At 42.7% G+C, this 576,716-nt stretch overlaps 5 protein-coding genes, 3 long non-coding RNA genes and 1 pseudogene across 17 annotated transcripts; 5 read left to right on the top strand and 4 right to left on the bottom strand.

Annotated features, from left to right (window-relative positions):
• Positions 1 to 89,089: 89,089 nt before the first annotated feature.
• LOC123623546 (60S ribosomal protein L7-like 1) lies at positions 89,090 to 89,836 on the top strand. Its single transcript, XM_045530746.1, has one exon. It carries the CDS (start codon positions 89,093 to 89,095, stop codon positions 89,834 to 89,836), a length of 744 nt encoding a protein of 247 aa, XP_045386702.1. The 5' UTR covers positions 89,090 to 89,092.
• Positions 89,837 to 123,496: 33,660 nt separating this feature from the next.
• Positions 123,497 to 157,064, bottom strand: ABHD5 (abhydrolase domain containing 5, lysophosphatidic acid acyltransferase). 4 transcript variants are annotated; one of them, XR_006729887.1, is made up of 8 exons: positions 156,916 to 157,064; positions 146,110 to 146,195; positions 143,170 to 143,542; positions 133,289 to 133,443; positions 130,713 to 130,824; positions 128,577 to 128,763; positions 127,744 to 127,995; positions 123,497 to 123,515 (listed from the first exon to the last, which is right to left on the bottom strand). XR_006729887.1 is itself a non-coding variant. In XM_045530743.1 (7 exons), exons 1-7 carry the CDS (start codon positions 156,954 to 156,956, stop codon positions 127,906 to 127,908), a joined length of 1,044 nt encoding a protein of 347 aa, XP_045386699.1. In that variant the 5' UTR covers positions 156,957 to 157,064; the 3' UTR covers positions 126,592 to 127,905. The 4 variants fall into 4 exon arrangements, 3 of the variants coding, with proteins under 3 accessions (XP_045386699.1, XP_045386700.1, XP_045386701.1); XM_045530743.1 differs by lacking the exon at positions 123,497 to 123,515 and having other exon boundaries at positions 126,592 to 127,995; XM_045530744.1 differs by lacking the exons at positions 123,497 to 123,515; positions 156,916 to 157,064 and adding an exon at positions 150,393 to 150,498 and having other exon boundaries at positions 126,592 to 127,995.
• On the top strand, positions 156,437 to 195,841 carry LOC123623542. 2 transcript variants are annotated; one of them, XR_006729890.1, is made up of 4 exons: positions 156,437 to 156,520; positions 170,261 to 170,424; positions 192,076 to 192,307; positions 195,624 to 195,841. It is a non-coding gene; the product is annotated as an uncharacterized LOC123623542 (long non-coding RNA). The 2 variants fall into 2 exon arrangements; XR_006729888.1 differs by lacking the exon at positions 156,437 to 156,520 and adding an exon at positions 157,155 to 157,196.
• On the bottom strand, positions 170,416 to 179,123 carry LOC123623545. Its single transcript, XR_006729891.1, has 3 exons — positions 179,090 to 179,123; positions 171,781 to 171,850; positions 170,416 to 170,887 (listed from the first exon to the last, which is right to left on the bottom strand). It is a non-coding gene; the product is annotated as an uncharacterized LOC123623545 (long non-coding RNA).
• A 1,316-nt stretch (positions 195,842 to 197,157) lies between the features above and the next one.
• Positions 197,158 to 374,835, top strand: ANO10 (anoctamin 10). 3 transcript variants are annotated; one of them, XM_045530741.1, is made up of 13 exons: positions 197,158 to 197,290; positions 200,441 to 200,590; positions 204,337 to 204,534; positions 205,741 to 205,875; positions 216,136 to 216,255; positions 218,442 to 219,011; positions 220,458 to 220,513; positions 222,943 to 223,017; positions 226,317 to 226,499; positions 237,924 to 238,115; positions 240,714 to 240,842; positions 325,593 to 325,709; positions 374,157 to 374,835. In XM_045530741.1, the coding sequence occupies exons 2-13, from the start codon at positions 200,452 to 200,454 to the stop codon at positions 374,223 to 374,225; spliced, it is 1,983 nt and encodes a 660-aa protein (XP_045386697.1). In that variant the 5' UTR covers positions 197,158 to 197,290; positions 200,441 to 200,451; the 3' UTR covers positions 374,226 to 374,835. The 3 variants fall into 3 exon arrangements, with proteins under 3 accessions (XP_045386697.1, XP_045386696.1, XP_045386698.1); XM_045530740.1 differs by having other exon boundaries at positions 200,438 to 200,590; XM_045530742.1 differs by lacking the exon at positions 197,158 to 197,290 and adding an exon at positions 198,299 to 198,390 and having other exon boundaries at positions 200,438 to 200,590.
• On the top strand, positions 328,079 to 328,124 carry LOC123623687 (annotated as a pseudogene).
• Positions 374,836 to 375,265: 430 nt separating the features above from the next.
• Positions 375,266 to 385,432, top strand: LOC123623540. The gene is made up of 6 exons (XR_006729886.1): positions 375,266 to 375,484; positions 376,560 to 378,250; positions 379,581 to 379,736; positions 382,489 to 382,666; positions 383,544 to 383,758; positions 385,172 to 385,432. It is a non-coding gene; the product is annotated as an uncharacterized LOC123623540 (long non-coding RNA).
• SNRK (SNF related kinase) lies at positions 379,961 to 438,022 on the bottom strand. 4 transcript variants are annotated; one of them, XM_045530736.1, is made up of 7 exons: positions 437,897 to 438,022; positions 425,234 to 425,295; positions 420,825 to 421,518; positions 393,447 to 393,588; positions 390,213 to 390,425; positions 387,595 to 387,729; positions 379,961 to 383,787 (listed from the first exon to the last, which is right to left on the bottom strand). In XM_045530736.1, exons 3-7 carry the CDS (start codon positions 421,411 to 421,413, stop codon positions 382,569 to 382,571), a joined length of 2,298 nt encoding a protein of 765 aa, XP_045386692.1. In that variant the 5' UTR covers positions 421,414 to 421,518; positions 425,234 to 425,295; positions 437,897 to 438,022; the 3' UTR covers positions 379,961 to 382,568. The 4 variants fall into 4 exon arrangements, with proteins under 4 accessions (XP_045386692.1, XP_045386691.1, XP_045386693.1 ...); XM_045530735.1 differs by lacking the exon at positions 425,234 to 425,295; XM_045530737.1 differs by lacking the exons at positions 420,825 to 421,518; positions 425,234 to 425,295 and having other exon boundaries at positions 437,897 to 438,017.
• A 109,551-nt stretch (positions 438,023 to 547,573) lies between these two features.
• Positions 547,574 to 574,982, bottom strand: POMGNT2 (protein O-linked mannose N-acetylglucosaminyltransferase 2 (beta 1,4-)). Its single transcript, XM_045530394.1, has 3 exons — positions 574,854 to 574,982; positions 554,765 to 554,865; positions 547,574 to 551,857 (listed from the first exon to the last, which is right to left on the bottom strand). Exon 3 carries the CDS (start codon positions 551,750 to 551,752, stop codon positions 550,010 to 550,012), a length of 1,743 nt encoding a protein of 580 aa, XP_045386350.1. The 5' UTR covers positions 551,753 to 551,857; positions 554,765 to 554,865; positions 574,854 to 574,982; the 3' UTR covers positions 547,574 to 550,009.
• Between the last annotated feature and the right edge of the window lie 1,734 nt (positions 574,983 to 576,716).

Below are 576,716 nucleotides of genomic sequence, written 5' to 3'. Positions count from 1 at the left end.
TTCGGAATCAGCTTTGATTCAAATTGTATCGGATGCCTCTTGGTCCCTGCCCTCACGCCCTCCCAGCTCTGAGCCCTCCCGCGGTGGACAGTCCGGGTGAGCCTTGGGTCCTCCTGCCACTTTGTGCCTCTAGCATCTCTCCACCAGCCACATGTGCTCTGCTTCTTTCTCTGGGGCTTCCCTTATCCTAGGGTGGGTGTGCAGCACCTACGCCTGTGGCAGGTCTCGTCCTCTGGGAAGCAGAGTGCAGGATCAGGCCCGAGGAAGGGAGGTTATGGAGGCAGGTGTGGGCAGAGGAAGTGATGCGGTCCCTACAGAGGCCTGAGCCAACCCCTCCAGGCTCTGGAGCTGAGATGGCCTCACGGAGTTGCCCAATTTAGGGGAACAGGCCAGGCTTTTATATCCCAGTGTTGACCAGTATGTGGGCTTCCCCGTGGAAGGAAGCATGGACGAGGCAGTGTTCTTCACCTGAGGCATCTCTAGGAGGGCTGGCAGCTGAGGGCTGTCTTGAAGCAGCACTCCTGGCGGGGCAGCTGGGGGAATAAGCCTTCATCTCTGCTGGGGGGTCTGGGGTCATCCACAGCACCCACCGTACATGCACAGTCCAGGGGGACAGGAGAGTTTCCACCGGTGGAGGGTGGGAGCTGAAGGATAAATGCTTCTGTCTACATGGGGACAAGTCTGAGAAGCATCCTCTATACTCCCAAGAGGTCCAACCCCAGCTGCTCTTGGGGGTGGCCTCAATATGGCAATTTCTAGTGGCTTTTCCTCCCTCCCCGTCTCATTCTCCCTCACTCCTGCCCCCTGGAATCACTCCCCAGATAAGCCACCTACATCCAAGCCCTCATCTCAGGAGCTGCTTTTGGGCAGGGGAGGACGCAGGCTGAGACACACGTGCAGGCTGATGTTTAATAAGGACTTTGTACTATCAGTGGTTATACTTACCACCTTGTGAACATGCCAGGCCGGGCCTCATCACCAAAGATGATCACCAGCCACTCTGTTTCTTGAATCAAACTGTCTAAAAGCCTGAAGAGAGAATGGTGGTGAGAAGAGGCTAGGAATGAGATCGTGAACGAGAATTAAGAGTTGGGAAACCAGGGGAGGAGTGAGAGGAAGAAGCAGCTGGAAATGAAATTTCAAAATTGATCTGGGTTCAGGCCGGGTGCAGTGGCTCACGCCTGTAATCCTAGCACTCTGGGAGGCCCAGGTGGGTAGATCGCTCGAGGTCAGGAGTTCGAGACCAGCCTGAGCAAGAGCAAGACTCCGTCTCTACTAAAAATAGAAAGAAATTATCTGGCCAACTAAAAATATATATATAGAAAAAATTATCCAGGCATGGTGGCACATGCCTGTAGTCCCAGCTACCTGGGAGGCTGAGGCAGTAGGATCACTTAAGCCCAGGAGTTTGAGGTTGCTGTGAGCTAGGCTGATGCCACGGCACTCTAGCCCGGGCAACAGAGTGAGACTCTGTCTCAAAAAAAATAAAAAAATAAATAAAAATAAAAATTAAAAAAACAAAATTGATCTGGGTTCAAATCTCATTCTATTTCTTAAGATTCTGAATATGCAATCAATCTCTCTGAGCCTCAGTGGCACCAAATCTGTAAAATGGGACCCACGAGAGAAGCCCCCTGGTAGAGTCACTTGAGTGAGAGCAGTCGCAGCTGTCAGCACAGCTGCTGTGGTGCAGGAGCCATTCCAGAAGTGGGAGTGCAACGGGTGTACTATTTCTGGGGCCATTAGCAGATGTATCTTCCTTTCCTCCTTTATCATGTACTTTTGCAGCCTTCCACTTCTGAGGCTGAAGTGAACCATGAGGTTTATTGCCCCAAGGAAGGAGGAAAAGATGTCATTGATCAGCACTGAGACTCAAAGCTAGCTTGTCCATGTTAAGACAATAGTCTCAAAACCCAGGTTTCAGGGAGAAAAATATTTTTTAATTCCTCTTAAACTCCTAAAGAGCAAGGCCTGGTAGGTAAGTCCCCTGAGGTTTTATTATAAGCTCAGGGTAGAAAAGCTCAGAATATGATGCAGAGGAAGTGGGAAGCTGCCCACCAGGACTCCTGTGGATTACAGGAAGCAGGAGGCAGATGGTGAAGTATCAAGGTCCTGTCCTCCCTTTTCCAGGCAAAAGCCTTAGGGGGCAAGAGATATGGTGTGTTATGTAGAGCCTGGGAGGAAGGGCTTTGCTTCCTTCTAGGGGTTGCGCTGGCCCTGCCCGTTGCCCCCAACCCAGTCCATGCCTCCCCTCCCCTGTCCTGCTCTGTATCTGGGTGTCTGCTGCGGGCTCCGTTTCCCAAGCTCCAAGTCAGCTGGGCTCGGCTCACGGGAGGCCCTGGGGCAAGGCTGGCTGCCCGTGGAAGGGACAGGCTGGGGTATTTCTCCTGGTTTCTCTGCTTCTGTTGGGTCTCCACCAGCCACCATATGTCCTCCATGGCTTCAGGTCCTACTAGATAGGCCTGCTGTGGTTTCAGCTTTCCCAGGGGACACTGGGCCTTGGGCTCTGATAACCCTACCTTGTCCTTTTGTCACTCCAGTCTGAGGGTGGTGGCAGCTTCCTGCCGCTGCTAATGTCTGGGTGCCTCACCCCACCCTGTGTGGCCTCTTGGCTTTTCCATCATTGGTGTCACCACTGGGCAGTACTAAAATCCCTCTGTTTTAAACACCCGAGGAGTTTCTGTTTTCTGGTTAAACACTGACTCTGAACACGAGAAATACAGCAGACCAAAGTTGCACTGGAAATGTAATTTTGTAAAATGTGAGACAAAACATATCTTCATAATTTTTAATTTCATTTTTCAAGCTTAAAAAGATCCTGTTCTAATGTTTTCCACTGCTTGAAATGACATTTTAGTCCTTATTTTAAGTGAATTTGCGTCAAGAGGACTTTTCCAGATACAAGTTACCCTGTTTCATTCTTCCTAACTCCCAGAGTATTTTAGAGAATCAGATAACATTAGCTACCTGTCAACACTTCACATTTTCTAACCAACGTGGCAGGGAAAAGTGGCTACCCCTGGGGACCTGCTCCCGTAGTTTGGTGTGGCATTTTGCAAAAACGAGTCCTCCTCTTTTTAAGCTATTATTTCTATTATTTCAGGTGTAGAAAGATCTTGGGTTATATATCATATTAGCATTACTGCTCTGTAGGAGTCATCATCCAGTTCAATTTATTTTCCTTTTTATTCCAGATCCCTTCTTCTACTCCCTTCCTGCAGGCACTCACTTCAATGTGTCTGATAAAAGCCCTTGGATATGTCTGTTTCCTTGTAGAATACAGTTGATTCTTGAACAATATAGGGGTCAGGGGTACTGATACCACACACAGTTGAAAATCCATGTAGAACTTTTGACTCCCCCCAGGCTTAACTACTAATAGCCTCCTGATGACTGGAAGCCTTACCAATGACATGAACAGTTGATTAACACATATTTTGTATATTATATGTATTCTATGCTGTATTCTTACAATAAAGTAAGCTAGAGAAAAGACAATGTTATTTAGAAAATCACTGGAAGAGAAAATATATTCACTACTCATTAAGTGGAAGTGGATCATCATAAAGGTCTTCATTCTTGTCTTCATGTTGAGTAGGCTGAGGAGGAGGAAGAAGAGGAGGGTAGATCTGGCTGTCTCAGAGATAGAAGTTCAGCTATGAGGTTTTTCAGACTGTTGCAAATCTCCAAAAGTTTTTCTAATATATTTATTGAAAAAAATTTGCGTGTAAGTGGACCTGCGCGATTCAAAGCTGTGTTGTTCAAGGACCAACTCTATATTGGGCCATTTTGTTCCATTGGGTAATGGAACTTGCTTTGTTGCTTTCTTTTTTCTCTCGACACTTTGTTTACGATTATCCACATTTTTGTACAGCTAGTGTGTTACTGACAGCTGCAGAGCAGGCTGCAGGGTGCGTCTACACTTTATCCACACCCCCAGGAATGGGCCCCTAGATTGCGGCTAGTGCTCTCCCACCAAAACACACAGAAGTGAACACCCTTATACATGCTCCCTTACAGACCTGAGTGAGCTGGTCTCTGGGATATTGACCCAGGAGAGAGTCCTGGGGCATATACAACACAGGCTTCCTAAATGACTGTGCCAGTTCAGCCTCTCGCCAGCAGTGCACAAAATTTCCCACCTGCCCACAATCTCATAAGCCCTTATTGTTCATTACCTTTCTATTTTTCCTCTCTTCTTATGGGTGGAATATGTTAGGTCTAGTGTTTCGGTTGCATTTTTCTGATTATTAGTGAGTTTGAGAATCTCATCTGTAAATTTTAACAATACGTACCTTTGACTATTCTCTGTTAGGTTTCCTGTCTTTTTCTTGTTAATTTGCGGGAATTCTTTGCAGAGTATAACAATTAATTCTTTACTTTTGTGTGTGTGTGTGTGTGTGTTAGCAACAGGGCCTTGCTCTATCACCCAGGCTGGAATGCTGGAACGCAATGGTGCGATCACTGCTTGTTGCAACCTTGAACTCCCAAGCTCAAGCAATCCCCCTGCCTCAGCCTTCTGAGAAGAAGCTAGGACTACAGGCAGGACCTACCATACCCAGCTATACTTATTTATTTATTTATTTATTTAGATAGGGTCTTGCTTTGTTGCCCAGGCTGGTCTTCAACTCCTGGCCTCAAGTAATCCTCCCATCCCAGCCTCCCAAAGCACTGGGATTATAGGCGTGAGCCATGGTGCTCAGCCTTTATCTTTTTAAGTCACTGCAAATATCTTTTCCCAGGGTTGAAACCTGTTTATCGTATTTGTCTATTAAACAGAAATCCTTTCACTTAATATAGTCATATCTATTGATTATTTTTGTCTTATCTTTTTTGCCTATCTCTTGGTTGCAATGATATTCTCATATGTTTTCCTTGATTGTGTTTATTGTCTTTCCTTTCACACTTAGAACTTTAATCAACTTGAAGTCTTCCTTTAGAGGGTGTGAGGCAGGGCTCTACCTTTACTTTTTGCACGAGTGATCCAGTTTCCCACCACCATTGACTAAGCAACCCATGCTTTCCCCAGGGCTTCGTGGTACCCCCTCATTGCTATCCCAACTTACCACACAAAGACGAGCCTGGTCCTAAGCCCTCTATTCTGTTCCTTTGGTCTATTGTATTTTTTGGACATCTCATATTTTATCTTTTAAACATCTTTCAGGTTTTACATTTTGTTTCATAATATTGTGTTTGCTATAATATACAAATCATATTTTTAAAATAAAACACTTAAACTTTAAGGGCATTCAATCTAAAAATTAAGAGCATGGTCTCTGCATCACAGAGAGCAGAGTTCAAATCCTGCCTCCACCACTCAACATCCATGCGACCTGTGGAGCAAATGACCACAAACTTAGCCGTTTACAAAACACAAATTTATCATCTTAGTACTCTGGAAGTCATAAAATAAAGTGGATTGACAAGGCTGTGTTCCTTCTGGAAGCTCTAGGGAAGAATCCATTTCCTTGCCTTTTCCAACCTCTAGAAAAGCTGCCCATGTGCCTTGACTCGTGGCACTACATCACTCTGACCTCTGCTTCTGTTGCCACATCTCTGACTCCGCTGCCTTCTTTCTCTTATAAAGACCCTTGCGATTACATTAGGTCAGCTAGATGATCCAGGATAATCTCCCCATCTCAAGATTCTTAATCACATCTTCCCAGTCCCTTTTGCTTTGCAAGGTAACCTGTTCACAGGTTCTGGCGATTAGGACAGGGACATCTTTGGGGAGCCATTATTTTGCCTACCACACCGTGGACAGGCAACTCAACCTTTCTGAATGTCAGTTTCCTTATCTATAGGAGAGGGGTGAAAAGGTAATTAGATGTTGTTTGGCACAATGTTGGGAACATAGTGAATGCTTAATAAGTGGTACATATTTCTATCTTCATCATGGTCCAGCATGATGCGACATGTACTACAACTGGAGAACTTCAGAGTGGATGAGGCATTTTATAAGTGAAATGCTGAATTACTGGAAATATGTCCTGTTGTCATTTTCTAATTGTTATTCCAGTGAGTAAAGTCAAGGTGATTTACTCTGCATTTGAAACATATGACCTCTGATGTTCCCTGAATTCCTTGAATTTGTAGGAAACTAAGATTTTACCACCAGCTCTCTTTTGCTGAGAGTTGGCATTGCATGGTTTCAGTAAAGAAAATCACAGAGGACTGAAAGAGGCTTGTGTTCATAAATCAAGTTTCACGTGTGAGAGATCTCAGGGGACTTAATTTGGTGAAAGGAAGTTCTCTGAATCAAAGCATATTACAATTTGTGTCTAATCAGATTAAGTAGATCAAGGAAGAGGGAGATCATCTCTTCCCCTGCAAGGCTGTATATTTCCAGAGCAAGAGTCATCAGTGGGAGAAGGCTGGATGTCAAGAGCAGGTTGGGAACACACTGATGAGACGAGGAAAAGACCAAGTTCAGGCATATCACATGGCCAGCACCAAGATCATTGCAATCACAGAAAAATTTTTTTCTGGTGCAAATCTCAGCATTTTAGAATCCAGAGAATTTAATTTCTGGACCTGGAGTTAGATTGCCCATGTCTGAATATGATATTTACTAGCTGTGGTCTTGGGCAGTGTTTTAATCTCTGTGCCTCAGTTTCTCTTATTTCCAAAATGGTGATAATATCACCCATGTCATTGGTGCCTGTGCAGATTACATGAGTTAATCTAGTAAAAGATTAACCTGGCCTCTAACTCAACCACGGTTAGCTATTACCACTGTTGTTATTGTCCATCTCTAAAATGAATTGGATATTTTCTGAGGCTTGTAGGGGTTGGTTGATTCCTGCATCATTCTACTGATAGGGACATAGAATCTAGACTCTTTGTCCAAAACTGCTTCCACTGAAGAAAGATACGTACAGAAATATGGAAAATATTATGCGATTTCATGGGGAACATCAAAGGCAATACCACCCTATTGTAGTATGATTGCAAAGAGCCCAGGTTACAAGTTCTCCAAAAAGTGGAGCTCCCCGATCTCTGCAGTCAAATTTACCTTGGACCGCATGGATTCAGAGCACGGTTACAAGGCAAGTTTAGCAGATGTGAGAGCTTAACAGCTTATTGGTTAGGGTAGGATCACCACTGTAACAAACAAACCCCAACATTTCTTAACACAACTGAAGGTAATTTCTCTGCCAAGTCACAAGTCCAGAATGGGTGTTCCTGCTGAGTGGGCAGCTCCCCTTCAAGTGGTGACTGTGGACCCAGGCTCCCTTCACCTCAAGCTCTGATAGCAGTGCAAATACTTCCGCTCACATTCCATTGGCTGCAATGGTCACATGGACATGGCGAACTGCAGGGGAACCTAGGGAATGTGGTCTTGCTGTGTTCCCAGGGATAAGAGGACATAGAATTGATGACTAGCTAGTTTCTGCTGTAGGTGGTGACATTTTTTCAGAGGACTGAATATAAACTCAGGCCAGATTTCATTTGTGAGCATACCCTCAGGAGGGACTCCACCGCCATCATGCCTTAGATCCAGTGAACTACTAAGCCAGGAAGAGCCAAGGCTGGCCAGCTGCACCAAGGCCACAAGTGAACTAACAAACCACCAAGGATTTGGAGATGATGGTGTCTTTCGTGTTTTGGTGGCAGGGAGAATGAGGGAGTGAAGAGAAGAGTGAAAAGTGGAGGATATCAAGGTAGCAAAAATGAGAAGGTGTTATAGACTGAATGTTTGTGTCCTCCCAAAATTCATAGGTTAACATCCTAACCCTCAACATGATGGTATTAGGAGGTAGGGTCTTCAGTATGTGATTTGGTCATGAGGGTGGAGCCCTCATGAATGGGATCAGTGCCCTTATAAAAGAGCCCTTGGAGAACTCCCTCACCCCTTCTGCCACGTGAGGTTACAGCCAGAAGTCAGCCATCTGGGAACCAGGGAGCAGCCCTCACCAGACACTGAGTGTGCTGGCATCTTCATCTTGTACTTCCCAGCTGCCAGAACTATGGGAAATAAATTTCTGTTGTTTAAACACTACCTGCTGTATGGTATTTTGTTAGAGCAGCCTGAGCTGAATAATACAGAAAGATAAGATAATTGCTCTGGAGTTTAAAAACATAATTTTTATTATGGAAAATTTAAGCATATAGAAAAATTCTTAAAAAAGTAGTTTAATATAAACATTTAAATTAAAGAGGTAAAATCATATTTCATTATGGAAAATTGTTAAAAGAAATAAAAGAAAAATATTCATAATTCTACCACCCTATGACAGCCAGTTATTGCTTTGGTGTATTTCCTTCTAGTCTTTGCTTTGGTTTGGTTTGGTTTGGCCATAAGTTTTTACACAGAGCTGTAAAGAAGAGAAATGGTTATAATCAGGGACTTGGTAGTATGTCCTTGTGGGGGCCTAGAGGGCTGGGGGATGGATTGTTCTCTCTGGTTTCACCAAGAATCGCCTGCTCTGTGTTCCTCACTTCGGGGAAATGTTACATATTTCCGATTCTCTAGCAGGTAAGGAAGCAGGTGGTGGGAGAGGAGAGGAGAGAGAGAGGAAACATAACCCTAATCAGTTATATACTCAGTTTGTTAGTAGCTCTGGTAAAAAGGTTCCAGAGAGCAGCAAGTAGAAACACTCTATGAAAATGAAGTTTAAAACATGCCTCTAGCGCATTCACACTTGGTGTTGGACCCTGCGCTAGTTATGATACTAGTTGTGCTGCCATAGCGAAGGCCAACAGATCAGTGGTTTCCAGAGGATGGGAGTTTATTTCCCCCCCTACCATGCCCCTCAAGTGGGGAGGATTCTGAAGTCTCCCAGAGGTCCAGCAGGACAGAGGCTCAGTTGCCCACAGTGGCGAACTGCTCACCAGCACCCTCCGTAATGCCTTCCCTCTCTCCCCTCTCACTTCCCGTAGTGGTCGTGAGAATGTGCCTAACAGTCCTGCCTCCAACTAGAGGGAGTCCAGTTACCCAAGGGCCCCACCACTATTGCACGGGAAGCCCAAGGACACGCTTTCCAAGGGCTGCTCGCAGTCAGTGACTTAACACAGCAGGGACTCGAATGCAGGTCCCTGCTGGGTGAAGTGGGACTCCTCCGATGCTGGCTTTGGCTCAAGCGTTCCCTGATGGCTTTGCCGAGCCTTCCATACACTGCCTGGCAGTCTAAGACTTGCCCTCCCCGTCTTTTCCACTCAGGGTCAGACTTGGCTGGTGGTCTGACGGCTCTCCTCGTTTTCCCTCGCACTGACAGTTCCCCTAATAAAATCCTTTTGCACGTTTAGCCCCATCTTGGCAGCTACCTCTCAGAAGACTCACACTAGCACATTTCCCCCACTCCCCTGCTGATGTTTCCTGCAGTCACCTCCCAAATAAACAACTTGCACTCGAATCTTCGTGTCAGTGTCTGTTTCTGGGGAAGCCAGCCTGAAATAAAGGGCCCTGCAGAGAAACTGCACGTGTCCCTTGCACGCACATTGCCCTGGGGCAGAGTCTGGTCACAGGGCCACCCTGAACCACAGAGGCTGGGACATGCAGTCTCTTTCTATGAGGGACCGTGCAGGGCAGAATGGATACCAGGGGGCCTGCCGGCAGTTGTGGCCACTCCTCCTCACACTAGCCTTCAAGGTCAATGTTCTGGAGCAGAGTCTGCAGAGTCCTTTGATAAATCTGTGCTGACATAAATTAACCAAAATTAACCCAAATCTAACTTCATATTATAATGATTTCTGTGTTTGCTCCAAGGCAAAATTGTAAAGTGGGTAAAGTGTATGCCCTGAACCTAGCCCGACGCCTCACCCGACGCACTGACCCTTCAGCCCAAATTTCTCCTCCTTGCCCTACAATGTGCCCGTTTCATTACCCAAGGTTCTGTGCATTACTAATTTGATAAGTTAATTTAACATAAAGACATTAATGTTGGCTTAGGCGCGACTGTGGCAGCAACAAGATGAACACATCTGGCCTCTAACCAGAGCCTGTTGTGCCTTATCCAGAGGATGGGATGGTAGCTTGCCTGGTGACTGTCACTGAGTCCTGGATAGTAACAAGCCAGTAGTACCCATCTTAGGCTTTTCTAACAGTGCAGACGGCAGAAGCCAAGGACTAGGCGTGAATAAGTTACCCCACCAGGAAGGACCTTGGAACCCAGGAGCTAAGACTCCATAAGTTCTGTGGTGTCAGTTTCCCTCTGGGCCATGCTCCTTGGGATTTTTTTTTTTTTCCTGTCATGTTCAGGAAGGAAGCACTAGGCTCCTTGATTCAACACTAAACTGTTCACAGTAGTTACCCCTAGAGTGTGATTGTAGGGTGGGGGACTGTAAAATGGCTCCTGCTACTTTTTATATTTCTACAGGGTTTGAATTTTTCATATCAAGCATGTATTGTTTGGGTAACTTTAGAAAATAATGAAATTTAGCTGCTGTGATAAGCCATTTGCCTTGCCCTGTGGTGTGGACCAGGAACCTGGCCCGAGAAGGTCTCCTCATTTTTGGTGACCAATGACAAACCCCATCATTAAGGTCTCCTGTTCTCTTCTGGGAATGCACTTGGATTCTTTCTGCTATTAGCTTTCTTTAACGTGATCGTCCTGCATCCCTGGTTTCTGTCTGCCCCATGAGTCAGCTGTTCTAATTTATTTTAAAACCCTAATTTTAAGTAAAATTAGAATGGAGACCACATTTATTTATCTGCAGTGCCTGGGCCCAGTGCCTGGTATAACGTTGACACTTGACAAATGTTTTGAATAATGGCTGAGCCCTCATATTCCTCAAGGGACTCCTAACGACCACTGAGTTGTTTCAACATGGCAGCCACTGCAGGTCCTCGGGGGGGGGGGGGGGGGGGGGAGGTGAGCCCTAAATTCTTAAAAGGCTTTCCCTGGGACGTCGACCCAGATACCAGATGCAGCTGGGAAGGGAATGTGGTAGTCTGACTAACCGTGTAATACTAAAATTAGGAGTAATACCTGAGAATACAACTGCTTGTGCCCTACTTACCTAGTCACTGGGCAAGGCAAGTTAGGTCTGAAGGGGAAGCTCCTGGCCAGAATCTCAGAAGTTTACTGCAAGCTTGGGAAACCATTAATAAAAAGAAACACATAATTGGGGGTTTGTTTTGCTTTTGTTTTGACAATGGTTTGACACTCTCAGAGATAGCTCTCCTGATATTTTCATCGGCCACTGTATTACCTACTAGTTAGCTTTTTGAAGTGCTTTCCTCCAAGCTTCACACCTCTGAGCCCCCAGCCACCTTTTACTAGCATTGCTTGTGTTGTGAGAGAGGGGGCCACCTCGTGTTCTGGCAGGCAGTGGTGACAGCAGACGTTAAACTCCAACCCTGGCCCTGCCAGTCCTGGTTCTGTGACTTCAACTCCTTGAACCTCAGCTTTCTTACCCATTAAATGGTATTCATAATGATAGCTGCCTCTAGGGTTGTTTTAGGGATTAAATGAGTTCATCCACTTAAAAACAAACAAACAAAAAAGCCTAGGGCCTGGTACATGGTAGGGACTCAGTAAGCAGTAACAATTGTTATCATTATCAACACCAAAACTTATCAAAGAGAACCACAAGGACTTGGGATAAGGGCCCAGGACATCTACCGCTTTCGGGCCAGATAATAATAATTCCAGTAAAGTTCTGCTGTGTCATTCTTCTGAGACCTCATGCTCTGTTCTTTGCAGAATTGGGAAGTGAGCAGACTGGGGCATGGGGAAGCGAGGAGGGGTGCAGAAGGAAAAGGAGGGCTGCTCTCGGTTGGTTGGTGGTTCAGAGACAGCAAAGCCCGCAGGGAGGAAGCAGGAATTACCAGGCACTGAGGAGCCCCGGTGCCAGCTCTCTGCTGACATAATTAATGAGGCTGTTGTGCCAAAAATGAGGCATGTTGTTAATATACAGACCTGTTGGGAGCACAAGGGAAATGCAAATAAAAGTTTTGCCAAAAGGGGAGTGGGGTCAAATCAGTTCCAGAGGGAGACCGCATTATCTGTAAGACTCTACTGCGAGCGGGGCGGGGTCACTAAGAAGAAAAAGGGTAAGGAATTGATTTCAAACACAGTCAAACACGGGACCAATAGCTACAAAATACTTAGCGAGCTTTTGACATTCCCGACTGCTGATTTTACTTTTGTCTCTGTTTTTTTCAAACTATGTCCAATTGGTCAAATTCACTCAATGAGAACTAAAATCCCCGATGGAATTTTAGCATTCCGGACTTTAAATATACGATCCGTAAGATATATAAGAAAAAACTTCATAGAGATTATTTTCATTTTTACTTTGAAGAGCTCTGGGTTGCTGAGAGAAAGCAGTCTTGAGCCTATATAAAATTGCTGTGATGTTTTTTGTGCCTGATGTTTCCAGCATACAAAAACAAAAACGATTATTAATTTTTTGTGTGTGTTGTCAATGGCGAATTCAACTTTATTTCAAAGGGGCCTTGAGACCCGGACCAAGGAGACGGCGCCAGGGGCTGACTTCGTGGTCCCGGGGGGCGGGGTGGGGGGTGGCGGGAACCCGAGTGACGTCGCCGGCATTGCTGTCCCCAGCGGGGGTGGCTGAGTGCGGGCTGGGAGGCAGAAGCACCCGCGTCTTTCGACGCAGACGCTCTGTTTGGTGGCCGAGCAGGGTCCCTCGCACCCACCTGCCCACGCACCAGCCCGGGCGCCCCGGCCAAGCGCAGGGCCCCGCACGGGACCGGGGCGGGCGTCCCCGGGGTCGCGGACAGTGCAGGGAGGTCACGTCCGTCCGCCCGCCGCCCTCTGCGACCGCCGGCTCTGTCTCCCCAGGCCGCGCGGCGACCGTGACAGCGCGCCGGGAACCACGCGGCTGTCGGAGGCGGCGGGCGGTGGGAAGGCTTGTTTCACTTCCTTGCGGTTAATTTATTTCCCTTTTCTTTCTGCCGGCCGCGCGGGGTTTGGGGAGTTAGAGCACGAACGCTCACAGCGGGCCTAGCCGGCCGGCAGGCCACACACTCGCCTCACGGGGGCTGTCGGCGCGCGCGCCTGTGGGGGGCGTGCGCGTGCGCGTGGGTCGTGGGTGCGCGCGCATTGTCTCCGCCGCGAGCCGGGTCCCCGCGGGCGCTCCCGTCGGAGCGCGGGTGCGTGCCCGGGTCCCGCGTGCCGTGCCCGGCGCCGGGCGTGCAGAGGGGGCTCGGGCACCGCGCCGGCCCTGCGTCGGGGCACCGCTGCCAGCACTGTCCTCGGGGTCACTGGTGGCCCTCAGCAGCAATCCCGGGAAGTCGGCGCTGTTATTATCTTCGGTTTCCGGACGAGGAAGTGAGGCCCAGAGAGCTTCACTCGCCCAGCTATTAGGAGACCTTGAACTCAGACAGTCTGACTCCAGAATCTGCATCTTAACCCATTACTCCTTAAGGGCATTATTCCTTATGCCCGTTATGCCTTAAGCGCAAGAGCCCCGGGACTCCGGTTTCAAAGGCATTGGTTACGGGATCCTTTTCACCTCCCTCCCTCTGAAACACCATCATTTCAGTTAATCCCAAACCCAGAGGCAGCTCACCGTGTTGACTCGAAGTCATTGACTTTGGCGTGGCAAAGTGGAATCTCTCAAATGGTGCTTTATTACATCAAGGGCACCTGCATTTTAAGCTGATCTGTAGCATCTTTTAAATGTAATAATACATATACTTTGAGAACATACTTGATTCTTTGTTTCTGATTTATTCATTATTTTTCTGTCCGTAGGGATGCATTATATTAGGAAAATACAGAAGAGCACAAAGAGGAAACGAAAAGTTGCCCATGATCTCAGCCACCCCCCTCCACATACTGTACGCTGAAAATCTTTCCAGTTATTTTTTTTTCTAAGCATATAATACTATAATAAAATTAATGTATTACAAGAAATTTAAACCTATCATAATGTACATTGTGTTTTATAATCTTTTTAAAATTTAACAATACATTATAAACATTTCCCCATATCAAATATTTTTCTGCAACTCTGTTTTTAATGACTGCACAATATTTCATTATATGAATTAACCATGATTTAACTAATCACTAGCCTTATTTTTTGACATTTGGTTTGCTCCTCAATTTTTGTTAAAAAATCATAAACACCGCAATGCAACAATCTTTGATACACTGTGACTATATCCTTAGGGCAAATGATTAGCAATGAAATTGCCAGGTCAAAGAATGTCACACTTTTAAAGGGGCCAAACTATTCTCCAGAAAGGTGGGCTTGATCCACATGCCTCCAGATAGAATAAACATGCCTGTTTTCTTTCTCAATTCTGGGTGTCGTTGCTCAAAAGAATCTTTATTAATAAACAAATTACATCCTAGCACTCTGGAAGGCCAAGGCAGTGGGTTTGCTTGAGCTCAAGAGTTCTAGACCAGCCTGAGAAGAGCTAGAGCCATCTCTACTAACAATAAGAAAATTAGCCAGGCATTGTGGCACACACCTGCAGTCCCAGCCTCTCAGGAGGCTGAGGCAGGAGGATGGCTTGAGCCCAGGAGTTTGAGGTTGCAGTGAGCTACGATGATGCTACTGCACTCTACCTAGGGGGACAGAGCGAGACTCTGTCTCAAAATAAATAAGTAAATAATATAAACAAATTACATCCCTAAAGAAAAAAATACTTTGGTTATTTCGCTGGACTATGCCGGGTTCCAAGAGAAAGAGACTTTATGTGACTGCAGATATTTGAAACATTAGAGAAATTTAGTTTATTCAGATACTCTCCAGACTGAACAGAGACTAGCAAAGGGCATGGTAAAATAGGGACATTCTGAGAAAAGAAACTGAGAAAATTAATTCTCAAACCATTTTTTTCTAAGGCAGTGAGACAGATGCTGTCTATAAAATGAAAAAGGAGGTATTAATTGCCTCTTTTGCTGGGCCTTTGCTCCTTGGCAACTTTCCCATTGTCAGGTCTGAAAACGACCGTGCTGCCTGCTGCAGAGCTACTGTAGAAATATTCAAGGCAGCAAACCTGGTCAATTAAGGGTTTCTGTTAATTTTCTTCCCCTAGTCATTCTACCAGCTGCCCTTCCCCCCATATCAGCAAGTTGGAGTGACAAATATTTAAAGTCAGCTTGTCATGCATGAGCAGCATAGCCGTGTAAATGACTGATTTTCTTGACATTCTAAACAGCTCTGTATGTGCATGTGGAGACCTGCAGACCCCAAACCTGTCACTGTCGGCCTCACAAGATGGCATTGGTTTGGTAGTTGAGGCAATGGTGGGGATCTGGGCAGGTGGCATTTTATGACCAGGAAATGAACAGACATAGAATCTGCAGATGTTTTAGGAATATTTGTGTTTCCTGCAATGACCTCTAGGTGGATTTCCACAGTGACAAAGAGGAGACTTTTAGGGTGTGGTTTAAATTCCTTTCCTTGCAGAGCTTGCTCTAAAATCACTTTTGCCTAACAGGCTTGAGACCATTAGCAAATCTGAGAGATGAACTTGGACCTGACTGGCCTTTTTTCTCCCCACTCAGCATTGCAGCAAGAGTAGCAGATGTCTATTTAGGGAAGGCATGTTCTCTTTTTATATGCAAACCTTGTTGCTAAAAATTCTCTTTTAGATGAATTATTAAAACCAATTTATGAAATAAGGACAACACAGATTTCCTCTAGAATGATTCTTCCTCTCTGGTATGTGAGACCTGTGTCTGCTGGAGGAGAAAAGCAGAGTCTATGAGAGGCCAGGTGGGGATGGGAAGGAAGTGGTAGAAGTAAACAAACGTCATTTTATAGTCCTCAACATTCCCTCAACGCTTGGATGTCTTGGGGTGCATCTAGAATTCTTCAACCATCATATACAAATGCACAAAGCCATAGTTATTTTTGTAAACCTAGATTTCTTCTCATGGTCTAACAAAGTAGGAATATTTAACTTATCAAAATTCCTTTGAGAAACAGTACTGTTCTGTTTGGGAGCAGGCACAGATCTGTGTTTAGGACGTCAGGATGGTGCTTCCGAGGGAGAAAGTAGGCTGTTCTTTTTTATCCAAGGGAAGGGATTTTGTGTTGCTCTTGAAGGGAATTCAGTAGGAAAAAGTAGCTGAAGAGTTGAATGGACATAAAGCCACAGAAAGGTGCAGTGGCCCCTGATGTTCTCAGGTCAGGGATGGCTGGGGTGCCTGGTTGATTGTTTAGACTATAAACCTAACATGAGGCGGAAACCACCCTCACCCCCAATTCCCTTATGAAATCTTCAGTAACATCTACTCTTTTTAAAAGCATAAAACCCTTTGCTAATGAATGTTCTCCTTACATTTTTTGGAAGAACTCCGTTATAGAATTTATATCCCTTTTTGCAATACATGAATTTTTATAGTCATTATGAAAAAGAAGTTAACCATTAACTTGACATTCACACCTCTATGCCAAGCTTGGATGCTGGCTTGCAGGAAAGAAATCCTTAGTTATACCCACACTGGGTAATCTATGGCCTTGATACCTGCAGTGTGTACCTGGACTAGCTGCATCACCTGGGAGCTGGGTAGACCTAGGGTCTTAGTGTGTTTGAGCTGCTATAATGAAATATGTTGCACTGCGTAATTTATGGACAATAGAAATTTATTGCTTGCACTCTGGAGGCTGGGAAGTCCAGGATCAAGGTGCTGGCAAATTCAGTGTCTAGTGAGGTGCCTGTTCCTCATAGCACCTTCTTGTTGTGTCCTTACGGGGCGGAAGGGGCAGAGGGATCCCTCAACCCTCTTTTTTTTTTATTCTTATTTTTTGAGACAGAGTCTCACCTCTGTTGCCCGGGCTAGAGTGAGTGCCGTGGCGTCAGCCTAGCTCACAGCAACCTCAAACTCCTGGGCTCAAGCGATCCTCCTGCCTCAGCCTCCCGAGTAGCTGGGACTACAAGCATGCACCACCATGCCAGGCTAATTTTTTTCTATATATATTTTTAGATGTCCAGCTACTTTCTTTATATATTTTTTTGTTAGTAGACACTGGGTCTAGCTCTTGCTCAGGCTGGTCTCAAACTCCTGAGCTCAAACAATCTGCCTACCTCGGCCTCCCAGAGTGCTAGGATTACAGGCATGAGCCACTGCACCGGCCAAGCCTCTTTTATGAGGGTGCTAATCCCATCAAACTGGCTCCACCTGCATGATGTAACTACCAGGCTAATTTTTTTTCTATATATATTTTTAGATGTCCAGCTACTTTCTTTATATATTTTTTTGTTAGTAGACACTGGGTCTCACTCTTGCTCAGGCTGGTCTCAAACTCCTGAGCTCAAACAATCCCCCCACCTCGGCCTCCCAGAGTGCTAGGATTACAGGCATGAGCCACTGCGCCGGCCAAGCCTCTTTTATGAGGGTGCTAATCCCATCAAACTGGCTCCACCTGCATGATGTAACTACCTCCACCTGCATGATGTAACTACCAGGCTAATTTTTTTTTCTATATATATTTTTAGATGTCCAGCTACTTTCTTTATATATTTTTTTGTTAGTAGACACTGGGTCTCGCTCTTGCTCAGGCTGGTCTCAAACTCCTGAGCTCAAACAATCCGCCCGCCTCGGCCTCCCAGAGTGCTAGAATTACAGGCATGAGCCACTGTGCTGGCCAAGCCTCTTTTATGAGGGTGCTAATCCCATCAAACTGGCTCCACCTGCATGATGTAACTACCAGGCTAATTTTTTTTCTATATATATTTTTAGATGTCCAGCTACTTTCTTTATATATTTTTTTGTTAGTAGACACTGGGTCTCACTCTTGCTCAGGCTGGTCTCAAACTCCTGAGCTCAAACAATCCCCCCACCTCGGCCTCCCAGAGCGCTAGGATTACAGGCATGAGCCACTGCGCTGGCCAAGCCTCTTTTATGAGGGTGCTAATCCCATCAAACTGGCTCCACCTGCATGATGTAACTACCTCTTAAAGGCCCCATCTCTTAATACTATCACATAGGAGATGAAGTTCTCGGAGGGCACACCAACATTCAGACCACAGTACCCAGTGAGTCAGAATCTGCATTTCAACAAGATCCCCAGGGAATTCAGGTGCATGGTACAGGTACAGGTGCCGAGTCCTGGCCTGCAGCACTAACTAGTTCTACACTTGGCAGCATGTCATAAAGTTCACCTGGGGAGCTTTCCAAAATACAGATTCCTGAGTCCCATTCCTAGGGATTCCAATTTAATTGGTTTGGGGAAGGAGAGCCCTGGACATCTGGATTTCGAAAGGCTCCCCATTTGGTTCCAATGTGTGGTAAGTTTGAAAACCCCTAATTTCAGAATGCTTCCTTCTCCAAGTCATGTTTAAGCCCAGACACCTTGCGAAGTGCCTGGCCTGGCCACAAAGTTTGCTGCTTTGGTGAACCACAGCTCTCCCCCAAAGGCACTGCTCCCTGTCCTCAAAAACGTCTGTGTAACTAGTCTTCACCACAGCCCCAGTAAGACATTCAGAGGAGCCCCAGGAGCACTCTTCTCTGGCACCTCGTGGGGGACCCTCCTACAAGGCTTCTTGACATGGTGGTGGGTGAGGGCAAGGGTGGTGGGACGGCCTCAGCCCACACCACAGCAGTTGCCCTAACGTAGATTACCTGCTCGCTCCAGGGACCCGTTTCCCCTCTCTAAATGGGGTGAGTAATAGTACCCACATCACAAGTTGTGAGAATGAGCCAATGAGAATGCAGGGAAACTACTTTGGGACTTGTATTCAAATAATAATAAGGGTATGCATGGGGACTAAGAAGAAATACAACCTAATTAGCACTCACCTTTCTCTGCTGTTAGAAGCCTGCAGAGGGGGATGCCAACAAAAAACAAGCCCATTTGTGCTGCAGACACCTGGAAAAACTCAAGAATTGGAGGACCAGGTATCTCTGACAGCAGGGTGCAGTGGGGGAGCTGAGGAAAGGAGCTGGATATGTCTGTCTGAAGAGCAGTTAGAGCCCTTACGGCACAACCCCAGCCTTCCCCACCCCAGCAGGAGCCTGGAGTTTTACCCTCTGGAGAAACTGATCCAGGGTGGCTTCTAACTCAGAGATGCCAGGCGCAGCTGGGGGTGACAGAAACGAGGTGAAATGACATTGTGAGACTTCAGTCCTCTTTCTCCAGTAGGCTCCCAGAATGCTGGTTTCCAGGTGTGCATTCCCCACGCTGGAAACCAGAGGAAAGACCAGAAATACTAAATTTTTGGGAATCTTCCAAAGGAACAGTAGCAGAGCCCCTGCCTGGTCATTCCCAGCAAAGACCCCCTTGGCAAGCTCTTCCCACTTAGTGAGCCTCCAGCCACCCTGCGATGCCACCTTCCTAATGGAAATGGAAAAGCCAAGACTGCAAGAAAAACCTTCACAGTGGAAAACAAACATCAAAACAAACAGGAGAAAAGGAAGGCAGAGTAAACAGAGATAATGTCCCACCCTTGAGGATTACTCAGAGGGCAGGTGTTGAAAATGAAAAAGCACTAATAAAATACAATAAAAAGGATGGGGCTAAAGTGAAGGTAATATGTCAGAAAGTGTGATAGAAAACATTCGATCAGTATTAGAGGTCCAATATAAAATAAAACATATTCCAGAGAGAACAGAGAAAATTACCAAAGAAAACAGTAATTTGAAACATCCCAGAACAAAACAATATGTTTTTCCAGACTGTACAGGGCCCAAAAGTGCCCAGCATAATGAATTTTCAAACAAAAAGGGAGGGGAAGCCACTTAAAGCACATTTTTGTGAGATTTAAATATTTTAGGGATAATGAGTAGAGCCTAAGAACCCCTCTGGGCGGGTGGGGCAAGAACAACAGATTAGAGGGTCACACACAAGGGGGAGGGGTCGGAGTGCCATTAACCATCTCAGAAACATGGGAACATAGACGATCGAGGAATAGGACTTTGAAAATGCTGAGGAAAGCATATTTCCAGCCTAGAACTCTGTACGCCACCAAGCAAGCAAGGGTGGTCTCTGGAAGCTAGTAGAGATACCCCCAAATCAGGGAATTAACAAAGAAAGAGGAAGCCATAGGATCCGGAAAATGGATTCAACACAGAAGAGAGGCAAAGAGAGTTCCATGTTCGGTGAGTGAAAACCCAGGAAGACCACTGGGCAGCAAGGATGATATGCCACCAGCTCAGGCTGGACAGGAGGAAGGGCGGCTCCAAAGTGCGGATGCGAAGGATGTGTGTGAATATACCAAGGAGAATTTGACATCTCTACTGGAGAGTTAGTGGAGGAAATTAGTGATGGGTACATAAATTATGCAAATGGGAAAAAAGTCAATGATTAACTCCAGGGAAAACAAAAAGTCACATACAAAAGGAAGTGTAATAATTTCTTGAAGCTGCTTGACCGATGTTTACTTAGTAAAAATAATATGTTCATTGAATATTGATTTAACAAAAAATGTGACATGATTACATCAAGAGGACGTAGGAGGGCAAGTAGATGAGGTGAAGGTATATTCACTAAAACCTTCCTCATTCATAGCAGGAAGGCAGGAAATAATGTCTCAAATGGAAAAATCAAGACTAAATAGTATAAGTCTTTTACTCAGAAAAGCAGAGGTAAATATAAAAACTATTTGCTAAGAGTTTAGGACTTGGGTGGGGGAGGCATGGGAAGGGGAAAGCTATTTTTTACTAGCCTTATAATAGTATTTGACTTTTTGAAATACTTTGATAGAAATAAAATTAAATTTCAAACAACACGGAGCGCCATGCCTGGCGCAGGTGAGTACTGGCCATCATGGGGAAGCTGTTCTTCCCGTTCCTTGTCCGGCCCCTTTGGGTTTTTCTCAGCAAACACTGCCAGACGAGCTACAAAAGGTGACCATTCTGGTTCCTCATCACTTTGCCTCTTACTCTCACACTGGGGAGAGACCCCACTTGCAGCATCCAAGGTGTTGGTGGTTTGTTACTGTTCTTTTGCTGCATTTTGCCCTCAGAGAGAAGGTGCCTCACCTCTGGACTTCGCTGGAGAAACTCACAGTGCACAAGAAACTTTGATTCAGAATGGTTTTGGTGCTGCTTTACTTACTGAAATAAACAACTGGTGTTTACAATAAGAAGTCTGTACTTTTTACCTTATATAAAACTAGGGATTTCTCTTCTTCTAAGGATTTTATGTGACAAATCAGTACGTCTTTTGGAGTCCTGGAATGGATTAAAGGTTCTCCATTGACATAAATGGTTGGGGCCTTTTTGCAGAACACCGCTTTGCCTGATGCCCTGTTTGGGGGGTGGTAAGTTGAGGATGAAGGGCTGATATTTTACATCTGGGCTGCTGAGGGGTGAAGGCAGCAGCACCCTGGATTCCAGGGGCAGAGGGAACTTGGGGGAGGGTAAGTGCTGGGAATTTGCAGAACCTGTGGAGGACATGGGACTTGAACTTCACAATGGACTCAAGGGTCTGAGGTCCTATTACCTTGATTTGATAGGGCCAGAGAGGCCCAGCTGACATCAGGGTTGTAGGAGTTTTCCTGAGTTTCTCCATCAGCACACCCACACTGCTGTCTTCACCCCACCAGGGGTGAGGAAGTTCTGACATTAGGACAGAAGACAGGCTTGCTTCAAACTAAAAAAAAATATAGAGATAGATAGATAGATAGCCAAAGTGTGTTTCTTTCCTTAAAGGCATTTTGCCTCCCGCTTTCCCATAACCAAGCTGAAGTTGCTCCCCCCACACAGGGCACCCCTCTGTGTGTCTCAGTGCAGCTCATCGTCTGCTGTGACTTAAATAGCAAGAAGAATTTTTAAAAATAAGTTTTGTCATCAGTCTTGCTTGATCCTAAGCGGCACTGCTCCAGCAGATGTGGCAAAATCCTCTCACAGGCCGCCTTGCTTTCCTCTAGAGGCAATTTATGTGGAAGGCAGCGAGTTCCCCGGTACTAGAGAGCACGGAGATGGACCTGCCATCCTCCCCTGTGACTGGGGGCGGGTGTGGGGGTGTGGGGGTGTGGGGGTGAGTGTAAGTGCACGCGTGTGGGATGGGGGGCTGGGGCAGGAGGAAGGGGAACCCAGCTACCCAGTTAAGAATTTGAACCCAGATTTCTGGGCATATTATTTTTTAACAAAGAGTGATATGTTCTGTCCTAACTATGCAGTGTCTTGTATGAGAATCTCTGTAAGATTCCACCAAGTTTAATTTTAAAATGCTTGTAATTTGAAGGTGGACTTCAGAAAGACTTTATGTTTGCACCGGGGGCGATTGTAGATCATTTCTTTTTCGGAACGAACTCCTTGCCCTTTCTGCACGGGGCAGAGATGGTTCTGGTGAAGTAGAAGACGCTCATCCTTTATTATCCACAGGTTAGCGTGTTGTGTTTTATGTGAAAAGTATAGGTAGTTTAAGAAGAAACACGTTCCTCCACGGTGTGGGTTTGCCGTATGTCTGGATTGCCACCATGTGACAACCTGGGTCCTAATTTTAAGGACAGTGCTCAGACAGAAAAGTGTGTGTCCCTGAGCTGAGAGCTTCTCATACAGTGGCTCAGCCACGGCCATGGGGCCACAGGCTCCCAGCAAGGATTTTAGGTGGAACACGGTGAACACTTTGATTTTAAAAGTTCTGTGTTTATTTTAATGTATATTAGGAAAGGTTAAACCTTTCCCAAAACCAGCATATCAAGTGCATAATGACACGGAAATATAAAATTCCTGTCAAACAAATCATTTAGATTTTTAAAAATGTGAGTTTGTTTAAGAAAGTCACCAGTTGACAATCCGGGAGCTTTTCACCCAGGGTTAGCTGGGAGAAAGAATCCTCCCTGCAGGTCCCCAAGGCAACACTTGATAAAGGGACTGTTTGCAACTCGCTGGGACAGGGCAAAGGGGGCCCTAAAGAATGCTGCAGCCCCCAGGACGTCACCGCAGGGCCTGCTGTCACCACCCTAGGCTCGAAGGGTCAAAGGTCCCCTGAGAGCAGGAGCCAGGAAGTGGGTGCAGCCGTGGACAGAGTGGGACCCCAGGGTGAGGACATGCAGCAAGAGACAGCCGCCTCCCTCCTCCCACAGCCTCAGCCCTGCCAGTGCCCGCCATGGGCCAAACCCAGCAGAGGGCGGCGGGTTAGGAGCCCAGTGGATCCCATAGCGTCAGCCTTGCCGGGGGTGCAGGTCTGGGCAGCTAGGTCCCGGCAGGGTGGGAGCAGATAATGCCCTGCGTAAGGTGGGATGTGGGTGTGGCAGGAACAGTGGGTGGTGAGTGGTGGCTGGAGTGTGGCTCTCACGACAGTCCAGTCAGGTTGGTATGAACCTCACCTTGCAGATGACAAGCTGAGCCTTAGAAAGGTTAAGAACTTGCTTAAGCTTCCGTAAGTGATGGAGCCTGAGTTCCTAACCAGTACTTTGTATTGCTTTGTGTACACACACACAGACACATGCAGACCACTTATACAAAACCCAGCAAACTGAGGTATTGGGGCTGCATTCACAATGAATACGAATAGTAAAGCATATTTTTAAAATGCACGTGAAGTGCTGACGTTTCATGCATTCCCATTCGCTCTGTGGGGTGCACAGGTTCTGTGACCAGACCATGGCACAGCGTCTTGGTGGTGCCCCCGGCCCTTGTTATTCCAGCCACAGAAACACAAACCCCATTTGTCCAAGTGCCAGAGTCTGGCTGGCTCTCCTCAGGGTTCACACTCAAGGACAGGCTGCTGGCCAAATTAAAGTGGGGCCTGGGAGAGTCCAACTGCACTTAAATAATAATAATAATTGCATGTACTTTCTTTAATGAGCTCCCATTCCCACTTGGCAGCAGAAACACTAAATTCAGTCCATTCCAGCAAAGCCCGGTCTAATCCAATAAAAATGTTAGTCTAATCCAGGAATTCAATCACTAACCAGTTCAAAGTTCTCTCTCCAAGGTGCCGCCCCTCCTCCACCTGCTGGGCCTATCCCAGGGGCTTCCTGCCAGCCCACAGCCCAGCAAGCGAGGCCAGGGAGAGCCAGAGCCCCATGGTGGTGAGGGGCGTGGCGTTCATGGCTGCCGTTCTCACCGACTGGCATCCACCTGCCGTCCTGCCATCCTGCAGCCTGCCTAGCTGGACGCCCCCGAATGCTGAGTGCCCTGCAGAAGCACGGCGGTCACCCTTTACCCAAGCAGGTGGTCCACCTCCCGGCCTGTGCCAGCCGGTCACGCTGCTCTTCTGGGCAACCTTTTGAAGTGAACTGTACTTTCAAAATAGGCTTTTAAAATTGCTACAGATGAAAATTAGGTAGGAAACAAATCCCTACTTGATTTCATGCAGCCCAGGTTCCTTGGGCCAGAGAGCGTGAGGCTTGGCACAAGTGGAGGGCGCGAGCCCAGGGCAGGCAGGGTGAGGGTGAAGGAAGACGCAGGCAAGGTGGGGAGGGATTCGGGTGGTGCCTTGCGGAGCAGGCCCTGCCTCAGGAAGAGGCCGGAGGGCCATTTTGCACGTGGAGTGCTCTGCACAGACTTCACCCGCAAACAGCCGTTAGGGAGGAACAGAGAGGGGATTTACCTTTAGCTCTCTCTTGTCTGCTGCCTCCCACTGGTCGGAGCACTACCACCACCCCCCACCCCCCTCCCGTCCTCCTGGGCTGCATGGCCTGGCTCCGGCATGCCCAGTGGCAGGGCGCATCAACTGGGGAGTTGGGAAAATAGCCAGAGACTTCCACGGGGCCTGGGGGGGGTGCCCAGAACCGAGCCACTTCCCAGAGCCCATCATGGCAGAGGCTGGTCACGGTGGTGGCTGCTGAAAACATCTGTGGCAGCACTTGAGAGTCAGGTACAGTGGGGCTGTTTTGTTTTTGGTTTACATTTTCTAGAAGAAATTGAGCTGAACCAACATCTAAAATACTTCAGTATGAAAGAGACACAACGGGTAACTGCGTGTCTTCAGAACACTCAGGACCAAGAAGGAGGGAGGCCTCTGCAGCACGGCCCTGGGATTTGCCCCTCAGTGTGAACTGGAGCTGCAGAGTGTCGTGCTGGCCAGACAGGCAGCTGTCCCGCAAGGCCAAGCTCCCCCGACTGCACTTCTTCCTTGTGGTCATTCGCTCCCCGGGCCTGATGTCCTGATACACAGATGGGGATGGCAGCTCTGCCTACCTCACCGAGTCGTGAAGAGCAAATGAGATAGTCCAGTGTTTCTCACTTTCTGGGCATTGCATGCTGCCACTACACTTTCCCCCTTACCTGTGTGCCATCTGTCTTATTATTTAGTTGATATTTTTCTTTAAATTGACTCCATTTTAAACCTTAGCCTCGTTCTAAGCAACAACATCTGTGAATTCTCCAGGTAAATATGCTGGTTATGTATTTTTTTCCTAATACACATTAGAAAAAGCATGTTAGTGTTAGATGGTTAGTTTTAAATTGAGAATGTGATCATCATGGATGTCATGAAAAGGATACGATGCCACACCGATAGACACCGAGCTAATCCTCATATTCAGGCAGTGTCTGGTGGTTAGTAAATATTTCCTGTTGGCACCTTCCCTGCTGGCCAAGGCCGTGTCTCGTGCCTCCTGAGTGCAGGCTGCTCATTTTGTCTCCAGCCCTTTCATCTTACCCTCGAGCATTTTGCCAATGGGGCGATGGGCATCTCCCACTGACTCTGCAGCTGCTCATGGACACACTCTTCCATTCCCTTCCATTCCCATGCAATCACCTCCTTCTTGAAGCTCCTGTCATCAAGGTCTGCCTCCTCCTCCTCACCAGTGGCCACCTTTCACCAACCTCCTGGTCACTCCCTCTCTTCCCTGAAGGCTTTGGCACCTGACTCTTGGCTTTCCTCTTCACCCCAAGCTCATGCATACACCTCAATGACTTCAGCTCTCATGTTGACTTACATCCAACATCTTGGCTCAAAGGTCCTTGACCTCTTCACCTGCAGGAACTATCCTCCCCAGGACCTCTGCAGCAGACCCCTGGCATGGCCACATCCTGTGGAGCATGCCACCCGCTAGCACTGCACGGTCTCGGAGATCTTTCCATCACAGACTTCAGCCTCCCCCCCACCAACTCTTTGATGCTGTTACTCTCAGTGTTTTGATTCTTCAACTTCATTAGAACTCCAATCCCTGGATGCTCCCTTTCTCGCCACCTTCCTGCCCAGTCTAGGTCCCACGAGGCATTGCTCAGCAACTTGGAAGTTCCCGGTCATTTTCAGATTCCACCACAACCACCTGCAAACCCCTAATCTTGCAGCAATAACCGACCTGCAGGCCAGTGCTACACCTGGGACTCCGGTGGGGCAGGTGGGGGCTGAGCACCATTGAAGAAAATCCACCTATCCTTCTCCCAGAACTTTGTTTTGTTCTTATTTCCATATCTGTGGTAACATTTCTGTTAGGTAAGGCTGCCGGTGAGGCAAATAAGTATATATTTGTAAGTGTTCTGCAAATTATAAAGTGCTAAAAAAAAAGCAAATTATTGGTATCTTCATTGTAAAACACCTCTCCCATTGAGGACTTCACAGTCAATTGGTCGTGAAAGCATTTCCCCTGTTCTCATTTGGGATTTACAGTTCTGTCTGGAATGCCCTTCGCCTTCTTACTCAACCTTATAGGAATCAGCTCCTGCAGGAAACCTTGTCTGAGACCCAGGTGTGGTTAGATGTCTGCCCTTCAGCTGTGCTCTTAGAGCATTTATCGCAGGCCTTTGTAATGAGCTGTTTATTACGGGACTTTATAATAAGCAGCGTATGTATCTGTCTCCTCCATTAGACTGTGATGTGGGTTTTTGAGGGGAAGGACCTTGTCCTACTCATCTTTGATCCTCCACCTCTCAGCCCAGAGCAGAATCACAATTGTCACTTGTTGAACCAAGCTGAAATGAACTAAAGACAGAAGGGGAACTCTAACCTCTTTTGGAGAACAAAGAAGAAAATTTATTACATTAAAATGACAACAAGTTTCAATGAATAATTAATGTTTTGTCTGCTCAGCACTCCTCCTTTTTGGGGGAGCATCTGTTCTTTCCTCACTGCAACCACATGGAATGGAAGTTAACAATCACAGGATCCCCTCCCCTTGGCCACTGTTGATTGGCTTCAGTTGAGCCAATCAGAATGTGTCCTGGGATCTTTGAACTGGAATTAGGGTACAGGATGCACTTCCTCTTTGTTGGTGAAGCTGTGAAATGTGGGGCTGGGGAGCTGCTCTCAGCCATGTTCACCTACACGGAGAAGACACCAGTGTGTGATGAGAGACATACACCAAGGGAGAGAGAGAGATGAGGGACAGAAATGACTTCCTGGTTCCCATTGTCCCAGGTGCTCAGGCTGCCAGTCTGTGAGAGACTCTCACCAAAGTCCTCTTGGCCCTAAGCAAGACTGAACTGAGTTTCTGTCATTTATAGTGAAAAGAAGCCTGACTGATTCATGTGCTCAGCTGTTGCTACTGATTTCTACTTTTCTTGGGACAACTAAACCAACTTAAAATTAAAAAATGGTCAAAAGAAAGGGATTGATGGTTGATCTGATAATTTCATGACCCTCATTTTTTTCCATTTATTTTATTAAGATATAATTTATGTAGAGTAAAATTCTCCCCTTTTAGTATACAGTTTTGCAAGTCTTGAGAAAAGTATAGAGTCTTGAAACCACTACCCCAGTTATGATAAAGAATAGTTCTATCGCCCCAGAATGTCCCTGTCCTCCTTGGTTGTTCAATTCTCAACACCACCCTCAGCTTCGGGCAACCAGTGATCTGTTTTCTGTCTTCAGAGTTTTGCCTTTGCAAGAACGTCACATAAGTGCGGTCCTACAGTATGTAAGAATTAGCACAATACGTGTGTGACTCATCCGTGTTACTGAGTCTATCAGTAGTTCAGTCCTTTCTATTGCTGTTTCGTATTCCCTTGTATGATGCCCCACAGTTTGTTTATCCACCCCCCAGTTGTTGGACACTTGAATTATTTCCAGAGGATTTTTTTCAGTGTCTGTTCCACCTTCAGCTCCAGGTGTTGGGTATTTCCTTTGCATCTGCACGCCAAAGAGGATGTCTCTCCATGCCCTTGCCCCCCCTTCTGGCAATAGATGCTGTCACTTGTCACCTGACACTTGCTGGCCTAGTCATAGCACGTGGGTGGGAAAGGAGCATTCTGTTCTGATTCAACCTCAGTCTTAGGCAGGCTCTGTGTCCCTGTGTCTCAGGAGTGAGGCCTTCTGAATGATTCTGCACTGTCCCCAGCTGTAGGGGACCTTTAGCAGTTTGGGCCCACCATGTGTTTCTGCCTCTTTCTTAGGGGTAGAGATTTTTTTATGTTCTCTTGCTCCAGCTGCAATGGGTGCTCCAAAGGCAGAAGAGTTTGCCTCTCTGCTCCCAGCATTTTAATGCTGTCATTCCATAGGGAAGAAGGACTTCTTGCCTTTCCTGCAGTAGCTGCTGTCCCCTCCTCAGGGCTGCACCATGACAGCTGCTTTCTCAGGGCCCTTGCTCTGCTCCCAGTCTTACGCGCCTGCTGAGGTTAGTGGAGACGAGCCTGTGTCTTAGTCTGTTCAGGCTGCTATAACAAAATACCACACACTGGGTGGCTTATAATCAACAGAAAGTCATTTCTCACAGTTCTGGAGGCTGGGAAGTCAAGACCAGGGTGCCGGCAGATTCCGGTTCTGGTCAGGGCCTTCTTCCTGGCAGAGGGCGCCTTCTCGCTGTGTCCTCAAATGGCAGACGAGGAAGCAAGCTCTCTCTGGGGGTCCTTTTATAAGGGCACTAGTTGCATCCATGAGGGCTCTGCCCTCATGACCTAATCACCCCCCAAAGCCCCACCTCCAAACGCTGTCACCTTGGTTAGGGCTTCAACTTAGCACCTTGTGTCTGCGACTCCCAGGGGCTCCATGTTCTCACGCTACCCCACCTTATTCCTTACCCAGTCATAGAAATTCTGTGTGAACTCTTCTTACTGGCTCGCGTGGCATCCGGTGACATCTGTTCTAGCTAACCAAGCGCTCACATCCCATCTTTCCTCGGAGGCACTTGTCTTTCTTTAGATTTTGGGTTAGTTGTTTACCCTGTGGCCTCAGCTCCCTTACAGGCACAAGAGAAGTTGTTAATTTACACGATGTCCAGTTTTTTCTTGTTAAAAGGATGAGAGTGATGTTTCTCCAGCCTTCTCCATCCTAAGCAGAAGCCAGAAGTCCATCTTCACTTTTTTAAATCTGATTTAATTGAATTGTGTCGTACTGTACTGTATTTCACCACAGGAGTCCAGATTGCACATCCTCACGTTCAAACAGAAGGTGGGAAGACAGAACCCCTGGGTGGGTTGGAGAGGCAATGACTTAAGGTGGGAGAGGGGGCTCACAAGGGCCAGCTCCAGCCCCCAGTTGTATTTTAGTTGACCCACAGGGGTTTGAACAAAACCTCAAGTTGGCTTTAAACATTTTAAAATCTGAAATTTTCTCAAAATTTCAAAAATCCAGAAAACCCTGGATTTTTGGTTTCTCTTGAAAAAACTGCCAGCTGCGATCATCCCCAGGCTGCTTCCTTGGTGTGGGGCACAGTTCTCCCGTTTCCTGTCATCCCTCCCCGCCCACACACTGTGCAACACTTGGCCTGCCAGGCCTGGTGGGCAGGAATTGAGGGTCAACCAGTAAAATTATGCCGGTTATGGAAATGTTGAAATCGTTCTGTGCCTGTGGACAAATACCAGTTCCCGGAGCCCCCGGGGAGCCCACCCCTCAGCCAGACGGTGCCTTCTCTAGGACCCTTCGTTCCAGAGGAGTGAAGTTGCCAAACCCAGTGGCCCTGGTGCATCCTCGCTGACCACGGGGCCTGCCCCATTCCGGCAGAGTGACGCTCAAAATATTTAAGTTTGCAACCCCTGACTTAAAGTGTCAGGCACAAGCTCCTGGCTCTGGAAGGTGGGAAGAGGGAGAATGATGCTGCTTAAGGTGGCATCGTCGAACAAAAAGGCTTTGGAGGGTCTGGTTGTAAACAACAGCAGCAGAAGTGTGACTTTGAATAGTGGTTCTAGGAAAGCGAAGAAGAGACCAACAACAAATAGGAAGTGAGAAATGGAGAAGAACATCAAAGAGAAGCTTAAGCAACAGGAAAATCAGGAAGCAGGGCTGATACCTGTTGGAGATAAACGGGAAAATGGCTATGCCTCTGGGTAGCCCATTATCTGGGATTTGTGGCCTCTTTCTACTTTAAAAAGATGCATAATTACAATAAGGTAATTAACTGTTTTGTAATTAAATACCAAAATAATTAAATTTGAAAATTAAGCATGATAACATCAAGTTGTTCAGACAGGATTAATTTGTGTCTTAATCTGATAAATCACTTTCATTATTATTAGGATTAAGTTTTAGAGAAAAGAAATTGCAAAAAAAAATATAGCTCCTACCTTCCACAGAGAAAGACTGCCTGGGCGTTTGATTCCGCATGGAGTTCTCTCAAAGGTCAAGTGCTGGAGGCTGATTTTAAGCCATGAGTTGGAAGAACAAGAGAAAATACTCTTGAATGGACTATTTTTTTCTGAAACTTGTACCTGAACTTATTTTGTATTGGGATTTTGAAAAGTAACCAAAGTTTCCTCACAAGTTTCTAAGAATTTTTTTACATAAATAAATGAACAAATAAATAAAATAGGGACCAAAAAAGTAACCAGATTAATAGGTACTCAACCAACAACAAATATGTAGGATCTACTTAGTGCTCAGTACTACGCTAGAAAATGCAAGAGCATGCATGCAAAGATATATAAAATAGTCTCTTCTTTCCAAATTCAGGGCTTTCTTCTCTTGCTGTGGAGAAAAAGAACGTATGCATATAGAAAACAAAATGTCAATCAGGAATTCAATAATAGAAGGTACCCATGATGGTTAATTTTCTGTGTCAACTTGGCTAGGCCACCCAGATATTTCGTTAAAAATTATGCTATATGTTCCTGTGAAGGTAGTTTTTAGATGGGATTAACATTTAAATCGGCAGACTTTGAGTAAAGCAGTTTATCTCCATAATGTGAGTGGGCCTCATCCAATCAGTTGAAGGCCTGAACAGAAAAAGACTGACCTTCCCTGCGCAGGAGGGTGTTCTGCCAGCAGACCGCCTTTACACTCGAGCTGCAACTCTTCCCTGGGTCTCCAGCCTGCTGGCCTACCCTGCAGATTTTGGACTTGCCAAGCCTCCACAATCACATGTGCCAATTTCTGAAAATAAATCTCTGTCTCTCTATATATACATGCCGTTGGTTCTGCTTCTCTGGAGAACCCTGACTAATACAGCAGCACCAAAGTGAGAGATGGCTCAGGGAAGCTCACCCTCTCTTTGGCAGACTCTGTTGTTACAGCAGCAAAGTGCTGCAGGACGGATGAGCCCACAGTGCCCTAATAAAACTGCGTTTATAGAAACAGACAACCCATGGGCCACAGTTTCCTCATATGATCTTTTAAAAATATAGCATGAAAATGTTATTTATTTTGACTACTGAGGTTTTTGGTGCCCACTTCTATTTTTCACTCCAGGTGATGCTTCTCTTGCCTCACTCTAGTTCCAGCCTGGCTCCTCGGCAACAGGACCCGAATGGTCCCCATGGGGATACAGTTCAACTAGCAAGACCAAAATGAGGCACGGATGTCCTGGGAAGATGGCCCTGTTGTCCTGCACAAACTTGAATGGTTCTAATGTGCCCTGGGACAATTTCTCTGACCACTCTATGACTCAGTTTCCTCATCTATAAAGTGGTGATCATGCTAATAATAGCCCCACATGTTTAGCAAATTAAGCAGTAGAATGAATTGAGGGCTTAGCACAGTGCATGACACAGAGTAGTTGCTCAACAAATTAACTGCTATGTCCCTATTATTGGCCTCAGAGTGGGCAGTGACCTAAGCCAGGCCAACCAAAATCCTTTCCTAGGGTTTTGCACGCCAGCAGTGGGGCCCTTCCCTCCTTGGTGATGAAGCTGTGGGTTGGAAATGGGAGAGCTGTTTCCTGCCCTGTAGAGGAGGCTGGTTCTGGGAGGACAGAGCCAGAGAGAAGCCGAGGTGGGAGACAGAGGTGAGCCCCGGTGGCTTCCAATCCCTGATTCCAGCTGTTCCATGGGGCCCAGCTGCACCCCAGCCATTCCTGCAGTTGTGTGATCCTTCAAACAAATCCTCCTGGGGCTGGGGCTGGCTTGAGGGGATGTTAGTTTATTCGGGCTGCCATAACAAAGTACCACGGACTGGGCGGCTTAAGCAACAGAAATTTATTGTCTCTCATTTCTGGAGGCCGGACGCCCGAGGGCAAGGTGTCTGTGGGTTGTTTTCTCCGAGGACTCTCTCTTTGGCTTGTAGATGGCCATCGTCCTCCTACCTCTTCATGTGCCTTAGTCTCTTCTCATAAGGACACCAGTCATATTGGATTCGGGCCTACCTTAATGACCTCATTTTAACTTAATTACCTCTTTATAGACCTGATTTCCAAATATGGTCAAATTCTGACTGGGAGTTAGGACTTCAACTTATGAATTTTTGAATTTTGTTGAGAGCACAATTCTGCCCATAATGAGGGGTTTAAGTTGAGTTTCTGTCACCTGTAACCCAGAGAGCCCTAACTAACATGCACACATACTCAGGGAAAATAAAATCAGGGAAAATACTTATCAAAATCTTAGGAGACGCTGTTTCTGCACTGTGGATGAAGACTGATATTTGTATTTGCTTACCTACATTTCTATTTTTCTTCTGCAATGAACGTGCATTCTTATTGTCATAAAAATGTTTTAAAATATCTCAAAGCATCGCAGAGACTTGCGGGTGATGGACAGGGTAAAACCCAAGGGTGGCACTGAAAGCACCGGGCAGTGGGAGGGGGGTGGGTGCTGATTGCTGTGGACAAGCTCTGAGGGCAGCCATGGCGGGGTGAGCGGAGAGGCCACAGAGACGTGCCTGGGAGAGTTCAGAGATCAGGAAATGAGGCTTCCCTCTGCCAGTTAAACCATAAGCAAGCAAAAATGGATCCACACAGAGAAATGCCAAGTCACCTTAAAGAGGCAGGAGGGCTGCAGCCCAGACTGGCTGTGATTGGAGGAATTCAGGGGCTGGAGTCGGTGCCTGAGCATTGGGGGTGGGGAGCGCAGGGGGAGGGAGAGAGGGAAGCACAGGGGCTCCTGGGGACAGCTGCAGCAGTAAGGGCCTGGAAGGGATCAAGCTGCCCATCCAACCATATGTCTTGGAAAACCGTGAAGCCCCTCTTAGGCTCCGAGGCATTGTTGTTAAAAAAGAAAAACAAAACAAAAAATTGGGGAACGCTTCTATTTTTCTTTTCTTTTGTTCTTTGTGGTAGAGAAGAAACAAGACCCCTGTGCCTGGACCAGAGGGGAAGGGGGGTAAAGAAAATGGTGGGCTGCAGTGGCTGGGGATGGGGTCACGGCACTGAGACCTGTGCTTGGGCAGCCAGCCCAGGGGCCTGGGGAGGGTGCCATGGAGAGAGGCTGTCACAGGAGAGGGCTCAGCCGCTCAGGGAGGGAGGCCTGGGGAGACCTGGCTAGTGGAAGCTCCCCCTAGGCCGGGGAGAGCCGGCGGCAGCTTTCCAGCCCTGTCATCTCCGGGGCTGCAGGGAAAGTCGCTTCCTGTTCTGCACTCTGTCATAACCCCTTCCTTACTCCCAGGTCTCGGTCAATCCGTGACACACACCAGCATCCTGCTAGCGGAGCTGGGGAGCAAAGGCGGAGGGCGGTGGTTACAGGAAGGGGCGAGGCAGGCGCCCGGCGGGGAGCTTCAGGGAAGACTCCTTTAGGAACAGCTGAGACAGACCCCCTTCCTCAAAAAGAAAGAGGAAGGAGAGCATCAAATGCAGGATGCTAGCTGAGGGGAAGACACAGGCAATTATAATCACCACACGCTCTTTTCTGGGCAACAGTCCCCACCCATGGAGCAGGAATCCTGCCACTCTGTAAGGGAGAGGCCTGGGATATTGATTCTGAGTTGCCCCCAGAGAGGAGTGGGCTGACAGCCATCCCAGCCAGATTGTAGGTGACGAGGCCCAGAGAGGCCCACGGTCACACAGCAGGTACACGGAAGAGCCAGGACTGGAGCCACGCGGAGCACGTTTCTTACTGCTGCAGGCTGCCGCTGGCCAGGCGGGAGCATCTGCTTCCCGAGTTGGCAGGGCAACGTGGGGCGCCGGCCCGTGAATGTCCCATCCCTTCCTCATCACCGCTGAAGCTCCAGCACTCGGCCACTGTAGAATCCAGCCGACTTCTGGCTGCGAGGACATCCTCACCCTGTGATTCCCGTTTCTAATAGAGGTTTTCCTCCCTGGAGAGTGTGGGCTGACGATCCTTGGACATGAGGACCCAGAGCGCCTGCTGGTTCTGTTTCTCCCTGGAAACGTGGCCATCTGCTGGAAGCTCGCTTCCCCCATAAGCCAGTCCCCAGCACCAGTCACCTTTGCATGTTGTACTGGTTGCTGTTATGCCCTGCCCAGACCCCCGGGGTCCACTTACCATGTTTGTGCCTGCAGGCACCCCAGGTGCTTTCTCCCCAACAGCCAGCCCGACCAGGATGTGCTCAGGCTGCTGAGACCCATTTTGCCTGTGTGCTTGGAGAGCTGGAAGTGCCTGGGACCGTGGGACCGCCTGGGACCAACGGCTGATGGATAACCCAGCTCCCTCACCTGATGGAGACACTCTGAGGTGTGGCCTGCACTGTCTCCAGAGCTCCCTGCGGGAACGAGCCAAAGTCACTCCTGGAGCTTGGTGTCACACTCTGGCTTCTTAGTCCCCAGACCCCTACCAGTTTTTCCAGGGAACACTTGCTAATAAATCATTCCCTCAGAAATTGCTTCTGGACAAATCCTCATCTCAGGGCCTGCTTTTGGGGAACTCAACCAAAGACAGTTATATTAACAAACCTAATCACTGAGCCTCCCCAGCCGAGGAGGGGCCACAGGGCGGAACGTGGGCAGCAGTTGTGTTTTGCTCAGCATGCCTCCCCCAGCCCTCCTGGTCCTCCTTCAAAGCAAGCACTCTGTCTTCCATGTGGGAATAAAATTCTTGACCTTGGCTAATGGAGTGCTTATCAACTGTGTTGATCATTCACAAAGAACAGCAATTTGTGGCCACAGCATAGAAGGTGCTTCAAGAGCCGCTACTCTGTCCTGCAAACCTTGCAATCACCTGTGAGGAAGGAGCTGTCATCATCCCCCATGAACTGATGAAGATTCTGAACTGTAGGGGCTTGTTTACATATCTGGGAACCAGCAGGGACTGCGTTTGAACTCAGGCAATCTGACTCCAAAAGACATGCTCTCGTCACTGTGCCACATAGAGACCCAGCAGAGCCGTGTCCTCTCTCCTGGCCACTCCCCTCCACCCAAGGCATCCTATAGCTGGTGGAATTTCAATCTGGTTTTTGCTGGTCTCTTTCCTTATTATTTCCTTTCTCCCTTTCAACAGCTTAGGGCTTGATTTGGGTAGGCACAAGAATAAAAAATGATTGAGGATGATGTATTTTTGGAGGGATTTGTGTCTTTCTTTAAAAGAAAAGACTAAGCATCCACATATATTTAAATCTTCAACTTGCAGAGTGGCAGTTCCTGGGACCCAGCATTTCCACGAGCCAGCCAAGGCTGCTTCCAGAAATTGGACCTTTGTTCTCAGGGGGCTGTGGGTGAACCAGAGCAAGTCGTTGGGAGAGGAAATCTGCCCCGCACCCACCACCTTGTGCCACTCCTCCTCCAACAAGCTGTCAACCCTGCAGTGGAGAACAGTGCCAGCCTGCAGGCTTTCTGTTCCCGGAGCTCCGGGGATGACTCAGTGACTGAGGTATTTCCTTTTTTCATGAGCCTACCATGCAGAGATTTTCAAATTATTTCCCTGAAATGTTTTTCCCCTCACCTTGCTGCATGTCTTGTCCCCAGAAGGCATCCTTTTTAATAGATTCTTCCTAACAACATACCAGCCAGCATCTATTAGGCTCTTCCTAGATGCCAGGCACCCAGCTCAGCATTTCATATCTGTCACCTCAGCTCAGCCTCATGGTCATACTAGAAGGTCTGCATGCTGGTGTTCCCATTTTCTGGATGAGGAAACCGAGGTCCAGAGAGTTGGGCAAAGATCATTTGGTCCAGAAGGAGCAGAACTGGAACTCAGATTCATATCAGTTTGTGTCTTTAACCACTCTGCTATACTGCCACATTACTGTGAAAAGAGTCCTATGATCCACGGCAGAGTGTGTCATTTGTCTGAAACTGTCGCTTCCCTCCTTTCCTTTGCTGTGACTTTTCCTCGGGCAGATCTTCCGCTCCTGATGTTGGCTTTGGCTGTAGGACTTACCTTGGCCAACAGAAAGAGGGTGGAAGTCAGAGTGTGCCGTTCTGAGCAGGGGCCCTAGGAGGCATGGTGCGTTTCTGCCACTCTCTGCCACGAGAAATGCATGTTCTTGAAGCCACTGGTTCTCAGCCTGAGCCCCAGAATAAAGACCTACAGGGCAGACCTGATCCCAGCCTGAGGCCCTGGGGTCAGCCTCTTTCATCAAGACCAGCCAAACCACAGCCGACCAGCACACCGTGGGCACAAAGTCAGTGGTGGTGGGTGTGCGCCACTGAGCTGGTGGGGCTATTTGTTACGTATTGTCATCGCAACAGAAACCTTTCACCATTGCGTGTGATAGCATTCTAGTCTAGCCAGTGCCGCATGGCCCGGCTCTCAGCATCGTGGTGGCAGAGTGCAGGACCACAGTCTGAAGGGACCTGCGAGATCATCTGACCCAGCCCTCCTTCCCGGGTTCCCCTCCCCGCCCCCTGAGGCAGCCCACTTCCTCTCTGGACACAGAAAGGGTATCTTCCTTAGACTGAGCCCTGAAGGTCTGTGCTCAGCTAACGCAATTCCTGCCCCTTCTTTGTATGAGCAGCACCGGAGACCCTCATGGCCCTCGTCACTCTCTTACAAGCCCACTCCTACTTGTCAATGTCCTTCTTAAGCAATGGTCGGGGCCATTTGCCTGTGGGCTGTCCACTCCCTGCCTAGTTCTTTCCCCCGTTCTTCTCTGCGTCACAGAGGGGTGAGGCCCGCAAACCAGCTAAGTGTGGCTGTTGGAAGGTTCTGGGGAGAGATTGGAACAGGAGAGGAAGAGAGGCACCCCACCTCCCCACCACCCCTGCTTCCGGTGGCGTCTCGGGCCGTGGCTGTATTTCCTCCATGGGTCCAGCCCCTTCCCCCTACAGGCCCTGCCACTGTGTCCTTCCCTTCTGTGTCCTGTCTGGTGGCCCCTAGAACCCGGGTCTGAGAACATCTCATCCTCCTTGGATCCCCCCAGCATGGGGAGGGGGGCTGGCTTCCAGCTGCAGCGAAACTCTGAGCTGCCTCCCCTCTGCCTCCCTGCAGCTAGCTCTCCCCACCCTTGGCCCCCCTCCCCGTGTGAAATGCCCTCATCTCAGCTCCTCGGCCTGGTTGTTTTCCTCCACGGACACAGACTAGTCCAGCCTCCTGACTGTCCGGGGCCTCATCCCAGGTTGTATACAACACGTCCTCCCTTCACACGAATAGAAACACGTGAAAACATGCGTGAGTTGAGTTGCAGTTGACAGTCGACAAAATGTTAAATTTGGTAGCTGTTTAGTTATCTATATGTTAATTTCAAATAAAGTTTTCTTTCAGCATTGCGTAGCCAACATTTTTTTCTGGCCCTTGGAACATTCTTGTAGCCCTTGAAAAGCTCACGGGCCCTGCGGAGAAAATCGCTCCGGTGGTGACTGAAGTAAACAAAGTGTTCCCGAGAGCAGCCGCAAGGGACTGTCTGCTCCAGACTGTCGCGCTCTCAGTGAAGAGCCAAGAGGAAAAGAGACCCAGGGAGAAAGGTCCTCACTGCCGGGTGCCATTTTGCCCAGGGACTCTCCCCTCTCTGTCCGGCGAGATGGTGTCGTTATCCTCTGAGAGCCCCGAGCTCAGCAGGACCTTGCGTCTACACAATGGATTTTCCCCACCATCTGAGAGGCAAGAGCATTAAAATACGTCAGTGGAATTCAGATTTCCCAAGTCGCCCAACCACCACAGTAAAGTTAAAAGCAAAACTCCCCTGGAAAGTCGCCGAGACTGTAATGCAGGACGCTGCACAGCAGCGGGAAGACAGATAGCGGCTCTGACAGCCCCTCCCCTGCAAATGGATTGGGATTTGGCTCTGCGGAGCCTGCAGCTCGGCGGGGCTCAGCCCTGCCGCGGAGCCGCGTGCCTCACCCTGGCAGGGCGATGGCCACACCCCGGAGAAGGGAGCTCTACTGCGGCTGGAGGGCAGCACCCAGGCGCTGAGTTTGCTCATCGCGACAATGGGCACTTAAATCCAGTCTTGGCCTTGTGACCGCCTCAAGAGCAGCTGGAGCACAGTCCCTGTCTTGGCTGTGCCCCAGGGTGCCGTGGCCAGCACAGTGGGCACAGCAGGGCTTGGTGTGGAACACCCGGCAGCCTGACTGGACGCCCACCCACCCTCCTCGAGCCCCAGCTGGTGGCCCTGGGAACCCTCGCTGCCCCCAACCCCGGCCACCGTGGACAGCCGTAGGGATGGAGATGAAGGCCTCTCGGTTGGAGACAGACCGACTGGGGACCGTGCTGAAGGGAGGACTAAGACAACACAGCACAGGAAGAAGGAAGAAGGACTTGGGGAAGGCCTGGCTCAAAGGGGACATGAATGCAGTCTTTAGTCACCTTGAGTGAGGAGCTGTTCTTGACATCTAGCAAGTGTCCACCCCTGTAATGGGCACACCCTGGGCTGCTGATCTCCCTGGATTTTCCAGAACACCTTGTACTGAGTTGAGAACAGCCCGGCCAGTGAAAGTGCCCTTGCCTAAGATGCCTTTATTTGTGTGGTGGGGTGCAGACGCCCCGGGGTGGAGGCAGGTAAAGAGGCAGATCCTGCCAGCTGGGCCGGGGAGCCAGGGGACGGAGGCGCTTGAGAGGGGATGGAACGGATCCAGTTGTATTTACGGGAATTTTCAGGGAGCAAAGACGACAAGCAGCATGGGTTTGAAATGAATCTTCTGATTAGTTGCTTGTGGGGAGGGGAAACTCTGCCCCCAGGGACAGCTGTAGCTGCCTAGGGGCTGACACAGGTGGTCACCCAGAACGAATTTGTTGAAGAAATGTGTGAGACACGCTCCAAACTGACGCCAAGGGTGGGTGGGTCTCTTTAAACGAAGGGTTCTGGGTTTGCTGAGAGGTGACGAGCAGTCTCTCTGCCAATGATCTTCATTCCCACAACAGAGCTCAGCCCTGCCCCTAGATCACTGTTGAGCAAACATTTGCAGAATACCCTGTTCATGGGGACCTCACTCTTTGCCATCCCAGATCACTTAGGTCAGGCAGGGTCATTAGAGTTCATGGATGGGGAGACTGAACTCTGCCTCTAGCCAGCTGTGTGACTTTGGGCAAATGACTTGACCTCTCTGGGCTTTAATTTCTTTATCTGTAAAATGATGAGCTAAGACTCAGTCTTGAAGGCCTTGCCCTGGGCTTTCTTTGAAACCAGGCAAGCAGTGCTTGCTGAAGACAATGTTTTGGGGATCCCAATGGGCTGAGGTTGGGAATGAGTGGAAACCATGATGACCAGCATGTACCTGTGTGTGCACGGGATATTTATTAACCTGCTCACTTCTTACAATGGGACCCACCTTAATCAAGCACCTCCTGCATTCCTCAGTTCCACTGAGGGTGTGGGGTCATGTCACATCCCCATGTCACAGATGAGAGGGAAAATGCAGGCATGAACCTAAGGCCAGAGCAGGTAAGCAGGTGTGTGGCCCAAGCCAGGCCTGATCATTTGCAGCACCAGCCCACGATGCTGGTTCTCCACGCACCTGACTACCTGGCCAGAGGGGCTCTGGGCTGCTTCCTTCCTGGGAGTTGACACCCTCTGGGATCCTCGCTCTGCTGGGAAAGGCCTTGAGGCGAGAAGGGCCTCGTGCTCGTGGAGCCTGCCTAAGTTCTGTTTACCACTCAGTCACAGCCAAATGGAACAAGTGCAGTATTGATTAATTGCAATTTTTTGAAATACATATTCACTCTGATGTTTTATCATTAATGCATTAAGAAGCTGAACAAGCAATAAGACCAAATGGACTTCAAAACGCAGCAGAATTTCCATCCAGTGTGGTCTGATTTACAGCCATTACCTCCTGGCAGAAGACAGCCCCCATTACAGCCCACACCTTGGCTGAAACTTGAGAGCTCTTTGTGCTTCACCTCGCTTATCCATTTCCTCGGAGAGCAGGTGCACCTGGGCTCTGAGCCATGGGCGGCCCTTGTTGGTGATGGGGGCACGTGTACAGTGGGAGCTGGACAGGGAGGGCAGTGAGCTTTTTGCTGCATGTGGATGGGGGGCACTGTGGACCCTGACCTGGTCATGGGGACATGGTGACCTCACCTCCTGCTCCTGTCCTCCCCAGCAGACGGCCCCGGAGGGAGGGGTGGGCTCGCCGGCCTGGGGACTCGGCCCACTCTTTTCCGCCCCCTTGCAGATCTGGCCAGTGCTGCAGTGCCCTGTGCGTCCGTGGCTGGGCTGGGCACCGGCTCCGTCATTAGCTGACAGGAGGAAAAGTCAGCCAGCTTTCTCCTGTTTGGGGGGCTCAGTTTCTTCATTTACCAAATAAGGAAACTGAATTGGACACTTTCTGAGCGCACTGAAGAGCCAGCAGTTTATGACTCTTCGCCTCTCCCTCCTTCCCTCTGTTCTCCTGCCCTTTTCTCTCTCTCCTCTTTCTCCTCCTTCTCCTCCTCCTTTTCCTTCTCTTTCTTTTCCAAACAATTTTATTCTTGCAAAGTCTCGTCAGAAGCTCTTTTGATGCACTGACAGGGACAAAAATTACCTAAAATAACAACCACCACCACCACCTATTTGAGAAGCACTGCTGCAGAGCTCAATGTCAACAGGGAGAGCTTAGGATGGCATCATCAAGGGGTTGGCATTTTCAAACTTTAACCTAAGACACCCCAGAGAGAGAGGAGGGACGTTGCCTCAGGTGGGGTGCAGGTCACAAGTGCTGCCCGCAGAAGTGGCCATCCCGGGAGGCAGAATTCTCCCCCTGTCTCTGCTTCTCCTCTCAGACTCAAGGGTCTGTCTCGTTACCAGCCAGGTGAGGTTGTCCCCTCCCCAGATTCTCACCAGCCCAGAGGTGGTGAGCACAGCCCCCTCTGAGACTGGCTGCTGCATCCTTGAGCCCCATGGGGGGTTTTCTAGCTCTGCCGAGGCCGATCCTGTTTGGAAAGCCTGGATCTGAGCTGAGGGGGAAGAGCCCGCCGGCCTGGCCAGCCACTCACTTTTTTCAGGGTTGTTTCCAGGGCCCTTGCTGTGTGTTGGGCACTCCCTGGTGGCAGGCCCCGCACACACAGGCTCCAATGACAACATCTAGAGAGGGATGGCTTCAAGAAGCTTGGTGTCTAGCGGGCAACAGTCTAGCGGACAAGTGAACGGTGACCAGCCAGTGTGCCGTGGAGGAGGGAGCAGAGGGGAGCCCAGGATGCTGAGGGAGCCTGGAGCCACAGGTTGAGGTGGGCTGGGCAGGGAAGCCTTGGTGGAACTGGAGCTCATGGGACTTAGTCAGCAAGCAGGGGTTGGGGACATGCCAGAGGAAGGCAAAAGCCTGGGGGCCCAAGAGACACCACTGTGTCCAGAGAATAAGGAGTGAGGCGGGGATGGCCAGCAGTCTGCTGAACAGAGAGGAAGGGGCCGGGACCTGTGGCTGCTGGTTTTACGTGGTAAGTGACGGCCCTTCTTCCGTGCTATGCTCTGGGCTAAGGCAGGTTCAAATGTGACAGCCCGTTCAGGCCTCTGAACAGTCCCAGGACCTCACAGAGCCTTACCCGAGTCCTAATCTTAGTCCACTACTTACTAGTCAGAGGATTTGGGCAAGTTACTTAACCTCACTGGGCCAAATCTCTTCATCGGTAATGTGGTGCATACAGATTCCATGAGGATTCATGCAAAAGGCTCGGGCCATGACAGGCGCTCAGGGCCCACCCAGACCTTCAGACCCAGTCTGTAAACAAGGAAAGCAGCTTGTCCAAGGGCACAGGCAGGATTTGAATCCCAGCCCTGCTAACCCCAGAACCCTAGCTCTTTCCCCTAGGGCGCTGCATCTCCCTGGGCCCAGATGCTTAGATGCTCAGGTGGGGATCCCGAGGAGAGGCTGACAAGGGGACCGAGGGAACCACCCGCCCACCCCAGCCTCGGCAGCTGCTGTCCTGGTCTTAAGCTCAGAGGAACTGCTGCTCCAGGGCTCCCGCAGGTGGGGTGCGGCTGAGCGCACACCCTGGTTCCCGCTGCCCCAGCCTGCTGTCTTGCTGCCCTCCTCCAGCGAGCACGGCAGTCCCTGTCTGCAGCTTGCCTCTGGGAGCCTGACCCGAGAAATGCTACAATCGCCACGTTGCTTCTCCCACCCAACCCAGCCCCTACCAGACTGTTCCGCACCAACACGCCAGACGCCCTGAAGGACCTGCACTCTCCGCTCTGCTGTGCTGCTTCCTCCCAGCTGGGCCCTGGCAAACACAGCTCCCTCTGCCGGCAGTGGCCTCCCCAAACCCCAGCTTGAACATCACCGCCCTGTGGCACCTCCGTGAGGATACCCCAGCACTTTGCATCTGCACCCGGCACTCATGGCCCGGATCACATGCTGTGAGTTTTATCTCTCTGAGATGGGGAAGATGCTGCTCTACATGACAGAACCGTGGGCCCTCAGGGCCTTCATCCCCACCAGGACACCCAGCAAATGTCACTGGCTGCCCTGGATACGTCACCCGCCTCTGGGTCTGCCCTGAAGTCTGTCTGTCCCCACCCCTCAATGGGCCTGATCAGAGCCACCCACCCCGACACCCCATTCTCTCTCACACCCCCCATCTCCTGCCAGCATCTCCCACTGGCCAAACCCGGGGCCAGAGAGCCTGGCATCAGCCTCCCAGGACACGCAGCAGGGCCAGGAAGGGCAGAGAGTGGATCTGGGGGTGGCGGTAGCCAGTGGGTAATGACCCACTTGGGGAGGAGAGATGATGCCAGCTTTTAATGAACCAGCAGTTGGTGGTGTCTGGGACCACGGAGAAATGGGTGTGCAAGGTGTGTTCACAGTCATCTGAGCTTCTCCCACTGTGTTCCCAGAGGTTAGTGAAGGGTATCCCAGTGGGCCACCACTTCTCTGTCACAGGGTGCAGGAGGTAACGGACACTGAGCCAGAGTAGCTGGGCATGCAGCCTCTGCCCGCCATGGGGTCGAGGTGCAGACCTCTGTTAGAGGCGGTATTGCTTTCAGAGCACTAGGCACGGGGGTTGCTGAGAGCTGGCTGAAGTTGCCTGGTGACATTTACCCTCCGCAGGCCAGTGGACACCTTGAGACACAGTGAAGCAATCCCCACACCTGAGTCTCCTTGGCCCAGCACAGTAAGGGGACTGCTAGGGACAGCCCCTGACTTTGTGGGGTTCGGCTAACCCTCTGGGTGGGAATGGAAGACTGTTAGAAGAGCTGACACCCTCATGGTGTTGGAAGCACGAGATAGCTGGCAAAGGAGAACCAGCTGAGAAAAAAAGAGGGGACATTTATCTGCAAGGCAGCTCCCTAGTAAGTGGCAGGAAGCACGGACAAGAAGATAGACCTACGTGTAGAGTAACGTGTTTCTTCTCGCCCACGCCTTTCTCCAGGTCACTGGGAAAGGACCTGCAGAGTCATTAGCAAGACATGGAGGGGCACATCCTCTTGTCCCCTCCCCGTACTAATGTCTGCCCTCCCCAGATATTCTCACGAATGCCTCCCCACCTGGGAAGAATAATGGTACAACCAATGCACCGTGACACTTGAGAGTGTACTAAACTATTAAACAGATATGCAAAATCCACTGATTTTCGTTCCTGTCTTGAAAAACTTTTGTGAAGGGTGAGAGAAAACCCACAGTCTGGAAAAGGGGCAGGGTTGGTGGGTGCATAAGATTGGGGGACCTCCCAGCTCCTAGCGTTGCCCTGAGGGTGCAGCACAACCTCAGAGAGGAAGGACTTTGGGGTGCATGGGGTGTCCAGCCCACAAGGCTTGGAGGCCCCGTGCCAGGCCAGGCTCCAGTGGCCTCAGCAGACGTGTTCACTGGACATCTCAGCGGGGACCAGCATGAGCCCCTGAAGGAAGGATCCTTGAAGAATGCTGTGCTCTCACTTGACACCAGGGCCTCAGCATGCCTCGGTTCTGGGAGGAAGGGACTAGAAGAATTTCCCTTCAGCTCCATAGGAGCTCAGAGTCTAGTTTTGTTTATTTCTTAGAGAATAAATAAGATGTTTCTTGCATATCTGCAGTGACAAATTTAAAACCACTGTACATTTATTGCACGCGACGTGCCCAGTGCTCATGCAGGAAGGCAGCAAGCAGCGAGGGATGGATTAAGAGCCTTGGCTGTGGAATCAGACAGCCTGGAATCCATTTCCCGGGATTCCACTTACTAGCTGGGTGTGCTTGGTTAATTTATGCTGGTTAACTCAGCAGTTTTGCAACTAGAGAGCAGAAAGTCTTTCCAAGGGGTACCTTGGCATGGATAGTGCGATAGATTATAAAAATGGCCCCAGCATGTACCACTCCCTGGAGCCTATTTCCTTACCCCTTGAATCTGGCGGGACTGTGACTTGCTTTGTCAATAGGTGGTGGAAATAAACTAGTGCCAGTTCGGAGCTGAGGGTCTAGCCAATGGGAGACACCAGCAGGAGCCCAGGGTGCAGGAGAAGTGAGGCTAGAGTACTTCCTGCCTTCCTGCTCCCTGCCCTGGGCTCCGGCCCTGACAGTGGCTGCCCCTCCTGCAAGCTCCAGCTCCCACTGGACCCTCAAGATGCTGTTTCCTCTCTGGCCCATTACCCTGAGAGTGGTGTCTTGGGCGGGACTCCCCAGAAGCAGAGGAAGAGCTGAGGATCTGTGTGAAGGGGCTTTATTAGAGCAAGGTTTCCCTGGCACATCCAGGAGGGGCGTGAGGAAGGAGGGCAGGCGAGGGTGTGAGCTCATGGGGGGCTGCGGGTGGAGGCCACATCTCAGAGTGTTCCCACCAGAGGCCAGGGACTCACCCATCAGTCCTTGGCCAACGGCTGCTCAGGGGACACTTCTGGCTCTTTGGTAAGCAGTAAGCAAGCATGGGTTTAATTTCTCCAAGATAGTGCAGCCTTGCACAAAAGCGGAAGGAATGGTTACCTTGGAGCAGTTTCTCCTTTCTGCCCTGGAAAAGCTCCTAGGAGAGGAAATACAAAGGGCCCTGTTACCGTCTAGAACTGGGAGGAGGGAGGAAAAAATTAATACCTCTAAGTTAACTGCCCCAAACGTGTGTTGAATAGAACTGACCTATTAGAGCATGATCCCTGCATTCAAATTCTGACTCTTCCATGTTCTAGCTGTGTGACCTCAGTCTGGTTATTTAACCTCTCTGTGCCTTTGTTTTGTCATCTGTAAAATGGAAATAACAGTCATAATAATAATCATCATCATCACTCCACAGAGTGATTTTATTAAGTGAGTTAATATATGTAAAGAGCTTAAAACAATGTTCTGCATGAAATAAGCAACCCCCACTACGCAGGTTTTAGCTGTTGCTATTGTAAATCATTAAAATAGTCTCTTTTTAATTTGAATAGGCATGTTGTAAATAGTTTTCTTCTTTAAAACAGCTTTGGGTGGGTAGATAAAACCTCCCACCTTAAACAAATGAGGGTTTGTACCCTTTTCCCTGACGCAGTGAGGACAAGCCATCACATACGTGGAATCTGGTGCAGGTGTTTGAAGGTGGGGTCTGCATCTGGCTGAGGTTTAGAGGGTGAGTCTGAGCGCAGAGCAAGACCTGTGCTTTCTCACCGCCTACTTCCCTGAGTGCTGGAAGTTGGGAAACCAGGGTGGAGGAGGGGAGTCTCCTAACGGGGGTCCCGGCGAGTGTGGCTGCTCCCTCTCTTCCCGGCCCAGCCCAGTGGGTTGTGCCCACTAAGCACATTCGCTTTCCTGCTACGAAGCAGAGGCTGCAGGGCTGAGGTGCTCTCTGCAGAGAAGCAGTGAATCAAGAGGTTAGCAGTGTCTATTGATTTAGTAATTCGCACGCACTTTTCCGGATAGATTATCTTCCCGGAGACTCTGACAGCAGCAGCCAGCAGCTAATGCAATGCGGGGGCTGGGGGGAGGGGCGGGGTGCGGAGGCAGCAGGAGGTGGGGGGTGGGGAGGAGACAGGCAGGGAGGCAGGGAGTGAGGCTGAGGGTGAGAGAGGAGAGGGAGGTGCCAGTCCACATCCTGCAGGAAATGGTAGTGAGAGTGTCCAGGTGCCCCCTAGGATCCCCTTAGAGATGAAGGCTTGTTCCCCCAGTTGTGCTGCCTGCCGGGAGTGCTGCCCAAAAATGCCCTGAGACCCTCAGGGTGAAGAAAATTGCCTCATCCAAGGTCACACTTCTCAGGGACAGTCACATCCTAAACACTGGGGCGCACACACCCCCACCCCCCAACTCAGAACATCTGCAAGGCCACCCAGCCCCAAAGCCCCCAGACACCTCCTCCCTCCACCCCACCCTCAGGGTTGGTCCCAAGAGCACACCGGAATGAAATTCAGTCCTCTAACCCTGGCCTCACTGTCTGTGTCCCAGGGAGTCTGACCTGCGACAGGGCCCAGCTGGCCTCCTGCCTCCTGGCCCCTGTCTGAGTGGAGCTTGGGAGCGAAGCCACCAGTATGGCACAGCTCTTTGACTTCTTATCAAGGCCTGTCAATACAGGGTGGTCTTTACACAAAGTGGTCGTGTGAGGTTAAGGATCTGCCCACCTGGCAGGGCCCTGGCCAGGCACACGTGGCCCAGAGTGGACCCTCCTCCTCCTCCACCTCGCTTCCCAGGCTAGAGCCTGCCTTACAGACCCAGAACTTCTCTGGCCCAAGGTTCCTCCCATTAGGGAGAAAGCTCTGGCCCTGCTGCTTGGTCTAGGAGCTACTTGAGAGTTACAGCTGCTGGCGAAGCTGGCCTAGGAGAGGACTGGCAGAGCGTGCAGTGCTGGACCGAGGGAGATGTGTAGGGCTGAATGCAGACACCAGGAGCAGGCCCCAGGAAGCAGAGAGAGCACATTGGTTTAGGATTTGAGTCTCCTGATCACTTATATGTTCTAGCTTTTCCTTCCCCTATAGCTTTGCTCATTGTCCTCTTCCAGTCGTGAACCCACCCAAGGACATACACATCAGACAGGATGCTGGGCATCAGCAACCCGAGGAGGATGCAGCGACAAATGGCGCCACCCCAGACTGCACGCATCTCCATCTTAGGGGAGATTTCTATCCATCCATCCACCCATCTATTCATTCATTCATTCACTCAATAATTACGCATCCAACACTTACTAGGTACCATTAGTTTAGATTAGATAGCTAGATAGATGGATGAGATGGTCGGTCCGCAGTCACTGCTGGTTTTTGATCTTTCTTTCCCACTGACACCCGTGGAGAGCAGGGAACATGCTGTGGGGAGGGGGTTATAACAGAAGCCCCATGGATGCAGCAGCATCTAAGCTTGGCCTTGAAGCAATCATGTGCCAATGGTTGTGGGGAGATGAGCCCAGCCAGGACCCCCTTAGAGAAAGCATCCCTCCATCTCCCCATCGGCCAGCCAGAGGCGCTTCGAGGGTCGGGCACACTCTTTCATTTGCTCCCTCACTTGCTCAGACACAGACTGTTGCGTGAAGGGCTTGCTGGCCACAAGCCCCCTTAGCCAAAGACCCCTCTGAGCCTGCGGCTCCCTAACTCATGCTCTGCTTTCAGGAGCCGACTGCCATCCATCCGTTCAGGTGCTTCTGGCAGTTGCTGGAAGGCGTCTCAGTTGTGGCTCCCACACAGCCTGGCTGGCAGTCGAGACCCGGTGGTCTCCATCACCCTCCTCCCACCCTGACTGCTACCCTCTGTGCCCCCAGGCTCTGCCAGCGGCCATCATCTCCTGCTGTCTACCGTCCTGCCTCTACTCCCAGCACCCGTGTCTCCACCAGTTAGGGTCCCAGGAGGAGACAGAAACTACTGGTTATTTGAACAGAAAGAATTTAACACAAAGAATTGTTAACTGTGAAACTGAAAAGATAAAAGGAGAACTCTAAGGTAGAACAGAGGTAGCAACGGTAGGAAGCAGCTACTACCTGGTGCTGGGGACACCCGGGGAAGAAGTTAGAATTATTAAAAGACTTTGAAGCTTTGGGGAGGGGCCTCGCCGATCTCTAGGGATGAGGCGTTCACATCTCCCAGCTCAGAGGGGCCCCTGGAGCCGAGACCCCCACCTCCCAGGAGGGGATGCTGACGGCTTGTGCAGTGTCTCGGTCGGGCAGTGGGTGACGGAGCTCGTTCTGCAAAATGCAAAGAGGAAAAACTGCAGCGGGGACTCAGCAGCTGCTTTGGGAAGGAGCTGCCGCTGCCAGGGAGAAGCAGCCTCGCGGGGTGCTGCTCACGGGAGCGGAAAGCACAGGGAGGAGCGGGTCGCCGCCCCCTGCAGCCTTCCGTGTCCTCCAGCGCCCCCAAATGGCAGAGCCCGTCAGGGAGCCGCTGGCAAAGGAGCCGTGCCGGCGCCGGAGCACCACGGAGTGGGTGCAGAGGGCTGGAGTTGGAGCCCAGAGATGTAGCTTACTGCTGGCATCCCCAGGTGTCCTCTTGCTGACAGCACACACAGGAGTCCCCAGGGCAGCACAACCCAGAGAGATCTGTGAGTGTGGGAAGCATGCTCTCTCCTATTTTGTCCAAAGAGCTGTTGTGCGGCTTTTTCATCTTTCAGTGATCTGACCAGGACACACACGGCCCTTGAGGACAGGTTTGAGGACAGATGCGGGTGAGAGACACCAGGAGGAAGGCAGAATCAATCCTCCCTTCCAGGGATGGAGGTTGTATAACAGGGACAAGCGTGGAACAAAACTGAAACACCTTCTGGGGAGAAATCATCCTTAGTGGCAAACTGATTTCTGGAGGAACCTTTTATTAATTTGCCAAGCTGTTTGGGACTCCAGCAGTGGACAGAGCTCAGGGCCAAGGTGAGCCTGATACAGCCACAATGACACGGCGAGGCAGGCAGGCTAGGGCCAAGGAAACTGAGGCCCAAAGGAATCAGCCAAACAAGAGGGTGGTGGCAGCTGAAGTTCTGAGCTCTTAGTGTGATGGCCTTAGCGTGATGGTTACTAATCAGATGATCCTGGCAAAGGAAGACGGGGAACCTGCTGGGCTCCCCAGCAATTAATGGGGTTAGGCACTCAGGCTGGCCCGCCCCCACAGGCAAATCAGGCCCCAGGGCAGGGCTGGCTCTCATCAACAGAACCCCAGGTCGGGAACCTGAGGGCATGGACAGCCTGAGTCTCGTAATGGGCTGCTAATTGCTCTGATTGCAACTCCAGGGCAGAGTGTTGTTTCTGGAACGGCAGAACTCTGACAGGGGAGGAAATACCAGCAGAACATTTTTGATGAATAATTCAGTGAGCTGAAATGGGAAATGAAAAAGTTTTCTTTCCACTAAAGTTGAATTTGAAAAAAAGAAAAAGGAAAGAGAAAATAATAATAGCAGCAAAGCCTGATCATTCTGGTCTCCCCACAGTGAAACTTCTTTGCATAACCATGGAGGACTGCTCACCGCGATTTGCTCAGCTCAGCCACCGGACCTAAGCTGAGGCAGGAAGATACTCAGGTCACCTGGGATTGATGGGAAATTTGATTTCACCACTGCCACCTTCCTTTTCAAGCATTTATTCTATAAATATTAATTTGGCAACTACCCAAAACAAAGCATGGTACCGGGTGTTAGAGATTCTGTAGTGAAGCAAATAGACATTGCTCTTGTTCTCCTGCAGTGGTGGGGCGTGGGGGGGTGTGTGGGGAGGTGTATTCAGACATTAAATTAAAAGACACACCAGTCCATAACCTGCAATTTGAGATACATGCTGTATCACTCAGGATTCAACCAGAAAGAAAGAAACTGAGTATAGAGAGGAGAGGGAATTGAATGGAGGCAATTTGTTACTTATATATATGGGTGGTGGAAATGCTGAAAAACCTGGGACAGAGAAGGAACCCAGAGGTTGTCAGCAGTATGGCGTCATTCAACACAGGGACAAAGAGAGGAGGTGATGTTCAGAGTGCAGGGCCTGGGACCATCTGGGGAGAACTGGAACCAAGATTGGAGCTGCCCACGGAGGACTGGGCCCGTGGGACAAGGAGATGTCTGGGGTGAGTGGAAGACACAGTGAGACTTCATCCTTTGGGAAGGTAAAATAAAAATACAAGAAAAGGGAGAAAACCCCACTTTCTCCCCTCCTGCCTTTTTGATGTTCATTAGTACTCCCCAAAAGCTTAGCTGCTGCAGAACGAAGAAAGCAAGGTAGACTGGGAAAGCAAGGTAGTGTAACCACAGGGCTCAGCCCCTAGAGGTACAGGGCAGGCCAGGGGAAGCATGGGGTGATGGATCTGAGAAAAACAGACCAGGAAGAACAGCACTCATTCCCTGAAAGAAAAGAACAGTCTTTGGGGGGGGGAGAATTAAAGGTATTGATATTTATAGAATAAATGCTGGAAAAGGAAGGTGGCAGTGATTATTAAATTGAATGATCACACCTGTAATCCCAGCACTCTGGGAGGCCAAGACAGGAGGATCGTTTGAGACCAGCCTACGCAACACAGTGAGACTTCCCCATCTATACAAGAAATATGAAAAATTAGCCCGTGTGGTGGTGTGCACCTGTAGTCCTAGCTAACTGGGAGGCTGAGGCAGGAGGATCACTTGAGCCCAGGAGTTTGAGGCTGCAGTGAGCTAGGATGACACCACTGCACTCCAGCCTGGGTGACAGAGTGAGACACTGTCTCTTAAAAAAAAAAAAAAAACTGTGTGATCATGAGAGGCCTCTTTGAGGCAGTTAAGTTGAAATGCTAAAAATTACAATGAGCTATCCAAGTAAGAAGAGATGGGAAGGACAGGGGAGGAAGAGCTTTTTGAGCATGTGGAAAGGCCCTGAGGCCAGCGGTATACATAAGTGTCAAGAGGAGAGTTGAAAGTGGGGAGAGTTGAGGGTGGAGATATGGTTGGGGCTAGGTGACATAAAGAAGTTGTTTGGGATTTCAGAGAAAAAAAAAATTTACACTTAATTTCCTTAAATAGAAAAAAAGATTTTGAAAAGGTTTTTTAAAAATTCATATAGTGTCTGTTTACCCTAAGACAAAGCAAAAACGAAAATCCTTCCAACTGTCCCAAGGACATGTAAGCAAATGTGCTTTGGGATTGGGGTGATGCTGTACTCACTGTAGTTTCCTCGGAACAGATAAAGCTATGGCCTGACGGAATCTGTGAAGAAATATTTAACACAGCAGATTGATTTTTCTGGAGTAGTTTTTTCCAGATTCCCTCAGTGACCATCCATGGAAATGAGTAACAATTTTTGACTCCATTTTCACTTTTGCCACCAGCATGACTTGCTTACATCCCCTTCTCTCACCTCCTATGAGACCCCATCAGAATTATTTAAATGCCTCTGAAAGTGTGACTCATTTAAAATGCATTTAAAACCACACTCGTATGCACAGTTAATCTTATTTTGTCAGATGGAATTTTTAGGAATAGATTATTCCATGAACTGCAAACTTCCATGGTGCTTAGTACAATGTCATGAAAAAACAAATGCATGAATTTTTATAAGTAATTCAGTAAATATTTTGTTAATATTTTATTCAAAAATGTTTTAACTGTGTAACCAGAATTATATTAAGTGATATGGATGTTAAAAGAATATTAGTAGTACTTATTTCTAGCCACGACAGAGTAACTGGGATCAGACTTACTGTCTTACTCTTAACTAAAAAACTGAACAAAAAATGCAAGGCAAGAGTTTTCAGACATTGGGTATCATTAATCCCTGAGAAAAAGATGGAACAAAATGAGTCTGTTATCACCCTGACTTTCTGTCTGGAGACACTTTCTGCTGGAAAGGTGATTCTAAGCAAAGAGCATCTCTTCTGAGTTGAAGAGATAGAAGTTGTAGTTCAAAAAAGCTAAAAGGGTTGGAATTTGCAAGGCAGAGCACTAGAAAGGAAGAAGCTACTTAAACAAATAACTCCAGAAAATTGTACAAGAATCCCCTGAATCTGTTGCTAAATGCTAAATCACATAGCATAGAGTAAACATCCATAAAGCTGAGAAAAGAACAACCAGGGAGCTATAAGCTGAACAGTTCACAGAGCTGAGAGATGATCAAATTCTAACTAGCTAGAGTAGAGAGTTCTCAGACTCTCAGACCTTGAGTGAGTCACATCTTACTAGTGGGGCTAAATTAATCTTAGAATTAAAGCTATTCATGACTCACCCTAAGAAAGTTTAAAAGCTTAGAAACAAACCTCAAAAAGATGAAGCTGATAATGCAAGTAAGTAATTTGACTGCCTGCATAAAAATGTTTAACACCCTTTAAAGGTACACAACAAAATCCAGCATTTGACAATGTGAAATTCATAATGTACAACATCCAGTTGGAACTTACTAGATATATGAAGAAACATGACAATGTGACCCAAGACCTGGAGAAAATTCAGGCAGTGGAAACAAGAATGGGGAGATAGAGATTGTGGAATTAGCATATTTAAAATATGTAGTATAAATATTTTCAAGGTTTCAAAGAAAGGCATAAACATAATAAAAATTGAGACGGAAGATATAAAAAAAAGAATCAAACAAAACTTCTATAGATAAAAAATAAAATATCTGAAATAAAAATTTCACTGGATGAGATTAGTAGCAGATCATATGTTAAAGAAAAAATGTTCACCAACCTTGAAGACATAATGATAGAAACTATCCAAAATGAAGCACAGAGGGAAAGAAAGACTAAAAAAAATGAGCAAACAGTGACTTGTGGGACATTATCAAGAAATCTAACATATGTATATAAAAGTCCCACAAGGAGATGGAACCGAGAGGAAAAATATTTAAAGAAATAGCCAAAATTCTGCAAATTTGATTAAAATTACAAACTCATAGATCCAAGAAGTTCAATGAATACCAAGCAGGATAAACACAAATAAAACCATACCAAGGCACATTACAATCAAAGTTTTGAAAATTCATGATTAAAAAAAAAAACTTAAAAACAACCAGAGAAAAAATACACATTATTTAGAGAGAAACAAACAAAGCTATGAATTTCATAGACTTCTGTTCAGAAGCTATCCAAACCAAAAGACAATGGAGTGACATGGTTAAAAAAAAGAGCCCCATCAACCTAGAATTCTATAACCCGCAAATCTTTCAAAAATAAAGACATTTTTAGAGAGAAAAAAGAAGATAATTTGTTACCAGAAAACTTGCATTACAAAAGTATGTTAGGGGATGGTCAAAGAAAAACAAAATAGAGGAAAAAAAGTATGTTAGGGGTAGCTTTTCAGGCACAGATAAATGATATGAGATGAAAACCTAGGTATACCCAAAGGAACAGTGCTGGAAATAGTAAATATGTTGGTAAATATGAAGAGTAGTTTTTTTCTCATTTGTAATGACTGTGTAAAGTAAAATGCTAATAGTTACTGTGTGGCTTATGGCATGGTGGAAGCAAGATGTATGACAATAGCATCACAGAGGATGGGTGAGGAAATGGAGGTATGCCATGGTAAGGTTCTTTCACATTGTACATGAAGTGATTTAATAGCATTTAAAGATACACTGGAATAAGTTAAAGGTATATTTTTTTAAATCCCCAAAACCAATAGGTATAGCTAATAAGCCAATAGTGACAGTATAACAAACATTAAAAAATACTCAGTCCAAAAGAAGTCAGAAAAAGAAAAAATAGAAGAAAGAACAGATGGAACAAATAGAAAATCAACAGCAGGATGGTAGCTTAAATCTAACTATGTGGATAATTACATTAAATGTAAATTGGCCAAGCACTCCAGTTAAAAGGTAGAAATTGTAAGACTAGAATCTAAAAAGCAAGACTCATATATGTGCTAGCTACAAGAAACATGCTTTAGAAACACATACTTGGGTAGATTAGAAGTTAAAGGGTGGAAAATGTGATACCACGCAAACACTGATAATCCTAAGGGAACTAGAGTAGCCATGATAATACAGACGAAGTAAGATTCAGTACTAGCAATTACAGTATTACCGGGGATAAACTGAGAAATTTTATAATTATAAAATGTTCAAATTATCAAGAAATCAAATAATTCCTAAATGTATATCCACCTAGTTAACAGAGCTTTAAAATACATAAATCAAGGAAAGACAGAACTGAAAAGAGAAACAGTCAAATCCACAATCATATTAGGAGATTTCAACACTCTTCTCTCAGTAGACAGAATCTGCAGAGCCAGGGAAAGACTTGAAACACACTACGGACCAACTTGAGTTAATTGACATTTGTAGATCACTCCATCCAACAACAGTAGAATATTCTTTTCAAGTGCATATAGAACATTCTCTAAGTAGACCATATTCCGGACCATTAAAAGTCTCAATAAGATTTTGCAGGTGGGGGGAGATAAAAAAATTTTTTTTAATAAATAAAAGTCTCAATAAATATAAAAAGATTTAATTTATTCAGATGTCCTTTTCTGACTAGGTGAATCAAACTATTAATAAAAATTACCAACAGAAAGATATCTGGGAAATCTCCAAATATGTGGAAATTAAACAACACACTTCTAAATTACCAATTGGTTGAGGAAGAAATCACAAGGGAAATTGGAAATGAAAAATCCAGTAGAAGGGCTCAGAACCGATTTGAGATAGCAGAAGAAAGAATTGGTGAACTTGAAGCAAGATCAGCAGTCACAAGGAAGAGATTGTCTGTCGTCTCCACCTAGATGTTGTCATAACAGAAAGTTGGTTAAGGCGCTGCAGCCCGATGATGGCGTCAACCCTTGAGGATGGCAGAGCCAAGGAGCAGAAGGAGCCCCAGTCCTTGATGACATCACAGAGCTGCTGAATCAACTAACCCTTGAGCCCATCCTTGTTCCTGGACTTCCAGCTCTGTGAGATGGCATATTTCCTGAAAGCCTGAGTCATTTTGAGTTAGATTGCCTATCTCTTGCAGTTGAAAGAATATGATACATCCTTCATCCTTCATGGGGTTGAAAGTAACAAGAGGAATTAAGAGTTTGGGGGAAAAGACATATTTTGCTTTTAGAAAACCCCTTTATTATCACCCTTTACTATTTTGCTCTCTGACCTCAAATCACAGAATGTCAGAATTAGAAAGGTTTTTAGAGTTGGTTCTTTGACCTCCCAAGACACACTGGGCTCCCACCACCATCTATATCTCATCACTGTATTCTGTTTTTTGGCAGAGCTATCTGAAATCATCCTTTAATTTATTTGTTTTCTTATTGGTTGTCTTATTGTCCCTGCTGGATCATGAACTGGAACATGAGAACAGGGAACTTATCTGTTATAATGGAGACTTCTAGGTCATATTTCTCCTCCCTGTCCTTATAAACAGACCCCCTATAGTGATGGTGTGGCAATATATCTAGCTTTAAAAACTACATTTCCCAGCCCGCCTTACTGATAAGTGGCCAATTACATGTAAGTGGATATAATTCCACGGACTTTTTGGAAAGCTCTTAGCTGAAAGGGGCTCTCCTCTTGCCTTTTTCCCTTCCTGATGTGATGCAATGGCTGGAGTTCTAGTAACCGTCCCTGTGGAGCCATCATACTAGCTCTGATCTGCAGGTCTCTGTACTTGCTTCATGCAACAGAAATAAATAAACCCCTATCTTGTTTAAGCTGCTATTCTTGGGGCTTTCTGTTATATGGAGAAAAATTGAATAATATTCATTTTTAACCTTTGTCCTCTTCACAGGTATATCTCCAGGGCCTTAGAACGGCATCTGTCTCATCGTGGGTGCTCAGTTACTATTTGTTGAGTGAAAGAATAGGCCCCAGCCTCCCCAGCTAAGAGATGATGGCACTGGACCAAGGGAAAGGGAAAAATTTGCCCTTGTCATGTAGCTCCTAAGGGGCAGACATGGCAGTATATTTGTTACCCGCATTACCCTGCTTCCCACGGCACCAAAGGTGTAGCGGAAGGAAGCCACCTACCCATCATCTCCTCCACAGTGCACCTGGCTTAACCCTCCAGCCATACATGCCACACGAGCTTGGTTGAAGGGCACAGTTTTCCATGGATGCAGTGGCAGAGGCAGTCCAGACTGCCCCACCCAGCTGCCTGCCAGGACCCACCTAACTCTACCATGCTGGGGTGGGGGAGTTAACCGTGGTCCTTGTTCATTTGGATTATGCCTTTCCAGCAGGATTTGCTACAGGCACAGTGTGACCCTACCACTTGGAGACATGGGTGGGGCCCAGCCAGGGGCTCAGAAATGTCACCCTGCCCACCCACCTGGAGCACCCGGCACATGATTAGGTACATCACCTTATCCCTTACCTACTCCAGAGATGGCCTCCTACCAAGCTGCCCCGAGAGGCCCGTGCTCTTGCTCCCTGCAGGTCAGCACCAGGTGTTGGGCAGAGGTGGTGCCCATAATGTCCTTAAGCAACCTCTTCCCTGCCTGCCCACACCTCCATACCCAGACAGCGGAGAGAAAACATTTAGGTCCTTGCATATTACCCATTATTTTGCATATTCTTCCTCCCTTCCCACAATTCCTAGGTCTAGGTTATTAAGGAGCCACTTAGGACTCTCGTCAAACCTGAGTCAGGCTGGAAGTGTCAACACCTAGACTCTCCTCTGTTTAATTGACAGCAACTTAGTTTATTTTTTTCCCTGACTGGCAGAGTACAAGATGGTAGCAGTAAGGATAATAATAGCTACTATGTACAAGTGCTTATGAAGCTCCAGACATGTAACTAATGTTTTACGTAGAGGTCCCATTGAATTTTCACAATAACCTGATGAAGCACGTATCGTTACTCCTAGTTTAGAGGGAAAAAAATGAGGCTCAATGCCACAGTCAATAAGGGGGAGTGGGAATCTACTCTCTAAGCTCTTATTTTCATGTGACACAATCTCTCTATGAGAGGATTCTGTGAGCCACCTCGTCCCTACTACCCATTGTAAAGGGAACACAACACTCTGCTTGTCTTCATTCATTTGTTCATTCATTATTTACTAAATACCCACCACCATGTGGCATGTCCCATGCTAAATATCGAGTCCGCAAAGATTCATACTCCACGGGCCCTGTGAGGGGTTAGATTATTATTCAGCTCAGCCTCACTCCCCTCACCTTCTCCTCTGGGTGGAAGATAATTCCCTGCCTCACTGACTTTGAGCATGGCCATGTGACCTGCTTTGGTCAATGGAACATGGGTGGGTGTAATGTGAGCAGAGGCTTCAGGAGTCCCTGCATGGGTGGGCTCCTCTTGAGCTCCTGCCATTCACCATGAGAAGAGCATGCCCCAGGCAGCCGCTGGTCTAAGGAGGACTCAAGACACATGGAGCAGACCCAGATTCACCCATGGTTTGAAGCCAAGCCCAACTGACTAGCAAAACTAAGACCGCCCCTCACCCCAAATTGTTTTAGGAACTGAGTTTGTGGGAGTGGGGCAGTTTGTTACACAGCATTATCCAGCAGTAGCTGACTGGTCCAGTTCCTGCTCTCAAAAGGGCTCAGATTAGTGGGGAACATGGAGAGGCAGTTACAGAGTAGGAACAAGCTGGAATGGAAGGATAGACAGTATGTTCTGGGTACACAAAGGAGAGCCCTCACCCAGATTGGAATGGGCTGGGCAAGAAGAGGAGCTTGCTATGCAAAGTGCAAGCCTTCCAGAGGCCCTGTCCTCCCCCACGCCCTCTGCTCCTCCCGAACACTCCTTACTGCCTTCCAACTGGGCTGCCCCGACACCCATCCGAGCGGTGTGTTCTGGGCCATGTCTTGCCCCCAACACTTTGGCAAGGGGCACCCCGTGTACCGGAAAGCGCCTCTGATGAAGAGGGACGAGAGGCCGATCCCACAGCATAGAAACGAGCCGGGCTGTGTTGTGCGTGTTTGCGGCCTTCCCTCCCGCCACGACGGGGCACGCAGGGGAGGCCCGTGCCACGGACCGCTCACTCAGAACACCCAAGGCCTCGGGAGCCCGCACGCCCTCTGGCCTGGCCGGGTTTTCCCCATGAGAAAGCTGCTGGCCTCAGTCTAGACTGTGGGACTGCAAACCCTAGAGGCAAAGCCGCACGTGGATTTACAGCCCGAGCCCCAGCACAGGGTTCACATCAGGCAGGGGGCTAAATGCGGGATGGACTGATTTTCTCCTGGGAGGAAAGGGAAGCAGAGAGAGAGAGAGGGAGAGAGAGTGTCTGGGGCTTTCCTGACAACTCCTCACATATTTTCCTTGGTTTAGAACTGGAACCTACTCTGTTGTGTGTCTTATAGCACTTACTCGTAAAATAAATACTCAGAGTTTACTCTTCACGGTTTTCTTGAGACAAAGAGGACACTCTGCAGGAGACCATCTGTAGGGGCAAGTCCCAATCCGCTCTGTACAAGCAGAGCTTCCTGCCCCTCCTGCAGACACCACCAGGCAAATTGCTTCCGAATGCACATTGTGTTCTGCCCTCTTCGGGGTCCCGGCTTAGCAGCCCCAAGATGAGAATGTGGATGCAAGCTGGTCATTCTGGGGATGACTCCAGGAAGCTGGCAAAGGAGTAGGGGAGTGAGACAGGACAGGGACAGAAGCCACGGAGGGGGTGCTAAAGAGTAGTTACAACTGTGGGCGACAAGGGCTTCGTTCTGCTGGGGACTCTGGAGAAACTGTAGAACATGCCTCTAAATGGTCCCTGCACCGGGACAAGGAAGCTGGGGTGTTTATCCACAAACCCCGTCCCGCACGAGTTGACAATCATGCCTGGGTATTAGCTCTCTGGCACTCCTGCCCTGTCCTGGGCCAGCCAAGCACTCCTGCCACCAGAGACCGCCCAGGCAGAGGTACAGCGAGTCCCCAGCATGGAAGCGGACTGACTTTAGGTGAGTCTCAGTGTGGGACAAGGCGGACAGCATCTGCTACACGTCTTTCCCCTGCTCAGACACCTGCTGTGGCTCACGCTCTGCTGCCTGGTTTTCAGAGCTCTGCAGGAGCCAAAACCAGGGTTCCCACCCAGTCTTGCTTCTGTATTCCTTCCCCTCTAACAGAGAGCTCCATTCACTGGCCGAGCAGCCTCTCCTGCCTCCATGCCTTTGGCCACATTGCTGCTGCCTGAAATGCCCCCATCCTCTTTTTCTTACTCCTTAAAATTTTGCTAGTATTTCAAGGTCTAGTAAAAATCTCACCTCATTACTTTCTGCCTCTGGATTCAGAACTTAAATTTTCTCAGTGAGAGTTGGAGGAAAAGATAAACACATGTATATTGATTGACAGAAGAATGATTGCTGTAAACATTGGCTAAAATGGTACAAAATCTGATTTGGGAAATCCCAATAATGAGTCATGTGAGGCACTGAGCATTTTATACACTCTAACTCACTTAATCCTTGCAACAACAATAACACTCAATGTCAAGGTCAGGAGGAGCTGAGACTCAGCGAAGTTATAAACACCTTGCTCCTAGCTTTACGCCTGATGGGGAAGGAGCCAGGATTTTTTACTTCGAAGCCTGCATGCTGAGCTGGTCCTCAGGACAGTATTTCCTCCCCATGCTTCTGTTCTTTGCTCCCCTCCAGGAGTCTGGATCCAATAAAATAAATGGGAAGCAGCATCACTTTGATAAGGGCCAGAATCTGCCACTGGCTTCCTTGTCCCAGGGCTCCCTGGTAACACTGAGTTCATCCACAGGCCTCAAGGAAGCCTCCTGCTTCCTCCCCACAGATCTGTACTGGCTGGCTCCAAGGAGCAGACCCAACCTGATCTACTGGCACTGACGCCCTAAAGCTGACAGCCAGCTTACCCCAGAGGGGAGAAGTGGAACAAAATGGCTGGCCTGCTTGGGGTGCCAAGCCCCTTCACTGCCCCCAAGAACAGGGCACCTACCTGGAAGCAAAATGTGGCCCCCTGGGGAGTGTGCCAGCAGGAATGTTGGGTGAAGGCACCTATGGCTTGGAGACTGACCATCTCTCAAGGAGTCCCACGTTGGGTAGCAGCCAAGAGACTCTTTCCAGCAGCAGTCAGGACAGTGGATGTGCCCAGACCATGAAGAGGAGACTATAGTGACAGCAGCACCATGGCCAGCAAAATGGCCTGTGAGTCCAGGACAGGCCCCTTTGGGGTGCAGAGGGAAAGGGGCTGGGGTCCAAAAATCAGACCAGCAAGTGTTTGAAAGTGTGAGCTTGCTGGCCATGTCACAAGCCAGCAGCTATTGGTTATGCAAACATAGGAAAGGAAGTGGCCTATTCTCTGGAAGCTCCTTGGAATTCCCTTTGTGACTATGCAAAGTCCATTCCTGGGTGTTGAAGTTTGACATCCATAGTATCCCCCTGGGTATAAGAATTCTATACTCACAGTCACCAAGCAAAGAGAACCAGCACCTTTCTCTTCTCAGGAATGGTATTGTGGGCAGACTCAGACAGAAACTATCAAGGCATGAGGCCATGAAACTAAGTCAGGAGCGTCTATTGCCAAGGAGAAGGTAAGGAGTGAGGGCAGGCTGGGAGATGGGGGAGTTGTGTTCCCATGCCACCTGGAGGTTGCTGCAGGTGCAGCTGAGGTCCTGAAATTTCGGTTCTAGGCTGCTTCATCTTTCAAATAATTTTAAAATGATTTAACTATCATACATGGATGATTACATCATACATAGATGATCTCTTCTATCCACCCCAATTCTGTTACTGTCCAATATTTTAGTTCTATCTTGTTTTTAATGCAATACATTAGATATAATTAATCTCTCCACAAATTTATATCAACTTATTTACTCATTCTGTTTTGTATGTCAGACTTACCGTCTGGAATCAAAAGAACATCTTTTCAAATTTCCTTCAATGAGAGCTAGAGTATATTCTTTCAGTTTTTGTTTGTCTAGACAGGCCTATTTACCCCTCATTATTGAAAGACGGTTTTTTCTGGATATATAGTTCTAGGTTGACAGCTATTTTCTTTCAGAATACAGTGGATTACATTTCCTTCTGGCTTCCGCTGTTGCTCCTGAGAAGTTAGCTGTCAGTCTAATTGCTGTTCCTTTGTTTTGTAGAACACCAAAAACAAAGAGAAGATCTTAAAAGTTTCCAGAGAGAGAAAATAGATTATCCACAATTAGATGTATCTAGATGATGAATTCTTTAGATTTAAGCTTGGAATTCATTCAGTTTTCTGAATTTGAGGATTGGTCTCAACTATTCTCTCAAGGAATATCACTTCTGTCCAGTTCACTCTATTACCTCCTCTGGAACCCCTATTAAATATTTGTTTAAACTTTTTACTAGACCCTCACGTGATATATGAGATGTTTTATTTCTTTATCCAGAATTCAGAGCTACAGTTTCTTGAAATACATCTTCAAATTAACTTAGTCTAGCTTCAACTGTACCTAATATTCCACTTAACACATCCATTGATTTTTTAATTTTAATTTTATAAATTTACCTTTCCTTTTCAGAATAAGTGGGGCTTAAATTGGTGTGGTAGGCAGAAGAATAGTCCCCCAAAGATGTGCACTTCCTAATCGCTGAAACCTATGAATACGTTATGTTATATGGCAAGGGGGAATTAAGGTTGCAAATGGGATTAAGTTTGCCAATCAAGTGACCTTAAGATAAGGAGATTATTGTGGATTCTCTGGATGGCCTCAATGTAATCACAAATTTCCTCTAAGTGTGGAAGAGGCAGGCAGAAGAGTCAGTGTCTGAGTGATGTGGCGTGGAAGAGACTAGACTGGCCATTGCTGGCTTTGAAAATCGATGGGTACCATGAATTAAGGAATGAGCAGCATCTAGAAGCTAGAAAAGGCAGGAAGACAGATTCTCCCTAGAGCCTCTGAAGGGAGCACAGCCCTTCTGATACATTGGTTTTGGCCACTGAAACTGTTTTTGAACTTATTGGCCTTTAGAACTGTGAAAGAATATATTTTTGTTGTTTTCAGCCATTAAATCTGTGGTAACTTGTTACAGCAGCAACCGTAAATTAATACAGCTGGGTTGTGAAGAATGAGCATGAGTGTGATTGAAGAACAGACAAAACAGAGGCTCCAGTTCAAGGCCACAGGACAACCCACGTTACCGTCTGTGTTCCAGGCATTCATGGGAGGGTTGAGAAAGCCTGAAAAGCACCAAATTCCCTCTCAGCAGCCTCAGGAGGTTTTTCATCTGTCTGTTCCCTGTTGTAGCTAATAAAAATAAAACATGTTTTTTGATGATTCCATTTTGCATGACTGTGGACTCATTTAACCATCATTCCTGGGAGTTTTAAGCAGACTTTTAAAGCATAATGGATGAGCTGGTTGATGGGTGTGTTACTGATATGATCTATCAGGCTGATATTGAATTAGATTTAATTAATACCTAATGATAATTTAAGTAGTTAAAACCACTCTTCCATGTTTTCTCATAGGCATATGAAAGCTGCTCACACATGTTCCTGGAACTGCAACAAAACTCTGCTGTGGGGTATAACACCAAAAATTCTCTTTCAGTTATTCAGTGTACATGTATTCATTGAGCTTGTATTTTGGACCAGGCACTGTGCTTCGGTCTTCAGGACACCTCAGGGTCAATAGAATCCCTACCTTCATGATGCCTATTGCCTTTGGGAAACACACTCTATGTGACACAATAATTGATTGATTACTGTTGTGATAAGTGCCACAAAGGAGAATGCAAGGTGCTAGGAGAGCTTATACCACAGGGGCTGAGCAGGTCTGGGGGTCAGGGAAGCTTTAATGAGGAAGATGGGTGGCTCAGTACTTTGAAGATAGTGTTTCATTGTCTTTTGCTTTCATCGCTGGTAGTTAGCCATCTGTGGTTGATCTAATAGTTATTCTTTGTAGCTAATCTATTATTTCATTTTGCTTGCTTTTAAATTTTTCCTTTTATTTTTGGAGTCCTGCGAATATTTTTTTTGAAGTTTGCTATGGGGATTTTGCTGTGCTCCCTGCATCTTAGGATCTATTTCTTTCATCAGTTTTGGAAAATTCTCTGTTGATATCTCTTTGAATATTTGCTCTGCTCTCTCCTTTCTCTGGAATTAAAATTAGGTGTGTATTAGGCTTTCTTATTCTATCCTTTGTGTGTTTTAACTTCTTTCATATTTTCCATGTCTTTGTCTCTCAGTATTGTGTTCTTTTATCTGTCTTCCAATTTACCAGTTCTCTCTTCAGCTGTGTTTAATCTCTTATTTAACCTATCAACTGAGATTTTAATTTCTATAGCTACATCTTTAATTTATAGAAATTCTAAAATCCTTTTGACAGCATATTATTCCTCTCTCATGTTTTCTATTTCATCTTTTATTTTTAAAATATTTTAAACATAGTTTATGGTCTATATCCAACTATTACTTATCTAAAATTAATTGGGGGATTCAATTCTGCTATTTGTTTTTTCAACTGACTCACTGTTAATATCTTGCTTCCTCGTGAATTTTGTAATTTTGAATTTTGAGCTCATTCTCACTATGTGTCTGTGAAAATTTTATGAGGCCTGGCTTACCCACATGTTCTTCTAGAATGTATTGGTATCTTTGCCAGTCACCCTAGAGATGTTACCAAAATGCGATTGATATTATAATCTTTCTAATGGAAAACTTCAAGCACACCCAAAAGTAGAGAGAATAGTAAAATAACTCTCCCTTGTGCCCACCACCCAGTACAATATTCATCCTCAAAGCTGTTATCATGAGATTTTAAATGAAGAAAATATTGGGCCCTTCTATCTTTGCTAAAAATACTTCCATGCTTGAGAGTATTGAAAAATAGGTGCTCACTTATTTTTAAATTAATGGGCCTTTGCTTGTTTGTTTGTGTGTGTGTGTGTGTGTGTGTGTGTGTGTGTGTGTGTGTGTATAATTTAAAGATTTTTATTTCTCTGCCCCCACCTTTGGATCTGTATTCTGTAAAGCTCCAACCTTGAGAGGGATTGGAGTAGAGAGGGCCTTGGAACATCCAGACTGAAGATGACTCAGACTGTAGCTGAGGGAGTTCTTTCCAGACAGTCCTACACAACTCCAAACCATAACAAAATTAAACTTCCCTTACTGGGAGCCACTCCCCTACCAGGATATGAGATCCACAACAGCAGAGATCTTTGGGGTTTTCTTCTGTGATGGATTCCAACATATAGAACAGTGCTTTGAGCAAGGTAGTTTCTCAGTACAAATGTGCTGGAAATAGGAGAATAAGAATTGAACAATATAGAGATTCTATTAGTTCTCTTTTACAGATTCCAAAGTATTAACCTGTTAGTAGTCTCACACTTATTTGGTTTTTCAAAATGAAAATGTCTCCTTTCTTCAATAATTAAAATGACATAAATTCAGAGAAAATTTTCAAACAATGAAGACAATTCTAAAGAAAAAATTAAAAATCACCTCAAACCTCATCAGCCAAAGATAACCATTATTCACTGGCAAAAACAGATTTCCAGATAGTTCTCTGTGAGGCCTCACCACATATGCAACCCTGTCATCTCTGTCAATAAATATGTTTGTACTTCATTATTTTTAATAGTTGCATAAATACATACACACATATACATACAGTTAATTCTAGTTATTTGGGGGAGTTATATTCTTTAAAGTCATTACAAACACTGAATTAGCAAATACTAGAACCTTCCTCATGGGGAAATACAGGGTTAGATTCCTAAAAGCCTGTGGACATAAAATTTTAGTCAACTGGTCAACATATAACTTTGTTTTATGTGTGTTTCTGTTTTAAAACACCTTATTTAATATACATTGTTGAATCTTTTTAACACTGAACTCAACAGCCAACAACACTATAACTCATGCCTGAACAAAGTTTATCTAACACATGTATTTTCTCTGTAAGGTATATCACACCAGACAGCTCTTAGGAACACCAGACAGCACTTCAGCACTATGCTTAGGGGACATTTCAAATAGAAAAATTACCAACAAGAAGCACAAAGATGCAACAATGTTGCACTAAATATACCCCCAAAAGGGCACTGTTTACAGTACGAGAGCTGAAACAAGAAGGCAGCGGTTCACCCTGTTCAACCTCAGCGGGGAACGTGCACAACAGGCAACTCAAATTTTTCACTGTTCTGCGTAAGTCCACAAAAAACACCATCAGTACTGATTTGGGGGATACAAATAAATTTTAGCAAGTAGACAAACATGCAAATGTAGAATTCACAAATCACAAGGATCAAGTGTGTGTGTGCATGTGTGTGTGTGAGATTTACTTAGCCAGTTTCCCATTGCTGAACATTGAGATTCTTTCCAACTTTTCCCATTTAAAAATACAATGTTCCAATGTTCCTATTTACACATTTGTGAGACGATGCCCTCAGCATATACTCCCATTAGGGGCTGCCTCAGTGTGGCCACTTTCACCTTTGATCAATACTGCTGAAGACCTCTTTCTCCTCCTCCTTTTCCTCCACTCCCACCTCTCCTATTTCTTCTGCCTTTTTCTTTTCCCTCCCATTCTTTTTCTTCCTCTTTCTTCTCCCCTTCCTTTTCTTATTTTTAGCATCTCTGGTTGAAGAAGGCTCACAGTGATGGGGAAAGCATGAGGAAAAGCAAAGGGAAGACAGAGCTTGAGAACTGCAGAAAAGGAAAGAGACAGGGAAGGCTGCCGATGAAGGAGGGTCAGTTTCCTTCATCCCACCAATGAAATTTTATTTACAAATACTATTAAATTGCGCATTTTAAAGATTTCATTTCAAGAAGTGTCAAAGTCTTACGTGATTAGAGAAGTAATCTCAAGGGAGGTAATATTCCACCTGGTGGTGGTAACAGATGGCTGCAGATAAATGTATTAATATTTGACTCTCCCCCCAGCAGGAGATGGGGTCTGAGTCCCTTCCCCCTGAATCTGACCAGTCCCCTTGACTGCCTAAACAAGAAAATGTAGTGGAAGGGACATTTCCAGGCCCAAGTCTTGAGAGACTGGCGGCATCCAGTATCTCAAATGCTCTTTTGGAACCCAGACAGCATGCAGTCAGCCCAATGCTCAGAGGGTGTGCAGGGAGGCACAGCCCCTGGCTGATGATGGCCCCAGCCGAGCTCTCAGTCACCAGCTTGCTGGCCAGGTGAGAGTCATCTTCAAAGTGGATCTTTCAGCCACAGTCAAGCTCCCCATGCTACTGCCACATGGAGCAGAGAGGAGCCGTGGTCACCCAGGCCTGCCTAAATTGAAGACTCGGGTGCAAAATAAATGATTTCTGTTGTTTTAACACACTGCACTTCAGAGTGTCTTATTACCCAGCAATACACAATGAGAACAACATTATGGGTAAAATCTGTCCTATGGAGCAGTAAAGTTATATTTGTAATATCTTCACCAAATTTCTGCTTCTTGTGTGTTAATCCTGTTTCCAAAAAGGTAAATTAAACCAGGAATGCTTAGTGGGTTTTTGTTTGTTTGTTTGCATGCTTATTTTTTGGTGACATGGAACCCTTGGATGAATTCTATCAATCCATTTTGAAAATAACATTTTTAAATGCATAAAACAATATATGCCAATTAAGGAGAGATGTAGCTACCCAAATATGGGAATTTTTGATAAAGGCATGTGTGTGTGAAGTAAAAGAATCTAGCAGAGGGTTTAACAGGTACTGTAAATTTGAAGTATGATGAGCACAAACAACTTTTCAAGATATCTGTAACACTTTAATATGATACAGAAATATCTGTAATTTCTATAGGTGGGGACTGCTTATACAACTATGGTTTGCTACCGACATGAAATAGTAACGAAAATGCTAATTTTTCAGTAGAGATTAGTGAAGAAAATAAAGAGGTATTTTTTTTCCATGCACGCTCACAGACTCTCTGAATTCTATTCTCATACGGCAGGTTAAGAATTCTGAACTAACCAGTTGTGTGGCTGTGAAATAGTTTTGCATTTCTCAGTAAAGACTCTTGAGTCTGAAAATAATCTTTCTCCGAAAGCATAAAGAGATGATAGAAGCTGTCAGGAAAACCAGTTTTCATCTACCCACTCATTAATCTGAATTTCATAAGCAACAGGGAGACATATGACTCCTTTGAAAGTTCTATGACAGTTACATTTTCTAGCCACCAAGGACTTTATCGTGTGGAGTCAGTTAGCATCAGCCCGAGCACACATGTGCACACACACACACACACACACACACACACACAAACCAGCATGTTCTACTGGAACCAAAGACTACTGATTCGCTATCACCATCAAATGCAAAGTTATCTGTCTTCCATTTAGTGTAGAAAATTACTTTGTTTCCTGACAATATGCTATGCTGAGGCTACTAAGAGAGAAGTTTCTGGTACTATTATAGTCAGCAACTTAGACTTGCATAAGCAAACAAGCAAATCAACAAAAACTGGGTTAGGGAGTGGCGGACTGGGCATTGGAAGACTCACAGAAACCAGGAAGATAGAAGAAGAGCTAAACCGTGGGGAAGGTGGGGGTATGGCTGGACCTCAGGGAAAACTGCAAGACGGGGCTAGGCTGCAGAACACTATGCTTTCATCTCTCGAGCTGGCTTCTTTCTGCACTTCTCCTTCATTTCCGTCTTTTGGTGCAGACTGGCTTCCCTCACTTCTCAGTCAATGTGGCAGAAAACATGAACAATAAAGGCTGTAGAGTTTTATGTGTTGTAGCTTTAGCTAACTGGAACAAGGCTAATTTGACTCTCTGAGTCTTATATTTAAAATTCACAGAGACGTGCTCGGATTGGCCAGTCAACTGTGGCCAGTAAAAAGTAGCTGCCCCCATAGTAACCATGCACATGGGGGAGAGGTGGAAGTGGGGAGAAGTCCCCAGGAAGGTGGAGTGGGGGAAGGGCAGGCTAAGCAATTGATCACACAAATACAGTGAAGATGGGGATGGGAAGAGCCACACTCACATTCATGCTCTTTGAAGACAAACCCCGAGCCCACGATGGCAGCTATGGCAATTCACCTGCTACAGAACAGAATGGCCCCCATGCTTGTGGGTGGCCCTGAGCAGATCTCATAACGCTGAAAACAATTTTTTAGTAACTCTAATGAATATATATTTGAGACTACTTTTTCTGGCATATATAAGAAATTCATCTTTAAGACTATATATTTTTGTAGGAAAGATTTGCAGGACTTGACTGGAACCCTCAAATCTCAGGGAAAGTTCTTCTCAGCCTTGCTCTAAAAAAGGAAAGTTGGCAATGGGACACTATCTCTGAGAGCAGGAGTTGCGGTCTGAGGCCTCCCATTAGAAATTCCATTAGAAATGATATTTTTGCAAAGCTCTTTGTTTGACTTACTAGAAGACAGCGGGTCTCTCAGGTTTGCTTCTGCATTCAATCCACTGTGATACGTGGTTTTGTATGAAGTAGAAATAAAGTTGCAAAAGGGAGGAGTATTAAAACAGCCTTTTCAGAAAATTGTGGTTATTCTTTGATAATATACTAAAACTTGACAAGTGGTAGTTTATTAAAAATTAGTGCCAATGTGGACTCTAAAACCATATCAATAAACTTTTCATGTACTATCACTTTAAAATCTTGTATTATTCTAACACTAAAATTATATATATTTTTTATATTAAAACCTTCCATTTTAAATAGACCTTTACCCATCCTTGATTTTGTAGCATCATGCAGTGGTCACTTGGAAAATATTTGTTCAATTAGTTATGCAGATTTTCCAAATATTGCAACATTTCACTCTATAACATCAAAAAGCCACACGTGTTAATACCACCACCAATCTCATGAGAAAAGTGGTTAAGCATTGGGACACTGTCAAGCTCAGAAAGACAAACACAAATTTTCCAAAATTCTAATTTTTGCTTGAGAGCTCAAATGTTATCATTGGTAATAAATACTGTCAGTTGTTTTCCTTAAGGTGACATACTCATTGCATTATGAAGAAAATGTCTGCCAAATACCCACGTTTGTAAGTGGTTCATTTCAGTAAAAACAGTGTTCCATGAAAAAAGTGGCTAGTTCATCTTACCACTCGGATAATCACACAATTGCTTTCCCTCGAGATGAGCATTGCGCTTCGGTATGCAGCCTATGTGCTTTACGTGCACTTCCCATTTTATCACATCGAATATTTAAAAGATATGTACTCAAGGATTGCAATTCAATAAAATCAATAACTTTTACTGGTTCATCAGAGATATTCTTAATTTTAACTCGCATTCTTTCCTTCAAGTTCAAGGAGGTTAGGAACACAACGACCACTGGCACAGTTTGGTGGCACTGCCTTGCTTCATGCTAAGGCACCAGGAGTCTCACCCACCATTACTTTTGCACCATCAGTGAAAAAGGCCTCACGGGCATGACTACCCACTGCAGACCCGTGGTGTGTGGTCCCTGCAGGAAGCCCCAGGGATGCTTGGTCACCTGCTTTTCTTTCTTTCCTTTGGTTTCCCAGGCCATCTTGGAATATGCCAGCAAAGCAGCATCACAAAAGTGAAAAAGGAAAATGAAGTCTCGTGGTTATTACAGAAATTGTTTTTTATCTCTCAGACCCATCCAAAGGGTCTGCCTCACAGACCATACTTTTTGAGATTTACTGATCTACAAGTTACAAAGTATTTTCTTGTAAATATCTTTTTTGGTTCTCATAGAAGCCCTTTGAGATGGGCGCTCCTGGGACATCCCTTGTAAGGATGGGGAACAGGAGGCTCTGGGAGGTTAAATGCCTTGTCCCTGCCTCAGAGAGCCAGGAATTGAGAGGGACTAGCAGGGACTGTTTGCCGTTACTCTCAGGAGCATGAAGAAGGAAAGCACCTGTCTCCATCCCGACTCTACCTGCTGATCCCTGGGCTGTGCACAGCCAGTCTTAGGAGACAAGGAGGATGCCTAAACACATGGGTGTATGTGGGCAGCCAGGCATGTAGAGGAGACAAGGCAGCCTTGCAGGGTGACCCGAGGAGCAAGCCATCCGTGGAACGAGCGATCCTCCCCAGCAGGGCCCCTGCTCTCTAATGGACAACGCAGAAAGATTCTTGGAGGTTGGCCTGACTGCCTCCTCTCTCTATCCATCTCAGAGAATGAAGGATCTGCAAGAGCAAGAGTGAGGAGGAATAAGCCAGTAACTGTCAGTCTTTGAAATAATGTCTATTATTTCATTTTTCAAAATGGCCCAAGATTTGTCTATCCTGCTAGTGCAAAAAAGCACAGCTCAAGCCAGAAGATATACATGCTCCCCTGGGGCTTTCCTACAGCTACATTCAGGGCTGGGGGATGCTTGGGAGATACCTAACTCTTGTGACTTTTGTGACGCTGCTTTCCTGGCACATTCCCAGATGGCCTGGGAAACCAAAGGAAAGAAAGAAAAGCGGGTGACCAAGTATCCCTGAGGCTTCCTGCAGGGACCACACACCATGGATCTGAGGGAAGTCACACCAGGCCTGGAGAAAACCAGAATAGAGGGCACTATCTTTAGAAAGGAGGGGAGAAATGACAGAAATTTGGAGTAAATGACACATGCAAATTTCCATGGAAGCAGAACATTTTGTTTTCTCTGTTTTATGTGGTCTGTTCAGTGTCCGCATGTTTAAATTTCTGTAGATGGCAGCTCCAGGTCGGTCCCTAAGTGGAAGAAAGTGATCACCTAGACAGGCAGCAAATGAACTGGCAGGAATGGAAACAGGGCAGGACTAAAAAATGTTAGAGATTTCCTAGAACCTGGAAAAGATAAGGTCTCACATCCAACTCTACTTCCGAACTTGTTTTTCCAACCCAGGGACATGGGGTGATGAGGAAGAGAGGCCACAGAAAGCCGGATCCAAAGCTTTGACACTCCCCAAACTTCCGCCCTGTTACTTGCCTTAAGCATGTTTCCGCTTGTATAAAAGGGAAGGAGATGTGGCGAGGCCAGTAGATGTGGCATCGCTCCTCCATCCCTTCAACAAATCTGATTCTGACCATGTGCTGGTGAATTTACAGCTGGTAGATATAAGTGGAGGATGGAAGGATGGATGGGGAACAGAAGGAACCAAACTCACAAAGTCATAGACAAGAGAATGTCTGGGTTCAGCAGCTCAGTGGGGCCAAATGTGCAGAAACTGTTGAGTAGCCTTAATTCCTTTAAGCAGCACTAACCTGGTGTTCCAGGTAAGCATCTTGCCACGTCAGGGCCTTGAGAGCCATTTGAGGATAGTCTGCCCTCCTGAGGGAGGGACGAAGAGATAAATCACAGCACAAGGTATAAGACATAGTGACAAGGCAAAAATATAGTCCCAAGGGGACAGCATGCAGCCTCACTAATTGTGTCTACCTCCTCAGTTCCTGGAAGCACAAGGTGGAGGCTGACTCAGAAGAGTGAGGCAGAACACCAGGCTCTGGATGGCACATGAAGTCAGAGCATGACACACAGAGAGGCAGACTTAATGGTGGGTCCCCAGAGCCACTGAGTTGTGTCTCCTCAAATATCCCCTCAGCAGGGACCCTGTGAGCCAAGGCCCAAGAATGAAGGAGGTGATGAGCTGGCAGGAGCACGGGCAGGCACGTGGGTGGGGGTGGAGTCACGCCAGCCTCCAAGGTCAGGTGTCCAGGCCAGCCGCTGCACACAGGTGCACAATGGCAGAGCCACCTCACTCAGGGTCTCCATGCCCATGCCGGGCTCTCCCTGCTCCATGCTGCCAGAAGAGATCTGCTGCTGGGAAAATGGAATTTTAATTCATTTGTGAGGGTGTGGAAAAAGAGATCATTTCAGCACATAGAGCTCCTGCTTGGGTGGTCTGGTGTTGGTGGGGCACCTTGGGGACGTAAGAAGGAGGCACTAGCAGGAATGGGAAGAAAGGAGACAAAGAGAGGGGCCAGTAATTAAAAGTGAAAAGACATTAGAAACATACTTTGCCTACTTTCCTATGTCCTTTAGATTTGGCTTCGGACAAAGACAAGCAACACTAAGCATCATTCCGATGCTGTTCAGTTCTTGTTTGTTTGTTTGTTTGTTTTGTTTGTTTCTGTTCAGTTCTCAAAGGAACGATAAGTCATGGAATGATAAAGATCATGACTGTCTTCCAGTGCTATGCCACTGTGCTCCAAGCTGTGCTCCGAGGCATGAGGGGGTACTCTAGCCATCAGAGTACTAGTTGTGGGCCTGTTTGCCCTCAGAGCCTTCCCCGCGCTGGCCCTGCTGTGCCCTGTGCCACCACTGCTCCTGTTCCCTTGGCCGCCCCTGGGAGGGCTTGGCTCCAACCAGCCGTGGGGTGGGAGGCAGGGAGGAGCCTCCACTCTGCCCCGGTGGCATCTCCAGCTTGGCTGCGTCTGCCCCTGGCTGAGCCTGGGCGGCAGCTTCCTGTGTGGCTGATCCCTGGATCATCTCACCATCCCCTGCTGGCTGTGTTAAATCCCCTCTGTTTAAAATTCCTGGAGTGGTTCCTGTTTTCTAGACTACACTTTGACTGATACAGCAGCCCTACTTTTGTCTATTTTATACATTGGAGTTGCACATCAAATTTAATTAGAAATAAAAATTTATGCTGGAAAAAAAAGAATAAGGAATGTTTGAATATGACCACTCTTGTTGGATCCAATATAGATAAGAGACTTAAAGATCAAAGATGCTACTAAGTGAAAGGGATTCTCTTTATTTCCATATACAGTGAGAAGTTTGCCAGGTGAGTTTTGTGCCTTTACTGGCTTTTTCAAATTACAAAATAAAGCCAATAATGCAGAAGTATATAAAGTGAAAACTGAAAGCAGGTCCCATGCCCAGGACTCATGACCTTGAGGTAACCAGTTTGATTTGTTTTATTGGCTTCTTGACATTTTAAGTATAAATAACTATATACACTCACATATATATATATTTAAAATATGATTCCTTTGCATATCTGAATCATGAACTCTTTTTTTTTCATATAACAGTATATTATGGATGTCTTCCCATGTTAGCATCTATAGATCTGCTTCACTTATTTTAGCAGCTGCATAGCGTCCCATTGCACGGAGTTTTCATAACATATCTGATGAGTCTGAGTTCCCTATTAGTTAACAGTTATTTTTGCTATTACCAGCAAATAGCTATTTTACTGCTTTAATTTCTTGTGATTACAAAGAAAGCTGTAGCGACTTTCCTTGTACTATACAGCTTTGTGCCCATGTGTGTTTGTGTAGGGTGGATCCCAGGAAGTGGAACTCCTGGAAAAGAGGTTAGGAACCAAAATGACTCTAAAAGGCTGTTCATATTACACTCTCGCCAACGAGACAGCTCATTTTCTTACATCTTCACCAACACTGAGCCTTGTACTTTTTTCACCATTTGAAAAAAGCTCTCTGATGATCATTTAAGAAGCATTCGTGAGCCTGTCTTAAAATATATACCAGTCAAAGGACAGTTCCTTTGACAATGACAAAAAAACAAGAAACTGCACTTTGTGTGGTCTACACTGGGGATCTCTTAACAGATGTGAGAAGTAGACTAAATATTCGATCTTGACTTTCTATGTGCATGTTGACTTTGTCTTCCAGCAATCACATTGTTGCTGATGAAAAGTCTAATCATAAAAACAAATCTAGATGTAGATCCAATCCTTGTTGCTTTGCAGGTCATCTTGTGTCTCTGATAGATTTTGCTTTGTTTTGTTTTGTATCCTTCAGTTTCACTCTACTGTTTTTAGGCAGAATTTTTTTTAATCCTGCTTCTAACTCAGTGTGATTTTCGATTCTGGGGATTCATGCCTTTCTTCAGGTCTTGAACATTTCTTCTCCTCATCACTTTGAGGCTTGTCTTGAAGAGTCCTCCCCAATCATGGGGACTCTCTTTCTTCAAACATAAACTCATGTCCCCTGTGGTTAAAGGAGAAGTCTGTGGGAGGCGCTTGGAAAATTCAGCTGGACCTCCACAAGGCAGACAAATCCCGGTGGGAGGTAGGCTGGGAAGGATCTCCTTGGGCTCAGGTGCAGGCAGGTCGTGTCCAAGAACACGGGGTGGCACAGGATGGACAAGAATATAAGGCACCCAGAAGGCAATCTGGAAGAGCTTGGGACCAAACCCAGCCTAAGCACTCGAGACACATGACCCTGAGCCAGTCCACATCAAGATGATGATGGCGCTCACATGGCACTTTACCATCTTAAAAGAATATTCATCTAGTTCCCAACAATGCTGTGATACCCCAACCCTATCCATAAGGTTGTTTTTTTACTGCTCCCACTTACTGATTAAGAATTAGGCCCACACAGGGGAAACTGTATAGTTTATCAACAGTAATATTTCTTAATCTTTCCTGAAAACGATGTTGAAGATATTTTTCTTTATGCTTTCCAGTGTCCCTTACATAAACACCCTTGAAAATAAATTCCTTTTAGAATTTAGTGGCAGATAGAAACCCAGATAATTAGAATTGTATAATCTGGATTTATTTTCTCATTTGTCATGGCAATCAGAAAATGGTAGGATATATTTAGTTCTCAATCATAATTATAAAATATATAGTTATGTGTTTCGGCATTTTGCACTACGCTAGGACCAGGGAAGAAGAGTACGAAAACTAAAGGGCATAGTCTGTGACCTTCAGCAATTACAATTTTGTGGGGGAGCAAACAGGTGGCTCAAGACCTATTTGGTGGATGCTGGGTTGGGACGTGCCTAGGGTGGGCAGCTCGGGTCATCTCAAGGTGCTTGGACTGCTGCTTCTCATAACCTCTGGCCCTCATGCCCACCCTTCCCGCAGACTGCCTGAAGCAAGGGTGGTGTGCTAAGTGTAGCCAGGACAGCGATGCCCAGAACTCTGGCCTTCTGTAAATACGTATCAGACAGGAAGCAAAAGAGAAGACAGGAAGCCTTTACGGCAGCCCTGCGTGGTGCAGAGTCAGGAGTTCCACAGCTTGGAGCTTTCCCAGCCAACGAAGAATTCCCTCCACCAATCTCCCAGCCAGCTCTGGGACTGACGTGCACAAGCGAGACGTTTCCTGCTCGCCAAGAGAGGCCAACCTGAGAAGGAAATTAGGGTGTGGGAGAGGCCTGGCTTAGTCGAGAGACCCCTGTGGCCTTCTGGATCCTTGAGCGGGGGATTTTGACTGAATCCAAATCTTACAGAACAAATCCTTTTAATAAAGGGATTTGTTTGGATTTGGTCAAGGGGCCACCCTTGGGGATCTGGAGAGCCACATGTGGCCTTGAGGCGGAAGGTCCCCCACCCTTGCCAGGCTTGGATATTCAGAGGTCTTGTTCCGTGTCAGTCAGGCCGCTCTTCCGGCGCACGTGAGCCTACCTGCGAGCCTCTGCCCCTCGCTGTGCGCTGGGGGTTCTCACTGCGGGTCTTTCCCCAGAGGGGGAAGTGACCCTGGGGGAGGCCAGAACCTCTGGTTCCCCAAAACTAGTTCCAGGGCACCATCATTCTCACAGGAAAGCTGTTTGCTTGGCAAGTGAAGCCTGAAGTTGATGTATGGCTCATTTTCAGGACGCGACTGCAATTGTGTGCGATGACAGCAGCATCGATTGCAGAAACCCAGGGCTGCGGTGCCAGCTGGAGCCTCAGAGCGAGTCACAGCACGTCACACTGTATGACCCAACCGTTCTGATCCTCCACTCCGACGCAACGGCCCAGGCCCCTCCAGAGGTCTTTGTTGCCCAGTTCCGGGCCCCCATCTCTCCAGGTAGGCAGTGGTGGCAACACGGGTCTGACGCCTCAGTGAGGCAGAGGGTTCCCACAGGGCTGCAAGGAATGTGGGGTCCTCATTCCAAGCACATTTCCTTCCTATCTCCTAGTCGGATCTCAAGACAGGAAAGGAGGGACTACACTCAGGGTTGAAAACAAAACAGAGCGACTAAATCAGTGAATGAAGCAATGAATGAATGAGCAGGAGAGAGAGAGAAAACAAAGAGGAGGGGAAGAAAGAAAAGACAGAGAAACAAGGAAGGGAGGGAGACAGCAAGAAAAAAATCCTGTTAATCCAGACTCAGCTCTGTCAAGGCCAGGTGAGCCATCCTGTGGAATAGAAGTGATTTATCTGCCAATTCCAACGTTAGCTTGCGATTAGGATTCTTTGTGGGGGAGTCTGGCAGGGAAGAGGCATGATTCGGTTTGCCTTTTTAAAAGCCCTCTCAGGCCTCAGAGTACATGCTGGGTGTGTGCGGAACTGAGAAGTCGGGAGGCCAGGCAGAAGGTGACTTTGGCCATCCGGGCACGATGCAGCGGCGGCTTTGCCCAAGGAGGAGACAAGACTGGATGGACTGGGGCTCTGGTGCGAGGCAGAGCGATGGGACTTGGGGATGCATTGGAGGGAGGGAGGGAGGGAGGGAGGGAAGGGTGAAGGAGATGATTCCCAGATCACCAAGGAAGGGGCCACATCCTGAGAGTGGAAAATGAAAGGATTGCGGAAGACAGAAAAGCTCCCTTCCTGAGCCTGCAAGCCCACGCAGTCGCTCCCAGAGAAGGGACGGCCCCCCTTGCGCAGACTCCTTGTGTAGACCGCCCACCGGCTCCCGACTCCCACACCGGCTGCCGCGGTGTGTGGACTGAGCGACACCGAGGGGACTGTCCCGCCAGTGCCAGGGCTTCACAATCTGCCACTGACGAAGCCCACGGCTCAGGAACGTGGAAGAAGCTGAATGGACTGAGCCTTGGAGAAATACATTAAGATCCCTTGTGGTGGCCTCAAGATACTTGGGAGGGAAATCCTGAGTCACCGCAGAGCTTAGTATGGGACCATGATTTTGATTATTTACATAACCTACTATTAAAAACTTAGGCAGCTGCATTCTACTGACTAGCCTGCTATAAACCCTGTTGGGACCTAGAATCAGGATTCCAAGGTTGGATGGGGGGACCTCAGAGGTCCCCATTCCAAATGCCTCCCTCCACCTGAGTCCCCCTGATGCAGCCCACCGGGGATGGCCTCTCTAATCAGGCCTTGGCAGGCATCACACAGGCGACTTGAGACAACACGACCCATCCATGGCACCACGAGCCTGTCTGGTGCAGTGACTTCCAGACCACAGGGCACAGTGAGAAGTACGTTTACACCACCCCGCTGCACATACACAAACACTCCCTCTGTTTTCTAAAAACACAACTCCCCGGAAACAATACTCACCCTTACCATGTGCATTCTATTTCATTATAAAAACTGATGGTCTCAACCCACCAAATGCACTTTATAGCTCACTAATGGATGGTGACCTAAAATTTGAAAAGCACTAGCTCGAGGCACAAAGTCCAGATTCTCAGATATCAAGCAGACAACAAGAACTAAAACTCTGTGCCCTCAGTTTCTCCATTTAACTCCTCTGGTGTAGCTGGATTTTTATTTATACTTTGTTTTTAAACAAACATAAATAACTTTGTATTTTATTTTTTTTTCTTTTGGGAGATATTTCTGCTACATGGGCTAATTGTTGATACCATTATCATAATCTTGTGGATGCTACTGTCTATGACACAGAATGTAATAAAACACTGTACCAATTCACAATTGCAAAGACATGGAAACAACCCAAGTGTCCATTAATACATGAGCGGATTAATAAAATATGGTATATGTACACCGTGGAGTTCTACTTAGCCACAAAAAACAATGGTGATCTAGCACCTCTTGTATTATCCTGGTTAGAGCTGGAACCCGTTCTACTAAGTGAAGTATCACAAGAATGGAAAAACAAGCACCACACGTACTCACCATCAAATTGGCATTAACTGATCACCACTTAAGTGTGCATATATTAGTAACATTCATTGGGTGTCGGGCAGATGGGAGGGGCCAGGAGGGGATGGGTGTATTCACACCTAATGAGTGCAGTGCGCACCGTCTGGGGGATGGACACACTTGAAGCAGTGACCTGGGTGGGGCAAAGGCCAGATATGTAACCTAACCATTTGCACCCCCATAAAAGAAAAGAAAACATGTAAAAACAAACAAAAAAATAAAACACTATATCCTTTTGAAATCTTATATGGCCAACCAACAAAAAGAAAAAAAAAAGAAAGGAAAAAAACCCACTGTAGCTGCAGTTGCTTTACGTGGGCCATTGACACATCATTGAGGCAAAATTTCTTTTAAGGAAATAATAATAATAAAGTCATGTCACTAAGTGGTCAGGGTGATGTCTTGCTCTTGGTTTCTCAATTATTTTCATTCTCGATGACAAGCAATGATCTGAAGAAAAGTATTTTGTGACTTTCCAAGGAGGGAACACAGGTAAGAGCAGGCACCTGGGTCCGTGAACTATTTTAACAGATATTTAAAAATTGGATTTGGTTAATTAGACACGAATTTCCCTGAGCTGATGCCACCAAAGTGAATAGAGCCAAGTGCTGGGAGAATGGGGGAGAGGCGGGGAGGAATGGGGGGGCCCATGGCAGAGTTAGCCTCTCTTTGGCCTCATCTTGCCTGACCTTCAACCCCAACCACATGTGCCTTAGATTCTCAGTAATTTCATTTTAAAAATAGGACCTTCTCATTTCAAAAGTAATTAAAGGCATATTGTAGAAAATGTATCAAATACTGCCAAAGCATAAGAGAGAAGAAAGAGGAAGGAAAGAGGGAAGGAAGTGGAAACTGTGGGTGATGATGATGTATTAATTAATTTGATGTGGTGATCATTACACGGTGTATTTGTGTATCAGATCATTACGTTGTATCCCTTGAACATATACAACTTTTGTCAATTCTATCTGAACAAAGCTGGAGAAAATTGTAAATAAAAATAAAATATAAATAAAAAGAAGGAAAGAAGGAGAGGAGGAAGAGAGGGAGGGAGAAACTAAGGAGGAACTAAAAAAGGAAGAATGGAAACGAGAAAAAAAAGAAAAAGAAAATTAAACTCAACCAAAATCCCATCCCCTGGAGAAAACCACTAATAACATTGTGGCGTATATCTGTCAGTTAATTTCTCAAATTGCTTCTGATCTCAGGCACAAAAGGTTTTCAAGATTATTTCTTGTTCTTTCAGCTCAATAAAATTCTCCTCACCTTCTCTCTGGCCTAAGGGGCTTCACTTGAATTCTAGTTTTACAGCCTTACAAAGGTTCACATTATCACTAAGACTGTATCTCATTATCTTTTCTTTAACAAACACAGAGATATAAAACCTCTGACTCACTTCCAATTCAGCCTTGGCGAAATCATTCCTATACAGTGTGCAAAGCACAATTAACCGATCACTAAGTTCTGTATGCCTTTTTTTTTTTCCTGCTGGGCTTCTAAAATAGAACTTCCTAATGGTAGCATCTAAATCTTATTATTACCCCCAAGGCCTGTCAATGCCAGGCACATAGTAGGCACTCAATAAATGTCTATGGAATGAAATTGAAGAATGCTAAGTTAATTATGGGGTCGATGTCAAGGACACACTGAAAATATTTATTGATGACTTTGTCCTGGCATCTCTGGGCTTTCAGGACACATGAGTCAGACTAGAGTAATTAACCCAAAATAAAATAAAATAAAATAAAATAAAATAAAATAAAGGCTCAATCCTGTCTATTTGTTTGGCTGCCAAGAAAGCCATTATATTCCCTGATGAGAAATCCAAAATTCTCTGGTCTCCAGATGGCAGAACACCTTCCTGGGCACTGCACAGAAACATCGTGCAGATGTTCACCCTTGAGGGTGCTGGGGTCATTGACGCCCCAGCCTTCACAGAGTCTGGGGTGGCAGCTAGGAATCGGAGGGAGAGCCTCGCACCACTCTCCCTCTTTTTTCTAAAAACATTGCCCAGGAGTTTGGCCTCATTTTTGTAACAGAAGACAGACTCAGAATATCTCTCGCAGTTTATGTCTTATCTTTAATCTCCTTCAGTCTGCAGTAGCCTTTATGTCTTTTGGCTTGGGTTTCCAGGCAGTGTCACTCGTTCTGGGCTTCGGGGATGTATCTGCTGGTGGATCCATTGGCAAGAAGTCATCAGTACTTCTCAAGGTGGACACTGCCTCTAATTACGAAGGTGGCCGTGAGGGAACCAGTCACTAGTTCCTAGTGTATCCTGCCCCAGGACGTCTTTCTACAATGATTTAGGGATGTGCAATCCCTGGAGCTCCCTCCATTCAAGATCGGCTTCTTCCAGATGACTCCCGCCATCATTCCTGCAGAGAGTTTCACCGTGTGGCAGGTGCTGTGGGTGCTCTTGTTGGTGGCTTCCCTGTCGTCCTGCACACGGGCCCCCTGTGCCAGCTGCTAGCACCCACCAGTCTTTCTCAGACAGACAGAGTGGAGGCGACACTGGAGCCACCAGTGCCCACTCAGGTGGGTGCCCAGGGGTGCTGTGGGGGCCGAGGCAAGGCCCACCATCCCCCCGGGGGCCGCCTGAGAGAACGTCCTGCCTGGGCCATGCTGAGAGCCAGTGCTGGCTGTTCTCCCACGGGCACCCAGCATGTAGCCCGACAGTTACCAGGACTGACACCTGTCAGAGCCCCATGGCTTTGCTGGTTCTCATCTGACTTGCCCTGTGTAACAATATTACATGGTTCTCATCTGACTTGCCCTGTGCACCTTCTCCATTTTCAAAATCACAGGACACACACAGGCCCGGTATGGTGACGTCCTGTTCACCTGGAGGCGCAGTGGGGAGGGAGAGCCCTGGCCCTTGCCGTGGGAGGGCCGCATGGCCGGGCTCAGGCTCTCGTCCGTCTCCCACCACGAGCCTGGACGGTGAGAACACACTCCTCCCATGACCACCCTTCCTTCCTGTCGTGCAGCCACTAGTGTCATTCCATCTGACGGCTGCTGCTAACCTGGTCCTCGACCAGCTCCGTGTGGGGACTAAGTCCAGCTATAAATATCTCAGCAACTGCCCTTTTCTCCCCAGAAAATCTGGGTTTTTCTTTTGCTTCTTATTACAGGCTAATCTATCTGATGCTGGCTCCAAAGACCTTGAGGGGGATGTGGGTGGAGTGGGGGTTGAAAGCCTTAGCGGGAGGGCATGATGGGGTGCAAACCTGCAAGCCTTGTGTCTAGACAGGTCCCCTCCACTCACGGCCTCCCAGGTCCGCCTGGCCCACGGTGGAGCCTGCACAGTGGTGGGCTCCCCTCCTGAAATTACCACCCAGGTCTCCCCAGTAAAATCTGGGCCAAGGGAAAAGCTGAGAGCCACAGAGCATGAAGTGATCATGCTCTTGATTACAGCCTTGTGAGACCAGAGGACCCCGTTTAGCGGACCCACTGTGAGATAATAAATGTGTGTTGTTTTGAGTCACTAAGTTTGTGGTAATATTGTTACACAGCAGTAGGAAACTAGTGTAGGGAATCCACAGGTGACGTAGCATGTTTTGGGGAATGACAGGGATGATTAAGGCCCTTCCTTCCCACCCTCATAGCTCCACCCACGAGGTCCTGAGGCCCCAGAAAGCAATGACTATGTAGCACTGCCATAGAGGAAGGCGCAAGCAGCCTCCCGGAAGGTTTTTAAACACAAGCAAACGCTCAGAAGCAGCAGCAGAGAGCTCCACACCTCCAGGGCTCTCGCGAACAGGGCCAGGGAGTTCGGGAAACCTGTGCGCAGTAGTGGCCAAGGGCCCGATTCCCTCACTCCACGAAACACCAGGATAATGACACAACCATGGTGAAGCGGAACGGGGAGAATTCCAGGAAATACTAGAAGTATTCCTCCTGGCCAGTGGAACATACGCTTAGAATCAGAAGTTAAATTTAATATAGAAAAGAAAGTTAATTTTTTCTTACAAACTGAGTTTGACACCGGTAAGGATGAAAAACAAGTTTAGCCCTGGGGCAGGTTCCCTGCGGGGAGGCCCCGTGGGAGGCTCGGGCAGGGTGAAGGCTTGTCACCCTCCTGCAGCCACGGTCCTCTAGGATCAGCTACAGTTGAACTAGCTGGGCTTAACACTCACCACACGGGGACCCACAGAGCGTCTCAGTAAGAGGGTGCTGGGAGGCTTGGAAAAGGGCTTAAGGAGACTGGGCACACTGTCCGGACGCAGGGACAAGTCTGTGACTGGGTGTCTTAAACCACATCTATAGGAATGGCAGACTCAGCAAGGCTCGAGATACAACTGGAAAAGATGTAGCCATCACTCATGTCAGCCAGGATACGGGGATGTTTGGACATTTTTGTGGCTTGGACAATGCTTATGTTTTGTCTGTGTTCAGACATGATTAGAGAGTGGTCTTGTTTTTATTTTGATCCATCATCGTGCCGGAGTGGTCTTGTATGCAGTTGATGGTCTATGAAAATGTTTATATTCAAAGGAGGGTATCAAGTTCTAGCTGCGAGTTCCAGGCCAGCTCAGAGCAACACCAAAGCCTGGCTGATACACCAGGCCAGCTCCAGAAGGACAGGGACTGCTTTTCTCTCTCCATCACCTACGAGCTGGGAGGAGGCAGAACTTAGCAACAGGAACTGGCCAACCAGCTCCTAGCCTGACCCCAGGAGGACAGGGACATGCTTTTGTTGCCTGGGAGTCCGAAACTAGCTAGGAGGGGGAGGTCCTCTTTTCTATGTCCCACCTCTCTGTCGCAGCCAGATCCCCCTTTGCAGATATGCTTGACTGATTATAGAGGATTTCCCCCAGAGAATCACATGGGAGGCACATGTGGTGGCCACATACGTAGTAAATCGTTTTTGTAAAGCAGTTTTTTAATATGAGCTGTATTAGTCTGTTTTGCGTTGCTATAAAGGAAATACCCAAGGCTGGGTAATTTATAAAGAAAAGAAGTGTATTTGGCTCATGGTTCTGCAGGCTGTATAAGAAGCATGGCCCCAGCATCTGCTTCTGGTGAGGGCTTCAGGGAGCTTCTGATTAGGGTGGAAGGTGAAGGGAGCAGGGAGGTCACATGGTGAGAGAAGGAGCAAGAGACAGAGGAGGAGGTGCCAGGCTCCTTTAAACAACCAGCTGTCCTGTGAACACACCCATATCATGGGGAGGGCGCAAGAAATTCATGAGGGGTTGACACCTCTAATCAGGCCCCACCTCCAACACTGGAGATCAAATTTCAACATGAGATTTGGAAGGGCTAAATATCCAAACAATATCATCAACCAAATACTTTGACCCATTAAATCTACCTCTCGGAATTTCTTCTAAGGAAATCTTCTGAAATACGTACTTTAAAAGGCCATATACACAAAGATGTTCACTATCAAGTTGTTTACAATAATAAAACAAATGGTGGTGACCTAAATGTCCAATCACAGGGAATTAGATATGTACATTGCTGTGCATCCAGCAAAATTGAGTATTGTTAGGAAGCTGATAGTCAAGCTCTCGCAAAAGTGCCCATCATCTCATATGGACATTTGGTCTACTTTAACAGTGTAATTCTTCAGCAAAATTAAATTAATTCATCCTTTTGCAAATTTCCAGTATCCTAAGGGATTAAGTGGGTTTTTGAAAAAATTAAATGCATAACGGCAGATGGTAATGAGAGTCAACACAATTTCTATAATACTGCTGGTTGAAAGGGGCTGATAAATAGAATTTTGATTATTCCTACAGCTTCTAGGAGGAGGAGCGTGAGCATGAATGAATGAATATTCTAGAAAATCCTAGAATATTCTAGAATGAGCAGCATGAGCATGCCACCTCTCACTGCTCTATTAGATTCCCTGAGTCTGAAGATCACAACTAGACCAATGTTGAGTGAATCTCAATCTCCCATCTGAGAACTGGGATAATACCGACTTCACTGGATTGTGGTAAGATATAAACAAAATGTGAGTACTTGCCACGGTGCTCAGTAAAAGCAGGAGTTCCACCACAGCCTCAGTCGGAGGACAAAAGCCTTCTGCTGTGACTCCCAGGAGAGAAGACTTGTGTTGATTATGCACTTTTTAAAAGGGGGGGAAAGTCTCAACAGCTGAGCTTTGTATTCCCTTCTATTGAAAAGCATTTGATCCTTAAAAAACCACTTGGCAACAGCTTGAGTCGACTCAAACAGTTTTAATCATCTTGACTAAGCCTGAAGGTGGAGGTGAGCAGGGCTCCACCTCGGGCCCAGGCTCCCAGCACGTTAGGGGACGAGCTGGACTAAATCTCATTCCATAGTGAAATCCAGGATGCACAGCCAGCCCCCCAGCTCAATCCACAAGTCCGGCCTGCTTCTCTTCCCACACCTTTCTCATCCTGGCCCCAGTCACTACTGTCTTGCAGCAGTTCTCAGGCTAGGCTAGGAGCTTCCTGCTGACCCGCTGCTAAGCTCAGCCACCTCCCAGCTCCTGGATGATGGTGTCATTGACCTCCCTCCTCCAGTCCAAGGCAGGAGGGGCTTCTGAAGCCACCCTGTTCCAGAGAACAGGGGACACATGTCAAATACCTTGCAAATTCCCACTCTGTGCAAAGCCCCTCGTAAACAACTGGAGAAGAAGACACAGGTTTGTATCAGTCTGGAGACAGTCTGGCAGGGGTGAGAAGTCATGTGATCTCATAAAAGGCAGGAAGTGATTCCTGTCACAGATAAAGTCTTATTTGGACAGGTGGAAATGGGAAAGGATGGGCAGGCATTCCAGATGGAGGCAACGGCAGGAGTAGAAGCATGGATACCCAAACTCTGGGTCATTGCATCCAATAAAGGTGGAAAGAACTGAGGGGAGAAAGAGCTGGAAAAGTGAGCCAAGCCCAGGCTGCACAGGGACCTGAATGCTATGCAGAGGCACCTGGGCAGTATCAGCTCCAAAAATAGCAGCGCCTCTGGCATGAAGGGCTGATGGCTATTCGGTTGGGGCAATGGACCAGTGCCCTTGCAAGACCTCTCCCTGCCTGGTCTGAGGTTCTGTCCCCCCCAAAAATACAAATTAAAAACAACAGCCCAACAACTTCACAGCCAAATGGGCCAAGGATACCAATTACCACAAAAGCCAGGCAACCTAAGGGAAGGTGTGCAGGAGTCAGGGACGTCAGTCTGGCAGCATCGGTCACTGTGAAGGCCAGAAGTGATGACCACAAGTTCCACCTCTTTCTATTCAGCTTGTAAAACAGTGGCTCTATATGAGAACTTAGGGATCATAACTGGTTTTACAAAAACTTTTTTACATGTATACTTTTTTACATTCTGCTTTATTACCTAACAACACAACATGGAAATCTCTCAAGTAAACATATGTCATTCTCGGTAATGATAGTGCACTATTCCATGATGTTGCTGTATTATTCAAATTATATTAGGAAATACCATTTCCCTATTGATGGGCATTCATTTATTTCCATTTTTTTTTTTTTTTGCTGTACATAAATTTTGAAATATATAAATGTCCTTGTACAAACCAGTGCTTGTATTTTATGGGATAGAGTCCCCAGGAAGATACTGTGGATCAAAGGGTATATGCATTGTAAATTTTCACAAATATTTCCAGAATGCTTTCCAAATGACTGTCATAATTCCCCTTTAACCAGGGAAGTAGGGAAGTGTCCTCGACTTCAAGTCCCCACCAGAATTACCAGTCAGGTGAAGGGAAAAAAACGAGCTCATTGGCATTTCCCTGATAATCACTGAGGCTGGCAACTTGTCATATATTTATTAATGATTTGAATCTGATACCTTCCCACCTCTGGCATGGGGAGTGTGGTCAGAGCAATGGCAGTGTGGGGGAGGAGGCTTAAGGCCCTGGGGCCAATCCTCAAACAGTCAGGGACAGGAGTTGGTAGGTAAAGGCTCCAGCCTCGCCCTCCTCCAGGGGGAGAACTCTGAGGCAGGTTCCCTTCGGTGTGGCCCAGTGTCCCCAGCAAGATGGAGCCAGCTCTGTCCAGGGAGCCTGCCCCTCATTACAGTTACTGGCTTCCTCCCTTCCTGGCCCCCTTCCCCTTGTCCCAGCAAACCTTGAGATAAGGACTTGGGTGCGGGTGGTTTATCTGTGGGGAAGGAAGAGAAGAAAGCCCAAAAAGGATGTGTTAATGAGCAAGTTGCTTCCAGGGCAAGTGGAGACTTTTGAGAGAGTGTGCAGAGCACCCCTCAGTAAGTCCTACAGAGGTGCAGGGAAGCCGGCGGATGAACCTACCTGCTCCCTCCCCTGTTGGTGGAGAGCTGCCACCAGGAGGGGCATTAACTTCCCAGCACTTCCCTGCCAAGCGGCCAAGCGTGCTCCTCTACTGGAGAAAGCCTTCAGCCGGGAAGAGCCTGGCAGCAGGAGATTCTGCAGAGCCCTCCGGGGTGGGCCTGGGGGGTTGTGGGCTGCCAGTGGGGTCTGATGCATCTGTGAGTTTATGAGGCCTTAAAGCTAAAGCAAAGCAGAGGCTCACATTTTACCAGAATCAACCCAGTGCCCTATTTTTGTTTCACATGGCTCCACTTTATTTCTAAATCTTGAAACCAAGAATTTGCCCTGCATTTCTGGGGATTCTAGAGGCAGAACCAGCCCCTGCTCAGCTGTACATACGCTCTCTAAGATCTGCCTTTCTTCCAATTTACAGAGGATTTCAGTCTTTGTTATGCTGAAGGAAGGAAAAAAAAAAAAAACCAAACAAATGGAATACTTATTCCGGCATTAAAGATTACTGTTGCAGGATATTGCACCATATCTTTTTTCTGGTGAATTATTAATAAAGACTGTTTTTGTTTAATGCCTGCTAATAATTTCTAAAAACAGATCTACAACTTCAGCTGCAAATGCATGTCCATGAATCACTCTACTAAAACCCAGTTTTATGGTTAGCAAAAACCTCTGACAATAAAACAACCTCGTTTTTCCAACCTTCTCTGGAATTCCTGCAGAAAGGCGAACAGACCAAAGACAGACCCAGGAAGGCAAGGGGGGCATAGGAAATAAAGCTTTCCAGGTCTTCAACAACCTTGTTCAAGGAATAACGAAGAGAAGGAAAATGTAGCAAAAGGGCATTGAAATCAGTGAGTTTCTTACTGCTGACTGAGCCAGGATGGGAAGGGCAGCCGGTATAACAATATCAGGGACCCTCAGACACCCGGCACTTCCCTTGTAGCAGCCCTAAGGAGCAGGTGCTGTGATCCCCTAATTAACACTGTGGAAAACTGAGACTCGAAAGGGTCTGATAAATGACAAAGCTAGACTTCGAACCTGGAAGAGTGTGATGCCAAAGCCTTCATCTTCCAAGGACCCTTTACTGCTAATCAAATGGGTTTAAAATTCATATAGTTCATCTTTCCATGAGGGAAAGGAATAAAAATTCACATGTCACCCTGTTCCCCCAAGAAGGAATCTTGGGGATAAAGAGAAAGCAATTGGCAATGTCTACTGCAAAATCTCAAGGAGACTCTGACATCTGCCCTGATGCTTTCATTAGGAGCCACTGCCTTTCTGCTCAACCAGCTGACTCAATCCCAGTGTTACTGGATTAGCTTACTCTTGCTTGGACTCACTCGGTCAGTGGGTATTGATTTAGTGCCTACAGTGGCCAAAGACTGAGCTGGATGCTGAGGGTCCAATGGGGATCCAAACTGGACATGCCCCCTGCTCCCATCCCAGTCCACTGCAGAGACAAGCATGAGTCAGATCTAAAATTGCCTCTATGATGTCATGAGAGTTCATCTCAGGAAGGAGACCCTCAGGAAGTGATGACTGAGTTACGATCAAAAAGTGAAGTAAGAACTAACAAAGGAAGAGAAGAAGAAAGAGCATTCCAGGAGAGGCCCCGGCTCAGGCAAAAGTCCAGTGGTGGGTGCCGAATGCAGACCACTGAGGGGAGGGGGAAGGGGAAGGGCTGCATGTGCGCAAGGTGACAGGAGGCGGCCAGGCCCTGCAAGGTCTCCAAGTCTGTGTTAAGAAGAGCAGTGGGAAGACGACACTGGTTGTAAGCAGAGGTGAACATAATTTGGTTTGCATTGTGAAAAGATGCCCCTGGTTGCAACGTGGAAACCATGGCAAAGAGGACTGACAGGGACCAGACAGGTCACCAGCTCACCAGTCTGGGGGTGGGGGTGAGCTTGCAGAGCAAGAGGATGGCAGCCGGACTCGTGTGCGGACAGTGGGGACAGAGAGTCGGAACTAACATGAGAGCGATCAAGGAGATAAACTCATCCAGTCCCAGGGATGGACTGGACAGCACCAGGGTTTGGGGGAGGGAGTAGATGGTATCAAGGATGTCCCTGACCTTTGCCACTGATGGGTAAACTGCAGTTCACTAAGACGGAGGACAGTCCAGCTACGGTCTGGGTGGGATAATCATGTGTCCAGTTTGGACTCTGAAATGCCTTGGAGATTTGCAAGAGGAAATATCAAATAAGCAGTTGGAAAGACCCACGCCACTTTGAGCTGCTGGTCCTGCATGGGTGCTGGCCTAGAGGGGCCTTGTCTCCTCTGCAGGCCAACGTCCCTCACCCAGAAAGACCCCTAACTGTCAAAAAAGTCATCGCCAGAGAAGGAGAAGCAAGCCCAGAAGTAGGCAATGGCATGGACTCCACGAGGAAAGTGTGTCTAGAAGGTGGAGGTGGTCAAAGTGTCCCATGGGGTTGAAGCGTCAGGCGCATGGAAAGTTGAGAAATGGTTGTTGGCCTGGGCGCTGTGGAGCTGAGGAAAGCAACTTTGTCAGAATGAGGGGGAGAGGCCAGACTGACAGCTGAGGCTCCAGCAGGACGGAGCAAATGGGGACTGTGACCACAGATCTCACTGCTACCTGGTTTGGTGGCGAAGGGAGGAGACAGAGGGGAGGAGAGCGTGGAGGGTGAGAGGACTGTGTCTGGGAGAGTGAAGGGCCGCAGTGGCATGCGGAGTAGAGAGATCGGTGCCCGCAGCCCTCCTAAGCGCGCTGTAGCTGCAGCCGGTTTCTTGCAAACACCAGAGTGTGGCAGCCTGTCTTCATGCCTCTCCCAGGGCCACCTCTGGCACTTGGGGGCTTGCTTGCTTATGTTGTGCAGCCAGGAAATGCAGGGGGTCGATGCCCCAGGGGCAATACTCAAGCATGCGGGGTGGAAGTAGGCAGATTAGTGCCTCGCTGTCCTTGAGTTGGATGATTCCACACTGTGCTCCACCCAGTATCCCAGAGGGTCCACAAAGGGTGCTACATGGCACTTGCCCCAGTTTTACGTGGCTCATTAACTACTCTTCACTGGCTAATTTTTCTTCCTTCCCTGCCTCACGTCTCCTACTTCCTCCCTGGGCTTCCAGGGATCACCAAACAAATGTGCCCACCTAAGTCCTTGTCTCAGGATCTTCTTTAAGGGCAACCTAAGCTAAGTTGTCGAGTAAATTTCCTAGGAAGGCAGGAGGTGTTGGGGTACCCACTGGAGGAGAAGGGATGCTCTGCAGCTGCAACATGTGGACAGCAAGAGAGCAGACGGGTCGATAGAGGCAAGCTTCTACGTTTGGTATCCAGAAGAGGAGTGAGTCCTGCCTGACATCTTTCATGTGCTCTGTAATGTAAATGGCCGGGTCATCTGCTGCAAAAGAAGTGGGGAGAGGTAGGTCAGAAATGTAGTTTCTCGAGAAAGATGGCGGAGCAAGAGGAAAGGAAAAAAATCCCTTTGGTTCCAGAAAATCTCCTGAAAAAGAGGAAGGCTTACCAAGCCCTCAAAGCCACCCAGGCAAAGCAAGCACTTTTGGCAAAGAAAGAGCAGAGGAAAGGAAAAGGGCCCAGGTTTAAGCGACTGGAATCATTTCTACATGATTCCTGGAGGCAGCAACGTGACAGGGTGCGTCTCAGACGACTGGAAGTGAAACCTCATGCCTTGGAATTGCCGGATAAACATTCCTTGGCCTTTGTTGTCCGCATCCAAAGGATTAATGGGGCGAGTTCACTGGTGCAAAAGACCATCGCAAGACTTCGCCTAAAGAAAATTTTCAGTGGCGTCTTTGTTAGAGTCACGCCGCAGAGCCTAAAATTGCTGCATATGGTGGAACCTTATGTGACCTGGGGATTTCCAAATCTGAAGTCCGTCCGTGAACTCATCTTGAAACGTGGACAAGCCAAGGTCAAAAATAAGACCATCCCTCTGACAGATAACACAGTGATCGAAGAGCACCTGGGGAGCTTTGGTGTCATTTGCTTGGAAGACCTCATCCATGAAATTGCCTTCCCGGGGAAGCATTTCCAGGAGATCTCATGGTTCTTGCATCCTTTCCAACTCTCAGTGGCCCGTCATGCTACCAAGAATAAACTGGGTTTCCTCAAGGAGACGGGCTCACCTGGCTATCGAGGTGAACGCATCAATCAGCTCATCTGCCAGGGGAACTAGACCCAGAATATCTGAAAGCACAGTGCATTGGGAGCATGTGTTTTTGGGTTTTGGAATTATCAAGTATCTTCAGAGAAGATTATTTTCTGCTCTATCTTCAAAAACAGAGGGAATGGTCAGGGAAAAGATAGTCGGTTATGTTCATGGCAGGAACGTCTCATCACAGTCCAGTTCCAAGGAAAAATTCCAGTGTTTTCCACTTTGGCTGCTGCCACCTCTGAAATCACATGCATGGAGAAAGGAGTCCTGCTTTGTCAGATCTTGCTTTGTCAGATCTTCTATCCTGCGGTTAAACATTGGTGAATGAATGACTCAAGCATGTGTATGAGGATCCCTAAGACTCCTGCAACAGTGGACCAAGCCCAGGGGCATACTTGAATCTGGGTATTCCCAGGGCTTTGTTTTCAAAAGACTTGAAATACAATTAGAAAGGAGAATGCAAAAAAAAAAAAAAAAAAGAAATGTAGTTTCTCTCTGGTTTTTTTTTTTTTGGTAGAGATAAGGATCTTGCTATGTTGCCCAGGCTGGTCTCAAACTCCTGGTCTCAAGCAATCCTCCCACTTTGGCCTCCCAAAGTGCTAGTATTACAGGCATGAGCCACTGTGCCCAGCCAGAAAGGTGAAGTTTCTAGAGAAGGCTGAAATAATTGAGTGTGAGAGTGAACTGGCCCAGGAGGACAGGAGGGCTTATGGGAATGCCGGTGGGCCATTTGAAGCTGGTGACAAGAATGGAACCAATCTGCCCGTTGTGTACGTTTCTATAGCGGCCCCTGGCTGCTCTTGGCGGAGGAAGAGAGAGTGAGCAGGTGGGCTCCCACAGAGGGGGCCGCATGGGCCCAATGCCAGAAAGAGCCATGGAAATCATGAGCCTGTGCTGGGTAGGGAGGGAGCAGAGACAGGAGGAGCCAGTGGAGTAGGGCAGGCCTGGCACACTCTCCTGCAAAGGGCCAGAGAGTGGACCTTTTAGGCTTCGCAGGCCGCACGCTCTGTCTCGACTACTACGCTCTGCTGTTGCGGTGTGAAAGTGGCCCCAGAGAGCACCTGCATGGGCAGAACTGTGGCCGTAAAACTTCACTTACAGCAGTCAGCCCAGGGCCTGTTTGCTGAGCCCAGGATTAGGATACAGAGGAAGGTTTGACTTGGTGACCTCGGAAGCAGTGAGGCTCCAGTGAGGGCGAGGTCCAGGGTGTGGCCAGGCAGGACAAAGGAGACCACCGCTGATGGGGGGGTGGAGAGGTTGAGGGCCTGGGAGTTGCAAGGTCAGGCAAGAGGAAACGTGGAACCCAGGTCGCCGAAGTCTGGGGTGAATGAAGGAAGGGTCTGGAAGATCTGCAGATGGCAGCAGAGGGGGTGGTTGAATACCGTGAGCTCCTCAAGAAGCAAGGCTGCCTACCAGGGAAGGTGGTAATCATCTGGAAGATTCCAGAGGGGTAGAGGCATAAAGGGGTGGAGGATGTATTTGAGGCCGGTGAGCACCAGGCCTGGTGGGCGAGGGAATTGGCCCAATGACATCAAAGCTGTATGTTCTATAGAGACTGAGATCATCCCCTCCCACCCCAGGAACCCAAAGAAGCTGCTATCATGAAAGCATCTACATTCTCTCCCCGTTCCTAACCAAGGTAACCTTCCAGAAGCCCATTTCTGACTCTCTCTCCCCGAGCCTAGAACTCTCTATGGCTCACCATTGCCTAGCAAGTAGATCCCAAACTTCTTAGCAAGATGTTGAAATCCATCACCATAGGTTTCTAACCTACTTTAACTTACCATCATGCTTCAACAAACCAGGTATCTACTGTTACCCACACCCACTCCATAAAGTCTCACTTTTTCCTTCGTGTCTTCATCAGAAATACTTTCTCTCCACTTCCAATGGTCAAGACCTGGCCCATTTTTCCATGCCCAGTGGAACAGTATGTCTGGGATGAATCTTTCCCCAGTGACCTCAGCAGAAGGCAATTTTGTCGCAGCTCTGGCTGCCAGAATGGGATTGGGGTAAGACTGCGGCCTCCATACGCCAAAAATGTGGGGCCTCTTGAAACCTGACATTCTGACATTTTCAAACTGCTCAATGCTGACAGGTAGTGTGGGAGGGCCTGAGCGTGCAGGTTGCAGGTGACCTGTCCTGGCAGCCCCAGCCTGTCAGCACTAGCTCCCAACCCAGCAGGTCACTTGGCCGAGCAGATGCCTGTGGGTGGTGCTCTGTTGCTACTGCACAAGCCCTGGGGTTTTCTCCAGACCACACACTCACCCTCTCCTCCCAACTGTGCAAAGCTCTCCTTCAAAGAAATTCTGGCAAATATAATTTTCTCCTTCCCAGTATGTTCCCTGTGCGTTGTAGCAGCTCTAACATGCCAGCATCCTTAGCCCCTGCTGGAGACCCCTGCCCCACCCCTGCCCCCCAGCAGGTCCCCCCTGCTGCCCTGGGCTGTGATTTTGGGCTGCCCATCTCTCCTACTGGACTGTGACATCAACTAGTCCACCTCTCCACAGCCCCTTCACGGCAGCCGGGACTCGGCAGAGGCTTACAAACGTTTGCAGCAGCCAACTGCACTGGCCCTGGTCCTCATCCTCTCGCTGCCACGGGCTGGCTCACCCTGCCAGCTTGGAAGGACCGCCAGAGCTGACTGTCTGTAGCTGAGCGGGGCTCAGGCCACGGGAGCCTGAGAAATATGGTGCTGGCCCCCGCATGGGACCCCAGCATGGGACCCCAGCAGCATACTCAGGAAAGCATCTGCTATACGATGACACCCCCTGGACTGCAGTGGGAAAAATCTCCGTCCAAGATGGAACCCACCAGCAGCATGACGCTTGGACCCCCTAGAGAGCAGGAGCCCGGCTCAGCAGGCTTGGTCCTGGACTCCCCTAGGCCTAGCACGTGGGAAGCCCCATGTCAGGCAGCCTCCCAGCCTGCAGCCCCAGCTTCCTGCCAGAGACTTCGCCAAGGCCAAGGATGCTGGGTCTTCAAACGCACAGGACCTAGGGGGCAGCAGCAGCTCCACCGGAAGGCAGCCCCTCCCACCAACCCTGTGGGGGCTCCTTAGGGGCAATTTTGCTTTGGTGACCCAAAACTTTGGTGGGTATGGATGTACCTCCGGGCAGGGTCCAGCTCTCTTCCCTGGAACTGAAATAATCTGGAGGCACCCACAGGGGCCAGCTCCCCTCATCAATTCTACATCTTCCTGAAAATGTACTTTTAAGCCCCTTAATTGCATTTCAGAGATAACCCTGCAAGCAAAGTGGCAGGAAGAGAAACCACAGAGAGAGGTTGGTGGTCAGGCTCTTTGTTTTAAATCAATCAAACATCTGCGACTAATGCAGCTTTGGGCTGCTCCTCAGGAAGCATTAGCCCTATTAGTGGGGGCCGGCAGGAACACAAAATAAGATATTTATGGGCTGGGCACGTGTGCATTACCGTGGGGACAGTGGGGCTGAGGGTGGAGCTGGGGAGGAGAACGGGCAGGTCAGCATGTTTGCACGGCTCGCCTTGGGGGCCCATGCCCAGCAGGGTGACACAGAGCCCCAGGTTACTCAGTCCCGGTGCCCCACACACCTCGTCACATCCACAGGGCTCTGCCTGCACAGTGGAGGGGACCCTACCTTCCAGTCCTAGCTCCAACCACAGCTGGAAGACAGAGCAAGTCCCCCCATCTCTCTGGGCTCTGAGCTCTGAGCTTCAGTCATAAAATGACAGATATGGGGATATGTTCGTTCTCTGAAGTCCCTTGTCTGAGTGTGTGATGGGGTGGGGAGAGATTTTGCTACTTAAAACCACAGCTGTCTTCTCAGGAGGGAATCCTCTGGTTAAACAAGAGGCCCCTGGGTGTCAGTTGGCCTGGAGCTGTGTTTGGGAGTCAGGAGGCAACAACAAGGGAGAGAGGACTTTGGTGCCAGCAGGAGGAGGGGTGGGGCGAGGGAATGGGAGGGGAGATGACACACTCCGGTACCAAGTGGGACGACAATTGCCGGTTAGAGATGGGACACCTGATACACACTGCTGCATCGTTGGGAGCAGTGATTAGCAAGCCTCTTCACAATCCACTAATCATTAGTAAAGGTTTCCTTGTAAGCAACCGCTTTGCGCTTGTGGCTGCTTTGGGAACAGAATCAAGAAGGAGCTGTGCTTTGTGATAGATGAAAACAAGGGTGAAGATAACAGAAGGGTCACAGAGACAGGGCCGAGAGCACAGAGAACAAGAATTCCCCCAAATCTTGAACGAGGCTTCATGGCGTGGCCCCTGGTTGAGGATGGAGCTGGGCAGCCTCAGCTGACATTGGGGTTTACACAGCAACGAAAGACAAAGGCAGGCCAGTTTCCCCTCATTTCCTGAATATTAGTGGCTGGCTCTGTCACCTTATTTTCAGGGTGACAGAGTCAGTGTGGACCCCATGGAGGCAGACCCAGCTGAGTTGCCACTGACACACTGCATGACCCTGGTTAGTTATTATATTTCCTCAGTATCGTGATCCATATAAAAGGTAGAAAAATGCTTTCTTCCCTGGACTGTGGTGCCCACCAGATGAGACCATGGATGTTTAGTGGGCACTGTATCAGTTACTACTGCTGTGTAACAAACCACCAGAAAACTTTGTTGTTTAAAGCAACAATCACTTTTTGCTCTGATTCTGCAACTTCGGCTGGTCTCAGCTGGGTGGCTCTTCTGTTGGGCTTGCCTGTGAAGCTCATGAAGCTTTAGTCGTCTGAGGCTCTCTTGGGCCTGCCTGGGTGGGCCTCAGTCAGTTGTCTGGCATTTGGCAAGCTGTCAGCAGGGCCACCTCGGTCAGAATCCTTTATGTGGCTCCTGGGTTCTGAGGGGGCACGAGGGCCTCAGTGCACAAGTGCCTACCGAGCCTCTGCTTGCACCACATTTGCTGATGACCCATCAGCCGAAGCAAGGAACGCAGCTGAGCCCAGAGCACGTGTGGGAGGGGGTTACACACCGGCCTGGGTAACGGGAGGTGTGCTTCACTGGGGCCCCTGATGGTAACAATCAACCACACACACTTGGCACGATGCTTGGGACACAGAAAATCTAAAGAAATGTGAATGCTGCATTCATTCATCTCTGTATTCTGCACCATCTCCACCCTGGACAGGGTCAGAGGAGTACTTGGAGGTATGTCAGTGCCACTGAAGGCAGACACGTCTGTCAGGTGTGCGGAGCTGCCTTCCTCCTCATGGGTGGTGTGGTGGACGGGGTGTGCAGGGCTCAGTCCACACCAACAAGGCCAGTCCCATCACCACTCCCCTTCCTTGGGCCTTCCCACGCACCCCCACTGGGCATGATAAATAGGACCCCCACACAGCGTGTGCGTAACAGTGGCCTTCAGCTTCTCACACTCAGAACCCCCACTTCCCAGCTCCCTCAGAGAAGGACAGAGAGCTCCAGGCAGAGCTCCGGAGGGCAGAGGAACAGGCACAGGGACCTCACCCTGGGTGCCTGGTGCCAATGTGGGTCTGGGGCTCCATGCCAGGGCCCGTGTCTCTGTTGCACCCTTGGTGTGTGTTTGGGTTGGCCAGCCTAGGTGTAGACCTGGCCCAAATGAAGGCCACAGGTGAACTTGGACCTATGTCCAGACTTGGACACTCTCACGCCTCACTCACCCCTGCACTGCTCCAGTTGGTCCCACCTCCAGCCACTCCTGTCTCTCGGGGTTCCTCACATCACCCTGAGCTTCCTTCCCTTGGGGCTTCATACCCAATATGCCCTCTAACAGCCCCCACCCTCCCTGCCAACCCCTCCTCTTCATCTAAATCTCAGCACAAACATCCTCACAGAGCTCTGCCATGCCACTCATCCCTCCAAGCTGAAACTGACCATCTTGCATCCTCTTTTGAGGCACCTTCGACTTTTCCTTCATTGGGTTTAACTCAATTTGCCATTGTGTATTTACTTGCGTGAGTATTAATATTTGCTAAGCATCTATTTCTACATTTCACTCTCAGCTCCCTCCGTGACAGCAGGCACTGCCTCTGCTTTGTTCATCACTCTATTCAAGTATTTATAGGGTGCCGGAATACAGCAAGCACTTAAAAATGTTTAATGAGTTAATTAACAGATAAGCATGGAGCATGATTTTTGATTGATTATTGATTGAATTGCCATCAATCCTCTTGCTGACAGCCTGGGAAACTGTAACAGAGATGAGAGTAAGGGTGGTGGTTGTAGGGAGGGCTGGGACTCGCCCCAGTCACTTTTGTGCCCTGCCCAGCTCAGGAAGGCCCCAGCTCTCAACCAGAAGCTTGTAGCTGCCCCTGGAGAGGGGACAAGAAAGTCAGCATTAGGAGCCCAAAGGAGAGAATCCCCTTCTGGGGGCAGCTCGCTATGCAGGGGCTCCAAGTGAAATGGCCACAGGCTAGGGAGAGAAGGGAGAGGCATGGGGACCACATGACACAGTGTGTGGTCCCCTTTGTGCCCCTCACCCCTCTCCACACCTCAACTCGGCTCTTTTCTCTTATCCAACTGATGAATCTTGACAAAATAGTCTTCTACAGCTAAGATGGGTCCGGAAGAAAGAAAGAAGAGAGCCATTCCCTTTCCTCTGCAGGTGCCTTCATGCTCCTCTCCTGCCCATTTTCATCTACTACTTTTACTGTAGCCAAGGCTTCTCTGGCCTCACCAGGCAGGGTCACTGCTTTGCCTCCAGGAGCAGAACAAACAAGTCCAATTCCAGGGTGCCCCATTAAAAAGCCCATGGAGGTTTTGTGAATTCCAGTGACTTAGGGACAGAAGAGAGAGGGCAACCCGGACCCCAGATTCCAGTCCAGGGTCCCTGGCACTCCTGGAATTGTGTCTCAGCCACCCTGCAACTCCCCATCCACCACATCCCATCTCCCCAGACCCTCGGCCCAGGTCTGATCCTCCTGCCAGTCAGGAAACCTGACTTGCACTTCTGGGTATGTGTGTCTGGGCTCCTGAATTCTCACTGGCTCCTCCTATTCTTCTTCCAGGAAGTCTCCCCGGATTACCTACCTCCCTCCAGCCAGATCTGAGCTGTCTTGTCTCTGGTACTGTTGTCTGTGCTCCCACCTAGCCTGAGGGGTTCCCCCAGGGCCTGGTCCCTCTCCTCAACATCGCTTGTCCTCTTGCAGAGCCCAGCACAGCGCCCTCCTCACCATGAGTGTTTCTCCCACACTTCATTAATATCCCTTTCATGGCAGAAGACAATGGCGAAGTCCCCTGAGTCCTCTAGGCAAGCAGCCTCCATTTCCCATCCCTCCACACACATATTTCTTTGTTTCTGTTCTAACATTCAAATTCATAAACCTTTGCATTGTACTTTGTGCATAATCATATAAGCTTTTGTTTTAATACAAAAATCATGATTTTCCCCCAAGTCTTCCAGTTGACTGGAAACTCTGGGAAAATGTGCAGCTTCCTGTTTTCTCCACATGAGAAGTCTAAGGCTGAAATTCCAACTGTTGAGTCCATGAAAATAGGGCTGGACAGATAGTTCCAAGAGAAGGCCACCACCCACCCACCATGCCTGGCCAGCTGAGGTTCAGATGCCTGTGACGGAGGGTTTGGGCTTTCAGTTTGTAACTTATTCCCTGGCAAAGCCCTTGACAGCTTGCAAAACACCTTCACACCATAAACACACCATGACCTCACTTGAGGTCACAATGAAATGGAAGGGCAAGAGTTGCCCCATTTGACAGAGAGGATCTGGGCTTCTTGATGCCCCACAGTTAGGAAATAATGCAGGCAGGGCGAAACACCCCTTTCTAATGTTTCCCAATACATGGAGCTTTCTGTTATTAGGACAGCAGGTCAACCAGTGTCACCTGAGGCAGGAATTCTACCCCATACAGAGTGTACATGGAGTTCACCCGGAGACAGCTCAGCCCTTCAGTCCTACTGAGGGCAGGACTGAAACACACACACACACACACACACGCACACGCACACGCACACACACCCCAAGCCCTGGCCTTGCAAATGGTGCTGCAAGACCAGAATCCACAGGAGCTCCTCTCTGACCCCTTCCAAAGGTGAATCATCCATGCTATGAATCCACTCCAGTCCAGAGGACCCCAACAGCGCCCAGAGCTGGAAGGCCTGCCTCCTGACCACAGGGCATTGAAGGCAGCTTTCTGTATCCACTGCAAAGGATGTTGGAGAAAGAAAGAAGTTTTTTCAAACAGTCCTTCACCCTCCTCCATATACACTCCCTTTCTGGCCCACTTCCCATTCCCCTGCCTGCAGAGGGAGTGGCTCCTGAACTTGGCACTGAACTGGAAATGACAGTGGGTGTAGTGGGCCTGGCTCTCCAGCACAGCCCCACTTCAGGGATGAGTGGCTCTAAACGCAGATGGCTGGGCAGGGCATGGGCTAACCTGCCCTACGAACTTCCACTCGGACCCTCTGAGAACAGCACTCTGGGGGCACCCCAGGAAGTTTCCTCCTGCAGCTCCTCAACCAGGTCCCCTGCCCAAAGGATACTGTTGTCCATCCAGGGTAGACAGTGTCCCAGAGGGAGGCCAAGCACTGAAGGCTTCTGCTTCACACGGGTTAGCTGTGCCCCACACTGGGAAACCACTCTGAGACTCAGTTTCTCCATCTTCAAAATGGGATGAAATCACTGGATCCACTTAGCCTTCCTTGGGTCAGGGAGGTAGAGGATCACTCCTCAAAACTCATCTCCAAAGGCGATTAGATGCTCTGACCCCAGGCAAAAGGAAGATTAAACCAGTGCCCACAAATGGCTATAATCCTTGTGGAATCATTTCAATACAGGATGGGAAGGGCCATGATGGTGACTAGGCCTGGATGCCATGGAGGCAGAGGAGGGCCCCCGCCCCCAGGGAGGGTGGTCCAAGGGCAGAATGCCACCCGCCTGCTCTGCTCTCCACCTCTGTAGGTGCCAGGATGAGCACTCACTAACTCACAAGGGCATATAAACGGGCACAAGAAAAGGGAGAGGTGGGGACTTAGGCCGCTAGAGCTGACAAGCCCCCTTCACAACCACGTGGGGACTCAGGCCGAGCGTCACCAAAATTTCTCTTTTAAGCGAAGCATGAAGTCTAGGCTTATATGTGAAATTTCCCAGTTTTTTGAGGCTGGCCATTTATTCCAATAAAATAACAAAATCTCCCAGCCAACTTTTCACAGACCAAACCAAACCCATTCTGTGTGTGCCTGTGACTGCAGGAACGTGGGCTTTCTCTCCAGCATCCAGGGAGGGAGGGACGATTCCACCAGCCACAGCGCTACAAGGAAAGAATGCCTGGGCTGGGAACACCAGCGTGTGATGGCTCTGGCCCTTTGGGGAGCGGAGCACAGGAGAGAAAAAGCCAGCAGGTGGATGTGACTGCTCTGAAAGCTTACTGGAAAGTTCTAGCCTAAAACAAACAAAAACTGTCAGAGGCTCCCCTCCTCCTCACCCCTCCTCTTTGCCACCAGGGGACTCTGCAGGCCGGCAGCTGCGGCAGGATGACTTGCAGGTTTTGCTGGCAGAGCAAGCTCCCACCCCCGCTGGGCCAGAGAGCAGTTTCTTCCGCTGCTGCCCCCTTGTCCAGGCTGCCCAACCTTTCAAGTGACCGTCTGGAGTCCGGGGTCTGACTATGAGCGGTACTCTGGGGTCAGGCCCAATTTAGCCTGACTGGTCCAGCTCTCCCAGTGCTGAGGATTCATCTTCCCTCCCTGCCAGATGGGTCCTTTCCAGGCTCTGCTTCCCCAGCAATTCCCAGACGGAGACAGTCCGTCTCAGTCGGTGGATATTGGTTAATTGATCAGGTTTTTGTTGTTCCTGCTCCAAAGTCAATCGGAAAGTCCTCAAACACCTCTTTGAAGGGGAAAGATGACTAAGGTGGGATGATTTCTAATTGCCATAAATCTTGCTCTCAAGGAACTGGAAGGGGCTTTGTAATGCACTCCCCACTCCTGCTTTTTCCCAGGGGCCCCAGGAAAACATCCAGAGAAGCAGGAACCCACCAGGTTTCCCAAACCCTGGGGGATAGGTCCCCCCCGCAGCCCCCCACCCCTGCAAAGGATAGTAGAGTATCCTAAGAGGAGAGGTCTCTGCCCCTGCACACGACAACAATTGGGGGACCCTCCTCCCTCTCTTCACTTAGCTGATAGCAATGTTTTCCTGTTTTTGAAATGTGGGATTAAGAAAGCCATCACACAGCTAACACACAGACTTGCAGGCTGAGGATCGGGCCGCTCTTAAGAAGGCTTTCTTGATTCTCCAAAATATTACACAAAGTGCTGATGTTAATAATGACTACTAAATTAAATGTTATAAAAATAAATTATTCCAGTACACTGTTCCTTTCTCAAGTCTTTCTGAATCTGCAAACTTTACACTTTATTTTTCTTGTTTTGAGAGAGGGTCTCACTCTGTTGCCCAGGCTAGAGTAAAGTGGCATCACCATAGCTCACTGCAACCTCAAACTCAGACTCAAACTCCTGGGCTCAAATGATCCTCCTGCCTCAGTCTCCCGAGTAGCTGGGACTACAGGCGTGAGCCACCACACCTGGCTAATTTTTCTATTTTTTGTAGAGACAAGGTCTTGCTCTTGCTCAGGCTGGTCTTGAACTCCTGGCCTCAAGCAATCTTCCCGCCTCGGCCTCCCAAAGTGCTAGGATTACAGGCATGAGCCACCATCCCCAGCCAAACTTTAAACTTTTACTATGAAATTTATCCTGCAAGTTTTTAACAAATTTTACTTAAGACACTTTTCAGCTGAACTCTCACCCCCTAAATAAAGAGTTTTAATACAGAAAAGTGGATGGCTTAAAGCACCTGATTTCTCTCTCATATAACCACTTGTGGTAATGAAGTTAATACGATAAAAGCATTGCCATTTTCCATTAAACTGTATTGCTCTCAAAAGAAGTCAATATCAAAACTTTAAATACAAAATCCATTTCAAAACATAGACATTAAGAGATGTGGGCCATAATACTGCCTCCATTGCTCGATACACGAACAGACTCAAGAATATCATTCACTCTCTCTAAGTCAGTTTTCTCTTAGTCAAATGAGGTTAAAATAATAGTTTTTATGAATATCCAGAGACCCGTGCACTTGTAATATGCACACTTTTCTGTTTGTATGTTATGCTTTAATATTAAGTTCTCCGTCTCTCTCATAATCCTTGCTTATACCCATCTCCCAGGAATATTGCGAGAATCAGAGCGGCTGATGAACTTGGCAGTAATGTCTCCACCACCAAGTGTTAGAAGAGGACACCCATTATCACCAAGCAGGTGGCCTCGCTCGCTCACACCTGTCAGAACTGGGACTGGCAAGAGGCAGTGGGACGGCACTTAGAGAACAGGCCAGAAGAAGACAGATGCCAGCCCGCACCAGCTGCATGGCTTAGGCAATTATTTGATTTCCCCGTTTCAAGTTTATCTGCCTGTAAAGTGGGCACAATAACCATTGCTTCACATAACAAACACCAAGGGGGCATGCTAACTATGTAAATACGTGATGGTTGCCTCCTACCACTGCCCACACCTCTCCTCTCCCCTCCTTCCTCCTGGTACTTCCCAGCTTTAGGTCCTTCCTTGCACTCTCAGCTGCCCAGCCCCTTGCTGCACCCCTGCCTGTTCACCCTGTGTGAGGGCACCTTAGGGGCCAGATGCCGCACAAGATGACATGGAGGAAGCAGAGCAGAACCCGCCTTCTAGGGTCCACCCTGGTGCCCCGATTCCGGGCCTTCCCAGGATTCATCTTCCCTTCCTCTGTCCACAGACTGCCCTCCCTCCCTCTGCATGGAGGTGCTTTGCCTCCCTGAGTCTCAATATCCTTGTGTAAAATAAAAAGAAAATAAATAAGAGGTTCAAGAAACCAGGCAGTGGGGCAAGGACAGACATCAGCACCTTTACCTTTGGGGGCATAATTTCCTGGCTCTGAGTAGTGACGCAATGCAGGCATGGTCACAAAGACGGAACATGGCAGCCAGGATTGGAGCCCGGGTAGCCTGATCCCAAAGTCCTGTCTCCCTTTCAGTGCAGCTGGCTGTAGGCCAATCATCCCCATCCTCTGCCTCAAGGCCAATCTAAGCACCAGCAGAGGGCTTGCTATGGACACAAGCCCCAGCCACACCCACCCGCACTGAACGCCAGCAGAGACAGCTCCCTTCGCCACTCTGCTGCAGAGGCTGGAGCTGTGCCAGCTCAGAGCTGCCCCCAACCAGAAGGCGTGCAGCGTGGAGCTGCCGCCCATCTCTCAGGACCTGCTTTCCCAGCCCCAGTATGTAGGTCACTCACCTAATCCCTGGTGTGATGACTCGCCGCTTGCCGCTGTCACAGCCTGATAAAGAACTGGAGCCATTAAGAAAGGGAACAAATTACTAAATGGTAGGCACAAGAGAAACCCGGGATTAAATTAGTTCATTATTCATAAATCATAAATGACTCTTCCGCTCACTGATTCTTGTCTCTGTCTCTGTCTACTGGTCTTGAAAGAGCCATAGTCTCCCAAGGGCAGGAGGGCAGGGACTCAGGAGCCCCCATTCTGGGGCCCTCTGGGGTGGGGACCGCCTTTAGGCCAAGGACAAGAGCTGGGCTGGCCCAGGCCCCTGTTGGCGCTGGGCTGCTCTCTGGACTGTAGGATCTTGGAACTGAGTCACTTCCTGTGTAGGGTGACAACTGCAGGGCCTGCTGTCATGGGCATGGTTCCCATAGCTGTGGTGGCTGGGGATGGTTGAGCCACAATCGCTGGGTCACCTCTGTGGAGTGTGTTACATCTGGAGCATGTCACCTCTGTGGGCTGTGTCACCTCTGTGGAGCACGTTACCTCTGTAGGCCGTGTCACGTGTGAGGGGTGTGTCACCTCAGGGCGTATGTCTTCCCTGGAATGTGACATACCTTCTGAGGGATACTCTCACCTCTGATGGGCGTGTCACATGACCGAGAGTCCCTGGATGCTCTTCTGTCCTGGCAGGAGACGGGACCAGCCAGGGCCCCTCCCGCAGCCTGTGGTGCTTGGAATGGAGCCAGGCAGGGGAGAGCCCGGCCAACCCAGGGCCAAGCGCGCGGGGCCATCTGTTCCCGGCCTGGGAGGAGACCCTGCCCTGCCCCAGCCAGGCCCCCCGCTGCAGGTCTGCAAGCCTCTGCCGGGAACGAGGAAGGAGCGCGGCTGGGTCTCAGGGAGCCCGGGCGGCGGGGCCGGCGGGGCCGGGGCAGGCCTGGCCAGCCCGGAAGGAAGCGAGCCCTACCGGGACTGTGCGAAGGGACGCGAGCGCGAGGAGCCGCCCCCTGCTGGTCACGGCCGGGAAAGGCGCTGCAGTAAAACTAGGGCAGGGTGTCAAGGGAGGGGAAACTGGGCGGTTTCCAGCAGACATCTGCTTGCTGCTTCTCGTGTCACCCCAGCTGCGACGCTCCTTTGATCACGCTTCCCTCCTAAGCTGCGGGTCAAGGAGTCCCAAACACAGCAGCATTATTCTGGAGCTATTTGGGTGAGGGTGTTTTCCTAATCAGAGCTTTTTGGCGTTGTGTCAACAGCAAGAGCCACTCTCCGGGTCACCCAGCACCTTTTCTGTGGTCTAAGGGGCCAGCTGTGTCTGGAAGGTGAGCCGAGGCTGCAGCGGAGGGGAGGGAGGTGAAAGGGAGACGAGCGGCTGGCGGTACACTGAGTCCCTGAGAGCAAGAGGTGAGCACAGGCTCTTAACACAACAGCAGTTATGCCTGCCGTGTGCCGGCTGTGCCCGTGGTCTCTGAACCTAGCAATGCCCCTGGGCTCATTTCACAGATGAGGAAACTGAGGCTTAGCAAGTGGTTTGTCCAAGCAAGTGTCTGAGCCAGGATTTTAGCCCAGGTCAGAAGAACTTCTAAGGCCATGCTTTATTCATGTCACCACGCTACCTCTGAATTTGGACTCATTGAGGGGGTCCGTGTACTGATATCTTAACAGCAGCCAAAGCAGGCATCTTCGTCTTGCCACACCATCCTGGCTGCTCTAACGTGATAATTGGGAGGAAGGTCAAATTTTTCCACATTCTCAGTATTACAATGCATCCTGTCCACTTTGATTCTTGGATTTGATCACTTCCCACCCCCGACTCTTACTTAACTGTTCCCTGGGCGAAATTCCAGGCTTAGTTAAAAGGGCACTGTTCCCACTGAAGTCAGAAGTCAGAACCTCCTCCCCGCAGCCTCCCCAAGCTCCTTCACAGCCAGCTCACAGACCCGGCCTGCTGCTGACACGCAGAGACAGTGCCCTGGCCCGTCACTGAGGCTCTCCGGGATCGCACAAGCCATCTGACTCGACACTGATTTTTACAGCTTTGCAAATAGTTGCCTTAGTTCCCTTCCCCTGAATGCATTATAAAGTTAAAGGGAGAAAAAGAAGTCTTTAAAAAATCCCCCAGCTATCTTAATTAACATGCAGAATGCTTTTCTGGCAGTGCACAGGCTGTGATAAAACGGGAAGCTTCTTAACACAACATATATTTAATCTGTGGCATTCGCTTCCACATGAAATTCAATCAGATATTTTAAGGGAGTGAACAAGGGCTCTGAGATTGAACTGTGAATAAATGCAGGTGTGATAAATACACTCAAGCTACTGTGAGGTATTATCAAATGATAAAGGTGTAGAGTGGGGTGGGGTTGAAGGACAAACCTTAATTCTGATTCTATACATCGTCAAAGAGAATTTATTGGACCAGGCGAGGGCGATCTAATGACCCATTGCCTCTTAAAAATCAATTAAACTTGCCCATTTGTTCCGTTTTTCCGGGAATCTTTAATTCGGGCTTGCTACATGCCAGGCACCAGGACGCAGTGACTGACCAATAATGCAATTCAGATCTCTGCGCCCTCCCTGAGGGAATGCACATTCTAGCAGAGAGAGATGCACGATAAACAGGTGGGTTAAGTAATAGAGTAAACGAGAGGGCGCTCGGGTAAGGCATCTGCTGAGGAGTTGGTACTCGAGGTGAGACCTGAAGAGTGAGGAAGGGCCCGCTGTGCAAAGGGGAACAGTGTGCTGGTGTTCTTCAGGACAGAGGGCTCTGGGCACAGTGGGGGACCAGAGAGGCACTGGGACATGGTGAGCAGGCACATGCTAAGGACCCGCCTTGTAGAGTCGCAAAGGTAAGCCTTCCAACTTATCCTCTCTTTTTTCCAAGTAAAGGTTTCATCTGCCACAGCTCTGTGGGGAAAGGAGGGTTGGTTTGGCTGCTGGTGTGAGGAAAAATGGCTCATTACAGGGAGGAGAATAAAGCCACGTCCCACATCCCACACACATGCAGATCGGAGACCCCGCTCAGCTAGCGGGAAAGCCCACAGAAATAAAGAGTAAATCAGAAGGAAAGGAGGGGAATATCTTTGTGTTATTAGGATGAGAAGGGTATCTTAACATAGTTCAAAACATATAACCTTCAGATGACAAGTAGATAAATTTGACTACACCAAAATTAAGGATTTTGTTGACATAAGAAAACAGAGCAGATTTTGCATCGTTTAAAGTCAAGGGATTAATATTTAGAATAGGAGATGGCAAACTACAGCCCACAGGACCAAATCCAGTTGATGCCTGTTTTATAAATAAAGTTTTACTGGAATACAGCCATGCCCATTCATTTATGTCTATGGCTGCATTTGTGCTACATCATCAGAGTTGAGTAGTGGTGACAGAGACTGTATGACCCTCAAAGCCTAAGATATTCAATATCCAACCTTCTCCAGGAAAAAAGTCACCTCAAGCCCTGATCTAGACTATATAGGGAAATGGGTAGGAGACACACCCGAAAGATTGGCAAAGGCTATGAATAGGCAATTCACTGGAGAGGACATGAACTGGCTAACTGATACCTGATAAAATGAGTGATCTTACTAGAATTCAGAAGAGTGCAAATTAAAACAATGTTGAGATTCTTTTAACACTCATCAGATCTGCAAAATTTGGAAAGGTAAGTGTGATGGTTAATTTTAGGTGTCAACTTGACTGGATTAAGGAATAGCTAGAGAACTGGCACAGCATTACTGGTAAAGATTACTTCTGGGCATGTCCGAGGTGCCTCTGGGGAAGACTGGTGTGGGAGCCGGTGGACTGAGTGGGAAAGATCCACCCTCAGTGTGGGTGGCAACATCCAACTTGCTGGGGCCCAAATAGAACAAAAAAGGAGGGAAAAGGATTTCCCCTCTCTCTCCTTGGAGCTGGGACACGCTCCCCTTCCTGCCTGCCCTTGGACACCAGAACTCCAGGCTCTCTGGCCTTGGGACTCTAAGACTTACACCAGTGGTCCCCAGGTTCTCAGGCCTCCAGCCTTGGACTGTGACTCTCACCATCAGCTTTCTTGACTCTGAGGCTTTCCCACTTGGGCTGAGCCACACCACTGGCATCCCCAGGTCTCCAGCCTGCAGATGGCCTTTCGTGGAACTTCTCAGCCTTCATAATTGTGTGAGCTAGTTCCCCTAATAAATCCCTCTCATATATCTATAGCTATATCTATGTCTATATCCCATGGGTTCTACCTCTCTGAAACACCCTAATTCAGTAAATACTACCAAGTGCTGGTGAAGATGAGAAAAAATAGGAAACCTGAAGCCATCAGTTAGAGTAGAAACGTGTCTAACTACTCTAGGGCACATCCCGGCAGTATTTGGTTGAGAACATGAAATTGCCAACACTGAACCTGGGAAGGCCTCCCTGGGAAGGCCCCTGTGCCCTGTTCCCCAGCCCAGACAACTGGACAACACAGTCAGGCATGAGCATCGTTGACTGTCCACCCTGCATGGAACTCTCCCTCTCCCATTTCCAGGAGAGCCTTGCGTTGTTCAGCTGTTTCCCTTTCACAAATAACTTGCACGTTGGGAAGGGAAGGAGATCCCACCTGAAATCCAGCACTGGGCGAGGTGGGTTCAGAAATAGGCACATGGGAAAATTGAGGCCCCAGAGATTCAAGGCAAGGTTTGTCAGCAGTTTGGGGGAAGTTTTCTTCACTCTGCCAGAAGAGCTTCCAGAATCAGCTGTCTGTCCCTTGAACGTGAGCTGTAGACGGGATGGCTGCAGCGTTCTGGGCCTCAGGTCTGCTCGGTTGGAAGAAAATGCCAATATCTTGACGAAGGTAAAGCAAAAAGAACCCTGGAGGGAGACAGAGCTCAGATACAGACTAAGTTAACCCTGAGGCCCACTCACCCTCTGGGTTTAGCCCTGAGTGACCAAGAAATGATTTAAGCTGGTTTGCGTTAGATTTTCTCACTTGCAAGTAAGGCATCCTAACCGATAGAAACCCTTTGAGGGCCGTGGGTATTTAAGGGTGAAGGACTCTGTGGCTGACCTCCAAGTGCAGGTTGGAAGGTAGCAAACCTCTTGGAGAGGACCCCCTGCCTCCCCACCCTCGCTCGCCCCACATACATGGCAGCCTAGTGAGGGAGACGCGGGGGAGAAATGGCTGAGGGTGCGTCTACATGGTGAGGACTCACAGCCTCAGAGAGTTCCCTGCGTCCTCTGCCCCATGGGGTGGGGCAGCGTCTTAGGTTGGTTCCCTAGACGCAGAGGCTAAGATGGGGATTCTTGTGGAAGTCATTCTTCCAGGATGTGCACTAGGAGAAAATTCCAGAAAGTGAGGGAAGCAAGAAAAGTTGAGGAAGGAGCCAAGCAAGGACGCAGTCCCGGCTGGACGCCATAGCCGTAGCCTGGTCCCACCCCGAGCTCTGAAGCACAATGGTACTACAGAGCAGGTCCCACCGTTAAGCACAGGGGCCGGCCTTTCAGACACTCTCATCAGTCTGTCACGCTGTGGGCGGCCCTCGGGGAGAAGACCTAACTGCCCCCTCCAAGACTGGCCAAGGGCATTCTTGAGGGCAGCTCTGAACTTTCAACTTTCCATGTTCAAGCAGCTGGGGCGCAAGGCCCAGAGAAAGCATTCGGGCAGGACACCAACAGCGTGTAGTCCGTATGGCCAAGGGTCCTTCATTCCCCCTGGGAAGGCGCTGAAGGAAGTGACAAGAGGACCCGCTGGCCAAGACAAGACAAACACAGCAGTGGATACAAGGAGGAACAGAAGAGGGACAGGACGCCATGGCAGATGTCAGCATGGTGGAATGCCAACGTACATTGTCACATCAAGAGAGCATCATCCTAGTGGATACCAGTGTGGACAGATGACAGTCAGGAACCAGATGCCCCCCCGACCTCCACCAGTGCCTGGGCATTATGCACCCTCACCCCTGGCATCCTACCCCCGGGACAAGGAGGAAAAGAAAAAGCCCAAAACTGACTAAAATTCAGTTTTTTACCACCAGGCAGGATGGGACACCAGGGTAGAAATCGGATTCAGCTGAAGAGAAAGTGACACCGGTCTGCCTGCTCACTGGTGGCCGTCACCACACATGCTCCTACTAAAACAAGAAAGGATGTCATTAACAGGAAAAGACTATTAGCAAGTTCATTAATCACAGTCCTGTTCACACTTCCATGGTCAACTACAATCCTGGTGGTTTGAACTGAGGCCTCCCCACTTAATTACAGTGTTTAGCAATTAACAGTTCATCCCCTAACACAGGCCTGCCCTGGCTTTCAGGAAAAGATAAAGTGCTTGAATTTCACAAGTGTCCTTTGCAGGGGCCCCCTCACTCAGGCAAAGGGCAGTGTTTGGTGTCACCAGGACAATCATTTGTTGTGGAGTGAACAGGTCCCTTTTCAATGGCGTTGCTAATGGCCTCATCTATGAACTCCAAGGTGATTAAGAGCATTGGTGAGTCCTGGTCCCTCACAGCGCAGCTGAGCAACCCTGGAAAACAACTTCCCTTAACCTATGTTTTCTTATCTGTACAATGGGTATAATAATAATAAACTTCACCAAAAACGTAAATGACACAATGCATGTAAAGTGCATGGAAAAGATCTGGCAGTTAGCACTCAATACAAGGTATTAATATATTATATATTAAATATTTTTAAAACTTTCACTGAGCACCCATTCAGGAAAGTATACATATAATTGTGCATTTGATACATTTCCCCAAACACGACACACCTATGTAACCAACACCCGGATCAAGGAAGGGAACATCACCAGGACCCCAGAGTCTCCTTCTCATGCCCCCTTCTGGTCAGTACACCCCACAATGTAACTGCTCTCTTGACTTCCGACAGCATAGACTGCTTTTGCCTGGTTTTGCATTTATATAAACAGACTCATACTGAGCGTACTCTTTCGTGCCTGGCTGCTTTCACTCAACATTATGTTTGTGAGATTTATTCATATTGCATATCGTTGTACTTCATTCATGTTCATTGTTTTAAACGTTCCATTGTGCAAATAGACCTCAATTTATTCATCTATTCTACAGTTTCATGGGTCTTGGGGTGGTTTTGACAAAGCGATTATGTATAAAGCTGCTATGAACATTCTCGCCTAAATCCGTTTTTTTTTTTTAACTTTAGTTTTGAGATAATTGTAGATCCACATGCAATTATAAGGAATAATACTGAGAGACCTGGGGTACTCTCTGTCCATGTTCTCTCGATTATAACATCTTGCAAAACTGAAGTAAATTATCACAACAAAGAGCCTGGCATTGATCCAAACCATAGATCTGGTTCAGATTTCCCATTTTATGTGTGTGTGTGTGTGTGTGTAGAGTTCTATGCTCTTTATCACTGCATAGGTTCATGTAGCCACCACTGCAGGCACGATACTGAACAGTTCCATCACCAACAGCAAGTGAGGAACGTACTTAAAAACGGATTGGCCAACACCTTGACTGCAATGTTGTGAGAGACCCTGAGCCAGAAACACCCAGCTAAACCACCGTGGATTCCAGCCCCTCAGAAACTGTGTAAGATAATAGCTCTTGTATTAAACTGTTAAGTATTGAGGCAATGCGTTGTGCAGACATAGATAACTAATACAGATACCTATATCAGACACTTGATAAAAATGTAGACCTCTGAGCCTCGCCCCAGACCTAAACTCTGCTTTTTATAAACTCCCCCAGCGCATTCTTTGTTGCAATCATTGCTTTGCCACTAGCTTCGGGCAATTGACCTCATCTCTCTTACCCTGGTTCCACACCTGGAAAATGTGCATAATCATACCTACTTCTGAGGGCTTAGGTTTTTTTGTTTTGCTTTGTGTTTTATTTCTGTTTGACCTTCTGGTGAGGGATAATGCACACGGAGCCCAGCAGCAGGTGCTATTTGTGCCCTGCCCACTTCCCTGTGCCCCTATCACTTCCGAGCCTGCCCAGTGGGGTGGGGGTGGGGGCAAGGGACCCAGCAAGGCTCACGGGGGTCGGGGGACAAGCCTATCGCCCCTGCTCTACTGGGTGCACATGAGTGAAGTTCTGACAGCTTTTCCTGTCGTGAGCTAGGAAAGCAGTGACCCAGCAAAGCAGGTGTGAACACGCAAGAGGAAGTGGCTGGAGAGAATGAACCGGTTGGGTGGAGGCACAGGGGTTAAAGGAGGGAATTCAAATGTATCTGCCATGTCTATTTCCTGAAAATTAAACAATCTGAATACAGCAAAATGGTCTAGGATGGGTTATGTAATTCTCTAAATTTTTCTGTATTTAAAATATTTTTTAAAGAATGGAAAATGGAGAAAGTACTGCTCTCTGATATGTATTCACAAAGGAATCATACGAATTCTCCCTCGAACGTGTTCTTTCTCTCTCTGTCTCTCTCACCCACCCACGCGCACACGCACACACACACACACACACACACACACACACAGGTTTCTACATAGGCTAATTGCCCATCCCTGTCTCCTTTTCCTCCCAACACTAAAATAATTTTCTCTGTGTATAGAATTTATATAATCACAGTAGTCTTAGTGCTTTTTAAAAATTCAATGAGTTTTCTTATCAAGTTAATTATTTCAACACATTGTTCAAGTTAATTAACTTTCATTGACCTGGTTTATAGTAAAAAAAGGTTTTTAAGCTCAAAAAAAGATTTTTAGAAGTCAACAACATAAAAATTAATGTTTGTTATTGAAATTCTAGTTGTAAAAATGTTTATCTATAATTTCCAATCACCCTAACAGCCGCTACCTAGACATAAACTCTTTTAATATTTGATATATTTCCTTTTGATTGCTTTTTTAAAGCACAGGTGAAAAATATGTGATTTACACAAATTTGTGTTCTTTTTCCCCCTTAACATTGCATTACTAGTATTTTATCATACCATTAAAAACTCTTTCTAAGTGTAATTTTATGGATCCTTAAGATTCATTTTAACATATGTGTCATGCATTGCTTAGACAACACCTACTCACAAACATTCAGTATGTTCTGTTATTTCTCTGTTACTATACTGCACAGACAAACATCTTTGTGTGTGAGTCTTTGACCCCAGTTATGTTTACGTTCTTAGGGAAGTTTCCTAGAATTGAAACTGCCCTGAGTTACTGGGTGAAAGGGCATACAAGAACTTAAGTTTATTGATACCCAATTTGCCTTCTAGAAAAGATGTAACAGTGTAAGGTGGCCATGAGAGTGTCTATGCTCCAGTCTTCTTGGCAAGGATTTAGGAAACCTAGTTCATTGGTTTACTTCACTTTTCTTTAATCATTAGTGAACTTGAACATTTTTTTCCAACTGTTCAGAGCATTTAGATGTTGACTTTGGCCTCTTTGCAGTCTTTGCCCACGTTATCTCAGCAGTCTCTGTGTCAGTCCTATCTATAGATATAGCCCTTTACTAAGTAGACATCCCTTTTTTTATTATATATTTGAAAAGCATTTTGCCCTAGTTTACCATTTGCCTCTTAATTTCGCTTATGATGTTTTTGGTTCATGGACAATAGTTTATGTAGCTGTATCTATTGACCATTTCCTTTGAATTGAAATGAGCCAAACAACAACAGTCAATGTAAAAAAAATATAAACCAAAACTTCAATTTCAAAGTATAAAGCACCCAAAAAAGCCAAGAGAAAACAGGTGACCGTTTAATTATTTGATTCATCTGATGGAATGTATTTTAGTAAAGAACAGCAGATGGGGGCTCTCAATCGACTTTGTTTCTCAAACAGTTAATCAGTGTCCTAGCACCATTTTTTGGAGAATCTTTTTATTTCCACACTGATTTGTAGTGCTGTCCTTATCATGGGTTATATTTTGGTGTGTGCTAGTGTTGCCATTTGACAATAGTGAGTACCTCCACTCTTGGAATTCTCTTTTTCTGTGATTTCTGAGATTTTGCTCTCTGCTGGTTCTCCTCCTACCTCTCTGAATAAAGCTTTTCCATCTCCATTGCTCTCACCATTTCCAAAGCTGGCTACCTAAGCACCAAAGCCCCCCAGGGCTCTTGCTGCGCCTCAGCTCTCCTTCGTCCACACCATTCACTGTGCGGTGATCTACCCTCCTGCTGCCTGTCAACCTGCCACCCTCCTCCTGATGTCTCGTTATCCAGCCCACGCTTCTCCACTTAGTTTCAGACCAGCTACCTTCTGAGTGCCTGTATATGAAGACATCTCAAAATCAGTCTTTCCAAAATTGGACATGCCGCCTATTTCACCAAAACCTCTCTGGCTGGTTTACAGGCTCAGAATTTGGGTTGAGTGTCCTCACTTGCATGTGTATGTGTGTGGGGAGGTGCAGGGGGTGTATTATAAGAATGCACAGTAGCCATCATAGTAACCAGCACCTCATGGGGGCCAGGGGAGACCAGAGCCCAGCTGAGTCCCCAAGGCCTGGAAACCACTCAGTCCTGCTGTACTCAAGGCACCTCAGCAGCAAGAACTGCCTCTTCACCCCAGCATTCTGCCATCAACAAGACCCAGCCTCTCCCTGAGTCTGCTCTGGTCTCTGGGTGTGACTGGCTCACACCTTCCCTGTCCTCTCACATCTCTAGTCTCCACAAGGACCCTACTTGTAACTTGAGTGGTCCGTGTGACCCTTTATGGCCCCATCCCACCCCTTGGCTTCTTTCACCTTCAGCTTCCATTAACTGTGTCATCTTCTCCATGCCTCATTTCAAATTCTCAAGCACGGGAATCTGACCAGTGTTGACCCTTTCAGTCCAGACCACACCAGGCTGACAATACTGACACTACCATGCATCTCCACTGGAACTGAGTAATTAAGTACATGGATGTGAGCAAAGGGAGCCAGGTTTCTCACCGTTGGGATGGGACTTCACAGACAAGCCAGAGGGGCCAGAGGCTTCATTTTTCCTCCAATGGGCTTGTTTTTTCTCCCCTGTTGCCTTTGGCTTCCCTATGAACTACTCCTTAAATAGCATCTGTCTTGCAGCTCTGTCAGCTGTTATCCACTGTCATGGTAGTGGAGCCCTGCTGGTATGGTGATAAGGTGTTGGGAAGGGGATGCATTCTATAAGCTTCTCCCTGAATCTGTCTTTTAGTGCCAGAGTGCTAGAGTGTGCTGGAGTTGGAGAAACACCCCTGCCCCTGGGGAAATAAGGCTTTGATGATGACTTTTCCCCAGGAGAATAGGCCTTTGTTTTGGAGCACACTCTGAGTATATTCCACAATGGTGACTTTTCCCCTCACCATGCCAGAGACACAAGGGGATCTTTCTTGTCTCTTCACCATGAGAACCTGGTGAGGTCCCTAGAGGTAGAACCCACAGAAGTGTGCCCCCCAGAACTGCAGCCCTCGGGAGTTTCTCACTCTCATGTTTGCCCACACTCAAGCCTCCAGCACTTCATCAAAATTGCCATGTAAGTGTTCCCATCATTGGACAGCTCCAGTGCCTTTTGCTCCAGGTGAGAAGATCTCACCTGTGATTCTTTGGAGTCTGTTTCTTCAGATTTCGGGGTGGTAGTTTGTCCTGTGACCTCAGTTCTCTGATAGGTCCAAGAAAAGCCACTGATTTTTCAGGCTGTTTTGGTTTTGTTCTTGTTTGAGGATGAGAGTAACAACTTCCAAGTTCTTTACATGTCAGAGCTGAAACCAGAAGAGATTTTTTTTTCAGGAGATATTTAAATTTGAATGCAATTTCCTTAATGGTTACAGGACTATTCAACCATTAAAGAAGTTGAATTTGTAATTAAAATGCTCCCAAAAAAAGAAATCTCAAAGTTGAATTTGTAATTAAAATGCTCCCAAAAAAGAAATCTCCAGGCCCAGATGGTTTCACTGGAGAATTCTACCAAACACTGAATAGTCCTATAACTTTGGTTTTTTTTAAATGCTCCACCTGAATGACTTGTAGATCTAATCTTTCCTCTCCATTACCACGAATTTTCATTTTAACCTAAAATATATTTCTAGTTGGTTATGTCTAGTTATGTATTTCTTTATGTCTTCAGTATTGACCACTAGAATATGGGTTGCAATTATTCTAGCCTTGCATACTTCATACTTCTGAACCAATCAGTACACTCACCTTATATTTCAGCATATTTCCTTATTCTTCAAATTGAAGCTTTAATTTTCTTTCTAATCTTTCTATATACTTTATGGCTTTGCTGATAGAATTTGAAACACGTGCAGATAGAAATAAACAATTTCTTGTACCAATTGCCCTTGAAAATGGTATGACATGGTCAACACGGTGCAGTCACCATCCATGTGCACACAGATTTTAAAATTTATGCCAGTCTGGTTGTGGCGATATGTACCCCAAATTGTTTTTCTCCCTGAGTGAAGGATGTTTCAAAGGAAGTACTGAACTATATTTACTCCTCAAGAGAGAAATGTGATTCAGATGTAAATGGCTGCGGTGGCAGGACTGTGACAACGGTCCAGATGCGAAAGGCAAACACAAGGGCGTCCAGTGGAAAATTTTGTTCTGGAATGTTTAAGCTCTTGTTTTCTCTTTCACAGCAGGACATTTTGACCCTTTAATATGCAGACCTGCCAAATCTATTTTAAAATGCAAATTAAAAACAACCTGTTAATGGTGCCAAACTCTGTTTTTCAGAACTGCTTTCATTTGCAGCCATTGACATGTTCATTTCCACAAATAGTGACGGATTGTATGTGAGACCACTTGAGTCGATTATGGGCAAGACACACTCTGCCAACTCTGGCGAGCAGGTGAGGCTTCATACTTGCTGTCTTGAAATTCTTAATACTTTTTGAACAAGGGACTCCATATTTTCATTTTGCATTGAGCCCCGCAAATTATGCATACAGTCTTGTCTGGGTCTTTGCGTGTCCAAGAACTTTGTTATTTTGCTCCCACTCTTAATGACAGTAAAGGGAATATAGAATTCTAGGTCCAAAATCATTTTTCTTCAGAAAAATTTAGAACTTTGTAGATAGTTCCCATTTGGAAGATGAGCAGTCAGGTGCCAGTCTAATTATTGAAACATGGTATGTCTCCCTCTGGAAATGTGTAGAATTTTCTCTTTAGCTTTAGCCAAGGTTCCTTGGTGTCCTTAAGAGGTTGAAATTTCACTAAGTGACATCTGTGTGTGTGTGTGTGTGACCTTTTCCTCCTACTGCTACTCACTACCTGAGGACACCTCAAGGAAATTCACTTTTTAAAATGGTTTATTTTCTATCCCTCATTAAAATGAAAAATTTTAAAGTCTCTTTTCCTGGAATGTCTATTAGGTGGAAGATAGATCCAGGAAATCCAATATGGACATCTCTCTTCAGCAGTTGTTCATATTTTCTATCTCTCTGTCATCCGAGGTGTCCTTGACTTTGCCTTCCACGTTACACCTCAGGCCAGGCTGGCCCATCAGCTAAGGGTCCTCAGGAGAAAGGTCAGTGTGAACCAGCTGGCAGCCAACACCAGCAGGAGCAGGCCCAGCAAGGCCATTTTGGCAGAGCACTGATAGCGTCTGCTCCAACAAGTTAATTCTCTGAGCCTTAGGTTCCTCCTCTGTGAAATAAGTGTACCTTTCCCATTGGATTATTAGGAGTAAATGAAACAATGTTGCAAGGTTCAAATTGTGCAACAAGTGTTCCATAAATGTTATTTCTTACGAAAGATGAACAGAATTTAATCATCAGATTCTTAATATTTCAGTTGAGATGCCACCTCCTGTTTCAGCTTTCCTGATCTCCGAGGCCAGATGCAATCTCCCTCTGCAACAATACAATATGTTTACCTTGCAGTGTAGCTAACAAAAGTAGCTATGACCCAGTAGAAAGGCATCTACACCTTATTCAGTTTCTTTACTAGAGTCTCTGTAGCATGGAATACAGTGCTGCCCTATACTGTTAAAACATTTATTGGAGCACCTCCTATCATTGAACAAACTTGTAATCTTTCTGAACACACTTAATTCTGCCTTGCTAAGGCACTGGCAGCTTTGTGAGATTGTAATAAAAACTTGGCTGGACAAATTATCTACCTTTGTCATGCCCATAGTTTTCTGCAAAGATTCTGCCCATTCTAACACACGGCAGGCCAACTCTACACTATTATTTATAATATTAATATTTGGCAACACTATGAAGAAAGGAATCCAAATGAAAAGAACTCTAAATGGAGTAAGACTATTTTGGTTCCAGTGTCCTGACTGACTACTCATTGGCTCTGTGATCTTGGGCAAGTCACTTAACCTCTCTGGGCTTCATTTTCCTCTATGGTATAATGGAGATGGTTTTTGGAGATATCTTTTCCCTCACTCTCCCCCCAGATGCACATTACCTGTATGGTGAAATCCAAAGTCTTATGAAGTACACAGAACAGATAGTAGGGATGAAATAAGAGATTTATAACACCTTTTGTAAGAGTACGGTGCTTTCCCTGTTGTCATCTGCAGGATGCCATTGTGCTCCAATCCCCTGAGATGACCTTCTTTCCATTCCCCATACGCCAGGCTCCCAATCGCATATGCTCTGCCATCCTCACCATGAGGTCACTGCGGCTGCACATCCTTTAGCCCCAGTCATTATCAGGGAAGGGAACTACTGCTTTTCCACAGGAATGGATTTCTTGGGAGCTCTGTCTGTGGCTATGGTTAGAGTTGTCATGAAAACGTTAAAAGCTCATATTCTTAAATGAATCAGAGTGTTCTGTGTTGTTCTTTGTTGCTCCGTCTCTCTCCCAGCAAATATCTCAGGAATCAGGAAATCCTTATGTTTACATGGGATTCTAATCCACCCAGCAGATTCAAAAGAGCGATTTGGAAGTACAGTGAGAATGCCCACGGCTTAAATGCTGAGGGAGGGCCTCCAAGCCTTCCAGAGTCTTCCTGGCAGCCAGGAAGTGCAGGGGCTTTGCTTTACATGTGAGACTCAGTGCTGTCCATTTTGGGCACTCAGCCCTTATTGTTTCTTCCTTAGTTCTAGATGCTCTCTGATAGCAGAGCTTGCTCAAGAGGTACAGGTGTTAACACTGGGCTTGCTTAATGGTTGGCTCCTGTACCCACAGGTCAAAGATTAATAAACAATGAGAGGCAGATGCCAGAGCAGCAATTTACAGGTCACAAGACAGTGATTCTCAGAATTCCAGATCCTACTTTCTCAGTCTCTGGGTGGTAAATAAACCCCTTGTTAGTGTTACCTCATTATTTTCAAATGCCTTCTCTCAGCATTGAGGGTGGAGGCATGGAGGAAATGTATGAGGAGCATCACCTCTCAGGGTTATTTATGGGCTAGTTTTAGTGAACCACGAGTAGCTTTCATCAGCAATGTGGGAGTTTAAAAACATCCATCACTCAAGATTGTTGCTGACTCCCAGACTCTTGCATCAATCTTATCTTGTAGTTGGTGCCCTGGGGTTTTGAGTGATGCAGAATATTGGGGTACTTGACAATCCGAAGTTGTTAGAACCCTGCTGATTTTTCCAATTTAAGAGAATTAGATTAGAAATTCAAGAATTTAACCATATTGCTTTTGTTGGCATAGTTAAAATTTATAGCAGTAGGCCTATTAGATTACAATAAACCAGCATGGCTGCAACCATAAGCATGAGTGACACAATCCTGGAGAGGAACACTGGAATGGTAAAATGCTGCAAGCTTCTGGAGCCACTGGTGGGCAGGGTGGGCGAGGCCTGTGAGGCCAGCAAAAGCCAAAGACAGAAGGACTTACAAGGATGCTGTTTTAGAGATGAGACCAAAATAGTGATTTCCAGACGAGATGTTGACTGCAAAATATATCTACATTGAAATATTGAAATCTACAGCTAAGTTTTGGGAGTCATTCTTTAAAGGTAGTGCAAATACCACACCACTTTTCCTGCATTGGCTAATTCTTGTTTACATTTCTCAAGTAAAGTGAAATGTCTACAGATTGCTAGATATGGCCGTGGTAGGCAATGGTAGGGTACAGTACAGAAAGAGGATGCCAGCCTTCTTTCAGCATGGCAGGCCTCCATCTAGCCACGTCTCAAGGGACACTAGAGCAGAAAGATTCTCAAAGTCTGATCCTGTACTTCCGTTTCCTGTATAGCAGAGTAAGACCCTACTGGGGACCAACCTACCTGCCACTAACTTCAACATGCAGAATATTAAGAAACAACAACCTGAAGACAATAGAGAACGAACACAAGCAAACAGATTCAGGAAGGGAGTGGACACCTGGAAAAGAGAACAGCATTTTTACAGCTTTTAGCCTGAGGGAAGGCTGCAACTCCATTCCAGGTAGGGAGGAGAGAACTCTGCTAGAAAACCAGCAGTGCTTCTGGCTTCAAGAACCAGAGAGCAGAGCTCAGGGCAACTACAGCCTCTGCAAAATGAGGTGGGGGGGAGGGGGAGTGCTGGAAAGGAGAGAGCCAGAGAGCGGAGCCCCAAAGTCTGGATATAATGTCTGCCCAAATTTCTGCCTGTATGGGGCAGACTCCCAACTAAGAATAAAATAATTAAACTGAGGTTTCAGCTGCTGCCAAGAGACAGCATTTGTAGTTTGAGTCCAGCTCAATGAACTGCCTAATAAACAACAGAACAAAAAAATTTTAACATTCCTGTCAGATGTGTTGGGTGGGTGGGGGGGGGGTGGTTGTTAAAATGCAGATTTCCAGGCCCCCACCCACAGATCCGCAGAATCACAATCATAGTGCCTCAGCCTGCATTTGTATTATACCAAGCAGGCTCGATGGCTCTTTGCCACGCTGGAGTTGGAGCCTCGCTGCTCTGAGAGTTGGCACAGTCCACCTCTCATGCTCAGATGTTTGCTGAAACAGGCTGCACCTGAGGACGTGGTATTCTGTCTTTGGCTGCCAAGGAAGATGCATCAGCTTCGGGCATCTTTGGTGCTGGCCAAGTGAAGCTGAGAGGTCATTCCACCACGCAGAGGAGATGCTTCACTCCTTTCAGATCATCACTGAAAACTTTCTGATATGGAAGGGGGCCACACTGAGACAGGGCAGCCATCCCTCAGTGGTCCTCTGCAGTTCAGCACGAGAACCAAGCCCTTTCGTGGTGTCATCCTTAATGTCGGGCCTCCCTCCTCTGCCATCTTTTACTCTCCCTGTCCCCTACCTGGTGCCCCTCTGTGATATTGTGAAATACATATTCGTTCTTTGACCCTATTTCCTGGCATACAACTCATAAAATCCTTGGAATCTCCCAAGTGATGTCATTTTGTGTGCTGATGATTGGCTGATAGCTTCAGAATGGGGCTGGTCACTGGAAAGACAAAGGCAGGATTAGAGGGTTGGGACTTTCAGCCCCATCTCCCCACCTCCCAACCTCCGGAGAGGGGAGAGGGTCTAAAGGTTGAACTGATCACTAATGGCCAATGGTTTAATCATGTCTATGTAATGAAGCCTCCATAAAAGCCCAAAGAACAGGGGTCAGAGAGCTTCCAGAAAGCTGAACACGTGGAGGTTCTTGGGGGATGGCGGCCCCAGGTAGGGTATGGAAGCTCTGCCCTCTTCCTCCATACCTTGCCCTACACATCTCTTCATCTGTATTCTCTGTAATATCCTTTATAATAAACCAGTAAATGTGTTTCCCTGAGTTCTGTGAACTGCTCCAGCAAATTAAACCCAAAGAGAGGGTCTTGGGAACTCCAATTTGAAGCCTGTCAGTCAGAAGTTCCGGAGGCCTGGATGTGCAACTGGTATCTGAAGTCGGGGGCAGTCTTGGGGACTGAGCCCTCACTCACCTGATGCTATCTCCAGGTAGTATCAGAATTGAATTGGAGGACACTCATTTGGTGTCCACTGCAAAATTAATTGCTTGCTCGCTGGTGGGGAGAAATCCCCACATATTTTGGGGTCACAGAAGTTTTCTGTGTTGATCGTTGTGTTGGTTAGACAGCAGAGGAAAAACACCCTCCCATCCCATGGAAAACAGCATTTTCAAGTCTTGAACAGATATATGTTAAAGATTTGTTGGGCCTTTTGTAAGTCCCAACAGAAATACAGTAAGCTGCTTGGCACAGGAAGTGAAATACTAGTTCATGTCTGGCAATCTGGTCTCAACATTTAGCTGTTTCCATTGCTGTAACTTCCAATTATAAAAACATTCATAGGCAAAAAACTAGGAAAAAGCTCATAATGAACATAACAACAATGCACTTATCCCCTACCCTGGTCATTGTAATTAATATGTCTAATTCTACCGAGGAGGAAATAGACCAGTCACACTCAGCTTTCCATACCTGTCCCCATGACAAGTGTCCAGAATCACAGTGTGGCAAATCAGCCTCCACATCTGTCAGTCAAATGACCCTTCTCTCAAATGAGGACAGTATTTTAATTAAAAAGTAGGCTAGGGTTATTCTAAAATTTCAAAAGATTAATAGGTACTTCATGGAAACCTTTTAGGCCTTAAGTGAATACATAGAAACTTTTTAAAGGATTAAAGTATATGGTAAAATAAAATGCCTTACCCATGTCATTTAGAAAACTCCTGGATAAGAATGTTTCTAAATTTTAAATCTGGGAGCTAATCTAAGTGATCCTAAAGCCAGGCTACTGCCAGAAAACAGGTAAACAAATTCTAACTAGTTCTAACTTACTACAACATTTAAAAAAAAAAATTTTAAAGGAGAATTTTTAGAGAAAACAATAGGAGAGAGATGGTGGTGCACGGATGGGGAAGAGAGAAAGAGAAGTAGGGCTTAACAGATATACAGAAGTACGCATTCTAATCCACATGCAACTTTCGGTAAGTTTAAGCAAAAGGACAAATAAAAATGACAGTTTTGTGTTGGGACTGTTTCTTAGGGACAACTGGGACAGATCTTTATAGCTCAATTTCTAATAGTTGAGTTACAGAGACTTACAGCCTTTTCCACACATTGAACATCTGTCCCACTTCCTATAATCCAGATCTTCACATCCACACACAGAAAACAGCACAGCCAGTAAGACCCTTTGGTTATTTTCTTACTTATTTCATACTAACCAAGAGCTTTTCTATATTTTATATGGTTTTTATTAAAGAAAATGAATGCAAAAGAATCCAAAGTTTGCAAAAGCATGTACAACAGAAAGAACTGCCCCTTTCCAAAGCTAACCAAAGTCCAAACCCAAACCTGCTAACCAAAACCTATTAACAAAATCATGTACATATTTATCCTCCCCAGAATGTCTCTACATGAGTGTGTGTGTAACTACATCTTTACATAACTTCACACACTATTCTGTATGCATGTATATATTTACATGTGTGTGTATATATACATGAATATTCTGCATTTTGGTTTGTTTTTCATTAAAAATATTTTGGAAATATTCCAGTGTATGAATGTAGCATAATTTAATCAGTCATATGTTTGCAGACTCTCAATATTACAATGTCACAATGAACATTTTATAGGTGTCTTTGGATATTGGTGCTGGTGTATTTGTGGGATAGAAACTTGGAAACAAAATCGTGGAGCACTTAAAATTTTGCCATATACAGCATTGCTAATGACTTGTCAAAGGGGTTGTACCTATTACAATCCACCAATAGTATATGAGAGTTCCTATTTGCCCTTAGCCTTTAATACATCACCCCAACTGTGCTCTCCTGTACCATACTTTCCCCCTCTTTCTGTGGGGTATTATCTTATATAAGGTTTTCCCTCCAGCTACTGCCTACTTTCTGCTCTTTCTTTATGCCTAGAAAAAGTTGTTTATAATGGCATTCTCCAATCTCTCTCGTCTCATTATGTTATTTAAATTTCTATTACAGTAATCCTTAAACATGCATAACAGTGGAGGAAATAGAATAAACCCTACATAAGCCCCAATATGTCTATAACCTAGCATCAATGTAACATTCTGCTCATTTTATCTAGTACCTGCCCATTGCCTTTTTTCCTCTGGAGTATTTTCAGGTAAATCCCAGTTCTGATTTCAACCACGAATACTTCAGTATGTATCTCTAACAGATAAGACCTTTAATAAAATAGTCACTGTGCCATTATTTCACCCAACAAAATTATTAATTCCTTAATATCATCTGATACCCAGTCCATCTTAAACTTTTCTCGAATTGTTTCAAAAATGTTTTTTATTTTGTTCAAATAATACAAATGAGGTCCTTTAAGTTCCTCTAATCTTTAAGTCCCACTATCACTTTTATTTTACACCTTCAGTTGGTTGAAGAAACCGTATTATTTACCCTATGAAATGTCCCACATTCTGGATTTAGCAGCTAACATGTTCTCAATCTTTCATGTTTTTACAAACTCATCATTAGATGTGGGGGCTTGATTAGATTCAGGTTCAATTTTTGTCTGTTTTGGGTTTTGGGCAATAATTCATCACAGCTGGTGTTGAGTTCTTGCTATTGCAACACATCAAAGGCATGTAATGACTGGTTGTTCCTTTTTCAGTACTGCTAAGATTGATCAATGGGTTCAGATGTTATCAACCTGAGCCACCCAATAAAATGCTTCTCATTAACTTTTCACCTCATGCTTTTAGTAGCCTAGATCTGTTATTTCATTAGAGGGGGCCAAATGGTGTTTTCCTAATCCTATCATTTCTGTATTTAGCCATGATTCTTACACGAAGAACTTTCCCTTATAAGGTTAACCTGATACACAAAGAAATTAGAACAAATGCTTCATTTTTCCCATTAGCAATTTTCAAAATATCAAATTGGTGCCCTAGTAACCTTCAAAAGTGACCAGTTTTTTAATAGCATTATGACCTGATGGTGTTTATCTATTTCATGTTTCAACCCATTTTTCTTTCCTTCCTTCCTCCTTCCTTCCTTCCCTCCCTGCATACTTCCCTCCCTTCCTTCCCTTCTTTTTTTCCCTTCCTTCCTCTTTCTTCTTCTTCTTCTTTTTTTTTTTTTTTGAGACAGGGTCTCACTCCGTTGCCTGGGCTAGAGTGTAGTGGCATCACCATAGCTCACAGCAACCCCAAACTCCTGGGCTCAAGTGATCCTCCTACCTCAGCCTCCTGAATAGCTGGAACTACAAGCGTGCCACCAAATCCAGCTAAGTTTTTTAGTTTTTGCAGAGATGGGGTCTCGATATTGCCCAGAGTGGTCTTGAATTCCTGGCCTCAAGCAATCCTCCCGCCTAAGCCTCCCAAAGTGCTAGATTACAGGCATGAGGCACTGTGCCCAGACCCATTATTCCTTCTGATGCTCAAAGTGTCCCATCTTCGGCCAAGGGAAGCCCCTTCAAGTTGGTTCCTGGGTCCTTTTGACATGACCCTATTCTCATATGCTTCCTTCCTTGCTTTCTGACACAAGATATTCCAGACTCATCTTGTCCTTTCCTTGCCTCTTTCAGTGGGACAGTCTGGATGCTAGAGTGGACCTTACTACTGAGTTGTGATGATTTCTAAGCCTTTTTTAGTGGACAAAGTTATGCAACGTGTATTTTCTAGAAAGAGAAAAATCACAGGATTTTACTGGTATTTCCAATTCAAATATAAAATTCAGGGTTTTTACCTGATGTTATTGTGTGTCTCTTTCCTCTTCTGCTGAAAATCTTGGCTCTGCATTCCAATGACATAAGCAAATATTTGCTTTATTATATATAAATACCCAGTTTCAAAATGACAACACCAATATCATTGCTAAAAATAAAACTACTGAATGCAGTTTAAGATTTCTTTGTGGTTCTTTGATCTGTAGGATATAGTTCATTAGGAAAGTGCCGACAAAATGCTGGGCTTTCAAGTCACTTGAAGTAATTCTTCTACGTGTGGCTATACCACCAACTTGATAGACTGTTAAGTTTGCTTGTTTTAGTTTTAAGAGTTGTTCTGGGTTTTTTTTTGTTTTTTGAGACAGGGTCTCACCCTGTTGTTTGGGCTAGAGTTCAGTGGTATCATCATAACTCACTGCAACCTCAAACTCCTGGGCTCAAGGGATCCTCCTGCATCAGCCTCCCTAGTAGTTGGGACTACAGACATGTGCCACCATGCTTGGCTAATTTTCTTTTATTTTTTGCAGAGATGGGGTCCTGCTATGTTGCACAGGCTGGTCTTGAACTCCTGGCCTCAAGTGATCCTCCTACCTCGGCCTCCCAAAGTACTAAGATTACAGATGCAAGCCATTGAGCCTGGCCAAGAGTAGCTTTTTTTAAAAAAAATTTTAATTATACAAAACACTGACAGGGCACCAAAGGTATACAAGATACGGATCTAGTTGCTATCCTTGTCCAGCTCCCTAGCACTACTACCAAAGGAATCATTTTATTAGTTATTGGTATAACTAATCCTTTCACTGCCTTTAAAAAAAAAAACAGAAGAAAATACACACGCATATATATTTTTTCCATTTTTCTCTTCCTTTCTTACACAACAGCACACCATATATCCTGTTCAGCACCTTACATTTTTCATTTCCTATATTCTGTAGATGACTCCATACAGTACACAGAAATAGCCCTTGTTCCTTTTCACAGCTATGTGGTATTCCATTGTATGGGTATACCATAGTTTCTTCCACCAAGCCTCTATCAGTGGAGATTTGGGTGGCTTCCAGTCTTTAGCTGTTATAAATAGTGCTATAATGAAAATATTTGTGTATATACCATTTCATATTTCGGTCAGTGCATCTCAGAAATGGGACTACTAGGTTGAAGAATAAATTTATACTTAATTTTGCTATTTATTAATTCCGTTCACAGAGATTTGTGCTTTTCAGAGTGTCTGTTTCCCCACTGTCTCACCAACAGCGTACATTGCCTAATTTAGATTTTCCCCAATCTGACAGGTAAGAAAGGTGTTTCAGTAGTTTTGTGTTTCTCTTATTATGCATACTCTCACATGTTTGAGGGCTATTTGCATCTTACTTTCCATGAACTATCTGTTCATACCTTTTTGTCCATTCTTTAAGTTCTTCTCGAAGTTTAGAAATTCTTATATATTAGAGCCATAATTAGCCCATTGTAATATATACTGCAAATGTTTTTCCTAGTTTCTTATTTATCTTATAACTGCTTTTCTGGTCATCCAAAATTCGTTTTAGCTAGTTAAAGATATAAACTTTTCTTTTTATTGCTTCTGGATTTTCAGTCTTAGGAAAGTTTTTCCCACTTTCAGATTACATAGGAATTCACTTATATTTTCTAGTTATTTAGAGGGTTTCATTTTTATAATTGGGCCTTTGATCTATTCAGATTTTATCCTGTGTACAGTGTGAGAAATGGATTCATCCAATTTTATTTTTTTCATATGTTTAACCACTCGTCTCAACACCATTTTTTAAGTCTTTTTCCCCATCAATGAGATGCTTCCTTCATCATATACTAAATTCCTAAAACTTTCTCTATATTATTTATGTTAATAGTATAAAATCTAGTAGGGTTATTCCTCTTTCCTCAATGTTATTTTCTAGGGTTCTTTTGGCTATTCTTGTTTATTCTTTCCAATATGTTGGTACAGGAAAAAACTTTTTGTTTTATTGGAATCTAGTATGGCGCTTTAAATATAAAAAAATATATATAAATGAAGACATTTCAAAGTATTCTCTAGATAATATTCTGAAACCAACCTTGGGCGATAATTTTTGGAAAATTAGTTTTAGAAGAACAGGAAAAAAACCAGAAATCATCTTAAGGGAATGTGTGGACATAGGTAAAGCCATGTATGGCGGCCACGACTGCAGAGCAGAGCTTCCTTCAGAATAACGAGTGTTTACTTAATCCTCACTGGGTCTATGTGCCTGTAATAACTATTATAAACAGATCGGTCCATACTAAAGACTCAATAAATAGAGCTGTCTTGTGACTATCACAGTAAAATTTATTTTGTAAAATAGAATTAAAATACATTGTGCATAACTTAGCAAAGATCAAATGCCATAATAGATTTTTTTTAAAGAAAACATTTAGTGCCCACTTTATTTTCAAGAATTTGAGGATTGTGATCTTCTCTGCTACTTCAATCTTCACAAAATTACATATACTATACCCCCAGGTAAAATCTAACTTTTTAAAAGAGTTATGACATTGTTCAAATAAATCAAATTCAGCAAGTACAAAAATAAGTTTCACTTGATATTTGGGTATATCTTTTTCTTGAATCACTTGACACATCTGAGGTCAGAAACCCCATTCACTAAGTGAACCAAGTCACTTTACTCCAAGGGCTAGGACCAAGTTTCCTGTGCAGACACTTTCCTGTGTAAGTGAACTGGTATCCTCCCAGCAAAGGATAATTAAGAGAGATTAGAGAGTGTGTCAAACAGAAATACAAATATATTGCCCAAATTATTTGTACCATTATTTACAGGTTTTAATCTGGCTATCCAAGATACTAATAAAAAGTTAAGGCTATTTTTGTTCTTAAGGTAGAGAAATCAGACAACACATCTTGACTACCATATTGCCTTCTTGCACTCACCTGTTTAATCTGACTAGTGAGATAAATTGCTCGTTGCGAAGCTGTTTGCCACAATTCAGTATAATCTGTCTATTCTTTTGTAGGCGAGATGTGTTGAAAATAGAACGTTCAGTCTTTCTGGCAGTTAATCAACAGTGATACAACCTTACATTTTCTAACAATTACAAATTTCCTAATTAACCATTTTAAAAATGCAATAACCAAGACTCTTAAACCAATATTTGCTTGAGTTTACTGTTTTTATTTATATAACCACCTTTCTCCTAGACAAGCAACATTAGCAAAACACAAGGCAAAAATGCCTTGTTGGTGACAATCCTATTCAATTTTCTTCTGTGGAGGGTTTTCTCAGCAGCCAGTTACCACAAGGAGGTTTTTCACAGTTTCAAAGAAGTTTTCCTCATTTTAAAACCACAAGCAAGTGACACACTTGAGGGTTGTCACTATTAAATAGTTCAATCAACCATAGAATTTTTGTAATATAACTTCAAGAATATAATGATTTAATCAACACAATACTCTTAATAATAATTTAAAAAACCCAGTATTAGCTCATTTCTGGTGCTATGAGACATAACAACAGCATCTATTTTTATATTTTAGTGGTAAAAACGCAATCCAGTTTTAGCACCCATCTATAAAAGTTAAATATTAATGAAAGTATGATATGCCTTGGCTTTCTGGAAGGTAACAGTCTCAATATCCCCTTAAGTGAAGAAATCTGTTCCATTTGCTGCATCCTGGTTCATGGAAAAGAATAGTATTAATGGGAGGAATAAAAGGCAGACTTTTACTTAAGGTTTTTCAGTACTCAAATCACTTAAGTATTAATGTTATGTTTCCTTGGAAGTATAGAATTATATCACGCATGGAAGTTTCCAAGGGGTTATGTTATTGCAGATTGCATATGTCAGGATGGACCATATTTAAAATGTTTAACAACATTTGCAGCCTTAAATACAAAAAAGAAGAAAATCAGAAAAATTAATGCTAGTGATCAATCCTATTCTTTTAATCAAAAACCTGTTTTCTCACTCCATTTCAAAAACAAAGTGAAACATTCTGAACTGACAAATTTTTACATTAAAAACACTGATTTTGGATTAACTATATCAGTTATTAGACATGATAAATATATGCAAAGAAAATAAAGTGCACCTTTATAGTATATCATAAACCCAGAAATCACTTCTTTAAATTGGCACTATAGACTGTAATATAAAAAGTACCCAACAAGTTAGATAAAAATGAAAAAATTCTCAGCTGAAAAATTATAATTTTTCAGTATATCAGAGGGACAAATAACCTTTTATTTAAAGCTATTAAATTTTGTGTAGGAGAAAGGAAAACCATTCTTCTAGAAGGCACTAACCGGTTTAAATGTGCAAGTGACTTCATAAAGACAACATGTGCAAAGTACAGTCTAGAAGACAGCCTGCTTCTGGTGTTGTATTCCTTGCTCTTCATCGTAGACTATGAATTATTGCTGAAGAACTGTTATCAGTCACCAGGTTTTCCCACAACTTCAGTGTATTCAGTCCACGGTGTCACAGATTTCCTTTACTTTCTGATTGAACTCTTCTGGTTGATCTGCATATACATAATGCCCTGCCCCCAGAATAGCCTGGGTAAGGAAAAACATTTACACAGTGAGTAAAAGCACTTAATAAAACACAATGATATATAAGCAAAGACACAGTAATAAAAGTGAGAGCCACTGTATTTAAATAAAACATAAAAGAATAAGCAACATTTATCTCTAATAACTATTATTTCTATAAAGAGGATCTGAGAATAAATAGAAAAATATACCAATCTTAATAAAATTTTAATACACAAAAAACTCTAAACTGACCACTAATGAAAGGGCCAACAGAGAAGCTGAATGAAGTGAGAATGCGCTGCCCTGTTAAGTGGGGTTAGTTGAGGAGCTATTGCACTAGTCCCTCTCCCAGTCTCTCCTAATGCTGAGATGCTGTGGCTCTAGGAGCGGGAAAGGCCCCTCAGAAAGGTGACTCCCTGCTTGGACAAGAAGATTTGTGTGGGTCAAACTCTGTGCCACCACATGTGATATCAGGTCTCTGAATGAGGCTGCAGGTACAGCTCAGATGTGAAATCACAGGGATGACCTGAAACATCATTTAAGGGAGATAATAAAACAGACTTCACCTGCAACTGAAAATCAAAATCCAGCCACACACTTACTATTGTCTTCACATATGACTGTGGTCGTAATGACTGGATGCTGGTGCCAGAATTGCCATCTATGCAGGATCGGGCGCCAAAGATCACTGAGACTGGAATGTCAGGGTCCATTTTACCTATTCGCTGGAGCATTGGCCTTTTTGCCCATCCATAAGGAATAGTCATATTCTTGAAAGCTGTCTCACCACTTTAAGGGCAAGGAGAAAATCACATTGTATGACTTTTGGGAGTGTGTATGCATTGTACTCTTACCTCTATTAAAACATATTCATATTTAGTTTTTCCACCATTTAAGTAAAACCTCAGCTTAAATAGAAAATAATTTACTAGATAGTATAAGGAACAAATCTCACAGAAGCTATAGCACTGTTAGATAAACAAGGCTGCTGTATAAGCAGCAGCTGAATAAAAGTTATCTTCTTCTAAACCAAAACATGCAACTCTAATTCTCTATCATTAACTTATGAAATTATTTCTTGTGGGGATAGTTAAAATATGTTCTTTCACTCTGACTTATTTCAAACTGATGTAGAAGGTAGCTTTTCAATGGGTTTATGGGACCAGCTTTTCACCTGCAATGGCAAAACCATTACCAAGTTAAGAAGAAACTCAGATTAGGTATTCTTGTAAACTCCCAGGATAGGTCCATTTTGCTGTCACTTCTGCTATTCTTGCAGAGCTAGACATTACTCTAAATTGCTTTTTATGAAGAAATTGAGTTTCACCACAAGAAAGGTAACACACTAGGTCTACATGTAATCATGAAATGAGGGTAAGTGAAGAGTAAACACTAAGACCATGCAGGACAATGGATGATGTTCCTGAGACAGACCCCTAAAAACTGTTAGAACAAGTCACTAACGTGTATAGACTAATCCACCAGACCCTACTGCCTAGAAGTCATGAAACTTTATCTCTTAAGGAACCTGACCCTCTAGCCTCCTTCACTCTTGGCAGAGAACCTTTAGCCTACTTGATTAAAAAGACTGAGGCTACAGCTATATCTATCAATAGCTTCCATGGCCTCAATCTTTTTAATAAAGTAGGTGTACACATTTTTTGCCAAAAGTAAGGGAGGGAAAATAAAAAAAGGGAAGGTGCCTGTCTCTGCATCTAACCTCTCAGGCCTTTCACCCAAGTCTCAGTCTTAGAAAGGATGAGATGCCACTTCTACATTTTAAAGTGTGCTCCATGGCCACCTATACTAGAATCACCTGAAGTACTTGATAGAGATGCAGCCCAGAACCGCTGAATCAGAGTCTTAGAAATAAGGGCTCAGGTGTCACATTTCTAACAAGCTCCCTCAACAATTCTGGTACACAACAAGCATGAGAAGTGCAGCTCTCTTTGTCTTCCATTCTGGATGCTCCTTTTACAAACTTGGGGGCCTTGTCCTTCAGCCTTCTCCTAGCTCCCCACTGTCTTCAGGTTCTGTTTCCTCCACTGGTACCTTGCACCCAACATCTGTAAGTCATATAAAATATGTTTGGCCCTCTTGCTTCCTCTTGGCTACTATGCCCTCATTCTCTCTCTCTCTCCTTCCTAATCACTGTCAAAATACATGCAGAATCCCTCACTCACCCCTCTCTGCAGCTGTGTTTCTCATGCTGAGCTACAGATGTTTAGAGCTGCTCAATAAAAGAGAGACGCAATCATCAACTGAACCTGAAAAATGCTACACAGCATCTCCCATGCACTTGGGAGATTCAATATCCTTTGGTACAGTAAAGGTTCTAGGAAGATCTACGGTACAGAAAATCATTTACTTTTGTTTAATCCAGCACCTTTTTTTGTGGAACATTCATAGTCAGTTTGGGAAACACTGCTTCATGTGAAATCCTTCATCTCTCAACTCGGACCACCTCCTAGAGAAGCCCAAGACCAAGACTTCCTCAACTGATCCCTAAGCACTTCAGGGAAGGAAAGTACTTCTTACTTTTTAACCTCCCATCAGAACCTGGCACAATATTTTATGTAGTAGGTACCCTATGAATAAAGGAGTAAATTAAGAAGTATTAGACACTCGTCCTTTTAAATTTAGTCATTTAACTACTGATAAAAATCTTCTGGACTTCTGGTACAGTTTCAAAAAAGAAAAGTGTAAGACACAAGTACATTTAGAATCAGAACTCCTACCTTGGAGTCTGTACGTTACAGTGGTAGATGTATTCTGTCACGGTATCATCTTCAAACATTGAAGAATACTTCCGTTTGAAATCAGGCCTTAAACGCTGCACGAGACTTAAACCTATTTAAGTAGGAAATAAAAACATGTTTGTTTTAAATTATAATTAACTTATAGACTAAACAATATAGAAAGTTTTAGAAATATAGAAAGCAATATAGAAAGCTTGCTCGTATAATGAGTATTATATGTACACATATACATATACTCATATATTTTAGGTGAAAAAAAAGCAGATTCTGGAAGCCGCTCTCCTCAAGTTCCCTAAGGGAAAAACTAAAATAAATTTAATATAATTAAAGGGTATTATACTGACTTACAGATGTGCTTCAGGAGCTCAAAAACATATAAGTTAGTTTTCTAAGACTTGTTTTTGTAGGAAATATAAATTATTTAAACATGGCAGGTGAATAGAGCAGCCCACACATAAAATTAATTTATTAACTTGCATTTCCTCCATAATTATAACACATTAGCATCGAAATGAAATAAATTGGTATATATAAATATTTTGGTGGGAAAATAAGTTGTTTCTGCCGTGACACTAGCAACACTCCCTGTTAAGGTCACCCACGGTGGCGCTCCCACTGCCCTACTTGAGCAAGAGGCTGTGGCAAGGCCCCTAAGGGAAAGAAGATGAAGAACAGAAGCCTTCCTCCTCATCATAATGTCATTCTGGGCCCCCAGAGACTAGCTGATTTCCCTTTCTGCTACCACCACTCCATTACTCCAGCAAGGCTTTGCTTCTTTACTGGCCCTCCTTTCCTATCTCTGAAGAAAGTATAATGTTCCACCAAGAATTTTTGCGGTGCAGTTGATATTTGACATCACTTCCCCCTCCCCCAATTCAAGCAATAATGGGGAACCAAGGGCATGGCTTTAAAGATCCCAGATACCCTCCTGCTCTCAACACTGTCTCCTAATTTCTTTTCATACTTTACTTTTCCCATAATTGCTATTTGTATACCTGTGATCTAGTGGAATCCATTTACATTTCAGGACTATATAGACTAACGAAGCTCTTAAGTAGTTCACCAAAGGAGGACCAGGAATGTAAGAAGGAGTGGTTCTACTAGGGAGGGCTGAAAGGACTGGGGGTAGGCAAAAAGTGCTGTCTGTAAGAACACTGAGGGAGTGGAGTGTGGTCACCAATTCAAGCCCTGTGCCCTCTCTTGAGCCTCACAGTCCCACTGCTCTGTCCATCCACAAGGATGGCACTAGAGCAAGGAGGAGCCAGGGCTGTGCAGAGGGAGCAGCATCTCCAGGCACCTATGTGGTAGTTATTCCCACACCCCCACCTGACCCCCCCATACCTCTCTGCTTTTCTTGCTAACACAACACATTTTATCTATTGTTTCAATTAGGCAGCAATGTGCCCAGGAAAGCAGGCCCCTCAGAACAAATCATGATTGGTCAGTCACAGAAATTTATTCTTCTTTGCTGGTGAAAGAATTAGGGGTGGGCAGGGACATAAGGGAAGGTGTGCTAGGGCCTTCCAGGGAAGACTTCCTTCCCTGACAAAGCATTATGGAAAGAAGGACTATTTTCCATGCTTTCCTTTCTGCTTGTCAGGGTGCTATTTAGTGGGATGATGCTCCATGCTGTAGCAGCCACCAAACAACCATGAGGAAAAAGGTCAAGAGAATCATAGACACAGACCCAAACCCTAACATCAATGAGCTGGCTACTAGAACAACTGCTTAAACCGCCTATCTCCAGACTGCTTGCTAGGGAAATGCTAAAAGACCTTATAGTTTAAGCTACTTAGGTATTCAGTTACTTGCAGCCAAAAGCACTCCAAACTGATACAAGTTGTAAAGGGGAAACGCAGAGGTTCAGACCATCATCATCTGTGGACAATGAAGGAAGGAAATACGCATGGCTATGGGGCTAAGACAGAGCCGCTGAGAGTCAAATAAACTAAAGTCAAAGACTAAACAATGGTACCTCAAAATAGTACCAGAAATATATATCAGGAGTCCCCAAAATGTGGTGGGAAGAATGACTTTATCTCCCTAACACTCTGACATTATGGAGAAAGGAAGAATCTATGAGTGTGGGGATACCTGTTATCCCCAGGGTTGATAAAATCAGGTTTTGTGATCTACCAGCTGGATGTCATCAACTGGTCAAATGCTCTCTAACACTCACCAGCAGGTCAACATGCTACACCTCTCCCCATGCCCTGGGCTAGCAGAGATCCTTACATATTTCTCAAAGACACTCTGCTTGCTTGGCTTTTTTCAGAATGTTCTAGACTAACTAACCTCATCCTCAGCACCTCCCTCCTCTCTCTGCTGTACTAATTACTTGTAATGGTTACAATATAAAGACTACCCTTTGAGGAGAAGAGCCTAGTTTCACTATGTTTGTACACAGCATGGTACTTATTAGAGGAAGAAGAAAAAAAGTAAAGGTTCAGGTTTTTTTGTTTGTTTTTAAGATTTTGACTAACAATGGTGATTGATAAATACTCCTCCACTGCTAATCTATAAACATTTTGCTTTCCTAGGACAAAAGCACTCACCAAAGGGTCCTGCAATCCTGAGGCTAGCTAAAGGGTTAAAGGGAGTCAATGCTGCTCCCAGAGCTCTGATCCAAACTGGAATTGGTCTGTCTTGATCAGCAAGGTCTGGTCGTTCAGGAAAACCCCAAGGCTCCACTAAAATGAGATGACTAACCCTGTTGGGGAAAGAACAGACTTAAGTTCATTTGGTTAATTCACCCTAAGAATATAAAGAACTAACATAATTTATAAAGTAAAGGTAGAATGAACCACCTTCAAAAACCTTCATGTTAAAGACTAGTGGCTAAACAGGTTCTATCATGCTCTCATTATGCGTCAACTTTTCAGATTCAGTAGGATTTGAGATGTGTATGATAGAAAGAGGGCTTTATTTTTAATATCTCTAAATGTGGACAATAAAAGATGTGGAAAGTAGCACATATAAGTGTGTGTGTCTTGAGAAACAAGAGGGCATTTTTTGTTGTTTAAGCTACACCCTGGCAGATGATATAGATCACTGACCACACAGAAAAATCCAATGATTCCATTTATCTCAAGATTGACACTGCAGAAATGACTAAAGATCAATATCACACTCTTATAAAATAGCCTCGGTACTAACAAGAGTTATCTCCTCTGAATTAATCATTCTAAAAATTTAAGAGAAGACTCAAAGTGGGTTTAAAAGTACCTTAAATGAACTTTTCACAAACATGAGGATAATCTAAGATGGACTGAAAATATACTCCCTAGTTTGGGATTCTAGAATTTGTTAAAAAGTAACTTGTCTATCTACCCTACCCATAACATCATGATATACTGGCATTGGATTCTGTTCCCAATCCTTTCCTAATTTTCTTTCTTTCTTTTTTTTTTTTAAGACAGAGTCTCACTCTGTTGCCTGGGCTAGAGTGAGTGCCATGGCGTCAGCCTAGCTCACAGCAACCTCAAACTCCTGGGCTCAAGCAATCCTCCTGCCTCAGCCTCCCGAGTAGCTTGGACTACAGGCATGTGCCACCATGCCCAGCTAATTTTTTCTATATATTTTTAGTTGTTCGGTTAATTTCTATTTTTTAGTAGAGACAGGGTCTCGCTCTTGCTCAGGTTAGTCTCGAACTCCTGACCTCAAACGATCCTCCCACCTCGGCCTCCCAGAGTGCTAGGATTATAGGCGTGAGCCACCGCGCCCAGCCCCTAATTTTCTTCTTCACTGACCAAAGAGATAGAAAATCTTCAGTCCAACTTGGTATAAAAGTGTTTCATCTTGTTAATAATTTTAATTTTTCCATCATATGAAACTTCTTCCTGATGAAGGAAAACCAGAACTAACAGCAGTATTTCCATATGCTGCACCATGCTTTTATACATCATAAAGATTCTAAACAAAGCACAAAGGTCCTCCTGATACAATACAACGTTCACCTGTAACCAAAACAGCCAACAAATGCCAGCCAAATTTCCAAGGATGAACTGACAAGGATTCTAAAGTCCCTTTTGTAAGTCAAAACTGAAATGGAAAGGTAAAGAAACTAAAATGTGGGCACAGATGGTATTATTCCTTATATAAAATCTGTTTTATTATTTTTGTCAGCACATATAAGGATGAGTTAGTAACAAGTCCCTTACTTTGGCTGCTTTTTTTTCCAAACAGAAAGCTTTAGAGCACAGATACAGACATAGAGCTCTATGGGCCCTTGGAGAATATTCAGTCTAATCTTTCACCTCATATGAGAAGGAAGCTGAGATGTACTACATGACTGGCCCCAGTATATAATGCTAGTTAATGTGGTACGAGGGCTAAAACTCCAATTTCACCACTCCAGCAGCATACTAATGGATACCAACAAGACATTTCAGCAGAAGGCCTTCTCTTCTAAAATTAGGCTAAGCAACGTAAGATAAACATATTAGTAAGGGCAAAGCTTAACCTTTATCAACTCTAGACCAATCCTAATACTATCATCTAGATTTCATGGCACTGAGGAGATGTGTGGAATAAAACTATGAATCTGTGTGGAGATACATGATACATGAAACTTCCATATACTTAGTGTACCTTCACAGCCTAAAAATTTCATATGAGAATATTTCCTAATAGTGTATAAGAAAGGGGGTGAAAATTAGTGTTTTATTTTTTAATGGCAAAGACTATCTCTTTTATTTTGACCACCTCCTAAATTCCTTTTATTATAGCCCACAATGAGATATGGGGTGGGGGATGGAGGTATTAGGAAATTAATGAAATAGCCACTTAGTCGAAAGCAGCAAAGATTCATGTTAGGAAACAGCCAGTATTATTCATATTGACTTATCTTCCAAAGAGAAAAATGAACTCTTTATTAAAACATACTCTACCCTAAAAGACTGTGAAATTTGTGTTACAAATTTATTAAGAGATCTTGTCTAGTCTGCTTTAGGCTCTTTCTAACCTGCTAACCCAAGAAGGGGGAGAACAAAGGAAAGCTTTGAAGGAAAGTGTTTTGTTTTTGCCTTAGTTTGGCTTGCCTTTTTTTTTTTTTTTTTTTTTGAGACAGAGTCTTGCTCTGTTGCCTGGGCTAGAGTGAGTGCCATGGCGTCAGCCTAGCTCACAGCAACCTCAAACTCCTGGGCTCAAGCAATCCTCCTGCCTCAGCCTCCCGAGTAGCTGGGACTACAGGCATACGCCACCATGCCTGGCTAATTTTTTCTATATATATTTTTAGCAGTCCACATCATTTCTTTCTATTTTCAGTAGAGACAGCATCTCGCTCTTGCTCAGGCTGGTCTCGAATTCCTGACCTCGAGTGATCCTCCCGCCTCGGCCTCCCAGAGTGCTAGGATTACAGGCCTGAGCCACCACCCCCGGCCTGGCTTGCCTTTTTAGTACGATCTTCAAAATATTATCCCTAGGTAACAATGTTAGTTTAACAAATTATGCAAAGTATATATATATATGTATATATATATATATATATATACACACACATATATATATATATACTAGAGCAAGCAACCTTTTTATCTGTTTATTTTTAAAAGGAGTCAATTTCCCCTATAATTGTTCAATCCTGTGTCTTCAGAACCTAACATGGTGCTTAGCACATAGCAAATGCTTGGCAAACATTTGGATTATTATGCTTTTCTATGTTTCCTTTCGGTCCTTGTTTATAAGGATATACAAATTTTATAGCATATAATCACAGAGTAGGCACAGGAGTTGGTCCAGCCTGGATTTTTCAGGTGCTCTGGATGACACTAGAACATCAATGTTATTTCTTATTCTCACAGGTCATTACTCGTTAGTGGGTAATAAAATCATTTAGAGGGTCAAGAACCAGTTTAGTTTGTTTTTTTATAAAATCATATTATTTGGAATAGAAAAATACATCATAACAAGCATGAGTAGTGTTCATAAAATTTTATATGTGTGGGTGCCTGAAACAAGTTTTGTGGAATGATACACTTGAGATATATTTTGTATTTTTCTATTCCAAACAATACAGGAGAGTTTTGGTCAAAAAAGGTGGAAAATAATTTTTAAAAAGTCTACAACAATATCTAAACTGTAGTTACATACCATCTGCTTTTACTACATGTAAAAGACCTCAGAAGATAATTGCTTTTTTATTTTTAGTTGTAAAGATTTCAAATGAGACAGACCAAGCAAAGCACTTAGTTAGGTTGGTGGCTATCAAATGATTAAGTATCCAGTAAATATAAGCTAGTTATAGTAGTACTATAGACTAGCTAGAGCAGGATTTATTCCAGGGAATACGGGAAGACAGTGGCTGGAACCCTGTAGCAGTGAGAAATTTAATTTTTATTCTTCAGAAAAGCCTGATCACAGGTTTTGGCTCACAGGTTATTACAACTTTGCACCAGACCAAGTACTCCTCATCTCCTTTTCTAGTGAAAAGATTATCTCCTCATTTGATAAGAGGTATTTGGTTTTAACATATAATATACCTAAACTAGTATAATTATCCAAACTCTATTCTCTAATATGCCATAGAGGATACCCTCTGCTGGGTATCTCTGTTATTTCACTCCTCGGGTATGCATTGAGTCCAACCAGACAGCACATGTGAGTCATCCTATTAAATATCTTTGTCAAGAATCAGACATTGGTTTAACCTACAGGAAAAACAAAGAAAACCAGCAGAGCAAGAACAAGAGAACAGTCCATTAGTTTTGAAATATAAAAAAGGCAATCTTTTCAATGTTAGTTATCAGAGTTGGCCTTGAGTTTGAAGATGGGAAATAGATTACAGCCTTAAGGGCAAGCAATGGACAGTACCTGCACCAACACAGTGGGACCAGATTTCATTTGGTCCAAATGCTAACAAACACCAGCTGGGCATGGTGGCTCACACCTATAATCCCAGCACTTTGGGAGACTAAGCCAGGAGGATTGCTTGAGGCCAGGAGTTTGAGATCAGCGTGGGCAGCATAGCAAGACTTCATCTCTACACACAAACACACATACACAAAATTAGCTGGGTGTGGTGGTACACACCTGTAGTCCCAGCTACCAGGAGGATGAGGCAGAAGGACTGCTTGACCCCAGGAGTATGAGGTGCAGTAAGCTATGATGATGCCACTGTGCTCTAGCCTAGGCAACAGAGTAAGACCCTATAGAAAGAAAAGAAAAGAAAACAAAAGAAAAGAAAACAAAAGAAAGGAAGGAAAGAAAGAAAATCAATACATACATACATACACACACATACATATATACATACATGCTAACAAGGGGATATAAGCCTGGCTTTCATAAGATATAAAGACAGCTACCAGCAAGATATAATGCAAGAAGAAGAACAATCAGACCCAGAATCAAAATGTATAAGGGAGTCCAAGGAAAAAGATCAGAAAGAATTCTAGTCAGCACACAGAGGAGGTATTCCCAAATGAAGTTAGCCCTAGGTATTGCCCATTGGCTCCAAGTCAGTGGGGTGAGAATAGGGAAGGCCCAGAGAACAATAAACTAAATACCTCCAGCTTCAGGTCAAATGGGATGGCTTTTCTTATCAAGAGGGGCCAAAAAGAATTGCTTAGCCCAGGTCTGTACAACCAGGAGACAGACCCAGGCAAGGTCAAAAGGAAAGTATTCAAGATCAAATTATCCGAAAACCTTTTAACTAGAGAAATAAAGACTAGTTGTAACCTATTCTACTTGGAATGAATCTCTTTCTAAACACTTTCTAAGTTAAAAGTTTCTATAATCTCTTTTTCCTTAGTTTAAAACAAATACCTATAGAACACAGATAGTCTTTGTATGGGGTCCTGAATAGCAGGAGCCAGAAGGAAATGAAAATTAAAAGAAAAGCAGAGCACACACAGATGAAAGAAGGTGATGGTATCTTTGGCTATTACTGCTGGCTTACTCTACTCCCCCTTGTGAAGAAGGTTTTATAGAATGGCAGCCCAAGGCACCTAACATGTGAACGGCCCTACTGTTTGTAATCTATCACTTTAATCTACTAATGAAATTACCAATGGCATCTCTAAGACACTGTGGTAAGCGAACTGAGATTAAGTAAGGTTGTTTTGGGGCAAGAAGAACGGGGGTTGTGCTCTCATTTGGAGTCACCTACTAACCAGTTCATAACTTCTCTGCCCACCAGCCACACTGGCCTTTCTAGAATGGCCAAAGCATATGCCTAGCATGGGGCCTTTGCAATACCTGTCCTACCATCTGGAATGCTCTCCAGCCACTTGCTACTCTTGAGACCTCAGCTCAAGCTGCACTTCTTTAGGGTACCATTATTGGACCCCGAGACCAGGTCAAGGTCTCATCAGGAGTTCTCACAGCACCGCCCACCTCCCCTCCACAGCACTCATCACAGCTGTTATGCTACTTGTGCAGTAATTTAATTTGTGTGTCCTCCCCCAATACACTGTAAGTCCTAGACACACAGGGATTCTGTGCTCTGTTCACTGCTCACCACTGAGTCCAGCATATAGCACAACACCTGGCACATATTTGAAGGATGAATGAACAAACGACATGATGAAGCACAGGGGCATTCCTGTAATTAAGGTATGATTAACACCATCTATTTTTAAAAGATAGATGTGACTCAAAACTGCCATAATTTATAGTTATATAGTGCCTCTTTAGACATTTTCTTTTTAAAGAAAGAAACTAAAACTAAATGGCCCAAAACACAAAGTCAGCCAACATTATTTAAACACAACCAACCTGCTGGAAGACAATTTTAGAGTATTTCATTCAGTACCAATATTTCAATGGAAGAATCATGCAGGCACTTTTACATGAAGTATAATGATTGCCTAATATTCAGTTTTTAACCAGTATCAAGAATCTGGGGAAAAATCTAGGCTCACTGCCACAAATTAGGCTATAAAATGACTTTTATGGATGGAGGCACTTTGCTGCTCATATAGATGAGCCACCAATACTAACCTAATGTACCAAAATTTGGCAAAAATTGATCAGTTTATATTTGTTCTCTATCATAAGAATCCTTCCTAAACAAGCACATTAAACTAGGCATTTTCATTCTTCTCTTCAAATTGTCCTACAGAAAGAAAGAATGGGCCAGGCATGGTGGCTCATGCCTGTAATCCTAGCACTCCGGGAGGCTGAGGCAGGAGGATTGCTTAAGCTCAGGAGTTCTAGACCAGCCTGAGCCAAGTGTGAGATCCCGTCTCTACTAAAAATATTTTAAAAAATCAGCCAGGCATTGTGGCGCACGCCTATAGTCTCAGCTACTTGTAAGCTGAGGCAGGAGGATCACTTGAGTCCAGGAGTTGGAGGTTGCAGTGAGCTACAATGATGCCATTGTACTCTACTCAAAGTGACAGAGTGAGACTCTGTCTCAACAACAACAACAACAACAACAACAACAAAGAAAACAAGGAAACTACAAGGAAAGAATGGAAGAATGGAGCTGCCCATTGAAGACAAAGACTGAAATAGGTATGGGTTGGAACACTAAGTCCCAACAAATAAAACAATGTTGTTTTTGTGTTTTTCCCCCTCCATGCATAAAACAACGGAAAGTAAGGAGCTGTCATTTTACTTAAAAGAAAAAAATAAAGACTATATTTGTCACATCTAAAGAGGCAAGGAAAAAAGTAACATTCTCAAAGTCCATTAGGGAAAAAGAGAGAGAGAAGATGGGGGGGCGGGGCGGAGAGAGACAGAAAGAAAGACAAAATAGGCACAGTGAGTAAAGGAAATTATTAATATTTGAATTCCATTTGGTCTTCAGACCACTTTTTCCCTCTCCTCAGCCCCCCAAAAAACCTTTTCTGAAACTCAAAAGATTCATTTTAATCTCATGACAGCATAATAAAAATGCTGCCTGGGTCAAAAGAAAGCTGGATGAGGCACTAAAAGAAGGTGGTTCCATACTTGTTTGTTGATACTAAGCAGACTGGTGAATTACACCAGAGAAAATGTATGTGTGCCACAGAGAAGTTTCTCTAGCTCAGGTAAAACATTCCAGACCACACAGAAGGCGACCCTGACAACCAGCCTATATGCTTAGTACTTCAAGAAGCACCAAAGATGAGGTTTGCTATAATAATGAACATTTATACTTGTAGTAATCAGTCCTGTTTAATCTTGTTTTAACGTTTGGATCTGTGAGTCTGCTTAACAGTTCTGTTAACCATATCAGATCATCTACATAATTTTATTCAAATTTATCTATTCAAGAAATATTTGCTGGGTACCCACTATGTGCCAAGCATGGTGTTCTGACTGACTGGACTTACTCTCATGATTTATCTGAAAATCCAGAGAACATCATTATTTTGAAGTTAACTGTGTCTAATAATTTAAGTTTTATGCAGTTAAGAATATAGGCTTGAATATCCAACACACTGTGGTTGTTCACTATTTTGGTGGCAACCAGACAAATTTAGACATGTTAATTACTTCAAGCATTCTCATAACCATCTATGCTACTACTTAGTGGTTCTTGGTCCTGACATAGTAGTCTAGTTTTATTTCTAGCATCAGATACAAACATTCAAAAATCATTTTCTAAAATAACAGTCAGCCCAACTCAGGGATCACTAACTTTGTTTTAGATACCTGTTGTTATTCTCTTTTATAAATGGTTTTAAAATATTCATTCCCTTCTGAATTCCTGAAGTCCCTCTATTTCTTTACAGCATTTCAAAATTGCAAATGAAAACCACACTAACTGACCTAATCAGTAGATAGTTCTGAAGGGTAAGTATTCTAAGACTTAGGGGGTTAATGACCAGGCTCTAGCCCACAGAGCTCCATGTCACATCTCCAGAGAATCAATTCCACAAGACAGACATAATATACACCTGCTAATAAACAAAGGAAGTTCAACTCCCAAAAATAGCCCTGTTGTCTTATACCAGAAAAGCATACACTTCCTGGCCGGGGTGTGTTGGCTCATGCCTGTAATCCTAGCACTCTGCGGGGCTGAGGTGGGTGAATCTTTTGCACTCAAGAGTTTGAGACCAGCCTGAGCAAGAGCGAGACCCTGTCTCTATGAAAAATAGAAAGAAATTAGCTAAACAACTAAAAATATATAGAAAAAATTAGCCGGGCATGGTGGCGCATGCCTGTAATCCCAGCTACTCGGGAGGCTAAGGTAGAAGGATTGCTTGAGCCCAGGAGTTTGAGGTTGCTGTGAGTTAGGCTGACGCCACGGCACTCTAGCCTGGGCAAAAGAGTGAGACTCTGTTTCAAAAAAGAAAAGAAAAGTATACACTTACTTCTCCTTTCCCCACAAATACAACTAGGTATTTGTCACTAAGAGTAGGACCCTATAAAAGAGAGTAACCCCAAAATCCCAACTACAAGAAGAAAATTTGAGTTTCTTTTGAAAGAATAGGTCTGTCAGTTGACAAAACTATTACTGTCTAGCACATATAGGAATATGATCTCTCCAGAAAAATTAGATGTAAATGCTGAAGCTTAGATAAAGAATCTTTAGAGAAAAAGTGGTTATTCCAGATGAAGAACACCCCAGGTACACAGGGCTGCTGCTCAGTACATTAAATACTGGAGTTATACAATACGGTGGTGTCATAGGTACATACAGGCACTATGAAAATGACCATCCTCCCAGGTCTCATTCACAGACCCTCAATGTCACAGTTAGTTGCAATTTTGGATTTAAAAATTAGTGCAATGGAAAAATACATCGGCAACACAAAAATACTGATATTCAGTTTTTTGTTTCTTTCCAAAAGATAAGCAAAACAAAAATGAGTTTTTCTCCTGTTTTCTTAGCACTCAAATGGTGACCTCGCCTCAGAGTAGCAACATATATAATAGGATATAGCATTAAAAAATAAGGTAAAGAAAGGAGACGATGCTAGAAAGATTTTGAAGCAAACATTCATTAATTCAATGACTCTGAAATACAGTTCTATAATGAGAAAGGTTAAGGCAAGGTATAATCAAAAACCCTGGAAGATATACTATGAAGGTGCATTTTCTGTAGTTTAGAGGTAAGGAAAATAAAGGTTAGAGGTTAAGTGACTTGCTCTAAGTCACAAAGATAGCACTAGTGCCTAGATCTCACTTTAAACCCTCTGGTTTCCCACTGCGGTTTACTATAACTTAGAAAAGGTTAGGAATCCATTGGTTTAAATAATAACAATAAACAAGAACAAAATAATTTTTACTTGTGGCTTAACACGATACACTAAATTTTATATAATTCTAAGTTTAACAAATAGAAAGTCTTTTCTCAAGCCTATTAATGTGTAGCACGTACAATAGGAAAATCTGCTTATTTCAGCTACCAAACTGGACATCAGTTGTGGCTTGGTCTATAAGGTCCTTTAAGAGAATGTCTGTCATGTAAGGCTCAAACACCAACCACCACCAAAGATAGGAACTGGAGACTTGCACTTGGATGCCACAGTTATAATCTCTCTCTTCTGTCACCATCACTTACCTTGATGGGTACTTCAGTGAGTAAGCAGCAGCCAGGAAGCCACCTAGGTTGTGCCCAAGCAAGATCACTTTGTCCAATCCTAGGGCACATCTCCATTCTTCAATGGATTCCACAAACTGATTCTCCGCTTCTTCTGCATCACTGTCAAACCTGGGTCTACTACTGCGTCCAAAGCCCAGTAGGTCAAAAGCATAGACAGGCCTATCAGTGCAAAGATCTCCAAAATTCAGTGCCCAGAGTCCAAGACCTCCTCCAAAACCATGCAGGAGGACAAGTGGAGTCTTATTTGAAATATTATGAGAGCACTTCAGTGTCCATATTTTATTTCCATTAGATATATGAACAGGTTCTTTTTTGTATGTGCAAGGGACACCTAATGAAAACATAAAGAGAAATTCTGCTTAACTTCACTATTTCTGAGAAGGGGAGTATTCTCAGAATAACCAAAAATTAGAAACCCATCTGATATCCAGTTATATGATTTTAGCCTTTATTGTCAGATCTTTAAAAAAAAAAAAGTACATATTTTATTGAAGTAAGTAATTCTAAATAGCCAAGTTTTACATCTAAGTGGAAAGACCTACCTCAGATAAGCCTCAAGTACCTGTGACCAAGGTCTTTGGCAAGTCATTTTACTTCTGACTTCTTTCCACATTTATCAAATGAGGGTATTATATTCCTAGAACTAGAAAGGAACTTAGTGGTCATTGAATCCATTATTTTAAGGTTTCTAGCTTTTCAGACAATAATAAAAGAATACCACCTTGAATCTGTAGAACATTTGACAGACTAAGCATTGAAGATTCAAGTCTGACTCAAAAGAATCATTTTTCCCTAAAAAGTAATCATGAATTTAGGGAAGGATTATGGTATCTGTATTAAACATGTAAGTGAAATCTTAAGTCATTTCATAAAGTTTAGTAGAAAAAAGGTGGCAGGGTATATTAGGAACTCCTCAGCATAAGGCACCAGGTAACATGAGTACAAGTCTAGCAATCTCCCAGAAAACATAAATAATCAGAATTTTATAGAACAAAATTCTTACTTACCTTCAATGCTGTGGGACTAAATATTAATACTTTATACACTTATATACTCCCCAAAATTGCCTAAAGATAAAACTAAATTTGAATTTATTTGCATTAAATTATCAACTAAATAGCTATACTTTAGATATACCCCTTAATTACTCATGCATATTTATCTGCAGTGGACAAATGGGAGAAGCAGGAGTTTATGCCCTTTAACCAAAGAAATAATCTCAAGTTGTGTATCCATATATTGGCAGGAAAGAAGAAACCCAGCATTGATTCAGATTATTAACAGAGCTCATGCCCCCAAGTAGGGAGAAATACCACTACTTTAGAAAAGCAGTTGCTCTGGCATTAGTGCCAGTCCAAACCCTTCAGCATTCTGAACACAGCTATCTGCCTATTCACATAAAAACCATCTATAGTGTCTATTAAAGAGCTCATTCTATTATTGTATTAGTCACTTGCTTTCAGGTTCAATACTGAAGCAGGGACCAATTCTCACTCCTCTTTGCATCTCTAGAACTAACAGTAGGGAATCAATACATTTGTTAAATGCACAAATTGAGCATCCAGTACCCTTTTTTTATCTTCTGACAAAATTTTTTCATTTGGGTAAAGCACAATGACAACTTTCCCAGTTTTGTAGAGGGCAAGAGTACCCAAGTATATGGAGTGAGTAGAAATTCATTTTCATGTTACAAATTCAAGCAAGATGGGTAATTATCCCTTCCTAAGGACATATCCAGTAATGGTCACTTACTCCTGAATCATTCAAATGCACAAACAAAAAAATTCATTAGTGGTAAGGAGGATGAAAAGCAGGCATGGACAAACATCTGCACATACATATAAAATAATCATGTATACAAACTACACTATTTAATCCACTCCTCTAAATGGTATTAGAAGAACAAAATTATATAATAAACACCATTGCTGAGAACCAAACCCACAGAAACCTGGGAATGCCCTGACATTACAAGCTTGGACAATTTTCAGTGCTCATAAGAAACAAAGGCTTCTATACCACTAGAAACGCAGAATTAAAGAATGCTAGAACCAGAAGGAATTCTAAGGATCATCCTACCTCCTCATTTTACAGGTACAAAATGAGAAGCTGAGCAAAGTGACTTGCTCAAGATCCTATAACCACCTAGTGACAGATCTGGGCCTAGACCAGGTTACCTGGTTTCTGTCTAGTATTTGTTCCCATATATATGGCTGCCTGCTCTGGAATACCTAGAGTCTGCTCTCAAAGCATAGTCTATGGATATCTAGGGAGTCCCTGAGATCCTCTGAGGAGGTCCAGGTCAAAATTATTTTTATAATACTACTAATGCTTTATTTGCCTTCTTCACTCTCATTCTCTGATGGGTGTACAATGGAGTTTTCCAGAGGTCACATGATATGTGATTACCCAACAGACCGAATGCAGAAGCAGATGTGAGAATTCAGCAGCCTTATATTAAGTCAGACATTAGAGATTTGTAAACATGTAAACAACATTACTCTTCTCATTACATTTTTGTTTGAAAAGTAGTTTTTTTACAAACATGCTATTTATTTTGATCTTTAATGGGTTTATTACTATTATTTTTAAATAAATCAATAAATTAACATTTTCAATTATTCAATTTTTATTTCTAATACAGTAAATATTGATAACTATAGCCCATAAACAAAGCTCCCTGGAATCATTAATTTAAGAGTATAACAGGGACCCAAGACCAAAAAGTTTGAGAAGCTCTGACCCCCTACTTTTCTGCACTTGATAATGACATAGAAGAAGAAAAAAGGTTTTCTGCCAACAACTGACGGATCACATAATCTCCAGTTTCAGGGCAATGTGATATATCGGACCTATTTTAGTACATAGCTTAATTAACTTACAAGAAGAAAACCTTACGTTTTAAAATTTTCTCTTCAGCTTCTTTAAGGTGTGACATAGATGTAGGGCACCATGTGGGGAGCCAGCCAGTTAGCCATCCTGACCTAGAACACCAGAAACAAAATACAAATAGGTGAGTTCATGTTCTTAATTCCCGACTGTCACATGGAGAAGAGAAGCAGCATAGGAAACTTACTATCTGTGTGATGATGAAGCCATATGTGACAAAAGTGACCTAACAGGTACAAAGCATTGTGGTAAGTACTGGGATACAGATATTTAACTTCAGCCTGTGTACCTACAAGTAGGTATCAAAATCTATCTTATCTTCACGGATAATCAGATTCTAAATAAACAAGGAGGATAAAAGTGGGCAGAACAAGAAAAGACAAAACAAAAAACAAAAACAAACCAATCCCCCCCTCCCTCCTAAGACAGCTTCTTATCAGGGTAGAAGTGCAAAAAGGTTAAAGACCATGAGTAGGTTCATTTGAACTGTAGGTTCACAGAGAATATAAAAGGCACCTGCTGTGGGAGTTGAGAGAAGAGAAACCTTATTAAAATCTGGAATGGTTTAAAAAAAAAGGCTTCATATCTTATGTAAAGAGTAGTAACACACCCCTAAAACAAACTCAGGGGGCTGGCCTATATATAATCTGTTTAGGGCAAACTGGTTAACAGAATAACTGTTAATAGAAAAACAAAAAAGCTTTGTGTTTCAGCAATAGTAGATGAAAAGAACGCCTCAGGCATTTGTCAGAAGACAGAGGAACAAAGAACAAGGAAGCAGGTCTGAGGCAACAGGTGAAGAAATGAAGGGGGGTGGGCAGGGGCAGGGGCAGGGGAAGTGCTGCCGCTGGAACTGACATACTACTTGGCTTATAGCCAACCAAGGACAGGGTAAAAGCCTTCACCCTATAGCAGCAAACCAAAAGTTTATTGTAATAATCTGAGACAATGGAGAGTTTTAGCAGTCATTTGACAGCTAGGGCTCAGCACATGGCTGGTATTGTTTAGAATGGGAACTTTCTGGTCAAAGAAAAATGAATTAGACTAGGAAAAGTGACCAACTACTGCAGACTCCAAATGAGAGGTAAGGGCCTGAACCAAGCCTTTAACAATAGGGATAGAGACAAAAAGATGTGGCCAAAGAATATTTAAAAAGTAAAACAGGCTGAATTTGATAACTGGTTGGATATAAATAAGGTATAACAAGGATTCCAAGGCTTCTGTCCTAGGGTACCACTACAATGACAGAGAACACAAGAATAAGAACAGGTATAAGTAGGGAAACATGCTAAGTTTTGGAAGGGCTGTGCTCAAGCATCCAGCTTTTTCTAATCTTTGTAGGCTCATTCTACAATATTTCCCTTCCCTTCCCCATAGAATTTCTCTGGATATCATAACAGGCACTCAATATATGTTTGCTGAATGATTAAGTCACTCACAGTCCAGGGTATTCTCAGCTCAAGTTATCCCCATTTCATAAATGTAAAAACTGAAGTTCAGAAATGTTAAGCACCAAGTCCAAGGGTATACACCTAGTAAGTCTGTGACACAAGTAGAGATTTGAGTTCAATTCTGAGTGACTCCAAAACCCTTTTTTCTCAGGTGACTACCTTCCTTAAAGTGTCTGGGGAGTTGTCCATTATGTACAAGATAAAGTCCACAGTCCTTAGAATGCACAGAGGTATTTTACAATCTGTCCACAGCCTACCTCCACTCCATATTTTCTTTTGCACATTATACTTTTCTAGTACCTCATAGCTCTCAAAACTCATACAATTATATGTCTCTAAGCCTTTAAGCAGTGCTTCCCTCTGCCCAGAATGCCCTGCCTTTTTCTGAGATACTGTCCCTGACCCTGATGTCAAGGCCAAAAGTCATTAATCACTCCTCTGGCCCTTATTACAGATACAGTTACTACTGCTGTGGTTATTTGAGGGTTTTTTAATTTTGAGACAGGGTCTCACTATGTTGCCCAGACTGGTCTTGAATTCCTGGGCTCAAGCAAACCTCTCAGCTTAGTCTCCTAAAGTAGCTGTGCCACTCTGTCTGGCCAATCTGTTTACACATTTATCTGCCCTACTGTACTGTGAGCATGCTGAAGACTAAAACACTTGTTAAAAATGTCATCCTTACATCCCTAGTACCAAACACACTGGTGGATGGTCATGTGAGGGCTTGATAACAGTGTTTGTGAACTGAAGGCCTCGGTCATAAAAAATATCAGAAGTATGATGAAGAAAGGCAGATGGGGTTCATTTCTATAGGCAGAGAGCACTTACGGTACCCACAGGTTCTTTATAGGAGACAGTATATGGACAGGGGAAGGGCCTGAACCTCCCTAAAACAACACAAAAAACAAACAAATGTTGATGCAAAGAGGTGAATTAAGAAAAGGGTAATCAATGGCATGGACAATATAGTAAGGTGATCAGAAGCATAGCAGTCTAACATCCACACTTTTTTTCACATAAATAAGTTATTCCTTTTTCATCTACTAGTCAACTTTTTTTTTCTTGTCACTTTGTCTTTAGACCTAACAACCTTCCTAGTTTAAGTGCGGTAGTATTATACATATACAGTAGTCCCTCCTTATCTATGGTTTTGTTTTCCATACTTTCAGTTACCCACACTCAACAGACATCCAAAAATATTACATGGAACATTCCAGAAATAAACAATTCATAAGTTTTAAACTGTGCACTATCCAGTCCCATCCCACGCAGAATATGAATCATCCCTTTGTCCAGCGTGTCCATTCTGAACACTCTACCCTCCCATTAGTCTTTCAGTAGCCATCTTGGTTATCAGATCAACTGTCACGATATTACAATGTAAAACCCTTATTTTACTTAATAATGGCCCCAAAACACAAGAATGGTGACGTTGGCATATTGTTATAATTGTTCTATTTTATTATTGTTAATCTCTTACTCTACCTAATTTATAAACTTTATCATAGGTATGTATAACAAAAACACATATATATAAAATATACATATATATATTTACATAGGGTTCAGTACTGAGTTTTCAAGCATCCACTGGAGGTCTTGGAACATAACCCCTGAGGGATACTGTACATGTGTGTATGGGTGTGTGTGTATTACATACCTAAACAGACATGATTAAAGGACAGGACTATAAGTAGCTGTATCTGGTCAGGTTTAAATGGCAGGCAGTTATATTTTAGAGATATTACATGAAGAAAAGAATGTCTGAAGATACATAATGGCCTACATTATAAGGCTCTACTTTAATGTTCTCTGCTGCCAGTTTCTAACTTTGTGCATTAATAGGATAAGATTGATTAGACCTCTTTGGCATCCCTCACAAATGTTACATGTAACTTATTATCAAGGTACAAATATAATAGAAAACATTATTCATATTAAGCTATTTGTAAATATGTAACCTATTTACAAATTATCTAGGAAAAATGATTCAAGTCTTCAGCAATGAATTTTTTCATTCAACAATTTCCCATCTGTTGGGAAAAAAGTGGTTAATGGGCAATTAAAATAAAAGTATCTCATGATCTTTAGAGCTTAAAAAAACAAAAGTAAACTACCATTAAGCTGAAGCTCTTTTGTCCTGACCAGACATCAGGTCTATATTTGACCATAAAAATATGAACTAATACCACCAAGAAGTTACTTACAACTCAATCTCATCAATTTTCCTAAATAAATATCCTTTAAATCAGTGGTCCCCAGCCTTTTTGACACCAGGGACTGTTTTCATGGAAGATAATTTTTGCACAGACTCGGGAGGGGGATGGTTTCAGGATGATTCAAGTGCATTAGATTTATCGTGCACTTTATTTTTATTATTATTACACTGTAATATATAATGAAATAATTATACAACTCACCATAGGTTGCGGACCCCTGTCTTAAATCACAGCATAGTTCTTTGTCAGAGAGACTCAGAGGTCAGCATAAAAAAAATTATAGTGAAATGAATTATAATCTACTATTGCTCCAACTGACATCATAGACAAGTTGGGGCAAAGAAAACACAAATGTAATCTTTATTTCAGTCTTTTTAAAAAAGTACATTCAAAAAATAATTCAGCCTCTGAATACCTAACATATACAAGGCACCAGAGTTTAAAAAGTTATATACAAACCTATAATATAGGAATTATACCTATCTCCACTAATTTACCATTTACCACAAAACCAACTTTCAAAGGGTGGGATTATCTGTCCATGGATTTGCCTCCTAGTGACCAGCTCAACTCAGAGAAGGGGCAAAATAATGTTTTCATGTTTGCAAGCCTAGTGCATTACCTTAAAAATGAGGAATCATCAATCACAAGAGGCATCAAATTCTCTTCATGTTTTCACAGAAGCCTTTTCATCAAAGCAGACAATTTTTTAAAGTGGGCTTTTTCTAAAGTATATTTAAACTGAAAAATCTATATTTAACAAAACATGGTAAAATATTTTATTTTTACTCTTAATAGAACTGTAAAGATACCACTCTTCCCCTAAGTATTGGTAATGTTTCTACCCTGTTTTACTTTAACCAGATGATAAAATGTTTATAGAAACTATCTTCTACTTCTTTCGTAGAGAGACACACTATAGGACTGAGTGCTATGCTTATAATAGGCTCAAAGGAACATTTCCAAGAGTCTATCTTTTCCATCCTTTAGTTGATTCTCCTTTGCTCAGGAGTTCCCATACCTTCCCATTCCACCCTCTATTGCTTTAACACTCTAAAACTTACCCATCCAACCCTACCTCCTATCTTTAAAGAGACCCCCTGCCCTTCCACAGGGTATCCTATGCCACTCAGTGTTATTCAGCATTCCTTAGTATGTGGAATAATGGAACTAAGGACATTAAACTGGAACTAAAGACATAGGACTGAACCCTGTCAGATATCTAGCCATTCTTCGGAGGTCACAAAATTCAAGGTAAAAATTAAATTCATGTGGCCTAGCTATAAAACAGTAAACTACATACAGGGCCACCTCCTCACCATCTTGGAAAATAAATAGAAAAGCAAAACCTAACTTCTCTATTTTATTTAAGCAGGTAAGCAATAATCACTCTCATCACTAAGGCCCTAACTTCAGAAGAGACCAAAGCATTAATCGCAATACAAAGAAAAGCCATTCACCACAGGGGTATAACTTTCCAAAAGTAAACAACTATGCATGGGGAAAGCAATGTAAGCCAAAAGGTTTCCTACACAGCCCAATCAGACACTGAGCTTATTAGCAAGGATTCAAGCTCTAAAGCACCTAATCAAAAAAACAAATAAAAGGACTCCGGCTTTATAACCACTACAGTGAAAACTGAGAAAGAATCTTTTCAGTAAGCAGACTTCTGAGTAAGAAAAATTTTAAAAGATCACATTAGAGGTGGCAATTATAAGGAAAGCCAAGTAACATGTGCTTAACATATTAATAGAGTATATTTACCTAAGAATCTGATTTTAAGTATTTTGAATTTGAGAGAGAGACAAAATTTCTCCCTGAACTTTCTACACAATCTTTTTAAAAAAACATCATTGCATTGTATTTATACTCCATGCCATCAACATTTAAGTTTCCTGCTAAGCCCTGTTTTGTTCTCTAAGACATCTGATTATCTATTACTAAAGATGAATTACACAATCTACAAATATTATGAAACAGTGAAAGAGGTTTCAGAGTATTCTGAAGAAAATGTGCAGAAGTCTGGCCAATTTCCACACACTCGTGGCCACTTAAATAACATTTCCTATTAGGTTATAAGTAAAGAAGATTTTATTATATTATAATTTTATTTAAAATGGCCTCCATTCCTATATGGGTACAGATGAGAGAGAAAAATCTTATCAATTCATTATTGCTCTTGATAAGCTAATCTAAGCACAGTATTCTATCTCATTTAAAGAAACCATGAAGTTTTGCATTTTATTATAAATGTCCAAATTAATTAGAGGTGTGAATATATGTATTTCTCTGAAATAATCCCTCAACCAATGAATGACTAAAAACTTCCAAATTGGAAATTGTATAATAACGCTTAGGCAAATAAAGGCTTTCTTTCTTGGGAACTGACTTCTTAGAAGAGAGAAAAAAACAAAAAAAAGAGTATGTCTCATACAACTACAATTTAAGTGACTATCATGCCATTTTAATTTAGATAAATGATTCGAGCTATCAGTAACTATTACAGCAAAGACAACACAGGTCCTTTAATATATTTCAACACTTTAATCAACAGTCTTTTAACTCCTCCCCTTCTAATCTATAACTTTTAAAGACCCAGAGTGGGAGAATCAGTGTTTCAGACAAGCCATGTGCTGGTAATATTTCCCCCCATGCCCTCATTGTTTCCTACCTTCCCTCACATGGTAAACAAACTATTCTGGAGTCAGACACTTACATAACCTTATCATCAAACACATGTGTGAAGCTACATGTACACTTTTAGATTTACTCTGCTTAATAAGTCAGAGTGACATTTCTTTATGTCAGTTCTAAAATAAGTTCATCTACTAGACAATAAAGAGAATAAAATTAAAAATCCTAAGTCTCTGAATAATCACTGAATAATCTCTGAATGATCATTGAATCAACTGAATAATCATTTTAATAAAAACGTCTCTCCACACAATTTTTTTATAACTCAAAATCAGGAGTGAGAATTATAGAATCATGAGGTTAGACTAATAATCTAACAATTAGTCAAAGCAATGTTTAAACCAATATTACATTTCAGAACAGCTACTGTAAGTAACATAGGTCAAATCCTTAAAGACTCATTCAGAGACATCTGTAATTCTGAAATGTATTATTCAGTTTTGTTTTTTATTAAGTTGCCATCCCTGTGACTATACAATCTTTTGTTAACAAGTTCTTTGTCACAAGACTGAAATCTGCATTTGCTGGCCTGTGAATGGCATTTTGGAGAGCAGGCAAAACAGAGATGCATGGGTTGGTTCAGCCAAGGTCAACAAATAGAATCCAGCCTCCCCAATACAATTTAAGTTCATGATCCTAATCATTGTCCTATTCAAATTTAAACTTTTCTGAATATCTTATGATGAAAAATTTAAATCACACAGCTATAAAATATACAATAAATTACTATATTTCTGATTTTAATATTTGTATCAGCATGAATTTACGATAGTTGAAGTGTTTAATTTCATAAAAATGTAAAGCTTACTATTTATAAAGCCCCTTTAGGCTCTACCAGACATTTGAGTTGACAAAACAAATATACAAATAACTATACTATAAAATATTGGTATACATGCCATAAAGTTTAAAAAAATATCATGGACCTTTAGAAAAGAGAGATCATAATATGTTTTAGGTCAGAGAAAACAACGTGAACCAAGCTATGGGGAAATGGGAAGTGAGCAAGCAACCTGTTAGGAAACAATTTTAGATAACAGCTTGACTGGAGTCCAGTGCACAGAGAGGAAATAAGACTATAAAGCTAGATAGCAGCCACGCTGCTTAGAAAGGGCTTTAAAGTCAGTCTGAGGACATATAATAAAGCCACACTGTGTGTGTGGCTATGTGACAAACAAGACTGTACTTCTTGGGAATGTAAAAGTAACTAATGAAATGAGCAATGCTGCAAGCTTGTTACCAAGCCTGCAATAATCCAGGTGGGAGAATAAGGAGGGTATGAACCTGGTGGCTCCTAGGTAACAGCTGAAATGGAAAGGTGATGTTGTACACTTAGAATCTACTGGACTTGGTAACAGATTTGGTATTCGGGGGTAATAAAAGGGGTTTGGGGGAGAGTCAAAAGATAATTCTGGATGACTAGAACATGACTGCCACAAACCAAGGGGAAGTACTGAGATTTTTCTATTGCTTAGTTTAGGAGAAGGAAGGTGCAAATAAAATCCTGGTCTGGACATGTTAAGTTTAAGGAATCAGGCATGAATATCTGACAATTAGAAACATTATCTGCCCAGAAGAGGAAAGAAAGAGAACAAGATCTCAGTCCTCTCCAAAGACAACACAGTTCAAGGAGTTCGAGTAAACAAGACAAAAAACAAAAACAAAGATGAAGTTAGAATCTTGAAGAATTACTTACTACATTTAGAGAACAGAGAAAAAAAGAGAGAAGCTAATAAAAGTGACTGTTGGTTTTAGGTAAGGCAAGAAGCAAAATGCCATTAAGAGCTAGAATGTCTAATAAGAGTTTCAAAAAGTAGTAGCTATCATTACAGTATCAAATACTGAAAATGACCCAAGGAGGATAAGTACAGAAAAAACATAAGGCCACTGGGATGTGGTATTGAAAAGTTTTGTGATTTCTAATAAGTGGCAAGGGATTGGGAAGAGCAAATGACATCAGGGAGGAAGGCACAGATCTGGGCAGTGTTTTGAAAGAGAAATCCACTCTCCTATCTCCAAGACAAAGAACTACATTCGAATCCTAATGTAAACCCAGTAGGGTGCTGGCAAACCCACTAAAGCAGGGAGGGGAGAGAAAAATTCCTTATTTATACCTTATTTATAGCATTTGATGATTTCCATGGTGTAAATACTCCCACCATGGCCAGTTTCAAGCTGCCAACAGTTGGCAAAATTCCTGAAAATTTCGTAGTGGCTTGCTTGTACAAATCAACTCCAGCACACTGCTGCAAACCACTTCTTTTATAGTCTACCCTGCAACTACGAAATTCTGTGAGAGCAACTACTAAATTCAGCTGACACGATCATTCTCTGGGACAACTTAACTTACTGAAATTCACAGAAGTCTACCCTGCTTTTGTTACACTCAGCTTTCTCAACTGTATTGCAACTGAAAAGAGCTGGATGTTGAAAGCAAAATGTATCCCTGGAATGTTTGTCTTCACTAAGTGCCACAAAGGAAAAGACAAAAATCATATGCTTCAAAAAGCCATCACATGACCATTTTATAATGGTTTCCTTTGTTAATGTCATCTCTCTACCTAGACCTTGAATGTCTTAAGGATAGGGAATTTGGGTCTAAACAAGTGCCAAATATCTCACAAGTCCCAATCCCAGTGACAGGCAGCAGAGCTCCAATCCAGCCCTCCTACTAGTTGCCAAGGTGCTAGAAGTCTTCCCAACTACAGTCCCAACTACAAAATGGAAACAGTAATACCTAGCACACAAGGTAAATCTTAGATTTAACATGACTATGTTTAGGGAACACGTAGCAGGTGGAGGAGCTTAGCCTTCTCTGCCTGCCTGCTTGGTACAGTTGAGTGCCATATGGACACTGGACACTGATCAAGTGTATTGCCAAGAATGCCAGGGAGGTCCACCTCTGTCTAGGGGCTATAGCCAGTGAGCTGCTAAGGATTTTTGATTATCTGCTCCCAAGGCCTCCAGCTATCACTCAAAGCCATAAATCCCTTTCAGGGTTGTACCCTGGACTCCCAATCCCCACAACAACATCTAGACCACAGAATCTACCAGAAAGTGTCTCAGAAAGGGTCAAAAATGTTGTGGCAAATGAGATGGGAACACAAGCTACCGGTCAGGTTCCTATGTGGGTCCACATGACATTAAGCATCTCACCTCAGTGTAACAAGGAAGTTCAACAAATCAAAACAGTGAACCCATTCATCCATCATATAAACAAAATTCAAAGGAAGAATCTAGTTTCTAATATTTCTTCCCCTTTGGCATTTTTCCAAATACCCCTGTCTTCATGGTACTCCATATTCTATCATTTAGGTTATGTTTCCCAGGCAAATTTCTCCAGACAACTTAAGTAGAACTCATGTCAAAATATTAAACATATATGGGGGAAGTATAGAAGTTTCCTTTCCAATATAAATTACTGTCCTTGAGAAATAAGGCAATAATCTTCATAGCAACTTAATTTTTCCACGAATTAACTACTATTCTACTAAGAATTGTACAAAGTCAGCTACATGTAGAAAATAATTTAAACTCAGTATATCCGTATATCAAAAAGATTCACATTAGACATCTACCCTCCAACTTTCACAAAGTTTCCTACATGTATGTGTCTTCTTCCGAGGCACAGGCAACACCCCTCACTTCTCCAGTAAAGCCAGAACAACTCATCACAGAAGTGCAAGCAAGGAAGAGAGAACAGAGCCTGGAAGTAAAAGACCTTCCTTTATCTGAAAGATGAATTATCACTTCCGAACTTGTTATCCATATCTAAAGTGTCAACTTTCGTTCTATAAAGTATCTAAGTTAAACGTTTTCTGAAACCCAAGGCCACACTTCCACAACCCCCCTTTTCCCTCACGCTGGGCTCTTCCTTCCCTGGACACCCCGAATCTCCCGCCGCTGCTCGGTGAATCCGGGCTGTCGGGCTGACACTGCCCAGGGAGGCAGCGCCCCTCCCGCCGGCTGTGGGCAGGACCGGCCCCGGCGGCACCGTCGGTCTTGCCGGAGGTTGGACAGGGCACAGCGCGCACCTGAAGACAGAAGCCGGACAGAGTGAGTTGGCCATTTCCCGTGACTCGAAGTCGGGTGCAGGGTCGGCCGGTCCCCGGCCGCGCTAGGGCAAAGAAAGGGGGTACTAACGAGCCCGTCTGGGCGCCGCGGCCACCCCGCCGCCGGCCCCGCGGGGCCGCTTACACAACAGCTGGGCGGGCCGAGTCGGACTCGGACACCGCCGGCCCCGGCGCTGACGGGCGCCTGCCGGGGCAGAGCAGCGCTCGTTCTTCTCGGGGAGCCGCGCGGACTTGCGCCGGAGCGGGACGACGGAGCGGCCAGTTGTCGCCAGGCGGGCTATGAGTCCTCGGTGCTGCCCACTGGGCCGGATCCCGGCCCGTGCGGAGGACGCGTGAAGGAGGAACACACAACCTCCCACCTCCGCCGGCCGCACTTACCCGGTGTTGGCCCAATCCACCTCCTCCTCCTCCGCCGCCATGGCCGCCGCCGCGCAAGCGCCCGGACGCGCCTCCAAGCCGGCTGACAGGCCGACTGGGGAACCCCGGGCCGCCGCCGCCCTTAAGGCCGCGCCGGCCGCGCATGCGTCCTCCGCCCCTTACCGCGACCAGGCGGCGCGGCGGCGCGCCTGCGCGTTTCCGGCCTTACCGCCCTGTCCAGTCGTGCTGCCTGACGTGATCTGGCGTGAACACTAGGCAGGTTACTCAAGCTGGAAGAACCGGTGAGACTCGCCCGGCAGAGTTAAGTAGTCACTAAGTTGAATAATGACTGTATTAATGCATCATCCCGCTGATGTTGGCTGTCAGGTGCTGGTGCCCCTGCCCTGTGAGAGCCTGTCGAAGATGCTTTCTCCAGGTGCTCTTTGTCCTTCCGCCAGCCCTTGGGTGGGAGGCCGAGGGGAGAGGGCGACTCACAGGACCCGTCAGTCACTTGATCTCTGACGTGCGGGGCACTGCTCTAAGCTCTGGGGTTACAGTAGTGGTCAAAACTAGCAACCACCTTCCCACCTAGCTCTATGTACATGGGAGGGTGAAGAGTTGGTGTTTAGGTTCTTGAGGGGAAATCACTAATGTTAATATCAACATTTCTTGACTTGGTTTCAAGTGTTTTAGCCATCAGATACAATCTGCTTTTGCAATTATACCACTCCCTACCATTCATCCATTCATATTTAGTGCGTGCCTACTGTGTTCCCACTCTATTCTAGGCGCTGGGAAACGATGGGTTGAAATAGGGCTTCTGTATTTGTAGAGCCTACAATAATGTATTACCCTTTATTTTAGACTCAATTCATCGCTCTCCTTTCCTGCCTCTCCTCCCTCCCTGCAGCCTCTTTTCATTCCTCTGAGCGCCCCCTGTAAACCTGACTCTCTACCACAAATCTAGCACTCAAATTCTCAGTTATGTGTAATTGTATGGATTTTTAATGGACTTTATTGAGTATCCTTCCAACTACACTGGAGTAGTTAGAAGTGTAGTTGGAAGGATACTCAATAAAGTACCTCCAGGATAGGGATGGTGTCTTTTGTGTTAAGCTGGGTAAAAGCCACTCATAATCTCTTGGACATAGTAATAACTAATAAATTTTTTATTGTATTTGATCCAATTCATAAAATATTTTAGGGAAGACCAGAACATATAAAAAACACTTTTACAGGAAATTAATGATGTTGCCAGAGACTTGTATTAATAGTATATCTGCAGAAACTGACTCTTTACAGGCCTGGCATGGTGGCTCATGCCTGTAATCCTAGCACTCTGAGAATCCAAGGTAGGAGGATCACTTGAGCTCAGGAGTTCCAGACCAGTCTGAGCAAGAGTGAGACACTGCCTCTACTAAAAAAAATAGAAAAATTAGCCAGGCATTGTGGCGTGCGCTTGTAGTCCCAGCTACTCGGGAGGCTGAGGCAGGAAGATCCCTCTAGCCCAGGAGTTTGAGGTTGCAGTGAGCTACGATGACACCACTGCACTCTACCCAGGGCAACAGAGTGAGACACTGTCTAAAAAAAAACAAAAACAAAAAACAGAAACTGACCATTTACAATCTTCACCTCTCAGAGCACATCTAGGCTGGGGGCATTCCCTCCATATTGGCCAGCCTGGTTGTTAAGGGACTGTAATACCTGGAACACAGTCCCAGCCCAGTGGTATTGAGTCCAGTAACAAAACCCCTGGGATGTGGCAGCAACTCCTGCAGCACTTTCAGAATGTTGGGCTGGGAAGCATACGCCCTCCAAGGTCTTTATGGCCCTGGAACCTACTCATATAGATGCCCGTGGCTGCTGCATGGTAAAAACAAATCAATCAATAAAATAAATTATTGATCCAGTGCTGGAGTTTATCCAGAAAGAGACAAGAGCTGTGGGACTTCACAGTCTCTCCCAACTCTGTGGGTAGCTGGGTAGCTTCGGCGCAGGCTTCACCTTGCTCCTGATGGAGGAGCTGTCCTTCACTATGGCAAGAGGTCCAAGCTGGTCACGTGTGACACACACCCAGGCAAGTACATAGCCTGCTTTGCACGCTCTGCCCCAATGCTATGTCCTAAAGACTGAATGCTGCCATTGTACCACCAAGACCAAGTGTACTATACAGGTGGATGACTGGCACCTCACTGGGTTCAAGGTTGGCTTTAATTTCCAGCCCCCCACAGTGGTTCTCCAGGGGAAATACGGAGCAACACTACAGCCATCACAGGGGCCTGGACCTTTATCACAAGCCTGCCAAGCAAGCACTTGAAAACCAGAATGAGGGTAAGGGCATGGAGGAGAGGTTTTCTGAGAGCCCCGATGTCCTGGTAGCTCTGTAAATATTTATAAAGAAGTGCTGTCATTAAACAGGGTGAGAAAGCAAGCGTGGCAGGGAGATAATAGGAAGGATACAGGATGATAAGGGAAAGTGGTAGTTGGGTCAAAGGAAGGACCTGAACACCAATCAGCTGTATGATTTTGAAAACAAAAAACCAAAAAAACATGATTTTAGGCCTTCTCAGACTCTAATATGCATACAGACTTCCTGCAGATCTTTTTAAATTGTAGATTTCTACTCTGGAGATCTGGAGAGGTCTGAGATCTCTATTTCTAACCAGCTGCTACTGATGTCTGTGTTCCTACTGATATCAAAAAACCCTTTAACAAAGCTCTAGAGCTGCCCTGTTCACTAGAATGTTCTGCAGTGATAGAAATGTTCAAGACCCACACAGTAGCCATTAGCTACATGTGGCTATGGAGCAGTTGAAATTTGGCTAGTGTGACTGAATTTCAAATACTAATTAACATAAAATTCAAAAGCCACATGTGACTAATGGCTACCATGTTGGACAGCAAGGCTTGTATCTCATAATCCTCATCTATAAAAATAAGAGTTTGAAATTAGGCAACTCCCAAGTTCTCTTCTAATGTTCTGTGGTTCCAAGTTTTCAAGGTGTGTATGGGGCAGGAGGGGGGATGAGAAATATTAAAAGTCTGGAATAAAACACGTTGGGTGGAAGAAGGAAGAAGAGGAAAATTGTCCCCTAGGGCTGGATTCTAGAACTCATTGATAGAGCTGCCCTCTGAGACAAGAGACTGACTAACCAATGAGTGTTAATTGAACTCTCAGAACCAGATAAAAGGCCTTCTTCAGAGAGGCATAAATGCCAGACCATAAAAGAAAAGAGTGATTAATTTAACCACATCAAAATTTAAAACATCTGTATGAAAAAAGGTAAAATAAAACCGTGCAAAATATGGAATAGACTACGAATCTATTTTGAACTTGTTAAGAAACAAAGATTTAATATCTTTAATACTTAAAAAATGGATAAGAACAAAATAGAAAGTAGATTAACAAGATCCTTCTCAGAGGAGAAAAGCCCTCAAGCCGTAAACAACTGCAGGATGCTCAGATTCATAAGTAATCGGTAAAATGCAAATTCAAGCCATGACTACATCAATGAAAAAGGCTGATGTTGCTAAATATTGGCATGGACCTGGATCATTGAGGAATGTTTCTACCCAGCTGATGGAAGTGCAAACTGGTATAGCCATTTGGAAAACAGTTTGGGAGTTATCTGTTTAAACTGTAAAATTAATGTACCCTGTGGCCCAGCAATTTAACTTCTGAGGGTCTGGCCTTTCTCATGTGCACATAGAAGGATGTTTGCTTCAGTATTCTGTTTTTTTTTTTTTTTTTTTTTTTGAGACAGAGTCTCACTCTGTTGCCTGGGCTAGAGTGCCATGGCGTCAGCCTAGCTCACAGCAACCTCAAACTCCTGGACTCAAGCAATCCTCCTGCCTCAGCCTCCCGAGTAGCTGGGACTACAGCCATGCACCACCATGCCCGGCTAATTTTTCTATGTATATTTTTAGCTGTCCATAAAATTTCTTTCTATTTTTAGTAGAGACGGGGTCTTGCTCTTGCTCAAGCTGGTCTCGAACTCCTGAGCTCAAACGATCAGCCCGCCTTGGCCTCCCAGAGTGTTAGGATTACAGGCATAAGCCACCTCGCCCGGCCTGCTTCAGTATTCTAATAGCAAAAAAAAAAAGAAAGAAAGAAAAGAAAGAAATTGATAAGAATGCTTGTGATTAAATAAATCCTAGTACCTCCATAATATGGAATACTATGGCAGCAATTAAAAAATGAGGCAGATCTATATGTATTTAATATGGAAGTACTCCAGAACACATTGACATGTAGAAAAAGCAAAACCCATGAAATATCCAAAAGTCAGTTCTCTGAGATTAATAAAATTGATAAACTCCTAGATAACTGATAACGAAAAAAAAGCACAAATTAACAATATCAGAAACAGACAATGAGGCTATCACAACAGATCTCACCAACTTTAAAAAGATAGGCAATATTACAAACTGCTTTATGCCAATAAATTTGACAACTTAGAGGCAATAGACAAAATATTTAAAAAACAGGGCAGGGCAAGGTGGCTCACACCTGTAATCTCAGCACTTTAGGATGCCAAGGCCAGAGGGTTGCTTGAGGCTAGGAGTTCAAGACCAGCCTGCGTAACATAGCAAGACCTCGTCTCTACAAAAAATAAGAAAAATTAGCCAGGCATAGTGGCACATGCCTGAAGTCCCAGCTACTCCAGAGACTGAGGCAGGAAGATCACTTGAGCTGGGGAGTTCAAGGCTGCAGTGAGCTGGGAATCCTGCCACTGCACTGCAACCTAGGTGACAGAACAAGATCTTGTCTCAAATAAACAATAAGAATAAATAAATAAACTAAAAACATAACTTACTAAAACTGACAAGATGAAAGAGAAAATCTGAATAACTCTATATCTATTTTTAGAACTGAATATGGAACTTTAGAAAAAACTCCCCATAAAGAATTTTTCAAATACAGTCCCTGACTTACGATGGTTCAACTTACAATTGTTCGATTTTACAATGGTATGAAAGCAATACACATTCAGTGGAAACCATACTTTGAATACCCATACCACCATTTGGTTTTTCACTTTCAATGTAATTTATTCAATAAATTACCTGAAATAATTAACACTTTATTATAAAATAGATGCATTAGATGATTTTGCCCAAAGTAGGCTAATGTAAGTGTTCTGAACATGTTTAAGGAAGGCTAGGCTAAGTAAGCTATGATGTTAGGTAGATTAAGTGTATTAAATGCATTTTTGATGATATTTTCAACTTACAGTGGATTTATCAGAACATAACCCCACCATAAGTTGAGGAGCATCTGTAATTAATTAATTGCCCCCTATGGTGGAGTAAGATAGCCACAAGTTCTTTGTCACTTCTCACATTGATTGGAGTCTATTTTTCCCTCCTTTGAATCTGAACTTGTGACTTGTTTTGACCAATAGCATGTGGCAGAAGTGATGCTGTATAATTTCCAAGGTTGGGATTTAAGAATCTGTAGCTTCAATGTTCACCAGTTCATATACTCACCCTTGAAAGTCAGCTGCCATGGCAAAAGTCTGACTACCCTGAGGCCACCACACTGTGAGGAAGCCTTGCCAGCCATATGGAGAGAGAAGCCACATGCAGAGCACTGAGGCACCAGACTTGTGAGTGAAGCCTTAGAATTTCTACCCATACATCCACCACGTGAATGCAGCTGAGTGAATGACCCTAACCCACACTGTGTGGATTAAAATATCTGCCCAGATTAGCTTGAATTCCTGACTCATAGAGTTGTGAGAAAATAAAATGGTGGTTGTTTTAAGCCATTATATTTTGAGGTAGTTTGTTATATGTAGCAATAGATCATAAAATCACCTCCACACCATGTATTGATAATTCTTTACTCCACTGATGTGTGTAATACCACTATTTCACATACTAGAACTGGATTATGTAATTTATTGAGTTCAAGATTTTTTTCACAAATGGTTTTTTTTTTTAACTTTTTATTTTGAGGTAATTGCAGATTCACACACAGTTATAAGAATAATACAGAGAGGTACCATGTACTCTTTACCAGTTTTCCCTTGTGGTAACATCTTGCAAAATGACAGTACAATATCACATCCAGGGTTTTAACATTGAAACAATAAAGATATGGAACATTTCCATCACCACAGGATCCCTCATGTTGCCCTTTTATAGCCACATCCACTTCCCTGCTACACCTATAACCAACCCATCCATCCTTAACCTTTGGCAACCACTGATTTGTTCCTATGATTTTGTCATTTCAAGAAAGTTATACAAATGGAATCATACAGTATATAATATTTAGGGATTGGCATTTTTTTTCTCTCAGCATAGTTTCCTGGAGATTAAAGTGGTTGCATGTATCTGTAGTTCATTCCTTTTTATTGCTGAGCAGTATTCCATGATTCGAGGTACCATAGTTGGTGTAACCATTTATTTGTTGAAGGACATCTGGGTTGTTTCCAGTTTTTAAATGTTATAAATAAAGCTCTAAAAAAATTAATGTATAGGTTTTTGAGTGAACCTAAGTTTTAATTTCTCCAGGATAAATGCCCAAGAGTGCAATTGGTGAGTCATATGATAGTTACATGTTTCATGTTTTAAAAATTGCCAAACTGTATTCCAGAGTAGCTGTACAATATATTCTCACCAGCAAAGTATGATTGATCTGGTTTTTCCAAATCCTTATCAGCCTTTGGTGTTGTTTCTATTTTTTATTTTAGCCATTCTGATAGGTGTGTAGTGATATCCCATTGTGGTTTTAATTTGCATTTCCCTGATGGCTAGTGAGGCCGAGCATCTTTTCATGTGCTTATTTGCCATCTGTATATCCTTTTCAGTGTAATATCTATTTGTGTATTTTGCCCATTTTCTAATTGTTGAGTTTTGAGAATTCTTTATATTCTGTAGATGCCAGTCCTTTGTCAGATATGTAGTTTGCAGATATTTTCTGCTATCTTGTAATGTGTCTTTTCATCCTTTTCACATGCGCTTTTGCAGAGTGAAAGTTTTTAATTTGATGAAATCCCATTTAATGATTTATTTATGAATTTTTATTTTGGTGTCAAGCCTAAGAATTCTTTGCCTAACCTGAGGTCCCAAAGATTTTCTCCTAGGTTTTATCCTAGAAGTTTTATGGTTTTACATGTTATGTTTAAATCCATGATCCATTTTGAGTTAATTTTTGAATAGGTGAAATGTTTGGGTTGAGGTTTATTTTTTTGCTTATAGATATCCAATTACTCTAGCACCATATATTAAAAAACAATAGTTTTAAAATAGCTTTGAATGCATTACTAGGTAGCCTCTTATTCTCTTAAGGATTTAAGATGTGTAACAGATGATAGATATTTTTCAGGTATGGAGATTTGTTGTGGTGAATACAAAGATATGGTGCTCAAATTTCCCTTCAAGGAAAGACTTAATTGTCCCAGCTGCAGTGTTTCAATGGAAGAGCTTCCAGCTTTCAGTCACTTCAGGGAACACATCAGCTACAGAAAGCCACCTCACCATGATCATGCCCTTCTGGGGAAGGTTCACATCTAATGATGGATAGAGGCAGGGATGTAAAGGACCAACCTCTAAAAGTGGGATGACCAAAAGTGGGATGATTCTGTTGAGCAGTTTCTGCTCCAGAACTCCCTGTGGCTGGGGCTGTGGAGTCTACATCACAGCTCCACTTCTCCCTCTATCCAATCCCACTTTCTCCCCTCCTCCCCATGGGTGCTGATCTCAAGGCACTCCTGAACATTAAATTCTGTCTCAGAGACGTCTTCCAGAGAACCCCAAACTATGACATTCATTTTCATTTTTATTTAATGCTAACCATATGAAATACGGCTTAAATACTGAGAATGGCGAGAAGATCAGTACTTGATGGTTTTTGTATGACAATTATAGGAGCCTGGCACCTCCAGAAAACTTTAATCAAAAAGTCTACTCTCACAACACACCACTGCAAAAGAGGAAAGCAAGCTGAAAGGTAGGGAAAGAGCAGGTGTGGGTCGTAGGATTAGCACAGTTTGCACACAGAAGAAAGAGAAAGGCAATCAGATACTGAGAGTTGCCACATGCTGTCCCCTCCTCTATCACCGTGGTTTGTAGTGGTTGCAACACTTAGAAGGTGTATTTGTGGGTGAATATATAGCAGGCCAAAATCTTCCCATCAACATGTGATCAAAAATCAGATAGTCTTGACCCTTGAAATAATCCCTAAGCTTGTACCAGCTGCCATTCTGATGTCCTTAAGACATCCTCACCTTTTCATGACTCCCTAGGATACCCAGACTTACTAAACTGAGAAGGGAGCCATAGACGTGATTGTCTAATTTTAAGCTCCACTGCCATTGGAGGTGGGAGCAGGGAAAAGAGAGGAAAGGAAGAGACCAGAGGGGCTACCCCTGGCTCCAGGAAATTTGAAGTCACAATGATATGCAGAATTTTAATAGTATTCCTTTTCTCTGCCTTCCATTTCATTTGATATAATAGAAGAGCCCTGGCTTTTTATTTTCAGTAGAATCGATGTTTTTTAAAAGGTTTTTTTCCACTATATTTCAGATCTTGTAACTTTTATTTTTATTCTGGTTGTTTTTTTCTGATAAGTCCATGCTGAAATAATGGGCATCCTTATAAATCAGGAAAAGGGTTGCCCTGCAAAATGTTGACATTGAAAATGTCAGTTGCCTTTCAGTGTTTGAGCTTCCAAGAGCAAAACCTATCTATGTAGTCATTATTGATACCACTGAATATTTATAGCAGGGTCAGATTTGTACAACAGCAGAAAGAAAGTGTTCATACCCATAATTCCCTCTGACATTAATGCTGCCTGTTTATTCGCCCTCTCACCATTTTGAAAATGCATCCTTCAGTTTAATACAGCTTATTGAATATCTATTCCATTTAGTCTGCACTTGTGGCAGAAAACAAACAGCAATTGGTGCCTTGGCTCTATTACATTTCCTGACAAGTGGGAACTAATCTGTTTGTGATGTAATAAATACTTGGTTCTAAGTAATTCAGCAAATTGGCTTATTTAGCTTTAGCTCTGCAGGGATGAACAGAGGGAACAATTTTCACCCATCATTGATTCCACACTGAAATATGTTATGATTGTTTATGCCTGCAGCTGGAAGAACTTTATGGTGGTAGAAATGAATGAGCAGTTAGGAAAAATACTGTTCTAAGTTGGTGCAAAACTAGCAAAGATCTTGTTTACCTATGTGGCTGGAGCTGGCTTTTGTCTGTTCGTGAGAGCCAATTGTTAAATATTCAGGAATTTTGTGAGCTGGCTGTTAAAACTTAGAATTTTGAAATTAGGAGTGTATATACCACAGAAATTGTTAATCACTTCAAATCAGGATTTTGTTTTGTTTTGTTTTTTGAGAGCTGATTAATGAACACACTATTGTCTACATCAACTTAGGAGAGTTACAAAAGAGATGGCAGGCAGAAAACTTAAGGTTTCACAGGGAACAGTGAATAACACAAATAAATTATAAATACACAAAGAAATGGGTGACAAAGGTATAACAACTTTCTATAAAGGTGCATGGTAGGGATAAGCATATTTAAGCATTTGAAAGATAGAGACCTGGTTATTAGACCAAGCAACTGTAGTAACGATTTATGAAAGTGAGTCTCAAATAAGGTTTGTTTTCTTTTTAGTTGAAGTATACAGCACAAACCTTAAAGATTATCACAAAGTGAACATACCCACACAAGCACCATCTAGGTTATTAAGCAAACTTTGAAGAGAAAAGGGGACACTCTTTGGTGGAAAGTAATGGAGCAGGCAACCCAGGCAGGCGTGCAACCGGAGAGAGGACTTGCAGCTCCGTAACAGATATTTGAACTTTGAGAATTTCAGCTGTACAATAAGCCCTGCTCTGGACTTTTATTTTATTTTATTAGATGCTGCAAATCAGTTTATGAAGACCTTTTAGCTGTGCTGATGAATATACATTTGATAGCTAAATTTAGGGCTTTTAAAAAGCTCTAATCCTTTGAGATCTGAAGGTGTTGCTTAGCTACTCTCTTCTTAGTGTAGTCTCTCATTTAATGTAATTTCTTCTGTGGCAGGTGGGGGAATGAGCTGTTACGAAACATCTTTCTGTCAGGTTCAGTAACATATGCAGTACTAAGGCACACTCCAGGAGTTGTGTTTCTAGGGCAGTTGAAAAAGGTTAGCAATAAGCATGTCTATGAACCTGACAAGACTACTTTTGTCGGTCCTGTTAGTGTGAAGCAAAAACCACTGTGCTACCTGCCATAGAGCTACTGTAGAGCCATAATGCAAGTGTCACCAGCCAGAGGCTTTGTTCCCATTGTCAGTCAGCCATCCAAGTAATGCTCTGACCAGTAAATTAGAACTGAGTCCTCAGCTATTAACTAAATTTGTAAATCAGTTATACACCTTGGCTATTTAGATATGAGAGTGTTGAATCCACTCTTTTTGCCCTGTTTCACTTATGAATATTGGATCAGAAGGATTACTTCTCACCCTAATTGGAAACTTGGAAATCAAGTTGATCCTAGTCAGATAAACATTATGTAAAAAGACCAGCAAAGTCTGATTTAAAAAATTAAGGCTCTTAACCATAAATCTCCCACCCTATTAGGAAATTATTAATAGGAATGGTCTCCAGATTTAGACCATAGAATTTCATTCAAAAATGAACTAAAAAGACTTCTGGCTTCCAGTCTAACATGTAAAGAGCTTAGAAGTCACCACTCCATCCTAAGTAAAAATCTGAACATCCCAAGTAAAAAGCTGAACAATATGAAAAACCAACAACTCTTCTTAGATTCGTGAGAGAAGGTCACAGGGAAAACTGCTGCCCCCAAAATTGGAGAGACAGGCAAATACAGAAAATCACAATTTACCAGAGCAGAAACCTCTTCAGGAATTAAGGAGAGGGGAGGAAAACCTGAACTGTAATTGATGACTTGCTGAAGGCTCAGTGTGGACAATTCTGTGTTAACAACTCTAGGGGGACCCAATCATAGGAGGGCCCTCACACTTTCATGAGTTTTACCTCCAGGAACTCTATCAGGTGCTCACAGAGAATATTGGAGACATATTCCCTCATGCTTTCATCAGAAAGGGAAAAGGAACCATTTTGAACACACCAGAGCATTGTGTTCCTCTTAACAAGGCCTTCCCTCAGGAGAAATTATTTTACCAGAGCCCAGCCTCCTGGGGCTGTTTCAAAAACTAACTGACCTAGGGTCAATTACTCCACTCTAGCCCACTCCAGCCTTCCTGTCCCACCTAAGGGAGGAAGAAAGACTGAGAAGCACAGGTGAAGTTCACAGACCAGGGGCACAGGCTCACCAAAGGACTGAGACCTAATCCTAGGACCATAAGAACACTTCCCCGCTGTCCCACACCTTACTATGGTGTTATTAAAGGCCTATTTACTGGCAGTTCCTTTTACCCAGTATATCATGTCCAACTTTCAACAAAAAAAAATTATAAAGCACATTAAAAGGCAAAAAACACAGTTTGAAGAGACTGAACAAGCATTAGAAGCAAAGTCAGATATGGCAAGAATGTTGGAATTATGAGATCAGCAATTTTTTAAAAAATTATGATTACTATGCTAAGGACTGTAATGGAAAAAGTAGATAACATGCAAGACTTGATGGGTAATGCAAGGAGACAGATGGAAATTCTAAGAAAGAATCAAAAAGAAATGATAGAGATCAGAAACACTGTAACAGAAATGAAAAATACATTTAATGGGCTCACTAGTAGGCTGGACATGGCTGAGGAAAGAATCTCGGAGCTTGAGAATATGATAACAGAAACCTCCAAAACTGAAAAGCAAAGAGAAAAAAAAAAGACTGAAAAAGAATGAACAGAATATCCAAGAACTGAGGGACAACTACAAAAGGAATACCAGAAGAATAAAGAGAGAAAGGAACAGAAGAAATATTTGAAGTAATAATGACTGAGAAGTTTCCCAAACTAATGTAATACACCAAACCACAGTTTCAGAAAGCTCAAAGAACATAAGAAAGTATAAATGCCCCCAAAACCCCTACGCCTAGGCATATCATTTTCAAACTATAGAAAATCAAAGATAAAGAAAAAAATCTTGAAAAGAAGCCCAGGGTAGGGGAGGGAATACTTGACTTATAGAACAACAAAGATAAGAATTATATGGACTTCTCAGAAACCATGCAAGCAAGGAGAGAGTGAAGTAAGTACTTAAAGTGTTGAGAGAAAGAAAAACACCAATCTAGAATTCTATACCCTGCAAAAATTATCCTTCAAAAGTGAAAGAGCAGTAAAGACTTGCAAACAAAAATGGAGGGAATTTGTTGCCAGTAGACCTGTCTTGCAAAAAGTATCAGTTCTTCAGAGGGAAGGATAATATTGTAGGTCAGAAACTTGGATCTACCTAAAGAAAGGAAGAGTACTGGAGAAGGAATAAATTAAGGCTAACTAAAAACTTTTTTATTTTTCTTATTCTTAATTAATCTAACATAACAGTTCAAAATAATAACAGCAACAATGTACAGTTGTCCCTCAGTATCTGTGGAGAATTGATTCAGAGACTCCCACAGGTATCAGAATTTACATATGCTCAAGTCCCTTATATAAAATGACATAGTATTTGCATATAACCACACACACCCTCCCACATACTTTAAATCATCTCCAGATTACTTATATTACCTAATACAATGTAAATGCTATGTAAAAAGTTGTTAAATGTATTGGGTTTTTTTTATTGTTCTTAAAAAATATTTTTGATCCATAGTTGGTTGAATTTATGAATATAGAGCCCACAGATACAAAGGGCTGACTATTTAATTATCTATAAGTGAAATGAATGAAAACAATGTACAAGAGATGGTAGGGAGGAATTAGGAATATTTTGTTATTATAAGGTACTTGCATTACCTATGAAGCAGTATGATGTTATTCAAAAGTAGACTTGGATTATTTGTAAATGTATACTATTAATACAAACTCTAGGGCAACAAATAAAAAAAGTTTTAAAAAGTATAATTGTTATGGTAAGAAAGGAGAGAAAATGTAATCATATAAAATGCTCAGTTAAAACCACAAAAGGCAGAAAAAGTGTAGAAGATAAAAATAGGGACAGAGAACAAGACCACAAATAGAAAACAGTAACAATTATGGTAGCTATTAATCCAACTGTATCAATAATCAAGTTAAACATCAGTGGTCTAAATATACCAATTAAAAGATATAGATTGTCAGAGTGGATCAAAAAACAAGACATGAATATGTTGTCTATAAGAAATTTGCTTTAAACATAATTACACATATACATTAAAAGTAAATGGATAAAGACAGCTATACCATGCTAACACTAATCAAAAGTATACTAAAATAAGTATTGTGTATATTCAGGGTATACAATGTGATGATTTACCCTTCTGCCATGTGAGCCACAGCATGTGGCCCTTCCTCCATGTGAGAATGCAGCAAGAAGGCCCTCTGGCAAGTAGAGAGCAAGCCCTCACCAGACACCCAATCTGCTGTGCTTGATCCTGGACTTCCCGGCCTCCAGAACGGTGAGAAATAAATTTCTATTATTTATAACTTACCTAATCTAAGGCATTTTGTTATAGCATCAGGAATAGACTGAGAATGGACTGAGAATATAGATGTTGATAGATGGAGAGGTATATAGATATAGCCTCTCTTCTTTCTCATTGTGAATATCTTGTCAGTGTAATTGTAATTATCTTTATTTGGTTGAAAATAAATGAAAAGAAAGCAATTATTACTCTAAATAAAATATATAGAATACTGGCTGAATTCCAAAACAAGATATAAGTAGGTCTCTTACATGAATTTTTAACTATTTTAACAACTTACAGAAAAGTGACTATCAGGTTTAGTAACAATTCAATTCCCTAAATCCAGAATGAGATGTTTCATATCCATGTAACTACAATTCTTAGTCTCTTCTTTTCCAGTTGTTTGAATCATCACTGCAATTTAGCCTGTATTCAAGTGGAAGCCTTGTTTTCTCTTGAGAGAAAGAAAACAAAGGGACATTAAATACTTCCTTTTGAATTATTCGTTAGTGCATGAAATACAGGTTTAATTCCAAAACCAATATTTGCACTTTGAATAGCATACAAATCAGGGTCTGAATTAAAATCCTTGAAGATATGATAGAAATATAGTATTATTTTAAATGTAAATATTCCTTAACTTGTAAATGACTTAAAATTACATTAATACAATTTTTGTCATCTGTGCATACTATTGCTTCTTTGAAGTTATTAGAACAAAAATATATTGACAACAAACAAAAACAAATATATAACACTAAAAGCACATGCTAAAACCTTATAGTTGCATAATGAAACATCCCCTAATTGGGAAATGTAAAACTAAACATTCATACAACTATCAGTTCCCCATGTTACACATAATGAGAGCATTACCCAGCTTTACTCATAAATAATGATTTGAGCCTCCGGGTGGCCCACCTCTGGCTCAGGAAGGGTGCAGGGTAAAAGATTCTAAGCGAGCAGTGGGGTTGCAGAAGGTTAGTGATAGGCATGTGCTTGGCCATTGCCTCTGCCACTTTGCTTGGGAGGACTTGAACTGGCGCTAGGAAATAGCAGGGAGACGTGATTTTTAAGTCCAGGAGAAGAGCGGCTTTTAGGGCTGACTAAATACAGTGTCTCTGGCTCCATTTCCTTGTAATCCTCTCTCCTCTTCCCTTCCCTGGAGTCAGCTTCATCTACAGACACGTTGGAGAAGGATGTGAAAGTCTGGGCCTCGTATCCAGGTGTGACAAAAGCCAGGGAAAGGAGCTGATGCTTCCAGAAGCTGCACAAAAGCCCCAGCAAACTGTTCTTTGCATCTCATTGACCTGTATTAAGTGTCATACTTATTCATGAACCACTTACACATTTAGGCAACCTCTGTCTGAGGGAGTAGGGGGTTAGCTTCTCCTCAGTATGGGGACTTTATGGGATTCTAGGAATGAAGAAAAAGAACAGATGCTGAGTAGGCACTCTAATATCCCTCCAAACAATTTTAATGGCCAGATGGTATTCTATTGCTAAGTTTCTTTTAAAGAAGATTTAAGTTAATGGAAAGATATCCCAAATTCATATTGACTCTTTCTAGCCATCTTGACAATATTAACTCTTCCAACTCAAGAATATGGGACATCTTTCCATTAATTTAGATCTTCCTTAAAAAGGAAACCTGTTTTGTAAGAAATGCCACCTTCCTTATTATTCCTGGCTCCCTGTCAACCTCAGAGGGGTAGAACCAGAAGAAGGATGGGAAATGACCTTGCAATAACTAGCTCTAGGCTGTCTTGTGGGACAGAAGAATTGATCTGAATCAGATATGACATTAAATTTTGAACTTTGTTGTACTAAGTATTAATCACTAAAGTGCACTGGGTGCAAGGTAGAATGTGCCCCCAATGTTAAGGGTCAGGCAGGGAAGATTCAACATAGAATGGCTGAAGGCATAATTGTAAAATTTTTAAATGTTTTTCATTTTACAAATCAATGAGTTAAGACTTCAGTAAGCCTGTTTGCACAAGGCTGAATAAGAGAAAAACTCTGCTCTAAAGGAATTCACCATTTCGCCCACACCCAAATGACTTTGCCAAGGCTGCTATTAACCCTTTTGGCATCTCTGCACTAGCTAGAAGAAAAAAATAACCCTTCTTTTCTTAGGATACCTTACTTCCCTCCTCCAAAAAAAATATTGTAACAAATTGCAGCTCTTTCACATGTAGCACATGAACAGCATCTCTCAGTGCGATATAGACTGCACTTGCACTGCACAATTAAACACAGCGGCTCTTCTTAGAGGAGGAATTTGGTAGTTTTATGGCATATTTTTATGGCATAAGTTTATTTATCCTTTTATATTGTGTTCTTTTAATCATTTTGTATAGGTTTTTCTTTTACACAAGGTTAAAAGATCTGTAAAAAATGAGGACAGTATAGGATACACAGTCAATATTTATTATTTTTAGACTTGGATTGGCTAGAACTGAATAAAATCTTTTGAAAGGTATTATGAATAGTGTTTTTATCCTAAACTTCACTGAAGTTTCTCATCTATTTCACCGAATTTTACTGCTCTCCCCAAAATACATTTAGTGGAAAACTGTTTTTATACGAGTAACGGTATATTAAATGAAAGGAACATGTGCTTGCTGGCACATCAGAGGGACAAGAAATAAATGATGTGATGAGCACATTATTATTCATCTTATCAAAATGTACTGCCTTAAGGAGGATGCTATTGTGCTCCTTGTTAAAGGAAATTAACATAGGTGTTTGTTAACGTAAATATAACTTCCACAAGTGTGTTTGAGCCGTTGACTTCTTTTAGAGATAGCAGATTGCCCATTTATTACATTAATGTCAATACAATATACAACTTATCAGACAGGAAATTTAAAAAGCTGAATTAACACAAACAGAACACAGCAGCTGGCTTAAGATAATTGTTTAGGGATATGGGGAAATGCTCAAAACAGCCTAAAACCTGGAAAATAATGATTTAGTACTTTAATTCTTATATGTGTACCTTTCCCTAAGCCATGCTCTAATCCATACCCAGAAATCCTTTGTAACAGTTTTGCTTTTTATTGAAGTTGTTTTTTTAACTTCTGCAAAATAACTTCTGCATTTTTTTCTGTGTTTCTTTATGATTTAAAAAACAAAATCAAGGTACTGAATGTTGTTTTTTAAAGTTTAATTTCCTGTTGCTTCTTTTTCTAACCACCAAAAAAGGACACTAGACTTCATATCCTTGATGAATTTGCTCAGTAACTCCATGGTTTTCCTCAATTTTCAGAGAATTTTCCTTTTAACTTCCTGTTATTTTTCTTATCTTACACCCATAAATCCTTTTACCTACCAAAGATATTTCTATCACCTCCCTACCTCCTACCCAGGTTCTATTACTACAGTCCCAACCCCTAGAGTGGCCTGTTAGGAACCGGGCCGCCTGACTGCCTGAGCTCCTCCTACATCCCCTGACTCCCCACCGCCCCATCCCCTCAACCCCTCTAACCCCCCCTCCACCCCCGTCTGTGCAAAAATTATCTTCCATGAAACATAGGAACTGGGCTGCATAGCAAGAGGTGCACCAGTGAAGCTTTGTCTGTATTTACAGCCACTCCCCATTGCTTGCATCACCGCCTGAGCAGAGGAAAAATTGTCTTCCATGAAACCGGTCCCTGGTGCCAAAAAGGTTGGGGACCGCTGTTCTATCATACTTGGTGAATTCTACATCCTCTCACCTTTCAACTCCATTACTCTTGTGACATTCTCTATCTTCATGTGGGTGTATGTGTGTCAGTCAAAGTATGATATGTATCTATATAGGTCAGGGACCTTGACAGGGTATTCTCCTATTCTGGACATTTCGTATAAATGGAATCATATAATGTACGACTTTTTGTGTCTGGTTTATTTCACATAGCATTTATCTATGTTGTATTATGTATCAGTACTTGATTACTTTTCATAGCTGCATAATGTTCTTTTGTACCCCTTTTTTATCCATTCATCAGTTAATTAGTAGACACTTGGGTTGTTTCTGTATTTTGGCTATTATGAGCAATGCTACTATAAACATTTATGTATAATTTTTGTGTAGATATATGCTTTTGATTCTCTTGGGTATATACCTAGGAGTGGAATTTCTGGGTCATATAGTAACTCTGTTGAACATTTTGAAGACTAGCAAAAACATTTTCAAAACAGGTATAGCATTTTTTGTGGAGGAAGAGTTTGTAAAGGATTAGTGCTAATTCTTCTCTAAAAGTTTGATGGAATTCACCAGTGAAGCCATCTGGACGTGGGCTTTTCTTTCTGGGATGTTTTTAAAATTACCAATATAATCTTACATGTTATAAATCTAATCCAGTTTTTAATACCTTCTTGAGTTAGTTTTTGTCCTTCTAGTAGTTTTGTCCATTTCATCTAGGTTATCGAATTTGTTGTCATACAATTATTCATATTATTCCCTTATTCTCTTTTTCATTTCTGAAATGTCAGCAGTGATGCCCCTTTTTCATTCCTGATATTAATTAATTAATTGAGTCTTTTTTTCCCTGTTGGTCAATTTTGTTGATATTTTCAAAGAACCAACTTTTGTTTTTAAAATAGTCTCTATTGTTTTTCTATTCTCTAGTTCATTTATTTCCACTCTGATATTTATTATTTCCTTGCTTCTGTTTGCTTTTGGTTTAGTTTGCTCTTCTTTTTTTAATTTCATAAGGTGGAAAGTCAGATTATTTATATGAGATCTTTCTTTTTTTAATATAGATATTTACAGTTATAAATTTCAGTGTAAGCATTATTAGCTTCATACCATAAGTTTTGCTGTCTCATGTTTGTGTTTTCATTCATATCAGGTTATTTTTTAATTTCCCTTATGATTTTTTCTTTACTCATGGTTCATTTATGAATATGTTGCTTAATTTCCACATATTTGAGAATTTATCAAATTTTCTGCTATTATTACTAATTTCATTCCATTTTTGTCAGAAAACATTATTTGTATGTTTTAAATTCTTTTAAATGTATTCAGTCTTGCTTTATGACCTGATATTTGGTAAATCCTAGAGAATGTTCCAATTGCACTTCAACAAAGAAGAAAGTATATTTTGCTGTTGTTGGTTGGAATGTTCATTAGATGTTCATTAGATTTCTTTGGTTTACAGTGCTGTTCAAGGCTTCTATTTCCTTGTTGATCTTCTATCAAATTATCCTATCCATTATTGAAAGTGGGGTATTGAAGTTTCCAACTGTTGTTGAATTTTCTATTTCTTCCTTCAATTATGCATATAGTGGCTCTGTTGTTACCTACATATATGTTTATAATTGTTACACCCTCCTGAGGGATTAAACCTTTTGTCATTATAAAATGAACTCCTTTTTTATTAGTAACAATTTTGGGCTTAAAATCTATTTTATCTGATAGTAGTATAACCATTTCAGCCTTTTTGGGTAGTGTTTGCATGGTATGTATTTTCCCACCCTTTTACTTTCCACCTATTTGTGTCTTTGAATCTAGTTGGATCGTGTTTTTTTATCCATTTTGCCAATTGGTAACTTTTGATTGGGATATGTACTCCATTTGTATTTGATGCAGTTATTAATAAGGTAATATTTGCATCTGTCATTTTGCTATTTGTTTTCTGCATATTTTATATATTTTTTGTTCCTCTATTCCTCTATTACTGCCTTTTTGGTGTTAAACAGATACTTTCTAGTGTATCATTTCAATTCCATTGTTGTTTCTTTTATTATATTTTAGGGTTATTTTTCTTAGTGATTCCCTGAGAATTACAATTAACATCTTAACCTAAAACTATCTAATTTGGATTAATGCCAGCTTTATTTCAATAATATATCAAAACTTTGCTTTGACATAGCTCCATTTCCTCCTTTTTTGTACTATTGTCAGATAAATTACATCTTCATACATTATAAGCCCATCAACACAGTTTTATAATTATTGCTTTAGCAGTTGTCTTTTAAATCAGATAGAAGAAAATACTAAAATATACTTTTACTAACTTTTATGTTTACATATGTATTTACCTTTACCAGTGTTTTTTATTTCTTCATGTGGATTCAAGTTCCTGTCCAGTGCCTTTCATTTCAACCTCAGGACTCCCCTTGGTGTTTCTTGTAAGGCAGGTCTGCTTGTGATTAATTCTCTAAGTTTTTGTTTAGCTGAGAAACTCTTGATTTCTTCATTTTTATAGGATAGTTTGAATGGATGTAGAATTCTTGCTTGATAGTCCTTTTCTTTCAGCACTTTGAATATGTCATCACATTGCTTTTTGGCTTCCGTGATTTCTGATGTGAAATCAGCTGTTAATCTTATTAAGGATCCCTTGTACATCATGAGTTGCTTCTCTCTTGTTTTCAAGATTCTTGCTTTGACTTTTGACAGTTTAAGTCTGATGTGTGTAAATGTGGCTCTCTTCGAGTTTGTTGTATTGGAGTTTGTTGAGCTTCTTGGATATGCACATTAATGTTTTTCATCAAATTTGGAAAGATTTTGGCCGTATTTTTAAAAATAGTCTTTCTTCCCTTTTCTCCCTCTCTCCTCTCATTCTGAGACTCCTATTGTGTGTATTTTAGTATGAGTAATGTTGTCCCACAGGTCTTTGATACTCTGTTCATTTTTACTCATTTTTTTTTCATTCTGTTCCTCAAACTAAATAATCTCAATTGACCTGTCATTAAGTTGGCTAATTCTTCTTGGCTAGTTCAAATATTGGTGAGTTTATGTAGTAATTTTTTTTTCATTTCAGTTATTGTGATGTTCAATTCCAGAATTTCTATTTGATTTTCATTTATCATTTGTTTCTTTATTGTAATATCTATTTGGTGAGACATCTTTCTCATAATTTCCTTCTTTAGACATGGTTTTCTTTACTTCTGTGAACATATTTTTAATAGTTGATTTAAAGTCTTTGTCTAGTAAGGCCAATATCTGGGCTTCCTCAGGCACAGTTTCTACTGACTGCTTTTAAAAAAAAATTCTGTGTATAGACTGTACTTTCTTGGTCCTTCCTTTTGGATTACTAATAATTTTTTGTTGAAAATTATTAATAGACATTATAAATAGTATAATGTGGCAACTCTGAAAAGCAGATTCTTCCCTTCCTCCCCAGGGTTTGCTGTAGTTCTTGCTGTTCACAGTTGTTATTTTTGTTGCAGCTCTTGCTGCTGCTGCAGTGGCTGTTTGTTTCTTGATTTTTAAACCTAATTTTGTAAAGTCTGTATTCTTTGTCATGTGTGTCCATTGAAGTACCTGTTTGGTTAGCTTAGTGGTAAGCTAATAATATAACTGGACAGTGATTTCCTTATATTCCTGGATCCAATATGTCTCCCAGTCTTCCCTGAGGGGCTTTGTGTCTGTGTTGGGCCAAATAGTTTGCATGTGAGTCTTAGTCTTCACCTCCTACTTACACAGAGCCTCAAGCTCAATCAGATGCACACTGCTCTGTGCATGCTGTGGGATTCTGGATTCCTATGAATATGTAGGAGCTTTACAAAGCACCCAATGGGCATCTCATTCTCCAGTTTTTCCTTTTAAGACTTTTGGTCAGCCTCTTGTTAGCCCAGAATGAGCTAACAATTTAGGTAGTTTTGATATTAAACAATTATCACTGATTGTGTTTGACAAATGCCGTTGGGTATGGCTATTTGCACAGAGTGACAACAGCTATAAAGACAAATCCTGAGAAGGAACTTTCCAGTGAGCTGCTAGACAGGTCAGATAATAACAATCTGCTGGGGATGGGGTTTGGGGGAAGCTCCAATACCACTCCCTAGTGGCTGCTAGGCTGTTGTTTTTCATGCCTGCTGTAGATGAAAGGCTGTTGGTTTTCAAGACTACCATGGATCTAGGGAAAGGGGAATGGGATTAGGGCAGGTTAAAATGCCACAAATCTCACTTATTCTTACCATGATTCAGCTGTTTTTCTACAATTAACACTTTTTAGGTTGCTGCAAGCCTTTAGTTAATAGCCAGTGTTTAAAGAAGTGATTTTGACAGTTTTTGCCAGTGTTTCATTGTTTTTATCGGGGAACAGATTTTCAGAGATTTTTACTCCAGCATTCCTGAGTTGGAACAGATTGTACACTCTTGATACTTTTCAGCCTGAATCTCTACCCTGGAGGCAGGTCATACTAGCTTAAACCTAGGGAAGACAAACATCTGGAGGTGGGAAACTTCATCATCTGCCATGAGGCAGAGGGAAGGTGGCCCCACTGAGGCAGGGGCCATGTGGGTTCATGTCTTGGCTCCAGTAGCCAGTGATATTATGTAAATAACTGCCTTGCATTTAACTTTCCTCTTCCATATAATGGAGATAATGTTGTTTACCTCACAGATTACTTACTGTGAGGATTAAATAAATTACCTCATGTAAGAGAGGAAAGGCCTGGTGTATAGCGAAAAGCAATCAATAAATATTATTTCCTAATCCACTTGACACAGAGTAGGCACTAAATAAATGTATGTAGAATAAAGAAATGGGCGGGGAATGGTGGCTCACACCTGTAATCCCAGCACTTTGGGAGGCTAAGTCAGGAGGATCACTTGAGTCCAGGAGTGTGAGATCAGCCTGGACAACATAGAAAGACCCCATCTCTAATAAAATAAAATAAAATATCAGCCAGGCATGTGCCATGTGCCTGTAGTCCTAACCTCTTGGGAGGATGAGGCGGGAGGATCCCTTGAGCCTGGGAGTTCAAGGTTGCAGTCAGCTAAGATCACAGCACTGCACTCCAGCCTGGGCAACAGAGCGAGAACCTGAAAGAAACAAATGAAAAACCAAAACCAACCAAACAAACAGAAGAAATGGCTAGAGCAACTGACTCCTAATTAGCACAATAGCTAAGGCTGTGGGCTCTAGGACCAAAGAGCCTGAAGTTCAGACATCCCACCTCTGTCACCTACCAGCTGTGTGATTTGGGGGCATTAGTTATTCTTTCTAGTGCCTATTTTGCTCAAATCTTGAGTGCACTGTCATCTCCTTCTCTTTCACCTCCCTCTTTACTGCCACCTAGAGCTGTTCTGCGTTAGGTACCTGAGTGAGGGTTAGGTAATTCTCCCTCTATGTAAATGCTCAGTGGATTCACACAATCCATTCAGCAAGTGTGTAAGGAGCCATGAGCTTCAGCATGGTGTTTCCCTCAACCCTAGGTAGCTATGGCTCCTGCCCCTTAACTTACAGGGAATCTTGTGGGGATAAACAAGAGCAGTTACAATAAGCATATATTATTTAATGTTTTTTAGGCTAAAATTTACATTTATGTAAATACAGTATAAAACTATATTTAGTAGGAGCCTAGAGAAGGGCAAGATCCTGGAGACTTGCATAGGTAACAGTTTCTTTCAGCCTGGCTCTGAAAAGTAGATATGGCTGGTTCCTCAGGGAGGGGAGATGGAAGGATGGAATGAGGGGCACAACAGCCAAAGTAGAGAGAGGCGTGAGGGCCCTTCATGGTAACAGTAGTAGTTTAGTGAGCTATGAGCATAGCCTATGAGCTATGCTAATCACTGTTCATATTAAACTTGTTTAATCCCTACATAAACCTATGAATTCTGAGCTATTATTATCCCAATTTACAAATTAAATAACCAAGACCCAGAAAAGTTCAGTCTATCTACGTCACACTGCTGGTAAGTGATTGCATCAGAATCCTAAACTCTGTCATCTGTCTTATTCCAGAGCCCAAGGGGATATGGCTGTAAAGTAGTTGAAATCAGACAGCAGAGAGATTTGAACACTTTGAATACTGAGTAGTCCAATGGGATGGTTAATTTTATGTGTCAGCTTCATTGAGTTAAGTGATATCTAGATAGCTGGTTAAACATTATTTCTGTGTGTGTCTGTGAGGATGTTTCCAGAAGAGATTAACATTTGAATCAGTAGACAGAGTAGAGAAAATCTGCTCTCACCAATGTGGGCAGGCATCATCCAATCCATTGAGAGGCCCCAGATATAACAAAACAGTGAAGGAAGGGTGAATTTGATGTAAGAAAGCAGACCCCAAAACTAGGGTCTGGCCTGAAGGCCAGGTGGGTTCTTGGCTTCATGCAGGAAGAAATTCAAGAGTGAGCTGACAGAGTAAAGTAAAAGCAAGTGTATTAAAGTAAGAAAAGAGAAAAAGGAGGCTGCCCCACAGGCAGGGCAGCAGCTCTCTCTTACAGCAACAGAGAGTAGCTCCTTATGAGTTTCCAGGGTCTTATTTTATATATTCTATTTAATTTTATGTTAAGCAGAGGGAGGATTATTCATAAGATTTTGGGTAAAGGGGTGGCGAGTTCCCAGATGCGAGGGTTCCTCCCTTCTTTAAACCATATTGGGTAACTTCCAGGAGTTGCCATGGCATTTTTAAACTGTCATAGCCTTGGTGGGAATTTCTTTTAATTTGCTAACACATTATAAGGAGGGTATAATGCACCGTGAGGGTTACCTGAGGTTGTGTTTTTCATGGCCATCTGGGTTCTAGCTGGTTTTGGCCAGTTTCTCCGCCACAGTCTCTCTGTTTTATCACACCTTGGTTTGGAATTTATGACTCATTATTGAACTGGGCCTGCCAGTTCCCTATCTCAAATTCACTATTTCTTTTGGAGCTGAGACAGCCATCTTCCTCTGCCCTCGGACATGAGAGTTCCAGGTTCTCAAACCTTCAGACTCTGGGACATACCCTAGTGCATCGCCCCAACCCCTGCCATTACATACCACCAGCTTTCCTAGTTCTCTACTTGCAGATGGCAGATCAGCAGATCACGAGACTTCTCAGCCTCCATAATCATGTAAATCAACTCCCACAATAAATCCCCTCTTATCTATCTATCTGTCCCTCCATCCTATTGATTCTGGATCTTTGGAGAACCCTGACTAATTCATCCAATCTCCTGAACTGGACCCATAAGTCAAAGGAGTGATGCTCTAATGGCAGAATTCCAGACATTAACTGTTGGAGGGTGGAAGAGAATATTCTCCTTTAGGAAGGGAGGGTGCTTTCCCTCTTTCTCACTCTTCACAAGAAATTAGTCTCTACCTTCCAGATGTTGTACCCCATCCCCAGGAGTGACTGCAATGTTTGAAAGGAACAGTTTGTGTGACCAGCACATATTTTTCCCTTCAGAACCAAACTGGAAGCAAATGCTCATATTGGTCCATGTAAAGGAGGAGAAGACCACTGACTCAGCAGGCCATGGCTCTGTGAACAACATTCTTTTGGGACCACAATTTCCTCCCTGTAAAATATGGAGGTTGGATTAGATGTCTTTTAAGGCCCCTTCCACCATAACATTGTTATCTGAATCCTTTAACTTAAAGACAAATTCAGAAGCTAAGCCACACTTGCTGTAAGATGAGAGTACATAAGGAGGAGGACAGGTACCAGGCAGGAGTGTGGCCTCGCTGTCCGCTCCCCCAGCCTCCCCAGCACCTCTGCTTAAAATAGGGGACTAGGAAGAGTCCCCTCTTAGAAGCATGGGAATTAGAATGCCAGGAACCTTTTGTTTTCACACTCTATCATAGTGAAACAGTTAAAATTTATTCCAGAGGTCAATATTCATTAAAACAAAGCTAAGTTATAACTTTGAACATGACTCAGTGAAAAAATAATTAACTTCCTGCCAAAGTTTCCCATTGTTATACTAAGTAACTTAAAACAGGCAGAGACACTTAAATCACTTTGCTAAGTGAACTACAGAAGTATCAGAGTAAACAAACACACTCAGGATGACGCACTAGAGGCTTCAGTATAAGTAATGGGAATGGATTTTTTTTTTAAGCAAGCATATCAGAGTCTGCACATTGCACATGTCTGACTTTAAAGCAATCACTCCCGAGAGAATACCAGCTCAAAATATTTTAGAAATACTTGTAGTGGAATTATCTTCAGAGGCAGAGAATATTCTCTTTAATGTCCTAGGATGAGTTCAACCTTAAATCTTTGAGGATGGGCTTGATTTCTGAAACCAACCACAAATTAGACCAGAACCTTGCATAGTTAATAAGGAGGATAATCAAGATGAATAATCAAGATTAATCACTCCGGATTTCTAAATGAGATGTGGCCTTATTGACTTTTTTTTGGCTTTGTAAATTTTCTAATTTGGGGATGGTGGGGTATAGCCATACTGCCTACCTTTTTTACAGATAGATTGGTATGTATTTGTGATACCCTTGGTCTCAGTCAGGCTATGGCAGGACACAAGTCTGTGCACTCAAAGGGCAAGAGGGCATTCCTGAAAAGGGCTTAGGAGGGCCTCTTTACAGAGGTATTGGCAGGTTGAGGAAGTAACCCAGGGCAGTGAAACACCCAGAAGGCCAGCACCAATGGAAGTTGTTGCTACCCAGGCCTGAAAGGGCAAAGGGGAGGAAGGGCCTATCAGAACCCAGCAACAGCTACAGCGGGAGGGTGGTTGACCCATTCAAGAGGTGCCTGTGGAGAGCACACTGCAGTCCCTGCCAAATGCCCAGCTTCTCTTCTCAAATGCTCCAATCTTCAGCCCCCCAGGATGAACCCAACCAGAAGCCAGGGGCAAGCTTACTGAATGACGCCATCCACAGAGGTCAGAGGTCAGCCTCCTGGTGCGGAGCAGGCCAGAACAGGGCAGAGCTTGGATCCAGAGAGGCCAATTGAGAACAGCACATACACACGTTTGCATCTTTGCATCGTTCCGTTCTGTTCCACAGAGGGAGGGAGGGAGCAGCTCTACTGCACAGGAGAACAATCTTGCCTGTTCTTGATCTCATTTCTCCCCAGGTGTTTATTCCTTGGTCTCTATGTGCTGCATTGGATCAGGTTAAAGTCTAAAAATAAATCAAGTTATTCCTGTCTGAGAAAAAGATAGGCTTTTTAGTAAATGGTGTTGGGACAAATAGAAGTCCATCTGGAAATCATGAAGTGATCCTAAACCTTACACTGAAATACACTCCAAATGGACCAGAGATCCAAATGTAAAACATGAAACCAAGAAGTATTGCACAGGTGAATTAATTTATAAACTGAGAGTGAGGAAAATCTTTCTAAATTCAGCAATAAAAATGGGGAAAGACTGATAAACTTTACTACCTAAAAAATAAAACACCAGAAGCAAAATCAAAAGACAAATGACAAACTAGGAGAGAACATTTGCAAGTTATCTCAAGGATGAGAACAAGTACACAAAAAACTCTTAACAACAGAGAAGTCCAAAAATGGGACAGAAATATAGACAAGAGTCATGAATAGAGAGAACTGTGAAAACAGAGAGAAAAAGAAATGCAATTCACCCCATATGGAATGATGCTGAATTTCCCTTATGATAAGAGAAATGCAAATTAGCATTCTCCTGGATCCAAACATTTGATAACATACTCTGTTAAGAGTATAAGTGCAAAATGAGACAAACCCTATGCTAGAGGATTTAGCAAAATTTAACAAAATTACACATGCATTAACTGTTGACCCAGCAATCTCATTTCTAGGAACATACCTTGACAATACATCTCCACAAATAATAACATTTGCATAAGTTTATGCAACACAACATTGCTTGTAGTAGCAAAAGATTAGAAACAACCCAAATTTCCATCAGCAGGAGAGGCAATAAATAAACTGCAGTACATACATGAATTGGAGACAGGTGTCATAAAAAGACAAATGAGAATGTCTGTGACCTGAAATAATCTCTAGAATATATTTTTAGATTTAAACAGCTAGACCACAGCAGTATATAGAGCATGCTGTATTTTGTGTGTAAGGAAAAAAAGGATTAAGAATGTATTTAGGTATTTGCTAATATTTGCAAAAAGAAGCAATAAAAATAATTACCTGTAGGAGGTCGGGGGAATGAAGTGAAGGGAGAGGGTTGGAAGTGAAACTTCTGTGAGTTTGGTTACCTTTTCATATAGTTTTTAACTTTAGGGCCACGTAAATGTTTTACATATTCAAAAAAATTAAAAAAGCAAAAATCCTAAAATGGAAAACAAATTAGGACAAATGAGCCTAACTTTATTTCAAATGTGGCAATGACAGCTACACAGAGAACAGAATTATTTCAGTATTCTAATTATATACCCATAATGGGATATGATCTAAGGATAAATGAATAGAAAGATCTTGGACTTCACTCAGTAATTTATTGTTAATATAGTATTATAATTCTGAATTAGGAGAAAATAAATGTTATATTATTACAAACGAAGACTTTCAGTGTCAGAGAAAAGAGATACAAAAACAAATATTAAATCAAAGAACTTAAAACACTGTAAGGTTAAATTTGAATTAAGAAGATCCACATAAAATCAGCTTTTAAAAGTTTGTCTTTCCTAGATCTGTCCACTGAGGAGGTTTAGCAGCAATGATACTCTAGTCTTAATGAGCACACCTTGCCCCTTAATCTTGGTATCTAAATATCATTCCTCACCAATACGGAGAATGTCCTTATTCTTAGGAAATGCATGTTGAAATATTTAGGAGTGAAATGTCATGAGTCTGCAGTTTATCTTCAAATGTGTGTGTGGATGTGGGTGGGAGGGTGGGGTGGTAAGAATTTAATTACTACACCAAGCAATCCCTTTTCCTGCACCTGGCCTAACCTCCTGAAGAATGAACTTGAGCTGTCCACACTTTCTTGATGACATAGCTTCCATTCCGAAGATGAAACAAAACCTGGAATAACACTCATGAAAAGATCTAAATTACCAAATTGCCTGTTCCTGAGATTTGGAGATCCTAAAAATAGTGACTGTGTGCTCTAATTTTCTGCTTTAAGCTACTTAAATCCTTTCAATTCAGACATTCTCAAGAGCATATATGATACTTCAACCTTATTAATCAAATGCATTTACTGAAATACCATTTCGTAATGCTTTTTTTCAGTTTCTCTGGCTGGAGAGCTTTCATAAGCAGTTACTGGCTTTGATGTGGCAGCAGATGTTGCACAAAGGTCTTTGCTTGAGAATTGGGAAACAGGTTCTTGCTGGGGCTCTGCAACTAACTTGCTGTGTAGCTTTGGGTTAGTCACATCACCTTTTGGGATCTTAGTTTTCCAACTGCCAAGAGTAAATATTGGACTTTTCTTCCACAGTGATTTAGAATTTTCTCCAAGTAGAGTGATGTCTGCCAATAATAGAAGCAGCAAGAGAGACAAGAGTAGGGTTTCACTAAAGTATGAGGTAGCACCTGGAATAGGAAAGGAACCGCCAATCCATATAATTTTTTGGTCTCAATCCTTTGTCAAATTCTTTAAACATATTAAAATGAACAAGAGTAACAAATAGTTCCTCAATAACAAGAAATATTTTGGTATATAATTTTATTTATAATGGTCCGTAATTCCAACAAATTTTTTTTCTACCTAAAAGGAAAAGGATGGGTTCCAAGTGGTTTCAGCTATCCACACTTCCCTATGCCTGCAATGCATGTGGCAGCCCTCACAACTATGCTAGACTTGGCTGAGGATGTGTAACACACCTCCGATTTGGGTTTAATATGTTCCCAAATAATTTACCTTGCCAGTACTGTTGAAACACAGTAAATCCTCTGTTTACTTGCATGACTGGGGAATTAGACAATCAACCATAACCATCTATCAAAAGTGTTAAAATTCAAAATGCACTAAGCATGAAATCCAATTGAAAACCATTTCATTCTCTTAATTATTCATTAGGTTCCTCAGAGTCTGAGAGACCTTCAAGGTCATTATTGTGAACATTAATTATCACTGTATTGTAGCAATGGAAAAATGGGTTTTAAAATAGTTCCGTGTAGTAGAATACTGCTAGTAAAAATTCACCATTTTATTTGGGGGTGTGTGAATCCACCCTTCTGCTACACGGTGCGAAAATGGGAATATTGGAAGTGAACCTTCAGGAGTCTTTTTGGTGTCTGGGATGGGTTCCAGTTTACATAAACTGTGCAGAGGCCTGAAAGGAGAGGGCACCTGCTGATTGGGATGGGGGTTGGGAGTGGGTGGAATGAACCTGTGCCAGGCAGAGATGGCAAGTTTTCCACTGGCCAGGGGTGATGCTTTGCCCCTTAGCCAGTGGCTATTTCGTTGTTGTTTTTTAATTCATCCAACATTGACCAGAAGCCTTCTATTTACCATGACTTGTGCTGGTTTGGAAACAACAGAATGGAGTTGGTTGGGTGGTACAGCTTCAAGTAAACTCTTTCCACAGTATAAGCTGGGAGTATACTTTTCAGCCATTTCTTCCTAGCCCCTCAAAGCACACAACCAGTAGTGAGAGGGATTGTGAAATTTACACCTGTTCAATATAAATGCATCTAATGACTGATATGTTTAAATATGAGTTCTTCAAGCAAAGCTCTATAAAGTGTTTCATTTTGTAGTGACTGTTCAGAGACCTGTTTTCAGGCCCCCTCTGTGTCCTCTTTCTTTGGCACTCCACTTCCACTCCAACACACACTACAACCCCAATTCTCAGGACTAGGCTTGCTTAGGCTAGGGACAGTCCGATGAGTTCAGCTGGTTGTGTCCATATGACAAAATAATGCTAGAGAAGTTCTGTGAATGAATTGGGCTGCCACTCAAACAGAATCGTATTTGAAACTGTACTAGTTGGTCAGATTCTACTTTCCGGGAAAGCAGAATTGTCTGTATTTTCATGACAGACTGATTCTTCGACTTGTTTTAGATGAGTGGCATGTTTAAGACATTGTGAGGAGCTATGTCTTAAATATTAGCACTAGGAATGCACCATAAACAGCTAGCAAGGGTGTGGATATGAGCCCTGTGGCTGGCTGAGAGGGCAAGCTGGCTGAGTCATCTGCTCTCCAGGTTTGCGGCATTGCCATGATTTAAAATGTCCAATTCTTTGACACTCCCTTCAAAAGATAGACCTTAATTCCCCTCCAATTGAATGTGGGCTGGAGTTAGTGACTTGCTTCTAACATCTAAGAACAAAGCAGAAATGATGGTGTGTGCGTGTGGAGGTTAGGTGATTGAAGGCATATGGCTTCCTGTTTGCTCTCTCTCTGAGCCCGCCCTCTGTGGAAAGCCACCCCCCATGTCACGGGCATATGGAAGCAGCCCTCTGGAGAGCTCTCCTGGTGAGGAACTGGGCCTTCCAGCCAACAGTCATGTGAATGAGCCACTTTGGAGGCAGTTCCTTCAGCCTGAGTCAAGCCTTCAGATGACTGACTGCAGCTGCAGATGGCAGCTGGACTGTAATGTCAGGAGAGATTCTGAGCCAGAAGTACCCAGCTAAGCCACTCCCGCATGGCTGACTCTCAGAGACTGAGTGAGAGAATTAATATTGGTGGTTTTAAGCTGCTGTGTCCGGGAGTGAGTTGTTCAACAAAAATAGATAATATATGCACCTACCTGAAACAGTTGTCCAGTTACCTTTCTCACCCCTTCACTGGATGGCGCTATTGTGCAGCTGCACACTCCTGCGAAGAGGACTGTCTCACAGCTCTGAGGTGTGTAGCACCTGCTCAGAGCACATTGGGAATCAGGTCCTTGACCACAGTTTCACAAACCATCTAGCTGCTCTCTGGATACTTGTGAGTTAAGTATTTTTACCCTTGAAATACACAACTTAATAAGCTTTTCATTTTTTACAAATACTAAAGAAAAAAGATTTGTCACAATATCCCATCCATATCCCATTGAGCAGATTGAATATCCAACATTACATGCATTTATTGCTTTGATTCTGACAGCTAAAAATCCCATTAAAATGACACATGCTTTACCAGGAGTACTTACAATCCAAATTCACCAGTTTGTATTATTTTTATGAACACTATAAAAATATCTCAAAAAAAGCTTCTCTTCTTAAATTTTTGTAAATTATAACCAAAGATTAATATGAATTGCATAATTTCAAGAAATAACATCTATTTCTTGCTTGTGAAAATTATTCATCTCTCCATTATTCATCTCCTCAGTTGTAATGCAAATTGGAAGGTTATCCTTATAGATGAGTAGTTTATAGTCTGGTCAGTCAATGACTAAACATTTCAGTTTGAAGAATGCACATTTTCACCAAGAATAATGTAGAGCTTGAGTTTGTGATAGATGACCTCACCAATAATTCTTTACTTCTAACTTAATCAGAAAAAGCATCTTAATTTAATTGGCTTGTATTTGGGGGAAAAAAAGAAGATAAATATAATGCACGTTTCCCTTATGCTTTACAAGTTCCCTAGAAAAATCTGATAGAATTGTGCTTTGGAGATTTTATGACTGTTCATTTATTGCTGCCCATGATATCCTTATACTGTATTCAGAACATGTAGTAAGTCCCACTAGTTCCAGAAGGGAAAATGGCAACTTTTTGATTTATCATCCAACAATGGTTACTTTTTGCTTTCTAATTTGTTTTCTTTAAGACAAGAGATGAAAACACTGAAGTGTTTTTGTTTTTAGATTTTTCATCTGTCTTAATTTTGATTGCTTCTGGTGGCAGGGACGTGTGGAGAAGTAGATAAGAATTCCAGGTAGAGTGAAGACTTGAGTATACATACTCATACCACACACACACGTATGAGATATATATCATATATAACAATTATGTGTATGTGGTATATGTAGACACAGGAAATAAAAAATAAACCAGTTTCCTCTCGGGACAGAAACCGAGTGGTGGGAGGTTAGGGAGAGAGACCTACTTTTCACAGCCTACACTCTTACAGTGTTTTTACTTTTATACTAAGTGCCTGTGTTACCTATCTTAACTTTTTTAAATCAAAAGACATGTAAAAAGGCTGGGTGCAGTGGTTCACACTTGTAATCCCAGCACTTTGGAAGGCAGAGGCAGGAGGATCACTTGAGGCCAGGAATTTGAAACCAGCCTCGGCAACACAGTGAAACCCTGTCTCTACAGAAAATTTAAAAATTAGCCAGGCATGGTGGTATGCACCTCTAGTCCCAGCTACTTGGGAGGCTAGGTGGGAGGATCGCTTTAGCCCAGGAGTTCAAGGCTGCAGAGCTATGATTGTACCACTGCACTCTCCAGCATGGATGACAGAGTGACATCCTGTCTCTAAACAAAAAAAAAAAAAAAAAAAAATACATGTAGTAAGGAAATCCAATAATCTTTTGTCCTCTTACCAAGTTTGTATATCTCTGAAGGTCACTGTTGGGAAAGCTCATGGTGGCAAGGCTACTCCTAACTGTTAGGAGATAATTCTATATGAATCTTTTGCATGTCTATATATCCTGAGGAAAGGCACTGACATCTTTTGTTTCAAACAAAGGATTTTTGAAGGATGTTTACATAGAAAACAACCTTGAAGACAGAGCTAGTTTCTGCCCATAAAGCAGAGGGCACATTTGTTTGCTGTCCAGGATAATAAAGATAATGTTTCCCTCAGGTTGAACAAGTTTGCTAAGAGTCGCTTTAAAAGAATGGGGTTACCTAAACTCAGAGTTTCTTGGCTATGATGCAAATTCATTGCATGTGCAGAATCGACCTGGGCTGCTCCACATTGTCCCCACAGGACTTGGAGGGTACAGGGAATTGACACAAATATGAAGCCTCTGCTGACTGCTACACAATGAGTAATAATGTCCTTTGTCTCTGACCCAGGAGTCTCATCTTCTGTCGAGAACTATGAAACTGTGACAGGCTAACTTGTTAGCTCACAAGTGTGGTAAAATTTCAAACCCTTTGTAGTTCTTGACACTAATAATACAGATTTTGATAGTTAAGACACCCATCTTAATCAAAATCTAAATTTAGAATGAGCAGTTCTCCGCAGGAGCAATTTCACAGAGGAATTCTATTACTTCAGTGGCTTTATTCCAGGCATGTGTTAGATACACAGAAGACACAGAAAAGACCCCTTGGTCATTTAGCTTGTTCCCTGCTAATACAAGAAATTAAAATGGTACTGCAAGCCAAATTGTGTCCTTGGCTTTGGCAGATGCCAAATGGTCATTACTCTATGTTATAGGTTTCCAGTAAAAACACAGCAAAAATAAAACACCTTGCCTAGGATATTCAAAATACCTATATGATATTTCATCTACTCTAACTTGTATCCGACACTACAGGGAGGATGAAAAAAGTTTACATATTTCCTTCCAGAAGGAAGAGAAGGGTCTTTTAATATATGAAAATACATTTCTGTTTTTCATTTCTCGATGTGACCTGGATAGGTCAGCGACCTGTGTAGGCTGTAGAATGTATTTCTGTTGGGAAAGCTCATGAGTTGTGCTGGTGGTGGGGCTACTCATAACTATTGGGAGATAATTCTGTGTGAATCTTTTGTGTGTCTGTACATCTTCTAAGGAAAGGTACTGATATCCTTTGTTCCAAACTATTTTTTGAATGATGTTTACATAGCAAACAACCTCAACGATAGAGCTGAAGACATCAAAATGTCTTCAGCAAAAATGTAAAGGTCTTTTACTCTTCCTTTTGTTCCTACTTGATATGTTGAGACATTTTAAACATTATGTGAAATATTTGACTATAATTGATTTGATCTAAAGGTTGCTGTTATATTTTAAACATAAATTTATATAATCAGAATATTAATTCTGTTCACCTCCACTGTTCTTTATATAGACATTTTATCCATTGCCTTCTAGAAGCTAAATTTGCACATCTAAACTATTTTCATTATGTCATAGATGCCTTCTGAAGGCTGTCCAAACATGAAAAATCAAATGGTGAATTACCTCCATTAAAATCTGAGTCATGTTGGGAAGAGTTTAGGATGGCAGTCAAATCTATTATAAAAACTGTGTAGTGCTGCATGGAGATGCTAGAGAATATTTAGGGCAGCAAAACATATCTAAGGCATCCTGTCAAAGTCCTGGCAGGAAACAGATGGCATACTCAAATTTGGTAATTTGAGCAGAGTTTTAAAAAAATACTATTCACTAAGGTATGAGCAAAGTTTGAGGAAACCACAAGGGCTGGTGCAGCACCCTGAAGCTGGTAATAATTGAGAGTCATTACCATTCCAGGCCTGAAGGTCAAGGACAGAGAGCAGTTACTCAATTATATGGAGAGAGCTGCCTGAGTAGAGTTGTGGCCTTCTATCCATGGACACAGGCAACTTGCTATGACTCAGGCACAGAGACAGCCAAGGAACAAATATTCTGATCTTACTCTCTTCCCTCCCTCCAGTCTCCTGCCAATGCCCCCATTAACTGAGCTCAATCAGGGACCAGAGGACAAGGAAGCCCACTGGTGTTGTCCATAAAGGTCAGCCTACCAGGGCACAGAAGAGGATGGAGAAGGGTAGACAGTGGGTGTGGATGGACAGACAGAATGTAACCAGCATAGTCAATTTAATCTGAAATGTGTTTCTTAACCACTGAACTCTGTATCATATTTGAAGGGGACTGTTACAATTTTGCAACTTTTTTTTATAAGCACTGTTTTTTTTTCCCCCCATAGGAAATAATAGGTTCTCTATATTAATTGAGGCGTGTTGTATGTATCATGTAGAATCATGGGATTTTTTAGCTGAAGGGGAGGTAGGGGCTATCTAATGAGTCCCTCTCACATAATATGTTTAAACATGCCTTAGAAAGAGGGAGAAGCATCACTATGTTTATGCCAAGTCACAAAACTTTTAAATAACTGGAACTTCTGCCTCAGCTTTTGCTAGTATTAAAACCTAACTTATAGAAAATCAATTAGCAACTCTGATTTGAGAAGAGTAGGTAATAAAATCATTTCTCCTTTCTCTTAGAAACCACCTAGCAGTAATAAGGACACTGAGAAACAGAAAAGCAAACCTCATCTTTGACAAAACAAGGAGACATGTTCACTCCCATATGCAGGCAGTGGCTGTGGTTCCAGGCCCCGCATGGCTCCAGGAGCCTCCTCAGAAGCAGAAGCTCCCATGGTGGGCCAGCCCAGCAGTGTTGTTCACTCTACGGTGTCCAGCCGAGAACTGCTTCTCTAGGCCTTCCAATGATGTGGTAAGGACTTAATTCTCTTTATTAAATCTCTTCCTTTGTAAAATACATAAAGTGATTTCAGTTTTCTGAAGTGGTTGAAGGAATCAGACCCTCAAGCTGGGAATCTGGGATAGGTCTGAATGGCTGGGTTTGAAGATAGTGGTGGCCTTGCCACCAGTGGAAATGGCATACTATGAATCTAGGCATGCAGTGGGAAAAGTTACGTAAATTATCACCTGTGGTCACCTGGAATGAATAGTTTACTGAAGGCAAGTCTTCAGTGGCTGCTACAATAGGTGGTTGTTTCTTTGGTTTTTTTTTTTTGAGACAGAGTCTCACTGTATCACCTGGGCTAGAGTGCAGTGGTGTCATCATAGCCCACTGTAACCTCAACTCCTGGGCTTGAGCAATTCTCCTGCCTCAGCCTCCTGAGTAGCTGGGACTATAGGTGCCATGTCACCATGCCCAGCTAATTTTTCTTATTTTTTTGTAGATATGAGGTCTTGCTCTTGCTCAGGCTAGTCTTGAACTCCTGGCCTCAAGCAATCCTCTCACCTCAGCCTCCCAGAGTGCTAGGATTACAGGTATGAGCCACCACGCCTAGCCTTCAATAAACGGTTATGATGAGAATGAGGGACACAAGAACTGTCACATGGGTTGGGATTTTGACTGTACTGGAGAGTTTAAAGCAAGAGAATGATGTATTTCAAAAATTAAAATCTTATGATTCTGGTACATAGATAAACCAACAGATTAATAGAACAGAAGAGAAGTTCATCAATATAGAAAGAAATTCAATGTATGATAATGGCATTTAAAATCAGTAGGGGAAATATGGATTATTAATTATTAAAGATGGTTGGGAAGGTAAAGTTGGATCCATTCCACTTACCTCATATCAAAATAAATTCCTGATGGGTCAAATTTTAAAACAAAAAAAGTAAAACTATGAGATGTAAAAAAGAAACTATGGAAAGATTTTCAAAGTAATCTCAGAGAGGTGAAGGCCATTCTAAGTATGATACAACTCAGAAGTAGTAAGTAGTGAAAGAAGTTTGGTAAAATTGACCAGTTGTTATAGAAATGTCTGCATGGCCAAGAAACAAAACCAAACCCAGGCAAGCAAGCAAACAAAATAGCATAAAGAAAATTAAAAGTCATGATAAATTGAGAAAAATTTGACATTCACATTTAAGAAAAAGGATTATTTTTACTTTTATATAGTTTCTACATTTAGTAGAAAATTGGAAAAAATATATAAATAGGTAACATTCACAGAAATGACAGAGAAATGTCTCTTTAACGTGAGAAGATGCTCTCACCCTTACTCATAATAAGAGAAATGCAAATTGAAACATTTTTTCATCTATCAAATTGATGAGTCCACTGAAGCCTATGTCACCCACTGATTACTACTAAAACCTCTGGTCAAAACATAAAAAACTACCCAAGGACTCTGAAAAGGAAATAATAGCAGGTGGATTAGGCAGGAAACTCAAAACTTGAATAAAGACCAATACAGGAGTGGTGAGATTCCTGTTTTTGTTTTTTTCTCCTCTACCTCTTGCTTCCATCTGAGGACAGAACAAATTGAGAACTGTTAACCACATACTATCAGCAAAAAGTCCAAGAAAAGCCTGACAGTGTAGCAATAGGACCAGGAAAAAAGGCTGTTGTAAGCTAGAGAAAGTGGGGGAAACTCGTGATTGCTTTCTCCTCTCCCTCTCCTGCCCCGAGGCCAGCCTCAGTTAGGGCGCTGCACTGTTGTGATACAGTGACATGGACACCTAAGACCCTGAGAGAAGACCTGCCTTTCTAGACAGAGGAACCGGGAAAAGGTACTCCTAGGAGCCAGAGTGAGCATGGAGGAGATCCCTAAGGGGAGAGGGATAGAGAAAGGAATCCCTAATTCTGTGTGGTGGTCTGTCATGCAGCAACAGGTAACTGATACAGTAGTCCCCCTTATCCATGGTTTCACTTTCCATAGTTTCAGTTACCTGCAGTAAACCACAGTCTGAAAATATTAAATGGAAAATTCCAGAAACAAACAACTCATAAGTTTTAAATGGTGCACTGTTTTGAGTAGTGTGATGAACTCTCCCACCATCCCACTCTGTCTTGCCCAGGAACATCCCTTTGTCCAGCGTATCCATGCTGTATACGCTACCTGCCCATTAGTCACTCAGTAGCCGTCTAGGTTATCAGATCAAAACCCACTGTATAGGCCGGGCGCAGTGGCTCACGCCTGTAATCCTAGCACTCTGGGAGGCCGAGGCAGGAGGATTGCTTGAGGTCAGGAGTTCGAGACCAGCCTGAACAAGAGTGAGACCCCGCCTCTACTAAAAATAGAAAGAAATTATATGGCCAACTAAAAATCTATATAGAAAAAATTAGCCGGGCATAGTGGCGTATGCCTGTAGCCCCAGCTACTGGGGAGGCTGAGGCAGTAGGATCGCTTAAGCCCAGGAGTCTGAGGTTGCTGTGAGCTAGGCTGACGCCACGGCACTCATTCTCGCCTGGGCAACAAAGCGAGACTCTGTCTCAAAACAAACAAACAAACAAACAAAAAACCACTGTATATATAGGGTTCAGAACTATCTAAGGTTTCAGGCATTCCCTAGGAGTACTGAAATATATCTCCTGTGGGTAAGGGGTACTACTGTGTGGGATCTGTGTCATTGACTTAGGTCTACTATTTGTGTTGTCCAACCATTAATTTTTTGAACTTAACAGAAAGTTTTAATTTGTGAATTCTGGAGATGAAACAAGATTATCCAAGTGAAAGGGACTTTTTATATTTCCATTCAAAAATTTCTTCTAATTCTTCCAGCCATATGTTAACAAATAGTAGAAACTGAAGTTATATGGAGAGATGATCGTAAGTTCATGGAATGAGAAGAGAGGAAGAGTACAATTTAAAAACAAAAGTATAATGAGTAATTAATGTCCGAACCTATTGAAGTTCATGAACAATTCATCCTGATTTTCAGGAGAGAGAATATCTGGACACATCCATACAAGACCTACTAAAAGTTATGTAAGAACTGGTCAGTAATGTCATGAGCTGCTGCGACAGCATCAGGGGTCTAGAAAGAATAGCAAACAGCTCCTACCAAGTAATTAGTCTTTGCTTCTTTCTCCTAGTCTCCCTACCTCCTGCCTTGAACCTGGAAGATCCAGAGAAGGGATAGGGGAGTGAAGAGTGGACCAACCTTCTTCTACTGCCCATCTTTAAGGCATCAGTCTGGCCTGAGCTGGATGTATGAAGGCATCAGTCTGGCCTGAGCTGGATGTATGGCGGCAGAAAGAGTTCATTCATTTTTTTTTTTCATTCCAGAGTTATTGCCTGTCTACTATGGACCCAAAGCTGTTCTAGGCACTGGGGATACAGTCATCTGTCATTATCCATGGGGGATACATTCAAAGACCCCAGAGGATGCCTGAAACCGAGGATGGTACCAAACTCTATATGTACTGTTTTTTTCTATACAAACATACATACATACCTATGGTAAAGTTTAATTTATAAATTAGGCACAGTAAAAAATTGACAATAAGTAATAAAAAAGAACAATTATAACACTATATTGTAATAAAAATTGGATGAATGTGTTCTTTCTCTCTCTCAAAATATCTTATTTTTCTGTACTCACCTATTTTGGACCATGGTTGCTGAAACTACGTAACTGAAACCTAGGAAAGCCAAACTGCAGATAAGAGGGTACTAAATCCCTGCCCTTGTGAGACTTACATTCTAGGGAAAGAAAGTGATGATAAACATAGTAATATAAAACAGTAACAATAGTCAACAATAAATTATCATATACTTTAAAATAAAAGAGTGGAATTGGAATGTTCCCAACACAAAGAAATGATAAATGCTTGAGGTGGCGGATACCCCAATTACCTTGATTTGATTATTACACATTGTATGCCTGTATCAAAACATAACATGTACCCTATAAATATATACAACTATTAAGTACTCATATAATTAAATACAAAAATTAACAAAAAGAAGGTGATGAATGCCGTGGAAAGAAGTAATCGGACAGCAGGTAAGGGAGTGGTGGGGTAGGGAGGAGAGCAGGTATTAAATTGGATGGTCAGCAAGGGCCTCAGGGAGAAAGGCAGATTCCAGCTAAGACTTGAGGGAGGTAAGGAAGTGAATCAAATAGCTCACCGGGAAGAACTTTCTAGGTAGAGACAATACTTAGGGCAAAGACCCCGAGGTGGGACGTGAGCGGATGTCTGGCGAGTTCTAGGAAGAGCAAGGGGACCAATGTGGCTGGAGCGGAGCAAATGGGAGAATAAAAGACGATTTTTGAGCGGTAAGGAGAGGCGGGGCTGGGATTTGGCTTTAGTTGGACATGAGGTTTTAATCACAAATTCGATCTGGGTTTTTTACCACTTGAAAGCTACAATTAAAATGAGACTTGTTCTTACCCTGCAAGTGACCAGAAAACTGGATTCAGGTCCTTAAAAGATGGAAAAGAGGGAAATTAAAGGGCAGATTGCTTTCTCCGGCTCTGACCCGGCTCAGCTGGAGAGCCCAGCTAGGTCCCACCCCCGCTCGGAGTGACAGCCCAACCAAGCCTGCCTCTCCCACCGCGGTCCCGCCCCGTGTGGTGCAACAGTACCCCAGGCACGACTCTCCCTTCCATCCTCCTGGGCTCCGGTTCCAGGCGACAGCCGGTCAGACCTGCCTTTAGTTTCTCGAGACCGGTCCGAGGCCTCGCCCAGAGCGACTGCCCAGAAGGCCCAGCTCCTCCGGCTGCGGCCCCGCCCCCTCGGCGCGACTGCTCAGTGAAGCCCCGCCCCTCCTGCTGCGTCCCCGACTCCGCCTGCGCGTTCCCGCGACTAGGCCCCGCCACGCCCAGCGCTCGGCTGCGTCCGCCCCTCAGGCTCGGCCTGGCCCCCCGGCGCAGAGCGTCCGCTGGCCCGGCCTCCTGGTCTAGCCCGTTCCCGGCCCGCCCCCGAAGACGTGGAGCCCCGCGACAGCGGGTGAGTTGGGGGGCCCTAGGACCCCTCGCTCTCCGCGGCTCAGAGCCCCGGCGGCTACCGGCGCAGAATGCCTCCAGAGGCTCCTCCCAGCCGCCGCCCTGCGTTCCCGGGGCGCCTCCCGGCGTCGGCTATTCCGGCGGGGAAAGCGCGACCGGGTTGGGCGCGGAGGCTGTAGGGGAGCGGGAGGGAGGAGCGGAGGTGTTGGGGGAGTGGCGGTCGCAGGGCTGCGGAGAGCCGAGGTTTGGGGAGGAGATGTGGGTCTGGGGCGAGCGGGTGGAGGGCTGAGTGCTGGAAGAAACCTGGTGAGGCCGAAATTTAGGGCAGGTGGAGTCAGGATAGGGGGATGTGGGGACTTCAGAGCCTTGCGGAGGAGGTAGCGAGTGGGGCTGGAGAGGTCGGCGAAGCCTAGTGGAGGGCTGTGGTTGGAAGTACCAGCTCTCGGGGGCTCACGGGTCACGCGACCTCTGGCGGTCCCGGGAGCAGGGAGGGTGTCGCAGCGGGTTTGGCTAGAGCGAGCTTGCAGGATAATGCGGGCTCTCTCACGTCGGGGTGATTCGGTTTCCAGGTTTCTGACCGAGACATATTGTACAGTTTAAAGAATAGATGCAAGTGAGGGGCAGTGCTGGGACCCCTGAGAATTGTGGATGGAATGAGGTTCTCTTCCTCCAGGCTGCTCCTCATTTTCTTGGTGCCTTCGCAGCACCAGTATTGGTGTGCGCTGTCTTCTGCGAAATCTCTTCCAACAACTGGGACAGCATATGGAGGTCCCAGACTGAAGAAAGTACAGCTGAGGTTTATTCAGGCTCAAGACACAGTTGTACTATATTCCCTTAAATCCTGCAGAGTTTGAACCTAATCCTGTGGGGTTTAAAAAATTTGTATTTACTTTCACATGTCTACTTTTAATTTAAAGTCACACTAACTTAGAGAACTAGGTATTTTCTAAGGGCCCATCCTGTGAGTATGATGAACAGTTTTAATTTAGCTATGGAAAGTCGATCATCTATTCTGACCAGCTGTTGCTGAAAGAATTGTAGAACTGCAGATAAAGAATGAAATTTAAAAGATCTAAAATAATGGAAGAGGGTAGAAAAGGCCTGGTAAGTTGAAATGTATGTATACACTTAAAAAAACCCAGTGAAACTTTTTTCATTGTGGAAAACTTAGAAGACAGAGAAGTGTAAGGATGAAAATTAAACTCTCTTGTAATTTTACCACACCATTAACATTTTAATGCTTTCTTCCTCATTTTTGTATTTTTGTATTCATAAATGTACATATTCTATAAATGGGGTAATATTATTATATTACTTTGTGTTTTGCTTTTTCCCCCCCCACACTTAACATTTTCTTACTTAGCATTTTCCTAGATCACTAAAAATTCTTAAACATCAATGGTTGTATAATCCATTAATCATACAGATTAATTCTTTTATCAAATATCAGCATGTCAGCTGGGTTCATAGTACTAGCTTGGAGGTTAAGAGTCAGTGTTGCTCAAGGTAGAAAGATATATTTGTCATGAGCTTAAATGATGGCTGTATTATACTTTATTAGCTTGTTCCTCATCTGTTGCATATCTAAATTGTTTCTAGTTTTTTACTTTTATAAGCAGGGAAACCTGTGTTTTTAACGGTTACCAGCTCAGAATAAGTGTCACCTGTGAATTAGAAGCTATTATTTTTAGTGTATATGTGTTTTTGTGTATATGTGTGAGAGAGAGGAAAAAAGGGAAAATTTTTGGAAGAAAGTCTTTTAAAAAATTTTTATTTTGAAATAATTTTAGGTTTACAAAATTGCAAAAATACTACACAGCGTTTCTTGATCCCCTTCACCTGGCTTCCCCAAATGCTAACATCTTATGTAACCATGGTAGAAGTACTGAAACCAGGGAATTTATGTTGATACAATTCTATAAAGTAATCTACAGACCTTATTCAAATTTCACCGATTTTCCTACTAATGTTCAAGATCCAATCCAGGATCCTACATTGTATTTAGTTGTCATATGTCCTTAGTGTTGTTTGATCTGGGTGTTCTCCTAAACAGGATGACCTGGAGTAGGCCTGTTAGAAAGCATATATCTTCCCTAAATTCATATCTAATATCCTGTGCCTTAGAAGAGGATATTTATTTTCCTTTCCTGTATTAGTAGATTACTGTTTGATTAAATTGTGTAACCAATAAGATACCTTTTAATTACTTTTATATGCCATTTCTAAATCATCAAGGAGTTACAGAATAGAAGGAATGATCTGAGTAATCCATGCTATAAAAGGATATGAATTGGCAATGAGAATTTCTCAAAAACAGAGTGCCAAATGCCAACTCCTGTCTGGATATTTTGGAAGAAAGAGTAATGACCTTTACTCTTTCGTGAGTGTGTCCAACTTGTCCTGGTATTAAAACTGAAAACTAGGAACCTCCTTGGTCTGGGGCAACCTCAGCTTCCACCACAGTTTATTGCAGACATTATACTCAGCTCCGTAAGTGGTCTCCCACATGCTAGGCTGACCCTTTGTGATCTGTGATAGTTCCGTATTGACTACATTAATTCCTTGCTTATGATGGATTGGTGACTCCCATTGTATATTAGACAAAACTAATTTCCTTTGTAATCAGGAGTCCTAATTAGATACCAGCTCATTTCCACCCTCCCCCCACGCCCCACCCCAGAGTTAGTGCTCCAGCCATACCTAACCACTTGTATTTCTCTGAGCCCATTGGGTATTTTTTCATCATTATTTTGTAGGGAAATACATTTCCTCTACTTAGAATACCATTCATTTTCTATTTGACAAACTCCTATTCATTCCTCTAAATCCTGTTAAGGTATCACATTCTTTGTAAATACTTTCTTATTCCTCGTGTGAGGGCACGTTTTACACTGTTATCCTTCATTTACCTGAATGTTTCCTCTGCTGTATTCTGAGCTGCTTGCAGATAACGATGGTTTTCTTTCTAAAGCTTGGCTCACACATGTGCTTTGAACCATTGGTTGAGCCTGTCATGTAACCCATCTAGATCATCAGAAATTTGCCTTTATCTTGGAAGCCAGAATTAGGTGTAACTGAGAGAAAATGCAAACAGTCTATAGCATATTTCTCTTTGCCTTAATCCATTTTTGCTTTTTATTTTAATTTGCAGCAGGTTTTTCAAAGATGAAAGTGACCTTATCAGCTTTGGATACTTATGAAAGTTCTTTCACGCCTTTGGTGGTCATAGAACTTGCTGAGGATGTCAAAGAAGAAACCAAAGAATGGCTGAAAAACAGAATTATTGCTAAAAAAAAAGATGGTGGTGAGTAAAATAGTTACTACTCAGACTTAGTCATGCTCAGTAACTAAAAATATATTTATAAAAGTGTTTTACAATTCTTACTTATTTTACTGATATTTATTTTTTTGCCCTTTGTTATCTATCAAGGACTTGAAAAGTGGTTTTAAATCAACATTAGACTTTAAGTCCCCATTAGACTGTAAGCAACATGATTAGTTTTCTTCACGGTTCTAAACACTGTGCCTAGCACAGTGCTTGTTGCGTATTAGGTGCTTAATAAATATTTGTCAAATGGATGGACAAGTATCTACTGAGTGCACTTTGTGTGTCAGTGATGGTGCTAACAGAGAAATAAATATGGTCTCTGCTTGCAAGGATGTTACTGTCAGGGAAGGGAGACAATGCCAGTTCCTAGAAATTCAAGTAAAAAAAATGTTAGTGGTAGAGCTGTCACAAAGCAGTGCATGGCACTTACGAATGAATCATATGTATATTTACTGTAAAAGTAAAGGGAACGCTAAGATGACACTTTGGCGGTGCTTTTTGGGTGACAAGGGATGACTTAAGACACCAAAGTTTAGCCCTCTCTTGAAGGGCGACAGTGGTTTGCACTGGGTGAGAAGGCAGAGGGCGTTTTATATGAGCAAACATTTCAAAATTACATGGAACAATCTCTTAAACTGTACTGAGTCTTTAAACACTGGACTAAACTTAGACTCTTTTTTTAAAAAAATTGTGACTGTAACTAAAGTGATTTCTATCTTTCTTTTGTTTTGAGACAGAGTCTCACTCTGTTGCCCGGGTGAGTGCTGTGGCATCAGCCTAGCTCACAGCAACCTCAAACTCCAGGGCTCAAGCAATCCTCCTGCCTCAGCCTCCGGAGTAGCTGGGACTACAGGCATGTGCCACCATGCCCAACTAATTTTTTCTATTTTTAGTAGAAATGGGATCTCACTTTTGCTCAGGCTGCTCTCAAACTCCTGAGCTCAAGCTGTCCTCCCACCTTGGCCTCCCAGAGTGCTAGCATTGATTACAGGCGTGAGCCCCTGTGCTCAGCCTGAAGTGATTTCTTAAAAATAAAATTTTGAATCACAGTGGAATTTAAAAATTTTTCCAAACAATTGAATCAGCAGGAAACTTAACAAGAGTATTTACTTGCTGAAATTTGAGGTGTTTCACTGGACTTGAGTCCCTTCTTTAAAATTTCTGTGATTTAAGAGCATTTGTAGTGTCTTAGCATGAAAAATTCCAGTGTATTCCCAGCCTTCTTTTCTGTGGATTGTGTGTCTTCAGGGACACACAAGGATTGGGAGGAGATGGACATCTTTCTACACTGAACGACAATAAAAAAAACTTTTCAAAAAAGTATTTTGGATCTTCCAAGTAAAGATAGTGGATCTAATAGTCGTGTTTACTTTTATTTTCTTCAAAACCGCTATTAAAATGATAATAAAAATAAAAGGACTTTTTAAAAAAATATATAAATGACCTAAGTCCACATTGACAAAAATAAAAGGAGAAGATACAACAGCAACAAAATTTTAGAAGGTAGAAAACAGGTAGATGAATAGTAATTGACTTCTCAGATTTGAGAAAGCTAAAACTTAAGCTGGCAGGGGAGAAAGTTGAGATGCAATTTGGTATATACTACAGAATACCCCCAAAGACTCAGGAATTGGGGAAACTGGGGGACTCTGGAGGTGGAGATAAAAGTACTATCTAGAAAAAAGAGGATTGACTGAGATTTGGTAGTTAGATCGCTGTATCATTTCTGTATTCTACTACTGCAGAAGACTTGAGGTTTATTCCTTGGGGAAGGTCAGATACATGGTTTTTGGCATGGGGGCTCTATGCACAGTTGAAGGTAGAGATTATGTACTGAATATAAGATGCTAACAATACCATCCCCTCCCGCCACACCCCTTCCTTGTGGGGAGGAAGATGAGGACTTTTCAAAACAAGATATTGACAAATGGTTCTTCATAAAGGTTATACCAATTTCTACTCTAGAAATGGCTGACAATGCCTTTCCCCACACACTCATGTGTCAGTTTGGGTCTTCAAGCAAGAGATAAGATTATGATGCACAAGAGGTTTATTGAGGGAAACATTTGTGGAAAGCTAAGGGAGAGGGAGCAGGAGTAGGCATGGAGAGCATTCAGACTTTGGTGTAGGTCTGACGCTTGTGAAAGGAGAGGGAAGGAAGGAGGATTGAGTAGGAAGAGCCTCAGGGCACAGCATTATTCTGAGAAACTGTCAGCCAGGCTCAAAGTTACCCTTTAAAACAGTGGTCCCCAGCCTTTTTGGCACCAGGGACTGGTCTCATGGAAGACAATTTTTCCACAAACTGGGCGGAGCTCAGGCAGTGATGCGAGCTATGGAGAACAGCTGTAAATACCATGAAGCTTCTCTCCATCACCCACTGCTCACCTCCTGCTGTACAGCCTGACAATTTTTTCATGGACAGGGTTGGGGGGTGGGGTGGGGCAGAACTCAGGTGGTGATGCGTGGCCTGGTTCCTAACAGGCCATCCGCTGGTACTGGGCTCTGGCCTGGCCTGGGCTCTGGCCTGCAGCTTTAAAGGAAACCCATGTTGAGCAGGAATGGCTTTGTTCCAGCATCCCCTCCATGCCCAGCCAATGGCTGGGAGCAGCTGGGGGAAGCATCCTAAGGTGCAGCAGCAGAAGGCTGTCAGTCAACCTCACTGCTTGGAGCAAGTTCTCTTGAAGGGGAGAGGTGGTTAGAGCGGGGCATCTCCATGGCCACCACACTCAACAATCTGTTATCAAACTTTCCATCTTTGCAGTGTGAGAAATGAAAAATAGCATGTTGGTATAGTTTTTGCATTTATCTTAATATGAGTGAGATTAAGGATCTCATATTTAAGAGCAATTTGTATTTTCTGTAAATTGAATGTAGTCTTTAATACCTTTACTGTAAACTACCTAAGTAATAGTATCATAATACATTAATCTTAATGTATTAATCCAGGTGATAAGTGAAGTATAAATTCTGCTCATTATCCTGTTACCATCTGATTAGTACTTCCATAATGCCTGATAACCATTTCTAGAGGGTAAATAGTAAAGAAATAATATACCTTAAAAAGTTTGACGTAGGTAGAAATAAAAATTTAGAAAAAAATCCTTTTCCTCCACAATCTTTTAAGTAATAATTACATGTACAGTATCATATCATAATATATACTCTTAATGTTTTGGGAACTTAGTTAAGAAAAATATCATTAAATCTAATTGAATATGGAAATTTATGGGAAAAAAAATCACTGTAAAGTTATATTGCTTTTTGTTATTTAGTATTTAATGTTGACAAAATCTGTTATAGTCCAGTAATTGTTTGTCGTTTTTTTTTTACTGGAATATTTTATTCCAAATTAATTTACTTAAATTTTGGTCCATTATGTTTATACTAAGAAACTACATTGCTTTGCTCCGTATTTTCACTCAGTACAGTTTTAGACCAAGAGCCCATAAATATTTTATTCTTGTCTCATATCTACTAAATTTGCATAAGTGGCAAGCTACTCATTGCTACATTTTTCAGTTTTTGCGGTTATTAAAAAACTATAAAGAACTGCCATCCCCAACTTACTTATATTTCTTATTTACTTGGAAGATAGATTGAAATTGTTAATATAATTTTTTTCTTCTACCAAACTAGAAACATTATGTTTATGAAGAAGGTTTTCATTTTTGAAACTTTGATGTTTGTCTTTCTAAGATTGTGCTTACATTTTGTTTTTGAAGGTGCTCAGTTGTTGTTTAGACCATTGTTAAATAAATATGAGAAAGAGACACTAGAAAATCAGAACTTATATCTTGTTGGTGCCTCCAAGATTAGACTGTTACTGGGGGCAGAAGCAGTGGGATTGGTAAAAGAGTGCAATGATAACACCATGAGAGCCTTCACATACGGGACCCGACAGAACTTCAAAGGTTTTGATGGTAAGCCCCAAATTCTTTGTTTCTGCCTGAATCCATTTATCAAAAAGAAGTTTTCGATGAATAGATCAGGGGTCCGCAAACTTGTTTAATAAAGGGCCAAATAGTAAATTTTTTAGGTTTTGCAAACCATGTGGTCTCTGCTGCAATTACTCAACACTGCCATTGTAGAGGAAAAGAATAGCCTCAGACCATAAGTAAATGAATGGGTGAGGCTGTGTTCCAATAAAACTTTATTTATAAAACCATGTGGCAGGCCAGATTTGGCCCACAGACCATACTTTGCCACCTCTGAAATAGATGAACACAAATTAGAAGGACATGTGTAATTTATATTATTCTATTCTAATTCTGATAATAATGAATATTCACTGGCTTGAGATAGAAAAATCTTGTAATAAGAAACACAGTAGTGGTTCAGTATCCAAGAAACCTCATTTACTGAATTTTCTGGCTCGTGGTGAATGTGGTAGGGTAATTGGTTCTGTACTGGCCCCAAACCAGATTCCAGTAGAGAAAATTTTCTTGAAAGAACTAAGAAAGCCAGCATAGATACGGTATCAGGATGCAAGTTTGGCTTCAGAATCAAACTAGTCCCTTCCAGGTCTTTCAGAGTTAGAAGATTGTGCTTACACTTCTTCAGACTCACTTACTCTGGATTTTTATACCTTAGTGAATAAATAATGAAGGTGAAATTTGTCTCATTTAAGAAGGTTTGCCTGTCAAAAAGTGACATCGTTTTCTTATCAGACTTTGTTCTCCCTCATTTGTGGAAGTGATGTCTGACTTCGGAAGGGAATAGAATGGGCTTGCGAGTTTGGAGGAGGAGAATTTGCCATATAGACAAACAACTTCAATTCTATCCCTGGTTAAAAATATTGTATTTTGAGAATTCAAGAACATATTGCCTTCTGCTCATTGGTACTAAATGAGATCAGGTATATGTTGTTTGAATGTACCTTATTATACAATAACTATTAAAATGATTGAGGAATTGTATTATGTGAAGGTATAACACAATTTTTTTATTCTTATAAAATACCTAAGGAGTTTTATGTTCAATTCACCAGTTTTATACTTTGATTATTCCTTATGTTAATTGTTTATTGTTTATATCATTATTTCCATAATGCCAGGTAATTAGAATATTACTTAATTTTATTTTGATTATTACTGAGACAATAACTGGAAATTTTTGTTTTATTTTAGATAACAATGATGATTTCCTCACAATGGCAGAATGTCAATTCATTATCAAACATGAACTTGAAAATCTTAGAGCTAAAGATGAAAAAATGATCCCTGGTTACCCCCAAGCAAAGTTGTATCCAGGAAAATCATTATGTAAGTCATTGTGTCAACCATTTTCATGAGTACACATTCTAATGCAACTGTTTTATTCTTAATAGACATAATTAGCGAATCAGAGAGGCTTTTTTTCTCTTACTGAAAAACACAGCTTTACAGTAACTTATATTTTCGTGAACATGTTTTTTGTCCTTTGAGCCTCATTGCATTATACCTTTAAATCAATATATTTGTTGTGTATGGTTTGCTACTTATTATTTATCAAGGTCTCACAGTATTCAGTTAGCTTAAAATTCATTGTGAACACATGCATATTTTATTACTCAGTTAAAATTAGCAAGCTTTATGCCCTAACATTGTATACTATAAAGAAAAGATGTGGGGGAATATAAAATGGGAGACATTGTCTTCCTGGAACACTCTTTCCATTTCCTCTGATTTCACTGGGTGTGAGCACATGCAAACATAAAGACTTATAAAGTGACATAGTACCTGAATGCAGATTAGCAGTTTGCAACTTTTCAGTTTTGTGAATTTCATTTTAATGAGATTACAAGTTTGCAGAATGAAAGAGTTTTACCACAGTGCATAATTTCAACTGTGCTTTAACCCTAGATAGTGGCAATGCTTCAGAGCATTTTGCTGCCCAAAATGCACTTTAAATACATAAGCTTCTGTGTTCCCTAGTCTGGTTTCCTTTTAATAGTCAGTGTAATACTACCTTCCGATCTTCACCTAGAAGGACAGGTCCCCCCAAACCAGTCCATATTTACATTTTCCCAGTTGTCACCAAATGTATTTTAAAGCTTGTTTGGTCAAAGTAAGATCCAAAGATCACCCATTTTGTTTGGTTGTTAAATTTCTTAAATCTCTTTAATATAGAATAGTTTTTCTTTTGAGTTTTTTTCTCATGACTTTGACTTGCTGAAGAGACCAGGCCATTTGTCTTATAGATTGTTTCAGATTATGGATTTTCTGATTGTTTCCTTCTTCCTCTAACCTCTGTATTTTCTGTAAACTGGAAGTTTTTGGCAAGAATTCTTCCTAGGTGATGCTTCATCTTCTCTGGTCTTCCTCATTTCCTTAGACACGATGGGTAATAGAAGGCCTTCTGAGTGAGATTTTCTTTTCTTTGCCTCTCTAATAAAACCTTCCTAACTTCCTCTCCTGTGATGGGGATTTTGCTTTACTTTCATAGATCTTTTCCAAATATGAATTTTTATTGACTTACCTTTCTTCTTGAATTTTGGAGTGTTTTTCTTAGGATAAATTGTTTATTTTTACTTTTTTATACAAAACCTTTTTTTTTTCAAAGTAAGATATTGTATTTATTCTAGCGTATTCTGAGCTGTGTTCAGGATGTTGAGGAAAACAGGGTTTATAGTCTATACTGTGGACATATAAATTTTTCTTTTCAGTTTTCACAATATGTGGCAGAAAAATACTTCCCCCAAGCATTTTGTGATTTGCGCATTTATTTTCTATTAGTTTTTGTCAATTGAAAAAAAACACATGTATATGAGAAAAATTCAAGCAGTATAAAAACTTAGACAATGAAAAGTTGTCTCCTTCCTATTCCATGGTCCAAGTCCCTCTCTCCCCTCCTAATGTATACCCTCAGAGAAATATTGTTCAAGAGAACACATGTTCAAACAAATGGGGATTATATTGTACATACCATTTTGGACCTTGCTTTTTTATTTAATAATATATTTTGATCATCATTCTAGATTGCCACATTAGGTCTAACTCTTTCTGGCCACCTAGTATTCCATCGTATGGATGTCATCATATTGATGGACATTTAATTGTTTTCCTCAAGTTTTTTCCTTATAAACAAAGTAGGAAAATTCCCAGAAGTGACATTGTTAAAACAAAAGTATATGCATCTTTTGGGGTAGATATTTCCAAATTGCCCGCTATAGTTATTGCTTCAATTTTAAAGGGAATACTTGTATTTGAACATTCAGCATGATGTTGGTTTTTGATTGTAGGTAATTTTTATCATGTTTAGAAAGTATCCATTTGTTTTACTTTATTAAGACTTTTGTGTGGCCATAAATTTTATCAAATGCTTTTCCAGCATCTATGAAGGCAATTATGTTTTTTATCTCTGACATTTTCAATATGGTAAGTGATATTAATAGAATTTCTAATATTGAATTATTCGTACATTCCTATGATGAACTCTACTTATAGTGTATTATTTAAATTTCCTGCTGAATTCCTTTTATTATTTTATTATTTTTACATCAATACTCATGTGAGTATTTAGATTTCTTTTTTGTTATTTTTCTGACTATTTCTATCACATACATTGTTAATTTTGTCTTTCACTGCTTTGTTTTTGTTTTCTTGATCCATCATAGTCCTAGAGATTACCAACCGATATGGGAATTTCCTGTTTTTGCCAATTTGCTCTTTGTATTTTCTTTTGCTTTTGTTTCATGAACTTAGTAGTTATGTTTTTGGTTGCATAAAGATTTTGATAGATTTTCATTGTAGATTGTCATTATAAAGTATTACCATACTTTTATCATTATACAGTATTATTCTTCATCTTGCTTAATGTGTTGTCATTGCTGAATTCAGCCTTGTCTTGTAACTCCTGCTTTATTTTACTTTGCATCTGCTAGTATGTTTTTGCCCATCATTTTACTTTCAGCCCCTCTGAGTATAATTTTAAGTTGGATATATTATAGTTGGGTGCTTTGCAGTCTAATCTGAGGATTTTTTTAATTTTTTATTTATTTATTTTTACCAGTCATCTTTTATTTGGAGGTTAATTCTCACTAGGATATGAAAGGATTCAGTAATGATTGGGTTCCTCACAGAGGGTGCTGGGCCAAGGAGGTGAAGGTCACGAGTGCAGAGTACGCCCCCGACATGGGCCCCTCTTCAACGGTACTTGGGTCGCCACTCATGTTTGAGCTCCTTGTAAGAAAGGCAGTAGTTGAAAAGCACATAAGCTGCCAACACCATAGAAACCCCAGCAATGCTCCCCTTCTTCACATTGATGTGCTTGTTGTAATACCGGTAGTGACCTCTTTGAAAGGCTCCAGCAATGCCTTTAGGGGTGAAATCCTACATCAAAATCCACCTCGGCAGCTCCTCTAGTTTGACATCCATGAGTTGTTGATTTGTATGGCTGTTAGGAGATACCAGGAAATTTGGATGCAGGGACTCATTGTTCTTGTTTGTCTACATTTCCAGTTATCTGCCCATGTCTTCATGTTGATTATTTTGTATGGGTTCTTTTTTTGGGCATAATGTTCTTTCAGTGTACCGATCAAAGGCTGACATGCTTTCAGGAAAATTTTCTTCAGTTATCTTTGAAGAATTGTGTGGTTGTGTTTGCTCTGTTCTTAAGTGGGGGCAATTATATGTTTTATATGTGGGCTATTACCTATTCTCTGTAATATTTTTAAGTCTTTGTTCTTACATAATTTTCTTAGGCTTGTCTACCAGTTTACCTGATGTGGTTTGATTCTTTCCCTTTTTTGTAGCTTTTATCAAGACTTTGAATCTGTAACAGTTTTATTTTTCTTATACTTTGCTTTTCTGAGCTCTCTCCTTCAGCTCTCATAGCTCTCCTTCGAGTTTTAATTTCAGAGATGTGATGTTTGCTTTAATTTGTTTACCTTCATGAAGAATTTCATAATTTTTTGTTGCTTGATGCTGTAATTTTCTGCTCTGTTTCTTCTCTGCCTTTTGTTTATGGTTTTTCTTTTTTTCTTGTGTCATTTTTGGTTTTCCTTTTTTCCCCATATTTTTTCAAAGCTTTATACGAGTTTCTTTGTGGTTATTACTTATTTTTTAATGAGCCTATATTTTTCCCAGACTGGCTGTTTTTGGAAGGAAGTGTGTTTTGGAGAGTGGGATGTTGGGGGCCTCCAGCAGGAACTGTAGTAGTGAAAAGCTTAGATTTTGCCTGGCAATACATTTTCCTGAGCCTGTGGAGCCCTATTTTTGCAGGGTTTTTGTTGCTTTGGCATCTAGGCCTGGCTTTGGCCAAGCAAGACAGAGCTAGTTACCCTCTATCCCTGGGTTCCACCAGGTAACTCCTTCCAACATGGCAGACCTGCCCTTTCCCCCTCCAGCCTGACCTCTGTTGTCTGGCTAAGGTGCCAGGCAGGTAGCAGACACCCCCCTGGGGTCTGCTCATTGTCTTTTGCCTGCCTCTGGGCAAGGAGATGGTGGCTTCCCATCCCTTTACTGTCCAGGAGGACCCTGCCCTCTGCCCTGGGCTGATTTTCAGGACCTCTTTTTAGTTTGTGATTTGAGTTTTTAGTTTGTTTGTTCTTACTCTCATCAAATCTCTGGGGGTTTCCTTTTATGTTTCTTGTTTCTTTTGTTTTTAATTTGGTATCATGAACAAGAACAGGGCAGAGGTATCTTTCTGCCACTACTTGTAACCAGGAGTTCCACAGGCTGTATTTAAGAGATTGTTTGATGCCATTCCAAAATTTTTAAATCTTTCTTAATCTCTTAGTGGGAAGGCATGTTTTTAGACACAGCTGGATACTGCATCAAACAAAATACAAAGCAGACTGAGGCACTGTCCTGGTTGCTAATGTAAGCATTCCATTTCTTCCTGTTCATCTGCATTGGTCAGCTCATCATGTGGAAATCACTGCTGCTACCTGTGAGTTTCTGCTTGAGTACATCCTCTTGGATGTGGCTGGGACAGAGAAAAGAGTAAGTGTGCTCTTCCATCAGATGGGACAGTTGGAGCAGCAATTTTCCAAATGCTCCCAGTTGCTTCAAAGTGAGAAATTTTCAGCTGAATGAAAACCTTGAAGGAAACATGTAAATGGATTTCTCTAACTGTATAGGTAGCTATTCTGTTGTCTTGAAACAATAATAGAAATAACTTTCTTGCTGGCAGGATGAGGCTTTTGTAAATAAGGGTTCTTTCTGTTTTCTTCATTCCTCTCTTCTTTCTTTTTCCTTCTCTTTCATTCCCTTCTTTTTTGGTGCTAAATATAAAAACAATAAAATCATCTCACTCACGGTCATTGGAAAGTTTTTTGTACTATTTCAGAATCATATTTAAGTTGTCTAGGCTGGATTTTTAAATTCTGCATTATTCCCTTTTTGTTTTTGAAAACAGGTCCTTAAAATGGTGTGTTGTTTTTTGCATCATTTTAATTTTATATCATACTACTTGGTTGGAGAACAAATGGTATATGCATAATTATAAACTATGACCTATTTTCAGAATGCAAATTTTAGAACTAATAAAACTTAGAGTAACTTAAATCCTATTTTTTCATTAAGTTAATTCACAGAAGTAAGTGGAAAGGCTTATTTTTACCTTAAAGTTTTGTGGGAGCTGCTCTCTTGGGCAGCCTCTTTGAGGCTGATTGGGAGGCAAGATTTAACCTGCTCAGTATGATGTCCATCAACACTGTGAAAGGTGGCCAGGCTTTCATGAGAAACACTCTCTATATCTTACGTTTAATTTAATTTTCATTTTACACACAATGATTATAAATATGCTTGCTGCTTGCCGTAATGCTGTGTTTTGATAGAAAGCTTTCATTAAGTAGATAGCAAGTTGTGTCGTTATAAACATGATTTGAGGCAGTTAGGTGGCACTGTGAGATGTGCATGTTAGGGCTGTCCCTCATTCCATCAAATGGCAAGCAATGTGGAGAACTGGAAATTGGCTACGCGTGTGTCGTAGTCATCAAGCATTTGTCTTGACAGCCGTCCACTTCTTGTTTCCTTGTGAGCAAGGATCTCTTGGTGCCCTCCAACTCTGCCTTTTCCTATTGCTTCCAAATAGCCTATCGTCATGCATATGACCTAATGAAAGATTTTCTTTAGAAAGAGGAGTTAAGGGATCCAAGAATTTCTTACACATTAACTGTATCCTAAGGGTTGTCACTTAGTTAAAGCTCTGTCTCAAAATGTCTATCAGATGATTATCATGTTTTGATTGATGGGACCTGACATATATTATGTTGTTAATATTACATAGGTATTCTTTTACCTACATAGGTAGCTTCTTTTGAATATCTTTTGTATCCAAGAATGGATAGATTAGAGTGTTTAGATACAATCTGTCTTCTAAAATCTTTAACTTGCTTTATATGAATAATGGAATAGATTTCAGGTAAATATCATGTACCAGGGATATACGTAAGAAGATCCACCTATTGATAAATACAGTATATATGTGTGTGTATATATATTGCTGGGCCTTGCAGCATACAAACACACACACTGTATTTTGACACATACATATTTGGGGTTTTTATGTTAAGCAGAGATGAAAACAGTATAGGAATACAAGAACATGAAAATGTATTTAGAAAACACAGGTAATCCCTAAGAGCATTTTTTCCTTCATTAAATCTAAAGTGATCTGTTTACACCTGAGTGCTAGAGTCAGGCAGCTGGGCACAGCGGCAGCCGTAGGGATTGAGGGGCCATCTCCATCAAGCAGAGGCTGCTGGCCTGTGCTTCCTGTTGGCGCTCCGTGTGCTCACCTCGCCTCTGCCGGAGTGGAGACGGCAGCCTGCTTCTCCCTGTAGCACAGACACAGTAAGGAGTGACGAGAGAGATTTTGTTTTTACTTTTGAAGGAAACATATCACATAAACTAAAGATAAAGCAATATTATGTTAGTATTGTTACCGTATTATCTAATATAGGGGGTCATACTATAAACCAGGCTATTGATAGTCTCTTAATGAATTTTGATTTGTTTGGCTGATTGTTCAATGACTGTGATAGTCATAACCCTAGGACTTGACAAGAGATCGTTTGGCCTTCTTGAAGGAAGGAATCTGCTTTAAGTTGTTGCTTTCTTTAAATAGGCCCACATGGCATCATATTTTCCTTTGCAGGAAGACTCTTTCCTAGTAATTATGTTCTTAGCGGATGTGAGAAGGTTGAAGGATTTTAAAAAAAAAAAAGCAAACTTCTATTTTTAGAAGCTGAAACCGGAACCGTGCTTTTGGCATTGATGGTGAAGAGAAGCCCAGTAATTTAGAACCTGCAGCTTTCTATTCTCTCCGAGTCTTCAGTTCACAGTCCTATTTTTAGAATTACACAAGCTGGTTTTTATGCCTGCTTGGAATGTCTCCTATAGTGGGATGGGATCATCTTTTAAAAAAGAACTTAGAAATAGTAAAATAATAATTTAGATGCCGTAAGTCAGTTCAAAGTTAAAAAACCTGATATAGTGATTGAAAAGGCTAGTAATAGGAAGAACAAATCAGCTGTGGCCTGAGCATCCCCAAACAAGGGGTAAGAATCAAACAGTTGTGTGTGATCGATTTTAACTCATGTTAGCTGAAGAAAAATCCACTGAAACATTAAAAAAAATAGGTTTGACAGCACCAGAGGCTGATGTAACTTAAACCGTACGCCTTTTTATCCTAGTTACTGATATTTTGAGAATATACCCTTTTTCAATCATTAAGGAGAATTTAATCATAACTCTAGCTTTGAAAAACTTTCTTCCTCTGTATAACTTACTTTTGAAAATATAATTGTAAGAAGAACTGTATATTAAGACTCTTATTTTCAGACTGAGACTTTTTTCTATTGTTAGTATCAGATATCTCTTTATTAGCTTTTTTTAATTTCTATGAAGATAGGTTTTCTTTTAAATTACTCTGAAGATTTTATGATAGGGACCTGTCCTGAGAATACGCTGTCTGTATGTAGAATTTCTACACTGAAAACTTAAATCATGTTTCTCTTTCATGCTATAGACTTCTGTTTGCTAGTCTTCATTGAGGGGTCTTACACCTGATATTCTCATCACCTGTCTTTGGTGCTAGGAAGATAGGAGATAAGGGAGGTATCCCTTGGAAGAGTTGAGCTGATACACCTTAAAGAGCTTAAAGCTTATCAGGGGATGAACACAGCACAGCATCTTTTCTTTGCAAGTTCATCTTAGGAGCATATTCTTAGTAAGAGACTATACTAGGAACTCGTGTGGAAAATATTCCATTTCCCCAAATAAGGCACAAGTTCATTTGAGTTTTCTATTTCTACGGAACACACTTCCTCTTGAAGACCTAAAGACACCCTTTTCCCTCCAGTGAGTCATTCTAAGTAATTACTGCAGATGAGAGAATTCCCCATTTCCATTTAATATTGTCATGAGATACTCTCTTTGGTTACATTCGTTTGTCTCTTCCAGATATGTGCATGAATATTAAAACCATACTAGTTAAATGACTGCTGAAAGTAGGAAGTCTTAATTTGATTTTGCCATTTGTAAATGTAAGCTTTTGTTATCAGAGAAGAAAATGTTCAGTATGAACAAGAATGAGGAGAACTGAACATTTTCTTTACTGTAGTGGGAGGACAGATTGGTAAAATTTGTCTAGGGGCAATTTTGTAATATGTGTCCAAATTTAAAATACATATGCCTTGGACCTAGCAAGTCTACTTCTACGTATATAGAATTATGTAATAAGGAAATAATAGATAAGTGGGAAAAGGTATTTGTGCAAGAATTTTAGCATTGTTTATAATAGCAAGAGGAAACAAATACTTGTAGTTGTAATTTCAATAGATTTAGGCAGTACTAGTGGATTTTTGATATATGGATGAATTGTATAGTGGTAAAGTCAGGGCTTTTAGTATACCTGTCACTTGAATAGTATACATTGTACCCAGTAGGTAATTTTTGATCCCTTACCCCACTTCTACCCTCTCTACTTCTGAGTCTCCAATGTTAATTATACCACTCTGTATAAACATGTATGCCCATTGCTTAGCTCCCACTTACAAGTGAATACATGTGGTATTTGTTTTTCTGTTCCTGAGATACTTCATTTGGGATAATGGCTTCGAGTTCCATCCAAGTTGCTATGAAAGACATTATTTGATTCTTCTTTTTATGGCTCAGTAGTACTCTATGGTGTGTATGTGTGTGTATACACACACCACATTCTCTTTATCCACTCATCAGTTGATGGGTACTTCGGTTGATTGCTTATCTTTGCAATTGTGAATTGTGCTGTGATAAACATATGAGTGCATGTGTCCTTTTTATATAATAACGTCTTTTCCTCTGGGTAGATACTCAGTAGTGGGATTGCTGGATTAAATGGCAGGTCTCCTTTTAGTTCTTTGAGGAATCTCCTTACTGTTTTCCGTAGAGGTTGTACTAATTTACATTCCCACCATCAGTGGATAAGCATTCTCTTTTCACCAAATCTGCACTAACATCTATTGTTTTTTGACTTTTTAATAATGGCCATGCTGATAGGGGTAAGTTTGTATCTCATTGTGATTTTAACTTGCATTTCCCTGATGATCAGTGATGTAGAGCATTTTTTCATATGTCTGTTGGCCATTTGTATATCTTCTTTTCAAAAAAATCTGTTCATGTGTTTTGCCCACTTTTTAATGGGATTATTATTTTTTTTTCTTGCATTGTTTGACTTCCTTGTAGATTCTGGTATTAATCCTTTGTTGGATGTGTAGTTTGTGGATATTTTCTCCCGTTCTGTAGATTATCTATATGCTCTTTTGGTTATTTTTTTTGCTGTGCAGAAACTTTTTAGCTTACTGAGTCCGATTTATTTATTTGTGTTTTGAGGTCTTAGTCATAAATTCTTTGCCTAGGCAAATGTCCAGAAGAGTTTTTCTCAAGTTTTCTTCTAGAATTTTTATGATGTTTAGTCTTGCATTTAAGTCTTTAATCCATCTTGAGTTGATTTTTGTGTATGGTGAGTCACAGATAGGGATCCAGTTTCATTCTTCTGCATGTGGCTCTCCAATTGGGAAACAAATATTTTTTAATAGAGGATTAGTTAAATTATAGTATTTCATACAAGGGAATATTATGACACTGTTAAAGGGACCTTTCATGTTGTATTTATATTGGCATTGAAAAATATGCATTATGTACTACTACATGAAAAAAGATTACAGAACAGTGTGATTTGTATAAAATGATTCCATTCTTGTTTTTAAAGTACGTATTTATGGATGTGTATTTTGAAATCTGGTTATACACTAAATTGCTATTTACAGTGGTTATTTTTGAGGGGAGGGAGAGAATAACAGGGGCCTCTCATGTTCTAATTTGTGCACTTCTGTATCATTTAAAATTTTGTATCAACTTGTATTGATCTCATAGTCAAAATAGTAAAGATATTTACATTCTGAAAAACAAAAGAATATATATGTTTCGAGTAGGCAGTATGATATTGGCCTTTGTGTAGTACTCTTTTGTGGAGTGTTCTTATAGTATTTGCTGAAGTGTATCATGAGCATCTCCAATCTATTTTATGTAGTCTGGCACATTTTCCCTGTGCAGTGAGAAGATTGCTCACGTCTGGCATCGTGATTCAGGTGTTTCCACTGCATGACAATGAAGCCCTGAAGAAGCTTGAGGACACCTGGTACACTCGGCTTGCTTTAAAGTATCAGCCCATAGGTATGTGTCAGTACCTGTTCTCTTACAGAAGAGGAAGACCTTTAATGAAAAGTTATGATCCAGCAGTGGAGTCATCTCTCTTGGGCAAATATTTAGTGCTCTGCTACGCAGGACTGATCAGCTGCATGTGGGAAAACATTTTTTGGGGGGAATAAAATGGGTTAGATGACCTATTGATTCTTATTTTTTTTTAGCTTTCTAATACTATTCTAGATCAACTGAAACACAGGCTTTGACTAAATTTCACCAACAACACAGGCAGTTCAGAGCGGCTTTCATGATTATGTGTCAGAGTTGGAATAAAAAATTTCATAAGAATTTAGTTTGCTTGTGAATATTTTGTACTTGAAAATTCTATGTCTGAAGAGCTAATTATTTAGAGTGGGCCAAGCTGTGCTTATCTTTAGGTCAGACTAGCAGCCCCAAACATCTTTTGAGGTAGTTTATACTTATTTTGGTGTGTATTAGTGAATGTATCCATTTTCTCTGATTATAGTTATAAGAATAATTACTAATTTATTTGGTATGTGGCAAACATTAAAGTTATGTCAATATGGGTGTTTAAATTTTTTGGTTTGGTTATGTTTTTAAAGCATAAGAATTACCTTTAAGCTGGTAGGTTTTATCTTAAGCAGCATTAGTATCATGTTTTTCTTTAAAGGATGTTTTAATTTTGATTTTGTTTAAGGAAATCCTTCTAAAATAATTTTCTTTGTAATTTCCATTCTGAAAACAACTTATAATGTTATAACAATAAACAAAAATTGTTTTTAAGATCACACTCTGAAATTGCATTTTGAGTTTTTTCTTGTATTCTCTGAAAGGAAAAGTTTGTTTTTGATACTCCCAAGTCATACAATAAGTCATTTATGTTCCACTTATAACACTTTTTCATTTTGTTTGTCATTTAAGTGGCAGTAAATTTGAATTGCCTCTAGGACTTGTAAAGTGACAGTATCTCTTAGCTCCTTCTTAGTAAGGGGAGAAAGTGAGTTGATGGTGAAGGCTGGGCATGGGTGGTGTGGGTGCTGTGGAGGGTGCTGGGACCAGTGGTAGTAACTGGGGCCCAGGCAAATCTTGAGCTTCCCCAAGATCAAAAGGGGGAGGTCATTTGCTTTGGAGCCCAGCACCATGAATACCTTTTTTTTTTTTTTGATAGGTTATTCTTTGACCTGATTCAGATTTGAGGTGACTGCATCATACCAACTGTTTTCATTTACTCCTGAGTTAGCTAGATTTAAGGATAGGAGATAATAGCTTATTCCAGTTCACTCTAACCCACCTTCATAGACTGATCTGATCACATTGTCTTGAAAAGAAATACCTATATATATCTTTTAACTGCGTGTAATTATTTCTTAAATAATGCCAGATGCCACACTTCTGCCCATCCCCGCATCCCACCCTGGTCTCAGTGCAGGATGCTCTTATGATCCAGGCACTCCCCACATGGATGAGGCTGGCAAAGGATCCAGTGTTTGTGACCTTCCTTGGGTTAGTTTGTGTTGAGTTCACAGAATATTAGCAGTAATGTTGCTTGGACCTTCTTCTGCACAGTGCTTATATGAAGGTATAGATAGATGGGTTCCTTGGCTGTTCTAGAAGTTCATGTCTAGAAGTTCGTGTGTAGAATCCTGTTTTGTGCTTCCGAATAATCTTTCTTCAGTGTATTGAAAAATTTGCCGTGACACATTGATGAAAGTTTACATCTTTGGGTAGGGAGAGCAGGATACTATGGATGGGGAGTCTTATTTGTAAAGAACATTTATAACACTAAAGTGGGAGAAAAGTGAGGAGCATAAACCCCCAAATTAAAATGGTCCAGTGGACATGGCTGAACATAAATCAGGACCTTGGAGATTCTGGGCAAGCACCAAGATGAGTTTTTCTTTGGGGGGAAGGTATCCGCCAGGTGAGGAAGTAAAAGGGAAACAGAGTCAGGGCACCTGGCAGAGCAGCCCCAGCAGCCAAGGCCTGGGCCCTAAGCTTTGGGAAATGTGGGCTTGCCATAATGACAAGCGCAGTCTTTGTACTGCATGGAAGATGGAACCACCACCACACACTAGTTAGGAAATGGGGGTATTAAATGATCCCCACTTAATTAAAAAATGAATGAGCTTACTTGAAATGATTTTAAAAAGTCTTTGGTAGTCTGTACTTAAGTTTTTTCTTTCTTTCTGCTATAGACAATATTCGTGGCTACTTCGGGGAAACCATTGCTCTTTACTTTGGATTTTTGGAATATTTCACTTTTGCCTTAATCCCCATGGCCGTCATTGGGTTACCTTACTACTTGTTTGTGTGGGAAGATTATGACAAGTATGTGATCTTCGCATCATTCAATCTGATCTGGTCCACGGTGATCCTGGAAGTGTGGAAGCGAGGCTGTGCCAACATGACCTACCGGTGGGGGACACTGGTTATGAAGAGACAGTTTGAGGAGCCGCGGCCAGGATTTCATGGCGTTCTGGGTGTGAATTCCATCACTGGCAGGGAGGAACCTCTCTACCCCAGCTACAAGAGACAGTTGCGCATTTACCTGGTGTCTCTGCCATTTGTGTGCCTCTGTCTCTATTTCTCTCTTTATGTCATGATGATTTACTTCGACATGGAGATCTGGGCCCTTGGTCTACATGAGAATAGTGGGTCTGAGTGGACCAGTGTCTTGTTGTATGTGCCCAGCATCATCTATGCCATTGTGATTGAGATCATGAACCGCCTCTATCGATATGCTGCTGAGTTTTTAACTTCATGGGGTAAGACTTGATGCTTTGTATTCATGTCTTATTTGCCTATAAGAGATAGTGCTTAGATCGTAGGATCCATATAGCTCCTACCTTGTAGAGAAGACAGATACTGCTGTGGGCTCATTGTAGAGACATAAGGAAAAGTTCATCAGCTTTGTGAACACTGATCTCCACATCATGGTTATCACAGCTCTCATTTATTCAGTGTTAATTACTATGTTCTGGGTGCCTTTCTAAGCACTTTATCAACAATATCTCATTTTTCCTCCTCAGGGCACCATGAAATAGAAGTTATTTCACCATTTTATGGGTAAAGATACTGACACTTAACAAGGTTCAGATAGCAAAAGTAGCCCAGGCTAATTTAAAACCAATCTATCTAAAACCTGTGCTCCTAATACTATAACTGTGTTTTATGCTGAGGGTAAAATAGGTTAAAATTATCTTCATGATACTTGGTCAAATGAACTATGACTAGTTTCATAAAGCCCCTGGTCTGGTTGGTATGGGGCACTGAGGACTGCCATTGAGCTCAGCGAAGTAAGGTGTTCATGGATGTATCTGTGGTAAAGAAGGGACTTGGTTATAAGTTAAAAAGAGTCTTGATTGGCTATTTACTCTTTAATTTATTTATTCATTCAAACAAATATGCTTATGCTATTCCCTAGGAAGAAGCCTAGGCCTTAACTTCATAGACCATAAAGACATTTTAAATTATTTTTATTAGTCATATAACAATAACAGCTACTATTTATTGAATGCTTTCCTTGTGCTGATACTAGGCTACGGTTTTATATTATTTCTGATCCTGAGAGTGACACTGGGAGGAGGGTGGTCACCCCTGTTTTGTAGGTGAGGAGGCTGAGTTTCAGGAGGTTAAGTAACTTATCCAAGGTCAGGCAGTGGCTGAGTTGGTGTTTGAATCCAAGTCAGTCTAACACTGCCCTTCTGTGTAAGATGACACTTCTCAGAAGCTTCCTTTTTGTCATTTTTGTCACTTGGGATCTATACAGTGTCACCTTTTCCAGATGGAGATGGAAATTTTAGTTTCCCTTCAAGTCAATCCTTATAGGCCACATGTGCAAAAATATTTATTTATTTGCCCTCTTCTTATAGGTTATTGCCAGTTTTTACTATTACTGCTTTTTTGTCTGTCTGTAGGATCATTTGCCAACACTTCCCAAGTTTCTTTGTGGCAGTACTATTTCAAAAGTAATTTCAGACTATAATGCTATTGCAGTACCGTGAAAAATGTGTCCTGGCTTGATGTTCTTTGTGGTAAGGAATAGCCGTGACTGACAGCCTAGCACATTTACCAGCTGTGGCTCTAGTGTTGGACATCTCTGCCCTCAGCACAGATCCCACTTTACCTCATGAAGATGCTCCCGTATTGTTTGCTTACTGAGAAAAATCACTGCTTCTTTTTCTTATTCTTTTTTTTTTTTTATATTTTAGAGAATCACAGATTGGAATCTGCCTATCAGAATCACCTAATTCTGAAAGTTTTAGTGGTAAGTACAGTGTTTATGTACAAGTCCATTTTGATTATGAAACTGATGCATACTACTGAATATTTAGGAGTATATATATGAAGAGTTGCTTCTAATTTAAGATGTCAGTTAATATATTTTATGCAGATAGGCAAAGACTGATTAATAAACATGTTTACATCTATGTTCAGTAGTCTTATTACAAATGTGCATATGGTGTAAGACTTCAAAATACAGAAATTAATATTACAGCCTATTTCCAGTTACTTAAAAAACTAATGACTTCATAGACATGTTTCTGTTTTTTTCCTTTTGGTGATTTCTTTGAATGTTTTGCTATTTGATAATCCGTCCAGGTACCTGCAATCTGTTTAGTGATGGAACATTCAATTTTTTAAAAAAATTTTGTTAAAGAAATTTCCAAAGTCCAAAAGGTTTCCAGCATGTTTTGATGGGTAGGAGGAAAAAGATGGAGAGAAGGGATTGTGTAACCTGCTTGCTGTTCGTGTAAAAGTTCACACATTATGCTTCTTTCCACCATTGTTATAAAGAATAAAGAAGTACCAGCTTGAAAGCACCTCATTTATCAGGAGGTTACTTCAGCCGTCTGTGACATAACTGAGAACCAAGAAAGATGTGTAAAGAGTCCTCTGAACTTTCAACTGGAGTTGATTTAACACAGTTCATGTACTTAACTCTCAAGAGAGGGATCCAGGCCCTCACTTAGAAAGAGTCTTTGTTCCATCTGTAGCAATCATTCTAAGAAGTTTATCTGTCTGGTTTTTCAGTTCATGAAAGATCAGAAACCACAATCATGAGGGTGTTTAGAATTCTGGAAGTAGGTAAACTTGTAGAAGGACAGGTAAGGAAAGAGAAAGCCTGTCATAGATAAGGATTTAACAATTTGGGCATTAGTAAAGGGACAAGTGGCCATACACATAAGGCCTCATTCACACTGTGAAATGACTGATATTTAAAATGTGTTGCTGAATCAGTAAGGAAGTTATGTTCTATGTTCTTTGTGTAAGAAAGCTGGGGAGCACGTGATGGTTTAAAAAGCTGGGGAGCACGTGATGGTTTAAAAAGTTCATTTAAAAAGAGTATAATATAGAGCTTTTTCCCTCTGAGGTAAAAACACTCCATTTGTCTTAAAGAATTCAGTTATTTGTGAGACTCTATTATTCGTTGACAGTGCCAGATACAATGTCAAGTAACTGCCTTGTAAAAGTACCCATAAGTTAGAGTCTGTTCTTCTATGGTGCTTCTTAGTTCTCTCCCTTCCTTTTTGATTTTATGGGGACAGCGTTTCTCAGCCTTTCCAGGGTTTTGCTTTTCACCTTCTACCCTAACTTGGCACCGCCTGTCCTGGGGCCATGTTGATCGTACCACTCACTCTCTAGCATGACTCCTCATCTCCTCACTAATTAATGCTCGCTTTTGTACAACAGCAGCCTTCCTCTCAGAAAGTGTTGCTACCAAGCAGGAAGTAGCCAGCAGAGGCCTGGGAGGCAGAAAGGAAACCCATTAGTGTGGGTTTGGGAGGAGGGTGTAGCTGTGGGTTCTTGAGCAGGGGAACTACTTGAAGAAATGGCACTTTTTGTGGTGAGATCCCCCTGACTGGTACCACTGTGTATCTGGCAGGGCAGAGGAGTCCATGCCTGTGGTGACAGAGATGCTTCCCAGGCTGGGCTGGTTGTCATGGGCACCCTTCTACCTCACTGTCTCTCTATGACAGAGGGGAGTCTCAGGTCCATGGGCACAAAGAGGCTTCTTGTGTTGGGCCCTTAGTGGCAGGGTCCCCCTTGCCAGTGCTACCCAGCTGCCCCACTTACTCGTTTTGAGTGGGGAGAGGTCCGTGGACACAAAGAGGATTCCAGGGCTGGGCTGCTTGTTGCGGTGGGATCTTTCTCACTAGTGCTGCCTGGCCATCCTGGTGTCTTTCCATGGGGCAGAGGAGTCCCAGGCCTGGCAGGGAAGGAGAGCACTTCCCTGGGAATCCTACTGCTAGTGGGGAGTCCTGATTGATTCCCCCTTACTGGTTCTGATGGCCCCCCCCTGGTATTGACAGGGCTCTTATTTGATTGGTGAAAGAATGAGCCAACCTGGACTACCTGGGTTGCTAGGTTGGGGTTAGGAAATGCTGGGCCTTGGTCTCCTCCTTCTCATGGTTTGGGGGGAGCTTAAGATGTGCTGGTACTGTGTTGTTCCTTCAGTCCTGGGGACCCAAACCAATTCGTCTTCCTTTTAGCACCTTTCAGCATTCTCCTTTGGTTGCCTCTTACATTGTTTCCAGAGTTTGTTTTATTTAGTAAGGAGACAGAGGGAGAAATAAGTCTATGCCATCTTGTCCAGACTGGAAGTCCCTCTTTACATTTTTAAATATTGTATTTATAGTAGTAATAAAATACTGTAAAGTAGTATTTAACATTGTTATCTTTGTTTTTGGACAGTTCAACTTTCTAAATTGCTTCGCCTCACTTTTCTACATTGCCTTTGTCCTGAAGGATATGAAGCTTTTGCGCCAGGTGAGTGTGAATAACAGAAAAGTATCAAATTTTTAGGTCTTAGAAGTGGTTTCCTATATTCAGCTAATGTTACTGTCTTTAAATTTTTATTTTTACAAATATTTTAAATTTTGTATATTTCTAAGTCCAACTCTAAATGAAAAACCATTAACAATTACCCTGTATATTGTACTCAGCTAAAAAGAAATTAGTTGAAGCTAACCAACTTGCAGAATTAATCATATAGGGCAGTAAAATCAATTCCATAGTTTGCTTCAAAGCTTGTCAAAGCAATTGTAACAGCAAACATGTAGTATTTTTTAATTGAACTTTTTTGTGTGTCTCAGGGTGGGGGAGTGATTGTTTTAAAATTTAATTTTTAAATAAATAAGTTGTTAAACTTTAGAGACCAGTGGATCCTATGCAGTGCTGAAAGATACATTTTTTGAAATGTATAAGAAAGTCTGATATTTATTTTGGTACGTTGCCATTTCTGGATCACATAATACCAGCTAGTAATAAATCGAGCACAAATTATTGGTTTCTAAATTCTCTTTTTCATACTTGAGCCAGTTACCAGTAAAGGGCAATTCCTTCCTGGTTTTAATGTTCTGAGATTAGTGCGCAGTGTTTCAAAGCCTGGGCTTCTTAATAGTTATGTGAGAATTTGGGATAATTTTTCAGGAAATTTAAAAATTTGTATGATCAGAGAAGATTAAAAGATTTTGAAGTTGTGGTTCTAACAGCTTACATAAAAGTAAAATTAAATATTTTAGTTGCTCTTAGCAACTCTACTAGATACATTGCTACTTCTTAAAAATTATTTTTGAAAATTGAGAAAGTTAAAAAATAATACATTTTGAATTGATAAGCTGGATTACATACCTTCTCTGGTGCCATGCATTAGTGTATTAGGGCATGACTTCGTTTCTTACACTTTAGAGAGTCTCCTTTATTTAGCAGAGAAGAGGATAATGGAGGAGGACTTTTAAAAAAAAATAGGATTGTAATACTAGCAAAGGTGGTGTGTGATAGAAACGCTCATATCTGTCTGAGAAAAGTGAACCTTGACACAACATTTCTGGAAACCAGCTTGGTTGGTAGCTTTGCCAAGAACCTTTAACTCTAGTAAGTCTTCAGAGATTTGTCAAAGATTCATGTACGTGGATATCCAGCAGCATTTATAAGAGTGAAAGTTGGGAGTAATCCTTAATTCATCAGCAGTGTATTGGCCAAGTAAAAATGAATTTTTAATGACATGAGAAAATGCTCACAATATATTAAGAGAAAAAAGCAATATACAAAGTTGTGTACATAGAGGATAATTATAGTTTTATTCTTACAAATGATTGGAAAGAAATATCCCAGATGTAACAGTAGCTCTGTCATGGTTGTAGAATTATGAGTGGCCTTTTTTTCCTATTTTTTTAAAAACATTTTTATTGATACATAATATTACACATTTTAATGGGTACATGTGATATTTGTTACATGCATGGAATGTGTAACGATCAAGTCAGGGTATTTTGGATGTCTATCACTGCAAGTATTTATTATTTATCTACTGGGAACATTTCAAGTCCTCTCATTTAGCTGTTTTGAAGTATACAATACATTGTTATTAATTATAGTCACCTTACTCTGCCATCAAACATTAGGATTTATTCCTTTTATCTAAATGTATGTTTGTACCCACAGACCAACCTCTCTTTAACCTCTTCCCCTACAATACCCTTCTAAGCCTTTGGTAACTATCATTCTACTCTCTACCTTCATGAGATCAGCTGTTTTAGCTCCCACATATGAGGCAGAATATGTGATACTTGTCTTTGTGTGCCTGCCTTATTTCAGTTAACATAATGACCTCCAGTTTCATCCATGTTGTTGCAAATGACAGGATTTCATTCTTTTTTATGGCCAACTAGGATTCTATTGTGTATATATACCATGTTTTCTTTATCCATTCATCCACTGATGGACACTTAGATTGATTCTGTATCTTTGCTATTGTGAATAGTGCTGCAATAAACATGGGGGTACAGGTATCTCTTTGATACACTGATTTCCTTCCCTTTGGATAAATACCCAGTAGTGAGATTGCTGGATCAAAGGTAGTTCGATTTTTCGTTTTTTGAGAAATCTCCATACTGTTTTCCGTAATGGCTGTACTAATTTACATTCCCACCAACAGTATATGGGAGTTCCCTTATCTCTAAATCCTTACCAGCATCTGTTATTTTTTGTCTTTTTGATAATAGTCATTCTATTAGTAGCTGGGATGAGATGATATCTCATTGTGGTTTTGATTTGCATTTCCCTGATGATTAGTGATATTGAACATCTTTTCATATACTTGTTGGCTGTTTGTGTGTCGTCTTTTCAGAAATCTCTGTTCATGTCCTTTGCTCACTTTTTAGTGAGATTATTTGTTTTTGTTTTTGTTTTGTTTTTTTGCTATTGAGTTGTTTGAGTTCCTTGTATAATCTGGATTTTACTCCCTTGTTGGATGAATAGTTTGCAAATACTTTCTCCCATTCAACAGGTTGTCTCTTCACTCTGTTGATTGTTTCCTTTGCTGTGCAGAAGCTTTTTAGTTTAATATAGTCCCATTTGTCTGTTTTGGTTACCTGTGCTTTTGAGGTCTTAGCTATGAGTTCTTTGCCTAGACCAATGTCCTGAAGTGTTTTCCCTGTGTTTTCTTCTAGTAGTTTTATAGTTTCAGGTCTTATATTTAGGTCTTTAATCCATTTTGATTGGTTTTTGTATATGTTGAGAGATAGGGGTCATTCTTCTGCATATGGATATCCAGTTTTCCCAGTTCCATTTACTAAAGTGTTTTTTCTTTCCCAAGTGTATGTTCTTGCTGCCTTTGTCAAAAATAAGTTGGCTGTAAATATGTGGATTTCTTTTTCTATTTTCTATAGTGAGGATGTATTAGTTTTATAATTGAATTTTAAAAACATTTTAGCAACTACTTTTTTTCAAAGTTGGCAACATCATTTAGATTCATATGTTGCAGTCAGGATGAGATGACGAAACAGATAATTTTAAGTTAATTCATTTTCCTACTGATTCTTAACTAGTTTATTTCTTATTACAATTTTATTTGTATTATAACTTTATTTGTATTTTAATCTGTCTTGTGAAAAAGCATAAATTAAAAGCATCATTCTAACACCTGGCTTTTCTAATACTAGTTTTTTTATAACACAATATTATACCATTTGTTGAAAATTCTATTTTGTTTATTACATAATTGTATATATGCTATGGTTTTATTAATCTCCTTTGCCAAATATGATTTATGTGTTCCTCTTTAGAGCCTGGCCACTCTCCTGATTACCTCCCAGATCCTTAACCAAATCGTGGAATCTCTTCTTCCTTATTGGCTCCAAAAGAAGCATGGTGTGCGGGTGAAGAGGAAGGTGCAGGCTTTAAAGGCAGACATTGATGCTACATTATATGAACAAGTCATCCTGGAAAAAGAAATGGGAACTTACATGGTAAGTTGGAATATTGCTAAATTAAACATTTATTTAAAGTGAATAACAGTCATGCACTGAATTCAACAAATGTTATACACACTCACTGTTTCAGACGTGACTATGTTATAAGTACTTTCTGGCCTGTTTTCTCAGCATGAACCACTTTAAAGTTAAAAAGATGGACCTATCCATTTAAATACTGCTGTCTTGAATCTGAAGTTATGTCTGACAACACCAAAGGGCAAGTTTGAAGAATTGTGTGACTGCTCTGTGGAGAAGGGATAGGAATAGTTGCTTTGGAGATGACAGAGCGAGGGAGCGTTGGTCCCTGGAGAGGCAGCAACTTTGCTCACTCCTGATGCTTCGATCTATAGAAAATGATTGCTCAAGCAAAAGATTGAGGCTCATTGCTGAAAAATGGAATACCAATATAAAAATACCAATATAAAATTAAATTTTAGTTTAAATTAGTGCTATTGTATGTATATAAAACAGCTCCTTTAAGACAGAACTTCTGGTTTTTTTAAGGAACTACAAGCACATCATTAGAGGTTTGGTACTTATTTGAAAGCTCTAGCTCATAAAACCTCACCATGTGTTCAACAGACTTTTATTGAGCTTTGACTGTATTCACTATCTCCACACACTGGGAGAGGTGTTGGGATCACGTTGGCTTCAGGCCATTGTTTCGTATGTCCTGCACCTTCCTTCTCGGTACAGTGTTCTTCCTGGTGAGCTAGATCCTTCAGTGGTTCATTCAGTGAGAGCCCATTGTTGTTAAACTTTCATAGTCTCATTTTTCATCTTGAATCAATTTGTTTCCTGATTATTGAGTTTCTTGGCTGAATTTCACAGTCTTTCTCATATGCTTAAGAATTTTAGTTTATATTTTCAACCTAATAGGAGTTTGTCCTCCTTTTCTGTCTGCTTGCTTCTACCTTATTTTTTGCAGTTGCCCTCACTAAGCTTCCAAGTCCCTAGTCCAGAATCAGGTGTTTGCAGCCCAGAGCTCCCATCTTGTGGTGACAGTGAGGATTTTGTAGATCTGGTCACAGAGCCAGGAGGTAATATGCTCTTGAGACAAGTCGTAGTTCCTGGGCAGCAGTTCTGGCTTTTTTCAGCCCCTCTGAAAGCAGAGAGGACCATTGTCCCAGCCTTGGTTTCACTCAGTCAGCTTGGTTCCAGTTGCACTCCAGGGAAGGGGGTGCTCTTGGTTCTCCCGCCTCACAGGATACAGTTCCTGGCCACTTCGGATGGTCAGTGGACTTGGACTGGCCCTGTTCTGACTTACCATCTCAAGTTTTGTCCATTTCTCACCTATGCAGCTGTTTTTGTTTTCGGGTGGCAGTATGTCTTTGATTAAAATATAGACATATGTACTAGCATTTTCTGTCCTTTATTTAAGGGAGAAGACGATTCAGAGTATAAGCACACAGCACATCTTACACAGCAACACTCTTTATGTTTATATGTGAGGTATAGAGAAAACACAGAGGCACGGACGGAGGGAAGGTAAAGAAAAGCTGCATGGGTGTGGTGTGCAGCCAGCATTCTTGGATTGAGTGAGTGCTAGCTTACTATGGGTTAAAAGCTCAGTCTAGTTTACGCTGTGGCAGGATCCTTTGCTTGCCTGTGCTGGGGGTTGATATTTTTGGACACATTTATTTTTCTTCCTTTATTCTCTTTGAGAAACTACGCAGTCATGTCACCCATGTTCTCATTCCATCCCCCTCACTTTTGTAGGCTTCATGTCCCCCGCCATCACCTGGTGCTCCTGTATCTCCACTGCCTCTTCTACCTGCCCCAGCTGTCAGTAACTTGCCTGCTTTAAACTAAGCAAACCCTCCACACCCTCTGCTGTTGATGTCCTGTCTCTTTGCTGCCTCTCACAGTTTTCTGTAGTAATTCTCTGTGTTGTCTCTCATTTCCTACTTCTCCTCTAGTCAATTAGAATTTTCAGCTCTTTTTCTCTGAAATTATTTGGGCAAACGATGTCATCCCCTAAAGTGTCCCAAACCAAATTCAGCCTTCTCCGTACAGGTTTCTCTTGCTCTCCCCCTGGCTCAGTGAATGGTATACAGTAATCCAAACACCATACCCCTTGTCTGAGCAGTTCTCATTTGTCTAAAAACTTATGCCAATAAGGTGATACTGCCAGAATCATAGATCTGATCTCTTCTGGCATCTCATGACATCTGACAATACCTTTATAAAGAAAGTGAGGGAGGCAATGGTTCTTCCCGTGTCTAAAAGAGGCAACTGAAGCTCTGTGTTATTAATCATTTGGCGACTAAATCAGGAATAAGATTCAAGACTTTGCCTTCCCGTTTCAGACTCTGTTTTTTACAGCACAAGCTCGGAGATGTGAAATAAAGGACACAGTGTACTAATTTCTCTTGCAGGTCCTGGGTCTGTGAGTGAACTCTAGCATTGGCAGTGTTACTCCTTAACGTGCCTAAAGGGTCCTGCATGATCTGGCCATTTCCCCTCCTCATCTCCTACAAGTTCCTTTTACTCTTTCCACTGGACTGACATTGGGCATTTGCTATTTCAGTTCTCTCCATATATTTGGAGAGGGAAGATGCTTTCTGTTCACATTTGTTCTAGGCGATTGTTTCCTATGCACTAATCATTCCTTTTTTCTGGGTGTATTTTCCTCCTGCCTGAATTCAATGAATTTAGAGTTGTATTTTCTGTAATCTTATCTTGACTGCTGTAATGAGTCTGAAATAATATTGCCAAGCTTTGGGAAAAAGCAATTTGGCTGAAACTTAAGAAAATATTATTATAAAAGTAATACTTATACACTCACTATAGAAAATTTGGAAAATGCAAGACAGAGTAAATAAACAAAAAGAAATCCTTTGTAATATGCCCACCAAGGGTAATCCACTGGTATCTTCTGACCCTGGCTCCACCAGCCCAATAGGGCTAAGCTGTGTCTCTTCTTAGATCTTCACTATCCACTGCTGGCCTTTTCCTGGAACCGCCAGTTCACATCCAACCTCATAGCTGCCTAAGGCTGAATTTTCATGATGAATATTCCAACTAGAACAATGTATTGCTACACAGTAAATGAGCAGCCTTCTATTAATCTAGATAGTGCCAAAAATGTAAACGAGTGTCGCTGCACCAAAGATTTTTTGTTTTGGAAATTGTAACGATTTTTAAAAGGATATTTCATTTATGTTAATATGTTATTATTTAAAGGAATTAATGAAATTTTAAAATTTCTCAGTTTTAATACTATGGTAAATATCACTAGCTATAACTCACATTAACAGTAGATCTTTAACGTCTTTAATAATTTTTAAGAGTTTAGGGCTCTCAAGACCAAAAAGTTTGAAAACTGCAAATCTAGAGTAATCCCCTTGCCGTTTTTCAAGGCATTGGCTTTTGTGAATCCATTGTCTGATTGTTTCTTCCTAAAATCTGAGTTAAACTTCAGACGTATACGTCTTGCACCCCACCAGCAGGTATTGACATCAGATTGTCTCACTTGTGGGACTATCTTGTTTGTTTACTTGGCTGACTTGGTTATACTACAAAGGTTCTTTTTCATTTTGTAATGAATAAGTTATCTGTGGGTAGATACTTTGAGGCTTTCCTCTTCCCTATACATGGTATCTCTTCAAAAATGTAGTTTCTAATTTTTTGTTGCTGACATATGGTAATGCTATTGTTTTTGTATCTTTTACTCAACAACTTTGCTGAACTCACCTATTATTTCCAGTATTTTTTCTATAGATTTTATTGGATTTTCTATGTAGACAGTTATTTTAGCTATAAATAATGGACATTTTCTTTATTCCTTCAGTTTTCATCTGTTAGGCTCACTGGTATGTTCAATTTGAGTAGAAGTAGTTACCACAGGAATCTTTATCTTGTTTCTGATTTTTTGTGTTCTCACCATGATTGGGTATTATGTTTGTTTGATGTTTTTAGTAAGTAACTTTTTATCAGTTTAAAAATGTTATTTTCTCTTCCTTATTTACTAAGAGTATCATGAATGATATTTTATCAAAATTTTTTTGCTTTTATTGTGATTATCATGTTATCTCCTTAATTATTTATTGTTTTTATTTACATTAATACATTTCCTAAGGGAACGCCATGTTCACATTTAAATGATTAATTGTTTAGTATTTTTTTTACAGATTGCTATGTAGAGTATGCTAATATTTTATTTAGAATTTTTGTACCATTGGCGAATAATTTTCCTTTCTCAGTCACTGAGAGTAGGGTCCTCATGTTATTTATTGGGGAAACTCTGTTTCTAACACAAAGCCTGGCATTCAGCAATCACTCAATATAATATTGAATAAAGAACAGTTTAAGGAAGAGAACAGCCCAGTTCCTGCTGTCTGTATTGTTGCCTTCACTCTATACTTTCTTTCCTTGCCATTCAAATCTGCGCTAAATAAATATGCTCAGGGTAGGGAACTCTGAGATATGATGTGGCACGGATCACCTGGAACCTGAAACATTGCCTTCATACATTTAATAAATTAGATATGTAAAATTAATTATGATGATTTTTACAGACATACCATAGTATTCTTTTGTTTTGTTTTGTTTTTTTGAGATAGAGTCTCATTCTGTCACCCTGGGTAGAGTGTGGTGGCATCATCATAGCTCACTGCAACCTCAAACTCCTGGGCTTAAGCCGTCCTCCTGTCTCAGCCTCCCAAGTAACTGGATCTACAGGTGTAAGCCACCACACCAGTTAATTTTTCTATTTTTAGTAGAGACGGAGTCTTGCTTTTGCTCAGGCTGGTCTCAAACTACTGAGCTCAAGTAATACTCCCACCTCAGCCTCCCAGAGTGCTAGGATTACAGGCAGGAGCCACTGTGCCCAGCCCCATAGTATTCTTAATAACTACTTTGTTCTTATAGTTCATACATAGTTTCTTAGAATTGTCTTGGTCAGTTGGTCTTTGCTAACTTTCAGCTAATAGGGTAGGTGTGTCTTTTGTTAATTCTTTAAGGATTTTTATGTATAAGATTATATCTTCTGTAAGTAGAGATAGCTTTACTTTTCTGCTCTGGATACCTCTTATTTCTTTATCTTGTCTAATTTTACAGGCTAGAACCTCCAGGACAATGTTGAATAAGAGAATTGAGGGCAGACATTCTTGATCTTAGTGGGGAGCTTTAGCCATTGACTATGGGTGTTTTGTAGACACTGTTCATTGAGTTGAGGGAATTCCTTTTTATTCCTCACTTGTTGTTTTTGTCGTGAAAGGATATTGGATTTTGTTTTTCTGTGTCTTTTTCAAAAAACTTTATTAATGTGGTGTGTTACATTGATTGATATTTGTATGTTGAACCAGCCTTGCAATCCTGGGATAAATCTCACTTGGTCATGGTGTATCCTTTTAATATGCTGCTGGATCCAGCTTGCTAATATTTTGTTGAGGATTTTTACATTTCTATTCATAAAGGGTATTGGTCTATAATTTTCTTGTGATGTCTTTGTCTGGTTTTGGTATTAGGGTAATACTGGTCTCGTAGAACAAGTTGGGAAGTATTTCTTCCTTTTCTGCTTTTTGGAAAAGTTTGTGAAGAATTGGTATTAATTCTTCTTTAGATGTTTGATAGAATTCACCAGTGAAGCCACTGGGGTCTGGGCCTCTTTGTGGGAAGGTTTTGATTACTAACTCAATCAGTCTCTTGTTATAGATCTGTTCAGATGCTCTATTTCTCTTTATTATTATTTTTTTCCTTTTAGTTGACAGGTAATAATTGTATGTATTTATGGGGTACAGAGTGATACTTCTGTACATGTATACAGTGTGTAATGATCAAATCAGGATAATTAGCATATCCGTCACCTCAAACATTTATCATTTCTTTGTGTTGTGAACATTCAAAATCCTCTCTTCTAGCCTTTTAAAAATATGCAATAAATTATAGTTAACCATATTCACCTTACAGTGCTACAGAACACCAGAAATCATTCTTCCTGTCTAGCTATAATTTTGTATCCATTAATTAACCTATCCCATTCCTTCCCTCACCCACCTTTCTTAGCCTCTAATATCCACAGTTCTACTCTCTATTTCCATGAGCTCAAATTTTTTTTTTTTTTTGGTTCTCACATATGAGTGAGAACATGTGGTATTTATCTTTCTTTTTATGACTTATTTCACTTAATATAATGTCCTCCAGGTTCATCCATGTTGCTGCAAATGACAGGACATCATTCTTTTTCATGGCCAAGTTAGATTCCACTGTGTATATATACCACGTTTTCTTTATCTGTTTCTCCGTTGATGGACATTTAGGTTGGTTCAATATCTTTTCTGTTGTGAATGGTGCTGCAATAAACATGGGGATGCAGGTATTCCTTTAATGTACTGATTTCCTTTCCTTTGGAGAAATACCTAGTATTAGAATTACTAGATCATATGGTATTTCTAGTTTTAGTTTTTTAGAAACTTCCATACCATTTACCCTAATGGCTATACTAATTTACATTCCCTCCAACGGTATATAAGAGTCCCCTTTTCTCTGCATCCTTGCCAGCTTTTGTTGTTTTTGTCTTTCTGATAATAGACATTCTAACTAGGGTGAGATTATATCTCATTGTAGTTTTGATTTGCATTTCTCTGATGATTAATAATGTTGAGCATTTTTTCACATATTTGTTGGCAATTTGTATATCTTCTTTTGAGAAATGCCTATTCAGGTGCTTCACCCACTTTTTTGCTTCTTTCTTTCTTTTTTTTTTATTTCAGCATATTATGGGGATACCAAAGTTTAGGTTATGTATATTGCTCTTGCCCCCTTCCCCCCCCCCAAATCAGAGCTTCAAGCATGTCCATTCCCTAGATGGTACGCATTGCACTCATTATGTATGTATACACACATCCCCCCCCCACCACATCTGCCTGACACCCAATTAATGTTATTCCTAAATGTGCTCTTAGGTGTTGATCAGTGAAACCAATTTGATGGTGAGTACATGTGGTGCTTATTTTTCACCCACTTTTTGATTGGATTATATGTTTTTGTTATTGTTGCATTGAATTCCTTGTATATTCTGAATATTAGTCTCTTGTCAGATGAATAGTACCATAGTTTAAATATTTGTTCCCCCCAAACCTCATTTTTAAATTTGATCCCCAGTGTTGGAGGTGGGGTCTAATGGGAGATGTTCGATCATGGGGGCAGATCCCTCCTGAATGGCTTGGTGCGGTTCTTGCAGTAATGAGTAAGTTCTTGCTCTGTTAGTTCTTGTGACAGCTGGTTGTTAAAGAGAACTTGGCACCTCCCCCCCCCTTGCTTTCCTCCTTTGCCATGTGATCTCTGCACAGCTGGCTCCCCTTCACTTTCTGCCATGAGTGGAAGCAGCCTGAAGCCCTCACAAGAAGCAGATGTTGGTGCCATGATTCTTCTACAGCCTGCAGAACTGTGAGCCAAATAAACTACTTTTTACTATAAATTACCCAGCCTCAGGTATTCCTTTATAGCGACATAAATGGACTAAGACATATAGTTTGCAAATGTGTCTCCCATTCTACATTTTGTTTCTTCGCTCTGTAGGTTTTTCCTTTGCTATGCAGAAGCTTTTAGTGTATGGTTTTTTAGTTTATAGTTTAGTGTTATAGTCCCATTTGTCTATTTTTGTTTTTGTTGCCTGTGCTTTTGAAGTCTTAGCCATAAAATCTTTGCCTCCCTAGACCAATGTCCTGAAGAGTTTCCTCTACATTTTCTTCTAGTAGTTTTATAGGTTCAGGTCTTATACTTAAGTCCTTAATCCATTTTGAGTTGATTTTTTGTATATGGTGATAGATAGGAGTCTAATTTCATTTTTGTTGCATAATGATATCCAATTTTCCCAGCACCATTTATTATAGAGACTGTCCTTTCTCCATGTATGTTTTTGACACCTTTGTTGAAAATCAGTTGGCTGTATATACATGGATTTATTTCTGGGTTCTTTTCTCGGTTTGGTCTGTGTGTCTGTTTGTATACCAATTACATGCTGTTTTTGTTACTATAGTTTTGTAGTATATTTTGAAGTCAGATAGTGTAGTGCCTCTAGCTTTGTTCTGTTTGCTCGGTATTGCTTTGGCTATTTGATATCTTTTGTGATTCTGTATAAATTTTAGGATTGATTGTTCTATTTCTCTGAAGAATGTCATTGGTATTTTGATAAGAATTGTATTGAATCAGTAGATTGCTGTGAGTAGTATGATCATTTTAACAATATTTTCCAATTCATGAGCATGGGATGTCTTTCCATTTGTTTATATTCTTTTCAGTTTCGTTCATCAGTACTTGGTAGTTTTCATTATGGATGTCTTTCACTTCCTTGGTTAAATTTATTCCTAGGTATTTACTTTTTTTGTAGCTATTGTAAGTGGAATTGCTTTCTTGATTTCTTTTTTAGTTATTTCATTATTGGTATGTATAATAGAAATGCTACTGGTTTTTGTACATTTATTTTCTATCCTGCAACTTTACTATGAGCTAGGCTGATGCCCTGGCATTCTAACCTGGGCAATAGAGTGAGACCCTGTCTTAAAAAAAAAAAAAAGCTTTACTGAATTTGTTTATCAATTCTGAGTTTTTTTGGTAGAGTCTTTAGGCTTTCCTATATATAAGACAATTTCATCTGCAGACATGGACAGTGTGACTTCCTGTTTTCCAATTTGGATGCCCTTTACTGCTTTCTTTTGCCTAATTGCTCTGACTAGGAATTTCAGGGTATGTTAAATAAGAATAGTGAAAGTAGGCATCATTATCTTTTTCCAGTTCTTAGAGGAAAAGGCTTTCAGCTTTTCCCTATTGAGTGTGATGTTAGCTGTGGATATGTAAGATATGGCCTTTATTGTGTTGAGGTAGGTTCCTTCTGTGCTTCATATGTTGAGAATTCTTATTGTGAAGGGATACTGAATTTCATCCAGTGCTTTTTCTGTGTCTGTTGAGATGATCAAATGGTTTTTGTCTTCATTCTGTTGATGTGATGTATCACATTTATTGCTTTGCATATGTTGAACCATCCTTGCATCCCTAGGATAACTTCTACCTGATCATGGTGGATTATCTTTTTGATGTGTTGTTGGATTTAGTTTGCTAGTATTTTGTTGAGATCTTTTGCATCAGCGATAATACCCTTAGTTTTCTTTTCTCATTGTGCCCTTGTCTTGTTTTGGTATCAGGGTAATGCTGGCCTTAAATCATATAATGATTTAAGAAGAATTCTCTTCAATTTTTTGTAATAGTTTGAAAAGAATTGGTGTGTGTTAGTCCAGGCTAGAGTGCAGTGGCGCCATCATAGCCCACTGCAGCCTTGAACTCCTGGGCTCAAATAATCCTCCCACCTTAGCCCCCAAGTAGCTGGAATGATAGGCCTGCAGCACCACAGTTGGCTAATTTTGTGTATGTGTGTGTGTGTGTGTGTGTGTGTGTGTGTGTGTGGAGATGGGATCTCACTATGTTGCCCAGGTCTTGAATTGCTAGCCTCAAGTGATCCTCCTACCTTGACCTCCCAAAGTCCTGGGATTACAGATGTGAGGCACTGTGCCTGGCCCCTATTTCTTCTTGAGTCACTTTTCATAGCTCTATCATTTAGGAATTTGCCCATTTCGTCAATGTTATTTATTTTTGGCATACAGTTATTCATAGAATTGCCTTTCATTCCCTTTTCTCCCTTGTAAAACCAGTAGTGATGTCCCCTCTTTCATTCTTGATTTTAATAATTTGAGTCTTTTCCCTTTTTCTCTTGCATAGTCCAGGTAATGATTTATCTCTTTTTTTCCTCATGTTTTTAAAGAACCAACTTTTGATCCTCTCTGTTGTTTTTCTACTTTCATTTTATTTATTTGCACTCTAGTATTTATTATTTATTTCCTTCTACTTGCTTTGGGTTTAGTTTACTCAGGCTTCTTAAGGTGGAAATTTAGGTTGTTTTGAGATCTTTTTTTTAACGGAGGCATTTACAGCCATAAATTTTCTGTTAACCACTGCTTTTGTGGCATCCCATAAGCTATGGTATGCTCTATCTTCATTTTCATTCATCTTAAATTATGTTCTGATATTTCATGTGATTTCTTCTTTGCCCCATAAGTTTTTTTTTGGAATATACACTTAATTTCCATATATTTGTGAATTTTCCAAATTTCTTATTATTGATTTCCAGATTCATTTCATTGTGGTCAGAGAAAATACTTTGTATGATTTTAAGCCTTTCAAATTTATTTCCTCTAACATATCACATATTTTGGAAAATGTTTTATATACATTTGAGAATAATGTCTATTCTTTTATTGGGTTGAATGTTCTATAGCTGTGTGGTAGGTCCCTCTTTTGTTGTTGTTGGGCCGTGCTATCAACGCTCAGCAAGGAAGTTTAAAACTTTGCCTTAGCATTTACTTCCTGTGTCAAACACCCTTAAGGTCAGTTAGAGGTGTAAGATCTTAGAGCCTTCTCAGATCTTTCCTGAGCATGTGCACGGTCCTATGTGTATGCCTAATCTTCCAGATTTCCAGGAAAATGTTGATGCTTCAAATCACCCATGGACATCTCATTCCTCAGCTTTTCCTTTCAGTTACCTCGCTTGTTCATTATTTGCCCCAGCTGCTACCCGTCAGGCAGACATTATGTTAGAACACTGGACTGACATCCCCAGGGAGAAGCCTCTAGCACTGGGAGAGAGTCTGTGAGGTTGAATTAAGACAGGCTTTTGACTTGGTTCTTTTAGAGTACCACCAGTCAGGTCAAATAATGACTTTCCTTGGGGATAAGTCTTTCAGAGATTTTCAGCCCCACTCTGTTTCCCTGATACTCTGTTCCTGCTGCATGGTGTTATGTTTCAAGGCTGCCGCAGAGACTAAAGTAAGTTAAAATACTACAAAATTCAGCTGTTTTCCTTGACTAAATGCTGCTTAGGTTGCTGCAACTCTTTGGTTAGTTTCCAGAGTACTAAAACAGTTGATTCTGACAAATTTTGTTTGGTTTTTTAATGTTGCTTTTATGGAAAGGTCGACTTTTGGTGGTCATTACTCCACTGTTTTCACTGGTACCACCACCATCCATTTTTTAATGGAGGGTCAGTGAATGACATTCTGGGGTGCTCATGATGTGAGGGGGACATCATAAAAGATCTCTAACAATGATACTGGATCATTTCTTAGTTGGTCAAGAGCAAACATGTTTGGCTTTGCTGTTGTTTACTGAAGGAAAAAATCTAGTAATTCAGTGATTTTGAATAATGAAATGTACAGCTACGTCATTTTTCATTCTTTATTTCAGGATCTTAATATGAAATAGCCTTTGAATTTAAGTAAATTCTGTGGTTGAGAAGAAAGAATTGGGGGAAGCTCTTTGAAGGCTTTTTGAATAGTTAAAAGCCAATGTCTTAAATAATATTGCAAAAGCATCTATTATATGATATTAAAACAGTGCATGCTTTCTTGTTGGTTATATTTTCAGGGTACCTTCGATGATTACTTGGAGTTATTCCTGCAGTTTGGTTATGTGAGCCTTTTCTCCTGTGTTTATCCGTTAGCAGCTGCCTTTGCTGTATTAAATAACTTCACTGAAGTCAATTCAGATGCCTTAAAAATGTGCAGGGTCTTCAAACGTCCGTTCTCAGAACCTTCAGCCAGTATTGGTGTATGGCAGGTAAGTATTTGAGAAAAAATTATTCCTGTAAAAAATAGAAAAGGGAGGTGTTGTGACCAAAAAAAAAAGCAAACCTTAAAGAGAGATTTAGGAAACTGGATTTCAGTCCTTGCTTTGCTACTAGCTATGTGACCCTAAGCAGTCATTAACTTTCTCTGGCCTCACTTTTCTTGGGTGCTGGAAGAGGTAAAATATAATCCTTAAGACCCCTTTCAGATGTAAAACTTTGACAGTTTTCTAGGAAAGTAGCCAGCTGAGACTTCTTCTGAACAGGTAGTACCTGGTAACGAGGTGCTCCCTGCTGCAGTGTCAGTGGAGCCACGTAGGGAGCCTAGACTTCTGCTTATGACCTGGTAGTAGTAAGGCTTTCTTTCTAGTCCCTGCTGGGGCAGTCTCAGAAGAACCCTAGCGGGATGTAAGGACTTTCACCAGCACCTTGCACAGGGGAGGCCACATGGGAACACATGTGAGGCACTTGTCCCTCTCCCAGCAAAGGAAGTATCAGTGGAAGTCTAATGGGAAGACAGAATGCCAGGAGAAATGAAAGGATATTTCCATACAAAGGCTGCTCAGGAGTGTTCTATCTAACACTATTGTGTTTATTCACAATAGTCCAAAACTGGAAATGACCCAACTTGGCATCAATAGATAAATGGATAAGAAAAATTCCGGTATATTCATAAAATGGAACACTACTCAACAGTAAAAAAGGAATGAATTACTGATACATACAACACGGATCAATCTCTATCTAAATCATTATGCCAAGTGAAAGAAGCAGACACAAAAGAATGTATACTGTATGATTCCAGTTATATCAAATTCTAGAAAATGCAAACTAATCTATATTGACAAAAAGCAGATCAGTGTTTGCTTAGGGCCAATTGTAAAGAGAGGGATGGATTGTACAGGGGCATGAGGAATTTTGGGGGGGAAATGGAAATGTTCTGTATCTTATTTGTGTGGTGGTTTCACAGGTGAATATACCTATCAAAACCTAATGAAGTGTGTACCTTAAATGAATTCAGTTTATTGTATGTAAATTATAACTCAATATAGGTGATTAAAAAAACAAACAAACCCTCAAAGTTTAGTTACAAATGAATTGCAAGAGCAGGAAGCCAGGCACTCTAATATGTTGCTGGCAGAAGTGTGGACTGTCAACCCTGTGGAGGAGTGTAGCTTGGTTGTCTGTCAGATTACAAAAGCATGTCCCCCTTGATTTAGCCATTTCACTTTTAGTAATTTAGCCTACTTCCACTCTTGTTAAATGATGTGCATATTAGGTTACTAATTGTAGCATTGTTTGTCATAGCAACTAAATGCTCACCAGTAAAGAAAATGGTTAAGTGAATTCTGGTACGTCCATGCAATAAAATACTTCAGCAGTTGTGACAAAGAATAGGGAACCTGCTTTACTACTCACACAGAAAGTCCTTCAAGACACTTTAAATGACAAAAGCAAGGGACCTGACAGTGTGTATTATGCTGCAAAGACAGTAAGGAAGAGTGTATACATTCGTTTGCATACAAAGTGTCTGGAAAGGTACATAAGAAATTAGCAATAGTGGCTATTTTTTAGGGTGAACAGGAGCTGGGAAGTGGGAGAAAAGGGGAAAAAGAAAGAGATTCTTCACTATATACTTAGAACTTTTGATTTTTAAATGATATGAATGTGTCAAAAATAAGTAAATAGAAATTTTAAGCTATTTTATAGAGAAGGTAAAGAAAGTCTTGAGTAGGTTTGTTATGAAGAAAACTATGGGAAAATCATCAGATGACACAAAGGATTTCTAAATTATAAGATGGCAGAAATTTTCCATGGGAGGAGATATACGTATTAAGTTTGGATTCAATCATGTTTTGTTTCACTTCTTTTAAAATTTATGTTTCTATTAGTAATTGTGTTTCTTGGAATTAGTGGTTAAGTTATCAAGTAGTGATCATCAAGTACTTTATATTAAAAAAAAAAGCAGTGGTCACAACATTTCTACGTCCATCCTCAGCAGTATGCACCAAGGTCTCCTTCACGGGATCCTGGATCAGTGTCTATTTAGTAGGTCTCAGTGGGGCCTCACATCTGTAGTTCTACAGGCGATTTGGTTAATGCTGCTAGGAAGGGACCACTGTTTATAACTGGTGCTTTGGTTGTAAAGTTGGTTTTAGCTGAACGAGATCTGGTGTGTGATCTGTCAAAGTAGAAGGACAGTAGCATGACATAAATTCTTTTTTGAAACTTCACCTGTTTTTGAACGTGAAACATTTTCTCTGGCAGCCCTACTTTAGATTTCCATTAGAATATGAGTAGAGTAACTTTAACAATATTACAAATTCAGTCCCTGGTTGCCTCCAATTAGGAAGGTAGAACATAATGCTTTGGGATATTCAAGCCAAAAGTGTCTAAAATACTTTCTAACAGTATGGCTTTTTTCAGCTAAAGAAAATCATAGCATGACAGAGAAAAAAGTTTAAAATATACTTGGAATGTTTAGAACTAGGGTAAGACTTTTTCCTTGATTTTTAGATAATACAAAAAAGGGTGAGGAAATGTAGAAACATTCATTGCAGTTTTAAATTTCATATTCTTTTTTCTTTTAGTTGGCTTTTGAAACAATGAGTGTTATATCTGTGGTCACTAACTGTGCTCTGATTGGAATGTCACCTCAAGTGAATGCAGTCTTTCCAGAGTCAAAAACAGACCTCATTTTGATTGTAGTAGCGGTGGAGGTAAGTGAAAATTTAAACTATTTTAAGTAGTATCCACATCAGATGCCTCTGTTATTCTAAAGCAGTACTGTCCCCAGCTGTCCATGACTGACAATTTAGCAACTTGCACTTGTAAGAAATAAGTAATAGAAGATATGAGCATTTAGGCTGTGCTTTCTTGCCTAGGTATGAAAATCAGTCACCATGATGAAAACAGGAAGTGACTTTTCCAGCCTTTGTGCTGGCCTGTTCAGTGTTAAGTAGTTAAATCCTGTTTGAAATAGAATTCTATAAATTTAATTTGTATTTTTAGTCTTTTGTGGGGAAATGACACTTCTACTTTCTTAAGCAAATAAATCCTAAGAAATGCTTTTTGATAATGATTTAAATTTCATTTGCTACAGATGTGGAATTCATTGTAGAACTCTCAAACTCCAAAAGGTAATTTGTAGGAAAACACATAATTTCACATACAAAGTACAAGTCAGCTAGCTGTGTGTGCCTTTTTTAGATTTTCCATTTATCATGTTTCAGAATATGGATTCCTGTAACATCTTGAAAATTAAGCAGTAACCAAATGTAAATGGAAGAATTTGTAGGAATTTTTTGTTGTTGCTTATGGTTATTGTTGTCAAGAATATTGTGACTGCCTTTCATTTGTAGATATTTTCAAAATAGAACAGTTGTGGAACTTATTAAAGCAGAGTTTAGCAGGATTATAGAGTGGTGTTTCATATACCTAAGGCCTTAGGACTCAGGGCTGACCAGAAGAAATGAAATCATGAACTTGCACATTTCCACTGTCAGCTAAAGAAATATATTCTGCTTTGCTCGTTTTGCTCTTTTATCATATTTGATAGGAATCTGTGTTCATGATAGATGCTATATGTAGAATATGCATTTTGGAGAATGATTTTAGATAGCAGTGAGTAGGAGGGAAAAGAGAATGGCCCTGGCAGATAAAAGTAGGTCTGTTTTGAATTCTGTGAGTTGAATAGGATTTTGGAGAGCTATTTGCAAGGCTCATTTATCACATGTGAAGTGAGAGAACAAGATAGAGGTACCTTAGAGAGAGGCCAACTGGCTAGGCTCAAACTTGTCTTCTAGATTTAGGATATGGTCCTTAACTGTACAAATCTATTATAGAAACTTGTCTTAGTACACCCAGAGTTAATTCGGCTTTAGGGACTGACTTAAATATAAAAACTGATACTCATGAGGGACTGACCAGAATGTCAGATAGTTAATTTGCCCTAAGAAGATACTTTTCCAATACCATAACAGACAGTGTTAAAGTAAAGATGGAATTGGTTATTAGAAGATTTCTTGGTAAATGTAGAAGAAGAATAAGGGGAGTGTAATCGTCCTGAGAGAAACAGAAAGCCTGCAAACCATCTGTACCCCCGCAAAGAGCAGAGCTCTGACATGAGCCAGATCTTGGTGTCCATCGCCAGCTTCTGAGCAATGCTGGATGAGCTCAGTACTGCCCGCTTCTTGATTTTTGCCTTTACTTTCTCTAGATTTCTGGCTGGCTCAGTTTTTCTTCCTGTGTATTACCATTGTTAGCCTACTGCTTTCTTTTTTATTTAGTGTTATCTTAATAAGATCCAGGGCCTGGTCCTTCTTACTTAATTTGGGAGATTTACTGGCCTACAACACTGTGGGGCAGACTCATGTGTCACAGGTTGATTTTGCTAGTCTAGTCCTCATGAGTTCACTTAATGTGCAAGTTCAAGGGGCACTTGATCGTTGCCCTCTAGATTCTTACTTTTTTTTTTTATCTCCACATAGTATTGAAACAACTGTTTTACTGTCATCATCTACACCTAGTATCTTAGAGTACAAAAATATCTATTAAAACATCTGTATCAGGAAAAACTTTGGGTTATCTACAGAAAATTTAAATTGTTAGCCTGGAATTGAGACTTAATTTTTACTTTGTTATTATTTAACTTTTTATTTTGGAATAAGTATAGTTCACAGGAAGTTGGAAAGATAATAGGTTCCATGTACCTCTCGCCCAGTTTGCTCAGTGGTTACATCTTAAGGAACTATAGTACAGTATCAAAACAAAAGAAATTGACATTGGTACAGTGTGAATGTAGTTATTTGTCATTTTATCCCATGTATAGATTCATGTAACTACCACCACAATCAAGATAATTCTCCATCACCACAAAGATCTTCCTACTGCTATCCTTTTATAGTCACACCTTTCTCCTCTCCCTACCATTCCTAACTCCTGGCAACCACAAATCTGTTCTCCCTCTCTAATTTTGTCGTTTCAAGAATGTTATATAAAAAGAATTATACAGTATGTAAACTTTTTTTTGGTAATTTTTTATATGGGTTGAATTATATCTCCCCAAAAAACATCTTGAAGTCCAAGAATGTGACCTTCTTTGTAGGTGGGTTGTTGCAGATGTAATTATTTACGATGAGGTTGTATTGGAATAGGATGGGCCCTTATTCGAGTATGAGTGGTGTCCTTATCAGAAGAGACACACAGAAACATGAGGTGAGAACACCATGTGATGAGGGAAGCAGAGATTGAAGTGCTGCAGCTGCAAGCCATGGAACACCAAGGATTGCTGGCAAACCACCAGCAGCTAAGAAGCACCAAGGAAGGCTCCCCTACAGGTTTCAGAGGGATCATGGCCCTGCCAACATTGTGATTTTGGACTTTTAGCCTCCAGACTGAGACGATACATTTCTGTTGGTTTAAGCCATCCAGTTTTATGTTCTGGTAGCCCTAGGAAACTAATACAATTTCCTTTCTGTTTGAAATTCTCTTACTTTTTCTTCATTTGAGAACTTTGTTTCTTTTTCTCTTTCATTCTTGAAGGATAGTTTTTCTGTATATAGAATTCATGGATAACAGTTTTTTTCTTTCAGCACCTGAAAAATATTTTGGTACTTTTTTCTAGTCTCATTTCTCTAAAATGAGAAATCTGCTGTCACTCAAATTGGTGTTAACTTATAGGTAATGTGTCCATTTTCCTCTGGGTGTTTTAAAGATTTTTTTCCTATATCTTTGGTTTTTGAGAGTTTAATCATGGTGGGTCTTGGTGTGGATTTATTTTGGTTTATTCTGTTTGGGGCTTGCTCAGCTTCTTAGATATGTAGGATTGTATCTTTTACCAAATTTGGGATCTTTTCAGCTATTATTTCTTCAAATACTTTTTTAGTCCCGCTCTCCTCCTTCTCCTAAGATTCTGGTATGAATGTTGGGTCTTTGTATTTTCCCACAGGTCCCTAAGGCTCTTTTCAATTTTTTCTAGTCTGTTTTATTTCTTTTGTTCAGATTAAGTGAATTTTATTGATGTATCTTCAAGTTCACTGATTCTGTCCTCTGTCATGTTATGGGCTACTATTGAGCCCAGCTACTGAGTTTTTTTAAAAAAATTGTGTTATTGCATTTTTCAGTGTTATAATTTTCACTTGGTTCTTTTTTATAACTTCTATTTACTTTCTGAGATTTTCTGTTTTTCCATTTGTTTCAAGAGGCTTTGTAATTGATTGTTGAAGCATTTTTTATGATGGCTTGTCATAGCTCCTGCTACTATGACAAAGTACCATAGACTGGGTGGCTTAAATAACAGACATGTATTTCTCATGTTTCTGGAACCTGGGAAGTCCAAGATCAAGGTGCTGGCAGATTTGGTTCTTGGTGAGGAACCTCTTCCTGGCTTGCAGATGTCTGCCTCCTCACTTTATATTCACATGGCCAAGAGCAAAGCTCTTGTGTCTCTTCTTATTAATATAAGGGTACTAATTCACATCACGGGAGCTCCACCTTCATGACCTCATCTAAACCTAATTACTTTCCAAAGGCTCTACCACTGCATTGGGAATAAGGGCTTTAACATATGAATGTATTTTTGGGGGGACACAGACCTTTAGTTTATAACATAGCTACTTTAAAAATCCTTATCAGATAATTTCAATACCTGATTTATTTCGGTGCCGGTGTCTATTGTTTGTATTTTCTCAGTCAAGTTGAGATTTCTTGGTTCTTGTTATAATGAGTGATTTTTAATTGACACTAGACATGTTGGGTATTATTTTATGAGACTCTGGATCTGGATAAGATTTAAATCTTACTTTTTAGCAGGCCTCCTCTGACACAACTTCAGCAGAGGTGGGGGTGTCATCTTGTTACTGCCAGTTGGTGGTGGAAGTCTAGGTTCCCCACTTGGATTCTGTTGACACCCAAGGTGGGGGATCCTTGTTACTGCTGGACAGGACTTAGAGTTCTGGCTCCTCACTACATGTCCACTGATATTTCTTTTACTGGGAAGGGTCCACTTACCTCAGTATTGTTTCCCACGTGGCCTCACTGACACCACATGGAGGATGTCCTCATTACTGTTGCATGGTGGTGAAAGTCCCAACTCTTCACTATACTTCCTGTGATACCACTGCAGTGGAGAATGGAAAGGGAACCTTGTGACTGCCAGGTGGGGGTGGAAGTGAAGGTTCTGTATGTAGACTTTACTGACAGGGTGAGAGGGAGTATGATTATTACCATTTAATGGTGAGGGAAGGCCAGCTTCCCTACTCAGCCTCCTTCTCTGGTGGGGTTAGGCCCCTTTCTATAGCCCATCAAAGGGATAAGTCTAGGCTCTCCTCTAGGCATTTGCTGACATGAATGGGAGATGGGGCCACAGTGTTTCCTGTGGTATTTGGCTGGAGTAGAATGGTTATTGGAGTGGAATGATTATTGTCTAAAAGTTTCGTCTTGCTAGATGCCCCCTTTCCTGGTCCTTTGGTAAGAGAGAGAAGCCTTTACTTGGGGCTTTTTAAAAATCTCTGTCCATTTGCATTTCTGAGTTGCCAGCTTCCTTGGCACTCAATCTGGGATATATGAAGCAAAGAAAAATCCAGGGAACTCAGTCCCATGTCATTCTTTGGGTTCTGGGATCCCTAGACAGACTGCCTCCTTCTTTCTACCTTTCAGAGTCTTCTTATGTTTATTTTATATATAATGCCCATGGTTTTTAGTTGTACTTAACATTAACAATAGTTTAAAGTATTTCTGCTCCATCTTTCCGGAATGAAAATCCTCGTTTATTAACTTTTTTTCTCCCCAACTTGGGACCTCTGCACACACAAAGTCCTCTTTTTATGCCTGGCTAACACACTTTTATTCCTTAAGTCTCAGCTCAGATATCGTTGAACCCCCAGGCCTTTTTGATCCCTCCATCACAACTAGGTCTGTTCTGTTAGTCTCTCATGAAGCCTTGTAATCTTCTCCTTCATGGCATTTATCCTGCTTACCAGCCGTGCATTGTACTTACTTGTGGGTTTATGTCTTTAACATCTGTCTTTCCTATACACTGTCAGCTTCAAGAGGACAGGACAATGTCTACTTTTCTATCTCAGTAAATATAATAAGATTGTTGTTCCCTTAGAATAGTGACTGAAACATGGTAGGTATGCCATGCAGTTTAGTGTTTAGATGAATGTTGAATTAATAAACTAAGCTATTTAAAAAGAAAATAGGCATTTCAGTCTTTCTTTAAAGAGGAAAATGGATATTTTTCCTTTTTGATGTATTTATACTCAGTATTACATGACTATAATTGTGGTTTATAACACTTCTAAGTTCTGCTTATAGGGCATAAGGTGGCAAGTGCTCATTCTTTTCATTCCTTAATTAAATTACACTCAATCAATACTGAGAACTCCTATGTATATAATAGTGAATCTGGTGCTAAAAAGAGACAGACATAGCTGTTTTTCACTTTTGTCTTCAAGAACTCTGCTTTTTAATGTAGTTGAGAAGATGTGCATATTTTACACACACAAGCCCACATCTACATAGATGTAGTTAAACACATCCACTAGAGAGATAACTAGGCAGTATAAATGATATGTCAAATGAATGGCCTGTATTAAGGTTTGAGAAGCAGATATTCATTAATTTTATCCAAAGGTAGCAGAATCTTTGCTGACGCTGTCTACCTTTGGTGACGTCTGGGCATCTATAGCATGTTTTGGGAAGGGGCTGGATGTAGCTTTATCTTGATTTCCTGGAGCAGTTGAAAGGCAGTTATTTTCCATGCTGGTGGAGACTTCCCATCTGAATTCTGAACCCATTGTAATCTACTCTTGGGATGTAATTTAGAGGTACCAGACAATCTGAAGGGTAGGAGACAAAAGTACAGCCATGAGCTAATTTAGAGTTGATCATAACATAGAAGAAAGGTGTTTTTTAGCCTAAATTTAATCCACAGAGGCAAAAATTCCAGCAAGATTTTAAGCTATTCTGTTAAAGACCTCTAGGCTTATACCTCTAAACAAGAAGTATTTGGTTTGGTTACCAAGGCCAAATTCTTAGAAGAGTGATTGTGTATTTGTTGTTTTTTGTAAACGGGGAGATAACTGTGATGTTATCAATATTTACTACGATGGAGATCACCCACAGAAAGTGGTGAGGGGTGTGAGGAGAAAAGGGTGAGGAGTGTGAGGAGATTGTAACTAGATGCGTCATGCTCTTTCATGTGCATTTTTCAAATTGTGACAAAATTTACATAACATAAAATTTATAATTTTAACCATTTTTAAGTTCACAGTTCTGTGGCATTAATTACATTTATATCATCATGCAACATCTCCACCATTGATCTTCAGAACTTTTTCATCTTCCTGAACTGCAATTCCATACCCATTTAAACATTAACTCTGCATTTCTTCCTCCCCCATCTCCTAGTAATAATCATTCTTCTTTTCGCCTGTGAATTTGACTATTCCAGGAACCTCATATAAGGAGAATCATACAGTATTTGTCCTGTTGTGTCTGGCTTATTTAACTTACTGTAATATCCTCAAGGTTCATCCATGTTGTAGTGTGTGTCAACATTCTCTTCCTTTTTAAGACTGAATGATATTCTGTTGTATGTGTATACCACATTTTCTTTATCCATTCATCCCTCAGTGGACACTGAGATTGCGTCCACTTTTTGTCTATTGTGACTAATGCTGGTATAACTGTAAGTATAAATATCTATTCAAGTCCCTGATTTTACTTCTTTTTAGAATATATCCAGAAGTGGCATTGCTGGATTATATGGTAATTTTATGTTTAATTTTTTGAGGACTCACCATACTATTTTTCACAGTAGCTATACCATTTTACATTCCTACCAGCAATGTACAGGGTTCCAATTTTTCCACATTCTGGCCAGCACTTGTTATTTTCTGTTTTTTTTTTTTTTTGATAGTAGCCATTCAATGGGTGTGAGATGATATTTCCTTGTGGTTTTGATTTGCATTTCCCTAATCACTAGTGGTGTTGAGTATCTTTTCATGAGGTCATTGGCCTTTTATGTATCTTCTTTAGAGAAACGTCTACTCAAGGTGGGGAGGGGAAAAAAAAAAGAGAACTGTCTATTCAAGTCCTTTGCCCATTTTTAATCTGGCTGTTTGGATTTTTTGTTGTCGTTGAGTCGTAGGACTTTGTATATTCTAGATATTAATCCCTTATTAGATACATGATTTCCAAATATTTTCTCCTATTCCATGGGTTGCCTTTCACTCTGTTGATAGTATCCTTTGATTCACAGAAGTTTTAAATTTTAATGAAGTCTAACTTGCCTATTTTTTCTTTTCTTTGTGCTTTTTGTTTCATATCCAAGAAATCATTGCCAAATCCAATGTCATGAAGCACATTCACAATAGCCAGTCTTTGAAGAATTTTATGGTTTTAGATCTTTGATCTAATTTGAGTTAATTTTTATATATGATTCAAGATAGGGGTCCAACTTCATTTTTTTGTATGTGGATGTCCGGTTTTCCCAGCACCATTTGTTGAATAGATTGTCCTCTCCCCAGTGACTGCTTGTTGGCACCCTCATCAAAAATCATTCGACCGTATTTGTGAGGGTTTATTTTTGGGCTCTTTATTCTATTCCATTGGTCTGTATGTCTGTCTTTATTGCCAGTACCACACTATTTTCCTTACCACAGCTTTATAGCAAGTTTTGAAATCAGAAAGTGTGAGACCCCCCCAACTTTGTTCTTCTTCAAGATTGTTTTGACTATTCATTGTGTATTTATTTTAATGCGCTTGCAGTAAGCCACACCTGTTTATTGTATAATATTTTAAAATGTCACCTGTTGATCAGAAGTTGGATTATATTGGCACAAATTGATCCTCTTTCTGGCACAGTATGTATTTGGAGATTTGTTTGTTTGTATTTTATTGACTTTCCCTAGCTTTGGTTTCTAAATTGAGAATTTTGTGTGTCAGGACAAAGCCAAGCTCAGATTAAGTGTCAGAAATAACCAAAAAATTAGTAAGTTAAACATTATTCTGATGTTTCCAGGACCTCAGTTGAATTTCATAGTAATTGGTCTTGTAATGAATCTAAAAAGTATAACATTTACAAATAAATTAGAAAATACAAGTTTTTGGTTTGTTACCATATAAGTTTGTATTATAAAATCATGCTGAAATTCTAATTCAGAATGTTACAAGGTAACAATGTGAGGTGATAGATATGTTAATTAGCTTATGTTAATTATTTCACAATGTATATGTATATCACATTGTATACTTTAAATATATACAATTTTTGTTTGTAAATTATGCCGCAGTGAAGCTGGAAAAAAGGAACATTACAGAAAGTTCATTAAAACTATTGGTGGGTCAAATTAACATGTTTCTGTTTACAAGATTTTTCTCTTTGATATGAAAGTGTCTCTTCATACAAGGAAGTAAAATCTTAAAATTAATTTTAAAATAAAATTATATTGTATACCCTATTTTTTTCTTGGAATCTAGATAGTGTTAGTATTTATTGATTAAAAAAAAAGTTTCGCTAGTAGCATATTACATTAACAACATGCTGTACTTTCATATATTTATTCATGGCCCCTAAAATAGTAGAAATTTCACTAACTCAAAAAAGCCATAATAAATAAACTATATGAAGTAAATTCTTGTATAAATTTTTAACATCTTTTTTTTTTTATTTCAGCTTATTATGGGGGTACAAAAGTTCAGGTTACATATATTACCCATGTCCCACCCATCGCCCTGAGTCAGAGCTTCAAGCGTGTCCATTCCCCAGACAGTGCACCTGGCACTCACCATGTAGTTATACCTCCATCCCCTCCCCCACCCCCCACCTCCCCGAGTCAGCACCTTCAAGCATGACCATTCCCCAGATGGTGCACAACACACTCACCATGTAGGCATACACCCATCCCCTCCTCCCACCCCCTGCCTCAGTCTGATTACCAGTTGGTATCATTCCCAAATGTGCATTTAGGTGATGATCAGGGGAACCAATTTTCTGGTGAGTACATGTGATGCTTGTTTTTCCATTCTTGGGATACTTCACTTAATATAATGGGTTCCAGCTCTCTCTAGGAGAACCAAAGAGATGTCATATCATCGTTATTTCTTATAGCTGAGTAATACTCTATGGTATACATATACCACAGTTTACTAATCCATTCATGAATTGATGGGCATTTGGATTGTTTCCACATTTTTGCAAATGTGAATTGTGCTGCTATAAACATTCGGGTACAGGTGTCTTTGTCATAGAATGACTTTTATTCCTTTGGGTAGATGCCCAATAATAGGATTGCTGGATTGAATGGTAGGTCTACTTGAATCTGTTTAAGGTATCTCCATAATGCTTTCCACAGGGGTTGCACTAGTTTGCAGTCCCACCAGCAGTGTATGAGTGTTCCTGTCTCTCTGCATCCACACCAACATGTGTTGTTTGGGACTTTTTGATAAAGGCCATTCTCACTGGAGTTAAGTGATATCTCATTGTGGTTTTGATTTGCATTTCCCTGATGATTAGGGATGTTGAGCATTTTTTCACATGTTTGTTAGCCATTCTTATATCTTCTTTTGAAAAATTTCTATTCATGTCATTTGCCCACTTTTTGATAGGGTTGTTGATTTTTTCTTGCTGATTTTCCTGAGTTCTAAATAGATTCTTGTTATCAGTCCTTTATCTGATGTGTAGTATGCAAAAATTTTTTCCCATTGTGTAGGTTGTCTGTTTGCTTTTGTGACTGTTTCTTTGGCTGTGCAGAAGCTTTTTAATTTAATCAGGTCCCATTCATTTATTTTTGTTGTTGCTGTGATTGCCTTAGGGGTCTTCTTCATAAATTCTTTGCCTAGGCCAATGTCTGTAAGAGTCTTTCCTACATTTTCTTCTAGAATTCTAATCGTTTCCCACCTAAGATTTAAGTCTGTTATCCACCGTGATTTGATTTTTGTGAGAGGTGAAATCTGTGGGTCCTGTTTCAGTCTTCTACATGTGGCTATCCAATTTTCCCAGCACCATTTATTGAATAGGGATTCTTGTCCCCAGAGTATGTTTTTGTCTGCTTTGTCAAAGATTAGATGGCTATATGAGGATGGTTTTATATTTGGATTTTCTGTTCTGTTCCACTGGTCTGTGTCCCTGCACTTGTGCCAATACCAGGCAGTTTTAAGAACCACAGCCTTATAGTATAGTTTGAAGTCTGGCAAATTAACACCTCCCATTTTGTTTTTATTGCTTAAAATTGCTTTTGCTATATGGGGTCTTCTCTGATTCCATACAAAGTGTATAATTATTTTTTCTATATCTGTGAAAAATGATGTTGGTAATTTAATAGGGATTGCATTGAATCTGTAGATCACTTTGGGTAGTATAGACATTTTAACAATGTTGATTCTTCCGATCCACGAGCATGGTATGGTTTTCCACCTATTTACATGTTCTGCAATTTCCTTCCTCAGTGTTTCATAGTTCTCCCTATAGAGGTCCTTTACCTCTTTACTTAAATATATTCCTAGATATTTTATTTTCTTTGTTGCTATTTTGAAGGGTATTGAGTTTTAATTTGGTTCTCCGATTGATTGTTATTGGCATATATGAATGCCTCTGATTTGTGTGTATTGATTTTGTAACCTGAGACTTTACTGAATTCATTAATCAATTCCAGGAGTCTCTTGGTTGAATCCTTGGGGTTTTCCAGATATAACATCATATCATCAGCAAAGAGTGAGAGTTTGGTCTCTTCTTTCCCTATTTGAACTCCCTTGATTCTGCTCTCTTGCCTGATAGCTTTCAGAAGGACTTCCAATACTATGTTGAAAAGTAATGGGGACAGTGGGCAGCCTTGTCTGGTTCCAGTTCTAAGTGAGAATGCTTTCAATTTTTCCCCATTTAGTGTGATGTTGGCTGTGGGTTTGTCATATATGGCTTGTATCATTTTTAGGTAGGTCCCGTCTATGCCTGTTTTGTTAAGCGTTCTTATCATAAAACGGTGTTGAATTTTGTCAGATGCCTTTTCTGCATCTATTGAGAGGATCATATGGTCTTTATTTTTGCTTCTATTTATGTGGTGAATTACATTTATAGATTTACATATGTTGAAGCACCCCTGCATCTCTGGGATGAAGCCCACTTGGTCGTGTTGGATTATTTTTTTGATAAGCACTTGGATACGATTTGCTAGGATTTCATTGAGAATAAGATGTTAAATTTTTTCTCCAAATTAATATCTAAATAAATTTTTGTAGTTAGAGTTTTTTAACAGAACATGACTTAGAAAATGTAATGAAGTTGACATTGAGTTTCAGTGTTCTCATAATTCAAAATTGGATTAATTGATAGTTCCAATAGTTTTTCTGGCTCACATTTCCAAAGCCAGGTAATTTTAATTTTTTACTTAGGTTTTTGATTCTTAAGTTTTGCTTAAAAGCTTTTTTAGTACAGCATGAAATTGAGCAAAGGCGAAAATGATCATTACTGTATATTGAGTGAGAACTCAGTGTCATGTCACAACTTTTGTGTATTTACTGCCATCTAGTGTTGCCTTTAAAAATGATGACACTTAGACACTTTTTATTTGTGAAATAATTAAAAAAAATTATGGAATAGCCTACCAACGTATCAAATGAAAACATGAAAATGCCATTTTTGTGGGTTAAAAATAGTCAAATATTGCAATGTCATAAAGTTCAGCCCACAAGATTAGATCAATATCAAAATAATGTCCATTAAGTAATCATCATCCTCACTTTTGAGACAAATTTAGTTCATGTCTTTAATTTCAAGCAAAGGATCACTACTTTACATGCAGAATTACATAAAAATCTCCAATTCCAAAAAAATAGAAATGATCTAAAATCCCCCAAATATCAAAATTAGATAATATTTCATTTTAATATTAAATGGATTCACAGTTTTCTAAACTTGACAAAATGTACCGGTCAGATATATTGAATACTAACAGTTTACCTACTAAAATCTGTTCTTATTCTAAGGTGAAAATGAGTTAACTACTCACCCCAGAAGTTATAACAGACTGCATTTCTAATGTTCAGAGCCTGTCTGTACAATGCATGTTTATTCGGTAGTTTTTAAAATTCATTTAATTGTTTCTTTTTGAAAAAAGTAAGTTATCATGTGATTCCACACCCCTCCCCCCACAGCTGGCTAGAGACAGAATTGATTCTCATCTGTTTGTCATACCAGGGTGTCCTCAGAGAACAGACTGAGTCCTCTGGGTTCTTTTGTGTCCTGACTCACAGGATTTATTTTTCTAGTTTCAAACTTAAAGAAAAGTTGCAGGCATAATAAAGATAGTTCCTACACATCTTTTATCAGGATTCACAAATTTTGAACATTTTGTTATATGTATTTTCTCTCTCCCTCCCTCCCCATTCTGTCTCATTCTTTTTCTCTTTCTTTCTTCAAACTGAGAGAAAGAGGAGATCGAGAGAGAGGGAGAGAAGAAAGAGATATTTATATTAATATCTGTGTGTATATTTGAAACTACAGTGTACCCCCTCGCAGTCTCTTAGTGCATCACCTTGTATTGTGAGCCTATTTCCTTGACTACAGACTGAGGCCAGTGCAGTCTCTCTTGCATGGATGCTCTGAAGAATAGAAATGACTCATGTATAACCCTAATCACAAGTGTCATTGAGCAGGTGCTTAATAAATTGCAGGCCTTGTTACTATTAATACTCTTACAAGGTGAGGTAGAGATGAGATTGTGTATGTGAAATGCCAAACACAGAGCTGAGCACTTCGTCAAGGCACAGGGGATATGAACTGCAATTCTTACCAGCTCAGCAAAGGCAGAATGAAGCTTTCATTATCTCTTTTGTTATCATCATCATTATTTGTTAAGCAGTGTCACAGCACGGAAATAGCTTGGGGTGGCAAAGTCAGGTGGTAGCTGAATTTGAATCTCAGCTTTTCCTCTTAATTTCTGTAAGCCTCAGTTTCCTCAGATGTAAAATGGGGACATTGGTAATGTACACAATAAATGTCAGACATCATGTTTGACCCAGAGGGAAAGTGAAAAATTGGTAACAGTTAATAACTACCATTGTTAATGCATTGATCTTTTATCATTTAGCTCAGATGTCTACATTGGCTCAGATGCGTTTCCACTGGCTTACTCTCCATCATAATATTGAATTGGTTTTGTCTGTGTTGCAGTTTGCTGCTTATATGCTAATCTCCCTGTCTTATGTGCCTTCCATGACAGGACTTTGTTTTCCTCTCTCCCCCGATCTTGCTCTCACACCTAAGCCCAGCCCTTCCTCCCTCCCACCCATCCATCACCATGTCCTGCTGATCCTGACTTCCCGTATGTTTGTTTCAGCTCTCCCCTGTTACCATCTGCATGGTCTAAGTTCATGTTCTCACCATTTCTCATCTAGACTTCTTTTTTTTAAACAGCCGCATTGAATATAATTCACATACTACTCATTTAAAGCATACGATTCAGTGGCTCTCACCTAGACTTTTACAGCAGATCCTCACAAGCCTTCTGGCTTCCCTGCTTTCCTTCCTTTGCCCCCTGCTCTCTATTGCTGGAGTGGCTATTCCTAAATGAAACTCTGATCCTATTTCTTCTCTGCAGTGACCCTCACATGGCTTACAAAAGAAATGCCCTAGTTGAATGTCAGATTCTTGACAGTTTCCTTTCCCATCATCTTTCCTGGTTCCCATTTCAGCCTTGCACATCCCCATGCCCTTTGTGAAAGTCACCATTAGCAGTTACTAAAACTGTATGGCAATCACATGTCTCCTTTCCCAGACTGAGCTTCCTGAGAGCAGGGGCAAGGTGGCACACAGTGAAGATTCAGCCACTGGGAAGTGTTCACTGAATTACTTTAACTCTTGGTTTTCAAGTGATTAAAGAACTGCTTGTTAAATGTTTATTAATAAATGAATAAGTCATACATTTATAGGTTTTTTTTCAGTGAACATATAGTTAGTGGCAATTATTCAAGAATTAATTTCAAATTTATAATTGAAGACTTTAATACTGTACCTTTGAGAAGTATACTAAAAACTCTTAGGCAAAATATTAAAATTATATTATTATAAGAAAAGGTGAACTATATTAGGCAGTATGGCATAGTGGTTAACAATATGGGCTCTGGGTTCAATTGGCCGAGCTACACCATTGACTAGCTTTGTGTCTTTAAATGAATGCAGTACCTACTTCTACAATTGTTAGGAGGATTAAATGAATAAATCCATGCAGTGTGTTTACTACAGTGTCTGGCAAGATTAAGTGTTCAATATTTGTTAGCTGTTATTATCATTGTTGTTTCTGAAAATAAATCTGTTCTCATAGAAATCTCTTCACCTAATTTAAAGGTTTGATTCAACTCTGAGAATTCAATTTAAAAACTTAACCTAGGAAGGAACCCATAACCAACCAAATTATTCATCTGGTTACCACTTCCCATTGTTGAGCATGTGTTGCATTGGTTTTTGACTTTTAGATTAGGATACTTTTGAGTGGAATTATGGAGCTGGGTTTTTAGAGCTGAGTTTTTTTTTTTTTCTTCTTCCTTGTGTTTCCTTTATTTCTCTGACAGCCTTGGTAATTTACTAGTCTTCCTATGGGCTGTGCCCCCTCTTTAGTTTTTATCCAAATTAAACATTGCTCTGTGTTCTCCTGAGGGTGTGGGAATAACTAAAGAGAGCCAAGGCATAAATTCTTTCATTGAATACATATTTAATGTGTGCTTAAAATAAGCCAGGCATTACTAAGATATAGCCCTGACTTTAGAAATGCTCACAGGCAGAACCGTCTAAGAGATAAATTCCAGTGCAGTAGCAGGTCTGTTTCTTAACCACCTTCCCTAGATGGCCCAGCTCTCCCCATTCTCTTCTGACAGTCCCCTGACTAGTGCACGTTCTCCTAGCCTGCTGGGTGGGGGTGGTTGGGGGCAATGGGGAAGATGCCACTGAATTAACTGCCCACCAAGAGGTATTTTGTTCCCAAATCTGTTTATATGTGGTATTCTTGTTACTATAATTGGCATAATTTAATTAAATGAAATGAAAACTGATGGAAAGTGTGTGCTAAAATAGACAGCCATCATTTCTGTGAAAACCTTTGGAAAGACTCCATAAAAACAAATTGCTATCAGATTGGATAAAGATGAGGCAATTATAAAAGATTGGGGAAAAATCATCAAAATATGGACAGCTTCCAGATTCTGTTTGCACATTGCTTCACAAGTGTCTTTAAGTTTTCACTCTTCTTTAAAGAAAACAAACCTGGGAATCGTAGACCTTGTCTTATGGATATTATTTAGACATGGCAGATAGTGAGACTCCATCACTGGATCCTACTCAAAGGAAAGGCCTTGGCCCTACAGCAAATATTTGCAAATCAATATATTAATACTTACCTTTAAATGTTTGCTAAAGCAAAACAGTAAAGATATATATTTTATAAGATTCTTAATTTTCTCTAAGTTTTTTGATTAAAGAATTACTGGTCTCAATTGTGTCATCTAAATGGGCTTCTTCTGTCCTTGGGGAGTACTGAATTAGGGTTTTAAATTTGCCAATTAATGGGAAATACTTGTTTTGTTGAAAAACCCAGTGCCCTTGAAATTGATGGTTAAACACATAATCAGTTAAGTATAACTTTTTTAACATCTAATTTTTACAGATTATTTTGCTTTTTTAAAAGATCGTACAGTGGTTAACCTAACCTGTTTCTTGTCCTTGAAAGTTTAGGAAAGGGCAAGTCTCATACATCTGAAAGAGGTCATTTTACATTCAGAGTAGAGTTGTTTTCAGAAAAGAATTGTATAGAAGGTAAGAATTAGAAAATTCAACAGCTTTTCTACACTCTTGAGCCATAACTTCAAACTTCAAAGTCTGGCAGCATTATTTTCTTTAAAGTGAAATCACAGAACATCATATGTATCTGTATTCAAAGGTAAATACTCCAGATATCCACAAACAGATGAAATGATTTGGGTTATTCATCTTTGAGGACTGTTTGTCTGGTCTCCTCTCAGTCTGTGCTTCAAGGCCTTCTGTCAATTACCTGCTCCCTCTGGTCTCTCCTGTTGCACCCACATCTGTGCTCTCCACCCTGAACCACAGACTACTAAGTGCATCACTTCCTCTTGCACTTGCCTGTTACCCTTGTCCTCACATGACAGTGGACTTTCTTTTCAGATTCCTGAACCAACTGAAGTCAGATTTGCCCCCTTTCTCTGATTTTCTGTCTATTTCATTTCTTTGGGGAATGGGGAGATAAGAAAGCATTTTTGGTTTCAATTTTTTCCCTTAGGCTGGAAAGCAGGTTTTTGCTTAAGAAACTTGAAAGTAGACTTGGAGCACGTAAGAAATTTCCACTGTTTGTATTATTGGGTGGCGTGTTGAGGGGTCTCAAATCCAATGGGAATACATTTGAGGACGCTCTGTGTGGCAGAGGACCCCTTGAAAGAAGAGTGGGATGTGGGGGCAGCTCCAGAAGCAGGAGGGAGCAGGAGGGGTGAGGTCAGAGACTGTGGGTTTTCTTAGGGAGAATGGAGAGTGTGAATTGGGGGATGAGGGATAATAGGTGGGGAAACTGATAGAGGGCTCTGAGCTCACGATGAAAATGTTATAGTCCATTTACATTTTATTCCAAAATGGTCTCTCACACTTTCAAAGATATGATTGCAATATTCATTTTCCTTCACTAACATCAAATCTACTTAGCCATTCCAATGATCTGTAAAAATGAATAGTTTGCAGATTGAATTTACCATTTCTGTCCATTATGAGATTGAACTCCAATACCCTCCTTCCTAGGGAGCAGCCTCCGTGTAGGGTTAAGGGGTGGTAGTGAAATGGTCCCTTGTGTGCAGACAACAGGCTATTCTTTACCCCATGTCCCCTCTGCTTCTGCTCTCTGCTGTCTCTGGTCTCATCACCCTCCAGGTTTCTCTGCTATTTCTACATCAGCCCAGAGACCAGCTGGGGTCTGCCCCAGGCCCTCTTCTCCATTGTTCTCAAATCCACCTTGCTTTTTCCATTTTTGCACTCTTGTTGGTTAGGTCCCAATTCTTTATGTCTGCCACATTTACAGTTTATTTCTTCTGCCAGAATTATAAAGCTGCCACAGTAATTGTTGTTAAAGAACCCATTCTTTAAGGTATCCTGTGCTTTCACATAACTTGTTTTATTTTAGTTTAATATACTGGTTCTAAGTTTCTAGTCTGTCCTGGTGATACAAAGAAGATAAATCACACTTTCATTCTAGGGAGAGCTTTTTCAGTACTTTTTTTTTTTTTTTTTTAAGACAAGATCTCACTATGTTGCCCAGGCTGGTCTCCAACTCCTGGCCTCCAGTGATCCTCCTGCCTCAGATTCCCAGGTGGCTGGGATTACAGGTGTGAGCCACCGCTCCTGGCTCTCACTACTCATTTTTGATGCCTCTCTTCTGGCTTTTTCCCTGAATTAAAATACTGTCTTTACATTCATGTTTGTCAACGTCTAGAGTCTAGACCCTGCTCAGTAACCCATTTTCTTTAGGAAAATTTTCCCATGTTAACAGTAACCCACACTCAAAATGCTGTATTAGTACTCTAGGCCACATTTCACTTCAAGTAATACTTAACTGCTTTTCTGCACTGGAATTTTATATAAAAAATTGGGCCAAGAGTGACTGTCATCTTTGAGCATCATAAACACATATTTGGCTTTGGTGAAATGGTATCAATTTGACCAGTTAATAATGTTTCTAGTTCTTTTGACATGTTGTAATTATTCTTTTGTTCTATCATACTTCTGTACCCGCCCCCCAGCTTTTTTTTAGTCTGTAGCTTAAAAGCTTTAGAGTGCTGTTACTTTCTTTTGTAGTTTCCTCAGGACCCATGTTGCAAAACTGAATTAAATTAGAAACTGTGTTTTGTGGACTACAATTTCTTACTAATTAGTAAAATGTGTTCCTAGTCCCATTATGTTATAAATGTTATTAAAAATGGAATATTTCTAAAGATGTTAAGAACCATGAACGGAAAGGAAAGAAATGTTTTTGAATATTGGTTACTTTCTAAAGAAAATTTCTTCCTGTCTTACATGTATCAGTTAAAAACCCTAATCTTCCAACTGAAGAAATACAGATGTCATGTCTTCACACACACGTGTGTATTTTTTATAAGATATGCCTGTTCTGAGCCTGAAGATCATGGTTCTCCTCTGGCAGATTGAGCACAAGGTGGAAGATGAGCTGCAGAATGTAAAGATATGGTTGTCCCCAAGCTGTTGTCAGTGGGCCCCAGCTGTGACCATTTCTACGAGTGCAAGGAAGGTCGCAGTGCTTCCATTGTCCTTTCCATTTCAGTACATCACACAGAGACTAATTGGCTCCATCTGTGCTAATAATTAAGCCTGTGATATGGTCATTGGGACACGAGGAACTCAGCTCCAGGGAGTATTTCACAGCAAAAAGCAGGTGGGATGGGAGCAGAAAGAATACAATTTATTAATTTTTTTTATGCTGATCAGTTGTAGAAAAGGAACCACAAGGAAGAGAGCAGTTCTTTGATAGATCAGTGATATTCTTCCACAGCCTATAAGCTTCCTACCCCCGTGAGTGTTTAGGAGGGACACATGAGCAGGATTATAGGTAGAGCTCTTGGCATTGTGTTCTCTTTGCTATTAGATTTGTCCCAGAGATGGCTGCAATAAACACCTAGTCTAAGTGTGGACATTAAAATTTACTGAGGGTGGTTGCCAGGGGTTAGGAGTAAGGTAAGGGCTTAAAGGCATTTCTGTGAGTGATGGTGAAATTGTTCCGTATCTTGGTTATGGTGATGGCTTCACAGCTCAGTGCTTTTGTTAAAACTCAGAAAGCTGTACACCAAGATAAGTGATTGTCTATGTAAATTAAAAGATACATTTAAAAACATATAAAAACTTACTGAAAAAATGCTTTAGAAAATCTTTTGTGCATGGTTAGGACATGTTTACAAGATGAAAGAAATATCGTTTTTTCTTTTTCAAAATTAATTATGAATGATACAACCTCAACCAGTTAATCTAAAATTTGACTTTATATAGCAAGTGGTTCCTTTCAAACTCCAAATAAGATTTTATAATTGAATTTTTAGAGATATTACTGAAAGGAACATGTTAAGAGAAGAAGTAGGCTTCTTTGGGTTTTCTTTCTTTGAGCCCTCATAACTCCATTTCACCATAAAAGGAGCTGCTCATCTTGAGTACTGTTTTGCTGGTGAGAGGCAATTAATGAGGTGAGACATCATTCTTGTACATTTGAGAATTCACTGATCATACTTAACAAAAAACCAATCAGCTATTTTATGTTTTGTTTTAAGACTGTTTTCCAAGTGTGGTTCGTGTGCATAATGCAAATAAGTGTGTGAAAAGTAGTCTGCTACTGCTGTTAAACCTTTTGAAGGCACAAGGTATTCATGTGCTTCAGGAACCAGCAGGATTTGTAGAAGGGCAATAGGAAGCAGCACAGTGGGAGTGGTTGAGAATTGTAGCGTTCTAATGAGTGAGAGATCAAGGTTGCTGTCAGAGTGGAGTCATTAAAAACCATAAAGTTTGTATTTGGAAATTTTTAAATAAATTCAAGTTAAAAGAAGCATTTGAGACAATTTGAATGTTAAATTTAGTCATGAGTTTTACTTTTATCAGGAATGTTTAAATAGTCTATAAGGTATCCTAAACCAAGAAGCTATTTAAGGGTTTAAGCTAAAGAAGAGTTTTTAAAATATAAAAGACTAAAGTTTATGTGATTATAGTCCAGTTGAAAGTTGATATACAAATTGGATAACAAACATGTGTTGCATCCTTGTAGTTTTTATAATTTAAAAAATAGCCAGGTGCGGTAGCCTGTAGTCCCAGCTGCTCAGGAAGCTGATGCAGGAGGATCAGTTGAGCCCAGGAGTTCAAGGCCTGCTTGAGCAACATAGTGAGACCTCCATTTCCGGGGGGGCGGGGGACAGCACCCTTTCAAAACTAGAGTGCCAAGTCCTGCTTATGCTTATTCATTCCTTTAGGAGAAAGACAAGGTTTATAATCTTTTTTTTTTTTTTTTTGAGACAGAGTCTCACTCTATTGCCCAAGCTAGAGTGCCGTGATGTCAGCCTAGTTCACAGTAACCCCAAACTCCTGGGCTCAAGCAATCCTCCTGCCTTAGCCTCCCAAGTAGCTGGGACTACAGGCATGTGCCACCATGCCCGGCTAATTTTTTCTGTATATATTTTTAGTTGTCCATATAATTTCTTTCTATTTTTAGTAGAGATGGAGTCTTGCTCTTGCTCAGGCTGGTCTCGAACTCCAGAACTCAAACGATCCACCTGTCTCAGCTTTCCAGAGTGCTAGGATTACAGGCGTGAGCCACTGCACCCAGCTGGTTTATAATCTTTAAAGTCTTTGGGAAGGGTCCTATCTCAAGCCCTTATCAACTGATATCATAGTTATTATTAATAGTTACATGTTAGCTGAGATTAGCAGAGTTCGGATTATCAAGATTTTTTTCTGAGTTCTCTTGGTCACTGTATTACTAAAATTTACTGTCATTTATACTCATAGTTTGCAGTGCTACTGTAAACGTGGCCCACACTGTGCCGGTCTGAGAACACAGTAAGATAAGGAGCTCATGCTAAAATGTAAACCAACATACTGCTTCCTTCATTAAGAATGTCTGATGCATACTTTTCGAGTTCCCACCCAGGGGAAAAAAAAAAAAAGAATGTCTGGGTATGAAAAAAAATGTCAGCAGAGCTTTAAGTGTGCTTAGTGACACAGTTGATTTACATTCTGGCACAAGTTGTCTCATTGTGGACTGGTAACAAGCAGTGCTCTGACCTGCACTGGTTTGCAGCACTGCAGTTAAATACACAATCCTCTCTTCTCCAAGGAAGTTGTTGAGTTTGGGTAACGTGCTACTGAGCAGGGGCTGTGCCTGTTGTGTTGTTCCCATTCCTCACTCTGAAAGCTTCATGCTTCACTGCCTTACTCTGTGGCTGTCTGTTTCCAGGTGGACATTGGGACAGTGGGTAGGGGTGGAGGACTGTCCTGCAGAGAGGTGAACTCCACCTTTTGGTTCTCTGTGCATTGGTGTTGTCAGAAGTATTGTCTGAGTCAGGTAACTGTACCCTTCAGAGACATACATGGCTGCTCATCTCACATACACACATGTGCGCATGCGCACACACGCACAGAGTTCTGAAAATAGCAGAAGTTATTCAGTTGGCCATTTCATCTGTTGGGAGAAAGAATCATTCCCAAGTATTCCTACTCAGCTCTTTCTTTTGCCTTATAAATAAAACTTTTAATCAAATTTTTAGAGAAATTGTTCTCTCCCATATATACCTTTTATGTGGACAGTGGTAAGTAACCTGCCTCTTCTTCCCTGTTGCTTGATATCTGACAGTGTCTTTTGATAGTTTCATTTTTGTTGTTGCTAGCTGATAGCATGTAGAAATTAGAAACGTATTCTCTTACAGAAATAATTATCTTCTCTTTAAAAATTTTATGTATTTATTCTTTGAATAGTAATGTATTTACGTGATTCAAAACTCAAAAGGCTCAAAAACGCAGCGATAAGACTCTCTATCTCTGTTTCCTAGTCAACAAATTCCCTTCTTTGGAGGCAGTCAGTGTGACTGGTTTCTTATATATTCTTCCAGGGATGTTCAGATAAACAAATGTATATAAGAATAATGATTCCTAAGCATTAATTCATGAGTAGAATTTAGTGAATTTGTTTTATATCTAGCTATTTAGTACAAATAAGAATGCTACTAGCAATTAAAAAAAATTTTAATGTAAAGGAATGCATATGTAAGACAATCTCTGTTGAACTTTAGAATTTATAACTTGAATGGTATTTTACAAAGCAGTTTTGACCTTTTCAGAATAAGAAACTCTTGCATCGTGTATAAATGACAGGTTGAGGTGAAGTGATTGGTGTGCTTATTATTTCAGATTTGGATCAGTTTCACCTAGCATTTAGCAAGAGCAAGAGTTGCTTATGAATAACAAATTTTTGTCTGCTTTTTGCCAAGGATAGTACCAGGATTGGATTGGGGTCAAAGCCAAGGAGCTATCTATTTGTGCATATATTATAATTTTTTAGTAAGAATGAATTTCTTTACTGCTCCTAAGGCCAAAGCCTGTTTAAACAGTTAATTGTGAAACTATGGAATAAGAATCAGTTTAAGCAGTATAATTAAACAAAAATGCATTGCATTAGGAGATTTTTGAGTTGTTTTTTTGTTTTTTTAAAATAAGCTTCATAAAATTTAAGCAAATATGAAATAGGTATACTCTTGGACCTACAAATTCTACTTCAAATAATTTACCTTGAGGAAAGATACTTGGAGGTGGGGGTGTGGCTTAGCTTTAGTCATAGGTTCTTTGAATGAACTTGCCTTAACCTTGCAGTTTTCGACACCTTTCTCACTCCCATTTTTTGCTACATTTCTTTTTCTCTCTCATCCTGACATATCCTTCAGCTTTCTTCTTCGTTTCGCCTGACAACATGCTTCTCATTTCCATCATCTGAGATGTGTTGCCATCTCTTTTCTGCCGACAGTCCCCTATTTTAGGCTTGTTTGATTCTTCTCAGACTGTTTTGATGAAGTCTTGGGCTGTATCTTGCTTGGGAGTGAGCAGAGGTATATTGAGTTTCTCCTTGATTCAGGCCCTGGCCTTGCCATAGAGGCCACAAAGAGAGTACAAAAGACGTTTGTCCCAGGGCACAACAGGGACAACTAAGTAAAGACTTATGTTTGCCTTTAAAACAGGGCATGTGTTTCCTGTGAGTTTTCCTCTTCACGTAGGATGAAAAAGGAACATAAACTTTACCATATCACTGTGTGTTTGAATCCCTGGGTCCGTGATTCTCAGATGTTTTGAAGAGATTGTTTTTGTTGTTTTGCTTTACTCTTCCATGGTAAAAAGCATTTAAAGTAATGTGCATGAAAATTAATTTTGTTTCAAGTGACTATAAATATATAGCATGAGGGATTTTTTGAGGGTGATGAAACTTTTCTGCACCTGATTATGGTGGTAGTTAAATTATGCACGTTAAATTTCATAAAACTGTACATCAACAAAGTTAATTTTCTTTTATGATATAAAAAACAAAGTGTAACAACAAAATAATTTTGTTTTGAGAATTTTGCGTATCCCTTAAAATAGAGATATATCTGTAAGAGTCACTAATTAAGGACTCACTATTATACTGGATGAATTATTATATGGCCCTCTTTATAAAAATTGGGATTTCCATGAACCTAGTCAGGCTATTTCTATCTACTCCTTCCTCAATATACATATATGCCTGTATTTTTATATTTAGTGTAATATTAGTTCTAAACTGAGCAAGGATGGCAAATCAGTGATGATGGCTTTTTTTCCCCCTAAATCCTTGGGAAGAATTTTAAGCCATTAAATAAATGTAGGAAATTTAAGCAAAGGCAAAGCATTTGTAATTATCAAAGCACAACTTACTATTGACTCTTTGTTTATAGAGTCCAAGTCCTTTCTTCTTTTGACTAGTGGACCTTTAATCTTTTTGCATTATTAATAGTTTTAGGGGAATATTTGAGACTTTCATCCTAGCTGCTTGTAATTCATTCTTCTTGTTGGCAGGATACAGTTGATGTCGCACTTGGGGCTGGCAGATGAATGGGCAGGTGGCTTGCTTGGGGACATGTTCATGGTGACTCTTAGTGATGAGAATTTCCGTTTATTGGGTGCAGCATCACTGGACTTGTGACAGTGCTGTCAGCTCTTTCATTCTGTTTTTAATTATCATGCCAATGATGAATTATGAGATCATGCATTATGTTTTCATTTTAGAGATGTATATATATTTTTATACCAATTAGAAAGCAGAAATAACTTTCATTTCATATTTTAAAATATTAATGTAAGGAAAAAATGTTGCCATAGACATTAGAAGATAGAGAATTTTATCTGAGTCACAAGAGTCCTGTGTTTTGCCTTCATTCTCGTAAAACAATTTGGAAGAGCTGGGATAACTTACAAACCAATATTAAAAGGACAGAGGTCTTGGTGAATTCTTTGGGTAAAGCAGAAGTTAGGACTCAAAATTTAAAGAATGTTAAAAATATTTCTCCAAAGTAAAAATTGTTGGAAATCAAGGAGGGGGTAGGGGGAGGAGGGAAGGAGTAAAAATCTACGTGACAGGTACAATGAACAATATTCAGGTAATGGCACACTTATAGCCCTGACTAAAGCATTTTAAAGCTATCCATGTAACAAAAACATTTTGTACCCCTTTGATATTTTGAAATTTTAAAATGTTTCTCCAAAGTGGAAAAATTGACTTTAAAAAAATATAGGTTAGTTCTTGAGAATCTGTCATTTTGTTTTATTTTCAAAGTAGTTAAGTATTAGTTAAGCAGCATCTGGACATAGTCAAAAGTTAGAATACCTATGTGGGTGACCATAGACTTATTTTTTGTCTTTTTGCCTGGAGAGTACTAATAATATTGCACATTCAAGTTTTAGTTGAAAGAATACTCAGGTTTGGCCTTTTAGATACATATTAGGTTATTAAGTATGAAATGTCCGATTTCCTTAAGTACTAAGTTTGACAGTTAATATCTCTCACATGTCACTTTTACACTGTTTTTTTTTTATTGTGATGGTACATCCTCAATCTTTCAAATGAATGTTTTGGTTTGTGATTATCTTTCAAAAAAATTTTTAGAGCAATTTTTGTGAAACCATGGATAAGTCAAAAATTTGTGTTATTTTTCAATACGAGTTCCATTGTGGAACCAGTGCAGTGCACACAACTTGCAATATCAATGAAGTATTTGGGAAGGATGTGGCTAATGAACACACAGTTTGTGTATGGTTTGAGAAGTTCCATTCTGGTGATTTTAATCTTGAAAATGAGCCACGTGGGCAACCTGAGACCAAGGTGGATAATGATGAGCTGCGAGAGCTGTAGTGGAAGCGAATCCATATCAACCTATGTGTGAATTAGCAGCAAGATTTGACATTACTATTCCAACAGTATTGGACCATTTGAAACAAATTGGCAAGTTAAAGAAGCTGGATAGATGGGTTCCGCATGAATTAAACTAGCATCAGAAGAGAAATGGTCTTGAAGCTTGCCTTTCTTTGCTGTCACAACATAAAGGTGAACCATTTTTATACCATATTGTTAACTGTGATGAAAAATGGATTCTTTTTGACAATCACAAGCGTTCAGCATGATGGTTGGATAAAGATGAAGTGCCGAAACACAGTCCCAAACCAAATATTCATTAAAAAAAGCTAATGGTGTCTGTTTGGTGGTCCAGCACTGGTATTATCCACTGCAGCTTCGTGAAAGCTGGTCAGTCAGTTACAATGGATCTACTACAACCAACTGGACAAAATGATGAGGGTGCTTGTGATTAAGCAGCTGGATTGGTCAATAGAGATAGGCCAATCCTCTTTCAAGGCCACATGTCGCAAGAAACAATGCTGCTCAAACTACAGTAGCTGGACTTGGAAACTCCCTGTCATCCACCATATTCACCAGACCTTGCACCAACTGACTATCTCTTCTTCCAGGCTTTGGACCACTTCTTTCAAGGAAAAATGTTCAATTCTCAGCAAACTGTGGAAAATGCTTTTCACAGTTTTATCACCACTCGCTCTCCAGGCTTCTTTGCTGCTGGCATAAACAAAATAACCATTAAGATGGCAAAACTGTATCCATAGTTTAGGCACATACTATGATTAATAGTACTGCTTCTTGTTTGAGATACAATAAACTACACTTTTGATTTGAAATTGGACATTTCATATTTAATGACCTAATAACACGCCTCTTGAGTTTGAGACATTTTCTATGACCTAACATAGGATTAGGTTTTTAAATGTTCTACTTGTGCTTGCTGAGAAGGTATCCCAATTGTCTATCAGTGTGTAATGTTTTATTTGTGTGTGTATATATAGTAGTACCCTCTTATCTGTGGGGGATTGTTCCAAGACCAGCAGTGGATGTGTCAAATTGTGAACCCTATGTATATACTATGTTTTTTCCTATACATACACACCTATGATAAAGTTTAATTTATAAATTATGTACAATAAGAGATTAATAGCAACAATAATAAAATAGAACAATTATAACAATATACTGTAATAAAAATTATGTGAATGTGGTGTCTCTTTTTTTCTCTCAAAATACCATTATATTTTTGGATCAAAGTTGACCATGGGTAACTGAGACCATAGAAAGTGAAACTGGAGTTAAGGGATCTACTACATACCTATCTTATACCTATATCTGCCTGTTATATATAACATATATACTATGTAGTATATAACAAATATAAGTTATACATTCTATATGTAATATATATATTATATATAAAATATATATAACCTATATAACCTCTACCATATTAAATGTAGTGTTTATATTTTTAAAATTATTACTTTTTATCCACTTATTTTGGTTTAAGAGTGGTATTAAAGTCTCCAGTTAAATAGTGTGTTCCTATTACAAAGCATCTACTGTAGTTTCTGGCTTATGAATGTAGTTACTGTGTTGTTTGGTGCATAGAGATTTATAACTGCTACCTTTTCATTTTGACTTGTGACCTTTAAGATTATAAAAATATTTCTTGCAATTTTTGATGCGTTTTGACCTTAATTCCACTTTGATGATAGGATTGTATTCCCCTGTGTTCTTAATTTCTGTTTTTCCTAGTGTACCTTAATTCTTAGCCTCCTTGAATCACTTTGACTTAGGTGTGTCTCTTGTATGCAACATAGAATTGGATTTTGTTTTGCAAGACAGTTTGAAATATTTTTCTTTCGCATTTGTATTAATTGAGATGCAGACTATGGTCTCAACATGTTATTTATGTTATATATACTAATGTATTGTATTATATTTACTGTGTTTCTTTATATGGTCTATCTTTTTACTCTTTTGGAGGGGTGCGGTATTTAGAAAAGCTTTGTACCTCTATAATTTTACCTTCTATAATGCCCTTACTTTCCTTTGCCTTTACTTAGATTTCTACTATTTGGTTTGTCAGTTTAAAATAATATCCTTGGATTATATGTTATCTATTTGACAATTAATGTATTCTGCTTTCTCCTTTATATCTTCTCCTCTTAGTTGTATTATTTCTACTTTGTCAGAATATTTAACATTTACATATATATTTTTTTAAATTGTACATATATGATTAAATCTCTTTATTACTTGACATCAGTTATCTTGCTAAAGTTTCCCAGTTCACCTCTTTGAAACTTATTCACCTCTATGAAATTTATTCTCTAGTATAGTACTTCTCAAACAATACTGTACATGCTAATCATCTGGCTGGGCCTCTTGGATGGAACCTATATTCTTGTTCCTAACAAGCTCTAGATGGTACAGATGCCATGGGCTGTGAACCCCACTCTGAGTAGCAGAAGATTTCTCAGGAACAGTTCTTAAGTTCTTGAACATAAGTTCTACATCAAGTTCTTTAGCATTTATTCTCGAAGACAACTTGGCTAGATTAAAAAAGTGGGGATTCAGATTTTTTGAAGTTTCTTAAAAATGCTACTCCACTGTTGTCTTGCTTTGTTGCTGTCAAACTCTGATGTCACTCTTTTCTTCCTTTTGCAGGTGACTTGGTCATTTTATTTGAAGATCTGGGTTTTCATTATTAATTTTTAAATTTATCTTTAAAGTATAAAAAGTTTTATAGGCATATGTCTCAGAGTTGACTGGTCCAGATCACAGATACACATGAACCTTTTCAAATGTAGTTTCAGGCCTTCTTTATTCCTTAAATTATAGTTTTTAATATTAGTTGTATTTTATCATTTGGTTTTTCTTCAGGGTCTCCAACTATATGTATGTTGGATATTCTTTGCCTGTCTTCTTTATTAATCACTTTCTTTCATTTTGACATCTTTATTTTTTTTTTCTCCTCTTGGCTTTTCAAGCCTTTCTTTAGTTCCCCCTATTATATATTCTTTTGCATTCCTCTCTCCCTTTCCACTTTGTAATTTAATCACCATTTCTAAGATTTTTGTCTTTTTCTTCAGTTTCTTTACTGAGTTTAGTCACTTTCATTTCACATTTCCCTTTTTTGTTTATTTATAGTTTGATATTTCTGTTCTGAGTTTTTGATTTCTTATTTGAAGTTTTTATGTATTAAATGCTTATGTAAGGTTATTTAATTCAGGTTTGGTTATTGAGTTATAGTTTTCATCTGGTTCATGTTTTGTTTGTTTGCTTGGTGTTTATTTATTTGTTTTTATTTTGTTGAGGATCAAAACCAAAAACTGAAGTTCCTTGATTCTCAAAGTCTGTTTTCATAATAACCTTGTATAGGTCTTTTCTACCATTTTTTAATTCATTCTGAAATTTTCCCAGACCAAAAATAGTAAACCAGTTCGAGTTGGCAAGGTTAAGAGGTTTGGGTGGCTTACTCAGTTTCTTTGAGTGCACTCTTTTCTCCAGGTATAGTAAAATGTTGTTTCTTTAATGAGTATTTTCTTTGTGATGAGAGGTATAAGTATTGTTCTTATGTCTTCAAGACTCTTAATTTCTACCTTTTGATTTCTTTTTTCCCATAATCACCAGTCTCCAGGAGACATCTGAGCCATCTATGTAATCCTTTCCCCCCCGACCAGGCTCCCACCAAAACAGTATCATATTAAAATAGCCACATCTGGTTCTGTGCATTTTTCAAGCTCTGTCCTTTATTTTATTTTTTTTAATTTCAGAATATTATAGGGGTACAAATGTTTTGGTTACATGAATTACTTTTGTACAGTTTGAATCAAAGTTATAAGTGTGTCTATCACCCAGATAGTGTGCATTGTACCTGTTAGGTGTGAATTTACGCATTGCCCCTCCTTCCTCCCCCCTGCTTGGTTTCTGTTGAATTTTACTACCATATATACACATGAGTGTTGACCATTTAGTTCCAATTTAATAGTGAATATATGTGGTATTTGTTTTTCCATTCTTTCGATACTTCACTTAGGAGGATGGTCTCCATCCAGTTCCATCCAGGTTGTTATAAAAGTTATTAGTTCACCATTTTTTATGGCTGAGTAGTACTCCATGGTATATCACATTTTATTAATCCACTCATATGTTGATGAGTACTTGGTTTGTTTCTGTATCTTTGCAATTGTGAATTGTGATGTTATAAACATTCCAGAACAAGTATCTTTTTAATAAAATGTCTTTTATTCCTTTGGGTAAATACCCAGTAGTGGGATTGCTGGATCAAATGGTAAATCTACTTTTAGTTCTTTGAGGTATCTCCATACTGCTTTCCATAGAGGTTGAACTAGTTTGCAGTCCCACCAACAGTGTATAAGTGTTCCTTTCTCTCTGCATCCATGCAAGCATCTGTTGTTTTGGGACTTTTTGATAAGAGCCATTCTCACTGGAGTTAGGTGATATCTCATTGTGGTTTGGATTTGCATTTCCATGATGATTAGACACAGTGAAACTCTGTCCTTTTGATTTTCCAGGAGACCTCTGATTCATCAGTTCTCAGATCTTTATACACTGGTTCCTCATAAGATGAAAATTTCTCTTTCTGGGGGTGATTTTATCTGTGTTCCAATACCACTAAATCTCCATTTCCCTCTTTATTTTTTTTTTGTAGTGTCTGACTTGATTTCCCACTTAGAGATGGGCTCTGGAGCTGGTCTTGCTGGATTTGGGTGTTTATTTCCCTGTTTTCAAGTAGCATGACATTCATACCATTTTCTATCTCCTAGTTATGTTGTAGACAGGAAGAATGGTTAGTTTCATTTGTTTTCTTATTGATATGTTTTTGTTTGTTTGGTTTTGGTTTTGGAGTATACATGGAGAGATTTGAATTTAGATGGCTCCATTGTCCTATGGGAACCCAGAACTTTGTAGTAATATAATGGTTTTGTATCTGGGAAAAAAATTGAATTCATTTTGGTGTTTTCAAGTAATTTAAATGTATTACTGATATATTCATTTATGACCTAAGGAAGAGTGCTTCATCTTCTGCTTAGTGTACAGCATTTTTATTGTTTGAATTATCATGCTTATTCTAATTTATACCCAGTTCACTACAAAATCTATTCTTGTTAACATAGTAGTTAGTAGTAAACCTCTAATATATCATCTGTAAGGAGCAGGCTAGACATGTTGCAATAACTTAATTGCATAAGGGGCATTTTGAAATAGAATTTTTATAAATATACAGATAGCCATTGAACAAAATGTGGAAACCTTTTCCTAGAAATCCATTATACAGATAAATCCATAAATCTGTGATTTATTTGTTTTTTTATTTCAGAGTATTACGGGGGTACAAATGCTTTGGTTACATATATTGCCTTTGCACCACCTGAATCAGAGCTACAAGTGTGCCCAAACCCCAGACAGGATGTACCGCACCCATTATGTGTGAATTTACCCATCCCCTCTTTCCCCCCTCCACCTGCCTGACATCCGATGAATGTTACTTCCATATGTGCACATAAGTGTTGCAAATCTGTAAATGTAATTTGCCATATAAAGCAGAAACAAAGACCATATGATCCTCTCAATAGATGCAGAAAAGGCATTTGACAAAATTCAAAACCCTTTTATGTTAAGAACTCCTAACAAAATAGGCATAGATGGGACATACCTCAAAATTATTAAAGCCATATCTGATAAACCCACAACCAACATCATACTGAATGGGGAAAAATTGAAAGCATTCTCACTTAGAACTGGAATCAGACAAGGTTGCCCACTATCATTACTTCTATTCGACATAGTGCTGAAAGTCCTAGCCAGAGCAATCAACAACAGAAGGAAATCAAGGGTATGCAAATGGGGGAAGGGAGAGGTCAAACTATTGCTCTTTGCTGACGATAAGATATTATATTTAGAAAACTCCAAAGATTCAACCAAGAGACTCTTGGAATTGGTAAATGAATTCCGCAAAGTCTCAGGATACAAAATCAATGCACACAAACCAGTAGCTTTCGTATACGCTAATAACAGTCAAGCTGAGAATCAAATCAAAGATGCAATACCTTTCTAAATAACATCGAAGAAAATAAAATACTTAGGAATATATTTAACTAAGGAGGTGAGAAACCTATATAGGGAGAACTACAAAACACTGAGGAAAGAAATTGCAGAGGAGGTAAGCAGATGGGAAACCATACCATGCTCATGGATCAGCAGAATCAGTATTATTAAAATGTCTGTACTACCCAAAGTGATCTGCAGATTCAATGCAATCCCTATCAAAATACCAACAGCATTTTCACAGATCTAGAAAAAATAATTTTATGCTTCATATGGAATCAGAGAAGACCCCATATAACCAAAGCAACCTTAAGCAAAAAGAACAAATTAGGAGGCATCCATCTACCAGACTTCATGCTATACTACAAGGCTATAGTAACCAAAACAGCATGGTACTGGCACGTGAACAGAGACATTGACCAATGGAACAGGACTGAGAACCCAGATATAAAACCATCCTCATATTGCCATATGATTTTTGACAAAGCAAACAAAAATATGCACCGGAGAAAAGAATCCTTATTCAATAAATGGTGCTGGGAAAATTGGATAGCCACATGTATAAGACTGAAACAGCATCCGCACCTCTCATCTCTCACAAAAATCAACTCACAATGGATAACAGACTTAAACCTAAGGCATGAAACCATAATTCTAGAAGAAAATGTTGAACAAACTCTTATAGACATTGGCCTAGGCAAAGAATCTATGAAGAAGACCCTAAAAGCAATCACAGCAACAAGAAGAATAAGTAATTGGGACCTGATCAAATTAAAAAGCTTCTGGACAGCCAACAACACTATCATAAGAGCACATAGACAGCCTATAGAATGGGAGAAGATATTTGCATGCTGCACATTTGATAAAGGGCTGGTAACTAGAATCTATATAGAACTCAGGAAAATCAGCAAGAAAAAATCAAACAGCTCCCTTAAAAAGTGGTGAAAGGACATGAACAGAAACTTTTCAAAAGAAGATAGACTGATGGCCAACAAACATATGAAAAAATGCTCAGCATCTCTAATCATTAGGGATATGAAAATCAAAACCACAATGAGGTATCACTTAACTCCAGTGAGAATGGCTTTTATCGAAAAGTCCCAAAACAACAAATGCTGGCATGGATGCAAAGAGATAGGAACACTTATACACTGCTGGTGAGAGTGCAAATTAGTACAGCCTCCATGAAGAGTATTATGGCAATACCTCAAAGAACTAAAAGTAGAACTACCATTTGATCCAGCAATCCCACTACTAGGTATTTACCCGAAGGGGAAAACAAAAGATGTTCTATAAAATCTTTTTATAGAATATCTGGCACTCAATTTTTTTTTTTTTTTTTTTCGGAGACAGTCTCACTCTGTTGCCCAGGCTAGGGTGCCGTGGCATCAGCCTAGCTCACAGCAACCTCAAACTCCTGGGCTTAAGCAATCCTTCTGCCTCAGCCTCCCAAGTAGCTGGGACTACAGGCATGCGCCACCATGCCCGGCTAATTTTTCTATATATTTTTAGTTGTCCAGCTAATTTCTTTGTGTTTTTAGTAGAGACAGGGTCTTGGTCTTGCTCAGGCTGGTCTCAAACTCCTGACCTCAAGCGATCCTCTTGCCTCGGCCTCCCAGAGTGCTAGGATTACAGGTGTGAGCCGCCGCGCCTGGCCGACATCTGCACTCCAATGTTCACAGCAGCACAATTCACAATTGCGAAGATGTGGAAACAACCCAAGTGCCCATTAATACATGAGTGGATTAATAAAATGTGGTATATGTATACCATGGAGTATTACTCAGCCATAAAAGAAATGGTCAACTAATACTTCTTCTATTAGCCTGGATGGAGCTGGAACCCATTCTTCTAAGTGAAGTATCACAAGAATGGAAAAACAAGCACCACATGTACTCACACTTGTAAATCTGTGATTTAAATCCTGTGTAACTTTGCCTCAAGATGTTAAAGAACAGTATGGTGTGTGTGTATGTGTATTATATCCATTGTATGTGCCATATATATGCATATACATGTATATATTTTATAAACATATAGTGTTTTTCTACTATTGTTGAAGTCCAACAGTAAATTAGAAATTACTTTAGACCATAAGAGAATTTAGGGACCTCTATTACTTCCTATTTAAGGTAGGGCTGGAATAAGAATAGAGATGCTATATTCTATAATATTTACAGGATATTTTAAGTAAATATTCAAAATATTTTAAGGAACTTTTATTAAAATATAGCATACTTATAGATACTGGTTATGAGTGTCAGGGTCAATGTGAAGTTTCGGGAAGTGAACACATTTGTGAGACATAGGTTATTTTACCAGAAGCCCCTTCGTGCCCTTTGCTGTTACCAGCAACCCAAAGAAACCACTTTCCTAACCTCTATTGCCATTTCATTTTGCCTCTCTCTAAAATTTTACATAAATTGTCTCAATTTATTTTTTTTTTCAATCATCCCAGGATGTTGAAATTGTTTCCCAACTGTGGTGCTTTTTTAGGAGTTTTTTCTCTGACTTGTTAGTTAATCATTTCGTATTGCTGTGTTGGGGTGCATGCTGACGCTTCTAGATGGCTGGCGGTGAGCTGTGATACTCCACAGATGTACTGTTTCTAGCATTACAAAAATAATCATAAATATTACATCTCTAAATCCAGAGAAGAAATTGTCAAAATGGTAGTTAATTAGAAAGATTAATTCAATATGAAGATATTTAAAGGTTTGGTGACTGAACAGGACAATTAATAATATGTTGTTAATTCTGAAAATGCATCTAAAATGGGAAAGGTAATTTTACAGTCCTTATGTTAGTCATATCCCTGACTAAAGAGATAGGTTGGCAGGTTTTTTTTTTTTTTTAAGGCTTCATCATTTTCATCATTCAGTTGGTTTTATTTCTCTAAGTGTGCTGTTTTTAATGAGTTTTTTACTTAATACTTTCTAAGTATGTTACGTGAATGTGCTAGAAAATATTAAATGTTGTCATTTGAAGATAGAAGTGATAACTGTTATAAAGCAAGTTAAATAAATAAATCCGAAGTGGAGAGATGATGATACATTACAGTGGCAGCAGATCCTTGGATTTGGAAGGAATGATTTCCAGAAAACCTAAGGATCAAAGTGACCAACTTTGGTTAGATTTCTCATAAATTGCTGGCATTTTGATATTTAAAACAGAATAGGAAAAACTTTCAGTGGAGAGGAGCAAATTTTAAAACAGGATTTCTGCTCTTCCTAACTGCATCAGCTTCCTTCTCCTTCCACCACCACTTACAAGTTTATTTTGGGAACTTGGAAAGAAGAGGGAGGAAAGACAAGACATCTTTCCCTGCTTAATAACTCTATTTGCTTTATGTTACTTCCCAAACGTGGTAAAAGTGCTTTGTGGTGATAGGGAAGGAAATTTCACTGGCCTCTGACCATGGAGTTGACCGTGGCTCCTGGGGGCACTTACCTACCAGATATTTGTGTGCTCACCACACCTTGTATTGTGGCTGAGCAGAAGTAGGCTTGGTCCTCAGCTTTGGAGCTTCATCTAGAGTGGACATAAAGCACCAAATAGTCACACAGATAAATGTAAAATGACTGGGGTGTAGAGTAGGGTAATGTGACCTTTTCGAGAGGTGGCCACTAGCATGGAGCCTGAGGTGAGAGATGGGGATGAGGGACTATGGAGGGGTGCTTTGGGCAGAGAGGGAATTACTCCTGCTCGGGGAAGAATGTGGTATGGGGGTGGAGAGGACATGGCTGGCAGACGACCTAGCTGCATAGGCCACATTGAGGACACTTTTCCTTCACTTATGAGCCTTGGGCAGTCATTGATCAGGGTGGGGTAAGGGATAGGAGTGTGGCTGTGATGGTGACGTTATCACATTTGCAATTTGGAAAACGAAAATGACCCCTGTCTCCCTCAGCGTCGGGGATGGTTCTCAGTCAAACTCAGCGTGGAGTATGTTTTAGAGGTGTCAGGGTGGTAGCTGCAGTGGTCCTAGGGAGAGATCCTGGTAGATTGAGCCAGGGCCAGCAGAGGCTCTTCTGGTAAGGCCCATGTTGGACGCAGTATCAGAGTTCTCAGTGAGGTGTTGAATATGCTCTGTGTTAAGGGAGAGGAATGTCATCAGTGACTGTAGGTTTCTAGCTTGAGTACTTAGAAGTGTGGTGCTGCTGAGTTTAAAGTACCTCGCCCACATGAGGGAATCCATGTTCCCTTTCCTTCTCCCTCTCCCTTTTTCCCCTGGCCCATCTGCACTGCACACAATTATTGCACAGAGCACTTGAAGAAGAAGGGAAGCATCTTGGGGAAACCTTCCAGGTCTCTAGGGCCAGGCCAGGTGAGTGCGTGGGGTGGACTATAATGTAGGGACTGTTGCAGCCATGCCGCAGTCACCACTTCATAGTCAGGTCTCAGAGTCTACACGGGAAAGGTGGGATTGAGGGAGCTAAAGAGTACTGAGTTAGAAACTTGACAAAACTGTTTCCTAAAATTTTCTTTGGATTTTTTTCTTTCAAAAACCAAGGTCTTCAAATGTGGGTAGAAAACATAGTCTTGATCAGAAATATTTTCACACAGCCATTATAGAAACTTAAAATTTTATCTTTGTGTGAGCAGTGCTGTAACAAAAGCATGGGAGGATAAATAAACATGATCCTGGTTTATAAATGGGAGGATAAATAAACATGAACATGGTTGTTTGAAGTGAGTGACTCAATTCATTCTAGAAATTTATTCTTTGGCTGCTATGAGAGGTTTGTTTTCCAGTTTTCTTCCTACCTCTTTGGATATTCCTTCTTGATCTTGTTCCTGAGCTTATTCCTGGGCTACTCCTTCTTAGGGTTCCTTCCCAATCCTCTTCTCTCCTTCATTCACTCCCTGGGTGAGCTCGTCTGCACCATGATATCCACTGTAGCCCCTGGATGAGCTCACCTACACCATGATATCCACTGTAGCCCCTGGATGAGCTCATCTACTCCATGGCTTCTGCTGTAGCTCTGGCCGAGCTCATCTACACCATGGTATCTACTGTAGCCCCTGGGTGAGCTTGTCTACTCCATGGTATCCACTGTAGCTCCTGGGTGAACTCGTCTACACCATGGTATCCACTATAGCCCCTGGGTGAGCTTGTCTACTCCATGGTATCCACTGTAGCTCTTGGGTGAGCTCGTCTACTCCATGGCTTCCACTGTAGTCCCTGGGTGAGCTCATCTACACCATGGTATCCACTGTAGTCCCTAGGTGAGCTTGTCTACTGCATGGTACCCACTGTAAGCCTGAGTGAGCTCATCTACTCCATAACTTCACTGTAGCCCTGGGTGAGTGCATCTACTCCATGGCTTCCACTGTAGCTCCTGGGTGAGCTCATCTATTTACACCGTAGTATCCACTGTAGCCCCTAGGTGAGCTTGTCTACTGCATGGTACCCACTGTAAGCCTGAATGAGCTCGTCTACTCCATAACTTCACTGTAGCCCTGGGTGAGTGCATCTACTCCATGGCTTCCACTGTAGCTCCTGGGTGAGCTCATCTATTTACACCGTAGTATCCACTGTAGCCCCTAGGTGAGCTTGTCTACTCCATGGTACCCACTGTAAGCCTGAGTGAGCTCCTCTACTCCATGGTATCCACTGTAGCCCTGGGTGAGCTTCTCTACTCCATGACTTGCTTCAACTTTACTGTAATACCTCCTATTGTGCGTTCACTTGTGTACCTATCTACCCAGCTTGCTTCCACTTGAATGTTACCCAGTGATCTCAAACTCAGCAATCCAAAGCTGAATTTATCTATCACCATCCACCTGATCTTAACCGTAACTTGGGGTTACCCTCACTCCCCATACTCAGACAGCTACCATCCAGGCAGCTGTTTCACCTCACCTAGTTCCTCTCTACTCAATGCGTTGTGCATAGTCTTAGATCAGACCCTCATCATTTCATGCTTAAATTGCTACAGCATGTTCTTAACTGGCATCTGGGCTCCCCAGTCTGGATGCTCTCTGATCTGTTCTGTAGCTAAGGTTATTCTGAAACACAAATCTGATCTCATTCTCTCCTTAGAAGCCTTCCCTGCTTCTCCACCATCTTCAGGATTAAAGTCCAGATTTTAGTGTGGCTTTGCAGGCCCTTTGTGAAATCATGCAGCTCCTCCCCACTGCTCTCTTCTCCATACTTTAACAATACTCAGCTCCTTGTGGCTTCTCTAGAGGACTGAGCTCTTGCTTACTTGGTATTTTGGGTTGTGCTGCTTCCCCCTTTTCAGGCATACTTAGCTTAAATCACCAATTTTGCACCTTGGTTTGCTTGAAGATATGGTACAGTGCACGTAAGTCATTCTATTTGATCACTGAGCACCTAAACCAGAGATTCTCTGGTATTCAGAGAATTTCACCGCATGTGGCAAAATTCAAAGAATTCCAGTATTCAGAGAATTCCACCTCATGTGGTGGAAGCCCCCTCCCATTATAGAAGCTGATAATGCAGATAGTCCCTTGGTTCTAGGGCATGGACATGGATGCATGATCTCTATTGACCCAGTAATGACCTTTTCTACTCTAAACTTTAAACTGGAAGTTAGTGACCCCAAGACACAAGTACTGTGCAGAATCCACTCTGCTAAGGGTAGCTGCAGCAGTGCTGTGCGGGTGGTGTTATGTCTGTGCCCAACTGTTATGGCCCTGGAATCCTTGCTGGACCAGCTCTAAGTGATTTTAGACATTTCTTCTTGCTGCATGACTGCTAAGCCTGGTTCGTTAGACCTTTTAGAGCATACGTGAGCTGCCTTATAGCCTTTTAACCAACCCCTTCTTTGCCCAAGTAAATCAGAATTGGTGTTTGTGGTTTGCAAGTAAGAACCCTGCTTGACTCAGGTGGATTTCCAGCATCAATACTTTCAAGAACAGAGGGCGGAACACAGTTATCTACGTCACTTTGGTGACATATCCATAAAGCATAACAACTGTGTAAAGCTCTTGGCTTGTGGGTAAATGAGTAGTCACAATACCTAACAAGAGGATCTTCTGCTATATACGCAGTGACATGACTAAGGTGACAGGGTTTTCCGTGGAATAGAGCACCAAAACATTGCTATGATTATAAAGATGGTAAAAATATAGCCATAGAATAGCTGTGGAGCTTCTTTTTATGGGTTTAGAGTCCAGAGTGGTCACCATTATACTATGGAACACCTTGGAGCGTCTTTATAAAAATATTTGTTTAGTGTGGTAAAATATATATAACAAAATTTGCCACTTTAACCATTTTAAGCATACAATTTGCAACAATTATATGCACAACAACCACCACTATCAATTTCCTAAACGTTTTTATCACTCCAAACAGATATTCTGTACTCATTAAGCAATAACTCCCCTTCCCCTCTCCTTCCAGCCTCTAGTAACTTCTACTCTGCTTTCTATCTCTATGAAGTTGCCTGTTTTAGACATTTTATATAAGTGGAATCATACATTTATTTGTCCTTTTGTATCTGGCTTATTTCACTCAGCATAATGTTTTTCAGGCTTATTCATGTTATAGCATGTATCAGAAACCTCATTCCTTTTTATGGCAATAATATTCCATTGTATATATATACACCACATTTTGTTTATCCATTTATCCATCTATTGATGGACTCTTGTGTTATTTCCACCTTTTGGCGGCTATTTTAGTACAATTGTACATAATGCTACAATGAGTAATGGCATACAAGTATCTGTCTGAGTCCCTGCTTTCAGTTCTTATGAGTATATACCCAGGAGTAGAATTGCTAGGTCATGTGGTAGTTCTGTGCCTAACTTTTTGAGAAGGAACCCCCAAACTGTTTTCCACAGCAACTGCACTATTTTATATTCTCACCAGCAATGTACAAGGGCTTCAGTTTCTCCATATTCTTCACAACACTTATTTTCCATTTTTAAAAATTATAGCTGTCCTGGTAGGTATGAAGTGGTATCTCATTATGGTTTTGATTTGCATTTCCGTAATGATTACTGGTATTGAGCATCTTTTCATATGGCTGGAGCATCTTGAATTTCTCATTTTTCGCAAGAGCATCTCGGTCAGTTAAGTGAGGTTTCATTTCTGTAACTGGCATTTTTCCTAGAAGTCAGCCATTAGGGGTTCTCTGCTATTTATCATTTCATGGCAAGGCTCAGGTCTCAAACAAGGCTTCCCTGTAAATACCATTAAAGCCTTGACAGCAGCATCTTAAAATTCATTCCTTTTTCTCCTGATGAAGGGCATCTATGCAAAACCTACAGCTAATATCATACTTAATGGTGAAAGACTGTATGCTCTGTCTCCAAGATCAGGAACAAGAAAAGGATGCTGCTCTCACCACTTACCAATTTTATTTAACATTGTCCTGAAAGTTCTGGCCAAGGCAATTAGGCAAGAAAATAAAAGGCATCTGGATTAGAAAGGAAGAAGTAAAATTATCTTTGTTTGCAGATGACATGACAATTATATAGTTCTTATATGTGTGTGTGTGTGTGTGTGTGTGTGTGTGTGTGTGTGTGTGTGTGTGTGTGTGTGTAGAGAGAGAGAGAAAAGGAATCCACTAAAAAACAATTAGAATGAATAAATGAGTTCAGCAAGGTTGTAGAACATAAGAACAGTGTACAAAAATGAATTTTATTTCTATACAATAGCAGTGAGCAGACCAAACATGAAATAAAGAATATAATTCCATTTACTTTAGCATCAGAAAGAATAAAATGGAAGACTTAATATTGTTAAGATGGCAATACTTCTGAAATTGATCTATAGATCCAACACAATCCCTACTAAAATCCTAGCTGATGTATTTTCAGAAATTGACAAGTTGATTCTATAATTCATATGAAAATGCAAGGGACCTAGAATAGCCAAAACAATCTTGGAAAAAAAGAACAAAGTATGAGGACTCAAATTTCCCAATTTAAAAACTATAGTAATCATACTGGCATAAAAATGTACACATAGATCAATGGAATAGAATTGTGAGTCCAAAAATAAACCTTCACAAGTATGGTCAGTTGATCTTTGACAAGAGTGCCAAGATAGTTCAATGGGGGAAAGAATAGACTTTTCAACAAATGGTACAGATAGCTGGATATCCACATGCAAAAGAATGAAGTTGGACTCGTACCTAACACCATGCCATGGTCTGGATGTTTCTTTTTCCCTAAAATCCATATGTTGAAACCTAATCACCAATGTTATGGTAGGAGGTGGGGCATTTGGGAGGGCTTCACTCTCACGAGTGGGATTAATACCTTTATAGAAGAGTCTCCAGAGAGCTGCCATGTCCCTTCCACATGGAAGGATACAGCAAGAAGACACCATTTTGTGAACTAGGAAGTGGAAGTTGGTCTTCACCAGACATCAAATCGGCCACCACCCCCATCTTGGACTTCCCAGCCTCCATAACTGTGAGAAATATATTTCTGTTGTTTATAAGCTACCCAGTTCGTGATGTTTTGTTATAGCAACCCAAATAGACTCACACATACCATTTACAAATATCAACTCAAAATGGATCAGTGACCTAAATGTAAGTGCTGGGGAAGGGACGGATGTGGACGATGGCAAGAGGGAAGGTTTTATGGACAGGCCTGGAAGGGGCATATACCCCTCCTGCTCATATTTCACTGGCTATGGAGATCGGCCACGTGGCTATTAGGAGACCACGTTGCCACTGGGAAGCTGGGAAATGTGGTCCAGCTTTGTGCCCAGAAGGAAGAGGAAATGATTTAGGTGAATAGACAGCCATCTTTGCTCCAAGGAGGTTGCCATTGATTATTCCTATGGAACTTTACATTCCGAAATTATAGTTAGAAGAACTAAAAAGAAGCAAAAACAATAACACTCAATTTCTGGTCAAGTTCAGCCAGCAAAGTTAACTTCACAGCAATCCTGCTTACAAAAAATATGTTCTGTGATCTTTTGAACCTGTTTGTCAAGGAATGATGCTGTCTTGAAACCATGATGATCTCTTCTGATCTCTTTCCTGTCTCCATGTGAGTTGAAGTGATAAGCATGGTTCTCATTTGTGGTATAGAAACTAGTTAGATGAAGCTCTTGAAGATGAATGAACACTGTCTTATAGGAAGACAAACAAGCACACTAATGATGGCTCAGAATGACAACCAAATGTATGAATTAGATTCCATCAACGATCCTCTGGAAAGGACATCAGAAAGTGGGACAACTGCCCATCAGGATCAGAGGATCCTCCCTTGGTGGCAGGATCACAAGAGTAAATTTGCTCATCCATCTAACTCAGAGTCTCTTGAGGGCATCTGTTTTGTGAGTTTGATATAGATTATCAATTGAAGAAGAAGTAATACTCCAGCTGTGAGTTTGTAATCTAATTGTATGTAATCTACTCTGTGGATATGATTATAGAGACTGATGGAAGAGCTAAAGAGAAACAGAATACAAAGAACATTATAAACAAGGCACAGTGCAGTTAATTTTTAAGAACTTGCATTCTGCAGTGCCTTGAGGGATCTTGCTCAGATATAAATGATGGGATTCTGAGCTTCTTTGTTATTCCTCCCAGCCTGCTGCGTACATTCAGTTTCTAATGTGTTTAAAAGTTACATCTTTATTTTGGATTCTATGTTCAAGCTAAGTGTTGCATTTTTTCTAAACCAATCACAGAAAGACTGTAAACCAGTGCTGGGTGAAGTGTAATCTGCAGACTGGTGTTAGTCTACAAAGTGTTCATTAACAGTCCACAGTGAGACTTTCTAAGGACAGAAGTTCTAAGGCAGTTTGACATTGCTGCGATATTTAAGCATACGATCAGTGGGTTCATCTTGTTGAACAAGGTATAGACCAATTAGGGTAGTGTTCAACTTGCATAGTGAGCTACATAAAGTGCAAGCTCATTTTGATCACATACAATATGCATTAATGTGCATAATACCACAGATTGGATGGTTTAAACAACAGAAATTTATTTTCTCACAGTTCTGGAGGCCAGAAGTCTAAGATCAAGGTGCTGACAAGGTAGGTTCCACTCTGAGACCTCTGTTCCTGGTTTGTAGATGGTCACCATCTTGCTGTATCCTAACATGACCTACTCTTTGTACAGACACAGAGAGAGGGCACATGAGCTCTCTGGTGTCTCTTCTTGTAAGGATGATATAATCCTTACGATGTCATTTAACATTAATTACCTCCTGTAGGCCTGTCTCCAAATATAGCACATTAGGGGGTTAGGACCTCAACACATGAATATGGTAAGGGGGACCCATTCAGTCCATAGCACAGTGAGACATAAGGGACTGGGAATTTAAAATTGGTCCTTCACCACAGATAGTTTGAGAAGTACTGCTGTAGGCATAACTAACCTAAACACAACTAAATATTACTAATACAATTTGCTTTAGGTTAAAATGTTTGAGTATTTATCAAATTTATATAATCCTGACAAATTATTTGGTATAAAATATTGAATCTTTAGAAGAGATTAGATTATAAAAACTGATTTGGACACTGAAAAAGATGTACTGTTTAATTCCTGCAGAAGCCTGAGCTTAAGCTTGATGTAATTATAGCATGGTAGCTGCTCTTATGGCATAGCTGTCCCATCTGTGCAGCCAACTCATAAATCTGCCTCCACCTGCTGGCCCTGCCCTTCTGGCTGCCTGAGGACATCTCCCCATGGCCATTCTACAGACACCACCATCTCAGCCATTCAGAAGAGAGCACAGCTCCTCCCTGGGGCTGCACCCTGTGCTCCCTTCTTCCTCTGTATTTAATAATCTCCACAAATGGGGACATAATTTTCATGGTTACTTATTTGAAACCATGGGACATGTTTTTGTTTTCCCCTTTTCCTTTGAAGAATCCCCTCCTTACTAAGCTGCTATACACCTTGCACCAGGCCACTATTGTTATGTCTTGTTTGGAGTATTTCAGTGAGCACCTAACTGCTGTCCTTGGCTTCAGTTTCTTCCTCTCCAGTCTAATATTTATGGAACAGTTTTCACTATACCACTTGTAGTGAAGAAGCTTTTGCTGGTTTCCCTTTCTTACAAAGTCCTTACAACATTTAAGGTCCTCCACAATCTGCCTCTTACCTGTCTTTTCTCTCTGCCTCCTATCACCCCGTCCTTTTAATATGCATGTATACTGCAGGAGCAGTTTTGCATTTTCCTGCCTATGTGTCTTTGCTTGGAGTTTCCTTTGGCCAGGAATTTTCTCCCATCCAATTTCTGCTCATCAGAGGACCCCTTATCCTTTAAGGTCTAATTCAGACATCACCTTTCCCACAGTTTTCCCTGGTCTCCCTGTTTAGGACTAATGATTAATTAATGTACTCTCATAACATGTCAAAGTGTTATCCAGTATTTTACTGTGTATTCTCTCTCCCCTAGTCGATGAGTTCTCTGAGAATAGGAGCCATGCTGTGTTCAGTGTTGGCATTACCCTGGTCCCAGGTCACCTGGTTGGTGCTCAGTTGGGTTGTTTCTAATGTCAAGGCTGTGATTGTATGTGGGAAAAGAGTACAGGAAAATCAGATTACAAAAAGAACAGTAATGCCTCTACATCTCATTTAAGAACCAAGAGAGCGGAAGCCTTTAAAAATACTGACTTATTTACTCCTCATAACAATGCTATGAGGTGGTATAATCATGCATTATTTTACAAAATCAGGAGCCGAGGCAAAGAGAGGTTCTGTGATTTGCCCAAAGTCATAAAGTGTGAGTGGATCACAATGTTAGCAGTAGATGTCATGAGAAGCAGTCAGATACTGCAAATATTTTTAAGCAGAGTAAACAAGAGTTCGGATTGGAGAGAGATGAACCAGGGATGACCCCAAGGTTTTTGGCCTTAGCAACTAGAAAGATGGAGTCACTGTTTTTAGAAATGGAAAAAGTTTATTTTCATTCTTCTTATACACTTATTTAAAAATATTATATTTTTATTTTTTTAAAATATTATATTTTTGTTTATTAAAAATATCCTGATGGGCAATCTCTACCTCTGTCAAGATAGAGTAACCCTCCCACCTGAACCAACCACCAAAACACCAGACATACGTTATGAAATAACAGCTTCAAGACACTGGACATCAGACAATGAAGGACTGTGGTCCCTGTGAGATGGAAAACAAACAAGGGAAGCCTATGGCTGCTCCAACTTACTGCCTAGACAAAGTCTCCAGGCCTCAGCGCAGGGAGAAAAGATCAGACCAAACCCAGCAGAGAGTTGTGGTAAAGGCTTAGAACAGTGCACAGTATGTAGTAAGCATTATATGAGTGTTTATTAAATGAAAACAGACAGAAATGGATTCTCTCTCATATCTGACTGGCTTTTGAGACATTGCTCTCCCATCTTACCTCTGCATTTCCTGTATGCCTAGAGCTGTGCTCAGTACTGGAAAATACAAAACAGTGAGAAGGTGCACCCTTCCCAGAAGACACTTGCCAATTAGTTGGATGACAGAACCTAAATACATGAAGCCAAAAGTATATGTGATAGAATTGGCATAGTGAGAGATCATGGGGTATAGCCAGCCCCTCTGGGACTTGTCCTCATAAATGTGTCTGGAGGCAGGGGACCCTTCTTCTCCACACTCCAACTCCAGTTTACAGCCTGGGCAGTCCTTTAAGGCAAGTACAGTCAGGAGCTTGGGTACCACCCCACCCGCCTGGGTTTATATGACAAGACTGTGCTTCTTTGCAGTTTGGCCCTTGTACTGTGGACCTCATTGTTGGGTGTGTGCACTGCCCAGGAGAACACTTTGGAGCAGGCCATGAGGAGCTGGGCTCTGACCCTACAGGCACAGATTGCACCTCATAGAGGACAGCCCGCATATATTTTGTGAGTGGTTTCTGAATTAAGACAGCATTTTTGGCCAGGCACAGTGGCTCATGCCTGTAATCCCAGCACTTTGGTAGGCTGAGGTGGGAGGATGGCTCGAGGCCAGGAGTTCAAGATCAGCCTGGTCAATGTAACAAGACCCCATCTCTATAAAAAATAATAATAATAAAAAAAATCTGAGTGTAGTGGCACATACTTGTAGTCCTAGCTACTGGGGAGGCTGAGGCAGCAGGATTGCTTGAGCCCAGGAGTTCAAGGCTGTTAATGAGCTATGATCGTGCCACTGTATTCTAGCCTAGGAGACAGAATGAGACTCTATCTCTAACCAGAAAAAAAAAAAAGTATTTTCTCTCTCTAGAGAAGCTTACAGGTCACATTCTTGTCAGACGACAAACATGAGGTTCTCTGATCCTCTTGGGCATCAGGGCTAGTTCAGGCTGCACATCCTAAAACAAAAAGTGGGGTACTAGGGCGGTAACTACCAGAAATGATGGATGATGACATCAGCATAAAAACAAACAGATGCCTTCTGTTTGACTCTGTTTATCCATAGTCATGATTTACATGTGAAGAAAGAAGCTTAAGTTTATTTTATAAAAGATTATTTTCAGGCAGAGAGTGGGATTGGATGTTAGACATTAATTTAATATGGAAGAGTTTATGCAGGCTCCACTCTAGGGCTAAATAGAATTGGAAATGTCAGTCTGGAGCTAGGACATTGTTAAAACATTTTTCTGAGAATTTGCAGATACTGTCAAGTCAATGAATAAATTGATGTATGGGCTATATTTCGTGAAGTTTTAAAAATCTAATTTGTGTTACTAGAGCAGCAGCAGAAAAGCTAAAACAACCATAATGTATAAATAAATTATGTTGGAAATGTAATGATACTCACTTTTTATTTTGTGCATGTTGTACTCCATTATTTTATTGGCATTAATTCTTTTTGCATTAACTGTCTCTTTTATGACTTAAAGCTGTAGCCTTTAAAAATGAAATCATTAAATAGAATGTGAAATTTTGAATGTTGCTTATAAAAATTCACTAATTGGGCACATTAATCAAAGTATACTATCTTTCTTATTAGCACTTTTAATTAAACTATGAAATGGGATAAGCATGTAGTTCATTTTTGCCACCTTGAGAATAATATGATTATGCTACCACTAAATGTGATTATGTGCTACTATTTAAAAAGATAATCTTTTTTTCAACTCTAGCTGAAAATATGAATAGCATATAGAATGTAAACTCCGACTGGTTTAGTAGGACTATTGGAGAGTTTTTATGTAAATTTGATGGGTTTTAATTAAGCATCAATTGAACCAAATACATTTTTCAGCTACATAAGCTCACTCAGTTCGTTGTACACAGTGGTGCAATTCAGGTAGGTCCCAGGGATGTGAGAGAAGTTACCTAATCAGACTATGGCAAGATAATGTCTTCATGATTTTTTTAATTGAAATTTTTGTTGAGATCATTGTTGATTCATGTTCAGTTGTAAGAAATAATACACAGAGATCTTGTGTACCCTTTACCCAGCTTCCTCCAATGGTAATATTTTGTAGAAATGTAGAGCCTGTCACAACCAGGATATCTACATTGATACATTCCACTGATCTTAGATTTTCCCCAGTTTGGCTTGTATTTGTGTGTGTGTGTGTCTGTGTGTGTGTGTCTGTGTGTGTGTCTGTGTGTATGTATTTTGTTCTATACAGTTTTATCATGTGTAGGCTCATGTATCCACCACCACAGTCAAGATATGGAACTGTTCCATCACCACAGGATCCCTTTTGTTGTCACCCCTTTCCCCCAATCCCTTACCACTGAAATCTGTTTTCCATTTCCAAAAATTTTGTCTTTTGAAAAATGTTATGTAATACAGAATATAACTTTTGGGGACTGGATTTTTTTCATTAAGCCCAGTTCCCTGGAGATTAATCCAGGAAATATGTGTATCAATAGCTTCTGCCTTCTTATTGCTGAGTGCTAAGTCTATGGTATATATGCATCACAGCTTGTTTAAACATTCATCCATTGAAGGATATCTGGGCTGATTAGAGTTTTTTACTCTTATAAATAAAGCTGTTGGGAACATTTTGTACCTTTTTTTGTGTGAACATAAGTTTTTATTTTTCTGGAATAAATGTCCAAGAGTAACATTGCTAGGTTGAATGGTAATTGCATGTTTGGTTTTATTAAGAAAGTGCCAAACTGTTTTCCAGAGTGGCTTTACCACTATGTGTCCACTAGTAATGTATGATCTAGTTAGTTTCTGCACATCCTTGCCAAAATTTTTATTTTAGCCGTTCTCATAGGTACATAGTGATATCCCATTGTGGTTTTAATTTGCATTTTCCTGATGGATACTCACGTTGAACATCTTTTCAGGTTCTTATTTGCCATGGATAAATCTTCATCAGTGAAACGTCTGTTTGCCACTTTTGCCAGTTTTCTAACTGGATTGTTTTTTGAACTGTTGGAGTTTTAAAATTCTTTATGTATCCTAGGTAGTAGTCCTTTGTTGGATATGTGGTTTGCAAATATTTTCTCTCAGCCTATGGCTTCACATAAACTTTCAAAAAGTTTAAATTTTGATGTCCTCTTTGTGATTTTTTAATATTTAATCTTTTTTGAAACATAATTAGAGCATTTTTCTATTTTAATTATTATTTTTTTTAACATCTTCCTTCTTTTCCCCCACTTTTACTCTCTCTTTGGTAATATAAACTTTTTCTTGATTGTGAAAAATATCGTAAATTATTCAAATTGTATTTTATTTCCAATGTAAAAATTAGAAATACTGAAGTGAGAAAGGGAAATGGGAAGTGTCATGGTGGGGGTGGTAGTACAGTTTTAGGGAAATTGGTTTGAAAAGGCTTCCCAGAGATGGTGACATCTGAGTTAAGACCTGGAGCAAGTGACAGGAAAACCGTGCGTTTACCTGGAGGAACAGCAGCACAGGCTGCAGGCAGAGGGAGCAGCACTGTCAGGGTCCGGAGGTGGATCTGAGCCTGGTATGTTCAAGGACAACAGAGAGGTACGCATGGTTGGGCTACAGTGAGCAACAGGAAGAGTAGAAGACAACGGGTCAATGGAAGGGAGTGGGAAGGCAAATCACGTAGGACTTTTCAGGTCATGGGCAAGACTTTGGCTTACTCTGGGTAACATGGGAACTGCCAGAGGGCTCTGAGCAGGAGTGTGGATGGCCTCAGTCTGACGTACGTGTTAGTGGGGTCGCTCTGACTGTTGTGTTGTCTGTAGAATGCAGGGGGTGTGCAGAGAGGTAGAAAGACCAGGTAGGAAGCCATGGCAATGACCTAGGACAGAGATGATGGTATCCTGGACCAGGGCAGGAAATGTGGAGGTGGCTGAAGTGGTCGGGTTCAGGGTAGATTTTCAAGGCCAAATCAAGAGGATTTGATAATATGTTTAATTTGGGATGTAACAAAAGAGAGGTATCAAGGATGACCCTCAGGTTTGACCTGAAAAACTTAGTAAATGGAATTGTCATTTTTAAGATAAGGACAACATCACAAATGATTTGTGGCAAATAAGGCCTAGATAATGCTGTAAGAGGATTATATCTTTTTTTTTTAAGGCAAGGATTAACAAGCATAAAGTGCACTAAAGCGTACTCATTCTGAATTACAGCTTTACAGGAACACTGTATCTTAAATATATTTTATTCATCATCAAAATTTGGGGAGGATTTTTTTCATTTGTCTTTAGTTATTTACATCTTAAATCCTGTATCATTTTTAGCTATTCTGAGAAGCAAAGTATCTCTCTCTCTGCTACAGATTGAAACATAAAATTCATTTGTTCCACAAGTATTTCTTATCCCTGTTATGCATACTCATAATATCCTGGCCCTTTGAAGTACAACCTCTGCCCTAAGGGAGCATATTATTTAGTTGAACATAAATAAATGATGAGATATTATGCAGTGAAAACTACATAATAATAACAGATTCAAACAAACCCATTGGTTGATGGTTTTTGACTTTGTGAATGTGTATGTCACCTCCTCCTCTGGAATATCTATCACAAAATGACAGTGTTTTGGTTCTGTGATCTGAAAGATGACTTACTGAAAAGAGCATGTGAAAAAATGTATTATATTGTTCCTGATGAGTAAGAAAGCCAATTGAAGTTTTGAAGCCTACCTCAAATAAAGGGGTGTGATGTGGTATAATTTGGGGTTTCACTGGTACCTGAGTAAACCCCTGGAGATGATGACATCTCATGAAAAACACATGCACCTCAGTCAATTCACTAGTGAAATAATGTTGAGGGAATCCAACCTGTAGGCAGTCCTCATGCTAAGCAGGAAAATCTCTGGCAATTAAAGCAATTTTAATTTGAATCTGATTTTCTCACAGAAAAAGTAATTTGAGGGAGAATTTTGATTCTGACCAGGGATCTGATTGATGCACAACATTTTATAGAAATTACCATAAACATTCAATTTAACTATATTTATTTTCAAGTATAAGTGGCATGCTATTCAGTATAAAACTTATATAATATTAAAAAATCCAGTGTTCAGTCCTGACATTTTATTTATGCTAACACTATCTCATGATATTGTACCAGAGAGCTGCTTTTGTTTTTGTGTATTCTATCTTTATTTTTCTAAAATAAATCAGAGCAGCTGTCATTGTGCTTAGGGAATTCAGAAGAACTTCATTCAGATTTTTACCCTCATCTTTGAAAGAGGTTTTGGATTAGTTGATAATTTTTTGAGGAACTGATTCAAGAATAATTTTCTGTGATTTCTCATCCTGATATTTTGTTAAAAAGACTTTTTCCTCTAAACTGCATGAACTAACCTGATTTTTTAAAAACAATATTTCTAATATCAGTGGCAGAAAAATCTGTCCTCATAGCCATAGCTATAATCCTTTATTGCTCATCTGTTTCACAATTGTTATTCACATTTCTTAGTGGAAAAATTTCATGCTCTTCCTTTGATCCCTCTGCCCTTTTTTGTTTGTTTGTATAGATTTTTTCTACCCGTAGATCCCCAACACTTTATTACATTGTTATATAACAAGGCCAAAAGCTTCAGTGCAAATGGCAGCCTTACTCATGTTTGCCACATTGTTAAAAAAAAAAAAAAAAAAAAGAAAGGAAGAAAAAATGAAGAAGAAACTTCTATCTCAGCCATAAAATCATCTGACTAGAGTGTAGTTTTTAATAGGACACCTGACTATGAAGTATGAGACCTTCCTTACATTGACAGCATTGAGAAATTCAAACAAATCTTAACAGTCAGAGCAGCCATAGCAGCCTGTAAGCTTAGGCTGGGGTTGGCCTAAAACTTACTCGAAACTATTCATTTTGGAGAGACAATTTCATAGCAACATGAGAAAATTCACTTTTTAATGTTATGGTTATAGCGTACTGTCCCTTTGCCCAGTGCTGTTCTCTTTCTCCAGTCTATCTATATCATGTGGCCTAGCTCTGTCCCCATCTCCTCATTCACTGCTACTTAAGCTTCTCATTGATCTTGAAGGGAGCAGATAAACTTGCCTTGTGACTTTGGAGCCATCACATTTGATCTCTGGGCCTACTCCCCTCTCCTCATCTACTAGGATGAATATTAGTAGTGATCTATTTGTAGGATTTGGATTTCCCAAGAGAAAAAGAACAAGATGATACCACTCCCCACCTCAAAGAAATCAAAATAAATTAGAAACTTCCATTCAATATTGGAAAGTATTTAAAGGTATTTTTAAACCACTAGAGGGAGCCCATATTGTTCTGATTTCTAAATCTTATAATGTTTAACAGCTTGATTTTTATTGCTGTTAAGGTTACACCCAACCAGTGATTCATACATCCCTAACTATAGTGATCCTCCTTTGTTTTGCATTTTTTCTTTTTTACCCCAGTTTTTTTAAATTGGGAAATAGAAAATTTACCATCTTGACCATTTTTAAGTTCAGTGGTATTAAATAAATTGATAATTTGCTACCATCATCACCATCAATTTCCATAACTCTTTTCATCTTGTAAAATGGAAACCCTGTGCCCATTAAACAATAACTCCCCGTTTTCTCTTTTCCCCAGCCCCTGGCAATAACCATCCTACTTTATGTCTCTATGATTTTGACTATACTAAGTACCTCATGTGAGTGGAGTCACATAGTATTTGTGTTTTTGTGACTGGCCTGTTTCACTTAGCATCATATCCTCACGATTCATTCATGTTGTAGCATATGTCAGAATTCCCTTCCTTGTTAAGTCTGAATAATATTCCATTGCATGTATATACCACATTTTGCCTATCCATTCATCTGTTGATGGACACTTGGGTTGCTTCCATATTCTAGCTATTGTATTAGTCTGTTTATGCTGCCACAGAAATATCTGAGGCTGGGTAATTTATAAAGAAAAGAGATTTATTTGGCTCACAGTTCTGCAGGCTGTGCAAAAAGCATGGCACCAACATCTGCATCTGGTGAGGGCCTCAGGCTGCTTCCACTCATGTTAGCAGGCAAAGGGGAGCCAATATAGAGAGAACACATGGCAAGAGACAGTGGGGAGGAGGTATCAGCCTCTTTTTAACAACCAGCTCTAGTGGTAACTAATAGAATGAGAACTCACTCACACCCCCCTGCCCCAGGGAGGATGTTAATCTATCATGAGGCATTCACCCTCATGACCCAAACACCTCCCATTAAGCTCTGCCTCCAACACTGGGGATAAGATTTGGAGGGGACATATATCTAAACTATAGCAGGCATTGTGAATAATGTGTACAAGTGTCTCTTCAAGACTCTGCTTTCAGTTCTTTTGGGTATATATACCCAGAAGTTGAATTGTTGGATTATATAGTCGTTCCATTTTTTATTTTTTGAGTACCCTCCATACCATTTTCCACAGTGGCTGTACCATTTTGCATTTCCACCAGCAATGCTGCTTTTAAGGAGAAAAATGGAAGATCGCCAAATGGAGACCACTGTTTATACTGGCGTTCTTGTACTCTATGTCTCAGAATGTTATGTGGGTGAAATAATTTGGGAGAGAACATTTTGATGGTTCCTTGGCTGGAGTCCATGGCTCTCCTCCTCCCCTTTTCCATAACACTCCCTGTCATCTTCTACCATCTTTGTTTCTACCAACCCCTGCACAGATTTAGTTCCATTCAGCAGAATATCAGTCATGTGTAGATACTATGCTGGACTCTGAAGCAAAGTAAAAGGTGAATAATCAACTGTCTTTCTTGTCAGGGTAAGAATCTCAGTCTTCAGTGCTCCCAGGGAGTGTGTTTTGGCCTCTTTCAGCTTTTTTTTACTGTCCTCTACCTCTTCCCTGGAGGAGTTTTGACTATGTGATTTCTCAGCTCCCCTTCACTGCTTCAGATTCTTTAGATTTTCTATTTTTCTGTCAATGGAGTTGTTTTTGTGTTTTGTTGTCTTTTTTAAATGTTTGGAATTTATAAAATTTTACACCTTCTGCTATATTTGGATGTTTATCCCCCAAAACTGCCTGTTGAAATTTGATCCCCAGTTTTAGAGGTGGGGCCAAATGGAAGGTGTTTGGGTCATGTATGGCTTGGTCCCATCCTTATGGTAACAAATGAGTTCTCACTCTATTAGATCCCTGGATAGCTGGTTGTTAAAAGAGCTTGGTATCTGCCCCTGCCCTTGCTTCCTCTCTTGCCATGTGATCTCTGCACAAACCAGCTCCCCTGCACCTTCTACCATGAGTGGAAACAGCCTGAGGCCCCTACCAGATGCAAAGGATTGTGTCATGCTGCTTCTTCAGCTTGCAGAACTCTGAGCCAAATAAACCTCTTTTCTTTATAAATACCAGTCTCAGGTATTTCTTTATAGCAACACAGACTCAGATATCTCCTATCCCAGAGTACAACTAATTTTTTTACTGATGTCACTGAACCAAACTGGATCCATTTGTCCATGTACACTGGAAAGCCAAACACGAAAGCACCAGATTTGTGTACAGAGAGGTTTATTGCTAGGCACATGAGCAAGGAGATAGTCGTTGGGCTCAAATCTCTCTCCCTGTAGTGACCTTACAACCATAGACTTAAGGGAATGATTTTGGCCGTGGGATTTTGGGGCTAGACAGTGATTGGCTGAAAGGAAGGGGAGTTTGGAAAGTCCTTTGGGCATGTGCAGTTGCTTCTTCATGGTTCTTCATGGGTCATATGTGCAAATTCGGGGTGAGTTGATATGAAACACGTGGCTCTAGTCAGGTATATTGGTTCCAACCTGCTTCAGCCAGTTTTGTTAGCAGTGGAGATTGTAAAAATGCTTTCTTTTTCTGTCATCCTGCAAGACAAACTCAAGATTTCTGTTAGTTACCAATTTCTTTAACCCTGTGGGGCACCATTTCTCTGAGAGATTTGAGGTGATTCAGTGCCGCACACAGCACCCTCCCCAACCTTCTTACTAACCTTTTACAGATGCTTCACCTTTTGGGTTTTTTTGACCACCATTCTAGCTTGAGCTATAAGAAGTCAGACGGATAGTGGAAGCTTATGCAGCCTTTCTAAACCTTCTAAGATTATGCCAGCCCATTTCAGAATGTATACGCTAATAAAGCTAAGATATTTATTGGGATAATTTATGTAATGGTTGTGTATACTAATGTATCATTCAGGGTTTAAAAGGCAAATCCTATCTTTGATTAATTCCATTCAAGGTGGTTTTACTGTCAATATCTGTAGAGTTATAGTTTAGGACAGAAGCGTAAGAGATTATACTGCTACATTTCACTAATTCTAAGGGTACATTCTCCCACATTTTAACACCTCTGAAATTGAATGCATTTCACAGTGGCTGTCAGTTAGGTAGCTCCCATGCTGTAGTTGCCATTGTCAGCATGTGGGCATTCCTGGTAGTATGATTTGGCAACTGCAGCTCCTGGTGGTTTTAGTCACTAAGGAAAATTCGTCCTGAGGGGTGCTGTAAACCTCTCATTGACCCCTTCTGATAAGATCAAGAAAACATCAGCACTGAATCTTGAAAATGGCTGTTAGCTGCTTGGAAGGAAATCCTGGACATAGTGGTAAAGGACTATTTTAAGGACTGCTACAATACCTGCACTGCCAAGGCTACATAAGATGATTCTGTATTGGAAAACTTATGCGTTGTTGACTCTGAGATAAAACTTGATTTAGAAGTATTGGACTCTGAATGTTAAAAAAAAAAAATTAGTAGTACATTAACCAGTGTATTATGCCTATATTTTCTTTCATATGCAGTATAAGAATGATGATTTTAAAAATGTATCTGTAGAAGTTTAAAAGGACTGTTCTTTGCCTTCCTCCTCCCTGAGGATTATATGCTTTGAAAAACACAGTTCAGTAAACCTCAGCTGTAGTGAGCTGTAAGGTCCAGGCTGCATGGTAGAGGGAAGGAAATGGGTGTTTTCCTCTGTGCCAAGTTTTGGAACTAGGATCTTTTGTCCAGGTTTTAAAAGCCACATTGATGTTTATTCCCTCCCTGACCTCCATGTACCATCCCCTCAGAATTTCTGCTCCTTCCTAGGACATGCAGAGGGCAAATCTCGCCCACTAGCACAATTGGTAGGTAACACTCCCATCTGGAAATGTCCTCTCAGGTCAGGTCACATCTGCCTCCACTGCACAGTTCCCTTCAGTCAGCCGGATTTTGAGTGGGTGGAGAAGGTTGGCCTGCCTTCTGGGTACTGCCCACGTCAGTAAAGTCAACATATAACTATAGTGACATGAAAAGTGCAGTAGGGGCATGTGTGGCACTGAGAGCACAGGGGTGGTGATACCCTGACTGTGCCTGTGGGGCTTGGAGCATTCCCGACCGGGCTTTGTCCGAGCAGGCAGGGGGAGCAGGTAGAGCAGCATGGCAGTAGCACAGCAGCGATAAAGGCTGTGGTGTGTGACATCCAAGAGGAGGGCATCGGCAGGGCTGGGCATGAGAGGAGGCCGGCAAAGTAGGCTGAGTCTGGTCATGAGAGGTTTAATACAGGGCACTGATCAAATGTTAGACCAGAGAGACACAACAACCTGACGCTGTGCGTGAATTTTGACTGGATCCCATCTAGTGGGAAAATAGCTATAAAAAGATATTTTTGGAACAAAAGTCTTACAGAGGGGATTTCACAACACACTGGTTTGCTAAAGATCAGTTTTGTGAATGATTTTTCCCAGCTTTTTATTTTGAAATTTTTGAACGTACAGAAATGCTAAAATAATAGTTCAGTGAACAGTTGTATACCTTTCACCAGTTTTCAGCAGTTGTCATTCATATTTATCATTTTGCCATATTTGCCTTATCTGTGTGTATGTACATATACATACAAACATACACAGGTACACACATACCTTTTTTATGAATTTCTTTAAGGTGCAGACATCAAGACAATTTACTGCCAAATATTTCAGCATACGTCTCCTAAGAATAAAGATATTCTCCTGTTTAACCACATTGCCATTATTACACCATGAAGAGTAACAACAATTTCATAATATCCTGTAATATCTGGTCAGTATTCACATTTCCCCAATTGTCTCCCCAAAATGTCTTTTTATAGCTATTTTTCCTCCAGGCAGGAGCCAGTCAAAATTCATTGCATTTGGTTCTTGTGCCTCTTTGATCTCCTTTAAACTTGAACAGTCCCATCACCTTTTAAACCACATATCAGTGATTTTTTTTTTTATTTTTAAAATTTTAAAAGTGTTTTTTAAAATTTACATTTAGGAAAATTCTCACTTTTTTGGTGTACAGGTCTATGTGTTTTTGACAAATGCATAAATTCATGTAATGGCCATCACAATCAAGAAACAGAACAGTTCCATCATCCTCCCCCAAATTCCCTCATGCTACCCTCTACAGTCAAACCTTCCTCCTACCCTTAATCACCAATCTCTTCTCCCTCCCTACAGTTTTACCTTTTCCAGAATATCGTATAAATGGAATCATATAGCATGTAGCCTTTTGAGTCCATTTTCTTTCACTTACCATAATACATTTGAGATTCATCCATGTTACTGCATTTATCAATAGTTTGTTCCTTTTTGTTGCTGAGTAGTGTACCATTGTGTGGATGTACTACAGCTTGTTTATCCATTCTTTAGAAGAGGGATATTTTGATTGTTTACAGTCTTTGCAAGTTTGACTAGAGCTGCCATAAACACTTGCCCACAAGTTTTTGTGTGAATATAGGTTTTCATTTCACTTGGGTAAATATGTAGGAGTAGAATTGTTGAGTCAAATAGTAAGGGCATATTTGACATTTGCCAATTGTTTTCCACGATCATTGTGCCATTTTGCATTCCCACCAGCAATGTATGAGAGTTCCAGTTGCTCTGCATTCTTGTCAGCACTTGGTATTGTCATTTTTTAATTTTAGCTTTCTAATAGGTATATTGTGGTATTCGCACTTGGATTTCTCTAATGAATTTATTTATTAGAATGTATTTATTTTTAATCTGCATATCTTGTTTGATGAGGTTACACAGTGTGGATCTGATTATTTCCTATGCTGTTTTGCTCTTTTTTTTTTTAAACTGGCTTTTCTGTCCCTATATTATATTGGAAGTTGTTGTCTAGAAGCTTGGGATTTTATCAGAATATGGGAGTACCCATGGAAGTATATCACATATAGTAATGTCATCAGGAAAGCTGGTGACAATGTAGAATGTAACATCCCTGATGTTCATCCAGAGGCCCTGAACATCCAGCCTTTATAGCAGAGTGTTATAATGAGGTTTCAGATCAAGCGTAAAACATCTAGACTTGCAAGGAGTATTCCATTTTCTAAGCATAGAATTTTTGAATTTTAAAACTTTGTCTTCCCCAAAATGTGAGACATTTTATGGCAAGTAATAAAAAAAATGTTTTATTTACACTTGATTTCTTAAAATTTCCTTTTTAATTGGATACACTTTCCTTTTTAATTGGGATACACTTTCACTGTAGTTAAGCCTGGGATTGAATATTTGATGTTTCTGTAAATAGGTTTCCAACTGGGGGAAAGTATTTTCTGAATATTTTCTGGGTCATCACAGCAGTATTATGTAAGAGAGGAAATCATTATAGCATTCTTCTAAAAATACTGTAATGGAAAATTATTTTACAATCTGGATATGTCTGTTTAAAGATGTAACATTAAAAACTCTGTAATCTTGATTTACATTGTAATTTTTAAATTAATAAACCTTATTTTTAGAGCAGCCTTAGTTTTACAGAAAAGTTATACAGAAAGTAATTCTGTATAATCCCCCACTCCCCTAAACAGTTTCCCCTGTTATTAACATCTTACATTAGTATGGCATTTTTGTTATAATTGATAATCCAATATTGATATATTATTTTTAACTAAGGTCAGTAGTTTACATTAGGGTTCACTTTTTGGGTTGTACATTCTGTGGGTTTTGACAAATGTATGTCACATATCCACCATTACATATCACACAGAATAATTTTACTGCCCTAAAACTCTCCTTTGGTTCATCTACTCATCCTGCCTTTCCTCCTTCCCCTCAAGTTCCTGGCCACCATTAATGTTTTCACTGTCTCTAGTTTTGCCTTTTCCAGAATGTTGGAATCATACAGTACATAGCCTTTTCAGAACTGCTTCTTTTACTTAGCAATATTCATTTAAGGTTTCTCCGTGTCTTTTCATGGTTTGGTAACTCATTTCTTCTTACCACTGGGTAATATTCCATTGTATAGATGTGCTATGGTTTGTTTATCCATTCACCTACTGCAGGACATTCTGGTTGCTTCTAATTTGGGCAATTATAATGTGAATAAAGCTGCTATAAAGTAGAATGTAATTTTTAAAATACAATTTTAATTGTTGATACTTCTCTTAATTTTAGCAGCATCTATGTTTGTTAGACCTTACATTTACTGATTACCCATAGTGTGTCTAAGAATATTTCCAGATGGCATTAGCTATCACAAAAGCAGACAGTCAAGTTCCTTGCCTCATGGAGCTTGCAGTCTATCTAGGAAGAGCTGGATTATGTTTAAATACATATATTTGTATATATACTTAAATATGTAAATAGACATTTGTGAACCCCTATAAAAACTTTTAAGTACTTTAGTCCTTAGAAAAAAATTAAACACGGAGCACAGAAGTGTATTTAGGGAATAATCGAGAGATCTAAGGCCGTGGTCTTCCTTAAGAGGGTTCCTGGAGAAGAAGCCTTTGGCTGTGATATCTGCTTGATGACCATAATGAATCTCTTAGTTAGTGTAGTTTCATTTCTGAGGATAAAAGTGTTGGTTCTTGGCACTTGTAGAAACCTTCAAAGTTTTCATTCATAACAGCACAAGTAATCAAACAATGATCTTAATAGGACCTGGAATATTGTAAAAGAGAGTAGTGAAAGGTCCCTGACTGGTCATGTGCCTTCAAGTCCTGTTGATCTGATGAGTCCACAGGAGATGAAATCAATATAAACCTGAAAGAATTGTCAGGAGGGCATATCATGAAAAGAAGCTGTTTGATGTAGGATTGAAAACCCACCTAAAAGTAAACATTTAGGAAGGAGATTTGAATACCACGACCATGTTATGACCTGCCAAGATTGCTCAGTTTGAAGCCTGGTTACATTCATTACAACAGTGGGCACTTTAGGTGCTTTGGGAGCTTGGTAAAGCTTGATTTATACTCAAAATTTGTGCGAGCTTCAGAAGCCCCAAAAGTTCACTCCTTTCTACAATCCTAGAAAACCCCATGCAAATGTGCCGGGTATTGCAGTGGTCATTCTTCCGCTGGTGCAGCCTGTCCACCTCGTGTGCTGTGATACTCTTGGACTCCTGCACAGGCACCTTCCATTCTCCCAGGCCTCTTTCTGTCGCAGGAAAGTGCTTCGGATCAGAGATGGTCCCTTCATCCATCCTTTCCGCCTTTCCTGAGGGCCCATGTGCCAGCACTATGCGGCATGCTGGAGATACCATGGTGACAGAAACAACTGTGGAAATTATGAAACTAATGTGTACCGTTGACCACTGTGTGAAATCCTTAAGAATTACCTGCCCACCCAGCATAGTGCCCACAGATGTTTCTTAAACATATGAGAAAAGCACTGCTAAAAATTATTAGACATCACAGCCAAAGTAGGAAAGTAATTAATTTTGCTATGAAAGAAAAACAGCTTGTGGATTGAAAGGATTTATAATTAAAACTTAAAATATGACCTAGAATGTTTGCATTATACATCCTCAGGCACCACAAAGGAGTACTTATGTTCAATGCTAAGAACTTCATCACTCTGATGAAAGCTAAATAAAGTATCGGTGTTTTCCCAGTAGTTTCATAGCTCCAAATTGACAGCAAAACTCTAAATTCCTCTGTATTTTATTTTAATTATCCTCAGAATTTGGTTTGTGCATATTTCAGTCTGACACTATTATTACTGTTGCAGTTAAAATTAGAAGAGTTAAGGATCACTGCATCTTACCTTATGAAGTATTCTTAATCAACTTTATTGAGGTATAATTTGCGTAGAATAAAACGGACCCATTTTAAATGTTCAGTTTGATAGGTCTTGACAATGGTATACGTCATGTAACTACTACAACAAAATTTAGAACATTTTTATCACTCCAAAGATTCCTCCTTCCCCTCTGCAATCTGTCCCTCCTCCTCCCCATCATAGGCTGTCACTGAAGTGCTTTCTTATTGCTATAGATTACAATTGTCTGTTACAGAAATCCATGTAGATGGAGTAACACAGTAAGTATGCTTTGAATGGCTTTTTTATTCAGCATAATGCTTTTGAGATTGATCCATGTCATTGTGTGTGCTTTCTTTATATTGCTAAATAGTACTGCATTGTACAAATATAGCACAGTTTTCTTATCACCCATTGGTGAACATTTTGGTTGTTTCTGTATTTTTACTGTTATGAATGAGGCTGCAATGTACATTCTTGTACACACTTTTTAACATATATATATGTCTTAAATACCTCAGTGGAATTGCTGAGTCTTATGATAAGTAGACGTTTAGCTCCATAAGAAATTGTCAAACTGTTTTACAAAGTGGTTTTACAATTTTACACTCCCACTAGCAATAATTAAGAGTTCCAGTTGTTCCAAATCCTTGCCCATATTTGCTGTTGTCACTTTTGGTTTGTTTTGTATTTTAGCCACTCTGGGGCACAGTGATATCTCATTGTAGTTTTGGTTTGTACTTCCCAGGTGACTAATGATGTTGTTCCTGATCTTTTCATATGTTTATTAGCATTTTATATATATTCTTTGTGAACATTCTGTTCAAGTGTTATGCCCATTTTTGTTGTTTTCATTATTGAGTTGTATGTGTTCTTTATGTATTCTGTACACAAGTCCATCGTCAAATGTAGTGTATATATATATATCACAGATATTTTTCTCCCAGTCTATGACTTGCCTTTTCATTTACTTAATTTAATGTTTTGAAGACAAGTTTTTGATTTTTGGTAAAGTATAATTTTTCATTTTGTTTGTATGTGTGATTAGTGCTTTTCTATGTCTTCCCTTAAAAATCTTTGGTTACCCCGGGTTCTGAAGATCTCTTCTGTGTTTTGTCTATGAGTTTTATAGTTTTAACTTTTACATTTATAGCTATGATTCATTTCAAGTTAATTTTTGTTCATAGTATGAGATAGAGGTTAAGATTCATTGTTTTTTCATATGGATATCCAGTTGTTACTGCATATGCCATTTGTTGAAAAGACCCTTTATACCCATTGATTACTTTGGCATCTGTGTCTAAATTCAACTAATCATATATACGTGGTTCAATTTCAGAACACTTTCTTGTATATTTCATCTATCTGTATGTCTGTATCATTATGTCTTGATTACTGTGGTTTTAAGTCTTTATATCATACAATATTAGTCTCTTTCTTTTTCTTTTTTCAAATTGTTTTACTATTCTAGATTCTCTGCATTCCCATATGAACTTTTTCGGGATTGTATTTCAGTAGATCAATTTAGAGAATATAGACTGACATTTTAACAATATTGAATCTTCTAATTTATGAACATCGTATATCTTTCCATTTATTTAGGTCCTCTTTAATTTTTCATGGCAATATCTTATATATTTTATCATACAGGATTTGTACTGATTTTATTAAACTTGTCCATAAGTACATGTCCATTTCCAACTTTAATTACTAGCATAGTCATGTGCCGGACTTTTTGATCAATGACGGACCGCATATATAACAGTGGTCCCATAAGATTATAATACCATATTTTTACGGTACCTTTTCTGTTTAGATACACAAATATTTAACATTGTGTCACAATTGCTTACAGTATTTAGTACGGTAATATGTTGTACAGGTTTGTAGCCTAGGAGCAATAGGCCATACCATATAGCCTAGGTGTGTAGTAGGCTATACCATCTAGGTTTGTGTAAATGTACTCTATATTTGCGCAACGATGAAATCACCTAATGACAAATTTCTCAGAATGTGTCTCTGTTATTAAGTGATGCATAAATGCATACAGAAAGAAAACTGATTTTTATTTTGATGTTGTATTCCATGACTTTGCTAAATTTGCTTATTAGTAATAATAGTTTTATTTATATAGGATAAAATTTAGAATTTCCTGTGTACATGACAATGTCTTCTGCAAATAAAAACAAATTTTCTTCTTCATTTATAATCTATAGGTCTTTTATTTACCTTTCTTGCCTGATTGAACTGGCTAGGACCGTCAGTAGAATGTTGAATAGAAGTAAAACTTGACATCCTTGTGTTGTTACTGATTTTAAGGGAAAAGCAGTTAAGTTTTTACCATTAAGTATGATGTTAGCTGTAGTTTCTTTCTAGATGTCATTTTTAAGGTTGAGGAAATTTCTCTCTCTGTTTGTTTTACTGAGAGTTTTTATCCTGAATGATTATTAAATTTTGTCAAAAATGTTTTGCATATATTAATATGGTAGGTCATTTTCTCCTTTATTCTGTTAATGTGTTGAATTACATTAATTAACTTTCTAATGTAAAACCAGCCTTGCATTCCCGAAATATACCCCATTTGGCATATTTTATTGTAGATTGCTGGATTTGATTTTCTAATATTTTTTTAAAGAATTTTATATCTATGCTAATGAGAGAGATACTAATTCCTTCTCTTGTAATGTCTTTGTCAGGTTTTCATATCAGAGTCATGCTGTCTTCATAAGTTTTCCCTCCTCTTTTTTTTTTTTCTGACAGTGGTTGTATAAGATTGATATAATTTAGTTTTTAAATGTTTTATTTAATTTCCCAGTAAAACCATCTGGGCCTAAAAAGATTTTTAATCATGAATTCAGTATCTTTAATAGATACAGGGATTTTCTGTTTCTTCCTGTGTCAGTTTTGGTAATTTAATTCTTTTAAGCAATGTGTTCATTTTATCTAATTGTTAAATTCGTTGGCATAAAGTTCACATTACTTTCTTATTGTTTTAATTTCTGTAGGATATTTAGTAATGTCTCCTCTCTTATTCCTGATATTGGTAATTTGTATCTTCTTTATTGTTAGTTTAGCTAGAGGTTTATAAACTTTATTGATCTTTTTTAAAAACAACTTTTGGTTTAATTGATTTTTTTTCTATTGTTTGGTTTCTATTTTACTGATTTCTGTACTTGTGTTTAATGTTTCCTTCATTCTGCTTAATTTGGCTTTGTTTTTTTTTTTTCCCCAATCCCTTCTTAGTTCTGTTTTATGAAAGATTTCTTAGATTAGATTTCCCAGCCATTCTATCAAAGTTTTTATTTTGACAATCATTTGGTAATTTCCAGGAACTCTTCTGGCTTTTGAGTTGTTCATTTTCCATGAGTGTCTGTTCTTGCTATATGAATACAAGATTTTCTTAATTCTCCTTGGAGCTCTCATTCCCGTCGCCCCCCTTTTTAACCTTCTTTTCTCTGAATTATCTGTTTCCTCTAGGATTCATTTTCTTCTTTTTCACTGTGGGGCATATGTGCACAGCTGTGTGTCTGTTTCTCTCTCTTTCTGAAGGCTTTTCTCAAGTATCTGGTGATTCTTGGCTATCTGTTTATATTTGAGAATTAGCCAATAGCATAGCTGTCTCAGGGCTTTGTGATATGGTAAAGCCTTTTTCCCAGAGGCAGAGGCTTTGCTTTCTCACGGAAGACTGGGGGTGGGCCAGAATATACTGCTATGCCCAATGCCAGAATATGGAACATGTTGTTGAGCTTCCTTAGTCCCCCTACCTCCCACCCCTAGAAAGTTCACTTAATTTCTCCAGTAGAGGCCTTTTTTCTGTGTGTGTGTGTGTGTGTGTATGTGTGTGTTAGATACATGTGTGCATCTGAGGGTTACTTAGCGGTAGTGATTTGCACACAGGGCTGTGGGAAGAGATGGATAAAACACTGTTTCCATCATAATGAGGGCAGCGTCCAGGTATGGAGCCTTTCCAAGGTTCTGCTGTGCTGGTTGGCTTTTCCGATAGCTAAAGCCTGCCTCCATCTGAGTTCTAGGCTGCAATTTTCTACATTCAGTTTCATCATCCTGCACTCTTTCATCTATTTTCTGGTCTCCAGACATTTATAGAAATTTCCCATGTGCTGATGGCCTTCTTCCCATTTCCTTCACTATTATGAAATTGTGCCTTTTTATTTTTTTGCTACTCTTTTGATGGTCTCTTCAAATTGGTGTGAGAAATAAATGGGAATCCCCAGCTTCCCATCTTAAACTAGTGTACTGCACTCTTTTTAGCTTCTTTATGTAGTAGTCTGTAAAGTTTCTGATATCTAGTCATGCTGCCATTTACTGGCTTATGACCCAGGGAAAGAAAGTTGTTTAACTTCTCTGAGCCTCAGTTTTTTAAAATAGAGATAGTAGTAGAACCTATTCATAGGATTGTTGTGAGAACTGAATGGATTATTATATACAAAGCCCTTTGAATAACTTACAGCAGAAGTCAGCTCTATATAAATGTTTTTGTGTCTTGGTTATGTTGTGGCCTAGTTGTTTGTGCACACCCACCCTGGTTGGCTCTGCAGTCTCCAAGTGTGTATTACAGCAGTGCTGCAGCAGTGCTGTGATGGGCGTCCCAGCGCAGGGCTCCCTGAGCAGAAGCTTCAGACAGGCACTGGCAGGAAGCACTCACTAGCCTCTGGGGCCAGCTGGGGAGCTGGCAGTTCTGCCATGCCCCTCAACCATGTTAGCCATATTCACCTCCCTCCCTGCTTGGAACTTTATCCCCACAAACCATCCTTCCACTGTGGCCCACAGGCAGACATTTCTGTGGGCCTTCTAGAACCTGTTCCATTGTGAACAAGCCCGCCCTCACCTTCGGCCCTCTTCACAGAAGACTATCTATAGAAACCTTGCCCCCTCCCTGATAATGCTACCTTGTTTATGACCCACTGAATTGGATGATGCTCAGTTTGGTTACCCTCCATTTACCACGGAAGGGCGTCGGGTAGAAATGGGATCTGACTACAGGCCTAGTCCTCATTACTCAGCAACACTGACTCCTGGAAGGCGTGTGGCTACCAAAAGAATAGTACAAAGGATGAAAATGACAGGGTGGCAGGAAGTGGAGTGGAGGTGGTTGGACAGAAAGTGGGTCAGAAAAAGAGAAGTGCCACACCATGTGAGGGTGACACTGTGCAGCTAGCCGTTGCTTCTGGAGCCACCTAATGGCCTTTGGGCTGGTTTGTCCACCTTGCATTAAACAGTGCTGCCTCTCTGCTCTCCTGCATTTATGTCCTGCCTGATTCCACGTGACTTACAGGACCCAGAGACTTTGTCTCACCCTTGTGGAGACATTGGTTCAGAAGCTCATGGCATACAAGAAATTGGTTTAAGCCTGATGGGAGATTTAATACTCTGCATTTCATGTCTGCTGCCTCTTCATTTGATGTTAGTGGGAATTTGTAATTCATAAGAGAATTTATGTAGAAACATTTTCAGAATATTTTATTTTTACAGTTAGTAAAAGGAGGATGTGGAGCAATTTTGTGGAGCAAATCAAATTATTTCAGCTTACATTTGAAAACTTTGCAGGGCTGCATTGTCTTGTGTTAAGAACATCTTCCAAGAAGGAAAAAGCAGATATTCTAGAATCTTTGTTAAACTTCTCCTTTGAACAGATTTTGATAAAGTGTGTTTGTCTTAGCTCTTCAAGGAGATTCGTCTGTGGGCTACTATAAGGATATCATTGCACTGTGGTCTCACGGTGTCTCCATTATAAGGGGTCTCTTGAGTAGGACTCCAGGGTTAGCATTTGTAGCAGGTCTACAGGGTTTCAATATTCCTATTTTATAAAGAACAAAGATCATACATAGCACAATGGGGATATGTTGTCATCTCCCCTTTTATAGGTAACAGGCTGGGGACAAAATGAGGGTCCTGACCCCTTCCTCCAATGTTTGCTCATTCACTGTCTTTGTTGCCATGAGCTCAGTATCACTCAATGAAAGGGAGGCAAAAAACTTAAGTGATTATTCCGAGATCCCACACAAACTCCCATAGGGTCAGAACAGGGAGCTGTGCATCTTGGTTGATCAGATCACAAGCTCCCTAAGCCCCAGGTATACCACTGCCGAGCTTTCCTTGTAGCACGGAGCATTTCAAGGGACAGCTCCTCAGAACACCTGGTGCTGATCTTGCAGTTGGTTTATTTTGCAATGTAATTTGGAGTTTAGGGATGGGGAAAAAAAGCATGTGATAAGCTGGGAGCCTATAGGATATGTACACTTATTCTAAAGTGAAACATGGTACACTTTTGCAGTAAGTTATACCTGTCAGGGTTAACTCTGATATGTGTGTAACCATCTGCTAAGAGGTATTTCACGTGCTGAGTTATTAATCACAGCACAGTGTCAAGTTCAATATTATAGGTGTCTTTTTCTCTACTTTCTCTCTGAATTTATTTCAAAGCATGATCAAAACTTTACTCTTCATTAGATTCAGCATTAGCCGATTTAGCTTTTGGCAACTCTTACCTTAGGTCCTATTAAATACCATCCATAAATTGAGATAATGATTGTGCCAAAACATGTCAAGTTTATAGATGGTAAAATACTGTTGGGTATATTGTCATGGTACATTATAGATGGCTCTGGAGCAAGATTTAAAAGTATAATAACAAATACTAGAAAGTGGTAAGTATGATAAATCCGTACCTACCAACTGTGTTTCATTCATACTAATAGTGCTATGTGCTTCCCCTCATGACCACGACAACCTCAGGAACACAAAATTAAGTAGATCCTACACCTTGCTTCATGGCACAGGCATCTTTGTGTTTTGTTAATTCCCACTCTGTGGCCCTCTTCCTGTATAGGCACTTAGGCTGATACATTCAGTATATGTCCTTCCCTTCCACATTCTACTCGTGTATTTAAATTGGGGTGTTTGGTGTGGGTTTTAATTTATGAGCATGATTCTGGGCTCTGAATCTCTAATTCTGTTTCACTCAGTATTACATTTGTGATATCTATCTGTGTGGCTGTATATTAATCTGGTTCATTGCTTCTAGCTGCTGCATAGGTTTCTATCTTCTGAATATGCCAGAATTTTCCTATCCATTCTCCTGGTGATGGGCAGCCCTTTGCTCCTAAAGCAAGCGCTCTGTGAGGATGCACAGTCTGGTATTTGCTTCCTTGTGGATGTGCGCAAGAGCTCACATCCCAGCACAAGTGAAGAAAATGCCCAGGTTTAGCAGATTTTTAGCATCTTAAAGTAAAACTCAGGGCCATCAGTATAATACAGAGCTTTCAGAATTTTAAAATACATACGTTTTATATAAAAGATAACATTGAAAAGTGAAGTTAAGATTATCATTAATTATAAACTGCACTGTCTGAAGATTCTATTTTTGTAGCGTCCTTTCCTTTTCTCCTAATGACTCTGCAGGTGTTGGTGGCTGCCGCACCTGCTGGGCCCCAGGTTCCTAGGGAGGGAGCCAGCCTGAGGAGTAGGCAAAAGTAGCACATCATTTTCTATTTAAAGAAATTAATTGTTTCATCATGTAGCTGGTACTTAAATTTTTTTTTAAAAATGTTAAGTATTCTCTTTACTTTTCTTCATCTCTATGCGTCATAAATTAGAGCTAATTCAAGTCTTTGTTCCTGTTGCATTTTGAACTAGAATAGCAAAATTCTGTTTTGTTCTAAAATAGCAGTGCCTGGAGTACATTGCTCTAGAGAGTAAATAATGCCTCATGTACCTGGGATATTATAATTTGTTCTTTTTTTTTTTTTTTTTGAGACAGAGTTTCGCTCTGTTGCCCGGGCTAGAGTGAGTGCCGTGGCGTCAGCCTAGCTCACAGCAACCTCAAACTCCTCAGCTTAAGCAATCCTCCTGCCTCAGCCTCCCGAGTAGCTGGGACTACAGGCATACGCCATCATGCCCGGCTAATTTTTTCCATATATATTTTTAGCTGTCCAGATAATTTCTTTCTATTTTTAGTAGAGATGGGGTCTCGCTCTTGCTCAGGCTGATCTCGAACTCCTGACCTCGAGCAATCCACCCACCTCGGCCTCCCAGGGTGCTAGATAATTTGTTCTTTTATATGTCTTTTTCATCTTTGTGCCTCAGGATCTAGGGTCAGTGCCTGATTATAAAAAGAAAAGGTTTGGAACCAATGTTTTTTTGATTATGTTTGGAAATTTTGTAAGTATAGTTTACCCAGAAATTGTGAGGGAAACATCAAACATGCAGCCCAGCCCAATGCAGTTTTGGGAGGAGCCCTCAGGGTGGTGCAAGGGGAAAGAAACAGCCATCCAGTCAGATCAGTTAAATTAGCTAGCCCCACGAAGGATCAGTGGGGTGGAAGATGACCCTCTTATCCTCGTGACTAGCGGATTTCCAGTAAGCAGCCTGGCACACCCCAAGTCACTTACCCCATTCCTTGAGGACTTAAGGGCCTGGCTCACTCTCTACAGAACCTCTCTCTAGTACACATCCTGTCACTCCTTCCACAGCCATGGCTGCAGACTTCCTTGACCTCCCTTCTCTGCTGACCTGTCTTCTTCCTGATCTCAGCCTCCTATCCCCACAGTAATACCTGGCTGGCCTCAGTTTAAACAACTCATCACTGACCTTAAACAGCCCTCAGTGCTGTCTGGCACTTATGCAAATTTCCTTGGCCCATTCTCTGTCCTGCCCTCCTAGATGCCTGTTTTGTGCCCTCTCCTCTCTCAGTCCTCTAGTACCTCCTTCCCTTCCCTCACTCTTGGCTGATAACCTTGCTTTCTACTTCACTGAGAAAACAGAAGCATTAGATGAAAACTCCCATCAGCTGCACCACCTGAGAACAGCTAAAGAGGGAAGGGAAGGAGGGGAAGGAAGCTGGATGGAGCAGAGGAAGAAGTTAGGCAGCAGTTCAGTCTCAACAAAGACCCCCTCCGTCCCCTGCCCCATCCCTTGAATCTATAGAGAGCTCTGAAGTTGGGATGGCCAGGCTGTTTTTCTCCACCCTAATAGACTAGTCACTGAGGCAGCTGCCTCAGGAGAAGGGGAGACTGGGTCAAGGTGGTTCTCTTCAGCTCAGGAGTGTCTCCCAGCAGCACTCCAGAGGCTGGGGGAATAATTCCTTCAGTTCTGATGGGGTATCTGGGTGGTGGCATGTCCCGGCTTTCTCTAAAATTCTCTTACATTCTGAGTATTGCTCTTCTCAAGGCCCAACTTCTTAAGCAGCTGTTCTGTGAGAATGTGCTTAGGGGCTATGATTCAGAGTAATCTTGACATTACACACTTTGAATTTATGCTGCGATATACTTTGAAAATAGGGAAGTTTCTTCTTATCAGATTGGCATGAACTTTAAGACTATATAGAATAGCACTGCTCTATTATAAAGCCTAAGCAATAGAAAAGAATGCCTGCACTTGGCGGACACCTAATCCATTTATAGAAGTTCATCTCTGAATAGATTAGAAGCTTAAGGAACTTACCACCAAAATGCGGTTTTTCGGCACTGTGCCAAAGTTTGAAGGAAGTACTTTTTAACCTACAATTGCATCATAAAAAGAGGACATAAATGTTGTTATCAATATTTTCTAGAGTGCAGGGTGCCTTTATTATGGCTTTAGTTCATGTGGACTTGAATGTTATGTTCAGGAATCTTATTTCACATTTATCACTTGATTTTTAAAAATGTGTCACAAAGGACAAAGTTATTAATGTAAGATTTTCTTATTATAACCAAGGAATTCTCTAAGATGTATGATTCTGGCATGGATGAAAAGCCAGATATGTAATTTTTCACAGCCTTCAGGGATCAGATTTTTCATGCTTTAAGTTGCATTCATAGGCATATAGACAACTATTTTTCTATATTATTCTAAACACAGTGGTAAAAACTAGTAGAACAAAAGTCAGCTGCTTTTTTATATACCAGCAAGGAACATTTGGAATTTCAAATTAAAAACACAACGTCATTTACATTAGCACCAAAAAAATTTTTAAAAATGTATAAGATCTAGATGAGAAAACCTACAAAACTCTATTGAAAGAAGTCAAAGAAAATCTAAATAAATGGAGAGATATTCCATGGATGGCAAGACTCTATTGTTAAGATGCCAGTTCTTCCCAATTTAACATATAGATTAAAACACAACCCCAATCCAAATCCCAGGAAGTTATTTTGTGGATATTGACAAACTGATTTTAAAGTTTATATGGAATGGCAGAAGAGCCAATTTTTGAAGAAGAACAAAGTCAGAGGACTAATACTACCCAACTTCGAGACTTACTGTAAAGCTACAGTAATAAAGACGGTGTGGTATTGGTAAAAGAACAGACAAATATGTCAATGGAACACAATAGAGAACCCAGAAATTGATCCACTGAAATAAAGTGACAAAGGCAGTTCCACGGAGAAAGGATAGTCTTTTCAACAAAGTGTGCTTTAAAAACTAGAAATCACATGCAGAAAAATAGTCACAGACCTTAGACTTTTTACAAAAATTAACCCAAAATGGATTAGATACATAAATATAAAACGCAATACTATAAAGCTTCTAGAAGATAACATAGAAAATCTAAATGACCTAGGATTTGGCAATTACTTTTTAGATACAATTCTAAAAGCGTGAAAGAAATTATGTTGGATGTCCTTAAAATTAAAAACTTCTGCTCTGCAAAAGATATTGTTAAAAGAATGAAAAGACAAGCCACAGACTGGGAGAAAATATTTGCAAAACACATATCTAATAAAGGACTTGTTCCCAAAATATGCAAAGAATTTTTAAAATGCAATAATAAGAAAACAAGCAACCCATAAGCAGTCTAATAGCTCATCTGTTCCTGTGCCAGGAGCTGTCCAAACACTGATGAGAGTAAAGACAAGAAGCCCGGCAGAGAAACATATAGCTAACATTGGTGTGCAGAGTTTTTAGAAAGAGTGGGTGATCACTCAGTGATTTCTGCTGCCATCTGCTTCTGGGAACCCAGGATTCATGTCCTGATGGCCTACGTTTTATCATGCCTTGAGGCCTTATAACACATGTCATTTCAGCAAGAAATGCTTCCTACCTTCAACTTCCCAGGTTGCATTAGGATATAACATTCAAGTGTACTCCTTGTAGAACTTATTAGCAATATCCTGTGCTTTTCAGCTTTTGCTTTAATGTAACCATTTACATCTTTGTCAGAGCAAGATAAGTGAGAAAAACAGTTGTACAGAGGCAGTGGATGCATAAGAAAGAGTAGATAAGAAGTAATGCCAACTGGCAAGTCTTTGCTGTGAAAGACAGTAACTTCATCCAATGAATAAAGAGTTGGTGTCAAAGAAGAAAAGGGCTAAAACTTTTTATAACTACACAATTTTTAAGAGATCAAATATACAATTTTCTGTTCTCTACTGGAACATTTTCTTAAGGAAAATACTGGTTTACGATTTACTACTTTTTCTCCTCTTAAATCAACTAGATATACTTAATGCACACTATTGTCAGAAAGCTAAAGAGAAATCTGAAGGTGATGGATTGGAAGATGTAGGTCATTTTCAGGATTTTTATTGTTACCTGAGAACTGGTTTAGAAGATTTTGCTGAGTTGTTTTTAGATGGTTTCTTTGGAATCCTAGCTTTATTCTTCATTGTTTTACCTGAAGTTTTTCAGGAAATATATATGACAAAGTTTCTTTTTAAAATAAACTTTTTATTTTAGAATAGCTTTAAATTACACATAAGTTGAGAAGCTAGTACTGATAGTTCCCATATATCTAGTAGCTAGTTTCCTCTATTTTTAACATCTAACATTATTGTGGCACATATGTTGCAATTGGTGAACCACTGTTGGTACATTATTATTAACTAATGTTCATATGTTACTCACATTTTATTAGTTTTTGTCTAATAATGCTCATCTTATGTATTTCCTGCCCCAGTCCTAGACTTAGCCATTTCTCCAAGGAGCCTCAGTTCTTTTTTTTTTTTTTTTCTTTTAAGAGTGGTGTTAGAAACCAAGCTCTGTGTGCATCTCTTAACTTTTAACCCATCTGAGTCCTTGTATTTAAGGTAGATTTCTTGTGAATAATATATAGTCGAGCCTTTCCTTTTATCCACTCTGACATTCTATCTTTTAAGCAGTATGCTTACACCATTCACATTTAAAATGATTATTGACATAACTGGGTTATTATCTACTGTGTTTTTATTAAATAACTCTCTGTTTGTTATATTTGTTCTATATTTTTTCCACCTTTTTCCCCACCTTCTGTGATTTTGCATCTTCTCTCTTCTCTGAGCTTATCAATTATACTTAAAAAAAATTTAATGATTCCCATAGAGTTTAAAATATACATTGTTAACTAATCAGAGAACATAGTATCATATTACATGCAGTGCAGGTACCTTATAACAAACTATTTCCAATTCCTCTGCCTTATCATTATGACATTGTTGTTTCATTTATGTGCTGTGATCACCCAATACAGCGTTACTGTTATAGCCTTAAACAGTTATTTTTTAGATCAATTAAGAATAATAAAAAACATTTGTTTATTTTACCTTTACTCCTTCCATCTCTGACACTCTTCCTTTCTTGCTGTAGATCAGGTTCATTTTCTAGTCCTGCCTGAAGAACTGCTTAACATTCCTTGCAGGTCTGGCACAGTGCATATTCATTCTCATCCATTTTCTCTCATCCCCCTTCCCCTCCCCTCCCCTCTCTCCCCTCCACCTCTTCCTCTTCCTCCCCCTGTCCCTCTGCCTCTTTCCCCTGTCATCTAGAAACTCTTTATTTCTCCTTTATCTTTGAAGGATAATTTCCCGGGATATAAATTCTGGTTTGGTGGGGTTTTCATTCACACTTTAAATATTTCACTTGATTCTCTTCTTGCTTGCATGGTTTCTGATGAAAAGTCTGCTGTAATTCTCATCCTTATTCCTCTATAGGTAGTGTTTACCCCTCCCCTGGCTTCTCTCAAGACTTTATCATTGTCTTTGTTTTTCTGCAGTTTGAATATGATATGCCTAGATACAGATTTTTTTGGTATTTATTCAGCTTGCTGTTTTATGAGCTTCCTGGATCTGTGATTTGGTATCTCATTAATTTTGGAAAGTTTTTAGCCGTAATTACTTGAAATACTTTTTTCTGCTCTGTTGTTTCTATTCTTCTTCTGGTATTGCAGTTATGCATATATTGTACTGTACGATATTGTCCCACAGTTGTCAGATACTTTTTTCTGGTTTTTTTTTTTTTTTTTTTATTCTCTCTCTTTGCTTTTCAATTTGGGATGTTTTTTGTGACCTGTCTTCAAGATTGCTGATTTTTCCTGGATTGCTGTGTGCAGTCTACTGATGAGCCTATCAAAAGCATTTTTCATTTCTGTTACAATGTTTTTAATTTCTAGCATTTCCTTTTGATTGTTTCTTAGATTTTCCATCGCTCTGCTTATATTATGCACCTATTCTTGCGTTTTATCTACTTTTACCATTAAGAGTCCTTAACGTATTAATTATGGTTATTTGAAATTCCCTGTCAGAAATTACAAAATCTATTATGTCTTAGTTTTATGGTTTTTTTGATTTCTTCTTCTCTTCCATGTGTGTTTTTCTTGTCTTATGATTTGTCATTGGAAGCCAGACATACTGCATCAGGTGATAAGAGCTAAGGGAAATAGACATTTAGTGTGAGGATTTATGTTAATCTGGCTAGAAGTTGGGCTGTAGTTAACATTTATTTTAGCTATAGGTATGGGAGACTTAAAATTTCTCTAGTGCCCTTGTTTTTGTCTCTCCTTTACTTTGGGCTTCCCTATGTTCTTCTTCCCAGAGACAGTCTGTGTCTTGCAGCTCTCTCAGCTGTAATCCGCTGTTATGATCCTGGAGCCCTGTTGGTGTGGTGGTAAGGTGTTGGGGAGGGGACAAATTCTATAATCTTTTGATTAAATGGGGTTTTTGTTGTTGTTGTTGTTGTTTTGAGACAGGGTCTTCCTCTGTTGTCTGGGCTAGAGTGTAGTGACATCATCATAGCTCACTGGGCTGAGCAATCCTTCTGCCTCAGCCTCCTAAAGAGCCAGGACTACAGGTGTGCGCCATCACACCCAGCTAATTTTTTTATTTTTTGTAGAGATGGGGTCTTACTGTTGCTCAGGCTGGTCTTGAACTCCTGACCTCAAGTGATCCTCCCCCCTCAGCCTCCCAAAGTGCTAGGATCACAGGTGTGAGCCACCACACGCAGCCTAAATCTGTCTTTTAGTGGGGCTGTGTTTCAAGACAAGACTGTGACCTCCACAACTGTTCATCCAGTGGTATAGCTTTTTCTCCGTGTCTCCTACTCTCTCCTGGCTGCTGTTCCTGATCTTTTTCTTTGAAGCCCTGACTGGTGTTGGGTCCATTTCATGTTGTTTCATTTTTTCCCCCCTAAGTGAAATAGAAAGGCTGGAGGGGGCTGGAGTGGGGGGCAAATTTCCTTTCTCCACCTGTAATCTAGTTTCAGAATTGTGCCCTGGGAAAGTCCTTCCTCCTGGAGAGTGAGCCTTTGTTATGGAGAAGTCTCTGAATAGTCCTTCATAACAGCCACTCTTCCTTTCCTTGCCCGGCCCCCAAGACCCACAAGGGAATCCTTCTTGTATCCTGACCTTCAGAACCTGCAAGGAAAGCCTGTGAAAGTGTGGGGGCCCCCAAGACAGTTTCTCCCTGATGGTGGTCCATACTCAGCCAGCAGCAATTCATCAGAATGACCATGTAAGTGTTCCTACGGGTTGATGCGTCCAGCAGCTTCTATTGCAACTGCGCATGTTTTGGTTGCTATATTTCTCTGGATGTGTCTGTCTCTCCCAATTTTGGAAGATGGTTTGCCCTCAGCTCTCAGATACATTCAGGAAAAGTTTTGATTTGCAATTTGTCCAGCTTTTTCTTGTATTGAGAGGAACAACAACTTCCAAGCTCTTTCCATGTTGGATCTGAAACAAGAAATGCTCAAATGTCTTTTTTGAAGAAATTTTATTTAGTTTTATATAAATTTGCCAGTTACAGAAATAGTAAATCGAAGCATATGTTCAGTAGTAAATATGCTAAATTATGCTTCAGGGAAACATTTTAAACAGAATGTTTCAATAAGCAAACTATGTATTTGGTCAATGGCAGCATACTGAAAGGTCCACATGGGGGTAGGCAGACGCCTAGTGCACACAGCCTCTCCCAGTCTTTCAGGCTTTTCTTCTCTGCAAAGCAGATTTACCAATGATAATGAATCTGAGGTTCAGTTTAGGACCTTCTTGTCATTCATCACCCAGGTAATCAATCAGCTGATGCCACTGGAGTGGTTGATGCCTGAGATGTAAAGCCCATGATTTCCTGGCACAAGTTCTGAACTTAGAAGCATATTTTGGCTAGAAACATTTGTTCAGAGGCATTTCTAAAACTTTGGTTTGTGGAAGAACATTTATGTATATGGATGACCAGTGTTAGTTGGATTAGAATAAAGACTTATGACAGTAAGAGAGGTGCTTTGTCTTTTCATTTATAAACAGATATCATCTGATTCTTAGATATCATCTGATTCTTAGGAAGCTCCATTAAAGGACATGAACATTCTTTGCAGTAATTTCTTTCTTCAAAAGAATCGCTGACAGTTAATTGCTGCCACTGAGATTTGGAGGCCCAAACACAGTTGAAGGTGGTCAGAGAGACCAATTTGACAAAATTGTAACATAGTAATTTTAGAGATGAGCATGTTTTTATCTATGCTATCAGGCATGACAGTGAGCATGTTGCAGTCCCCCATGAGGAAAAGGAGGCTCAGATGGCTCACAGAGCTACACAGCGTCCTCGCAGGAGGTATCAGAACGTAGTTCTACCTGACTTCCAAACTCGTGCTCTCCCGTAGTCACCATTCATCCAGTGTCACCAGGAAAGGCACTGTGGGTAGAAACGGCATTGTGCAGAATGAAGAACTAGGACTTTGTGTCCATCCCTGCCATGTAGTCCCTGAAGGTCACTGTTTTTTCACCCTTGAAGTGATTAATTTTAATTAGCCTCTGAGAATCTTTTAGCTCTAAAATCTTTGCATTCCTGACATGGCAACAGACATCACTATCCAGCAAGTTGTAGTGTGTTAAGAGTAAAGACAATACCCTCGGGGAAGAGGAAGAGACATGAACCTGGCAGGAACCCTGTCAGAGATGGGGTGGAACCAGCAGTCCCAGAGAGGGCACATTTCAGAGGCCAAGTCCAGATAGGGCCTTGGAAAATTCATGCTGGTCCAAAGCAGGCAGGTAGAACTAAGGAGACAGGATAGACTTTTTGCCCAGTGGTGTCAAAGAAATACCTGGTATCTTTATTTCACAGTTGGAAATTAATGAAGTGTTATTAAATATGGCCAAACAGAAACCTAGAAAGAGAAGAAAAAACTTAAAGGGAAGGAACAAAGAGCCATCTTGGAGTTACAGCCTCATGTCATATATGTGCCGTAAGCTCATGAACAAATCTTGCCGTCACCACAGTGAAGGGGAAGAACTCCCCTCTCCTGCACCTGTGGCTTGGGCTCCCCACCACCCTTGTACCTTCAGACTTCAACTTCAGATTCCTCCACTGTTCACTATGCTTGTATTTTTTTTTTTGATACAAACAGTGCTTTGGGAGGCCAGGAGGGAAGGGACAGTTAAGTTGGCCCTGAATTGTACCTCAAAGGAAGCGGCAACTCCATTTCATACAGGAGTCCACCTGGAGTCTCCTGAATGCCACCCTCCTCACGATGGCCATATCAGGTGACTTCAGGAGGTTCATTGTCTGTCCTTGCACTGTTGTAGAGCCACCATTCTCATGTGGCCCTGAGAGCGCTACATCTAGCCTTGTGGCTAATGATCTAGGGAACACAAGTGTGTGTTTTTCCACTGTGACTGAAAGTTCTCACTTGATGGTACAATTAAAGCAAATGAAGTAAGTATACAGTAAAATGAAATCATAGTCTTTGGCTATCACTGCTTCTAGGCCTTAGAGAATATTTCTGGACACACAGTTATTAAGTGTTGCTTGTTTTTTTTTTTACTTGTCAAGTGATCAAAATAATTACTGAAAAAACAAAGCAAGCTCCAAATAAAACATAACTTTCCTACAGATTTCACTTCCTTTCACCATCATCAAATCTGGCCTAGAAACTGCTTTATGCATGAAATATGGCTCTGAATGGGAAGAAAATAAACTTTACACATGTAAAGTGCTTTAAGGCTACATAAGATGTGTTCTTTGGTGACATGGGGCTTGCAAAGCCTGAAAGTCAGATTTCCTACCCCAGTGACAAATGACAACCCCCTCATTTGATATCCTTCATCTATAACCAGCCTCTTTGTTAGCAGGTCCCTACAATGGAGATTATATTTTAAAAGGGAAGAGACGATGAGGCATACGGTTTTATTTATTTGTAACCTTTTAAATTATTTCCTTCTATTCATTTGGTCTAATTGGAATTTTTTTTCCCAAACCCCTATTCTCTTAAGTGGTAGGATAGAGGAGGAAGTAAAAAACTTTTCATGCTTTTGTAATAATCAGTTACTGTTATCTCTCTCATTATTTTGACTCTCCTAATATGTTCCCAATGCTTTTCCCCCTGTATACTTCTTTTAGATTTCTGCTTTCCATTAACCTTTTAAGCTCAACTCCTCATTCACTTGACTGATCTTGGGAAATAGTCCATGCGGACATCCCAGAGGCCCAGGCACTTCCCTGTGTGGATCCTCAGTGGACCAGGAGTGGCGCTTGGTCTGCAGCACAGAGAGCTGGATCACAGGCTGCCCTGCCCTGAAGGACTCTTCTCAGGCCGCCCACCAGGGGTGGGGCCTGCAGACACTGTGAGAAGCCTCCTTGTGAACTCCAAAGAAGAGTCCTAGTCATTATGTTATTGAGACGGACACAAATTCTGTGATACTTTATTAACACATATTCATATGAATTAACCAGTTGATTAAATAATTAGAGTTCTTAGTCTTTCTACACACTGTATACCAAAGGACAGCAAACTCCAGCTGCAGGACCAAATCCTCCTGCCACCTACTAATATAGTTGTACTGGCACCTGGCCACAGCCGTTTGGTTGTGTATTCTCTAGGGCTACTTTTCATGCTGCAAGGAATGGCAGAGTTCAGTAGTTGTGACAGAGACTGTGCAGAGCCTAAAATATTTACTATATAGCTCTTTAGAAGTTTTCTTAGTCCTCTTGTAAACTTAGAGAATCTTTTCTGATAGGAATTGCATTGAATCTGTATAGATCACTTTGGGTAATACAGACATTATAACAATATTAAGTCTCCAGTACAGTACATGAACTCAGGATATCTTTCCATTTATATTTGTATCTTCTTTAATTTCTTGGAGCAATGTTTTGTATTTTTTAGTATATAAGTCTTTCACCTCCTTGGGTAAATTTGTCAGTATTTTATTGTTTTTGATGCTATTATAAAAAGAATTGTTTCCTTATTTCCTTTTCAGATAGTTCATTGTTAGTGTGTACAAATATAACTGATTTTTGGGGGTTGATTCTGTATGCATACCTTGGCTGAATTAATTTATTAGTTCTAATGGGGGAGTGTATGTGTAATTAGAGTTTTCTATGTTTAAGATTATACAATCTGCAAACAAATAATCTTACCACTTGCTTTCCAATTTGGATGCCTTTTATTCCTTTTTCTTTCTTTCTTTCTTTTTTTTTTTTTCTTTTATTCCCTTAATTGCTCTGGCTAGGACTTCCAGGACTATGTTGAATAAAATTGGCAAGAGTAAACATTCCTTGCCATGTTTCTGATCTGAGAGGAAAAGCTTTCAGTTTTTCACTGTTTAGTATGATGTTAGCTCTGGGCTTTTTCATGTGTGGCCTTTATTATGCTTGGGTAATTTCTTTGTATTCCTAGTTTGTTGAGTGTGTTTTATCATGAAAGGTGTTAAATTTTGTCATATACTTTTTCTGCATGAATTGAAATGATTGTGTGGTTGTCTTTCATTTTGTTAATGTAGTATATTGCATTGATTGACTTTTGTATGTCATTCCATCCTTGTATTTCAGGAATACATTCCACTTGGTCATGGTATATAATTTTTTTTAATGTATTGTTGAATTGGATTTGCTAGTATTTTGTTGAGGATTTTGCATCAGTATTGATTAGGGCTATTGGTCTGTAGTTGTCCTGTTGTATGTTTGCCTGGTTTTAGCATCACAGTAATGTTGGCCCCATAAAATGAGTTTGGAAGTATTGCCATCTTCTCAGTTTTTTGGAAGAATTTGGGAAGTATTGGTGTTGATTCTTTTTTAAATGTTTGGTAGAATTCACCCATGAAGCTCTCTGATCCTGAGCTTTTCTTTGTTGGAGGGTTTTGGTTACTGGTTCAATCTGCTTACTAGTATAATTCTGTTCAGATGTTTTTTTTCTTCATGATTCAGTCTTGGTAGGTTGATATTTCTAGAAATTTATCCATTTTTTCTAGTTTATCCAGTTTGTTGGTATGTAATTGTTCATAGTAGTCTCTTATAATCCTTTTTATTTCTGTGGCATGAGTTATAATGTCTCTTCTTTCATTTCTGATTTTTGGTATGTGAGTATATGAGTCTTCTTTTTCTTCATTAGTCTAGCTTTGTCAATTTTATAGATTTCAAAAGACCAAGTGTTTTTTTTTAATTTTTTTATATTTTTGCTATTTTCTATTCTCTATTTTACTTATTTCTGTTCCAATCTTTATTATTTCCTTCCTTCTGATAACTTTGCGTTTAGTTTTTTCTTTTTGTAGTTCCTTGAGGTATAAAGTTAGGTTACTGACTTGATAGCATTCTTCTTTTATAATGTAGCATTTACCACTATAAGCTTCCCTTTTAGTATTGCTGTTGGTACATCCGATAAGTTTTGGTATGTTGTGTTTTTGTTTTCATTTGCTTCAAGATATTTTCTAATTTCCCTTGTGCATTCTTCTTTGAGCCATTGGTTGTTTAAGATTTTATTGATTAATTTCCATAATTCGTGAATTTTCCCGTTTTCCTTTTGCTTTTGAAATCAAACTAGAAATCTAGGAATTCCTTTCAGTTTCTTGAATTTAGATGTCCATTTCCTTCCTCAGATTTGGGAAATTTTCAGCCGTTATTATCACATTTCTTTGTCATTATAGACTACATTTATATACAAGGACAAAGACCTTCACCAGTCAGCCTGGCTAGAGAATCAGAGGGCCTCTCCAACATTTTCTTGTGGTATATCATCTCTTGGTCTATGAGTATAATTTCCCGATTAGAAAAGTTTGCAAGTTTCTTTGTTAGGAATTCATAATCTCTTGCTGCTTCTGTTGTCTGTCCACAGTACTGCAAGTTCTCTGGTGCTACAACAAGTGCCAACCTTTTCTTTGTTCTCAGCAACCCCCATACATTCAAAATATAGCGATTCCCATGCCCTCCAAGTTAGGTGAGACAGAAACTAGTCCCTCATATAGCCCCTGGAAAAGGTAGAACGTTGGACTTAAATTCCACTTTCATTTTTCCTCCCAAGCAAGAAATCACAAGTCAGGTATTTTCTCCTAGTCGCGCCAAGTGTGCTGGCTTGAGGGAAGAGTTATCCCAGGTGAAATGCAGTGGCTTTTCTTACCCATTTCAGTGCAGCTGTTCTTTCCTTTGAGCTTTAGTGGGAGTCTGGCATGACCTTGGGTTCTGCTTTCTCTCTTGAACCCAGCAGCCGCACATGAGGAGCTCTCCCAGCAGATTACTTGCTTCCTTTAAGGCAGATCTCGGCTGGGTGCGGTGCCTCACGCCTGTAATCCTAGCACTCTGGGTAAGCCAAGGTGGGTGGATCGTTTGAGCTCAGGAGTTCGAGACCAGCCTGAGCAAGAGCGAGATTCTGTCTCTACTGAAAAACAAAATAGAAAGAAATTAGCTGGACAACTAAAAATATATAGAGAGAAAATTAGCCGGGCATGGTGGCGCATGCCTGTAGTCCCAGCTACTCGAGAGGCTGAGGCAGTAGGATCGCTTGAGCCCAGGAGTTTGAGGTTGCTATGAGCTAGGCTGATGCCACGGCACTCTAGCCCAGGCAACAGAGTGAGACTCTGTCTCAAAAAAAAGGGCAGATCTCTCACTTTAGGGCAAGAGTACAACCTCTAGCCACTTTGTTACAAGGTGGCATGAAAAAGGGCTCTGATATCCCCAGATTTTCTGGAGACTGTTCTTTAATGCATTTACTTTAGTGCTGACTCCCAGGCACAATCTTTTCCTTTTGTGGAGTTAAATCTAACGTTGGCCTCTCTCTGGGGCTTCTTTGGTAGGACCTGCGTTTGTCTCAGGTGACTTGAGCTACACTTTTCACTCCATTGGTGCTATCCTCAGAAGTCCTGGCAACTTCTCTTGTTTTCCAGTCTTGTTCCTTTTAGAATATGTATTTCTGTCATTTCAGCGTACCCTTGGGAGGTGGAAGAAGTAGATGTTCATGCTTGGTCTACCATCTTAAAATGATAATCCCTGAGGTGTATTTCTTAAGAGCCTAATTCTGTAATATGTTTTCAATCTCTGCTCCATTGGTCATTTTTATTAATTGGCATTTGGCATGCTATTGTCTGGTAATCAAAAGAGGATACTTTTTTGAAGGAGTTTCTTTTGTTCAGTTGTGGCTAGGCTCTGAATAGAAAGAGGTAACACTGCAGACACACCACTGTAGGAATCAAATTAGTTTTTCAGAATTCTAAGAATTCAACTCTAATTTGCATTTTCTGTTTCAGAAGAGACAGGGTTGGGGACACATTGTTACAAAACACAGCTGCTACTGCTGATCATATCACGAGTTTTCTATTTTTTGCAGAATAAAATGGTTTCACTCACTCTCTGTGCACCTGGCATGAGATTCCCAGGGTTTGACAGCCCTGCCATGACCAAAGGTGTGCGATGCTCTGATAGCAGAGCAGGCAGTACTTTACCACTGACACGGGAAAACATTTAGCTACTCTGAGTGCTAATTTTCTCCAGTCCTGTTCTTTTTCCGTTTCCCTGGTGAGACATCCTATAATCATTGCTTAAAGCATACTGTTGTGAGGAGCCAACTTCTTTGTATTTATTGGTTTAAAAATTCTGCCCATCTCCCCACCTTACCCCCCACTGTTTCTTTTCTCCCTTATGTTGTTTAGGATGTAATTTTCCAAGTTTTAGTTTAAAAGAAAACTGTTGGTGAAGAATCACAATCGTGGCCCATAAAATATCTTTACTTTGCATAGACAGGCTCCTTCCACCCAACTCTTCATTATGAGTGTATTTTTCTTCAAATATAAGTAGATTTCTGTTTCATCTTAGGTTTTCTTTTATTTAAGTAAACAAATCAAAATGGCTGAATGCTTTTTACAATTTTTTTTTTCTCAGATCTGTTAGCATAAAGCCTTGGAACAGAATTGCTGTGTGGGAAATGTAAATAATATCCAAAAAATTGACCCTAAGAAATACAGTGCTATAAATGTTATTTAGGTTTCCAGGCTAGACCACAGAAGCTTATTTAATCGATTTTGATGCTCAACTTGAATTCTAGTTCCTGGGTAGAAGAAGCCAGTAAGAAGGGGATGAGGATAGGGAAGGTCTGACATACCCTTTCCTGACCTTGGAGATAACATTGGTTCCTTTCTGCTTCTCTTTACCCCTCTTCCTTGAAACCAGTCCCCTGCTGCTGAAGCTGCTTTTATCTCTGCTATGGTGTCTTCCCACCCCACTCCCAAGTATTCAATTTTATTTGCCAAGGAATGGAGGACAGAGAGAAAGAGTTTGCTAGTACCACCTAATTAAATTAATATCTGTGGATGGTTGATGCTCCTTAACCTTCCCAGGGTGTTTTCACTTTTTATAGAAGATATGTATTAAAGCACATAAACCTATAATTGGTGAAACTTCTGGGAGTTTAGCAAAGTAGGAGAAAAACCAGTATGACAGATTAGGGGAGGTTAGCAAGTGATGGACAAGGGCCACCATCTAAGCAGTCTGGCCCTGCATAAGTACTCTTAACATATTTGCAGTGTGAATGAATACAAAATGACTACTTTCCCCAGCTTCTTTTATTCTTGGTCTCCAGTTAAAAAAGCAAAGTTCTCAGAGCTTCATTTTGTCGGTCTGTTTACTGGGCAAATGAGCAATCGTGACCAGATGGGCTTAGGAGCCTGGCAGGGTGTATGTAATTTGTTGATTAAGTGAGGGATTCCTGTGTTCTTTTTTATGTAACGTTTTTACCCCTTTATGTAAGTAACTCATAACCATTAAAGACTAAAGATCAAGAGATCACCCATAGCGCTATCATCCAAAGAAAACCATTGTGAAGATGTTACAATTTTAGGAAAATAAACTGTAGAGAATTACTCATGTTGCTATTAAGTGTTTAAACATTAAAATGGCCTCTTTTTTGATTAATATTATCTAGTCAATACAAACTTTTTTTAATTCATGAGAGTTTTATGAACATTTCACATGGAAACCACAGCACCTAAGTCTGTGGCAACCTTGCTTAGTCACCAGTAGCCAGTGTTGGTTCCCAAAGAGTTAACACACCTTCCAGATGCCTTACCTCCAAGGAAAGCATGTCCTTCCTTGTCAGGATGTCTTTTTTTGTCTTTTAGTTTCTGCCAAGACTCTGAGGAAGAAGAAATAGGTACAGATTTATTAGGATGGACAGGGGCCAGTGACTTGACCATGGTGGGGCTCCGGCAGCTTAAGGCCACACAGTTTCTGAAAAGTATAGAAGATTTGTTTTTATCCACTAATTTATTTCTTGTCTAATATTTCCACTGAAGTGATTGCCTCATATACAATTATATCTCAGTACTCTATTGGAATGAAATAATGGCACAGTATAGCCCTTTCTGAATTATTCACTTAATCTTTGGAGATTATATCCAGGTTCTCATTAATTCAGTTAGTTTAGAATTTCAGCATATGGTATCTTCTGATCCATGCTGTATTATCTACTTGTTTTCCTGCTAAAGACCCCTAATCAGTATCTTCCAGTGTTGTCTTTGATCATAGCATTCACATTTGCATGAAGGCTGCCTGTCCCTGGTCTACTCTGGGTCTCTTATCAATACCAGGCACTGCCTGGCTTACTCTGGGGTTCTACTCTTTTTCAAGTCTTCTGATTGAATTATTGCTTGCTCTGGCATCATGCTGATTTCCTTCACTATTTCATGCTTCTCCCAGGAGGTATCCATTTGTTATTTATACGTTGTCCTCTTTTTGAAAATATCACAGTAAAGAATTCATTTAATTTTTTTCAATGGTCTTCTTTTTCTGTCAATAATTCAATGCAACATTTCTTAAAAACTGTTCCATCTCTTTCATTGATTTTTTTAATGCCTTTTAATTATTTCTTACCTTTAAAAACTCACAGCTTTTAATACTAAGTAGTTCATGATGTCACCACAGGACAGCTTTATTCCTTTGGTTGTTCAGATTTCTGTGGGTGTTGATCCTGGATCACAAGATGATGCTAGGTTTGGAGAAGCATCAGTAGGTTGAGGCTGTACATCTGAAGAGCAGGATTACCAATGGAAGTCAACACTGTTGGCTTAATTATAAGTCTCATGCCATTATATTATGGGGAACCTTGTTAGGATGCTGGTGTGGAAGGGAAATACATAGCCAAGTTTTAAGTTTCCACGTTCTGGTGGATACACTCTACGTTTCTGTGAACTTCCCGTACCTTACATGGAGTCAGCAGCATGAGGTTATAGTCATGCAATTAATCAATGTTTACTGATGATCACATTATGAGAGAAACTATACCAGACACTATTGAGGATGTAGAGGATTCAAGATACCTTATGTTTGAGACACATGTATGCTTCATACAACTCAACCCAAAGCTCAACACAGAGGGATGTTTTGGGACAGAGAATGGAATAATTCTGCAAATATTACACACTAAGATATATTGTTAATGCACAGTCAGAAAAAAATTTTGTAGAAGACTTTGGAATAAACTTTATTTTTGTATAAAACATTAAGAGTAGCGTATGATATCAATTTATAGGAATAACTGATTTTAAAAGAATAAAGCAGAGTGAGTCAATAATTATTGAATAGGCCACAATGGGGTGGCCTAAATATAACTCATGGGCCCAGATGGTCTTTGGTACTTCACAGGCCAATAATTAGAAATTACCTAAGATTAATGAAGAGGATCCCACATTGCTTAGGTACCAATTTATTTCCTTGCACATGTGGTCTAATGTATCACATTGACACGTACTCTTTCTTGTTTTCAGCATGCGCTCCTGGCTTTAAAGTTTATACTCGCATTTGCCATACCTGATAAGCCACGGGATATTCAGGTCAAACTAGCCAGATTGGAATTTGAATCTTTGGAGGCACTCAAGCAGCAGGTAAGAGCAACCGTCCTGAAAAATGAATGTATTTCTTTAGCAAATGACAGGAAACATAATTCAGAAGAATCACTCACAGCATTTACTTCAGCCTTGAAGTTACCAGTTTAAGTAAATACAGAGAACTCCAGTTTAGGATGGCATAACAAAACCAAAATCCTAACAATATGAGCAACAAACAGGTTTAAAGAAATAAACTAATCAAACGAAAATATTCAAGCAATGTTAACTAAAGAACAGTTAGCAAAAGAACAAGATAGGGATTTCTAAGATCACTCTGGGACAGCTCCCCACAGTTTCTAATTCTTCTCAACATTAAGTGAGGAAAAGTGAGTAAATAGAATTCTGAATAGTATCTTGCAGAGAGCAAGACATAATGAGTTTGGGTGGATGGAAGCAGCAAAAATTTCCATGAAAGGAGAAACTGCTCAGTAACTTCACATTCTACCAGAGACCACCCCGCCCCCCAAACCCTGCCAAAAAAAAAAGCCATGCTGGAAATCAGCATTTTGGTGATTTTCTACATGTAGGAGAAAGAGAGCAGAGAGATAGAGGATTCTTAGATGCCCAGAGCGTCTCTCACTGGTTATCCTCAGTGTTACATAGGAATTTAAGCAACAACAAAATCAATAAGGCAATACTATCTGAGGGGACAAGCTCTGAGTCCGGGAGCTCTTGGACCCACACAGTCTCTTTGGCCTCCAGACCACTTTGCACAGGAATATTTCTTCTTATGTTTGGGGAGTTGGGAGGAAAAACAATTCGAGGACTCAGCCAAGCTGACTCTCTGATAAAAGCATGAGGGGGTACTCACTCCTGACTAGGTGAGGTGACCCCAGAAGAGGACTTGTGATAAGAGTATGGAAAAGAGGGAGAGCCTGGGCCTATCAGCCAGAGCCTGTGCTCATGTGCACGGTAGATGGGAAGACTAAATTGCCCGTGTTGCCTGTCGGTAGGGCAGGTTCACTTTTGGCATGTGGGCTAGGCAGTATGTTTGTATAAAAAACAAAACCCAGCATTGTGCTCACTAGTGACACTCCAGAAGCTTCCCAGCATTGGCAGGAAACCCATCATCACCGTTGTTGTGGAGATACTTACCAGCGCAGTTGTATAAGGGAAAGAAATAAGTTCAAGTAACCTGAAGAGGCAAGTTTATCATTACTGGAAAATTAGAGGATAATGTATCTTAAAAACAATAGGAAAATTTGGTAAGAAGGCAGAATCCAAAGTTTATATAAAATCACTTGTTTCCTTCCACAAGAAATAATAACCAGTTAGAAAATATTGAAAAATTCATATTTATGAAAGAAACTAAATATAAAACCTTTTAGATGGTGACGTATGAAAACAATATGGATAGTATACATGAAGAATATTTTTAAAACTCTACTGGGATCAAAAGATTCAATCTTGTGAAAATGCAATGCCAGTTCAAATATGTGGAAATGAACATTTGAAAATAGCAAGGAAACTTCTGAAAAAGAAGGAAAATGAAGACTCTAGCTCTGCCAGATATTAAAATATGTTCTGAATAATACAATAATTATAATAATTAAATACATTTTGAATAGGGAAGAAATAGACGTATCAGTGGAATAGAGCATAGAGTCCATAAATGGACCCAAATTAAACTGGGAATTTAGTTTATGGTAGAAGTAACATTTTGTGTCAGTGGAAAAAAGGATTATTTGTTACATGGTTTGCTGAGCTTCCATTGATGACAAACAGCTATTTGGGAAAATTATTGTACTTTATTTTACTTCATTCCTTTTGAACCCCACCCTTACCCCATGCCACCGAATTCAGCCAGTTAAGAGATTTAAATGTAAAAACTTAAACCAGGCCAGGTGGGGTGGCTCATACCTGTAATCCTAGCACTCTGGGAAGCTGAGGCAGGAGGATAGCTTGAGGTCAGGAGTTCAAGACCAGCCTGAGCAAGAGCGAGATCCCATCTCTACAAAAAATAGAAAAATTAGCTGGGTGTGGTGGCACGTGCCTATAGTCCCAGCTACTCAGGAGGCTGAGGTAGGAGGATCACTAGAGCTGAGGAGTTTGAGATTGTAGTGAGCTGTGTTGATGCCACTGCACTCTTGCTGGGGCAACAGAGCGAGACTATGTTTCCCGCCCCCCCCCAAAAAAAAAACCTTCAACCATAAAAAGTCTATTAAAAAGCCTAGGTACATCTTTCAGTGGGAAATGCCTTCCTAATCAGGACACACAACCCCCAAATCATAAAATACTGTTAAAGAAAAATACATGAAAATTTAGAACTTTATATGACAAAAATAATCAAAAGGTAAATTGAATAAACTGGAAGAATATTTGCACATATGACAAAGGGTTAATATCTTTAATTCAAAAAAGTTTCTAAGCATTACAGCTCTTTTAGAATTTGTCTAGCAGGTTACAGCTCTTTTAGAATTTGTCTAGAGATTCTTCTATATATTATTGGCAGAGGTATAAATGGGTTCAACCTTTCTAGAATGCAGTTGAATCAAAATTTCAGTTACTCTGCAACACAAACTCTTACTAGGGTAATGATTTTATCTGCGAAGTATACCAAAATATAACCATTGAAACATTTTTATTAGCAAAAATCTGGAGACAACTAAATTCCTCAGTAGAAGACTGGTTAAAGAAGTTATGGTATAGCCATATAATAAAATTCTATGAACCTGTTTTTGTTTAAAAATAATTTGTGCTGGTGTATATTTGTGTGCATTTGTACATACTGCTTATTTTATTAAATGGAAAAAAGCAAGATACAGAACAGTAGGATCCACTTCTAGTCAAATTTTAAAGAAAAGAAGGAAGGGAGTGAAGAGAAATGTATGAATGCTATAGGTGCATTTGTTTGTCTTAGAAGGGCTCATAGGAAACCCCAAACAATAGTTACCTTCAAGGAGAGGGATTAAGATTTCCCTTTTCAGGTAGTTTGCATTTTCTGACCCTGTGCTCATGTATTACTTTTCTAAGGTCAACAGAAATTCACTGGGAGGGGTGTTATTTGCCATTTGTTATCTGTATACTTTTCTGCACTTAAAACGTTAATGTAAGTAAATTAGGAATGAAGTCATCCCTCCTGTCGGTGGTGTGCATAATTTTTTAAACTCTTATGCCTCTTTGGGACACATGTGGACACATCCTCTGTACACTCTTCCTCCTCCTTCCTCCTTTTTTACAAACATTCATATATATTTTTTTAGAAAAATAAACATCAGGTGATATTTTTAGAGTAGAATTTATTTTCACATAAAGTGTATTTTATACATAAAGTTTGAAGCCATAAATCAAATGTGGAAACCAAGTTGCAATATGAGGCCAAGTGGGATTTGTTTGTAAACTCCTCTGTAAACCTCTCAGGTGAGGTCAGAGTGACACCAAGACTAGAGGACAGACCTGCAGGCTGTTAATTTGACACCCCAGTCAGTATTTTAAAGTACTTGCTCAGTTTCCATTGAAGAGGGGACCAGGACAACATGGGTGAGGGACAGAGAAGTGGAATGAATGGGAAGAGGGCTGGGCAGAACATAGCCACGCCAAACAGCCACACTCCTCACACTATGGAAGGAGCCCTGGACGCAGTTTTAAGGCCTTGATTTTTAGATGCTCAGCTTACACGTGTACTCTTTCCTAAAACACAACTGCCTGAGGCTGCCCTGGTGTCTTGTCGGCTTTCCACACTGCAGAAGCAAGGTACACCTCTCTTTCATCTTGAACCCTATCCTGGGCCTCATTCCCAGGGCAAAAACTTCCCAGGTGACAGAATACCTTTTAAAACAGAGGTGTCAGGGGCTAAGTTACATTTCATAAAGGCACCCCAGTCTCTAGCCCACAAAACCAAATCTATCTCCTTAAGAGATGCATTTCTAAAATGTATCCAAAAATCTATATTCCATAATTTATTAAATACATATTATATGTATATAATTTTTATCATTTATGCACCAGTGATACTTATGATCAGTCCAGAAGAAAATTTTAAACACTCACAGAGAAACTTATGTCATAAGAAATTTTAAAAGATTTTAAATTTCAATTTATAAGTATATTATTGCAGCAAAGTATGAGAGAGTTCTTTAGAAAGACTTTCAAGCAAAAGAAATATACTTTATTAGGATAAAATTCCTTGGGAGAAGTAGAAAGAAAATATGACTTTAAAAAGGAAAAACAAAATTTGTAGTATTAATTGAGAGGATTCATGTATTTTTTTTTGAATGGGTGATGGTAGATACCACATCACTATTTATTTAAAATTCCTTGGATAGCTTTAAAAGAATGACTTAATAGTTTATTCTTAAGTGTCAGTAATTACCGTATGCTGTAAAATACATTTTTGCAACTAATTTATTATAAAAGATTTTGGATGTCAGTTTAAAATTGTGTGAGAGGGCACATAGCATCTAAAAACTGTAAGGAGTATGTACATCGTTGTCTCTGGAAGAGTTTTGGTTAGTCAGTTTTCTCCAGTGATTACATTTCTGGTGAGGTTTTATAGATCAGGTCAGGCAATTTCCTAGCTGTTGCATACACATCTTAACTCCAGGTCAAGGAGAGATCTTGCTTCATGTTAGGAAAGCTTTCTCCTCCCTTGGGATTTCATATTACCATGTGTTTGCCTGAAAAGCAAAGGGTTTTTATTGATGTTGGATATTACTAACATGTCTCATGTTACTAAATACATTTACCTAAAGTCCCAATGCAGGGCTGTTATGTTTGGGCTGTCAAGGATATGAGTTTACTATGAATATGGCTAAATGACCTCTCAAGTCATCCCAGCTCTTAGATTCCCATATCTTCAGATACACTGAACCTGTCAGTGAGGCAAAGCCCTAATTCAAAATTTATTTATCCTCATCTTCATTGAGAAGTGAAACACTGACCAGAATTCTCTCATGCAGGTTGAGTATCCCTTATCCAAAATGCTTGAGACCAGAAATATTTCAGATTTCAGATTTTTTCAGATTTTGGAACATTTGCATCATACTTACTGTTGAGCATCCCTAATCTGAAAATCTGAAATTACAAATGCTCCAATGAGCACTTTTTTTTTGAGCATCACACCAGTGCACAAAAAGTTTTGGATTTTAGAGAATTTCAGATTTTTGGATTAGGGATGCTTAACCTGCACTACTTAAAAAGAAGAAAAAATCTAAAAGATTTTAAGTTTCTTTGGTGTTTTTTTTTGTCTTGAGAACATAGATGTAATTCTGATTAACATCACCTTATAAGAAAAGGTGATTTTTGTGCTGATTTTGCTGTTACCGTTCTGGAGGGACAGAAATGTCTCTCAGGTTTCTACTCAGTATACTGATCGAATGCTGTCAGACAGGACATTCCTAGGCTGCTCTAAAGATGATTTCTAAATTTGTGCATGTGCAGCTTGAATGTTTGTGATCCATCATGGGGGCAGGAAGCAATGATGAGTGTTGTCAGGATCTCTTAGGGCCTTCCAAACCCAAGAAAAGCATTCCTTCCTTCCTGTCTCCACCACACTTTTTTTTTTCTTTTAATTATCAATCTGAGAACAAAAGGTCCAGGGTAAGAGTTGGGCAGAAGATACCGTAGCAGCTGCCCCTTCGTGCTGTCTCTCTCGCTGACCCCGACATTGCTGCATGGCCAGCACTGCTGCATGGGCCACCCTTGTTTGTGCTGCCATCAGGGAGAGACAAAGATTGTCATCATATTTCCTGTTTAGTCTCACTGCCCAGGCAGTCCTAGAAGGTCCAGAAGTTCACCCACTTAGTGCTTTTCAAAGACTCATATTCAGTGGCCGTGTCTTCAGTTTATTTGCCAAACTAGTGCCATCTCTAGGATACGGAAGTTTTTCTTTAATCTGACGTTTAACTGTCTGATTTGTAACTAAGGTAGCCTCAACTCACCGGGCTCTTCCCATGTGCCAAAAACAGAGGGAGCCTCTGCTACATCCCCTGGTTGATTTCTGGGCTCAGATCAGAAATGGAGTTATTGAAAATATTTAAGAATAAATCTCATTAATACCTGGCCTATCCCTGAGCTCTCACTGTAAAGTAACCAGAAATTGATAGTAGGCTTGTCAATGGAAATTATGATTACTTACAAATAAATATTATGCTTAATTTATATTTGAATTGTTACTTTTCAACTCAATTCCTATTTTATGGACAAAATATGATTGAGAAATTTAAGTCATCAGACAGTTCTTAAATGGGATTGTGCATTTTAAATGTCAAACTTTTGAAAAACACATGTCTAGACCCTGCAACCTAAAGATTCTGATTCCTTAAATTGAAGGTGGGACCCAGGGACCTACATTTAAAAAAAAACCTCCTGTTTCTCCATACCTGCTTCCCTTAGTCCTCACACCCTAGCAAAGACGGATCCCAAGCACGGCCATGGGAGTGCCAAGAACAACCAGGTTCTGGGCCAAGTTCTGCTACTGTGAATGAGTCAGGTGGCCTCTTTGCACCTCAGTTTTTCTTTCTTTCTTTTTTTTTTTTTTTAATAAAATGAATGGCAGGATTCCATGGTCTATCAGAAGGCCCAGAAATCTCCATTTTTAACCAGGACTTAAGTGATTCTGGTGCAGCAGCCCCGGAGCCCATTTGGGGAAGTGCTCTGTGGGTTCCGTTATTCCTCCCGGCTTGTGATAGGAGGGCAGTGGTGGAATGCTGGAATGAATGTGGGCAGGGAATGTACTGAAAATACAGCTTTTTTGGGTATCAAATAGGAAACTATGTAGTGTTTCTAAATATATAGGCAACTTAGATATACTTGAAGGTGAGAGGCAAACTGGAGAAAGTAAAATAGTTTGCTTTGCAAAGGGCATTTTCAAATGATTAGGCTTCAATCGGCTGAGACCTTTATGAATTCTAGACAGTAAATATCATCCTAGTGATGCCCTTTTATTTCTTTTCAAATTGATTTACTCAACTCTCAGTCACTTTAAGATCCAATTAAAAATAGAAAGGATTCTTATCCAGGAACCTTTGATAACTCAGTGGCCTGGAGCACAAGGACACAACATCCTCAGTGCAGCCACCACTTAACGGGCCTCTGGGCAGCCAGCCCTCCTGGGAGCCCAGAGCACACACACAAGCCAGGGAGCAGCGTCTGCCTGGAGCCTTGGAGAAAGAAAGCAGCCTCAGGAATCAGCTAAGAGAACAAGATAAGCACTTTTAAAGAGGACACTGCAATACTAATTATAGCCCTTAAGGGCCTCAAATCAGATATAGGACCCTTGACCTGACAGGCCACCTGGGCCAGTCCTCATCACATATTGTCTTTGTTTTCTCGGGTTAAGTATATTTAAACCATTTTTTCCCAACATTTCCTAAAAGCTTCTGAACTTTTCTGACCCTACATCTGTGCTCTCTAGTTGTGGTAAAAATATAAATATTTTCAATGGAATCTAAACTTTCACCGCAACTAGAGAGCACAGATGTATGGTCCGTTTCCCAGGTCCCCAAGTCAGGTCCAGGTCCAGTAATTTTGAGATAAAGGCACCAAAGTTTACGATGTTTTGAGCGTTTGGGTGGCCCATCTGAGCCAGCCTCTCCCTTCCTTACTGAGTCAGGTAGTTTGTCTCACAGCCCTGTGCAGTGAGTGACTTGACCTTCTTCTGTTAGTCTCCCAAGCACTCAAATGGGGCCAAGGAAAATGGTGCTGACCGTGCAAGGTTGGGGTGAGACTGGATTGAGGCAGTGTGAGCAAGACACAGCATGAAGTGGGGCGGTGGGTGGCATGAGGATGGTGAGGGAGGAGGAGGACCACCTTATGAGGTCACTGGGTGAAGCCAGCAAGGAACTTTAGGATAAAATGGTACCCTAACACCAGATTTGCATGGTGAGTTGGGATTCCATCTTTGCAGCAGTCTCACCTGTTTTCATGGCCTAACACAGCTGGCTGTAATAACCATAAGGGGAGTAACAGCAGGCAGGTAGTGGTGGGAATGTGAGCCAGGCACTGTGCTAAACCTTCCGCATGTGCCCGTGACTCTTCAGAACAGTTCCCGGGGATAGAGTCTGTTAGCCATTTGCAGGTGATTTTTCACACAGTAGATTTCTCTCCAATTGATAAATGATAACCTTCTTCAAAGGTGGTTGATGCACTAACAAACATTAGCTCCCATGCACCTCTTTAGCCTCCTCACCTATCTTTCTTTCTCTTACTTGTCTAGAGGACCGCCAAGCTATTTTGTGACTCTGCCCACCTGCATACCTCCCTCTGTGGTCAGCTTCACAGACCCCTCCTCCTGAGGAAAGCCTCCCCCTCATTGTGTGACATAGGGCCTAGTGCCCATTTCTGCACATTCACCCTGCTGTAGTTGGTTCTGCTTCGGCTTCCCTGTAAACAGTCTATGTAAATTGCTACTTATCTCATTGTTTCTCAAAGCAAAATTTCCCGAAGGATCAGGCAATGCCTCACTTACCCCAAGTCCCCTCACCCACAGGCCTGGTGCCCAGCAGACTCTGAATAAATCTCCACTTAATCAAACTGAGTTTGTTGACTCATACATAGTTCAGAAGCCAATATATTAAATAAATGACAAATGATGTCCTTGGACAAAAAAAGAAGAGTCTTAAAATAGATACTTGGCAAAAATGGAAACAAGCTCATATGCCTTTCTGGGATCACTGGGAAAGAGAACACATTCTGAGAAATTACATGTGAGCATTTTACAAGGACCCCATTCCTAGCCACAGTAAAGTTCAAATCCTATTTTTTTTCTTAAAAAAACTGACTGTGGTTGATATTGGTAACAAGGGTAGCTCCCTAAGACTATAAAATAGACCCAGGTCAAGCCAGATAGAATTCTAAAGTTTGTACTTTGCACTTATACTTGTTAGCTAGAAAACTAGCTAACAAATCCAGGCTCTAGAACAGTCATTCTCTTACCACTGATGGTAGAGTACCCCTGCCCCCTGCCCCCCACTCCCCATATTTTCTGTTCTTACTAGAGAAAAATTCTTTAAAGTGCATGGAGGCATCCAGATAGTACAATAAGACTATAGCTTTTCTGATCATTTTTGTCTTTCCCAGTAAACAATCTATGTAAATTGCTACTTATCTCATTGTTTTTCAAAGCAAAATTTAAAATTTATGCATCTTAATTTCTCCCCCCCAATATGAGAAAAATGATCAAAGGAGAACCAGATTTATTTTTACTTGTGGAAACTACTAAATAGACCGTGAAAAGTGATAAAATTTAGCATTTTTCTAGTCACCATGTCAGTAGGTATGAAGCTATGATGGGAGGGCCTGGAAGCACAGGTGCACTCCACAGAGAAAGGCCTTGGGCCACCATACTGTAGGAGTGATGGCCGTGGGCTCTGGACCGTGTTCACGTGTCATTAAAATGTATCTGCATTTGTAAAGAAAAAAGTTACCCCATAATAAATTATTTTAGAGATTTCAGAATGTTTCAAACTGTGTATTTAAGAACAAATATATGTACATATATTTTTTTAAGTTGAAGAACTTTAAAAGAGTTCCAATCTCAGATTCTGTATTAGATTAATAATTACATTGCCTTGAGGACTGACACGTGAGAGTAGCTCTTCCTTTTGCAGGTAAATGCCTGGGATTGACTGTTACATATCCATTTATTTACTTTCTACTAAATGTCCTAGGATATTAAAAGATCATATTGTTAGATGAACAGAGTTATGAGGATGGATGATGGCAATAGTTATATTTAATACCACTGAACTGGACACTGAAAAATGGCCTAAGATGGTAAATTTCTTTACAAGTATTTTACCACAATAAAAAAAAATAATAAAATTTTTAAAAAAGATTATACTGTTGGCACATCAAGTTCAAAGATTTTTGTGTGTGGCTACTAGACTAGAAGCTTTTGGGGAGCAGGATTACTCTAGACACATAGAATTTATGTTTGTTGAGTGAGTGAGTCTTTAAGTGAACATCATTAAAGCTAAAGCCCATCCCTTTGTGTGTTTTTCTACTGCTGAATGCTATTTCTTTGACTTTGAAATTACCCTATGTGTGTTATTTTTCATATTAGATTTAGGAAACCATTACTGAATACTTACAATGTGTAGGAAACCACGCTTTTTTTTTAACTCTTGTTTTTAATTTCTAGTAAATTGCTAAAATAGGAAACCTTTTATTTAATATAATAATCAGTATCATTTTTCCATTGCTTTCCAGTGCTACTAGATCTTGCAAGTATGACTGCATAGTATACCATGCAGTGACTGTAGACCAGAGAGATTGGGCTGAAAATATAGTGATTGATAGACTAGGAAATGTAGACTTTTAAAGTAAATCCCTATGAACAGCACATTTGGTGGCTTGTCTCTTTCTCCTAAGAATAGAATGTAGAAAACAAGAAATGTTTGGATTTAAGAACACTTTGAAACACCACCTAATTAAAAGAAAATAATCACTTCACACTAAGAATGGTTCTGAGAACATAAATAGTAATATTACAGTGAATCCATACGTAAGTCAAATGAAAATACAGATACTAAAATTCAGCAACAAACATTGAGTACATTCTATGATCAAAGCACAAAAATATAACATATCAAAAATTCCCTGTATCATGTAATTGTCAAATGTTAGAGTTGAAAAATTCTATAGAAATGATCTTGTCCCAAACCCTGATTTTATAGATTAAAAAATGGGTCTCCAACTGTGGTTGTCAGCTTCCAAGGTGGTCTCCAGTGGTCACTGCCTCCTAGTATTTATACCCCTTGTGGAGTCCCCTCCCACCTTGTGTCTTGGTTGCTGTGTGTGACCATTAGAGAGAATACTGCAGAGATGATGGTATTTCTCTTCTGAGGCTAGGTCATAAAAAACATGATGGCTTCTGCCTTCTTATCCCTCTTCAATCACTTGCTCTTGGGAATCTAGCTGCCATGTTGTGAAGACACTCAAGCAGCCAGTGGAGAGGCCAACAGGACTAGGAACATGGCCTGTTGCCAACAGCCATGTGAGCAAACAATTTTAGAAGCAGATTCTCTGAGCCAGAAGTTAGCAAACTTTTTCTGTAAAGAGCCAGATAATAAATATTTTAGGCATGTGAGCCATTCAGTCTCTATCACACCTACTCAATTCTGACATTGTAGTACAAAAACAGCCATAGACAATATATAAATAAAAGAGAGTGGCTTTGTTCCAATAAAACTTTATTTACAAAAACATGCTGTGGACCACATTTAGCCTATGGATGGTAAATCGCCATTCCCTCCTTTAGCCTCAGTTAAGCCTTCAGATGACTACAGTTCGTGCCTCCATCCTGACTGCAGCTTTGTAAGAGGCTCCAAGCCAGAGCCACCAACCGCTTCCAAATTCCTGACCCGTGGAGAGTGTGAGATAATAAATGGTTGCTGTCTTAAGCTACTGAATTTTGGGGTAATTTGTTATACAGTAGTAGATAACTAATGCCCCAGTAATCCAAGAATGGAGACTGTGCGAGAGATGAACAAGGTTTGGCTATGAGTTGATGTTGAAGCTAGGTGATGGTCCGTGGGGGTTCATTATCCTCTCTATTTTTGCATAATGAGAAGTTAAAAGGAAAAAAGGAAAAGAAAGATAAGTGGTTTGTCTAAAATCAGACCATCGGTAAATCACAAAGTCTCTGGCTCTTCAGTCCTGTGTTCTCTTGGCTACTTCTTCCTCCTAGTAACAGCCTGTAAAGATTTAGCTATTTGGCTAAGTCTTCCCCCAAATTCTTTACCTCCTTAGTATCCCCAAGTTAATATCCAAGATGGTTCTTTGGATTTTGATATCATTGCTATTGTTGAACCATCCTTGAGACCTCTTTATACTGTAGACTCTAAAATTATCTCTGAGAGATGGAGCCTTGTTTAGACATCTACAAAATTTTACCTCAGTGTGACCTGGAACATACTACTACTGAAAATTTGCATTCTTATGTAACTTTGCTGGTGACAGAGCACTAGCAATCCATTATCTTAATCCTCACACAGCCCATAAGGATAGGCCTGTCAGGTCTCACTACAGCATTTTATATTTGACTTTAAATAAATGCACTCTGTGAAAATGCCTGGCACAGTGCTTGGCACATAGTAGGTTCTATATAAATCAGTGAGTTTACCTTCCTTTTAAAATCCTTTTGAAATTGGAAATGATCCTAGAAGGGTTTTAATTGGTATTATAAATAAATTCATGAGTTGATTGTTAGGTACACAAAATGGATGTTTAAAATAACTTGGTTTTTGGTTGTATCCACCTCCCTAGAGTGGTTGATTAGTGGCAGTAATCTGAATTTGGTTGGATTAAAAGGGTGATTCTGGATTATTCTAGAATCCTGTGATTTTTTTAGGATAACGAGAAAATAAGATTTAGTATTGAATTTTGACAGTGTCATGTTTTCTGGGCTTTTAACCAGATGTTCCTGGTGATGTCATTTATAAATGAGATAAAATTATATGAACAAGGGCTCACAAGAAAGTGGTGGGAGAGCAAAAAGCAGATACCAGACCTGCTAAATGCCATTGGCTTATGAAATTTGATTCACAAATATATTGTTTCCTCCCCTTTTTCCCTTCAAAAGTATGTTTAATACTGTATTTTCCTACTCTAAAAATGTGGGTGGAACAAGTAAAATTTTTCCCCCATAAATTTTTGAGTTTTGGGGGTTTTTTTGGTGGCTATCCTTTTAGATAGAGTTAACAAGGCAGTTATTATCTGCCTGGTAACTTATCAGGACTGTAATTTTAAATTCTTAATCTCTCATCTCTCCTCCAAACCAATTTGGAAAAAATCTCTTACCATTTTTTATTGTAAAATAAATGGATCTCAGTGTTCTACCCAGTTCTTCATCCAAGTTGCTTTAAGCAGTGTTTATATGGGTAGGTTTGCAGAGTCTTTTGTTTGAATTGTCCTGAAAAAAAAAATGATAGGCATATTTTTAATTTGCAAGTCTGGTTTTAGTCACAGGCACAAGAGAAAATGAACTGCCAAGTGTCTGGAAAAATGCAGCTTCAACCCCCTTTACTTTCACATGTGATTAAATATTGTTTTGATTAGAAACAGAATATATCTAGATTGCTTTTTTTTTACTTCTTGGACTCATGAATTCACTTTTTTTAATGTGTGTTATGGAAAACCATTTCCAGTAACATCAGTCTAGGTTATTTAAACTATCCATGATAGCTGTCCACACATCATTTCTGTGAAAATGATGTGTATGATTTAACAATTGCAATCAAAGAATCTTCCTAAGGAATTGTCGTTTTTATTCAGTCTGTACCAAAACATTGGCCCTAAATGAAGCATTTTGGTTAGCTGAGGACATACATAATCAAAATGCACCAGGAGCAGGGTGGTGGTTTGCATGCCTTGGTGTTAATTAAATGGCTGTTGGAGTCAGGTATATTTGTCTTGAGAATCCAAGGTTTTGCCATTACTAAGTATCCCTGGGCAAGTTGCCAAACCTCTCTGGGCCTCAATTTTTTCCTCTGTAAAATGGGTATAAAGGTAAGAACAACCATACAGGATGAGTAAATACAGTCAGGCCCAGGTCGGTGACTCTAGTCTATGGCTTTTCCACCATATCAGTATCTGGAAGATGCAGAATGAACAGAGCAGATGGTTGTAAATAACACAGAATTCCTGATAAAGTGTTAACAAAGAACTTCTTGACCATTAGGGGATAAAAATACTTCCCTCCTGGGAGATGGGTGGTTTTAATATTACAGCCTGAGAGATCTTCCAGAAGAGAAGCCCCTACCTACTTTGGAGATTACCTGCTTTCTGTCAAGCAGCAGTCTCAGATCCCTTCCAACCCTGTGATTCCTTAAAAATATTTGCTGTTGAGCTATATTTTAACCCAAAACAGGTCATGTTGAAATGCTAATTAACCAAACTAATTTGGATTTCAAATGAATTTCTGGAATGAAGAGTGGTATAAAGTCACACTGGGAAGTGGCCTTCCTTCAGAAATTACTAGGAAGCTCTTGTTGAATAGCTCTTTTTGGGCTCACGCTTGAAAGAGTAAGTTTGCTCTTTTGGTAGCAGAATTCCCAGAGTCCTTGATTTGAAATAAATTAGAGCATGGAGTGTCTAAAAGAATAATGATGTTAGTTTAACAGGATCGAACTGAGCTCCAAGTATAGTATGCTATACAATCTTATGTGTATATCAATCACTATTAATTTTTTTGCTCCTTTCTGCCCATTTTCATCACTTTCTTCTTTTTTCTGTTCTTTAAGAAAGGGAAAAGGGCTAAGTGCACAGAGCAGCCATTCTTTGAATCTGATGTTATCTGAACTCCCTTCTTTTAACCTTCTTTTTTTTTTATATTTGCAGGATCTTTTCTTTTCTTTCTTTCTTTTCTTTTTTTTTTTTTTTTTTTTTTTTGCTTCATTTTCTTTTAGTAAATTATCCTGCCTTTTTTTTTTTTTTTGTCTGTTTATGTTTTCAGATACTCATGCATCCGTTTTTTATTCTGGTGGTTCCCTCCCAATTTTCAAAGCTCTTGGTCTCAGACCCTTCCCTGGAATGGTCTGAGGCTTTGTGGTCTCTGCTCTCAGCCAGAGCTCCAGCCTGGGAAGCTGCGTGTAGAGGATGATTTCTCTCAGCAAGGCTGCCTCCTCATGGTCTGGGTGGAGTTCAGAGCCCTCGGGCGTCCTCACTGGAGCCCTCCCAGTGCAGCCGACCCTAGTTGGGGCCTGGGAAACCCGGGCTACTTTCCTAGTAATAGCCAGCAAGGTGAAGATAGATCTAATGCAGATCCTGCCATTAGGGATTCAGCCCTGCAGCCCATTTAAGTCATTCACTGTTCTCTGAAGAAAATGGCCTGCCTCTGTTGATGATCATAAACTAATTCACTTTTAAATGTTGCCATACTAGATGGCAAACAAGGAGCCTGTCTTACATTGAACTGGAACCGAAAAGTAAATGCAGCCTGAGGGGGAGAGAGCTTCTGTCTGTCCTCTCCTGGCCTCTTCTGTAGACTTAGGCAGACAGAAGGATAATAAAAAGTAGGGTGAGAAGAAACAGGAAGCAGAGAGTGGAGCATGTGAGCTCTGAGTAGTGGAAGCTGTCAGGATTGTTTTATCTCCAAGTCTCTACCTTAGTAAAGATTGTTGTTTGAGATTACAGTGCACATATTGTCCACTGTTTGTACAAGGCAAGGAATTTGTCATTTGTATGGCTTCTTTCATTTGATCAAAAAAAGAATAATGATGAATGAGAAGTGATGTCAAAAGGATTAGGCAGCCCTCGCCATGGAGATGAGCAGTTGACTCCGAAGTGCTAGGTGCACTGTAGAACGGGAGCAGCTTCGCAGGGTTGGGAGAGTAAGTGCACGGATGCTCCAGAGCAGCCGGGCCAGCGCCTGGCTCCTGACAGTGTGCCCAGCCACTGCCAGCAGCCCGTACCTGGCGGTGGGAGCCATGAGTCTTCGCAGTTATCTCTAGTCCCCTCCTTTTCCACATTCTCCTAAAACCCCACATCAGCATTCCTGATCTGCCGTAGTTCTAATGCTGTGTCACCCACTGCCCCTTAGGCTCCCTCAGACTCCTTTCGAGCCATGTGTACTTGGTTAGAGGGTGGTTAAGTGGTACCAAGCTGGAATTGTTGTGGGAGGGCAGAGTGGGTTTAATTCTCATGCATGTTTGTTTATGGCCTGGTTGTTTTTCCATCTCTAGTTTCAGGAATTAGAGCCATCAAATGTCAGCTTATGACAGTCCAGATACCTCTATTATTTGGACTTAGTTTTAAAATACATACATAAAATACATTTTTTTAAAAAAAACTTTCCATCCATGATACTTAGGTCTTATCCTGTCCACAGACACAGGGAGCTCAAATCAAACAGCTTAACTGTATAGAGAAAAAAACTACGTGCTTGTGAGTTAATGACATCCTAACACAGTGGCAATCTCAAGAAGAAATAGTTGGTTAGCACACAGCTAATCCTCTTGAAACTAATTTTTCTGTGAAACAGTAACTCCAAAATGCAGTGTTCTGGAGCCCTAAAATACAGACTGAGGCATTTTTAAATGGTCCTCCATTCCATCTGCTTATTTGTAGCCACAGTATAAATTTTCCACTGTTCTAAGTACCGTGACGATGGTATCACTCCAGAGAGAAGCAGCACCACGGGAGCCCTGTGGAAGGGCTCCTGCCAGCCCTGCTCCGACAGGCACTTCAGCTTCGTTGCCATTGATTTGATTAGGCACAGAGAACTGAAGAAAAATACAGTATCTACTCAGAATTGAGCTCCACTCTCCTAATATTCGATCGAGCTTCCACAGAGTTAAATCTTATTTAATCTGCTTACATGGAGTACCTACCCATTTGCATTATGGCTCTCAAAGAGTAATTAGCCCTCAGCTGTAAGACAGTTGTCAAAATCAATATGATCTGCTTTTGAAGGGCTATAAATAACAGAGGGTGGCAAGTTTCTCTTACAGGAAAATTACTGACCATAATGGTGGTATTAAGTATGGTACCAGAGTAGGCTGTGTCTCTCTTTGATTCTTAGTGTTGCTTCCGGTAAATTCTGGATTAACATCTTAGTCACACTGTTTTTATGCATATTTGATTTTCCACAGCCAGTTCCCCACAGCGTCACTCCATTTACGTATACTAGTGAATCAAAATACTTCTTAGCTAAGGCTATTGATATAATTGTTGAGGTAATAATTTGGTTTTCGATGCATGCAAAAAAGTATACATATACCAAGAATTTACTGAAGGACTCCTTCATATTGCTGTTAGGGAACCAGTGAAGAAGGTGTTAACTTCTGTTGCCATGTTACCAGAACTGCAGTCATTTATTCAAGAGTTATCAGAGACCGGGCACAGTGGCTCACGTCTGTAAGCCCAGCACTTTGAGAGGCCAAAGTGGGAGGATCACATGAGGCCAGGAGTTTGAGACAAGCCTGAGCAACATGGTGAGACCTGTCTCTACAAAAGAAAAATAATCTGGACATAGTAGTCTGCGCCTGCAGTCCCAGATACTCGGGAGGCTGGGACAAGAGGATCCCCTGAACCCAAGAGTTTGAGGTTGCAGTGAACTGATACCACTGTACTCTAGCCCAGGCAACAGGAGTGAGACCCTGTCTCAAAAAAAAAGCAGAGAAAAGTTTTACTTTCGATCATATTCTCCACTTGGAAACATTCACAGAAAACATCTTAAAAACATCTTCATAAATACAACACTGTTGTACTCAAAGTACATTTTCTCATGCAACTAAATGCGGTGAACTGGCATGGATTTTCTGAGTGTTCAGTTAGATACTCTGAGGCTGAGTAAGTTGGAATGGGCTTGGTAATGTTAACTTCTTGCTAGTTATATAAGTTGTACCCTAGTTGAAGAGGCATATTTGTGTTTTCCTATGGTTTTTAAGAGCACATCAAACTAGCTTACAATGCTGCAGGCTTGGATTGTCTTTTTTATTTTTAAAGAAAATATAAAGGCAGAAGATCCACAATATTGTAGTCATAAAAGCTTCCATTACAATCTTGGTAGTGAAATTCAAATAGTATTATCCTGCAGAATCAGATCTTGGGCCAGCAAGAAAATTTCAGTATTTTAAAACAAATTTTTTAAATTACAGCAATAGGACATACTTAAAATCACACAGAGGAAAAATCTTTTTGCAAAAAGTAAAATACAGTTAAAAAACAAAACTTGTACAAATTCCTTTTTCCCTTGTGTTACCTTTCTGATGTTTTATGTTAAATATGGTACATTTTGCAAGAAAAAGTTAATATCACAAAATGTAATACACGTTATCATTCATCTCCCAAAGTGATTGGCATGGTATTCCATTTTGGTGGGAAGTAACAATCCCAACTTCTCATTTAACAGAATTAAGAATTCAAATCACTTTCCTCCTCCTTACAATTTCCTTCTTAACGGATGGATCTTCAAGAATAATAATGCTGAAAAAAGAAAGAATGTTCAAGTGTAATGTAAAAAGTTGTAAAAAAGTCAAATCCCCCTGAAACACTTGAGTAGACATTTAGCTTTGATAGTGCTTTTCTTAACCCAGTATTTTGTTAACACAAAATTAACCCCAGGAGTGAGATATCAATTAGATGTGTTGGTTGGTTTTTAACTTACAATTTAGTCATGTAATATGCATACGCTTTTGAATGCTTGTTATAATTTTATTTCATCACTGGTTGTAATTGTTCTTTTATTGTGTATTAAAATTAACTAGTAAAATTCATTCTATGTTAATTATAAGTAACATGAATTGCATTTTATATCTAGAGAGAAACAAGATTCTGAAAGACATAGACCCTTGGCTACAGAAGAAGTATAATAAGAATAGTACTTCTTTCTTTCCCTAATGGCACAGCTTCAGGGACTCCTTCATTTCCATTCCTGTCCCATGGATGCTGGATATTGATCGGGCGGTGGTGGTGGTGGTGGTGGTAATGTGTATGTTTACACCAACTTCAGGTACTTTTGAATGGTTCATGGTTACAGCAACTTGAAAGCAAGAAAAGATTGGTGTTGAACAGATATTGTGACTAGTCAGAAGATAACTAGCGCTACAACACTTTTACACTGTGATCTTGTATCTAAATCACCAGTCAGAAAGTTAAAAAAGCTGGCCAGAAAGTGATCCCATTGTAGTCCTTTTAGTGAGGTCAGAGAGCACTGAGGCCTGCCAGGTTTCAGACCGCAGGTTTGGTTCATTTGTTCAACAATCTTTATGCACCTTTTGTGTATTTTAAACTGGACAATAAGTAAAACATGGGACAGTATGAAAGGAGCAGGCTTGGAAGTGAGGTATTTTTGGTAAAATTGTAAGTGCTGATTATAATTCTTCAGTAGCCAGACTCTGAAATTACACTTTTGAATTCCTCAAAGGAGCAAGCACTAAGTTGAAAATCAAACCCATTTTCAAAATCACAATATATACTGCTCATTTCCTTTATGTCCTTATTTTCATTTGGTACTTTATAAAGTAAAGAAATTATCCTAAGGACTATAATAATATGACTTCAATTTCTAAGATTAATGAATAAACTATTCCAGTGAATCTTCTTTCAGAAATGAGATTCTTCTTTTGCATCATTTGAGAATTCTCTATAACCAAGAACAACTAATTATCATAACGAGCTGTGTTTTTTTTTTTTTTGTTTTTTGTTTTTTTGAGACAGAGTGTAGCTTTGTTGCCCGGGCTAGAGTGAGTGCCGTGGCATCAGCCTGGCTCACAGCAACCTCAAACTCCTGGGCTTAAGCGATCCTACTGCCTCAGCCTCCCGGGTAGCTGGGACTACAGGCATGTGCCACCATGCCCGGCTAATTTTTTCTATATATATTTTAGTTGGCCAGATAATTTCTTTCTATTTTCAGTAGAGACGGGGTCTCGCTCTTGCTCAGGCTGGTCTCGAACTCCTGAGCTCAAACGGTCCACCCGCCTCGGCCTCCCAGAGTGCTAGGATTACAGGAGTGAGCCACCGCGCCCGGCCTAACAAGCTGTGTTTTAAGTTTCCTTTGTCAGGGTTAAGTATTCAAGTACCTAACTTGTGATTTTACATGGCATCTAGACTTTGCCAGTACTTTTTGAATGAAACTTTTCTTTTAGCCAGGAGTATGTTGATGGGCTCACATCCACTCTGCCCTGGACTCCTAGTGCAGCCCCTCTGTCTGATCTCCCTACTTTCTCCTCTCTCCAATCCAGTTTCCCTTTTGCTGCCACAGCTTGCTCTCCCAAACGTAAATATGATCCCAATGTTATGGTCCTGCTCAACACGCTGTAGCACCTCCATATTCTTTAAGAGAAACCCCGACCCCTCCACATGGCTGTGTTTGCAGCCTAACCCACCTGCACAAGCCCTGCGTGGGCTCCAGCCACATGAAACCGCACCCTGGTCCTAGAACACCCCATATTCTCTAGCATTTTGCACATTGTCTTCACTCTGCTGGTTCCCTTTTATCCACTTGTCTTCCTAGAAACTTTCTTCTCTTTTTTAAGACTCATCTCATAGATCACCACCACAGTGAGGCTGTCCTTTGTGAGCACTTGTCGTGCTGCATTATGATCTCTGGACCACAACCAGAGTGTGACTTGTCTGTGTTCTCTTAGTATCTAGCTTGTGGTGGGTGTGCACTAAAAAGTGCAGAGAAGTGTGAGTTAGGGAGAGAAACGTTGTATTTGGGGTTAGGACACCTGAAATCAATTTGGTAATCTCCTTAGGTCAAGGGACTTTAACTAGCATTCTAGGACTTTATGAGTCTAAAAGCTTGGATTACATTCTGAACCCTGGCACAGAAAAGCCATGCAAGCTTGGGCAACTCTTGTAACTTTTGCTTTGGTGTCTTCATCACTAAGCTGAGGCGTTGGACCAGGCGATCTCTAAAGTACCTCCATTGCTATAGGGTAGCTCTTCTCACAGAGACTCAGCACGCGTACTGTGGGTTGGGGTAACCCAGTTGTCTACTTCCATAGGTGTTCACATGACAGTTGTGTTATCAGCTGGCACCATCATGTAAAAATGCCTGTGTTCTAAAGATGGGGAAGGAATTTGGAATGTTGTAAATGAAATTTAGTGTTCACTTCTTTTTTTTTTTTTTTTTGCTATAGAGTTGCGAACAATATTAACTTTATAAAAGGATACAACACAGCTCTGTGGGTAACTAAGTATATAAAGAAGCAGTTTTCTTTGAGGAAAGATTTGCTACACACCTGTCTTTGCAGTGAGTTCTGCAGGCTTTGACTGTCATGAATTGGGTGGCACATGCTTCATCATGTAGGCCCCTTCAGTGTCATTAGTAACTGTTTCTATCAGCCATGGTATGTGTACAGGAGACAATTCTCCACATGCTAATACTTTATCAGAATAACAATGTGACTTTTTCAAAATTAGAATCAATAAATAGGTGATGATGGCTCCTTTTTTGCCTCTGAGATTTCAGTATTGGCTGACAGCACTTAAAAATTTGTCTCTAAAAATATAGTCATGATCAGTTTTAACTAAATATCGTGATGTTTTATAAATGGGTTGAACGCAGTGAGTGGAAACAGTTGCACATCATGTGCTTTTGATGTTTCCCATGACTGCGGCGAAGGCTCTGACTCAGCATGGGCTGTGTGCAGCCTGCTCAGGGCACAGCCCCATGGGAGTGGAGCTTTGTATCATCCCCGAGACATGTTCCAGAGGTGCCAGAAGTTGGCATGGAGTGGTTGCCATGGCAAATGAGCTTCTGCTGCCCTGGGAGCTGCCTCTTTAGAACTGAACTGTGTGTTTGTGTCCATCACAGTAGCGATCTATGGCTAGCCTGCTTTAGTGCTGATGGTGCTCAGCTCTCGGGTGATGATTTATTCTTTCGTCCACAATATGCTTTCAAGAATGGTTAAAATAATTACTTCACCTTAACTACTGTGCCACTTGAAATAAATTAGAGGAAAATTATTTTTCTCTTCAGATACAAAGAAGTAGATAATTACCTTTGGCACACTAGCTAATGAAAATCTAGCAATATCAGATAAATTTATCAATAATTAGGCAATGATAAGTGCATATTTTAGGTTGAAATTCTAGCTCTTTGGAAAAAGACCTACAGATTGAAAATTGTTAAGGAGTAATTTGCCAGTTTCTCATAAAGTAAGAGAAAGCTTTGGATCTTCATAAAGTCACAACACAGTGGGTTTACAGCTGGTCAGTGGGACTTCCTGGGTCATGGTGGCCATTCTCACATCCCATCTGGCCTCCTTCCTGTGGACTCCTTCAGAAATCCATGGGTCCTTCCTCTAATTAAGATACAGTACCCTCTTACCCCAGAATTCTTTCAGGTGGGATTGCTTGGGACTTAGGTGTTTAGGGTTCATCAAAGGGTAAAGTTTCTTAGAAGTTGGAGTCACCAAAATCCTGCAGAACTAGGAGCAATTTGCCAGAAAAGCCAAGCAACACATAGGAATTTGGATTTAAGATTAAAAGGATGTGTTAGGTCAATTTGCAGATGAAAATTATGGCACAGACCTTAAGCATTTTCTAAATCTGTGTTTATTCAAAACCATAAAAAGTTTTGTAACTAATTTCTGCTTGACTGCTTCATGTATTCATCATGTTCATGTATACATCAAGAATGTAGCATAAGGAGTTTCTACTTGGGCACTATATTAGTTTTCTATTGCTCTGTAACAAATTACCACAAACCTAGTGGCTTAAAATAGCCCGCATTTGTTACCGCACAGTTTCTGTGGATCGGGAGTTCCAGCACAGCTCAACTGGGCCTTCTGCTCAGGGTCTTACCAGGCTACAGTCAAGATGTCAGCTGGGGCTTTGGTGTTGTCTGAGGCTCAGCTGGAGGAAGACCTGCTTTAAGCTCTCAGAGGCTGTTCGCAGAAGTCGTCTCCTTATGCCTTAGACTATGCGGTCTGCATCTTCACACTGCTTGTTGGCCAGCGGCTGCTCTTAGCACCTGGAGGTTACCCACCCACAATTCCTTGCCGTGTAGCCATCTCCATAGGCCCCCTCACAACACAGCATTTAAATTCTTCAAAGTCAGCAATAAAGGCCTCTCTGCTTGGAGTCTTTGACCTGAGGGACAGCCTAGGCCCTCTTTTAAAGGGCTCCTGACTTACTAAGTCTGGCCCACTAGGGATAATCTCCCTTTTGGTTAACTTAAAATGGACTAAGGATTTTAATTACATCTGAAAAAAATCTTTTCACTTTTGTCATATAACATAACCTATCACTGGAGTGACATCCCATCACCTTTGCCACTGTTCATTAGAAGCAAGTCCTAGCTCCTGCTCATACTCAGGGGAGGGGGTGGTGTAAGGCGTGGTTACCAGTAGGCGGGACTCATTGCACATGGTGGGTGGACCCCATGGCCACCACAGGCACTCCGTGGAGGTTTCCTAAGTTGAAAGATTCTGGTATACACCAATTGTTTGGAATGCAGATTACATGTTCCAATAGGAAAAAGGTGGTATTTTTAGTTAAGCTTAAATTAAGCTGACCAAGCCTATTTAAAGTGTGGCTAATCTAAAATATTGTAATACTATTCAATTTACCTTGAGTTTGGAAGAAGGTCAGAGGTATGAAGTACAGGAAAACTGTTTCTTCCCATCTTCTGGGGCGCAAGTTTCTCCCATCCATTGCTACACAGCCCCACCACCCCACCTCCACCCCCCAGTGCTAGCTGTTGATAGGCAACATCTGCCTCTCCGTTCCCCATAGACCTGAGTGGCCAGCCCTCTGCTGCTGCCTGAGCATCTTGCTGTCATCCCCACATAGGCCCATTCCCCCAAGGTCCCTATGTGACCAGATGACCTTTCTCTTGTGCCCCCAATTCCTCTCACTAGGTATTAGACTGAAAGCATCCAGTGTGGAGGACAGAGAAAGACTAACCATGAGCTCTGCTCCTGTCTGACATCTGACAGATGTTGAGTGTTGCTGTGTTTCTCTGGAATATTTACAATATTTTGTGACACTGCTGTAAGTTATTACAGTTCCCGGAGGTGCCTCTGTGCTTAGTTTACAAACTGTAGCTCTACCCTGTGCAGGATTCTGCCTGCATGAAGTACTTACCATTTACAAAGTCCAGTGTCCAGGGCTAGAGCAGCAGGTAGAGGAAAAAATATGCCACCAACTGGCTTGAACACTGAGAAGGATGAGTTAGAGGCTAACAGCCCTCTGCGGGAGGGCAGAGGGGAAGTATGCTTGCTTCTGGATAGGTGTGGAAAATGGCATTTTGCCTTAAGACAAAACAAATATCAGCTGTGGTATGATGTTTCCTGACAATATATTCGTATAATTTGCCTGAAGCGGAGCTGAAATCCTCAACAGACTACAGATGAGGTCTCGGTAATCTGTTGATTTGTTGTGGAACATTTACTTCCCACTTCAGTGATCAGCTGTTTGTCTTCAGTTGGGACACTGAGGCATGTTTTTAAAAATCAGTTTGAAGAGAAGACATGTAAATATAGTCAGGATCCCACCTGAGCGGGCATCTTTGGACTGGCTAGTGGTCCCCAGTGGTGCTGGTGGGGCAGGGCGCTGTGTTGAAAACAGACAGGGTGCTGGCGGCTCTGGACGAAGGGTACACAAGAGGGGATGACCTTGGAAAAGACCAGGACTCCCACAGCCTCCAGTCAGGTGACAGTGGTTATGCTGCACATGGGGTATGGGCTGCCGAGGGTGGGAGAATGGCACCCCAGCTCACCCTGGAGCCCTATGCATGCAGCTCTACTATGGACATAAGGTTTTACAATATGCAGAGTAGTAGTATATGTCATAGTACATGTGGGAGAAAAGAAACATACAGGAATGGTAAATACCACATCCAGGAGAGTGGGCCCGTCTGGGAGTGAAAGATGACATCCAGAGGGCTGCCGACGGGGTCAGTTGTGCGACCATATCTACTTCTTAAAGAAGCTGGTGGGCAGGGCTGATGCCATCATTCTTTCCAACTTCGAGTCTTTGTAAAATATTTTCTGATTTTTAATGGGAAGTAATACTTCATAGATTTATGCAAATTAAATTTTTTTATTTGTGCATGTTCATTTGCTTTAAGGAAAACTTGCTAGTGACCAGGCATGTGGGGGCCAGCTGCTATCACCAAGTTTTGCCAGCCCCTGAGTTGAAGGAAGAGCCCACTGTGGGTGTTAGAGACTCTTTGTGCCCAAACTATACTGTGCCAAAAGTGCTTGCTTTTACCCTGGTCATGGAAATCACTCAGAGCCATGCTGCCTCTTCAAGAAAATGTGGGTGGTGGTGCCCACTCCCCTACATGATTGTACAGAAAAGGAGGATAGCTGTGCCCAAGCCCGGCATTTAATGGACTACATAGTAAACATCAGTTAAACAAGGATCTAAAACTGTGACGGCTTTTGGACGCCTCAAAGAATGCGAGGGAAAAGTTAAGAAATGTAGGAAGATGTTTATATTTATCTTATTTATTATATCTATTATCTTATTATAGAACATATTCATATTTATGGAAAGTGCTCTGTTCTATAATTAGAACAAAAGCAATCATTTAGAATTTTCCCTATTTTAATTCATTAATTTTTCCAACCTGAAAATAATTTGGGATGTTTTGTACAGTCCATTTTTGCGTGGAATAAATTGGACCATGAAACTACTGGTCTGTGAAATGACTGAACAAATTAAAAATGTGTAAACAGCCAGATCAAAATTAACAAGAGAATCTAAGCATAAGTAGAAGCCCACTAACAAAAGAAGCAACTCTTGTGTCTTTGTAGCATATTTTTGTGTTTTCTTTTTTCCACCTTTTTAAAAATTCAATGTACTTTATTCAGAGTGATTTAATAACAGAACTTCAGCCTGGAAGGAAACCTGAAATTTTGGAGTTTTTCATTTTTTTTTTTTTTAAATGAAACTGTGCTCTTCTTTGGATTGTGAATGTGTATGTGCTGGAAAGTGCAGGTTTGCCGATGCTGGTTTCTGGTACTTCACCTTAGCAAGTCTTTCATAAATGCTGTGGCCAGTCTGTCTTACTCAGGAAAAAAATACTACAGGAACTAAGAAAGCTTGTTGGGACCAAGATTATTGATGCTTTAAAGGGCAAAACAAAGTCTCCCACTGTAGTTTTTAAAAGTCTGCTACTACCAAGTACTGACTAGAAACAGGAAATACACACACATGTACTTTTCTTCCAGGAAACAGAGGCAGACTCATGTCTGTCATGAAAGATTAAGGGAAAGAAAAAAGTTCTTGACATGACAGACTGTGAGCATGATTTTTGACAAAGAATACTTGACCTGCGGTTTGCAGAGTAAACATCCTCATCTCCATGTACCTGTGCCCATGCCCCAGCCATACCCTCACACAGAGCCATGGTATTCCACAGTTGGATCTTTGAGAGACGTAGCGTTTTACAGTTGGGGAGTGAGACCCAGCGGGGCAGAGGACTTTCCCAAGCTTCCTGTATGTAGTACCACTGGCTGGCCTGCTGCTCTGTCCAGTTCTGCGTTCTGTCTCTGGGGGTGACCTCGTGGGCATTAGTGGGACAATGGGGTCATGTATCCCTAACATGTATTACCATCTCATAGCACTTCCTAACTTAAGCATAGCCCACTTACTTCTGCCTCCTTCAACAGCCATATTTAAACAAAAGGAAAAATGTTAGAAAAGCATAAATCCATTGAAGTTGTAAAACAAGAAAGTACCATCAGCTGAGCAAAAAAAAAAAATGTTGAGAACTTTCTGTAAAATAGAAAGTAGAGTAAGAAAGAGTTGACAGAGAACTAGAGCAGAGAAGCCCAGACCCTTCAGACGGAGCCTTCTGAGGGAGGTGAGAGCGCCCCCTTGGCGGGAGGACGTTCCAGCCAGGAAGGGAAATTGCAGGCCAGTGTCAGGGCAGTGCCTTAAAGGAGCTCCCCTTCCCCCAAATGAGGAAAATTGGGGTGGGCGCTTGTGGCAGGAGCTTTGGAACTGTGGAGGATCTCTGGGTTATTCTGGCCTTCCATGACCCATAGGGAGGGGTCCACGGAAAGGCTGTGGCACCCAGGGCTGGAAGATGCTTCCTCTACACCTGGGGCTCAGCTGATGTGCGTCTCATGGGGCCTGCAGAGCATTTGCCTGCCACTTGCTCACATACCCGACAGAAAAACACGCTCGTTGACATATGCCATCCACTTACACAGCCCACGCAGAGGCAAGGTGGAGAGAGATGGGACAAAGATGGAATAAACCCCTGGGAGCTACCTATTCTTGTCACCTAGTCCTTCTTTACCAAATGTGAGTAGACCCCCGGTACTACCTAGGATCATTAGATATTTGAAGAAAACCAATAGAGAGACACCATGATGAAAAACTGACCCGTAAGGAAAAAGCAAAGTAACAGGATAACATTCTAATTAAAACCTTCAGAAAGATTTGAAAGATGGTGTTGTCATAAACATGAAAGGCTGATAGGAAAAAGAAGTGATCAGAGAACAAAAAGGAGTTACTGGCAACTAAAAGCAAGATTGTCAAAATAAATTCACTAGAAATGGGTTGAGATGGGCAAGGCTGGATATTAATAGTAATAGCTAACATTTATTATTTGCAACTGTCAGACACTGTTCTAAGTATTTCACATATAAATTAGTCCTTCTAAGAACCCTATGAGATAGATACTATTATTCTCATTTTACAGATGAGGAAACAGGTACAGAGATTAAGAATTCTCAAAGATATAAAATTTCAAAGAGATAGAACTAGGACTTAGCCCACGTGGCTTGATTCCACTCAACTGTATTGACCACCAAATTAATATTGTAACAGATGGACAAGCTCCCCCAAAACAGAGACCCTCTCTATAGGTTTTGCAACAGATACTGGCCCATGTGTACCAAGTCCAGTATTTGCTGAATGAATGAATAAAGTAAGTACCTAAAAAATAAACACCAAACTCTTCACAGAAGTTACCCATGAGGAGGAGACAAAGATATTAGAATATAAAAGGGAAATTCACTTTTTTTCCTCTATATGCCTTTATTATTTGAATTTTTGCCCTATTAGTGGGGAATAGTAAATTCTGGACTGAGCTCTGCTGTAAACTCACCTAACATCGTAAAAACAAGACCCAAAGGATCAAACTGTTTCTAACTTAACTATATCCCAGAACAAAGCCCAAGAATATAAATAGACATACACATCCCATGATTAGGAGAATCATCAATCAATTGGTACTGACCCAACCTGAAATACATGGCAGAATTAGCGAGCAAGGATGTTAATGCCGTTATTAAAACTATTCCATATGTTTAAAAAATTAGGGACATGGAAGATGTTTTAGAAGATGCACATCTAACTTCTAAAAATGAAAACTACAATACCTGAAATGAAAAACACTGGGTAGAATTAGCAGATTAAACATTGCAGAAGGAAAAAAATCAGTAAACTTAAAGACATTGAGATAAAATTTATCCAACATGAAGCACAGAGAGAAGAATTTTAAAAATGAAAATAGCGCTAGTGAACTATGGGGCAATATCTAGCAATTGAATTTCCTCAACCTGATGAAGGGCAGCTATGAAAAATTTGCAGCTGTTGTCATACTTAATGATGAAAGAGGGAATGCTTTCCACATGATACTAGGAAAATAAAAGGATATCTCTTCCTTTCACTTCTATTCAACATTGTACTGAAGGTTCTGAAGGTTTTGGCCAGTGCAATCAAGCAAAAAAATTGCAAACATGAATAAAAGGCATCCAGATTGGAGAGGAAGAAATCAATTTTAGTCTTCCTTCTTCTTTTATGTGGATGACATTATCATCCACATAAAAAATCTAATGGAATCTACAAAAACACCCACTAGAAGTCTTTTTGGAATATGGCCATACCCATTTGTTTGTAGGTGTCTGTGGCTACTTTTGTGGCACAGTGGTAAAGTTGAGTCATTGTGACAGAGACTGTACGGCCCACAACCCTAAAATATTTACTGTCTGGCCTTTAGTGAAAATTTTGGCAATGCCTATTCTATAGATTCGGTATAATCCCAGTAAAATCCCAGCAGACTTTTTTGTAGAAGTTGATTAACCTGATTCTAAAATTCATATGAAAATGCAGAGGACCAAATATAGTTTTGGAATAGCGAAAACTTTGAAAAAGAAGAATAAAATTGGAAGAATAACCTGATTTTCAAAGCTTATTATAAAACTACAGTAATCAAAACATGGAGGAATGGCACAGTTTAATGGGGAAGAATAGAGAGTCCGGAAATGTTCCCACTCGTGTATACACTACTCATACTTGGCAGAGGTGCAAAGACAATGCAGTAGAGAAAGGATAGTCTTTTCAAAAATGATTCTGGAATAAGTATATATCCATATGCAAAAATAGGAACACGGACCCACACTTCATAACAAAATGGATCATACACCTAAATGTAAACCTAAAACTATAAACTTTCCAGGAATAAAAACACAAACATAAGATAAAATCTTTGAGACCTTGCATTAGGCAAATATTTCTTAGATATGACTCCTAAAGGATGATCCATAAAAGAACAAATCAATAAATGTGGGACTTCATTAAAATTGAAAGCTTCTCTTCAAAATCCTGTCATATATATAATGAGAAAACAAAACAATAAAACTCCAGGAGAATCTGCTAGAAAACTGTCCTGGGGCCTTTGAAACACTCATTATCACCCTCGTGGGGCTGGAGTGGTGCTGCATCAAAGAGTTTAGCCACCCACCCCCACCCCTCTTCATCTCCGCGTGCCCTTTCTTCACAGGGTAGGAGCAAAAGCTGAGCAGCAAACAAGTCCAGCAAAATCATAGTTTATTAAAATTAAAAAAAACTGTTTTTAGGAAAAGCCACAGAGGAGTACACTTCCCTGGAATGCCAGAAAATATGGAAATTTTGAGAAGTGAGAAGAACAGAGATTTGGGGCCAGGCAGCCCTCCCTGGGTTTATACCCTGAGACCTAAACATACTAGCTATAGGGCCTCAGGCATGTGACCTAACCTTCGTGCTTGTCAGGTTACTGTGTCTAGAGATCAGGGGCACAAAGTGCCCCACAGGCCCAGCACAAGGGGACCTTCAGTTAAGCACTGTTGCATTTATTCAGTTGTGCCAAGTTAGGCTGCTTGGTTTTCTCCCCTAGCACAGGAAATGATCTGTAAAATGTGGAGACTAAATGCAAGTGTAAGGGATGTTTTTGTTTTGCTTTTTAATTTTTTCCTATGAATTCTAGCTAATCATCTTGCTAGAAGAGAAGGTCTAGGCTCTAACTTCTTAGAGAGGATTAAACATTCCTGTGTAGGCTGGAAAAAATTCAAGAAGGGAGCCAGGAAAACAAATATCCTGAGGAGGCCTGGAGTCCAGAGGTGAGGGTGGAAGAATTTGACACGAGGGAAAAAGAAAAATGCAGAGCTACTGGTGGTATATTTATGGCAGGAAGGTTCTCCCTTAGAGGATAAGGGGAGGCTGCATGCCAGGCCTTAGTACAAGACAAAAGATCATAGTCAGGTCAGAGGAAACCTGCTGTTGACCACAAGAGGCCCTGATGCCTGGGGGTGGGGCCAGAGGAGGCAACGGCAAAGGCCTGCACTGCCAGGAAGGCCGAGCAGGAAGGATGCTGTCTCTTTGGCATGTATTTCCCAGATGCGAAAGCAAATCTGCCATCACTTATCAGGCCTACCAGTCACCTTAAACTTCCCCTGATTCTTGTGCAAATGAAGTGTGATAGAAAAAAATATAATAGTTATCATACCCTGTGAGTTCACAGCCTTTCTCCATTCCCAGGAGTTTTTTCTAGCTCCCTTCCCAGGCTTGTGTATGAGCAGAATAATTAGAGGCTGGGTCGGGGGTGGAGAGGGGATGAGGTGCCAGGCTTGATTGCCTTACTCCGGAAAGGGCAGAGGTCTGGAATTGGAGGGGCTGGGGGTAGGAGACACCAGAGTCTGTGAGTGTTTGACTGAGGGGGAGCTTGGATGCCTGAAGTCAGCTGCCTCATGGGGCCGAGTGAGACGGGCCACAGCCCAGCTCAGCCCACAGGAGACGACATCCGTTGCTTCTCCACGGATGTTGGCACCCCATGTGAGAGAGTCCCTGGTGGTGTCTCGCATTGGAGGTCAAGACTTTGTATCTAAAAGAGTAAATAGCTACATGGAATGTCAAAGAACATGATTTGAGTTTCTAAACAAAGCCTAAAATATCAGAATATAACAACCAATAGAAAGTATCTCAAAATACACAAGAAGAATGGACTTGTAAGAAAATTGGCCAGTGTAATCAAGAGAACTTTAAATTTAAGCAAGAAAAACATATGCCCAGACAAAGCTCTCAGACTAGGTAGAGTTAAAAACAGCACATTTGACATATTTAGTTGAGAAGGTACCCACTAATTTATAGGAGAACATAAGAATGATGAGATTCATAGCCTGGGATGTTTCCGGGTTGTTCCCATATAAAGAGTGAAAGTTATTAAATGAACTTGAAGTGTAAAGAAGTCCATACATAGGCCTGTCCCAGGGTTGGGGGAACAGCCCAGTGATGTCATTAAAGACCTAGGTAGGCTTTTTCTATTTTCTTGTCTAGCTGCCCTTGACATGGGGCTTTCATTGTGGTCCCAAGGTGGCTGCCACAGTTCCAGGCACCATATCCTCACACACATGTCCAAAGACAAGGGGGACAAAAGGAAACTTCTCATTGTGTCTCTTTATATTAGAGAGGAAAACCTTGCCCGAAAGTACCCCAGCAGACTTCCCCTCAAGCCCCACTGGCCAGGATTTAGGTAATGGTTCATGCCCTACCTGCGGGGGAGACTGAGAAAGCACCTGGCATTTTCTACTTCTAGAAAATGAGCTCTTAGAGCAAGGAGGACGTGGAGGCTGGGTGGGGAGGGGAGGTATTGGATCAGCAATAGAAGGGAATATCCCTTGTTCCAACAGATGAAAGTTTGCAAGAAACTGTTGAGTGTCAGAAAATACACACCCAGCAGGAGATGTGTGAAATGGAAAGACGGTGGAGCATGCTGGAGGAGGAACTCAAAAAGATTTTGACAGGCTTCAAACTGCAGGCCTGATGGGCTGGCTCTGGCCACCTCTCCTGGCCAGTCTCTGTCTGTGAACTTCTCTACCACCTTCATCACACTGTCGCTGCTCAGAAAGCCCCTCTCCCTGACTGCTCAGCAGACACCATTCCTCCATTAACACTGGATTCAAGCGCTTGCTTCTGCAGCCTTTCCTGACCCCCAGCCCCCAGGCCCTAAGTGGAACTGAACACTGCCTCCTTGTTTCCCCACCGAATTCCTGCCCAGCACTCACAGGCCCCTCAGCCCTACTCATCTCCCCGCCCTGTCTCTGCCAGATGCCAACCTCAACTTTGAGAGGGTTGGAGGATCCGTAGTGTACATAGTGCTTGGTATGAATAGTAGGTGTTTAAGGAGTGTTCATTGGCTTAATGAATTAATAGGTGAATGTTCCAGCTGTGTTATTTGTTAGACTGAGTGGTGTTTCTCAGACTATCATGTGTCCATGAATCTTGGGTGTCTTGTTAAAATGCAGACTATGATTCAGCAGGTCTGAGGTGAAGCCCATATTCTGCCTTGTAACAGGCTCCCAGGCGAAGCTGGTGCTGCCTGTCCTTTGACCACACCAAAGACCTGAGCCCCCTGGTGAATTCTAGGCACTTCATTTCAGTAAAGACATTGAAAAACTCTGGAGCGATCAGAATGCTGTGATTATGGAGGACAAATTATTCTCCTTCTTGAAGTTATAAATTTTTGCTTTGCAAAATGGAGAGAATAATAGTATCCACCTCATGAAGTTGTTATGAAATAGTTCACAGGGTGCCTGGCAGAGTGATAGCACAAAGTAATGATAGCTGCTCTCACTGTTGTCGTTTTTGTTACGATTCTGAAAGGTAGACCTAGGACCACTGGCCAGAGGGAACAATGAGGGAGATTTGGCAAAATGTAAAGAAGACCTTTCTGATCATCAGAGTTGACCAAAACTTGCAGGGAAAGCGGTCTCCTTTGTGAGGAGTGTCCTCCCTCTGCCTGGAAATTTTCAAGCAACCACACACTTGGCTGTGCAGTTCACTAGGTGGGAAGATAGCCTTGCTCCGGAAGATGATCTTAAACTTAGTTTTGTTAATTTATTAACATCCAAGGGAAGATGTCAGATAAGCATTGGTTACGTGAGCATGGAAATTCTGGGCTAGAATAAAGACGTGTGCATGATCTGCATGTAGATGGCTGAGGCTATGGGTGTGCGTGGTCTCTCTCAGGGATGGAAAGCCACATTGTCCACAGTAGCCACCACCTATCTGTGGCTATGTGAATTTAAATTAGGTGTTGGCTGAGGCTGCGGGCATCTCAAGGCTCAACTGGAGGAGCATCCACTTCCAGGCTCACTCACTGGCTGTTGACTGGAGATATCAGTTCCTTACTACATGGGCCCCTCTGTACAGCAGCTCACAATAGCGCTAGCAATTGAGAGGGCACGCCCAGGACGGAAACCACAGCCTCTGTAACCTAATCTCAGAAGTGGCAGCCTCTCACTTTGCAGTATTCTGTTGGTTAGAAGTGAGTCATTAGGTGCAGCCCACTCCCAAGGTTAAGGGATTCCACAAGAGTGAACCCCAGGAGGCAAGGATCGCTGGGGCCATTTAGAGGCTTCCTACCGCATGTCCCCTCAGCTAAGTTGAATACTTCTTTATAGGGTGGTATTCTATTCCAGTTCATTGAAACAGTTTTTGTTCCATGAGTGAAAGAATGCATGCATTCATCTTCATATGTTTTTTCTCAGAATAATCAGTTGCATTATTCTACAGCAATACTTAGGGACTCCCATCTGTTTTTGATACTTTCTGAATTCTGTCAATCTGATAAAATTTGGGAACTTTGATAAAATAGGAAACTGATCATAACTTCACCCTTCAAAAGCATTTAGGGAGCATTCTCCTATAGTTATATAAGAGAGAATGGTTGTCTTTAGGAAATCTACATTGACATATTTAGGAGTAAAAGGGCATGATGTCTGCAACTTATATGGTTCAGAAAACATGATAGAGAGAGATGTAAACCAAATGGGGCAAAATGTCAGCAGTTGGCAACTCTGAATAAGGCTGTTTGGGACTCCTTGATCCCATGCTTGTGATTTTTTGTAAGTTTGAAATAATATCAAAATTAAACTTTAAGAAAAAAAAATTCTTAGGCTCCTCCCCAGACCTACTAAATAAGAATTGCAAGTGGAACTTGGGAAACTTATTTTACAAAAGATCCTCAGATACATTCTGATTACAGATCAGCAGGGTGTGGCACACGCTACATGAGAATCATTCCACTCTTAAATCTGTCTGCGTAGAGCATCTGTAATTGTCGACTGGACTTTTGCTTCTTTGAATAAAGAAGTTTGTCCCATGAAATAGTGTTCATTCCCTAACCACTGCCCCTGGCCTCGACCAGCTGCAGCATTGGCCTCTTTAAGGGAGTGAGGTTTTGATGGCAGAGGGGCAAGTCTAATTTTGAAGCCTAGGGAAGAAACACACCCTGCAAGGATGTGTTTGTGTTCACTGTCAAGGACAGAGACTGTTGGTTTCAGTGTGGAACTCTGCATCAGTCCTTCCCATAATTCTTCTGGCTCACCCCCAATTCTGTGCCACATGTCAGATGCGGGGAGGCCAGCAGGTGGACAGGGTCATGTCAGCTCCTACACAGGAGTGCTCTGCATGCAGGTCGGGGCCCAGTGGGAGCACAGCATAGAGTGCACCAGTCCTACCTGTGGCAGGCTGAGGAAGCTTTTTCGAAGATGTGACACATGCACTGTATCTTCAAAGAGCAGAAGGAATGCACGGGTTTATGCGAAGTCACAACTCTGAAACGGGAGGACCCTGAAACTAGAGACCTGCTGCTAGTTCAGTGCGCTGGGCATGAGGGTTGGGCATCTGTGATTTCCCCAGAGCTCCGGCACAGCAGCTCTGCACTGAGCTTCCCAGTTAGAAGGGCAGTGGGGGAGGGTTGGGGGAGGAGACCTGAGAGGTGTTCAAGGTCCAGTCCAGGCGTGTCAACTTGCTGGCCAGAAGCCCAGTGTCTCTTGCACTCTCCCAGGGGCTGCAGGTTCCTCACAGCATGTTTAAAATACCATAGGTGGGGTCATGGGACTCTGCTTCCCTAAGGATGAAGAACGCTCCCTGGAGGTCAAGAACTCAGAGCTGTTGGCAGAGTGCCTTTCTCCTTGTGTGTCATCATCGGTGATGTGCCTTTGTACCTGGGAGGGCTTTGTTTGGAAATGGTTGTCCTCTCATTGTGCTGAGACCTTTGGGCTCTGACTCACCCCACTGTTTTATTTTGTTCCGTTTCTGTCTGGTACGTGTTTTCCTCTGTGGTCAGTCATCACTTCCTCATAGCCCGGGACATTTGGCTGCTGGCGTGTGTGCAGGGGAGTGACTGGCTTTTCTGAGGACACCGAGGAAATCTTGATACTGATGCCAGTTCCTTTTTGAAAATAAAAATGGTAGGATTTATCCCTGAGCTTATGTTATTAATCATGGTGGATGTTTTACTCGTCCCTTCCAAGGGTTTTTGTGCCCTTTTAATCAAGCCTACATAAGTAAGAGCATTTAACCATGTGCTTTGCCACATACTTACCTGGAATGCTCTGTTCAAAGGGCAGTAAAATAAATGCCCACAACCTTGTACAGTTACATGATTATTTATTTGGTGTAAGCTTATTTGTTTGGCTCATCCAGAATGACTTATGGAAACATGGGTGTACTTCCCCTCCTAGAGCCATGTAGGTTAGCCGTGAATTGGCTGTGGGCTTTGCTAGGTTACACAGAATCACCAAAACCTGGCCATGGGCTCCTAAAACATTTATTCCATGTCCTCTTAACAAAATGGCTTGTAGGTCATTCAGGGTAACAGATGAGAAACATCTATATTTTATAACTTTTACCAGGGGATTCCCTGTTAGCAAACAGCTTATCTCTTGTGCTCTCTGCTGTTCTTGGCTCCATGCAAGTAAACAGGAGTAGTGTTAGAGAAAGGACTAAATATTTGAAGGCACATTTAATTCAACACCTCTTAGATGGATCAGCTCATGTTTCTGAAAAGCAAAGCAAGGAGGTAGTGTTCTGACACACACTAGATTTCATGGCTTTGGTTTTTCTGTCTGCAGCCATATAGTTTAAGCAGGATGGCGCTGGCCAATAGCTTCACCTAAACTGTGACTGTGGTCTCTTTTCCAAAGGCCAGACTAAACAGAGCATGGGTCACATGGGCTAGATACCATCTTTCTAGAACTTTCTGGTTTCTGAAAAGTGTTTACTGCTCTCAAAGCACATGATACAGCTTCAGTTTTAGACTTAGAAGCAGTGGATAGAAATAGGTGGGGTTGGAATGAAGAGAGTATTTGGGACTAGCTTCTTTCTGCAGTGACTTTAGGAGCCTTGTATTTTACCACTTCTCTTCCTATTTTTTGTACTCTCCTGAATGTGTGGTATAGAGAGAACCATAACAGTGTAGTCCTAGCTTTTATTCTCTTTCTGAAATCACAAACAATATTTTTTTTTTCAATAGCATGCCTGATCCTGGCCTCACCTAAAGAACCAAGAACATCTTTTAAGTTCACCCATGCACTTAGTGTTTCTTGGTTTTCTTGGTTTTCTTGGGACCTAAGGAAAATCAGAACTTTTTTGTTTCCATTAGGTAGACAAAGTATGAACCTGTGATATTGTGTGTAGAATAATAAATGAGCTGCTGTTAAATTTCCATTATTTTGGTAATCTTGTGCATTTGCATGTGCCATCTCTCAGATGCCCCCTGCCATCCTGACAGCGCCACTTCTCAAGGCCACCAGGGGCACGTGCAAAGTGTACCAGGCAGTTAACCCGTGGTTGAGTCCATGCTTAATTTCAGTGAAACTCTGTAATCATTACAATTCTGAAAACCCCAGCTCAGCCCACCTAATGCTGACACGTACACCACAGGCCAGGGTTCCCCTGAAGCACTGACACTCTCAGGAGTGCTGGTAGGGTTTGACTAGGCTGTACACGGGAGCACCAGTCCAGTTCTTCATCCAGGCTCTCTGTTCTGATCACACGAGTGTCTTGCATGGGTTTGCTCTCAAAGACCTGTAGTGCGTGTTTGTGGAAAAGCCATGTCCTTGCAGATGGAGCCACACTCTGCCCTCCTGCGTGCATGTTTCTTTGTGCATTCATGTTATTATACGCCATTCCTCTCAGGATGGTTAACATCAAATTTAGGATTGTCAGTAAAAAAAAAAAAAGAGGTTGGAAACCCACAGACGTGTCCCTGAGTGTGGGCTCACCACTTCTCAGGTCCCTCAGGGAGCCTCTCTTTGTGGGTGCCAGCCCAGCACTGGGCTGGCCACGGGACTTGGGCACACGAGACTCCTGCTAGGACAGGCACGGCTCCCAGCCGGGCTCCGGGGAGCTCTGGAGCCTGCTGGCCTCGGCTGAGCAGCTCCTCCCCAGAGGCAGCGCCCAGCACCGCCACGGAGAAGTGAGACACACCTCTGTCGACCCTCAGGTGGCTTCCACGGAGAGCTGTGGGGTGTATGGCGTTCAGTGATGCCTTAGGTGGCCCCTGAAGCTGCCCTCCCTCTTCGCAGATCTTTGGAGCATCTGAGGACAGACAGGCAGGGGATCTCATCTCTGCTCCTCACCTAGCCCAGGATGCAGCCCGCTCCTTGGTGGCACCCAGCTCCGCGCTGGGCCTCTGCTGTGAAACACCATCCAGAAATCCCACCCACGCCTCCTCCTGACAGCGCCGCTCCCTCCTGCCCTCCTCAGGCCGTCCCTGCCGCCCTGCACCCCCGAGATGAGCCCAGAGGTGTGCGAGTGATGAGAGGCCATTATAGCTAGAAGGAAGCCTTGAAAGCTGGACAGATACATTCATGTGCACTTCAGTCAACCATGGACAGTGTACACGACAGTGGTCCCATTGGATTCCTGTAGGGCTGCCCTACACAGGTGTGCCTTTTTTCTTAATCTTTTATACCATATTTTTACTGTACCTTTTCTATGTTTAGATATTTTAGATACACAGATACTTACCTTGGTGTTATAATTGTCTACCACATTCAGTAGTCACATGCTGTACAGGTTTGTAGCCTAGGAGCACTGTACCAAATAGCCCAGGTATGTGGTAGGTTTGTGTAAGGGCGCTCAGTGATGTTTGCACAATGACAAAATTGCCTGATGGGGCATTTCTCAGAATGTACCCCTGTCATTAATCAATGTGTGACTGTATACTCTTCCCGGAGTCCAGTGAAGAAGACAAACACATCTGGGCACTGCCAGGTTCCTAGTCCTCATTCCCATTTCTAGATCAGCCCTCTCTTCCCCACGGAGATCCCAGGCTTCAACCCTGCCCTTAGGAAAGCCCCACCCTTACTCACCAGGTGACTCTTTCCAGGGCCACCTCTAGGGTCCAGGGACACACGGGTTGCTGGGGTGGAGGAGCTGGCAGGACAGGTGGAGGTTGGCTGGGGCGGCCCAGGCGTGGGCCCTGCTTGGTCTCACTGCCTCATGCCTAGAGGCTGCGGATTTGGACACATACATGTACACACGTACACGTGCACGTGCCTTTCAAAAAACACAGATCTCAGATATGTATAGCAACCTGAATCCCTGTGGAAGAAAAGAAACCTTTTCATGAGGACAGAGACCCAGCCCACAGTGGGGTCCCCTTTTCCGCTATTGTGAGGGGCTATTTTAGTTTCTCAGATCCGGTGCCACGGATCTCAGATCCGTATGCAGAGCCCGGAAGACCCTCCAAGATGTTGAGATCTCTCTTCCCCGCCCCCATCAGCCCCCTTCCTTTCTTCCCTCCCTTTCTCTGTCGATCGTTCTTGCTTTCTCTTTTGCTTCTTTGCTTCCCTCCATCTGTCTGTCTTTCCTTTCTTTCTTTTATTTCCTTTTTGAAGCAGTTTGTCTCAGGTTCCTTTCAGGAAGAACACTAGCCTTTAGCCAGAAGCAGAGGAGCAACTTTAAACAAAAATTATCTAGACCTGGTCTCTCCTGGCTCCAAGAAGCAGGTGAATCCTTGAAATTACAACATCCTCAAAATCCTCAGGCAGGACTCCTTGCACTCCAGAGTCAGAGAGAGCAAAGGGACAGTTTATTCCCGCCTTGGCCACAGCAAGCCACAGGAGCCTGGGGGGAGAAGGGCATCTTCCTAGAACAGTTGGAAACTTTTTGAGGGATGAATTTCATGCGTGTATATAACATTTTTAATCGATAAAAAATAGGCAAATAGGCATGTGCTTTAAAAATTATCCAACTTACTACTAAGTGGTTAAAAGGTATGACCTAGAGGAAGACAGTAGAAAGATAGTTGGTTCAGTGCTAGGAGTCCCCAGATGGGTTTCAGTGGTCTCTTGTCACCAACTGGGACAGCATCGTGTCACCTCAGTTCTAGATTTCAGAAAATACTGCCTGGCTGCCACATGTGCTCAAGACCCTGTAACAGAACAGTTAAGAGTGTTTGATGACATTTCCATCAACCTGCATTTAGCCATTAGTGTTTGTTACAGGGGCTGCCACTCGCCAGGAGGGGTTGTAGGGAATGGAAAATTAAAGTGAAGTGAAAGGTGTCTGGGAGAAGCCGTAATTAATCCTGCTTATTGAGGCTTATAGATAGGAATGAGTATGAATTAACTATTCTGAGTGAAAGGGATTCCAAGTGAATAAAGGCTAGAATCCCTGCCTAGCACTTACTGTGTTTTCCTTGGGGTAAAATCAAGCATAGTCAAGCCAATCATTCCTGGCTCCAGCTTTACCCAGGCTCCTCAGAAGGGCCGGCGGATGCCAGCAATTCTGCTGACTTGCAGCTGTCAGCACCCAGGGAGCCCTTCTCACCTGGCCAGGGACGGGACCCTGCCCCTGGGTGAGGGGTGCATGGTGATCCCTTGTGCACTGAGGGGATGGATATAGACTTTGAAAAGTCATCATCTTGTACTCGATTTTTTTTAGTCATATTGGTTTTGAAATTTTAGATGACATTAACAGAGGACACAGATATTTGTGTTTATCAAGGGGCCATGTCATACTCAGAGGGGGAAGAAAAGCCCTGGGGAATATCTTAAAGACGATGGGAAACATTTGTGCTTTCTCAGCGGTCTGAAGTTGTGGCTGCATTTTATAAGGGTCTGTTTTCACTTTGGCGATGGGCTCGGCGTGTCTCAAGGGTGGGACCAGCCCCTTCCGCAAGAGCCTCCCTCACCCTCCCAGCGCGGAAGGGGTGCCGAGCTCCTCCAGCCAGAGAACCAGCCTGCCCTGTGGTGGGTGTTCCTGCTCAGCCTGCTCTCCCTTCCCTGGTAACGACGGACCGGCAGTCTTTTGTTAGACTAAAGGTTATTCCCCCTTCATATTTAAGAGAAATATTTATTTTAAGTTAAAAAATAATCATGTGTTGAAACCCTGACATGGGCAGTGGACTGTCTCCTACACTTCATTTAGGAGACTGCTTCCTTCATTTTTTTACTTTCTAAACTCTCTGGGTTTCTTTCTCATGCCACAGTAAAACTGCGTCCCCTCAGTGAGTCGGGACTGCAGTGGGAGGCTGGACGCTGGGATGCCTCTGCCCACCACAGCACCGTGGTCACCACTGGGCCCCCCAGCTCAGGTCCATTTAGAGAGCTTTTGATTTCTGTGGTTTGTCAGTGGTGTTTTTTTCTATTCTTTGGGCTTTTAAGCCTTTGTGTCACACTTTGACCTAACCAAATTGTCAAGGTTTCAGTTCCCAGGTCTGAAAACACCTCCCAGCCACGGCTTTCTCTGAAGGAGCCTGTGAGGGTTTCTTAGGAGCAGCCACTTGTGCTTGGTGTCCACGGGCCTTTCCATGCCTCCTCTCCCAGCCTGAGCCCTGAGCCCCGGGCTGTCTCTAGCTGTCACCTTGGAACCCACAGACTAAAGATGAGGGCTGGTCAGATCGTCATCTTGGCCTTGGCTGGTCACAAGCTTCTCTGGGTCTCATATCCCAAGAGACCCTAGCAACCAGTGTGACTACACATGGGGCTCCCTGGCCTCAGCAAATTTTTGCTGTGAGAGCACAACACTGTTGCCCTCCTTGGCCCCCAGGGTTTCCGGACAGGAAGAGAGTTCGATCCTGAAGGCCCCGGCACGCCCTTCCTCCCAGGCCAGGAGGGAGGAGCAGCCGGTTGCCTGTCTTCAGAGCAGGAGCGAGCTTATTCCCGAAGAACTGACGCTGTGCAAGTCTTGTCCAGGAAATGTCCTCTGCAGCCCAGGTGCTGTTGGTCATCTAGATGACCTGAACAACTGGGACAATGTCCTGGTAACATCCCTGAACATGTCAGTGTCACGGGGCTGAGGATTAGCGAAAAGATGGTAGACCTCACTCTCTTCTGAAACAGCCCAGCACCATATTGTGGCAGAACCTGGATGGAAGATCTCCTCTCTGCATCTCAGTCTGCAAAATAATATCACCTATATACCTAGTTTCTTCAGTGAGAGATGCCGTAACAAAGTAATTTTTAAAAGAACCTTAGTCATTTGTCCTCTAAGGGGGCAAACTAATCACTATACTATTCTTGCATTATTATTTGACAAAATATGAAAATTTTCTCCCTTTCTCACATGGAATTGGTGTCACCATCTGTGTTTTCTGTCTTCCCATTTGGGGACATCACTGCATGTCTTCTTTCATAACCCTTGTCTTGGTCACCCTCTTACCTGTGTTGTCATAATGCACATAGTTGATGGCCATTCCAGAAGTAATTGATCAGGTTATTTTATTTCTTTGCAATTAGTCATATCTTGCTTTTTATTTTAGGAACTTTGATTGTTTTTCTTTCCAAGTATACCTCTACTTCATAAATTTCATTTGCATTCTGACCTGGTCCTACACAGTGGGGCACACCCCTGGAGTGGGCAGGGCCAAGGCACTGCCCTGGGCCCGGCTTCAGGCCACTGCTGTGCTGTCCTCTTGGTGGATGTCCCCAAGGCACTCTGAGCCCACTGCTTTCCACACTGGTATCTGGATGTTTAAAAAAAAGCATCAACTCAGCAGCCTTTTAAGCAGCATCTGTTACCATTTTTTTCTCCTTATCTAATGAAGGAGCCATGGCTTATTTTAACCTTTCTTATTCCTGAATAATTTATTAATATTTCTGTTGCCCTTTGTGTGTTTGGTAAATTGCAGTCCCTTGCCAGATGAAGGTTTCCTACTTCTTTGATTCTCTTCATTGGAGATACTCCCTTCAGCAACACGCCATCATCAGCCGCCTTTCCCAGGTTTCAGCTGCTCGATCGAGCATTTGTGATTTTGTCAACTAACTTTTTCACTGCAATTTCCCATTTTCTCATCTTGTTCCCTTTAGAAGACTTTCTTAAAAAAAAATCATTAAGGACTTCTGGATTTTTTTGAAAATTTATTCTTAAACTTCCTTTCTGAAGTTTTAAGCACCTTTTAATATCTTGCTAAAACGTGTGCTTACAGATCAGGATAGAGGTTAACATGATGTGTTCCAGAGCCGGACTGCTTTGGTTTCAGAGATTTAGCAGAAGCAGAAAATCTGAGCCAGGTGTGATAAGACAAAGCAGGATACACACCAAGTGAATCTGAATCTCAAAACACAGGTGACTCCAGCAGATAGCTGAGTGATATTATTATACCAAAATACAATAATGTTGATATCCAACATTAGGGAATGGCGGGGTAGAGTACAGGTTAGGAGCCCAGCTTTGGAGCCAGATGGCCCGGGCTCAGACCTCCTATGACCTGTATAACCTTGGGCAAGTTTCTCAGCCTCCCTGTGCCTCTGTTTCTTTAAAATGATGATAATGGTCCCGCTCCTGTAGGGTGTTTATGAGGAGTAAATGAATTCATATATGTATAGCACTTAGAGCAGTACCTGGCATGTAATGTGATACAAGTGTTAGTCACACTATAAATTTAAGTTATACATGGTAATAGATTATAACAGACAATAAAAGTTATGTCAGCGAAGCTGGAGGAAAAAAGAGGTTTTGTGGTACAAGAACAATTAGAAATGCAGGAAATGGGGAGGTAAGTAGCCAAGATTGCATGAAGCTGGCCCAGGCAACCCCTCAAAGCGTGGAACTGGTGCCTGGACACACATGCTTGAGCCCCACAGCCTGTGGGCAGCATCTAGATGGGGTGTGTCTACCCCATGCTGAAGCCTGGCGCTCCTGGGGAAGGGTCTGTTGCTTAGTGATTTCATGTGTATTTGGGGGTACCCATAACTTGGAGAAAATACCAGCGCCTACCAACAGAATGTAAAGGGGCAGAGGCAGTGAGCAGCTGGGATTAGGGCTTGCTGCGCCTGACGGTGTCTCCCGGACCCAGGGAGATGGGTCTCTCTCCATCAGTTTTGCTTGGTCATTTTGCATTAGCATCCTGTGGAGCCTCATGGCCCATAGCGTTGGCAGGCACGTAATGTGGCCTAGATTTCAGAGGCGGCTGTAGTTAATCAGACAACTGGCTCCCTGTTCCAGAAGCATCAGAACAAGTATGTGCCTGAGGGATGGTTGGGAAGCAAGCCTCTGGCTTCTTGCGGGCTCCTCACTCTCCACTGAAAGTAATTTGCAGTCTCAAAATATCTGTGAGATCTCCTTTCAAAATGCCTTTAACTTCTGCTTTGGGAAATTTTGCTCTGAAACCCAAATGTGCAGAGAAAGCAGGGCTCAAGAGATCCTTTGAGAAATGGACATTCCAAACACCTTTTTTTTTTTTAACTTGAACTGATGTTCACCCTCCCCAGGGCGAGGTCACACAGTTAATGAACTGCATTCATTGTGGACACCCCTGCATGTCACCTGTTTCTGAGGGGGAGCCTTTTTTGAACGGGATTTGACTTTCTTGGAGGAGTCTCAGTCTCCAGCAGAGAACTAGCTGATAACTTGGGAGTCTTCCTCTTCCCACCCAGCTGTAACTACAGACCACCCTTCCCGTCACCAGGGCAAGCCATGACATTCCTGCACCACTGAGTCAGACTCTTAGGGGCTGGGGCCCACGTCTGAATCGTAACAGGGCAGGTAACTGTTGGGAGCATTGGAATCCTGGCACTTCTGACAAAGCCCACACTACCAGTGTGTTTTCTGTGACCCCATACATGTGACCAACAAACATTGTGGTCCAGAGAGTGACGCTGATTTCAGCAACTTGAGTATGTCTTATCTATATACACGAGAAAGGAGGCTTCATCTCTTCATCTTACTTATGCTGGGACTATTGGCTGAGTTAGAATCTCTCTGGCTGCTGCTGCAGGCTTGAAGCTGTGCTGGTCACTCTCCCACCGTAGTCACGGAGCACCAGCTTGGTGCCAGGTGCTGTCACAGGCCCGTGGGTCTAGTCATGGCCCTGCTCTCTGAAGATCACATACCAGGTGGGATAGAATGTTTAAAACGGAAAAAATGTGCACATAAATGATGAGAAAACCAGATGGCCTGAGCGGAATACAGGAATTAGAATAGAAGGATGTGATGGTGACAGGTGGCTCCACCTGGGAGGAGGCAGGCTGAGGACCAAGTGGCAGGAAGGAGTCACCAGCAAGGCTTGGGCAGGGGACCAGGAAGAAGGAGCTGGTGGCTCTAGCGGAACCAAGGCTGGAGCGTGGGGCAGCAGGGGAAGGGGTGAGAGACAAGTCCACAGCTCGACAGAGGCCCCCTGTTTAAAGCATCACTTGGGCTGCTTTGGGGCAAGAGTGGGAGAGTGTGGGAGGTGTCTCAGTGCAGGCGGAAGACAGCTGGGGGTGGGGGGGAGGCGGGAGGAGCGGCATCTTGGCAGGCAGGAGCAGGCATTGGCTGGGCGGCTGCAGCCCTGGTCTGAGGAGCTGCTGGTGGCGCTGCTTCTGAGGTGGGCACGCCAGGGAGGGAGGCTGGCTGGGCTGGGTGGCAGGAGCCAAATGCACTTGCCCTACAAGTCTCAGTTTTTATATTTTGTCAAATACTAAAATGAAGCAACCTCTCCAGAGGGAAGGATGGGCCCAGCTCCCTCCAGAGCCACCTGATGGGCTGCTGCACAGGCCCTCCTGCCCTTCCACTTACTGTCATGGCTGGTCAGAGCCCGGTGGCATCACCAGGCCCAGGCAGGCTTGGATTTTTTTAATAATCATACTGGAATATTTTCACAATACTTTGAGGTAAACTTTCCAGTAGATACAACAAATAAAAATGCTGCATGTCATCAACAAGTGGCCTTAGCCTTGCTGAGTCCCCATGGCCACGTCAGTGACACCTGTGAAGCCCTTGCTTGTGGCTGCGAGGCGTGGACGAGGCGTGTGTGCACACTTGCATGGGGGAGCCCCCCAGTGGGTCTTCCTTTCCTGCCCGCCCTTTTGCTCCACTCCTCAGGTGACATGGAGGGGTGGCTTCCTTTCAGGCAGTGGTTCTTCACCTCGGCTCCGTGTTGGAATCCCCTGGAGAGCTCTCAGAAATCCGGGGCCCAGGCCACACCCCAGATCAGTGAAATCAGAACTAGGTAGGCGGCAGAGCTAGTGACCGAGACGCTCTGTGCTCAGGCCTGCACACCCGAGACTGGGGGACTCCGGAGCCAGGTGGCTGCTGAGCTGAGCTGCGCTGAGAAGCCCATTCCTGTTTCAGCTGCTGCCCCAGGACGCACGGGCCAGCAGCCTGGCTCCATCCCAGCCTCTGCGCCCCGCACTCAGGACACAGGCGTGTGAGGCCAGCGTGGGGTTTTCCGGCCTTCAGCCAAGGGCAGCCCAGCCAGATTCCTTCTGTGGATGGTTGGTTTGGGGGTGGAGCAGTGGTAATGGAGGAGTGGGGTGTGCTCGGCAGGTAGAGTAGACAGAACTGTAGAAGATTTCAAAGTGGGCAAGAGGCATGATTATTAGTTCATAGCAATTTCCCGAGCGCTGTGCACGGAAGGGTCCTAAAGTTGATTGTGGGCTCAGCCAGGCAGAGTCCCTGCTAAGCCTGGGAGGGTGAAGGGGCTGTCCAAGGTCTGTGGGGCCCATGGTGGCCACCCCAGCCTTGCAAGCCTCAGAAAACATTTCTCTGCTTCTCCACAGGGATAGGGATCCAGTTACACATCTTTTAGGTTAAGCTGTGCATTTGGCCAACACGCTTAATGATTAGGTTCCTGTTGTAAACATTACTAATAATGATGCAAAAACTCAATCTGTGCTTGTTAAAGAATAATTTGGAGCATGAGTGTTTTAATGAGTCAAGAGTTGGGGGGAAATTCCATTCTTCCGTTCTGATCCTCTTTTGTAGAGAAGTTGGCTCCATTATCGTGCTTATATTTTTATAAGGGTTTTAATTTAAGGAGTCTCAAAGCAGGTTTTTTTAAAGGGGATAATATTGGTCCCTCTCACCCGACCCACCCCCCCATCCAAGGCTGACTCCATCCTGCGGACAGGAGAGATGGGGCTTGCCACCGCACTGGCCGGCCAGCCCCGTTTGCACAGGGTGGATGTGGATGTCCGTCACTGACCCCATGCCAGCGGAGCTTCCCATCCTGGGTAAGCAGGCTCTTAACAGCTCATTTCCTCCACACTGCTGGGGTTTTTCTTTAGGCTTTAGCTACAGGTTTTAGTTTCTGGTTCTGCCATTGGCTCAGGATCCCCTCCTGGGGGGGTTGGGCTCGAGGAGACCCAGGGAGTCAGCTGAGCCCCAGCCCCCTACCACGGCCCTGGGCGGCAGAGTGCTCCTGGGAGGAAACCACCCGGCCCATCGCTGCACTGTGGAGGCCCTGGGAGCACAGCCTTCCTGTCCCTACCTGCCGCCTCTGGCTGCCAAGCTGGCCTTGAGGTGCCCCTTGGCCCTGGCTGAGCTCGGGGATCCCAAAGCTCCAGTGAGTCAGACGAGGCCCCCAGGGACCGGCCACAGCGGGAGGGAGTGCGGGAGTTCGGCCCAACTGGCCAGGCCATCAGGTGTGATCATCATGGCTTTCAAAGAAGCCTTGCTCTAGGGCAGCAGAAGGAAAGGGCACGCCTGGGCTGAGGCACAGGAGGACTGTAGGGGCCCTGGCCATCCTTCCTGCCTTTGCTCTCAGCAGTGCGGTTCCCTGCTGACGACCCTGTGACCTCATGGACATCCCCAGGCACAGCACTGAGCAGGGCGGGCTCTGCAGGTGGGGAGGGGCCCGGCCAACTAGGTTCACCCCAAACCTGGTGAAGCCCCCAACCCTGAGCCTGAGAGAAGGGGCTGTGGTCACTGAGGGAGTCCCACATGGGCACATCAATTATAAGGACAAGGGAGGACACTATAGGGGCAGCTCCAAAAAGTGAGACAGCAGTCACCTAGGGCTTGGTCATTCAGGGAGAAGGGCCCTCTGCCTGGCTGCTGTGGAGCAGGAGGCCCCTCCCGGGAGAGGACACCTCAGCACCCCGTCCCCTGATGTCATGGGGCTCCCAGCCATAGCCACGCATGCAAATGGGGGAGCAATTTGTGCCTCAAATAATACCCACATTGATTTCCCTTATTTTGTGGAATGGGGGGGAAATGTCCTGCAAGATTCTGTGAGAAGCTGGGGAATTTTCTATCCTCGTTATTGTTCTAGTTGAGTGAAATTTACTTAGCCTTTAATGTCTTATGGTTGCTTATCAATCATGAAATAGATTCATATTCATTCTCCGTGTGTGTATGTGTCTCTCTCCATAGTTAACAGGCAGCGTGGGCCTGTGAGAGACCTGAAGCGTTAGTAATGGAAAAGATAGCAGGTATGAGAAATAACCTCCGGAGACTCACAGGGCGCGGCAGTTCAGCTTCTCCAGGCGTGTGGACTAAATCAAACCATCCCGTCACCCTGGCAGGCTGAGGGTTACAGAAACATTGCAGCTGGGGTCCCTGGGCCACCTTCACTCCCATGTCCACCCCTGCTCCAGGTCTGAAAGGCTGTGGCCCCTGCAGAAAGAACCTGCCCCCCCATTGGTAAACCGGTCACCTTGACTCTCCCTGGCCCCCTCCCTCAGCAGAAGCCACCCCCTAAGCCCTGCTCACATGTGGATGACCCAGAGCCTGGCAGTGTCCTCCCCAAGCCAGATAGCGAGGGGTCAGCCTCCAGGAGCCCATGGCCAAGCCGCCCGTGGGGGACAGCCTAGGCTGGACAAGGTGTGGGCTGTCTCGAGATACCAGAGATCTGCAGGAGACAGAGGCTTTTGGTTTGTGGCCTGTGGAGGGGGCTTCTCTCCCTGACAGCCAGAGGGAGTATGGCATTACTCAGGGCTCCTCTGGGGCACCAGAGTGTTCATGCTCAAGGGTTTTCTTTTTCCATAAGTAGTACCTGTTATCAGAAACCTGTGTATGTGTTTGGAGCCAAGTTCCAAAGTAGTTACTCATTTATTCAACAAATGGGGCAGAGCCGTAGTCGTGTTTTCCAGCACCCACAGGACAGCGGTGGCTGGGAGCTTCGCACTCAGGGGAGCTGGGAGGCTCCCCCCACCCCTGCTTCGTGGGCGTGGGCTCAGTCCCTCCTGATGCCTCCCTGGCAGTCTCCCATGCCACCAAGGAGGGGGCCTGCACCCTGGCCTTGCCCTCGGAGAGACTTCATGGGATGTTCCCCATGGGGGTGGAGGGGTGAGGGTGGTCCTGCGGCTGTAGGGACAAGGAGAATTGTCATGATTTGGAGCGTCTGCTCTGGGCCAGGTGCTGGGCAATAGTCCTCGTAGACACCCTGCAAAACGTGCTTCGTGGCTCACTGTGCAGATGTGGAAACTCAGGCTCTGCGAGGCCAAACCGCCAAGGTCACTCAGCTCCTAGGGGCAGGGCAAACACTTGGCCCCACGTTGGTGCCCTGTCCTCTCCCAGGCCCTGTCCCCCAACTCCCCTCGTCCTGGTCGTCCAGGGAAGAGGAGATGTCACACACTTCGGTGTCCTTAACAATCCCTGTGGTGCTGGGCTCACGCAGCTCAACACCGCATTTCCACCCACACCAGCCGGCTCCCGTCGCATCAGAGTCAGACACAGGGACTCGCGGGAAGCCACAGGCACTGTCAGAGTCCCCACTTCTCCAGAGTTCAAAGCCACTGCCCGAGCTCCCAAGAGAGTGGGGCCTCTGCCGCTACCTAGGTGCCACCACTTAGCCTTGTGAGGCTCACCTGCTGTCCTGTGTTCTCTCAACAGCAAATGAAGCTTGCGGCCGAGAACCTGAAGGAAGAATCGAGGGTGAGCAGGAAGGAGAAAGAGACCTGAGTGTGCAGCGCCGGCTGCCCTGTCCACGGAGGCCCGTGTCTACGCCATACCTGCCGCTCCTGCGTGGCCGGGAAGGGTGCCCAGGGCAGCATCGTGGCACCTGAACCCAGACCCAGCGCTTGGCCAAATGAGGTGGTGCCCATGTGGCAAGCGCCCTTCTCACTCTCAGAGTCCCGGCTCAGGGTGGGCAGAAGGGGACGGCCAGGCCCCTCGGCAGCTCATGGCAGTTCCCAGCCCTGCCCCGCCGTGCTCCTTCCAGGTTCCTTCCCGGGCCCACGTGCCGCTCCAGCCACCTGGCTTTGCCCCAGAGCCACTGCCGCGCATGAGCCCCTCACCACGAATGAGCCGCCCACTCTCCATGTTGCCCTCGCAGCGACGGTCACTCCCGACCCCACCAGGGACCCACGGACGGGAGTGGGTGTGTGCCCACGGCACCCTCCACAGAGAGATGCTCCTGCGGAGCCTCGGTTGCAGGTGAAAGGGGTACAGTGAGGCAGTGTTGCCCACACCTGGACCTCTTTCCTTTTGCTCTTTTGCAATATGTTCACAGACCCCTTGTCAACAGAAACAGTGGTAACTGAGCTATTAAAGGCAATCTGCACCTCTCCGACCAAATGGCCTGCTCTGTCGTGGAACAATCCCTGGGTGAGGTCACTGAAGGTGGAGCGGCAGCCTGGGGAGCTGAGGGCGGGGGCTTGACGGGAGGCCGCGTGCCAGAGCCTGCAGCCCAACCCAGCCCGTTGTTCTCGGGAGCTGCTGCTGCTGGCACCTGTCCCAGGGAGCCCACGAGGGCACTAGGGCTGCTCTCCTGTGTGCAGTGTGCACACAGTGCAGGCCTAGGGCCAGCGGCCACTCCCGGCACTGTGACACGGGCTCAGGCCTGCAGAGAGGGGGCCACCTTCGTCCAGTGGTGCTGTCCCCCTCCGTAGCTATGCTGATGCTTCTCAGTCACAGGCAGGACAGCCCTGTCCACAGTGCAGCCCTCCAGGCACAAAGGCCATGCCCTAGAGCCCCTGGCTACTCCCTTGGCTGTGGTCTAGCTGCGAGGACAGGATCTGGCATCCTAGCCATCCTGCCAGCTGTTGAGACTGTGCGCAACATTCAGCCTCATGAAACAGGAGGCTCAGGTAGCCCCTCCCCGCCAGCACCCGGTGTCCCTCATAGCCCGGACACTGCAGACCCAGGGGCGCTTCGACTCGGGAAGCAGCTGCTGCCTGGTCCACCCGGGGAAGATGGAGAACAGGCTGACATGCTTCCTGGTGAGTGAGCCCTGTCCCCTCAGCTCAGGGGTCTGGCACCTTGACTCCCTCCCTCCCCTCAGTGATGGGGGTGGCTTCACTGAGCCAATTCAAGCATCACTTGTTTTTGGAGGCCCTGACTCTCCCCACCTGCCACTTCTTGGTGACTTATGTTGGTCCCGACCGGCCATTGTGTTTTCCAGCGTGGACATGTTTGAGTCGCTTTGCGCCTGCCCTTACTTGGGATAAACCACTCCAAGACATAAGTATTCAGTGCTTGTTCAGTGTCTGATGGACACTTTTAGAATAGGCTCATGTTTTAAAACGTCAGTGAATGTCAGCCACTAGTATAGGCCTGAGCCCCAAAACCCAAGATCTGCCTCCCATCCCAGCTGGGTGCCCAGAAGGTGAACCCACCAGCTCAGCTCATCTGTTGCCTGCGGTCACGGCTGCCCCCGCGCCAGGCAGCCTGTCACCAGGCTGGCCCTCCTCTGCGCCGACCAGTTCCCTGTGCGCGTGACCGCGTCCTTCCCAGAAGCCTCCCGCCTGCCCTTCCTTAGTGTCTGATTGGGCACAGCCAAGCCCCTTAACCAGGCCTCAGCCAATCACTGCACAGGCCAAACGCGCATGCGGCCACCGGGGAGGATGGATGTGGGAACCAACCAGGTTGTGATATGACAAGAGGGAGGTTGGTGGGAAGGGGAGTCTGCACCAGTCTGCTGGTTCCTCTGCTCCCCATGCTCAGAGCGGTGGCATCTAGCACGTGGCCGGTGCTCAGGAATCGGTGGCACAGCTGGCAGAGGTGTGGGGGAACCAACGTGTCCGTCCCTGGGCCTCATTACCTCAATTGGATTGAGGGAGACACCTAGGCCAGTGCTGTCGCACCTCCCACCCACGCACCGGCCTCACCAGCCGCGCATTCCCGTCGGGACCGGCTCACCCACTGTTGTGTTGCTGACCTCCCCTCGGCCTTCACACGCAACCCACGCCACTGCCCTGTGGGCCACAGTGACTCCCCCCAACCCACCCTAGCTGTGCTGCCTTGGGACCCCTGGTGACCCACACCCAAGGGAATGTCCCCACTCTGCCCCCCCAGTTGTCCCAGCGCCCCTGAGGATTGCAGCTGAGTGAGCACCCACCCCACAATGTCCCGAGCCCACCCTCCTCCACAGTTGCCAAGAGCTGGGAGACACTGCTGTGAACGGACACCTGGTGCCAGCCCCCAGCCTGGCGAAGGACAGGTGCACAGAGGCCTGGCACCGGGAGTGCGGGGCCTCAGCTCGTCTCCCGGGAGGTCAGGCGAGTCCGAACCCCTGCCTTGGGCAAGCGCGCAGGGCCGGAGAGGGAGAGGGGCTGGCCCACCCCGTGGTGAAGGACAGGAGGCTGAAACCGGGTCTTCCCGGCACCAGACGGCTTCTCAGGAGGACGGCGGGAGAGCAGCTGTGGGGTAGGTCGTGGGGAAAGAGCCTCGGCCACCCAGGGAGCCCCGAGGCCCAGGGGGGCCGCTGTGCAGGCTCGTCCTGTGGGCCCAGCCAGGGGACGCTCTGGAGACCAGCTCCTCTGAGTTGCCCGTGTGGCACACACCCTGGGCCCGTCTGCACAGAGGGGCCCTGCCACCTGCCACCCCAGCATCGGCCCTGCCTCAGCTCCACTCCTGCCTCCCCGTGGAAGGCAGCTGGGGACCAGTTTCTCCTGTGACTGTGGCACACACCCACAGATTGTCACTGGGACTTGACCCCAGTGGGTTTGGCCCTAGGTCCTACTCACTTCCCAGCCCGACTCTCCTCTCACACGGCCAGGCAGTGCCACGGTGCTCTCCGTGCCACTGACATTTATTGGGCTGTCACCCCACACAAGTGGCTCCTCTCACTCTCCAGGGCACTAAAGCCCCTACCCCAGAGGCCACCGGGAACCCCAGAGCATCCTGGGCTGCAGCCTTGGACCAGGGGGATCAGGCAGTGGACCCTTCTTCCTGGAAGCCACACTGACACACACACAGCAGCAGCTCAAAAGCTCAGACTTGAGAACAAATCTTTTAGTAGCTTTTGGTAGCAAACAGGCAGCTCTGCGGCAAAGCTGGAGGGCCAAGAGCCACTGTGCTCCTCAATGCACCCTCTGGGCCGCGGTTTCCACACCTGTGAAATGTACCCATTTCATAGATGGGGAAGTTAAGGCACACAAGGTTCAAGTGACTTCCGCAAGTTCTCATAGCAGTGTGGCCCTTTCTCACGGGCCTATGTCTGCCCACATCTGCCCTTTGCTGTCTGCCCCAGGCCCCTCTGCCCCACGGCCTCCCCCAGAACCTGAACCCCAAGCCCTGTAGTTCCTGCCCTTCTTCTAGCAGGAAACTAGCAACAGAAAGGCCAAAGGCCACAGGACAAGGACGGCAGGGTCCAGACTGGTCTTTAACAAGTCTGGAGAGTCCCATGGCCCTGCAAGGACAGTGCCTGGAGCGGTGCCTCAGTGAACAGCCAGATGATGCGGGTCCTGGCGAACTTCTCGCTGGCAGCAAGGTCTGAGGGGCCGCCAGGCTCCAGGCCCCCCGCCTGTTCTCCACGCCACACCCAAAGGTAGGTTGAAGAGAAGGGACCTGACAGAAGCTGAGCCTCCAGCACCCCTGGGGACCTAACAGGACCTGGAGGAAGGGCCTGGCCCTCTGCCGGGACAGCCACATCCTCAGGCTTGGAGCACCCTTCCGTCCCAACCATGAGAGGGGCCACGGCCACTTCAGGGGAAGAAAGACGCTTTTCCTGGTCCTGGCAAGAGGCCCATCCCACAGACGCCAAGGTAAGCCGTGAGGGGCTGCGTGTCCCGACTCTGGTAGGAGTCAAAGTTGGGAGGTCTGAGCTAGGCCAAGCACTCATGAAACATTCACCAAGATGGGCCATAAAACAAGTTCCAATAAGTTCAAAAAGATTTAAGTTATACAAAGCATGTTCTGACCAAAATGGAGGTAAATGGGAAATTAGTAATAGAAATATGTGGGAAATCCCAAATATTTGGAAATCATACACCTTTCAAAATATCACAGTTTAGCTTTCAAAATGATCACTCACACTGCTGAGTGGAGAACAGACAAGAGAAAGGCGAGGACGAAAGCAGAGAAACCCTCCCAGACACACGTCCAGCTGTTCAGATGAGGGCGGTGGCGTGGGCCACGGCGGTAGCGGTGGAGGCAATGAGAAGGGGCCAACTTTTGAATGGCAAATAAGATTTGCTCATGGACTGGATGTTGGGATGAAAAAGTGAAGGCTGACACCAAGATTTCGGCTTGTATAAAACTATCAAAGTCTAGGAGTTGCCATTTATTAAGATGGGGCACACTAGTGGGGTAACGACTTGAAAGATTAGGACCTTTGGACTTCTAAAAATTGAGATGCTTATTAGACACATCCAAGTAAATAAATCATGTAGTTGAAACTGGTGCTCCTAGGAGAGATGTTGCCTAAGTATCTTTGGGGTGTATCAGCATGCAGGCATGACACTAAATGAGATCAAGACTCTCAGTGCACACGGAGAAGGGGTGCAGAATTGAACCCGGGACACCCCACGTTAGAGGCTGGAGAATGAGGAGGAGCCAGTGGACAGAAGAGCAGCAAGGCAGAAGTAGGGTACTAGAAGATGGCAAGTTACAAGGAAGAGAGATCAACTCACCAAACTCTAACATAGGATTGAAAACTGACCACAGATTAATGGTTACCTGAGGCTGGGAGGAGAGCACTGGAAGAGAAGGGGACAGCGTGTGAAGGGCACAAGAATTCTTTTGGGGGTGGGGTGGGGAATTGATTATGATAATAGTTGCATAACTCTGAGAATATACTAAAAACACTGAACCGTACAATTTAAATTGGAGAACTGTGTGGTATGCAACTTATACCTCAGTAAAGCTGTTTTTAAAAACTGACCGCTGGATTTAGCACACGGAGGTTACTGCTGACCTTGACCTTGAGCAAAGCGGTGTTGGTGGAGCGATAAGCAGCAAGAGCCGGACTGGAAAGGCTCAAGGGAGAGCGGAGGGCACAAAGAGAGAAACACAGCAACAGCTAAAGAGGGACCAACACACACAATTTTTTTTAAGATAGGAAAATAAAATCACGTTTGTTTTGTTTTCTGTTAGGAAGGGTCTAGCAGGGAAGCAAAGACTGATAATGCAAGACAAAGGAGAGCAGACCACTGCCAGAGCGGACAGCCAGGCTGTAAGCGGAGGCGCTGACTGTGGAATCTCACTACCGGTGGAAGGGCAGCACCCGTGAATACATACGAACCAAGGAAGGTAGAAGTGGCAGCTTGTGGCAGTTCTAATTGCTTCAGTTTATTCAATAATTAGGGAGCATGGGCCAGCGAGTGAGGAAAGTAGATGAAACAGGGAAATAAAGTACAATTAATGGGCAGCCCTGGGGGCCGCCTGCTATTTGCATGTGGGAAGTTGGGTCTCCCCAGGCTGGGATTACACAAAGCTGCACTCATGAGAAGCAATACAACATGGGACACGGCTTATATTGCTGAACACCAATATGTCACTTTATTATTTGGATTTTTCCCCATTTGTCACATACCTGTCTATGTTTACACAATCAGGGAAATCAACCAGCATTGGATGCAACTGACCAAATCAGCTGATAATTCTGTACCCTCTTAACACATACCAATTCTTACTGGGTAGAGACATCTTTAATTCAATTCAGCCTCACGACTATTCTTAACATCGGTGTCAAGATTGTCACATTTTTAAATACAGATAGAATTGCCGGAAGTACATAATTATATATATACACACATACAGAAAAATACAAGACTAACTGTTTCTCCACAATATTTAATTTATACACTACTGTAACTATATGCAACTTCTGAGGACAGGTTAAGGGATACAAGTAACTGTTTAGAGCAAGTAAGTAGTTTGGTCCAATATTATCTTAATGTAATGGTTTTTCGCTCCCTCCCTTTTCTGTGACGACATACTATGACATACAACACATGCACAATCATTCACTTGTGAACAAATGAGTAGGACACCACTCAGACTGACATCTGTATACCCAGAGGGTCAACCAACCACACACAACTAATAAGGCTATAATACAGCTATGCAGCATAAATGGTCAACACTGCTGATCCTAAAGTGAGCACCATATATACATCTGAATATAAAAAACCATTGAAAACCAAACACATATGGGTTAGTTAAAAGGTGCCATTCCAAGGCTATACATAATCACAGGAAAAAGTATTTACATGACTTGGAAAACAGCTGCAACAAAGAGTTTATTGCCAATGCCCTTTAAAAACTTCTCTCCTACGTTTAATACAGATGTTACGCTCACTATCTATGTGAACCACACATCTTATTTCTGGCCCTTTATAAGATCCCTGCTCAAGAATTTCAAGCAAATATGTTCTATGGCTTCACCCACACATCTATTCTCGTAGCTTTCGATTATAAATATCACAATGAACTAGAGCTGTAGCTTAAAACGTATCTAGCCTAGGTCTAGAAAGTAAAGTAAGTATTTTAAGTATCATTTTTACTTAGTTTAGTAAGTATACTGTGAAATTCAGAGTTCTGAGTACAATATATTTATCCTACAGTAGCAGAGTCAGAGTGTACTTGAAGAAACAGTGCTCGAAGCAATGCAGTTCTTTGGTGATCTGCCCACTCTCTGAATTACATGACCAGATGCTTCTCAGTCCGGGACTGCAGAGACACGGTGGCAGGCTGGAGAGTGTGGGAAGGGGCCCAGGTCCTAGCCACATTCTATCACCAATGTTGCTAAGCACTGCTTTTAGGATTCCCAGGGCACAGCATGAAAAAACAGCATCTGGCCCTTTCCAAAGTTAGCAATCTGCAATGTACTGTGTCCTACAAGACAAAATGCCACAAGAGATGATTATCTGGTCAAAAGTGTCTTTGTACAGGAACAGGTTAAAGCAAAAGTTCTTTGATTATTGTTTTGGCAAGAAAAGGCAAAGTGAAAAACACTTCCAGAAAAAAAAAGTTACAAAGCAGGCTTTGTGCATTTTCATTTGCTGTATGTGTGAATTTTACCCTTTTATGTGTATTTTTGATCAGCCAATTTTCACAGCTAGCTGAGCCAAAGGATGTAATAGAATGAAAACAACAAAAGAGATAACCTAGTTATCAAATTCCTGAAAACAAATCCCAGTTTTATTTTAATTTACGGGGTTTTGACTTTGCCAACATCTGTGTGCACCTTAGCTTCTGTATCAGGCCCTGTAGTTTCTTCCATCCACACAGTGTGTAAAGGAAACCCCACACTGTGCCCTACAGGAAGGAATTCACAGAGCTTTCTTTTTTTGTTCTGATAGACAGACATACACTCTATTAAGCAGAGTTAAGACATCATAAATTCACTTTATCACATGACAAAATGAGATTGTCTGCTTGTAATTTATCACTACAGGGGAAGCTGCCTTATAAATCTAAGTACTTTATCTCACCTATTACAAAAACAAGAAAATCTTTTTCAGTTAATTTTTAAGAGCCCAAACTTTTTTCACACTATAGCTTAAGACAAACAGGTGTGGGTATGTTCAAATCATAGTTTTAAGGTTCTCAGTGCGGACCCTCACTGTCCTCTGCTCTGCACAGGCCTGGGACGGGTCGCCAGCTTGCTCAGGGCCTGTGGTGTCACAACGTTATTGCTTTGGTTCTGTCTCCGACACCACAGAGAGTGCCTCAGAGCAGTTTCCGTATCACAGAAGGTCAGGACAGGAATTTAGATTTTTCACAAGGAAACAAAAGCATTTTTTTCTCTGTCTAGGTTAAGTGCAGAACATCAAATTTCTAAGTGCTCCATTTATATTAGGTTCCAAATATACACCTCAATTTAATCCTGATCTCATCCACATTAAAATTATGAATGTAAAAATTACACAATAGGCTTTTCGGCTGGAAAAGAAAAGCAGTGTCTAGCAGCATGCACAAGGACCATGCATTGTCACATCGTCAGGCCAACAAATGGACAGGTAATAAATAATTGCTCCTATCGCCCACTTTAAAACAGCAAAACCGAAAAGGGACCGGTGAAGTGAGCCGATCTCCACTGCTCTGAGCGGGAGGCGTGCGAGTGGCCGGGCGGGCCAGTCAGATGACGTGGCAGCAGCTGGCCTGGCTGGAGGCGCACAGCAGCCCCTCCTTAGGGTTCCGCTGGATGTTCACAGAGATGGTCTTTTCACACAGAGGTAGCTGTAGCACGTTATTTTTCAAGTTCTTGCTTTTTATGCGTTCCAATTCAGTGGTGGTATCTGCCATGTGGTCAGAGAAAAACTTTATGCTGCCCACGGCAGGGGCCTGCCCTGCGTTCCCTGTGGAGCTGATACACATTTTCCACGTGGATTTCTCTTGCACTTTCACGCTGGAAAACGACAAGCCATTCTGTGGATCAATAATGTACTTAGTGCTCCCATGAAGCTGAGAGCCAAGGCAGAGACTCATGAGTTTCAGGCTCTCAACGAGCTCCCCAGCACTGCGAGAGGCCAGCTGCATGGAGTTGCCAGGGCCGGCACAGCGGCGCGTGGTGCCCGACGTGTTGGTGGGGTTGCCGCCCGAGCCACTGGCGGGGCTGCCCCCACCAGCATTGTTCTCGCTGGGGCTGGCCTTGTCCGCCCCTCCACTGCTGTTGCTCGGCTTGCTCTGGCCTCCGCCATCCCCCTCACTGCCAGGGGGCCCCTCGCTGCTATCCCGGCGATGCCAGGAGTAGGTGAACCCACTATCTTTATCGAGCCGCCGCCGGCTTTCAGAATCATCATCACTGGTCTCTGAACTACTGCAGCTGGAGCCCCGGCCCTGACTTTTCCTCCGGTGGTAGCGTTTGTGAACTGTACCTGGGGAAGCAATATTCATCTTTAACCTGCTCAGTTTGGGAGGCAGATTCTCATCCATGTCAAACTCATCATCAGATTCCCCTTCCTCAAAGATCTGGTTGAGGACAGGAGCACTCTTCCTAGATGTCAGGCGGTTGGTCACAGATGGCTTCCGGCGCAAAACCACTTGAGTTGAGAGGGACATGGGTTTCTTGTCCTCCTCATCTTCCTCTTCATCTTCCTCCACCCTGAACAGACACTTCCGCCCACTCGCCGTGGGTTTTAAGCCTGTAGGCGGCACCGTAGACAGTGCTGGTCCAGCCAACTCAGGGAGGTCATCTTTCTTAGCTGAGTCACACAGGCCTTTGCTCCTGTGGCCATTGAGGACATTGTCGGCAGCCCGAGCAGGAGACTGAGGGACAGTCGCGTGGGACAAAGGAGTGGCCGTGAGGTCATCCTCAAGGTCCTGGGGTACGTCAATTTTGGTTGGCCATGATTGCCTATGTAATAGATTGGGGGGAAAAAGCCATGTAATCATATGCAGATGTTAGTAAATTACATCATATAAACTTACTAGGACGAAATCCACAGATTTAAAAAAGAAAGAAAAAGAAAAAGAAAAAGCATTGCAAACCCATTCAACATCCTATAAACACCAGCAAGGACACCAGAAGGGCAAATGTGGTTTTGAAACACGGTTCCGTCTGCAGCTTACTGGCCAAATAACAATTTTATCACAGCTGTCAGAAAATGGGGCAAAGAATGTCTCCATCTTTTTTTACAAAAGCTTTATGCTACAAGATAAATATTTTTAAAAAGCACAAGGGGGTTATTGCCAAAGCAAAACCTGAACACCATACACGTTTTGTTCCTTTGGTTCTTAGATCACTACCTTTAAAGGTATATTATTACTGATAAAATTCACCTGAAACTTCCAGTGCTCCTGATTTTACATGATGGTGGAAGAGCTCAATGTTTACATAAAAATAAATGGAAATAGCTTAATGGATTTAAATATGAGAATACTGAAAAGAAAAATCATGTGTAACTGGCATACATAAATCTCTGCTTCTCCAATTAAAAAACTAAGTTAAACATAAATATTTTTAAATGCCCACACAAGAGTACTGGATAGCAAAATTCATTTTTGTTTAAACTTTGATTTTATCCCCCAATCTGGAGTCCCCCAAGTGACAAGAATATTATTTGGTAGCTGATGAAGACAACTTTTGAAAATGAGGCTCTCGGCCAGGCTCTGTGACTCACACCTGTAATCCTAGCACTCTGGGAGGCCAAGGCAGGAGGATCGCTTGAGGTCAGGAGCTCGAGACCAGCCTGAGCAAGAGTGAGACCCCATCTTTACTAAAAACAGAAAAATTAGCCAGGCATTATGGCTCGTGCCTGTAGTCTCAGCTACTTGGGAGGCTGAGGCAGGAGAATCACTTGAGCCCAGGAGGTTGCAGTGAGCTACGATGATGCCACTGCATTCTACCCAGGGCGACAGGGTGAGACTCTGTCTCAACAAAAAAAAAAAAAAAAAAAAGGAAAATGAGGCTCTCTAGCATCTCTTTTAAATAAACATCTCTGAATTTTCAACTGTCCTCTCTGACCAGGGGAACAGTCATATACTTCTAATTATCAATAAAGCACAAACAGAATTTTACCAGTGACTACTGTATGCAGAATAACTACTATACTTGTTACGTGCAAGTTTTCTTATGTTTTGCACAGGACCCCTTTAATAGAATAAAGCTGTTTTAAAAAAATGTAAATTTGAAGCTAAGAAGCAGTATTACTTAAGTGGTCACAACTGAACAGTGGCTGACAGCGTGTGATCACATTCTGCTTAGAGTAAGTACATTAGCTTCCTGATTTTCATTTCAGAATTATCTGGCCGGAGTCGATATCAGATGCCTGCCCCTCTACCTGGCTCCCCCTGGAGAGTTCTGTGTCCCCGGCTCTCCACGACAGGCTGGGGGAAGAGTCTCTGCGGTCTGCAGACGAGCCCCAAAGCAGTCACAAGAGCTGTAGATGTGAAATAAATCTAAATGCCTGTGCCCCTCTCTCAGACCTCATATTCTTCCATACAAAAATGTATCAGGGCAGCCCTACATTTATTCATATTTTTAAGAAAGTAAAAAGCTATATTTGAAACAGAATCAGTTCCAGAATTTAAGAAACCTTAAGCTACTTTGATTCAACAAGTCCCCAATACCGTCTCACCTCACGGCTGCAGGACGCTATCTGTACCAACACCACCCCTCTGAGCTAAGCCCATCTTTTCACCCACATTCCTGAAGTGGCGTCTTCCACCTCATTCTCTAGGGGAGTCCTCATGTTCTCACTCAATTCCAGGCCTAGGACTCTGCCCCTGGACTCCAAAACCTACAGACAACATCCCTGCTCTGTGCCCACCCATCTGCTTGCAAAGACACCCACAGTCCAGCCGGGGGGGGGGGGGGGGGCGGGGGGATGGATATCAGTCTCCTGTTAACCACCCATCTCTGTGGGCCTGTCACCAATTTTCCTGGATCATCCACCTGTCCTCAGGGTGTGCATCTGTTCTCCACGGCTGGTTCTCCCTGGCCCTACCTTCCCAAACCTGGTGGCCAACCGCTGTTTTAAATACCAGTCTCCTGACTCCGTCCATCCTCACTCCAAAGCACACCCAGCAACAGAACCAAGTAAGGTCCAGGGTCTTGTCAATAAAGTCACAGTGACAACAAGGTGAAGGCATGTCAGCAGACACTGCCACGTAGCATCTCCACTACAGTCTTGTTGAGGGCAAAAGGAAAACAGCTCAGAAGGCTCTGGTATTTCTTTATAGCTACTGTTGGCTTCTTAATTTCTATAATAAAGTAAAAACGATTTAATTCATTTACATATCTTATCAGCTTACAGTTTAGTTCTGAGCTGTTTGACCAAACAGAGAACAGTTCAAATGTAAATATTCTTTCTTCAAAAGTCTGGTAGCTCCAGACTCAGCGCACCTGGCATGCGCTCTCTGCTCTGAGGTTTCTCCTCGCTAGGGGCTCGGGTCAGGACCAGGCTGACTGACCTCTCAGTGTCCGTCTCTGGTTTGTCTCACTCCCGAGAGCCCCTCGTTTCCTGGGGCTCAGTCCTCTTCCAGGCAGATACTACAGAGTGCGCCTAGTTTTCGTTACAGAGGAATATATCTAGGATATGAATGAAGTTACTAAATTCATTTTCTAGTTAAACTAGACTTCTAAATCTTTATTCTTTGGCAAGCTGGGAATGTTTTCCTCTCTCTACTCTGTCATTCCACTCAAGCCACAAACCACATGTGGCAAGCTGATTGCAAGGTAATTTAAAATCTAAATGGTTTTCTTACTCTTTTACAATAATAATATTTATTATTATATATTCACACACATACATTCATATATATTTGGATACACAAATAGAGATTTATTAAAATTGGGAGCACCCCCCTTCTGTTTTTAAACTACTGCAATTCCATGGATTACTCCATGTGAACGAATACAGACAAATTCTAAATAAATTTCATAAATGATAACGAAAAAAGTAAACCACTTCCATGCTGTGATTTTATGTGGAAAGCTACTATGACAGAAGAAAAAGAAAAGCAGGAAGGTGGGGGGAGACAAGGAGACAGAAGAGGGGAAGGGAGGGGTAGAGAGGGGCACACTCACTGCTTCAGCGAAGACGGCCACGGTGGATGACATTCCCTACAATGACACAGTGCCCAGGACTACGTGCTCTACATATATTAATTAATTTATCCCTCACACAACCCCATGAGGTAAACAGCATTTTTACTGTCATTTTACAGATCAGGCAGCTAAGTCACAGAGAGGAAAGTGACCTCCCAAGCTCAGGCAGCTAATCGACTAACTGATCCGACGGCCCACTCCCTGAAATCCTGAGATACCATCATGGCATACAAACCCCCTATTTATTTTTTAAAATTATTTCAAATAACTGAGGGAAAATTTGGCCTTGTTCCTGGCATGAAAAACCAAAAAAAATAACACATTAATACATGCTGTATTTGGAAGAATTTAATGAAAATAATGGGCAGACACTCTGGCTTGAGGCTGCTTCTCCAACTGTGTTTTCCTGACCAAGGACAGCACAGCCTCTCCCCACTGCGCCCAAGAGGGGAGGGCGTCCTGCTGACGAAGAACCCAGACCCTCACGGCCTCTCCAATGAAGCCGCCATCACTGTCTGTATTCTCCTGCCACACAGAGTTGGGAAGCATTCAAAAAAAGTTCACTATTTCAAAACGTTAACTTACTAAAATCAGTGAAGATTTTTTTCTCACCTAAACTGGGCCTTGATATTGCTAGGGCTTGCAGATCTGGTCTGTATTTCTTTCTCCTGCTTTTCTCTCAGGATCCTCTCAGCAAGCAAGAAGTAAGTGGCTGTAATGTGGTTATACCTGTTGGTTTCCAGGGCTCTGAGGAAAACAAGGTGAGGGTGAAAATAAGCCACATCAGTAGCTTTGTTTTTTACAAGCAAAATTGATTTAAAAGAAAGTACAAGCAAATGCAATTCAATGACTAGGAATCTTTGAAATTATGCAAAAACGCAAACCAGAAAAAAAACCCACACTGGTAGTTATTTAGGTCACTCTTGAAAATCTAAAAAACAGCTGCATAACGATGTTTCTATCAGTGAAAAAAATCCTAAATGCTGATAGCAGCTGAGCTGGATGTCAGTTTTAGATGCATAAATAAAAGTAATGAAGCTTCTAAGAGTGTACACATTATCCGAAAATTTAATTTGTGTGCAAAGTGTTTATATTTGTTAAACTGGCTTACTGCTTCCATTAGAAGTATAAAATGAAGACGAGGTCTGTGTTATATGAATGGGCATGGAAGCACTAATACAGTCAGAAAAATTAGGAAATTATTTTTATACTCTCTTTGCATTTATTGGCATTCAAGTACTACAGAATTATCAAAGCAATTGAGGGTAGGCCATTATTAACCTCTTTGAATAAAATCGGTGTATTTATCCATCGATTTAAAAAGTAATGCTCACTGAGTACCTAGTCTGGCCAGGCACTGCGCATCATGCCCAACAAGGCCCACGCTCAGCCTGCTCTCCTAAAGCTGGCCTGTCATGGGACATGCTGAGAGTGCTTCTGAGGACCCCACAAGACTTAGTAATTCATAACTGCAGTTTTCAGAAATGTCCTGTAGTGAGTGAAAATACTCACACAATGAACACTCAAGAAAGAAGCAATGGCAGAGATCTCTTTTTACAAAATGTAGTGGGCCACAGCCAATGGGTCTGGGGCAGGCTGAGGCATGAGATTCCAAAGGAAGAGTGCAAGGTGAGATTCAGAGGTAGAATGCTTCTTAGATGGGTTTCCTCAGCTGAGTACCAGATCAAGTAGTTGGTTTGTGTGTGGGAAGTATATTATAGGATAAACGTTTGTTTACACCCAGGAATCACCTCTCATAATGTGAGCAGAGGGCAAAAAGTGAGCCTCGGTGAGGACTGGATCTCCCAGCTCCTGTCACACTTGGAAAGTAGGAGATGGGCAAACCAGTCACCTGAACGATTTAAATGCACTCCCCTTTGGATTTATAATTGAATTTGCATTAATTAAATAATTCTATATGATACCACTGCATGTATGTACGTATTTATTTAAGCTAAGAACATCAGGCCAATCCAGGGAGATACAAACAGCCTTTTACCCACTCAAAAATGAAATATCATTTTGTACACGTTTCTAGAGGGAGTGTCTGTGGCAGAAATAGCACGTGTCCTCTTCTCCGCTTGTTTAGGTCATTTAAGTAGCTGTGGGTCAATCTGTGAAGACTCATAAGGTACTTGGAAACTTACAGAAATTTGGACTTAAATCAAAATTAAGAACCAAGGTTTCTTTTTGTAAATCTTTCTTTCCAGTGTCCTAAAACACCCTAAAGATATGTGTCTTTTACACAGACATCACCTTTCTCAGGGACCACAGCCTCTCACTGGTATGCGAGTAAAGTGCGACACAAAGCAGTCTGTAGGTCTAGGCTGAATCCTCCTCTTCCCCCAGGTCACATTCCACAGCCAGGCCAGGTTTTCATGATAGAAAACCCTTTTTTGCCTCTAGAGTACACCCTCTTTCCAACATACCCAATTGTTTCATTCAACACTTAAATAACTTTTGACTTTCATTCATGGGAGTGCTCCATATTTTTAAAGTCAAGACTTCTTACAGAAATTAATCATTATTAGAACAAAACAACTGCATCTTTACTTTTCATTATCTTTGATTCCAAACTGCTTGGGTTATTAAAAACTGGCTTTGGTTTTAAAGGATTTAATCAACAACTTGCATAACCTGCAAGCTCCAGGTAACTGTGGCAGGGGCTCTAAAGCGTCAGATAGTAAATATTTTAAGCTTTGTGGGTCCTCTGGTCTCTCCAACTACTCTGTCATTGTAATACAGTGCAACCACTGACAATACCAATGAGCATGGCTGTGGTCCAATAAAACTTTACTTATAAAAACATGTGACTACCCCATTCACCAAATCCTGATTGAGAGGACTCTAAGCACATGGTGCTGCCCTGTTCTCCATACTGACTGTGGAGACCAGAAGGAGACACAGGAATGAAGAAGATACTGCTACAAAGTATATACTGCTATACAAAAAAAACTATTCCAACCCACCCCTTTAGAAAGAAAGAAAGGCCATAGCACTCAATGACACCACCCCGCAATGGATTACATGTTCACTAGTACAAAAACAAACAAAATCAATAAAACCTATGTGTCAGGCACTGTGCTAAGAACTCTAGAGACAAATGACAACTCTTGCCCATTGGGAACTCTATCCATTACACAGCGTCCAAAGGCTCTAGTAAGTAGAGAAGAGTGCCCATTCCAAGAATCCTAAACCTCTGGTGCCCGTACTGATGAGCACTGACTTACTCCACAATGGCATCTCGATCTGCTATGTCCCCAAGCACCATGCGCTGAATGATGCTGTTGTGCTCCTCCTCCGAGAGATTTTTGTATGACACAAGGGGAATGTTATACTTTGTGGCTGGTGAAGGGTCCACTCCCTGAAGCCAAGGATGGTTTTCAATCTCTTCTAAAGAGGCCCTTCTCTTGGGATCTCTCTGTAGCATCCGTGTGATTAGGCTGCAAAGGAAGGTAAGTTCATTGTTAAAGCAAACTACTTGCAAGGATTAGTAATAGTGGATCATTTTACAATAAAAATTATTTCCTACACCATCAATTAAATTAGGTTCCCTAGTGGTGGGGGGGAGGGCAGATGGCAATAATAAAAATTCATTGCCATCATATGCATAAAATAATTTGTAGTGTTTGAAATAAATTATTAAATTATTGGATGGTAGTCAAAATGTTCTAAGGTTTTGTGTTGTTTAAAAAGAGAATAAAAATAAGGATTAACTATAGATTTTGTTAAATTAAATATACAAACATGTATGTGTTAAAATAGGTAGGAAAATCACTAAAACAGACTGTAACTTTCCAGCTAGTTGGGAGGGAGAAGTCAAATGAGGGGAAAAAGAAAAACCTCCATCAATTTCAAAGGGATAAATAGAAAAAAACAAAAAAGACAAACAAAAAGCATATAAAAAGATGGCATAACTACATCTACATCTATCAGTGATCACAGTAAGTGGAAATGGAATAAGCTCCCCATTTAAAAGACAAAAATGATCAGATGGGATGAAAGAAAAACTCAGCCCCAGGCTGTTAAGAAAGAGGTACTTAAAACCAGGACAATGAAAGGTTTAAAGTAAAAGAATGGAAAACTATATAGCACACAAATGCTAACCAAAAGAAGGCTGGTATGGCTAACTAAAACTAGACAAAACAGATTGATTTTAAGGCAAAAAAGTATTACTAGAGATAAAGAGGGTCATCACCTCTTTGACACAAACTGATGCAAAGGTTCAATTGGCCAGGAAGATATAACAGTTTTCAGCTTGTTTTCACCTAATATTAATAACATTGCCTCAAAACACTCAAAGCAAAAACTGACAGACCTCCAAGAATAAACAGTAAATCCACCATCACAGTGGACAAATATCTCAGCAATTGATAGAATAAGTAGTGAAAAAAATTAAGAATGTCAATAATTTTGAACAGCATAATTAAAAAGCTTGATCTCAAGGATTTATATAGAACTCTGATTCCAACAATTGGAAAATATACATTCTTTTACAGAACAAAAAGACCGTTTATAAAAAGAAGCCATAAGCAAGCCTCAACAATTTCGGGAAAAAGCAAAAAAAAAAAAAAAGAAAGAAAGAAAGAAAGAAAGAAAGAAAACCCTGGTACCATATAGACTATATTTCTTGGACCACAACGGTGTTAAGTTAGAAATCAGTATCAAAAAGCTAATTTGAAAAATGCCATACATTGTGAAATTTAAAACACCCATGTAACAACTCACATATCAAATAAATCAATGGCAACCAGAAAATACTTATTAGAACTGAATAATAACAAAAGGACTATATATCAAAACTAGTGAGATGCAGCTAAAATGGCACTAGAAGGCATTTTATAAACTTAAATATTGATATTATTACAGGAAAGGAAAATTTCTGAGCTGAGTATCCAACAAAAGAAAGAAAAAGAACAGAATTAGCCCATGGAAGTAGGTCGAAGGAAATAATACAGACAAGAGAAAAGAAAATCAATAAAACATAAAACAAAAAATGTCATTGTAAATTAATAAAACCAAAAGGTAGTTCTTTAAAAAAAAGACTAATAAAAGTCAACAAACCTCTGGCAAGACTGATCAAGACAAAAATAAGAGAAGGCAGCAATTGTCAATATTGGAATGAAAAGGGCAGCATCCCCACAGGTCTTATAGACTTAAAAATATAATTAGAGGATATTATAAATACTTGAGGCCAATACATTTGAAAAATGAGACAAAATGGACAAGTTCCTTATGAAACACCGCTTAGCAAAACTGACCCAAGTTAAAAAAACTAAATGGTCCTATCACTATTAAAAATAATTCCTCTAGGAGAGAGACAGACAGCTTCTAAGATATTAGGAATTGTTCTATTTCTTAAGCTGTATAATAGGTACAAAGGTATTTACTTTATTACATATATATTTTTGAATGATGTATGTCAATATAAAAATAAATTAATCTGTTTTAGTTTTTTCTGTAGGGGCTATGGAGATATTCCTTGAATGTCTAACATGAACACAAAGCATGCCCACAGACAGTAGCCCTGCTTCCTGGAGTACAGAATAATAGTAGTAAGGTCATAAAAATTATCATCGCCATCAATATTCATAGTGTTTCCTATGTACTAAGGACTAAGCTAAGAGCTTTATATATATTAATTCATTTAATTTTCACAAAAACCCTATAAGGTACGTCCTACTCTCACATCATTAGTAAATGGCGAAGACAGTATCTGAATCCAGAGCTGATGGGAGAAACCCAAAACTTTGTTACTACAGCAAAATTCTTTAGGTAGCAGCTATAATCTCAGCTGAGCTCATTGAAAAATGTCATTCATAATGTCAGGAAAATACTGAACTTCTTCCAATAGCTCTATTCCATTACTGTATTTCTTACTACACATATCCTAGTACTATATATTAATAGTACTTTAAATTCCAAATCAACTTGAGTATACTTTTTGTTTCTGCCTTCCCATAGTCACAAAAACCAAAACAGAGCTCTTTAGTCAACTGGCGTGAGAAGTGTGTGACTAAAATTATGAGACATACTATGTAAATCCTAAAAAGGTACGTTGATGGTCTATTCAGGAAAGAAAATGCTCTAACTCTTCTCTGGAACTTAATTCTAGGTGGTCTTGCTTTTTTGCTGATGCAGAGAAAGGTAGTTCCCATGTGACTTCAAGTGAAGTCACAACCACTCCTAAAGGGTGAAGAGGCTTATAATGGATTTCTTGAAAATAGGCATATTTAAGAAATAGACTAATACATTTTACACTGTAATACTAAATTTCAAAGCACATTCTGGCGCTAACCCCCTCAAACACTTTTAACACTAGAAATATTAAATTCAAAAATTAAAATAACTCCAGATGCATGGATGTTGAAGTACCTCAAATTTTCTTGGCATGTTAAGGGATTAATTAAAAGTTCTGATTTTAATATGAGTTCTTAAGGTTTCCACATACTTTTTTTACTTACTCTTTACACTCTTTAGACACATGGGATGGTACTGTATATTTGCAATCCATGATCATTGTCAACGTTTCACTGTCATTGGCCTCTTGAAAGGGTGGTTGTCCACACACCAGCATGAAAAGGATCACTCCCAGACTCCATATATCTACAAATCAAAGACATACTTTAAATTATTGGACTAGTTAGGAAACCAAAAACATTAAGAACAGTGAAAGTAGGCTAACAATATTATTTTATTTTTAGCAGACAAAAGCCTTTATATCTCAAAGTAAAAACATACAGGGAGGAAAACTTAAGCCCCTCTTGCTTACTGTTTTTATATTCACTTAAGGCCCATGCAAGTGCTAGTAAATAGGAATGGTCAATAAATATTCAATGATGAGATAAACTAATTCCTTTGTTAATGGCAAGAACATCAACTGGAAAAGATCTATCCAGGCCCCCAAGCTAATGGACAACATACTGTTGCTTTTGCCATTACAATATACACCAGAGATAAAACTTAAGATATGAATGTTTTGAGATCTAAAAAGTATTCTGCCTAAGGTCACAATTATTTCAGTTGTTCTTTACACCTCAATGCTGGTGAGGTAACCAGGTCATGTAACTCATGGTATTTTATAGATAAGAAAATTAAAGCTCAGAGAGGAAAGAAATATGGCCCTCAATGAGAAAAAAGACTGGTTATGTATCATCTTAAAGAGCACAAAACTAAGACTACAGGTATAAGTAACCAGGAGGCACACTTAAAAATAGGGGGAACTACTCAATGGAGCTGTTGAAACACTGGAAAAGACTGTAAGTTTCCCATAACTTAGTAAAGTATTCCAGCAAAGACTAGGCAAATGTCTAAAATTCTGCACCAATTGTAAGGCTGGACTAGCAAACGTGTGAAGACCCTCCCAACTCTAGCATTAGACAAACTCCCACAGTAACAAACAACTCCCTATCTCTTGTCATTAAATAAAAAGCAAACCCATCAATCAAATGGAAAAATGATGTTTCTTCAGATGAAAAATGAATTTGTTTTAGATAAAAAGGATTTAGGAAGGATATCACAAATCATTCATTCTAGAAACTGTAGAAATGACATTAATAATATAAACATTCATGTAACAAGAAATCAATGCAAGCAGCATTCCAGACCACAAAAGGCTTAAAAGAGAATGGAGGGGCAGGCTACATAGCCTTTGTTGTCACATCTGTTAACACGCAACTGCTGTTTCCATTTAAAGTTAAAACACCAAAAATAATGTAGGTTCCAGGTTATTTTTCAAGAGAATTAAAATTTAACATCTTTTCCTTGGTTCAAACTGAACAAAGAGGGCAACAAAGGCAAAAACACAAAAGTTACACACAATTATATGCACAATAAATTTTACTAAGGATGCTCCAATGGAAATTAGTGGAACAGATGGAAAAATCTACTAAAATTAAAACATGTATATAAGTAATGAAAGGAATCTAAGCATCACCGAGTCCAAACCCTTGGCTTTGCAGTATCCCCAGGAGGTCTGCCTGGAATTGCTTGCTGGACGCATGGATTATCTGACCTATTGCCCCGGGACAGCCAACTGCCTCAGTAGTCTACTCCACTCACTGACTGTCACTTCTCTGCCTTGACCTTGGAATCCAGAGGGCTATCGCCATTCAAAATCAAACAATCTTAATACTAGCAACTAGTCAAGTCTATTCTTTAAATAGCCAGTGAGAAGAATTTTCAACCCCAATTCCAGTAGTACCATATTGGGATTTTTAAAGGAAATTCATACAGTTGATGTTTAACTTAAAACCTCTTTGCACAACTTGAACCAGCTATTTTTGATCACCTGCCCTAACTCCTCAAATCACCACTATGAACACAGGGCAATTACAATTATTCTCCCTTTAGTGCATGTCCCTCATTTTATAAAAAGTTATGTTCTGGAAATTAACTATAAAGTAACTCCCACCTTTCCACTGATGTCCACTATCCAATAAGGGGAATTTACCAAGTTTTTATTTTTGTTATAATAAATACTTGGTTGTCCCCACTCCAGCAAAGGGAAGATTTTAAATACCTTACAAAAATGCATAAATATTAAAAATCTGAGTAGCTAAAAGCTTTTCCTTCTATTCAAATATTGACAATGTTTAATGCTACTACTATAATCACACCTAACCACTAATACATATGTATTTGAAATACAATAAATTCATATTTTTCCATATAAATCCTACAAAACAACAACTTTTATAAAATGAGTTTAGTTACATTATTTCCTCTACCATCTTATACTATTACTATGGATAAACTAGTTTGGTTTTTTACTTTTTGTCTATGTCAAACTGCAGATGATATCTGACAGCGCTGTTATTCAAAGCTGCTATTTTAAAAATATAATGGAGCCACATGTGGTGGCTCACACCTATAATCCCAGCACTTTGGGAGGCTGAGGTGGGAGGATTGTGTGAGGCCAGGAGTTCAAGACCAGCCTGGGCAACATAATGAGATCCTGTCTCTACAAAAAATTAAAAAATTAGCTGGGTGCGGGGGCACGTGCCTCTAGTTCCAGCTACTCGGGAGGCTAAGGCAGAAGAGTCACTTGAGCCCTAGAGTTTGAGGCTGCAGTGAGCTACGATTTTGCCAGTGCACTCTAGCCTGGGCAACAGAGTGAGCCTTCGTTTCTTAAAAAAATAAAATAAAAATATAATGAATAATATAAATATCAATTAATAATTACCCAAAATTCTTATTTGACTTAAGAAAGCTTTCTTTTTCTGTTAAATATTGACCACGTAAGCAACAAGAAGTCCAATTTATTTGGAAATAGTCTCTTCAGGATCATCTGCCCAAGTAAATTAATATGCTCTGCTTGTTATGATGTAAAACATAATTAGAAGAGTAAAAAAGAAGAAAAACAACATAAGTATATAGTTTCCAGTTAAGGCTCAAATCATTTCTAAAATGGAAAAGTTTAAAAGATGAGAAACTTAGAAATACAATTCTATGTCAAGTAGTTTGCTAACCCAAATGACATAAATTGAAGCATTTAAACTAGAAAACAGCAGCAATGTAACTATGTGTTAGAAAAGGCAAACGACCTGTGAGACCACATGATTATTCAAAGGGCCATTTATTCCATATATTTATTTTCCAAACTTGTTTTTTTTCTTCCTATACTTTTTGTCTTTGAATCATTTTACTTTTTCATCCCAAAGGCCATGGAAAAGAGAGAAAAACAGACCACTAAACAAACACAGAGTGGTATGACTTTAATCAGGTTATTTAAAAATGTGTTCCCCATCTTTAAAATGGGAATTTTAACAGTAATCTACTTCCTTGTAATGCTGTTGTTGGCACTAAAAGGATTAAAATAGAGTCTGTGCTAAGTATTCAGCACAGAGAAAACATTCAAAGGTGGCTGCCGCTGCCCTGCCTGATTTACCTGTGGCAGGCACTGTTCTGGGCAAAGCAGATACAGAGATGAATGAGAGATGCCCTTACCCTTAGAAGGTTCTCAGTTCACTGTGGGGGGAACAGACAGAAGGTAAGTACAAGGAGGCACAAAGCCAACATGCAGAAGAAAACTAACTGAGATAGAAGGGAGAGAAACAGGGAAGGCTTCTTAGTATTCAGGTAAAAAAAAAAGGTGATGATTCAGAAGCTTGGGTCCCCAGAAGTAGATGTCTGGTATTATGGGACTAAGAATGGCATCAAGGAGGATTATCTAATATATTCCTGCACAAATGGGGGAGGTGGGTGGTAGTTATTTTAATAAACATTCACTTTAGTGAGTATTTTAAATTATCTTTTTCCATTAAAAAAAAAAAAAAAGCCCTTGGTAATAAAACTACAGATTCCCAAGGTGTGGATCCCAGTGTCAGCCTGAGATCCTGCGGCTGCAAGGCACCACCAACACTGTGAACGGGGGTTTGGGGGGAAGGATGGGGGACTGAAAGTGGAGTACGGGCTTTACATTATTTTAATTTTTACAAAATGTTAATGGAATTGTCTATTCACATTAAAGACACACAGATTAACAAACATCAACCTGTGAATAATCAAAGTTACTGTTGATACTACTATCTGAAGCATGCATTTTGATTTCAGGCCCAGGTATAGGCCCTTAGTTAATAAAAATAGAAAAAAGAAAATATCACTTAGTAAGTGTAATTGGTTTGGTAAAAAAAAAAAAAAATCTGCCAACTCACAGAACTGTGGGAAGGAGTAGAGAGAGTATGAAGTCTTCGACAGTATAAGGGGTGGGGGGAGTCATTAGTCCCTCTCACTGGCCGCTATCACGCTGGCTGAAAATAAGATCACAAAATGAGCACTGACGTCTCATCTCTAACACTAAGTAGGTCTACACAGCATAATACAAGCGAATTATGCCACCTTTAGGGTGGAGGGAGGGTAGTTTATATTACAAAGTTCACTTTAGGCAGGCTAACAAAAAGATCAAAACGGAAACAAACAATGAAAGAACATGCTAACCATTCATTTGAGGAAAAGCAAATCTCAAGGGGGGCAGATATCACAAATACTGAGGGGTTTCCCAAGAAAACCATTTCTAAAGTGAATTTTCTATACAGGCAAAGAGAGAACAGGGATTAGAAAGTAATAAAAATGAGAAGATCAGAAGAAGGCTCTAGGTGGAAACCTCTATGTTTTCCTTCGGCTTTTTTTAGTCAGTGCAGCCATAAGTCATGAAAGCAGCAACAGAATGAGAATGTTGTAAAGCCACCACAGATGAAGCAGGGGCACTTTTTACAACACCACTTACAGCTGCCAGGATTCATGCAACCACTTTTCAGTTCCAACTGTGGTCACCAGCAACTGACACATGACCCAATACTAATGTAAAAGACAATGTTTTTTTTTTAGAATATCAAGTATTGTTTCAGAAGTGTATAGGTCCCAGAAGCTCTGTAATAAAACCTAGGACCTTTGTTTCTTGTACAATATTCAGAAATCTAAATTCAACCACGGTTTACCAATCTGAATTACTGTGTAACTACACAGTAAAAACTAATTGTCTGCATTCAAAATCACCTAGAGCTCCATACTAAAGATTCTTTTTTGCTCTAAACATCGATCAGTGATTAGTTCTAAGGAACATGACTAGATCACATTCTGGAAGTATTAATAGAAAACTGTCAGGTCATTTGAACTAACAGTGTAAGAGCAAAGCCGAAGAGGAATGAAGAATTTGGACAAGTCCCTTAGACATGTTTTCTGTTCTATTATTACTGGTTTTATCAATACTTTAGTTAGAAGCAAGGTTTTATTATTTAACTGGGAAAGCATTTCTTCCCTTAAAAAAAAAAAAAGTAAGAATGAATGCCATCATCTAATTACCTACTTTAAAACACCTCTGTCCCACACCGGAATTCATCTAAATAAATGCCCCTTGGGGAGTTAAAAAATCAGTGCTGCCGAAATTAAGCTTATGATCTTTTCCCCAAATTTATTTATCTCCATCTATGCTCTAGCCTGGTCAATGGCACCCCACACACTCAGTCTAAGCTTGGGAGACACCACAGACTCTCCACTCTCACTTCCAGGTGAAGGAGATACTGCCACTTCTACTATCATAGGCTGAAAATCCTCAAATGCTCCTACTGTGGCCCCTCCTCTTCCCTGAGGCCTCCCCTCACTGCCCTCCCACCTGGAGACCTGATTTCAGCATCCACACAATGGACTGTGATTACAGATCTTCTATTTCCCTCCATTACTCAAGAGTCCCTTGAGTGCAGAATACATCCCCTGCACCCACATAGTGCCTCCTCAACAGAAGTATGCTCAATAGAGTGAACCTAAAGCTAAAGAGAAAACAGTTCTGCAAATATTGAGTGGGGCCTCCCCAAAAGGCAGCTGAAGCAGCGTTTTAGGGTGCAGGGACAGGTGGTAGTTATTTTTTTTTTTCTTCAAAAAAAAAAAAAAATCTAAGAGAAAAAGGAGACTAAGAAGTACTGGGAGCAGATCGTGGGGTAATCAGTGAAGACAAGCTGTCATTTTAGCTGTTTAAGGTCTTGTGCAAACTTGTTTTTTCAAGTCAAAGAAAATAAAAAAAGGTGAATAAGTCAAAGGGTTATCAATCACACATTTGTGGGACTGCACACATTCGCATAAATCCGAACCAGACAAGCAGCAGACACCCTTCCAACTGAGTATTCCTTCATAAATCATTTCACAAACCTGATATTGGTACCAGTCAGGAAGAGAACTTTACAAATGAAAAGGGAAAGATAAGCCAGGGTAAAACATCACAGTTGGGCAATTTCTTTCAGCATGGCCTAATGAAAAGAGCATGCCCAGGATAAAGCTTCAAAGACCTGGGTTCAAATCCAACGATGGCTGCTTAGCTGTGTTATCTTGGCCAAGTTACCCAGCTTCTGTGTGTCTCAGTTCTCTCTTCTACTTATCTGGTAATTTATGAGAGGGCGTCTGGGCAACACGTACCAATACAGAGCCTGCAGGGACTGATAATAGTGGTTACCTCTAGGTACAAGAGTGGAACCAGTAGGGAAAAGTAAAGGGGGCTTTATACTTTTTATTCAATATAATTCTCTGTTATCTGAATTACCTTATAAGAACATTTATTTATTCTTTAAAAAGTAAGCTGTGCTTAACAGAATATTATGATGTAATATGTAGGTATTTTAACTGAGTAAGTGGAAACATCTTTATAGGAATGTACAGGTAATAGAAAAAGGCCTGGACATATTTATTCTCTACTGAGACAGTGACTCTCAACCTGTGATCTGGATACACTTGGTTCTGCAAGGTTTCCTTAAGAGATTCAAAAACCAATCTCTCCATAGCATGAATAGCTATAATAAGAATTATTTTAATTTTAAGCACAAATAATTGCTTCAAGAGTTAGAAATATTCAAACATTAAACTCGACATCTCATAAAAGTCTGTAACAGTTTCATAAAATCTGATGAAAGAAAAAACAGGCAGGGTTACAGAGTCCACAGAGTCTCTGGATAAACCTCAGTGATTGGTAAACTTGTTTTTCTGGCGGTATCTCAATATTATAGTGTCTAGGGAGTGGATCTCAGTCTCATGAAACCAGGGAAGGGGTCAAGGTAGTGCTGCTGGCTGTATCACCCTCTATTTCCTGGCTTCAGGCCAGATCTGAGTGTACTTAAGGTGAAGGTGACACTAAAGCCAGAGCCACCATATAGTCACCCACCATGGGTACATTCCCAGACAAAATCGGTCTGGACGCTCTAGCTGCCTCAAAATTTCCACGCAGCCAGAACAACGCCTCAAGGTACTTCTAAATACCTTGGTGAAGTTGGAATCAGCTACAAACGCATACCTTTCCAACTTTAGAAGTTTTAAAAAAATATCTTGTACAATGTAAATACCTCCTTTTACAAGCTCAAGAGAAAAATCACTAATCTTTGTCCAATTCTGTAATACTAGTAACAAAGTCTAAAATGTTCATACATTAAAAATAGTTTTAAAATGTGGAAACAAGGGCCATCAGCATGGCAGCATGTAGCACATTCTCCCACAAGGAGGTTCGACATGGATACTCTCAAAAAGAGGACCCACTGGAGAACAGCTTCCCCAAGGATACACAGTGACTTTAACTTTAGTTTCTAGCAATGATTTCACATGTCAAATTCTCCACAAGATTATGTCAAATACAATGCAATATTATAAGTCTAACTTCGAACTAGAAAGTAGAAACATTTAAATTTAGTACCAAATCTAAAAATGTCCAATTTTGTCTAGTCAAATATAACTAGAGTACATATGGTTTTAGCATTTTATAAATTTGAAGTCTGCACTAACTTAATGATTTAGTTTAATAGCTAGTGGAGTATTGTGATGTTTTCTTAAATTGAATTTAAAAATACTGAGTCTTCTGCATAAGGTCTTGTGTGCAAGATGAATATATACAAGCCATTAAAATATCACTTAATAAAAATCACCCGTACATGGCAATGCACACCTAAGACTTAAACAGGTTCTCTTTCAAAAAGCACAAAATGGAAATGTTTAATGGAACAAACAAAGCTTTCTGGGTATGGGAATACAAAGTCAAACAAAGTATGTCCTTTTAACAGAAAGTATATTACCCTAGATCCCCTAAAATGTTTAAGCTTGCCAGGAGACTTTAACTTCTTCATTTGAGAATAAAGAGAAATGAACTTTAAAATAGCAAATTTAATATAACAAGATTCAAAATATTTTTTAAATGTTTGTTTTGGTTAGTTCTCCATGCATAACACCTAAATTGGACATTTGATTTTAAAATGTGTACAACTTATTCTCCTATGTTAAACAAAAATCAGTGTATCTTTCTAGGAATTAAACATACAACCTGGTTGGTTCCATGTAGAATTATAACTTTGAGACTGTTCCTTCATATTAAAACTTTAGCTAGAAAGTTCTCTCAAATACAACCAACCATTTCCTGTTTTTAAAGTAAACATTTCCTATGTAAGTAGTACACATTTAATGCCAGTAAGATTTTATTAGCAGCCTGTGGGAAGGCCCCATAATCATCAACACCAGAGATAATCCTAAAACCCTATTAGGTAAAAGTATAAAGATTTGTTTCTGATTATTTTTCCCTAATTTAAAGTATAACTTACACACTAAAATTCACCATTTTTAGTGTGCATTTCTCCAAGTTCTGACAAAGGTATTCATGTAACTACCACTATAATCAAGATATAAAGCAACTGTTATAACCCCAAAAAGTTCCTTTGTGCCTCTCTGTACTCAACCCCTGCTCCCTGCCCAGCCCCTGACAACCACAGCTCTGTTTTATGGCACTATGTTTGTCCTAGAAAAAGAATCATACAGTATGTACTCTCTGAAGTCTGGCTTTTTTCACTAATGCACTTGAGATTCATCCATGTAGCTGCATGTGTCAATAGCTCATTTTTTATTGCTGAGTAATATGCCATTGCACAGATGTCCCATGATTTATTTTAGTTTGGGACAATTATGAACAAAGTCACTAAAACATTTGCATACAGGCTTTTATACAAACAAATTTTCATTTCTCTTGGATAAATACCTAGAAAAGGGTTTGGTGGGTCATTGCTGGGTTAAGTATATGTTTATCTTTATAAGAAACTACCAAATAATCTTTCAAAGTGACTGTATGATTTTACATTCCCATCAGAAATATATAAGAGTTTCAGCTGCTCCATTCACAACCTTGTCAGCTCCTGGCATTATGAGTTTTTAAAATTTTAGCCATTCTAATAGATGTGGTTTTAATTTGCACTTCCCTAATGACTAACGGTATGAAGTATCTAGATGTGTGTTTGCCATGTCTTCTTTGTGAATTGTTTGTAGAAATCTTTTGCTCACTTTTAAATTGGGTTGCCTTTTAATTAATTAGAGTTTTAAGAGTTCTTTACACATTCTGGAAACAAATTCTTTATCAGATATGTGATTTACAAGTATTTTCTCCCAGTCTGCTGCTTAATAGTATCTTTCAAGGATCAGGAGTTAATTTTGATAAAAATATAACATCAAATTTTTCTTTTATGGATCATGCTTTTAGTACTGTATCAACAAAATATCTTTGCCTAAGCTAAAGTTGTAAAGATCTCCCATGTTTTCTTCTATAAGTTTTATAGTTTTACATGTTACATTTAGGTCTATGACACATGTTGAGTTCTTACAAATGGTGTGAGGTACTGAACAAGGTTCATTTTTTTGCATATGGATATCCAATTGTTCCTGCAGCATTGCTGAAAAAATTGCCCTTTCTCCACTGAATGGCTTTAGCACCTTTGTTGAAAATGAACTGACCACCTGTGTGTCTGTTTATGGACTTTCTATTCTATTCCATTGATCTATATGTCTACCCTTTTGCCAATAACATACAGTCTTTATTGTTGTCGTTTTTATGCTAAGTCCTGAATACTCTGATTACTTGTAAGGTTAAACTTTTTCTTCCTTACTGGCTATTTATATAACTTATTTAATGAACTCTTTTCATTTGTCTATAGGGGAGTTTGCCATTGATTTGTAAGAACTCTTCCTACACTAAGAATGGTAATCATATCCTATATTACAAATATTTCCTCATTTTGTTTGCATTATAATTTTGTTTTCAATATATGTGTACTGCACTCATAAACTATAACCAAATCTATCACCCTTTTCCTTATGATTCCTGCTTAGAAAGGCCAAGATCATACGAATATTCACCTTTTGGAGGACCTAATTCTTCATACACAAATACTAATTCACCTGGAACTTATTTTGACATATCACAGAGGTAGGGATCTATCATTCCTTCTTCCACCAATATTTAATTATTCCAGTCCACTTATTAAATAATTCTTCCTTTGATGCCATCTGATAATGGAGGAATTTAAAATTATTAGAGCCTATTCTTTTTTCAGCCTCACTTAGAATGACCAGTTGAAGAACCATTCTTAGATACAGAAGTGCCCTTAGAGGGATCAGTCCTTATACTAAAGAGCCACAAAGCAGATACTGGTATGTATACACAACAAATGTGTGGCATCACTATTTGCCAGGCACTGTGCTAGGTGCTGAGACGTAATCATAATTAGACCTAAGAGGCTGGCAATGAAGAGAGAATCTCTAGTTGAGACAGTACCACTGCCCTGTGTCTTGCCACAATTCATCTCTGTTCATTCACTCAGACACAAAGTATTAATAACAACCACCTGGCTTATAAACAATGGTTCCATTTTACCTTCCACTGAGGATTCTCCTTTTAGAGCTGCTTGCATGGCAAGCAGGTGCCCCACCTTACCTCCAGAAGTGCCCATGAACACAACTTAACTGGACTTCAGGTAGCAAAGAGAGGAGTACATTGTGTTGTTAAAGTTTCTAATTATGATCTCATGATTCTTCCTCATCTCTTGCTGCTATCAATCAGGGTGCCTGACTCTAGGAGGTCCCTATGTTACCTATCAGCTAGATGTTAAAAATATGAGTTTACTGAACTTGCTAGAATCTTATATAAAATTAAATAAATAAGGGTCTGAATGATAGCTATGAACAAAATACATGACCTTTGTATATGGACTTAGGACAGTCCATTTCAGCTACCCAGGAGTCTTCATTTGCTTGCTTCCTGGTGCTTCGCGTTTAGGAAAACTCAAAAACTAATTTAAATAGTGATCAATAAGCAGTCTCTAACTGGTAAGAATCATTAACAGCTAAGGATTCTAAAGATCATTTATCTTGCATAAAGTAACACAAAAACAATTTTGGAAAGCCTCCTCACCACATGAAAAGCTGCTCCCCTTATTCCTCTAACAGCAGCCAGAAGAGTCAAAGGTTAGAAAGTCAGGGGACACTCAAGTTCTCTACCTATTCTTGCCTCTACTAATTAATAAATTTGTTTTGATACTGAAGCTAGATGGTAAATCCAAGAAAATTTTAATCAGTTTGTTCACTAATATGGCTATCCTTGTATGGGACAGAGAGCAAGGTACCTCACCCACAAACTGATAACTGGGTACAAGATTGGGACTAGTCAAAAACTAAGGGAATTTTCTGCCTCTAGGTGGAATATAAATGGGACTTCAGCAGACTAAAGGTTCTGCTGTAACAACAAAAAACAAAGTAACTTACAGAAATCATGTTTTTAAAGCCTTGGGAGCAACAGGAATAGGTGAGCTAAAATTACAGATCATGAAGAGCCCTTCCTAGAGCTGAAGCAGAAATCCAAACAAGAATCATAAAGCATGACCCCAGGAGTTTCAATGGATTGCAAATGTTCTTTAAGAAGTTAAACCTAATCAACTTACATTATACACTAAAAAAAGAGGCTCTTTGTATAATATGTTATTAAATACTAGAAAATAGGCAACACTGAGAAAAAACAGCTACTCTGATGCAAGAACATAAGCTTGTAGCTGACTGGTATTTAATATGTCTCATTCTGTATCAACTGACTGGCATTCTAGTATATACATTAGTGCCTTAATAATTTGTTAATTCAAGCTCTTGGGTGACTGGGAAAAAAAACAAAACAAAAAAAATTTATTAAGCCAGTTTCAGTGGTCTAGAAACTAATTACTGCTGAGTACAAAACTGAGACTCACACCATCTGAGAGGCTTCCTTCCATCTACTGGAGCTCTCAATCCATGCTGTCTCCATTAAACTGTAACAAGAATCTCCAAATGTCAGTGAAGAGCCGATACATACAAACTCTTAATAAGAAGAAAATGAGTTTTCAGGAAAATCATATAAAACTTACCAAATACCTACAGGTTATGTCTATTTGAGTTTAAAAAATAAAAAAAATACTTTACACTCCAATGACTTGATTTTCCTTTTGTAAACAGTCCTGCCTATAACCTTACCCTACAATTTTCCATTACGGTCTTCTACCCAAGTCATAGCAAACAAATTTAAAACACAACAGGAAAATGAGAGATCAAATGTATATATTAAAAAAATGAGTTAGAGTCAAGTACCCAAAGGGATAAAAATAAGAACATTATTTTACATTTATATTTTACGCTCCAAGGGTTATTTTCAAAACTGCTTGTGAGCATCCTTTCTGTCAAATAGTTGTGGGCCCACTTTTACTCAGTCTCGTAAGACTGCAAGACTAAGTCCAAAAAAAGGGCTTCATAATGGTCAACAAACACCTCTGAAATGGAACCAAAATGTATCTCTTTCTGAAGAGAGGGACAACAGCTTTCATTCCATCTTCTTAGAGTCTAGGATTCATTAAATATGAATGCCAGTACAAGGAGTACAACATGAGCAAAGACATCAGGAAGAGCCGTGGAGGGTGACCACAATTAAACTTTGTAAAGAAGTTTGGAAGAACGTAAATGTTCACTTCTTTGGTTCATCTCTGTGATATTTATTCATTTAAACAAACATTAAGAGCCTGTCGTGTTTACCAGGTGATGGAACACAGATAAGATATAAACAAACACACAGTCCCCTCTCTCAAGGACCTTAGTATTGAGCAAGAAGGGGGACAAGTGAGCCATCTGGAGTGAAGCAGGCTTGGCATTGCTCCATTCAATTCCAAAAGAAAGGGCAATCAGGCCCTGTGTTCTCTGAACTTTATCATCCTCTTTTTTTAGCCACCCACAGACCCTCTTTTATTTTTATCCAATAACTAGTGTGCCTACTTTGTGGCTGGCTACATCCCAGGCACCAGGATTCAGGTGTATCTATGAAGAGGGTCTCACTCTATAAGGTCTTATTTTCTACTCACCATAGTGCCACAAATGCTGAGATTGTGTAATTTTTTCCTTGAGTTTCAGAGTTTAAAATAATTCTAAATTAAAATTTTAAAATATTAAATTAGGTACTGTTTTACACTATACTGGAAGTAATTTTTTAACACATCCCTATAAGGCTAATAAATCAACCTGAGGACCACACATGCAACTAACTTCCTGACACACTGGACAGGGTTTCCCCAGGAACTGAGACCTGTCACTAACTAGTCCCACCAGGCCCGTCTCCAAGTAAGCACAAGAGAGTGACCAAGTACAGCATTAAACAAACCTATTCTTTCATAGTGTTCAAAAACACTAAAATAACTTCACCTGAACATTTGGAGTTCAGTCTGTCCAGCAACACGTATTGTGAATAAAAGGATTCCAAATTTATTGTGTTAAAAAGTTTGTTCCAACTGCTAATTTTTGTTTTGCAAGCTAGTCGTCTTCTTCAACAGTCTTACATTTCTCATTTCAGAAAAAGCATAAAAAAAAAAAACAAACCCACCAAGCAAATTTAATACTTTCAACTCCCTAAAGGTTTTCTATGTTATGACCTAAAGCGACCTAAAGTATACTCGGTTTCTATATAAGTCTTTTTGTATTAAGATGGCTACTATTTTAGGTGGTTTGAAAAGCTCTTCTGAAGTTCCAAGAAACTAACCAGTTATCAAATAAATACCAGGACTTTCATTTGCTTTTGAAATCTAACATTAAAGAAAAGAAAGAAAAATCTCTGCTTTAGAAGTTAACCTATTCCCTAAATACAAATAACCCTAACATTCTGAAAGTTAAATACCACTAAAAACAACATGTGAGAAAAACACATAAGCAGAGGTCAGGGGCCTGCCCTTCCTCCCAGTTTTCCCACGGCAGCCAACATTTCAGAAATTCCCCTGAGGACAAATTTCCAAACAAGAGGGCACCTCAGATACTTTTTCTCCCACACCGAGCAAGAGGCAGGAAGGAAAATGAGGCCATGATCTAATGTTAAATATCCCTCTGGGGCTGCAGCTGCGGCACCACAGAACCACAAGGAACTCTGTGAGCTTATCAGAGGAAGCACTGAGACTGTTAACATCTGATCGAATGAAGGCTGATCTGGTGTCTGGCAATATGCTAAGTACTTTACCTGTATTCATTCAAATAATCCCCTCCACAATCCTAAAGGCAGGAACTATTACCCCATTTCACAAACGGAGGTAACAGACCAGAGAAGCAAGTGAAGTGGGAAAGAGAACAGGCAGTGCTAGGGCCCTACACCTTTGGAGAAGAACCCGAGGCCTTGCTGAGGGGTGACACGTGGGCAAGAGCAGTCCAGGCAGAGGGAGGGAGATGGAAGGGTCCTGTGACCTGCAATGTGACAAACAGCAGTGGGGCTGGAGCTGAGAGTGCAACTGGGAAGGCAGTGGAGAGGAAGTCCAGGAAGAAACCGATCCTGAGGGCCGTGCTGGCCACTCCAAGAACTCTGGTTTTGATTCTGACTGAAGTGGGAAGTCTTTAAAGAGTTTTGAGCAGAGGAGTGATATGAACAAACTTAAATTTTGCAAGGAATGAATAAACACTGCTTTCCTCATGAGCAGTGGTGACCTGAAACTGCCACCTCAGTCTACAGACCCAAGAATTCCTCTCCTTATAGCTGCTTCCACTGCAACTCCCTACCCTCAACCAAAGCCCCAGGGCCTCCTCTCACCTAGGGCTTTCCACCTCAGAGAACTGAGTAGCTCGAAACAAAGGAAAGGAAACCTGCCTATAGAATCCTTCCTTTCCCTTGTCTTCTAAGATACACAGATTCATGCCAGTCAGCTGCATTACAAACCTAAGACAAAATACCCAGAGTTTGGGCTCTGTTCTGAAATACAGATAAATATTAACTTAATACAATTCACAATTATCAACTGTCATTGCACACAGGATTTTAAAGGAAGGGAATAAGAGAGGCATTAAGGACCCATTTTTAAAAAAACAAGAAAACAAATACCTTTCTAGGTAATAGCATGGTGCGAGCCCTTAGAAAACTGCAAAGGTGCGGGCAACCTTCTGACTTGTGCAAGGCTAGGGAACACTAACCAGAGGCTCCAGGGGATGGCACTGGACAGGAAACAGGCAGGACAGTCTCTGGGCTCCCCAGAGCAGAGGGAAGAACAAGCAATCAATATCCCCAAGGGGTGTCTATCTTGAAATTCCAGACACTGACTGGTTCTGAGGACACACATCAGAAAAACTTTCCAAAGGGCCTAAAACTTGGTTTTCACTTATCCCTAAATGAGCACACAGTGTGATTAAAAATGGGAGGCAGGGGAAGAAAAAAATTACCAATATCAAAAAGGAAGAAATATACATTGTCATTCACTCTTTGAACCTAAATAAGTTAAAAACATTTTTTCTAACACTTATTCTTCAAAGAACATTAGAATTAAAATGTTCGAAATCTATGTCTGCATTAATATCTGAAACATTTGATTCCATAGGCCTCAATCAGCAGTAGGCAAGGCTGGACACACACGAAGATCCCATGGAAGCTTTCAAATGTGGGTCTTAACCAAGATTACCTGAATCAGAATCGCTGGGCATAGGGCCCAGGCAAAGCATATATTTTTAAAATCTCCTCCAGGTATAACTGATGGGTAGTGACCATTGAGAACTACCAGTTTAAATCTTATCATACCAGTATTACAATTGGATAAATTATACTCTTCAAAATAGTATCAATGTATATTATATTTGATCTGAGCCTTATAACACAGGGAGAACAATGAGTACCATAGCTAAAAATCCAGCAGGGAGAACATAAAAAACACATACATGATTTCTACATTTTTCTATATTTTTCTCAAACAGTTTAAAATTAATGGCTGGGTTAATCTCAAAAACCTAACTATCTGGTACCCATAGACTATACCATCTATAAACATTTTATGCTCAAGAATCTTTATTACAAGTTATTAAATTCAATAACTTATTTATAAAACCCGAACGATTTTACTAGAGGCACAGAATCTCTGCCACATGCTTCCTGAATACTTAATTATACAACATTGACATTATAAAGTATTATAAAGTCTGTGTATCATGAATACAAAACTAATTCTGAATAAAGTGCTTTTATTTACAGAGTGTTTATGCTAGATCAATTTTTAATTGTGATTTCAGAAATACATGTCTTTCACAGGTAGGTGAAATTTCAGGAAGCTTAGGGAAAGATTTTCATTTTTTTTTTTGATTTTATATAACAAGTGATAACACTATAGTTGTATAAGGTAGCTTTCAAAGTATGTGACATTTCATGTGGCAGCTGGGTTGTAGAAGGTGTGTGCTACATTTCTATGGATGTGTTGTTCATTTCTCAACAATTTAATATTACACCAGTGACTATGCCCAAGCCCCAGGCTAGAACACAGTTCATGCTGGGCACACTTATGCAGACAGGTTATAAATAAAACTTACTGAGGCATTTTAATACACTTTAATAAAACTTACTGAGGCATTACTTTAAAGCAGACCAAACTTTCCCTACCCACAGAAGAGGCACAAACAATCCCATTAAAATAGATAATCTCAAACTCCACTCAGGTTAAAAAATCCTGTGACACAAGCCTAACGTCTTCTGATCTAGAACCCATCAGGGCCCATAAGTCCAAATGGCAAACAGTATATTACATATACATGTATACACATATACACACATATATATATGTGTGTATATGTGTATACATGTATATGTATATGTAATGTAAAAGTTACATAATATAAAAGTTAACCAGATTCTGACTCTGGGAAGAGACGGTCCAACTCTGAAAACACTAAAATATTACTAAAACATCACTAAAACATCTGTCTCTAATAAACAATGACTTTGAGATGGGAAATGAAACTGTACACACCCTTTGGTACAGTTTGGGAAAGACTATAAAAGCAAGCACATTAATAGTTTCTCTGGAATAAATGTGAAATAAAAGGATTTATCAATTCATGATATGAATTATAATCACAAATTTATATAAATCAAAGAGAAAACTTCTGACTCCTTTATGTCTTTTGTTTTTGTTGTTGTTGTTAGAGACAGGGTCTCGCTCTATTGTCCAAGCTGGACTCCAACTCCTGGGCTCAGGCGATCCTCCTGCCTCAGCCTTCTGAGTAGCTGGAACTACAGGCACATGCCACTGTGCGGCTTCATTTATGTCCTTTTGAAATATTTCAAAGTTCTGTAACAAAGGTATTATGACTTAGGCTGTATTATCCATACAAAGAGTGATCCTTTTAAAACTTTTCAGAGAGAGAATATTTAAATATTTTAACATTTTCAAAGAAAAAAATATTTAAATATCTTAACATTATACACATAATCCTACAATCATAGTTCTTTTGGTGGCCACTTATTTCCAAAATTCTCTAAAAAATTGTTTTATAGCAAAGAGTCTACTGAGGAGATATCTTATCACAGAAACAAGAGAAAAGAATGACAGCTTTAAGTACCTTAAATGCGGCTTCTAGGTTAACCACAACTCTTGGCTTCAATGTTAAGATTTCTAAAAACTGGCATATCATACAAATTATAAGTAACATATAATAGCCAAGAATGTCTCAATTTATGTTTTATTAATTTGCCTTTTCACCAGACAAAGCAATTCCTTTCAGACAGACCAGAGATGGCCATTTTTAAATTCACACTGAATTTCTAATGTTCTTTACATGTAATAAGTTAGGCCAAAGAACAGAATTCTACGATATGTCAGTATCTTTCATCAGATCTTAAGATATTATGAATCAGAAAAAGAACCACTGCTCTAAAATAAATACAAGTACACACTTTTAACATGGTGAAGGTTAAATACTTTCACTTCGGTGAAGACAAGGTAATTTTTGGCTGATTATATGGTTTTAAATCTTTATTTTTAAAAATACAGTATCAGACTGATATTTGTTAGCACGTATTTGAACACTGCAAAAATGCAGTGTGTTTCTGTAATACTGACGTTTATTCCCAGACCATTATCAGGCATTATTGCTAAAAATAAGGTAAAAACACACTACATAATATCTCAGGAACATCCACACTGGGATACTTGCCTTCCAAGGGATGAATGATACATAAATATTTCAAACATTTCATTTTGGAATAATTATAGACTTACAAGAGTTGCCAAAAAACCAAATATATGAGGAGGTCCCATGTACTCTTCACCCAGGTCCCCCTCAAAGGCAACATCTTGCTCAAATAAGTACAATATCAAAACCAGGAAATTGACATTGGTACAGTCCACAGAGCTTATTTCAGATTTCATAATTTTACCTGCCTTTATTTGTGTGTGTATAGTTTCCATGCAGTTTTATCACATGTAGATTTGTGTAACTATCACCAGATACAGAAGTGTTCCATCACCACAAGTCTCCTTCATTCTGTCCTTTTATAGCCACACTATCATCTCTAAATTCCTGGCAAACATCAATCCATTCTCCATCTTTATAATTTTGTTATATCAATAGAGTTTTATAAATGGAATTATATAGTACATAAGCTTCTGAGATGAGCTTTTTTTCACTCTGTATAATTCAGAAGAGATCCATGCAAGTCACTGTATCAACAGTTTGTTCCTTTTTATTGCTGCACAGTATTCCACAGTATATAGCATAGTATAACCATTAACCCACTGAAGGATATCTGGGACGTTTCCAGTTTATGTCTATTACAAATAAAGCTGCTATGAACATCCATGTACAGGTTTTTATGTGAAAACAGGTATTCATCTTTCTGGGACAAACACCCAGGAGTGCAACTGCAGGGTGGTATAGTAAATGCACAGTTTTATAAGAAACTGCCAAACTATTTTCTAGAGTGCAGTAGTGATTCCTCTCTCATTATTTTTCAGAATTGTTTTAGCTATTTCAGATCCTTTGCCTTTACACATAAATTTTAGAATGTTGTATGTGTCTAAAAAACCTTGCAGGGGTTTTGATAGTAATTGCATTAAACCTACAGGTCAATTTGAGAAGGACTGACAACTATACTATGTTGTTTTCCAATTCATGAACATGACACATCTCTCCATTTATTTAGGTCTTTCATTTCTTTCATTAGCATTATTTTTTTGTGTTAGATGTGTTTTGTTAGATGCATACCTAGGTATTTCATTTTCTTCTGCATGACTATAAACAGTGTTTTAAATTTTGGTCTCCACATACTGATTTTCAACATTACAAAAATGCAACTGATTTTTCTGTGTTGATCTTATACCCTGTGCTCTTGCTGATTTCATGTATTAGTTCTAGGTTTTCCTGTAGATTCCTTGAGATTTTCTACGTAGACATTCATGTCATCTGAAATTACAGTTTTATTTCTTCTTTTCCTGTCTGTATGCCCTTCAGCACTGGGTTGAGTAAAAGTGGTTCAGATACATCTTTGCCTTGTTTCTGAACCTAGAAGGAAGGTGTTCAATCTAAGTATGATGTTAGCTGAAGGATTTTTGTAGATGCACTTTATCAGGTTGAGGATGTTCCTCTCTATTTCTAGTTTGCTGAGAGCAGGCAGAGAGTAATATTTTAATATAGGGCAAAAAAAAGATTTATGAAGAAAAGAACTCTAGTTCTTTGCACAGTAATATGCACAAGGACACATCCTACGACTTTTAAAAAGTCTCCATTAAATGCTGAACTGTAATTATGAGAAATATTGTAGCGTGTACATAAGTTTTTTGTTTATATTCAAAACTGCTACATATACTTAATCTAAATCAAAACTTTTACATAGTATTAATATGAAGCCATAACAGACACAGGTTCACTGCTCCTCCTGCTCTTCCACTGGGTAAACTGACATAACAAGCAGCAATGAGCTCTCCACTTTGTACAACGGTGCACCGCAATTTTTACCACAGAAAGTCCAAAGACTGCAATGAGAGATTCCAGGATTTTCCACACAGATCATTTTTTCCCTTTCCTTTCTAACTCTGTGAAATCAACTTAACATGTATTCCTGAAAGTCCACAGAAGTGACTAAATCAATAGCTCACTGAGCATGATCTAGCCACCCTTTGTCTGCTCAAATCTTTATATATGACAGAAAAGGTAGAGTTTCAGTGGGATGAGATTGAAAGGGGAAATCATGATACCCCAAACCCAGCTAGTAGGAGCTTCTGTGGTGCTTCTTGCTAGAAGACACAGACCGGAAACAGGAAGGGACTACACCAACACAATCATTAGAGGGATTGAGGACTAATTCCTCTTACTTTGTAACTCAACACCAGCATCAAGCCATGTCCAAGCTAATGTGCTCCAGGCAGAAGAAGTGACTGTGAGCATTAGAACAAACAGAGAAGGATGGTGCCCAATAGGTGTACTGACAGTCTTTCAAATAGTAAGACCAGATACTGGGACTTCCCAGTTGGCTATATGACCCGCTCCTCTCCCATATCCACTGGAGGTAGATTACAATACTCAGACATTATATTCACAACGGGATATCTGGGAATCTCAAAAACTGAGATGAGCAAACACTAACATCCCAAGAACCTAGGAAAATGAGTACAATGAGAGGAAAGAACCAAATTCATCAAACAGAAAAACAAGCACCCAAGAAAACCCACTTAATGGAGCACTTTCAGAAGTGTAAAAATATGAAAAGGAAATGCTCCACAGAATCAATGAAACGTGGTCCTACAAAGAAAATAAAATTAGTCTCACACTAGACTTCTCACTGGCAACTTTGGAAGCAAAAAGATTACAGAAAAATATCTGTGAAAAGTGTATCTTCAAAGTTGGGAGGAAAATGATTTCAAATATGTATGTCTATATCCATCCAATTTTTTTTTTTTTTTTTTTTTTGCCATGGAGTTTTGCTCTGTCGTCCTAGCAAGAGCGCAGTGGCATCATCATAGCTCACTGTAACCTCAAACTCCTGGGCTCAAGTGATCCTCCTGCCTCAGTCTCCCAAGTAGCTGGGACTAAAAGCATGCACCACCACACCCAGCTAATTTTTTCTATTTTTAATCTCACTCTTGCTTAAGCTGGTCTCCAACTCCCAAGCTCAAACTATCCTCCCATCTTGGCCTCCGAGAGTGCTGGGATTACAGGCATGAGCCACCGCCTGGCCCATCGAAATTATCATTCAAATGTGAGGACATATTTAGACAGACAACAACTTGAGGAATTTTTCACAAATCCTCTCTGAAAAGATTACAAACAAAACAAAAATAACCCAAGTAAAGGAAAGGGAGGCCAAGATACTTGTAAAATTAAGTTAAAAGTAAGTATTTATCGTAAATGAATGCAAGCAGATCAAAATTTTATTACTAAAAGGGAATAAAAGCAAACTGGTTCTTATTTGTAGGGTATGAGAAATAATATGAATATTGATTAACTCTGGACATTAAGGGTGGACACCAATACAAAGAGAAACAGATTACCTATCTTTGAAACCACTGGGGGAGAGAGAATAAAGAAAACTTGAATAGTTTCACAAAATATGGGAAGAAGTAATAAACAACAAGGCAAATGAAAAACACAAAAGACAGCAAAACCAGTCCAAACATTCCAGTAATAATAAATATGAACAGATGAAATTCACCTATTAAAAAACTGACTCACAAATTAGACAAATAATACAGCACATCTTGGAGATATTGTAGGTTCAGTTCCACACCACTGCAATAAAGTGAATATTGTAACAATAAAGGGAGTCGCACAAATTTTTTTGTTCCCAGTACATATAAAAGCTATGTTTACACTACATTGTAGTTTATTAAGTGTGCAACAGCATAATGTCTAAAAGCCTATGTACCTTAATTAAAAAATATTTTATTGCTAAAAATGCTAACGATCACCTGAGCCTTCAGGGGATCATAATCTTGTTGCTGGGGGAGGGTCTCGCCTCCATGTTGAGGGTTGCTGACTGATCAGGGTGGTGGCTGCTGAAAGCTGGAGTGGCTGTGGCAATTTCTTAAAATAAGACAACAATGAAGTTTGTTGCATCAACTGACTCTTCCTTTGATGAAAGATTTCTCTGTAGCATGTGATGTTGGTTTGATAGCATCTTACCCACAGTAGAACTTCTTTTGAAATCGGAGTCAATTCAAAGCCTGGTGCTGCTTTATCAACTAAGTTTATGCAATATTCTAAATCCTTTGTTGTCATTTCCACAATAGTCACAGCATCATCATCAGTAGATTCCATCTCAAGAAACCACTTTCTTTGCTCATCCATCAGAAGCAACTCCTCATCTGTTCAAGTTTAATCATGAGATTGCAGCAATTCAGTCACATCTTCAGGCTCCACTTCTAGTTCTCTTGCTAAGTGCACCACATCTGCAGTTACTTCCATGACTTAAGTCTTGAATGCCTCAAAGTTATTCAAGAGAGCTGGAATCAACTCCTTCCAAACTCCTGTTAATGTTGATATCTTGACCTCCTCTCACGAATCATGAATGCTCTTAATGGCAAACGGAATCTAGAATGGTGAATCCTTTCCAGAAGATTTTCAATTTACTTCGCCCAGATCCATCAGAGGAATCACTATCTAAGGCAGCTATATAGCCTTACAAAATGTATTTCTTAAATAATGAGACTTGAAAGTCAAAATTACTCTTTGATACATGGGCTACAGAATGGATGCTATTAGCAGCCATGAAAACAGCATTCATCTCCTTGTACATCTGCACCAGAGGTCTTGGGTGACCAGGTGCACTGTCAGTGAGCAGCAATATTGTGAAAGTAATCTTTTTTTTCTGAGCAGTAGGTCTCAACTGTAGGCTTAAAATATTCAGTAAGCCATGCTGTAAACAGATGTGTTATCATCCAGACTTCACTGTTCCATTTATATTATAGAATACAGGCAGAGTAGATTTAGCATAATTCTTAAGGGCCCTAGGATTTGCTGAATATTAAATAAGCATTAGCTTCAACTAAAGTCACCACCTGCATTTATTAGTCCCTAAAAAGAGTATCAGCCTGTCCTTTGAAGCCAGGCATTGATTTCTCCTCTCTAGCTATGAAAGTCTTAGATTGCCTCTTCTTCCAATAGAAGGCTGTTTTGTCTACATTGAAAATCTATTGTTTAGTCTAGCTACCTTCCAATTATCTTTGCTAGAACTTCTGTATAATGCGATGCAGCTTCTAGATCAACACTTGCTGCTTTACCTTGCACTTTTATTCTTCTGCAGCTTCCTCACCTCTCTCAACCCATAAAATTGAAGAGAATTAGGGCCTTGCTCTGGATTAGCTTTGGCTGAAGAGATTGTTGTGCTTGGTTTGATTTTCTATCCAGACCAGTAAAACTTTCTCTGTATCAGCAATAAGGCTGTTTTGCCTTCATATCATTCATGTGTTCACTGGAGCGGCATTCTTAATTTCCTTCAAGAACTTTCCCTTTATAAGCTCCTTTGGGATACTTTAAGAAAAAAAAAAAAAAGAAAGAAAGAAAAGAACTTTCCTTTTGTATTCACAACCTAGCAACTAACTATATGATACAAGAAGCCTAGCTTTTGGCCTATCTCAGCTGTCAACAGGCCTTGCTCACAAAGCTTAATCATTTCTAGCTTTTAAGTAAGAAATGCGTGACTCTTCCTTTCACTTGAACACTTAAAGGCCACTGTAGGGTTATTAATTAGCCTAATTTCAATATTGTTGTGTCTTAGAGACTAGGGACACCTGGGTGGGGAGGGGAGGGGGAGGGAGGGGGAGGGAGAGGAGGGCGATGGGGGAGAGAGGGAGAGATGGGGGGAGAGAGATATGGAGGAACAGTCAGAAGACACACAGCATTTATCGATTAAGTTCACCACCTTATATGGGCATGGTTCATGGCATCCCAGAACAATTACAATCATAACATCAGAGATCACCAAGCACCATAACAGATATAATAATAATGAAAAAGTTTGGAATAGTGCAGGAATTATCAAAATATGACAGAGACATGAAGTGAATGTACGCTATTGAAAAATGGCATTGACAGACTTGCTTGACACAGGCTTGCCATAAACCTCCAATTTGTATAAAACACAAAATCTGCAAAGTGCAATGAAGTGGGGCACCATAAATTGGGTATGTCTGTACTGCTTAAAAGAGTTAAACCTCAACAATGTCAAAATAGAATTTAAGGCAATAAGTATCAAATAAATAGTTTCATACTGATAAAAGGTATAGCTCATCATGTAAAATAAATTTATAAATGTTTACATAGCTACACAGCTTGAAAATAACACATATAAAGCAAAAGTTGATTAAAATATAAAATCACAGATCAGAGTAGGAGCCTAGCATTATTCTCTCAAAAAATGACAGATCGGAATAAAAACATAAGGATATAAAGGAATAAACTGCATAATGAACAATCTTAATTATATATAAAAACTCTGTATGCACCAAATACTCAAACATTTTAATCACACAAGGAATAGTCTAAGAATTATAATGCATAAAGCAACAAAGAAAATCTAAAAATACTCTCCAAAGCAGAAACCAATAGGGCATATTTATTAACTTCAATGTACTAAAATTAGAAGTTAAAAACCAGACAGCTAAAAGGAAAAATGAATCCATCTACTTTGAATTTTTTAAAAAATATCTTTCTAAATAACTTTTGGGTTCAACAAGAAACCAAAGAGAAACCTTAGCAAAGAATGACTGCAGAGTGAAACCCCTAGGACGCCATCAGAGACTGTGGGAGAAGGCAACATACAGCATGAAATGCATTTATTAGAAATTAGGACAATAAAAAAATAAGCTTTTGATTCAAGACACTGAAAATACAGAAAACAAAAAGAAAACTCAAAGATCCTAGAAAAAATTAATAAAGGTGAAAGAAAAAATAATGACGTAAAAAAGTGTCACAAGTATAATCAAACTCTGAATCTTCAAAAATAATAATAAAATAGGCAATTCCCCAGCTAAATCTCACTGCTGAGGACTAGTATACTATAAAATGCTTACTTATAAAACTACACCCAAGTTGTTTTATTTAGCAACATCTGACAATTTAATATAATGGTTGATTTTAATTTTTGTCCATAATCATTTGGCTAGACATTTGTAAAAAAAATCAATGACTGATTTTGGCACAATAAACTAATAGTACATTAACATAAAGATAACTTCACTTTTTTACAAGCAATCCTCTATTTATTTCAATCACACAATTATACCTAAACTGAAATAAATAACACAACAAAAACGCAAATTACGCATGAACTCCACCCAATCCTCCTTCAACAACACAAGGTCATCATTTATTAGATTGGTGAGCATCCTCCCAATTTTATTTTCCTTTTTTTATACCTTTTTTAAAGTTTTACTATACAACATTTAAGATATAAAGAAAAAAAGAACATTACAATGAACACCTGTGTACCCACCACCCAACTTTGAAAATAAACATCACCAACAGAGTTGAAACCCTTGTAGATATGTCTGCCCCTCAGAAAATAACCTATCTTGCTCTCATGCATTCTTCATAGTTTACTACTGTGCGTGTACCCCTAAACAATATATAATACTGTTTTGTATGTTTAAAATTTTTATTTTAAATTCTTGTATTCAAATGCTATATTACATGTACTCTTCACCAATTTGTTTTCCCTTAAATATTACGCTTGTGAAATCCAGTCATGTTGACATACATGTTTCATTAATTTTCACCAATGTATAGAACTCAGTGTGAATAATGAGCAATTTACTCCCCTGATGTAGATTCAACAATGCTGTTAAAAACATTCTTCGAAAATAACTTGTATACATGTGTGAGAGCTTCTCTAGGGTGCACATGTAGGAGAATTGCTGGGTCACAATATACATGCATCTGTAACTCTACTAGATATTGCCAAATTGTATTCTAAATAGTACAAGAGTCCCTGTTATTCTATAGTCCTACCATCACTTTAGTTTTTCCCAATGTGAAAAGTATGAAAGAGTATCTTATTGTGTTTTTAATTTGTACCAATGAGGTTCAATGAGATCTTCAATGAGTTTGAGGATCTTTTCATGTGCAGACAATTGTTTCCTCTTCTGTACATTCCTGGCTTCATTTCCTGATTAGAGTGGCTCCACTAATCAAAAGTCTCTGGCTCAAATATTCTAATGAAAGACTTCAGCGAAGCCTGGTTATCTGTATGTAGTAGGCAGAAACCATTCATTAACCCTTTCTTGTCCAGAACACAATAGTCTAACATGAAAACCAGTGTTTTGGTGTACAGAGTGTTCAGTATAACATTAGCACTCTTCAAATGTTATGTGCACCTTTGTCATTAATCTTCTTTAACCTGCATTTCAAATGATCAGAATGCAAGCAGAAGACTCACCTGTGAAGTTTGACACCATAGGCATGTAACATTAGGCCATATGTTTCCAAGATTAAACTAACAAATGAAAAAGCTGACTGTACCATTAGATCAACAAATCCTTAAACATCAAAAACAAATTCCTAAATGACCTTTGAAACAGATATAACCTCAAAGGGGACAAAGTTGACACAAACTGAAAAGTAGTAAACACTTCTACCACAAGTAGGTTAACTCCTGACAAGGAGAAGGTACTTGGAAATTGGAAATGCCAATGACAACCACTATTCCAGAATCCACCATAGTGCAGGCCTCTGTCAGTTTCCTATTATGAATAATGAGATGAACAATAACAACCACACAGGCTGCTATGAAAAGTAAACAATATAATATGGGAATGCTATACTTGTATATGACTTAATTCTATTTCTTGGATGAAGAAATGAAACAGAGAAAGGTTAAGTATTTGTTCAAGATCACAGGTAACAAATGATTCCAATACCCAAATTCTTTACAATGCACTATAATATTCATAGTACCTCTCCAATATGGGTCTCAAATGATTGTAAGAGGATATGCACAGGAAGGAGAGGGCCAGGGCCAGGAAAATTTAAGACAGGAAAAGTACTCAGACCTTAAGAAAAAAATTGCAATGAGCAAAAGAAAAGTTACCTTAAATGATAACGTACTCATTTTCCTTTATTCTGACAAATATACTTTAGATATCTGCCACTGAAATAAACTAATTGCCAGCTTTAGGGATATATGGCATTCATGAAACCCAATTTGTTAGTTAAGACACATTTAATAAAAATTCTCTTAGAAATTATTTTTAGATAAACAACAACCAATCTGACCAACTAAATGCTGGCTGGTAGAATTCAAGTGGGCAAATATTGGACAGAAGGTTACCTACCTACTGCAGGTGCATCATACTCATCACCAAGCAGAATTTCTGGAGCAGAATATGCAAGAGATCCACAGCTTGTAGTGAGCTTCTTTCCTGGTTGAAATTTGTTGCTGAAACCAAAGTCCGTCAACTTTACAAGACCTTGTTTTTCAAAGAAGACTACATTCTCTGGTTTTAAGTCTCTGTGAACCACATGGAGTTTATGGCAATAAGATATAGCATGAACTATCTGAGCAAAGTACTTCTTGGCCAAGTCTTCATTAAGACCCTCCTCATGTTTCATTATGTAATCAAACATATCTCCTCCATCCCCAAGTTCTAGAATAAGATATAGTTTGGTCTGGGTGTCAATAACTTCATAAAGGCGCACGATGTTAGGATGCTGCACTAGTTTCATGCATCTCACTTCCTGGAAAAGATGACCAGTGGCTAGAGTGTCCAGTTTTGTCTTGTCAATAACTTTTACTGCCACCTTTTCACCTGTAAAAACATGCCTGGCAAGTTTAACCACTGCAAAATGACCTCGACCCAAAGTTTTATCCAGATCATATAATCCAGCAATCTTTCCATCATACCCTCGCTTGAATCCTGCCATGCTGGTCCAACAGAAGAAAAACTTTTAGACTGTTTGAAATAGATCTTCTCATATAAGAGTATCTGGTGAAAATAAGAAATTCATTTTCAGTGTCGCCATGGATATCTACAAAATAAGAGGAGAAACAAAATTAAGTTTCTGTGACTTTTCCTTTTATACTCAAAATGGTTTCATTTTGTTTTTTTCATTTTAAGAGAAGCTTAAGGAAATAAATTGAGATATAAAATGAGTCAGGGTCATTTACAAGAATCTATTTCTATATTTAGAGTTTACATTGTAAAAATTGAAAATTTAAATACCTAATTAAATTTTGCAAACTGAAAAAAAATTAGTTTGTTGGAAGCAAATTTTTTGAAATGTTAGAAGAAAACTGGCAAGTTTGATGAGCTATGTTTAAAAAGCAAACATTTTCCAAAAGTAATTTCAATTAGTGTCTTAAAAATGAGTCAAGAGTTGACAAGAAGGGAAAACACAAAGAATAAACATTTGGACAGAAACCCAACAACTTTTTTCTGTTTCCCCAAGATCAGCAATATTTTAAGTGCAAAAATATCTATTCCACGAAGCCTTCTCTAACTCTCCCAACTAGAATTACCTTCTCTCCTAGGTATCTCCAAAGTGCCTTGGGACACCACTTCCATCCCATGTGGTCTTATTCTATAGGTATTTGGGTACACTATCTCCACCCTGAGACTGGAAGGTTCCTGAGGACTTTCTACTCTAAGGTTCTATTTTGTTCTTCTACCTACTCCCAACACCTAGAACAGTGCTTACATATAGCAGGTAATCAAGACTGTTTTATTAAAGTTTGAAATGCAACTTGTTTCCAAAATATTTGAGGCAATTGTTTTTGTGTCACTACTGCATAGGACAGCACCTGACACACAGTAGATGCTTATTAATAAGTATTTGCTAATTGATGGTACTCACTCTTTGTATTTAAAAGTTATGCCTGATGGTAATATCTCTCTCTCTAAAAAAAATTAAAAAATAAAAGTTATGCCTATTTTTATTATGGTTTTGCAGCTCTAAACCATAACTCACTATGACCTGCTTGTAAGAGTAAACATGCATGCATTCTTACAGATCATTTAAGTCTTAAAAATCATTTGGTGTCTTTTTTTTTTTTTTTTCTAAGACAGGGTCTCGCTCTTGCTCAGGCTGGTTTCAAACTCCTGACCTCGAGCGATCCTCCCGTCTCAGCCTCCCAAAGTGCTAGGATTACAGGTGTGAGCCATCGCACCTGGCCCAAGACCATTTGGTTTTAAAGACCAAATTTCATATTGTATTTAAAACTGTCAACCTTTATAATTCCAAATATAGAAATAGGCTTTATAAATAACCCTTACTCATTTATAAAACAAGTGCATAAAATTACACAAATTAAGATATCACTTTAAATCTCACAGGCTGAACTCTCGCTTTTATTTTTTCTGACCAAAATTTAATGGAATTGAATAACAATGCCCAATGAGGAATATAGCAACCTCCCAAGACTAACTGTTTACTATTAGTTCATATTCATCCTTTTAGTGAAGCCTTTTCTAATGCTCTGAATATACAGTTTCACATTTTCAGTTACATATTAAGAGCTATATTTATATTACTTAATCCACTTGATGAAAATACTGAATTTACATATAAGGTAGTTTTTTTTAAAGCATTAGCATTAAATTCCTTTAAATTTCGTTTTTACTTAAAAGAACAGAAGAAAATCTAACATTTATTGAAAACCTACTATAGGTATTTCTATAAAATGAATCAAACTGGACTGCGTCACTGGATCTTGACAACCATGAAAGGTCAGCATTAGTCTCATTTTTATAGCCAAGGAAACAGACTCTGCTCTAGGTACATGTGACATATTAAGTGCTAAAGCCAGGATTCAAATCAAATTCATATTTCAAAGCCCAAACTCTTTATAAACATTTGACCACTTTAATCGATGTCATATTTAGGATAACAGTATCTTAAGAGTTAAAATGCCATAAAAGAGGCATATAAAAGAGGCACAAAGATATTATTATACTGGTATCACTTTAGAAATGATCTAAAGCACATACCTAGAACCACCTCAAGAAATTTATACATTACAAGCTTAAAAAGTCAATGTTAATCTGTTTATTAATATGTTTTAGTAATTATTGTAATAATAAATAGTACTAATATTCACTGAATATTATATACTAATCACAAACCAAATGCGTTACACCATCCTCATTCAATGCTTACAATTTCCCTCAGACACAGGGATTATTAGACCCATTTTGAGGCACAGAAAGATTAAGTAACTTGGCCAAGGCTACAGGGCCAGTGTGCGAAAGAGCTGGGATTCAAACTCAGGGCTGCTGACATCAAAGTCTATGCTTTAAAACTATGCTTTTAAGTCTATGCTACATTATTTCTGCAAAATGATTTCAGAACCAAAATTAAATCATCAATCCTGTTTCTATTATGATTTTTCTTTAACAAGAAACCAATACCATGTACAAGTACTAAGAAGGAAAAAAGCAAATTTCTTCTATACTGTGTCATCTGAGTTACATCTGTGTTATCTTCTATATCTCTGTCATCTGAATTCCTAATTTTAATGAAAAGATTAACAGGAAAGTTGAAATTGAAAGACCTTGATTTATTTGGACAGCAGTTCCCCAAAAGAAACTTCGCTCAGGTATATTTAAATTTTTTTTTTTTTTGGAAACAGTCTCGCTCTGTTGCCCTGGCTAGAGTGCAGTGGCATCATCACAGCTCACTGCAACCTCAAACTCATGGGTTCAAGCAATCCTTCTGCCTCAGCCTCCCAAGTAGCTGGGACTACAGGCACAAGCCACTGCGCCCAGCTAATTTTTCTGTTTTTAGTAGAGACAGGATCTCACTCTTGCTCTGGCTGGTCTCAAACTCCTGAGCTCAAACAATCCTTTCGCCTTGGCATCCCAGAGTGCTAAGATTACAGGCTTGAGCCACCGGGTCTGGCCAGGTATATGTAATTTTCAAAAATAAAAACTGTAGGTTAACTCTGGGGGGAAGGAAATTATCTTTAAATCTTTAACTTCAATTAATTATACGGGCAGTAATTATTCTTAAAATTCTACCCAAGTGTATGTTCCTATTGCACAAGCTTGCAAGTGCAACTTTAGCTTTCAAAACAGACCCCTTCAGGCTACCCCCAAGTTACATAATTTTGTTCTTTTCATCTATCATTTTAGATGTTGTCTTGGAAGGTGACACATAAATCAGATTTTCATATGCATCTAAGTTTTTAAAAATTTAAACTGTTTTATTACAAAAATAATACATGAAAAAAAGTCTTTTTCCAGGGTCTCAGACACACAGAGACAATTACTATTAACACCTTGATGTTTCTCTTCCCAGACCTGTGCCAGCAAAAGGGCACAGTGAAATAATTTTTAATCTATAGCAAGCTCATAGGAAAGAATCTAATAGGTCACTTCACAATAACAGAGTACCCTGTAATGACATGATTAATCACTCTCACTATCAAAGAATTTACTTTTTGCATGAGCACCCCCTGTCCACTGTCTATAAAACCACAATTAAAGTATATGCCGGGAACAGGGCATTATGATTAACTGAAGGTTAGGAGGGAAAATATCCTTGTTAGTGAACATCTTTTAAAATACTAGTCCACTGTCTAATCCTACTATCAAGTGCATTTTGAGTCAGAGTAAGAAGTAATTAAATCGTTTTTTGATCTTTGAGGATCTTGCAGTTCCCAAAAGTCATTCTGAACATCAATGCTAAATGTTAAGATGTGGCTTATGTAAAGCAAAGGTGAATTTGTACCGGCTCGAAGACATACCCTGCAAACTGCACACTGAATAATCCTTGTTATCACTATGTTTTGTTAGTTGCTTCTTTCTCCTAAAGAAAATACAGAAAAATAATTTGGTTTAGTTCTATTTCTTTAAATTTTGCTTAAAGTCAAAACATATACCCTAGGGCTGGATCTAGACAAAGGTATAAAAATGGCAAAATGTGTCTTTAGTGACCAGGTCTTCCCTATTATCTTGATGCTCTCTGTGAATTACAGCTCCTTTAAAGAACATTTAATAAACAGGAATTTCAGAGTGAACAGGTACATATAGATTTTTCCAGGTGACAGGTCACAAAGATTACTCCCCCAAAAGGAAGAAATAATAATAATGAGCAGTACGTTTGCCATTTGCGAAATACCTCAAGGGTAACAGGCCCTGAACTTGCATTTCACCTAATCCTCATTATGAACCTGTGAGGCAGGTACAATAGAGCTCAACTTGCCTGATGTCTCTGGCTCCAATCCTGCTCAGCCTGGCTTCAAAGCCCACCCCACCTCCAGGAGTCTCTACAAGCTCATGAAACACCCTCTACCATAGCCAAGGAGGGCAACTTTTATAATATACTAGCAGGTAAGGGGAAATCAGTTATGATGCCAGCATCAGGGAACACACAATTTCACATCAGAGGCTTGCCATTTGATAGTAAAAAAAAGAAACTATCATTATGAACAAAAAGAATGTGACAGATCACTTATATCCAACTTCATGGCACAATAAGGAAATACTGACTAAGATAGCTTTGCAGGCCTTTCCACGACAACAAAATATCACACAAATAACTGAAAGCCCTAAACATTCACACTAGGCCAATGCAGTTTATACTGTACACTAAATCATTAAGCCCAAGCTCACGTGAACTTGATAGAAAAGGAGTGCAAGGGGGTGGGGGCAAACAGAGAAGAAAAGTAAAAGGAGGAAGAAAGGTGGGTGACCTCTAGATGTGAAAACAAGTCCCCTGACTGGAATGAGGAGAAATCAACTGGTCTGCGGTGCACACCAGGCTGGCAAAGCTATGGGCACAGGTCCACATCTAGTGACTAGTGAGCCTTGGCATGCCTACCTGCCTGGTCCTTCAGCTCCAAGTAGGATATGGTAGCTCCTCCCATAATCCTTGTTTGCGTCTCTCTTTCTAACACCCCGTTTCATCCAGTCTCTGTGGCAAGGCAGTGTGGTAGTCCAGTGATTGAGCACTGGTTCTGAAGGCCAAAACTGGATTTGAATCCCAGCTCACCAATCACGAGCCATAGGAACTCAGTAAGTTACCTGACCTCTACGTATGGTCAGTTTCTTCATCAGAAAATGTTAGTAATACGAGTATAACCTCATAGGCTGTGGTGAGGATTAAGTGAGTTAATATAGGTAAAGTATTTAGAACAGTGCCTGGTACAGAATAAGTATTCACTAAATACTAGCTACCACCATCGCCATCATTGTCACAATGATGGCATTCCCCATTCCCAAGCAGAAATTCTTTCAGTTGTTCACCGTACTGTAAGATAATGAATTTATCAAACTGTTATCTCTTTTGCTCTCATAAAAATTTTGCTAAATTCAGTTTCCTAAAATATACTAAATGGAAAATGAGTGCTATAAGATTGTAAGATAAAGGAAATAATGTCTTATCACCATTGCAGCTAGGCATCAAAGGCTGGTGATTTTTCAATGAAACACCTCACAAAATCCATTTGCTTTTAAAATGATATTAAGATAACCTTCTTTCAAATTTGCCCTTTCAAAAAGCACTAAATGTTCCTCTACATTTTTTCCCATTAAATATATTCTTATGGAAAATCTGGAAAACATGGAGTGGGAAATAAAAATAAAAAAGCATCCAAAGTCCTAGCACTGAAAATCAGTTGCATTAACATTTTGGTGGTCAATCTGCAAATATTTATATACACCTTCTTCTTTACGTTGTTTGACAAAGCTGTGATTATTCTATATATAACTTTATATCCTGCGTCATGTTTTTTTCACTTGACATATTACCTTCCTTTGTTTTAGCATTTTGGTTTCAGTTATGATAGAAACATCTGTTTAGGTGAAAAATGCAATTAGAACACAGAGATTGGTAAAAAAGAGAGGGGAATTTAAAAAAAAATCATCTCACCCTTTATAATATCTGTTAACATTTTAGTACACAGCCTTCCAAATTATTTTCTGTTTATAACATATGCCTGGACACAATTTTTTTAATAAAATGGGATAATACTTGTGGGGGGGGGATGTTGGGATAGAGAGAGATTTGTAACTACTTTTAAAATATTTCTCTCCACAATACAATTTGGACAAGTTAATACAAGTTCACTTTAGAAAATTAAGAAAAACACAACAGAGAAAATAAAAATCACCTGTAATCTCATCTAGGATGACTTCTCATCAGGTCTGAGTATATATTCTTTATACTTATGCTTCCTTACAAAGCTAAGATACTGTACATGAAGTTTGATAATCACTTTTCCTCTACTTTATAGGATGACATTTTCCCATGCACTGAGTTCTTTTAAATCAGTATTTTTAATGACTACACAGCTAAGATGACATCTTTTTACACAGCAAATACCACTAACACAGGCCATTGTAAAGCAACCTTCTTATTCAGTATATGCATATAACTACACTGGACCCAAATGAAACAGGCCAACTGGCCGAGAGCATTTATAATATGGAAATTCATGTTTGAGAAACAAGTACTGGTATGTGTTGCAAGAATATACTGATGTTCTCCCAGCTAAAGACAGCAGAAGCAACTGAAGCGTGTGGGTGTGGCTGGAGAAGAGGAAGGAAGTGTGGGTGGCCCTACACACGTTTTGCAAGCTGCTGAAAACAGTTGTAGAACCAGCTTCTGTTAAACCTACTATCAATTTGGAATTCACCCTGTTATTCTTGTTAAAATTCACTTTTAGCTTTTCATTGACATCATCACCATTGCAGTCTGGTCTGTATATCAAATGTCTCCTACTCACACCTCTCCCTAGGAGAAGGACGGATAAAACAGAATGCTGAACAAAGGTGGCTGCCTGGATACCACTCTAGATCAATCCCAAGGCATGAGAAAGTAGAGAAGTTGAACAAAAAGTACTGTGTGCAAAAATTATACTACTACTATAGCCTTTGTATATTAAGTAAACATTTTATTGAGGATATTATAAATTTGCCCGCAAAACAAGACCACCAATATTCCAATACACAAAAACCTCCCAAACATACTAAATGCTTAAAAAAAAAATCTATGCCAATGCTCTCCATCTAATACAGACATCTAAAAGTTGAGTTTTTACAAAGCTACACTAAAACTGTATTTAAGTGTCTTACATATTCCCTAACAGGTATAAACTGTACCCCCAAATCTTTAATTGCCTACTAAAGTATGTTCTAAGTCTTCGTCACTTTTAATGGACTCGGGACCATTGAGAGGACTAGACATGTTATGCTGAGAAGCCTGCTGCAGCCTCTTAAGGCAGTGATCTGGTTGCAGAATTCTTGAAGTGCTGGCTTAAGTAATCTTTATTTCCTCTAAGTAAAACAAGCTATAGACCAGGATATATCAAGGAATTTGAATGCATTCAGGAGTTAGGCAAATCATGAACTGATGCAGAGGAATATTTACTACTTGTAGAAAGGGGTTAACATCCAAGCCACAGAACTTGCACCAGCAGTGCAGACAACAAATTCAAATTCCTAAACAGATTCTGCCTCTTGTTAAAGTGATGAAAAATGCTAAGCATGTCACCATTTCTACCTAGGAGTAGATGAGACTTAAAAATTAGTATGGTAACAGCTTTGGCATAATGTGCTCACATAATAAATAATGACTTAAACAAAAGCTGGTGTGTAGAAATTACTCCAAAATAAATCCAACCCACAATTACTCAATGCTGCCAGCAAAACAGAATTAAAGTTCAAAGTTACAGAGAATTAAAAACTTAATAATCTAAATCTATTATCTTCCAAAGCTTTTATTAGCACTGTCAAAACTCATTTTAACTCCTTATCATCTTTTTTCCCCTACTGATATTGTGATGAAGATTGTCATTAAAAAATGATCAAAAAAAAGAATGTTGATACAGAAAAAAAGCCTAATCCATAAACCAAAATACTGGCACCTAACATTTTACTGACTCTCACTTAAAAGACATGATCAGTTGGGGATTCTTACGTTGGTGGGACTGCAAGTCATCTTTCTAAAAAGTAATCTGTCAATTCATGTATAGGTTGAGCATCCCTAATCTGAAAATCTGAAATCCAAAATGCTCTAAAACCTGAAACTTTTTGAGTCCTGATATGCCACAAGTGGAAAATTCCACACCTGACCTCACATGATGAGTCTCAATCAAAATGCAGTCCGAACTTTGTTTTATGTACAGAATTATTTAAAATATTGTCTAAAACTGCCTTAAGGCTATGTGTGTGTATAAGGTATATATGAAACATAAATAAACTTCATGTTTACACTTGGGTCCCATCCCAAGATATCTCATTAAGTACATCCAAATATTCCAAAATCAGAAAAAATCCAAAATCCAAAACACTTCTGGTCCCAAACATTTCAGTTAAGGGATACTCAACCTGTATCAAGAGCCTTAAAATAAGCAATATCCTTGATTTAATAATGTTAATACTAGATTTATGTCTTAAAGAGATAAAGATGTAGACAACCATTTATATTCAACAGTGTTTATTGGGATATTTATATATGCAGAAAAATCAGAAATAACCTAAAGATCTACAATAAGGAAATGGCCAAATAAATCACAGTATAATCCAACATTAACACTATGCCACTGTATTTTGAGGCTATTTAATCTCATGGGGGAAATTCTCACAACATAATGTTAAGTTAAAAAAACCTTATATACCAAATTTCACAGCATATGACCCAAGTTTTTTAAAAAAGCATAAAATTCGAATGAATATATATTTTTAAAACCCAAAATGTTAATTGGTAAGATCACAAAATTTTTTTTCTCTTATGCTTTTTCTTTAAAAGTTATGACCGTGATTACGTACCGCTTTTATGTTTCAGGAAAGGCAGAGGTTATTAAAATTTTGACTTTCTATACATATTTATTCAATTTACTTTTCCATTAAGAGAGAGATATATGAAATACACCAATTTCCCTGAAAATACAGTCCAATATACTACCTAATGCCTATTTATGTAATGGTAATAAACAAGACACACTCAATGAAATATTCTGCCTCCTCTGAGGGAGAAGATATGCACCTGCTTCAGGCTGTGGAACAGGAACAGAGTCATTTTCATTAACAAATAATTTGAGCCCTAACTGTATAGGAAGCAACATAGTCCCTGTCCTTTAGAATCTTACAAATGATTTAAGAAAATAGGATCTGCATATAAAAAGATAAATAATTATACAAGTTAGCCCAGGTGAGGTATGTCAAAGGAAGAGGAAAGGACACTAAAGAAGCCCAGGATCACCAAAGACAGGGGCAGCCCACAGACCAAGGCTTGTCCTTCAACAGGTAGTACTGCAGCACCATTCCTAAAAATGGGATAAACAGAACCAGCAAAGTGAGAGTGCCTATGGCTAGCTGGTTGGCTTAGGAATGGAGAATACCAATTTGGGTGAAGTTATGATTTGAGCAGAAATGAGGTAAATTAAGTAAGGTTAAGGAAAAGGCCAATTCTGAAGAATCCCTAATGGCTCACCATTTAAGCAACTGTGATGGACACTCACCCTCTCAAAACTAACAGAAAACTTGCCATACTAAATAATTCACCACGTATCTATCTTTGAATTATACTTAAGTTCAATCAACGTGTCTATTAAAGAGTTAAAAATGCACAGGAAAAGCTTTTCATAAAAGAACTGATGAGGCTTCAACAGAAGAGGAATATCCTTTAGGTAGTAACATGAAAGCAACATAGAAATAAGGTTATTAGAAAATTTAAACCAATTTTAAACATCCATGTTCACTTCAAAGTTCCATAAAACACTAATTTTTTATTATGACTTATTAGATCTCTCTCATTAACACCCATATACATACTGCTTTCCTAAAAACCTACTACTAACCTAAATAGGTTTGTACATAAATGAATTATAGCAAAATCACAGTTGATTTTTCTTTCCTTGTCTCATTTCTAATTTTAAAAATGTCTTTTACTGCCATAATTGCCCATTAGAATTTCCGTTTTGTTTGCATGCAGGTCTCAAAAAGAGGAAACAGAATTCAACTACTGGGAATGTAGGGACTGTGCTTTTTCCGTTTGTTATTATCATTTAATTCCTCACAATGAGTGATATAATGGAGGTATCATACCCATTTTACACATGAGAAAGCAGAGACAAAGAGGTCATGGTCCTACACTCAGGTAAGAGCTACCTAGGTTGGATTCCAGGCCCTGCTGACCCCTCAGCCTTGAGGGTTTTTTCCTGTTAACAATACAACGCTTTCACCTATACCTTTCTAATTCCTAGGAAAACAAAAGCACTAAAATAAATCTATTTTGATATTTTTGATGTTCCTCCAATTCTGATATGCCAGGCAAGTTACTTGCTCCAGCAATCAATTAAACAGAGGAAATTTCCTAGGGCCAAAGACTCACCTAGTAAACTTTACTAACAAATAATTCCATAAAAAACTTTCTGAAATGTTCAGAAACTGCTTTTCAAGTTGAGAAGGAAGTTACAGGCAAATAAGCATTCAAAAAACAGACTGAGGTAATTAGTGATCATCTAAAAAATGGAAGGGCACCTTGAAAATAACTTCATTCAATTCTTTGCATACGATTTTGTGATAGCATGACTCCTCTCCAGCCAATACCAAGTAAGTAATTCAGGTAAAATGTAAGCAGGCTCTATTTTCTCCTTAAGAACTTTATCCTTTCCCAAACTGCAATTTTAATATACTTTGCAAATTACATTCTTTCCATTTGTTTCTGAAAAAGCACTTTCCTTCACAAGAGGATTAGCAAATATTCATAAAATAGAAAAGGCAAAGGACAAAATCAAGCCCTCAAACTGTAGACTGAATATTATTACTGCAAATTTCTTTAGTACCATTCATAATAGTTTATGCCAATAAAGAGAGAACTGTTTAACCTGCAGAAAATGAGGTAAAACAGGAAGCTAAACCTTACCTTAAAATACAATCACTCTGCCTTTGTCTACTGCTAAATAAAAAGGCTGTACATTATTATGACTATTTTAAATAGAGATCCATGAATATAGTACACTCCAGCTTCACAAACTGTCCATGAATAGTTGTTAGTATATCTGAATATTTGTTAATATATCCTAAATCTAAAATGAACTTTATCTAGGTAAGCCATACTGTAAAACTTACATTAAAATGTCTAAAAGATAATGTCTCTAATATAGAAGAACCAACACAGTTAAATATTAAACCAAGTTTGACATATATTCAAATATTTTCCCCCTAGCTATGCGATACAGAATAAAAGACAACACAAGGGCCTAAGAGGTGTATGTGTGTGTGTGTGTGTGTGTGTGTGTGTACATATGCAGGGAGGGAACATCAGAGGAGCTACGATAGCAGTTCTAAGATTCAACATTTCAAAGTACCACATAGTCAACTTTTCTTATTATCTTCATTAAAGAGGTACACTTTACGAATGATCAAAATTTATTTATTCAGCAAATATGCAGAACAGCATGACAGCACAGTGGAAAAAGTGCCACAAGATCTAGAGCCCAACAAGTCACTCAACTTCTATGAACAGGCATGTCTTTATCTATAAAACAAAGATAATCACCACCTTGGGCAGTTATTGTGAAAGCTAATGGGATAATACATATTAGCAAGGTGTGAATGGGATCACAATCACCCAAGGATTTCCCCCCCCAGCTTTTCAGAACTAGCCTCCCTCCCAGAAGATTTCAATATTTGAGAGAGGTTGTATACATAATTCCGCATCTTATTTTATTATCAGTACCCTCATCCCCAATTGGCCCAACAAACTCGTCCCTAAACACCTCTACTGGATATACTAGGAAGGTCCCTGCCTCAAGTTGTTTACTGTCTCTTACAGGAACAGACATGCAAAAACAAGTGTTTTCCCTTAAATCTGCATTGGGGAGTTCATAGAAGACATCTGAGAGAAATTATTTTTTGTATGTTTGAGCTAAGAATTGAAATTGGTGATGGTAGGGAAGAGGCTTTTCAGCAAAGAGACTTAAGAGAGACTAGTGTGACTGGGACAATATATGCAGAGGGTAAGAGGCAAGGTCAGACAAGTAGGTAAGGGCCAAATACCCAAAGGGTACTCCATGCAAATAATTAGTTTATACTTCTTTGGTCTGGACAGCCCTTACCCAGGCTTTACGGTCCAGCTTAAAGGTCACCTTCCTAACCATCTCCTTCCTGCCCCCACCTCCCTGAACTCACAGCACCATGCCCTTTGCCACTATGGCCCTTATCACAATTGCCGGGTCATATAATTATTTCTATGATTGTGTGGTTAATAATTTGTACCCTCCACTAGACTAAATGGTAAGGTCAGTCCATGTAAGGCTTATGTCTATATTCAGCTCTGTATCCCAGGGCCTGCCAAGTATAGCATCAACCCAAAATATACACATTTTATTAAATGAACAAATGAAGGTTGGCATAAGAAGTTAAAGAAGAATCCAGAGCAGAACAGCAATCAGAGACAACACTTTAACAAATCAGTCTGGCAGCAGAGTGAAGATCAGACTGGAAGGGCAAGACTAGAGCTGTGAGACAACTGAAAATGTTGCCAGGTAGATGATTACTTAAAGACTGAAAAATGAGGGCAGCCAGTATATGCATAGAGATGATGAGGATGTAGTAAAAAAGACACATTCTGGAAACAGAATCCAAGAACTCAATGCACAGAGGGCAAGGCGAAGGGAGAAATCTAGAATGACTCTAGTGGAGAGTGGTAGTTGATGACGCCATTCTCTCAGAGTTAGAATATGGGGCAGGTCATATTAGCATAGACGGAAGATTTGCTTCTAGTTCTAAAACCATATGATTGAAAAACAATCCAAATCCAACTCAGCTATATTAAAATGGGCATGGTTTCTATAATAGGCCGACAAAATTAACAAACTAAAAATTAGATTTTTAAAGTCTCTTCATCAAGAAACTTGAGGACACAGACTACTTACCAGGCATTACTCTGGTCTGGGGATGTAGAAATGAAAGAAATAGTCTTTGCTTTCAAGGAGCTGACAGTCTTGGGTCTGAGAAAGATAACTGCATGTCAACAACTGAGAAAATGAGGCCCAGTAGATGCTGTGATTTGACCACAGATATGTTGCGTAATCCATGCTTCTGAAGCATTTTTTCAAAACTCACATTATATGGCCTAGGCAAATATGCAGTTGAGAGAGTATGGTGTTTAGATATAGACAAATGCAATCTTGCCTTGGGGCTGGAGACACTCCAGAACTTGAAACATCATGTCAAATGGACAGATAATGCCCTCTGAGTTTAAAGTAACTGCTGAGTAGCCACATGGCAGCAGACTAGGGGGCATAACACCGTAAGGAAAGGGAAAGAGGCCTGATTTGTCATGGAAGAGCCTACCTGAACAGAGGCCAAATGCTGGGGGTACCAAAGCAGACTCTCAGGAGGCTCTGGAAGTGACAGCAGAGAAATCACGTTCAGAGAGGAAAGAGCAGAAATCCTCTTTAGGCAGGTTCCTCCCCTACCACCAGCCAGAAATGGTTTCCCATGGAACAGAGGGCCACAACCCAAAGTAGATGTACAGAAAAGCAAATGAGGAAATGATCATCTGTGTGGAAAACGTAGCTCTAGATTATCCAGAGCAGACAACACACTCCCAAGTTCTCATTCATGAGGCCATTAAGCCTGAGGGATTTTACACCAGCTCTTCCCAAACTAAAACAAAATACCAAAAACCTTTCTCCCCCATCCCCCAAAGCTACTGCCCCATTTCTCGCCTTCCTTTTCAAATGCTTTAAAGAAAGAAAAGCTGCATTGTCTGTGCCTCAGCAACTCCCTTTCACCTACTTGGATCTAAGTTCTTCTCCCACCACTTGACCTTGTCTTCTCATCCTCCCTGAACCCTCTGGCCTTTTCCCTTTTTCTCTGCCTGGGAAATCTACCTATCCTGCAAGACCTCCTCCCAAGTCAGATTGTTCATTGTTGTCATGTCTGTGCTTCTGTAGGATTTTCCCTAAGCCCCACCACCATATTCATCTGTTTGCATCGTTACTGTTTACCTTGGCGTTTCCCAATAGTTTCTAAGCTCCTAAAGTCAGAACAGGTTTTTATTCACTTTTCTACTGCTACCCTCTATCATAGGGCCCCAAAAACAGACACACGAAGGTTCCATGAATAAATGATCAAAGGTTATCTTCAAAACTGCTAGAATCCACTCAACTTTTCTATCTAAGTTGCTCTAAGAATTTACCTGCACACACACACACACACACACACACACACACACTGGGAAATACATGAACTCAAAGCGACAGCTTTCTTACAAAAGCAACTTGACTAAAAACTCTATCTTTTGGTTGTTAAATAAGCATCTGGGATGCAGCTAAGTTAAGTCTTTTAGATTTCCTCATCCGTTTTTATTCCTAAAATTCTGGACATGTGGAAAGTTCATCTGTAATCTGTACCCTTTTCTTCCTAGGCAGTGTAATGAGCTCTTAGGATCAGACAAGCTGCTACAGGGAAGAAATCATACCTTATTTATACTAGTGCTTAGAACCATAGCTGCTCAATATCTCCTAAAATAAATATTTTTCTATTTAGTTTCACTTTCTATATGAGGGAAGCACCTACAGTGAAGTTTAGATGAACAGTATTTCCTGCGACCCGTAAAAATATCATGAAAGCCTTTCAATTTTAATAAGGACATTTAAAACCCTTTCTTTTAGGATATGATTAAATCTGAACCATAAAGGCCCAATCTATACTTCTGGTCTAGAAGAATAAAAATTAGCATAACTTCTGAGTTCTAGCATGTTTTAAACTAATGGATCTTACTGCAATATACAGAGAAATTTACTCAGGGTCACAAAAAATAGGGCAAGAGTAATTTCTGCGCACAAAACGAACAATAAAAAGTGATTATACAAATTTAAAAAATGAAAGGTAGCAAAGTTTCCTGCCCCAAAACTAAAAAGGATGAGAGTATTAAGAAAAGTTAGCAACATGCACTTGATTTTCTACATTGCTTCAATATGTGACCTTGGGAATGTCATGTAATCTCTCTCAACTCTAGTTCTGTAAAATGGGAATGTCACTCGTTTTCCCCACCGGGACATCTCCAAGATATTTGATAAAATAATCAACACGTACTTGGCGTTCTTTAAAAAAAGAAACTTGTCTAATTAGAATGCTTTAATCACCACTTGTACAGTACATTCTTCTTGAGGAATCCAATTCCAAGAGAAATATTTAAGCAGACGTTGAAGACAGATTTCCTTAAGGGAATGATTTGTAAATCTGGAAAGCGATGTAACAAGATTATAAATTAACAAATTGATTACATAAGCCTTGACAATCCAGGCTTTAAAGTACACTGATAGAGATTCTGATAAGTTCAAGACTGGTTTAGGACAAAGCGCTTCAACCACATACAAGGAACCCAGGAACCCAAACTGAGGTCTATTCCATGTTTGACAGGAATTTGGTGGAGATTCAACAGGATGCCCAACACTTGCAAGCCACGCTTCATCTTAAAACCTAATAAAATGTTTAACACATTAAATCAACTTTACCACCATTCCTAAGACTTTGAGAATGCACTCAATTAAATGGAAGGGGAAAAAAAGTAACTTGACAGTTTCGAAGGTCCTATATCCTATACCCTTAGACGTTTACAGATTTAAGAACCCCACTGCTAAATTCTCGCCAAATCCTGCAACTCCCTATGAAGCTACTGGATTGTATCCGATCCAAGTGTTGGAAATAGCACAGCTTCAGGAACCCCTGGGATAAAAAGGCTGCCACTTTACTGGATCCCAAGTCCGAGTAAAAGGTAGGAAGGTTTTTAAAAAATGGTCCCGAAAGAAATCAACAGGAGATGACTACGGGAAAGAACGTAGGTTTCCCAGTCCGAAAAAAATCCTAGCTCTCCCTCGGGAATGGACTGCTCCTCCTCCTTACCCCGCTGCCCTCTCTCCACAGACAATATCCCCACTCTATTGTAAAGCTGCAGTTTGACCGAGGAACCCCCGTGCGGCACTACATTCGCTCGCAAAACGAAAACAAATTCAGAGAGGAATACACGCCCTACGGAGAGACCTGGGCGCGGGGCCCCGCGGGCGCCGCACTCGGCCCGCTCCGGGGCGGGGCGCGAGGATGCGGGCGCCTTCCGAGGTGCCGCAATCCCGCCGCGGCCGCAAGGGCAGGGCCTCGGGGCGCCCGCGGCTCGCCGCCGCAGTGACGGCTCCCGCCCGGCCCTGCCACCGCCCCGCCGCCAGGCCGTGCCGCGGGGTCGGGGCCGCCGCAGTTCGGGCCCCGCGTCCCCCCGGGCCGCGCGCTGCAGCCGGCGCGGGGACCGCGGAGCGCGCCTTACTTTCCGCCTGCGGCGGGCGCCCCGACTCGAACGCCCAGCCCCGCAACGGCGGAGGCTACTGGGGCTGCGGAGGCCGGCCCCGCACCCCCGCCCACGGTCGCCGCGCCCCGCGGCGCTCCGCACTCGCTCCTACCTCAGCCGGTAGGCGGGCGTCCGTCCGCAGCGGCCGCGGCGCCGACAACTCCCTCCCGGCCGCCGAAACCCCGCACCCAGCGCTAATCATAATACCAAGCGGGCGACCGGCCGCGGGGAGGAGGTGGGCGCCGAACTGCGCCTGCGCGGGATGCGCGTCACTATGACGTGAGCGCTGGGGCGTGGCCGCGGGAAGGGCGGGGCGGGGCGCACCTGCGGGCTGGCGCGCGGGCCGCTGGCGCGCGGGCCGCTGGCGGGCATCCTGGCGGGCATCCTGGCGGCGTCCTGACCCCAGCCAGTCCGGGCTGCGGCTGGTGGGAGGAAGCGGGTGAGGCGCCCGAGGAGGACGGGGGACGGTGGAAGAGGAAGCACCAGGGCCACGGGACAATGGCCGGGAAAAGTAGCGCGAGCTGTCTGGGGAATGGAGGGAAGGGACCGCGTCCCTACATGACTGCGTCTTGGGAGTGGGGGGCAGGGAGCCGCACGCACTTTACCCTTTAAGGTTCACCCCATCTCCCGCCCGGGTTTAAACAAGGAGAGGAAATATATATACACATATGAATATACGTATATAAGCGTACACATAATATGATTTTTTATCTCTACAATTTCTTCTCTCTGGGAACCTAATTTGAAAGAATTATGTTGATTTTGTTGCTATTCAAGCTAAAGAAGAAAAGCCCAACATCTGAATTTGCTGCTGGCCTTAAAGGTCAGCAGGGAGACACTGGCCCGACCAGGCGGCTCTGGAAAGGGTGGAAAAGTAAACTGTCCTGGGAAGTGTTAAAGAAGTGTAAAGCACATGAAGTCAGGGATTCAAAACACGCCAGGCATGAACCGTAGCCATGGATGGTTCAGCAGCGTGGTGGCCAGGCCGGATAGCTCAGGAAGGGAGCTTAGCGATGGCGGGAGAGTGGGCAAGGGGACTACTCTCGACTCCCACCCCTGGAAGCATGGCCTGCAATGGAGACCAGCCCTCCAGGGTTCCTGGAAGGAAGCACCAACAAGCCAGATGCCAGATTTCCCCACCCTGCTTGGCCCTTTCTATTTCCCCTTTCTGTCCACCCCTCCCTCAAGAACGGACCGCTAGTAAAGAAGGGCACAAGCAAAAAGCTGCTCCAAGTTTGGTTGAATTAACTGGAGGGAAGAGAGAAATCTAGATGGCTTTCGCAAATCTCTCTGTTGACCTGCAAATGCCAAAAGCCTTTTTCTTTCAGGCTTTCTCTACAGCATCAACTTTGCATGTCTGAAGATGATTGAGAAGCAGGAGTGGATTGTTGCCAAGTGCAAACTGTGATTCCCAGGGTAATAACATAAGGTTTTCTATTAAGGGGGGACCCCCAGCCACCCTAATATCCTAGCATCCTGTTGTGGAGGTGCACCAGGGAAAGCCTCAGGCAAGGCCTCTGCTCCTCAAGGCCCATCCTCTGGGATTTCTCTGACTTGGAAAGACCATAAAAGAGTAATCTCATTTTGATGTGGAAATTGTAGCGGCATATTAAGCAAGAGCTCCTAACTTGTATTTGTGGAACTTGTTCCTTTGTTGCTGGAAAGCTGGCAGACCATGCACTTTTCTCCTCAGGGAGGTATCACCATTCAGGGAACCCTATAGCCAACAAAAGGGAGAAAATACCACTATAATGATCTCCCAAGGGAATCCCAGTGGTTGAAGGCCTCCACTCCTAGCTCTGTAGTTTCTGAGATGTAACAGTAACCACAGAACAATGACTAATAATGTGTAAGCTCTTGAAAAATATATTGCTGCTGTGTAACTCAGGTTTTGAATAAATTCTTTAAAGAAAACAAAGGCATGAGAATAGTAAAATAATAGATGAAAAGGGGCAGAATAATAAATTGATTTAAATAAAGTTGGCTCCAGTTCTCTTCCAGAGAGGGATGCAGTACTGGCCACATGGTAAATCATTTATTCATCCCCAGTATTTCTTGGGAAGCTGAGTGCTGCTGGCAAGAACATGACCCATTTTTGGTTCCACACCATAAATGTGGTAACATGATCTGATTAGGCTTGGGCAATATTTTAAAATATTCAAGTACAAATTAATATATTATTACTTAACTTGGAATTTAAGCAAATGTGCTTATTGTTAAGGAAGAAACCCCTTCTCCAATCTGCCCTGGGACTTTCTTCTACACATACTGCTTTTTTAATGTTAGGTCTTTTTATGGACCTGTAAGAAGCTTTAATTAGATATACAGCACTCTACAAAACGACAAGATGGAGCATGCAGGCTTGTATTACAGTCTGTGTGATTCAGATCTCAAAAGTAACATAATGCCACTGATTTAAGAAGAAGTTGTTTATTGGAAGGAAACCAAGGAGGTGCTACAAATTAGATCAAGATGTGAAAAGTGAGCAGATTCATGAAAGAATTGCCATTTTCATCTTGGGACCCCAAAAGCGGTATGTGTAACAAGGTTATCTTCTTCTCTAGATATGTTTTTGTAATTTATAAAAAATGTAAAATAAATACATTTAAAATAATATGAGTATTCATATACAGTTCAATTTTGTGTTGACACTTTAATATGATTCCTTTTACATATTTAATTAGTCATTTTGTACATTGATACTTGTGCATTTCTAAGTCCTACCTTCATCCCAGTAGGACCAAAATAATACTTCATGGGAGTGGCCTAAAGAGTTCCTCAAAGACTCCCTCACCACACCCTTGACATCAGTTAACATCTCTGAACTTTTTGTCTCAGTTAAGGTCCAATACGTGTGTGTATAATATATTTTGATAGTTGCAAACAAGGATTGGGAATGCTAGTACTTAGCTCGGCTTGTTTGCAGCCAGTGAACTAGGAGACATGGCAGACATTGTCTGGCATTGAACACTGTCTTCAATGCTAGCTGCTCTATAGCTTTGGGGAAGTTGCATAACCTTCTGTTTTCTCATCCGTAAAATGGGAATGATGGTAATGATAATGATATCTTTTAAAAAATAAGGGTTTTCTTTTTTTACATAAGTTTGATTTAAAGCAGTGGCTCTCAAAATTGTGCTTCCTGGACCACCAACATCAGCTTCTCCTGGGAACAGGATCGAAATGCAAATGCTCCAGGTCCCCCTCAGACCTGTAAATCAAAAACTGGTTTCTCTGTTTTAAGACCTTCAGGTGATTCTGATGGAGGTTAGAGTTTGAGAACCACTGTGGGTGGGATTAAGTGAGTTAATATGAAGTCCACTAAATGGGTGGACACAGATTGGATAGCCCAGGTGCTGGCTGGAGTAGTGTCCTAGGACCCCTGCTAGGCCAGGCCTTAGCCCTCAGTTGTTAGATTGGGAGGAGCTTGGGTCAGGTCCCTGAGAGAGGAGCCAAGATGACCAAAGAAGCAGGACTTGGGGGCTCCAGGCAGCGGCCGTTTATCAGCCAGTGCAGAATAAGCCCAGTGTTTGAACATCAGTGCAGAGGGCTGGTTGAATATTAGTGCTGCTCTTTGCCATAGCCGTGTGAATATTGGGCAGCCTCTGGTGAAACTGGCCTCAAGGTATTCTGTCATCTCAGCTCAAATGAAGTGTCTGTCTCGATGAAGGTGAGAGTGGTCCATCCCCTTAGGGACAGGAAGAGACAAGACACTCAGCAGCACAGTCCCTGCAGCTGGAGTTGGCATCTGATAACTGAGCAGAGCTGAGCCAAAACATCAGGGCATGGATGTCAAAACAGCTGAAGCTCACTTCCTTAGTAAGGCAGCCTTACAAATAAAGCTTTACTCATCCTCAGCACATAATTCTTTCTTACTTTCCCACTCTGCTTTGAAATTAGGGCGTGTTAGACATATAAAAATAACAAATAACAGTAAAAACAGGAATAAGGAAAAGTTGATTCAGGACTCAAGACCCCTCTCCCAGAAATAGTAGCTGTGTATTCACTCCCAACCCCACTCCCTCGCCTGGACTCTAGAGATCGTCGGCACAGCTAACTGCTCGTGTTCCCAGCCTCCCTGGCGAGCAGGGATGGCCAGATAATCTGGCTCTGGCCAATAGATCCAGGTGGAACTCAGCTGTGGGCCAGGGGAGGGAGTTTGGGGAAAGCTTTTGTTTTTCTCATACAAAGGGACAGCTGCAGCTGACTCTGGCCTTCCGCTGTCCTCCTGCCCTGGCTGCGGGCATGATGCCTGGAATAGAAGCTGCCATCTTGAAGCCATGACGGACAGGCCAGGAGAATCACAGCTACACCAGCTCTGGCCCTCGTGAGCTGCTGAACAAATGCTAGCAGCTGCCTGCTCCAGACTTTCTGTCCTGTGAATAAATGGAAAACTCTGTCCATTATGCTTACTGATACAACTAATATAAACCATTACTTGTCATGAATAGGCAAAAAAGGTGGTGGTGGTGGGAATGCAGCGAGGATTTTCCATGTCTAGTTAAGGCATCAGAAAGAAGCTGTGGTTGCTTGTAGTTGCTGACAGCAAGGGAGATATCACAGACTACTGGGGGCAGGTCAAAATGACACAGAAGTTAACTTCAAGGGGCTTCCACTGGGCAAGGAGGAGACAATTTGAGCATCAAAAAACAATGACTATAATCATTAAAATGAGTTGGAAATGGATGAATGAAGGGAAAGAATCAAGCACTTATCTTGCCTTTCCTGTATGAACTGTATTTTAGAGTAACCAACGAGATGAGGAGGAGTTCTTTACAGAATAATTCCAGCCAATGAAGACAGAAGGAATGACAGAATTAGAAAATCACCACTTTGCAATGTGTAATGAAATACTGAATCTGGTCAATGACCATTAATAACTGTTAGGTGAAAAGATGACAGAACCTGCTTATCGTGGGTGGATCAGGCTACAACGCTACAACCCATTGCTCAATTTTTGCATTTTTAAAGGTGGAACCTTCAGATAGGTCCCCCTTGATGTGACATATGAGAAAGTACACAGCATCTCCTATGATGTTTTCTAGCCAAAACACTGTTTTAACAAGAATCGAATCCAGTTTACAGGAAATGGTAAAACAAGTAAATTGACACCAGCAGGAAACAATGAGCCTGATCTAGAGAGATATTCTACAGGTCAAGGGACTCCTTTGTCTCCCTCCTCACGTGAATAGCATGAAAAGGGGGAAAGGGGAAGAATTGTTGTAGCGTAAAAGAGACTTAAGGGTCCTTTTGGTAAAATACCATGTTTAGATCGTGTTTGGATCCTGATTTGAACAAAACAACTATAAAAATATTATTTGAGCTAATTAGGAAAATTTGTATAAGTTCTGGGTTTGCATCACGTGATGATGACATTGCAGTTAGGTTTTTTAAAAGTTCTTCCCTGACAGAGATTCTTACTGAATATTTATGGATGAAATGAAATGACCCCTGGAATTTGCTTTAAAATATTTCAGCAAAAAGCAAACAAAAATTTTGTACAGTAGCATATAGAGGAAACAAAATCAGGAGATACATAAAGGGGTTTGTTTTAATTTTTTCTCCACTTTTATGCACAGTTGAACATTTTGTACAAAAAGTTTTTTTTTTTTTAAAAGGTGATTATTTTATCTTCCTGCATTCTAGATGCAAATAGAAGCAAAATGAGAAATCAATAAAAAAAATTCTGTCAAAGCCCCAAATTCTATTTCCTTCCTTCATAGTGTTATGTTCATAAAAGCCAAAATAAATGCTACATTCACAAAAGTAAGATATAAAGCAGTGTCATGTACCTGTACTTAAAACATAAGATTTCAGGAGTACCTTAGAAATATTAGTGCACCTGCCCAGCATACCTTCCATGTTCTTATCTACCTGTGGGGCTCCCCAGAGTGGTTCTCTTCTCTGTTCCCCTGGGTTTCCAAGAGCACTTTGCTCTTCCCATTGATTTCTAACACTTGTCCATCCTCTTCCACCAGCCCATGAGCCATCCTCCCTTCTCCAATCAAGGACATTCCTGATTAGAGCAAGACTAAGAACCAATTCCTGTAATTCTTTACATTCCCAATCTCTACGGTGGTATTAACACACAGTAGGTGCTCAATAAATATTTAGGGAAAGTGTTATGAGCCCAGTTCATTATGTTTACACCTGTGGAGTCTGAAACCCCAAAGGGCACTCCTGGGCTAAGACTGCAACTCATCAGAATCAGAACCATTTCTGAGAACTTACAACTTCTGGTTCCTAATCCAGTGCTACTTCTGAATTTCATTTCTGATTCCGCAAATCTTCCTCTTTATGGAAAGATTCTTCTTCTACCAGTGCCAAGTGTGTCATTTCCACTGTCTTCAGCCCAACCCCAATTCTCACAGCAAAGTCAATGTTCTCTGCCATGACACTTTTAGATCCTTCTAGAGGACATTACTGTTTTAGGCAGGGGAGATTATAAGTAGTTACATAACACAGACAACATGGTGTTGTTTTAATAATAATAATAAAAGTGAAATCCTTAACACTCATGTTTTCAGAACTATTAACTCTTCATTTCTGTTCCAGCTTTTAATTTGCTGAGTCAAGAAAAGAAAACCAGGAAATTACTTGGTTTACTTGTTTCTTGACTTCTTGCCCCAAAGTCATGGTCGTACACTGTGGTGTGCATGACAACCCACTGCTGACGGAAAACAACCTTGGTGTTCTCTGAGCCTTGCAGATCACTCTGAGCCAGCCTTTGTTCAGAGGTCATCCTCAGCTACTCCACTCAGCCCACCTTCAGGAAAGACTTTTTTTTTTTCTGATGTCCTCCAAAGTTACAAACCACAGCGAAGAAAAGCCAACCCAGATATCGATCTCCCACCCTCATTGCTTACTTCTGTATCCCTCAGGTCTTAGCCTTAGAGCCATATCCTGTGACCTCCCATCTAGATCAAATGGCCCACTTTCTACCTTGTGTTCCCAAAACACACCATGAGCCCCCTGTCATGGCTCTTCCAACACACCCTACAATAGTTTCTTAACTTGACTCTAGCTTGTAAGCTCCTCCCCAAGGTAGGGACTGTAAGCCTTTCACCGTTGTAGCCCCAGTCCCTTACACATGGTAGCTACTCCATAAACACTTTTCAAGTGACAATACCAAGAAGTTGAATGAATGACTTTCAAGATTCAAAATTCCAATAATGAAGACCCTAAATTCAGACCATCCTACTTGTTAAGCTGTTAAAAAGATACCTTTTGTGCACAAGGCTTAACTTAAAAGAATAAAGCTAAAAGGGGAGAAGCCATACAGTCTTCAGAAAGTGATTGAAAGATTTGATAGAAGTAGGATGTATTACACGTGCACCTACCATCTGTCCCTCTTCTTTTCTTCTCTAAGAAGCTGTCTTCTCTGGAATGACCAGCCTGAGGTTTGACTTGTCATCCTCATCTAGTCCTTTTCTGCCTCTTTTAACAGAGGAAAGTTGGGGGGTGTGGTGAAAGGAACAAAGACTGCCGCAGTCGCTGAGCCCTCCTCTTGTGACACTTGCACACTCCCTCACTCTACGTGGGAACCTGACTCACCTGGAGGATGACTAAATCTGTGCTAATCTGTACTCGGGGCCCCTCCCAGCAAGGGCCCCTTGCCTGTACCTGATGCTAATTAGCAGATCTCAACCTGTGATAAGGAAGATGGGGTGTGGCTTATTCATGATAACCCCCGTACTTCCTAAATAGTAAAGTCTCATTATTCAAGGTAATAGAGTATCAATGGGAGCTCAGAGCCAAGAGAAAAGCCAGAAAAATACCTCAATCCAAACTTAAGAGTGAAAACAGGATGGTTTCTCTTATCACCAGTAAGCTGTATCTGCCCCTGTACCAGGTGAAATCAACCAAAGGGCCTACTTCAGCTTTTCTGGGTTGCTAACCCTAGTCACAAACCAACTCAGATTTAAAGTCATAAAGTGTACAGTCTGCAATGTCTGTAAACTCAAGACTGAATAGTTCAAATCATTAATATTTTATAAAGTTATCTTTTCAACAGATTCACCCATTGAGTATCAGTTCAATGACCACTGTCCTTTTATTCAACATCCGCAATAACCTGCCTCAGCTGAAAGGCCATTTGGAAAAGCAGAAAGCCCAGGGACAGTGGGGCCTACAGCCATGCGCAGGGCTCAGAGAAGCGACCTCATCCTCCTGAGCACTGGGGACATGAAAACCCTAAGCCATGTCTTGCCCCCATGGAGGCTGTTGTTCATTTCCTGCCAAGGTGTCATAGACTAATCACCAGTACCCAGCATAGACATGCAGTAGCTTTGGTTTTAGAGATAGAGGAAAAAAGAAGGTCTCCAAGAGCAGATATTGGTACTGCTTTTGGCTGGTACAGAGTTTTTGTTTGCCTCTGTGATGCTTCCATAGCCACCAGAATTCAAATTCTATGAGAGCAGGAACCTCGTGTATTTTTTTCATCACTGTAGCTCCAGCACCTGTCATGGGTGCAAGGCACAGAGTAAGCTCCATAGATGTTTGTTGAATGAATGAATCAATGTCATATATATTGCCATGAATGAATGACACAAATCTGTGTCATATATATTTTGGGAAAGAGAATTAGGAAGGTGAGAGTGGACTGATTTATTTAAGGTGGTGGTCACCAGCCCAGCGTTTGGCTCTTGTGACTCATTACAGTTAGTTGTTCAGAAAATACACCCGAACTCCTGCCCTGGTGTTCCTCTAATATTTTTTAGAAGGTAGGAAAATACAAAAACACATGATTAAATGACATATACATGTAGAACTAACGATAAGTCTTGATTCAACATCTAAAAAGCAACAACTACTATTCACAACATTACAGACATGAAGAACAGCTCACGGGAAGAGTAGAAACGAGGGTAGGGCGTGGATTTTGGTGACTTCAACGGTGAAATGACAGTCTCCAAGCTCCTGTCTGCTGCTCTATGCTCCATAGCCATAGTGCACGTCGGTTAGTTTTTTCATATTAGTAGAGGACATAACAAGGAATTTATATAGGTCAGAGAATATTTTAAAATTCCAAACAGAAGAGCTGTTAATGAATTTAGTTTGGGGTGTCTTGCCACCAGAAAAATGACAGACCTTTCCTAAACACCTTTGGCTGTTTGCTCATCAAAAAAAGTCACACATTTTTCTCTCTGTAAAAAGTGTCAAAGAAAGAAAAAAAAAGACTGAGTGCAGTTGTGCTCCCAATGCACTGAGGACTGGCACTGTTTTTAAACTCCACATATATTGTGCTAACCCTAGAGAACCACGAGAAAGTTCCACTTAGAGGAGGCAGACGAGGTCAACGTCCTTCTGTTCCGTGTCAGGGACATTTCGCAGGGTGAAGATTGAAATGCTGAGGCCTGGGCTACGTTCTCACTCATTAGGGGGAAAAAGTTGGCCTGCGTTTTCTTTTGTTTTTATTAGTGTTCATGATGACCTCCAAGAAATTTCTGTCTCTGCTACTGCAACCTTTCACAAGCCTCTAGATAAAACTCCTCATATATATTTTAACCATATAATAGGAGTGTTACAATGCAAATCCCGGTGGTAATTTCCTGACATAAGCCCATTTTAAATATGTGGGTTCAAAACAACCTTTGAGGAAGCCTCAGTCTGATTAGGCCCCTTGCTTACTGAGAACTCTGTACAGAAAATAAGAGAGTGCACCAGACACTGACTTTGAATCTTGGGTCGCTATTACGTAGCTGTCCAAGCTTGGTCAAGGCCTCAGACTGGCATCTCTATTCTGAGGGTAATGCTGCTACCTATCTCAAAGGGTTGTTGAGGTGAGGATTAAGTGAGTGAAGAGTGTTTAGAAAGGTTGGCAAATGTCAGCTGTGCCGGTAGTACTATGAAGTGAGTGCTCACGTCTTTGGAGCAGGCGTTCTGGACACCAAAACATAATGCTCAATTCCAGACAATGTGAATCAACCCCAAACAAAGGGCTTAGACTTGAAGGTACAAAGGATCATGGGGCTGCAGCTATTTTGGCAATACCTATTAACATTCAAATGCTCATCCCTCCGTAACCAGCAATTCCACTTTCCAGCCTGTCGCAGTTTCTGCTCTAAAGAAACCCATACACCTTGGCACAAGGAGGTATGTTTGAGCATGTTCGCTATAGTATTACTTGTGCAAGCATAAGAAATTGTAAACAACCTAAGCGTCCACTAATAGTTTAAAACAATGTATATCCACACAGTGAAACACCATGCCACGAAAAATGATGAGGTGGCCCTCTGCTTTCTATCATAGAAAGTTCTTCAAGAATATTGTTGACTGAGAAAAATATAATCATAGAATGATACAAAAGGTAACATTTATATCCAAACATAAAATAATCATATATGATTTCTCTAGAAATATGTGTGTGTGTGTGTATAAATAACAGAAAGATGTTCTGGAAACAGGCAACTACAAGGTAGGGTGGCTAAATGAGAAGTCAGCCATCTCAGAAATGTTTTGCTTTCTTATAATGTATTTCACATACAAAATAAAAATCATAAGACTATACTTTCAGGGATCATTTCTATTCTATCCATTACAAAATTCATTCTATCCATTACAAAATAAAAATCATCACATATAATAGCTAATAAAATATATTTATATACAACATCTAATCTATATGGTGGTGTATAATAATTTATAATCAATATAACAAAATTTATTATTGAACCATAATAACTTATTGAATAAATTCATTAGAGCAATTTATAATTTTTATGTATGCAATTTATAATTTGTATATGAAATTAAAAAGCACTATTTTGGGATGTCTGTTAAACATGCAGATTCCTGGATCTCGCACCCAGATATTTTAATTCCCATTGGTTTGGGGTTTGACCCAGGAACATGCGTTTTCAGCAAGGAGATTGTGCCACTGATGGCCCAAGGCCTAACTTCTCCCACTGTAGGGCACACATGAATCACGAGGGGGCTTATGAAAGCACACTTCTGCTGCTGCAGGTCTGGGGTGGGGCCCAGGATTCTGTATCTCTACCGAGCTGATGCTGCTGGTCCTCACACCTGCCTGTGAAGGTCAACTTGAATCAGGCTTTGAAATGAGTAGAAATTCATGGGTGTGGGAAAGGCCTCAGAAGGGGTGGAGCAGACATGAGAAGGCAGAAGTGAAGGAGCTGTGCCGAGGGACATCAAGGGCCCTGGCCTGTTGGGAGGGGCGGTGGGGAGCCTGGCAGGTGCCATAATGCCAGGCCAAGGACCTGGCACTTGGTCCATCAGCAACTGCTGGAGGCTTAAGGTGGGAGCCCAGAGTCCCTGAAGCAAGGGGAGGAGAGGATGAACGTGGGGAGGGTATCAGGATAGGTAAGTCCATGGTCCCAGACCCAGGTGTCTGAGGAGCAGCCTATGATCCAAGGCTGGTCCTGAATCCAAGGTCAGGACTGCCTGGCAAGCTGGGTTCCACCATCCCAAGCAGGAAAGGGGTGGTTCTGGTCCCTCTCCTGGGACAGAGGTGTAAATTGCACTCTCTGAATTGCAGGGAGGCTCCAGAGCTGCTTATATTCTGCAGTGGACAAAGAGTCACTTTCCACATTTTTGGGACCAGGCTAATGTCACTTTTCTTTGTGTGAAATGGTACTTTTCCAAATTGGTAGAAGAAGGAATTTATTTAACAGGATTTGGACTAGCCCACACAACTGTTAAGAGGGCTTAAAGAGAAAGTTGATGATTAAGGTCAAGATGAGAATATAGGATGGGATAAGGCAGGGACAGCGCCTTGCAAAACCCCAGGATTCCTGGTTCATGTTTGACAAAGTTATTTGACGCTGAGTAATGAACTTAATTCTCTGCTTCACTTTGCCGGAGGAGAGGGAACCACCCACTTTTTTCCCAAACTCATATCTAGAATGATTCAGAACAACAGGCGCCCATTAGCACCCGTTTTGCGTTTCCAGCTCCAGGGGGCTTCCAGGCAGCTTCTCTCACTCCCCCAGTAGGCTGCTGGGTTCAGAGTGGTGTCACATGGGTGTGCTCTGGGACACAGTGGCAAAGGAGGCATGACCCTCTCAGAGCGGCATCTAATGGTCCGCCCTTGCCCCCATGGCAATAGCAAGAGGTCTTGGAGGGGCCGAGAGGGCTCAGCGCTCGAGTCTCTGCATGCTTGTTCTATATTGGCAGCTGCACGTTTTGAGCACTTATCATATGGAGACTACTATACAATCTGTTTTAATTGCATCTGAAGGAAGTATAAGCAGGCACCTGCATTAAAACTTGCCAGCCCAGCTCTGATTGCAGCTTAGTAGAATTATGTTTGCATATGAACAGTTACATGCAAAATTGACAATCCAGTTCTGTTGTGGTAGTAAGATTATGGGGTATTATATCTTTTACAATTTGATCTTAATGGTGCCATTGCCTTTTCAATTAAAAACACGATTTATCATACACACTTGAACATTTTCTAAATGAAGCTATTTAATTATTCTTAATAAAAACACTTTCTTCTAATTTGAAAAGCAATATATGTTTTTGTAGAAAACAGAGAAAGTATAGTAAAGACAATTAAAGTCACCCATCATTTCCCCACTTAGAAATTTATATTTTACAGTACTTTAAAGAAGAAACTGGGCCTGGTGCAGTGGCTCACACCTGTGATGCTAGCAGTCTGGGAGGCCGAGGAGGGAGGATTGCTTGAGCTCAGGAGTTTGAGACCAGCCTGAGCAAGAGTGAGACCCCATCTCTACTAAAAACAGAAAAATTATCCAGGCATCATGGCTTCTGCCTTTAGTCACAGCTACTGGGGTGGCTGAGGCAGGAGGATCACTTGAGCCCAGGAGTTTGAGGTGGTAGTGAGCTACGATGTTGCCACTGCACTTCTAGCCAGGGCAACAGAGACTCTGTCTCAAAAAAAAGAAAGAAAGAAACTCAGTGAACTCTTTTCTCAAATAAACTTTTGGATAATTTTAGATTTACATAAAAGTTGCAAAAATAATACAGAGTTCCCATAAATCCTTAGCCCGACTTTCCCTACATGTTACATAACTATGGAATATTTGTCAAAAGTAAGACGATAACATTAGTACAATAGTACTAGTTAAACCACAAAGTCTATTCAGATTTTGCCAGTTTTTCTAATGTCCTTTTTCCGGTCTAGGATTCCATCCAAGGTTTGTATTGGGTGGACTCATGCTCAGTTTTTTAAATCTCCATACTCCTCAGGTATAATGAGCAAAATACTACTAATAATACTACTAATAAGGAAAGATGGTATTCATATTATTTGATATTTTTTGAGCAGCAGAAGAAAGCACTGGGTATCTACAGCCCTTGTATCAGTAGTATGGGAAGGTGGGAGTTTAAGTTGTCCTAGTCCAGGCCCCTAGGGAGGATGCCCTACAGAGGATCGGGAGTGAAGTTGAGGAGGACAGCTGAGATGCAGCAGTGGTGCCCTGTTTGGCAGGGTGCAGGGTCCCAGGGCCCCAGGTGCTTGGCCTGCGGAGGCTACTTATTATTTCCTCTTTTAATGGCAAAGAGTGTAAGTGGGGACATGTACCACACTGTGGGCACACAGAGGGCCATGAGGGAATGCGACAGCCCTTTCTCCCTCCCTTCCTTCTGTCCTCTTCACCTCTCCTCCTTTGTTCAATCACTTAACAAATGTTTCTTGAGTGTCAGGCACTGTGCTATGGGGTGCTGAGGATGCACCTCTGAATGGGACAGGCACTGCCTCATGGAGACTGCCACCTAGCAAGGGAGAGAGGCTTTCTTCAAATGATCCCACCAATAAACTATACAATTATAGCTCCGATTAGTGCTTTGAGGTGAGGTACCATGGTCAAGGAGACCTAATCTGCAAGTCAAGTGAAGGGACATTCATGCTGAGCATGAAGGATGGGTAGGAGCTGTTCAGACAAGGCAAAAAGTGCAATCCAGGTGGAGGACGCAGCTTGGGCAAAGGCCAGAGGTGGGAAAGCATGTTGGCACAGTGCCTCATGCAAAGGAAGAGGCCCTTCATAAACCTTGTTGAACAGATGAACGAAGCTTTCAGTTCACAGTACATTTGAAGATGTGTCTACTTAAGAGACTAGAAACCCAACCAGTAATACTTGTCAATAGGACTCCAAAGCCCACTACAGCTCTCCATCTCACAGTTCCTGCCAAAACAATCCCCTGGCATCATCTGGGGTTCCAAGGTAACCCACCTCCCCTCCCTCAGCCCACAGGATGGCCCAACATGTGGTCCCCCGGCTACCCTAGTCACCAACTGCAGTGAATGGCATTCTGCCCTCCTGGCACAGGCCAAGCTCCTGGCATTGCCAGTTCCTCCTCCCTCCAGTGCCAGGTGGGTCCTCCCCAGCGTCCTGGGCATCTTCTGCTTGAGCTTCAACCTAGCTGTGTGGGTCGTAGTAACTCATCCCTGTCACCTATCAAGTCTCCTCACAGGAGGACACACCCTTCCCTCCTGTAGGGCCTTGTAGACCTGGAATCTTTATCTACGTGACTGCTGCTGAGGGTCACTTGGTAGCCAACCACCAGGAGGTGGCTGATCTCTCAGGGAAGTTTTGGAAGACCATCAAGGTTTCACATGCTTGACAGGAGGCTGGAGAACCAGCCGTGGAGCTGCCGGCAAGCTGGGCAACGGAGACGGGATAGCCCCTGAGCTGCTGCTGCTATGACCGTGACCTCTATTTGTCCTCGTGTTGCTGATCCCTCATGGTCTCATCAGTCTCTGGAAGAATTGGCTGGGGCCATAATAAGAGGATCTTCTCTTTTGACTTTCCCTGACTCCCAAAGGCCATACATAAAGAGATGTCCCAAAGAGTGACAGTAGAATAGGACAGGGTAGAATAGGACAGGCAGTTGGATGCAAAATGGACAAACTATGACATATGTCCACTATAGTAACTTTGTTTATTTCTCCAGCCATCATCCAGTGACTGCCTGATATGATCCAAACCCTATCCTAGGCATTGGTGGCCTGAAGGTAAGAGACAGAACTTTCTCTGCAGATGTCTGCTTTTACTCTTGGAGGGGAGCAGATGGGGAACACATCAGGCCTGTAAGTGTTGGAAGGGTCTCAAAGCATGTCTGTGCTGGATGTACAAAGGAAAGGGTGATTAGTTCTGGATGGGAGAACTGCAGGGGTGGTTGGTAAAGCTTGATAGTAGAGGTAACGCTGGAGTTACATCTTGAAGGAAGGTTGTTTGGCTAGCAGGCAGCTTGCGGGCGAGTTTAGGCAAGGTATGAGAACATTCCAGGCAGAGAGAACACCAGATGTAAAAACATAGAGGTGTGAAGTAGGCACAATGTTTAGGGAGTTGTGAGCCATTTGTTATGGCTGGAATTCCCAGTTTGAATGAGTTCTGGCAAAGATTAAGGCTGCTCAGATAGGGAGTGCTAGGTTGTGCCTGGGACTCTGGATTTCGTTCTTTAGACCTGCGCTGTCCAATATGGTAGCCGTATGGGGCAATTTAAACTTAAATTAATTCAAGTAAAATACAGTTAAAAATCCAATTCCTCAGACGTCTTACTCACATTTCAAGTGCACAATAGCCACACGTGCCTAGGGGTTATCATATTGGACAATGCATACATATTAATAGAACATTTCTATCATCACAGCAAGTTCTATTGAACAGTGCTGGCCTAGACTCTGGGGAACCACTGAAGGATTTTAAGCAAGGGAGTGACACATCCATATTTGTATTTCACGGAGTCCTCCCTTGTGGACACTTGAGGGGACATAACGGGAGGCTAGAGATTAGTTAGAGGACAATTGAGACAAGCCTAGCCAAGAGGCTGCTGTCACAACAGAGGAATTGTCCCCTTTGCCTGGAATGTGTTCTTATGCAAAGATGAGTGGAGAATTATTCAGGGTGACTAATGTTTCACCTTGGGCCTGATGCCTTCCCATCCCAGCTTGGGAGACAGGGCTCCCCGAAGGGTCATAAACTAGAGAATCTGGCCATCCCATCCAGTGGGAATGGATCTCATTTCATCTCCAGTAGGTCCTGGTGCTTTTTATGTGAACCTAAAGTGTGTTCACAAGACACAGGGACCCCCAACCCCTAGGAGTCACATGCCCAAGACCTGCCTCCTCACACCAAGCAGGTGGAGAAGACTTAAGTTTCGCCACCACGTAAGTCTGGTTGGCTGTTCAACTGAATCTCCGGTTGCCTGTTGTCCTTAAACACCAAAGTAGCCAGAAGTTGGGAGGCTAAGAAGGCAGGAATATCATATGAACACTGACAAACATGCCCTGAGCTTCTGTTCAACTTCCCCAGCTATGTGCAGCTGCAGACGTGGGAGATGGGCGTGTCGACACCTCCTTGCTCTGAGCATGATTAACGACAGTGCACCCAGTGTGCCCTTGACTCAGAGGGAGCACCTGACCAAGATTCCGCTTGAGGCTCCTGCGTTCTGCGGGTGTAGATGTGCCCACGTGAACCGCACGGAGTGTGTGAGCATGACCCTCACACTCCTGCTGAGTCAGAAGCGGACCCGGGAGTCAGAGGACTGGTTCAAGGTCTAGCCTTGCCAGTCAGCTAAAAACAGGCCTCTTTGTGATACTGATTCAACAGACCCACAGCACTTGCTACAAGCCAGGCCCTGCCTAAGCCCTTAGAGATATTCATTTAATCCCCACAGTAACTCATGAAGCTGGTGCTGTCATTATCTGTACTTTACAGAGAGGAAACTGAGGCATGGACATTAAGCCATGTGCCCAGGCTTGTATATCTACTGGTGTCAAACCCAGTTGCCTGGCACTGACACCTGCACACCACGTGCTGCTGAGAAGACACAGTGTGGGCCCCAGCCCTGTGGAACCTTCCGTCACCAGCTCAACTCAGGAGCTTCTGTTGTTGCTGCTGTGATCACTAAGGCGATGGGGACCCTGTGAGGGGGAATGTGAACGGCTTTGAGGAGGGGCTGGCTCAAGTGCCTCAAACACACCAAATTCCACACCCTTTATCATGGCCTCTCAAACAAGGAGATCTTGCTGCCTCCATAACCAGCTGCTGCCACGGTAAGACTCCTTTCCTGGCGACGCCTGTGTCCTTTGTCACAGGCTTCCATCACACCTCCTGTAGGGAAACCTCTTTGAGAGGCGGTCGTGGTGCACGACATGCCGGCACCGAGATGGCAACGCTCACCCGCAGGCTCTCCCAGCGCTGAGCTAGCGCCCTCTGCCTGCGCACCCTCCCATGCCGCTCCCACGTGGTGGGCAGCCCGCCCCTGTGTCCTCACTGCCAGCTGCAGTGGGCCAGCATGCGTGTGTCTGAGGACGTTTTTAACTAATGAACACGCTGTCCAGACGGAGTCCTCTGGGTCTGTCTGAAAAACATCACCAACCGCACTCTGGCTCTGGGGTCAGGTAATGATCTGCGAGCTCGGCATCTGCAGAGCTTGTTTGCTTCTATTATTTTGTTGGATGATCCTAGCAACTTGTGTAGGAAGTTGTTAATACATATAATGGAAAAATCCAGGCTGAGCATGATGGTTCATGCCTGCAATTCCAGCACTTTGAGAAGCTGAGGTGGGAAGATCACTTGAGGCCAGGAGTTCAAGACCAGCCTCGGCAACATAGCAAGACCCCTTCTCTACAATAAAAAAAAAAAAGGAAAACTCCAGGGGTATCTTGCTGGCTTTGATTCTAGCTTGATCCAAGGGATAAAAGAGTGCCCTCATGACTTGTTTTCTCTTGTTCTCTCAGCTCTGCCATCAATGTGTGGCTCCCTCCATATTGAAGGCTAGATGGCTGCGGAATGACTAACTTAAGGGTTGAGCTCAGTAAGAAGGGGAAAATCTCAGGGCTTCTGCAATAACTCCTAAGATTCATTCCGATTGGCTTAGGGTGTGTGCCTGTGTCTGAACCAGTCATTGCTGCCCAGGGGATGAGCTCTTCTCCTGGAGAATGAAGGCAGGGCAGATCTCCAAACAAAAATCCAAGGTCTTATGGACAAAGGGGGCTCAGATGCTGAGCAGTCAAACTAAAGATGTCCATCAGGTAGAGGGGAAACTATTCTCAAAGAGACCCAGAGAGGTGAAGGGATGTCTCCAGGGCCACCCAGCAAAAAAGGTGGCAGCAGTGGGTCTGAAACCCAGTCCTTTCATCTTTAAGACACACTCTGAACCTGTGATCTGGCTTAACTTCAGGTGTTCTAATTGTGGCTAGAATGTCAACAGGAAACCCAGAGGCTTTGCAACGTTGTATACATGCAGAGACTGTCCTCAGGGACCCCTTTTATAAACGTGCTGTTGCCCATCTGCCCAGTGCCCTCAGTGTCCCGCCCCTTCAGCTCTTGTCTTGTTTCACTAGATTACGGCAACAGCCTCTGACTCTCTGCCTGCCTCTAGCTCTGCGATCTTCTACCCACTGTGGGAAGGATTCTTTCAATCCTTCCCAGCCCAGAGCTGTTTAACGCAGTCCCCTGTTCAAGAGTGGCCCTGCCAGCCTCTTTAGGCCCCTCCCCTGAAGTCCCCAGCTCACGCTGTCCAGCCCAAGAAGATGCCGATTTCCCCCATTCCAAGATCTTGTTAGCTGAGGTTGCATCATTGCCAGAGGTTGCAACATCAACTGAACTACTCCTTTAAGAGTAAGGAACCACGTAAAATGGGGAAATAGGGTTCTTACCGTTTCTAAAACTGCTCCAGGCCCTACAGCATCTGGCCAGTGTCGGTGTGCTCTGCCCAGAGCATTTCTCAACTGTCCTTTCCCTTCTGCATGGCTGACTCATACTGATCCTTCATATCACAGCTTAGATCTCACCTCCTCCAGGAAGCCTTTTCATTCACTCTCTCAGGAGCACCTCTGTCTCCTTGTGGGGAATTCACTATAGTGTGTGGCCTTGTTAAGACAGTAACCCCAATAGAGCCCCCCCCCCCAAATGGGAGAGGCTGACCCCTACTGTGACCATCTGCACACAGCCAAGCACAGATGCAGGGTCTATACTTGGCCACAAGGATGCTTTCTTCTGGAACACACTAGGTGGAAGGAATGATGGCAGGTCTTTTCTCCAGTTAGCCCTGACCACATTCCTCTGCTATGCGACCACTCCCACAGTTCCTTCAGCCCCTCCACCTCAAGCTGCCTTCTCTCCTGCCTTTTCCAAGCTGGTTCTACAGCTTTCTTATAATTCTCTTGCTCATTATCCTTTCAATAAGCTCAGTTTCGCTGATATTAGATGAATCTGTTTCTGTTGCCTGTCCTCAGGGTTCTTTAACTGATACACTGTATTCCTCACACTGCTCTGCAGTGCGCCCCCAACACCCCCCACAGTGCCTGGCACAGAATAGGCACCAACAGCTGTAGCAGGAACTGGTCCCTGTGGGTCACACCCCTTCCTCCAGGCTCCCCGCAGCTGGCATCGCTATCTCACACGACAGGGAGGCCAACACAGCCACCTGGCAAAGCTTAGCCTCCTACCTCTTTGTCCCCTGCCAATTGCACAGCAAGGCCCTGCCTTCCTCCCAAACAGAGCTTTCCTCATGCAGAGGCGGAAGCTGCTGTCCTTGTGGACCAGTCCCTGCAGGGCCAGTGCCTTTCAGACTATCCTGTTCCTCAAATTCTCCTTCCTCATCATTCAATTTAAAACCACATTAGGTCCTGTTGACATTGGGTGGTTTAATAACAAATAGTCGGGGCTCCATTTTTTTTTTTTTTTACTTTGTCCTGATTTGGGATTTGGTTATTTTCAGTAAACAGCCAAATTCCAGCAGAAAATGATATAAGCCTTTTATCTACCTACAGATAGAGAGATAAATTCTCCTGGAGTATAGATTTTTGGTCTAGGCCCGACAAAACTTTTGAATTTTCTGGACTGACTTTCCCTAATGAAATCCAGATGATCATTAAATGCAGGCCCATCCCTTCATTTGGAGATGGGGTGGGTGTCTGTTTTTATTTTAAAATTTAAAATATTGTGATCATAATAATACAAGCACCTGGTAATGAATTATAGAGAGAAAGAAAGCTTTTGGTGAAAAGCAACAATCTCCTACCCCAGTTCTGCCTCCGCAAGTTGATCTCTCTTATCAGCATCTGCTTAGTTTTTCTCTGGTTATTTCCATGACTCTGTAATAAACCTTTTCCACGAGTGTAACTTTTCCCTGTGTCTCAGGTCGGGTTCCCCAGAAGCAGAGCCTGAGAAGGATTTAGGTGCATGTGATTTATTGAGCACGGCTTGGAGGAGGACAGGAGCCAGGGAAGCAGGATGGTGCCCGGGATGAAGCCTCAGCTGGAGTTACCTGTGGCCCGTCCCCACTGGGAGCCCTGCACTGTGAGTTGCACCAGAGTTGACCCCACCTTGAGGCAGAGGAGCTGCTGTCAGTCATCGGCTGCAGGCTGCCCTGGGTGGTAGGGGTGGAGGGTTCCTAGCTTCCCCAGCAAGTCAGCTCCGGAGAGGGGTCAGCTGAGAGGTGTTGGTGGCCAGCACTGCCAGCAGAAGGGGGATGGTGCTCTGGTGTGGTTAAGGGGACCTGGGTGGGGTATCTGTAGTATCTACCACATCCTCTTCTGGTGATTTCTTTGGAATATATTTCAGGAAGTGGGATTATTAGATAAAATGGTAGAACATGCATATAACTCTTAGAACATGTTTCATGGTGCAGGAAATGTGGGCATTAATACTTCATTGTGAATTAATCTATCAAACATGACAGCCAGCCGAGGCAGGCCCCCCAGCTGAAGGAATGAAATATGGTGTGGGCAAGCGTGGGGAGGGTAAGAGCCTATCTCCCAGGCATGGGAAGCCAAGGGTGTCTTGCAGAGGGCTGCAGAGAGGGGAGGGGAAGAGAGGGAAATCCACAGTAAAGGGAGAACTGCTGGTGGGATGAAGGCATTGGATACCTGGCTGGGGGTGGGGCAGGTAACCCTGAATGAGGAGGGGGGAGAGTGTGGAGGTGAATGTCTTCCTGTTTGCTAAGAAACCAACGTTTTGCTTTGTTCTTGTGTTTCATTTACCAAATATTTTGATTTTTATGAAGAATTTCAAACAATTCAGAAAGGTTCAAGACAGAAAGAAGATGCCCCCTCCCCTTTACTACCACTGTAGTCCATCTGCCAGTAGCAACCACTGTTACTAGCTTGGTGATAATAACTGTTCTTTTGTTTTGCTTGCCTTGTTGAGGGAGATAGTTGTTCCTCTTCCTCCCGGCTTACAGGTGTTTTCAACTTCTAGACTCCATAGCGTGCAAACAATAATAGAGATAATGGACTCACATCCTAAGCTAAGTCTGTCCACTAGGCAACTGGGCCCTTTGGCGCTCAGGCAAGAGACTCAGTCCTCATGGTTATTGTCATGGGACCTGGTGCTTTGGGCTCCTGTTCAGCTTCTATGCCTCCCACATTCCCCTCTCCACCCTCATGGCCCCTTTCAGAGCAAAGAGTCAGGTTTGCTAGGGTTTTCAGCCACTTCTTTCCCTGCCATGGGTCACACAAGATGCACCAAGATCATCTCTACAGCTCCCATTTCTCAAAAGGCAAATGTCAGAGACATTGCTCTGTTTTCATTCAAACTAAAGTAATATGCCAACTTGTTTAATCTGAGAGAGCCAGAAAGGAAACAACTGTTTACCCAAAATCCAAATAATAAAGGAAGCTCAAAGATCCAGATGTTCTGCATGTCACTTCTCTGAAGAAGAGACAGATGGGATGGAAATAGTTTGACTTGGGGAGTTAGTACCCAAAGCATCTCCCAGTGCAAGCTTCAGTCTTGCTTCTAGTCCCTGACACTCCAACATCAGGAGTGTCACTACAGGACCACGTGAGACGATCAAACATTAATAAGAAGAAAAACTTCCAGGAACTGCTAGGCTCTGGCCCAGTGGAGTCCATGATATTTTTGTTTCATGCAGGCAGTGTTTGGTAAGTAGATACACTCATTTATTGAATTGATTAAATACCTACCATGTGCCTAGCAGAGTGTTAGGCACTCCATGGGATCCCACAGAAATAAAATGGTTCAGCTATTTGGTTTTGAGGACACATTCTATAACATGTTTAAATCCCAGCACAAGTAGCCATTGTGGAGAGCAGCACAGGGGCAAAGAACTAGAAGAGAAGTTCAAAGTGGTGGAGGAGATACATGGAGGTGTGACAGCTTCTATAAGGGGTTAGAGAAGGCTTCTTGGAGGGCTATATGGAGGGCTTCTTGGAGGAAGAAGGGGAATTTGCATTGAATTCTAGGGATGGGAGACAATTTGGCAGGTAGATCTAGGAGCTGGCTGGGATAGTGGGGGATAGATATTTTAGAAGGGAGAAGTCAGAAACAAAGGTGCATAGCTTAGAGTATAGCTGTATATAACATGGTGGAATTTTCCACGCAATGCTGCAATGCTGCAATGCTGGGTGAAAGATGTCAGTCGCTGAAGAGGATCTATTGTTGTAGGATTCCATTTTGTAAGTTTGCTTTTTTTTTTAGAGACAGGGTCTTGCTCTGTCACCCAGGCAGGAATGCAGTGGTATAATCATAGTTCACTGCAGCCTTGAACTCCTGGGATTAAGGGATCCTTCTGTCTCAGCCTTCTGAATATTATAGGTGGGACTGCAGGTGCACTCCACCATGCCCAGCTAATTTTTTAATTTTCATGGAGATGGGGCCTCCCTATGTTGCCAAGGCTGGTCTTGAACTCCTGGCCTCAAGTGATCCTTCTGTCTTGGCCTCCCAAAGTGCTGGGATTACAGGTGTGAGCCACCACACCGAGCCTTATAAAGTTTTTCAAAAGGCCAACTGAACAGTAGTGATTAGGGATTCACATTTAGTGGTAAAAGGGTAAAGAAACAGCATCTTTCCCATACAGACCAGCCGAGCAGTTCCCCTTAGGAGGGAGGGGCAGCATTGTGACCTGGGTGGTGATTATACAGGCATTTGTTCTCCAATAATTTATGAAGCTTTATAGGTATGTTCCATGCACTTTTATATCTTTATATCTTACAGTCACCCACAGTGGCTTCTTCCTTCCATGCCCTACCAAAGGTGACACAGTTCTTATGTCCCAGATCTCCTTGAAGGAGTTTGTCATCTTTGGAATTTAGTTCACTTGGTTTCCTTGTGACCTTCGCTCTCTGATGGGTTAAGGAAAACTTACAATTTTCTCTCTCTTTGCTCTTCCTTTTGCCTGCCCTGCTGTGACAATGGGTCCGGTCCTCATCCGCGGCGTATGTACCATGCTCTGTAAACCTATATCTTGCTCTGGCCCTATAATCCTACCTTTCTGTCCTCAATAAACCTCATTTTCCTGCTTGCCTAAAAAAAAAAAAAAAACTTATAATTTTGCAGATTATCTGGCTTTCCACATTGCTAGAGCGGGAATGATGTTCTCTTGTAGTTTTCTACATCCCAAGTGGGATTTTTATGTTCTATCTCATAATTTAAATTTTTTTACATAAAAAGGGAAAAAAAAGCAGTATTGGCCAGAAAGTATAAGGTTGGACAAGAGGGTGCCTGCAGGATTGTCCGGGAAGTGAGGTTGAGGGCTGGGCTGGCAGGAGGCTTGGAATATCGGGCTGGGAATGTGGTTTAGTTTGGAAGGCAAAGAGGAGCAGCTATAGACTTGTCGGCAGGAGAGGAGAGTGGCTGAGGCACGTAGGTGCCCGCTCAGGGCCGGGGCAAGCGTCTAGCTGGGCTGACACAAAGGCCTGGCCGGTGGAGGGCAGGAGAAATGGGAGAGGAGGGGACAGACGTGAGAAGCATCTGTGGCTGGTGGCCAGGAGGTGTAAGGCCCTCAGTGGTAGGACTCTACGAGCGTCCCGGGCAGGGGTGGAGCAGGGAGCATGCCAAGAGAGTGTCAGTCACAAGGTGATGGTTGAGGTGACACTGACACCACGTTTGATGCCAAGATAACGACATCTGCAGACAGTTTTAAGTGGGAGCAATATTAGAGCTCCCTCCCAGAGCTGCGGGGAGTAATTAAGAAAGCAAGGAAGGGCTCAGTGACACATAACAGGTCATGTTCAGTCTGGAAGGTGAGAAGCACATGCTACATACAGGACTTGCGTATCACCAGTTTGTTCCTGGCATTCATATTTAATGTCCTGCCTTCTACTTTGCAACCCATTAGCATCATTCAGTTGACTCTCGCACCCACCGTCTGTTGGTAGCTATCTTTCCCTTCATTAATTATCTTTTTATGTCCCTCATGAAAACCATGAGTTTAGGATCATGAGTTAGGATCCCCAGGCAGGGATCCTTTGCTCAGGGTCAAGTCATCCATGCACAGTTTTATTCTGGTAGATTCTATCCATGTTCCTCCACTCACACTGGAGTACAAACCAAAGAGCTTATCCTTTATGTTTCACATTCACCTTTGAAATCTGGAAGAATAGCCCTGTGTTATTGTAACAGATAGCATTGTTGACTCTGCGGCTTTAGTAATGCCCAACCATAACCCTAAGTCTCACTCTTTTTAAATTTCATTTTTTAAAAATAGTTAATGTCTTAAAATTTACATCAAAAAGTTAGCCAATGAGGGAAGTTTTGTTTTGTTCCTAGAACTACACAGAATTAAATTCTTCAAAATATATTTTAAGAAATCAGTTTGTTGGTGGGGGAGTTCTTTATTTTCTAATTGTCTGAGTTTAATTTGCAAAACGTGCTCCGCTGGCCAATGGGAGAGAACTGAAGGTCATTCCTTATGGTGCTGAGTGCCCCTGGGGAGCTGGTTTGGGGTATGGAAGATGGTTCCACTACCCTTTGCAGGATCTCAGGGGGGCCTTGGCCAGGGTAAGTTACATATTAAGATAAAATGGACTCCTATAGAGAGCAGTGTCACTAGGGTAGAGGTATGGAGCAAAAAACATGGTGTGTCTATGGGTTTGTTAGTAAAGTTTGAATACTTACAGTCAGCAAGACACTGGTCTGTCTCCCCAAACCCGCCTGCAGCTGGGAAATGGAACAGGGCCCCACAAGCTCTGGACACACAACTTCTCTGGATGTCTTTGTCCAATCTTCCTTTTCAGCACAGTGATTATGACTTTTTTAATAAAATTAAGTGAGATTCCTAAGTCTGCCTGTGACGTTTCAAATGAACAGGCAATAAGAAATTCTTAGTTCTTCTGTTACCTGTTGAAACTAATGGTACCTACTTTATTTTAACTTTGCTACTACTTTACCACTCCTTTACTAGTCCTAATTGATAATTTTTTCATCAGAAAGTTGAGCGAAGCAAAGGTTTTAAGATTTTTCTGATGGATGAGAGATACAAGGGCTGTCCTGAAAGTATCCAGCCATGTAATATGTTCTGATTATATTAACAATGGCTGGATACTTTCCAGACAGCCCTCGTATACAGTGATCAGTATAAAGAGCAATGATCTTAAATGTTCAGCTTAGTGAATCTTTTGCAAGAGTGAAAATAAACAAATACCACCCAAGTGACAATAAGCAGAGGTTATTTATTCGGAACTTGCTGCAGTAAAGAAAGCAGCACCATCACTTGCCTTCAGCAGAGACTCCAAGGCAAGCAGAGGAGGGGGAAAGCTTTAGAGTGAAAATGAGAAGCCTCAGGCATGCCCTGATCAGAGGCTATTGACATGAGGGAAGCTGCAACAGGGCTAACTCAAAGGGAGGCGTCCTGTGTGATTGGTTAGGGGAGCATATTTGGCTTTCTCTGGTTGGTCCTGACTGGGAATGGAGGGACCAAAAAATAGGCAAGCTGGCAATTACTGATCAAGCCTGCTTCAGCGATTGTGATTCAGCCTTCTTATGTGAGTCTGAATTGTCACAAATGGTCTGGCCGTTGTCCATTTGTATAATATATTTAGTATCTCACATGTATATACATCCATGTTACCGTCACCCAGAGCAAAGTGAATCTTGATTTGCGTGTCTGAAATTATTTGGTGTTGAGCACATACAGTACAGAAAATGTTAGAGCCACTTTGTATGTACAGAAGGCCTCCGTTGCATTTAGGGAGGTGACTGTTTAAAGAGTCAAGATAACACGAGGAGTGACAACTAGGAAGAAGTGTTTCTCAAAGGTTCATGCAGATGCAACCTATTCTCTCCTTATTTTTTAGATTCTCTGATCTGAGGAAAGAAGAAAATGTGAAAAAAGAAAAACAAGAAGAAAAGAGTGCAGGGTGGGGGCAGGAATCTGTGTAAAAGAGGATTGACAAAGAGAAAGATTGAAGGTGCTGTATGGAGCATAGGAGAGCAAGTGTTGGGGTCAGAGGGAGGAAAAGGAGGAGCAATTGAGGAAGGAGTGTGGGGTGGGGACTTCTAACAGGGAGCCAAAGACTTGGCTGTATCACACCCTGCTTCTTCAGACTGCCTGTCACCTGCTTCCATAGAAACATAATTCTTAGCTGGGTCCTTGGGTGCCCGGAAAAAATAAAAGGTTACATTTCCCAGCCTCCCTTGCAGTTAGGTATGATCACATGACTATTTCCTGACCAATGGAATGTGAGTAAAAGTGATGTCTAGAACTTCCAAGTTGTTCTTTTACGGGATAGAGGATTCCCCACCCCTTCTCCTTTCCTACTGGATTGTGGACATGGCGATGATGAATCATCTTGGACCGTTTAGATGAGGACAACACCCTAGGGACAGTGGAGAAACGAGATTGAAGAATTCTGGGTCCTTCTATCATAGAACCATCATACCTGCTCCGGACTGTTGATGGCCAGGTTGTTATGTGCGAGAGGAATAACTGCCATCTTCCTTGGGTCACTGTAATTTTGAGCCTTCTTATACCCTATGTCTATGAGGCTTCCCTTCTCCGTCCATCCTTTTATCTGCTCTGTTGTCTGTAATAAAATTTGGTGCTCTGCCTCCCAGTGCTCCCCTTGGAATATGCCCAGAGGCAAGTCTGCTAGTCTTACCCCCACGGCATGTACTGGAAGTGGCCAAAGGGGAAAAGCAAAGCAATAATGACAAATTCGATGTGTGCCTTTTGCTCTGGCTCCATAGCACCTACCAGCAAGCTGTTAGTACACTTGAACCTCAGACTTGCCTGCACTGGGAGCCAGTCTCCCTGGAGGCTTCTGGTCCAAGAATGCCATGAGGCTGGTTTGGGGGTTTCATTGCCATCCTTTCTTGTACACAGCTTGGCAGCTCTGAGGCTTGGGACAACATTTTTTTTTATTTTTTGGTCCTGAATGGAAGCATCTGTGCTAAGCATCATGGTTCTGCTCCAAGTCCTGTTTCTGCTCATCAGCTGTGTTAATAATGTTGGATTACTTCTTTTCTTTTCTTTTCTTTTCTTTTCTTTTCTTTTTTTTTCTCAGCAATTCACATAAGGATAATTCACTCCAGAACACCTGGTCAGCCCTAAGGAGACCCAGCTCCCAGCATGCCTAGTGCTTGCAAGACAAGGACTACTGACTTTCCTGGCCTGTTGTACAATTAAATTAACATTCATGAAACTTCCTGAGATGTTCCGGACACAAGCCATTACCTACGACATTTTGCTGTACTCCAGTGGGCTCCTTCTACTGCTAGTTGCTGCAGTTCCGTAATTCCTTGCCGTGGTGTGTGCAGAGGATGGCCAAACAGTGGTCTCTGTACTATTTCCTCTCGCCTGATTAATTGTTGCCAGACTTGCTGTTCTCAAGGCTAGAAATCATGCCAGCTGAATCGGCTTTGTGTTCAGGGCATTTGCCTTAAATGACACCAAATCCATTCTTGACCCTAATTATATAAAATATGCTTCAATAATTTTCCACTAGGTGAATTAAAATAATGCCAGGACTGCTGCTTGAGCCTCTCCTCCGCACTATAACTTGATTAAAAAGCATTCAAGGATCTTGAAACATATCATATATTTCTTCCCATGCTATTATACTCGGGGTCCCCCAAAGAGCTGCCAGGACCCGAGCCTATTGCCAGGACTCTACTGAAAGGGACTGAGATGGATTGTGGGCTGAATTTTAAACTTAGAGCACTTTCAACAACAGAATCTGGGCTTCTCCTCTCTGTCTCTCTGTCAGTCTCTCTCTCTCACGCACAAACACACATTATTTGTCTGCTAAGAGTTCTTGTTCCCAACTTTTCCCCATACAACTCACTCCCACACACCCGTCCTTTTATGTCTGTTATCCAGCAAAGTTTTGCTAAAGGAGCTGCTTCTGTTTCAAGAGCGTTGGCACTCTCGCGTTTGAGCAGGCAGTTTTTGTTTTTTGTTTTTTGGTGTTTTTGACTGCATTCCAGAGGGATGCTTCCGGCCTCGTTGTTTACCGTGAGACACATGCAGACTCTTGCTTCCCCTCATTCTTCTTTGGGCACCAGGTTTCTCTGTGCATCCGTGGCTACGGAAATCTCCCCTCTAAACACATCCTGTCAAACACAAAGACCAAAAACATCCCAAACTGGAAGCCTGATTTGGGGTTGTTATGCTTGCTTCTTACTGCCCAAGTTAATCAGATTTTACACATTCTAACAGCATGTGTCCTGTTAGCCAAGGGGGGAGGGTATAATATCTGTCATTAGGATAAAAATGTCCTGATTGTACTTCTTGTCTCTCTGACTGGATGCCAAACTGTGATACATGTCTGGTTCTTTAAAGTGCCCAGATGAGTAGATCCAAAGCTCTTCCAGTTGCTGAGATGACAACTGGCTTGACAATGGTCCTCCTTGATCTACACATTTGTTTCAGCTCCTTTGCCAAAGCCTCGTGCTCATGTACCTTCTCTGCATAAGACCGGGAAGTTCAGCCTTCCTCTTTATCTCACTCTGTGATGAGACTTGGGCCAGCTGAGGTAGGTATCGCCTCAGGAAGGTTTCATTTCTTTGCTTCTAGCAAAGTCCTAGAGGATCTATTCATCCAGGGAAGACCCAGGAACCCCTAAACTGGCCACCATGCTCCAAGTTCAGGAGAGGGGCAGGAAATTTCTCTTTCAACAAGGTTCTGTCTGCAGACTTCTACAGGGATATGCCCTCTCCAGGTGGGTTGGGTTGGTCCTGGGTTCCAGGCTATCTGTCCATCACAGTGCTTGCCTAGCTTGCCCCCAACCTCTGCATGTACTTTCTGGGTCACCATGGCAAGGACCTCAGCTGCTGCAGCATCGGGGTAGTTTCCCATTGGGCCATTTCTGGATAAACCAAGCATTATCTCCCTGAGACCCATCTCCCCGACTCTGCACTAATCCTCAGTTTGGCACACAAATGTTGAATGCCTACTCTATGCCAGATACAACAGGCAGCATGTTCTTAACCATTTTTTAGGTTTGTTTTTTTTTTTTTCTTTTTGAGACACAGTCTCACTCTGTTGCTCAGCTCACTACAGCCTCCAACTCCTGGGGTCAAGCAATCCTCCAGCCTCAGCCTCCTGAGTAGCTGGGACTACAGGTGTGCACCACCACGCCTGGCTAATTTTTTAATTTTTCACAGAGGTGGGGTCTTGCTATTGCCCATGCTAGTCTGGAACTCCTGGCCTCAAGCAATCTTCACACCTCAACCTTCCAAAGTTACTAGGATTACAGGCATGAGCCACCATGCCCAGCCTTAGTTTTGCATCTCTGAAAATCCCAGGACAGCTGGGGACCCTTTGTCTAGAAAAATGTACGTACTGTGCATATAAATTTTTCTAGGCAATCTCCTGAAGCCAGCCCAAAGACCCTAGGGTAAGAACCCTCTGAATGCAAAGAGAGTGTGTGAAACCTGGGCACAGGTTGGGTGGAGAAGTAGCTCTGTCATTTACCAAACATAGGATCTTGGGGGAACCCTCTCAAATTCTCTGAACCTCAGTTTCTTCAGCTGTAAGGTGGGGCTGGTAATACCTGCTTTACCCTCCTGGCATTCTGTGAGGTTTTAGTGAGGGAGTGGATGTAAACAGAGAAAATGTTACAGCTGAGTGCTCACTACACATATGACTTGATTAGGATTTCAAAATCTTACCTTTTGGAAGAAAGAAGGTGAGGAGTCGTGATTGCCAATGTTTTACAAATGGAAATTCCAAGGTGGACTAAATGACAGGCTTTGCCGAATAAGATTGACTCCAAATCTTATTATAACTGAGGAATAAGGAGATGATCAAATATTAGGGACTATAGAATTTTCCAGATGTGGTTCAGCTCTGATTCCACCTTAGCAGGCCTTCATTTGCCAACACGGGGAAGAGCTGGCCTGGCTCTAATCTGGAATCATTCCGGTTGATTGATGTTTCTCCAAAGACTAAGGAGCTCAAGTGGGGGAACTGATTCAGCCTAAAGTTCAATATGGCCATGATTTATTTGGCCCAGAACTAATCCAGCGGGAAGTTTCTTGGGGCGGGGGGCAAGGGGAGTTTATTAAAATGCATTCCCTTCACCTTCACTGCTTTAGTTGTGGTTCTCCAGCAGTTTTGCCCCGATTTCAACTCTCCCAAGATGATTTTAGGTTGAGAGTTTTGGTGGTGCCACCAGAAATATAATTAGTTCAGAATATCTGAGCCCACATGCTGTTGTGGGAGGGTTCTCCGTGTAGGATCCAAGGCTCAGCTTCCCTTTGCCTTTGACTGTTTTGTTGAACTTGAACCTGGAGTAGGTATTGTACTACTAGATGGGGAAGTAGGAAGAACTAACAATTTTCTGTTCAAAATCTGGACAGAACTGGACAAAATCTGTTCCCAAGAAGTTTCTAGAAGCTTTTAAAAATAATATTTGATTGTGTTTATTTCTAAATGTAGACCCTGACAGATTGGTGTAAAAGGGTATGTCAGCAGTCCTGTGTGCTGAGGATTTGAACATCACAGAAGCTTGGGAAGCCAGGGAGGGAGGAAGGGAGGAAGGAGGGGAGGGAGGGAGGAAGGCAGGCAGGCCAACAGAAAGTCAAAGCCCGTGAAAATTGAATGTGAGCAGTTCTCAGATGAGCAGGACCAGATCCGTAGCGTGACCAGTGCGGGAGCACAGTCTAGGAGCCAGACAGCCATGCGTGGGGCCTGAGCGTCCACTTTACAGGGGCATTTCAAGGATGTATCTGAGCATGCTGACTGCCCTCCTCCACTTAGTTGAAACTTTTCTAGGTAGGAACATATTGCATTAATCTTCTTTTTGTTCAGATGAGAAAACAAGTAACAACATTGGCTTTTTGAAGTGTTATTAAGATACTATGTAACATTAAAAATTAAATTATATAAAAATAGATAATAACAAGGAACATTCATAGTGAGCTTTATGGCAAACCTCAGACTGGATTTTGATCCTCACAACAGCCCTGCAAGGCAGATGAAGCAGACAGCTTTTGTTAATCCCATTATGGAATGAAACAAGGCTCCGCAGGGTGTCCACGGCTACAGGCTGTCCTGTGCCAGCTGCGTGGTTCTCTTCAAGCCACCAGACCACAGCAGGAGAGAAGAAGGAAGAAGCTCTGAAACAAGAGCTGACTAAGTGGAAGAGGATGGGAGTTGGTGACATTGGCCCCTATGAGATCCTGAGTCAAGGGCCAGGAATACCCTTGATACAATTCTGGGCTGTTTGAGTCTTATGAAGCTGGGAAGGGAGGGTGGAGGTGCCAAGGAGGCCCTGGGCACACTCTGCAGAGATCACTGAGGAATCTGTGAAGCCCACATGCTGTTGTGGCAGGGCTTTGGTGAGGGGTCCAAGACGCTGCTTTCACTTGCCTTTGATGGGTTGTTGACCCTGCTAGTGGGTAGTGACAGCCTCAAACCCAGTTTTTTCTGGATTCCTTAGTCTACTGCCCTCTCCACGTCAGTAAATTGTTTTCATAGGAAAACCAAAACATATATGTGCATTGTAACAACTCATCTCCATCAGCAAAGTGAAAATGGCATCAGCTAGAGTCATGTCCTGTATGCGGAATATACTTGACCTTAACCACACACGTGCCTGAAACTCTGGAAAGGGGCCAGAAGTGCAGGAAAGTATCTGCATTGTGTGCCTGAACCACATGGGAATGGACTCTCTCTGGTCCGGAGACTGCTCTGTTTTTTCTGTAAGGAGGAAGATGGGAGTAACCTCCCCTGCCTGCTGGAGCCACAACACAGCTAGCTTCCTGCAGGTAAGCCCAGCAATCTTTCTCCTCCACTGAGCAAAGTTCCCAAGTGCATTCCCCAGAACATGGGTTCTTTGGGACATTAACAGGACTTATGCGAAGGAAGGCTATGGGGCCAAACATGGTGCTGGGTTAAAGAAAGAGTCACCAGGCTTTTCACTGTGGACCGTTCAGAGCCTTTAATATTCCAGGGTGCACCGAGCAGTTCCAGGAGGGGCACTCAGGAATTCAGGATGCAGGGATTCCCAGATCTGTTTGGCCACAGGACTCTTGCCGTGTGAGCATCTTAGGAGAAGGGTGTTCTGTAGAACAAATTTTGGCTGTAGCATGATTCAGATCTTCTCACATTACATTCAGGTGAGCTAAGAAAATGTAGTTCCTTAATTTTTCTGAAATTGGTCTAATCTTCTTCATCAGAGCCCACGCTGTTTGCGGCGGGGTCGGGGGGGGGGGGAGTGACCATATTTAGTTAGTGCTTGATGAGATCTAGTCATTTAAACAGTTTTTCTAGAGATCTTTTGGAAGAAAAGCTCCACTTCCACCTGTGCTCCTCCGAGGTGACATCTAAGTATAAGGAAGATGGCTGTATTTTATATGACGTTACGATATTGGAGGGAGGTTGGAGTTCTTGGACGATTGTGAGGTATATCAGTTCCTTACTGGTCTCTGCCATGGAGCAGCTGGCTGGGATTGCTGCTGGGATGGTGACCACTGGTCTGGGTACCCCCTGGTGCGTCTGCTGCTGGTGTGACCACAGACGGGTCTCTCTGAGGCTGCCCTGGCCCATCAGCACTTCTGCTGTCACTATAGACCCTTCTGAGTTTCTGTCTCCATCTCCTCTTCTCTGGGGCTACCTTACCTCTCACCAAGTCCCCGGACAGGGTCAGGACCTCTCAATTCAGTTTCCTCTTCCCCGAGAGAGCACACAGGGGCTGTGGGGTACCTTTCACATCACGTAAGAGCAAGCCTCCCTCCACTAGGTCATGCTGTGCCCCTGAGTTTTCTCTGACGTGGCTGCACGTGAACGGTTGGTATGAGAGCTTACAGGGTAATCTCCCAGGACTTATTAGTTCCAGGGTTTTTTTGGTCAGTTCGTTCAGATTATCTATAGATATGATCATACCATCAGCAAACAAATACAGTTTTATTTCTTCTTGTCCAATCCATATACTTTTTATTTCTTCTTCCTGTCTTATTGCATTAGCTAGGACTTCTAGTACAATGCTGAAAAGGAATGATGGGAACATTCTTGCCTTATTCCTGATCATAGTGGAAAAGCTTCAAGTTTCCCCATTAAGTATGATGTTAGCTGTATGGTTTTTAATAAAATTTTCCAAGCGTCTTTTTACATTTGGTTTGTTCAAATGAAAATCTTATCAAAGTTGGCCTGTAATTCTGCATTAAAATATGTATTTTTACTTAAGGAGTGTTAAGTAAAGCACTCAATTGATTAATTGATGTCAAATTAATGTGTCAAAATGACATTTATGAAGTAAATATCTTTTTACAGCTGCTTTGTTCCAACCAGAATCCAATTAAGTTTAGCCTACAATTCTTAATTTTTTAATGTGGTATAGTTATTTATATTGACTATGATAGAAGGATACTGTCTGACACATATTTAGTATATATCTATTTTTGAAAATTGATATAAGTCACATAGTTTAAAATTCATCCATCTAAAATGTATAATTCAGTGGTTTTTACTATATTCACAGAGTTGTGCAACCATCACTACTATCCAATTTAAGACCATTTTCATCACGCCTCCAAAAAACCCCATACACATTAGCAGTTCCTCCCCATTTCCTCCTCACACCAGCCTCTGGCAACTATTCTTCTACTTTCTGTCTCTATGGATTTGCCTATTCTAGACATTTCATATAAACAGAATCATACAATATGTGGCCTTTTGTATCCGCTTCTTTCCCTTTGCATAATGTTTTCAAGTTTTGTCTATGTTGTAGCATGTACCAGTATTGCATTCCTTTTCATGATAAAATAATATTCCATTGTCTGGATAGACCACATTTTATTTATCTATTCATTGGGTGATGGACACTTGGGTTGTTTCCACTTTTCACTATTACACCAAAATAATGGCATAACAATGCAGCTGTGACCATTCATATATAAGTTTCTGTATAGATGAATGCTTTCAGTTCTCTTGGGTGTGCACCTAGGAATGGAATGCCTAAGTCATGTGGTAACTCTATGTTTAACATTTTTAGAAAATGCCAAACTGTTTTCCAAAGTTGCTTCACCATTTTGTAATTCTTTATTGAAATAAGTATGTAAGAGCTGTTTAAGGGATGGCAGTTGGTTCCATGGCTCTCTAAGTATTTGGTAGCTTTGCCAGTGTGACTGAAATTCCCCCATCTTACTCCTTGGAGCTAAGACATTGAATGTCCTATGTTAAAAATATACTCATCCAACAGAAATACAATGTGGAACTGTTCTCAGCTAGAACATGTTTATCAACTTGGCATAGGTGAGTAGAACATTGATCAGGTATGTTTTGATAATCTAGAGGAGACAGTTCTGAAGAAGACTATGCAAGGGACCACAGGGCACATATTGCGACTTTGCCTGGGATTGGTACTCTCCTTTTTGTTATTTTGGGGCTGAGAATAGAGCTAAACACTTACTAAAATGAAATCATTTCTAAAATTGATTTAACTTTTGAAAAGGAGTAAATCTAGTTGTCTAGGGGTAAATGTTTAACAACTGGCTCTCTGGAAAGGAGAGAAAAAGCCCTATTTGTAGGATTTGCTGATTTCTATGATGTAACTACACTTACCTCGCCCAGTTTCAAGCTACCAAAGTGATGTTATTGAACATGCCATTGGGAAGAGGTATACATAACTGACTGTCTCGAGCCAGTTGGAGCTGACTCCAGCACACCCTTGGTTGAAGTGAGAGATTAGACCAGCAGATAGAATCAGGGTGCAGCAGCTCATGTGGAAGTTGGAACTGGCTAGACTAAGGGGTACGAGAGAAGGAGGCAGTATGAAAGCAGGCCAGTCACAGGTGAGAAGAGTAACTTGGCATGGAAAGTCCAGTGTACACAGGGCCGGTTGCCCACACGTTCCGTAGGTTGAATCTTGGTGCAGCCCTGAGTCTCCCTTTTACAATGCAAATAGCCCTCGAAACACAGAAATCTGCTCCAAAGGCTGCTGCCGAGGTTCTGTGGCACTAAGATAACAGTGCAATCGTCCAGGCCAAACTGTTTTCTGCTGCCATAAAGCACCAGAGGAGGCTTGCCTGGATTGACTTGGCCTCCCAGAGGCTGAAATGAAATCAAAGAGACAGGATAAATGGAGGTTTTTCCTTCTCTTTGGTATGAGCCTTCGTGGTGTGAGCATATTTTCTGTCAAGAATTAGTTGCTTGGAGAAGAAAGCTCCGAGCAAATCTGGACCAGGTGTTTACTCCATTTAGTTCCAGAGCCAAGAAAAACCATTTTCTGGGCACTGGAAAGAAGAAAAAGGAGAATGCCAATTAATGATCATTTTTCAAGTTGTTTCTTCTCATCCAAGGGATTGGGTTTCATGTGGGCCTCCAAGCTCCATGAGGCAATTGAATCTCGTCTCTGCATAGAATTTCCTGATGATCATGAGTCAAAGTACCTAGTGGGGAGTTTTAAAGATAGATGACTTCCTCTATGAAATCAAAGCTTTACCTGCAGCAGGATCTATAGGAAGCCAACACAGGCAGCAGAAAACGAGAAATTCAGTTACTCAGTTGGGAGGAGGAAGCAGAAGGCCATGGATGTCAAATAGCCAGGTTGATGAATTTTTCACAGAATTGAGGAGCGTTTTGGCAGAATTGGCCTGAATGACTGGTTTCTTAGGTAATGTGCAGACACGGCTTTCTTCTAACTCAAAGGAATGCCAATTATCTTTTTCTTTACCTGCTAGAGCCTAGGGGAAAGAAATATGTACATTTTAAGAAGGTGCATATATTTCCTTTGTGAGTGAAATGAAACTAAGGAGATAATCTTAATAAATTATGAGTGTTCGCTTATTCTGATGAGGAGAAAAGAAAGGTTGATTCTCCTTTCAGAGCAGTCTCTTGATCTACCCAATCTATTAAAGAATAATTGAACTAGCAACAATCATTTCCATGAAGTATCTACTAATTATGCTGCTCTATAAACAGTCTCTGCATTCAGGCACGCCAGTTGCTAAAAATGGATCATTACATCACCAAGGGTGTCATTAGAGTTTTAACTACTCCCAGATTCAGAAGATCTAACCCTGAAAAATGAGGGCTGAAGTTTTATTTTCCCTTTCCTGACAGTGCCCCAAGTCTTGCCTCATATATTCTAACACCTTTACTTTCCTCCAAATCCAAGTCCTTTGTCTTCATCTGTGTTATGAATCTCATAAGGTATCCAAAAATACACCATTTCCCTTAAATGATTCATACATTCTTTATCTTATTCAGCAAACTCCCAGACAGCTAATGGAAAAGCCACTACAAACTAAGCCAGATATGGTCCATTCAGGCCTCCATTTTTATCTTTCAAACGAGGGAGTTGGATTATATATGAATGAGAATTAGGCTCAGCTGTAACAGAGCCCAGAATAACAGTGGCTTGAATTGAGAATAGGGTTATTTCTCTCATGTAAGTGAAGCCTGGAGGCTGTGCAGGGTGGGTACCACAACTCCATGATCATTAAGGACCCATGCTCCCTCTATCTTGTTGCTCTGCCATCTTCCAAACATGGCTTCCACTTTCTATTCTAAGATGGCTGCCATAGCTCAAGCCATCAGACTAACATTTCTGCCACCAGTTAAAAAGGGCATGTCATCTCTCTGAAATGGCACTATCAGAAGTCACACTCAACACTTCCACTTATAATCCATTGGAGAGCTACAAGAGAGTCTGAGAAATGAGATATATATTCTGAGAAACTGATTAGCTAAAAATGGAGGATTCTCTTACCATGGAGGAAAGGGAAGACCAATATTGGGAGGAGCTAGCTTTCACGATCACAGATTAGATCAGTGATTTTTACATTGCATCTTCAAAGATCTAGGGTTTTAGTGTGAGAAGGTGCTACTGTGGGTTTGGGATGTGGGTCAATGTGAATAAGCTTACATTGGATCCCAGAAAACTTCTCAAAATCAGGGCATCTGGATCCCCTTTTTAAAGTGCAGTTGTGTTAGAACATTTCTGATGGGTGCAAGTGGTCTAAACTGGGAGCCACTGGCAGCTGACTGTTAAGAACTTGCAGGGCCCCAGGAGAAGGGGTGCTTCAGTGGTGCCCTGGGCTGATTAAGGGAAGATCAGATTCTAGAATAGGGTGCCCATTCTGAACAAGAGTATATCGACCTGGGGTTAGATCAGTTTTCAACATTGACATCATGTGGCACTGACAAGAAGAAACAGCAGGTGAGAATTAGGACTTGAAATTGGACTAATAAGATTCTCTATTTTTCTCTTTAAAAAAACTCTGAGCCAAGTGGTGATTAGAGTTTCCAACCTTGGTATTGTTGACATTCTGGACCAGATAATTATTTGCTGTGTATAACTGTAATGTGCATTACAGGATGCTTAGCAGCATCCCTGGCCTCTGCCCCGCAGATGCCAGTAGTAGCCCTCCAGTTGTGAAAACTGAAAATGCCCCCAGACATCGTCAAATATGCCCTGGAGGTAAAATTGCCCACAGTTGAAAACCACTGAGTTAGAATATATCTAATGGTGCTTATTTTTATATCTTGCTCATGGATTACAACTTGGTACTAATCCTTTCATAAATTAGATGCACTACATATCAAAGACCTTACACTCTGTGCTCACACTCCTTGTGAACACTGTCTGTCCTAGAGGGTCCACAGAGCCTTATAAGCATTGCTGTAAGCTCAAGCTATGGGGAGAGAGGCAGACAGGGATGTTTCTTCCTGTACAGAGTTGTCACGCTTTGTGCCAAGAGATCTTGCCATCCTGGCCACAGTGAAACCTCATTAAAGGTAAAGGCTCCTGAAGCCTGGGTAGAAGGAAGCCCAACCACCTATGAGATGGCTTGACCCAAGGCACTGGCAAATAGAAACCTTCCATACTGGAGAGTGACAAACAGGAAATGTGCTTCCTGAGGAAGCATCTCTGCCCACCCCTAAGAGATCAACAAGGACAACCAGGCTGCTAAGCAACTTTGACTCTCCAACCATGAGAGCTATTATTCTGGCTCTCCATGGAGCTGCAGAGATGGCTTCCTTCAATTTATAACAAGATGCTTCTACCACACACAGAGATCTTGGCAGAGTGTGACTGAGTGTTTAAACCAAGCTTGTTTCTGGTTCAGTGTGTGTAGCAGACATACAGGGCAGCTAGAACCCTCTCCCTCCTCCCTAATGACCCCAAAGGCCATGCCACAGATGGTGGCATGGGAACCTTGCTAAAATCCCAGATTCCCAGCTCCTCTCCTAGATAATCTCATTTAATGGCCTTGGGGAGTGGGACACTCAGGAATTTGTATTTAAGAGGTTTCCCAGGTAATTCTGATGAATAATCTGAATTTGGAGCCATTGTTTCTCTCACTGCTGGAATTATTACATCCTCATGCTTTAACTCTGAAGTAATCCTTAACAATATGAAGAGTGTCCTCAAAAAAAATTAAATGTAGAATTACCATATGATCTAGCAATTCCCCTTCTAGGTATATACCCAAAATAATTGAAAGCAGTGTCTCAAAGATACATTTTTACACCCATGTTCATAGAGCAGTATTATTCACAATAGCCAAAAGGTGGAAGCAACTCATGAAACCATTCGATGGATGAATAGATAAATAAAATGTAGTATATACATACAATGAAATATTATTTAGCCTTAAAATGGAAGGAAATTTTGACACATGCTAAAACATGGATGAAAGTTGAGCATGTTATGCTAAATAAAATAATCCGGACACAAAGGGACAAATGCTGTGTTATTCTACTTATATGAGGTACCTAAAATGGGCAAATGCACAGAGATAGAAAGTAGAAGGGTGGTTACCAGGGGCTGGGGGAGGGAGGAATGGAGAGTTATTGTTTAATGGGTGTGAAGTTTCAGCTGGAGAAGATGGAAAAGCTCTGGCGCTGGATGGTGGTGATGGTTGTACAACAATATGAATGTACACTGAACGGTACACTTAAAGTGGTATGTTTTCTGTTTTATATATATATATTTAGCATACATGCGCACACACATGCACACACCCACACCCACCCATAGCCATGTACCATAAACAACCACCAAAATAAATCATGAGATTCTTTCTAGCAAGGAAATAAGCTGCCTCAAAGAGATCATAGCCAATAAAATAACTACTCTTTTGGGTACAAAATACTGTCAGAGATAAAAATCTTTAGAAAATAAAATTAGTACAAAACAAGCTTCTTTTTTTATCATATCAGGGTCACTCATCATAAAATAAACAGAGAGAAACAGGAAATGAGAGACTAAACTAGATCTTCTGTTTAAAGAAAAAAAATCATTCCTAAGAATTTACAAGCAGGTCTTTCTGAATCTTTAAAAATGTTTCTGTAATGTTGCAGTTTAATGACTTTTAAATACTATCCACTCTCCCTACTCCCCTCGGTATTCATTTACTTCCTCTCTTATAAAAATAATCTTTTCTTGATGTTCAAATAGATTTGGTAACTCTGGTGGGTCCCCTGCAGAAGAGCCCTATTCCCACTAAGAAACTCTTCAGGGCGGGCGGTGACTTGCTATAGACAAAATGGAGAGGGCTTGGGGAGGAGGGGAGACAGGGTGATATAAAATGCCATGGGTTGGGAGAGGCATTTATTAGGACATTTCACAAATGTGAAAGGCCACTATTAGGGTGGTAAGCTGCTAATCGTCGTTTTCACAGAAGGTGAGCCTCCCTCTCCTCCCAAAGTCAGCTTTCAATGTAGCATGAGTGATATTTAAGTCAGGTGAAAAGTCAAAACAGTAGTGGCTTACATTACATAGAAGTTTATCCCTCATGTAAAGGAATCCAGAGGTAGGGATTCTGGAGCTGATGTGGTGACTCTGTGAAGTTGTCAGGGACCCAGGCTCCTTCCGTCTTGTTGCTCTGTCATCCTCAGCTCATGGTCCGATGTGACTATTTGCCTATTTAAGCTTCCACCATCAAGTCTATATTCTGGCCCAGAGTGAAGAGGCCCACTCCTTCCAGTGACAGAAGTTGTACAGGACACTCTCGTGTGGCTGGAACATAGTCTTGTGGCACATCTAACTATAAGAGAAGCTGAAAAATGTGGTCTTTATTCCAGGAAGCTGTTTACCCAGCTAAGAAAGGGAGAACTGATCTAGGGGTAGATGATTAGCAGTCTGCTACTGGGAAGTTAGGTCACAAGACAGGACTCTGGGAGTTCCTTCTCAGCCCAGGTACTGTAAACCCTTTACATGAAACACTTCTAGATGCTCTGCCCTAATCTTCTCATTTAATCCTTACAACTTCCCTCGGTTTACATTCTCATTTCCGCTTTACAAACAAAGGTACTAAGATTCCAAGTGTTTATGTCACTTATCCAAAGCAGTTCCATAAACTATGCCTTTGGCCTCCAGATTCTTTAGAATTATCCCTGTGTAGTTCCCAAGCCCCTTCCTCTGTGGCACCAAGAAGTGGCAAGGAGAGTCTGGCCTGGGCACGGCTGTGTTGGTCTATTGTAGGTCTCAGCTCTAGGCATGGGCACTTCCAACACCTGTGTCTTCCTAACTCCAAACTCTGCCATGGTGGCGCCCAGGAGCCCATTGCATGGAAACTGCACATCACCCCAGCTCTCCTTTTACCCAGAGTCTTGGACACCTAGGTTGGCTGCTGGCTCACTTGGGTTTTGAGCAGATGTTAGCATTCTGGGGTGGACTTCCTCATCCTAGGTTTGTGCTAAAAAATGTGCGTGTGTGTGATGTTTATTGCAGGCCTCAGAAGACCCAAGAGAGAACAAGGAGCATCACAACCACAGAGCTGGGTTCTGTCCAACCCCTACCCACCCCGTCCCAGCGCTGGGACATCTGCTGGGAATACCCGAAACTGAGAAAGCTAAGAAGGCCCCTTTCATTGGCTGTGTTGTCTCTTGATGGTTCTGTGGGTTCCTGTCATACTTTCAAAGAATCCTCTTGAGGGATTAGGAAAATTAACATGTCAATCTTAAGGATGAAGAATAAGCCAAGAAAAGCAACTTTTAAGAAAGAGACTGGTGGCCCGATTTTGTTCCTGCCTGGGAGCTGCTCGCTCCATCCCCACCTCTGGGGGAAGGTTTCTCCTTCGGGAGCCGGCTGGGCGCAGCCTGGCAGTTCTGAAAGAACACAGATGTCTCTGTGTTGCTGTGGAAAGACCACAGAGGCTTCTCAGTTCCATGCAAGGTCATTCCATGGGAGTTGGGGGCTGACTGCCTCGGAAGCCCGGCCTGCATGGGAGAGGATGAAGTCCTGGTCACCCCCACCCTTCACAGAACTCCTTTCTTCCTAATTTCTACCTTCCTGGAGCCTTTTGGCCACTATGTAGAATTCTTCTGAAAGCTCTTATTCTCTGTTTTTAAATATCTTTTCAACAAAAAACATAAAAATAAATACTTGTTTATTATTTAAAAGTTTAGAAAATAGAGATAATGAAAAAGAAGAAAAGAAAAGTTGCCTATTTTTTCTATTTGCCAGAGTTAACTGTAGCTAATTTTTGACATATTTCCTAAACACATAAATGTGTACGTATGTATTATAGACATGCATGTGCACGTGTGTATATAAAGCTTTTTTAAGGCAAAAGGGGGGTCAGACTATTTTATAACCAACTTTTTGTCACTTAGCAATATGTCATAGACATCTTTCTATGTCAATAAATATATACCTGTAATGTTCTTAATAGCTGAAGATATTCCATTGAACCATTATTTTTTTAAAAAATAATCCCCTGTTAAGTATTGAGATTAGTTCACTGCTCTATTTTTTTTAAAAAAAGTATTATTATAAACAATATCTGAAGGCACATCCTTGATTATTTCCTTAGAATGAACTCTTAGGAGTATTATAGAATACTGGGAAAATGCTTTGCAAACTTTTAGGAGTTTCAGGAGTTTTTGATATTAACATATAGGGTCAAATTAACCTGTAGGAAAATTGTAATGATTTACATTCTCATCCACCATATAGGAGGGGATTCCCTACACACTAGACACTATGTTTTTCTTTAAAGTTCTGGAAAGTTCAATGATATAATCTTTGGGGACAGAACCACAATTATAGGTCTATCCTGTACAGAAAGCTTTTCTTGCAAGACAGTTTCATCTGAGAACTCAGAACCGAAGTCTGCCCAAAAAAGGAGCCAAATTAGAGCCAAATTCACATCCTCTCATGTCTATTAGCCTCTGACCACACATCTGGCCAAACAGCTCTCTGTTATTTGTGACCTAGGCTGGATTCAGTGTTGACCTAGATAGAGAATACTTTTTATTTCATTACCAGCTCTCTGAACCATCTGGTCCCAGCTAAACAGGTTATCCACACAGTTGGAACCTTCGTCAGTCAACAAGCTTTCTTCTTGCCAGTTTGCTAATAAAAAATATTTCCTACCTTGCTCTTTCCACAAAAAAGAAGGTATAAATGTCTTTTTTACCTGATAGACAGTAGGTTGTTTTTAAAATCTTGACAATCCTGCAGATTCTATGGCAGCTCCCTAACAGCTCTGGGAGAGAGGGAAAGAGAGAGAAGGGGGGAAAGGCCAGATTTGCATGGTCACAGGCACCTGAGCAATTGTCTCTGTATGACATTGAGTTTATTTAAATATTTGTGCTTGGGAGAAATGCCAATTATCTTTAAAAATGAGATTCTGCTTTTGGCTATAAGTGTTTTTCCAAATTCTGAGGATTGAAGCAGATTGTTTTTCCAAGCTCATGAGCTATTTTTATCTGCAGCAATATGGAGTGCACACACCTGTTTGCACATACATTTATGTGCTTGGACACTTGTATTCGTTATGCTGAAGGCAGAGCTAAGAGACAGGAAGACTGGTGTCTTAACACCTGTGTGGAAGTTTATTGCGACATGATGAAGGACTATTTTTCTTTATAGTTATTCATTTTCTCATACGCTATTTTGGGATCTTAAAATCAGTCATGGGATAAAAATTAGACCTATTTTGAGGACCCTTCATTGTTAAGTGTGTTGTGTTGTTACAGTCTCTATTCTTTTGCTCAGACATTTACTTAACCATGCAAAACATTCTTACCGAGGCCCCACTGTGGGCAAAGTCCTCTGCTGAGTGCTGTGGAAGGCACCGAGACAGAATCCTTAGTCTAGCTCTGTTACCAACCATCTGTCACGAAGGAGTCTCAGTTTGCAAACCTTTAAAATGAGGCCCCTGTGTTTCTTGTCCCATGGCCAATAATGTCCCTACACTGTGAACTCCTCATGGTGGTACAACTTTTCATATACCTGCTGACCGATTGTATGTTCTTTTTCGAAAAATATCTATTCAGGTCCTTTGTCAATTTTTTTTTTTTTTTTTTTTTGAGACAAAGTCTCACTCTGTTGCCTGGGCTAGAGTGCTGTGGCGTCAACCTAGCTCACAGCAACCTCAAACTCCTGGGCTCAAGCAATTCTTCTGCCTCAGCCTCCCAAGTAGCTGGGACTACAGGCATGCACCACCATGCCCAGCTATTTTTTTCTATATATATTTTTAGTTGTCCATATAATTTGTCTCTATTTTTAGTAGAGACGGGGTCTTGCTCTTGCTCAGGCTGGTCTCGAACTCCTGAGCTCAAATAATCCGCCCACCTCGGCCTCCCAGAGTGCTAGGATTACAGGCGTGAGGCACCATGCCCGGCCCTTTGTCCATTTTAAAATCAGATTATTTGGGGTTCTTGTTGTAGTTGTTGTTATTGAGTTCCGTATGTATTTTGGATATTAACTCCGTATCAGATAGATGGTTTGCAAATATTTTCTCTGAATCCATAGGTTGCCTTTTCATTTAGTTGCTTGTTTCCTTTGCTGTGCAGAAGCGTAGGTGGCAGTGGGAAGGTCCTGAGTCTCTAGCTGGCACCGTATGCCACAAGTCAGAAAGACACACGGTTTGCTCTGGAACAAGGCGGGTCAAAGCTGCATGCAGCTACGGATGCGAGCACAGGTGGGCCTGACAGGTGCCAAGGTCACACCAGAGGTGTCTGTTTCAGTACCTCTGACAGTTTGTAGTCATATATTTGTTGCTATCTTAAAATGTTTTTTTATGAAAACTTTCAAAAGTACACACTATAGACAGATGAATATAATGAAAACTCAAGCACTCAACACACAGCTCCAACAACGATAATGCTGTCCCTGTTACTCCCTGACCCTTGAGTCCCAAATATCCTATCATTTCATCCATATGTGCAAATGTGGCTTAGTAGGACTTTTTAGACATGTAACCGCCATACCATTATCCACTCTAAAAAAAATTAACAATTATCCCTTAATATTAGATTAGTTCTCTTTAAGATGTCTCTTTAGAGTTGTTTTTTTTCCCCAAACAAAGCTCATGCATTTCATTACATTGTTTATCTCTTAAATCTCTTTTATTCTTTCACGGTTCCCAATCCTGACTACATCAAACTAAAAACCTTCTGCACAGTAAAGGAAACAACCAACAAAATGAAAAGGCAACCTATGGATGCAGAGAAAATATTTGCAAACCATATATCTGACAAGGGGCTAATATCAAAAATATGGAAGGAACTCATACAACTCAATAGCAAAACCAAAACAAAACAAGTAAGCTGATTAAAAAGTGGGCAAAGGACCTGAATAGATATTTTTCCAGAAAGGACATATGAATGGCCAGCACGTTTATGAAAAGGTGCTCGACATCACTCATCATCAGGGAAATGCAAATCAAAACCAGGATGAGAGACATCTCACACCTGTCAGGATGGCTATTCTCAAAAAGACAAACACCAAGTGTTGGCAAGGAGGTGGAGAAAAGGGAACCCATATATACTGTTGGTAGGAATGTAAATTGGTACAGCCATTATGAAAAACAGTATGGAATTTCCTCAAAAAATATAACCAAAAGAAGTAATATCGGTATATAGAAGAGACATCTACACTCCCGTGTTCATTGAAGCACTATCTCCCACGTTCATTGAAGCACTATTCACGATAGCCAAGATACGCAGTCAGCCTAAGTGTCCATTAACAAATGAATGCATATGGAGAATGTGGTAGATATATTAAACACACAACGGCATACTACTCAGCCCTAGAACAAGGAGGAAATCCTGTCTTTTGTGACAACAGGGATGAACCTGGAGCACGTTATGTTAAGTGAATAAGCCAGACACACACAAAAATATTGCACGATTTCACTTTACTGTAGAATCTAAAAAACTTGAATTCATAGAACCAGAGCAGAACGGTGGTTATCAGTGTTAAAATAGTTAATTGGGAGGCCATTAGGCTGAGGTGGCTCTAGTGCCTTGAGTTCCTACCTAAGTTTAACCAATCTGAAAGGGCCAACTAATCTCTAGGGACTTTCCACTGGAATGATCCGAATAAGACTACTGCTCCACTTTACCCACTCAAATATTTTCTTTGCCTTACTTCCATGTTCATCCTATAAAAGTCTTCTGCTTGTTCCTCCTTTGGGGAAGCTCCTGAGCCACGTGTGAGCTGGAGCTGCCTGATTCATGAATTACTATCTACCCAAATAAATTCCTTACAATTTGAATGTGCCTAAATTACCTTTTAACACTGGGGATTGCCGGGGTGGGACAAGGGAAATGGGGAGATGAAATAGGAATGAATAGGATGATAAGTTCTGGAGATCTAATGGACAACATGGTGGATACAGTTAATAATACTGTATCGTATACTTGACAGTTGCTAAGAGAGTAGATATTTAAGTGTTCTCACCCCACACATGCATAAACACACAAAATCAACTATGTGGAGTGACTGATATGTTAGTTAACTTGACTATAGTAATGATTTTACAATGTATACATATATCAAACATCATGTTACACACCTAAAATGCATACATAATTTTTATTCCTTTTTTTCTTTTCCATGTTATTGATTTGTTGAAGAAACTAGGTCATTTATCTTGTAGAGTGTCCCACGGTCTGGATTGGGCTGATTGCTTATTTGTAGTGTTGCTTAATTTGTTCTTCAGTCCCCTATATTTCTGTAAGCTGGTTAAGAGATCTAAAGGCTTGGTTAGAGTGAGGACCAATGTTTCTAAGGCAAGAATGTGTCACAGTTGGTGTTGTGTGTTTCATGTTGCAGCACCTCGGGAAGCACGTGGGGTCTGGTTATGTCACTCGTGGTGACAGATGGGTGGGGTTAGGTGCTGTCAGCCTCACTGCTCGGTTATGAAGTTCCCCGTGAGCATTTCCCCTCAGGTTTTCAGCATCTAGTAACGATTGTTTCCTAAATTAATTATTTTGTTAAAGGGTCAAACATAAAATTCTATCATTCTTTCTGCATTTAACAGTGGGAATTTTTCCATAAAAGAATTTCTCCGGCACCAATTCGGTTATCCAGAAATGCATTTATACAAACCAAAAAGGTAGAATAAATGTGTCTCTTTACTTAACCAATTTTTGAAGTAATGAGCTGAAGCCTTAGCAACCTCTAGTGGAGAACCATGATCTTTTCTTTTCCTTTCTTTTCTTTTATAATATATCATTTTGAACTCATGGATTTTTATATAGTTGATGTGTTTTAATCTACTGTTCCATTATTTTGTTGTTATTGCTGAAATTTTCCTATCTGCTGGACTGGAAATCCTTTAAGTTTACCTCTGGGTCTCTTTGATGTGACTTTGTTAGTCTTTCATAGTTTCTTTCCTGGCATAATATGTCCCTGACTCATCTTGTACATTTCCTACCTGCCCTTGGAATCAGTCATTTCTCCAAGGAGCTCTGCCTTTCATATTGGGAATGGTATTTAGAGACCACAATCTGGGCACTAGGGGTGCTTATCATCATCAGGAATATTCAGTGGATAGAGCTACAAGTAAATAATTTTTAGGGGGAAAATTATAATTTTATACACTATTTCCAGTTTAAATTTCAAATTGCAAGGTTTTTACTTAATTTCACTTCAATACATAAATCTACTGTAATTTATTCATCCAGTCCCCTATTGTGTGGTTATTTGGTTAATGCATGTCTTTCTCCAGACTCTAAAAGTTTTGTATGATGCCTGGTATTACTTCCTTCTGTATCCTTTACTCTTAGCACAGTGCCTAGAACATAGTAGATGCCCAATAAATGTGCATGGGATGAATGGACGCTTGAATGCGTGAAGATCCCTTCTAGCCCTAAAATTCTAGCTTCGTTGACCCAGCCACAGCTCACCAGGTAACAATCCAGAACGCTCTCCTTGTTTTCACTTTAAGCCAATGATCCAGATGCCTGTTGCCTTCTGAGGACTGGAGGGTGGTGGTAAACTGGATTATCACTCTCAATTCTCCACTCCCCCGAATAAGACTGTTTTATGTCTTTGCCCATTAACTGCATGGTGCCCTGCCATTGTGGTCAGAGTACACTGCCCACCCCACGGATGTAGGGCTTGGCCATATGGCCTATCTTGGCCAGTGGAATGTGAGTGGATGTGAAGTGAGCAGAGGACTTTAATGTGCTTGTGTGGTTTGGCTGGGGCTTTTGTGCCTTCTTCATCAACTGTGAGAATAGCATGACCTGGATAATCACTGTCCTTTCTGCCTGGGCCCAAGAACAAAATACAAGTGCAACAGACCTGAACAGTGTAGAGTCAGTTCCAGCCAACCTACAATATGAAACAGAGCCACCAGCTGAACCCAGCCGGGATCAGCCAAGCTGCAATCAACCTGCTGGCCTATGAGCATGGGAATAAATGCTCGTTGTTGACAGCCATTGCCATTTGAGTAGTTTGTTAAGCAGCATTATTAAAGCAGGAGCTAACTGATGCAAATTAATGAAGGTTAATAAAAATTCAAGGTTAGTGAAACCTATGATATTTGACCATTTACAAGGTTCACTCCTACCACACTCCACCTGGGTCAGTGTTAGAGAAATTCTATCTCTTCCCTTGCCGCTCTGCTCCCTACTCAACCGTGAGTTCTCTGCCTCTCCAAAGCCCAGAGGCCAAGGAAGTTTTCAGTTTTTATATATTGAGTTTCTCTAGTCCATATGCATGTATTCAGAAATAGTTTCTTCTGTTTTTCATCCAGGGCTACCTAACTAGTGAAGGGATAATAATGAAAGTAACAGCTAGCAATTACTGAGCCCTTATTTTTGCCAGACACCATGCTAAAATGAATTTGGTAGTGCTGTCAGTGAACTCTTTTACTCATGGAGAAGCTAAGGCTCTGGGAGGTTAAATAAGTAGGCCATCCAGACAAGAAGCAGAGGAGATGGGATTTAAACTTTCTCAATCTAACGCCAGAATTTGCACTCTTAGCCACAACCCTACCCCACAGGAAGGGCAGGCGCTCCACCCTTACACCTTTTCTCTGTTTCTGGAGTCCCTGAACTCACCACCCACCCTACCCACTCAACCTTTCCCAGTACAGAGGACCAATACCACTAGTTGCAAGCCAGGTCATGTATTAGTAGTTTAAACTGAGGAGGAAGATAGGCTCAATGTTTCCAAGCCAAGGGGAAGGCCAGGTGTCTGGCTCAGGTGTTCCTTCTCCCTTCTTCTGAGGGCAGTGGTAAGGTGTAAGAGGTGGTGAGGGTATGGGCAGGGGACAGCATCTGAGAAGAGTTTTCCTTGGCAACTGCATTTCCCTTTTGTCCTAAAACCTTCAGTCTTTCCTGCAAGTACACCAGACCCCCTAGCGCCAACTGCCAAAGGGATTGCGAATGACTCTGAAAGAATGTGATCCCGTTTTCAGGCTCCTTGCAGTCTTTATAATGAATTTCCCATTTCTTTATTTTGCCTTCGAATGTCCTATTCTGCCATACTTTTTTCATGTGGTGAGATGGAGCTTCCATTGGCTTCATCTATCTTGTCCCTTCTGGTGGGACAGGAGACTCTGAGCACAATTACACGCTAAAATGACACTGCCAAGGACATCAAGGTAATAAGAGAAAGGTAGGTACTAGAGCTGCTGCCCTTCAAAGTCTCTGAAAGTACTAAACCTGGGGTGAGGGGGTTTACCTCTACTCCCTAAGGAGGGAGAGGCCCCCATGAGAGACTCCTGGCCAAGTCCTGGGCACAGGGACCTCAGGCAGTGAGGCATGGAAAAGGCAGAGAAACGGGAGAAGACTAGACAGAGAGAAGCCATCTGATGGGAAATAGAGAAATCTATCACATCTGCCTCGGGCTCTCCATGGGTGTTTTGCTTAATTAACCCAAGATTGTGTCCTTTCTGTTCAAGGAGTAGCTGTGCTACTGGCCTTCCAGGTGCTGTGGGCCAGGACAGTGGGAACCTGTTTCCTTGCTTTATGTGGTGGTTACGATCTGCTGTGCACTGCTCTGATCCTTACAAGGAATATTCGTGGAGAGTCTAATAGTTTACAAGGCCATGGGCCCTCACAGTCCTTCGAGGGGGAAGAATCACCATCAGCACTCTGGTCACTTGGACACCGAGACTCAGAGTCTGCAAGTGACGTGCCTGAGGTTTGACCTTGATGAAAGGGTGGAGCTAGGACTTGAACCCACATCCCTGGAATGCTGGGAATCTTTCTCTCTAACTAGCTCCTTCCCCATAAGATCCACTTCAGAGAAACAAGAGGGCACGGGGCACCACTGTCTTCAGGGCCCAATGACACTTCTTCCTAAGAACTTAATTGAGCTTGCCAGCCATGTGGCCAGTGTCCCATGGGAAAGGGTGGCTGGTTATTAAGAGGGGAACAAAAAGGTTTTGAGGCCTCCGTTTCCTCCTGTGGTTAATGAAGGCTTTGTATCGCCCTGGGGTGCCTCCTTGGGACATATTCCTTCTTGTTGTTATTGTTTGTTTTTTTTTTTCTTTTTTAATTTAATCTTTTCTCCAGTTCCAGAAATAATATGCACTCATTTGAGAATATTAGCAAAATAGAGAAAAGCATAAGGAAGAAAAGATAACTTGTGTGCTGCCACCCCGACTCACAGTGAGGACTTGGTGAGTTTCCTTCTGTCTTGGAGCTTCCTGTGCCCTCCAGGTCCATGCCACACGCTGCTCTGTGCCTGCAGCCTCGTCAACAGGCCCCGCGCCCTCCCTGCGTCTGGCTCTGGCTACTTGGGAGGCCTGGCAGAAAAAGGAGAGTGAGGTTAGGGAATTTGTTCCCCTGGGTCCCTCTCTGCAAGGTCACCTTGCTGAAGATCACTGCTCCTCTGAAGACCCAGGGGACTAACAAGACACTGTCCTGCCAGGCTCTAGTGGCTGTTCCTAATCTGCTTCCTTTAGGCTTAAGGATGGTGAGTTCCCCTCTCTTGTACTATTGGTTGTTCCCCACCCACCCAGATTTTGTAAATAATCCCTCCCCAGCTCATCCTCTTCTGAGCATGCCACCTGTTTCCTGTTGGGAATCTGAATGATTCGCCTTCTACTTCATTGACTTTTTAAGGCCTTTCTCCTGAAGCTCCCAGTGACGTGAGCTTTTCTGGGGTTTCCAAAGTAATGCATGAAGTGGTGTCTAGAATAAACTTGGGGTTGCTGAGGAGAGAAGGCATTTACTTTCCTGACCTCTTCCCTGGTTCCACTCCCTACCTGGCCTTGCACAGAGCTAGACCAGGCCCGTGCCCCTGTGTTGTGGTGTGAGGGATTCCACACCCCCACCAGTTCCCAAGAAGCTCCAACTCCTACTGCTGCTAGCTATCTATTAAAGCCCCTGCCGTGGCTGCCAGAATTATCTCCAGAAAGTCCCCAGTTGGAGAAGAAGTTGCAGGCGAGAAGGAATGAGCGTGGCTTGCTCAGCCCAGGTCTTTGTGCATACGGTGCCTCAGCCCCCCACTCGCTGCCTGGCTGAGGCCTCCTTACCTCTCTGGTCTCAGCTCTGATGAGGCCTCCCCCACGAAGCCTTCTCTGAGCTCCCTGGCCCGGTGAGGGCACCTTCTTCCGTGCTTCCTCATGGCTCTTGTCACAACGTGCTGTAACTCTTCTCATGAGGCCGTGAGGTCCGTGACGGCAGGAACTGTGTCCTGCTCACCCTTCCACCTGGCAGCTGCCATCATGCCTGGCACAGAATAAGCGCTCTGTAAATATGTCGAGCATTGCACACTTGGGACGTCCTCCAGTATCAAGTTTCCCCATGAGCCCCATCCTGAAGGACTATTTCCAGTTGGAAGAACCCTTGATTTGAAAGACCAGCCACCTCCTCCTTGAACACTGTATACATGAGAATCCATTTGCCCATCCCCACAGGCACTGCGGTGATGCGACCCTAGACAGGTGTGTTTGTTGGTGGCAGGGGTAGGGTGGAGAACAAAAAGTGGACCTTTATCAGAGACTTTTGTAGGTCATGGACATGTATGAGGACAGAAAAGTATAAAAGCAGAGCCAGGGAGATGGAAGAAAACTCTCTATTCCATCATTTCCCCAAGAGCCAGTTGTAGAAAGCAATGCCAGGCTCATGGGAAGACAGATTTCAGAGGCAACTGCAGGCTTCTGGGGCACTTCTGCATTTATCTACTTTATTTAACTTTCCCTTTTAATGTGGGGCCAGGAGAGCTTCATGCCTTACTGAAATATTGAAAACTCCCTTTGAAGGGAAAAGACAAATACCTGTATTTGCATGAAGAAACACTGGAAGGATACACAGGAACCTGACAAAGCGGTGACCTCCGGGGCCTGAGCAGAGGGTCCAAATCAACAGGGAGGGGTGCAAAACCTCTCAACCATTCCTTCTGATATTATTTTGACTTTTGATCCATAGGAATTTATAACCTATTCAAAAAATAAAATGGAATCATGTCTTAAAAACTTTCCCTGAGAAGAAAAATAACCCCTCAAACTTTCTTTTTACTTTCACCAACTTAAATGGGACAAAAGACTAGAAGACTCGCTGCTGTGCATGTAGTCTACTCTTTCACTTTCCAGTGGAAAAAAGGATGAGGCTTGTTTATAATAACAAAGGGTGACTGTATGAGCACAGCCTTTTGGGGGTGATGGTGTCATGTCACATTTGCTTTTGCACTAGGTGTATGGATGGTTCCTATTTGAACCACAGTGTATGCATATCTTTCCATCTAATTATTAGAAAATTCCAGGAGCCTAATACTGTTGTGGTAGATATAGAATCCAAAACATTGCAGGGGAGATCAGATAATCTGTGATCTACCACATGGATAATACAGCAACAGCAACTGACTGATGAGGGAAAATAAAACTTGCTTCCTCCTAAGTGTGGGCATTCCAGCTGTCCACAGGTGTGGACACACAGCAGAAACTTCGTTAGTTGCCACATGTTGCATGGGTGACAGAACTTGGGGTAGAGTGCTGAATGAAAGCATTCAGGTCACACACTAATTTTGGTTCGCAAATTCCAAATTCAGTCATCCTTAATGCTTCTCTTAATAGGTTACTAGTAAGGAACAATTAATTCTCCATAAAGATGACAGCTGGAGGATCGGGTGGCATTCACTCCAAAAAGCAAAACAAATTTACATGTTTGGAGAGCAGTTTGTATCCATCAGGAGAATTCTTGTATCCTGCCAGTGCTTTGAGGTCTGCTTTAAAAATGACTGTTAAAATTACTGCACTGGAAAAAATTTATAAGCTACTCTGTCATGAGCCAGGCAAAGTCTTAGAGAACTGGGAGTCTGTGATGGAAATGGTCACTCACCCAAATCATGCTTTTCCCCAGAGGGAAGCAGCCCTTCAGATGACGAAGGTCCTTACGATGCTTCAGCTTTGGCACCTGGGACATCTTCTCTAGAAAAACTTGCTGTGTGAACTGCAAACATGTGGGGAGATCTTGTCACAAGGAGGTTCTAAGAGCTGATGAATATTGACTAGCTCCCCACCTCCCCTATACTCTTAATCACAGCCAAGCATCCCACGGCAGAGCCATGGTGGAGCTTTTGAGGCAATGGTTTTAGACCCACTTGTTTCATTGTGTTCTGTCTTCTCAGGTGTATTGTCCTAGGATCTTACCAGCAACTTCCCTGCTTTGTCCTAATTAGGTATAATTCTACACTTGTCCTTTGGATTTAGGGACCCCGTTGGGCTTCCCCAGTGTGGACCATCTCAGGCTGTCATTTGTGACTTGCACTTGCCCTGTTGTTTTTCCTACATCTGTCCATTTCAGGTAACCGCTCACCTGACCCACCTCCCATTCCAGGAGGTGAGATACAAATGAAATCCTCAAGTCTCCTGAATCCAAACACCTCTGCTCTGTGGCCTGCTACAGTTAACCCTCATGTACACTTAGGGACAAGCCTGTGTTCAGCCATGTGCTGTGGATCCGTACTTTCTAGGAATTGAGAGGTTCATAGTCAGCTAGGTAAATACCAAATTACTTCCATATCACTTGGGGTAGCCGTTGTCCCACCAGCCTGACCGCCTAGACCCTTCCCAGAACTAATCCTATAATTTAAGGGACAATGCCTGGCCAACCTAGGGAGGGGTTTGGGGCTCTGATTGGGTACCCTGGCCAACCTCCTTTCTAACAGGTGGATACCTAAGCTGTACCAGTTATCATAAATCTTAAATACCAACCCTGTGCAAGGGAGCCCTAGTAGTCTTAGAGATTTTCATATTAAAAAATGAAAAAAAAAGTCAGACACATGACTGCTATGTCAAATACTCTCAGGCTGAAGTCTCCTGTCTTCAAAGGCCACCCCGGAGGCATGAAGGTTTGTTTGCAGCAAATAGATGGTTTCATAAATATTGCTCTTTGCCAAATCCCCAGAGGCCCTCGAATGTTGGGTGCTAATAAAGCTCAAATTATTATTAGGCATGTGGTCTATGTAGGTCACTGCCAAGTACTGGCATGATGAAAAGTAAAGAAAAACAAAGCGAATGTGCTAACCCCAGATAGAATGTCGACGCGAAACTGCAACCCCTTCTCCAAATGAGTATCAAGCCTGAAATCTCTTTTCTTTTTTGTCTCCAAGAAGGACTTGGTTTCCCCACCTGTAAAACAAGGTCATAAGAATGACTTTCTTCACTAGTGTTTCAGGGTTTGGGGCAATAAATAGGCTTCTTTAGAAGAAAGGCTCCGGGGGTGGGGTGGGGAATAGTGTTGGAGACTCAGCCTCATCCTGGAGCTTTAGAGTTTCGGTTGCTGCCACATTGTTGCACGTCTGGCTTCTGTTTTATGCTGCAGCTGGGAGGGGGAGTGTGGCAGGAGTGGGAACCAGGAACCTCCAGGAATTCAAGGTGTTAGTCTGGTTCTGCCATGGAGGCTTTTTCCAGATGATCACAGGAGGACGACCTGTGTCACACTCTCGGCCACTTGGACAAGGTTCAGGATTGCTCTTTAGGGAGACCTCTTCTTGAGCCAGAAGGAACACACGCGTTTCCCAAGCATCCTGCTGGGTGGTGACGCTCTCTTCCTTACCAAGTGCTTCCAGCTGGAATGAGGTTAGTGCAGGCAGGGGAAGCAGCTGGGCCAGCTGGGGCCTGGGCCGTGCGTCTGCGGGAGGTGGTGGGATGGACTGGAGGTGTTTGGGGGTTTTGCTGGATCCTAGATTTGGGAGGACACTCCCAGGGAGAAGGAAGAGGTAGGACTGGGCAGAGATGGGGGATCCACTTGTGCTGATACGGCCACTGGCAAGAGGATTCCAGGGAGTGGGGAACCTTCAGTAGGAAGCGCAGGGAGAATAGGAAGAGAGGAGCTCAGACTAGGCTGGAGGTGGGGGCAGAGTCGGGGGATTTCTAGGACAGTGGAGACCAAACCAAGACCTGAGAACGCCTTTTGTTTTTAAGAGAAAAAGAAACCTCAGCTAATGTTCACTTCCTCCTGTTTTATAGAATACTTGAAGTGAGCCTGCACCTTTAGTTTCATTTATGTGTGAAATAAGCACAGGTGCCAGGCACTCTCGCAGGGTTTGACAGTTTTAACTCATTTGGCGCCATGACAACCGGAGGCAGTTTGTATGATTATTCTCATTGCACTGTGAGGAAACTGAGGCACAGAGGGTTGAGTGACTTGCCCCCATGGTCGTGCAGCTGGTGAGGACGAGCTGAGATTAGACTCTAGGCAGCCTGGTTTCTGAGTCTGTTCTCTTGAGCCTTACTCGTTTTTTTAAAAAAATAGACTTTATTGTTTAGAATAGATTTACAGAAAATTAAAAAGATAGTACTGAGAGTTCCAATGTACTCCATACCCACTTTCCCCTATTATAAACATCTTGCATTAGTACGGTGCGTTTGTTATAATTCATGAAGAAGTACTGATGTGTTATTATTAACTAAAGTCCATGGTTCATTTGGATTTACTTAATTTTTATCTAATTTTTTTTTTCTATGCCAGGATCTCAGGATACACATTCCATTTAGTCATCTTATCTCTCTTGGCCATGACACTTCGTTCAACTTCCCCTGTTTTTGATGACCTTGATGGTTTTGAAGAGTGCTTGTCAGGTGTTTTGGGGTGTGTCTGATGATTTTTCCTCGTGATTAGACTAGGGTTCAATCTTTGATTTTTTATAGGTGCAATGAGCTCTTGCTAAGAGGGGCATATATATCAGTTCTACTATTATTTGGCAGAATTCTGCACGAATTTTTTGATTTTTTTTTTTTTTTTTTTTTTTACATTTTTGTTTCTTTTTGGAAGGAAAAGGAGACTCCTATTTTGTGGTTGTGGTTGTGCTGGGTCATCTGGTTCCATTTGAAAAGAATAATCTTAACACAGACTCCAGCTGCTGGGAGGCAGGAAGGCCTTGGTCTTTGCTAGCCTCCATATTTCAGGATTGCAGGTTGCATTTGGCTTCTTCAGCCCTCCAGCCTGGCCCTGTTTTTCACTGTTAAGAGTGGGACCCTGGCACAGAAAAGTGTAAAAGGAACACTGTTGGAGGTTCTAGGTTCTAGGGCTCTGCCCTATCCACTTACCCCTCATGAGTTCTGCCTGCTGCCCTGTAGCCAGCCCTTCCTCATCCCTTTGTCTCGCCTCACTTAACCCAGAGCCAGCCCATTATATGTGCGTGGCTGGCTGCCTCCCGGCTCCTGACCCTTGGCACTGGCTCTGCACCCTTCCATGTCTGCTGTCCCTGCAGAGGCATCTCCTCAGTTAACCCTGCCTGTGCACGTCTGTAGGAACCCCCCACCCCACCTTCCTCAGGTGCTGTTCTGGCAGGGGAACCCAGACACCCATGAAACCCACCATCCCAGGCTATAGACCACACCATCAGGTGATTGCTTAGAGTCCGGACTGAGGACACATCCATTTCCTCTTCCCAGGGAAATCTCAGATCATAAATATGTTTACACATGGGAGAAGTGCTTGAGATATGGTCTTGAGATTATAAAAATACACTCAACCTTTTAAAACCATAGCAACACAAGAGGCAAGAAGGCTGCAAATCGAAGTGCACTTAAAATATGGCTATAGGCTGCAGGTTTGGAAATAAAATTTTTTTAGGAAAACAACTAGAGGGAATAGAGTCCTGCCTTCATCCTCACCTACCTCTGTCCCAGCTCAGAGCCTCACCAAGCTCTGAGCCCAACCCCCCATAGGCATTTGTTGGCTGCATGAGTGAATGAATGTACAGAAGGCATTTCCCAGCTGCCTTCAACAGGTCTTACCCCAAACTCTGTCCATCCTTTTCCTCCCTTCCTTTGGTCTGGACAGTCAGATAGCAACAGGTTCGTGGCTCAGGTCACCTTCCCAACCCTCCTGTACTAGGTTGAATTACTGGCCTCAATTCTTCACCTTTTGCCACATCCACACCCTTTGCCATGGACCTTTGCTGATCCTCCTGCCATTTTGGAAAGAGAACACTTCCCTGCCCTTGACTTTGGGCTTGGCTGTGGGATATTAGCATATGTGATGCACAGAGGGGTTTGAAATGTACTTGTGCGACTGGGCATGTTCTCTTGTGCCTCTGCCATTGCCATAGAGAACAGGTCTCAGCTGGCTGGCTGGTCCCAGGAGGATGAGGGACATGTCGAATGGCCTGGACTCAAACTGCAGCCCAGAGCCCAGCCCAGCTGATCCCAGCCACGGTCAGCCAACACCCGCTGACCTGATGTGTGAGCACATCACAAATCCACCTTCCGGTCTCTCTCGGAAACCTACACAAGCTGCAGGTTTCTGGGAAGAGGAGTCTTCATGTCAAATCCTGTCCCAGGAGACCATTCCTTCCTTATGTGAGCCTCACTGGTGACGTCGCATCACTATGACTCACCTCTCCCAGAAAGCATTAGTGTATTCGTAACAGTAGTAATTAGCATTCACCTGGGGTTTACAAGCAGGAGGTAGCTGTGATATACAACCCTCTTAGAAGGTGGAGAGGCCAGGATGATCACACCCATTTTGCAAAGAGAAAATGAAAAACTCAGACAGTGTGGCTGACTCAGGAGGACCGAACCAGGAGGCAGCTGTTTCAAGGAAGAATGAGATAAGGAGTTCCTTACCCCCAGGGGGAAGTCACATTTGTGTGTGTGTGTGTTTTAATTTCTACAACTTTTCCATTATTAAAGGGATGCATATCAATTGTAGAAAAACAGAAAAATGCAAAAGGCATAAGAAGTTACCATACTGCCTAGTAGTGTTTTTTATTTCTCTTCATTTTTAATGCATGTATATTTGTTATATATTTTTATAAGTTGAAATCATGCTGTATACATAAGAGCTTTCCCCATGGCATTTAAAATTCATTAAAGACATATGAAATGTATAGTGTTATGTTCTATTGACTAATTCTAAGTTTTGTAAGCATTCTCTATTTTTGTAAATGCAGCTTGTTTATAGTTTTTTACTATGAAAAACAATGTTTTGGTGAACATCTTTGCTGGCATGAGAGACAATCTATGTATTTAGTGCATGGCACATGGTGTGTGTGTAGTAAATGGTAACTAGTATAAATATTTGCCTAAATTCCTAATAATTTCCTTAGAATAAACTTATAGTGAATTTGCAGAGGTAAACAGTTTTTGCTACAGATTGCTGAGTTGCCTTCCAGAAAGGATGTCCCAATTTATATTACTAATGACAGTGTTGAAGGTGCTCTCCCCACAGCCTCCTCGCTGGCATGAGTCTTCCCTGTAAAACAGAGCATTGCTAATTTGATAGGTGAAAAATAGTAGTTCCTTGTTGCATTGTTGGTTACTGGTGAGGCTAAAAAATTCCTACATAATTATTAACCATCAGTAACAAGATGACTCTGAGGGAGATTTGGGTCAGGGCCTGGCATAATAAGTAGTTTTGAATGAATGAATTATCAAAGTGGCCACGCTATGGGCTTGAATCAAATTGCCAGGGCTAGATGCTAAGGACTGGAGTGGCTAAAGTATCGGCTTTACGGGCAGGGATTTATTCCCAGTCCTGCCTTGCTCGATTGAAAGCAACTTTCAAATGGACAAAATTCTGGAGTAGAAGTGAGATTTGGGAGTATCTTTCAGGGTGGTAGCACTGATAAGGGGATGTCCGGCTGTGGAGTTGTCTAATCAGAAAAAGGGGCTGGGAGTGCAGCCCCAGCCAGCTCCTGGGGGTGGGCTGCCCCATGGCGCCCTTACCCCCTCCACCTCCCCTCAGCACCCCAAGCATGCATGGGGTCCACAGAAGCTGTGGGCGTATTGGGACCTACAGGCAATTTTGTTCTCAGGCAGGAGGTGGGGACTGGATCAAGTTTTCCTGTCTGACTGTGCTGTGACATGACTTAGCCACCGGACTGGTTGAACTGGATCCACCCCTGCCCCACTCCTGTGTTTCTGTTCCTCCAGGCATGACTAAGACCTCCTCCTCCCCTCCCCATGCCTCCCCCACCCTGACCTGGAGCTCTCTTGCAGGACCCTACATTGTCTTTCCCCATTCACAAGTCACACTCCCCTTCTTTCTTTTTTTTTATTTCAGAATGTTGGGGGGGCTGGGGTACAAATGCTTTGGTTACATATATTGCCTTTGCACTTCCTGAGTCAGAGCTACTAGTGTGTCCATCCCTCAGACCATGGGCTCTGCACCCCTCCCCTCCTCCCTCTCCCACCTGCCTGACACCTGATGAATGTTACTTCCATATGTGCACATAAGTGTTGATCAATTAGTAACAATTTAACGGTGAGTACATGTAGTGCTTGTTTTTCCATTCTTGTGATACTTCACTTAGAAGTGTAGACTCCAGCTCCATCCAGGATAATACAAGCGGTGCTAGATCACCATTGTTTTTTTGTGTGTGTGTGTGGCTGAGTAGAATTCCACGGTATACATATAGCAAATTTTATTAATCCACTCATGTATTGATGGGCACTTGGGTTGTTTCCACATCTCTGCAATTGTGAATTGTGCTGCTATAAACATTCTAGTGCAGATGTCTTTTTTATAGAATGTCTTTTTTTCCTTTGGGTAGATACCCAGTAGTGGGATTGCTGGATCAAATGTCGTGGACGTGAAGAGACAGGAACACTCATATACTGCTGGTGGGACTGCAAACTAGTACAACCTCTGTGGAAAGTAATATGGAGATACCTCAAAGAGCTAAAAGTAGAACTACCATTTGATCCACACTCCCCTTCTTTTTTTTTTTTTTTGAGACAGAGTTTCACTCTGTTGCCTAGGCTAGAGTGCCATGGCGTCAGCTTAGCTCACAGCAACCTCAAACTCCTGGGCTCAAACAATCCTCCTGCCTAAGCCTCCCGAGTAGCTGGGACTACAGGCATGTGCCACCATGCCTGGCTAATTTTTTCTATATATATTTTTAGTTGTCCATATAATTTCTTCCTATTTTTAGTAGAGATGGAGTCTCGCTCTTGCCCAGGCTGGTCTCGAACTCCTGAGCTCAAACAATCCGTCCACCTTGGCCTCCCACCGGTGTGCTTGTTATACCTTCCTACCAAGAAAGATAGCCCAAGCCTGACGTGACGATGAGCAGAGCTGGGCCCTGGCACAGTGGCCAAACCTTCCGTACGCCCAAGTGCTTGGACTTGGGAGAATTTCAATCTGGCACCTTGTCGGGGGCCAGATGAAAACATTCAGACCAGTGGTTCTCAAACTGTGTTCCCAGGCCAGCCACATCAGCACCAAGTGGGAGCTTGTTAGAAATGCTAAATCAGAAACTCTGAGAGCTGAGCTTAGCTTTCTGTGTTGTAGCAGCCCTCCAGATCATTCTGACTCTCAGTAAAGTTTGAGAACAACTGCGTTAGAAGAAAGCTAGGCAGATGGTTAAAAAAACAAAAACAAAAAAACCTGCTTTTGCTGAGAGTTGGCTGGCAGTGCAAAGTCAAACCAAGGCAAAAACAGAAACCTCCAGGGCACCAGGATATGTGATGTAGTCTCTGCCAAATACCCAGCCAACCATATAACCCAATATCTGAGTTAAAGCTTCTCCATCCAACAAAACTCTGTGATGAAACAGATTGATAAACAATAAACTTTGGCTGTTTCTCTCAACTAGGCCCTAGTTCATTCTTGGTATACTCTGAATGCTACTGGGACATTCATTCATTCATTCTTACACTTTTATCTGCTGGAGACACCAAGATAATAAAACCCATCTCCACTCTTGGTAGCTTGTATCAAGAAGGGGAGTGTGTCAGCTGGGTGTGGTGGCTCACCCCTGTAATCCTAGCACTCTGGGATGCTGAGGCGGGTGGATTGTTGAGCTCAGGAGTTCGAGACCAGCCTGAGTAAGAGTGAGATCCCGTCTCTACTAAAAATAGAAAGAAATTAGCTGGACAACTAAAAATATACAGAAAAAATTAGCCGGGCATGGTGGCGCATGCCTGTAGTCCCAGCTACTCGAGAGGCTGAGGCAGGAGGATCCCTTGAGCCCAGGAGTTTGGAGTTGCTGTGAGCTAGGGTAATGCCACAGCACTCTAGCCTGGGCAACAGAGTGAGACTCTGTGTCAAAAAAAAAAAAAAAAAGCACACCGGACCATCCTAGCCTGTGTTAGAAGGGCCTAAAAATTACTAAAAATTACTGCTGCAGGGTCTGAGACCTTATCAGCCTATCTAATAGTTTTCTGGAGAAGCACATGAAGCTGTGGGGAAGATAGAATTTTATATCCTGGGAACACCCCACGCTCCAGGACCCAACTTTGGTACGGGAGGCACTCGCCAGGTAGCTCACCTGCCCCCTTCCAGAGGCCAAACCTCCTTCCAGAGACGACCTGTCTGTCTCCACTCTGCCCACAGAAGAAGGAGAAGGTGAGATCATTGCAGGAGAAGGGGAGAGCCTGTGCTAAGACTTATTTCCAGCAGCTTCCCCATCACATTTCCAATAAAATACAAACTCTTTACCATGGCCTGAGGCTGCTTGGTGCTTGGCCCTTGTCTCCCCGCATTGCAACCTGTCTGTCTACTCTCAACGCGCTGGCCTCCCTGCTGTCCCTCACACGCCAAGACGGTTCCAGTCCTGGAGCTCTGCAGTTGCTCCAGCTAGAAGCTGGGGCCCCAGGTAGCACACGAGGCTGGCTGTTTGGGCGTCCCCTTTCCAGGAGGAGCGTCACTTCGCCCTCCATAAAGCAGCCCCACCTTCTGCCTATACCTTCTATGGCTGTCTTCCCAGTACTCGTCACCATCTGCCACAGGCTTACCAATTTGTTTACCATTAATAGTTTATTATCTGCCTGCCCACTCCCTCAAAAGCACGAGCCCCACGGAGGCAGGGACCTTGTCTGACCTCTGCGGCTGTGTCCCCAGCACACATTGCACATGTCCCACAGAAATTTATAGAAAGAATTTTTGAACTCTATCAGGTACACTATGGAAAGCAGGGTCTGAGATCCTCAAACAATCTGTCCTAGACCTTGACTCTAAAAACCAGAATCAAGCTCCACATCTACTTCCCAACAGCTTGTTCATATGGGAAGAGCAGGGACCACGCATGAGGTTTCTGTCACCACCCCGAGCCCTGGACAGGCCCCTCAGCTTGTGTTGGCCTGGCCTGCCTCGCCTGCAAAAGGCTGGGGAGTGTCTGTGTCGCCTGTCCCCAAAGCCTGTGTCCGGGGTCAGAGGTTGCAGCGGCTGGGAAAGTGCTGCGCCAGGGAAAGGAGGGGAGCAAATTCCAGGTCTGGCGATGGTTCTATTCTCATGGCTTGAAAATCTGCGCATGGCATTTGATTTTAGATTCTTGCTTGGTTTAAAAAAATAAAGCATTGTTTAAGTTCTTCCAAAGCTTAAGGCAAGCCCATTACAGACTAAAAATCTATGGAGTTACATGTGAAAAACGAATTCTGGAATTTGAGGCCCTGCTAAGGGATCCTTACCTTGGTCACTTCTCTGCCTCCCTTTTTCCTCCCATGAACATACTTGCCAGCTGTCCTGCCAGGGTGGGCTGGGCTTTCTGCTTGGCATCAGGGAATATAAACATGAATTAAAGAACATTCCTCATCCCAGGGACACTTTGGGGAGAACCTTAAAAGTGATTTTATTTGACTTCAGATCAATGGCTTGATTGGAGGGATCTGAACCTTCCATCTAGCATGAGATAGAATCAATCCTCCGTAGTTATCCGGCCTCCCATTTCTGACCTGGGCAGGGAATTAAAGGAAAAAAGTCCTTCTGGTGAAGCCCTTGGGGTACGATTGCCAGAGTTAGCAAATAAAAATATAGGATTCCCAGTTACATTTGAATATCAGATAAGCAACAAATAATGTCTCAGTATAACTATGTCCCATGAAATATTTAGGACATACTTACACTTTAAAAAATGATATTTGTTATTTATCTGAAGTTTGAACTTACCCATGTGTCCTATATTTTATCTGGCAACCCTGTCACGGGGACCCCCTCTGATCTTCGAGTCTTTGGTCCTGGGAATGGAGGAACAGGAAGACAGCTGCACTTTGCCCAACCTATCTTCCCCTACAAATGAGAATGTTTTGCTATTAGTCTCCACTCACTCCAGCCCCCCTCCCTCCCTCCCAGTCCCGGCCTGTGGGTCATGGGCCATAGACGACCGACCGTGACCTTAAGTTATCCATCTGCCTGGACTGCTGTTGCAATGCCGCCCAGGAGGCTGCGCTCCTTGGAACCAGCAGGGCACTTAGCAAAGCGTGATGCCAGAAAAACGCTCAGGTCATAAGGCAAACCAGGGCAGGAATGTTTTATAGCTGTTGGGAGCATTTGATTTTTAGATAAAGGGCTTAGGAGACCCAGAACACTCCCCTAAATGCAGAGCAAAACTTCTGGGTCAGCTTATTTATTTTGGTATTACTAAACACCACTTTGATTACTAATAATACCTTGCACTCATGTCGTGCTTTTCATGCAGGGACCTCCAGGTGCTTTATTAACATTATGCAGCACAGCTTTACAGCCCCTGGATTATGTAATTGTACAGAGAGCTTTTTCAAGGTAGGAGGCTTGGCCCTTCACGGAAGAGACCTGGACAGAAGCTAGGAATAACTGGGTCCAGACCCGACCTGGGTGATGGCCATTTGGGTACATATTCCCCACCAGGCCCTATTAGAGTGTCAGCCTCTCAAGTCCAAGGTTAGTACTGCTGCCTTCTTCTGTCTAAATCCCCAGCATTTATTAGCACAATGACTGGAACACAGCCGGTGCTCAGAAAATGTTTGCTTAAGGGAATGTATGAGTGATGAACGAATAGATAAACCTGGACGGAAACGTTGGGCTCGTTTTTCACAGTATTTTCTCATGGGCAGGGTGGGCAGCAAATGCTGTCAGTTCCATGCCCTCGGATTCCTTCGCCACTGTGGGCACAGCAGCTCCCCTGGTGCCGCATGCCCAGCAGCACCTGCGTCTCTTTGGCAGAGGACCCCAGCGGCTCCCGGAATGCTCTGACCACCCGCGCCGTCTGCCTCCCCTGCTGAGCCCTTAACCCAAGGCAGGGGGGACGCAGGGATGCAAACTCTCTGACTCCCTCATCCCTGAAGACACTTGGGTGTGGCCTGTACTGTGCCCACTGGGGGATTGTGCCAACACTGCCCTCTGGGGACTTGGCTTGACAGCGTAACCCTTTGTAGTCCTTCCCTTCTTAGTCTGGGCTTTTCCTAACGATACCTCCTAGTGAGTCACTTTAGCTAGCGTCTTCTCTCAGGGTCTGCCTCTCGGGACCCAGCTTCAAATGGAGGCATTTGGATTTCTTGGCCATGGCTCATTGTCCCCAACATGCGGACGCCTTCCTGCACCTGGAGAGCAACACCAGCCACCAATCTTATGACTGAGTGAAAAGCAGTAGAAGATGAGGAACAACCAGGACTTTATATCCACTGAGGCAAGAATGTAGAATTTCAACCTGGAATTTTCTTGAGCAGAGACAGCACAGCCCTGGACGGCTGTCAAATGAGCTTCCCATTTTTACACACATAAATGAGTGGCCCTTCTCACAGGCTCCCCACAAGGGGTGTCTGCGGGAAAATCTCTGCAGAGGCCGGCAGTCAAGACCAGCGCTGGCTGGAGGACAGAGGTAGGGCCCCTGGATGGGCGGCCAGGCAGGACCTAGACCAGAGAGCGTGTCTTTGCCTTCCTCATTCAGATCAGGGGGCCTGGTGGCAAGACGGTGGGGGCAGGGCCTGAGTCAGTGGTGATGGCTCAGTGCCATGTTTCCTGGAAACACTCTGTAACAAAATTTTAATTTTATTAATTTTTTGCTTTTGTTTTTAGTTGGCACCTGATAATCGTACCTCTTCATAGGATACAGAGTGATGTTTTGATAAGTATATACAATGTGTAATGATCAAATCAGGGTGATAACACAGCCTTCACCTCCAACATTTTAAAGGGTCGTTTCTCCATTCCCTGGGGCTTTCTGGTCCCCTAACTTCCCATCTGTAGAGACCAAGTTCAGGAGTTTGGAGAGGTTGTTCCTCTTTCCATCCAAGGGTATCGGGCAGACAAGACAGAATAGTATTTAATAACTTCTCTGGCTGTCCTATAAGGATGATGGCAGGGTTAGGCGTCCCTGAGCTCTCTGAGATTTTATTGGTTTGTAATATTTTAAGGGGCTCTGTGCTACCGCCATAACCTACTTCAGAGGAAAACATTTATTATTAACGCTGGTTTAACACTTAGCTTTCTAGGGTATTTGTGGATGACACAGTCATACGTCTGCCTTTTTATAGTGCTTTGCAGCAGAGCACAAGACCTTCTGGCTGACACCTCATAGATCATCAAAATTAAGACCTCTAGGCAAGCAGAAGAAAGTAGGGCGGGGGCGGGGTGGGGACAGCAACTGGGGACAACTCGAATGGTTTCCAAGTTAAGTTTCCTCTGGAGAGAGATCATTTTCATTACAGAGCAAATCACTCTTAACGTGAAGATGTCCTTGTTTCCGTGGCAACCCACAACAACTTAAAAGGAATGGTCCTCAGTGGCCATACAGCAAAGTGATGCTTCCTATCTGGCGGCAGGTGACAATTAACTCAGAGCTGGGATCAGCCAGCCAGGAGTCAACCTCCAAGGGCTTGGCATTCAACACCCCGACCCTCCCTCCTGTGTTAAAGCCAGAAGAAATTCAGAAATCTGAAAGGCAGCACAAAAGTGGATTCCCTATCTCCAACATAAACTGTATCATCATAGTGTAAGAATTTTTGCTGGAGACTTAAAAAATTATATTAATAGAAAACTATGACCAAAGGAAGAGAAATGTCTAATTTTTGGCTGAACTTCCCCTCAAGGACTAGCGTTGGATGACAGTTTGGAATCTCTTTTGCTTACCTACAAAAAGACAGGCAAGACATCACGCTGTTTGGGTTCATACACCCTCACGCTGGCGAGCACCCTTCGCTCACGCAAAGTGGCCAAACGTGGCAACCCGGGAGAGCCTCATTTTCCACTGCTCTTTAGCAGGTCACATCTGCTGGACTTTTTCTGGGCCACAAAACCTACTTTGTAACAAAGGACCCCACCCTTTATGTTGAGAAGGAACAACAATTTTATTGTCCCTTAAGCCCTGGGACCAGTAGCATTTTTGAGGAGAAAAAGAAAGTTCCCTGAGAAGAGGATAAGGACCCCAAAATAGCCATCTGGGGAATTCTTGCTTGAGGTGACATAAAACCTTGCATCTTTTCCACTGACTAAGTGGCTGCTGTTTGCTCTGGGCTGTCAGGAAATCAACTGTGTGTCACATGAAACATAAAACCGATCCATCTGCTGGGATCCTTTTCCCTGCCTGCTTTTGTCAACGGTGTGACATTAACACCCGAGTCTGACGTTTGTGGCATGCATCCACTATACGCCTGTTGGTTTACAAACAATTTGTCCAGAGAGAAATGGAGCATTATGACCCAAAAAAGGAAACAGGAAAGGAAAAGGAGCTCTACCCCCTGCTGCTGCTGCTGCTAATAAGATTCCCCTAGAGGCACAGTGCTGGAAGCTGGGAAGAAGCAGAGAAAGACTTCCGTGCTCTGGGGAAGGAGAAACAACTGGGGAGAAGATGCAACTGCCCTTTCAGAGTGAGGAAAACAGCTGAGCGGGCCCGGGCCCGGCCCCTCTCCCCCGCCTTCACCGATGTCCTTTCTCCATGTCCAGGTATCCAACCTGGAGCAGTCACCGCTAAGTTATGTTATGCTTTTTGTTTTTAAATCCTAAATGACGAGACATTTCAGTTTTCTGTCTCAATTGTATGTGTGTCTAGGAATATTTATGAACACAACAGCAACAACAAACTGTTGTTTTAATCCACTCTGGCACAGGAGTCTGTCTGGTAGGTAGACAAGTATTTCTGCGCAGACCCTTCATGCTGAGGCAGGGAAGACTCAGCTCCCATCTGACGTTACCCTTGTTTGCATGGCTGACCAGAGAGCGTGCACGTCTACTGAGTGTGGTATTAACAGCGGCTATAGGTAACTAGCTTTGCTGAGCATAAGAACGACCGAATAGGACTAGAGCGTTTGATGACTGACAACACACTGTTCAGGGCCGATGTAAACCCACAGGGAATCGTGTCCATCTGTTCGTCTTCTGGGGACCTTGCACCAAGTGCTCATCTTCTCTTGTGCGCTCTTCCGCCGTGCCCCCCCCAAGCCCGCCGTTCCCTTCCATGGCCTCCTCCCCCTGCCCACCCTTGCTTCGCCTGCCTGCCCAAGCACCAACACGAAGTTCGTCATTTCCTCGATGCTGACGTAGGCAGACCGGTGTCCAGGATGGAAAGGGCTTTTCCTTTGACCCGGTGAACCCGAGGGGCAACGCCTCTGCCAGCCAGTGGGTGGGGAAGGCTTTTGAGTCATGCTGAGAGAGAAAGATGGGGGTTGGGCTGGTGAAAGGGACACTCAGTTTCTAAGAATGTGGCCTCGAGGCAGAGCTGAGTCTGTGTGTGTGTTTCTTAAGTGACAAGAAAAACCAAGCCAGGGCTTCACTGGGTGGGTTCCCATGCAAAACCCCCACACTTCCAACTCTAACAGCAGCTGGGAGGAAGGGGCTTCCTCAGACCCCCGGCTTTCCCTCCAACAACTTATTTGGACCCAGCAAACTCCAAGGCCACCCAATGGGAGAGTCATCCCTCATTGTCTTTTTTTAAAAATGTCTCTAAGCTCGAGCAAAGTTAACATTTTAAAGAAGTGACATTACGGATTCCCACTAAAAGGGAAAGACTCCCCAAACCCTGATGTGTAGACCTGACTGCAGGCACAAGGAGAAAGAGAAATGTGCGACTTCTCCCAAGTCTTTCCTTGATTTACCCTGAGAAGCGGTTTGCATAGAGGTTAAGGCCATGGACTCTGGGGCTGGACTGTTCTGCATCTCGGCTCTAACAGTGGCATGTTCTGCAACCCTGGCAAGCCATACGGTCTCCCAGGGCCTCAAGTTTCATATCTGAAAATAGGATAGTAACTTACCTGCTGTATTGGGTTGTCAGGAGGACTCAATGAATAATACATGTAGAGCACTTAAACCAGTGCCTGGTTATTGCAAACGCTCTTTTTAAGTATTACCTCTCACATTCCACTATCCTGACAGGTAGGGCCAGCCTCATGGGCCTGTGACCTGGGCGGTTGCAGGGGACCCCGCACTCAGAAGGGCCTGCACTTGGTTTAATGCTTTGCAGTCACCATCTCAAAGTGCTTGATGCTTTTATCTTTGAACTTCTGTTTTAGAAGTGAAGTCGATGACACAAGGGAGCGTGCCTGTGCGCAGAGATGTGTAGGCACTCTTCCCATGTAGCATTCTTGCTGCCAAAGGAGCACATTCCAGGGCACCCGTGGCATGAGGTGTTCAGTGAGGGCCGGCGTGAGCACAAGAGAAGCATGTTACCTGTGTGACTGGCGGCTGCTGGTCGCCCAGGGAGGCCGTGCTTTTCCCCTTGCTGGAACTTGCTAGGAAAGCGGAAAGAGGACAGTGGTGGTCTGGAACAGTCGAGGAGCCCCGTGGTTTTCTTACTCGTGTTAGTTACCAGTGACTTACACTGAAGGTGATGACCTAGAAGGAAAGGAAAACAACAGGACACCCGTAGTTTCCTGTGCTTTCCATCCCTCCTTACTCCGCAGTGAAGTGAAGGTAGAAAGTGTGGGCAGAAGTCAAGCAGTCAGGAAGTGAAATAAGCACAGTCTGTTTCATGCAGCGTTTCCATTGCCCTCGTGGGAATGAGACATCTGTGCAAGTACCAGCCACGAGATACAAATTGTACCATTCTGGTGATGCCATGTCTGAGTTAAGTGCTTTTACATGTGCATTTGAAACTGGCATTGCGTCATATGAAGACTAATGATAGAATTCATGCTAATTATTTATTTACTCATACATTTATTGATACTTAGCGTTACATAACAAATAAAAAAAAAACACCATGACAAATCAGAGAGAGAACACAGAAGAAAGGCAAAAGCTTTTTAGGTTTAGAACCTTTAATGACACTTTTTCCTGCTTTTTTTAAACTAAGGGGTCCCACGTTTTCATTTTGCACTGGGCCTTGCAAATTATGTGGCCAGCCCTGCTCACAGGCTCACTCCTTTGCTGCTGCCTCTTTGAGCCTCTCCTGCAGCCTGGTTTCTCTTATAGCTGGGGGGGGGTTGTTGGGGGAGGTACGGGAGAGAAGGGGTGCAGGGGTGTCATTTAATGAGAAGGGGGGAGAGGCAGAAGGAGAACTGTTGAGGTATTTTTCAGTAAGGGTCTGACTACCCAGAGGCACTTAATTCCCCCAAAGAGTCCTTTGAGGCCCCACGGTAACCTGTGAACAGCACTAGCGCTAGCTGAGAGAACGCCAGGAGTGCTCACTCACTCCCTGGCCAGCAGCCCAAATCCCAGGCCTGTGTTTGCCAGATGTCAGGGCTAAAGGACATTCCAGCCAGAGGGGGAGAGGAAGAACGATACTGCCAACCCGAGTTGTGCAGGTGGGCATCGCCCCTAAAACTCAGGCCCTGGGATCAGCCCGGTGGGTGCCCCGCTTAGAATGGCAGCAGTGGAGCAGGGTTGTCATTTTTCTTCTCAGGATCAAAATCAGACAAATCTCCTATTTGGCTTACCAGGCAATAAGTGGATAACGCCAGGGACTGTCAGTGCAAATTACAGCCCTGGCCTCCTGTCATCAGCTTTGTGCTGCTTCTTGTCACTTTAATGCAAAGAGACAGCGTGGAGCTGATAACAAGCCAGAAGGGTGGGAGACCGGAGGGGGTGGCTGTGTCAGGGACAAGAAAAATGTATGTCGCAGAGAATGATTTAAGACAGTAAAAACCCACAGTGATGCCTTTTCTTGATTGCCTGTTTAAGGACGTTGGATACCAAGGCAATGCCCCCTGGATAGCCACAAAACTACCCAGCTCCCACCCGTTCATCCACCCGCATCCGTCTATCCACCCTTCCAAGCTCATCTGTGAATGAAGGATGGGCTAGGCCTCCCGGGACACTGGAATCCTGAGGGATCCTTGGGCCCTCCATCTCCTGCTCTGCTCATGGCTATTTTGCTGGGGTTACATCCAAGCAGAAGTTGAACTCTTGGGAGGAAACATCTCTCTTCCTAGCAGAAAACAAGGAATTTGGGGGTCTCCTTATTTTGTCAAAAACAGCCCACTGACTGCTCAAAAGCTCTAGTTCTACTCCATTAAATTGCATTTGCTAAACTGCTGAGTAAATGTTCCTGTCTCGGAGACCCCTCAGCTGACAGATAAGATCTCCCTTCCAGCCGCCTGAAGAAAGAAGGAGTCTTGCCTTTTTGTGTGCCAGGATTTGAGTGTGTCCATCTGTCTTGGAGCCTGCAAGGGTCAGCTTACAAAAATATGCAGCCTCACTTTATCTTCCACCCACACTACACATTTGAGGAACTGGTACAATCAAGACAACAGGAATCCAGGTTTTTCTGCAGCTGTGCTGGCCAATTAGTGTCTGAGAATTTGGAAAAGGGACGAAGAGGATAACTACGTGGGGAACACGCCTTGTATGTCTTCTCAGGTTCCCTCCAGGACTTCATTCCCTCTAGTGGCTGGTGCCCCATCTGCTGCTGGATGCCCTCCACTTCCAGACTTGGGTGAAACACCGTATCATGGGGCACAGGATCTGGCTTCCTGGGCAGTCATCAGGGGCTGGATAATGCAAGGGCGGTAACCCCATGGCGTGAACATTAACCTGGGAGACAGAAGGCAGGTGGGAGCCGGGCAGATAAACTCCCCCGCCTTACTTTCTCCTGTGGACACCTTTGGGCCATTAATCCTTGCTGCAGCCTTTCCAGAGACGTCCCCATACTAAGTGAACAAGCAACCTGGTGTCACCTGCCTGCTTACAGTGAAACAGGCCGTCACAGTAATGCATTGCATTGCTCCACACAACTTCTTCTCTTGCCTCACTTCCTCCCCCGCCCCACTGCTATTGCCCTGGGCTGGCACCTTCCAAACAAATGATTAGAACTCCCCATCCATGCGCAGGTCCTGCTTTCTGGAGGACCTAGACCAAGGCAGTAAATAATGTTTGCTCAGCACCCACTAAGTGCCCACAGGTGCTTGCGATACATTCAAACTCATTCTAGAACTTGGAAAACTCATTCAGAAGGGCAAGAAACGTCTCCCAAGGGCACCTAGGAAATCAGCGACAGAGTGGGAGTGGAATTGTGGAAACTGGACTGAAAAATTGCTGGTGACAAAAAGAAGGAAAAGAGCGGGGAGCAGAGTGGACATGGGACATCATCAGGTCTCTGGGGGCCAAATGAAGAAAAGAGGAGCTTCTGTATTCCCTGAGACTTTAATCTAGATCCCAGGCCCCCAACTTGGTGCCCAAGTTAGGAAAGCTTTCCATTTTGGGGATTTAGCTTATACAGTGTTTTTGTGTTTTCTCCATAGCAGAAGCTATCAGGGTGAGGAAGGGAGAGCCTTCAGTACCAGTATGGTAGTTATCTATTGCTGCCTGGCAAACCGTTCCACACTTCGTGGCTTTAAACAACAGTAATCAACGATTGTCTCTCACAGTGTCTGTGGGTCAGGAACTCAGGAGCAGTTTGGCTGGGTAGTTGTGGCTCAGGTCTCTCCCGAGGTTACGGTCAAATGTTGGCTGGGGCTGCAGTCAGCTGAAGAAGGCTCGACTAGAGCTGGAGGATCCAGTTGCAAGGTGGCTCCCTCACACACTGTGGGCAGGAGACCTTCCTTGCTTTCTCGGAGGGCCTCCCCCTGGGGTGGCTTGAGTGTCCCCATGATACAGTGGCTGGCAAGCAGTCCAGGAGACCACAGCAGAAGCCACAGCGCCCTTTATGCCTTACTTTTGCAAGTCACACGCTGCTTTCTCCTTGCACTCTATTGCTCACACAGAAAGCCCTGATTTGATGCAGGAAGAGTTCGTGCAAGGGCCTGGCTGTCAGGAGCTGAGAATCCTGTGGGGAGGAGGAGCATTTCTGGAGACTGGACCACAACCAGCGTCCTGGAACATGAGAGCTGGGAGAGTTCTTAGAGGGTGTCTGTTTCAACATCCTTATTTAGTAACTGAGAAGCCCAGAGGTCCGAGAGGTTAAGCACCTTGTTGCAGGTTGCTCAGTGAATCAACTGTTCACACTTAATTCAGGACTCAACAGTGCCTACAGGAAGCACATTTTATGAGGCCATATGAGCATTGGAGCCTGAGGTCAACCAGTGTCACTATGCTGATGAAGACGCAAGTCAGGGGGTTGCATTAAACAAGAGCCACCAAATGAATCCATTGCAAAGCTGATTGTAGGAGCTCACATGTTCATTTATGCAAAATATATTTATTGAGTGCTTAGTACGTGCTTGGCACTGTGCTGGGGTAAGCAACAACACGCTCCTGCTCATAGACCTCTCGGCGGAGTGGGGAAGACAGACACAACTTATGCAGCCCCAAGGTCATGAAACTACTACAACTGTGACAAGTTCTTTGACGAGGCGGTTGAAGCATTGTGAGAGGACAGAATATTGGATTTGTTCCGGCCAGTGAGGCTTCTCCAAGGAAGTGACGATTCAATTATCACTTGACAGCCTGAAAATGAGTTCCAGTATCAACGAGATGACTTCTGTTCAAGATTTATTTGTTTGTTTTAGATATTGCATTTTCCACCTCCAAAAGTTCCATTTGGGTTTTCTTTTATATCTTTTATTTCACTCCTAATAGAGTTCATGTTTTCCTTGAATATCCTGGAATATATGTATGAGACTTACAAATAGGTATTTTAATGTCCTTGTCTGCTAGTTCCATCATCTCTGCCATTTCTGGGCCTTTTTCTGTTTTTTTTTTTTTTTTCTTTTTTCTCCTGGTTGTGAGTCATATTTTCGTGCTGTTTTGTATGTTTGGTAATTTTCTGTTGGGTACCAGATAATGGGAATTTGACAGCCTTGGGTGTTGGATTTTGTTTTATTCCTTGAAAGAGCACTGGATTTTGTTCTGACACAGCGACTTGGAAACAGTTTGAGCTTTTCAGGGATTACTGTTAAACTTTGTTACGGTAGGTCCAGAAAAACCTTTAACCCAGGTCTAATTTAGCCCTATTCTTAAGGCAATACCCTTCTCAAGATGCTACTAATATATCACAAGGTCTTTTTACTTTGGCTGGTGAGAATACGGGCTATTCCCGGCCCCGTAAGGACTCCAGAAATTGTCCTGTCTGCTCCTTTCAGGTGGTTCTTTCCCCTGCCCTGAAGAATTTCTCCACAGGCACACACTGTTCAGAGATCAAAGACTTGAGGCTTGTACCCGACAATCTCTGGAGTTTTCTCTTTGTGAGCAGAACTCTCTCCTCTCTGGTACTATGTGTGCAAATTGGAGCTGCTTTGACTTCCCAGAACTGGGAACTCTGTCTTCTCAATCCCACCACTGGGCTTCATTTGGGTTCTCTTGAGGCAATGAGCTGGTGTCATTAAAGGGCAAATCTTTTTTTTTTTTTCCGTCATTCACGGATCACAATTTTGCCTTGACTATTAAACAATGTTGAAAATTGTTTCATGTACTTTGTTTGGTTTTCTTGTTGTTTAAAGCGGGGGTATAAATCTAGTCCCTGCTATTGCATCATGCCATATTTTTCTTTAATTTTTTAAAATAGCATTATTGAGGTATAATTGATATAACTGCACCTATTTAAAGTATATAATTGACAAGTTTTGACATATAACTGTACACATGAAACCATCACCAAATTCAAGAGAATGAACACACCCATTTCCCCAAAAGTTTCTTCATGCCCCTTTGTAATTCCTCTTCCTGGCTCCCCGGACCCCTCCTTTCAAGGCAACCACTGATCTCCTTTTAGTCACAGTAGATTAGTTTGCATTTTCTAAAGTTTTATATAAATGGAATCATACAATATTACTCCTTTTTGTCTGGCTTTTTTCACTTAGCATAATTATTTTAATTTATCCATGTTTTTTATTTTTACCAGTAGTTTGTCCTTTTTCGTTGCTGGGTAGTATTCCATGGCATGAATGTACCTCAATTTGTTTAGTTGTTTTATTTATACCATATTTATTTATTCATTCATTACTGATGGACATTTGGATTGTTTTCAGTTTGGGGCTATTACAAATAAAGCTGCTATATATATTCATGTAAAAGTTTTTACATAGACACATGCTTTATTTTTCTTGGGTAAATACCTAGGAATGGAATGGCTATACCATATGGTAGGTGTATATGTGTAACTTTTAAAGAAGCTGCCAAACTTTTCTAATGGCATTTGTTTTAAAACCAATTTTTATTTGTTTGTTTTTAGATCCATGTGGTGATGTGGCAGAAATCTGTGAGACATTTGGATGTAAAAGTTCACAGCTTCTTTTATTCTGAAGCAATACCGTGCTATGGCAACTACGGCCTTGATAAATGCAGGGCCAGCCCCACCCTCTTGGAAAACAGACTTTTACCACAAGATGGGAAAATGAAAGGGGAGAATCTGAGAGGTTCCCAGTCTGCCTGACAGCAGTGGAAAAAAGTCAGGACGCTTGGACTTTTTGCTTTGAGGCATTTAAATGGAAATAAAAGTGAATTTATTCTTTTTGGATGGTTCATTCTTTTCTTGTGATTTTTTGAGAATATGAAATGTTGGAAAACTTAGATCAGAGCTGTTTTTTGAAGTTTTGATCTGTTTCCTTGATGTTTTGACTTTGAAGCTCCTATCTATGAATAAATTCAGCCTTTGTTTCACCTTTCCCTGCCGAACAATGCCAGTAAGTGAGAAAGAAATATCCAGTAGGGATAAGTAGCTTTTCTTTGATCCACACACAAATCAAGCATCAAGCTCCTCTTAGCCAATGGAGGAGTGGGATTCACAAATGCCCGTCCGGCTCTGAACCATGTACCGTATTACATAGAATGGGCAGCGGCAGCACAATCTATTTTTAACCACCTCTGTCCCCTTCGGAAATGCCATAGCACGGACAGATTCTCTTAAAGGAGTTTGTTTATGACAGCCCTACACACCAGGCAGTATTTTCACACTCCCATTAATATCGCACACAGTGTGAGATTTCTGCACTTGGCAATATTATTATTCAAGTGCAGAGACCCTTGAAAGCGCACGATGCCAGGAGGGGGCGTGGAGGGCAGGATGCCGTGGGGAGGAACGTGCTCATTCTCTCCTTGGCCTCCCGTGTCACCCAGTAAGCAGAATGAACTGGAGCTCAGAGGGTGTGGAGGGTGCCTGTCTCGCCTAACTTAAGGCAACATGAGGGGTCTTCGTGCTAAGCTGCCTTGGAGGAAGAGGTGGCAGCTTCTCTGGAGACGGAAGTCACTGCTCCCTCGGAAACGGCCCCATCCTGAGACTCCATGGCTGGCTGGCAGCGTTCACAGTGCGGCTTGAGGAAATCACAACAGAACATCCGTGCCCGTGTCCGTAAGCCACCTACAGCAGAAATGGTGATAGCCCCATCACTTTTCCTTAGCTCGGCCTTCTGGCAAATCTCTAGCTGTGCGGCTTTGGCTGCAGCCAGAACAGAGTCCCTGCTGACTATTCTTAGTTTCCCATTGTTGGTTTTAGGCTTTATTCTTGATATCGAGGTTGCTTTCTGTTTTGGTATGTGGAGTTCAACCTCCCGTCTTCTGATCCCCAGACGTAATTTGGGTAATTGATTTGCATGGAGCCTTGGCAGGCCCGGTAGCCACTGGTGCTGGCTGTGGCTGTGCCCGTGCCTCCAGGCAGAGCCCCTCACCCAGCCTGTGGCCCAGCCGCCTCACCTGGGCTCCCAGTGGACTCCCGGTGGCTACAGCCAAACTGGTTAGTAGAGATAAAGAGTCAGACACAGGGCAGAGCCGAAAGTGGCGGACTGAGGAAAGCAGGGCCAATCCCTGCCAGGCACTCGGATTTTCTGGCAGGTGGCAGGTTGGAGGCCCCAAGGCATTTCCTTTCTGGCTTCCACTGCCTTAGGGATGCTAGTCCTGCTGGGGAAATAAACATTCAACTGATAGTGTTGCCTGTAAACCCTTGGTACTGTGGCTGAATGATTGCGGTTGTCATGGCAGCGAGCAACATTTTCATTATCATCTGGCCTTTTCCCCTCCCCTGGGAATTGTTTGATATGATTCTGGTCTTTCACTCTAGCTCGGGTCCTTGTCTTCTGGGGTGACTGCTGTCCCCTTGCCTCTGACTGGGGAGACTTTCCCTTGGTTTGGAGGGACAGGGTGACGCAGGGGAAAGATGGATGGGGGAGGGGGAGAGGGGAGAGGAGAGAGCAGAGACGAAGTGTTGTGTGTGCACTGGGGAGACTGGGGTGTGGGGACGGCCTGTCACTGGGAGACAGAGGAGGGGAGGGGCACAGAGGGGACCGGGGACTGTAGGCTCCTCAGGAAGCTCCTTGTTCACACAGGCAGACACACGCCTGCGATGACCAGAGCCCTCCAGCACCCCCGCACGGGCTGGTGTGAGAGGCCTGTGCCCTGCGCTGTGCCCTGCCCAGACCGCAGGCTCCTGGTGAGCAAGGACTGTGTTTTGCTCCTCATCTCTACCCCACAGGCCGCACCAGGTGCCTCACAACAGTGAGCAATTCAGTGCTGAATGAGGGCATGCACAGACACTCAACGCTTTTTAACTTATCATTGAACACAGCTTTGAGGGACTGATTGATGGCGTCAAAATCACTAGAGACAGATGGTCAAACTCGCATGCCAGTTTGTGGGTTTGTTCTGGGAAGTGCAGCTTTGCAGATCAGTGGGGGGTGTGTACTGGCTGGTCAGTGGGTTCCCCTGCTTGAGGGTGATCCCCCTGACTCTGGGGCAGCTGCTGTGGAGTTGCCCCTTGGATGCGCTGATTATAATGGAAGCAAAGCTGGTGTCCTTGGCCAGCGTGGTGGGCCAGCTTCTCTGGGGCCTTCCACTCCTAGGCACCCCCAACCCGATGTGCTTCAGACTCCTGGCCTACAGGAAAAGGACCGAGACTTTGAGAAAGTGGCTTCTTATCTGTTCAGGGCCATCCTCTGGGTCCTCTGCCACCTCCGTGTGTGTGTGTGTGTGTGTGTGTGTGTGTGTGTGTGTGTGTGTAAACACATCCAGAGCCTTGGAGAGCCATCAGCACTTGGAGCATCCACAGAGCAAAGATTTTGATGCTAAAAAGGAAGAAAACACCAAAACCTGCAAAATCTTGTTTTAACTCCTGGCTCTGTTACCTGATGATCTTGGTCAAGTCCCTGAAGCTCTCCGATCCTCCTGTTTTCACTGCCACAGGGGGATGATGAGAACTTCCTTGGCTAATGGAGGGTTACTGTTGGATGTTGCCACATAATGACTGTGACAGCATTAGGTAGAATGTAAAGCTCTGTCTCAGTTTCCCCCCCGTTACGGTCTCAGGGGCATGTCTTGGAGTGGGGCTGCTCACTGTTCTGGACACGGGCCCTTCCTGCAGGCTCCTGTTGGTGGGTTCTGCCAAGGAGAGAGTGAAAGGAGCAAGGAAAGGGGAGAGTGCCTGTGGTCTCGCTTCCTGGCAATGCCCCATGTGGAAGGCTGGACTTCGTGTTCCTTCTCGTACGGTCAGGGCTATGTGTCACCTCGTGCCCAAACCCAGCCCTAGGGAGAGGGAGAGGTTTACAGTGGAAAATCTCAGCTGTGTCCAGTGCTGGCAGCCACCAGAATGTGGGAACAGACAGGGAGCAAATAAGGAAGCGAATCCACGCAGACCAAACTCACAGAGGACTGATGGGTAAACCCAAATGCTACTTTAAACACTTGCACCGCATTCTTTAAGTTCTTTCATGTCTGGAAATATGGCCTGGTGCAAAAAAGATCAGTGCCTCATGTGATTAATCATGTGGCACTGTATATAAAAGGAAAAAAAATAGGTCCATTAAGTCTTCCCCCGAAGAAAGGCAGGAAACAGGGCAGGGAACAAGTTTGTTGTTCTTTGCCCTTAGTAACTCTAGCTTTTTTGACTTAAGCAAGAGAACTTGATTAGAGGGGAAAAAATTGACACCCACAAAATGACAACCCCAATGCTTTCCATGTGAATGTAACCCAGATACGTATGGGGCTCCCCTGCCCAGTGGAAATCCAGGTAAACTTGGCATGAGCCATCAAATTTGGCGCCCTGGGAAAAACAAAGGTCTCCTCAAGATTTCTGCACATCCTTAGGGGGGCTCCTGTGCTTGTGGCTCCCTCTGTCTCCACCGTCCCCCGCCCTGGCTCCCGCTTGCATGTGTGTGGTCCCTATTCTGTATGTTTGCAAACCACAGATTTTGTCAAGTTTATCAAAAATCCTTCTCACACAAAATATTTCTGAGCAGAATGCGCCAACTATTTCGGGAGTGAAAGGGCAGGAATGGGAGGCGAGAATGGGTTTGTATCACGGCAGCACGACTCAGAAGTCCAGCAGAAGAGCATCTCTGGTCTTGCAGTAGCCCCGGCCGCCCGCACTCACTTTTCCCCCACTGTCTCCCAGCCTCTCTCCAACCTGCCCTCTCCCTGCTGCTTCCCCCTCTTTCCTTTGCCTTCTCTCTATACTCCCTTAGAAGCTAAAAAAACATCCCGCACATTTTTTTTTATGGTAGGGTAGCTTCAACTTCAACGTCTCATGTTGTACCCCAAGCATTATTAAGGTCTTTTTTCCAAAGGAAGGTAGTTCCCTTGCCAGGAGGCACTCCCATGCCACTAAGATGACAGTCATCACATCTCCCTTCCTGGACAAACCCTTAGTGCAACTCTCCACCTCCGTTTCCCCTAAGCAACCCAGAGGCTTATTCAGCCCGCCTCAAATGCTGCTCCTTTTAGGGAAGGCTGCTGAGCGAACTCCTAGTTACTTTTGGCTGTTTCTGGAGAAGCATTTACCGTAGAAGCAGGCGGTACTGTGGCAGGAATGCAGGCAGAAGGAAGTTCTGTGGGCATCTGCTATCCGTGGGGTTTCGGACAAAGTACTTCACCCCTCCAGGCCTCCTTGAGCAAGGGAATAACAGACAATTTACAAAGCTGTCGCGAGCATTGAATAACATGATGCGTGTGAAAATACTTTGTCAGCCACAAAGCTCAGTGAAGTTTCTGATTGTTTACTCATGGGGCCATGCTAGCCAGGTCACCAAGCAAGGTGGCATTGATTGTCTGAGTCTTTGTGTGTCTTCCTTTCTTGGTGACAGCAGCCTGGTCCAAAAACTGCTGCTCCTTTCTCACGGACAATCAGAGGCTATTCCAGTTGGTGTACGTACCAGGAGGGAACCAGCAGTCTTGCCAGAGGCAAAGCATCATAGGCTATGGAAATTGTCGATTTCAAAAACTTAAAAGTACCCCTATGCCTATACGCCATCCTCACCTCTGGGCACCTTGTAATTTATAGCAAGCAACAGTTAAAAAAATTATTCCTCTACTTTTCCTTCATTACAAAACAATATATTTATTGTAGATTAGTTAGAAACAATAGATGGATAGAAACAGTATGTGTGTGTGTGTGTGTGTGTGTGTGTGTGAGAGAGAGACAGAGAGAGACAGAGAGAGACAGAGAGAGAGGGAGAAACGGAGAGAACATCATCTGTAGCTCTCTACCCAGAGAAAAGCACTATAATATTTGAATGTCAATGCAGCCAGATTTTTTCTGTGTGGACTTATCCATGACATTTTTGTGCATAGTAAGTCATCTTTTTTTATTTTTCCAAATCAAATTGAAACTATCTCATTACTCACCTTTTAGATCCATTCAGTCACTCAACAGATATTGATTGAGCACTTACGAAGTGTCAGGCACTCCTCCAGGTGCTAGGGACATAGCAGTGAGAGCAAACAAAATCCCTGCCCTTGCGCAGCTGACATTCTTGTGGGGGAGGACAGACAATTAAGGAATGAGTAAGGAAAATGGCAGCCAGGGCAACGGCAATATCAGAGCAGGGGAAGGACTGGGGAGTGTCGGGCAGGCTGCAGTTTAACGTGGGTGTCGGTGAGAGCCTGAAAGTAGTGGCTGAAGGAGAGGAAGGGCTGAGCCTTCTGCAGAGGGGGGAAGAGGTTTCCGGCAGAGGGAAGATGCAGAAGCATGGAGCATCCTGGGAACGGCAGAGACCAGGGCGGCTGGAAGAGAGTGTCCGTGGTGTCAGTGGTAGGGACGGAGTTGGAGAGAAATAGGGAGGTCCCCAAGTCTGACCATGTAGGGCCTGGAGGGCCAGTGAGAGGATGTGGCTTTTCTCTGAGTGGGATGGGAAAGCACGGGAGGATTCCAACAGAGCAGTGAGATGACTTAACACTGAGAATTAACTGCAGGCAGGAGCAGGCAGGAGCAGGGGAGCCTGCTACGCAGCCGCTGCAAAGGTCACCCTGAGAGACGCTGGTTACTTGAACCAGGAGGAGATGTGAGGCGGTGAGGTGAGATGGAGTCTTGAAATATTTGATGGTAGAACTGAGGGCATTTCCTGGCAGAAATGCGAGATGGGAGAGAAGGTCAAGGGTGACTCTGAGATGGCCCCGAGGGATCCAGAGAACGGAGCTGCCATTTTCTGAGCCGGGAGAGGCTGTGGGAAGATTGGGTTTGGGGAGACAGAGCAGAAGCGGCTTTAAATGTTAACTGTGAGGTGCTGCATAGCCAAATGGGACATCAAGAAGGCCAGTCTGTGACTTGGGGAGGGGCTAGAGATATAGCTTTGAGTTTCAAGATTAAAATGTTGGTATTTAAAACCACAAGGTCATTAAGGAAGTGTGTGTAGACAGAGAAAAGTTTCAAGGAGTGGGTCCCAGAGTGGCAGGAAGAACCACATCTCCCTCTTGGAGCTCTTCCTGGGCTTCTCCTTCCAAACTCACAATCAGATTGAGCTTCTACCCCCAGGAAGGGTCTCAGGAACGGGGGCTGGAGAGATGGAGAGTCCTGGATGCCATCCCAGGGGTGCTGCCTCTACCTGGATGGAAACATCCTGGGGGGAAAAGCTATCCTCACCCCTAAACCTCCACCAATACAATTTCTGAAAGGCAAAAGTCTCCTCTAGTCCCCTTGGAAGTGCTGATTAACTCTGCCAGTGGTGAACAAGGAGACCCTGTCACAGCTCTTACAGAAACAATGAAAAACCAAACACTATGTCATGTGTAGATACCACTATGCAGAGAGATGCACACAAGCATGCAGGTGCACGCACACACACACACAAACAAGTGGGATTATTCAGTGTGATCATAGCATATTTCATAAGTGCTCCTTTCCCTTAATACACCAGGACTCTCCTTCTAATAAATCTACTTTCACAAAATCACTTTAATGGCTGAGTGTCATTCCATTGTGGGGTAGGCCCATCTTTTGGTAACCCGTCCCTGCTGTTGGTTATCTGGCTTGCTTCTAATCCTTTGCTACTATTAAAAAAAACATTGTCTGAACCTTCTTGTAGCTAAATTGGTTCATATTCTTGATTATCTCCTTAAGCTAAATTCCTGAAATTGGAACCGCTTTAAAGGACAGTCATGTTTTTAATACTGGTTACATTTTGAAAAATTGTGCAACAGATGTCATTGACATAGTTCAGTGTGCAAAGGACAAAGAGAATAAACAAGCAAGTCAGTTTACCTTACAGGCTGTGAACTCCCACAGTGGACTTTCTGTGCCCCCTATAAGCACTTGGACCGTACCAGGTACCTTAGAACTTTAGCTCTTTGCACGTGGGCTGATGGACTGAGGACACCAATGGAAAGGGACGCTTAGGTGTGGGCATTCTGTACGTGGCAAAGGCAACAGAGGCCTCTGCTAGCTGGGCAGGAGGCAACATGGTGGCTCCTGGGCCAGACTCCCATGCTCTTTGTCTGTGCCTGAGCCGATTTGGCTTTGCCCTGATGGCAAAGCCAGACAGGAACCTGACAGGAAAATAAAATTACAGGCCAACAAACCTGATAAACATAGATGCAAAAATCTTCAACAAAGTACTAGCAAACCAAATTCAGCAGCACGTTAAAAGGATCATACACCACGATCCAGTGGTATTTATCCCTGGGAGGCAAGGACGGTTCAACATATGCAAACCAGTAAATCTGATTCACCACAATAACAAAATGAAGGGTAAAAATAATATGATCATCTCAACAGATGCTAAAAAAGCAATGAACAAAATTTAACATCCCTTCATGATAAAAACTCTCAACAAATTAGGTAGAGAAGGAATGTACCTCAACCAATAAAAGCCATATGTGACAAACCGCTGGCTAATATCATACTCAGTGGTGAAAAGTTGAAAGCTTTTCCTCTAAGGTCGGGAACAAGATAAAGATGTCACGCTCACTGCTCCTACTCAACATAGTACTAGAAGTCCTAGCCAGAGCAATTAAGCAAGAGAAAATAAATAAATAAATAAATAAAAGGCATCCAAACTGGAAACAAAAAAGTAAAATTGTCTCTGTCTTCAAATGATATGATCTTATATATAAAAAGCCCTGAAGACTTCACTAAAAAACTGTTAGACCCAATAAATTCAGTAAAGTTGCAAGATACAAAATCAATGTATAAAAATCAGTGGTGTTTCTATACACTAACAATGAACTATCTGAAAAAGAAATCAAGAAAACAATCTCATTTACAATAGCATGTAATCTTTTGTATTTACAATATGTTTACAATTTCATTTACAATATACATATATAAATACTTAGAAATAAATTTAACTGAAGGAAGTGAAAGACTGAAAACTCTAAAACATTGGTGAAAGAATTTGAAGAAGACACAATTAAAGGGAAAGATATCCCATGTTCGTGGACTGGAAGAATTAACATTGTTAAAATGTTCATACTACCGAAAGCAATCTACAGATTCAATGCAATCCCTATCAAAATTCTGGTGATATTTTTCACAGAAATAGAAAAAAACAATCCTAAAATTTATATGAAATCACAAAAGATAGCCAGAGCAATCTTGGGCAAAATCAACAAACCTGGAGGCATCACACTAATTAATTTCAAAATCTACTACAAAGCTATGGTAGTCAAAACTTCATACTAGTGGCATAAAAACAGACATATAGACCAATGGAACAGAAAAGAGAGCCCAGAAATAAATCCGCACATTTATAGTCAATTGACCTTTGAAAAGGTGCCAAGAACATATGATGGGGAAAGGACAGTCTCTTCAATAAATGGTGTTGGGAAAACTGGATATTCACATGCAAAATAATAAAATTTGACCATATCTCACACCATCTACAAAAATAAACTCAAAATAAATTAAAGATTTAAATGTAAGACTTTAAACTGTAAAACTACTAGAAGAAATCATAGGGGGAAACTTCTTGACATTGGTCTGGGCAACAATTTTTTAGATCTGACCGCCTAAAGCACAGAGAACAAAATCAAAAATAGACAAATGGGATTGTATCAAACTAAAAAGCTTCCGCACAGAAAAGGAAACAATCAACAGAGTGAAGAGACAGCATATGGAATGGGAGAAAATATTTGCACACTGTACATTTGATAAGAGGTTAATATCCAAAACATATAAAGAATGTAAAGAACTCAACAGCAAGAAAATAAATAACCCAATTTAAAAATGAGTCAGGGACATGAATGGACATTTCTCAAAAGACATACAAATGGCTAAGAAGCGTATGAAAAATATGCTCCACGTGACTAATTGTCAGGGAAATGCAAATTGAAACCACAATGATGTATCACCTCATACCTGTTAAGGTGGCTATTATCAAACAGAGGATAATAAGTGTTGATAAGGCTGTGGAGAAAAAGGCATTCTTGTACACTATTTGTGGGAATGTAAATTGCCATTATAGAAAACAGTGTTTTAAAAAATTAAAAATAGAACTACCAAATGATTCAACAGTCTCTCTTCTGGGTATATATCCAAAGAACATAAAATCAGTATGTTGAAGAGATATCTGTACTTCTGTGTGCATGGAAGCATTACCCACAATAGTCAAGACAGCCTTAAAAAGGAAGGAAATCATGTCATCTGTGACATGGATGAACCTGGAGGACATTATGGTAAGTGACATAAGCCAGAAAGACAGATACTACGTGATCTCACTTACATGTGGAATCCAAGACAGTTGAACTCATAGAGACAGAGAGTAGAACAGGGGCTGGGAGGAAACGGGGAGTTGTTGATTAAACGGTACAAAGTTTCAATTAGACAGGATGAATAATTTGTGAAGATCTATTGTACAGCATGGTAACTATAGTTAATATCAATAAAAATGTATTACATACTTGCATATTGCTAAGAGATTAGATCTTAAATGTTCTCACCACAGAAAAGGTAAGCATATGAGGTGCTGGCTAAATTAATTAGATTGATTTAATCATTTCACAAAGCCTCATATATGAAAACATCCCATTGTACACTGCAAATATATACAATTTTTATTAGTTGATTAGGCCTTACTAAAGCTGGGGAGAGAAAAGAAAAAGAAAAGCAACATCCTCCTGATTTCCTTTGTCATGAGATTCTCCCAGATGACCGGCTACCACAACAGCTATCTGCGAGCTTTGTCCCCAGATCTGCACCTGGAACCTGGACTTTTGTGACCTATTTGCACTCTCAACGATTCCTGGAATGCTTGTGCCTCTTTGGATTATGGCTCTGAACAGTTGTTTAGTTCATGGGCTGATGTTTTCCATGAAGCACTTCCAAAGAAAACATGATGCACACTGGCCCACGGAAGGAGCTGGCTGCTGCCGCCCCTGGCACAGGTCAGTTTTTGTGGTGGCTGGGCGGAGAAGCTGCTGAAGGGTTTTCAGCTTCTCAAGGACAGAAGTAAGATGGGTCTCGCTGTGCTCGGGAAAGGTCACCCTCTAGAACAGGGAATGGGGGGGCAGTGTCTTACCTCCCGCCATCCCCCCCGCCGCCTTCCAGAGCATGGTGGAGAAGTTAGGACTCAAACAGACCTCTGTTCAAATGCTGGTGCTGGTGCTACCTCGCTGTAGGAATGTGAGCGAATTACTTAACCTCTCTGTGCCTCAGTTTCCTTAGCTGAAAATGAAGGTAGCAACATGTAGCACTTAGGATGATACAAAGATCTAACTGGATAATGTGTATATAAATTACTTGGTTTATGGTAAGTGCTTAACTGGTGACAGATGGAATTCCGTATCAATACCACCAGGTGTAGACAATCAGGAAGTCAGCCTAGAATGCCAAAGAAGCGGATAAAAAGACACTGGACATCTCTCAGGTATTAAGCACCATTATACACATAGTCAGAACTTGGTAAATGTTAGATAAATCTGATGAATGAATGAAAATGCACTAGGCCATCTCAGACATGTAGGTACTAACCAGGCTGAGGAGCTGGTCCCTGGAGAAGCTAAGAAAATCCCCGTGACAATAATAATATTATTAATAAAAGTAGCAAACAATTAACAACACTCACCGGATGCCTGATGCTAAACCTCACAACACCCTTATAAGGTGGTGCTTTGCCTCCATTTTACAGAGGGGAAAACTGAGGTCCAGAGAGGTCACATAACTTGCCCTATGTCATGCCGTTAGTGAGGGTGGACCAGCACCCACGTCTGGACCCCGGGGCAGAAGGAGGGTAGAGTGGAGTCTCCTCTGGCCTGGCTAAGCTGGTGGTGGGCAAGGAGATTGGACTCCACGTAGGGCCGAAGGCAGGTGGGGACATTTCCTTCTGCGTGAGAACAGCGTGCAGTGTGGCCACTCGGCTGGGGCTGGGGATGTGCATGGCGCTACCACAGTTGGCTGCTACGTGTCCTGACCTCCAGGGTGCTTAGGCCTCGCGTGCTCTTCTGCTTGGGGTTGGCGGCTGAGCTGCCTTTCATGAGATGGTCCTGAAACATCCCGATACACTGTGCGCCTCAAGGTCTGCTCAGTCATGCTTCAGTGTGTTTTCCTCATTTCATCATCCACGTGATTAGTCTGAGCTAGAATAACAACACAGCTATTTAACAGACCTGTACCGTTGACATTTGTATTGTAAACAACGGTTATTATAGATCTGAAAATTTCCAGCCCAAAAGCCTCTTTATCCTTTTTTTTTTTTTTTAAGCCTTAGAATACAACTTTGTTAATGTGAGGTTACTTAGAGGCATTTTTGTCACCCCTACCAAGGACAAGCAGGAAAACGTCCTCTCAACTTGGGCAAAGAGGATGGGGGCCCCCTGGGGGGCCTGGCAGGAGTCGCCGAGCCCCAGACCACGTGAGTGCAGCCATCGCTGTGAGTGCGCAGCCGCGTCAGCTGTGACCCCTGTCAGCCTGTTCTGACCATCCTCAGGGATGACGCTGGCTGGGCAAAGGGTGACCCAAGGAAGCCTCATCCATCACTGGCACCTGACCCAGAAGGCTTGACAGTCATTAAAACTGAGCCAGTCGCATCGATTCCCTCTGGGCCGTGGCCCGGCTGCCCGGGGGAGAGAGGACTGGCTCCCTGGGAGCAGCGGGACCCGCAGGGCCCCAGAGCTGGCAGGGGCCGTGGCTCTCTGGGAAACTGGTCTGTCCTGGAGTCATCAGGTCCATGCTGAAGCCCTGTCCTCCCTCCTTCCCCTGTTCTATCGCCGGCCCTGGCTGCAGCCGGTGCGAGGATTCTGGAAGGGGGCAGGTCAGGTGCTGAGCGTCAGCCCCTCGGTGCTCTGCGTGAGTGTCCAAAGCCCCTTTCTGGGTCATAATTCACAGAGAACAGTCCTTCCTTTCTTTGTCCCAAGTCTCTGCTGTGGAACCTGAGTGCCTGGGGCCTTTCATCAGACAAAAATAGGCCAATGTGTATGAGGTGTGGCCCTTCCGCTTTCAACAAGCCAGTGGGGACTGTGCCAAGAGGCCACGCTGGCCCTTTCACAAGCGACGGTGCCTTCCAGGCATCAGTGTCCACCTCTGCACCTGGGGTCGGGGCTCCTTGAGTTCTGCCTCAGATGTCTGATCGTGTGGCTCAAGGGCTAGCTTCTCAAAGTGGTCCCCAGAACAGCAGCAGCAGCAGCACCTTGGAGCTTGTCAGAAATACAGATTCCCTTGTCTTGTCCCAGGCCTGCTAAGTCGGCATCTGCATTTTAATAAGATCTTTGGTTGATCAGTGTGCATACTCAAGTTCAAGTAGCCCTGGCCCAGACCTGTCTGTTTTAAACCTGGCTGTGTGTTAGCATCACTGGGGGTGAATTTACAAGGAGCCTATGCCAAAATGAGAGTGGTGGAGGGTGGAACCCGGGAACCTGTATTTTTGCAAAGCTATGCAGTGGCTCTAATATGGGGCTGGCCTTGAGAACCACTGGCCCAGCTGGGAGGGCAGTCTGGTGGGCACTGTTTGCAGCTTCGTTAGTTCTGCTCCTGGCCTCCCCCGTGGCAATAGAAGCAACAGCTTCCTTCCCATCCCTTTACTTCTTTGATCACGGGAGTTGTTTTCCCTCCTGTTCTGGGAGGAATTGGGAGGAAACTCCTTGGATTTGGGGCTCGCTCAGCTCACTGGCGTTGGCTGGGCTCTGGCCACCCTCCCTAGGGGCTCCACTTTGGTCTGACCTGGGGCCTCGGAAGAGGGGCTGGGTGCTCCAGGAGGACATGAGGAGCAGCTTCACAGGGCCTGACCCATGCCCAGCACAAAGCAGCTCCCCTGGAAGTTCAGCCAGTGGGTGTGACTGGCGACCCCCACTCCCGCAGTCCCCTCAGTGACCTCACTCCCAAGAGTGACTGAAGTCCCTACCTGTGTCTTCCGGGCCTGATGCATTTTGCAGACCTCACATAGCTCGGACGGCTCTCAGGAAAGGAGGAGACATAAGTTAAGGGAGAGGAGAACGGGCTGGAGAAAGAACAGGAAGGACTTTAGGGAAATGGAGGGATTGCATAGACGTCGTTGGCTGGACTATGTTGTTTGCCTCCGTTTTCTCCTGTAGGTTGACACTCCTACCCTCTCCTGTCCTCTGTTCTCCTGGAATCCCCACCCTGCCTCAGTTTCCTCACCCCTACGATTGCTGTCGTTTAGACTCTGGCCCCTGGGAGAAGCCCTGCCTTGGCAAGTGCCCGTCGCCTATTAGCTGTTGCATGAGCAGCATGGTCATCACTGTGAAGGGGGCTGTCATGGAAAACGCAGAGAGTGCGGCCAGACTCGGGATTGAATTTCCTCAGCTGCGTGGCTTGGAACAACTTGTTTCACTTTAATGGGCTGCAGCGACCTCGTCTATAAAATGCACAATAATCATCACCACATGTGGTGACTGGAGAGCACATGCGATGACAGGCAGGAGGGCCGGCCCCTGCGAAGCCACTCGGTCACGGGGAGTCCTCCCCGGGAGCTTCCTCCCACTCACCGCTGTGCCTGGGGCCTGCTCTCCCAGGAGATGAGTCAAGGCCAGGCCACAGGTACAGGAATGTCCTTCCTGGAATGTGTCCCTCTGTGCCAGGCCCTGAGGATCCCAGCTCCTCTTCCGGTTTTGTTCTCACTTTTCCATTTCCTCCGTGTGGCAGCCCTGGCCACTCCGTGCCGGGCCTACCAGCTGGAGCTGTGGATGACAGAAACACCACCCACGGGGACTCACGAGTGAGGTGGTCTGGTCTGACTTCCCAGCGCCTGCCTCCAGGGCTGTGGTTTATTCACCAAACCATCTAAGCAAGTGCCAGGCATAAAGCAGGCCTGGTGTGCTTCAGGGAGGAGGCAGGCAATGACTCAGGTAACAGTGTTTGAAGTCAGGCTGAGCCCAAACCCTGACACTTGTCCCCAATCTCTGTGACCTGGGGCAAAGTTATTGACCCTATCTGTAAACTGTGGTGATAGCCCCTTTCGTAAGGGATTGTAGGAGGCATTGAAGGAGATCATCTGCAGAAAGCCTCCGACACGTAGTAGGTGTGCAATAAATCCCCGCCGCGGTCTCCACAGCCAGCTCAAGGAAAACAGCAACACTTGCCTGGTGCTCAGCGTGTCCAGGACTGGTCAAGTGCCTTGTGTCCCATCACAGCCCTGTGAGGTCACTTATGTCATTATCACATTTATCTTGCAGATAAGAAAATAGAACCATGGATGCAGAAGTTAAGCAACTTGCTCAAGATCACCCAGCATGCCAGCACCAGGAGGGACAGTCCCCACAATTGGTGGGCATTTTTAGCTGGACTTGCATAGGAAGCTTTGCAGGAGGGGTGGGAGTCCTATACCCCAAATTGGACACAGGGCTCCAGAACCTTCTGTAACCCCCTTGCAGAGGGAGACCAAGGGGCACTCAGAAGACTCACAACAGGCCAACCATCCAGGGACTTGTCTGCAGGGGCTGCTGGATTTGACCACCAACGGGACTTGTCTTTCTTTTGCTTCATGTGCTTGACCACACTTCATTAGGGCTGTCCTCTTTTCTCTGGAGCGCCTTCCAGCAAGTTTATTAAAAGGAGGGACCAGGTCAGCAGGAACAGCCTGGATCCCAGAGGCCAGGAGACTTCTGGCCACAAAGCCTGAAGTGTATTTGCTCTGTTACCTGAGATTATGTTTTTCAAATGTCAAAAGCTTAATTTGGGATGGTCCAGATGTTTACCAGGGCTCCAGTTAATGTAGAAAAATGTATTTTAAAAGCCAACTGCAGAAGCAAACACATTTTGCTTTTGCAATTCTGTGGGGCTGCATTCTGGCCTTGACCTTAAAATAGCTCTCGGTTTATGTGCTGACAGCGTCCACACACACACGGTCAGGATTTCCTGTGCCTCCACCTCACCGTTTCCTCTCTGCCTCTGAGCTGGTCCGCTTCATTCCACTCTCTTGCCCTCCTCACTGCTTGTTCAGGTCTGTGTGTAAATGTGTGGGAATGTTCCGGGAAGTAGGAACATTTAGGCTCCAGCCAGAGAGGAGCTCAGATTCCAGCTCCACCATTTCCCAGCTAAGCAAACACGAGCCGTTTACCTCTCTGAGTGTCACATTTTCATCTGAAAATTGTGAGAACACATGAAGATGATTTAGCGCAGAGCCCCGCCCAGGCGAAAGGGGCAGTAAACGGAAGAGGTGGGGATAAGCCTTTCATTCACCCAAAGCCGAGTGTGGGTCAGGAGCATGGTCTGTCCTCGGGGCTTCCTGGAGAGTTCGGGCCTGGGCCTGCGTCCGTCTGTGCCTCTCCACAGCCCTTGCCACAGACGTGGATTCCTCCTGCTCCCAGGTCTCCCTCCCATCTCTCCACGAAGCCTTCCGTGACTCCCTCCTGCCTAAGTGCAATTGACCTGCCCTGGGTTTCTGCCCGGGATGCAGCCAGGGTGATGAAATACCTTGATGAATGCCTGCATGGATTGAGGGATTGTTTCACCAAGGCCCAGGGACGATGCCTCAGGGCAGCTCCAGCTGTCACTAAGCCAGTATTTCCCCAAATGTCTTGGACCAGGAGCTCACTGTGGCAAAGCTGTCAGGAACAATGCTCAGCCCCCAAAGGGGATTAACAGTAGCCATTTGGACAGCAGTAGGCAGCCCCGCCGAGGAAGATCTTTGCCTTGAACTTGAAGTCACCCTGCTCAAGAAACTACTCGGCCAATCTGTGTATTCACTGCCTCTACCTTCCCATGGCAAGCAGGAGCCAGGGTCTAGAGGTGAGGGTTAGACCCCACTCTGTGCATGCTGCATGCGTGACACGGGGCAGGCCATTACCCCGCTGTTCTGGCTGAACAGCTGTAATCGTGTTTGGCCTCTCCCTGCCTCATAATGGTGACTCGGAGACTAATGAGGAAATGAGTGCTGAGTCTGTGAATGCTAGCTTTGTTCCGGGGCTGGTTCCTCAGATTATTCCACAAAGCCAGTGAGAAACTGCAAAGGTCAAAGATCCCTTTCTGTGAGGTGGAGGCTCCATGTTGCAGGAGGCGCCTCTCCAGGTATTGTTCTGAGCTCAGCGTCTGAGCCACTGTGGCCAGGGCCCAGGGGACACACTGAGAAAATGTATTGCGGGGAGAGGGGGTGGCAATTGTTTTGCAGGGGCAGGCCACGTGCCTGGGGTGTTTCACGTGGCAAGTCACCCATGGGAATGGACCTTGCCGGGCCTTTTGGAAGCTTCCTGCAGCAAACCCACAGACTGAACGGCACCTCTCAAGGTTAGGGACCACGACCGACGCTGTTGTGTCTCGCCAGAGACACTGCTTTTCAGGGTTGACTCCACTTGCTTTCCACGGTGGACTCTCCTACGCCATTTAATTTTGCGATCTTCCCTGGTTAGTCGACACACCACGGGGCACCACCTCTAGGCTGCTGGTGGCTGAGGCCGGAGGTCTGGGAGGGCAGGAGGTGTTGGCCCTGCTTCATGGAGCCAACTTGGAGAGGCTGCTTCCCTTGGTGCTGTGGCTTTTCCGGCTGAAAAATTGGAGCTTCCTTGGTAAGTTCTGTATAGTGTTAAAATGATTTCCCCCAATAATCAGACTTGGGGGTAGAGCAATTTCTTTCCAGTTTAATTTCATTTGATAGATAATAATTCCTATGGTTCAAAACTCAAAATAATAAAAATTAGTTACAATGAGACATCTTGCCCCACCTGTGCCCTGGCTCTCCCAGTCCTCTCCCTTCCCTTGTACCCGCTGTGGTAAGGAACTTGTACTGGCTTCTTATGTAACCCTCTAGTGTTTCTTCATGCAAATTAAATGATGTGTTTTCATTCTGCCACCTCCCTTAAGTACACAAAAGTTAGCATATGGTATACCCCGTGTATCAGGCAGTCTGGGTGGGAAGCACATGGCAGACAGGCGCGGGATAACTGAGGAGGACTTATGGTAATAAAAGGACTGTTAGCGGGTGTGGACTGGGCGCGGGGAGGCGGTGAGGAATGGTGCAATCCCCAGGGGCCAGTACCTGCGGGGAGCCAGAGAGAGAGAGAGAGAGAGGGCCCTGTGCAGAGCTAGCTCCAGGTAGAGGGACCGCCTGCCGCAGTGCTACAGGGAGGTAGCCAGGGAATAAATACCCCACCTCGCTCCCTGCCCTTCCTGAGTCTTCTGCAGGGCCTCTGACGGCCCACCCCCCGCAGAAGTCACAGGGTAAGGAGGCCTGTGGTGCAGTCTTCACAGCCAGCCTCCAGTGCACAGAGCATCCGGGAGAAGGTGTGGGTGGCTGAGGAGGGGCACGTGGGAATGCACCGCACGCCCTCCAGGGCCCTTGCTCCTGTGATCACCAGGCAGTGCGCCCTGGAGAGCTTCCCATGTTACTCACCACTGTGGATTTCAGCACTGTTCATGCTCCACTTCCTCACCTTCCCACCCAGTCTTGCTGCCACACGGCTGCCCCCCACTGCGGAAGGTATGACAACGTCCTGGTGTAACGTGGCCTGGGGTCCCAGTGTCCACCAGCCTGCTGGGGCACTCCTTTCTGGCCATCTGTCTCCCTGGGCTTCCGCTACAGCCACATTGCTAAGGCCTCCCTCCCAGCTTCTCTCCTTTTCCTCTCTCTCCTGAGACCCAGCCCCATGCCACGCTCGCCTGGCCCCCTCCAGCTCTGTTACCGTCCCTTTCTTCTACTTGCCTCGCAGTGTCCTCAAGTCTGGTCCAATAGCTCATTCTCTCAGACCACAGAGCTGTTTTCTCTCTAGCTGATTCCTGCGGGACCCCCTGGCCACGCCGTCCAATAGAAACATAATGAGCCATAAGTGCAACGGCAAATTTTCCGGTAGCTACACTTAAAAAAAGAATTAAAGAGAACAGGTGAGATTAATTTTGATATTTTCTCTTTAACCAAATATATCCAAATTATTATCATTTCAACACTTACTCACTATAAGGTTATAATGAGCTATTTTCATTCTGGCATGTAACAAGGTACTTCAAATGTGGTGTATCTTTTGCACTTCGAGCACATCTCGATTTGGACTAACCACTTTTCCAGGGCTCGGTAACCACGTGTGGCTAGAGGCTACCATGTTGGTCAGAAGGACCCTAGATTACAGAAAGACCTGCAGCAGCTTTTTCAAAACAACCAGATTTCCCAACACCCAACACCCAACACCTAGTGGGTACAATGAGTTCGTGTTAGTGGACAACCCATGTGTCCTTGCCCCTTGCTTTTCTTGCCATGAAGGCCTCCACGCCCCCTTGTAGCTCACTGAGATGTTTCTAGAGGCGAGTTCCATGCTTTTCCTCCCCAGGCTCCTGTATCTTTGACCCCTGCTCCAAGGCCAGGGCCCCACCTCAGTTGCTGCTTCCAGAGCCTCTGGGGAGTGGTGGCACCTGCCTCAGAACCTCAGTCATGTTCCCCCAGGTGCCCCAGTGGCCCGAGCCTGGGAACCCTCATTATACCAAAGCCACATCGTGGAGATTTAAAAAGTGGTGCGATTAATATCCCCAGAGGAAATGAGGAGGACGTTACAGCCACACGAGAGTAGGCTGATACAGGTCAGGTGAGGTGGCTCACGCCTATAATCCCAGCACTTTGGGAAGCTGAGGTGGGAGGATTATTTGAGGCCAGGAGTTCAATGACAGTCTCAGCAACATAGCAAGGCCCCATCGCTGCAAAAAATAGAAAAATTAACGGGCATTTTGGCACATGCCTGTAGTCCCAGCTACTCAAGAGGCCGAGGCAGGAGGATTGCTTGAGCCCTGGAATTTGACGTTGCAGTGGGCCATGATGACACCACTGCACTATAGCATGGGTGACAGAGTGAGACCCTGTCTCAAAAAAAAAAAAAAAAAGAGTAGGATGATACCAAAATAAGAACAATTAGAGATATTGAAATAAAAGTTTGACTATTCAAACTTTTTAAAAAAAACTTAACAGTTAAGAATGGAAGACCTGAAGAGCAAGTTATTACTTTCAAAAGCTGGTTGAGGTTTTTATCAGAAACGGCACACAAAGGGGCAAAGACGTGAAGAGCATGAGAGGGAAATGAAGAGACATAAGTCTAGAAGTTCGAACATTCATCTAACAGGATCCAAGAAACAATAAAAGGAAATGAATGACTCTGAACCGAAGAAACACTGGCAAGAAAAATCAAAGTAGACTCATACTTCAACACTGATTTTTTTCACCTTATCTTTGAAATCTTTTCATATTAGACATATAAACATCTACCTCATTATTTTTGATGGTTGCATAGAAGTCCATAATGTGTGCATGTACACACACTCACATCATAATTTATGTAATTATTTTTCTGTTGATGAACACTTATGTGATTTCCAGTAATCACTGTTAGAAACAATGGTCCAGTGAATATCCTTGTAAATGCATCTTTGCGGACATGGGTGAGTATTTCTGCAGAATGGATTCCTAGAAGCAGTAATGCTGAGTTACATTTACATTTTTCATTCACAGCTTCTGCCAAGATGCCCTCTGGAAGGTTGTTACAAATATCATAACATTTGTTAAATTGCTGATTTATCATATCATCGTCAACACTAGATACTAAGGTATATTTCATTCATGACAATTTGATGGGTGAAAAGTATAATTTGCATTTCCCTAATGATGTGTAAGATTGAGTTCTTTTCATCTATTTTTTAGCTATATTCATAATCTCTTATGTGAATTGTCTATGTTTTTTATCCATTTTTCTATTTATTGCCTTTTTAAAAAATGAGTTTTAGAAGCTTACTTTATATTCTTTCCCAGCTCTCAGTTTTTTATTTGGCATTTTTGTTTAACCCTAGGACATTTTCTTCCACTGTATCTTTTTTATTTCCTTCTATTTGTCTCTGTGTTCTTGCCTCTGGAAATCCTATAAGAAAGATATACATAGTTTAATCTATACTTCGTGTCACTTAACTTTAAAAAAGATGGCATCTCTTTATTTTTTTCTAATATGTTTAGGGAGAATCCCTTAGTTTGATCATCCAGTTTACTAATTTGGTTTTCATTTGTCTATTCAGTCCATTTTTTTTTTAATTTTGGCAATCATAATTTTAATTTCTAAGAACTCTGGTTGTATCTTTTTCAAAGAGGCTTTATTTATTTTTTTAATGAATGTGATGTTCTCTTAACTCTCTGGGAGAGTTACTTAAAGTTTTCTTCCGTTTTAGGAATAATTTCTGTTTTCTTAGAGTCAGTTCTGTTTTTGTCTCCGGTACCTCTCTAGGGCTCTGGCTTTTCTGAAATGTCTGGCAATTCTTCCTTGTCTGTTGACATTTGTAGATGAACATATGGACTGAATAGTGTTGGTGGCTGGAGGACATTTTCTTACTACGTATGAAAATTCCATTGTTCTGGCAGGCAATGCAGTCTCTGATAGAGCAGCCAGCCTCAGGTGACTGTGTGTACGGGTGGCAGTTAGTGGACAGTGGAAAAGAACTAGCTCACCCATCCTGCAGTCCACCCCTAGCACACCCTTTCTCCTGGGGCCTGTTGCCTCTGTTCCCGAGTCCTGCTGGGAGCATTCTCTCTGTGGTGACTGTGCATTCAGCTCTGCAGCATTACAGCTTCTGTTTCGTTTCACCGTCAATCTGTTCTTTTATTTGTCTTGTATTTCCCCGAAATTCCTTAATCTTCTGGACATTGACCCTGCTCCTCCTGACTGTCCACAACCACTATGACTCAACTTTTATTTCTGTATTTCTTCTGTCATTTCAGTGGGATTTTGGGAAAGAGGTAAACACCGTTGTGTCCTTAGCCATGTTGAACTGTAAGACACTTATTCTGCATTTAGAATTGTTTCAAGAAAATAAGTGGCCAGAAGTGGGATAATTAGACCAAACAGCAGGAACATTTTTGAAGTTGTTGATACATATTTACAAAGTGGTTGCTAGACAGAGTAGTAGGACAGAGGGAAGGCAGTGGCTTTAGCAGGGAGAGAGCTGGGTTACAACCATAGTTCCTGCACTTAGCTGTGCAATCTAAGTAATTTAGGGAAACTCTCTGAACCTCAATTTCCTCATCAGTAAATTGGGGATGGTAATGGAATCAACGTTTAAGAATACCATGAGGGCAAATCTTATAAAGCATCTTTCCCAGAGCCCAGCCTTTAAAAGGTGCTTGATGAATGCTGTTAAGCATTCTTTCAAATGAGTGGCTTGTCAGCATCAAAAAATTGTGGATTCAACCAGGGTCTTGGAAAGACATGCCTTTGCATGGCCATTGGCATTTCATGATCTTAAATAAATCACTTCCCAGCCTGGTATCTCCATCTCCAAAGAGCCAAGCGCCTTTCCTGCCTGCCTCTCTGTGAAAGCTTCCGTGAAGATTCGCTGTTACTTATAAAGCCCCTAGAGATGCCCAGATAACCCCTGCACACACTTGGGGTTGTTTTAATTGGAATTATAAGTCCTGAGCCCCTGCCTCTGGTTCCAGACTGCATTGCTACAAGATATATGCCTCCTTCTGAGCTTAGTTAGGTACAAACTGCTGTGGAAGAAAATGTCTGGTCCTTAGTCTGGGCCAAATTCCAGAAATTTAATTTCTTCCTCAGCTGGGATATTGTGATTTCCTTTTCCTATTTGACAACTTACTAATAAGAGTCCCCAGCAAACCTGCTCCAGGAAGGCCGGCTGAACACTCGACACTGCCAGAGGACGGGCTGGAGGTGGCTCTCACTCCAAAGCCACCAGTTCAGGGGTGCAATGGCCTGGGGTATCAGAAAGCATAAGGGATGAGAATATATAAATGAAACCAGCTCAGTGGCAAAGAGAGGGAAAAAAACCTGTGTACATCTAGAACTAAGGCTGTCCCAGCGCGGTGGTCAGCCAGGGCCCTGCACCCTGAGAGGTCACTGAGACAAGGTCCTGGCACGGTGGAATGAGGCAAAGTAGGTAGGGGAGGGGTGAGGTCACGTGGAGAAAGAACCATAAAGTTGTAGGCAACCACAAGGTCTGAAGAGTTTTATTTTTGTTTTGATTTAGTGAGCAATAAAAATAAGTAAATAAATGAATAAAAGAAAAGAGAACCAGAGTGCAGGGCATGAACTTGACCTGCAGCTGGCCTTTGTGCCGCAGGAGTCATCACTATAAGGATCACTTCCCTCCTTCCTCTTTCCTGGCTCCACTCACAGCAGGGCGGCGGCCGCCAAGCTGGGAGGGGCTGGCTGCAGGCAGGTGGGGCAGCAGGAAGTGCCTTGCAGAGGCTGAACAAACAGGGCAAGGAGGACAGGGGCATGGGTGAGTGCCTCAAGGACGGGGGATTCATTCACCGAAGCAGCCCTTCACTTCCCCATTCCTTAACTGGCCCTTCCCTCTGCTCCCCAAAGGGCTGCGTACAGCCAGCGCGGGGAGTGTCCTCTGGGAGCCCTCCCCCACTAACAGGGATGACAATAATGGCGGCTGAATATTCCTGGACTTCTTACCGGTGAGATAGGACACAGTGCTCACTTGCTTGCTGACGGTCACACAGCTAGGAAGGGGGAAGCTGGCGTCAGACCCTGGTAGTTTCTAAAGTTTCTGCAAGGTGTAAGTAAAATGGCCAGAGAAGCTGTAGAAAAAGCAGAATCTAAGATTCCCCGAGGGCTCCCAGAGCATCTCGGCCTGCGGTCGAGGGCAGACAGGCCTATTTCGGGCTGGATTGGAGAGCAGGGAAGGATGGCTTTGGGCAAGTTCAGGCCAGGAGCGTCCTCAGGAAACGAATTCTGGCTCCATCGTCCCCAGTAAATGTCAGATTCTCCTCATATTTGGGGAGATTGGGAGTGAACGAAACAGAGAAGGACTGATTCTTAAATGCTGTGGGGACTCCTTTCTCAGCTCCAGCAGCCCTCACGGGTCCCTGCCCAGGTGGCACCCCTCTCTCTCACTGTCCTTGTGCTTCACATCTAGGATTCCTTGGTCTCCTCAAGCAATCGACTGGGGGTGCACATGTGCCTGCCCTCTTGGGGCTCACTCATCGTAGACCTGAGTCCTCAGTACATGTACTTCTTTGGGGGCAATAACTAAATTTCTTTTTGATGGCAAACAACATAGCTGCCAGATGCAACATCAAATTGGGAAATGCATGAGTTTCATACTTGAGTCTTTCAAATGGTACATCAGTAGGAGGGGGAGCTATTCAATCATTAAAACAAAAGCCAAGGACTCTTTTGTTCTATCTGGATAGGGAAATGCCATGGTTAAAGGAAACAAGGGAGGGGCTGGGCAGTGTGCAAAGCAGCCACCGTTTGTGTCACATTCTCCCGAAGGATACTCAGGCAGCTGGGGGCCCTGGCTGCTCTCTGGAAAGAGAACTGGGTGGTGTGAAGGGATATATTTTCACTAGAGAGTCGTTCAGAGCTTTTGATTTTTATGCCACGTGATTTTATTACTTCTTCAAAAATTAAATAAGAATTTGAAAACGAATAGCTTACCATGCAGTACTCGGTGAAAATCACTCCTGTCCGGAAAGTATCCGGCCATTTAACCGTTCTCATCGTATTAACAGTGGCTGAATACTTTTCGGACAGCCCTTGTATAACCTTCCATATTTTATTTTCTGCAGACAGACACACACACACATTTTGTTTATTTCTACTAAATTGAGATCATATTATAATGAGTTATAACCTGCTTTCCCCCCCATTTACTATATCATGGATAACTGTCCATATTAATATATATAAATTGCATTGGTAGTTTAAGTAGCTGAAGAATAATCCATTGTATACTTTTACCATGATATTTTTAACTAATCTCCTATCACTTTTAACAACTTTATTTTATTTATTTATTTTTTTTGGAGACAGAGTCTCGCTCTTTTGCCCTGGCTAGAGTGCCGTGGCATCAGCCTAGCTCACAGCAACCTCAAACTCCTGAGCTTAAGCAATCCTCCTGCCTCAGCCTCCCAAGTAGCTGGGACTACAGGCATGCGCCACCATGCCCGGCTAATTTTTTCTATATATTTTTAGTTGTTCAGATAATTTCTTTCTATTTTTTTAGTAGAGATGGGGTCTTGCTCTTGCTCAGGCTGGTCCCAGACTCCTGACCTCAAGTGATGCTCCCACCTCAGCCTTCCAGGGTGCTAGGATTACAGGCATGAGCCACCGTGCCCAGCCAATTTGTTCTTTTTTAAAATGGAAATCACGGTACATATCACTCACTGTGTTGGGGGAAAGATTAAATTGGCAATGCCCAAGACCTGATAAGCACCACTGGCACCATACTAAGGATTCATTTCAGCTCATAAAAAGTTTACATTTTGCTCTTACCTTTCCTCTGTCTTAAAGAGCCCCCCTCCACACCCATCATCCTATTTCAAATAAAGATATACCAAAGTTTTCACACATTTGGTCTTCTTTAAAGCCAAGCAGAGGTGTTTTGATGTGACATGACATAAAGGCTGAGGTTGGGCCCTGTTTTGCTTTGTCTTTTGGCGGATAGCTTGACCCGGCTGCCTTTGTTCTCCTCACACTGCAGGAGCTTGGGCTGCAGGGTAAAACCAGGCTAAGCCCAAGGCTCCCGATCAACTCACCCTGAGTTTCTTCCACCTGTGAAGTCTGCAGTGGCCTCAGCATCCTGAGCCAAGGGGCCAGGCACACTGTGTGGCTGTGCTGACACATCCTCTTCCCTCTGCAGCCCTGGAACCTGGGATGCGGGGGAGGGAGCAAGCCAGCCAGTGCTCAGAGAAGAGCCACCTACAGACAGACCTGCTGGCAGGACCCCACAAGGGCCACCACTTTGCCTCCACAAAGAACCAGGCCCTCTTCCTCGGTGTAACTGGTTCCAGAATGCAAAGCAGCCTCTGGAAAGGCCCAGGTGCCGTGACTTTGCCGCTTCTCAGCGCTGAGCTGGTTTAGCAGGGAATGTGGCAGGAAGCAGTTGGCAGCCGAGACGGGCAGAGGACAATTCTGCGCCATTTTTACAGAGTCACGTTTCTGACTTGATTGAAAGTAGAATCTTTAATAATATATAGATTTTAAGTGACTGAAGGCTTGCTCTTGCCAAATCCTAGCATAAAGCATATTTTTTCAGCTGGGACGATAAATCCCTGAAAGACGGCGTTTACCATGGAAACGCTGACACAGCCTTTCATCCCTTCACAGTGATTAAAACCCTCCTTTCAATTTGTTTTTCTTTATTTTTGAGCTGGAGTCATTTGCAAGCCCAAGAATACATCTCACAGTGAAAGAAAACTAAATGCTGCCCTCTGTCAGAAATAGGGTGGAACTATTCTTAACTCCGGAGTGGAACAAATCTTGGCTGGGAGAATCATGGAAACGCAGGAAAACTGGCTTTCTTGCTAGGAAAGAAACTCCTGCAGGACTTACCTTGTTTCCTAGGGAAGGGAAGGCAGGCAAACAAGGTGTGTTATCAAACCAGAGGCCACTACGGGCAACTGGAGATTATCCCTTGAGGAATTCTGGGAGCCAGTGTAGACAATGCACCTCACTGGTGTAGACAATGCACTGCAGGGTCATCCCGCTGAGGGGTGGGGAAGCTGGGGTGCTTATGCGCCACCTCCCATCCGTCATTGGTTTCAGGCTGCCTCCCCTCAATCCTCACACGTTTTTGTTGCTGGTCCTTGCGGGCTCTAATGGCCAGAGGAAGCCCTCAAGTGAAGAGATGCAGATCCTGGCAGCTGGAGGCCCAGCCCTTGTGATGCCGAGGCCCGAGCGGAGGTGGGCAGCCCCTGACCTGTCTGCTGCACCCACCCTCCAGTGTCCCTTTCAGCTCCTTCTCAGGGTTTGATTTACAGACATAGTTTACGCCCTTGGAATTCAGGGGATTCCCTCTGTTCAACCACGGCCTTTAGCCTCTGCTGAACCAACAGCTCAGTGATCCTTTCAACCGAAAGCCCAAAGAATATCTTTTCACTTTTCCAAACTTTTACTTTGAAAATCTGTAGTCTATCTGGCCACATGTCTTAAACTGCCAGTGCGATCTCAGCAGTGTTGGGTTTGACAGCAGACGCGGTCTCCAATTTCTAACAAGGCTTCATTCAACTATGCAGGTCACGTTAGAACTTGGCCTAACGGGACTCGAATATTTCCCTGGTTCAGCACATGGTCAGAGCTTTGCAACAGGGTTTTCCAGTATGTTCCCCACATAATCAGTCTGGAGAGAGACTCCCCAGAAGAGTAGTTCGGGGATCAGATAAGGTTGGTAACATCCCTAGGTAGAGCCCCCTCTTAAAGATCCCAAGAACCACCAGCATATTAAAGGCTCTGAGAAGTCCTGCAAGGAAGAAATCTGATTAGCTTAATTTAACTTGGTGTTTCCCAACTTATTTCATCACTGGACCATTTCTTCGTGAAACTTCTACTATGCTATAACACACTAGGTTGTACTACACATAAAATGCTTTGCCTTTTATTTGTCCTTTCCTCCCTTATTTTAGTGAATTTTTAAAACTATTTTTATTATTTTTATTATACAAGTGTTACCTGTTTATTTTGAAGGACTAGAAAAATACAAATAAACAAAAAAGAAAGAAAAGTTACTGAGGCGCAGTTATTGTGCACATTCTGGGTTCTGACCTCGTGTGTGTCCATATTGTAGCATTCCTCTGTGAGAAGGAGTTTTTGTTGTAACAAAAGTTGATCTGTAGTTCCCAGATTATGTTCAGCTTTACGACTCTGATTCTAAGTGCCAGTTTTTGTAAAACAAAAACACACATTTTAGCCAACAAAGGCCAAAGCATCATTTTGAATTATTTCTAAAAGACCAGGTAGAAGAAAATTCCTCTACCATATGTTGTACCTTTGCTCAGAGAGTGGCAGGTCAAGGAAACAAACAAACTCGCAGAAAAAGAAAAAAAAACGTGATTTCTCAACTCTGTAAAAATATTTATTATAAAAAAGACAAAAATAAAATACACGCAAGAATTTGGAATGTTGTCTTTGGAAGATGGGCCCAAAGGTGACTTTTACTTTTTTATTTGCTGTTGTAGAAGCAAATTATAAAGATAAGTATTTTGAAAAGAACCCCCCTCTCCCTTCCCCCAGAAAGCCAGTCACAGTGGGATTAAAGCAGGGGAGGGAACACTGTGCCTTGGGTGGGCGACATGGCCCCTCTGAGGGGGAGAAGGGGGTCCTTCCCGAGAATCCCTGGGCTTGCTCAGAGCAGTGTGGCCACACAGGGGCCATGAGTGTCTCCAGGCGAAGCAGGAGGCGTAGCTGGTTGCAGGGACTTCAGAGCAGCCCTAGGAGGGAGGCGCCATTAGTACCCACCCAAATGCTCCCCGAGCACAGGAGCACGTTTCTCCCCCAGAGGCTTTGCCCTGGCCGGTCCCTTAGCCTGCACTTGTCTTTGAGATCAGAGCCCAGTGAGGAACCCGAGAGCACACAGCACTGGGGTGGGGCCGCCCCCCGCCTTACTGCACATCCTGGAAGCTCAAGCTTTGAGCTCTTACAGGGTTTTCAGACAGTTAAAGTTTGAGAAAGTTCCTGCCCTAAGTTTGACATGTATGTGCACTGAGGTCACAGGGAGAACATCTGATGTTTAACTCCAGATCTTTTCCAGATAATGGCTTGTCTGAAAGGGCCAAGGACAGCTCCAAGTCTGTCCTTTGGTGGCGGGAAGATGGCTCTGCAGGGTACAAGTTCTGGCTGCACAGGTCGTGAGCCGCAGCCCCCTTGCTTCGGCAGCCCCTGTTGATTTTTCTTCTTAGCATTTATCACTCCCTGATATTATGTTCTGTCTCCCCACCCCCCACTTCCTGAGTGACAGGCACATGACTCATCCGCTCACCCTGACTCCCAGCACCCAGACCCCGCCTGGCCCCAACAGATGCTCCATAAATACCTGCCTGTTGACTGTCTACCTGTCCTTACAGCGGGATGGTGTGTATCAGAGCATCAGGAGTCTAGGTGAGGGCTGTGGTGGCTGATTCAGTCAGTTTGACTCAGGTTAGAGTCCTGACTCTTGCCTCAGTCATTGCAGTTGACACTCAGATGTCAGGAGTGAAGATGCCTCCACAGCATCAGCCGTCAGAGCCGCAGAGGATGACGCTCAAGGACCTGGGCTCTGGCCCCCTTCTCCTCCATGTGACCTCCAGCAAGTCCCTTCCCCTCTCTGCCCATCAGCTTTGTCACTTAGATAAGGAGGTGGGATAAACTCTAAACATCTCAGGGTAGGTTCCCACCCCAAGACAAATATGAACAGGAAAGTGGTTTATTAGGAAGGAAACCCAGCAGGGAAGTGGGGAAGTGGGGGCAGCAAGGGGGGAGGCCATGCAAGGGTGCAGTGTCAGGCAAAGTCCCCTGGAGGCTCCCACTTGGCTCCATCCTGGAGGGAACCCAGGGACAGTGTAGGTCACGCTCCAGAGTATCTCCATCAGGGGCGAGGGACCGGAGCCTGTATGACCCTGCATTGTCAATCCTTGGTCAAGGGCACCCCTGGAGGGTGTGACTTCCAGGCCCCTCCAGCTCTCCACGGGGACCGCAGCAGCCTGCAGGCCGCCCGCAGACAGAGACGCAGAGGCCTTTTGGGAGTGGGAAAGGTAAAGGGAACCGAGGCCGTATGCGTGGGGTTTTGACATGGCCTCTTACACAAGAGGTAAGAGGGTCCTTTCCCACACAGCACTCTACAGACCTTCTAGAAATGTGGGTTGAAGTCCCAACAAAGGACTTGCCAGGTGTGCCAGCCTGTGCCAGTGACTGTGTCTTTGCAAGCCCCAACGGATTCAACTGACACCAGCGATCGCGGTATCTCCTCTACCCGCGCCCCTGCCAGCTAGACAGGCCCTGGCTGGCTGCAGAGGGTGGCGCAAACGGCTCGTGACACCATCATCATCACTCTCCATTAGTTCCCAAAGCAATTTTAAGAGATTCTAAGTCTTGCTCTTTATGTTAGTGTATCGTGATATGCTGTACTAAACAAGCCCCCAACGTTAGTGCCTTTACACAATAAAGGAATATATATTACTCATGTAACAGTACAAAGTGGGTGTCTCTAGATTGTAGCAAGGAAAAAGTAGATGGGGATATTGGGTCAACTCGGTCCTCTGGGGACCCAGGCTGACAGAAGCTCTGCCATCTTCATTGTGTAGCTGCCAAGGTCACCCTGGGCATTGGTCTTGAGCTTACAGACAGGGGGTAGAGGAAGGGTCGTGCAGGGGAGGCCTTGCTGGGGGTGCTGCTCCTGTTCCACTGGCTAGAGGTCAGTCACATGGCCACGTATCTGCAAGGCAGGCCGGGAAATGTGGCCTAGCTGAGTACCCAGGAAGAGAAGGAAAAAGGTTTGGTGATGAGTGAACAGACCTTGCCTCACTCCTGAATTTTACAGCTGTCATCTTGGAGGTGAGAGGCTGCTCTCTCAGCAGTTCCGGCTTTCACAGGTTCTGTCTGTGCCCAAGTCCCACTGTCGGTGGTCACCCTCGCTCTGCTACCTCACACCGCCCTCCCTCCTCACAGACCAGCCTCGGGCTTCCTGCTCATCTCAACCTGGAAGACGCACCCTGTTATGGTAGGTCTTTTATGGGGGCAGTCATGTATATTTGCAGTTGCAAACTCCTCTTAAAGACTTTTACAACCTGATAGGTAATACCCAAAGCCCCCAACTCAGCATTTAAACACAGAGAGCTTTTATTTCCTCCCTTTTGACTCCTGCCAACTCCTAACACTTCGAGGTTGCTGCTGCCTATAATTTGTAATCACCATTTCAGAAAGAAGGTACATTCTTACTTGGCCTGGTGCAGTTTCAACATATCGACACTTCCAAGGAAAAAGGGTGGCCAGAAATAGGATCTCGTTTCACCTTCAGCATCCCAGAGACCATGAATATTTCATTTTATGTACAAGACAAGACAAGCACTTCCTGAGAGCCAGAGACTGGCTTGTGTGGCCGGCTGGCTTTCAGGAGAGAAAGGTGGGGTCCCTGCCTACGGACAGAAGAGAATGGCAGCTACTCAGGTCGGCAGAGGACCTGCAGGTCTCGTGCTCCTGGTCATCAGCTTGGTTACCCAAAGCATGTGGACCAAGCAATGACACAATCGTCAGGAGCGCCATCCCTGCTCCCTGTGTACCCTGAATCTGGAAGTATCCAGAGGTTTGCCCTGAGAGATAAGGAAGCAGCTCTCTATTTATTTGTCTTTCAATCCTTCAGGGGCTCAGATTCTTTGGAATTCAAAATGTTTGGAATGATAAACAGCTACATTAGTGACAGCTATTAATAAAATCACGTTGCTAATTGCGGACAAGTTTCTGTACTATCTGTAGCTAAAGCACAAGGGTGTGTTCTCAGGGGCAGCGCCTGTTTCCCAGGTTCGGGAATAATTATGGGCCATGGAGATCATCTGTGACTGTAGATCAGGAAGCTCAAGTCCACGAATGTGGCCTAAGACCCAGAGTAAATCCTTTCCCTTCCTGGGCCTCAGTTTCTTCATCTGTCAAATGTGGTGGCCAAACACAATTATCCCTGAGGTCCCTGGCACTGGACACCCTCTGACCCCTTGCACTGGGTTCCTGCCTCAGCCCAATGGCTGGTGCCTCCTTTGAAGGACAAGCCTGTTTGCAGTGGTGGTAGTTCCACGAGCCGCCAGGAGAGGGCAGCAGGCAGCACATGGCAGGTGCTGCTGGAATTCTGGGGAGCAGCAGCCCAGACACAGGGGAGGGTTTCCAGAAGTGTAAGAAGTAGGGCTGTGGCCACCAGAACTCCTGCTTGTCATTGCATAGACTGGGGCATCCCCATCCTGTGCCCTCTGATACCTGCTGGTCCTATATTCCTGCAGATTCCGCCACCTTTGTCTCCTGTGGGGTAACCTGATTTCAGGCCTCTTGCCTGATTCAGCTCTGAAGACACGAGTCCCTAGCTGCCATCCTGCCTGCCCTGGCGCCGGCCCTGGCATTTAACCTCACATCTATGCTCCTGTCCCATCACCTCATATTGTCAGTTTCGGCTTCCACCCCGGGGGAACAGGAACCCGGGTGGGCATGCCTCCTTGGCTGAGAGCCAGTGGCCACCACAGCTTCCAAGGAGGGTGGGCCAAGGCTGGGCCTTAGCTGTCCGCTCACGATGTCTCCTTTCTGGAGACTCAAAGGGACCTTCTGGATAAACTCTTGGAACTCTGTGCTCCCCCCACACCTTGTGTTCTTGTGTTTCAGCAAACAGACCCTGTGGGTCAGGCTTATAAACACAGGAAACCTTCATGCTCATCTTCTGCTGCTCTTGCCAGGTGCTCTCTCACCCCAGGGCCTCCGCTCACGCTGCTCTGCTCCCTGGAGGGCCCTTGCTAGCTCCTCACACCGCAGGGCTCAGCTTCACGGGCCTGTCTTCCCCTTCCCTTTCTCCCCCCTGCCCAAGGCTGTGCTCAGACCCTGATCTATTTTAAAGAGAGAAAATGTTGCACAGTGTGATAATACATCGCACAGTGTGGTCGGGAAGCGGCATGTGGGGACAGCACAAAAGAACCACCTGGCCATCCAGTCTAGGTACATCCTGGAATGGGCAGGCTCCATCCATTCTCATGTCACTCAGCCAAGCTACAAAGGCCCAGAGAAAATACGACTGGCTCGGTCCTGTGCTTGGCCCTGGACTGACAGTGGACAGGGCCTCTGGTTTGCAGCCCCTGCAAGACTGTGGCGATGTAGGACAGGCAACTCCCAAAGAAAATCGGGCTGCTGATGGGCAGAAGGAATGGATGCGGGGGTGGGGGCGGAGGGCAACACAGCAGACTCCGACCCAGAGAGTTGTGTGCGGGAGGTCTATTAGGGAGGACTCTGGGGACCAATACCTGTGGAGGGAGGGGACGAAGCAGTGAGCAGAGGGATCAGTGGAGCTGAGCTGCGGTCCCAGCAAAGCCCTCAGCTCTGGAGCTGTCCCAAGCGAGGGGTCCAGCCCTTTATACCCCTGCGTTGACCAGTCATCTTCAATTGCCCCAAGTGAGTGTGGTCTTGGGCAGGGCAGTTCTCTTGAGTTGAAGCGCTTCCCTGAAAGAACTGCTCGCAGTGCCCCCAAATAGCTGCAGGAAAAGTCTGCGTTCCTGAGAGGGTCCCTGGGTGGTGCATCCAGTGTCCACGACCACAGCCGACTGACACAGTGGTCTCCATCTGGCTTCAGGGCTGCCTCCCCACACCTTTATTGCTATGTGATCAGAGAGTTTCAATGCATTTGATTGTTTCTAAAATAAATACCACTAAGGAAACATATCTGCTGCCATCCACTAGATTTCAAAGTAAAAAGTAACTAATGTTGGCTTGTAAGCTCACTGCACAATGCTTGTGCACCGAGCCCCCCACCCCTTTAGAGCAGCCAGCTGGGAGCCACCTGGGGTGGGAGACTCAGCCTCCCGGAGGACAGTCCTCTCCCGACAGCGGAGGGCCTGCCCTCGTGTGACTGCCCAGATGCAAACATGTTCCTCACTGACCTACTGAGGCCACTGTCCTTATGAAGCTGCAGGGCACTCCTGGCTCCCTTGGAAATCCAAAACCAGAGAAAGCAGTCTAGGCTGTTCCAAAGGTCTGGGCTGGCTGGGCTGGGAGAGAGGCTGGGGTCTGAGGAGGTGGCTCAGAGCTCAAGAGTTATTGCAGGGGAAGCCCTGTCAGGCCTCCATGGAGCAGAAAACTGCCCTGCCAGATGGGATGTGAGCCTGACACCTCCCCCGCCCCATGACATCACGCACATAGCTGGCCTTAGCCTGGGCACTTGAAGATGCTCAGGCCTGGAGTCCCTGCCCAAGGTCACCCAGTGACTCACTTGCTGCGTGTTAGCATCACTACTGTTCCTTCCTGTCCTAGAAGAAAAGCTGTGACAGAGGGATTGTGCCAAGGGAGTGTTAGAGCCGCATCACGGAAGGCACTGTTAGAAAATTCTAGTGGCTTTAAATAAAGCATAAGCAACCCAGCTCATAAATTTAACATTGCTATTTGTCTGTGGATTCTGTGTCATGGATTTTTTGCAAGTCACCCAGTGCTCTCATGCAGCTGCACAGGGCCACAGTGAAGACTGACACCTGACACCTGCAGAGGGGCAGGCTACACTGCTGAAGCCACCAGAGCACACCCTGGAGTGTGGGGTAGGAGTATTTCCTCCTCTGAACCTGCCTTCTCACTGCCTCCTGGGGTGCAGAACAAAAATAACTCTCAAAGAGATGGGAGGGGTTGGTGCCCTTGGTGCATAGACTCATTATTCATTCCTCATCTCAATACACTGGAAGCCAGAGAAAACCCCAGCATGCAGTATGCATTCAGACTGCATAGCCCTCATTTCCCATTCCTCAAGCACCAAGGTTGGCTCAGCGGCTGAGCACAAGCCCTGCAGACTAATTCAAGGCCAGCTGAAGCTGGGGACCATTCCGGACCCGTTTGTGAAATCTCTTAGAAAGTCAGTTAATTTTTAGGTGCTTATGTTGTGCATGGAACACATGGAACACACACTGTCGGGCGCCACAGGAAGACATCTCCATGTTAAAGGAACGGTGTCTTGCTGACTGTGGTTCAGGTCTTTACAATGAATAATCCTGTGCTGCAAAGGTTTTCCTGGGTCTCTGCCAATATTAGTCTCTGCAAGACGGAATTTAACACATCAGGCACTGAAGGGCTTACACTTCACAGACCCTAATTCTATGTGGGATCTTGGATTTCAGCACACGTTGTGACAACCACTCTTTGGCTAAATGTGGCATATCACTGGGGCCTGGTCCCAGCTCTTCTGTTTATCAACTGTGTGAGCCTTGACTCATACAGTTATGACATGTGACATCTGATCTCTTTGCATCTTACTTTTCTTGCCTCCAGGAAGTGGGTTTATATTTTGAAATATGGACTGAGTGTTTTTCTTACTGTATTTTCCTGTACTCAGGCCCTTCCTCACACCCGGTTGCATTTAATTAGCCAGGCTCAGTTATGCTCTCCTTCATTGCCTCAGGGAAGGAGTATAGATTAGAGAAAAAGGAAGATTTTTCTGATTTTTAACATTTTAGGCCCAATAGGACTCAGCAAGAATTTGACAAAGACAATAGATTTTGAAGAATGATAATGTAAGAGCAAATCATCCTGACTGTCAAACTGGAAATGTCAAACCCAAAATGTCTAAATGTGAGGGTGGGGCTGTCTGAGAGACTTGTAGAGTTTGCCCATAGCAAGACTTTATACTTAGCATTGTTGGTGTAGTTAGTACAGTTAGTATTGTCTCTCTGTAGTGTTAGCACAGTATACTTAGTATTGTGAGCATAGTTAGTATCGATGGTATTGTTAGCCTGGCTCATACAGCTAGTATTGTTAGATCCCTAGCCTAGGTAGTGTAGTTGGTAATTGTTCTTTAGTTACTTAGCATAACTAGCATAGAATTAGCATAGTTAGAAGTGACCAAGCAGCAGGGTGCAGCCTCAAATTTGTCCATTGAGTTGCTTAACAATTATAAGCTCCTGAAGAAAATTGTCTGGTGCAGCTTCACCAAGGTGATGCTGGCCCCACACCTGCTTACCGTGACCTAGGTAGCCATCAAAATTGTGTCCAATCAGAGACTCCATGGCCTGGAAAGTGTTGATGTGGAGGTCTAAGCCAAGAGGAACCTGAATCATCCAAATATCCTTAAGCTGTTGATGTCATTGAGACTGAAGACACCCTCTATATAATAACAGAACACGCCAATGGTTCAGACCTTTTCTGGCATATACTGCAATATGGCCACCCGGGAGGACAAAGAGGCTCGGGCCAAATTCTAACAGATCCTGGCTGCCATGCAGTAGTGCCATGAGAACCAGATTATCCACAGGGACCTGAAGCCGAACATCCCACTTGAAGACAATGACAGTATCAAGCTAGCTCACTTTGGCTTTGCCATGACTTTTAATGAAGGGATCAAGCCGGAAAGCTTTCATGGAACTGCCTGTTTCTGTGTCCCAGAAGTTCCTGAATGAGGACTAGATGGGACCAGAGGCGGATGTGTGTAGCCTGGGTGTTGTCTTTTTCACCATGACAGCCAAGACTCTTCCTTTTCATGGAGACAACGGGGGGGGGGGGGGGACCTTAAAAGCAGCATCACACATGCAAGGTGGAGACATCTGTTTTCTTCTAGGAGGAACTGAAAGCATTTCTGAAACAGTTTCTAAGCCTTGACCCCAGAGAGAGTCCCACCTTCCCTCAAATTATGAGAGGCATTTGGATCAACAGGCAGGAGATGCCAGAGGAGACCAGGAAAGCCACAGTGGGTTACGTGGAGGTATGTATTAGTCAGAACTCATGAGCTCCACACTGCAGATGTGTGCATTTCACCATAAATAAACACCAATAAAAGAAATGTTAAAAAACAAACAGTGGGAGCAGCAGCAGAAGAAATCGGGTACTACTCAGTGCTGCCACGGGGGCCCCGCACTGCTGGGCACAGGTCCAGCTCCTGCCACTTGACGGTGTCACCTGGGAAAGGAGGCTGATTTCTCAGTGAGTCTACACAGTGCTCCACAGCCAACCAGACTCAGGTTTTCAAAGGATAATGTTCAGTGACATGGCAGAGTGTTTATGTTACAATGTTAAGAGATAAAAAAGCAGGACAAAGTTTCACATAAATCAGGATCACCGACTTGTGCAAAAAGATTTGGACACAGGCAGAAATCGATTTATTCATTGAACCCATGAACCACTGATGGAGCTTTCGCTTTGCTGTGATTCACAAGTGTGATCACAAACTCACACTGGGCTTCCAGCAACCCCGTGAGGAGAGGTAAATGCCTTCCTGGGGGACCCTGGCAGGGTTGGCAGGGTTAGAGGTCTGAGGGTGTGACAGGCCTATCACCTGGGGAGCTGGAAGAGACACAAACTAGGTTTTCTAGGAGAGCTGGCCCTTGGGCTGACTTTTTCCTTTTTAATCAAGGTGTCCCATACATACGGTGCAGAGTGTGTAGCGTGCACTGATCTGACGATCGCTTACATGGACATGCAGCCACCACCCAGATCCAGACGCTGCCAAGCCCCCAAGTGTCCTGTGCCCTCCCAGTCTTTACCCCTTCCCAGTAACAATTCTGACTTCTGTTGTCACAGATTTGATTTCCTGTTCTAGGACCTCCTGGAAATGGAATCTAAGTATTTTGAGGGGTCTGCCTTCTTTCACTCCACACTATGTCTGAGATTCACAAGGTTGCATGTACCCACACCTCATTCTGGTTTTTTTTTTCAGTCAAATTGTTGTGTCCATCATATGAATATACCCGTTGATGCACACTCGGGTTGTTTACAGTGTTTGGCTATTAAGAGTAGGGTGGTGAACATTTTAGACATTTCTGGTTGCTGACACAAGCACTCATTTCTCTTGGATATATATCGAGAAGTGGAATTGCTGAGATAATAGGGTAGCCTAGTGTTCAGCTTTAGCAGAAACTGCCAGTTTTCCAAATGGTTGCACCATTTCACCCTCGCTAACCCCACGAGCAGGGGTTGAGATTTCCAGTTCTGACTGGAGTCTTGATGTGTGGACTCACGTGGCAGTTTGTGGTGGTGGCAAGTGGAGGCTACAGTTAGGGAGAAGGATTCTTGGTAAGAGGAATGTCATGAAGGCACGTGGCAACTGTGAAAACGTGCCCTCAGATCTGCAGCAGAGAAGGTGGGAGGGCCCTGCTGCTGTGCAGAACCCACCTCGGTACCGGCACGCAGAGACCACACTTCTCAGCCACTCGGCGGGAGCAGCGGGGACACCTGCTACCGCACACCTTTGGCTCAAGAACTGGTCTGCCTGGTGAAAGGCTCTCAGCCTGAGACTCCACCTTCTCACCCCCCACCCCGCTTCACGGGAGCGCAGCCTGCAGCAGGTCTCCTGAGCAAGAAAAGGCTGACACTCCTCCTTCTCTCAGGACAAATCTGATCTTGGGTTAACTTTCTAGCTGTTTCCAGGGCAGCCAGACAGGCCAGTTAGCTGACATCAGGTGCGGTATTAGGCAGCACTGCTGATGGGAGTTTTCACCTCTGACTGATGAACTACATCTGAACTGGAAGGACTAAGAATAAGCTAAAACATCTGGGAGGAAACCACAGCCTTACGCTCCCTTAAGTGCAAGAACTCATAACCAGGTATGTCCCTGGAGGGACCCTGGGAACTACGATTGTGGTTGTTGAAAAGATACTGCTTCCCAAGGGGCCTGGGGCTTCTGAGCCAAGGAGGCCCCCACAACCACTGATACGGATCTCATGTCCTCGCCCTTGGGCAGGCCCTGGGGGAGAGGGTAAGACAGTGGCCCCCGACTGATGGGAGGGCTCCTCCTGTGGCAGAAATCTGCAGTCGTGGCTCTGCTGGCACACCGAGCGACCCGTCCTCCATCCTTCTAAGTGACTCCGACGCCAGGTGTGGTCTGTCCAGGCCGCGTGAGTCTGAACGCCTGGCTCAGCCTGAGGAAACCCCCACGGATCCGGCTCTGCCCCCCAGCCCTCCCCTCCTGCCTGCCAACTGCTCGCCTCACGTCCTTGACGTTTCCCCACTGAGGGCCGCGGGGCTCTGACTACTGGCTCCCCTTCCTACCACCCAATGGAAAGACTCAACCGAGATGCTTGTCATCATTTAGTGATGTTCCCAACACTCCCTTCACTGGGATACAGGGAATTTCAGGGGGATGGAAGCTGATGAACCACCCACCCCAACAATCGCATGATTACTCATTTTCCAGAAAGCTGGATGCCAGAAGGACTCAGTAGGAAACAGCATGATCGCTTAGCCAAAGAGGTTCCTTGGGATGCTTTCTTTCATTCCTCCTCCTCCATTTCCTCCTCCCTGCTAAGAAACTTCCCCAGGGGTACAGATGATCAGGAGAAGGGGGGATCCTGTCTCTCTGGTGCAAAGAGGAGTGCTGCAAACACCACCCCCCAGATGCAATGAAACGAGAGGGAGGCACAAGCCTGGCACAGACCTGCTCAATAAATAACAAAGAGAAGTCATCGCAGCAGGGTCAGTGGGCCTGAGGACACTGACGGGAGGAGCCACCGCCCTGGGGCCTGGGCGGCACGCTTGCTACGTGCTGCACACCAGCACATCTGCAAAGGGTCCCAGGAGGGTCTTGTTGAAGATGCAGCGGACCCACACCAGGTAGGTGGTGAAGGGCTTGATGTTCTCAGTGAAGGTGTGGTTCTGCAGGGCCAGGATGTAAGGCACATAGGTGTTCTCCCCCTGCTCCTGCAGCCACACCTCATACTTTACCTCCCGCACCTTCAGGTACTTGAGGTTCCATGGGATCTGCCAGGAGACGGTGAGGCGGGCCTCGGAGGCACCCTGCACCGACGCCTGGCATCGCGCCTCCCGCACCTTGCCCGGGTACAGGCTGACTGTCCACCTCTGCTTCCGTGGCCCTGGCCGGCCCTTCACCACGCGCCGTATGGTTTGAATGAGGGATGGGATGTCTACCTTGGTGTCCTGGTAGATTCGGAAAAGCCACTCGGGGTTCCGGCAACAGAGATGCCGCGGGACCTCACGGCTTTGCAGGATACGGGCCTGCTCTGCCTGGTCCAGGTGGGTGATGCCCCCCTGGTCCCAGGGCCGCTCAGGGTGCGTGACCGTGTTCTCTGGCATTGTGTTCCGCCAGGCCACATACTGGAGGCCCATACCTGGCAGCATGGCCAGCGTTTTATAGGGGGTATAGTGGTCGGGATTGACGGCATATGGGAAGAGCTCAACCACAGTGGCCCCACGGGGCAGGAAGAGGGTGGTGACCAGCTGGGCCCCATGCATGCTGACCAGCATGGAGGCATTGCTGACCAGACGCACAACATCTGCAAAGGTGTGGTCCTCCAGGGATACCGTCACTGTCTTCATCTGGAACTCCTGGGCCAGCGCCAGCAGCAGCTCTGCCTCGTTCAGGATGAGTCTGTTGTGGGTACGGCTGAAGACCAGAATGTACTCCTCACCTAGGGGTGCTCCTGCGTGGCTCACATTCAGCCTTTCCATCATGAATTGTGCAAACTGCCGGATCTCGTTGCCTGAGACAAGGATATTGGCCTTTGGGCCCTGGGGCTGGACGAAGCCATACTGGTACCAGGTGGTGATCTTGGAGAGGCCCACGAAAGCATGGGAGAAGCACAGGAGCCGGCCCAGGGTCTTTAGCTGTGCCCGCAGGAGAGGCTGCTTGGGGCTGAGAAGCTTGTACAGGTCAAAGTGTGCACCCTCGCCCCAGCCCTCCATGAAGAAGAGCCGGGCCTCCTGGGCCAGCCCAGGGAACTGCCGCAGGGTGTAGAAGAGCGGCAGCAGGTCATCGTGGAAGACATGCATGAGGTTGTCGGGGTTGAAGCGGTTGGCGATGACGGCCACGTCGGGCACAAACACTGGCTTGGGCATGAAGCGCAAGGCAGCAGCGGGCAGCTCCACGAAGTTGAAGTACTGGGTGTTGTGGTCTTCCACGGTGGACAGGTCGAGCAGGGCTGGCTGGAAGCGCCGGGAGCCCAGGTTGGGCAGCATGACAGAAGTGTTGCCGTGGAAGAAGATGAACTCCTCGGCCTCGTTGGAGTAGCAGAGCCACTTGAAGCGGCAGATGCGGTCTGTGTGTGTGCGGCCCGTGCACACCATGTGTGTGCCACCCTCCATCAGGGTCTGCAGTGCCCTTGGGTAGTCGATCCGCAGCGCTGGGGCCGGCTCTGGGGCCTGTCGGCTGAGGGCCAGCTCCTCTTCCAAAGTGGCCGCGTGCTCGCGCAGCCGCACGTGCTTCCACAGGACTGCCGCCAGCACCGACACCAGGAGGGCGTTGAGCACCGCTGACAGGTGCATCCTAATGGCGCTGTGGGGCCCTAGGGAGATGACGGCCGCTGGGAAGTGCCGCAGGCCAGGTGGGCTTCACCCATCCCTATGGGTACCCCAAGGACCAGCAAAAGCCTGCAGGAGGAGAGAAGGAAAAGAAAAAGGGGTTGGCATAGTCTGCCTGGCGCCATTACAAGCTCCCACTATGCACAGCCACTGTGCTAGGCACGGTAGATTAGACTGTTGTTCAAAATATTCACTCCCCTCCACCACTTCCCTGGGTGGAGTATCTATCCTTAAACTTGACGTTGGGCTTGGCCTCATAACCCGGTTTGGTCAATGCGATGTTAGCAGATAGAATATAATCAAAGGTTTGGAAAGTGCATGGACTGGCCTTGCCCTCTTCATACTTACAACACTGCCATAAGAAGAATGTGTTCAGGCTAACTCGGCCCCAAGAGGAGTTAGCCCAGCCAAGATCACCAGAGCCATCAGCCAACCCAGCAGAGGTCAGCCAACACACAGACACCTCAGGTGAATAAAGCTTATTACCGCCTGTCACTGAAATTCTGAGGCTGTTTGTCAGAAAGCACTGCTGCAGCAAAAGCTCACCAAGAGAGACATTTGCAATGACAGGCCACAGGGAAAATCCCTGTCGGGGTCTGAGGTTCCTGGACTGCCAGGAAATTACTTTTCCCTAAATGAGAACTGGCATTGAAAGCCTGTGAACACTGTTCCCAGGTTACCCACCAAGACCCCACTGTACCCCTTCTGAGAGACACAGGAACGTACGTGCAGGGAGCAGACTGGCCAAGATCTGCTCCTGCTTAAAGCTCCTTTAGAAATCATGCCTGCTGGCTTGTAGAATCCCATAAAAGCATGGGTAGAAACTTTCCCCCTCAGTGGTCAAGGAAGAGAATTGTGCCTGGGTGTCACCATTGACAAATGTTTTGTATATTGAGGCAAAAATCCCAAAGGGTTTTAAATACCCTCTCCCACACGCACACCTACATTGTACTCCGTGATGTACCACAGTCTACTGGTACTGTCGTTTGACCTTCTGGGGAAGTGTAGAAACCTCACCTCCATTTAGGCTCCTTTATCCTCTCCCCTTTACAATATATTTTAAATAAGATTGTCTTAAAAATACTTTAAAGATAATTAAAAGTACTTATTATCTTAAGTAGTAATACTTAATAGTATGAATATTAATACTATTGCTATGAATATTAATGTTGTTAATGATTAAGAGAACAGTTAATTATCGTAAATATATCCTCTATATACATTGCGATCCATATTGGACAGTGTTATAATTTTGGCTTCAGCTGTCAAATATAATTTCCTCAAGAGAAAAAGGATAGTCTGTTATATTTACCCATATTTTACTCTTTTTGTTCTTTCTTCATTCCTGATGTTACAGGTTTCCTTTCATTATCATATCCTTTCTTTGAAGAATTTCTGTTGGCCATTATTTTAGGGTAGATCTGCTGGGAACAAATTCTTTTAGTCTTCCTTCCTGAAAATGTCTTGATTTCACCTTCATTCCTAAAGAATATTTTCACTGGGCATAGACTTTTTGGGTAACAATTTTTTTCTTTCAGCATATGAAAAATGATGCTGTGATACTTCCTCTGCCCCAGGACTTCTGGTGAGAAACTGCTATTAATATCATTTGATATTAGGGCATTTCCCCTAGATGTGATATATAGGTTGTCTCTTTACTCTAAAAATTTTGTTTTGGTCTTGTTTTCAGAAGTTTGATTATAAAGTGTCTTGGCAGGGTTTTTTTGGGTTTATCCTCTTTGGGGTTTGCTCAGATTCCTGAGTCTGTAGTTTTATGTCTTTCACCAGATTTGGGAAATATTCAGCCATTATTTCTTTGAATACGGTTCCAGCTTCACACTGCTCTCCTAGGACTCTCCAATTACAAACAATGCTAGATAAAAAAAAAAAATTTTTATTGTCCCATAGGTCTTTGAGGCTCTGTTAATTTTTTTCCAGTCTTTTTTCTCCCTGTTGTTCAGGTTGAATATGTTCCATCATTCTGTCTTCATGTTCCCTGATTCTTTCCTTTGTCCTCTCCATTCTTCATTGAGCCCATCCAGTAATTTAAAAATTTTAGTTATTCTATTTTTCAGTTCTAAAAATTTCCATTTAGTTTTTTATATCTTCTTTGCTGACACTTATTCCGGACATTTTGGGTAGAATGCTATGACTATGCATCTCCTTAAACTTCAGCAGGCTTCTGCTCAAACTGTGCTGGTGGGGGAAGGGAAGGCATTGACTCTTTACCGTTGGGTGGGGGTAGAAGTCCAGGCCCCCCCACTTGGCTCGGTCAGCACCACCCTGGCTGGGAGAGGGAGGACACTCAGCTGCTGAGTGGGGGTGGCAACCTAGGCTCTGCCGTTGGCTTCCACTGACACCACTGGGTAGGGATGGAAGTCGAGGCTCCACGGACACCTCAGGGGGACTAGCGGTGAGGGACATGTGTCAGCACTGAGCAGTAGTGAAACTAGGCTTCCAATCGGGGCGAGGGGGGGGGCATCTGGTTACCACTAGGCAAGGGCAGAAGTCCCCAGGGGTCCCCAACCTATGGTGAGTTGTATACTTATTTCATTATATATTACAATGTAATAATCATGGAAATAAAGTGCATAATAAATGTAATGTGCTTGAATCATCCCGAAACCATCTCTCTTCCCCACCCCGCCCCTGGTCTGTGGAAAAATGGTCTTCAATGAGAACGGTCCCTGGTGCCAAAAAGGTTGGGGACCGCTGGTCCAGGCTATCCATCTGGGCTTTACTAAAGCTGGGGGCAGGGGGAAGCATTTTTCCCTGATGTTTTTCAGCAATAGGGTGTTTATGGTCAAAAAGATTTCTGTTTTGCTAGACTGCTCCTTTTCCAGCCCTTTGACAAAGGAGACCAAGCTTCCTTGGGCTTTGTTTCAGTCTATGCCCACTGCCATTTCTGGGTGGTGGGTTTCTCTGGCACACAGTGTGGGATACAAAAATAGCAAAAAGAAAACCCAGGGAACTCACCACTACGTTGTTCTGGAAGTTCCAGGGTCCCTGGTTGTTCCACATTCTTTTCTCCACCTTCCAGTCTTCTGATATTTTATGTATAATTCTGGTGTTTTTAGCTATATTAGTGGAAGAGAAAGGGATAAATGTGTCTACTCCTTTTTGATCAGAACCTGAAGTCTCCTTGGCATCTGTTTTGCCAAGCTCCCAGGTGATTCTAGGGTACAGCCAGATTTGAGAAAACCAAATAGCTCTTAACCAAAGAACCAGGCCACGAATCACATTACCACTTGTCAGTTTAAAAGTTTGGAAATGTTTTCCTATTTCTTTTGTATATAATAGGCTCAATGTTACCCTTTATAATCACATCACCACCACTCAGTTGCTTTCTGATACACCTTCTTGAATTAGGAAGATGAGGATCACTGTTCGTCTGTCAGAGGAACCCACACCCCCACTGCCTAGGCTGTGGGCAGCGGCGAGCGGCCTGTGTGCTAGTTATGCCCTATTAACAGCAGCAGCGGGTAGGAGCTACTGCTCTGCTTTACTGCACTGTAAGATACCTTTGGGTTTTCAACATCTGAGTACACGCAAAGGAGTGTGCTATACATGTGAATGTCCCCTGTCACGTGCTATGGGGGAAAGAAAAATAGCCAAATGCTGCAGCCAGAACCTCCAGAACTTCAGATGAGGTCTGTCACTTTGCTGTGTGACACTGGACATGTCACCATGTCTCTCTGACCCTTAAGGCCTGGATGATCAGGATTAAACATCATGCTGGCCCTGGCTTCTCACCTGCTTAGCAACCAAATGCCAGGAGGCCAGGATGCCAGGAATAAACACAAGCCCAGCTACGCCAGGATCCAGAGGAATGGCTTCCTCTTTTGCTCTCAGGAAGAAAGGAGAGGTGACTCCCCTGGCTCTCCCCGGAGAGTAGATACTCAGGCTTTCCAAATGATCTCTACTTGGAAGATTACTTCATCTGCAGCCAACACACAGCCTGACATTGCAACACTCTCCCAATGGCTCGCCTGCAGAGGGCTACTTCCTCCTTGAAGCTGACAGTCTGGCATCAGGCTCTGCCTGCAGTGATCTTGGCTTCCCTGGGAATAGGTGGGGGTGTTCAAACTCCCAGCCAGTGCCTACCCACATCCCATGCCTGTGAGTTCCGAAGCTAATTGTGAGGGCTGTGCACAGAGGTCCCTTCTCCCTGTCCTCCAAGGAGAGGCCACTCAAAGGTCACCTGCCGTGGGAGCCAAAGTGCCTGGAACATTATTCCTGAGCCCCGAAATGAAGCCATGGGACACGGTGAGCTAGGGCTGCCTGGATCCTTGGGTACCCAGTGATTTGCAGACCCTGATCTTTGGGGTTGCCAAGGGTGGAGGTGGGTGAGGAGGCCAAGGACACCAGCCTCCATCTAGCTCCAAGCAGAACCAGCCCTCTTTAATCTGTTTTATATTTGGTGATACTGTAGTGGGTTGAATAGTATCCCCCGAAAATTCACGTCTACTCAGAACCTCAGAGTGTGACCTTATTTAGAAATAGGGTCTTTGCACGTGTAATTAGTTATGGATCTTGATATAACGCTGGATTAGGATGGGCCCTAAATCCAATGAGAGTGCCCTTATAGGATATAGAAAAGGACAGACAGAGAAGCCCGTGTGAAGATGAAGACAGAGATTGAAGTGATGCAGTCATAAGCCAAAGAACACCCAGGATGACCAGAAACCACCAGAAGCAAAATGAAGGCAGCGAGAGCCTTCAGAGGGAGCATGGCCCTGCTGACACCTTAGTTTCAGACTTCTGGCTTCCAGAACTGTGAGAGAATAAAGTTATTTCATTTTAAGCCACCAAATCTGTGGTGATTTGTTGCAGCAGCCATTGGAAACTAATATAGGTACCATAAGAATTCATTTGAGAAACGGGTTCTCTGCTGTTGAGAAGGAATTCCACAGCTACGAAGGTTAACGAGCACTAAGCAAGTCCTTCTCATTTTATACAGAGAAGCAGTTTGCCAAAATTACACAGCAAGTCTGTGGCACAGCCAGGATTAAAAACGGAGGTGTCCTAACCCTCCTGGTGCAGTGCTGCCTCCCAGCACGGGTGGCTGGGGAGACCTGCAGGTCACCAGCAGATGGTTCCTCACACAGCCCAGCCTCTCTGCTGCTTCATCCACCCGCCCAGCTCCCAGCCTCGGCCAGTATGATGGGATGCACTACTCCAAACCCCATGGGAGGGGCGGGGAGGTTGGGTCGGGGACAGGCAGAACAGGCAGCTGACTCCTAAATTACCGTGACTGGTGGGTTTGCTCTCCTGGAGACACCTTTAAAGATATCACTAATCACTCAGTAGTTATCACATCCAGCCTGGCTCTGAGTTCCCGATGCGCTGATGGTTGCAGGCAGCTGCCAGAAGAGGATGTGGGCTGCCAGGGAAAGTTGGAGGATAAAAAGCCAGACAGACTCAGGTTCAAACCCCAGCTTCTCGACCTACCGTGTGGCCTTTCTGAACTCAAGCTACTCATCAGCAAAGGGTACAACTAACTTCACAAGGTTGTGGAGCAGGTCAGAACTAATGCATTAGTAGGACCTCGTGAATGCTGATACTCAACTGCTTGTGACATACAAAAACAATTTCGTTCAATTAGGTTCAACTTAATAGGTGGAGTATATAGTGGATAGGAAAAGAAAAAGGTCTGAGGTACCAGATGGTTAATAAAAGGCCACCAGAATACACAAAGAAATCTGTCATTTTAAAACATTTTGGACACACTTGGCTGCCTTTATCTGACTCGAAGCAAAAACTGATCAGTGCTGAGGCAGGAACTGTCACTTTTCATTTGAAACAAAGGATTTTAAATCTAAGCAGGAGAAGATGGAGACCGAGACCAGCCAGCCCCATGGAATGTTGTTACATGTGTCATCTGTGGCACGTTGGGCGGGGGTCAGCTGCTAAGCCTCTGTGTCATGGGCCTGCCAGTCAGGTGCATTAACAAATGACAGAGGGGACACTTGCTTCCCCCAGCATCCACCCTCCTTTCCTTTTCCTAACAAGACCCCCAGTTTGTCCAGATAGCCAGCGCTCCCACTGATACCCAGGGGCTAAGACCTCATACCCCAGGAGGGCTGATGGAGCACGCCTCCGGCTCAGGTGTGGCACATTACCCGAGTGGCCCCATCAGGCCAAGGAACGGGTAGTCACATCCCATGTTCCCACCCACTGGACAGAAAAAGAAGGCGTTGCACCATAGCTGCTGGCTGCCATCTGCTGACCGTGTGGAAACCCACTTGAGGGCAAAGAGAGAATGCCACGGATGACATGGCCAAAGAGATACAACGGACCCTCGTGATGTCTCCGAGCCCCACCTCTGAACCCCTGCTGTGAGAGATGGCAACTTGCCTTATTGTCGAAAGTGGGCTGGATTGGAGTTTTGGCTTCTCACAGCCAGAACGTCCTAACTGGTACGGAGAGAGAACCTGTTTTCAAAGTGTTGTGTGTGAGGCAAATGCACAGGGATCTGGCTGTGTGTCTTGTTTCTGAGCTCTGTGCTCTAACACAGTGGGGTTACTAGGCATCAGTTTCCCCTTGACCCTTCTAACTTGGGTAAACAAAACCCTCCCCCTAAGAAATCTTTCTATAAGAAATGAAAGCAAATCAAACATATTGATTGTGGCCAAAGAGGATCTGCAACAGTTTTCCACACAGGTGCCACCTGCCGGAAGAGGACAAGGACTAAGGCAACTTAAGTGTCACAGCACGGGCAGTAGCTGGGCTCCAGTGAGCCCTGCAGGCAGTAAGTGCCAGACCCCTTCTGAGGAAGAAGCAAGTCCTTCTGCTTTGGCTGTTTCCTGGAGCTTTCAGAGGGAACACAGACATGATCTCAAGATCACTGAACTCAAGCTCCTCATCAGCAAAGATAAGGGTACTTCACTAGGTTGTGGAGGTCAGAAATAATGCATTAGTTGGACCTGGTCAATGCTGAAACTCAACTCAGGAAAGAAAGGGGACAGGGGGCTGTCCAGGGAGTGTGACCCAAGAAGACCAAACAGTCTGGTCTGGTTGGAGTGGATGGTTTACAAAGAGAAGAAGTAGAGAGAGACTTAGAAAAATCGGCTAAGGCCAGCGTGTCAGTGGCTGTGATGCCAGATCCAGGAACTGGAGCTCTGTCCCATAGGCAATGGGAAGCTATGACAGGTCTTTGAGCAGGGCTGCCTGGAGCTTCTCTGGGAGAACAGAGGTAGAAAAGCCAATTAGAAGCTCCCAGGCCCAGTGTCTCCCACTCAGTATGGGAGAGGAGAGCGTGGGAGTTAGAATGGGGGGCCTAGAAGGGCGCAGGAACACGGTGGGTCATGCTTTGTATGAAGGGGACACAGGAGCACATTCCTTAGGGCAATTCAAGTCCCCAAGTCTGCAGATGATTTAAATTTGAAATAAATTCCTATGGACTCAAAGTTAGTCCTTTAATAAATCTCCCACTCACTCATATCCCTATGGGCCTTCTTGATTGTAAGAGAAGAGGGTGAAGTCCCAGCTACCCTGAGGGCCCTGCAGAGAGGAGAGTATCAGGCCCCGGAACTTCATGTCTTTCATGCAGGACTTCAAGCTCCTGTGGAACAAGGGCCAAGAACTTCTGGTCTAGCCACAGGTGAGAGGCTGGGGCACCACAGCTGTCTTCTTGGCTGGGTTTTGACTCCACCCACTCGGCCCTGTTCAGCTCCAGGGAAGGTGTCTCTACGAGCCAAGAAACCTGCAGCTGAGAAATGTACTTAAACTTTGGTGTTTCCTCGGTCTTTTCCAACCCATGCACCCACTGATAATGAAGAGAAATCTCATGCCCCAAAGTCCAGTATCCCCTTCTCCCAAGAATCCCTCATTCACAAGAGACTCTCTTCTGCAACGTCTGCCCCTGAAGACCAGCAGATTTCATCAACTCTTACTTCATGAAGCTGGTATTTTATATCTATATCTATGTATTTTACCTTTCAATGTAAAATTATATTGCTACATGTGCTTTTTCAAGTATACATGCCCCATCTGGAAACTCTCCATTCAGCCTCACCAGCTAAGAACTACTGTGCTAGTGGGTTGAACCACATTAAACTGCTGATATAGGACCATTTTTGACCAACGCCCCATGGTCCTGCCACAGGAACCAGCTGTCCTTACCACCACTGTGGCGTGGACAGTATAAAGCTACTCAAGAGAGAACACCTGTGTACTCAGTAAGACGTGACATCAGATGGAATTCTGACATCTTCTTTCTGGAAGGAAAGAGAAGCCAGGAGCCAGAAAGAGGCCAGGAGGAGAGAGAATTAATCCATCCTTAAGGTCAGGAGAGAAAAAAAAAAAAAAAAATAGAAAATAAGGGAAGGGATGGAAAAGGGTTTAGGAAGGGAATGCAAAGGCAGGGAGGACAGTGTCTCACCAGGGGGTGGTGGGACCACCCTGAGGTCCTCAGCTGAGATGTGGGCCAGAGAACTGAAGAGGGGCTCACGCTGGAATGACAGAGGGTGGGAGCAGCATGGGGAGTGTGTACCCTCATACAGACAGTTCCTAGTTCCATCCACTGAGAGGGCCTAAAGGCAATGACAGTGCAGTAGCAATGAGCACACCCAGCACCCAGCCCTTGGTTTCTAAATATCTTTCTCTACTAAAAGGAAACAGAGCTCCTTGGAGAAATGGCTGATGCCAGGGCTGGAGCAGACAAAGTATAAGACAAGCCTGGAACATCTTGTAGTGCTAGAATGTCAAGGAGTGCCTCAAAAAATGATGGGAACATAGCAAAAAGATACAGAAGCCAACCTGAATGAACAACCAATAGCTAAATCTGAGACAACTGTAGTAAAAAAATTAAAAAGTAATAGTAATGGATTAAAACCCATAGAATAAAATAAATATCCACGAGTCAATACTGATGTGAAAAATGAATAAATAAATAGGAGAGAAGGGACAGATCGTCCTTACAGCATTCCAATTAATAAATGTAGAAGCAGTGATGGAAATAGAAGATCACCATTTGGCAAATATCACAGTAATAACTGTTGCCGGCAAGATCTGCTGACAGATGCTAAAATAAGTGGGTGAAAGTATGATGAGAAAGAGGATATTTGCATAGTCTCAGTCTCAAAGTATCTCCCCATGAGATACACATTAATTATAAAGGTGAAAATAAAAACTATAGTAGGGAAGCTTGGCAGACATCCCCCCGCCAACCAAGTAATTAAAATTGACCTCACCAGTCATAACATACTGGCATCATGTACCCCTTGTTATAATGCAGTGGGAAGGGCACCTCACTTCTGTGCTTTTCTTGCCCAAAATACATAACCTCAATTTATATTCCTAAATGGGGAACTTTGGTTCTTGCTCCTGTTCTAGCTCTGAATAAGGTCTGCAGGTTATAATAATAGAGAAAACCTTAAACCCAAATTGAGGGACGTTTTAGCAACTACCCGGCCGGTACTCAACCGAGTTAAGATCATGAAAGACAAAGGAAGACTGAGAACTGCCCAGAATGGAGTAGACAAAAGAGACAGGACAACTGAATGCAGTGTGGGATCCTGGTTTGCATCCTGGCCCAGAAAGGGAAAATCAGCAAGGCAGTTGGCAGAACTTGAATAAGGTCTGTGGTTTAATGCGGTGTGTGAATTTTCTGGTTTTGATAATTGTACTGTGGCTCTGTAAGATGTTAACATTAGAAGAATCTGGGTTAAGTGCTTCTTGTAACTTTTCTGTAAGTCTAAAATTTATTCAGAATAGTAAAAAAAAGTTTTTAAAAAAGTTAGATAACTTAAGAAACTACAGAACATAAGTCTTCATAGGTAAAATGACATGTATGAGGTTTGCTCTAAAACACTCCAGCAGGGAAAAGCATGGAGACAGGCAGAACCCAACAGTAGGATACTGATCATTGAGGAACGTGATGATGAGGCTCCTTATATGATCCTCTTTTGTGTCTGTCTGACATAATAAGTGAAAAAGGAAACAAAGAATCAAATAAATCACTATTACAAATTACAAGAGCATCCTGGAGAATGGATGAGAAATAAATTAACATTCGGAAAAAATAAACTAAACAAAGCCCTCTCTGGAGAGATGGGAGGCAGATGCGTGTGGCACGAGCTGATGCACGTTTTGCTCTGATCACAGACACGAACAGCTTCCAACAGAAGCTAAAGCTAAAACAGACACACCCAGGGAATATCAGAAAGCAAGACCCTCAGGGAAATGAGGAAAGGGGAGAAGAAAGACTCACCCCCAACCTGAGTGGTATCTCAGCCTCCAGGGACTCATCACCTCTCTAGTGATCACTCTGCCACTTGCCCCTCTCCTAGGCATCCCTGTCGTCCCTACCTGTTGACAGCAGGTAGGGATGTGGGGCAGTGGCCGGGATCCTCATCTGGGCCTGGCTGGCTGTGTATGCAGTGGCCAGTCCCAGCCAAGTACTGAGCTTGGGGCCTTGGGCCAAAGCTCATGGGACCAGGAAACACGGGGTGGGGTCTTATGGGACAAACAGGCAAATAGGCAGGGACCAGCCTTTGAGCCTGGGGGACAAGGGAGCTGTTTCTAATTAGATGCTGAGGGCTCCCTGCTGGCCCTGCCAGAATGGTGTTGAGAGAAGGCAGGACAGACTGACCTACATGGACCTGCACTGGGCATTTTGGGGTCCTGAGTTACCCTGCCAACGGGGAAAATGGGAAGAAAGGTTTGCTGGGAATGGACAGAGCAACATTTTACTGGAAATAGCATGGTGGTTAAAGCATGGGTCCTGGAGGTCCACCTGCCTGGGTTTCTACCAACTTCACCATGTATGAGCCAGGCAGCCTGCACCAACGTCTGACAATGGAAATGGATCCATAAATGCCCATAAATAACCCACAGGTGGGTTAGCCTTGAGGCATGTTCTACACTGGCTCCCAAGGTTCCCCAGCGGGATTAAGCTCCAGCTGTCCACAGTGGTAACAGGCCTGATGCACACCCGTTCAGCTGCCTCCCCTTCCCTGTCTCATGTCCTCACTCCCCTATTTATGTTCATTGGGACTCAGCACAAATCATCTACCTGCAATTGAATCACTGTCTCAGGATCTGCTCCTAGGGGAACCTTAATTAATATAGATATTTTTGTATATTGTCACTGTGGAGACACATGGAAAGACTCTCTTGCACTTCTACCTACGGTGAAGTAGCCAAGGTGTGGCAGTAGGAAGCCAGCAAGTACTTGGGCTGTCGACAGTCACTATAAAACCCTCCAGTCTGCTTCCCACTCGCCTCTGTGCGTCCCCCCCTCCCCAGCTGCACTGCCGCAGCCCACAGAAGCCAGGGGATTGAAGGAGCAGGCGCAATCTTCACAAAGGCTTTCAAAGATAACAGATGGAGGCAAAGAGTCCATTAATCGCTCCCTAGCCCTAAAGATGATCAAGAGGCCCTTCCTCATCACCACATCCAAATGTTCCTGGATAACAATCACACAATTCTCTAGCAAGAAAATCAAAATGGTGCAGAATAACTGGGCCAATGTGCTTACTGGCAGCAGACCCGGTGACCTCCCTCTCCTTTGTCCAGGCCAATTTTTACTGCTCCTTGGGGTTCCCAGTGCCCGCAGAGACTGCTAGTCACTGTGAGGACAGGGCAGTGGCAGGAAGGCAAGGGCAGAGAGAGAGAATTCAGGCCACCCTCTCAGGCCTCAGGCACCAAGACAGACTTAGAGCTAAGCTGCTGCCTTCTGCAGACCACAACTTGGTCAGACTGACGCTGTCTGCTTGGTCCTGATGTTTGACTGATTGTTCAGGACAATCCCATGCACCAACAGCCTCCCCAGGGCACTGGTGACAAGGGTAAGAACTCTTAGACAGAGGCTTCCTGTGCCACTTTAAGTGTTACCAGGCTCGGCTGAAATGGGCAGGTGCCAGAATCCTAGCATCAAAAGAACTCTTACTCTGCAGTGACGGGGAACTCCCTCCCAGTCCTAAGTGGCCCAGCCTCCTTTGTATACTTACTCTGAGAACTCAAAAGCTCAAAGGCAGAGCTGGAATTTGCCTCCCCCTCACCTGCTGCCTTTCATCATCTCTCTCCCGGTGAACCTACTTCTGCGCAGCAGGGCAGGCTCCACCCTGTCTGCAGTCAGATGCGCAAGCACCACCGACCCACTGAGCTCCTGCCAGCCCGCGCCATGCTGGGTCCCTCACACACGCACACACAGCCTCACTGAATCCTTCCTTACTGCTGCTCGGCGGGAGGGTGTCCCCATCTTCCATCCAGAGAAAGGCTCAGAGGCTGGGTTTGACCCCACACATCTCCACCTGTGCTGCCTCTCAGAGACAAGGGCTGCCCAGAGGGAGTCTTGTCGTGAAGAGGTGAGATGGTGGTGCTTGGAGGCACGGGCCACCAGGATGATACATTTTGTCTCCGCCTACTGCCTTCCTGGAAACTTCCGCTGGTTCTCTAAGATCTGCAGGTGAGCATGAAGGTCCGGTGGTCTGTAAGGAGCAAAGGATGCCACGCCCCTCTGAGCCGACAGAACCTCCAATAGGATGGGGTCTGCACAGGATGAGGGGTCTTTCACATGGCCCATTCCACACAGAGAGAAAGAGACGAGTCAGATCAGCCTTCTCCTGCTTGGGCAAGGACATGACAGGTGTCCTAACAATGAGTGGTGCTCCAGCCTTGCCCTGCTCCAGCCAGGATAGCCACTTGCCTTCAGTGGCTCCCAGCTCTCTGCCTACAGGGCCCCATTAGTGCTCATCCCAGCATTACAGTGTATCGTCATTCCCAGTGCTTGGACGAAGGACCTAAGGTCAGGGAGGTTCCATCACTTGCCCAAGGCCATGCAGATATGAAGCCTGGATCTGAAGCCAGTGTTCCTGGACGCTAAAGACCAGGCTGGAAAGCATCCTCAAGACACAGAATACCTGATTTTAATTCAAGTGGGGCAAGGGGTGGAGAAGAGAAGCAACCCCTCAGGCATTCAAAGGACTCAAACCAGGAGGAGTAACACCGTGCTTTGTGGCCAGCTCCCTCTTAGACTAATGACAATGACCAGAGAATGCTCTTGCTGATTAGCCAGAGTCATCTAGCTCTGGAGCAGGGGGCAGCTCTCACAGGGGAGGGAGAAGGATGGGTGGCAGATGGGGAGGCAGATGGGTGACCACATGTTCAGTGTTGAAACTCCAAAAGGAGACAGAAGGGCTTTAAAGAAGACCCGAAAACCTGGCTCCTTATTTGCTTGCTTTTCCTTTAGAAAAGCAGAGGAAATAAAACCAGGAAAAGCTGGCTCTTCCCATCACTCCATCTCGTGCCCTAAGCGAGTCTGGCCCCAGAGAGTGAGGCTCCTCCATTGCTGCAGCATCCTCAGCTGGACACCCTGTGCTGTACCTCGCGTCCCAGCGCAGTGCCAAGGATGCAACCCGTACTTAAAATTGAGTCCCGGCTTGCTGACAACTATTAAATAGGAACCCACTCTTACCTTGACACAATCAAAACCACCGGCCTCCAGCCCTTTATGTTCCAGGCAGTGTGCTAAAAACTGTATATACATTTTTCTCACCTAGTCCTCAAACCAAGGGGACTGAGGCTAACATATTCCTATTATCCCCACCTTACAGATCGGGACACAGAGGCTGGGAGAAGCTAAATAAACGTGTCCAAGTCCCTCAGCCTGTATGGTAAGGAGTCAGGATTTGAACACGGATCCTAAGCACTGTCTTATGCTAACAGCCCAGGCACCAGGTGGACCTCATCTTCCCGGCATTCCTGGGCATAGTGGACCAGGGTCCTCAATCGTCACCACCTTTATCATTCTGGGCCTCCTCTACGTTGGGCACCAGACCCAACTGGTGTGTGGAACAAAGAGGTTGGTGGCTCAGCCAGGACAAAGCATGATATGGCAAGAATTTTTCCCAAAAGAAAGGAAAAAAAGAAATAAACAAGAGATTAAAAACATGCCTTAAAAAGCCCTTTAGAAACTGACGCAGACAAAAGGATGCTGCCAACTCATCCCCCAAACCACTTTATTAAGCTCCCAGAATAGCTATATATTATCAGATTCCCACGGACTTACTGGATCCTCCATTCTGGGATCCCATCTGTTCAAAAAGCATTGGAGGAAGGCGCCAATAACATGCCACGCCTGCAGACACCTTCACCGGAGAGGGCGAAGGCCACCTGCCAGCGAGGGCGCACCGTCCGAGACTGGTCCTCACACTGGGAACAGGCTCCACTTCTGGGGGCCTGGCCAGCCCCAGACACAGGCACAGGAAAGCCCATAAGGGCCTGAGGTCTGATAAAGAATAAGAGTGCCAGGAATTTTGGGCCTAGAGTACGAACTCACATGCTCACTAGGGCCAGGAGCCAATGGGGAAAGGAAAGCCGAGGGTGGACGCCGTGACCCGGAGGCCAAGCACCAGCCGATGAGGGCCTGGCAGGAAACTGGCCTGGCGGTACTTATCTGTACCAGTCTGCTTGGGCTGCTATACCACAGTATCACAGACTGGGGGGCTTAAACAACAGAAATTTACTTTCTACCGTTCTGGAGGCTGTAAGTTCAAGATCAAGGTGCAGTCAGGATTGGTTTCTGGAGAGGCCTCTCCTCCTGGCTTATAGATGGTCTCTTCTGTGTGTGTGCATGGAGAGGGCGGAGAGAGGGCTCTAGGCTCTTCCTCTTCTCATTAGGAGGCCAGTCCTACCAGATTAGGGCCTCACCTTTATGACCTCATTTACCCTTCACAGTTACCTCCTTAAAGGCACTACCCCCAAATGCAATCAAACTGGGGATTAGGGCTTCACCATATGAATCTTGGGAATACACAATTTAGTCCACAACAATACTCTTCTGGTTTCTCCAGAGAAGTTAGAAATCCATTCAAAATGTGAAATGTCCTAATTTGTAACTTCTGGCAACTATTCAAATTGAGTGAAGACAACGTGCACCAAGAGGTGGGGCTGCTAGCCTCACTGCTACCCGGCAAAAACTGGTGCTCACTTGCAAGCTCTGGTCTAAGGCAAATCCCCTCTCCTGCTGGCCTCACTGCCTGCACCTGGGTTCCCAGCTGCATGACTGCCAGAACCGGCTGTTCACCTGTCACTCCTCCATGAGCAGGGCTGTGGAGGTGAGGGACTAGACTACTGCCAGCACCTGCCACACTGGGCTGCAGAAGATCTGCAGGGCCCAGGCCAGGAGATGTGGAAGGTTTTATATTAATATTACAGCAATGTGACCTTTAAGGTTGTTCATATGTCCAATTGAAAATTATAGATTCTTATTTTGTCATTGAAAATTGTTTTTTATCCCAAATGCAGACTGAATTATGGAAGTTTCCAGTCCTGTATCACTGTGTCACATACTGTGAATTAGTCAAGAGCAAACAAGTTTCACTAATTCAATTTTATCCTCAGAATGGTTTCTTTCCAATCCCTCCTTTTTTTTTGTTAGCAGAAGTAGTACAAGGAACTGGCGTTAGTAACATAATGCTTACATGTGCTTCAAAATTAACTATTAATCTAATGCTATTCATAAATTGGGACATTTATAGGAGATCAGGTTTTCTGACAAAGATATTTACCCTTTGGCAAAATGTTGGCAGCCTCTGAGTGGTCCTTATAAAACGTGACAAGTTTAATTATTAAGGTATATGTAACATTTAGTTAAGAGTTCACAACCTCAGACTAAAACCTTGCCACTCCTTGCTTTAATATAAAGAGCAAAGTCAAGTCACAGCTGGAGGCGTTAATCCTGTGTCAATAGATAATGACTGTGACTCTATTGCCTTATTGAACCCATTCAAAGGGGGGAAAACCCCAATAGATTTCAAGCCTGTGCTGCTCTGGTGAGATGGGTGACGTCAGTCTTTGCTGAGGATGAGCCAAGGCTTGAGTGGGAGGCAGGACAGCCTAGCCAAGCAGGTGGAGGGGAGCTCAGCCTCCCACCAACTTGCCTGCAACCCTCTCACCAATTTTTAGCCTCCAAACAATGCAGAAATCTTTGCTTGCCACACAGCCTGCCGTGTCATCTGGCTTCTTCATGGCACATATGGGTCACTTGGAAGCTACATCTTCCCATGTTGGTCCTCTCTGGAACCACAGAGAGGCACGACTGTGTACCAAGACGGTCATAAACTGGGACACAAACAGGGAAGAGAACAGTGTGAACCTCTGCTGTGAGGCTCACACAGGTGACGCAGAACACGCCTGCACCAATTTTTCTAGGTGAAACTGCAAATTCAAATGAAAACAATTCTTACAGGGAATGCTCAGACCCCCATGTGTACACAGATCCACATGAGACCTCAGGCCCAGTTTGAGAGGGTCAAATTCATCAAGAGTCAGAAGACAGCCACTATAGGAAGCATAAAACATTCATCACAAAGAAACACGAGGAAGTGTGTGCAACACATAGGTACATGACAAGTAATCTCACTCACCCTCCAAGGAAGCCACCTGGAGGGCAAGTGAGTCTGGGACAAGGGTTTAGAGGTATGGTGGGTGGAGGATAAGATGAGCATCTCTGTTATGTGTGTACACATCCCTGTTGATCTGATTGCTACAAATCTGCCCGGTCCTTACATGTGCCCAGCACGCCATGAGGCCTCCAAGCCATGGTCCTCCCTGACCCTAGGGCAGTGATGGCCAGGCCCATGCAGTTCAGTGGGCACTGCATACCCAGGCAGGTAGAGACTGGGGAGTCCAGGCTGGGGGGCAGGCACGGGAAGTGCCAGGGAAGGCAGGGGGATAGGGTTGCCAAGAGACCGGGGCTTCACCAGTGGTGCCCCACAGGCTCAGATGACCACTTGCAAAGCCCTCTTTAAGATGATGCCTTATGGTGGCCAGGTTACTAGTGGTCCCTGCCAGACACTCAGGGAGCCTGGAACCCCACATCAGTGAGTAGGGGGAGGTGACAGGTCTTTGCGTGGCTTTTCCTTTGGTCTCATCACCATGGTGTCACCCTCAACTCCCCCCTTTCCTAATAATAATAACATTACCATAGCCAACATCCACTGCCCAATCACTAGGTGCCAGATTCTCTGCTTCTCAATGATGATCCTCATTTTATAGATGGTAAAACCAAAGCTCATAGAGGTTAGAAAGCCAAGTTTACACAGCAAGCAATGATGAGACTCTAAGCCTGGTAGACTGGATCTTTTTCTTCTTTTTATTTGGAAAAAATTTCTTTTTTTTCCTTTTCTTTTCTTTCTTTCTTTCTTTTTTTTTAGAGACAGGGTCAGGCTGGAGTGCAGTGCCACGATCATAGCTCACTGCAGCCACAAACTCCTGGGCTCCAGCAATCTTCCTGCTTAGGCTCCCAAGTAGCTGGGACTACAGATATGAGCCACCATGCCACACTAATTTTTTTTTCATTTTCTTTAGAGATGGGGTCTCACTATATTTCCAGGGTGGTCTTGAACTCCTGGCCTCAAGCTATCCTCCTGCCTCAGCCTCCCAAGCAGAGGTGATTATAGGCCTGAGCCATCATGCTTGGCACTTGGAAATAATTTCAAACTTACAAAAAAGTTGCACGTATAGCACAAAGAACTCTCCTACACTCTCACCTAGATTGGCCAACTGCTAATTTGACACATTTGTTTTATCATTCTCTCTTTCTATATAGTCAGTCCTCCATAATATCCACAGATTCCGCATCCCTGGGTTCAAAATAACTGCATGCAGATCAAAAATATTCAGGAGGAAAAAAACAACAAAAATAATAACACAACAAAAAATATTACCAATTTCAAAATAATACAGTATAACAACTACTTACATGGCATTTACACTGTATTAGGTATTATTAATATAAGTAATCTAGAGATGATTTCAAGTACATGTAGGTTATATGCAAATAGGAGGGGGTACTGGAACCAGTCCCCAAGGATACTGAGGGACAGCTGTATACAAACTCTCTCTTTTCTGAATCATGTAAAAACAAGTTGGAGATATCTTGCCCATTTAGCCTTTAAGACTTTAGTGTGTATTTTCTAAAAATAAGAACATTCTCTTATACAACACAAATTCAGGAAATTAATATTGATATTATGCTTTAATTAATCTGTGGTCTCTATTCCCTGGGCCAGAATCCAATCCAGGATGAATCGTGGCATCCAGTTATCACATCTGTCTAGTCCCCCCCAATCTGGGTGCAGCTTCTCAGCCTCTCCTTGATTTTTATGATCTTGACAATTTTTAAAAGTTGGGGCCGATTATTTGCTACTGTGTTCCTCAATGTGGGCTTGTCTGTGGTTTCTCCATGATTAGATTCAGGTTATGCATTTTTGTCAGGAATTGGATTCTACACGCTTAACCATTAATATGAACCTACTCTACATGAGTCTTTCTGGGATAGGATGCTCAAAGGAGCAGGGCCACCTCCCTGGGGAAAAGAAGCCCCTGGCCCCATAGCACTCTTCAAACACCCGAGGAGCTGTGCAGCAAGAGGGAGGCTGCTCCAGAGGGGTGGGATGCAACCCTTTCTACCTGACTGGACACACGTGCATGATGATGACACCGGTGACCCAGGCGCAGGTGTGGACTGTGGGAACACAGGACTCCCATTCTGCCCCTGCTCACTCGGCACGGCTGTGCAGGTTGCTCCAGGGACCCAAATGAAGTAAGGACTGCAGAGAGAAGTCATGGGGAGGAGAGCTCAGCCTGATGGGCAGGAGGAGGGCTTCTCTACCAGTCAGAGTCTAGAGGGATAAGCTACTTTACAGGGCAGTAAGCCGCTGCCTGGACGTGGTCCACCCAAACAAGGTCAACCTGTGAGGGCTATTCCACAGGTGGCAGGAGGGCTGGTCATGAGGTCACCCAAAGCAGGACTCACAGTGTGACTGATCCATAGACCAGTAGTATCAGCATCACCTGGGATGTGAGAAATGCAGAATCCTGGGCCCCACTCCAGGCCTGCTGAACCATAATCTCTGAGAGTAGGACCCAGGAACCTGTGTTTTTAATAAAGCTTCCCATGATTCTCACTGTGCTCAGTTTTAAGAACTGCTCTGAGGTTTTTCTAACACTCTACAATTTTGCAATAGCCAGCAAAGCATTTCTTTCCAGCCTAGGGTAAGCAACTGATTCAACTGAGGAGAACTATTTTCATCAATAAAGGGTAACTAAATTCTGTTCCCAGCCTTTGCTAAGACAATGCACAAGCCTAAGTTCCAGGGCAGACTAAGAAGCCTGCCATACTCTCTGCCCACTTTTGAGAATGCCCCAACCCACATTAACTGCATCCTTGTGGTGTGAAGCTGTCAAGAAACTAGTCCAGGTCTCTAGGCCACTGCTAACTGCATTAAGGGTGGAGCCTGGGTCTAAAGCAGCCACCAGTGGGAGACATAGGGAGATGCCCATACCTAACTGGCCGGCAGAGAGAGGGTAGGTCCCCTGAGAAAGGAGCCCATGAACAGAGCAAGGCTGGGTGCTTCTCCAGTTCCTTACAATGGCTACTGCGCAATCTTCTTGGAAACTCTGGGACCCAGCACAACTGTGGCAACTCCTGATGCCACCCCAGGACGTGCCATGATTCCTGACACAAACCTCCACTGGCGAAGGACCCCTGGGTGTGTTTTATTAATGGGTGTGTCTAAAACAACCCAGGCTCCTTACCTGGTAATAACAGTAATAGTGGCAAACAGCAGGCCAGGGACCCCAGCCCCTTCCTGAGGCTTGTGCAGGGTTGAGTACCCACTAACAGCAAGGAAGAGGCCCTCTGTCATGCTTCTCAAAATGGGGAAAAGAGATAAATTCCTAGCATAAGATTGTACCAACAGCAGTCGCCACTGGCAGAGTGAAAGATCTGATTCTCTTATGGGTGCTCGGCCTGGAGTATGTACCAGTGAGGATGTGGGAAGCCCGAGAAAATGGAAGGACTGATCTTTGTCCAGGCTAGCTAAGAAAGAGAGAATGCTGGCCTCTGGGGTGGGGGATGGAGGTGAATGGTACCATCATCTTACTTTACTGAGCACCTACTATGTGCCAGGCACTATGCTAAGCCCTTTTCCTGCCTGTTTCATTTAAGCCTCACCAAAGCCCTCCAATGCAGGTACTAGTATTATCCCGATTTTCTTTTAGCATGAGAAAACCCAGGCTTAGTGGGATTAAGAACCTTGCTTAAGGTCTTACAGCTCAAGCAGGGGCACCAGGATTTGAAACTGTCTCTGACTCCAGGGGTCCTGTTCATAAGTACTGTGCTCGTCTGTCATCAGGCTTGCAGCAACAATCAGTGGCAGAGAAGCAGGGCAGACTTCAGAGCAGTGAGTTTTTATTAGTCAAGGGCAGAGCAGGTGTGGATGGCTCTGGAAACAGACCCACAGGCCCTAGACTGTAACTTAGCAACACAAGGCTTCTTGCTGTAATTTCTCCCCACCCAGCCAGGCAGAGAGAGCTGGCTGTGGCAGGTGGCTTAGGAAACTGTGGCCATTCTCTTGCCCCAAGGAGAGTCTGGGTAGCACACTGCGGTGATAATTAGCCCACCTGCCCTGATGCTGTGCTGAGAAGGTTAAGCCATCAATCAATTCAGAATGACAAAACCACTGCTTTTTAGAGCTAAGAGAGCCCTTAGAAATGATTTCCTCCAACTCTTTATGTTATAAAAGAGGTCTTGAGAGGCAGTGTGAGCTCTCACAGGCAGCTAGGATTAAAACGGTGGCGTGCGGACTCTCAGTCCAGGGCTCCTCCTGACATCCACAGCTCAAGCAAGGGCTGCCCAAAGCAGAGACCAAGCCAGAGACGTATGCAGCTCCGGAACTCTTCCTGGAAGCTAAGCAAGGGCATTTCTTCTCATAACCACACTTCCCAGGTCCCACCCAGCCTGCACCCTCATCCGGCCCTGTGGTCCAGTGACGACAGCCTAAAGAGGCTACAGGGCTTGCTTGGGCTGCCTCTTCTTAACACATTGTCCCCTGAACTTACCCAGGGCATGCCCCTGTCAGCCTCACCACTCATCCTACACTAGACAAAGAGGAAATACACACGCTGCAGGGTCCTGCCTCTTACCTAAGAGGTGTGAGAAGACTCCCTGCTACAACACTGGAGGCTGCCCCAGGTCATAACTGTGCTTCAAGAATGGCAAAGACCACCGGCAGTAGAGTAGGAGAATTAGAGAGCACCAGTTCTAGAGCTGAAGATGCTAGGATGTTAAGTTCCTGTCCCTGTCACTTAGCAGCTACATGACCCTAGGCCAATGCCTAACCTCTCTAAGACTCCATTTCCTGGCCTGAAAAACACAAATACACCTACTTCACAGGGTGGTATTCAAAGAGAACTCCACAAAGAGAATTCTCTTTGTGAATTCAAAGAGACAACCTAGGCAAACCACTATGCTTGACAATTAGTTTTACAATATTATTACTAATCATAATAATGACATAACAACTCCCATTATGCCATGTACAATGCTAAGTGCTTTACATGCATTATCTTAATTATTCCCTATTACAAACTTAAAGGAGGTGTTATTAATTCCATTTCACATTTAAGAACACATGCTTAGAGTCATTATATGAATTGTCCAGTGTTGCACAGCTAAGTGGTGGGGCTCACATTCGAACCCAAGTCTGACTCCAAAGCCCATGATGACACCTGTGGGTTCTGCCTTTTACATTCATTATTTCATCCAATTTAAGAACCCCTGGGAATCACGTGATCAGCAGGTCCTGGGGGGGAAGTATCCCACTGACAACTAAGCTGAGATTGAGAAGGACCCTTGGGGAATGAGGCATTTGGTAATTTAATTTTTGGATTAGCTCAATATTCATTGAAGACTTTGTTTATTACTAAATATTTTCTAAAACAAGGCTCAGAGCAAGAACTTGCCAACCAGAATGCTTACATGGCCTCGGTGAACCCAGCCGGCAGCACCAGCCCCGTGTCCTCCTCTGGGCTGAGAATCTCCACTCTCCCCTTCTCCTTGTCCTCCCAGGGGCCCAAGGCTCACCCTGGGGATGAAGGGACCTATGCTCTTTCTTAGCTCTGCCACCACCTGAGACTCAGACTCCTCATATGTAATGTGAAAGGATGAGCTGGAAGATCTCCAAGATCCATGAGAGCTAGGGAGGGCAGCTAGTTCCGGTAAAGACAAACCTGGATTCTAAACTCAACTCTAACATTTTCTATCATTGGCAACCACGACTGGCTAGTATGTGCTGCACACTCGCTGTGCTCCAGATACTGGGCTTAGGACTCGCCTGGCATTATTCCATTTAATCCTCACAGCAACCTTGGAGATGAAGGTACTGTACTTTCATTCCCATTTCGCAAAGAAATAAACAAGAGGCTCAGAGAGGATGATGCCCTTGCTCAAGGGCACACAGATAGTAAGGGACATATGTAACAGTAAACATTTGGTGAGGGAACCCTCCTCTGTATGTGCCCTTAGCTACTAAGTCCTACCAAGCTGGCTCCATAACCCTGCAGTCATGCCCTCCTAAGCGGGCCGTTTCTTCCAAGAGTAGACTCTCAGGGTTGGCTGGCACAAAGCAAGCGGGCACTGGCCTCTCACCACCTGATGCAGGACTCCGGCCTAAGGGTCCCATCAGTGGCAGGGAGACGGATTCTTGCACACATGCATGGGGTCAGGAATCCGTAGGGTTCCCCCTGAGGAGGCGACTCTGGCACTGTCAAGCAGGCCGTTGGCAGGCTCGTAAACCACTGGACACGCAACAGGTGCCCTTCTGAGCCCCGAGGAGTCCGGGGATCGGCTGCAGGCCTACCCAGGTTCTGCCTTCCAAGGCAGCTGGAACGGCCCAGGCCCCCTCGGCGCACTTCGCCTGGCTCCCTGCCACCCCTGCCAAATGTGCACCATCACCTCCCAAAGCAAAAGGGCGTGGGGACCCGCTGCTCGTGCCCTACAAGAGCTAAGGGCTTCGGTGGGCACGTCCAGGGGCGCTGCCAGAGCCCGCGGCACCCCAACCCTGAGAGGCCACCCCCCACCCCGCCCACCTCCCGCGCCTCCATCGGCCCGCGACACACGTCACTTCTCCGTTCTGCAAAGTCCCCGGCTCCGGAAAGGCGTCCTGAAATCTCCCCTTCACCCTGGAGTCCGGCACCTGGTTGCCCCCTTCAGGGGAGGTCGGGCACCGATCCCTCCACTTCAAACCGCCAGCCCCGAGCGCGCGAGTCTCACCTGAAGCCCGGGCTCCGCCAGCTGAAGCCACCTCTGCCGACACGTACAGGAGGCCCTCGGCGACGCCAGCTTCTCCACGCCGCCGCCGCTCCCGGCACCCAGCTCGCAGGCCCCCGCCGTGCGCCTGCCCGGCCGGCTAGCCGGCGCGAGAACCTGCGCGCATGCGCAGGCCCGCGGGTTCAGGGCCGGGGTCGCGGCCCAAACCACCCCCTGGGCTCGCGGAGTCCTGGGAGTTGTAGTCCGCGCCCGAGGACGCCCGCCCCTGCAGCCTGCGGGATCCTGGGAGGTGTAGCTCGCGATGGAGGGCCTGGATTTTACTTGGTGTTAGGGTTACACAATTACGGGAGTTCTGATAACAAATGGAAATGCAGCTTCAACCAACAAGCAAATGTCATTTGTAAAGTCAAAGTAATTAATACGTTTACATGCTTTTAAAAAATGTAATGATGCAGGGAGCTTAAATACAAAAGCACCATTCCTGTGCTGCCCCATGGCAGTCGCCTGCCCGCACCCTATCCCACCCCGGCGGTCCAGCTCCTCAAGGGCAGCTACTCTCAACTCTTTCGGCTACTGCATCTGGCATTTACCACCGACTCTGAGAATATACACATGCCCCTATTTCTTGATTTATGAGTTTTAGACCTCTTGACTTTTTTCTAGGATAAATGAGAATTTAAGTCATTTAGAGGTGCACTGACTATGATTACCTCCACCCCGACAGAATTATGAGATGACATTTCTGTCTAACAAATTGGGAAAACCCTGTCTTTAATTTTTAATTATTTTAAATGATAACTGCCTAAGCATTGAGGCAGTAAGTTGGTAAATTTATGCAGGATCAAGAACTGATTGTTAAAAAGAGACTTGCTATCTCCCTCCCTCCTCTCTCTCTCTCACTCTGTCTGCCTCTCTCTTCCTCCCTCCCTCCCTCTTTGTCTCTGCCTGCTCTTGCCATGTGGTGGGCTCCCCTTCACCTTCCACGGTGACTGGTGAGTGGAAGCAGCTTGAGGCCCTCACCGGATACAGATGCCGGCTCCATGCTTCTGTACAGCCTGCAGAACCATGAGCCAAATAAACCTCTTTTCTTTAAATGACCCAGCCTCAGGGATTCCTTTACAGCAACACAAAAGAAATGACATTTGTCTTAATTGTGGTAGTGGTTACACAAATCTACACATGTGATAAAATGACATAAAACTATACACAGATTTTTTTTACCAGAGTCACATTCCTCATTTTGATATTGCACTATAACTACGTAATATGTAACCATTGGGGAAAACTGGATGAAGAGGTTCCACGGAACCTCTCTGTACTGTCTGTGCAACCACTCATGAATCTATAATTATTTCGAGATAAAAAGTAAAAAAAAAAAAAGGACAAACAAACAAAAACCTGGAAACTGCTTAATTCCTCAGTTATACAAGTTTGATTAAATAAAGTCATGGATCATCTCAGAAATCATCAAAGGATGTTGCAAAATAATATTTACTTAATGCTGGGGAAGATACTTCACACTATATAATATTTAATGAGAAAACCACCAAACATTCAATATGATCCCTTTTTAAAGAAGAATATATCTGTACACAGAAAAGAGCTCAGAAGGATATTAGCAAAATGTCAGTGATGGATCACACAGTGTGGTAGGATTACAGGTGCTTTTTATTGTCATTTTGCTGGTTACCTGTATGTATTTATTTCTGAAATGAACATTATTGTTTTATGATTTAAAATATAAATTATTTTAAGAGCTTCTAAATTTTAAAAATCTCCTATGTTTGAGTTTGTGGTTCTCTACAGGAAAGCCAGTCATGGTCCGCTGATGGAAAGAGGCACCTGGCAGCCCAGAAGAGCAGCCCC

Source organism: Lemur catta, chromosome 18, assembly GCF_020740605.2.
Source record: "Lemur catta isolate mLemCat1 chromosome 18, mLemCat1.pri, whole genome shotgun sequence".
Classification (NCBI taxonomy): domain Eukaryota; kingdom Metazoa; phylum Chordata; class Mammalia; order Primates; family Lemuridae; genus Lemur; species Lemur catta.
This window is presented reverse-complemented; position numbering and strand designations above follow the sequence as displayed.

Bases quoted from the DNA above. Each gene is read 5' to 3' on its own strand.
- LOC123623546 (XM_045530746.1), top strand. From the start codon at position 89,093: ATGGCGGAGCAAGAGGAAAGGAAAAAAATCCCTTTGGTTCCAGAAAAT.
- ABHD5 (XM_045530743.1), bottom strand. From the start codon at position 156,956: ATGGCGGCGGAGGAGGAGGAGGTGGATTGGGCCAACACCGG. The intron at 130,825-133,288 runs GTGAGTGCTTTT...CTACTTAAATAG, and splicing joins CAGGATTGCAGGACCCTTTG to GTTTAAGTCTCGTGCAGCGT. The intron at 128,764-130,712 runs GTAGGAGTTCTG...TTGCCCTTAAAG, and splicing joins TGTAACGTACAGACTCCAAG to TGGTGAGACAGCTTTCAAGA.
- ANO10 (XM_045530741.1), top strand. From the start codon at position 200,452: ATGAAAGTGACCTTATCAGCTTTGGATACTTATGAAAGTTCTTTCACG. The intron at 216,256-218,441 runs GTATGTGTCAGT...TTTCTGCTATAG, and splicing joins TTTAAAGTATCAGCCCATAG to ACAATATTCGTGGCTACTTC. The intron at 238,116-240,713 runs GTAAGTATTTGA...TTTTTCTTTTAG, and splicing joins CCAGTATTGGTGTATGGCAG to TTGGCTTTTGAAACAATGAG.
- SNRK (XM_045530736.1), bottom strand. From the start codon at position 421,413: ATGGCAGGATTCAAGCGAGGGTATGATGGAAAGATTGCTGGATTATAT. The intron at 390,426-393,446 runs GTAAGTAAAAAA...CTTCCTTTGCAG, and splicing joins GTGTCTAAAGAGTGTAAAGA to CCTAATCACACGGATGCTAC. The intron at 383,788-387,594 runs GTGAGAAAAAAA...TCTATTACATAG, and splicing joins AATATCAAGGCCCAGTTTAG to GCAATCATGGCCAACCAAAA.
- POMGNT2 (XM_045530394.1), bottom strand. From the start codon at position 551,752: ATGCACCTGTCAGCGGTGCTCAACGCCCTCCTGGTGTCGGTGCTGGCG.